Source organism: Maylandia zebra, linkage group LG20 (assembly GCF_041146795.1).
Source record: "Maylandia zebra isolate NMK-2024a linkage group LG20, Mzebra_GT3a, whole genome shotgun sequence".
Classification (NCBI taxonomy): Eukaryota; Metazoa; Chordata; class Actinopteri; order Cichliformes; family Cichlidae; genus Maylandia; species Maylandia zebra.
This window is the reverse complement of record NC_135186.1, coordinates 2,424,487-2,910,181: the sequence shown is the minus strand read 5'-3', so window position 1 is coordinate 2,910,181 and position 485,695 is coordinate 2,424,487. Positions and strand designations below refer to the sequence as shown.

The 485,695-nt window shown below is 41.8% G+C and overlaps 27 protein-coding genes and 3 long non-coding RNA genes across 58 annotated transcripts; 18 read left to right on the top strand and 12 right to left on the bottom strand.

Annotated features, from left to right (window-relative positions):
• Positions 1-1,122: 1,122 nt before the first annotated feature.
• On the bottom strand, positions 1,123-6,551 carry zgc:153867 (myosin light polypeptide 6). Of its 2 annotated transcripts, XM_004558749.3 has the most exons (7): positions 6,438-6,551; positions 6,007-6,034; positions 3,791-3,934; positions 3,515-3,688; positions 3,221-3,298; positions 2,700-2,734; positions 1,123-1,625 (listed from the first exon to the last, which is right to left on the bottom strand). In XM_004558749.3, the coding sequence occupies exons 1-6, from the start codon at positions 6,438-6,440 to the stop codon at positions 2,706-2,708; spliced, it is 456 nt and encodes a 151-aa protein (XP_004558806.1). In that variant the 5' UTR covers positions 6,441-6,551; the 3' UTR covers positions 1,123-1,625; positions 2,700-2,705. The 2 variants fall into 2 exon arrangements, with proteins under 2 accessions (XP_004558806.1, XP_012776663.1); XM_012921209.2 differs by lacking the exon at positions 2,700-2,734.
• A 10,189-nt stretch (positions 6,552-16,740) lies between these two features.
• Positions 16,741-19,657, top strand: neurod4 (neuronal differentiation 4). Its single transcript, XM_004558750.3, has 2 exons — positions 16,741-16,943; positions 17,858-19,657. Exon 2 carries the CDS (start codon positions 17,864-17,866, stop codon positions 18,920-18,922), a length of 1,059 nt encoding a protein of 352 aa, XP_004558807.1. The 5' UTR covers positions 16,741-16,943; positions 17,858-17,863; the 3' UTR covers positions 18,923-19,657.
• A 4,705-nt stretch (positions 19,658-24,362) lies between these two features.
• birc5b (baculoviral IAP repeat containing 5b) lies at positions 24,363-26,716 on the bottom strand. Its single transcript, XM_004558751.5, has 4 exons — positions 26,554-26,716; positions 25,784-25,893; positions 25,475-25,589; positions 24,363-25,376 (listed from the first exon to the last, which is right to left on the bottom strand). Exons 1-4 carry the CDS (start codon positions 26,677-26,679, stop codon positions 25,293-25,295), a joined length of 435 nt encoding a protein of 144 aa, XP_004558808.3. The 5' UTR covers positions 26,680-26,716; the 3' UTR covers positions 24,363-25,292.
• Positions 26,717-28,460: 1,744 nt separating this feature from the next.
• Positions 28,461-83,480, top strand: znf385a (zinc finger protein 385A). 5 transcript variants are annotated; one of them, XM_076877985.1, is made up of 8 exons: positions 28,461-28,488; positions 61,064-61,215; positions 66,677-66,787; positions 72,270-72,444; positions 78,646-79,005; positions 82,281-82,465; positions 82,729-82,821; positions 83,132-83,480. In XM_076877985.1, exons 1-8 carry the CDS (start codon positions 28,476-28,478, stop codon positions 83,378-83,380), a joined length of 1,338 nt encoding a protein of 445 aa, XP_076734100.1. In that variant the 5' UTR covers positions 28,461-28,475; the 3' UTR covers positions 83,381-83,480. The 5 variants fall into 5 exon arrangements, with proteins under 5 accessions (XP_076734100.1, XP_004558809.2, XP_076734101.1 ...); XM_004558752.4 differs by lacking the exon at positions 28,461-28,488 and adding an exon at positions 34,059-34,699; XM_076877986.1 differs by lacking the exon at positions 28,461-28,488 and adding an exon at positions 40,825-41,102.
• A 6,106-nt stretch (positions 83,481-89,586) lies between these two features.
• Positions 89,587-90,275, bottom strand: LOC143414334 (uncharacterized). 2 transcript variants are annotated; one of them, XR_013094869.1, is made up of 3 exons: positions 90,117-90,171; positions 89,838-90,043; positions 89,587-89,758 (listed from the first exon to the last, which is right to left on the bottom strand). It is a non-coding gene; the product is annotated as an uncharacterized LOC143414334 (long non-coding RNA). The 2 variants fall into 2 exon arrangements; XR_013094868.1 differs by having other exon boundaries at positions 89,838-90,275.
• Positions 90,276-94,716: 4,441 nt separating this feature from the next.
• Positions 94,717-95,412, bottom strand: LOC143414323 (uncharacterized). Its single transcript, XR_013094853.1, has 3 exons — positions 95,253-95,412; positions 94,974-95,179; positions 94,717-94,894 (listed from the first exon to the last, which is right to left on the bottom strand). It is a non-coding gene; the product is annotated as an uncharacterized LOC143414323 (long non-coding RNA).
• Positions 95,413-112,052: 16,640 nt separating this feature from the next.
• tac3a (tachykinin precursor 3a) lies at positions 112,053-114,324 on the top strand. The gene is made up of 7 exons (XM_076878398.1): positions 112,053-112,217; positions 112,555-112,670; positions 112,922-113,021; positions 113,343-113,372; positions 113,456-113,509; positions 113,594-113,660; positions 113,926-114,324. The coding sequence occupies exons 2-7, from the start codon at positions 112,569-112,571 to the stop codon at positions 113,942-113,944; spliced, it is 372 nt and encodes a 123-aa protein (XP_076734513.1). The 5' UTR covers positions 112,053-112,217; positions 112,555-112,568; the 3' UTR covers positions 113,945-114,324.
• A 32-nt stretch (positions 114,325-114,356) lies between these two features.
• c1galt1la (core 1 synthase, glycoprotein-N-acetylgalactosamine 3-beta-galactosyltransferase 1, like a) lies at positions 114,357-121,617 on the bottom strand. 2 transcript variants are annotated; one of them, XM_004558754.6, is made up of 4 exons: positions 121,164-121,617; positions 120,015-120,269; positions 118,935-119,599; positions 114,357-115,261 (listed from the first exon to the last, which is right to left on the bottom strand). In XM_004558754.6, the coding sequence occupies exons 2-4, from the start codon at positions 120,223-120,225 to the stop codon at positions 114,926-114,928; spliced, it is 1,212 nt and encodes a 403-aa protein (XP_004558811.1). In that variant the 5' UTR covers positions 120,226-120,269; positions 121,164-121,617; the 3' UTR covers positions 114,357-114,925. The 2 variants fall into 2 exon arrangements, with proteins under 2 accessions (XP_004558811.1, XP_004558812.1); XM_004558755.6 differs by having other exon boundaries at positions 121,395-121,617.
• Positions 121,618-140,172: 18,555 nt separating this feature from the next.
• LOC106674641 (retrovirus-related Pol polyprotein from transposon 412) lies at positions 140,173-145,238 on the top strand. Its single transcript, XM_076878198.1, has 2 exons — positions 140,173-144,347; positions 144,746-145,238. Exon 1 carries the CDS (start codon positions 140,742-140,744, stop codon positions 144,018-144,020), a length of 3,279 nt encoding a protein of 1,092 aa, XP_076734313.1. The 5' UTR covers positions 140,173-140,741; the 3' UTR covers positions 144,021-144,347; positions 144,746-145,238.
• Positions 145,239-146,739: 1,501 nt separating this feature from the next.
• Positions 146,740-169,806, top strand: b4galnt1a (beta-1,4-N-acetyl-galactosaminyl transferase 1a). The gene is made up of 11 exons (XM_004558756.5): positions 146,740-146,857; positions 149,435-149,646; positions 149,721-149,903; positions 150,268-150,374; positions 150,703-150,740; positions 150,839-151,019; positions 151,888-151,980; positions 152,083-152,270; positions 152,821-152,961; positions 166,804-167,041; positions 167,220-169,806. The coding sequence occupies exons 2-11, from the start codon at positions 149,435-149,437 to the stop codon at positions 167,429-167,431; spliced, it is 1,593 nt and encodes a 530-aa protein (XP_004558813.1). The 5' UTR covers positions 146,740-146,857; the 3' UTR covers positions 167,432-169,806.
• A 4,431-nt stretch (positions 169,807-174,237) lies between these two features.
• Positions 174,238-181,528, bottom strand: slc26a10 (solute carrier family 26 member 10). The gene is made up of 18 exons (XM_004558757.6): positions 181,090-181,528; positions 180,578-180,688; positions 179,316-179,473; positions 179,062-179,226; positions 178,818-178,970; positions 178,660-178,742; positions 178,408-178,555; positions 178,218-178,331; positions 177,942-178,019; positions 177,762-177,857; positions 176,518-176,624; positions 176,257-176,326; positions 175,911-176,093; positions 175,733-175,787; positions 175,470-175,558; positions 175,288-175,342; positions 175,047-175,153; positions 174,238-174,955 (listed from the first exon to the last, which is right to left on the bottom strand). The coding sequence occupies exons 1-18, from the start codon at positions 181,352-181,354 to the stop codon at positions 174,917-174,919; spliced, it is 2,076 nt and encodes a 691-aa protein (XP_004558814.3). The 5' UTR covers positions 181,355-181,528; the 3' UTR covers positions 174,238-174,916.
• A 20,633-nt stretch (positions 181,529-202,161) lies between these two features.
• On the top strand, positions 202,162-204,732 carry sp5l (Sp5 transcription factor-like). Its single transcript, XM_004558759.3, has 2 exons — positions 202,162-202,553; positions 202,910-204,732. Exons 1-2 carry the CDS (start codon positions 202,344-202,346, stop codon positions 203,948-203,950), a joined length of 1,251 nt encoding a protein of 416 aa, XP_004558816.2. The 5' UTR covers positions 202,162-202,343; the 3' UTR covers positions 203,951-204,732.
• A 939-nt stretch (positions 204,733-205,671) lies between these two features.
• arhgef25a (Rho guanine nucleotide exchange factor (GEF) 25a) lies at positions 205,672-248,300 on the bottom strand. 4 transcript variants are annotated; one of them, XM_004558761.6, is made up of 17 exons: positions 247,746-248,298; positions 246,681-246,819; positions 219,613-219,920; positions 218,998-219,108; positions 215,474-215,598; positions 214,267-214,333; positions 213,737-213,840; positions 213,463-213,532; positions 211,938-212,027; positions 211,560-211,652; positions 211,203-211,253; positions 210,653-210,730; positions 210,335-210,526; positions 209,910-210,090; positions 208,741-208,970; positions 208,367-208,501; positions 205,672-207,598 (listed from the first exon to the last, which is right to left on the bottom strand). In XM_004558761.6, exons 1-17 carry the CDS (start codon positions 247,839-247,841, stop codon positions 207,473-207,475), a joined length of 2,196 nt encoding a protein of 731 aa, XP_004558818.1. In that variant the 5' UTR covers positions 247,842-248,298; the 3' UTR covers positions 205,672-207,472. The 4 variants fall into 4 exon arrangements, with proteins under 4 accessions (XP_004558818.1, XP_004558819.1, XP_004558820.1 ...); XM_004558762.6 differs by having other exon boundaries at positions 205,672-207,595; XM_004558763.6 differs by lacking the exon at positions 208,367-208,501 and having other exon boundaries at positions 247,746-248,300.
• Positions 248,087-260,093, top strand: ankrd33aa (ankyrin repeat domain 33Aa). 2 transcript variants are annotated; one of them, XM_004558765.4, is made up of 6 exons: positions 248,087-248,104; positions 253,988-254,258; positions 255,820-256,137; positions 256,267-256,396; positions 256,482-256,622; positions 257,611-260,093. In XM_004558765.4, exons 3-6 carry the CDS (start codon positions 255,880-255,882, stop codon positions 258,414-258,416), a joined length of 1,335 nt encoding a protein of 444 aa, XP_004558822.3. In that variant the 5' UTR covers positions 248,087-248,104; positions 253,988-254,258; positions 255,820-255,879; the 3' UTR covers positions 258,417-260,093. The 2 variants fall into 2 exon arrangements, with proteins under 2 accessions (XP_004558822.3, XP_076734115.1); XM_076878000.1 differs by lacking the exons at positions 248,087-248,104; positions 253,988-254,258 and adding an exon at positions 255,361-255,621.
• Positions 260,094-263,419: 3,326 nt separating this feature from the next.
• acvrl1 (activin A receptor like type 1) lies at positions 263,420-273,721 on the top strand. The gene is made up of 10 exons (XM_004558767.3): positions 263,420-264,057; positions 268,787-268,858; positions 269,677-269,913; positions 270,232-270,437; positions 270,548-270,647; positions 270,954-271,100; positions 271,199-271,474; positions 271,615-271,812; positions 272,537-272,667; positions 272,777-273,721. Exons 2-10 carry the CDS (start codon positions 268,789-268,791, stop codon positions 272,918-272,920), a joined length of 1,509 nt encoding a protein of 502 aa, XP_004558824.3. The 5' UTR covers positions 263,420-264,057; positions 268,787-268,788; the 3' UTR covers positions 272,921-273,721.
• Positions 273,722-276,497: 2,776 nt separating this feature from the next.
• acvr1ba (activin A receptor type 1Ba) lies at positions 276,498-292,049 on the top strand. The gene is made up of 9 exons (XM_004558766.3): positions 276,498-276,699; positions 286,207-286,443; positions 286,539-286,799; positions 286,941-287,171; positions 287,338-287,505; positions 287,602-287,758; positions 288,479-288,603; positions 288,699-288,829; positions 289,412-292,049. The coding sequence occupies exons 1-9, from the start codon at positions 276,636-276,638 to the stop codon at positions 289,535-289,537; spliced, it is 1,500 nt and encodes a 499-aa protein (XP_004558823.1). The 5' UTR covers positions 276,498-276,635; the 3' UTR covers positions 289,538-292,049.
• A 2,474-nt stretch (positions 292,050-294,523) lies between these two features.
• On the bottom strand, positions 294,524-325,987 carry kmt2d (lysine (K)-specific methyltransferase 2D). Of its 3 annotated transcripts, none has more exons than XM_004558768.5 (55): positions 325,329-325,987; positions 322,966-323,048; positions 322,676-322,784; positions 322,386-322,588; positions 320,424-320,533; positions 320,175-320,337; positions 319,559-319,730; positions 319,312-319,426; positions 318,916-319,094; positions 318,540-318,817; positions 318,281-318,400; positions 317,330-318,123; positions 317,078-317,203; positions 316,811-316,924; positions 316,583-316,687; positions 316,317-316,498; positions 315,849-316,013; positions 315,585-315,694; positions 315,408-315,452; positions 315,119-315,307; positions 314,837-315,019; positions 314,609-314,731; positions 313,955-314,076; positions 313,730-313,859; positions 313,560-313,646; positions 313,400-313,477; positions 313,144-313,302; positions 312,941-313,010; positions 312,540-312,778; positions 312,361-312,434; positions 312,047-312,097; positions 310,322-311,938; positions 310,071-310,229; positions 309,563-309,681; positions 307,504-309,410; positions 307,294-307,417; positions 306,827-306,908; positions 306,668-306,734; positions 306,292-306,524; positions 303,260-306,181; positions 302,900-303,049; positions 302,628-302,792; positions 302,381-302,528; positions 302,206-302,287; positions 301,944-302,116; positions 301,590-301,714; positions 301,364-301,499; positions 300,891-301,012; positions 299,418-300,798; positions 299,182-299,318; positions 298,823-298,953; positions 298,127-298,412; positions 297,934-298,007; positions 297,721-297,829; positions 294,524-297,643 (listed from the first exon to the last, which is right to left on the bottom strand). In XM_004558768.5, exons 2-55 carry the CDS (start codon positions 323,012-323,014, stop codon positions 297,551-297,553), a joined length of 15,186 nt encoding a protein of 5,061 aa, XP_004558825.2. In that variant the 5' UTR covers positions 323,015-323,048; positions 325,329-325,987; the 3' UTR covers positions 294,524-297,550. The 3 variants fall into 3 exon arrangements, with proteins under 3 accessions (XP_004558825.2, XP_012776637.2, XP_012776636.2); XM_012921183.5 differs by having other exon boundaries at positions 315,408-315,449; XM_012921182.5 differs by lacking the exon at positions 325,329-325,987 and adding an exon at positions 323,585-323,726.
• A 3,356-nt stretch (positions 325,988-329,343) lies between these two features.
• dhh (desert hedgehog signaling molecule) lies at positions 329,344-334,225 on the bottom strand. Its single transcript, XM_004558769.5, has 3 exons — positions 333,176-334,225; positions 330,812-331,073; positions 329,344-330,645 (listed from the first exon to the last, which is right to left on the bottom strand). Exons 1-3 carry the CDS (start codon positions 333,482-333,484, stop codon positions 329,840-329,842), a joined length of 1,377 nt encoding a protein of 458 aa, XP_004558826.1. The 5' UTR covers positions 333,485-334,225; the 3' UTR covers positions 329,344-329,839.
• A 5,354-nt stretch (positions 334,226-339,579) lies between these two features.
• On the bottom strand, positions 339,580-353,046 carry lmbr1l (limb development membrane protein 1-like). 3 transcript variants are annotated; one of them, XM_004558776.6, is made up of 17 exons: positions 352,908-353,046; positions 347,931-348,015; positions 346,103-346,136; positions 345,638-345,777; positions 345,086-345,189; positions 344,848-344,971; positions 344,686-344,754; positions 344,531-344,595; positions 343,806-343,878; positions 343,451-343,537; positions 343,266-343,342; positions 343,072-343,149; positions 342,890-342,963; positions 342,567-342,657; positions 342,418-342,484; positions 341,842-342,003; positions 339,580-341,264 (listed from the first exon to the last, which is right to left on the bottom strand). In XM_004558776.6, the coding sequence occupies exons 1-17, from the start codon at positions 352,968-352,970 to the stop codon at positions 341,179-341,181; spliced, it is 1,479 nt and encodes a 492-aa protein (XP_004558833.1). In that variant the 5' UTR covers positions 352,971-353,046; the 3' UTR covers positions 339,580-341,178. The 3 variants fall into 3 exon arrangements, with proteins under 3 accessions (XP_004558833.1, XP_012776662.1, XP_076734833.1); XM_012921208.5 differs by lacking the exons at positions 342,567-342,657; positions 342,890-342,963; XM_076878718.1 differs by lacking the exons at positions 345,638-345,777; positions 347,931-348,015; positions 352,908-353,046 and having other exon boundaries at positions 346,103-346,129.
• A 59-nt stretch (positions 353,047-353,105) lies between these two features.
• dnajc22 (DnaJ (Hsp40) homolog, subfamily C, member 22) lies at positions 353,106-356,289 on the top strand. Its single transcript, XM_023152877.3, has 5 exons — positions 353,106-353,246; positions 354,338-354,460; positions 354,925-355,531; positions 355,652-355,944; positions 356,031-356,289. The coding sequence occupies exons 3-5, from the start codon at positions 354,982-354,984 to the stop codon at positions 356,205-356,207; spliced, it is 1,020 nt and encodes a 339-aa protein (XP_023008645.1). The 5' UTR covers positions 353,106-353,246; positions 354,338-354,460; positions 354,925-354,981; the 3' UTR covers positions 356,208-356,289.
• Positions 356,290-356,412: 123 nt separating this feature from the next.
• On the top strand, positions 356,413-363,654 carry ikzf4 (IKAROS family zinc finger 4). Of its 4 annotated transcripts, none has more exons than XM_004558771.5 (8): positions 356,413-356,985; positions 358,492-358,546; positions 358,645-358,752; positions 358,866-359,156; positions 359,285-359,452; positions 360,305-360,457; positions 360,596-360,727; positions 360,978-363,654. In XM_004558771.5, the coding sequence occupies exons 2-8, from the start codon at positions 358,507-358,509 to the stop codon at positions 361,796-361,798; spliced, it is 1,713 nt and encodes a 570-aa protein (XP_004558828.1). In that variant the 5' UTR covers positions 356,413-356,985; positions 358,492-358,506; the 3' UTR covers positions 361,799-363,654. The 4 variants fall into 4 exon arrangements, with proteins under 4 accessions (XP_004558828.1, XP_004558827.1, XP_004558829.1 ...); XM_004558770.5 differs by having other exon boundaries at positions 356,413-356,955; positions 360,978-363,653; XM_004558772.3 differs by lacking the exon at positions 356,413-356,985 and adding an exon at positions 357,067-357,604.
• Positions 363,655-377,443: 13,789 nt separating this feature from the next.
• Positions 377,444-382,707, bottom strand: wnt1 (wingless-type MMTV integration site family, member 1). Its single transcript, XM_024806362.2, has 5 exons — positions 382,572-382,707; positions 382,187-382,292; positions 379,951-380,204; positions 379,484-379,749; positions 377,444-379,375 (listed from the first exon to the last, which is right to left on the bottom strand). The coding sequence occupies exons 2-5, from the start codon at positions 382,285-382,287 to the stop codon at positions 378,884-378,886; spliced, it is 1,113 nt and encodes a 370-aa protein (XP_024662130.2). The 5' UTR covers positions 382,288-382,292; positions 382,572-382,707; the 3' UTR covers positions 377,444-378,883.
• A 413-nt stretch (positions 382,708-383,120) lies between these two features.
• wnt10b (wingless-type MMTV integration site family, member 10b) lies at positions 383,121-388,603 on the top strand. Of its 4 annotated transcripts, none has more exons than XM_076878721.1 (4): positions 383,121-383,241; positions 386,217-386,404; positions 386,572-387,023; positions 387,124-388,603. In XM_076878721.1, exons 2-4 carry the CDS (start codon positions 386,242-386,244, stop codon positions 387,622-387,624), a joined length of 1,116 nt encoding a protein of 371 aa, XP_076734836.1. In that variant the 5' UTR covers positions 383,121-383,241; positions 386,217-386,241; the 3' UTR covers positions 387,625-388,603. The 4 variants fall into 4 exon arrangements, with proteins under 4 accessions (XP_076734836.1, XP_076734835.1, XP_076734834.1 ...); XM_076878720.1 differs by having other exon boundaries at positions 383,123-383,241; positions 386,142-386,404; XM_076878719.1 differs by lacking the exon at positions 383,121-383,241 and adding an exon at positions 383,533-385,499.
• Positions 388,604-391,227: 2,624 nt separating this feature from the next.
• On the top strand, positions 391,228-395,608 carry arf3a (ADP-ribosylation factor 3a). 3 transcript variants are annotated; one of them, XM_004558780.4, is made up of 5 exons: positions 391,228-391,291; positions 392,430-392,621; positions 392,720-392,830; positions 393,144-393,268; positions 393,359-395,608. In XM_004558780.4, the coding sequence occupies exons 2-5, from the start codon at positions 392,474-392,476 to the stop codon at positions 393,518-393,520; spliced, it is 546 nt and encodes a 181-aa protein (XP_004558837.1). In that variant the 5' UTR covers positions 391,228-391,291; positions 392,430-392,473; the 3' UTR covers positions 393,521-395,608. The 3 variants fall into 3 exon arrangements, with proteins under 3 accessions (XP_004558837.1, XP_004558836.1, XP_076734490.1); XM_004558779.3 differs by having other exon boundaries at positions 392,407-392,621; XM_076878375.1 differs by lacking the exon at positions 391,228-391,291 and having other exon boundaries at positions 391,311-392,621.
• Positions 395,609-398,846: 3,238 nt separating this feature from the next.
• On the top strand, positions 398,847-412,264 carry erbb3b (erb-b2 receptor tyrosine kinase 3b). Of its 2 annotated transcripts, none has more exons than XM_012921162.4 (28): positions 398,847-399,145; positions 400,510-400,664; positions 400,776-400,962; positions 401,474-401,599; positions 401,692-401,754; positions 401,920-402,038; positions 402,659-402,800; positions 403,609-403,722; positions 403,813-403,930; positions 404,023-404,096; positions 404,517-404,607; positions 406,006-406,208; positions 406,347-406,479; positions 406,575-406,668; positions 407,220-407,377; positions 407,490-407,546; positions 407,779-407,920; positions 408,023-408,142; positions 408,225-408,323; positions 408,452-408,637; positions 408,722-408,877; positions 409,001-409,076; positions 409,215-409,361; positions 409,733-409,830; positions 409,921-410,097; positions 410,177-410,248; positions 410,495-410,786; positions 410,915-412,264. In XM_012921162.4, the coding sequence occupies exons 1-28, from the start codon at positions 399,070-399,072 to the stop codon at positions 411,817-411,819; spliced, it is 4,380 nt and encodes a 1,459-aa protein (XP_012776616.3). In that variant the 5' UTR covers positions 398,847-399,069; the 3' UTR covers positions 411,820-412,264. The 2 variants fall into 2 exon arrangements, with proteins under 2 accessions (XP_012776616.3, XP_004558838.3); XM_004558781.4 differs by having other exon boundaries at positions 408,020-408,142.
• A 1,295-nt stretch (positions 412,265-413,559) lies between these two features.
• pa2g4b (proliferation-associated 2G4, b) lies at positions 413,560-418,908 on the top strand. Its single transcript, XM_004558782.6, has 13 exons — positions 413,560-413,772; positions 414,866-414,994; positions 415,093-415,198; positions 415,301-415,370; positions 415,472-415,564; positions 415,651-415,714; positions 415,801-415,879; positions 415,961-416,039; positions 416,134-416,267; positions 416,382-416,476; positions 417,538-417,665; positions 417,846-417,899; positions 417,989-418,908. Exons 1-13 carry the CDS (start codon positions 413,685-413,687, stop codon positions 418,046-418,048), a joined length of 1,179 nt encoding a protein of 392 aa, XP_004558839.1. The 5' UTR covers positions 413,560-413,684; the 3' UTR covers positions 418,049-418,908.
• A 2,147-nt stretch (positions 418,909-421,055) lies between these two features.
• LOC101465676 (uncharacterized) lies at positions 421,056-421,939 on the top strand. The gene is made up of 4 exons (XR_191376.4): positions 421,056-421,164; positions 421,257-421,283; positions 421,501-421,523; positions 421,619-421,939. It is a non-coding gene; the product is annotated as an uncharacterized LOC101465676 (long non-coding RNA).
• A 3,025-nt stretch (positions 421,940-424,964) lies between these two features.
• esyt1a (extended synaptotagmin-like protein 1a) lies at positions 424,965-441,954 on the top strand. The gene is made up of 31 exons (XM_004558783.5): positions 424,965-425,850; positions 426,637-426,678; positions 429,937-430,071; positions 430,211-430,284; positions 430,537-430,609; positions 430,701-430,790; positions 430,882-430,937; positions 432,010-432,130; positions 432,352-432,528; positions 433,484-433,566; positions 433,742-433,790; positions 434,042-434,131; positions 435,544-435,639; positions 435,718-435,789; positions 435,878-435,964; positions 436,179-436,328; positions 436,739-436,921; positions 436,999-437,175; positions 437,275-437,357; positions 437,459-437,507; positions 437,608-437,697; positions 437,899-437,994; positions 439,103-439,174; positions 439,268-439,354; positions 439,502-439,648; positions 439,824-439,942; positions 440,077-440,172; positions 440,295-440,426; positions 440,498-440,603; positions 440,713-440,762; positions 440,877-441,954. The coding sequence occupies exons 1-31, from the start codon at positions 425,530-425,532 to the stop codon at positions 440,902-440,904; spliced, it is 3,231 nt and encodes a 1,076-aa protein (XP_004558840.2). The 5' UTR covers positions 424,965-425,529; the 3' UTR covers positions 440,905-441,954.
• A 242-nt stretch (positions 441,955-442,196) lies between these two features.
• fmnl3 (formin-like 3) lies at positions 442,197-474,238 on the top strand. 5 transcript variants are annotated; one of them, XM_024806546.2, is made up of 26 exons: positions 442,197-442,791; positions 456,701-456,784; positions 456,908-456,988; positions 457,359-457,435; positions 459,764-459,847; positions 460,267-460,413; positions 461,245-461,353; positions 461,496-461,572; positions 461,978-462,071; positions 463,455-463,529; positions 463,796-463,906; positions 464,013-464,162; positions 464,759-464,860; positions 465,069-465,411; positions 465,794-465,889; positions 466,231-466,355; positions 466,670-466,872; positions 466,959-467,262; positions 467,349-467,429; positions 467,532-467,661; positions 467,799-467,959; positions 468,109-468,210; positions 469,389-469,481; positions 469,594-469,717; positions 471,478-471,521; positions 472,796-474,238. In XM_024806546.2, the coding sequence occupies exons 1-25, from the start codon at positions 442,678-442,680 to the stop codon at positions 471,513-471,515; spliced, it is 3,105 nt and encodes a 1,034-aa protein (XP_024662314.2). In that variant the 5' UTR covers positions 442,197-442,677; the 3' UTR covers positions 471,516-471,521; positions 472,796-474,238. The 5 variants fall into 5 exon arrangements, with proteins under 5 accessions (XP_024662314.2, XP_014264277.3, XP_014264278.3 ...); XM_014408791.4 differs by lacking the exon at positions 471,478-471,521 and adding an exon at positions 470,838-470,950; XM_014408792.4 differs by lacking the exon at positions 471,478-471,521 and adding an exon at positions 470,838-470,959.
• A 194-nt stretch (positions 474,239-474,432) lies between these two features.
• LOC112436684 (low-density lipoprotein receptor-related protein 1) lies at positions 474,433-484,304 on the bottom strand. The gene is made up of 8 exons (XM_076878428.1): positions 484,222-484,304; positions 479,169-479,328; positions 478,818-478,919; positions 478,643-478,713; positions 478,459-478,552; positions 478,292-478,330; positions 477,477-477,621; positions 474,433-476,378 (listed from the first exon to the last, which is right to left on the bottom strand). The coding sequence occupies exons 1-8, from the start codon at positions 484,268-484,270 to the stop codon at positions 476,241-476,243; spliced, it is 798 nt and encodes a 265-aa protein (XP_076734543.1). The 5' UTR covers positions 484,271-484,304; the 3' UTR covers positions 474,433-476,240.
• Positions 484,305-485,695: the final 1,391 nt, after the last annotated feature.

Genomic DNA, 485,695 nt, shown 5'->3' with positions numbered 1-485,695 from the left:
GTAAGAAGGAGACATCATCTCCATGTTGAAGAGAACGCATCTTGAATTTTTCTTAGATCACTGGCTGAAAGTGAAGTATCTAATTACAGTAGAGAGCTGAAGACAGTCTAGACGTAAAGGATTTGGTGAATCTGTTGCTCCTGAGCAGAAAAAGGAGGATGTAGCCGCACCGCGCCTGGGCCCAGCCCCCGGCTCTCTCTCCTGGCAGATTCCAGTTGAAAGTTAATTGGACGGGGAGAGGTCTGAGACAGGCTGTGCTGAGGCCCATTAGTGATTCCCCTGTCGAATGCAGAGCCACGAGGATCACAGACTCACAAATAGGAGGATTAAAATAATCAATAGCCTTGACTTCCATCGACCACACACATACACACACACCGAGTAATTAGTGGACAACCTATTCAGCACTGGACTATGACACCCTCCTGAACCTTACCCCCCACACACGAGCTCCACACTCCAATAGCTGTAGTGTCTAATGAGGGGAAATAGTTGTGGCTGCTTGTGAGGAAAGTGAAGAAAAGGTCAGGAAGCCACCAAACAGCCCTCTACTGCTCATGTCTGTGCTTTGTCATTTCCTCATTTCTCTGAAAATTTACAGCATGGCCAGAAGAAATATAAAAAACAAAACTTTTAATGTTTCTAAACAGCTGCTGCAAACAGATGAGATCCTACATTAGAAACTAGTGTCACCGGAAACAAACTCCTGTACAATAATTCTAATTTGGCTCAAGTCAGCAAAAAGGGCTTTTGAAGGCATGTCTTTGGTATAAACCGTAAATTCTGACAGTCAACCAATGCAAGTGTAGTTGTTTACACATTTGCTTAAGAAGTGAAAGATCATTGGTTCGATTCTGGGATACAAAAATCCCTTGGGGATTGCACCAGGAATGGCATCTGGTGTAAAAATCAAAATTGAATGTGTGCAGCTATACGCTGTGGTGCCCCCATGTGAATAAGGGAGCAGAATAGAGCAGCTTTCTGCACTGAAGGCTCAAGCAAGACAGATATCAGCAGTAATACTGCCCTCTTGTGTCAGCAGAAACCCCCCCACAAATAAAGAAGATCAATACAGCAAAATATCTTTCACTGTATCATACTAAATCAAACAAAACAACCACATGGGTTCTCAGAAAACATTTATTTAAATGCAGCAACAAAATCTGTTTGAATTCTAAACACAGAAAACTTTTTTTCTGCCTTAGTATGGCTTTAAATACACTGGTTTACCGTACAGTCAGAAACACTTTTATTCAGCCGTAGCAAGTCTTAGCAATGACACAGCAGGTTGGTGACAGTATATGTATTTTAAAGGTCTTATCTAAAAAAATTATAATAATCCGAAGTTATTGCATAATGATTTATGTTTTCTTACATGATGAAATGCTGCTGCAGGTAATATAAACCAAAATGAATAAAAGTTGGTCACACAGGTGAAAAGGCCTGGAAGCAAAACCTGGATCTTTTGTGAGGAATGTAAAGGCACTTCTTAAATTAAAGATGGAGTAATAACTCATGGAAAGAAGCTAAATGGAAAAAGGGGGTACATGAAAAAAAAAAAAAAAAAAGAGAAAAAAAGTGGGTTGCTCTTCGTCTTCACCCGCTCATAACCATTCTGACCAGTTCTGTAAAGGAGAAATAAAAGAAGTGTGAGTTTCATGGTATCAGTTTTTATAGAGACCCCCTCCAACTACAGCATGTGGAGGTAATGTCCCCTCCTCATCCGGCTTTGCTGAGCCTGGGTGGGAGATGCTGCATTTGGAGGCAGATCTCTCCACATTCTGCTCGCCCAGAGCAAAAGAAGGGTTGAAGAGGCAGGGATGAGAGAAAGAGGTGAAATCACCTCAACCTCCTATTGAGCCAAAGCAACTGGCAATCTAAGATCCAAAAAGAGCTGGTTAGAGAAGCCATCCTCGTTGTATGCTTTCCTCTAGCTGAGAAGAAGAGAAAAGCGAAGAAGGTCAAGGGAGCTACAGTCCAGTTGAGAGACGGCCAGCTACAAATTCAGTTTCCAGTAATACAGAGGAAAGAAACAGTCAGCACAGGAGCGACTCATTGCGATTCTCTTGTTAGTAGAAAAAGGGACTGGTCCACTCTCCCAAAGCTGGTGACTATACCATCTAAAAATGTAAAACATGACTATCTGAAAAGGTACATCTTATATGTGTGTTGCATCTGTGAAAAGACCAGTACCTCTGACACCAGTATAGTAAAGGCCTGTTTAATAGCACCAGTGACATGCAAACGAGATTAGAAGAGCTGCAACATAACCACACCACCACACCAGTCAGTTCGAATGCCTTCGCTTCATGGCCACCGGGCTTTTCCTGAATGAGACCAGTCTCTTCCCTGTGTGTCCACCATATCCCCATAAATATAGGGGGGAGTCATAGACACATGCAGAGGGCCATGCTGCAGGCCAGGGGCCAAGACAGAGGGCTGCAGGAGAGAGAGGGACAGAAGAGCAGGAGGCTACACATGGGTCAGAGCCTCAAGTAGAAACGAGGAAGACCACCAGGCTTTCCCACATACATCTATGGGTCAAATCTACTTAGCAACAGCGCACTGTCCCAATTTACCAATACAAACAGCGCAACTAAAGCTGACTAGCGTTAGGATGGCCTAATGCAGCTGGATTATCTGGAAACTAAAAGCAGGAAAGCCTGGAGGTGCTATCCAATGGTATACAATGCCCGTACCGGCCCTCAGCCTGACATGATGTGACGAACAAACGCTGTGGAAGAAGAACATTAACACACTGTCAGACGCTGACATTTAAACAGAGCCTCTTACAGAAGTCCATTAAACAGAAGAGGTAAGAACAGGCATTAGAAGACGCCAACATGAATGATACGGAGCCCCCTGAAGGGTCACAGGAAGGAATTTTGCAGGGTTACGTTTACGCTGAAGCACAGGAACGTTTGCATTCCTTCAGATCCATATGAACACTTGATATGTTTAATAGCACATTTATGTCTATGTGACACTTTACTTTTACCCCTTTCAAAAGGCTCAGTGAAATGGACGCCAAACTCACACATACATAACTTTAAGCTACATTCAATTGACTTTTCAGAAAATGCACAATAACTGAAGTCAGCATAGCCTACACACAATGCCATGCATGAATTTTGAGATGAGTTGAGATGATGACATCCTGTTGCATTAGCTTAATTGTAGCCAGCATCCCATCTTGACCTTTTATATCATCAGCTCTCACCTTCGTAATTGATGCACCCATTTGCATCTTCGTGTCCTGCCAAGAGCGTCTCTACTTCCTCCTCTGTCATTTTCTCACCTGATAAATGGAACATAACAGAAGTAATTTAAAACTTACAAATTAAAATGTTGGAAAGATAAAAATACATTTGCAATTCCCTGGATATCAATTTGTATACCAATTTCAGGAACAATACGCTTCTGGAACTTGAAATCAATGTAAGTAGTGTGATCCCAACAGAGTCCTACATTTCCATTTGAATAGCTATTAAGAAATGATAACAATATAGCTTGCCTAACGTGGTGAGGACATGACGTAGTTCTGCTCCCATTACTGTGCCGTTGCCCTCCTTGTCAAAGACACGGAGTCCCTCCACGAAATCCTCCATCGTCCCCTGATCTTTATTCTTAGCAATGGCCTGGAACATGGGCAGGAACTGCTCGAAGTCGAGCATTTTGGTGTTCATCTCTGCAAAAAAGTAAAAATAAATAAGGCAGGCCTGTGTCAGAGAAGATTCCCTTTTGTCACTGCTGTATGTAACACCCAGTACGTTCAATCTTGTTCCCTCACCCTCAGACTTGGGGTTGCCCAGGACTTTGAGCACCTCGGCGTTAACCGGATTTTGCCCCAGGGCCCGCATGACATCTCCACACTGGCTGTAGCTGATCTTCCCATCTCCTGTCCTGTCGAACAGCAGGAATGCCTCCTTAAACTCTGCAGGACACACAGACACGTGATAAATTAAAGTATGAACATGAATTATTTAAGACGAGATGTTCATGAGTATGAGCAGAAATGATAAAGAGATAGGAAATGAACTGGAAATGAAAGCAGAAAAGCAACGGATTTGAAAAGAACAAGAGAACAAGCAGACTAAAGAAAGATCCTGATTAAGACTAAATTATAAACTTACAAGTTATCTGGCAAAACAGACAGGATGCAAAGCACCGAACTGACAAACCTGCCCAGCTTTTGTATGACACTCAACACATGAAAATGTTAGCCAGTCTCGCTAAGATAACTGATCATATTGCGAAAACTTACACTTTACACAAATGAATCTTTGGTAAAGTGTGGTGCAAAGTTAAAAAACAAAAAAAAAAAACAACAAAAAAACAAAACACCATCTGCACACCATCTGATGATACTGCAACCATCACTTCCTCAAAAACTCTTTACTACAGTTACAGTCGATTTACTGCAGTTAATGCCTGCATGTTAAGGGTTTGTGCATTTCCCACCTAAACTATTTCACAAGTTGTGTTCATTCTTAAACAAAGGTTAAAAAGACTCAAACCTGTATTAATACAAGGCATCAAAAGCAGGCAAATCTCTCTAACAGGCAGTGACGTGCTTAGTAATTTTACTAGAAAACAAATGCAACAAAAACTCAATTCAGCCAACCGCTGCAAAAATGTTAATCGAATAACAGTTTCAGTTAAGCTTCATGCTGATCTAGTATCACCTCTAACAACCTCTAATAACTTTTGGACACCCTTTTAGCTTTGATCAGACACAAAAGGCCATCTAGCACAATAGTCTTGGAGGTAGCATTTTCTTGCCAATGATCGGAGGAGCTTCATTTAACACCATCACTGTTTGGCAACTCCACATATTAATATTGTATACTACTAATGAACAGTTAATAAACCTCTGAGGCATCTAAACCTTCTTAAGCCTTTACATTAAAAAGTATTGAGCATCTTTGTTGCTGCTCAAGTGGAGTCAGCTTTATCAACTGTCAATGATCTAAAAATCAGCCATTCTAGTGTCAAACAGTGAAATAAATGCTTGCCTAAGCTCCAGCAATCAGGGAGACACGGAGCATGATTACACAACAGCAGGCAGTTTCTAATGTTATAGAAAAAAAAAAAGTTCCCCCCCCCCCCCCCCAAAACAAACAAACAAAAAAAAAGGCGTAGGCACTGTTGTGTAGTTTTTTTTCCCCCTGTTCTGAGGAATGTCTCTCTTCCTTTCTCGCCTGCGAGCACTTTTCCCAGCACCATATTTGGTTATTAGAGGAGTGGAGAGAAGGAGGAGGAGAGTGAGAGTAGCTCTGGCCTATTATGTCAGCTATGATTAAACAAACCAGCCCTAGGACAAAACCCATCCACCACTTTATCCAGCACCAAAAATGGGCAGAGTGGAGATGAGCTATTTGGAAGATAGCAGGCAAAGTTTATGGTACACTGACAAAAGCGGGAAAGCCTGCGCTCTAACAGAACAAGACTTGTGAGAGCAAATATGGACTCTGGCCATGATTGGCTTTTCAAAACTTCTTTCAAAATAAAATAAACCAAAATAAAACTGCAACACACATCAAGGCCGGTGAGTAGTACAACATTATGTGCAACTATGGCTGACTTTGACGTACCAAACACCAGTGCAAAGCGGCTATCGTACACATTTACGACAGACTTGGCTCCACAACCGACATGCAGATCACACCCTAAAACACTCCGAGATGGCCATCAGTTTAGTGTAAGGCGTCCCCTTTACAATGACTTACCATGAATCTGATCCAGGTTAAATTCAATCTGGAAAAGGACAAGCAGTTGCAAGTGGAAAAAAAGTGATGAAACAGTACGAAAATATAAAAAAGGAGAAACAGAAGGAAAACTTAGGTCTAAGGCCACGACTGCTACTGCTGCTGTGGCGGACGGAGGACTTAGAGCAGGATGATAGTGGAGGTACAGGGCAAAGTGTCATCTGGAAAAAGCACGAGTGAAAGAACACCAAACAGGAGAAATACGATGGACATGCCACAACACAAAAGCAAGACTCACCGAGGATTTGATCTTCTGAGAAGTCAGACTGTTTAAAAAGAAATTAGGCTACATGAAAATGGTTCCTTAAAGCTGTGCAAAGCTCGCTCGCGTTTACATCAAAGGATCTGTGAAATACTTTACAGTTATTTAGATTGCCTGAACTTGCAGATAACATTTCCCACCGTTACCACATTCACTAATGCTTAACCTAAACCCAGTCATTACATTAGTCGACAAGTCGTATAATTGTTAACTTTATCCGCCATTCAAGCTAGTGCTAGCTTATCTAAAGTTGCACTTCCGCTTGCGCCCAGCGGTCCAATTCGGATATTCAAGTTCATCTTAACATCTCTGCAAAGTTCGGCCATTTTGTTAAAAGACTGAAAATAATATCTAACTGCATAACAACTGCGGTAATGCTAAGATGTGAATGAGGGGAAAAAACCCACCATGGCTGTGTCGGCTAAGGTGTGTCCGAGACGACGGCAAACCAAAGAATGTGACGGGTCGAGTGGAAGGTGGGGTGAGAAAAACCAAGCAGGCGTACGTCATCACGCACAGGACGCAGGAACTGACGTCTCGGCAGCTGCCGCGCTCCATATATAGAAACAAAGCTGAAGGTATGGTATGTGATTTACAATACATGGATATGGAGCCTTCGTTTTATGATTAAGGTGACAAGTAAATGGAATAAACGGCTTAGGCCTTAAACCTGATTTTAGGCTAAAAGTGGATTATGATGGTCGGCCTGTCCTTTCCTTTATGGTTATGGTAACGTTATTCACAAATGTCCATTAATTAAAATATAGATTTTTTTTTAAATTTGATTTTCAGATTAGGAAGAATGATGCTATTGTGATGATGTAATGATGTAATGATGTCTGCTGCTGGGTTTGCAGGCTGTGTTTAAGCCACATTTTCTTCAAGCCATATTTTGTGGCAAGCCCTCTGTCCCGCATGCACTGTGAAGTTGGACAAACCTTGTTTCAGCTATCTACTCTGCAAATTTTTACAGGATCAACATCTTGCATGAGCATAGAATTGGAAATGAATTTTTGACTGAGATTAAACTTAAAGGAGTTAATTATTTAAGTCGATCATTAATCAATGAGCCACTAGACCCCTTTTAAAAGAAATTATTTTAAGGATGTTATATAACAAAAAACACTTGCGTGATTGAGCTAAGGGACCTGCATTAGTGTTGTGGGTGTCTGGCCATCCAGGAAAGATGGATTTTTTGAGTATAGTAAGATCATGGACTGATGTCATATCACTTTATAGGCCAAAGACCTTTTTTTATTTCCTAGATGGCGGCCAGGCTTCTTGTCATGTCTGTGAAGTGGGTAACTTAACATGGCCCACATATCCTCACCAGCTAAATGGGGCAGTCTCACTCTATAAAACAGTGCATGCAGTGGCAACACTTAAAGCATATGAGGATGGCAGCAAAAGCTGGGGCACAAACCAAGCTAAGCTATATTACTGCACATATAAATACATTTTTTAAATTAAGAATGATTGCCTATTCCTGCTTTTAACCTTTTAACATTACAAGCCCACATGATTTTGATTCAAATGTTTTTAACAAGTGGTCGAGGTTAACTAAATTCCTATATCCACTGAGGTTTTTATATCAGCGCGCCCCTGAAAGGACTAAAATCCCCATAAAGCAATGACATTCAAAAGTATTCAAACATCCTGCTGCAATACTGGTTTATATTTGTTTAACACATGCAAACCTTTTTAACATTAATCTTGTAATGCCAGAAGGACACAACTGGTGGCTGGGTATTTTACAGCTGACAGTTAAAGTGTAGTGTTAAACACACACTGCAGCTGGTATACACTCACTGGCCGCTTTATTTGATACATCTTACAAGTCCTGGGTTAGACCCTCCTTTTTCTTCAGAGCAGCCTTAATTCTTTGTGACATAAATTCAGAAATGTGCTGGAAACATTCCTCATTTTGACACGTCAGCAGGCATTTGCTGGAAATTTATCAGCTTCACATCCATGATGCAAATTTTCCATTTTGCTACTTACCAAAGGTACTCTGTTAGAATGATATCTGGTGACAGTGGAGGCCATTTGAGTGCAGTAAACTCACTGCCATGTCATGTCATCACTGTCTGAGATGTTCTGAGCTTTGTGATATAGTGTGTTATTCTGTTGGAATCAGCCATCAGAAGATGGATACCCTAAATAAAGGCATGATCATCTGTAATACTCAGGTAGGCTGTGGGATCCAGATTGCCAAGAAAATATCCCCCACACCATTATACCACCACCACCAGCAGCCTGAACTGAATTCAGCAGGTTGTGCTGACGATGTCTATAAGCCTAAATGCCTTTAGTTGCTGCCATGTGCTTGCTGATTACACATTAGCAAATAATAAATCAATAAAGTGCTCAGTGAGTGTATGCCACTGTGCCAGAATAGTGGATGCAGATAATTGTGAACAATGAAATTAATGCAAAGTAAAATAATGTCACTTTCTAAATGATCTCATGATCTTTTGACAGAAGAACTTATTGCCTTATTTAACTTTTGAGGGTAAGCTATGAAGTAAATGTTTAAAGATCTTTGGATACAATAACTGCAAAACATCAGAGAAGTATGAGAAGGTCTATTCTTTTGTTTTAATCTCATTACTTTATCTAGAAAAAAAATAAGAGTTTGCTCACTTTGAATTTCAATGGTCTTAACTTTCTTTTTGTAGAAATCACTCTTGTGTGGGTTTTGAGATACAGGCAACGAATTTGAATTATCCTTCTGATGACAGAAATAGCACATGCTGTGACAGGAAACTGTCTCTAAGGGGGCCACTCACTGACTGACAACCAGTGCTGCTGTTACTGTCCCATTTCTTTGATTAACTTAGATTCTCTCTTGGTCTTTTTAATTAGCTGCACAATTAAAAGAAGCTACTTTGCAAATAATTAGAGATATTATTTGGAATAAATTTCATAAGAGACCACTATTATGTATCTTTCACTGAGCTTTAATCTGTTTTCTAAGAGGCATTAATGACATACTGGGTGTAAAACTAGACTGGCTAGATGCGACTCATACTTTAGTCATACTTTATGAATGCCCCACATAAGCTCTGTTACAAAAATATGTACTGCAGACGACCCACTCACCTCCAAAGTACTGGGATCAAAAGGTGAATCAGAGGGACGGAGCATCCTAGGCTTTTGCTCCGGTTTTGGAGTTGCAGGAGCTGAAGGCATGCAGGGATACGGAGGACCGAGTCTGGGTTGGGTCACTGATGAGGGAGACTTCTTAATGGAGGGTTCTCTTTTTGGAGACATTCCTGATGTCCTGGTAGAGTTACACTGAGTGTCAGATCTCTGCACTAGCAGCCAGTATGGCGCTGAGAGAAAAAATTTCAAGCTATGAAGTAAGTTGGGTGTATCCTGTTGAGGAGAGGGGGGAGGAGATCAGATTTATGATGCTGATGATGCTCAGGGACTGGCAGGTGGATGAGGCAGAGGTGAATTAGTGAAGCAAAGCGTAGGAGGAGTGGAGATGAAAGTGAGGGTGTAAAATAAAGAAGGGCCAAATATAGAAATCACCATCCTCCTCTGACTTCATTTATTTGGGTCAGAAGAGTGTGTGTGTGTGAGAGGGAGAGAAGAGAGAGAGGATTGGGTGCTAGTTTGTGCTATAAATGCCTAGAAACAGATGCAAAGCATTAAAAAGCTTACATTTCCTGAACCAAGAGTCTAGAATATGCATAGTTCAGTGAATTCTGACAAGTGCATAAGGTACTATGAATAGTCATTGATTGGGCTGTAGGGGTACTGAAGTATCTCCCAGACAGGCTGTACACCAGACAGATCACCAGTGTATCACGGGTCCAGCACAGGAAGACACACACATTCACAGCCACAGCATTGTCTTTGGATTCTGGAGTTCCTGCAGGAAATTCACGCAGGTACAGCGAGAAGATGTAAACTTTACAAAGAAAGGCCCCAGCTGGCAGGTCACCTTCTGGCTGTATCATTGTACCGCTGTGCTGCCCAAGATTGTAACATTCATTCTAATTTTATGCTACGGATCACTCGAGGTTGCTAAATTTATTCTATCTTTTCATTTTAATATACATTTGGGGTTAATTCACAATAATATTCACTTAGTTGTATCTATTTTTAAGTGTAAATACCTTGTCTCGTGTCCAAAAACAGTTTTCTAGTGCAGACTCTGCCTATAAAATAACATTAAAGAATATCTAAAAGCACTCCTAAATCAAACATGCAACATACAACTTGCTTCCCCTTGTGACAAAGAATCAGCTAGAAGTAGCTTTATTTTTACATTCTGATGTTGTGGTTGTAACTCCTATAATATTACATGCACTACTGTATGTGTAAGCCTCTATAGTAAAGTGTTATAGCAAGCCATCATCAAACCTCAGACCACCATGGTCCAGTTTGAAATGTGACAATGTTCAGTAGTCAAGACAACCCTTTAATCACAGCTCTGATCATCACACAAGCAGAAATGTTTTAATTTATTTCCTTTGTGTTTTCTGTGTTTTCATCAATTAATCATCTGCTGATGATTTACTGGTTGAGGCTTATTTTCAGTCAACAGCTTTGTTTTCAGATTAAGTTCCCCCCCCCTAAATAACAAGATATGAGTGTGTTTAGGATCAAAACGAGATCTGTGGTTTCATTAGTTCAGTTTCTTCTTAAAATGAAACTATTTCATTGTCATTTTAAAAAAATTACGGAAGCTGATTTGAAAAAGATTTTAGGATTTGATTTTTGGAACCAACCCCCCAAAATTTTACTTATACAATTAAACCAAATGATTATTATTTGATTCACCACATTTAAGTGCACATTATAAGTTTTTCCCACGGAATAAAGTTGCATAAAAATGTAAAAGATGTGGCCTTTTATCGTAATACACTACTATCTATTCAAATTTAAATTTCAATCTTGAGAGAATTAAGAATTTCAGTTGAGAAACAAATAAGTAAACCCGATGTAAACGACCTCCTGCGGCTGCCCTGCAGTACCTTCACGGCCCACCAGTAGAGCGCAATCCATACATTGGGAATCACTGAACAAACCCATCAGCCGTGAGGCGCTCTCAAAATATTTCACTAGATGTCACAATTGCACCACAGCACCATACGTACTCGACCCCATTAAACATTTGCCCTTAAATGATGATGAATGAATACAATACATCCGCTCACGCGTTTTAATGGACCTTTATGAGTGAAGTTTTTATAATAAATTATCGAACTTTCAGCTGTCAGTGTCGAAATGTTTTACAACTTCTGGTTTCGCTCTTTGCGCTCATCCAACAGTTTTTGCTCTCCGCTAGTCAGTCACATTTGGGGACAATCCATCGCACGCTCAATAGGCCTTGAAATCATCATTTATGTGTCCAGTGCGTCTAAACAATAGCGACATAAGACCCTTGCTGTGCGCCCAACGGCACTTCTGGTGCTTTATAATAGCCGATCGAACATGCAAAACTAGGGTACGAAGGAACAAAATTATCAGCCCATTATCAAAATAAAACGAAACAAGAGAAAATATAAACAAGGGAAATATTCAGATTTTTTTAAATTCACATTTTTTTTTATATTCATTAGTTTATTTTTCAGCGTTAATCCTATTAATGCTTTCAGGATGCAGACCATTCACTTGCCAGCTGATTGCTGATGAGTCTGCCGAGCAGACAGCTCAGCGTCAAATAGTTTAAGAAGATTACCAGGGCTTCACGTTTTCCTCATCATTTCCAACAATAATCCACCGCAAGAGGCTAATAACTCTGAGAATACCCTATACATCTGCTTTGAAATAGATTATCAACCATATATGCTGTAATTAGCAAATTGAAATATTGTCCTTTTGTGTTTTGCAGGTGTGTATACTTATGAAATTAATTTTCTAAATAAAAAAAAAAAACTACCATCAGCGGTTCCTTTATTTTCCACTTTGTGTTGATTGTTGTGAAAGCAGATTCAATTACTTCAACTTAAAGGAAATGTTTCAACAGATCCTCTGAGCTGCCCCAATTGACTAATGAAATTATGGCACTTCTACCTAATGTCATTCAAAGTCCCCCGCCTGCTACAGCAAATCTCCACACCACCTGATTTATTTTTAATGATATTACACCCCTCGGTCGCCTGTGTCATGGTAATAATCGGGGCTGCTCCAGCTGCCTCTAGATCACATTAGCCAGGCTTAATATTGACAGTGCCGGGCCCACTGAACAATGAAGCTATGGGGATAGAGGGAGCTTAGAGGCTGCCTAGCCAGTGGGTATTCTGCAGGAGGTAGTGGAGATGCAGGCCAGGATGCTCCAGTTCCCTATGCCCCGGAGGACTGGCACCATCATTAGGCAGCATCTTCTATAGTCCTGTGGAGATTTAAACCCACCACTACCAAATCCAGACCCCACCCAGGCCCAAGACATCAAAACCATACTGACAGGGAACAATGAAACTAGTGGCAACTTGATTCCCTGCTATTTCTTCACTGGAAGGAGAGACCTGCCAGGACAGCAGCTCAGCAGCTGCACCTTGTAGGTTCCTGCTGTGACAGAGTATTTGGATAAGGTTCAAGGAGAAGCGATCTGCAGGGCTCACCTTATAACATCATAAAATAGGCTGTTAGAAGTTCACTCTAATGGACATACAAACCTTTTTTTATCTAAAAAAGAAGAAGAAGAAGTATAAATAATTACATAATATCATGGCTAATGCATATATATTATTTTGATTTATTAACTGATTTTTCTCTTTTTTTAACCAAATGTATTATAAGAAAAAGAAAAACCTTTTGCATCCAGATCTGATTAGAAAAGTGCTTTTATCCGTTAGACAAATTTATGTTGTAGGCTCGTCTAGTTGCTGTATTTGCATAATGGTCACACTGGGATTTCAGACTAGGCCACTTGTGGGACACTTGCACCTGATCACAGAGACACTATGGCTCTTTGCCAATCACACCTTCGCAGTTGATTCTCCCAATTAAAAAATCACCTGAATTTGTCATCACGTTTATCAGGTTGTTCAATGTCAGTTGAATGTCTGTATACTCAGATTTTATCGTCTATCCTAAATTGTTGTTTGGATCGAAAGGGGATTTTGTATTGGGGGCCCACAGATTACTGCCGTTGATTAGTGGTTGGGTGTAATCCTTTCAGACCCTCTCTCTCCAAAACACCCCTGGGATATGCCCATCTCCCAGAGGACCGGCAGCATGGCAGATGGACCCCCCCCTCCCTCCCTTCGGCCCCCTCTAACAGCACAACGAAAAACACTGTTGATGTCCTGGGACGGAGGTTGTAAAGTATCCTGAATATGAAACCACAGGCACCTTTGTTTAATGGCTCTCTCCCCACTTAGTGAGAATTGCCCTCAGGCCCGATTCCCATTCTGTAGGCACATTTCTGCTCGATTGGAATGTTTTCCAAATCCATTAGCCCAAAGGAAGAGGAATAAGCTGCAAACAATCTACTCATATTTTGGAGATGAAATGCTGCCTGATCTTATCTAAATGCCCTTTGTGATCCAGGAGACTCTAATTTATTGGCACCATATGGATATAACAAGGGATTTTCCAGAAAAAAAAGGTATCAAGTTGAACATGGAATTATGTTCAGACACAACAGGATAAATAAACCGTACACTTTTCTGTGGAGCATGGCTGCACACACACCTTTATTCAGTCTGCCATGCTGAATGTCAGCAGTAGGACGTTCATGTAAATGGGCCGCAGTTGCAAAAGTGTGAAAACTTACAACTGAGCTCTGAGCTCTTTACATTTAGTTTGCACAATTTAATTTGGGAGAAACACTTCATTTAAAGATCTTTCCAAGTCTACAATAAAAAATTCAGAGAAGTCTGCTTTGTAATTGTATTCAGCCACAATGAACAGCAAATGGAAGGAAGACTAAGACGTCTTAACACGCAACATAAAATAACTTGAAATCAGATGCTGCCAGTCGTAGAGAGAAAACTGCATCATACATAGTACAAATGGGCTCAGGACACTAAACTCTGAACAGTGAAGTTGCATCTCTCTCTAGCCTAACCGCCCTGTGCCACATCACCCCAACTAGCATGCCAGCTCCTCTCACAAATCCAAGCTTGCTGCATCTTTTATGCGTACAAGGGGGCTCAGCTTTCAGGAGCGAGCCAGGGAGCATGTGGAGCTTTAATTCCTATTGTATTCGTGCAGTCTTGGTGTGTGTGAGTGTGTCTGTGTTTTAGCAAAAGAGGGAGCGGGAGATAGAGATGAAGAAAAAGACGGAACAAGGACCCATCTGTCAGCACAGTGCACCAATCCCTCCCATTCCACTCGGAGTCCCAGGGGACTAGAGCGCGAGACAACTCACTTGTGGCAGTGGTTTTTTGTACGGAATGGGGTTGCCCCCATTAATACCAACAACAGCACTTAAAAAGCTAAAGTGGGGCTGGTACTCTTTTAGTCGTGAACATAAACTTGTCTTGGACAGCTCATGCCAAAGCTGACAATGCATTTCTTTTTGGCCAATCAATCAAATCAAAGCATACATTAAAATCTGATTTATGTTCACAAAATCTTCATTATTAACATGCATCTCTTTGAAACACAGTACGTCAGTTCAGTAGACTGTGTAACTTTACTTGTCTACTTTAACTTTACTTGTTGCAAAGATAAATGTAGAACTATCCCAAGTTCAAATCATGCAAACTCATCAAAAGTTGGTTCAGATCATCTGTGTTCATCATGACCTCTTCCGGAAGGTTGGCTTTCTATGTTATTGCTTAAATGGGAGCAGGGCAATTCCCTTTCCGTTAGTCAGTCAGTCATTTGGGAAACCGATGGGGATTGTCGGAGACTGCTAGGCTCCAATTCCCCATGCAGGCTGCAGGTGTGGCGTGGCCATACTCACACTCCTGGGACAGAAGGAGAGTGTATGTATTTGGGGGTGTAGAAGTGCATCCACCAGGGGAGCTTTGGGCACATCATATTAGCCACATACACAAAGGACAAGGCTTATCTTCCTGTCCACATACCTTTATGGCCAGTGCACTGACCAGGAGTGATTAGAGAGGTAGATAAATACTGTTTCAAGCACAAGACATCTACTCGCGAGTGACGCCTCAGCATCCAAGCAACAGATGCCCCCACCCCCCAGTTGCTCCCATATTCAGCCATCTGTTAGCTTGTGTCTAATAAATCGTTTGATAAGTGCCTGTTTTCAAGCGCTTCTTGTCAATTAATCGCGTGATTATATCTTTCCCCCCGGAAATACTGCTCTTAAAAACAAGGAAACTTCACCGGATAGTCGAAAAGGTTCAGTCACGAGCACAGCTGTGCGCAATCGCGCGCACAATTGGGATCAATGCGGGGGCACGTGCGACTCGCGAGACCCCGTCTGTCAGTGGCCGGTTGTAACAATAGACCCCCACTGAGCTGCGGCTCGCCACGCACGACGACTGGCGGGCGTATCTCGTGCTTTGGCATTTGTAGTTAAAAGTGTGCAAAATGACCAATATTTACATAAGATTTGTGAAGCCTAATAAAAGACGTAAACTCACGTCACGTGGACTACGCGTTTGATTCAAAGAGTCTACTGAAAAGTTAGGTTGTACGTGTTTAAAGTTTAAACAAAAGACAAACAAACAAACAAAAACGACATAGAAAGCAAAGCATAAAAGAAATTAGTCATAAGCCAAATGTATCATTGATAATCCAGTAACTAGACGGTGTAGCTGATTACATTTCCAAATGGATTCTCATAAGCATAGCTGATCTAAATGTGTCTCGATCGCCAATCGACTCAGTAATCAGATTGCCAACTCCTTGGGGCCAAATATGACGCTAAAAATTGAAGGAAACAATTGAATGAGTGGTTGAACAGCGCACACACCTGCTCTCCGCACACCACGCTGTCAAAATCACTTAAATACGCACATAAGGAAGAGCGTCTCTTAACTCATTGAAGATCAAGCCCACACTGCGTTTAATGAAGTGGAAAATGTATAATCCAACCGACTAATGAAGAGATAGACAATCGATTACGATGGTTAACACACTCGCGCAGCAGCAAACAGTCCAGTGGATTTTACGATTTCTGTGTTTTCAGATTTGAGGGCAACAACAAGAGATCTTCATTCAAGTCAGATGTGATTGGAAATCTAACAGCAAACTCCTGCGTAATACTGAAATCTGTGATGGGAAATTATTGAGTTTATTATTGAGTTTGAGTTATTCTTTCTTCTTTTATTAAAAAATTGCTTTAACATATATTTCAATTTGCGCGCAATCGTGGTACTTGTAGACCTATAGCGGCAATAATTTTGCAACACAACTTAAAATTAGAAAAAAAAAGTAGGATAAGGCGGGATTAGCAGAAGATTGGAAAATGATTAGTTTTGTTTTAGACATAAATATATTTTTAGATAGTGGTATAAGCAAAGTCACATTTGGGGAAAGAGTCTTATGAAAGGCTGTAAGATGCTAAATAACACTGCATGTGCTCCTTAAACTGCTACCAAGTGTTTTCAAGTTCCTCTTTGTTGGCCGCTGTGCATTTCTGACGTCCTATACACCCATCCTTTCGTAGTTCACGGACTTCATGATTAAAAAAAATGTTATGCATGTACCCTGTCTCACTCTCTCGCTCGCTGCACATTTGCCAAAACTTCTGGTCACGAGCACGCCACGCGCGTTTGGATAAGTTGACGGTGGGTGGGGCGGCAGAGGGAGGGACTTGCCGGTTAAAGGCAAAAAGAATATCAGCCCGATCGTGTCATTTGGAGATGAAAGTTCCAAGCGTACTCATGGCCATCTGAGGGAGCAGAAGATTAAGGGACACTGGCCGGTGCGCGAAGAAAGAAACACAGCAGTTGTGGACTTATCACTCTTTTATTAGTCTGTTTAACATTTAAAAATCTGTTGTGAACGAAGCGAAAACGGATCCCAAACAGGTGAGTTGACATTTTATGTCCAAGTCTTGTGAAAGAAATAGAAAAAAACCCATATGGCTCACATTAGAGCTAATAAATTTAACACATGAAATTTTTGCAGAAAAAAACTCTTAAGCTTATTTACAGCTGTGAAAACCTTTCAAATCACCCAAGCATCATCCTATTATTTACAGTTCTATCTTTTTTATGTTCAGTGGGATGTACAGTAAAGACAGAATTACGAGCCCAAAGTTCGCTCTACAAGTTACTTTAAATTACTTTAAAAATCACAAAGTAGGACTTTTTTGCACAACAATAACAAATATTCTTCGTTTCACTTAACATTAAAGTACAAAATAACATTTAAAATGTGATTTTGGGGCGATATAGATTGCTCTGCAAAAAGTATAATAATAATAATAATAATAATAATAATAATAATAATGAAGGTATTCTAACAGAGAAATGTGTGTGTGTGTGTGTGTGTGTTGGGGGGTTACATGTTTGTTGATTTGTATGTTGCCTGTTTAATCTTTGAGCTTTATATACTGAGTAAATCCCGTGGTGTCCCAGATTGACAGCGTCTCTGAAAGACTGGAGAATAACAGCAGGGAACCACTCATCCATCTCATTCTGAAAACAGCCATTTATTCATTAATATCCAAATTTCACAGTGAGATTGATTTGAAATAATTACTGGATTTATTTCAGAACTGTTATGCGACAGAGGTGCTTGCACTTCATATAAGTGATCTGTCCATACTGCCCTGCTGAAATGAGAGCACTCTCAGTCAGTGTGTGCTTCTTCTGGTACCCATCAGTTATAAATAATAATACAATTTTATCACGTTATGGGGAAATAGCCTCAAGGATTTACATTCACAGACACTGAATCCCAAAGTATTGAATTTGTTGTGTGGGCTCTTTTTCTTTAGATCAAAATGATGACCAAATCATTTGGGAAAAGTGGGGATGTGAGTGAGCTGGTGAGCTCCCTCAGCTGGCTCGATGATGACGGCAGCTCACAGGATGGAGATGAAAGCCCAGAATTGACGGGGCGCCATGGCCTGACTGTAGGGGGTCGCCTCCGCTCCTGCACAGAACTGGGTAGTGAGGATATGGAAGAAGAGGAGGAAGAGGAAGAGGATGAAGAGGATGGACCAAATGGAGAAAATGCTCCCAAAAGGAGAGGCCCTAAAAAGAAGAAGATGACCAAAGCTAGACAGGAGAGGTTTCGTGCACGGCGAATAAAGGCCAATGCCAGAGAACGTTCTCGTATGCATGGGCTAAATGATGCTCTGGATACTCTGCGCAGAGTGATGCCTTGCTACTCTAAGACACAAAAGCTGTCGAAGATTGAGACTCTGCGGCTGGCCCGCAATTACATCTGGGCTCTGTCGGAGGTGCTGGAAAGTGGCCAGTCTCCAGAGAGTCATGGATTTGTGGAGATGCTGTGTAAAGGTTTGTCCCAGCCTACCAGCAACCTTGTGGCTGGCTGCCTGCAGCTGGGACCCAGTCCGATGATTCTTAATAAGCTGGAAGACAAGTGTGGAGGTCCAGGAATGGGTAGTATGGTGGCTGGCCATCCCCTCAGCTACCCATCCCCAGGCCTTCCCAGCCCACCCTACGGCTCCCTCGAGGCATCGCACCTCCTCCAAATGAAAGGATTCAAGGGGCCTGTATATGACAACCCCTCCCCTAACGAGTGCAGCAGCAGCACTCCTCCATACGATGGGCCCCTCACTCCCCCACTCAGCATCAGTGGCAACTTTGCCCTGAAGCAGGAGCCATCTCCGCATGAGTCAGAGAGGAACTACACACCCCACCATGCTCACTACCTCTCATCCCACCATTACCCCACGTCCACGACAGGCAGCCTACCAGGGGGGCCTCAGGCCCACCCACTCTTACAGGCTTCTCGCTACGAGTTGCCCCTGGATGTGGCCTTTGACTCCTTTGCTCCCCCTCACCTCATCACCTCTCACATGGGTACCATCTGAAATGTGATAGTACCAGTGAATGAGTGACTGTTATGAATAGCCAGAGTAGAAGCACTGCTCCTGTATAAACTGCTGTAAAAAAAGGATGACTGTGGTACTGAGTGTATAGAGAAAAATGTTTGCTTTTATGTTGTCTAGTACTCTGGGAGAGCACTGAATGCTCAGAGAGAAGACTCATCACCTCAACTCAATCTACCTGAAACATGCACCCATAACATTTATTATTGTATTTATTTCACTTTTGTTTATATGTTAATCTTCTTTTGAACACATTGCTCCGTCAGTTTTTAAAGAGTTGAAGTAAAAATTAGTTTACCAAATCAGATGTCCTTGCTGAAGCATTATTCAGATGCTTATGTTTGAACAAATACTTTATTATTTACACGTCTACGTATAAAAAGAAATTGATCAAAAAGTCCCCCATTGTGCACTGAGGCCTACAGCCAGTTTCCTTCTGAATTTAAGAAAAGCAATGCATTTATTTATACCTGTATTTAATATTTATTTTGATAATGTCTTGTCTGTTTTATATTTTTCTCAGCACAGTTTCTGTTTCACTGTCTTGGGTTGATGCCAGCCACTGGTAGCTGTACTGTATTTAATTTATTTATTTTAAGTCTTTCAGGTACTTGTTCATTTGGTGTCACAATTTTTGTCATACTGTACTGTTAATATTTTGCTGTTTCGCACTTAATTAAATAAATATTCTTATATTATATGCTATTTCCATAGTAACACGTGTGCCATGTCTTTTTGTGATGTTATGCTCTCATCCATTTCTTACATTTTAGTTTAACAGAAAGACAAACGCATGCACTAACTGGCTGTAAACACAAGCTTGGTACAGTGATGTTTTCATTCATTTAGATTTCTTTTTGCGTTTTAGTATTACACTTATATATAAAGCACAGTAGATAATACAGAGATGACTCTTTTTGCTAAGCCCTCACATCAGAGGACAAATTATTTTCATCAACTCGATTACAACTTCAGTTAAATTACAAGTTCTGGTTTTAAAAAATAAATAAATGTGAGTCAGCGACAGCTGTTACATCGCTCTCACTAGCTTTGTGCATCGTTTTAGATGCATCATTTTCAGAATATCCCTGTAATCTGGTCACGATTACCAGCAGGTGCAGTATTGGGCATTTTTCTGTACTCATAAATGCATTTTTACATGCAAAATAAATATTACACAAACAACACAGATAGCTAATTAGTATATTTAGATTTCTGTGGCTCTAAATCATTTTACAATAGAAGAGTGTGCCAACTAAAAAAAAAAGGGGGAAATCAGCAAGACTGGATGAAGGAGTACTTTGTGGCTGGGAAATAGAGATCTGTTGCATGATATGAGTGTGTGCATGTGTGTGTGAGAGAGAAAGAGTCTGTGCATGATGTCATTCAAAGGCTTGCTCCGGGGTTTCTATCAGGTCAGGCGGGAGGCTGTTGTGGGCCATGGGAAAACTGCTCCGGGGAACAGGTGAACCTGTCACAGCTCTGAGCCTCTATCGTTGGCTTTCTCTCCCATGTGTCCCATTTTCCCATGTAGCTCATGCCAAAACACTGAAGGGCAAGAACTCATTTTCCAATAATTCATCCAGTTTTACTGAATGGTAAACTAGCCTGGCTTTTCTTTGAGACACAGCACATGTGTAAGAAGGATGCTATATAGTAGCTAAGAAGATTAGCTTTTATGAATATTAAAATAATGCAGTCTCTACATACTAATGCCATAAATGGGTAAAAAGTTCAGCAAAGCAGAAATAAGGATACATCAATCCAGAGATAATGTAAAGCTGGCAAAGTTCCTAAAACATTTATATCACTCAACTAATGACCGGAGTATCAGTTTTGACTTTCATGATTGTGCTGAGGGACATGATGACTCTTGAAATAAACAAAGAACAGGGCGGCAGAGTGCAAAGATGAAGTGCATGAGTGTATTTATCCTTGTGGTCTTTTGGCCAATTGTTAAAAAAAAAAAAAAAGGGGGAAGGTGCTTTTGGATGCTGTTCTCTAAGAGGACTCCCCCTTCGTTTCCTTCAGCTACCCCTCCAGAGATTTGTCATTTCCAGTCCTGGCAACAGTGGAGAAGGGCTGGAAAAGAAAAGGGAATGATTGTTTTAGTGGGCGCCACTGGTCTATTGTGAACGCAGCCTGTTCTTTCTCTTGACCTGTGACCTGTATTGTTGTTGGGCTCCTCGTTTGGGGAGGTCAGACAGCTGGGGGAACGGTGGGGGGCTGATGGACAGCTGGGCCAATTTGGGGAGAAAGAGAGAAAGAGCAGAGAGTGAGAGCATAAAAGAGAGAAATGGGAGAGGCAAAGGGAAGTAAGTGTGTTGTGGAAGAGTGGAGAAGTGGAGAGAGGAGCAGAGGGCAGCAGAGGTGACCGAGGTCCTTGATCCTCAATTGCAAGTTTGTCCCCTCTGCTGCTGTGTGTCAGCCGTGATGAAGGAATGACACATAGCTCTACACACAGGCAGACAGTGTGAGAAAGTACTCGTAGAGTAGCTGATGCATGCTCTTTGTGTCCTTGCTGTTCGGCTACAGCAAAAACAGTGTGTGCGTGTGAGAGAGAGAATGTAGTGGTTATTTTTTTTTTTGGTGGTGGTGGTGGTGTTGGGGGGGCTGTTACGACTTATCCTCCATAGTCCAAATAATACATGAGTGGGTGGATATGGACATAATCCCTATAAATTGACTTTGGATACAAGATTAGAAAACACAGGACAGTCTTGCGCGAGGAGCATGGCGGAGATTTTCATGCAGCAATTTCAGAAATATATACGTGCCATAAGCTTTTAAAATGTAATTTTTTCTTGCTAATTTGTGCAAAAAACCCAAATTATTTTAAAATGGAAAACCCCCCCAATAATTATTGTAATAAAATACTTAAAAATAGTAGAAAGGTTCATAACTTTACAGTACCATATATCACAGGCGTCACACACACATCAAGTGGCTCTTGTCTATAATAAGGGCATGATGATGAGGGTCTAGTAATGGGAAGGGAACACATGCTCTGTGATGCCATCTTGGCTGAGGCGACAGGCAAGGGAACACAACCTGTAGCTCAATCCCCTGGGAGAGTGAGGTCATGTCAGATATCAGCACACAGGGGTTATGGGTCCCATGCTTCAGCTAATGATTTCTCAACTTTAGTACTTTTTATTGATATATGAATATAGCCCAGTAGTTGCTGACAGCATGAGCCTATGTATAGCTTTATGTCTATATAAAGCACAATTTTTCCTCTAATTCACTTCTCTGCTTATATTTTCTTGTTTTCGTGTACAGCATGCCTAATCCGCTAAACAAGAGTTGCTCACAGTAAAATGAAAAGGTCCTGATCCATAGGAGGTAGATGGAGGGATAAAGCATTGTGATTAAGACTGTATTAATGGGGCCATAGGACGTTGGAAGGCTTTAATCAGTGTCTGTGTGCCGATAATCCCTCTGCCTTTAAGCTGAGGGTGAACACAGTGATTCTCCCTCCTCTTGGGCCTCAGCGCACATGCATAAACACACATGCTTGCTTCTGTGGGGTGCATAAGGCAATGGGTGGCTTGGTTGAGATGTGGAGCACCCCCAAAACAGAAACACCCTACACTCAGGAGCAGCTAGGATGACCAAGATGATGGCTGGAAAAAAAAGGTATGGGCAAAGACAGAAAGAGAAAATGGAGCACGGTCTGACTGAGTAAAATAATTTTTTAAAAATGTACTGAGCCAGAGGTTTAACTTCATTTATTAACTAAATTCTAAGTAAGGTGTTGTTAAAATGACAGCTTTCAGTCATAAATAGTCAATGATGTTTTTTTCCCTCTGATAAAACACTAAAACATCAACTGAAAGTTTAAATATTTATATTAATGTCAGGAAAAAATAATAAAATAGAATTTAAGGGCTCTTTTTAAAATATGAAACATGAACTCAGAAATGGAGGGGGAGGAGGAGAGGAGGAGGAGAAGAAAGAGGGTAGCTCCCAGGTTCATTACCTATGGAAGTGGGTGTAAAGGTGACATTGTGTGCAAGTGGATGAGGGGTGGACCTTCCCCTCCCAGACTTCTCTCCGAGCATTAGGGTGTTAGAGTTAAAGAGCTTCTAATGGGATCTGGATGCTGTCGTGTTTACCCTGGCCCCCCTGCACACGCCCACTACATTGTGGAAGTTTCTGGGCTTAGGGACACCACAATGGGCTGAGTGTAGGGACAGATGGAGGTCCCTTTGGAACAGGGCACAAAACACAGCCAAGGTAGACGGGCTGCGGTGTCTTAGAGGAGAAGCAGCCAGAAATGAGAGAATATTTGATGAAAAATGAAAATGAAGTGAATGTTTATCTCCCCCCCCCTTTGTAATACAATGAACAGTGCAACTCATTGTCCTTAATCTGGCCGTCTATCAGCAAATTCATCATTTAAACACACTCACAGACTGTGGTCCACAATCACAATGGCGTCTAAGCTTCTGTGTCAGCTGGCTTCTTTACATGCCAGTCATTTATCCTTTTTATAATATTCCCATCAGAACTTTTCAGACGGAGACAAGAGCGTGAGACTTTAAAAGTTACATTAACATCATCCTGCCTTTCTCAGTGTATCCATTGCGCTCATGACATCTTTTAATTTGCCCTTTGTTTATGAGGGGTTAAACCGGGTCATATGAGGGGGTAAATGCTGATGTCATTCATTTTGGGCACTATGGAGAATGAGAGGAGAAGATTCAGTGATAGATGCTGATGAGAAACGTTGGAGGAGGGTAGAGGGAGGCACTGGTTGCAGGAGCAACAGATGGGGCCGGACTGGAAAGCCCAGGTTGTAAAGTTTCTGTTAGTAACATCTGTCAATTTGTCCATCTGCTACACTTGCTGCTTACAGTTTATTAAAGAGAAACCTATTTCATGACCAATCCTTTCTCACAGTCATTAATAAGCTTAGAATTAGATCTGCATGTGTCATAGTGCTCTGTGGACTCCTGTTATTTTAAAGTGTGATTTGTTAGGTTTATTCAGGTCTTAAATAACAGGATGGGAAAAGGTGAACGGGCATCTTCCCAGCTTAGTTATGATGCAGTAATTTAAAATATTTTACTCCATTCCCACAGATAAGCTCATCTGTTACATCTGTGCCACTTGAGGACAGAAGTCATACCAAGCTATTCTCTTTGTTCATTTTCTGGAGCACACATAAATAAGTGGATGTGGGTATAAGCCCTGATTAGAGTTACATTAGCAATTACTGCACACATCCCCCTTATGATCCATGTATTCACGCAAAACCACACCACATCAGTAAAAAGCTTGGATCTTTCCCCATACTAACTCAACATACACCTTCATATCCTTTAACTTTTTTAAAAGAATGCATTTAGCTTAAAGAACAAAATATAGTTCGAGGAAATATTTTACAACAGCACTGCAAGAAAGAGACCAGAGGAAATTATAAAAGCAGAACAGTTTATTAAAAATGTTACATCACCTATGAGCATTTTACTTTAGTTTTGTCTAAAAATATTCTCTTCAATTTGCTCTGCAGTGAGCAGATAAGAGAGAATTAAGCAGCTGATCTGGGCTCAGTGGCCAGAGTGTTACATTAGACATTAATCCAGAACAGTGGAAGGTTGGGGAAGGGATAGCATCTCTTAATCCTTCACGTCATCCAACCAAGCCTTCCACAAAACACAGTGAGAAACAAACAGAGCCCTGCATCAGTTTCTCTTGCATAAAGACAGGAGAAAAATTAAAATGATTTTCAGAGTTAAACCGTTGTTCTTTAAGTGCAAAACAAACCCAGTCAAGTGCTTATCATGCAACCATCGTTCCCACGCCTTCTACTGTCAGCTGCAGCATCTCTTGAATTTCAGTCCCCCTCAGAGTTAGAGAAGTATCCTGGCAAGCCCTCGGTGCACTGTCCCCCTATATGTAACAGATGTTACTGGGGCAACAGTTGGTATTGAAAAGGAGGGGCTTCAGGCCATCTGTCCAGGGTCAAGGTTTGAAAAGGGGTGGTAGGGATGGTGGCACGTTCAGGGAGATGATAAGTAAGTGTTTGAAAAAAAGAGAATATAGCCCGCATTGTAATCCAGCTCAATGTGCGCTTTCATTTCAGAGTGAGGTGCATTTGTTAAGGTTTTGATGAGAGATTGGGAATTTCAGAAAGTGTATCAGCGTTATAGCAAAACTGCAGCTTTAATGCAAAAGCACCATCTTGTGGTCAAAGACGGTACTGTAAAGAAAGTGTCGCATTCGCCTAAGGCTGAATTTTATGAACTGCTATCCAATCCGACCAGTGAGTCAGGCTGCGGGTTCTTGTTTAACACTTAAGACTGGTATTGAAATAAAATAAGATGCAATGAATAAATGCATAGAATCAGTCCAGCTTAGATTTAAGCTCCGCAACTGTATGGTCTATGGCATCCCTCAAAAAAGCCATCTTCTTGTGCCAGACCTTTTTCTAAAGGGAGAATGTTGGAAAAGGGGGGGGGAAAAAAAAAAAGTAAGAATTGAGGAAGAGTTAGTGTCTTTGCACACAGCCAACTGATGGGCACTTACGTAGTAAATCTTTAGCCTTTTGTTTTCCAGGTGACAGAATTCAGCCATTGTTAGCTTGGTGAAGTCTTTCTCCATGGTTAAGAAGTCACATTTAGAGCGCCTCTCATGTTCAGACCTTGTCAGATGTACATAATAAGCAAAAACACAATTAAAAACAAAAACATAATGCTGATTAGGCAATAATCAGGAGCCATGACTTATCAACTTCATGTAGCAGTCGGTCTTCTGCATATAGGAAACACGTTTGAGTAATGTAGATACAAATTAAATGTTTAACTGCTGCACCCCAGGTAGCATATTTTTTCTTACCAGGGATCATCATCTGGTTCCCAGCCCTCGAGCTCGAGCAGACAGAAGAAGCAGCAGGCAACATCTGGCTCATTCTCACTGGGGCAGTGGACAAACCCAGCTTTGGCCATCTGCAAATGTAAAAAGCAAGAGAGACCATATTGTCTGAACCCTTTTGTTGCCAGGCAGGCCAAGAATTAAGAAGTTTTTTTGCAAAGGAATAAGTTTCATTGAAAATGAAACCTGACGATGGTCTCCTTTTGACTTCAGAGGGTAACATGGCACATGTTGTTGCTCATAAAGCAAGATGTCAGCAGCCTGTTTATCATGACAAGACTAGAAGGTACCGGGACAAACCTGTGCACTGGACACTTGAAACTGAATCTGGCACCTCCCTAACCATAAATTGCACACTGCCAGGCTTTCATAAAAGTATGTAGTGGAATACCAATGATCATCATCAGTTACAATTATGATTCATGGAGATGAGTGTAAATACTCCTGTGTACAGTTTGAACCACCTACACTTAAACTTAATTACATATTACCTTTAAATACTTGGTGTCAATACAAAATGTTAAGTCATATTTAGAAAGCAGTTCAACTATTTAAATAAAAATATTTTCCCAAGAAGTCCCAGTTAAACCAACCTGTTAGAAAATAGATTTGACCAAAGGTAACCGCTGTGTAAATCCATAACATATTGTAGATACAACAAATATGATGGAAACAAGCTAGCTAATCATGTTCCAAAGCATCAAGATTTCAGTTACTTGCAATGGGCGTCATACCTTTTCAGGCGTGCAGTTGCAGTCCTCTCTAAATGGCCAGTCTACAAAACTTTGCTCACGTAAAACATGACTGTACATTTTGCCAAATGAGTAAAACCTTTTTGCCAGCACATCAACGCTCGCCATAATGTCACCAAGGATGGACTCAGCCTGACATGTGCTTAAATCACTGCCATGCACACTTCTGCAGCTGTTTTCACTTTTCAGTGATTAAATCCTCCCCAGGTTCAAGGCCGCGAGGATCTGTTTAGACTTGCTTTTGTTCTTATGTTCTACAGTTTTTTGTTGTGAATATCTTTATTATATTAAGATTGAAAGTTGTTATACAAGTAAAACTTTACTAACTTACAACTGTGGGCAAAATTAGGCCCTGCTAGTAAAGAAGAAGAAGAACCACTGCAGATATACATTGAGGGGAAAGCAGTGAATGGGAATGAGTCAAAAGTTCAATTAAAAATCATTTAGGTAAAGAAAACAAACAAACAAAACAAAGCAAAAATTTAACTTGTGAAGTGAGGTTTTCCACACAGACATCTGTTTGTCTTTATTGTTGAAATAAAATTGGCAACCTAACCCGCCTTGCCTTCTCTCCTTCCCTCTGGCTTTGAACCAGCTTACAGTATTAACCACAAATACGATCCAGCATTCTTACTGAGAAATTATTAATACGCTTGAGTTTTTTTCCCCTACATGTGTATGTGTCAGAAACCTAACAGTAAATAGAGACACTATAGCCATTAATGGTTTTTGGTGCTACTTTTAATGGCATGTTTATTGCTGAGAGAGACGGGGGCAGTTTTTTGTCCGCAGTGAGTCTCTGTTACTCTGTAACGCTACCCCGAGGCCCCTGGGTGCTAAAAAATGCTTACATCTATAAACTGCTGTCCTCTCCCCTTCTAACCTTATCTTTCTGCAGAATGCATGGGGAGGTGGGGGTTGCAGTACCTGCTTATTAGGATGTGAGTGTGTGACTCTGTGTATACACACACTCGCACACTAATCACTGGAGGCACTCTAGGAAGTGATGCTGTGTAAGGACATATCAAACAGTAGGCTTTGAATGAGTTGGACATTCACTGTACAGCTGATGTCACATTAAAGCTAGCTCCAGTTGGCCTATGTGGTGGATGACTGCTTACTGCAGAATAGAATTTACCTTTAAATTTCTTCGTGTGTTATGCCGTCACTCTGCTTTTATTTATATCTGAATTTTTGCTTTTTTCATCAGATTTTATTAAACACTGCTGTTGGTTTGAGGTACAGCAGCTGTGCTGTGATCCAGTGGGACCACAGGGTTTATTTAGAGGTTGAAGAATTTGCAGATGTAGAAAGGCTTGTGTGCTTAAGAGTGTTTTGCAAATGTTGGAGAATTCAATCCACATGCTGTACCAAAAATCCTTTCACGGGTGGGTAATTCTCATCTGTTGGTATTGGATCTGACTTCCTCACGCCTTCACTGACATTTGGCTCACCTTTCTGCCCTCTTTGCTGCTGATGAGTCCCCGCTACAGCATTCGGCAAACGGCTCGCTCCTTCCCCTGACACGACTGCTCTCACCAGGTCTGTCAAGATTAGCTGCTGTACTCTCCTGCTCTCGCTTTGTTTTCACACAGGGCGGACAGTAAGAGGGAGGGAGGAGGTATGATGCAGAGAGGTGGAGGGGAGGTGACAGAGGCAACGTGTATGTATGCGGTCTCTATGTCCACATGTCCTTCATATTACTCAAGTATATGCTGTTTCCTTTCACTGATCGTGGGAATCTTTTCAAAATAATGAGAATTTAATTGTTTTTCTTCTACTTGCAAAAAGCCAGATCAGTTTAATTGTACAAGGATTCAACAAAGGAAATAGTTGTTTCTCATTTTACCTAGCTAGTGTTAGAGACTGGACCCGGTCATTAAGAGCAGGAGTAACTGAAGTCAATGTGGAGCACAGGTAAGAACTGAACCTAATATCATATCATCGTCTTCTGCAATGTGTCTTCTTCCGTATAATGGCAGAGCATGCATGACTTCTATTTTTCTTCAATATTGCAGCTGTGTGGTGCAGTTTTTGGGTTTATAAATATGCCTTGGTTACCTCAAATTAGATTATATTTGACAAATATGTGAACAGGTGTGCTTGAAGGTCACTGCTTGAAGGTCTTTCCTTTTCTCAAGTATACATCTGTGGAGATGAGCGCTGTCCTGACAGCTCCACCTGTTTCCTGCTGCTCTCACATCCAGACTGAGCTCCACACGAGTTTGCTCAAATTTCACACAAACATTATTCAAGGAATACATATTTGAGTGAAACTTGTCCCCGTTAACGAGTACACCACTTGTGTTTAACTGTTAGAAAAAAGCTAAATAAAGAATACTTTGCACACTTTCTTGATGATGATAGATTAGATGCTAGATTTTAGATGTTATCTGGTTGACCCATGTTGAGGTTTAATAATAGAGGACTGGCTGGAGAGATGATAATTAGTCTAAATAAAAATACACTGCTTATAATGTGTTGGCTTAGAGCAGAATAATGCGAATCATCATAGTAAAATTTCAGGAAAAAAGGAGTTGTGATGCAAGTGTGTGATCTGAATATGGCCGGAAAGAGAGGCGCCCTGTGCTCCTGTGGTGCTGGTGTAAAAGTGTCAGGAAAGTGTGAGAGTGTGACAGTCAACAGCGACATTCTCCACCTCCGCAGGCAAGTGTGGATTCACAGGACAGGCACACCCACCTGTGTACACACATCCACATACAGTGTTCTCACAGACTCTCTCTTTCTGTAGGAGACAGTCATTGAAACTTTATTAACTTTCTTTCTGAAAAGAAGTCATAACAATCATCTTGATAGTTTGATCAAAACATGTTGCTGAAAGGTAAAGAAATAAAGCTTTTAAAAACATGGCTACACGGTGAATTATTAAAATTAAAACAAGCTTAAAACATTTTTATATTTATAGAAATACTCTAAAACACTTCATAGTTTAATTCAAAATTAAGGGAGAAAATCTGTACACAAGGGCACATTGAGTGCTTCTCTAATAGTGTGTCTCATCAACTGTTGGAGTAATGGGGAAAAAATGGATTTCATGCTGGTAAGTTATTTTTGTCGTACTGTATCTGGAATGACAGGAAAACATTTTTCTGTTCGTCTGTGTTTTCTGAAGTGGGACAAAGAATTCAAGCAACATGTTATATGGCTGGCCACATTTCCTGCACACACCCACACCTGATCAATAGTCTAAATTTAGTGGGATGATTATCCCTCACATTTGGAAAGTGATATGCCTGTCAGACGTGCAGGCTCAGGCCGATTCAAGGGGAAAGCAGAGGTCCTTGCAAAGCCAAAGTACGCTGATGGCACCTGCCTGGCCGGCTCACTTTTGACTTTCATAGCCAGTCTCTAAATTCACCACCACAGTGACGAGAGGCACCCAAAGCCCAATATGTGAGCGAGGTTGGGCCTGTACATCAGCATCACCATGCAAAAAAACAGACTTTAGAAGAAGAAAAGAGAAAACTAACACGTCTGGAGAGTCACATACTGTAATGCCTGCAGGACTCGGAGATGAACTATGACTTGAATTTATGATCAAAAGAAGCTGCATTTTGACTGCGCTCGAGCTCTTGAAGAGAAGTGAGTTACAGTCACCATTGCAAATTTCAGTGAGCGTAGATTTATTGTGTGTTCCCCCAGTAGGATAGCAAGAGGAAGACTTATCTTGGCATTATTTGAAGGGTTGAGTTAGATGTGCACGCTCTTCCTCAGGTTTGATATACAGTATTTCTCACAGTCTGTTGCTGAACATCATTGGATGAGTATTTATAAGCCTTTCATACTCAGCAGTCATTCCTTTTGTATCTGACACTGGCCTCAACAGCTTTGTCTGTTCAACAAATCTGTTGTATATATTTTTCCACTTGAGTGAGGTGTATCTGTCTCAGTCTGACAGGCTTTAAGGCCATAACCAGTTGTGTCAGCTTTCTCTTTGGTTCCCTTATTTACTTCTATGTGTGGTGATGTGGCTCTGAGAACATATTAGCCTTTCAGTTTACATGAGATCATTTTACATTTTGGAAGTTTTCCAAATGCTTGTCTAGTACCAGAGCAGATATTCTGTTTATGCTCAAACAGAAGCAAGGCACCCTGTATTAACAGGCTTACACCAATAGAGGGTAGCATAGATTAAACATTAGCTGGAATCCAGAATTACTTCTGCATACTTTGGCACCTTCAGACTCACTTAAAAGTGATGATAAAGTTCAGTATTAGTCTGTTCTGTGTTAGCACTTTAAAAAAGACTTACCACTTAAAAAAAATAGAGATTTATATATAAAAGTCAAAGTTAGCGTAAGCCTACTTTAGATTCAACACAGTGTCCTCAGAGGTAAGTGAAAGCTCGCTGATAGAAACGGCTCAAGAAACAGAGTAAAAGCGAAGTATGTTAAAAATTTTGTAAACAAGTTGCAGGATTGTTGACATCATCCTTCAAAACATGGTATATCAAAGTAAATGTTCGGTAATCATAACAAATATCAAGAGTAATAAAAATAATCTTAAGAAGAATTTCTATATTACATTAACCGTCTTCGAGACTACTTAAATTATTGTACTCTTCTTTAATCCTGCCTTATCTCAGCTATTGCACTGACCTATGGGGTAAATCATTCAAAATTCAACATAAGACACATAACATATGTCTTATTATTATTTTGCATTACCTTATTATAAATTATTAGTTTGTACAAAAGGCGGGTGTACGACCTTTTAGTTCCCTTTGACCTATGTGTGAAAGTCATTGTGATTTTATAACTTTTGAAATAAAATCAGAAATAATGATAATTATTTTTTTAATCATTGAAGGTACAGATGCAGTTTTTACACTTACATTTTACACTTTCTTGCAATACTTGCAATACTCTATGTAGTGTGACCTAAAGGTTTGTAGCAGTAAAGCACAACTTTCAAACTTGGGAAATCTGACAGTCTCAGGGACACATTTGAATGCAAACAAATTCCTTTAAATGCTTGCTAAAACGACTAAGCACTTTAAAGTTGAAAAACAAAAGCAGTATCTAGCAGTTAATACCCTGCCAATTAAATCTCTATAATTAATTGCTTGTGTAGCGAACAGATGTTTCAGCTGAATGCAACATTGTGTCTGTTTATATACACGGAGCTAATTTTTAGGAAATTCCCCTCCTCTACGATTAGTTTCTGTAATCGGATCACATCGTTCGTGGAAACATTTTTAGAAAATAGTTTTGTAACTATAGACATGCAAATTAAATATGACCATACTTGTTATTTCCTCCACTGATTGTGAAGCAACATTAGAAACACAAGTGGATGGGAGGTGAAATGATGTCAGTTCATTATTCATTATTATCATTCATTATAACAGGTCCCTGGTGGCATAAGTGTCTCTCTCATCGAGAGGTGACAGAGATTAGCTTTAGAAGGCTCTATGAACAAACAGAGGAACCAATCGTAGTAGAGCAGCTTCCTCCCTTCTTGCTCTCTTTACACAGTGTTTCTCTACATCACCTTTCTCCAAACATACCAGTCCAATAATACCATCTGTCCTCTCCCCAGTGGCCTTCACCTTATCCCTGAGCTTCTTACCCCTGTCCCCCTCTCCTGCCGTCTGCTTTGCCCTCCCTTCTTCTTCTTCTTCTTCTTCTTGTCTTTGGACGATACAGGATCTCCATGCTCCAATTTCACCCTCTCATCATGACATCCATTAAAGTGGCGCTGGGCCCTGGGCCCCTGTTGGTCCGACAGCACATTAGCTCTCGGCCCATTGAACAACAACAAGGACCGGCTCTGAATTATTGATACCAACACAACTAATGAGGAAACACTATCTCAGCTCTTTTGCTGACACACAAACACACACACACAAATGTTGACGGAACAACTTGCAAGCACAACTATATTAATAACAAATATTGTTCCAGCTGCTAGTGCCACATTTTCAAAAACGAATATTTTCTGTACTCAGTCCATTTCCTGCAGACGTAATGTATGTCTGCGTGGTTTGTCCAAGGAGCCAGAGGCTAAAATTCTTCTTCTAACCTGTCTGTTCCTTTGCACTTAAAAAAAAAGCTTGTTCCACATCAGTAAAGTCCATTATTTTCTCTGCTGGATGTGTCAGATCTTGCTTGCAGTTGTGAAATTTTCTGTGTGTCTTTAAGAGCTACCATATGTTCCATAATACCATCAGTTTTTAGTCATTGGATTTTATCCAAACGTAAGAGTCTGTAAGAATTTGAGTGGGTGTTTGTGGCACCTAAGACTGCCAGTGTTTACATACAGTAGCCTAAACGTATGCAGTGGAGCTGCTGTAAAGAGAGGTATTGGAGGTGTCAGCCAGCCTCCTTAGTATTCACTCCAACACCCTGTGACTCACAGCCTCAGCCTGAGAGAGTGAGAAGGGTAGTGGTGGAGCTAGAGATAGAAGAGAAAGAGGGAAAGAGAGAGCAGGACAAGAGGAGGCACAATGAACATCAGGCAGCATTTTCTGTAGCCCCAGGCTCACGTGTTTATATCTGTATGTGTTTGCAAGCATGCCCGCCCAAGGGGATTAATTTTTTGACAGCTTTGTTAAGCCTTCTCTTAAGCGCTGAGCTTCTCAATAACATCGTGGCTGTGTGATTTTCCGAATGTCTCTCTGTGATTTCTCTTCACAAGGGAAGCTGGAGAGAGAGACAGAAAGAGAGAGGCAAAGACTAGTGCTCAACATGACAGCAGGCATTCTTTGAGTGGCTCCTCGGTGTGGAGGAAGTGGACCATAAGAAGCTGGCTGTGAAGCTCCTCTTCATTCACTGACTGCATTGCATTGGTCGATAGTTAAATTTTTCCGCAGCCCATTTTCTGTGTCCGACTCTGTCTGTCTTTGTCTCAATATTCAATCCTTCTGGTTGTCTCTTCTTGTCACTCAATGTCTCTTCATTCCTCTGTCAGTTTGTATTTAGTTTAATCTCTGCCCCTCCTTCTTCTGCTTCCTCCGCTCTGTCGCTTTCTATTTCATCTCTCCTTTTTGCTTGCTCCCCCCCAGTCCCACTCCCAGTCTCAAGTCTATCCCCTTTGATGAAACCACAAATGTTGATAAGAATGTGTAACTTTGTCTGGGTAGGTTGAAAAGATGGAGGGAGGAAAGGGAGAGAAGCACAAACGCGCACAGCGTTAAGGTTAATCCCCTTACAAGTCCACACACACATGGAGTCAAAGGGTAGCGAGGCGGAGGTAATAAACAGCGAATGCAACAGACAGAAAACCAGGCTCACTGTGAGGGGGAGATGGGTGAGGAGAGTGTGGCAAATAAAAGTGAGAAATTGGTTTTGGGAGACAGCATTTTCAGTCAAGCTCTGTCTCCCCTTCATGACTTCCACTCTGCATGATGACAAGTGCCTGCTGCTGTTCCCATTGGTCGAACCTGCCACCAATCAGAGCAGAGGCATGTAAGGTGCCTTTAGGTTATATCCAATCCCTAAAAAACAAGGAGCAGAGAGAGGGAGAGAAAGCCAGAATGGGAAAGGGAGTTGTGTGCTTCATAGAGAGAGACCAAAGCAGATGTTGACTTTAAAGTAGATCGAACTGCTTTCCTTTTGAAGTGATACAGTAGACAGGAAACTGATTGTCAGCTGTTTGTTGGAGACCACACCACAATTCCTCCTGGCTGCTGTGGAGAAGAAGATCTTGGCTCTGTAGTCTCCCCCCTGCCAGCGTGATTGGCTGTCACACTTTAGGCTCCCCCTTCTCTCTTTTTCTTCTTCACTCTCTCTCTCTCTCTCTCTCTCTCTCTCTCTGTCTCCTCTGTGCTGTCCTGAGGCTTACCTGAGCCACCACTGCAGAAACAGAGGACCCCCCTCCTCACACACACACACACACACACACACTCGTGCTGTTTCTTTCTCACACTCAGTTTTTCACCTGGATAGGGCAGGCGCAAGGGACGGCATGTGCAGCAGCAGCAGCAGTCTCTCCTCACATCTAGCGCTACCTCTCTGAGTTGCCTCTTTCTGGAGAGTGGAGAGCAACTCTGAAAAAGACATTTTGGAGCCATTGTACACTTGGAGAAAACAGGAGAGACGGGGGGCAGTGAGGGAACACTTGTCAACCCAGGGACACCAAAGGCAACGCACAGCAATGATTTTGGGTGAGTTGTTGCTTTTTGGTGCATCGGATTTTAGAAGACATCAGTCAGGCTGTTGAATCACTAATCCCTACTTAAACTTGGCCACCAGCAGCTCTGTTTTATTTATTTTTTTAGTAGTCTGCTTGGTTTTGATTGCACAGAGACATCTGTCAATACCAAGCGCCTGGGTCAACCTCTAAATTACAGATAGTGTTTGTAATTACGCTAATAGTGTGCCATTTATGTGGCAGGTGTGAGTGATGACATAGAAGGTCAAAGCATTTGCGCTGGACTGTATCATTATGGTCTGTTTGGTCACATGACCAGACTCCACCACTCTCATGTTCTGTCAGAAGGGGCTAAGTGACAAAGATGGTTTCAGCTGAACTTGGTGATAACTGATGTCATGCGGTTTTATACAAACAGTCAGTGCAGAATTCGTGACTTTCTTCTGATGATTTGTTACTGTGGCACTCAATTTCTCCTCAACCTTGCATTGCTGCCATCCTGATTAATGATAAGCGTCCAAGTCATCAAACACATTTTAAAAAGAAGATTCATTCCTTAGCATGCAGGAGAGTATAGATTCCAGTTACTAGACATTGTTGTGTTGTGAGTCAGCCAGCACTTTCTTCTTTAGTATGCTGGTCTCATAGTGGCCATGTCTAGGAGAGGGGATTCTGTGTGGTCTGTGTGCGCTTTGCATTCGGCTTGTAGATTCATACAGAGGTTTTAAAAGGAAATTCGCTTGTAAAAATGTTCTAGAGTCTTCTTATTTGCACATGGCCATGACTATGAAGCCGTGTGTGCTTACTGCCCATGTATTACTTCGAAATGTGTGTGTGCGTTGATGCACGCTCTCCCGGAGAGGCCACTTTGTTTTAACGCATGCCTGGGCTGATTCAGGCGCAGTTCTGCTTCTCTGCTCTCCCGGCAGGCATGTTTTTCAAGCAGATAACTTTAATGATTATGGGGAGTCATGCAGTCTGAGGTGTGGGAGCTCAAAGTGTGTGTGTACCTGTGAGCTAAAGGTTTTCAACCAGTCACTAAACTTTTTTCGAACAGCCATCAAAGAGATAACTTTTTCACTTTGGGAAGGTTTTTAATTTTTGTTAAATAACATTAAAATTTATCTCTATTTTAAGGGTTATATTTTGCACTTCTGAAGCTGGTTAAAAATGAACAATTCCTCGACTTGAGCCTCATGTAACAGACAAGTACTGTCTTGATCAGGTTGCAGGTGGTAGCAGCTCCCGTAAATGATATTTGGGTAGGATATCTTAACACCAACACCCCCCCCCCCCCCCCCCCCCCCCCCCCAACTACAACTCTGCTGGTTGAGGTTAAACTTTAGCGTAGTCATTGGAGTGTGTGTATTTGAATTTTGATGGAAGCAATATCACACGGAACGTAACTTCTGTTGTGCAGTAACATAAATTTGGCCTCTGCATAAAGACTGATGTCAGTGTTAACTGGTTACGCCACAGATCTTTTTTCTATTTTACAGAAACGGTGATAATGAACTGTGGCTCTAACGTTCAAAATCTGTGTGTTTCTCATTGCATCTAATGATTTGTCAAACCTTTCCACTTCACACCTGCCGAAAAAGCTGACCCAAGGCTTCTGCTTATTAAGTTGTCACTCAGATAGGCATCTTTCATTATTTCTGTCTGAACACTGAGATTTTCTCGTGCCTAACATTCTGCTCCATTTGCATGATGATGTGGCTACTGAGTGATTTGACATTTCTAGCTTTCTTCTTCTGAAAAGGGTAATGTCATTGTAATGACCTTTACAATTCTGGCACTGGTTGATGTCGACCTCCAATCAGCAAATTTCCTGATTAAGCTCCCTGATATAAATCTGCAACGTTGTGATAACATATCTCAATTGGAAATGTGTGTCGTTATAAAAATGCAGTTAAAGAAAGAAATGTGTTTTTGAGTATGCCTGCGAGAACCGCATGCTCCAGCGATTGTGTCTGCATGGCTACTGGTGTTTTTCTCTTTCCACTGTTTTCTGTGACCTTGAGCAAACAACCTTTACCAGTGCGGCTCTGTCCCTGATGCTGTACACAATTCTATTGTCATTAGCTTTGTCGGCATTCTGGAGGCCTGACAGAGGCTTTTGGCTGCTGTAATAGTAATGACAATTCTGAAGTTGATCATTGCAATGGCAGTGTGCTTATATACAAAGCTGCAGGCAGCCAGCATAGCTGTCTGTCTGCTGTCTGTCTGTCTGTCTGGCATGGGCTCTGCACCGAGGTATTGGTATGAGACTGCTGCTGGTCAGTACATGCGTGTGCGCGCATGTGTGTGCGCGTGCGTGTGTGCATGTCTGTGCACGTGTGCATGTGTGTGTTTGTGGATAAAAAGAGAGAAACAGCAAGAGAACAATGGCGACCTAATAACGAACATGATCGCTGGGCTCCTGTTAGTGTAGAGCTTCTCAGTTGACTGTGGAGTCATGGTGATCAGCCGCCATGATGTCTAGCACAAACCATCTACGCCTGCAGTGAGTTCCTGGTGTGGAGTCCACATTTAGACAGGAACTGTCTGTATTGCCCTCTTACTGTCACCAGATATTGCATGGTGACTATCTGACAAGCATTCCTGGTAAAATCTACTTTGTTAGCATCATTGCAAAGTTTTTGGGGGAGGACCTGTCATGTCATGAGCAGTTCATGTTTAAACGTTGCTTCATGTCTCATCTGTCTTGTCTGTTTGAGTCAGATCTGACCTCCCGAGCTCAGGGCCATGCAGCCGATCTGTCTCTTTGTTTTTGTGTTTGAGCGTCCACTCCTACCTCATCTGTCTCCATAAAGTTTATCTTTCTGTTCCTGTCTGCATAGCTATTGCTTATTCCATTCACCGAGCTCTGCAACCCCCTTCTTTTAATTGACTGCACACACCTGGTTCCAGAGGTCAAGTCAAAGACATCATAAAAAAATGTGTTTGAGCAGATCAGCAATGCCCCCCATCCCCATTTTCTTCATGACTGTGCTGCTCTCTTTGTTTATGTCAAAGTGACATAGTAATTATAACTCATTAATGAGCCAGATATTTGGTATTCATGCCCCAGTATTTTTCCTCTATGCTTCTTTGCATATCCAAGACATAAGGGGAATATTTGAGAGCTGCTGGAACTGCAGGAATTCTGCAACCCCATTTTCTACCTTTCTGCAAAGTGGACCTCTGGTTTCACCAGTTTGTGTTGTAGAATATCATGATGCCATTCAGCAGGAAGAGGTAAGACTATGGCATTGTGCTGTGTGATCTGTGTGATGAGTAGCTCAGTGTGCTTGACCCACTTCACCTTTATAGCTGCTCTGCATACCAAGGCACAGAATAAAAAAGACTTATTCCCATGACAGTAATTACAATATGCCACAAAGGTCAGGGCTGACCTGGCATGTAAGATAAATGTGGCACTCATTTGTAGGGGGACTGTATAATGTGTGTGCAAGGGATATTAGGTGGATATATGTGTGAGCAGGAGCAAGTAGCAGGCTTGCCACTTCTTTCTTTAAGTCTAGCTCACCCCTGGTTTGTGGAGATCCCTCTTCCATCAAAAAGCTGCTAGGTCTCATCCCCTCCCTGCCTGGCTTTTCTCTGTTGCTCCATTTGTTTATGCTGGAGTGACTGTGTGTCAGCAGGTTGTCAATACTGTCTGTAAGAGACTCTAATGAATAGGCCTGTTATTGGACTGGTGGGATGGAAACCCATTGTGTTTGTTTGTGTGTGCGTGTGTGTGTGTGCACGTGTGTGTGTGGCACACTGCGGAGCAGCAAAAGGTAAAGGTGTGTGATTTCCTGACTCCCATGTTTCCACTGGTCTCCCCGCAGTGCCCTGTATTAAAGGTTTTTTTTAGTGAAAATTAGAATGATCCTGGAGTAAACATAGTATTTTTTTGTGAGTTATAGTCATAAAGTAAAAAAGCAAACAGTGAAAATAAAACCGATTTGTGCCGTTTATGAAGCACCCACTAGGGCCCACGGCACCTGCCACCACTACCAAAAAAACCTGGCGCTTTGCTGCTGCGCTGTGAAGCACAGAAATGCACCTGTGCGTGATTATGGTGTCACATTAGTGCATTCACCAAGGCAAGCTGGCTGACTACTTACTGGGAATCCTGGGGCTACAAGACACCTGGGAGTTGAAGCCTGGAAAATGTTCTGTATGCTTCAACAGTCTGTCTGATCACAAAGTGGAAAGAGGCACAGATGATTCTTCACACTGCAGCTCTCTAGTGTTTTCAAAGAGACAGTGTTGCCTTTATCATGTAGAGGTGTAATATTTTTTGTCATCTATTTTCCTGATGTCTTTGCTTAATTGTGCTCTTTTTTTTTCATGACAAAGCTTACTAATAACTTGATTGCCTTTTATTTTATGTTCATGAACTGTGACTTTCTTTTCTTTAGGGTTTCCTGTGTGCAACAAAAAATTGTTAATATGTTTATTTACATTCCCTATGCAAGGTGGCTTAACATTGCACAGGTGTTCTCTTTTGCCCATACTGGTATTGAATCACCTTGTGTCATACAGCTGCTTTGATGAAAGACTGGAGATCAAAAGCTTTGCTTCCTTTTTAACACTGCACTGCCACTGGTTAAATATTTAAGTAATCAGTGTTTTTACATTACATGAAAATATAAAAAATCACATTTCAGCTCTCTCTTCAGTACTCTCTCTCTCACTATAAGGGTTAGTGAATCATAACTGAGTTCAGAACAACTCCTGTGAAAATGCTGAGCACTTACATGGCACTCTGTTATGCAATGGTTTATTTTATTCATCTCTAACATAATTTGAAATACTTGGACTATTAGGACAGTGCAGTGACATAAATCTATAATAAGACCATTTTTATATTCACTGCTTGTTGAATTTTTGATTTAATTGCACACAAATTCTGCAAATTAAATTGAAGAGATTTGAGTATTCAGTGTATACTGTTATTATCTGATTCAGCAGTTTGTATGTCATATATGAAATCGTGAAATAATTCCTATACTCAAATGTTTATTTGATCTCTTATTCCTTTTGTTATCTCCTTACTGATCACACTCATGTATAGAAAGAATCAAGCATTTATGATGATGTAATGATCTGATAATTCACTTGCAGTTTTGTAAGGTTCAAACGGCAGCCAAGTGTAAAAAGGTTGAGCAAAGCTAACGTTTGGCTGCGAAAGATGTTGCATTAATCATGCCTGTTCTATTTCTGTGTGCTCAAACGAGAAGAGAGTAGAAGTGGAGGGGGAAGAGAACGAGGAAAGCAGATAGATAAAATGGAGTGAAAAGTGTCCTCATGAAAGAGAATTAGCTCTTTCCAGCTCTGGGGGGGGGGGAAGAGGAAATTCCTCTGAGTGCTGTTGAGATAGGGTTTCACACAAAGACAGAAGAGAAATCAATTGAGTTGCAGCAAGGTCATTTCATAGGAGCATGGCTAGCAAGGAGGAAGCTAAAGGGTAGAAGGAGGATCTCCATGAAGCACAGAATGAGAAGCGGGATTGAGTGAGTAGTGTAGGAGGACTGGGACCTAAGCGATAAAGAAGGAAATGAGAAAACAGTGAGATGAGGAACGCTGGATGTGGGGTGGAGTGACAATTCTTTGGTTACAGCTAGGCTAAAGGGTGAAATCCATGCTTCCTTGTGACAGCAAACATGGAGCACTTCTGTCTCTGTATCATCTGACTCATACCAAGAGGAAATATGAGCAGTATATCTAACATACTGCTGTCCTAAAGCTCTGGCTGAACTTCACTTATAACCACAAGGACATGTCCTCACTATGGTACCTCAGTCATCTAAACAAATCTCACTTTGCTCAACTACATACTGCTGGGCACACAGACTGAATGAATGCTACCAGCGTTTGGTTCCAAGAAGCCTTAAGCTAGCTTTTAATCCTTAATGTTACATGAACAGCTCAAAATAGCTTAAATCTCCACCCCTAACGCCTTCCCTCTGCCAACTAAATCTCTTCCAGCATGTTTAAATGTATGTATGATGCTTGATCATGAGTAGCAGAAAGGCTGGGTGACAAAAAGGCGTCAGTAGGTTGAGCTCCGACCTGCCCTCTGTGGAGTCTTGCCCATTGACAGCTAGTGTAGCTAGAGCTATCAGAAGGGTTTAGCGCAGTCTTGGATGAGTGCCGGGGAAGCCTCACTAGCAGGTAGTTATGGAAACCGCATGGCGTAGGTCTTAACACAGGCGTCTGGTATGCACACCTGTCTTTGAACAAGTTCTCCCCTGAACATGCGGCCCTACCCCTAAGTAGGAAAGCGGGAGGGATGATAAGGGACTCTGCCGGGACCTGCACCACAGCTCCCTGCCTTGGGGGTGCACAGGGAAGGTAAAGAGAGGTGTGGATTAGAAGGCTGTAAGGGACGCAGGGGTGAAGAGGTACCTGAGGTCATTCATGTGAGTCGTGTATCTCATTGAAAAAAACACCTTTTTGCATTTATGCATGTAAAGATTTTCCACTGGGCAGCTTTGCCTAATGCAGCAGCAGCAGCAGCAGACACTGTTGTGGGACGCACAGATGGAGGAATGGTTGCTTATATATTTAACATAACTTTCAGCTAACATGCAGTGGCAGTAAATGTAGTTCAAAAGAGAACTGATAAAATGTAACAAATGGAACCGAAGAGGAAGGATGGAAACAAACATTTCCATAAAATTAGCATAGTCAGGATTGGTGCACTTGTCCCAGTGAGACAGGAATTACCGCATGAACATAAGCGACTTCACATTACATTTGTCAAATCTGAATAATGGTGGTTAATGTTTGGGCTTGTAGTGGTTTTGCTTATTAACTGTAGCATGAGACGTTTGACAGCACAGCAAAGCAAAACATTTGCCAGCCCATACGCTATAAAAGTAACATTTCTGCCTCCAGCCTAAGTTTTCTCATTTTCACCTGCAACCGTTTGTGTAAATGCGAGGTTTTATTTACAGTAGCGAGAAGATGGCTTTTGTGTTCGTTCTAGGCCAATAATCACCAAGCAGCCACTGCCACAAATCTTCATTAGAAGATTAGCCTGCAGAGAGACAGCTTGTGTGTATTGTTTATTTATTTTGGGGAGTTTTGCTGTTATTAGTGCTGCTGCATACACCAACATCAGCCTTGGTTTCAGACTGCTGCCAGTTAGAATTTGTGAATATGAGCAAAATTCACCTGAGACTCGCAGTCTTCAAAACACATGCACACCAACAGTCTGTCCTTGTGGTGTTTTATTTTTCAAATCCTTACCCTCCTCTGTCTGTCTGCATCTTTCCCATGCATATGCTCAAAACAATATATATATATATATATATATATATATATATATATATATAATGCTGTCAGCTTGCTCTCTTAAGGTGCATCAGCTGCCCAGTAGGTACTCATACTCAAGACAGAACAAATTAAGGTCACAGCAGGGAGAGGACAATGCCATGTGTGTCTGTGTGTGGGTATATATGTATATTTTTTATATATATATTTTTTTCCTTTTCTGACCTCCAAACAGTGGCATGACTCCAGAGAGTGGTGTTGTCAAATGGCTCCTGTCCCACTCAGAGGACACTGACCCTCACTGCACCATTTTGCAGGATAAAAGGTGCCATCCCCCACATTTGACTTCAAACTAGGAAACAGAGTGACGACTGAAGACCGTGGTATTAAATTTCCCTTTTGTGCCTGCGATTGTTGTTTCTCATCCTCAGCTTTTAGTTTCATTGTACCTCTACTAAGAAAACCTATTGTGTTTAATGTTTAAATTTAATAACACTTTCAAAGCGGTGCCAGTTTCAGCAGCACCTGCTAAAAACAGAAAAATAAAATCTTTTCTTGAAATTGCCTTTTTTTTCTTAATTCACACACCATACTAGATAAATAAAAAAGGTAAGAAAGAAGTAACAGAAGGACAAGCTGGAAACTGAAGCATCTTCTATCATCTGCAATCAGCAGTGTTGGGAAGGTTACTTTTAAAATGTATTCCACTACAGATTACAGATTACATGCCCCAAAATGTATTTTGTAACGTATTCTGTTACGTTACTCAATGAGGGTAACGTATTCTGAATACTTTGGATTATATAATCATGCTTTTTACAACTACATGAATGTACTATTGCTGTGTGAATTATTACTTTTACTGAAGGTTACTCGCCATACGCTCGTCAGGCACTCTTTTTGGCTGCAGTGGTTATTATTATATTTACATGCTTCCAGCTCCCGTTTCTGCTCGGTGACAAATTGTACTTTTCCACTCTCCTTTCCCCCCCTCCCTCGCTCACAGAGTTGCAGTCCATTCTCCCTGCAGCACGGACTACACTGCCCATGAGGCTACATGCTATGCCTGTAACACTCTGCCTATTGCCTTCATATTAAATCATTTTTGTGAATATTTTTTTTAAATATTGCTTCACATCATTATGGGCGGCGAGATTGAGACACGGGCATTAGAGCCTCCTAATGCGTGTTTTGTTTGGGGCGTGGAAACCAGAAATAGAGAGGGCATAGCTGAACATATGAAACAGGAAAATACCGCCGTGTAATCCATTTATTTCAGCAAAGTAACTGTATTCTGAATACCACCTTTTTAAACAGTAACTGTAACGGAATACAGTTACTCATATTTTGTATTTTAAATACGTAACGGCGGTACATGTATTCCATTAGTCCCCAACACTGACAATCAGTTTTATTCTCCTTCACTAAAATAATTTGTCATATTGTCCATATATGTGTGGGTCCTAACTACCACATTGTGGACCTCGACCCGTAGCTGCTAACTGGCTTAGTTTAAGTGTTTTCACATCACACAGCTGAACGCTAAAATTATGACACTTTAACAACTAAGTTCCTCTCTAAAAATATTTTTAAAAACCCTTTTGATTCCACTGTTTTATCCTTTATCCACTGGCAGTTTTTCACCCGGCCCTAAGCATGAAATACTTGACCCATTTCACTAGAAACCAAAGATGACTATTGATTTTAATCCTTTTAGACCAGCCTTGTATTCTTCAGAGCGCTGAAACAGGGCTGGTCAAAGTAACTAATGACCTTAACAACAGCCAACTGTTCGCTGCTAATTTTCCTCAATTTTCGCCCAGTCTTCAGTCAGTCGGAATCATGCAGATTTATTGGACAGTCTTTTTTTTATTTATCATTTATCATTTGTTAATGATAAATGTTTTTTTCTTCACCTATGCCGCCCACGTGATATGTTCCAAAAGCCTCTATCCATAGCCATTTCCCCCCCTTTGTCTATATGCTTCCACTGGAGCATATTATTAGAAAGCACAGTATTGATTTTTCTTTTCTATTTATATTTGCTGCATCTTCTACTGTAGCTTCCATTTAAAATGACTATACAAAGCAACCAAAAACACCAAATCTGTCATCTTGTCTCTCTGATTACTGCCGTTCTGCACACTAGCTGGACTATTCAGCTTTATTGCTCCATTGTTCTTCTTCATGCTGATCTTCAAAAGGTCTTAGTTGCTTCTTTAAATTGTCACATCTAGAATATTGCAACTCATTATATTGGATTGTAAGATTTTGATTTTGTTTGTAAAGCTGCAGCTTTACAACCATGCGTGAATCCTGAACTCCTCAGCTAGGGGTTTTATTTCTATCCATACCTGTTTGCTTCTTTTCTTATTAATATTTTAAGTAGCTTCTATTCTTTTGTGTAATGGTGAGTTTAATGCAAAATCATTATTATTCCTACAGTATTTGTATATATAGTTGTATATTTATTTAATTCTTTCCCACCTCTGAATGGATGAATGTATGAAGTGATAGATTTCTTGTGGTTTTATTCTATTTATTTTGCTCCTTTCCATCCACCTACCAACTCTTGACATGAGGTTGCTTGGTTATCACACTGGCTGGTCCTGGTGGGTCCATAAGTTCCAGAGGCCTTGTCTCTGCCAACCAAAGCCTCAGACCTCTCCTCAAGGGCAGTATCGTATTCTGCCTGACTGTGCGTGCCTGTGTAATCCATAGCTGCAGGGAGAGTGACCTTCACAGCAGGCAGCCTCGCAGCAGGTTGCGTCGCATGGGCTCAGGAAAGAGGACAGGCTGGACAAAAAGGGTGCTGAGGGCAGGACACAGCAGTTCTTAGATAATTAGCCTTTCTTGTTACATTTTTCTACATGTTGGTTCTTCTTTTCCTAAAGGAGCAGATATATATTTTAGAACATTACATTTCTGTGGGACATGTTTCGGTGTTTCCTTTAAATACATTCCCTTTAATTGCTCTAAATTACAGTGAGTGCCACTTGCTTTCGGCCCTTTAAAAAAACTTTTGTATCATTCACTTTGTGCCGCAGATATTAGGTCCCATGGCTTTAAATGGTGGAATGCCCAATCTTGAACATTATGAGGAAATAGATTCATCACCACCTAGTCTGTCTTAAAACTTTCTGCAGTTTGCTGTCTCTAGGACAAAATGCTATTTATGATGTAAAATTTGCTGTCTGCGTCCAGTGCACACTCCTGAAGTAAAGGTGAAGCCACAGCCGGGAAAAAGTTATTGACAGTTATGGGAGGAGATGACGCAGCCAAATAAGTCTCTGCTCATGAATGATGCATGTCCTCACTGGCCCTGACGGAGAAAGAGAGTGAAGCTGGATGACAGCTGGGGTGCTGTGTGTGCATGGTGCAGAACAAGGTGAGACTCTTTACTGTACAGCCCAGCGCCCTCCCTTCCTGTCTGTTCCCTCTTTCCTTCCTTTAGTTTCTCTTATCCAACTACACACAAATATACACAAAATTGGGAGGCGGAGCTGTTACTCTCCACAGTCTTCGGTGTTCCTGTATAACCAAACACTGACCTTTACAATGCTCTGATTTCCTGCGTTCTCCTACCCTTTGCTCTGTCACTCTTAGAGACCCGCTCTCTTTTCTCTCCCTCTCACGGAGCCCCTCTTGTTCATCAGAAACAATCATTGTGTTTTTCATCTCACTGCCCTGCTCTGCCGCAGTCTGAGCCTCCAATAGCAGGATGGAGAGAGATGAGAGTAAAGGGGGTGGGTGTGGGAGGTATGCAGCATGCAGGGCACAAACGGGAAAGTCTACATAATGGTTTGTTGTCGTCATCACTGTAGCGTCACAGCTGTCTATCCTTTTAGCAGCAGCTAGAACACAAACGCGCAGTCTGCATCATCGGCGTGCCATGGAAACTCAGTATAAGAACAGAAACAGACATGATTTAAGAACTGTGGTCAAACCTTTAGAAACTACAATAGCAGCCTTCGATAGACACATGATTTTTGGTCAGAGCACGTTTGCATAAAATGGGGAATCAAATAGAACTGAAGAGAGTTGTGTCATCTGGTTCTCTTGGTCTCCTTCTTTAGATAAATGCACCTGCATACATATGTCAGCATTGACCTTAGGGGAATCTGAAAATCTCACGTGTCCTGTTTGCTATGTTTGAGATAGTTGAGAAAGGGTATAACTTGGAGGATAATTGCTGGTGACAAACTACCTCTTCAGACATGGCTACATTGACTTGGATAGAGTATTTGTCCAAGGGAACCTAACAGTGATAGATCTAAATACTTTACGAACGGACCCAGCGAGCATCTGAATAAAACATTGTGCACGGGAACCACATCACTGGGGAAAGCCATTAATTCTCAGATTAGTAGCAAGTGGCTAATGTAGTCCATCACTGTGTAAAGCCGCGTAGCCCTGCACCACCCAAACAAACACATCAATCTGACTAACAGTGTGTGTCAACATGCTCCTTGATTACCATGCTAAACCCAGAGCAACCCACAGGAGCCCAAAGGAGATCATTAAAATCTAACATGCACACTTGAATATAGCTTCAACTCAAAATTCATTTTTTACACACACACACACACACACACACACACACACACACACACACACACACACACACACACACACACACTTTCTCTAATATTCGAAGTTTACAGGCCAAAGGTAAAGTGGTGTGCAATAGCAACGCTCCTGTTGTGCGTTGCTATTGCACAGATTCCTCCGTACACAGAAACAAATGATGCATCTCAACAGTTGATATTCAGGCACAGATTTTATAGCACTTCAGCAGTAATGTCATGTAAATGTGTTGTGAGTGTCAGAGATTTCGTGTTGTGTTAGTGGAGCAGAGTATGCCTGGAGGGTGCAGCAGGATGAGGGTGTGCGAATGTGTGCGCACGATTGAGTGTCTCTGTAGAGTGCTTAGTCTTTAGGTGTTCTGTGTTTTAGGCTCGAGTTAAGATCATTTAGAAAATGTAAAGTTTTAGGATAATAAATAGCCGAAATGTTGGTTTCATATATAACAAGAAAAAGGGAGGCACGTATAGGTATTTGACCTGGTTCAAAATACTATTTAATATCAAACCACAGTGTTCCTGTGAAATAATGTTGCAACTTAGCTTTCCTACCTGATAAAAAAACACGTTCTGTCAAGAGCAATGTGTTTTTATTGGAGGAATGCAGACCCTGTCTGTGCTCTGTATTCCCTGTCTCCTAAAAAGTTTTCATATAACTAAAGAAACTAAAGTTCTCAATTAACTTGGAAGAAACACTATTTTTATCTAGACCTACATTTGTAATCAACACATCTTTTCCATTTATGGTCTTGTTTTCCTGCAGCTGCTGCTGCTCCTTTTTTATACGACTAAACATACGTCAAATGGAGCTGCATTCTTGTCTCACATAACTCAGAAAATGGAGGAAAAGCTTCAAATGTGAGTAGCTTTATAAATAGCTCCATTTTATTATCTTTTACTAAGCTAACCCAACTAGTTTCCGTGCCTAAGTCTAACCGAAGAGTGTGTGAAAATAAAACTTGAAAGTATTTATGAGGACCCAAAAGGATTGGTGAAATAGATTATTGTTATCTATAGTAAATATACCAGAATCGCAATGGGATGTGATGAGGAAAGCAATGTTGCAATGTTGTGCACTTTTGTGTTGTGCATCCTCCTTTGCTTGTGAGACATCTTTCATTGTCACCTCGCTTCCTTAGGATTGGAAATATGCTGCCACTGCACATGGTAATCTCACACATACACACACATGCACACTCGCTCACCATGGTACCATTGGGCTGTCTTCCAACGTTAATACACAGGGCTGACGATGTTGTGGGACTGCGTGCACGTCACACTGTCACAGCATAGCAAAGGAATAGAGAGCGAGGGAGAAATGGAAGGAGGAGGATTAATTTTGGATGCATGGCATGTGGAGTTAAGATAACCATCTTTTTCTGCGGCTCTTCTCCACCACATGGTTTGTTCAATTACCATTTACTGCAGAGACAGAGAAGGGCAGATAGAAAGAGAGGGAGAGAGGGGAACAGTGAAAGGGAATAGCGGGAGCCATGGAGGAGGTGGAGGGGAGGCGCTCAGTGATGGAGGGGATGAGGAAGTAGACGTGAAAGAGTTGGAGAGAAGGGAGTGAGTGCAAAAATAGAGGAAGACAATAAAACCATTCTGTAAAGGGGTAAGGAGAGAGCATAGGACACGGAGAGGGACGTGTGGTGCGCACAAACGCGTCAGAGTGTCACGTCCTTACCTGACACGACAGCGACAAACATAACATTTCTGGTTTGATTGTGTAACAGCTTCGTAAAAGCAGGGCTTCTGTTACGAAACGCTGCCACTGTTTTTGCTTTGATAAGTGTCAAAAGCTGCGAGTGTAGCTTAAAAAAAATTACTTATTCAAACAGACTATTCCCACTTCTCTGCATGGGGTACCAACTGTACCAAATTGAGATATTCTGAGATGGAGCTCGATCCACCAGCCCCTCTCATCTCCCCCTTCTTTCCAGCATCCCCACTTTTAAATCCTAATCCCTCCCTCCTTATGTTTCTTCAACCCTCCCCCCCACAACTATTTTCTCCCTCTCTGTCTCTCTTTCTCTCTGTGTCTCTGGCTTTCTCTGGGTCCAGTATATGGAGCAATTACAGAGATGATATCCACTGTCAGTCAGCGGCTCACAGATGAAGCTGGGCCTCTTTAACATGCTAATGGAACGCCAGATTCAATCAGGGCTTTGTGTGGCAGAGGGGAGGGCAGTGCCGCTCATTAAAAAATAAATCATAATAACAAAGAGGCCCGGGCAGCACAGGCAAGCAGCACCTACACTGCAGCATCGGACTTGGTTTTCCTCTCTGCTTTCTCAGAGCCCTCTCCTTGACTACTGTCCCTCTCTTTATGAGATTATGTCAAATCAGCACTTTGTCCTATCAGGCTTTGTTAATCTTTCCCCCGCTCTTGTCACTGTCGGATATGTAAATTTTGGAAAATTTTACAGAGAGAAGCTGACATCTCTTCCTCCCGTTTCCAGTCTTTGTGATAAGATGAGCAAAACTGGAGCTTCTCCATATGGAAAAGAAATTGAAAGAAGAAGAAAGTAGTTTATTATTTATATGTATTTTATCTCTGAATATCTCTTTGGCTATATACCACAGTTAGCTCAGGAATGTGGCTCCTTTTGTCATTTTGCACATACAACATTAACTTTGGTTTCTTTTTTAGTTAAACCTTTTGGATGAGTTGGACTCCCATTTGCCTTCAGAACTGCCTAAATTCTTTGTGGCTTAGATTCAACAAAGTGCTGGAAACATTTCCCAGAGATTTTGGTCCATATCGACATGAAAGCATCACACAGTTACTGCAGAGTTGTAGACTGCACATCCATGATTTAAATTATCCACACACATTTTAAAGGCGCTCGAAATCCAATGACTGTGGAGGCCATTTGTGTGCAGCCAACTCATTGTCATGTCCGCAAAATCAGTTTGAGATGATTTAAGCTTTGTGACATGATGTGTTATCCTGCTGGAAGCAGCTGTCAGAAGACGGGTACACTGTGATCATAAAGGAATAGACACGGTCAGCAACAATACTTAGGTAAGCTGTGGCATTTAAATGATGCTCAGTTGGCTGACGGGCTCAAATGGTTAACATTTCATCTAATGTTCTGTTTTAACTTTAGTGAGCCTGTGCAGACTGTGCCTAAATGGACAGTTAGTGTCATGTGATTTCCTGATTAGAGTAAATATATGCATCAATGAGCAGTTGAACAGGTGTACCTAATGATGTGGTTAGTGAATGTATTGATAAGCATGAGCTTAAAATAAATAACTTGAAAAAAGAAGGAGGGGCCACATGTATAAGTCATACCGGACATGCAAGCCTTACATGAAACATAAGCATTTACTGTTAGACAGCATGATAAATGCTTTTTATTTCTATTTCTTTTGCACATTGATAAAGACCTTTATTTATTGACCTTTTTGGATAGCTCTCTCCTGAAAAGCAAAAAGGTGAACTTTTCTGCTTGATAAATTGATGTGTATGTTGGCAAAAATATAATTCTACCAAACTGAAGGTAAAACCTCTTAAGCGCCTCACAAAGGCAAAGAGGATATTGTACAACTGATGAGCAAATTGATTCAGATACATATGCCTTGCCAGGTTACCCTTTAATCTTATGGCTCTCCAATTGGAAGCCAGTGTTGCTCATCTCCAGGTGTCCCTGCTACCCTGTTGTAGATTATGATTGAACACAGCTACAGTAAGGTGTCGTCACATGTCAGCGTGAATGTTTGCTTCACAAGTCTTTTGCTTCACAGGGACGAAGCTCTGATGTAATTCAGCTGTCACATTTAACAAGCATATTGCACCACATTCAGTGTCTGATATCCTCATTACTCTCATTACCATACTGCTTTGGATTGCTTCTCAAAAGCCAAGCGCTCCTTTTATCCATAATGCGCTTTGTTTAAGATCTCTCCATGGAGGTGTGATTCATGGATGCTCAGTTCCTCTTTATTCATCATGCATCAACACTAAAAGAAGAGAGGCAAGTTTGTGTGTGTGCCTTTTGTGCTTCACATTTCTATAGACCAAAGATTTATTATAGCTAAGATCAACCTGAGCTCACTGAATAATGCATCACCTGCTATCATGGAAAAATATGCTGAATATGTCTCAGCTGAGCTTAAAGGTGTGGAAGTGGGTATGAGAAGTGTAAAGCTCGCTCTCGACTTAGCTCGTAAGTACGAGACAACCAAAGGAAAGCATTCCTCTCAGCTTTGACAAACGAGCTGGGGTCTGGTTCACAGAGGTTTCCCTTTTTCATAAAGTGAGCACTGCCATGGGAATTAGCATCCATGCGGGGTGTTTTTGTGTGGCCAAATTTATATTAAAAATCTCTTCAAGAACTTTTTCAGCTCAGCTTTTTGAATTTCAGAATTTCAATTTTATGCCTAAAATTGCTTTGTGGCTTGCCTTCCATATCTGACTGTAGTTGTGGGGTGATGAGTTCTGATTTAAACAAAATTGTCATTTCTCGACCTCAATGACAAATGACATTACAGCAGAGACCCCAGAGCACTTAAAGAGATTGAGCCGTGGTAGGATTGCTCAGAACTGGACAGAGAGCCGCGTGTTAGAGGACATGCTCGTTAGTTATCATATTCATAGAAATGGCACTGCAGGCCTGAAATGAAAGCAGCGCTTGTCAACCTCATAAAGTATCCTCCCCCTCTCTATTAGGCTGATAGCATATTGCCCTCCATCCTCCTTGGGGAATGGAAGTCGTTGAAATAGAGTGGCAAACACAAGCAGGGGCACATTATGGTTGCTGCTCCTCAAACACTGCGGCTATATAGTGTTTAACTCCCAGCCTCCTCCTTCCTCCAAGCCATCATGCCTCCTTCCTTTCTCTTCCTTTGGGGTGGGGGTCTAATCTCAGAGAGAATCTCGTGCTTTTGTCGATCTCCTCCGAAGTGTATTTGGGTTGATCCACCTGTTTATTGTTGAGTGATAGAATTCCATACCTGAGGGCACTAGTCTCTGAGCGGTGCATGGGAATGAAGTCACAGGCTATTGTTCCACCTGGGTGTGTGACTTGAGCCCTGAACAAGGGAAGAAAGGGAGGAGATGGGGTGGGGGTTGGGTGGGGGCTGGGTGCCATGGAATAAATGGGAAAATGGGAGCAAGGAGGAAAACAACAAACAGCCAAAGACAGGTGGAGAGAAGGGAGATAGAGGAGGTTCATGCTCCAGTGTGCTTCCTTCCCAGAAGAACGCCATCTTGTCATCCTGCCTTCTGTCCCTCCTCTCCCCTTTCTGCATAGGTGTAAGCGGCTGTTAAAACAGTAAATTAGTCTTTTTCAAGAGACACAACAAAGCAATGCCCCCCTCTCCCCCTCATCATCCAGCATTCCAACAGTCCATCCATCACTGACTCAGACTCTGCCTGCAGCTAGTGATACTCAGATGCATCTCTTCTGGACAGCAACTGTGATCATCTTACTAGCCTGACTTTTGGCAAGGGAGGAGCATTCATTACAAAAGAAAACTATATGAAAAAGATAGAAACCTGAGAAAGAATGAGAACAGACAGCAGAGAACTTGAAGGGAAGCATGGAGGAATATAGAATCTCAGAATGTTCTCTTAGCTTTTATAAAAGTGTTGAACCTGTTAAGGTTTGATCTAATTGCTCACATTCATGTCACAGTTGTCAGTTACAACTGACCAAATACAAAATGCAACTGTACAGTATTTTTCTTTGTCTAATATCTTTTGATGATCAAACATGACTCTGAAAGGATTGTGACGAGCTTCAAACGATGGCAGCTTATAACATCAGTATAAATTCACAACAGCTGCAGTGTATAATGGAGGGTTCTCAAATAGTGAAAACCCCTTAGAAGCTTCATATAGTCCATATAAAACAGCATCTTTGTAAAGCTAATGTTCATGTATACAGGCAGAAATTATTTAAGACTGACATTTGGTGGCTTTTTATGAGAGATCCAGCAACATAAAATATTTTTGGCTTATTTGTAGAAGCCTAAGTTCTACAAAAAAGACTGAAATTAGTGGAAGCAAACTGCTGTGCTTTGCATTTGCCATTAAAGGTGCTTAAGCATTTAGAGTTTAGTTTAACTGCCCTTATTTGCATCAACACAGGTGATTTTATACTTTTATACAAACTTCCCAATCATTACTCACAATTAAGTGATGATACTTTCATTTTAAGTGAGGCTGCAAAATATTGCACCAAGCATGTATTGTATGTTTTTGTGCCCTTGTTGAACTGGGCCTATGGCTTAAAGTTAGAAAATAAATTCAAACTGATTCCCTGACGAGGGCAGCCACACAGAGTGTGTGTTTGCACATAGAGTGTTTGTGTGTTTGCTTTATGCTCCCATTTTGACCCTGTGTGCCTTGTCTCTAGCTTCTGCCTGTGTTGAATTGCACAGCAGTGTTCGCTCTGTGTTCTCATCATCCCTGGCTGTCCCCTCCCATTAACCCTGACAGCTATTCGTCTGTCATTATTGACCTCAAAACAGCACAAACCCTCACTGTCATCGCAGACACTCGCATACACACACACATAGACAGACATGCACAGACTACACACTTGCTATGCCTTGCCCTGAAAAATCATTTTACGCTTGTGCTATAGTTCAAGTTAAATTACATAGCCCTTTTTATGACTGTTGAGATAAATATCACACTGGAATGCAATGAGTCTCAGGCCAATTCAGACTTATTTTCATTAAATCAGTTCCTCCTCCTGCCCTGAATGGTTTGGTGCAGGTTGTAACATGAGAACCAGCAAGTGGCTACCCCACCAAAGTGTTTCATTTTAAGTGCCATCATTGATTTAAGGTGGAACCACACAAAAACTGTATATTAATCATGTAAAGTAACAGAGAAACATCATTTTATTGGACCACCTTTACTGGGAAATTTTTTGGGAGATTTGACTTTCTAAAGCTGATGAAAGCCCTAAAATATATACACTTAAAGTCCGTGTAGATAGATAGACCATCCCACTTGATATTTGTTCACGCATGTCTATATCAGTGTGTGAGTGCCTCTATCTACACATACCCTGCAAATAAACAAAACCCAGTAGCCTCCAAAAGTTCAGTTTCCAGCAGGAGATTTATCTGAAGGATTAAAAGGGTGTGCATCTGCTTCTGTGGATCAAGCACGTGCACTGGCCCTTGTACGCATTCTGGGCAATTCTGGACACTGGGTAACACTGAGTTGTAGATTGGTAGCTAGAGGTAGGTAGGGATCTCAGATGCAGGCTGTCTTCACCTCATTCCATGCCATTATTTTTGCATTATACCTCCTCCCCTAGTGCCCATCTTTCTTCTCTCCATGACTCTTGGAATCCCCAGTCAGCTCCTCTGCGTCTAACGAAGAGACAGACTGGCAATTAAATCCTCCCAGCCTTGATTCAGCTACTTAGAAGAGATCAACGTGGGATCTTTTGGGGGGCTTTTTAAGGCCTGCCACTGTCATATTATCTCAATAGGGTGTCATTACCGTCCCATCCAGGCTATCATTAAGCACAATATTCCCCTCTGGGAGAGCCGGAAGGTTTACCTAGCTGTATATCAAGTATGTCTAGTGCATGTGGGATTTTTTTTTCTGAGGAGAAAATATGTGCCCGATTTTATTTGTAATATTTTAAAGGAAAGCTTGGCTTTCAATAGATCTTGAGTTCAGTTCCCTGATCAGATTGGAAAAGACAAGGCTTTCTGTGTGCATTTGTGTGCTCAGGATGTGGATGATGATTTCCTGTTTGTTTGTACAGTGACCTAAAACTGCATGTAAAGCATGGATCACTCAGTGGAAGCTAGTTTAACTTTGTTTGACCTTCAAGTTGCTGGCATTTTTTTTTATTTGAGCCACTCAAAATAAAACCATGCATGCTGCAGCATGTACTTTTCTTGTACTTTGCAGTGCAATTACAGTAAAAATGTGAAACAGCTCTTCTCCAAATTGGTAGGTTTGGTTAAAAAAATCTAACAGACCTACAATTAGCAGAGAAAATTTAAGCTTCTGCCACCAATGCAGAAAAATGTACACAAATATGCTTGAGTGACTGTTTGTGTGTGTGTGTGTGTGTGTGTGTGTGTGTGCTCATAACTCTCTTTCCAGTGTATTTTGTATTCAAGACTGAGGCATGTCCTAACTGATACCTAACATTAAAGACTTGGAGAGCAACCACTGTATCCCTTTTGCAGAAACTAATGACTCAAATTGTTTTTTTACGACCTAACAGGGAACACATCTCTCTTGTCAAAGACAAACACACACAAACATACCTTACATGCAACGTGAACACAAACAGAGAAGCCTACTCTTATTTGTGGCAGTGAAACAAGTTTCAGCTTCCCCCGCTTTCCCCCTGCATAATCCTCCTATTAAAGCGTAGCATAACACCAGCAGTTCCAGGCAGCAAATCAAACAGATCTTAATCTCCGTCCACCTATCTTGTGTGAATGTATTAACCTTCACAGGAAGCTAGAAATTAGCAGAGGCTTGATGTGACTTTGAAATATTCCGATTCACTCAGCAGCACACTCTGGTGGTTGCTTGCTATCAAAACTGCTTGTGTTTTCCAAGATTTTGCATTGTGACATGCGGACCCCTATACGAGCCTTGCTGCATTCGGTGCAGTGTCCAATGAACCACATTGCTACCTGTCATTCACACTGTGCGAATCCATAATTCATTCCTAGCGCCAGCTGTGGCAGCTATCTGAAGGACGGATTCTGCTGGCACAGCTGTCTGTGAAGAGAGCATCGACAGGTAGACAGAACAGGATACAGTCTGTAGCAAGTCTCTTGGGGCTAATGAACTGTACAGTGCTGCAAAGATTTTGAGGTGACAGTTGACATATCAGGACAAACCTGTGTTACAGGTTGCAGAAACATTGCCTGTTTGTGTGTGTATGTGGACATAAAGGTTTCCTTCTCTATGAAGGACACCGCTTTAAACTCATGGACACAGGTGACTCAAGGGGAATTATGCCCTTCATGAACCAAACAGGACATTCTTGTGTAAAAGTGGGTGTTAGACAAAAACTACATTCAGTCTTTTAGAAAACTGTATGTGCGCATGTACTTGTTTCTTTGATGTGCATTGGTTTGTCTCCTGTGTGTGTATGAATCAGCCATCTGTAGAGTGCGAGTGACTTTTTTTTTCTTTGCATTTGTTCAGGGCTTTTGGCCAAGCCTGTGATCCTGTTGATTGCGCTTATGGTCAAGTGAAAGCCAGCCACAGTGTCCTGTTGGGACTGAGACTGGAACAGGAATGGATAAGGGTCAAAATTTCATTCTTTCTCCCCTTCTTATACCCCGTGCCCACTCTCTATCATGCTCCCTCCATGGCCTGTAATGAATTGGCTATTCTTCCAGACCTGGGCTCAGCTGTGTACAGCACAAAATTCACACTGAGCTGATCATAAGGCAAACAAGGAAGGAATAAGAGTAAGAAATTTAGAAAACAAATGGAGACAGATGAGCAGCTGCTGGTTGCACGCTTTAGCCCGTATGGGATATGGAATTGTAAACTAGCCTTGATCCCACATTAGCTTCACAAATAGTTAAATAATAATAAGATTGTTATTAAGGTCACTACACTCTCCTCTTTACTGGTTGTGAAGACAGTTGTCCATCTGCAGTAAATAAATCTGCTGTGAATTTGTCCATTTTCAGGCAGAAATCATCTTCTGATTCAGTCAGACTGGACTGACGAGCATTTATGGTCTGTGGTAAACTCAGAATCAGAATGTTTTATTAATCCCTGATGAAATTTTGTGGCCACAGTTGCTCCAAGACAATAAGAACAGTTACTGACCAAACTTAATCGAATAATACAGTATATTACAAGGTTACAAAATATAATAAAATAGCTCAATTATAAATATCCCAGTATATAGCACAAATTAAATATATATGGTTGAAGCCGAGTTGCCCCTCTTATCAAACTTTTGGAGCTCTGGTCTCTTGTATTCATGTCGCTGAATCAGAGTTCTTTAATCTGAGAGCTTAATGCGCTACATGCATACGATAGGTAAATAAAATCACAGTTCATTACTGAATTTACTTTTTCACATAAAATGTTGAAATCCCAAATTATTTTTCGTAGTTGTCATGGCATGACATTGATTTCAGGCAGCTGCTATGCATCCAGACTTACCAACACATCTGTTGGTTATATTCCTGCATCAAACATATCTGCGGCACTGATTATAATCAGTGCCGCAGATATGTTTGATCTTATATATAAGTTCTTATGTCTCTGTTCCCTCTGGGCAATGAGGAGGACAGGTGCCAGCTTCAGATCCCCGCAGAAGGGCAAGTTGGCATCCTCACTGTTTCCACCTCCTTCTCCCTGCCCCCACTGCCAACAACCCTGGCACATCTGTGGCCGTCCAGCATGGCTGGTGCCAACTACCCTGTGCCCATTGTTCTCCCCTGAATGCATCCAACGCCCATGGGAAAGAAGGCTGAACACAGCGTGGCGCAATCTACACGGCCTGTTAGATAATCTCAAGACATGAAAAGATTCTCTTAGCCTAGATTCTAGAAACAGCTCTTTGTCTAGCAGAACGGGGGAAGGAAAACACACGATGGTGTTTTCTCCAAAGATTCTTACCAAATCAGCTCTATTTCTTTTCTCTTTTTTTCACATGCGTTGGAGTAAACAAAGCTTTGTATGAGCTTAGTATCACATTTTATGTTCGCATTTTACTTTTATTATATGTAAAACGCTGGTTATCGTATGAAAATCATCACCCTTAAGCATGTTTTCCTTTTTGATTCACCGATTGCTCGAACTGATTTTGAAATAGCTTCTGTTCTTTTCACTATCTTTACATTAGTGTACGGTATCATCATTTTGGGTGGGGGAGGCAGGATCAGGAAATACAAAAGAAAGGCAGTAACCACATTAATTTGCTCTGATCAACCATCAGTTATGTGTACTTGTATTTTCAGTTTTGCCTCCACTTGTTCAACCCCAAACAGAAACAGCTTTAGGGATTAAATGTGTCACATGGTGAAGCAGGAATGAGGGTCATTTATTAGTGCGTATGCATAAACAGACTGGTATTTACATAGCACCTTTCTGCTCTAACTGAGCACTCAAAGCATTTTTTTTTTGCTACAAGCCACATTGACCCATTCATACAAACATTCATCTAATGCTTTTTTCTATGCATTTAAGCATTTCTCTAACTAGCATGCATAAACTCACATCTGATGTATGAATGGGGGGCAGTTCAATATCTTGCCCAAGAACACTGACATTCAGCTACAGGAGGAGTCGGCGTTACCTGCTGTTGTATTTATACAGTGTAAGCATGGGTTTGTGGCCATTTTTAGTATTGGCACATATAACTACTTGGAGTGGTGCTTATTTTCGTGCTGTCTCTTGCCCTCAGTACTGTTCATAACCTAGACCTAACTCGACATTCTAATCAAGGTACAAAACTCGTGATGGTCCTCACAACAAGTGAATAATAAAGGCTCATATGAAGATAAACTCTTCAAAAAAGCCTGCAAATCCAAGCCTTCTGGCAGCGTCCCACAGGCTGTTTATGAGCTCTGATTATGGCCCCTGTTAGCCTGGTAGGATTCCTGGCATGTCAGAGGGTTTAACAACATCCAAATCACTGTCTGAGTTCTCTCAGCTCTTCCAGGCAGCCCTGTCTGTCAATTTCTACCACACATACACTCACACAGAACGGGCTCCAACAGCCACAAGGGAGTACTGAGGAAGGGAATATCAGACTACAGTGAGCAAAGATCCTGTTTTGTCATCACTTACTTTTGCATGCTGTAATTAGTTTTACTAATAACAGTACACATAACAGTTCTTTGATGAACTGTGAAGGCCTTTTGCGATTTAAAGTAAATTGATTTGTTTTTCTTTTAGTCATTTAAAGGGTAGAAAACGCTGTAAAATGCCAGTCACAGACAGCCAAGTTGCTTACTCTGTTTGTCCTCCTGTCTACAACAAAAAAAAAATTATATATGTGTAGTATTTGCATAGAAGCCATTAGAGGAGACTTCTTGTTATTACTCATTTACAATTTATTGTTTTATCAGCTCTGACTTCATTGAAGTCTGGTCCGTAAAAGCCAAGTGGGAGCACTTAAACACATGCACTTGTTTACACACTGCACATAAAATGCCCATATGTTTGCGAAAATGCATTTGTGCACTTGCCATACTCCTGCACCATATAACAATTTGTTCAGTTAACATTGTAAGGAGATCCCCAGAGAGAGATTAAATTAATGGGATAAATATATGGTGCAGCCACACTCTGATTTATGCACGCTGACAAACACACATATGTCTTGGGCTCAAGGGCCAACTGCTCTTCTTGCTCATGTCTGGTCCACAGCTCCATTCACTTCCTCGGATTTCAGCTCCTTGTGCTGCTGCAGAGACGCGTTTTGCCCTCCACTCAGCCAATCTCTCTGTAAGCCTGCCAGACACTGCCTGACCCGCTGCCAGTAACGGTCTCAGTGTTCAAGGACAGACTCGCTGGGGAGCTGCAAACATTACTGCTGTGCAATTTCAGCTAACAGAGTCTCACTCCATACAAGCAAAACACACATTCACACATGAACTTGTACAAAGATGCTAAAGGAGACGATGTATTGAGACACGGCACGACGCCATGATAAATGCAGTGAAGAATCATTGTATTAGTGATGCAGCCCTGATAGGGGACAAACTGGCTTCATCAGTTACTTCTAATCCTCTTTCATCAGAAGAAGCTACATTCACGAGGAGTTTAGATTAAAGGGTGAACTCTGCATGTTTGCAAGTGTACATATTTAATTAGGAAAACTAAAAAACCTGTCAGTTTTTTTAAACCTAATGTAAAATGAAAGAGTTTAAGATTGCTGAGTCAGACTGCACCAGCTGGAAAACCAGCAGGCAAGAAGCCTCAAACTTGTTTCACATGTTGTAAGAATAATTGTGTGGTTTTGTGCTTTCATACACGTGTTTGCATGTGTATATGTTTGGTTTGTTTAGACTAGAAAATTTAAATGCTTAACTAGAGGTAATGATGCAGTCCTCTGCACCTCGAGGCCTACAGATGCGTAGCAGAAGGCAGCTGAGACAGCACTTTCACTCCAGCCCGACAAAGTCAATCCCCCCCGCTCTCTCTTTCTTATCCCTTTCTCTCCCACTCACTCTAATCCAAACTTCGGCGACTCCATCTGGTAACATAGTCTTCAAAGCAGCAGTCATAATATTTTCTCTGTTTACATTCAGTTGACATAAAGCTTGATGAAATCGCAGAGGTGTCAAATAATGCCCAAATTAGCATGTGGAAGTGTGGAGGAAGGTAGAAAAGCACTGCTGTGGAAACCACGGTGAGGGATGGCAAGTAACAGAGCAAAAAAAGTAGCTTAGAGCAATCCCGAAAAGGAGAGCGGCAGAGCTTTAAGTCTCGGAGGAATTTGAAAGCCATAGAAATCCAGTTGCGGATATTAAGAGGCTTAATCTAAGAGCTTGCTGAGGCTGAGTTTTGCTGTTTGGGCCCCATCACTATCATCCTTGACAGAGGTTAGAGAGGAGACGAGAGGGAATAAGGAGGAAAAGGAAGAGAAGCCAGATGGGAGCAATGGGGAGAATAGGAAACTGCGTATCATTAAGGCAGCCTCACATGTTTCTTATAGGCGAATTAAATATTGCGTGTGTGTGTGTGTGCGCATGTGCATGTGTATCTCTCTGTGTGCAAGGGTACCCTTGCAGTAGTTTTCTTAAGTGACTGCGTTTTTCGATTTCTTTAGAAATCCAGCCAAATGAAGTATGTGGTACTTCTTCTTTCATTCATACTATAATTAGACTCAACTAAGTGATCCAGCTGTAGTGCACAACACAGGATGACATAAAGCAGCGCTGCCTGAGATGGAACTCATTATCATCTAGCTGCAGATGTCTCCCAGGAGAGGAGAGAAGAAGAGAGCACACTGGCAGACAGGTGGATAAGAGGAATCCCCTCTGCCTCTGTGGCATCCTTTTCTTCCTTATGGCATTCCTGTTTCGGGGATGTGAATCATTCAGTCCACAAAACCCTCAACATCATTCCATATGTATTAAAGCAATGTCACACTTTGTAGATTCAGTCTTGCCAACACGTCTGGAAAACCAGAAGATCTGTGCAGCAATCAATGAAAAGCCCTTAACTGACCAAATGCATCTTTTTTCCTCACTGTGTAGAAACTGTATGCTTCTATGGGGCGTCACATAGCTTTGTTCTGTCCACAGAGAGATAATTGCTTTTGCAGTGAAGTTATACATTATTGTGCATTTTGGAATTCACCTGCACCTTCCAGGAAACAACTGTACACAGCCTGTTATAAAAAGCACATGTTTTTGTTGTTTTTTCCCTTCCTCTCTCTGTCTCTTGCTTTAATTTGTATTCTTTATATCACCTAAAGACACTGTTTAAATTCTCTGTCACACATTTGAGTAAACACACCCCGGAGCCTGGGCTCATGAATGCTGGAAAATACCGTGCATACTTATGTATCTCTGTCTCTTTCTGTGTTTAGGAGGCATCAATCGAGCTGGGGCAGCAGTGCCGACATTCTTACGGACCCCCACAGTGATCCAACCCCACTTGGACATGAAGCCCTTCCTGCAGTTCCCAGTGGAGACCCCCCCTCCTCCACACAGCATGAGCCTCTTCCACAACTTCAATACGGTAAGAGTTGCTGCAGACAACAAGCACAAACACTGCAGCCTTTTAAGTCATCGACTCCAGCGAGAAAAACGCGCGACGCAAAATTGTAAATGTTGTGCTGGGTGCTGGAGGTTACCGCTGTTATGCTTTAACTTGCACTCTTCTCTACGTACAGTTTTGAATGCAATAGTCAGCTTTAAGATATGCTGGAAACAGGACTATTTTCAAAGCCGTAAAATCGTAGCCATATAATTAAAGAACAGTTTTAAGGCCATCCCTATAACTAACAACATCAAACGCCGCAGTTTGTTTGATGTAATATTTTTTTTCTTTTAAAGGAGAGGAGGCTTCTTGTTCCTTCTACCTCAGGCATTTAGATTAGACCATAGAGACATTTACCATTTCACCAACTCAGCATAATGTGGCACCTGCTCCTCCAGACTCCGCTGAACAATGTCAACACATTTCTCATCAGCAATATGCAAATTCACTGAACTGTATATGTACTCTACTGGGGCAATGCTATTTGCGGACCATGGCTTCAACAGGGTTATGTGTCACCCTGGTATATTTAGCTGCAGTCTGCAACAAGACAACATAATAACCTTTCACTAATTGGAAATATCTGGCATGAGCTTTGACTATGCATGGCCCTACAGGGATTGTAACAGGAGTCCAGACACTCTTAAACACATTTTAACAATATAGTCATTTTAATAGGCCTCACCATGACATAAGTGGAAGCATTTTCACTACCAAACTGCACTACACCCAGCAGACATGCATTAATTGAGATACTGAGATTATGCAGGCACTCGGTTTCCATTCTGGCCTCTGTTAGCGTAGCCCTAAAATCATTCTTGCTTGATTTTATTTCCTGTCTTGCTGCCTCTGCAACACTCCCTCTGGACTTCCTCTCACCTATTCTGTAACGTCCATCCGCTCACCATCCTCCTTATCAACGAGTCAACTAGGTAGGAAGGCCCACAGGGACACTGTGAATGTTAATAGGTGTTCCTGCTGATGACTGCGAGGTAACCGTTAGTGCTGTTTTACAGCTCTGTGGCCAGGAGATGGGGCCATAAGAGAAGCTGTAAGGGCATTCTGACCTTACAGCGTACTCATAGTATACGCAGCACATTCAAAAGCATGAAGAAATGACTCACTAATATATCACTGTTGGTGTTTGCAAGGAGAGCTTCTGTTGCCTGAAGTGTATGACATAATCTCACATTTTATTAGATATGCGGCATGTATGTGGTGTAAATATGCTGCAGATATGAAAACCGCTTTGTTTGCCCCTATATGAGGCTCTGTTTTAACGTTTTGCTGGGATATCCTAGCTTTACACTTTCCCAGAGTTTATTATGTTCAATGTAGTGCTGTGAAGATGAGTAAATTTATACAGGAAGATCTAGAATAAGAGAGTAAGTGTCCACAGCTCCATTTAGATCTTATACTGTTTTGTTTTGGAGGTTTTTATATGGATTGTTAGGCTGAACTGGGGCTATTTCACATAACATTTCAAGTGCTTTTGATGTTTCCTGGCGCTTTTCTGCACCATTGCACAGTAACACATTATGATCCACAAAATATCTCAATGAAGGTACAGCACTGCAGTGAGCTGACAGCTAGTTGTTCCATCATTCTGCCTTAATAAGTGATCTGTGCTGAGTTTGTACAGCCTTAATGAGGCTCTACTTCACATTGAGGGTTATTAGCCCCATAGCGGAGGAATGGCCTCTCCTAAAGCCATATACAGCTTTTAATAGTCCTTTAATGTGATTTGTCCTCCACCTGCCTGTCTCGTGCAATGTGCCTGTAGACAATGATGAGGCTGAATTATTTATCTGCATCAGCTGGTACTGATACAGACATAAAACTGCTCATAAAACTCTGAGTAAAACTCAGAGTTGTGTTGCCTGCACTGTTTGCTGAAGCTACACAATCACAAGACTTCTTGGTCCAGTATAATCATGTGCAGTTGTTGAATCTTAACTACTATATATATCTTTTCTCACTCTCCCCCTAACAAAAATAATTGTAGTACAGCAAGACATGACTAATAGCTCATTATCTAAACAGTACACATTTATGTTTTGTCCAGCACCACATGTGGCCCTGTCATCACTTTGGTGTGAATATGTCACATCCAATAAATATTTGTCTAGCTAGAGTTTCATGCAAGTGTGAGTTCTGGGTTTGTGGGGGAGATGCCGGCTACAGTGGTGGATGACGACATTCGATGGATGGTGTGAATTAAAGATGGGAATTGCTCTGCCTCCTCCAGTTCATCAGGACTGTAGGCCTTCCACTTTATCATTTCCTTTTATCAGTGCTCGCATGTTTTTCTAGCAGCTTGAAAGGACACGGCTGTGGCGCTCTTGTACACCTGAGTCACATGTGAACCTCAGCTCTGGCTCATAGGTAGTAAAAACAAAGCTGAACTTACACTGAAAACCTAAAGGAAGCCTAAACAGCAAAGTCAGGAATCAAGAAGTTGATTAGCTAAGAACCTGACCTATGAGCATAATTGATAAAAAAAACTGTTATCAGTAAATTATTATCAATATCCATACCAAGGCTATTCAGCACTCCTAGAAGAGTGAGAGTTTGGCAGGAGGAGAGTAGGATACATAATCCTGGGTGCACATGGGCAGACTGACAGACCATGGGGAAGAGAGGGAGAGGGAGAGAGGGAGGAGAAAACTGGAAAGCAGAGAAGGAAGTGCATTAAAGTGGAGTGTGAGGCAGAGAGGGAATGTAGTTGAGAATAGAGGAGGAGGAGACTGAAAAAAGGGACAGGCACTTGTTAGGTCATGTGTTGAAAAAAGAAGTAAGGGAGAGATTTCTCTTAAAGCATCTCAAAAGAGAAGCAGACGGTGTGCTGAAAGGAAATAAAGATATCGCAGCTACCAATGCTTCACTAGGCATAAGCTCAGTTTTTGTGAGCTAGTCTGTATTCAGCATTGACCACCTACCAAACAGGCTGAATGAGTAAGGATAGTGCACCACAAGCTCTGAGCCTTGCACATGCTGAGACCCAAACACATACCTCGGCCAGCAGTACACACACAGGAGGACCAATGCAGCTCCAAGCTTCTACAGACAAAGAGGAGATGAAGGTAAGTACCTAAAATTCAAAGAGCTTGTCACATTTTTGTCGGTCCAACTGTGTCTTAAACTGGGCCAGCTTAAACGTAATGCTGAATTTGTGCTTCAAAGGCTGTTTTCGTCTGGCACAGTGTGGACCTTACTGTGACTGTCACAATGGCTCTACTGAGAGTCATGCTGTAGTGCACTCTCCCCTGGTGGGTTTTAGCTGATCAAACGAACTAAAGAAAGACTAACTAAGACCGAATGGAAACACAGTAAAGAATGGGAAGAAAATCAGAACTGTAGAAAATGAAAGATGAAAAGAAACTGTAGAACAGAGGATGTTGGTGAGTTAGGACGTGTGTCATTGTGCAGTGTTGGATGATGCTTGGGTGATATTTGAGTGTTTGGAGTTTTAAGGCTGCATGGAGCTGTTGACATGACTGCCGAGTGATGCTAAAGTCAGCGGTCTGCGGTCTGTGTGCTTTGCTTACCTCACCACATTCACACAGCTCCACAATAACATGAAGTTTCCATTATTTTCCCAGATAAATGTAAACTTTGTAATATGTTTGATTTCTATTTTTTTATGAGAATGTACAGTTACAGTTATGGATGTTCACAAAATTATACGAGCGAGTTTTGGAAAATCCCTCTGCAGTTACATCATAGTGCTCTCCTCCTATTTCATGAGAACATGTTTTGGAGAGCGTTTGGAGAAGAGGCCATGCGAGCAACATTCCAAAGACATTTGCTGGCAGCTGGACTGTGTTTTCAACAGCTGAATTAACTGGATGGGTCATAACTGACCCACACCCAGACTGGTGGAATGACTGCGGAGAAGCCCATGATTCATGCGGTTACGCCACCAGGCAGGTTCAAATTCTTGCTAAACTCTATCTAGTCTGGGTCACATTATGGACACTGAGAGAAAGAAATTTTTCTACACTTTGGAAAGATTTGATAAAACACAGTGTCACTTTTTAAAAATTAATAGGAAGCTTAATGCAGTCCTGGTGTGGAAGTTTGTGCTGGCTAAAGCTTAGTTCTTGTTGTTTAGATGTTCACACAGTAAACATTTGTAATTGTTCAATATATCTTCCACCCCCACCCCAGCCCTCCCCATTAATCTGTCCTCACAGCCAGAGCAGCAGAGCTTTCTTTATACAGTTTCTTGGGAGAGAAACAGAGACAGTGTTGGAACGTGGAAAAGAGATAAGCATGCTTGATGTGAGGATGTCCAACTTGGGCCTCTTTCTCTTTCCCTCCAACTCTCTACTCTTCTTTTTCTCATTCGCTCACTCATTCTCTCCTCCAGATGGTATGTTTCTGTGCCTTCCGGCCACAGCTGGGTGGCTGAAATGTCTTGAGGCTCCTCCCCTTGATCTTTTATTTTTCTTTATTTTTGCTTCTTTTTGTTGGGAGTTGCCAAGCAACGAGCACTGTGCAAAAAACAAACAAACTTATTTGAGTCTAAGTAACAACAATATTTGTTTAAGCCCCTTCTATCCTGTCCTTCACTCCTCGGGATGTTGAGCTGCTTCTATATTGGATGAGACTGTGCCTCTCAGTGTAACAAGGCTTAAAGAAAAGCTTAGTAAATAGTCCAAAATACAGTAATGAATCAAAAGTGAGTTATTTTGCATCTGCCTGGCACTGCATTATGCTTTCATTACTCTTGGTGGACACACTTGAACGTTTCCTCGCTGTCTTTTGAATTCAAAATACAAAGTTTTGTATCCTTTTGTTCTTCAGGCCACGGATTTTTTTGCTTCATTCTTCTTGCATACCCACGCACTGCTACATCAGTCTTTGTTTATGATTGTTGCTTACTTTAGCTGTAGACAGTTGTCTGAGGCTGAAATATAAGCCAGCCACTGAATCCAGAGTAATGCTAAGGTCAACCAACAGTGATTGCTTGATAAATTCGGCTTCAAACACAAACAGTCCAGTACGGGCCGGGTCTTTTGTGTCTGGGACAGAATTTATACGGGCAGCTTAACTACTGAGGGCTGCTAAGCAAGTTAGTTAAATTTATACAAGGTGCTTAACACCACAGAGATGATGGATGTCCCAGCTGAAGCAATTAGCACAGGGACAGTATTATACTACAATGTAGTGAGGATCCAGAACCATCAGATTCCTAATCGTGGGGATGCAACAGGTGTCTCGGTTGTAGCAACAAACTGTCAACACTGCTGACCACTGTTTGCTGAAGTGAATTACAGATATCATCAAACAGACTCTGCAACCGCTCTTTAACTGTGAACCTTATGCATTCTGCATGTGGTCATTTTGGTTTAGTCTATTGCACGTTATGACAGCTTGGCCCATTGAGCTGTGGCACCAGTGTGAATTATAGCTGCTCTCTGTCTTTCACTCGCAGATGGACCCGGTGCAAAAGGCTGTGATCAACCACACATTTGGAGTTCCTCTGATCAAGACCAAGCGACCAGTCATCTCCTGTAACGTCTGCCAGATCCGCTTCAACTCAGAGGTAAATAAATAAATGACGACACACACACACACAACATCACTGCCTCTCATCTTGTTTTCATTTTCTTTATGGCACTGAAAATATTTTATTTTTCTCCAAGTAAGAATCAACCTTTTATTTGTTTCGGAGGACTGTTTGTCCTGGTTTGCTCCCCCTGGAAGCTGGAACTAACAAAGCGGATGTGGTGCGTTTGTTTGGGTTATGTGTTGGCCGTTGCGACCTGACTGGAATTTAATTTGTTTTAAGGCAGCAGTAGTGCACTGCAGCACAGAGGCTTAAGCGGTCCTGACGAATGTGTGAACGAGGAATAAAATTCTGTTGTTCATCAGTACTGATAAGTTTGATCTTAAAGTTGTAGATTTCCATTTCTCTCTATAGAAAATATTAAACTTTAAAAAGCTTAATTAACTGGGAACTCCTAATTGGAATTTATTTGCACGTTATACCCTCGGGCAATTCGCAGACACAACTGATGACAAATTAATGAAAGCAAAAAATCATATGGAAGTATTTTATGAGTTGTGATGCCAAATATTTTTTCTGTTTTTTCCTTTTTTGTGTCAACAAATAGGATAGACTCATGACAAAACCAGTACCAAATGTCATATGTGTAGTGTATAATTTGGCTGCAATACTCCCTATTCAGTGTTGCAGACTTCAGGGCCAGGGCGTTCAACCATCCACAATACACAACATTAAGGAGTGGGTCAGGGCTATATATACACATCAGATCTACAATCATGGTTTCCGTGTGGTCAGGGAGCTGCAAGGCTGTAATCATGAAGCTTCTCTTAGCCAGGATCTGTCCTGTATATCTTCACAAGAAACAGGAAACAGTTAACTCGAGATGTTTATATAATGGAATACTTTAAGACCCAAGGATTGAGAGCCAATACTGACTTTTAGTTAAGATGTGTTCTTTTGTATGAAGTTACAATCAATAAAGAATCTGAAGACTTTGAATATTAGATTTTATATTTAAAATATTGCCTAAAGAACAAGAAGGTACTTGCTGTGAAGAACCTAACCTGCTGTCCCCTGAAATCATATGAAGGTTAAAATTTAACCAAAGCAAGCGCAATTATTTAGAAGTATGCAGGGAGCATTTCTGCTTGGAAGCCATGTTCATGTGTGAATGATCTTTACACCAGCACCCTGCAGAGATTAATTTCTTCTCTTTGTCATTCACTGACGTCAGCTTAAGAGTGGTATCTGGCGTGATCTTCTCTGCTCAGGGAAAGGTGACTCTTTTCCCCTTAGTACTATATCAGTGTTTAGTGCAGTGGTGTGCGTTGCGAAGTTTGGGAGATATCAGGCTGTAGAGATGTCTGCTTTCTCTTGAATCTAATAAAACAGATGAGCATTTGGTGGTCAGAGAATCAAAGAAATACTTTTCTTTTCAAATCCAGCATCAGTATTTTTCTCATTCTGGGTAGGTGGATGCAGGGCCTGTGTGGTGGCTGTAGTTTGGAAAAACACAACAAAGTTTATTTGATGGCTACTAGAAAAAGATGTTGTTACTGTCAAAAATATGCAAAGCAACTAACATTGCCAAAACTCAGCCGCTCACCCCAAAATAACGTAAATGGATAAACAACACTACAAGCCAAGTAAAATATGTGTTACGACCGATTCAAAAGCCACAACATAAAGTAAAAACTGACAGAGATTGTAGAGCTATTGTTTAAAAATGACATAAAAATCTCAGCTAAAGCTTACAGCCCACAATGAGAAAAAAAAAGTCTAGTCCAAGTGGACCTTGGGGATGCCTATGTCCACACCTCATCAAATATACAATAAGCAATAAGCAATTAAGCCCTCTGGCAGTATTACTGCAAGGAGAGTAGATAGCAGGGGGATATATCATGTAAATTTAATTCGGCTATATACTGTCCCTTTAATCGAGTAAAAGTCTTGTTAATAAGTTAGTGTTTTTCCAGATCAGCTTTAACTCCCATTACCTGGACAGGTAAAAACATACTGCAGTACATCATCAATGTCAGACTTGCAGTCTTGCCCTAGGTGTGACTCCCCATCCACACTTTTTGCATCTCAGGCGTACAAGGCTGATGGGGTGGGTGGGCGAGTGGGCAGCGTGGACAAGTTATTGAATGCGATCACTTGAGAATGAGGCAATGTAGGAGCTTTAAATTGAAAGCATAGGTGTATCTACTAAAATCTCAGGCGAGTTTGAATCACAGCGATCTCGTCCCCAAGGTCAAAGTTTCCTTAAATTCTTGTGAATGGGATAAGTCCAGAATGTGGCTATTTAGAACTTTTAAATTGATACCATTTATGTATCTACTGGGAGAATGAGAGGAATACAGGCAGATGCCAGTATTTTTGTTTTTATTTGGAGATTATGTATTCTCCAAACACGCTCCTTCCGGTTGTCATCTATATAGGTTCCTCCAGTTCTGCAAGCTGTTCATTCTCGTTTACGTGCCCCACCCTTCCTCCCTCCTTGTTCTCAATTCTTTGACTTCTTCATTTCTATTTAGTGCGTGGGGATCTGCCGGGCCCGGGAGCCATTGCCAGTCCCCTTCGAGGCCTTTCACCAAACCGCAGCTCGATTCATGTCAAAGCATTCACTTACCTACTAAAACGCTGTCAAACCTAAAATGAGGACGTGGGCCTCTGAGCTAGTGAAATCAAATTCAAATGAATATATGATGGATGAAGATAATGCAGTGAGAAATACTTCAGGAGAATCTGATGTTGCATTCTCAGCTTCATTTTCAAGCTCGGGCACTGTCCTTGATGTAGACATTCTTTTCCTTTATCTGCCACATGTGAGCTGAAAACATTTTGGGTCAAAGAAGAAAGCGAGTGGGCTTTTTATGGAATGTCATGGCTACTGTATTTGTCTTGCTTTACCTCCTGTCTCCCACCCACGTTCTCTTCATTTCCCACATCATTTTGCCATCATTTCTTTCATCCCATATGATCATTCTCTACTGTCTCTCTCTCTTCTTTTGCCTGTCTCTCTCTCTCCAAAGAACCTTTTCCCCTTCTTGCTGGCTGTCTCCCTCTCTCATGCTGCATTATTTACTGTGTGGAAATGCCCAAAATTGCCTGCCACTACTTATTATAAGATGCATTCGTCAAGGGCATGGATTAGTGTCTGGCTCTGACAGCCCCAGTGCATGTTGGGAAAGTGGTAGAGAGGAGACTTGAAGGGGAGGGGCAGGAGGAAAGGATAAGGGGGGAGACAGTTTGTGCCCCATTGTCTCTGCATTGTGTGTGTCCGTGTAAAGAACTTAATGGTGGTTTATGCAGAATAACCTTGATGCCACGCTGCATTAGTGACATCACAGGCTCTGTGGAGCTGCATTGACCAGCGTCACAACTGCTGCAGTATGCTGATATGCATCTCTTATTTTCATCCGCTTCCTCCCTGCTCACGTCACGTTTATCTTTTCTCCTCCAACCATATTCACTTCGCTTCTTGCTTGCTTTTTGTCTCTCTTTTCTTTTTCTCCCTCTCTTCCTATTTCTTCCTTTAGAAATGCAGCTCTGCAGTAGCTCTGCTTTAATAACACAACTCCCCCCTCAGAGTGATGATCATGTAGGAAAGCAGTTGTTCACTTCAAACTCTCTGCATAATGAAACACATGCATCACAAACTGGCGTGGTGCAGATTTTATTCTCTCTGAGATTTGTGTCTCTTTATATCCTTTCCATTCTGAGAGCAGCTTTTTTTGCGTTTACCTTCTCTGACTTTCAGTTTCCTGTGCTTCCTTTTCCCTTCATTCTCCCTCCCTCCTCTCCGCCCAGGACCTCATAGTGACACTCAGCTGCTTGGTAGTTGATCCCTTTGACTTGCTGGGAGAAGTCAAGAAAACCTCTGTGCCCGCTTTGCCACGCACTGCCATATACCTTTTAATCTTCCCACATTCCCCTCTTCATCATGAGAGATTACTTCTCTTTCAGCAGTCTACACCTCCACCCCTTTCTGCCTGCATGCAGCTCTCTCCACCTTGATCTGTAGGCTTTGCAAGTGCAGGTCCTTAAGACCCCTTTGACAGGGTACAATTACAGCCTGATGTGTCATCCTGGTTTAAAAGAAACATGTGATCTTCTTACTTGCTTCAGCCAGTGCTCAGTGTTTGCCATGCCAGCTCGTTTGATAGATGCTGCCAGGCACAGGCACACACTCCCACAGACACACACAAAGCAAATATAGACAACAGGGTTCGGTAACATTACTCTGCCTGTTTTGCCGAGCCAGTCTATCGCCACACTTGAGCCTCTGGTCAGCACGATGTCCTAAGTGTCAGTCAAATTCCTGAGGCAGCTGTCAATGACTCATCCCTGGTAACCAACTGTAATCCTGCTACTTAATAAATATCTTCATCATTGGTCCCTTGATGCAATCGTTTGGCCGACACAGCACGTGCCATGGCACATCAGTTCACTTCACTTACAAGTGCAGTACTGACTGAATATGTCTGTATCAGCAAGTAGCTACTTATTTTTTCATAGTTGGACACATACTGTGAGAGAGGGGTGATGAAAAAAGGGGCCATAATCCTATATTTGTGTGAGTGTGAGTGTGAGTGTGTGAGAGGGAGTCAGTGAGCCAATGAAATAACGTGTGTTTCTGTTTTATAGTCACCATATTGTGAAGCCAGACAGCTATGTATAGCAACCCCGCATCACATACGCCGCATTTTACCCGACTTCCAAACATCTGTGCAGTAACACAGAGGCTAGAAACAGACTCCCATAATGTCCCATATTCTCTTCACAAATAACTCGCTTGTTTACTCAGTGAGCAAACACATTAGGCAGTAGAGAGCATGTCATCAGGAGATTGGACACAGTGACTTCCATAATAAATCTCTGCAGCATTTTTTGTCTTTGCTGGAATGCCGGCTGAGCGTGCAGATCCTTATTTTATATTTCCTGCCAGATATTAAAGACAACAGCATTGATGCCGTGTAGTAAGATGATGTATATTAAGATAAGATAAGATAAGATAACCTTTATTAGTCCCACACGTGGGAAATTTGTTTTGTTTTTTTTCTCCAAGACTGTGCATATTCTATAAGAAAGGGAAGAAAGGGAAGGCTTAGAAATGGACTAATGCGCCCTCCGGGCTTATATGGCAGTTTCCTGATCCTTAGGTTAGCAGACATGGCAACTTCAGCCAATCCTCCACATAACCTATACTGTTAATGTTTCAACACACACCTTCATAATTTGTTCTTAATTCAAATAAGGGGACAAGGAGGGCAGGCAGTCACTTCATCATTGCATCTCTCTTAATATCTTGCATGTAATCTATCTCTCTGTTCACTGCCTGCTGCTCATCATGACTTTAGTCCCCAGAGTATATTAAATATCGTGCTGTCATAATGGCATGCATGCATGCCAGGTGCCACACCGAGTCTAATTCCACCCTGTTATATACCTGGGCATCTTGGCATCGGTGTTCACTGATGAAATAACTTGTTTTCCTTTCCATGCTCTTCTTTAGAGCCAGGCAGAAGCCCACTACAAAGGGAACCGCCATGCCAGGAGAGTCAAAGGCATCGAGACCTCTAAGAGTCGTCCTCAAGAAGGAGACAAACCTCACACCCTGCCCCCCACCTCCTCCCCATCTCCGCCTGGAGCTCCTGGCACAGCCCCAGACAGTGAGCCCAGCAAAGCAGGTGAGAGAACAGAAAACTACTGCCACAAGCAAAAACTAGGAAAAGGCTCGGGAAGAACCTTGTTGAAATAATCATTTCAGTCCACGCAGGATGTTCGGCAGCTTATGGTCTTTGTCAGAAAATGAATGGAAAAATATGCAAGAATAACAAAGGCGTCTAATCACAGTGGCTCCGCAGCGTATTGCTGTTTTTATGAGCATCTCGTCTCTATTTGTCGTCGGATTTAGCCGCAGCACATCTTATAGTAGACAGTGCGGTTCCACAAACTGCTGAGACTGATAATGACTGTCCCACCTAAAATCTAAAAAATAAACATTTAATTTGGAAGATTAATAGCTGAACACATTTTTTAGTTGCCAGTATTGGGGGAGTCTTTTAAGTATAATTGTAATGAGAGTTCAGATGAAAATGTTGAAATTCAGAATATCGGGAAAGTTGCTTTGACCTTTAGGAGTTGGAAATAGCTGAAGCAATAAGTTCAAATTGCCTTTACTGCCTAGTCACAAAAACATATATTATTAAACCTAATTGAGCCTTCAAGCTCAAGTAGGCAGAATTATACAAAAGGAAAACAACCCCAACAAAATTTGAAAATAGACTGCCCTCCTCCTGCAGCTCTCCACTCTCTTTCTCAATACCCCGCCTAATAAAAGTATGTCCAGTCTGATAAAAGACAGACTTTTGGCTTCATGTGGGATTCAAGCTCTGCTTTTCCTCACCTGATCAGGTCTGAATTTAATTGGCCAGAGTCTTTCATAATGGATTAGTTTTTTCAGACAAGAGGATATTCAGGAGTCTATTTCCCATTCAAAACAATTACAATATGCCACAAAGTTTGTATGAATTTTCTTTTTTCCACTGACATCCAGACTATTTTGGCTTTTCCCAACTATGCTTCAAAACTTTTGGTCATTTAAAAAAATCCTTTTCAGTCACAGTAGGGTGTAGTAGAAGTAGACCTCTTACACTGAAATCAAACATGACATGAAAGGCTGATCGAATCATCATTACTGTGCCAGAGTTAATCTTCTGTGTTAGTCAAGATAAACAGCAAGACTTTATTTAGTTGTTCAATCTAAATCTGGTTTGTGTCAATCCATTTAGTCTATGAGCAGGAGAACATGGTATGGCAACATGGCAGTTTCTCTGCATCAACCGCTCTGTGGTGTGTGGTGTGTCTTTGTACAGTAGTAAGCTACTGGGAGGTACCACACCATGTATACCACATTCAACATAGACTACGTTGCCTGACCATCCACTTGTCAGTAAAGAGTCCTAAGACTGATTAAGACAAATGAATAAACGAAAATCTCATCCAGCCTTTAAAAGGACAGAAACAGCAGCTGATCTGACTTTAATGAAAAGTAATTAACTGTAAGCAGATTAATTTATTAGTTAATATGATGCAAGGCGTGATCAAAGCAGTGCAAGATCTTTCTTTAGCAAAGGATCTTTAACTTTGTTCCCGTTGTCTTAGTCTTTCCTTTATCCCTCTGGTTCATCTTTGCATTTCACAGTATAATTTAGAGGCTGGGTTCTGTGCGCGTCTGCCATTCTTCTCTGTGCACCAAACATTTCCATTCCCTTAGTGCCACCACTCTGGTCTCGGATCAAACGCCAGCCAATGAACAGACCAGTCGTGTTTTGGTGACATTTACAAAGGTTTCTGTAGCCTACTGTTTACCAGACATTTCCACCTTATTGATGGGAGGGCACAGAGCAAACACGATAAATTAAAAGATGAAACTCAGGTCCAGAAAAAGCCTCAATACAGCATGCCAGAGCGAAGAAGCAAATGTTTTCACATTTCAGTGTCTCTTTCTGTCCATGAACATAACACTTAAGGTTTTCTTATAGTTAGTCTCAGGCAAGTACCAAGGCCAGTCCTTTGTGCTGTCTTCCCTCATAGGGGATCTAAGGTCAGCTAAGATAAGTCCTCATTAGTGAAGCTTCCTGCAGTGAACTCCTAGATCATGAGAAGCCGAACAAGCTTGCAATGATCGAGCTCTGAAAGTAGCAACATGTGAAAAATGCCTTTTTCCAACCAAGGGTCTTTCTTGTGACCTTGGAACCTTGCCTCTTCCTGATTTTTTTGCATGCTTGTTTGTGTGTATATATGTTCGTGTATGCATGCCCTGAGTGTGATCTCAGTGGTTGGGTGGGGGGGGGGGGGGGGGGGGGGGGGTCTCTCGGAGGAGAGCCAGATGTCCATTTCAAAACTGGGAAACTACTGTCTGGGGAACAGACATTTTTTTGGGCTGTGGAGTTTTGGTGGAATTCACCTCATAACATAGAGCAGTATTTGTCTTTGATGCTGAGCAACATTTCTTATCAACAGCTTCTTTGTTGCTCTCAGATTTCATACAATATCAATGTCATTTTAGACATTCAGATAGTCTGGGCTACTATCAGATATATCGTTTGTGAAAAAGAATTCACCATAATTTGTGATTAACATATCAAAAACAGAGTACATATACAAACTTGCTGAGGGCCGAAACAGTGATAGGTTATTCAATATTGTTTAAAGAGTGCTTCTTGAACCTTACAGATTTTCAGAGCAGGTCGTGAGTTTTACACCAGTCAAAGGATATGTGGTTAGCGTTGTCCCCAAAAAAGGAGGCACTTGGCTCTGAGAAATTTGGACTGGTGAGCTGAGGTTTGGCTGAGCCTGCAAGTGATGGAGAGCCAGCTGTTGTACTGGAGAGAAACTCTGGTCTTCCCTCCTTCCTTCCTTTCCTCTTTCTCCCTCTGCCGTCTGACACTCCCATCCTAATGAGGGGCTCTGTTAAAACCACCCTGATATTATAGCACTCTTTGGTCCACACAAACATTCACAGGCGCACACACCCAAGGTCAATTAAACAGATGACTTTCATGTGAGGGTTCAAATTTCATGGCTATGAGGTGACTGTAGTATTGAGTTACACTGAGCTAATGTTTGCTCCATCCTCTGTCTGTTTATTGTTAGCATTTGAGTCTAATTGAGGAAATCTGGGAATTCACAAGCTTTTTACCTCCTTTGTGAATTATTTGATGAAACTGCCTGAAATAACAGTACCTGATATGGGATGACTGTGTGGGTGTGTTTATGTGTGTGTCCGTGTGTGTATGACTCAGGGTTCGGATGCAGGCCAGACAGGGAAAAGGCACCCAAATGCATTATGAATGTGGCTCAACTCTTGTAAGGCCAGCATTGAGTTTCGTAGCTCGTTAATCATTGAGAATGGGCATGATGGGGGCAGTGGTGACACTCAGAGTCATCCTGCCTAATCATGGCACACATGTAACACACACACAAAGAGACAAACCGCTCACACTTAAAGTCAGTACACTAGTCCTGCCGTAAACCTCCTGGCAGTTTTGCCTGACAAGTAAGATGATGACTTATAACTCTAAATACTGCAAGCATCTTTTTATGGGGGTGGGGGAACATTGGATCCATGAGGGGGGAGGGTGGGGATTATATTACATTAGTTTCTTTTGGCATTTAAAGTAAACAAAGCAAAAGTATCCCTGTGTAATTTTCCACCTACACACAACAGAATCATACCAACAATAACTCTCTTGTTTCAGTAAATAGACTGGTTTTTATATAACGCTTTTCTACTCTAAGTCAAACACTTTTTTACAGCTTGGCTCATTTACCCATTCACACCCATTTAAACAAGCACTTTTTCCTCTGCTTTTCCTATGCAAGTGCTATCTATCATTAACACATATTCATATGGGTTAGTTTCATGCCCAAAGATACAGTCTGGGGACTGTGCCAGGGCTCGAACCACAGACCACCAACCACCAACCTTCCGATTAGTAGGTGACCTGCACTACCTCCCAAGCCACAGCCACATACATGCAGTTTATGTGCTTTATATATGGTGTGTAAACATCACGCTGTATCAAATAATATTATATCAGACAAAATAAATGTTCACACTTCAGGAATAGGGATTAAGGATATGGATTGAAGAAAACACTGTATTAAATCCTGTAGCTTAAACAACAAAACTTTTCCACATGGACAGCATACCATACCAGCTTTAATTTCCTGAAGTGGATCAAGGCAATACAGGCATAGCAGGCCATAGTGTAAAGCATCTGGATTGAGTTATCCTTCTGTTGACCTCTCCCCATGAATAACACTGTCTTCTGTTGTAATTTGAGGTCAGCTAGCAGAGAGAATGGTCAGTTAGCCAATAGAGAGCCAAGTCTCATTAGAGAGTATCCTGTACTCTTAAACAATGGAGTAACTGACAGTGGGAATCTTGGGGTAAGAAAAAATAGCGCTTTGTATTGCTACCCTGAGAGGATGTTTCATGATTTAAATTTTAGTCAGTAAAAATGACATAAAAATATTTAATATAATGAAATATGATTTTCAGTGGATTGTGAATTGTTTTGGCCTGGAAGCCTAAAGGGGGAAAAGTGCATGACACATTTACCGTAGTGCTGTGTAAGGTGCAATAGTGACTGGATGTTGGTTTGGTGTGGCAGAACTCCAGGCCATCATGGATCATGAAGTCCCTCATTACTATTTGGCCAGCCAACACCATTCCCACTTGATTTTAACCAAAACCAAATGTTATAGATGTGGATTTGGGGTTTGTTTCTTAACATTTCTTTGCACAGACACGTGCCTAAGTGTGCATAAAGCTCATAACAGTGCGGATAACTACTTTGGTTTTTCTGTTATGCTGCCTTTTTGCACTTACAGGTACAAGCTCTTTACTCAGCTTAACATGTTCAGTCAGTGCTGTGAAAAAGTGGGCATATTATGAGTCATAAACCTCAAACAGCACTTTGATCCAGGACTGCTTTATGGGATCCTCAATGCCACATAGAGCTAGAGATAGTCCTTTTTTTCTTCTTTTTAACGGAACATCTGTTTGAGAAATGCTCTGTGCAGCCAGCAGCTCTGCAGCTGGAAACTTCCAATCTGGAAAGAGAGGGAATTCTAATCTTGGAAAGTAGTGGAATGGAAAGCACTTACAATGGCATCTTCATGAGAGATGATGCAATGGGGTAGCCAGGCCAGAATATACCAAACAATATAAAGTCATAAGACTAAAAGTGGAACAATAGATAAACATATCATGGTCTCTGTCATGTGAAAAAATCACATGCTCTGTGAACGCATGATAGAATCTATAAAAGGAAGTTAAGCAATTAGAGTGAATTTTTGTTTTCTTCCCAGAAAATATCATATATCATCCCTTTAGTACCCTAATCCATAGAGACCTGGTTTTGACGCTGTATCCTGTGGAGTGGAGTTTGGAGAAAGACCTTATAGTCCCTGCTAATGAGGGTAGCTCTGAATACTCCATCCAAATTTAGATGTCTTTCTTCAGCTAACACTGAGTGCTTAGTGAATGCCGAAAGCTCAAAGGTATGTGGGTGGCTAGTCCGAAACGTATACTGTATATAAACATGTTGTGCGATAAATACAGAAAATGTAACCATGAACATGTGCAGTGAGGAAGCTATAGAAAGAAAATCAGAGGGCATGGAAAAGAAAAAGTGAGAGGAGCGCTCACTTAAAGATATTTTCTTTGGATTGCATGTATTGCTCGTTGACAAAGCAAATGCCATTATTACTTCTATCCCAGCCAAAAATAACGGGGGTGGGACAGAGGGGAAAAGCCAAAACATGCTCAGGTTCAATTATCTGCTTCCTTGGAAACATTTCAATAAGATGAGCCCACAGCACTGACAAATTGACTTGAAAACTTCAAAAAGCTTGGAAACATTAAACGCTTGCCCATCCGTTCTTATATTTGGGTCATATGGTTTCCTCCTCTGATCTACTTTATGTGTAACTCAAATTAAAAGGAACTCTTTTGACCAATTATGGGTTGCAGTATAGGAAATAAAAAGCACTTCTAAATGTGCTTTATGCGCTTTATGTTGGTTGTTCTGATCTATAGAGCAGACTTTGGCTTCCATATTTAATTGGGAGTGGTAGGGATGTGGTTACACAGAGTTTCCATGTTTTTTTTTATTGCTGTTTGACTTGTGAACTCTTTGTTCTTCGTAATCATCTTTATTTAGTTATTTAGTTTTACATTTAATGTGTTACTTTCAAGCTGGGGTAGGCTCCAGCTATGGTAAGGATTAGCAGAAGACAATGGATGGATGGATGTGACTTTCATTATAATTTCCTTTGTTTGTCTGTTTTGTTTTTGTTTGGTTTTTTTTTTTTAGATGAAACACGGCTTATGTCACGGATAAATGGACCCTTACTGGCACCGGGGCCCCTTCCACCTCTTCAAACCCCACCTACCCCACCCATGGACTCCCCTGTGCCATCAGTGTGCCCTCTCATTCCCACCCCTACTCCTCCACTGGTCCCCCCGACCTCTTCTTCCCCAGGCTGCGGGAGCAGCCTCACCAACTCAGAGCAGGTTGGATCAGGAACCCCGGTTTCAGGAGCCGTTGGCATTTCGGCTTCAAACAGCCCATCCAACCCAGAGACCGAGGAGGACAAGGCCAAGAAGCTGTTGTACTGCGCACTGTGCAAGGTGGCTGTGAATTCCTTGTCACAACTGGAGGCGCACAACAAAGGTCAGTAATCTCTGAGCAATGATATGCTGAAATAGTTGAGCTTTCCTGAATTTAGCGGGAAATACAGTCATCTGGAATTAACTGTGGCGCCTTTCTTGTTCTGATGAAGTTTGGCTTGGATTCCTCTCTGTTTGCACAAGCCACAGTGTTTTTGATGGAAACAAAATGTATCACATCCTGCCTGGACTTTAGCCAAGAAATACACATGCAAACACTTGCAGAGATGTTGTTTTGAATTCCTAAGGAAGAAATTCAAAATCACAAAAAGTAGCAAGTCTAAACAATTTGTTTTTATTTTTCTTTTTTTTTGCATTTCCAGATAATCAACTGAAAGAATTGCTCAGTTTGTTGAAAGCCCAGTTTGAATTTCACTGAGGCTGTTGTGCACTTGAATTGGCAGCTATAGTTTTGTATATTTTACAGTGTGTAAGAGTTGTCTTTTAAACAACTCCCAAAGTATCTACTGAGTTCCTGGAATTATCGCAGTAGCCCTAATGCAAATTCAGTAATAATGAGAATGATGATTAAAAACACATTACTGAGTTGTTGTAGCATCTCATAGGTACTAAAACAGAAGGTGTTATGTGAAAAAAATTTAATTTTTGAAGACTTTATGTTATAAATTTACACTCGGTTTTATCAAACCTTAACATATTTAGTGTATTTAAAAATGGCACTGGTAAGTTTCTTTGCTTTTGTTAATTTAGTAGAGAGCATTAAAAGTATACTAATTAGCAGATGAATCACTTTAATATTGACATGCTTGGCCGCTGTAACCAAGGATTGCTTGTTTTCAAGGGTCATCTGTACCTCACCTGTGTCAGTCCAGTCTTTAATACTGGAATCCCAGCCATTGTCAAGCCTACGTTCTTATTTTACTCTTGGCACAATTAGTGTAAATATACCTTCCCCGCTGAAAGATTCGATTTTAGCAGCGGGGAGCATCCAGAAGAAATGTGATGTTTAAGGTGTTAAAACCACAGCATGAATGAGAAAATAAAAGGAAATGTTGGTTATTGTGTGGGTGAGCTCACCATAATATGGGTTTAAATATTCTGTCAGACGGCTTTCACACGACAACACTTTCATGGTTACATATACCTCGAGGAACTGGCTGCATCCTATAATCCTTTCTGCACTGCATACTTGGATAGCTGCTGCATGTCTCACAGGACAATATGTATGTGCTGGGCTTTCTATCTGTCTTATGGGAGTATAGTATATGCACATGCACATGTATGAAGTACACTTAAACTTCACCACAGACAGAGGCCCCAAATAAACCTTATAAAGGACTGACTCCTCTCTGCTTAGAGTACTCTCAGCCTGAGCCGGCTGAGTCAGACATGAAAGCAGGTGATAAATGCTGCACTTATAATATTGCCATAGCATTCACTAATATGTATATATTACCTTTTGTATATTTTGGAAATTCATATTTTTTGACCCTCTGATTACTAGTTTATCAATTTCCCAAAAACACATCAGTATTTTTGTGTTGTATCTGTCTGCAAGAAAACATTTGCACATTTACTGTGTTTATAGTATTAAAAAAGATCATAGACAGCTTAAACATGATCCTGGGTCAAAGCCTGCTGGCACCCAGTGGGCTCCAGAGTTCAAACCCTGAATGACTAAAAGTTGAAATAGCTAAAACTGCACGAGGAAAGCCATCTGGAAACAATCAAGTTCACTCATTCTAAAAATCAGAGCTGTGTGTATTAGCAGGGTTCAAAAATGGAAGCATATGTCACACAGACACCCAGACATGAACAGTGTGCGTGGCACACCATGACCTGCCCAAAACCATGAAAACAGGAATAAAGATTTGTAAGTCATGTTACTTCATGTAACGTTCATGCAACAATGTTGTCCCCTTTTGTTTGGTTTACACCCTGAGTCAACTTTGCAAAGACAAAAAAAAATTCCACTGGGCCAGCCATTGCCAGACCAAAATAGAACAAAAGCAAAAACAGGCACCCAAGAGCACATTTTTGGCCACAAGCAAACCTTTCTCCACACTGAAGCCCACAGCCTCCATGCTCCCCACTTCCACCCCACCCAGATGACTTGTCCAACTTCTGTAACCTTAACACTGTTCAAAGGGAATTTAGGGAGTGGGGCAAATTAGTATTTCAAAGTCAGAGCCAAAGACAGTTGAATGCTGTTTTTCAGTGTAGTGGAGCATTGCAGTAAAATGGAGTGGGAGGTTTCATCCAAGTACAAAATGTGTGATTATTTAATGAGAGACTATTTTAGCACACACAATAATATGCAGTATGCAAAAACATATTTCTCTATGATGTCCTTTTTGCAGCTGCAGCTAGTCGAGGACTTGTCCAAATGAAGAACATATTGTTAATAGGAAATTAGCTTTTTATTTATTTATTTTCATTTTTTGACTCATGACTGAGTAGATAACGTCATGCCAAATGGGCTCTGTCGAGCAAACATCTAAAGGGGCTAATCTGTTTTTATGTCAAACGGCTTCATTTCCGAGAAACGGCTCTAGGAGCTTCAGTAATATATGTCTAGTTGCTACAATCTGCTATGTAACCTGCCCTGTTTCTTTGCTCAGCAGTGTTAATGTTTGGAATAATACTGATCTCTTCAAACGGTACAAAGCAGGGTGCCATGCTCTTACAGCATAACGAATGCCTGATTGAAGAGCCATTTAAAGAGCAGACCAAGCCTGCATCTCATAAAAATGTGCTCCTAAATTTCCAAACACTGACATTTATTGTCAGTGTTTTTTAATGTTCTATTAAAGGCTCAGTGATTCACGTTTTCATTGATAATGCCAGATGTGGATCATGGATAATGGATGTAATATTGTACAGTACACACTATTTGGCCTTATCCTACGCACTCCACTGAGTCAAACATCATGAATCACTTATATTATTAGGTTATTATTAGAAAGGCTTTGAGTTGACCTTCCCGATCACTAACTGCACAGATGGGTGACTGCTGCCCTCCTGTGGGGAAAGCTTTGCTCTACAACTTCAGGCAGAATTCATTCTTTCTGTTGTGCTGTGCTATGTGGTTATTCAAGCCAGTGGATTGTAGTTGTGGTTGTTTCTTTTTTTCGGCCATGATGTGACATTTTTCACTGTCTTTGTTCTGCAATGTTAACTACAGAGAAATTCTGTCCAGTCTCATTTTACTTCAGACAGGTGGAAGCAGTATGACTCATATGTTACAATTAATGTTTCGCTGGCACCTTATTATTTCATTTTATTATATTAGCTTTTAAATTCTTTCTTTCTCTGCAGGTACGAAACACAAAACTATCCTGGAGGCACGGAGCGGGCTGGGTCCTATAAAGGCATATCCCCGCCTGGGCCCCAAGCCCAGTGGAGAGCAGGGAGGAGGGCCGGTGGACCCCAACACTCAGGAACGAACCTTCCACTGTGAGATCTGCAATGTGCGGGTCAACTCTGAACTGCAACTAAAACAGGTAAGGTAGCAGTGGATATATTTCTGTACCTAAAATCTAAAGATTAGACAGGCATTTAGATTTGATTTTTTTTGTTAAGCACAAGATCAATTCAGTGGTCAATATTCTAAATTTTAAATTATGTTGTTTTATTCATGTTTATTCAAGTTAAACAATTGTGTAATTACATAGCTGTATTTTTTCATTATGTTTTCTCCAGTCAGTGTCCATGGTGTAAGGCAATAGGAAAAGTAATGCAGTTTTCTGTGATCTTTATTTTTTAGCACATATCAAGTCGAAGGCACCGGGATGGTATGGCGGGCAAGCCTAACCCTCTCCTCAGCCGACACAAGAAGCACAGGGGAGCTGATCTAACGGTAACATTTTACTGCTGATTTTTAGCTCCTATGACAAAGCACACCTGAACTCCAGAGATCAGATAGCCAGTGATACTTAAGGACATTAAGGTTGTGAAGCTTTGGAGTTGGTTTGATCTCCACAAAAGCCCATCAGGTGTTCTGTCTTCATCCTCCTACCTCAACCTAACTGAACTTTCTGAATTACAAAAGTGCATGGTGTACAGTTGTTTCACTTGCATGTGTTGACCTTCTGAAACTAATCAATGTTACCCCCCCCCCCCTCCCTCCTTTCTCTCTTGTCTTGTACTGTTATTGATTCTGTTTTTAGTCTTCTTTGACCTTCTCCAAGGATCTCACCAAAGCTTTGGGTGCCGGGCTGCTGCCCAACCCTTTGGCGGTTGCGGCAGCAATGGCCGCCGCAGCGTCCTCAAACCCACTGGCTCTCCGCGCGGCTGCTCCCGCACACCATCCACCTCATCACATTTTGCAAGGCCCGCCTCTCAGCCACGCAATCCTGAGACCTGCCCCGGGGCCCATCCGCACCACTCACGGGCCAATCCTCTTCTCTCCTTACTGACACATAACCATCTGACTTCAGCCAGTCAGGAACATCCACTCCAAAAGCACACTGTGAAGCTACAAACATGATCAACTAACAGCAATTGATGGGGGGGGGGGGGGGGGGGGGGGGGGGGGGAATCTGATAATATAAATATCTGACTGAGAGAATAGCAAGGGAACAGTGGAAAGGAGTACAAGTCTCTATTTTTCCCTTTACCTGAAACTCTCCATTCACTCTCCCTCCATTTCAAAAGACTTTTTGAGTGATCTGCAGATGGAATTATCAGAGATTGATAGTCATTATGCATCAAACTCCCTTGTACATTTCTCACCTCCTGGTCCCTCCCTTGCACTGTGGCCCTCTTGTGGCCACCTCAATAGCTACAGAAGAAACACATGCAGACCTTTCTAGAAACGTTCAACCACGTGTAGTGTTACATAATTATTCCGGGACAGGTTGTTTTTTCCACCTGTCACCATGGCTAAATGTGTTCTTCTCATCCTATGCACCTCAAAAACAAAGACAATAATGTTATGTCAGTAGGGTAGCTGCTTCCATCAGTCTTTGCTGTGTGCGCCACATGTAGCTGTACAGGCTTCAACGGCACTGTACATGTCCTACTCCGTGCCGGAGGTCAGCAGCTCTCCAATTTGTGACATTAGGTCTCCGCTAGATACAACATGACTTTGGCTGACAGGCAGGTGGTAGCCACATCCGAACATGTCTGATGGTTGGGGGGATGAGTGGAGCAGAAAAGTGACTGTGGGGGGTTGTTCTTTGCTGTCATTTCCTGAGAGGGTGAGGTGAGAGGAAGGCTGGCACGGGTCACTGGATGGATTCACCACAGGCAACTTGCAGACATACACAGGCCTGGACAAATATGTTTTAAAATAGATTGTACCAACAAAAATTGCTACAGGCCACATCTGCCAACCTCCATAACAGTCAGAGAATAGGCTCACCAAAGGGGAGAGGAGATGAAAGAAGCAGCAGAAATCACACATTAATACATATTGTACTGCCGGGTTTAAATACTCGATCACCATCTTTAGCTTTGATTGCATGTTATGGAAAGAATTCTGCAGTTTTACGAACAGCAGTTTGAAATAAAGTACTTGGGAGAGAGAAAGAGAGAATAGGTGTTATGCTTCAGCTTGAATTATTTCAAAGCCAATCATCATCCTCACATCTCCCTGGTCTTCATTCGCAGGCTGTCTGTGTAGGTGGGCAAGTATGACTTGTGTACCACCCTTTGTCCTAATTTCTTCTCCATGCCACCTCACAACAGGATGCTACACAGCATTCTGCATCACTGGGTTGACCTCTCCCAATTCCTGCACTATCCTTCTCCTCAGCTCCCTATTATCCAAAGGTTCATATGAGTCTATTGTGGGAGACACATCAACACTGGCAACCATGATGCTGAAAGGCAACAAATTAAATAGAGGAAGTTGAAAGCCAAATACATTCTTTGACAAATGATCTTGAGCTGAAGCGACAACCAAGCCAGAAGCCCAGAGAAGCCGCCCGGAGCAGGAGCCGAGACGTCCAGCCCAAGGCATCTATTGATACTTCCTGTCTTACAACTGAAAGCCATGAAACACACCATGATTTGTTTTCTTTTACAAAGACTGGTGAGCACTTTGTTTTTCTTGTTTGGTTTGGACTGTTGGTTTACATTTATATCACACATTTTAAAAAAAGAGCAAAATAGAAAACATGATAAAAAAAATATTTTTGTAGGTAGGAAATGTTATTAACGTCATCAAGAGAAACAAGGAAAAGGGTGAAATTATCAGAGAGTGAATTATATAAGGGACTCAGCCAGAATGATATAAACAGGCAGATCGACTGACTCGGTGGGGAGCCACAAACACTAGCTAAGCAGCAGCAGACTTATCTTGCCTGACAGCTTGAAACTAACACCCTTTTCTGAACGAGATGTACACTGTGCCCTTTCATTGAGAAGCAATGAGCTCTAATGTCTTACCTTTGTCTGAATATTGCAATGCAATGAGCAATTTTTATCAGAGTGACTTGTTATCATTGTGACATGTTGTGACATATTGTCTGGAGTCATGTGTAAAGTGGGAGCACGCCAGCTGACTGACTTTTCTGTTCTTCCATGGGGAGTGCAACTTCTTGAGGGGATTGAGGTGGGGACGGAGAGACAGAGGTGTAGCTAGAGATAGGGACTGACCCTTCATATTAAAGGGCCTTTTTACTATGGTAATCTCTGCTTGGGGAACAGGGTACAACACCAGGTATCAAGGGATTAAAGCTAGATCTGTTCAACGGGTTTTTTGTTTTATTTGGACTTAACGAATTGCATTTTGTTGTTGTTTTTGTTTTTTGTTTTCTGTGTGTGAGAAATATGTCTAAGTGAAAACCTAGAGGAACATTATCAATGCCATTACTTAAAAAGAGAAGCTGGCTCTGTGTCAGCTTCCACCATTGTGCTCTTTTTGTTGCTGAACGTAATCTTCAAGTTCATTTTGTGAGTGAAATGCTATTCCAGCATCCTTGCTTTTCTTCCTGTTGGTGTGTGTACTATAAGTATTCTAGTGTGTGTTGGGACCTGCTCTGTCCCCACTCCCCACCAATCAGAGACAGAGGCAGCCTGGATCTATAGAGTGGCCTAACACAACTATGGGGACAAAAACCTGCGTGTGTTTGGTACAGTGAGATTCATCAGTCGTTCTGGATTCAAGTCACAGAGTTGACCAATAACCGAGCCTTATCAAAGTACTGCAAAGATGTCCCTGGTAGGTCAGTCAAGTAGCACCACTTGTCCTTGATATGTTCATAAAGTGGTAAACACCAGAGAGTCATTTTCATCATTCACATGTGGGAAATAAATGGTATTCCTATTTTCTGGGCAGGTATTTCATGTTAGCTGTGTTTAGGCTACTAGCCTTAGCCTTATTCTGCCCTCGGTCTTTCTCAGAGCAGAGAGAGAGAGATGGAGAGGCTATGGTGTAATTTTGTCTTGCCAATAAATTTATTTTTGAATTTCATTATTAGAGGGACAAAGACTTTGTATGGCGAATTGTAGCAATACCTGACTCATTCTGGCTACTCTTGTTTATTGCAATAAGAAAATTAAACAATAAATGTGTATGTGAGTAAAACATTATAAATGTAATTTAAATGAAAAAGAAACTTTATGGTAAGTACTACTGGTATCAAGAGAAACCATGGTGGAAAAAAGTAAATGTCAATAAATCATTAAATGATACTGTCTGTGGAGTTTTTATGAATCAAACAGTGTGGTGCTTTCTAATGCCAGCCATCCAACTGCATGACCCTAGCTGGGAGTGTCCAGTCACAGAGCTGGAATTAAAATGAGTGAACTGCTTTAAATCATGGGTGGAGACTCCAGGCCTTAACGGCCAGTGTCCTGCAGGTTTCAGATATCACCCTATCAACAAACCTGAATCAAATGATTAGCTCATTACCAGGACTCTTACTCTGGAGAACTTTAAGACAAGTCGAGGAGGTAATTTAGCCATTGTTGGATCAAGGACATCTAAAACTTGCAGGACACCAGCCCTTGAGGCCTGGAGTTCCCCGTCCTCTAATCAGTCAATCACACTTAATATATTTAGGCATGTACACATGGTCAAGCCAACCTTCTGAAGTTCAAACCAGGCATCAGAATGTCGAAGAAAAGCAATTTAACAGACTTGAAACGTGGCATGGTTGTTGGTGCCAGCTGGGCTGCTCTAAGAAGCTGCTGAACTACTGGGATTTTTCCACACAACCACGTCTAGGGTTGAATATAACTATCCAAATTAAAGATTACATCCTGTTTGCAGCAGTTCTCTGGGTGAAAATGTGCTGTTTTCAGAGGTCAAAGGAAAATACCCAATTGCTTCAGGCTGAAAGGAAAGCATCAGTAAACTGAACAGCCACTTGATACAACCAAAGTATGCAGAAGAGTACTTCTGCAGGTACAACAGCAGAGGGGCCGTAGCAGCAGAAGACCACACGAGGTACCACTCCAGTAAGCTATGAGGAAAACTGAGGCTACAATTTGTACCCACTCACCTAAACTGGACGACAGAAAATAACATAGCAACATAGAAAATAACTGTTCCAACAGTCACAAGAACACAAAGAGAACAGTAAAGACAATAAATGGCTCTGTGACACAAATTCTGTTTGTCTTTCTTTTCTATTAGGAAAGGTGATTATTATGAAACATATGAATCTATTAAAAAAGAGCTCATGTCTCACTGTTATGTCGAACCTGTCAGAAAAATCACAAAGTGACTTATTTTAAATAGGTCACAAGTAAAAATGGCTGCAAATCCCTGCATGAAGGTGTAATTTAGCTAGACAAATAAAACAGTTTTTAAAAAATAGCCCACCAACTCTATGAGCTCAGTGGTCAAATATATATTAAAAGATAGCTGAGGTCATGAAATGAACATTTTAGTCATAGGAAAGTTGGTGGCACTGGTGTTTGTTAAAGCTTTGGGACCTTAATAAAAAAAATCTAAGGGTTGAAGATGTGTTCCACAAGAGCATATAGAAGAACAATATCTTTTGTGACAGCAGATGCAACTATGAGAAGGAGTAGCTGACTGGTCCTGCATTGCATCTTCAAATGAAAAGCAGCATTGTACTGCCTGGAGACTATTGCTGATTTCTTGTGATACACAGCCCTCAAGCTGTTCCCACGAGACTTCTTTTGAGCATTACCAAACAGATCGACTGCTTGGCAGTAGCTGTGTGATTCTTATATCAATACACAATTTGGCCACTAGATGGTCCTGCTGTGATTACCGAGAAGCAAGTCTCACAATGCAAGCACGTCAGACTTGTGTAACACTGCAGTTCTTCAGTTAAAATTATGAAGACTGATAATCACGTACATTCAGTATTGAATGTACACCACGTATAAATATCTATTGTTTGACTGCCTGTCGGCAACGTACAGATGCAATGCATTGCCATATGGCAGAGACAGGATAGGGAAATTGTACAGATGGCTCCTATGCTACTGTCTTTAGTTTCAAAGGAGAATTTTACAAGTTTGGGTCCTTCCATGTTGTTATTTTATGTGCTGAAGCCTCGTAAGAAGTACCAGTGTGGGAATAAAAAACACTAATAAAAATAAAAGTTTAAGATATTTATTTGATTATTGCATTTTAAGGAAAATATATTGGTTTAAAATTAGAGTGCCACGACTTCTTCTTTTTGTTTGTTTTTTGCCTATAAGAGGCAGACATGACAAGTTCTTTCTCGAGAGGTCCATGCATTGAGACGTGGAAATAAAACAGTGAGGTGGTCAGAAAGAGGTTTTCAAATGGAATCTGAAGAGGCAGAGATGCACTTTTCTCTTAATGGAAGTCTGCTTTTGAGTGGAGAGGGTGTGTTTCAGGTCTACTTTTCTTTCTTCCTGACACTCTTCTTATTTCTAAGAGGGTTTTTTCTTTTAATAGTTTTGTATCATACATGTTGCAGGAAAAAGAAAGATATGTAGGGAGCCCTCCTGGTGGCATAGTTGGAAAAAGTATAAGATATTGTTGCATCCCATGAGACGGGATGATGGGACGATGTATACCCATCAGTAACTCATAGTTTCAAGTTATCAATATGCTATTAGTTAAAAATACAGACTGTGACAATGTGATAAATGCATTACAGTCATATTGGCACACTAAGTGGGGGTATTATCACTTATAAAGCTGGTTTATATTGATTCTAACATTTCACCTTATCATACCATCCCAAATAAGATATGTTGATATAACTCACATCCTGTCTGTGTAAATAAGGAGGCATACAACATACAGAGTTTGCTGTTTCAGTTTATGTGTTCATGAAGTCACGCAATGCAATAAAGTGCAGAGTACCTGGAGCACTTTGGGCAATGGGTGCAGCTGTTCAAGCAGCAACAACCAAAATCTACCATCAAAAACAAAAGCGTTCAAATAAATATTCACAAAAGTCACTCAACAAAAATATTGCATATAAAGAGCTCCTTCTATGTAATTGTAGATGGAGCCGTTTTACATTTGTGCTAATGGGGGGAAAAAAAAATCAGAGAAAGGTGATTTCTACACCTGTTTTTAGTCCTAAACATACACGCATGAGACACACATCTTCTCTTTAGCAGGTTTCGCTGCATAATTTGCCATACAGGTGTCACGGCGACGGATGGCCGGTACTGAATAGGACTCAGGTGCAGAAACCCAGAGCGGAGACAGTAGATGATTTAACAGTTTATTACGGTTAAGTGCAAGGGGGAAAAAAAAGGGAAACGTGGCAAAGACAGAAAATGACGAGACGTGGAGCCTTGGTGTGGCGTGCCCAGGGGAACGTGGCTAGGGCGAGGGAACGAGGCCTGAGAAGTGGAACGGAGCTGAGTGGGGAACAGTCACACTGAGGGGAGAGGATATAGGAGTTAGGCAGGTAGTGAAGGCAGCTCAGAAGTGGCCAGTATAAGAGCAGCAATTCTTACTTGCAGTTAGGGACCTGGAGTGTTTGAGAGGGGGATGATGAAGATCCAGGGGAGGCTGAGTGGCGTGGAAAGGCTGACCTGAGATCCGGGGCTCCAGATGGAGTGTGATGGCAGGAGGGCAGGCAGGTGAGGCACAGAGGGATTTCCAAAATGATCACTAGGTATCCCGAGTCCGGAGGTGGAGTGAGCCAGGGTGGGTACAGCAACTGTAGTACAAAAGAGTCTTTGTTAGTAAGATAAATCACAGCGAGAATTTGAAACACAAGACCTGTTACCAACATGGGTTGATGACGAACTGGCAGTGAGTGAACATCGATGTGTGGTTAGCCTGCAATAGGCTCCAGGTGTGCAGGAGCTGGAGTTGGCCCTGCCCAGGGGCGGATCCCAGGTCAGTTCAGGAGCCTAATGGAAACTCCAGCCACCCACCGTAGACCATGACAGTACCCCCCCCTCAAGGGACGCCACCCGGCGGCCGACCGGTCCCCAGCCCGCAACGTGACCTGAAAAAAATCAGAGACAAGAGCAGGATCAAGGATAAACGAGCGAGGAACCCAGGCATGTTCCTCAGGCCCATACCCCTCCCAGTCCACCAAAAACTGGCGACCCCGACCACGGCGACGGACGTCAACGATCCGCTGAACCGTATAGGCCGGATGACCATCGATGAGCCGGGCGGGCGGAGGGGGGTCGGAAGGCGGGCACAGCACACTGGACAGCACAGGCCTGACTTGGGAAACATGAAAAACCGGGTGAATCCGCAGACTGGGAGGAAGCTCGAGCTTCACAGCAGAGGGCGAGATGACCGAGTGGATGACATACGGCCCAATAAACCGAGGAGCCAGCTTGCGGGAGGAAACTTTAAGGGGAACATCCTTAGCCGACAGCCACACCTTCTGCCCTGGAGCGTACCGAGGAGCTGGCGACCGTAGACGATCTGCATAGCGGCAGTGGCAGGCAGCAGCTTTCTTCAGTGCCTCCTGGGTCCGAGTCCAGACGCGGCGGCAGCGCTGGAGATGGTGCTGGACGGAAGGCACAGCCAAATCAGCCTCTTCCTCAGGGAAGAGGGGAGGCTGATAGCCCAGGGACGCTTCAAATGGAGAGAGACCAGTGGATGCGGAAACATGAGAATTGTGCGCATACTCCACCCATGGGAGATGTGCTGACCAGGTAGCCGGGTTATGGGAAACCATGCAGCGGAGCATGGACTCCAGCTCTTGGTTGAGCCTCTCAGTCTGCCCGTTGGTTTGAGGGTGGTAACCAGAACTGAGGTTGGCTCGAGCACCCAGGGAAGAGCAGAAAGATTTCCAAACCTGGGATGTAAACTGAGGTCCCCTGTCAGAAGTGACCTCGGCAGGAATCCCGTGGAGTTTGAAGACGTGGTCAACCATCAGTCTTGCAGTTTCCGTGGCAGTGGGTAGTTTCTCCAGGGCAACGAAGTGAGCTGCTTTTGAAAACCTGTCGATCACAGAGAGTATCACTGTTTTACCTGCTGACCTAGGCAGTCCAGTGACAAAGTCCAGGGAAATGTGGGACCAAGGACGAGAAGGTACGGCTAGAGGTTGTAGAAGACCGGATGGTCGCTGATTTCGGGTCTTGTTCCTGGCGCACACGTCACAGGCAGAGACGTAGTCCCGCACATCATGTTCCAGAGTTGCCCACCAGAAGTGACGACGTAGTAGTGCGATGGTGCGGCCGATTCCAGGATGGCAGGAAAACCGGGAGGTATGAGCCCACTTAATTACAGCCGAACGGGTTGCTGTGGGAATGAAGCGGCGGCCCGGAGGACCTGTGCCAGGGTCTGGTTCATCCAGTAAAGCACGCTGGATGGATTCCTCTATGTCCCAGGATAAAAACGCTACGCGGCAGGAGGCAGGAAGCACAGGAGCTGGTTCGGTGGGTTCAGCGTCTGGGTCGTAAAGACGAGACAGGGCATCAGCCTTGGCGTTCTTGGAACCTGGACGGAAAGAGATGGCAAACTTGAAGCGATCAAAGAACAGAGACCAACGGGCCTGGCGGGCGTTTAGACGCTTAGCTGTTTTGAGGTAAGTAAGGTTTTTATGATCTGTGAAGATGGTGAATGGGTGTTCAGCTCCTTCCAATAGGTGACGCCACTCTTCCAGGGCTAACTTAATAGCCAGCAACTCTCTGTCTCCTACATCATAGTTGCGTTCAGCTGACGAGAGTCGACGTGAAAAAAAGGCACATGGGTGTAACTTGGCCTTGGAACCTGAATGCTGTGAAAGGACCGCTCCGACGCCGACGTCGGACGCGTCTACCTCTAGAACAAATGGCTTGGAGTGATCTGGGTGACACAATACTGGAGCTGAAGTAAATAGGCGCTTGAGCCTACTGAATGCTACCTCAGCTTCAGGTGTCCAGATGAACTGTCTTTTGGTGGATGTGAGTGTAGTGAGAGGAGTGGCTACCTGGCTGTAGTTGCGAATAAACCTCCGGTAGAAATTGGCAAAGCCGAGGAAACGTTGTAGGTGCTTGCGTGACGTGGGCGTGGGCCACTCCAGGATCGTGCGGATCTTGGCTGGATCAGTCTTCACCTGCCCTCCTGCGAGTATATAGCCAAGAAAAGTGACAGATTGTGCATGAAACTCACATTTCTCGGCTTTGACGTAAAGTCGGTTTTCCAGGAGGCGTTGGAGGACTGCTCGGACGTGGACATGGTGTTCCTGGGGGGTCTTGGAGAAAATGAGTATGTCATCAAGATAAACAAAGACAAACTGGTTCAGGAAATCACGGAGCACGTCGTTGACCAGGTTCTGAAAGACAGCGGGGGGCATTGGTTAACCCAAACGGCATGACCAAATACTCAAAATGACCTAGGGGCGTATTAAAAGCCGTTTTCCATTCGTCCCCCTCCCTGATGCGGACAAGGTGGTAGGCATTGCGGAGATCCAGTTTGGTGAATACGGTGACTTCATGGAGGGGTTCGAAGGCTGAGCTGATAAGGGGTAAAGGATATTTGTTTTTAATGGTGATGTCGTTTAACCCTCTGTAGTCTATGCATGGACGGAGTGATTTATCCTTCTTTTCCACAAAAAAGAAGCCGGCGGCCACTGGAGAGGAGGATGGGCGGATGATACCTGCAGCTAATGACTCGTGGATGTACTTTTCCATGGACTCTCTTTCTGGTCTGGAGATGTTGAATAGCCGGCTAGAGGGAAGAGAGCACCAGGTAGAAGGTCGATAGCGCAGTCATAAGGCCTGTGGGGTGGTAAGGACGACGCTTTGTCTTTACTGAAAACTTCCTGGAGGTCATGGTACTCAGGTGGGACGAGTGTGAGGTCAACCGGATCAACGCCCGAGGTGTTAGTGTCAGGGGCACCCGGCGATAGGGCAGACTTGAGGCAGTGGGCTAGACAAAAAGGGCTCCAACTAGCGATTTTACTTCCAGACCAGTCTATATGAGGGTTGTGTTTCTGTAGCCAGGGGTAGCCTAGGATGAGTGGTGAATCAGGAGAAGAGAAGGTGAATAAGGTAATGGCTTCATGGTGGTTTCCAGAGGTGACGAGGGTTACGGGGCCAGCCTGATGGGTTATCTGAGAGAATATTTGATCGTTTAATGCGGTAACAGGGATGGGAGGATCGAGAGTCTTGAGTGGCAAATGAAGGCGTCTAGCGAGAGCTAAATCTATTAAATTTTGCTCTGCTCCGGAATCAACGAGAGCATGGAGGGGGTGAGAAACCTTATTTAGACACAGGGTGACTGGTAGAATTAACCGGGGTTTGGAACTGAAAGAGGATCCGCCCACCTGTATCCCCGAAATTACCGGCGGGCGGAGCCTTTTGGCCGAACCGAACACTGCGCTAACCTATGCTCCACTGAGCCACAGTAAAAACACGCGCCCGACCGAAGCCGTCGTTCTCGCTCCTCTGGTGTGAGACGAGAGCGGCCGATTAGCATAGGCTCCAGAGCGGCGTCCGTTTCCACGGAAACGGGAGCAGATGTTGACACCGGACGTGACGGTGGAGGAAGTGAAAACGTACGAGGCGCAGGTTTACGATGTTTCTGGTTCTTTTCTGCCTCCCTTTCCCTCAGGTGAATATCTATCCGAAGGGAAAGGGAGACCAAGTCTTCAAAGGATTCGGGCTCATCGCGGGAAGCGAGCTGGTCTTTGAGCTCGTCGTTTAAGGCGCGACGGAACACTCCCCGAAGGGCATGATCGGGCCAATTGGCCTCGGCGGCTGCGGTACGGAAGTCGATAATGAACTCAGCGACACTCCGGCTCCCCTGTTGCAACCCGAGCAACCTTTCATCAGAACTACCCTCCGATACTGGGTGAGTAAAGGTCTTTTTAAACTCGCACAGAAAATCATCAAACGAGCAGGTTGGGAGCGGGTGAGCCGACAGGTACACCTCGGCCCATAACAGCGCCTTGCCCTGTAGCTTAGGCGCCAGATATGCTACCCGAGCTGATTCGCTAGTAAATGAACGGGGTGAATGCGTGAACGCGAGAGAACATTTCAGTAGAAAGGCCGTACAGCGGCCCCGCTCCCCAGAGTACGGCTCGGGTTCTGGGAATGCAGCATCGCGAAACACGGAGCCCGAAGGGGTCGGAGCTGGGGAAGACTGGGGAGGTTCTGCCACGGGCGCAGGGGACGCGGAGGATGGGCCTGGAGGAGGGGAAAGAGCCGACTGAATCTCCTGCAGGGAAGCTAAGATCCTAGCCTGGGTCTCGCCTATGGCTTGACACCGGGTGTCGAGAACCTGCAACGCTTGCTCATGAGCCCCTAAAATGGCTCCCTGCTTGGAGACTGCTGCACGTACTGGGTCTGCTGAGTCCATTTGTTGGCCAGTTCGTACTGTCACGGCGACGGATGGCCGGTACTGAATAGGACTCAGGTGCAGAAACCCAGAGCGGAGACAGTAGATGATTTAACAGTTTATTACGGTTAAGTGCAAGGGGAACAAAAAAAAGGGAAACGTGGCAAAGACAGAAAATGACGAGACGTGGAGCCTTGGTGTGGCGTGCCCAGGGGAACGTGGCTAGGGCGAGGGAACGAGGCCTGAGAAGTGGAACGGAGCTGAGTGGGGAACAGTCACACTGAGGGGAGAGGATATAGGAGTTAGGCAGGTAGTGAAGGCAGCTCAGAAGTGGCCAGTATAAGAGCAGCAATTCTTACTTGCAGTTAGGGACCTGGAGTGTTTGAGAGGGGGATGATGAAGATCCAGGGGAGGCTGAGTGGCGTGGAAAGGCTGACCTGAGATCCGGGGCTCCAGATGGAGTGTGATGGCAGGAGGGCAGGCAGGTGAGGCACAGAGGGATTTCCAAAATGATCACTAGGTATCCCGAGTCCGGAGGTGGAGTGAGCCAGGGTGGGTACAGCAACTGTAGTACAAAAGAGTCTTTGTTAGTAAGATAAATCACAGCGAGAATTTGAAACACAAGACCTGTTACCAACATGGGTTGATGACGAACTGGCAGTGAGTGAACATCGATGTGTGGTTTAAATCCCTCTGGCTTGATAGCCTGCAATAGGCTCCAGGTGTGCAGGAGCTGGAGTTGGCCCTGCCCAGGGGCGGATCCCAGGTCAGTTCAGGAGCCTAATGGAAACTCCAGCCACCCACCGTAGACCATGACAACAGGTGTCTACTTCAGCACTTCAGCAGGTTTAAACTCTATAAAGTCATCTGGGCCAGTTTAGTGCATGACAAATAAATAATCGTTGCATGCCGTGCGATCTTCTTCCAACTTAAACATCTTTTTAAGTTGGAATTTAAAAAAGAAAAAATAGAAGAAAGGCATTTTGTGGAAGAACCTTTTCGAAATCTGTAGAAATACAAAGAAATTTTTACACAGTGACTCTAAAAGTGTTATACAGTAGAGAAAATATGAAGTCTAAATATATCACCAATGGAAAATTCTTGGAGGAAAAACAAATTGTAACATGCACAAAAAAAGTCATCAATTTGACATATTCTGAGTATTAATCCACTTTCTGTATGCAAGAAATGAAAGCAGATATTAGTATAAACTGTAAAGGTTTCTGAATTATTGAAAGTCATGGGAGCCCACTGAGATATTTTTTGAGCAAATAGTTGCCAGTGCAGCGACTCGGTGTGTTACAAAGCCCGTTGTTGCATTTCAACTAGAGAATGACCAAGCTGAGTCGCAAATCAAATCGTAATTACAATTCAAACCCCACGGATAATTAATATCATATCAGACACAGAGCTAATGGATCACCAGCATGAAAAGACATCCCTCTCTCACTCTTACGGCTAAGGTTAATTTAACTGCATGCTGCCTCCACCAACATGACATGGCAGGGTCAGGTACATCAGAACAGATAATTAGAGCAGACTCTGCAGATAGCCTGGAAGGAGACAGAGAAGACGCAATGGAGCAAATGATTCCATAATGCAATTTCTTTAACTAGTTGCAATATTGTGTTGATGCCAAATGTAGCTCTTTCTTTTTTCAGTTCAACTTGTCATCTTCTTTTTTCAAATGTTGAATGTCTTTCTGTTCTGTGCAGTGTTTGTGCAACTTCGTTTACCAGAATTACAGTATAGCATAGGCTCCTCATTTCAGATAAAACGACTTCCTTCCTTCATTTGAAACATGTCTCTCATTTGTTTCATTCATGTTCTTTCTATTTTTCTTAACTACAAAGAACAATCTTAATAAAAATTAAGAAACCTTTAGACACCCAACAGGCATCCGAGGAAAACGTGAAATTAAGCGATCAATCCTCTGACTAATATGTTGTTCTCCTTTGGGAAATTAAGTCAGTCCTCAACAATAGCCAAACTGCAGCTCGGGGTCACTCACAAGAAAACGGTCCCAGAGGAAATGTGTGGATACAAAGAGCCCATGTAATATAACAATAATGTAAGTGCATTGCAGCAGACCTTGAGTCTACTATGCTGGTCATTATGAACTCTTGAGAGACAGTTGCCAAATATGCTTTCATGTAGCATCTCTGCAGTTTCAAGGCTGCGCTGTTGGTGTCGGGATCTCATAACACAAATGTGAAAGAATGATCTTCAGTCCTTCGTGCAGGAGTAGGCGGGCCAGTCGAATTGGCCTTCTGCTCTATCACAGCATGGGTCACGGAAGGAGTGAATTGAATTAACTATTACGAAGAAGTGATTTGAAACCCATGAATAAAATCCACTGCCTGCACTGATTTTTGTCCTTGTGACAAATGTGATAGAAAAAAAATGCACAGTGCATTTAAATAAAATATAGAATTTGAGGCCTCTGCCTATTTATTTTCCCACAATGCACTGAGCATTTCTTCTTCACTCACCTCTTTTTGCCCTCTACAGTGCATCTGGAAAGTATTCACAGCACTTCACTTGTTTCAGATTATGTCATGTTACAGCTTGTTAGCAAAATACATTTTCACCTGTAAATTCTACACACAATACCCCAAAATGACAAAGTTTGTTCACAGCCTTTGCTCAATACTTTGTTGAAAAATCTTTGGCAGCAATTACAGCCTCAAGTCTTTTTAAGTATTAAGTTACAAGCTAGAAACACCTATTTTTCTTTGCGGAACCTCTCGAGCTCCATCGGGTTGGATGGGAAGCATTGATGCACGGGTATTTTAAGATCTCTCCAGAGTTGTTCAATCAGGTTCAAGTCTGGGCTCTGGCTGGCCCACTCAAGTATATTCACAGAGTGGGCGCAAAGCCACTTCTTTCTTATCCTGGCTGTGTGCTTAGGGTTATTGTGCTGTTAAAAGATGAACCTTTGCCTCTTGTCTCCAAGCATATCTCATTGCTGCATTCAGCAGTTTCCCTTAACCCTGGATAGCCTTCCAGTTCTTGCTGCAGAAAAAAATCCCCATAGCATGATGTTTCCACCACCGTGCTTCACTGTTGGCAAAGGCATGGTATGGGCCAGGTGATGTGTGGTCCCTGGTTTCTTGCAGACATGATGCTTGACTTCAGGCCAAAGAGTTCAATCTTCCATCAAGTTTCATCAGACTAGAGAATTTTGTTTCTCATGATCTGCAGTTTCATCTTTTGAAAAACTACAGCAGGGGTGTCATGTGCCTTTTATTGAGGAGTGACGTCTGTCTAGCCACTCTACTATAAAGGCCTGAATGGTTGACTGCTGCAGAGATCCTTCTGGACGGTTCTCTGCTCTCAGAGTGACCATCAGGTCCTTGGTCACCTCTTTGACTAAGGCCCTTCTTCCTCAATCACATAGAATTTCCCAGTCGACCAGCTCCAGAAAGAGTTCTGGTGGTAACAAACCATCCATTTAGAGATGATGGAGGTGCTCATTGGGACCCCCAATGCTGCAGATGTTTTTCTGAACCTTTTACCAGATCTGTGGCTCGATATTTAGTCTTCCGGCAATGACAGAAGTTCATGCACCATATAGCAGCATATGGACATCTACACTGAAATAAAAAATTTAAAAAGCAAAATTTGTAACAGAACCTTAATTTTCTTAAGTGCATCCATTACAGCAATGTGTAGAAAACATAACAGAGAAGCAGCTGCAACTCCAAAAGTAACTTTACTAGTATTCATTTTTAAAATATTTGTGATTACTTCTTCAAGGTTAAAAAGACAATATGACCGTAATAGTATCATTTTAACATACTGCCCCTGGAGTATTTAGCAGCAAATATACTACTGTCAGTACTGTACACCTTGCTGTTGTGATTAGCCAAAAGCCACAGGGAGACACAGATGTTTTTCCAAGAATTTTCTATTTAAAGCTTCCATAATGCATGAGCGTACACCCTGAAGCGTTTCAGGAAATGATGGTGATGAAAACTATGGTGGGGAGAGCAGCGGATGAGAGAAATGGTGACACTGAAGCTTGATGGTCAGACACTGGATGCAATGTGAAAGATAGGGTGCCACTTTTAATTAGAAGATGAGTTACTGACGAGAGGAAACAAATAATGTTGTCATTCAGCTGTATCCTGTTGTGACAGCCACTCACTAATTATCTTTCTGTCCTGTCATGCATCTGTTTTCCTTTTCTTAGCTGTTAAAGCCAAATATCATTAATGTGTCTTGGTGTTTAGTGTAGCATCTAAATAAAGAACCGGATGATTAATAAATGATGATTAATAAATCCTGCTAAAAACTGTCAGAGGAAAAATGTATAGCTTTTTGATATAAAGCCACAACAGCTGCAACCTAAACATCTAGAAGTTAGTTTCCTGATTGTTCACATGAATTGCTACATCCTGTATAATCCACTGTATATTACAGACTGACATGACTCTGAAAAGTGCCATAAATGTGGATTCTTTCAATTTGACAACTGCCAGCAAGGGCAACTCCTACAGTGAAGTTTCTGGAAATGCCCACCTCTGACGAATGACCATTGAGCAGTTAGGCTACAATGACTGCAGGCAGATGTAAGATATGGTGCAAACCTACTTTTGTTATTTTTTATTTATCAACCATTTATTTAAAACTGCACCTCTGGTGAGCACTTGTGGCCTCTACAAGCAGCAACCCCTGATTGCGTGGGCAGCTACTGATGAGCTACACTTAGCTCTGAGGTGTCAGCAGGGTTCCCATGCTTCCCAAAAGGCAAATGAGCCATGTAACAATTTTTGTATATTATAGCCTTTAATGAAAACTATCACCAACAGCACCCACAAATACTTTATTATTACATTACATTAAAAATGACCTAAAACCCCCAATCAGCTTCCCTACTTTAATCTCAGTCTTGATTTCTTTGTGAATCTTTAAATTATGCTCAAACTCGTGGAGAAGCTTTGCCTGAACAACATGGAGAGAACAAACAGTTGACTGAAATCAGCACTGGTAGCACTGTTTACAATAATTACACAAATACATGGGCTCAGATAGTGATCAGTTAAATTTGGGGCTAATATTATCTTTTTATCTTGCAGCATCTTATCATACGCAAAGTAGCTGCTCAAGAGCCTTGAAGCCAGAATCACAAAAATCATCAAAAATATTTAAGAGTTCCCATTTGCAGGTTGTAAATGTTTTTCCTAAATTGCAGAGTACTAGAAAATTTTCCACTATTACCTGAAACAGCCTTGAGACAACAGTGGTTGTGATTTGGCACTATTTTAGTAAAATTGAATTGAATGAAGTTGCTCTGAACCAGTAACTAATGATTTTCTAAATTATATCCATATTTATATAAAATTAAGGATAAATCGTGGTTGTCTCATGATTCAAAAGTCAACACCATGAGTGCACAGAGTTTCTCAGTCAGAACCAAAACCTAACATCAAAGAATTGAAGCTGACTTCACTAAATCAACATGTCAGTTAAATAAATCACAAATTCCACATTAAAGGCAGATGTCGTCCTTCTTTCCATTTTGTTCCAGCATCCTTCCCACACGGGTGTTTAAAGTTATTCTGGATGACTGGGCCACTTTTCAGACTGGTTGGCCAATGTTTTCATTGAAAATACTTTTTCACAGCAATTTGATATTTGATGGAAAATGATGTTTAACACATTAAAATATACATCTGTGTCATGACTTCGTATTTATCTCTCACACTCATGAATGTGGTAGGTGGGGGGGGGTTGCCTCAGGACTGGATACAGACGCCCCAGGCGGGAATTGATCTGGCAACCCTCCTCTCCACTACACTACCCAGCTGCTAGAAACTTGACCAATACCAAGGGCTCAGAGAAGAGCAGGTGAAGGTAACAGTGGTCCCAGGGGTGATCGGAGCACTCGGTGCGGTGACTGCCAAGCTAGGCGAGTGGCTCCAGCAGATCCCAGGAACAACATCGGAGATCTCTGTCCAGAATAGCGCCGTCCTAGGAACAGCTAAGAAACTGTGCAGGACCCTCAAGTTCCCAGGCCTCTGGTAGAGGACCTGAGCTTGAAGGATAGACCGCCCTCAGGGGCAAGACAATCAGAATCAGAAAGATTCTGATTCTATTTATCCCCAAGGGGCAATTAAGATATATATATATAGAGAGAGATAGATAGATATATAGATATATTCCATTAACTGTCCCACATACTGACAATGGGTGTACCAGGATTTAGGATTTATTTGTATACTTCATAACTTTTATCTAGTGCTGCATAACAGTGAAATCAAACAAACAAATAAAAAAGATTTAAGAACAAAGAATATTGACCTGACAACAGCAAAGAAACTTTATATTCGGGTTCTTATACGTCAACAACCAATAAATAAATATATATCTACAAATTACAATTTAAAATACATGTTTACATGTTTCCTTTGACTAATTTCCCAATGAATATTAATATGCAATTTAAAATATAACCTTATCAGCTGTTGTTTTGTTTTTTTGTGCTTGTGGTTTGAGCATTTAGTATTTGAATGAAAACAATCAGCTATCAGATTCTTTAATGTCTTTTTATTTCAGGAAATAAAGATTTGGAAAAACATTTTTGTCATTTGCTTTATCATGTTGGCTCTTTTAGATCGCTTATGGATCTGTTTCACTTGTGAAGTGTTATTTTACACCAATAATATTTATTTCCCTTTTTTATATGTTGCAAAATTGCTAACTAGCATTTAAGTGTTGCTTTGTTCACTTGCCTTTGACCATGTATTTATGGACAGTGTATTATCATAAGCAAACCACACTACAATCATTCTAATCAGAAGATGAAACTGACAGATAAAAGTCACATTATGTAGTGCTGCCATATTTCTAATGAATTATAATGCATGTGAGTATCAGATAGTGATGCCTAATGAGTTTTTAATGTGCACTCCATGCTCACGATAGACTCGAAGTCTCCTCCTCCTAGCATATTATCAGGTTTTATCATACTTGGCTGTCTCTGACATCCTCTCGTTTAAACAGTCAGCTTCTCCAGTAAGTGAGGTGGAATAAAGGTGTAGTCCATCTGCCATGTCAATGACAACCCTCTCTTAAGACGAACCTAAAACACAATCAGTAATTCTACATGGACTGAGCGATTTGCTCTCATGTCTAGCCTGACAGACGTGGTGCCAGCTGTGTTTACCAGGACATTGTGTGTTATGAACATAATCACTTTACCAACCCCTGCCTACCCGTTATGGATGGCACTTGTCATTTACAGAGGAGAGCCCTGGGCCATCAGTCATCGCTATGTGTGAGTGTGTTCCTGCACAAGTGTTTCATTGTGTTTCGTGAGGGTGGGGCTGGTTGGGCTTTTTTGTACATTCTGTCCGTCTGTGGAAAGCAACAAAACAAGATTTACTCAAATACAATCACTGAACAGAAACATTTAAATGCAGTACTGTGAGCATTCAACAATTACACTTGCAAGCTCACATAGCTAATCGGCCATTACATTCAGAGCAGACACTGGGCATTTATAACTCAGTCCTGCTGCCAGAATATTAGTCACCATGTAACAGCCATGCCATTTTGTAAACTGTGGTATGACTTTATTTAGAACTCCACTTGCCCACCAGCTGTTTTGATTCTCTTCATTGCAACGACATTAAAAGTCTATTCACTTGTATTCACTTTTTTTAAAGATATTAAAAATAACATTAGAACACACACATTGTACATATGTTTTAGACACGTTTGAAGGAGGAAAGCAACATAATACTGTGAATAATTCAGTTATTCAAAGTATAAACAAAATTTAGAAATGAGTGGACTAAAAGCAAAAGGCGCCCTTTCGATGTACACAGAGGTCAAACGTGCTGTGTGCTCTAAACTGGCAGTTTCGGTTCTAATCTTTATACAAAGTGCCAACCTAATTATATTACAATTATTTTCCAGTACCAGTACAGCATAAGCTAATACTTCATACTGCAGCAATTTGATTGTAGAGATGCTGATTTGACGATCAAAAACACAGACTGTTTTTTGGGGGTTGCCAAAAGGATTACATTTATACTACTGATACTGGGTGATGAGCTCACAAGTGAGTCGAGCCACAATAGCATCTACCCAGCAATCTTAAAACTTACTTTATTGAGTTTTAATCTGCAGGTTTCTATCCAGCATTCTGAAATTGGTCGATTTAGAGTAAATTTAGAGTAAAATCGACAATATTGTTTTCACTAATCAGATGATAAGAGCACATTTTTATTATTGAGCTTATGTAAGGAAATATATAAGGAAGAAGAGATGATTCACTGAGAGTGTCAGGTCAGCATTTGCAATATGGCATCCAGATAAATAGGAAAAGTTTTATGTAAAACTTTTTATATATCCAGAATTTGGTCCCACAGTGCTATTATTATTATTAGTAGTAGTAGTAATAATAATAATAATAATAATAATAATAATAATAATAATAATAATAATAATGATGATGATGATGATGATGATGATGATACATTATATTACATATTATTTATAGGTGCCTTTCAAGGTACTCAAGAACACCTTAAATACCAAAATCACTGTATGTATATGCAAAGAATTTAATAGTTCAACACAAAGAATTAAATAGTTCAACCAATACAGAATCAAACAGAACAAAGAAGCTTGAACAGATGTGTTTTAAGACTGGCATTAAAATAGAGAGGGAATCAATATTGCAAGTGCGGTGCAGGAAAGAGTTGGAAAGAAGAAGGACAACTTAGATGAAAGCCCTAATATCCATGGTGGTCAGTCGATCAGGTGGTATAATGAAAGTAACAGCGCAGGATGATCTCAGAGTATGGGAAGGAGTGGCAATGTGCAGAATATCAAAGAAATGTGGAGCTTTATAGGGATACTTGAAAGTAAGATGCCGAAACTTAAAATTGATGTGATATTTTACAGTCAGCCAATAAGGCTATTGGAGGACAGGAGTAATATCTTCTACAGATGGGGTTCTTGTAATGACAAGAACAGCCCCATTATGAACCAGTTGAAGGCTGTGGAAAATTTTGTTTGATAAGTCAGAGAGGATAGTATTACAATAATCAATACGAGATGGAACCAGAGCATGTACAAGTATAGCAGTACTGTTAGCTGTAAAGGCTTCTGGAATTACGTAGAGACAGCTGCTGATGAGTATTACTAACCTTAGTATTGAAAAAGGCCAGAAAAGTATTACACTGCTCATTGCAGTAAAACTGTATTCCATATTCTTTGATTGCAGTTTTAAGTTGGTGTGATTCCAGGGTGAAACAGGGAGCAGAGTGAATGAGAAAGTCTGAGTTCTCAAAGCAACAAAAGTATTCAGAAAACTGTGTAGTGCATAATTGTATAAAAAAAACACTTGTTCATCAGGAGAAGATAAGATGTTCTACGGTTCTGCGGAACAACACCAACAGATAATATCAAGAATATAGCCCTCAGAGTGAGTTGGAAAATCAATAAATTAGTAGTTACAAAAAGACCAAATGAGAAGGCACTTATAAGAGGATTAGTGACGGTGTTCATATGTATATTATAATCACCGGATAAAATAGCATTAGAGGATATGAAACAAACTAAATTTGCAAAGTAATTTACAAAGACCTCATTTAGCTTGGGCGTTCAGTACACTGTAGTAAGTGTATACTGGGAGTAGGCCCGCTGATTTGTAAGACAATATCCTCAAATGAGGGATAATGAGGAATAGTTTTAGAGGATACTTTCCACTTCTTGTTGTAGAATGAGATCCCAGGAGAAATACCTCGATTTAGCTGTCCAAAATTATTGTCAAGTAAAACTCACAGCACTCAGCAAATCACAAAATAGAGGAGATGGTGAGTGACTGAATGTTACAGTGGGGCAAAAAAGTATTTAGTCAGCCACCGATTGTGCAAGTTCCCCCACCTAAAATGATGACAGAGGTCAGTAATTTGCACCAGAGGTACACTTCAACTGTGAGAGACAGAATGTGAAAAAATAATCCATGAATCCACATGGTAGGATTTGTAAAGAATTTATTCGTAAATCAGGGTGGAAAATAAGTATTTGGTCACCTCAAACAAGGAAAATCTCTGGCTCTCACAGACCTGTAACGTCTTCTGTGAGAAGCTTTTCTGTCCCCCACTCGTTACCTGTATGAATGGCACCTGTTTGAACTCATCATCTGTATAAAAGACACCTGTCCACAGCCTCAAACAGTCAGACTCCAAACTCCGCCATGGCCAAGACCAAAGAGCTTTCGAAGGACACCAGGAAAAGTATTGTAGACCTGCACCAGACTGGGAAGAGTGAATCTACAATAGGCAAGCAGCTTGGTGTGAAAAAATCAACTGTGGGAGCAATCATCAGAAAATGGAAGACATACAAGACCACTGATAATCTCCCTCGATCTGGGGCTCCACGCAAGATCTCATCCCGTGGGGTCAAAATGATCATGAGAACGGTGAGCAAAGATCCCAGAACCACACGGGGGGACCTGGTGAATGACCTGCAGAGAGCTGGGACCAAAGTAACAAAGGTCACCATCAGTAACACACTACAACGGCAGGGAATCAAATCCCGCAGTGCCAGACGTGTTCCGCTGCTGAAGCCAGTGCATGTCCAGGCCCGTCTGAAGTTTGCCAGAGAGCACATGGATGATACAGCAGAGGATTGGGAGAATGTCATGTGGTCAGATGAAACCAAAGTAGAACTTTTTGGTATAAACTCAACTCGTCGTGTTTGGAGGAAGAAGAATACTGAGTTGCATCCCAAGAACACCATACCTACTGTGAAGCATGGGGGTGGAAACATCATGCTATGGGGCTGTTTTTCTGCCAAGGGGACAGGACGACTGATCCGTGTTAAGGACAGAATGAATGGGGCCATGTATCGTGAGATTTTGAGCCAAAACCTCCTTCCATCAGTGAGAACTTTGAAGATGAAACGAGGCTGGGTCTTCCAACATGACAATGATCCAAAACACACCGCCCGGGCAACAAAGGAGTGGCTCCGTAAGAAGCATTTGAAAGTCCTGGAGTGGCCTAGCCAGTCTCCAGACCTCAACCCCATAGAAAATCTGTGGCGGGAGTTGAAAGTCCGTGTTGCTCGGCGACAGCCCCAAAACATCACTGCTCTCGAGAAGATCTGCATGGAGGAATGGGCCAAAATACCAGCTACTGTGTGTGCAAACCTGGTAAAGACCTATAGTAAACGTTTGACCTCTGTTATTGCCAACAAAGGTTATGTTACAAAGTATTGGGTTGTATTTTTGTTATTGACCAAATACTTATTTTCCACCCTGATTTACCAATAAATTCTTTACAAATCCTACCATGTGGATTCATGGATTTTTTTTTCACATTCTGTCTCTCACAGTTGAAGTATACCTCTGGTGCAAATTACTGACCTCTGTCATCATTTTAAGTGGGGGAACTTGCACAATCAGTGGCTGACTAAATACTTTTTTGCCCCACTGTAAATAGCCAGAACGACAGTTTGTTCATCTCAACTGTGGCATTAGTCAACCTTGACAGGTTAGCCAGCAAGCTGTGGTCAACAGTCCATCCAGATCGCTGTGGAGGTAGAGTGTAGACTAGAATGATAACACTTGATTTTGATCATGACAGTTGAAGTTCTGTTAAGAGCCACAATTTTTTTTGTATTTTTGATGAAAATGACAGAAAATATCCAGGTGATGATACAGTGGTGGCTCAGAAGAATGAAGTCAAAGCTGAAGAAGCTCGGCTTTAATGAAATGCATCACAGCGGTGTTTTTAGTTTGCAGGTCATCAGTCATCTGACCTGCAGATGACCATAGATGGTACAAAATAACATTATCAAAGTCAGAGTTGTTCCTGACCTAGTTTGTCACTACAACATTCACATTAGTTGATCAATTGTTAATATTAAATTAAATTAAATTAAATTAAATTAAATTAAATTAAATTAAATTAAATTAAATTAAATTAAATTAAATTAAATATTAATTAGTGCATCTTAAATCATCATAAGTGCATCATAAATGTATCTAATCTATATTTTATTGTTAGTTATTATTACTTTATAAAATAAATAGCAATTACTACCACCTTATATCAATCCAACAGAGCCAGGAGAATTCTCTTTGGGTTCACAACATGAGCAAACACAAAAAATTGCCAATAGCTGCTACAGGTTTCCTTTCAAGTGAAACACCACTATCCTGCTGTGTCAGTTTGATCAATAGCTGACCCTCACACCATAAAAGCAATAACAGCTGTTTCTTGCAGATAACACAGGAGCAACATATTAAGAGTGTTCCATGAATAATGTGTTTCATTGACTTGGTCTCCTGTGAAGAGACCACATGAAACAAACAATTGCCAGAGGTTTGTTCATAGGCAAGTGATTTTATTGTCTGAAGTTACTGCTGTGCAGGATTCATGTTTGGTCTAGACTTGTCATTCCTTGACTTTTGAATTTCAGGTGAATTTCAGATTTTGAATTTTGGCAAGCATGGTCAAAGCAGCCATCGGTCTGCAGAGGATCACACACCTCAAAGCTTTTTATGCATCTTATTTGGAAGCAGCTGACCCCATAAGCAAATTAAGAACAAAGGACTAATTCGGGAAATGACTGTGGTGATTGCTGTGGTGATTGCTACAGAAAAGAGCTGAGATCAATGAGTCCAGATTATTTCCGACACTCTCCTGGGAAATTTCCCAGTGTCTCATGAGTTTCTGTCAAATCCCAAGTGAAAAAAAAGGGCAGTTTATTTGCTAATTGTGCATTCATACATTTAAACATTTATGCTGCCATTACTCCAAATATGGACATAAAACTTTGCTCAAATAGATAAACAAACATCCACCATCAATAAAACACTTAATAACAAAATTTCTGAATCAGAGGGTGAATAATGCATGAACTGCTTCATGATTTCCAATTTCTGCCTCAGTCAGTATGTTGCTCGCTTGATCTTGTATTTCCGTAATTGCTCTTGACACAATTTTATGAGCAGGCCACGGACAAAATAAAATAAGCTCCAGAGAGAGGCCACATGAAAACACACTCACTCTCTTTTATACGCAGGTGTGATGGAAGCTCTGTTGCATTGTGGGTGCTCAGAGACATCATGGTAATGACCTGTGAACTATATTTTACATCACCATCATCTACCCACATGCCCAAAAAGACACACCTCCCAGTCCAAAATAGTGGTTTAAGAGCCTGTTCTCTTAACCTCTTCATTGGTTGGTTTGGCAACTCGTCTGTTTTCTAGCCGGTCTGAACACTGAATAGAGGCTGCATGGAGTGAGATACAGATGAAAACAGAAAAAACAGAATGGTAAAACAGAGGTGGGCATTAAAAATTGTGTTTCAATCAAATTGTTCGGTTCAGCTTAAAGATTTTAATAAAAAAGATGATCTTTAGCACATGACATTACTTCAAGTTATTGCTTCTTCAACCTGGTTTCAAGCTTATATAATAGGTATAAAGTCAGCTTTAAAGTTAAGGTTAACAGAATGAATGGTGACTTCAGTCACCACTGGGTGGGTGTTGTATGCGTAAAGTGCTCAGATCTTCAGAGACAGTTCTGTCTTTGTGTCAAACAATACACATGTAGTTGAGGTCTAAGTGAATATTCAGTCAGCTAGGTTTCTTACTTGTTGTAGCTCTTTGCTGTTATTACAGTAAATATAGCCTCGCTCTTTTGTACTTTCTTTACCCAATAACACAAAAGCCAAATGTAAAAAAAAAGGGGGGGGGGGGGGGGGGGGGGGGAGAAAAGAGAATTTGTGAGTGGTAACAGGAGCAGTTAAAAGGTTTGGGAAGTTGGCAGCGGTACAATTCATAAAGCAAAAACATCTAACCCTAACAGAGGAAGAGAGGCATTCATCACGGCGCTGAAAATGAAAAATCATCCTAGTTTTGATAAGACTGTGCTTGATAATACACTGTAAGTTTAAAAAGTAAACCCCCTTTGGCAAAAAACAAACTGCATCATCAATAACAAACTTTCTATGTTCCCGGTGTGTTTGATTTAAAACTTCTGATGTCACACATTTTATTAACTAAAAAAAAGGTGGTAGGCATGAGACGTGAGAGACGGCGATTGTGTCTGTGATGAACAGGATGTGAATGTGTCTTTGAGACTATTCTCACTCCATGATCAATACAAAATACTGTTTTGAGTCAGAAGGAAAAGTTCACCAATCTAAAAAAGAGTGATTCAAGAGGCTCAACAGCACCAGAGCATCTTATTTTCTCCCGAAGGCCAGTGCCAACCGCTGTCACTGAAAGAAGATTAAAGAGGACAAAGAGAAAAAACCTGTTGACAAGTAGACAGCAGAAAAACACTTTTGGAAAACACTGAGAAAAACAAAAAGGATTTTGGTTTCGAGACACCGCAGCTCACAATCTCACATACCCAGTATGGTCTTATGCTAATAGTATTTCAAGACATATCAACATCCATGTCAGTTTTAAAGAAGCAGCCTTCAAATTAACATTTAGATGGAAGTGACACTTCAGGACCTCGCGAGTCAGAGATCAGGAAAGAGTGGGTTCAAAAAAAACGGGTCCATCAAAATCATTTTACACGCCTCAAGGAGATGTATAAAGAGGAGTCTGAGTTAAAATCACCCACTGGATTAAAAGCCTATTAAGTCAATTACTGACAGGTGTGTCTTATGATCTACCGTGGAGAAGAGACTAGATCTGCTTATTTTCGTCTATACGTCGCCACAAGCAACAGTGATCAGCAGGAACTGCCGCTGAGTGTGTGAAGGCGTTCACACTTGTAGAATACCCTTTGGACTCAATGGACGGAGACTCTCATCTGTAAGTCCGGCAGCATACACGCAGTCATTTGTAGCTAAATGTACACCATGCAATTTCTCACACTTACAGTCTCACTCCTTCTTCTCAGCCTCACACAATAAGCTCCTCTGTACCCATCTGATCCTGTATTTCTTCATACCATCACTCCCATATAAGGGCTGTGGCGTCACTGTGAACCTCTTCCCTCCTTCCCACAAACAGATGATTGGCAGCTCCATTAAAGAGAAAGGCGAGCAAAAGGATTATGACTGTACTCCATGCTCTGTCCTCTGCCAAGTACGCAGCTACACAGATGTATGAATCTCTATCCTCATGTCCTTACGTGGACCTCCAAATAAACTGAGCTGCCAAACATGTTGGAAATTTGAACCAAAGAAACCCACACAAAGTAACACACACGGAAATTATTATCCTTTCTCTGTCTGCGCATGTTTTAAACATTTTTCCTTCTCTCATTCTCTTTTTCTATGGGTTCCACAGCAAGGTTACCTCTATCTATTCAGCCTGTTAATTCAATAAGCATTGCAGAAAAAGCAGGATCAATTGGCAATTTTTTTTTAAATTATCAAACAGGTTGAAACCTGAGGATATTTTATGTGGACAAGGATGTCCCACTCTTTATACTCAGATGAATATCTGTGAGATATAGAAGAACGTGATTACATGAGAGGTTTAAACTTTAACAACACTTAATAATAATAATAATAATAATAATAATAATGGATACTTTATTGATCCCCATGGGGAAATTACTTGTTTTTCTCTGCATTTGACCCATTCACTCAGTGAAGCAGTGGGCAGCCCACTAAGCAGGCGCTGCTGCAAACAAAGATTGAGATTAATTTAGTTGGCCAAAGGATTAGTCACTATAATAAAAACAGAAATTTGGCTTGCATGGAAACACTGTTTCAAATTCATTCGCATAGAATGATCTCATCATGGTGTTGGTCTGTGTTTTTGTTTTTGTTTTATATACTGCTTCACCTATAGCCACCATGGTCTACCTGCTGTTACTGAGCCAGCTGTGAAGGTCCAGCTGACCTGTCAGGACTAGAGATTATCCAGCTGTCTGCAGCTCTGAGGGAAGCGCATACATAATGACAGTTCAACAGGTTTGGTACTGAGTAGGATGGCAGGATTGGATGACTTCCAAATGTTGTAAAGCAGAAAGATACAAGACATTATTGTTCAGCACTATGCAAGATATGTGCCTGTAATGTCGTCTGTAGCAGGATGTCAATGTTGGCTAACATAATCGATACAATATATCTACTCACCTTGTCATTAAATGAGAAGCTTTCCCTGCAATTGCATGCTGTGGAAAAACAGCCACTGGCACTCTTTCCTTGTGTTACTGGGTTGCTTTGATTACCAGGGGAGATAAGAAAGAAACACTCATCAATAATGCAAAAACGCAATTAATGACTTCCCCACTTCTGACGGATCTCCCATCCCGGACCCCTGCACTGCTGCAATCCCCACCCTGACCCATCCCCGCACGATTACAGACAGGAACAAGACAAATATGGAAATGGGAAGCCATTTCTTAACATGTGAAAGGCACAATTTGGATTCCGGCTTAATGCTTTGTTGTCAGTGTCACACCCTCTCACATCGGTCCTAAATCTCCAGACCACAGTAATTGATGTGCATTACTTCCCTTTGCCTGCACTACAATTTGAATCTCAAACTTTGCTTTACTGAAGAATTATGCTTGTTTGCATTCTGAATGCGTAAACAAACACCAACACAACTCTAATTGCTTGTGTAATTGCAAGAAAAATTATAGGTTTGGTACTTGCACTAAATTTGAGCCATTTTCAGAGGCTGGTGAAAACATGTTTAAACATGTTTAAACACGTTTCAGGATTTCTGTGAATACTGACAGTATATACTAAATTTCCAGGCTATGCTGAATTAATTTGAAAAAGTAGCAGTTCTTGAGCATTTTACCCATGCAGTTTTTCACTCACAAAAAATGTATAAAAAGTCCCTCAGTGGTTGTCAGGTGATGACATTTCATCTCACCACCTGTCGCACACCATTTAACAGAGAATTTAGCAAGCATGAAAACAATTTCAAATGATGTCTGAATAACATGTTACTCATTGTGTCAGGACTGGTATGAAGATGTGTCTATCCAAGCTCAGCTCACCGCGTATAGGCTCTAAAAATGGTTGTGCTGATAATATTTCTACCCAGTGATATTAAACATATTTAAGTCTTGCTTTCAAACCAGCAGAGATCAATTATATATGGTATATTTTATATTCTGTCTCCTAAAAAAATTCCATGTTGATGTAAAATTAAAAGCCATTAAAATGGTCAGATTAATTGACTTCTATATCCTTTCTTCCCCAAACTAACTGCAGATATAGCCTTATCTTTTTCCAAATATGTTCAGTGGTGTGCTTCAGTCCACGAAAACAAACATGTATCCTCGTCACGAATCCTAAACTTTTCTCTATTTTCTTTTCTTTTTAAAAGGGTGTGTGCGTGTTTTGTGTGCAGTGAGGAGTTGCGGGGGGAGGGGAGGGGCAGACGCTCTCATCATCATCATCATCATGACCATCAATGAGTAGGCTCTGTAGCCTTCAGTGCAACGTGATAAAAGAGTACTCCACCTACGCTGCTGATTGGCGTTACGCAGGTATCCAGCTATTATTTATTACCCCAAAGCCCAGACGCTTCATTCATCCGGACTGGCTCTCACAGCGGGATCTAGCCGATTCCACTCTACTTTGCACTTGGGCGCACTCAGCTGACTTGCCAACCGCATTATCTGCTCGACAGAAAACAGGTAAAAGCTAAAAAAAAATGTCTTAATGCTTAAAAATGATCTTTAAAATAACATTTAAACTGTTATCTTGTTGTGAAATAAGATAGTTTAAGGTTTACTTTAACTCTTTGGTAACGGAACAGAAAGAAACACTGCGTAAAACTACTGTCTTTGATCAATATGAATCTGTTATTTACTGATTTTGAAAAATTCTCTTCAATCTAACTTTGCGAACAGTAAATTGTGCGTTTTTACGCACCGATTGCATCGTCCCTTGTGCGCAGTGGGTTTCTTAATGAAAATGCAATGAATTTCCCCATTACGAAAACACCTTATAAAACGAATTGTTTTTGCACAGGCGACACCAACAAGATGAGAAGAGGTTTGCTACTGGTGACTTTTTTCCTCGTCATGGAATTTCGCTACAGCCGGTGCAGATGCGACGAGCCCGGATCGCGCAGATCAACTTCAGATGTAGGTTCCCGGGCACGTAATAATAATAATAATAATGATTGCATTTATATGGCGCTTTTCGGGGCCCTCAAGGCGCTGTACAATTCCACTATTCATTCACTCTCACATTCACACTTTGGTGGAGGCAGCTACAGTTGTAGCCGCAGCTGCCCTGGGGCATACTGACAGAAGCGAGGCTGCCACATCGCGCCAGAGTCTGAGAACATCTTTTAGAATAATCAGATTTTGTTTTATTCTTCTCATTATTGCAGCAGACCATAGGCTTAGAGAACTTTAAGCGGAACATCCTGAAGAGATATAATGACTTGGATTATGACAGCTTTGTGGGTCTGATGGGCAGAAGAAGTGCAGGTTAGTGTTTTCGACGGGCGAACATGACCAGTTTAAAAAAAAATATAATAATACATACATACACACACACACACACACATATATATATATATCTATATATCTATATATATATATATATATATATATATATATATATATATAGATATATATATAGATATATATTGATATTGTGTGTGTGTGTGTGTGTGTGTGTGTGTGTGTGTGTGTGTGTGATGTATGATGACAGTAATGCTGAAGCTATAAACTGAAGAATAAAATATTTGCTGCAATGTTTCTGAAAATCTCGCCGGTCTTCTGTTTTTGTTTTATTTTCTTCATCAGAGGCTGACGCTGAACAACCATCCCAAAAAAGTAAGATTTTGTAATTTACTTATGGCGTAAAACGACCGTTTAAAATTGTCATGAAATATTGCATTTTGCTTTTTATATATAAGGGGAGATGGATGACATTTTTATTGGACTTATGGGACGGAGAAACGCAGAGACTGGTGAGTGTATGGCAGGTGTCTAATATCCATGTCCTTTTAGCTTTGTCGCCTTTCATATTCATGTTTTCTATGTATATGTTACAGATAATGGTGCCTGGAGGAGAGAGTATCCAGAGAGGAGAGGCATTTTTCTCAACAAGTGCAGGCTGAGGTGAGTGCTTCTTCCTTATTCTTAAACAGACATCACCAAATGTCAGCTGTTTAGAAAAAATAAGTTAATGATCATCCTGCATAATTAAGGATAAAACCGATTTCAGACATAGAACTTCGGAAGATTTGGGGTGTTTTAAAAGGGACTGGTTTATGCAAACCATCTGCATGCTTTTCATTTCTTAAAGTAAATCTCTACTTGTAGTTCTCACAGTGGATTTTTAGGGTACTTATGTCCATGTATGTGTTTTGTTTTTTTCCTGCAGGTTACTTCAGGGACTGTAGACACTGAGAGTTACTTTCATTTGGCTACAATGACAGAATGTCACCGAGAGCATCAACAGCAAACCAAATGTCTGATAGAAACAAAAAAAAACACATGATTCCCACTGTACCTGGCTTATGAAAGTGACAATGTACCAAGCATAATGTACGGTTTTATTTGGAGACAAAGCATAATTAGAAGTAATAAATTCTATTTCTTTATCATGTCATTCTTTTTCTTAAAGTTCAAAATAAATGTAATTTTTATACATAATTCATTCATTTAAATGTCGGTGCAGTTTCCCTTGTTGTTTAAGTGATTCTTCAAGCTGTTGTCTCATGTTGAGACAATACTGTTCAATCACAGTGTTGGGTTAAATAAAATCAGGTGCTCAAACGGTTCAACGGGGGGTTTCAAATATACTCTGAAAGGTGAAAAGAAAACACTTTATTTTGCATTTCTGAAACAAACATCATATCAAACATCCTGGCTCTGGTTTTAAAGCGTGTGTTAATTAGATTGAGTTACAAACGAAATTTAAACAAAATTAATTTATTAACTTGAAGCATTTTATGCCAAATTACTTAATTACTCACAATTAATAATAAATGTCATACATCTATTGCTTTTTCCTGCATAACTCCAAGCACATTGGCTGTGACAATAAATTCAAACACTGATGATGTCAAATATAATTAAGGCTAAACCAGATGTTCATATTGTTTGAACACAGCTGAGACACATGTAGCCTCCACTCAAACATCTCTTATCTTTAACAACTCACTCATGTTGTCATACTCAGCAGAAAAGAGTTGTTAGTGCGCAGTAAAAGGGTTATCTGAAAAAGTCATACTTTTCACCACAGTTCTTCTTGACTAATCACAGAAGGAAAGTAGCCACAGGTGCTCCTGATGTAGTTTCTGATGGCGATCAGACACACTGCAGTTAAAACACATTCAGTACCATCTAAAAACACAACACAGCTAATACAATACAGCGTTTTATTCGACTGCAGTCCTGTTCACAGTGAGATGGGAGTTTAAATTCTCAGTCTCCTTTTCCTCTGTCACCGTATCCTCTTTGGTTTGGTTTCCATTGAGAGAAAAGGCAACAGTTGTGCGATTCTTTCCGTCCTTCACCCCTCGAACTGCTTTAAGTCCCGCTGTTACAGCCGTCTGCGAGTGTGGGCTGACATTCAAACCATGACGTAAAGAGGGCTGGTAGCGTGGAATATAACCATACGCTCTTAGGTGGTAGGTGTAGTACTCCATCACGTACATCAGCTCTGCTTCGATATAATGAAACGATACAGCCAGGTCTGAGCAGCACTGCGGACCCTAAGGAAGAATAACACGTAGGTTAAAAACATAAACCACACACAGAACAATAAAAAGCAACTCACTCAAAATATGTTAACACTGAAGTATTCATATTTTTACTACATGAGTAGCAGTCACCGTCCATAATCACATTGATAGTCATTGCTATTGTAAACCACTGAGTTTTGCTTTAATGCCCACACCTGAGAACATGATCAGTAATCGTCCTTGTACAAAGTGTACACTGCTCTCTGCTTTCAATCTCTGAACTGAAATGTAATTTTCAACAAAATATTGGATTTAATAAAGACAAATAACCACATACGGTCCAAAGAAAAGAGAGTGCTGCACATTAGGGCTGCCACTAACGATTATTTTGATAGTCGACTATCAGATCATCATCCATTGGAGTAAAACGTACAGCTTACTGCACCAGCAGCATCTGCTCTTATATAACTATCATTAGCTTACAGCTTTAAGTGTTTAAGGTCTGTGCTAACTAAAAATAAAGACAAGATGATAGTTTGTTAAATTTTAATGAAATGTGCAGATTGTTTCGGTGAAGTTTAATAAACTCCTTGCTATCTAAACTATAACAGGACACCGGAGTATATTCTGGAGCATCTCACACTTCTGATGATCAGCTGTCTGGTTGACGTTTATTCAGCTGTGTAAAAACTATAACTTTAATCTCAGCCAAAGCGATTTACTCAGGAACAAATAAAATACTAAAAAAAGCCAAACAACAACATTTTTAAGTTATCTAAGTGACTCATATATATTTAACCTGAGTAGCGAAAGACGGTGGTGGGTTTGAACACGATTTGCCGGGAGTCCGGTGTTCTCACGGCTCTAGTGAGCCTTGTCCCCGGGTAGCTATCGAGCTAGTGGGTAACAGATGTCTCCGAAAACGTGGAGAGCTTTTGAAAATATGTGGTGTCTTGATAAACTGAGCAGATATTTGAAGTTTACACAGCTACATTCTCACCTGAAAATATGTTAAATGTTTATTTTGTGACCCAGAAAGAATAATAAGAGTAATATTAAAACTAACTACTGTTTCATAAACGGACACATGTCACAGTTTTTCCTTTTCATTGTCTGAGGAAAAAAAAATAATAATTGTGGCTTAAAAATATTAAAAGTACATTTATGTTCTTATTACCCTTTAAAAAATAAAAATAAAGCAGCTCCATACTCAGGCAGACAGCACTTGACAGCATCAGTAATGAACCTGCCTCATTTTAATTGCAAAGTACAATAGATTAGTTGCATCATCAACAACAAATTGACCAATTTTCCCCTCATTCGACAGCACATTGTCTGTGCTGCAATCGTCTACTTTAAAATGAACACTTTCTTTTTTCCAATTCAATTATTGTTTGCAAGGGTCAGGCACACAACTTGAATGTGTTAGATACTCACATATTCATTTATTTTAGTCAGTACTCTTCTGATGATTCATTTAAATCAATGCCTATGTTTCTAATTCAAAGTAAAATATACAAAACATCAGGCAACAGTTTTTAAATGTGATTCTAAATAATTAAATAAATAAAGAGATATAAATTGGTCAGAATTATTGATTATTCCTTCACATGTTCAGAGACCCTGCTCGGTGCGATTAAATCAGTTACTTGGTTAACTGACTAATCCTGCTTCGGGTGATAACTGTAGATGAACTGTAGGTTTGGAAAGGCTTACGTTTCACTCAGACATTTGGTCTGGAAATCAAAGCAAACGTTCCACTGAATAGCTGGATAATTTATTTACTTATTTATCAGTTTATTTAAGTATCACTTATGAACAAGTGGTCACGTTTTGCAACACTCTTTGAGCCAAGTAGTTTTAACCACTTTATCCTTTAATTTATCATATTAGATTTGTGTCAAGCATACCTTTTCTTTATTCAACCTTTTGAAGCATGGTGTCACCTGTAATTTGTAAAACTGTGCTTTCAAAGAAGTTTCCTCAACCCTTGATTACTTGGATTACTGTGAAGGTAGCATTAATGCTCAACAATATACATCCATTAGCCACTTCATTAGATTTTCCTTGCTAGCGGCATTTAGATCTGCCTTAATACTGGCATATATTCAACGAGGTGCTGGAAACATTCCTCAGAGATTTTTCTCAATATGAACCTGACAGCATCATGCATTTGCTGCAGATTCATGGGCTCCGCATCCATGATTCTCATGTTTCACCACAGTGTTCTGTTGATTTGACAGATGCCATCAGAAGATAAATACACTGTGGTGATAAAGGGATGCAAATGGTCAAAAATAATAGTAATGTAGGCTCTGGCATTTAAACAATGCTCAGTTGGTGCTGTGCCAAGTGTGCCAAGAGAATATTCCTGCGATACAGGCAGGATGGGACCATACCTTCATGTTGCTATGGCAATTTCTGACCGGACCATCCGATTGTCTTAATGAGCCTGTGCGAGACTGTTTTCTGTTCTTAGCTGACAGTAGTGGCAACCAGTGTGGTTTTCTACTGCTCTGGTACATCTGCTTCAAGGCTCAAGATGTTGTGCGCTGAGAGATGTTCTTCTCCATATCTTGGTTATAACAAGTGCTATTTGAGTTACTATCTGGCTATTCTCCGTTGACTTCTGCATCAACAAGGCATTTTCACCCAGTGAACTGCCTCCCACTAGATATTTTCTCCTTTCTATGTGAACTGTACAGATGTTTATGAAGGAAAATTCCAGTAGGGCAACAGTTTCTGAAACACTTAGGCCAGCCCATCTGAAACTGTCTTCCCCATTCTGATAGTCAGTTTGAAAGTCTCTAGGTCATCATGATCAGGTCCTCATACCTACATTCACTGAGTTTCTGCCATGTGATTGGCTAATTGACTGCTACAGTATGTGTGGCCAAACATATTTTGGAGCAAATTATGTTGCCATCCAAAGGAAGGCCTTTTTTGGTTTTTAAAGAAAACACCTTCCTGGTTTCAGTCAGAATATTGTCAAACCAAATTTGCCAATATTCTGATTGCATGTCTCCATATTTAAAATGTTAAACTGGCTAGCTTACAAGTCCAGATACGCCATCGATTGAAAAAGTTTGGCATGGTGTGACACTAAAATTCAAAGAAGGGCTTGAACTGTTGAAAAGTTTTCTATATAAGCTGGCCTCCTTAGTTCTAAAGCAGTTTTGTTAAATGAAAACATGACACCACACAGCAGTAAACATGTTCTTGATCCAACTTTTTTTGAAAGTTTGTATGTGCCTGACATTAAATTCAAAATTTGATTATTTGTCTAAATTAGGAACTTTTTAGTGTTAGCACTAAATATACAGTCTTTGAAGTACTTTCAGTTAAAGACTGTAAACATTATTGCCTATATGACAGTAAGTGTAACTTTCACTAAGAAAAAAGTGTGTACACTTTTTGAAATGAAAGACCTCTGTCACTTGAATGGAAGACATAAGCTAATGACATTAAAGGATTTCTAATTTAAGGTTCAGTCCGTCATCAGCATGACGTCCTAACCTAACTTGCCCCTTTCTAACAAGGTTAATCCACTCACTGTTTGTCTGCTTTATCTACGCGCTATCTGTGAACTGGATTTTAGAAATGGCCTTTGTATGAAAAGATTTCTTTGTTTTTTACCACCACAATGTGTAAGCCCATTTCACTATTACTCGCTCAAAAATAAAACTAATGTGAGGGGACTTGCCTCAACAATTGGGTAGTAGCAATAGCTCCAGTACCAGAAGCTCTTGGAGAACTTGCCAGTAAGATGGTGCTCTGGCACAAATGGGTGAAAAGTTTCTCGTTGCAAAGTGTCTCTGGAATCTCCTGCCAGAACACCCATCTTCTCCAAACACTGACCGAGAGCTAGGTCTTCCACAGGGGTCGTGTGTGTGCAAACTTTGGTTCGAAAGCCTTCCACAAATCTTTTGAGGGCTTCTTTACTGAGTACATAACCTGCTCCCCCACTCATGTAGCCTTGTTTGGTATAAGGTTTGAAGCGCTTGCCAAAATAGATTGGTTCTTCGGAGGAGTGGTTGGACAGAATCCAGCGCAGGTTGTCCACTACCACATAGGTGTCATCATCCGCTTTTAAGAACCAGTCTGCTTCATTCCCGTGGTGTTCGTAGACATAATGGAACGCTCGAATGGTCTTCCAGTAGAGCTGGTCACGGCCCTCCTTTGTCCCCAGGCCCACAGTGGGGAAGTCAGGGTCGTCCACAGAGCTCATGAACACGACGATGTTGCAGTGCCGACTCCAGGTAGCCCTGACATGTTGGGCCCTGCTCTGCAGGTTATACGGCCCCGTCATCACCCAACAGAGAACACGTACTTTCTGATACAACATATCTGCCACCTGGCTGTCTTCATCTGGAGGGACACACGACAGTATATAGCAGTGTTAACTGGTATGCAGTTGACCTGTTGCATTTGTCATTCTACAAGCCACACCACACTCTGCTTAACACATTTGGATACATATGCAGTTAGTTCCCTTCCACATCCTTTCAGCTGTCATTATTTTGGCCATGCCAATTGGAAGTAGCATGAAAGCAATAGTGGAAAAAAATCCATATATGCATCACAGTCCAAAGCAGAATAGGTATTATCATCATTATACAGTCTAAAGTAGACTTGGTGCTATTTCAAGTCCGTTGTGTCTGTAAACCAATCTCTAAACTTTAAGGCAAAGTTCAGTCACGGGCTTAGAATGTTTCCTGCACTGTAAATATGTGAAAGCTATTATTAAATTAGAAAAAAAAAATGTATTCACAACATAACACACCTGTACGGTGAGGAAGGTGCAGATTCTTAACAGCAGCTCCCTCCTTCCTCCAGCTGGTCGGCCTCTCCCTTACAGCAGTGACTTTTTCCTGAGCTCCTGACAGAACAGGGTAACTTCTCTCAAACCACACCTGGTGAAGGAAGAAGTACGTACTGCAGGCCCCTAAAATGAAGCCCAGCGAAAAGCCCAATCTGGAGCTGAAGCCTTTCATGGCGATAATGTCTCCACAGCTGCGAGGTCCAAGTTATTGCATGTCTACATGAAACAGCACCACACTCAGTCAATTTGATGCACAGCCAAACCACAAAGGCCAACAAATATCAGTCATTAAACGTCTTTTGCGTTACATGCGTAAGGTGCTTGATAGCAGACTGACTGTATGTAGTTGTACAATTAATTTTGCTATCATTGTTTTCTTTTTTTAATTGCAATAATTTTAAAATTATAATACTTTGCCTCATGATTTTAGTCTTTGAAAAATGTCATTAAAAAACTATTTGAATGTCTATGAAGTCATAGCGCGCTGACACAGCAGTAGACATGCGTTTAATGTATAATGTGCACAAATGACGACATAGTGATTAACTTCGCTGCTCGTGCCTAGAGAAGCCGTTTGATTTATTATGGTGACGTCACGTCAAGACCTCCTCCTTTTGTTTAGTTTAAAGACGGGATGATTAAAACTAATATTAGCAACACTTAAATTCAGTTTGTCGCTGGAGCAAAAAAGACTAGAGAAGTGCTTTTGACACGCACTTCATAACTAACTGTCAGCGGGCCGCTGGCAGTGTTTTTCATTGCGTCTGATGAGGTTAAAGACCCCAAATCCGAGACAGATGTTAACGATTAACGTGACGAGAAATGTTTATGGCAAAGCAGCTTCTCTCCTGTATGCTGCTCTTCTACTTTATCCAGACGATAAATAAAATGACATGACAATCTGGTTACAATAATCAGGGATTCGTCCGTTGAGACAATAAATGAATAAACACGACAGAAACTGCTTGGCAGCAAAACGAGGCCAAAGGGAACCCAGATCGCTTTCCAAATGAAATAAATCAATACCAAAAGTTTCGTGTATGTCCACTGAGTAAATAAATGAGAAATACAAGCCTTTAAGAGACTCCCTCCCTCCTGTATGTTATTTACCTTTGCTGGGGATCAGTCATTTGTGAGCACGATGTGCTTGTCACCCCAAGGAGCAGCTAAAGTATTTCGTGAAAAACAGCACAAGGACGCTACACCTGTCGAGCACACGGCTACATGCAGGTCTCATTCATCCGAAATACTGTTTCTCAGTGAAGTCCTCCCTGCACTGTGTCGCCAAATAAGATGATTACCAGCAAAGAAAAGCTTCTGAGTAGAATTACATTCTTCTACCTCGCGGTGGGTAAGCTCTGAAAATGAACGCTGCCATTGGTCGCCTGTCGGTGACGTATGAGGAAGCGCTCGTCCGAGTCCTGAGAGATAATAATTGTTTCAGATGATCAAGATTTGTTTGTCACAAGTGACACTGGTTTTTCGGAGACGCCGGTGAGACAGTTAAAGGGTAACGCTAAATGATGGCGACGACTTGTCGTCTGCAAATAATCGCCACTAGGTGTCACCCTTACAACGGCTCCAAAAGGCTTCAAGCCAGCTCCAGCAATCATAAGCACTTTACGTTAATGCAAGCTACCTAACCAGAGCTACTGACTCCACTTTCAAACAGAACTCGGAAATTAAAGTACATTCCGAGTCACCTGTTGCCCTGGATCCCCATTTCGTCTCTTGCAGTTAAAGGCAACCTGGCTATAACTACCTGCTCAGCTCCCCAGTTAGTAAAGACGTTTTGATGCTACCTTACAAAAGCTTACATACCTTACATAACCAATAAAACCATGGCTATGATCCTGTTTTTATCTCTGTTCTACAGCTGGGTTCTTAGCTTGCTCCAGATAAGCAAATGTAATATATACAACAAATGTGACTCAATGTAAAGCTTAAAAAATTTAATGTATTTAAATTTACAACATATACAAAAGTGCTAACAAAGCACTTTTGAAGGGGACTAAATTTCTAGAGTTTTGATGTTCTTGAACCTCTAAACACACACAGTTCAATTCATTTGTAGGTCATTTTCACCTCTTGTAAACAGTCATTTGGTATTGTGGTGGAAATCCAAAGTCAAACTGTGAGAGTAATAGGTGTTTTCTCTTTCATTTAGTAACTTCTGCAAAGACAGCAACACTGTAATGCAAATGTCTCACTTCTGAGGAGGAAGTGCTTTTTTTGTCTTGTGCAAAAAGAATGTGTTAACAGAGTACGAGCAAATTTCATATATGATAAAGCTACACTTTTTATACTGTATGTACAATCTCTGTTTGTACTTTGTCTATTTAGAGTATACTGTGCACTAAGAAAGAGCTTTAACAGCTGCACAGAGCAAGACTGGTTAATGTGCATCAGCTTATATTTTTATACTGCAATATACAAAAACATAGAAAATAAAAACAAGAACATTTGATCAGAACAGATTATGCAAGCAAGTAAGCAATTAATTAAGTAATGAAATGTTAATTATTGATGCAACAAAATTAACCTCTTAAGCACACACGCCTAACCCTAAATGCGATCTCCTCCCTTTTGTCCCTGTATCTGGGGGCGCTGGTGCTTAAGAGGTTAAGCTCTAAACTAACAAGAGATGAATTCTTATAATTGTAAATACAGCAAGTGTTTCACAGCAAAGTAGGTTATTTCATTTGAGGTCCTAAAGAATAACAGAAAGGAAAATACTGTAAATGGTTACATTTTTTCAAAGCAGGAATGCATAATTGACTTTTTTTTTTTTTAAATTCAGAGAATCTAAAACTATGGAAGTTATTGAATTTGGGTATAAATAAATTTCCATGTTTTGTCCATTTTTACTAGTCGATAACACTAACATAGTGAGTGATGGGGGAAGTCGACTTTTGCAGATCGTTCAAGCCTGGAATGGTTTGATCACTGTTGTTGTTGGATGGATTTGAAAGGTTTTTCCTAACAAATAAAGGACTCTTTTGGGGGTTTTTTTGTTTTAGTTTTTTTGCCTGCCCTGTTTGGCTCTTCTGCCATCAGAATTATTGTCTAAAGGTGAAGAAAGATGCCCAACGGATTTACTTTACCAAATGGTCCATCCCAGCCTTACCGTAATGGTCTATTTGATTCACCTTTTATTGTTTATTTTCACTTGCTAAATACGGGACAGACTTGACTGAGGAAAAGAAAGGGGAGGAAGACAGAGGGAAAGAAAAACAGCAGAGAAGAGGGACGGGGATAAAGGGCAAAAAAAACAAAAACCAACTGTCAATGGAAAATTGTACTTAGTAGTCAGTATAATATTTTAATGATATAAGTTTGCATATGGTAGAATACTGCATGTAATCATTTGTGTTTAGAAGTATATAGTTGGTGGCATATTGAAAGAATGTCTCATCCTAGGAGGTCTGTAACATTCTTTCAAGGTGCTCTAGCGTCCACCCCCACATCCTGGGAGCATGGGAAGAGGTCGTACCTTGTCTTATTGTTTTACGGTAGGATTAACCTAGCTATATCAGTTTTAGTCTAAGTGCTTTTTGGTTTGATGAACTGCTGGACTTCGAGACCAGCAGGTTTAGGGAAGTCTTTATGGGGTCACACTCTGACCCCACACACACACACACACACACACACACACACACACACACACACACACACACACACACACACACACAAGCACCCACTGAAGTATAAATAAAGACCGGGGCAGTCCTCAGCGCGAGCCTCAGTGCTGGAGGCTGCCCTTGCTAGCAAGAAGTTCTGTGTGTTTCTCTTCTCTGACTCTTTACTGAAGAAGTGTTTTAGAGTATATTTCTTGACACCAACAAAATAAGCAGACAAAAAATACATATATCAATCAGCTGGATCACCTGTTGAGAAAGAAAAAAGAAAACGAGCAGAAGAAAAAGAGAGCAACATAATAAACAACATCACGATGATATATGGGAATATAACAGTAAATGCTAAATATTAAACATTATTGTGCAGCACATAAGATCGACAGTGCACAGTGTGCTTTGAGGTAGGAGCCAAAAAGGGTGTAGTTTGTGTGTGTGAGCACCCGTGTGTACACCTGTGAGCATGGACGCGCTTGTTTTTAAAAGGTTCCTTCATGTAATGATCTGCTAGAGGGTGTGGGGGAGCCACAGCCCTGTCCACCAGGGCATGAACAGGTATGGAGGAGATCAAGACTCCAGACATCCAGAGGCCCTCAGAGCACAAGAGACCAAGGAAGACCAACAGAGGGGCAGCCGCGCCACTGTCCCAGAAAGAGCTGGCGAGAGTCCCAGATGAGGGCTCACTCAGCAGCCACGGAGCAGAAGCCAGGGGGGGTTGCAGTGACGCGCCCGTGAGCTCCGCCGGCAGCCAGCTGTGCCTGAGTGACCGAGGCTCCAGGCTCCAGGCCCCAGGCCCCGATAAGCAGCCACCAAGGAGTGAGCCAGTGTGTACCTGGACGCCCATTCCCGGACACAAAGAACTACCAACGCACCGATGTCTGAGGGAGTCCGCCACTGGCAGGGGAAGTGGTGGTGGGGGGAGATAGGCCTCCATACCTTGGAGGGCCTGAGGTGTCCCCAGAGAGGTGGCGTCTGATACCCAACCTGACATATAGACACAGACATACAGGCAGACACAGACACAAACATCCGTTCCCACCCTCATGCTCTCATATGCACTTACTCCACACTCACCCAACGTGGAGACAGACATACAGGGAGTGTAGAATTAAGATAAGATAAGATAAGATAACCTTTATTAGTCCCACACGTGGGAAATTTGTTTTGCAATTGTTTTGCAATTATTAGGCAAGTTGTATTTTTGAGGAATAATTTTATTATTGAACAACAACCATGTTCTCAATGAACCCAAAAAACTCATTAATATCAAAGCTGAATGTTTTTGGAAGTAGTTTTTAGTTTGTTTTTAGTTTTAGCTATTTTAGGGGGATATCTGTGTGTGCAGGTGACTATTACTGTGCATAATTATTAGGCAACTTAACAAAAAACAAATATATACCCATTTCAATTATTTGGTTTTACCAGTGAAACCAATATAACATCTCCACATTCACAAATATACATTTCTGACATTCAAAAACAAAACAAAAACAAATCAGCGACCAATATAGCCACCTTTCTTTGCAAGGACACTCAAAAGCCTGCCATCCATGGATTCTGTCAGTGTTTTGATCTGTTCACCATCAACATTGCGTGCAGCAGCAACCACAGCCTCCCAGACACTGTTCAGAGAGGTGTACTGTTTTCCCTCCTTGTAAATCTCACATTTGATGATGGACCACAGGTTCTCAATGGGGTTCAGATCAGGTGAACAAGGAGGCCATGTCATTAGTTTTTCTTCTTTTATACCCTTTCTTGCCAGCCACGCTGTGGAGTACTTGGACGCGTGTGATGGAGCATTGTCCTGCATGAAAATCATGTTTTTCTTGAAGGATGCAGACTTCTTCCTGTACCACTGCTTGAAGAAGGTGTCTTCCAGAAACTGGCAGTAGGACTGGGAGTTGAGCTTGACTCCATCCTCAACCCGAAAAGGCCCCACAAGCTCATCTTTGATGATACCAGCCCAAACCAGTACTCCACCTCCACCTTGCTGGCGTCTGAGTGGGACTGGAGCTCTCTGCCCATTACCAATCCAGCCACGGGCCCATCCATCTGGCCCATCAAGACTCACTCTCATTTGATCAGTCCATAAAACCTTAGAAAAACCAGTCTTGAGATATTTCTTGGCCCAGTCTTGATGTTTCAGCTTGTGTGTCTTGTTCAGTGGTGGTCGTCTTTCAGCCTTTGGCCATATCTCTGAGTATTGCACACCTTGTGCTTTTGGGCACTCCAGTGATGTTGCAGCTCTGAAATATGGCCAAACTGGTGGCAAGTGGCATCTTGGCAGCTGCACGCTTGACTTTTCTCAGTTCATGGGCAGTTATTTGGCGCCTTGGTTTTTCCACACGCTTCTTGCGACCCTGTTGACTATTTTGAATGAAACGCTTGATTGTTCGATGATCACGCTTCAGAAGCTTTGCAATTTTGAGACTGCTGCATCCCTCTGCAAGATATCTCACTATTTTTGACTTTTCTGAGCCTGTCAAGTCCTTCTTTTGACCCATTTTGCCAAAGGAAAGGACGTTGCCTAATAATTATGCACACCTGATATAGGGTGTTGATGTCATTAGACCACACCCCTTCTCATTACAGAGATGCACATCACCTAATATGCTTAATTGGTAGTAGGCTTTCGAGCCTATACAGCTTGGAGTAAGACAACATGCATGAAGAGGATGATGTGGACAAAATACTCATTTGCCTAATAATTTTGCACTCCCTGTAGAGAGACACTGTACATACAATCATACTCCCCAAGCGTACTCTAAACCCCAGGTCTAGGTACCCTTGCCCCTGGAAGGGGAAACTGCACCCAGACCCAGGTGGTGTTACCCTTTTCCCTGGGGTGGGGAGAAGCAGACCGCCCCGACGGGGGCTGTGTGAAGACTCCAAACCTCCCTCCGCCCGCTCATATGTAGTGTTGATGCATGTGTGTTCTAAGGTGCATTTAAAACCCAGGAGGGCATGGAGCTACCTGCCAGAGAGCAGCAGGTAAGCGCATAGCCCCTCCTGATAGCCCTCAATGTCTACATGTATTTAAAATTGAGAGGTGGGCAACGACACCAGGGGTGAGGTTGTACACCCTGATGGTCTTTTGGATTTCGTGTAGCGTGCCAACCCCCACGATCCTATATGTATGTGTTATGAGAGTCTTAAATGGAAAGTTTTTGAACATGGACGTTATTTGGAGTTGTGGTTGCTCGTTTTCCTTTTGTTTGCTTTGTTCATTTGTCTTTTTTAATTCTATTTTTTTTATACTTTTTCAACATGTTCAAAATAAAGATTCAATCAAAATCAAAATCAAAATCAAAGTTTGAGTTATGTTTGAACAGCAGGTGTGTCAACATTATTCCCCTATTCAGCTGCTCAGCGACTCAGTTTGACAGTTGCCAATACACCTTACCCACAATTGTCCATGATCTTATCTGTGTTTGTTGACATAATTCAGTGTTATCACAACAGCATCATCACCATCTGCTCTCTTCAGGTCCTCTTCAGGATTTCATACAAATGTATCTGCTTCATCTATGACTAGAACAAATTCAAAAGCTTCAGGACAGGTGTACTGGGACTCTATTTGGGAAAATTCATCAAGAACTGTGCCGGTCAGATAATTACTTCAGAGGAAATCATTGCAAAGCTGAAGCTGATTTGAAGCATTCTCATTATCATGATCACTTGAGCTAGTCTCCTGTCAGGGAGGTCCCTTTTTAAGTTCAAGGTGGCACTTAAAAGGCCAGATGGCTCCCCATCCTAAGTTGGGCAATGGGGATATGTGGCGGGGTGTGACTTGTTGCTCAGCTGCAGAGAAGGGGTGGAGCAGTAGGTTGAGTGTGTGGTGTCAGGGGAGGCTGGTTGTCACATATGCCTTCTAATCATGCCTTTCCTATATGAACAGGCCACCAGGACCTGACAGGAGAGCTGTGTGGTGGGTGCTTAGCTCTAATAGTGTCACGGTCCTGACACTATAGTGTTTTGAGTTTTGCATTATTATTAAGCTTTGATTTTCATCACGGTTTATCATTACTAGACTTTTGGTTCATGGCTCTGTGATTTCTAGTCCTTAGGTTTTGTCTCTTTGTTCCCTCTGGTTCCAAGTCCAGGTGTGTTTCCTGGTTTATGTCAGTGTATCCTGCCTAATTAGTTCCAGCTGTGTTTCCTTCCTGTCTCCTGTTCCCTGATAACTCCGCTGCGTATTTTAGTCCTTTGTCATTCTCTGCCTGCTGTCGCGTCATTAACCTAACCTGCATTCTCCTTGTGCTGTGTCTTCTCTCTTCATGTCCTCCGCATCTCCTAGTTTGAGTTTCCGAGTTTCTGGGTTCCAGTTCCAGTTTAGTTTCTAGTTCTGGGTTTTGGTTTGTTGGTTTGTTTGTTTTTGTAAGTCTTAATTTCTAACAAGAGTTCGTCCGGCAATAAAGCTACGCCCTAAGTTCCACCCTCTGTTTCTGAGTCCTGCATATGAGTCCTCCCTCCTGCCTGCCACACAGCACTAGCCAAATAGGCAGCTGGAAAGCTATGTGGTAAAAACGTGCATACATTTCTGTCATTTTGGAATGCTGTGAGCATTTGATCAGAACAGATCACACAAACCTTTTTATAGAACAAGTCAACTCTGATAGACAATGCTCCAAATGCATTCCTACATACCAGCAGGAGCAATTCATAAATGTTTATTTTTAACTTGACCTAAACTATAAAGATATTAAATTGGTGCTTGGCAGTAGACATGTTTTTATATAAATGAGAGACATCTGAAGAGAATTCTTAGTACAAGGGTAACACTTGTTGCAAGACGTACTCTGCCCTGTCATTCTTGGTTGAATTCATTAACAACCAGCGAAAGTGTTCTGGACAGCTCCACTGGTACTGAAGAATGTATGCGAAAAACAGGAAACATGGACTAAGCATTAGCAAACAGGATGTGCGCTTGGTGTTGAAAGAGCTGGATCCCCTTGTTTGAGGCAAGCAAGAAGTTTCACACGAAGGAACTATTTTTCAAAAGGGCCGATCCTCACCTGGCACCTGGAATCATATGATAAACTGAAGCCATATGACATCTGTATCAACGGAAGTGTTGATGGTTTCTCAAGGAAAATAATAATAACATTTTATTAGTAACTATATATTTTTAAATCTAGTGTTAAATCCTACCTTATGTTCTTGATTATTCAGGAAATGTTTAAATCTGATAATGTTTACTTGTTAATTTATCATTTATTAAGGCAGTATAAAAAAATATATAGATCATTTGTATATCACATTATGGGAAAATGCACAGACTTTTTCAAGAGGATAGCTTGTGATGGTAATTTGGTTTTTAACACACACAAAACACACAACTTTTAGACTTTTGTAAACTAGTTCTCATCAACATTAACTTTCAATTACTTTTTCTCAACCAAAAATTGAGATTTGCAAAAGAAAAATTAACCAGGTTTTTACCCCCTAATCAAATGTACATTATGTTGATGTTGGGAGATATTGATTATGAAGTGGTTAGACAGGGGAGGAGCCACACACAGGTAATATCACCTCAACCTCCTAAAAGCATGGAAAGAGTTCACAGGTTACCTGAGCATAAAAGAGAAATTGTTCAGAAGGAATCCGCTAAGCTGATAAAAATGGGAGCAATAGAAGAGTCGCACTATGCATGGTGTATCCCCATAGATCTTGCAGTGAAGAAAGATGGGTCTATACGGTTCTGTGTTGACTACCACAAGTTGAATGAGGTGTAAAAGTTTGAAGTGTACCCCATGCCCCGGCTTGACAAGCTCCTGGACCAGTTAGGCACTGCTTGATTTTCCATAATGCTGGATTTGACCAAGGGCTACCGTTTGTAGAGTCTAAGGGGAAAAAACAGCCTTTCCCACTCCGTACGGTTTGCACCAGTTCACACTTCCGTTCAGCTCGTTTGGAGCCCCAGCCACCTTCCAACGCCTCATGGATTGGGTCCTGTGCCCGCATGCAGTTTATGCCACCACCTACTTGGATGATGCTATCATCCACTGTAACACCTGAGTGGAGCGTGTGCAGCTAATGCTTGGAGTCCCTAAGGCAGGGGGACTGCCTTAGGGACAAGGGAGCCTCGGGGAGTTCAAGGAGAAAAAGCCTACTCTGTAATTAGGAGGTAGCGAACAAGAAGAAATTGTTCAAGTGGCCACTCATTCAATGATGAGGATGTACACATTATGGACAGGTAGGAACTCTGGTTTGAGCAGGGAGTCAAGGAGGGCATTTACGTGAAAAGGAAAAGACCATCTCTAAATCCAGGAGGGGGCCTCCTGGATCACTGGTCTTTGATTAGTGGTTGTTGATCAATGGACATGAGAATTTGCATATTAATGATCAAAAAACTGATTCCACAGCCCATTGTTCATTCACTGGGATAGTTTCAGTCATTGGGGAAAGGTACTGTTTATAAGGTTGGGGAAACCTGCAGTCAGCTGACACTGAAGAAGTCACGTGGATGAGTGACGAAATGTTTCTCCCATTGAAAACGCTATGTTGGGGACGTTGACAGAATTGGGGCCAGTATATGAAACCACCTGCCTTAGACTGATCAATATACTAGATGAATTATCTGAAACTGTTAATACTGTCTGACCATTTTTATTGGTGCACCATGAGTACCAAAATTTTGTGGGCTTAACACTAATTATGAAGACTAGAAAAGCCAGATTAGTGCAATGCTCTGTGCTCAAAAATGGTCTATAGAACAGCAGTGTCATTTTGTGCTGAGTGCGTTAGGAGGAGAACCACTGTGCAAATTCTTATTTTGGAGCAAGTGGAACAGGATACACCAGATAAGATCTTTCTTTAACTTAAAGAACTGTATGGGGATACAACAGCTGTGGGTTCCCTGTGTGCCATGTTTTACGATTGCAGACAAAGACCAAAAGAGCTTATTAAAAAGTTTACTTTATGTTTAAGAGAGCTAGGTCATCGCTTGCAGATAAAAGAGCCACAAGACCCTCGGCGTGCAGACCTGCACATGATCAGTTTGTCTAGGGCCTCAGAGAGAATGAGATCCAATGAGATCTACAGCATCTGTTAAGGCATGATCCTAATCTTTCATTCGAACAGGTGCATAAGATCTCAAAAATACTCTTCAGGAGGAGCTGAGGGAATTTGCTCGACCAGCACCAATTCCACAGATATGCCAAGCTCCCGGAAGGGAGCGAGAAAGGCAGGACTTTAGTCCCTGTTGGTTTCAGGAGATGTGCTGAAGTTTCAGAGCCACTCCAAGAGACAAAGCAAATTTCATTGCCAGTAGAACATCCAGGGCATGAGTGAGATCAACAAGGGCAAGTAAGTGTGGAATCAGTGGACACGTGGCAAGGGAGTGTTGGGGAGCTCCATCCAAGATGGCTTTAAATGATTAATTCCAGTCACTATGGACCAGGTGACTGGGAAGGATGACAATGGTCCAGTCCAGATAAACCACTCTCAATTTTTAGGGGCATTTTTAGAGGTATTTGTTGATGGTAAGGAAGTGATATTTTTGTTAGATACTGGTTTTAATGTAACAATAATGCCTGAAGCCTGTTTTAAGAGGTTGTTTGGAGATCATGAACCAGGAAATGAAAGAGATCTCAACTGGTTAAAGTGGAAAACAGCAAATGGATTAGCAATTCCTTATGTGGGCTATGTTTTAGCCGAAGTACAGATGGGAGATATTACTCTGAAGGATATGGGAATTGTGATGACAATAATAATCCAAATGCACTGCCTATTTTAGGAATGAATGTCATTGTTCCATGCTGGGATATGCTTTTCTCAAAGCCTCAGATACAGATGCTGTTGGATCCAATGTAAACACTCAACAAGTATGGGCAGCAGCTTTTCAGGACTGTCAGAGAATTCTGCCTGCAATAGGACTCTTCGACCAGCTTATCGCCACCCAGTGGTAATCCCTGGACAGAGTGAGCAGGTGATTTGGGTCAGGGCCCCACAAACACTAGGGAAAGAGCAATGTATTTTGGTGGAACCACTTGAGGGGCTTAGTACAGTTGCTGTTGCTCGATCTCTAGGAACTGTCTGTAGAGACAGAGTCCCCATCGAAGTAAGGAATCGCAACCATTTTTTTTATATTATTGTACGAGGTTATGAGGCCTTTGCTATATTCTCTACTGAAAACGTTGACATTCAGGAACCTTTTGAAATTACTTTTGAGCAAAACAGGCCAGGTATTGCTGAAGTTGGTGTCCACCAACTACTAACTGGGCTAGTAATGCACCTGATATTGAAGTTATGACACAAGGGAATTCAAACCTATCTACAGAGGAGCAAGACAAGCTAAGATGCTTGCTTGAATCGAAGAGATCTTGACGGTGCTGACTAAATCAAAATACTATTCTATCTTTGATTTAGCTAGTGGATTTAATATCATGCAATCCCGACACCAGTCAAAATCAAGTAGAATATGCACAGAGCATAGAACAAGACATCTTAGCATCATGCTCATCACTGTTGTCTCTATTCAGCTCAAGCAGCTGCACTGGTAGCATTCACACAAGCATGTGAAATTGCTAAGGTCCAAATAATCACTTTATCTGATTCCAGATATGCGGTGATAAATTATTTTGTCACATTACGGAAACAATAGTTTTTAACTAATTCAGAGAAATCCACTGCACATCATAAACTTGCAGCTCCATTGTTGGAGGCCTCGTTACTCCCAAAGACCTTTCTGTAAATGTGAAGCGCACACTAACTCAGAAGACTCTGTTTCTACAGACAGCTATACACTGGATGCTTCAGCCAACACAGCAGCTAATCAGAATGTGAAACCAGACCACAGCATGACATCAAAACCACACGCTCTCCAAACACTGACTTACAGACTACCCATAGCAAGGTTACCCAGAGGAGAAATGTGTGGAAAACAGCAGGAGTGTACATAACAGGTGAGGTCCTGTATGGCCCTAGTGACAAACCATATCTGCCCCACATTTTTTCCCCTCATTATGCTAAATTGACACATAGGAAGTGTCATGGTCCTGGGTCTTTGACCTCAGGTTTTTGTTTGGACTTTTTCATTCTTTGGAATTATGAGATGATTATGTTTAGCTGTTGAGAGACTGTTTTACTTAATTATGTTTCTAGTTTTTGGTTCTTGCTTGTTTTCATGGCTGTTTTCTTTTTCATGTGCCGTCTGACTACGTCTCGTTTGTGTTCAGTCTTCAGCATCTCCTGATGCTGTTTGTCTGATCTCTGTGTCTTTTTGTCTCCATGTCTATTCATTCCAATGTCCCCGTGTAAAGTTTACGTGTCTTAGTCTGGGTTTCAGTATGTGTTACTTCCTGTCTTATTTCAATAGGCTCTTGTCCTGAATGCGTTTAATTTTGCTTCCCTTTTTTATGTGATCTGAACTGCTACCATGTGGTGATTAAAAAGTAGTGTTTGGTGCTTGCTGGGATGTTTTCCCTTCTAGCAAACAAGATTCAGGTGCAGTAGCCAAAGCGTTTCTGTGAGAAATAAACCCAAGGAAACTGATTAGAAATCTCCAGAGAACCAGCTCCTGCTGAAAGTAGAAAGTGTGGCAGTGACTATTCCAGATACTACAGACAACCCAGACAGAGGTTAAGGTCAAAGGTTGCACCACTTAGATTCATCCCAGCCATTGCAAGATTCCATGTTGAGATTTCCCTGTCATCATACACCCTTGTTGGGTGTATGATGTACTCTGACCTTTCAATCTACAGCTGCACTGGTGTCAGAGTATTTTTGCTTTTGAAGGTTTTATTATTCATATAATAATCAGCTAAGATTGTTTATATTTCTGTTCTGTACTCAACCAGCTGCATATTTTAATTGCTGGCTCCCTACTCTATAACGGAAACTGTTTGCCTTCACATTATCAGTCTTTGCCTTCACATTGTCACTGTTTGCCTTCACACTAGCAGGAAACCGCCACCCACGAGTAAGAAACAACCTTGTAGAGAACACGAAGTTTTTTGATAAACCACACCTGTTTTCTTGACAAGATAAGGATGATATTTCCTTTTTTGTATGCTTCATGATGTGTATAAATAAAGCCAGACTGCACCAAGGAGGTGTGTGAGTCTCTCCCTGAGTCTCTCACCCGTGCACGTTTAAAACTGCTCTAGGTGTCTGAGTGATATTTCATTGCATCTGAGTACTTTGATAATAGAATATCTTTAACAACTGGAATTACAGTTTTTCTCAGTTGCTTTGGTGCATTTCTCACAACAGAACTAAACTTTGCACAATAGTTAGTTCAACCTCCACAACATGTAGTCGTTTTGGCACAACCTTGTGCCAGTTTCATGTTCATTTCGCTTCATGTCCGAAGCAGTTGAGTAAGTACAAATATCTAAAGAATGGTCACTTTTGACTTGCTATTCATCACCATCTCCTTGCTTTTATCATGAATGTCACAATTATTTATACTTGTACCGACTGAATAGTCATTGTCCTTACAACTAATAGTCTTCATTTCATTGCTTGTGTCAGTGCACTCAAAATTGTTGAACATCTTGTCAAACAATTTGTACACCCATTTTGAAAACCCTATTTTTAAGGAGTTTCCATGAAAATCTCCATAAATTACTTTTCTCAGGTGAACCTTATCTCACACTAATGAAAATTGGTGTGTGTTACTCTTACTTGCAACCAATGAAAAGCCTCTTCTACCCAGTCACAGGTGAATCGCGTTACAGTATCCCCTACTCTACAAGTATATATATAATGTAAACCAACAGACAGGATTGGCATGAGGTGCATACTGAATCTACAAAACATGGAACGTCAGCCTTGTGGAAGAGGGGTGAGGATCGGTGGAGGACGAGGACGAGGACAAAACCGGGTAAGAAGAGGCCAACCACATAGACACGTCCCTGACGAAATCAGGGCAACGCTTGTGGATCATGTGATAAACCATGGCCTCACAATGGCCGAGGCTGGTCGAAGGGTGCAGCCAAATGTTGGGAGAACTACTGTAAGTTCTATTATTCAGACATTTCGTCAGGAAAACAGGCAAGCATACTGTAATGTAGTTATTCAGCACAAACTAATTTGCTCTGCACTTTCATAGACATACAGGAGACTTGCATTAGGACATGACCTTATAGATCTTTACATATAGACGTAGTGTAACTGAAGCGCAGACTTGGCCCAGGTGTGGCATAGTGTGCTGTGGTACAATACAGTAATGCTGTAAAGAAAGGAGTTTTGAATGATAGTCCTGTAACAATTACTGTAAGCATGTTTGCGCTTATTTATGTTTGTGTTTTTTCATCTGCATCTCAAAAAGGACTGCCAGACAACCTAGAAGAGGTGGAAGAGGTCCACTTTTGACTCCACAGCAAGAGGAAAGAATTTGTGCAATGGTGGCTGCAAACAACGCTTTGAGACTGAGAGAAATACAAAGAACTGTTGTAGAAGATGACACCATCTTCGGAAATATTCAGTCAATATCAATTTCCACCATAGACAGAGTCCTCAGACGGAATGAAATGTCCATGAAGCAATTGTACAAAGTACCATTTGAACGGAACAGTGATCGAGTGTAGAAGCGCCATCACCAGTATGTACAGGTAAAACATGTTTGCATATGTACCTCTGTTTACTGTAAAAGTTTAGGCCATGTACTGCACTTACATTTATGCATGTTACTGTAATCCTATTCACAGTTCAAACTGTACAATCTGTTGTGCCAAATGCACCATTACAGACTTTTTTATTCTCATCCTTTGGATAGCGTATCCTGGAATTGGAGGCCAGGGAACCCCTGCACATGTTTGTATATCTTGACGAAGCGGGATTCAATCTCGCAAAAGGCAGACGGCGTGGACGAAAGAGCCACCATTGATGTCCCAGGCCAACGAGGAGGAAATATTACAATGTGTGCAGCAATCTCAGAAAATGGCGTTCACACCCATATTCCTCGTATTGGTGCATACAATACACAACACCTGTTGGCTTTTCTGGACGCTCTTTATAGGGACCTAATCCCACAAAATGAAAGGGATGATCCTGGTGACAATCGGACAATGTATGTAGTGGTTTGGGATAATGTTAGCTTCCATCACTCTGCTGTAGTCAGGCAGTTGTTTGCAGCACACGACAGGATGCTTATGGAGTTTCTTCCTCCTTACAGTCCATTCCTAAATCCAATTGAGGAGTTTTTCTCTTCCTGGAGGTGGAAGGTATATGACAGGCATCCACATACCCAAATGACCCTGCTAGCAGCTATGGATGCAGCTTGTGATGACATCACAGCAGAGTCCTGCAGAGGGTGGATTCGACACTCCAGAAGATGCTTTCCCCGATGCATCGATAGAGCTGACATTCGCTGCGATGTTGATGCAAATATGTGGGCAGACAGACGGGAGCGTCTAGATATCAATGATTGATATGCAGCAGTGTCTGTTTTTCAGGTTTTTGTTTCATGACTACTGCAGTAAGGTTTACTGTCTAAGTGAGTTTATGTTTGCTGTAAAATGTTTGATTTACTGTATTTCCCCAGTTGCACAATGCTGTTGTAACCCTGGTAAGATTTACAGCAATCAGAAGTACAGGGTTCTTTGAATGCATCGTAGTCCTTGTCTGATAGTTTAATTTCCGGGCTTGCCCTGAAGGCACCATCTGCAGCTCCGTGCGCGTGAAGGTGTGGTGTAGAGGAAAAAGGACGGCAAGGAAAAACTCCATGCTGCCGCGGAGCACGGTTTTTTCCAGTTGAAAGAGAGGAAAGAGGTTTAATTAACATTTGTGAGAGAGCTGTCGTTAGCGGTGAACCACAGACGGGTACCTACCTGAAAGGAGCCGGAGTATTTCTTTGAACTTTTTGAACTATTCTGGTGAGTTAGCCTAGCTCACTTAGCACCGCTATTGCAGTTCAATGCACTGGAAAAAATAACTAACCAGTCAGAATAGTAGTAAATGTGTTTAATGATGTTTAAGATGTGTTTTCATAGTATTGCAATGTTATGACAGTTTTGTTTATTATGAGTGTCTAGTGTTTTACTTTCTTGGGCCTGCTAGTTCAGCCGCGGCCAGCTAAGTGGTTATGCGCAGTTCACGTGCAATAGCTGTGCTGTTACTGTAACTGCGGGTGATGCACAGTAATACTGGTGTATTTACTTTTAATGTGTCACAAGATGCAAATTTATTTTAATATTTCAAAAGAACCAAGGACATTAGGAACAAGGACATTTAAGGAATGTGGACATCTAACATTCTGCGTATTTGTGTGCAGACTGGTTTTTTTTTGAGGTACAGTTCCATGGGTGCCAAGTGAGGAGCTGGTATCGTGGGTCTAAGACACTGTTGCTGCTGTGGAGGCCTTCTCTGTGTCAGGACGCCGACACGTTGATGCCTGCCGTACCAGGAGGGCGGTAGGGAAAAAAACAAAAGGAAGCCCACCTGAGAGATACCTTATCATTTTCTTTGCTACTTTTTCTCCGCCTGAGATTCAGGTCGTTTTCAGTTCTTAACCCAGGACAGTGGGTAACTGAATAAACTGACACCATAAGGAACTGGACACTCACGTGCTATTTTCTTTTCTTTTTCCTTTTCTTTGGGGTGTTGAAATATTGTGTTTCTTGTCTTACATCTATTTTGATTGTTTCAATTATTTTTGTGATGCATTTGAGATGGTTACTGCATTTGAAGGTATCCCTACATTGAGGATGAGCAAAGGGAACTGATCCAAAAGGAAATATATAAAGCAAACTTTGTTTCATAAACCTGTGGTCGTGCGTGTTATGTGGGTTGGAAGTCTCATTGCTCTTACAGAGTTGCTACCGCCAATCTCCTTCCCAAACCTAGATTCGGATATTGTAGACATTGCACTTGGGCGAGCAGTATAGATCATCTCTTTATAGATAGAGGGACACACGTCCAGGTTACATAAAAAGTGGCGAGCCAGCCAGGAGATTGGTTAATAGTAGCTTTCTGATCTTCCACCCCACACTACGCACGTTTGAGATTTTTGACATTTGTTCCACCGAGTCAGGTATGGATATTTGCAACCGTTTTGAGGTTAATGGTCAAAACTCCCTGTATGTAACAGGTATAGGACCAGAATACACAGACGAGGAAATAACTGCTATGTTCAAAGTTAATGGAGATATTTCTAAATTAGTGAGGATCCCTGACGAATCAGGACAACCAGAGGGTAGAGCCCTGGTCCAGTATGCATCTGACAGGTCTATCTCTAGAATCGACCCCATTACTTTGGGTACCGTACCAAGTCCAAAGGACCCAGCTGTGATGTGGTTTGCGAGGACCATTAGAGATGTTTGTCAGGAAGTGGTGGGGAGGGAGATAGCTTGCAGATACCTGGACGAACTAAAGTCTGTCGCAGGCAGTGGCAGGAAAGGTTTCTTGAATGTGCTTCAGGAGGAACTGCATGGGAACCAGGGCACATCACATGACGTACACAGTAATGCTACACAGCCCTATGCAGCTCAAAATGCTAACACACCTAATAATGATCAAAATGAGCCTGCAGAGCCCACACATGTTTATAGTGCATCTGCTAGTTTACCAACGAGCCCAGTCCACATCAGTGAGGATGTTTTTAACCCCCCCCAGATCCAGAGAGTGATTGTGGAGCATGTCATCCGAAGTGAGTCCACCACTTCACCATCCCCACAAATAAGGTTGCGCACCTTCTCTGGGCGGATGCCAAGGCCAGACGGTGAGGTGGACTACGAAACATGGCACACCCAAGTTGATCTTCTCCTTAACGATCCTTCCTTGAATGATGCTCACAAGGTGAGAAGGATTCTTGAGAGCTTGCTGAGTCCAGCAGCTGATGTTGTGAAGCCTCTTGGCATCTCTTCACCACCAAGTGTCTACATCACTCAACTTGATTCTGCTTTTGGTGTTGTGGAGGATGGAGAGGAGTTGTTTGCGGCATTTCTCGGCTCTAACCAAGATAGTGGAGAGAAGCCATCAACATACTTGAACAGGCTCCATAGCCTCCTCACAAGAGCAATTTCTAGAGGGGGAGCCTCAGCTGGAAATTCCAATGATCATTTGCTCAGACAGTTTTGTAGGGGCTGTTGGGATCAGAGCATCATCATCGGCTTACAGTTAGAGTGCAAAAAGGGAAATCCACCAACATTTCCTGAATTCCTCCTCATGCTGAGAACTGAGGAAGACCGCCGTTCCACAAAGCTAGATAGGATGAAAAAGCATTTAGGTGCTTCGAAAGCTAACATGTATGCCCACCATGTTTTTGATATGCCCTCTTATGACTGTGAGCCTGTCCCACTGACTAACTCAAAGCCGAATGAGACATCAAAGCTTGAAAAGAAAGTAAACGAGCTAACTAAACAGTTGGAAAAGCTAAACAAAAAGCCACCGAGCCTCACTCATGATAGTAATCCTCCCCTAGTGGTAAAAGCAAAGCGAGATGAAACCTCTGATATTGAGAACAAGATAGCTGAACTGACAAAGCAAGTTGAAAAACTAGCACAAAATCAGAGAGAGAGTACTGAAAAGACCGACTGCTTTGCAATCAGTAGTAGTAACATGAAGAGGGGCCTTAAGGTGCCTGGAATGCCGAGGCCGTGGTTTTGTTTTAAGTGTGGGGAAGACAACCACATTGCTGCTCACTGCTCCAATGAACCCAACCCCGCACTGGTTCGCAAGAAAAATGCAGAACTCCGGGAGAGGCAGGATAAGTTTTTAGCTCAGCAGGCTGCTTCCCCATTCACTTTAAACTAGTAGCAGCTCCTGTAGTGGGACGTCCAGGAGCTGCAGTTGATGATAACCCCTGTCCCAACAGATCAGTTGATGGTGCTGGAACACAGAAGAAAGTCATAACCCACACAATGACTGAAACCTACCGTTGCACAGAGCGATCTATACCTGCAGGGCTTGTAGGTCCTCGTTGTGCGGCTTCTGTCTTTCTTGAGGGTGTGCAGTGTGAGTCCATAATGGACACCGGCTCACAAGTTACAACAGTGTCCGAGTGTTTCCATAAGAACCATCTGTCTCACTTACCTATACATCCAATTCATGCCCTTCTTGAAATCGAAGGAGCAGGTGGACAGCAGGTCCCCTATCTTGGTTACATAGAAGCGCGTGTCACTTTCCCGCTGTCTGTTCCTGGCAAGAAAGAGGAGCTAGTCGTGTTAGCACTTGTGGTGCCAGAGTGTCAGTTCAACAGCAGGACCCCCCTGTTGATTGGTACCAATGTGTTATTACGACTTTATGAACAAGTACTTGAACAGGATGGTCCAGAGGTTGTTTGCAAACTCTTCTCTAGAGATTTTGCAGTGATCTTCCAGCATATTGCCCAGATCCATGACCTCAACAACCATGCTCATCCTGTCAGGTTACATGGTGGAAACCCCATCACCATCCCTGCAAAACAAAAGTGCTGCATCACAGGTGATGTCAGGTTGAAAAGGAACAGTCAGACCACATTTGTGCTTGAACCCAATGAACATAACAGGTTGCCAGGTGGCGTGTTCCTTGAAGCTGCTCTGATGGACATTCCATTTAAGTCCCGGTCGTCCTGCGCAATCTTAGTGACCATGATGTTACGCTGCAGCCAAAATGCATCATTGCTCAAATATGTGCAGCTCAGCAGGTCACATCACTTGGACCAGTGAAAGGTGACTCTCATCACAATAAGCCTGACAGTGACAACCTCGAGTTCAATCTTGATGATTCACCAATATCTGAACAATGGAAAGATCGTATCACCACCAAGCTTAGATCTATTCCAGAAGTCTTTGCTGTGGATGACCTGTCATATGGTCACACCACTGCAGTGAAACATCACATCAGGCTACATGACGAGACTCCTTTTAAGGAGAGGCCAAGGCCTATTCATCCCAGTGACAGGGAGGCAGTCAAGGAGCATCTTAAAGAACTGCTTGATGCAGGAATCATTAAAGAGTCACAGAGCCCTTTTGCATCCCCAGTGGTCTTGGTCCGGAAGAAGAATGGTTCTATCAGGTTATGCATCGACTACAGGAAGCTAAATGCTCGAACCATCAGAGATGCATACGCTCTTCCGAACATTGAGGAGACCTTTGCTGCCCTTAGCGGTGCTAAATGGTTCTCCGTCATGGACCTTAAATCTGGTTATTACCAGGTTGAGATGGCCGAAGAAGACAAGCCTAAAACCGCTTTCACGTGTCCCCTCGGCTTCTTTGAATTCAATCGCATGCCTCAGGGTGTCACGAACGCACCAAGCACTTTTCAGCGCCTTATGGAAAGGTGTGTCGGTGACTTGCATCTCAATGAGGTATTGGTGTTTCTGGACGACTTGATTGTCTTTTCAGACACATTGGAAGAACATGAAGCACGACTCATGAAGGTGCTGAACCGTCTTAAAGATTTCGGTCTAAAGCTTTCTCCGGAGAAATGTCACTTCTTTAAGACGTCAGTAAAGTATCTTGGTCATGTCGTGGATGCACGAGGAGTTCATACTGACCCTGACAAGATATCCGCCTTGAGAGACTGGCCTCGTCCTTCAAATAGGAAAGAGCTTAAATGTTTCTTAGGCTTCGCTGGGTATTATCGGCGGTTTGTCGAAGGATATTCCCAGATAGCCAAACCTCTTAATAGCCTGACAGCAGGCTACTATCCACCAAAGAAAAGGGGCAAAGTGTACAAGAGGGAACGCTTCACGACTCTTGTGAGCCCTAATGCACCGCTCGGTGAGGAGTGGACTTCAGAGTGTGAGAGTGCATTCAGAACCCTGATCAAGAAACTGACGTCTGCGCCCATCCTTGCTTTTGCGAATCCACAACTACCATATGTTGTACATACTGACGCTTGTCGCGATGGATTGGGGGCAGCGGTCTATCAAGAGCAGGAGGGGAAGCTCAGAGTTGTCGCGTATGCCAGTCGAGGTCTTTCCAAGAGCGAGAGAAACTACCCTACGCACAAACTCGAATTCTTGGCCTTAAAGTGGGCCGTTTGTGAAAAGTTCAGTGATTTCCTTTATGGGTCAAGTTTCACTGTGCTTACCGACAACAACCCCCTCACATACGTCTTGACATCTGCGAAGTTAGATGCTGCTGGTCATCGCTGGTTAGCCGCTCTTTCTACTTACCAGTTTACCATCAAGTACAGAGCAGGGCAGGCCAACCGCGATGCAGATGGGTTATCCCGGCGGCCTCAAGGTCCGCCTCTTGAGGATGAAGCTTTCACTAAAGAAAGAGAGAGAATAGAGGACATGAAAAAACGGTTCATGGAAGCAGGAGATGACATGGATCATGAGGTGTTCTCTGCATTATGTCAACGTCATCTTGTGATGGTTAAAGATGAACGTCACCCTCATTCAGAGCAGCCTGTCATTGCGGAGTCTCTTGTTGTCGACCCTTCTGTAGTGCCTGATGTTTTCGATGAGGGCACTTTACCATCCATGGCTAACTCTGACTGGTGTAATGCTCAAAATAATGATCCGTCTCTCTCACGTGTCATCACCTTTGTGAGGAGAGCTGTAAAACCCAGTTTCAGAGAGACAAACCTTGAACATCCCGATGTCAAACTTCTTTTTAGGGAGTGGAAAAAACTTGAACTCAGGGATGGTGTCCTGTACAGGAAGTGGTCTGAGCGAGGCGAACTGGTGTATCAGTTGGTCTTACCCGAACAGTTCAGAGAGAGGGCACTGCAAGGAGTGCATGATGATGTTGGCCATCTCGGTTCTGAGCGTGCACTTCAGCTTGCTCGTGCCAGGTTCTACTGGCCGAGAATGGCCAGAGACATCGAGGAGAAGTGCAAAAAGTGCGAACGCTGTTTCAGGCGGAAGGCTGTGCCTCAGAGGGCCGCGCCTTTGGAAAACATTTCTGCTACTTATCCACTTGAACTTCTTTGTATGGATTATCTATCCCTTGAGCCGGATGATAGAGACACGAGAAACATTTTAGTCATCACCGACCACTTTACAAAATTTGCTGTGGCGGTGCCGACTAGGGATCAGAAAGCCAGAACTGTTGCGAAGGCTTTATGGGAGAACTTTATTGTTCACTACGGGTTCCCCAGTCGTCTGCTCAGCGACCAGGGCAGGGACTTTGAGTCTAAGACGATCAGAGAACTCTGCACACTGATTGGAGCAGACAAAGTTCGTACCACCCCGTACCATCCCCGGGGAAACCCAGTGGAACGATTTAACCGGACCCTCCTTGGTATGCTAGGGACCCTGGAAGAAAGAGACAAATATCATTGGAGAGATTTTGTCAAACCTCTGGTCCACGCATACAATTGCACGAGAAACAGTACAACAGGCTATTCGCCTTACGAACTAATGTTTGGTAGGCAGCCCAGACTGCCGATTGATCTTGTCCTGGGAATCCAACCTGATATGGCAAGTCACAAGACCCACTCAGAGTATGTCAAGGGCCTTCGTCAACGCCTACAGGAGAGCTACTCATTAGCTGCTAAAAATGCCAAGAAGATGGGAGAGAAGAACAAGGCTAGGTTTGACAGGGAGGTCAGGGCAGCTGAACTCTTAGAAGGGGATAGGGTCTTAGTGAGAAACGTGAATATCAGGGGGAAACACAAACTGGCAGATCGGTGGGAACAGAAAATCCATGTTGTTGTCAGACGGATTAGCGACAGTCCTGTTTATGTAGTCAAACCTGAGACAGGGGAGGGGCCACACCGTACGTTGCATAGAGACCTTCTTTTGCCGTGCGGGTTCCTACCTGTAACTGAGATCAGAGAGCAAAGTTCTTCCACTGACGCATCGAGGAAAATGAGACTGAGGGGCAAAACAACAAAAGGCGTGCAAGGGGACACTGATTGTCAGGAGGACGAGTCGTACAGTGATGAAGATGAACTGTATCCTAATACATGGATGCCAGAAATCATCACGAAGGGTCCTTTCCTGCAGAGGGAAGGAGGCTTCAATGAGCCTCAGCCAGTTTCCAGGGTATTAAACCCAGACACCCCTTCTTTTGTGCCCCAAAGTTCCGCACACTTACCTGAAAGACCTACTCACGAGCTTCAACCAGGAATTCCTTATGTTAGCTCTGAGAATAGTGGTTCAGTTACACATCCTACTTCACACTGTAGGACTCCGGACCATATTGTCATTGATATTCCTGAACCTGATGTGACACAAATCTCACCTGATGAAGAGAACACAGATCTCATCACCACAGACCCTGTAGTTGCAGACACTGACAATGTAGTATCTGAGAGTCAAGAGTCCGAGAACGCAAGTGTCCGGCGTTCTACTAGGGAGAGACGTCCGCCTCGGAAACTCACCTACGATGAGCTGGGGGAGCCTTTAACCTTGGCCATTAGTTCATTCTTTCAGGCTTTAGGGGCTGCTATTTCACATGTGTCTGTACCGGTAGGGGCAGGTATGCATGGTGGGACTCATGCAGTCTAGAGGGGGAGAATGTAACCCTGGTAAGATTTACAGCAATCAGAAGTACAGGGTTCTTTGAATGCATCGTAGTCCTTGTCTGATAGTTTAATTTCCGGGCTTGCCCTGAAGGCACCATCTGCAGCTCCGTGCGAGTGAAGGTGTGGTGTAGAGGAAAAAGGACGGCAAGGAAAAACTCCATGCTGCCGCGGAGCACGGTTTTTTCCAGTTGAAAGAGAGGAAAGAGGTTTAATTAACATTTGTGAGAGAGCTGTCGTTAGCGGTGAACCACAGACGGGTACCTACCTGAAAGGAGCCGGAGTATTTCTTTGAACTTTTTGAACTATTCTGGTGAGTTAGCCTAGCTCACTTAGCACCGCTATTGCAGTTCAATGCACTGGAAAAAATAACTAACCAGTCAGAATAGTAGTAAATGTGTTTAATGATGTTTAAGATGTGTTTTCATAGTATTGCAATGTTGTGACAGTTTTGTTTATTATGAGTGTCTAGTGTTTTACTTTCTTGGGCCTGCTAGTTCAGCCGCGGCCAGCTAAGTGGTTATGCGCAGTTCACGTGCAATAGCTGTGCTGTTACTGTAACTGCGGGTGATGCACAGTAATACTGGTGTATTTACTTTTAATGTGTCACAAGATACAAATTTATTTTAATATTTCAAAAGAACCAAGGACATTAGGAACAAGGACATTTAAGGAATGTGGACATCTAACATTCTGCATATTTGTGTGCAGACTGGTTTTTTTTTTTTGAGGTACAGTTCCATGGGTGCCAAGTGAGGAGCTGGTATCGTGGGTCTAAGACACTGTTGCTGCTGTGGAGGCCTTCTCTGTGTCAGGACGCCGACACGTTGATGCCTGCCGTACCAGGAGGGCGGTAGGGAAAAAAACAAAAGGAAGCCCACCTGAGAGATACCTTATCATTTTCTTTGCTACTTTTTCTCCGCCTGAGATTCAGGTCGTTTTCAGTTCTTAACCCAGGACAGTGGGTAACTGAATAAACTGACACCATAAGGAACTGGACACTCACGTGCTATTTTCTTTTCTTTTTCCTTTTCTTTGGGGTGTTGAAATATTGTGTTTCTTGTCTTACATCTATTTTGATTGTTTCAATTATTTTTGTGATGCATTTGAGATGGTTACTGCATTTGAAGGTATCCCTACATTGAGGATGAGCAAAGGGAACTGATCCAAAAGGAAATATATAAAGCAAACTTTGTTTCATAAACCTGTGGTCGTGCGTGTTATGTGGGTTGGAAGTCTCATTGCTCTTACAGAGTTGCTACCGCCAATCTCCTTCCCAAACCTAGATTCGGATATTGTAGACATTGCACTTGGGCGAGCAGTATAGATCATCTCTTTATAGATAGAGGGACACACGTCCAGGTTACACTGTGAACAGTTTCAATTAAATATTATCAAGAGTGCATATGAACTGTCTTGATTTTTCTTTACAATTTATGGTTTTCAACATGCCGTGCATGCTGTCCAGACTTGACATGTCATTGGGAAGCACCTACAAAGAAATCCGTCACAATGAGAACATGTTCAAACCATTTGATTTTGTGACCAAAGGTGCTGGTGTAGTGACTTGTAATTGTGACAGCCCTGACACTTTGATATAAATACTTGCTTTTGATGGATATATTATCTGTTTTGATTAAGGGACTTGCTTTTGAAGCATTGACTACTTATTTTGAACAACTGACTTTTCTTTTTGATGAAGTGACTCACTTTTGCAAGTTATCCACCATGTTTTGCAGTTTGCACTAATTGTTTTGAGAAGAGCCTTAGTAGTGGTGCAGAGATCAATTCTGTGAGAAATGCACCAAAGCAAATGAGGGAAAAACTGTAAAAGAAAAAAAGGCACTGTTAAGGAGTTTTTACTGTTTTATTTGATTATGCTTCAAATGTTATGTTATACTTATGTTCACATATTTCACCAGACAGTTTTCTGTTGAAACAAGAAGCTGACTCTGTGACCTTTACTGCAAGAGATCAGTACAGAAATACATATCCGCAGAAGTTGACTTGTATCTTATTCTTAGAAATTGACTTGTAGCACACACACTCCGTGACACACACAGCTTACACACAGACAGCATCAGGACCTGCATAACAGGAAATGTGATTATATTTGCATATTGACGATGTAACCTATGAAAATAAACGAATACTGCAGTTCGGTGTGATTGCTCTCTGAGTATTTCACCCGTGCAGCACGTTAACTATCTCGAGTGTCTCAGTGTTGTTTATTCACCTGACTGTTAACTGTAAATCTCTGACAGGCACAGACCTCCAAAGTGGCCTGCAGAGTTACACTCTGTGTCGCCCACAAGGGAGCAGCAATGGAACACAGACAAAACCTGTAATCGGCCTGGCTGGTGTGACCCAAAAGGTTATAATACTTTTAAGTTATTGTAGGTACTGACGAGGCTTTTCTAATCATGTTTGTATATGTTAAGCCTTTGACTCTCCAAACATATTTTCTTTTAGCTTCAACCCTTACTATAGTAAATTGTGAGCTTAAAAACAAGTGTGGTTTTGGCAATATATTAATTTGTAACAGTACTATAGCACCACATGAATTTTACAAAACCACTGAATGGATAATAATCAGGTTTCATTCAGGGGACATTCGCACCTTTCAAAAATGGCCTTCTTTTTAAAGAAAATGTTTTACACTTTGACCAGTCGGAAGCAGTTGGTTTGTAAATGAGGTGTGGCTGTCAGTTGTAACGTGTACTGACAGCCTAGAACCCACAAACACGTGAACGCACCCTATGCAAAGCTGGTTGGAGAGTTCTCCGCCGTAAAGAACGTCTTTATCGCAGGGAAGCAGCAACAGTAAGAAACATTTCTTTTTCCTGTACTACTGTCACATATCTTCTGAAAAAGTGCAGGCTGCTGGTTATATTCAGAGTGCAGTGGTTTTCTTTCATTTCCCTTTGTAATGGGGCTACAATGTGTGCGAATATGTTGTGCTAAATAGTTTTAATTGTCTAAGAAAATATGAAACGGAGCATTCTCATTTTGCCAAAAACACTAACTAACATTTTTGAATGATCGTTTAGCCCCCAAGTTTATTTATCAAAAAACAAAAAAAACAAAAACGCGTTGTGGTGTACCAGGATCTAGTTAACTTTGAGCTGATTTGACTAAGGCTCTTGCTAGCACTGGGTTTTGCCTTCAGAGCTTCGTAGATTCAGCGAGGTTCTAGAAACATTCCTCAAACGACCATGATTTGAACTTCCTGTTCCACTGCATCCCAACGATTTTCTGTAAAATCTGTTGCGTCAAGTGACTCAGTGATCAATAAGAACAGAAACACTTTTTAAAAGTGTTTGCAAGCTGTTTTTAAAGCTGCCTTGCCTGGTTATAAGTACTGCAAATAAGCTACCAAGAGGTAAATAAATATAAAATAATTAGACAGCATCCCATTTCGGTAAGATGTTTTAATATATGTTTTAATATAAAATATTAATTTAATACAAGATATTACGTTTTCAGCTGGATAAATTAAAAGAAAGAAAATTATCTAGAATATATAGATATAGATATAGAGATATAGATATATATATATATATAGATAGATAGATATAGATAAGAACTGTTGCGCGTTACATCCTGTACCTGCTGATTTGTAAACTAAAGTCTGAAACTAAAGCCTGAAAGAAAGAGTACAGTAGCACTCCAAAATGCGAAGTTATATCTTTAAACACTGCTGTGCAGAAGTCTTCAACAAGCACTCAGTTCATTTGTAATATCATTGCTACATGTATATCCCCCAGTTCATCCAATACTGAGATGAGAGTGGGCATGTTTGAGTGTGAGACCTCGGTCTGAAACTTGATTGATAAGTGATCACTGTTAATAAGTGCCATACAAGGAAGCTACTGTAACAACCTCCAACAAATCACAGTGCGTGGTAAAAACCTGTTCCTCCTGAAGGTTGAAACGAAAAGCTAGTTTCATTACCTGACATATCCAATAATTCAGGCTATAAAGCAGGAAATACTATCAGCCAGTGATGAGTGGCTGAGTGCAAGTAAATAAATGATAGTTATTTCCCACATGCAATGCTAGTTGCCCTCCATATGACAGAAAGAGCAAACACATTGCACACTACACATTAACCCTAGCTCTAGTTTTTAAATGATAATGTCAGCACAGCAAAATTGTACTAATATTGTCATGTTTTCTAAAAGTAAGAACTAATTAGGAGGGAAGAATACGGACCAAATAAATCAAAGACATTAATTAAACTTCCCTACTGTAGTCAGGCTGATCTATTCCTTTGCATTGTGTGTTTCCTTCTTAATAAAAAATGTTTCCTTCCTTTAAATTATGATAACACTTCCTTTTGTGTCTTTTGGAAGCACAAATTTGACATCTTAAATTGGCAAGTCAGTAAGTCTGTATTTTCTTGACAATATCTTGGAAAGTGGAAACATTAAATGAAAGCAGATCTACAATTTTTCACAAACATAACCATTTACAGCTACATTCAGACTTCAGTTGTTAGGATTATGCGTCCGCTGGAGAAGCAGCCAATGTAGCTCAGTCAGTTATATAAAAATACCTATTAAAGACCAACATTGATTAATTGATGGTTACAAACGATCACAGATGGTCCTACAGACTTGACCTGCTGCCTTTCAAATGATTATCTACACAGGTTCTGTAGTTGTAGATTTTATTTATTAAATCCCACAGAAACTATGATACCGACAAACTGCTGTTATTGTGTATATATATATTTATTTATATTTCTTCATACATTCTTATATAGTTCTATACTGTGTATTGTGTATTTTGTTGTACAGTTATTTCATTTTTAACCTTCATTTTTTTATATTTTATTCCTTCCTAGTTAAATTTACCCTTTTTAATTTTTCATATTTATTTCCTATCCTATTCATAGCCTTTTCCTTTTTGTTTTCTTTAGGTCACGAGCAGTTGTCTAAGCATTTCACTGCATATCGTACTGTGTATGACTGTGTACGTGACAAATAAAATTTGAATTTGATTGTGGTTACACAACCAATGATTTTCCAGTTCAGACCACATAAAATTGTGATGATTTGTGCATCTGCAGCATAATACGTCTTCAAATAAGGTTTGACAGTCCTAATAAAGTTAGGTAAACTTTATCTTTGAAATTATAAGTCTACAAGTTCAATTATTTTATGGTTTAGTACTTTGTACTGTAGTCTTCAGCACATGTTTGCAGTGTGCATGTCTGGCTTTCGGCCTTGCACCTAGATAGGTTTTCCATCGAGCACTAATAAAGTGTAGGCTCATTTCAAGTTTCCAATGACCCACTGAAACACAGTAATTCCAGTGTGAAACACATAATGTCTGTCCCTCCCAAGCCACTTTGCTTTATCAACCTGATGATATCTATACAAATTTTCTTTCTAGATGCACAACAGTTCTAGGAAGTGTGTTCAACTTGCTTTGCTTAGTGGAATTCTTCTGGTCGCCCTCTGTTATTTTTGGAAACCTAGCAGCAAAGAAGTTGACATAAGCTCAAGCCAGGTTACGCCCATTAAAAAATTCTTCACTGGGAAAATTGGAGACGCCACAAATGGTTATAAGGACATTTCCTACCACATAAAGGAGGAAATGGCAAGGTGTGTAAGTGTGACCTTTTCTTTTAAATTCAAGTTTTTGTTCCTATTACTTAACTCTTTGTTATTTCCAACAGTCATTTGGCTCAAAATGCCTGCGTATGCCAGGCTGATGAAGAAACCTTTCACCTACCATTGTCAAATCTGCTCTTTCCACACGTGTGGGCTCACAATCTTGATCAAGCATTTTTGGAGCTCCACCCTGATCCTGAAAGTGTAAAGCAGCACAGAGCTGATGAGTACAACAACCTTCAAGAAAGGTGAAGCATGTTTTGCATCTTTTGATTAAATAAGGAATGGTTTATAAGATTTTAGATGACAATCTGGAAATTTTCCCACATCAAGCAACCTTTTCGTCCAAGAGGCTTTTAATATACTTAGCAGAACGGCATTCTTGATACAATCTGCAATTGTCTATGATCATATTTTAAAGTAAGATATTTTATTTATTTTAGATATACAAGAGGATACGTGAATTTAGGTTTTTAGATGTCACCTGTTAAATTCACTATCAAGCCTGAGTTGATCAAATAAATTGTACTGCTCTAAGTGTACAGACTACAACTGTAAAAACTCACAGCTTTTATGTTGTAGTGTGTGTATATCATTGTCATGTTTCCAAAGGTCCTACAATCCTGCAGATGTGCTTAATGTAGCTGAGGCCAACAGTCCTCTTCAGTATCCTACCCAGGGGGTGCTGGTGCGACCCCTAAAGACAATCATCATTCCTGGTAAAGGCATATTTAACATGCAAAAAAACATTGAAACCCAGTCTAACTTTTACCTTTAAAAGGTCAGTTACACTGGGCCCTACTTTGATTGAAAACACTGTGCATGGTATAATACAGGATGCAGAACAATCACAGGAAGGTTAAGTGCATGTGTGGTCTTTTTATTTAAAGCTACAGAAAGCAAAACAAAACTTAACCGTCTGTGTTCTACATGAGCACTTTCTTGTTAAAAAAAGGAAATAAAACTGCTATTTAAATGGGTGCATATTTTTAAATCTTGTATTTATATAATTTCACTTTGTCTCCAAAAATAACCGTTTCTCTGCAGGTTTAGCCCTTAAAGAAGAAACAAGATCAGTTCACATGGTAATGCCTCAATTATTGTCTTGCACTTTTTTTTTGTCATCATTTTAAATATGATTATTTTTAATTCTTTATTGCAACCAATGCTTATCCTGTAACAGGTATCTTTGACTGCAACACTTGGAAGTTTTGATGTTGCTGCTAAGGTGGACATGGTCTCCATCCAGGGAGTGGGAGAGAAGAACATGGTTCTGTCGAGTCCTCTTCTCTCTGCTCTGAACAAACAACTGCAGTTTGTCACCTATACAAACATCGTGTTTCATCCGAAGACAGCAGACACAAGTAAAGCTATGATGTGGATATGAAACTGATACTAAAAGTGCAATGTAGAATGAACCTGTTTGAACATATAAACAGTTAGTGCACCCCCACCCACAATGAGACGAAAGGAAGGCAAAGTTTGGTACGTAACTTTATACAAGCAATTATTTTCTTATCTATTAAATAAATAAATGGGCATTAGAATACAAATTTAAGGAGATTTAAACTCAAGTAGATTTTTTTAAAGCATTGACAGTATTTGATTAAAGAGCTTACACATGCTAGCTAAGCATTAACCATTACAGAATGATAGATGATATCCGTGAACTGGAGGTTACAGATGGCAGTCTGACAGCCGTGTGCATTTTACATTTACTGCTATTTCTTGACTCATTATGTATTTCAGGAAGTTAAAATGTAAGTGTACTATTCAGTTTTTTTCAGCTCCTAGTTGATGATAACATCAGCATATGTCACACTTGTAAAGACAAGAAAGAAACTACTTTAATCAGATCAGAATACTCAGAACTAAATTAAATAAATCGATATATTACAATGTTTATAAAGTATAAGAAATAGCTCTAATATATACAAATAGGACTGACCACAACAAAAATAAAAAGGAGTTGACCAATGTAATGTTTGAGGAATATTCTTGTCCAGAAGGTTCCAATAGAAATTCAACTTGACCACATGGTTTAAAAGCCAATGAAGTAGGTGAGTGAAGGCTTCTCCAGTGGGTTTTTTTAAGACATGTCATTGAGGGCGGGGCTGTGCTTAGGCAAATGCAGCTTACAGCTTCATGTGCAAAGGTTATTTTCACAACGATAACTGCCCATAAATTCTGCAGCTGGCCTTTATCATTTTGTTTGTTTGTTTCATTCTGCAGTTCAGTTTGCAACTAAAGATCACCAGTCATTTTTCACCATCAAAATTGAACACAGAAACAATCCGAAACTTTACAACTCGGGATACCAAAAAGGTTCGTGAGCAGTTACTATGAACACATGTAAAGTTTAGCTTTTTGATGCACAGTGTTTAAAAGTCACATGAGTATTTAATTTGTTGTTCTTGTTTCCCTTAGAGTACAATATTACAGCTCTAGTTACCATCGCCACCAAGACCTTTCTGCGCTATGACAAACTGAAAGATCTCATTGACAGCATAAGAAAATATTATCCCACCGTCACTATTGTGATAGCAGATGATAATGAACACCCTCAGCCCGTGACTGGTCCTCATATTGAACACTACATTATGCCATTTGGAAAGGTAAACAAGTTACTGTTTCTGTATGTAATAACCTGGGCCCTATTCCAGGAAGCAAGGTTAGTGAAAAACTCTGAGTTTGTTAAGCCTGAGATGAAGGACACTCTTCTGGGAGTTCCAGAAAGAGAGTTAACTTCAATAACTGGAATAACAGACTGTGAACTTAACCTGCTTGCTGGCAGGTTTTCTCCAACAATCTGAGTTGGTCTCCAACTCTTCCCCTTCTGCTTCACTTTAACCACCTTGTTTACTTTATTTGTAGGACCCAAATGCAACATATTTACTTTGTTTTTGTGTTTTTTATTCAATTTAAAAATGCCCTCAAACGTAATACTTTTATCTTTAGTTTGTGCCACCTATTTCCTTGTTGCTATGGTGAATCCTAGTATCAGAGCTCCCCTGATAATCGCTTTCTTCTCTCTGCCCAAAACTGTTCTGGAACCAAAACTCAGAGTTGCTCATCTCAGTCAGTTTGACCTGCTTCCTCAAATAGGATCCTGCTTTGCCATTTTTACTGTGGTTATTCTATTATTGATTGCTTTTGTTTATACAGGGTTGGTTTGCAGGTAGAAACCTGGCAGTGTCTCAGGTAATCACCAAATATGTACTCTGGGTGGATGATGATTTCATCTTTACTGCAAACACCAAGTTGGAGAAGATGGTGGACATCCTAGAAAAGACCACTCTGGATCTGGTAAGACGATGCAGTTGTTTTTGTTTGTTTGGTTGTTTTGTTTTGTTTTTAAAGTGAGCTTAAAGGAGTGGCCTGAAACTTCATGCAAATATGCAAACTAGTAATTAGAAAAGCGCAATGTCACTGTGCCCTTACAATCTTTGATTATGAGCAGAATATTCAGTTGTTGCTGAAAGAAATTTAATCACTAGAATTACCATTTTACAAGATTAACTTGTAAAATACAAGTTAACTTCCTTTTCGTGTCATAATTTTCTGCCACTGTATGTTTCTATTTATTCATTCATTTATTACTTATAGTCAGGAGCAGAAGGGAAATGGTGACTGCGTTTTACATTTCTTTTCCCTGAAATTGCCCTGATGACAAGTCTTGGGTGCCAGTTTTGGAAGTGCAGTGGTGATGTAGATCTGAATTACCAGTCAAAAGTTTTAGGAAACCCAATTTTTTATTTATTTATTTATTTAAATTGAAAGTCATGCAGTTTCCTGTTAGCCGCCTATCACAAAAGCTGTTGTGGCTTTGGGTCTGCCAGACCTCTTCCTGTCAGTTTGTCCCAGTTTCTGAGTCCCTTTACTTGTACTCACGCACACGTTGACTTTCCTTGCAAAGTCTCTGTGGGAAAGATTTTTTTTTTTGCTAGCAACGCACTACTTTCTGCAGTACAATACTGTTCAACTGATGCTCACGAGCGTATGGTACCACAGTGTGTTTCAACACTGCTTTTATGCAGACAGAGGGGGTTTGTAAGTAATCCAGAAAAGCTGGAAAACCTGTAGCAACTTGTAGCACCAGCTTTCAAAGCTTGATCAACCTCCATTGCTGCAGAACAGCTTTAAATTGTTATCCCATTTTGTGTTCCCTGAAAAGGCCTTTTTGTATAATTCTGAAATGTACATTATTTTTCAGTTTTGGGTAACCTTACCTTTTTTCTTTTTTTTTTTCCTCTAAACCTCTGGCAGTTCACCACTGACCTTTGTACCATTTCAAGCTATTCACTGGGCTTCATGACACAAATTGCAATAAATAACGGGAAAAATTGGAGTATGCTACAACTTTTGATGGATAATTTGTATATTTGACACATTTTGTCCTCTTTGTCCACGGTGTTCTACCATGCAGGCAACGAATGCAAACAATGTAATTGTTTGTATGCCGGCTTGCACACATACGCGAGAGGCACGAGAGTTCTTCTTTACTGATGTTTACTGTGCTTCTCTTAACGTACACAGGTACACCGTAGAACTGGTGAATGCATATGTACAAGGAAATTATATTTCAGCAAACATATTGCAATATAAAATTCACAAAATATAAACAAACATACCACTTTGGCCTGCAAGTAGACAAACGGTGTATTTGGAACTTAGGACTTATTTCTTCTTTGACATTCACCATGAGCAGCTTCTGACCTTTTTTCCCAAAACAGGAAGTGACCTCTGCCCTTACCTTAAACTTAGAAAACTTTAACCGATTATTTACCATGTATCAAATTAACAGTACACCAATCTGGTATGCAAATAATAATAATATATTATCATGCTGTTTACAACTACATGAATGTACTAATTGCTGTGATTTATTACTGTTACTGAAGGTCCGCGGCTCCGAACCGTAGTAAAGGGACCTCTGGCTAATACGTCGGGCTCGTAGCCGAAAACTAGCTTTACTTTGTTGTCTGGGTCAACTTTGCTATTGTGACCAAGTGGTCGGCGGGGTTATAAACAAAATAATAAACTTGACAACGCCACCTAGGGGAATTGCACCCCCAGGAAATATATTTAAGATAAATAGATAAAAGGAATAAAAGGACTCCGCACAGATTCAAGGATGCACACTGAGGCAGGTTGGCTTCCAATACTAAAACAGTTTTATTTATAGAAAAAATAAATAAAATATTAAAAGTCAAGATGTAGCGTCATTATTGACAGTGTCCTACAGTAAAAAAATAAAACAATCGTGGAACTTGGACTTACCAGCAGCCGTGGAACCAAAAGAAAAATCACACAAAAAGAATCACTGCAGCCCACCCAGTGCTGTACAAAAGAAAGTGTGAAAACGACCCACCACCTGAGGTCCCAGGGCCACTGGCTCGTCCTCCGTTCACTGAAATAAAACACAGAAAAATATGTTAAAAGGATAAAAAGGACACTGAGCGTCAGGCTCGCTACAGATCATCAAAAAACTAAAACACACTTTAATAAAAGAAATCACACACGCACACACAGGAAAGGCTTATACCCCACGGGTCAAACTACCACTCGTGCTGGTAATAATTATTCTCAGGCGTAGGCCGGTCTGGCTCCCCACCGGCTGAGACCGGCAACCCAGGCGATTTGGAGTCTCAGCACGACGCTCGGGCAGAGTGTCACTTCCGCCCGATCACAGAAGCGTGGGTACGAGCAACAGTCCAAAATAAAATAGAAGAACACCAGGCGAACCAAAAAAAAAAAAAAGTGAGCCTACTTAATAAAAACAAGACAAGACAAGACAAGACAAGACAGCAGCTAGGCAGGCGTCTCGACTCTTTGCTTAAAAATCAGGCAGTTGGTCCCTGAGAAGGTGCAGCAGCAAGGCAAGGCAAGGCAAGGCAAGGCAAGTTTATTTGTATAGCACAATTCAACAACAAGGTGATTCAAAGTGCTTTACAGAGACATTAGAAACAAGAACAAATAAAAAGCATGATTTAAAATTGATTAAAACAAGCAAATAAACTAACTAACTAATTAACAAACAAACAAACAAACAAACAAAACAGTATATAAAATCAAAACAGATAAAATCAGAACAGTAGATAAAATCAGTAGTTAAATGTAAGTTTTGAAATTTAAGCTATCAAACCCTACAAACAAAAAAAGGCAAAGATAACCTTAATCGTCTCCAATTTACAAATACTAGCAGCTATAATATAAGCGGGCTTACCCCAAGACTGGAGGCGCTGTACTGTACGGTGAACGCGTCTCTCCACCACAGCTGGAGTAAAGAAAGAGAAACAGCCGCGCTGTAGCGGGCCACAGAATTATGACTACCAGTTGCTGACTTTTGAGAGAAAGAGGTCGAAAGGAGGCCTACCTGTAGCAGTCACATAATCCGATTGTATCGGTAAATTAACCAATAGGCCAGCATTTACTGCTGTATCGCACCAGAAGCTCGGGAGGAATGATCCAACAAAAAACCGGCTTCCCTTTATACAGGTAAACACCCCCCTGTAATCAATATGCAGGTGGGTTCCTAATTAACCCAATCACATGATACAAGGAGCGAGTGCAGCGGAAAGAGAGCGAGGGTGGTAGAGCGAGCGAGAGAGAAAAAGAAGGGCGAGTAGCCCATCCGGCTACACTAGCGAGAGACAGAGAGAGGCGTTGAAAGACTGCTCCAACGGAACTTATTGTTTCAACAAGTTTCAACAAAGTAACTGTATTCTAAATACCACCTTTATAAACGGTAACTGTAACGGAATACAGTTACTCATATTTTGTATTTTAAATATGTAACGGCGGTACATGTATTCCGTTACTCCCCAACACTGAAGGTGTGTGGTGATTTGTGCTTTTACCAGTAAATGTCCTTTCTGAAAAGGCAAAATGTTAAAAAAAAATAAGTTTCATTCCACATCCTCTTAAAAACCCAGCACTTCCCCTCTGCTGTCGGACACATGAACAATAACCGTATGACTGTTCCCACCACTAACACATGACCCTACGCTGTGTTCACTGCATCATTCCATGTTTGGCACTGATCACTACCTGCACTCATGTATATATCATGTATATATCTATCTACTTAGCACTTTTAATTCTTATTCTTATTTTCATGTCTATTTAAGCGTAATTTATGACAGTATGTTTGCACTGAAGCACCGCAGCAATTTCCTAATGTTGTAAACCTGCTCAACATTTGGCAATAAAACCCTTTCTGATTCTGAGTTCACTTTTCCCCTCTGTGGGTGCCATGAATCTCAAATCAAATCAAAATCAAATCACTTTTATTGTCACATCACATGTGCAGGTACATTGGTACAGCACATGTGAGTGAAATTCTTGTGTGCGAGCTTCACAAGCAACAGAGTTGTGCAAAATACAATAATGTAAACAAGCAAAATACAAGAATGGCTACATCTGAAACTAATAAATATATGTACACTATATAATAGTATATGCTTTTCTGGATGTGTATACTAAATATTTTTCTACGTGTGTGTGTGTGTGTGTGTGTGTGTGTGTGTGTGTGTGTGTGTGTGTGTGTGTGTGTGTGTGTGTGTGTGTACACATATTTTACAAATTAAATAGAGTAAACAATAAATAAAATATATAAAATAAAATATACAGAGTGAGACATGTGCAAAACAGTGGCGTTACTGTACAGTATGGAGTGCATAATGTTAAAGTTCCAGTAGTGAAGCTGAGGTGTCTATGACGTGTTCAGCAGTCTGATGGCCTGATGGAAAAAGCTGTCTCTCAGTCTGCTGGTACGGGACCGGATGCTGCAGAACCTCCTTCCTGATGGAAGCAGTCTGAACAGTTTATGGCTGGGGTGACTGGAGTCCTTGATGATCCTCCCCGCTTTCCTCAGGCAGCGCTTCCTGTAGATGTCTTGGAGGGAGGGAAGCTCACCTCCAATTATCCGTTCAGAGCACCGCACTACTCGCTGGAGAGCTTTGCAGTTGTAGGCGGTGCTGTTGCCATACCAGGTGGTGATGCATCCAGTGAGGATGCTCTCAATGGCACAGTGATAGAAGGTCCTGAGGATGCGGGGGCTCATGCCGAATCTTTTCAGTCTCCTGAGAAAGAAGAGGCGCTGCTGCGCCTTCTTCACTGTTTTGTTTGTGTGTACTGACCACGTAAGATCCTCAGCCAGATGTACACCAAGGAACCGGAAGCTGCTCACTCTCTCCACAGCAGCGCCGTTGATGGTGATGGGGGTGTGTACTTCTCTGCACCTCCGGAAGTCCACTATCAACTCCTTTGTCTTTGCGACGTTGAGGGTGAGATGGTTGTCTTGACACCAGTGGGTCAGGGCGCTGACCTCCTCCCTGTAAGCTGTCTCATCACCGTTGGTGATAAGACCCACCACTGTAGTGTCGTCCGCAAACTTCACAATGATGTTGGAGCTGTTAGTGGCTGTGCAGTCGTAGGTGTAGAGTGAGTACAGGAGAGGGCTCAGTACACACCCCTGTGGAGCACCAGTGTTCAGTGTGACGGGGGATGAGGTGATGCTGCCCAGTCTGACCACTTGGCGTCTGTCAGACAGGAAGCTAAGGATCCAGCTGCAGAGGAAGCTGCTCAGTCCTAGATCCTGCAGTTTCCTGTCCAGCTTCGAGGGAACGATGGTATTGAATGCTGAGCTGTAATCTACAAACAGCATTCTCACATACGTGTCTCTCTTCTCCAGGTGTGACAGGGCAGTGTGTAGTGTCAGGGCTATGGCATCATCAGTGGACCTGTTGTGGCAGTATGCGAACTGTAGAGGGTCCAGTGAGTCGGGTAGTGCAGAGCAGATGAAGTCCCTGACCAGCTTCTCGAAGCATTTGCTCACGATGGGGGTCAGGGCTACAGGTCGCCAGTCGTTCAATGAGGAGATGGTGGAGGATTTGGGTACATGGACGATGGTGGCCATTTTGAAGCAGGCTGGGACTACAGACAGAGAGAGGGAAAGGTTGAAGATGTGCGTGAACACTCCAGCCAGCTGAGCCGCGCATGACTTGAGGACGCGGCCGGGAATCCCGTCCGGACCAGTAGCTTTGCGCGCGTTCACCTTCCTGAAGCACTTCCGCACATCCTCCTCAGACACAGTGTGCGCACTGACGTCATCCGCGGTGCGCACACTGTCCGGTCTCATGGTGTTCGCTGTGTCGAATCTAGCGTAGAATACGTTTAGATCCTCACACAGAGAGGCCGTGGTCTGCGGTGTGCTGGTTTTCCCTCTAAAGTCTGTGATCGTGTTTAGTCCCTGCCACATACTCCGCGGGTTGTCAAACTGTTGCTCCACCCTGTCCCTGTACTCACGTTTGGCTGCTTTGATCGTCTTCCGGAGTTGGTAATGTGCGTGTTTGTAGTCCGATGTGTTCGCGGAGGCAAAGGCGGTGCTCCGTGCCGCGCGAACATCTCCGTTAATCCAGGGTTTTTGATTTGGGAAGGATTTAACTGTTCTGGATGGGACGACATCTTCCACGCATTTCCTGATAAATCCGCAGACTGAGTCTGTGTACTCATCAATGTCCCTAGCAGCCACGTGAAACATTTCCCAGTCCGCGTGATCAAAACAGTCCCGCAGCGGAGACTCCGATTGGTCCGTCCAACAGTGCACCGCCCTCCGGGTTGGAGCTTCCTGTTTCAGCTTCTGCCTGTAGGCGGGCAGGAGCAGGATGGAGCGGTGATCTGATTGGCCGAATGGGGCGCGGGGGAGGGCTTTGTACGCGTCCCGGAAAGAGGTGTAGCAGTGGTCGAGTAGCCGATCTCCACGAGTGTTAAAATGGATGTGTTGGTGGAGTTTGGGTGAGACTTTCTTCAGGTTTCCCTTATTAAAGTCTCCGGCTGTGATAAACGCTGCCTCTGGGTGTGCGGTTTCCTCGCTGCTGATCGCGCTGTACAGTTCCCTGAGTGCTCGGTCAGTGTCGGCTTGTGGGGGAATGTAAACAGCCGTAATAATCACTGCTGTAAATTCCCTCGGTAGCCAGAATGGCCGGCACTTAATCATCAGGTACTCCAGGTCCGGTGAGCAGAAGGATTTGACCGGGTGCACGTTCGCATAATCACACCAGCTGTTGTTGATCATGAAACACACACCACCGCCTCTGCTTTTCCCAGTAAGATCCTGTGACCTGTCCGCGCGATGCACGGAGAACCCCGGTAGTTGTATTGCGGAGTCCGGTACCTTGTCCGATAGCCAGGTTTCTGTGAGGCAGATCACGCAGCAGTCCCGCATCTCTCGCTGGAATGAGATCCGTGCCCGAAGCTCGCACAGCTTGTTCTCCAGAGACTGCACATTAGCCAGTAATAAACTGGGTAACGGTGGTCTGTTAGTGCGCCGTCTCAGTCGAACCAGAGCGCCAGATCTTCTCCCTCTGCGTCGGCGTTTGCGGCCTCCAGGGCCAGAGAACAAAGGCGTCTCAGGTGAGATGAATGGGGGGTCTGCAAACGGAGCGTTCGTGTTGCAAAACTTGAACTCCGGAAAGTTATAAGAAAGACCGTCTTTTATGTCCAGTAAGGTTTGTCGGTCGTACACAAGGAGACATGTGCTACTCGCGAAAAAATGAAGGAAAAGTAAAATTAAACACAGAGAAAAGCTGTTGCTTGGGGGAGCTCGCGACGAGGCTGCCATACTCGGCGCCATCTTGTTCTCTTGTGAATCTGAAAGCTCTATGTCAAGCACCATTTGTGCAATCTCTGTGAGTCAACCTCTGTGAGTCCATCTCTGGGCTTTCTATTACCACATTTGTGGAGGCTGGGTTAACAGAGTACGTGACATTTCCTTTCAGAATAACAGGAATTGATATGTTTCACATTTTGTGGCCACAAGTGAAGTTAAATGATTCTGTTGCTAAAACCCAAATCGCTTCTTTAATGTCTTTGTCTTAACTTGGATTTTAGTGGGATTTGAGAAAACTACAGTAACTTTACCTTCCAAAACAAAACTTTAATTCGGTAACTCTGAACCACTACCATAGATTTTTAACCTGTGTCCATACTTAAAGAGGAAGAGAGACAGATGAGTCTAGAGTTTACTTAAAATTGTGAAAGGGAAGTCAGACATTGGAACATGGAGGTGAAAGGTCAGAAGAAGACATGATATCATTATGAATGAGAAGACGTGTAGAAAACTAAATAAGAACCTTTATACATACACACACACACACACACACACACACCTTTATCACTGTAACAAGTATAACGAAATTAATTGCAGTGTCAAAAGAAAGTTTAAGTATAATTACAAAAGAATAGAATAAAAAAGTAGAGCATGGTATTCAGTAATAATAAATAGAACCTTATTGCACATAAACACTATAGCACAGGATGTCATCCATTGCACTATTTGCCAGTTTGAATTGTAGGTGATTACTTGTGATTCAAAGCCCTAACAGCTAGAGAGTAGAAACTGCTATCTAGTCTATTAGTCTTTGTTCTGATGCTCTTGTATCTTTTGCCTGATGGCAGCAGTTCAAAAAAGATTATGAGTGGGGTTTGAGGAGTCTTTTATATTTCCTCCTTTCCTGAGACAGCAGAAGCGGTTGAGTATATCCAATGATCCCCTGGGCAATATTTACAATCCCCTGAACTTTTTTTTTCCTGCGCTGTCGTGCAGCTGGAAAACCACAGAGGGAGTAGCACAGGATGCTCTCAATAGAACAACGATAGGACCATAATGGAAGGCCTTAGTCATCACATGCTTAAACTCATCATATATTTTTGCATATGCTGAACAGGCAGTCAGACATGCTGTAACTGTGGGGTAGAAAACAGCATGAACACCATACAGCAGGGGTCTCAAACTCCAGTCCTCGAGGGCATGGAAAAGTTGCATGACACTGGCCCTTGAGGACTGGAGTTTGAGGCCCCTGTCATATGGAATATGACAGGTGTGGTTGAACTGCATGAAGACTCTGAAGTTTCTCTTCTCTTCTGGCAGGACAGGAATGTGGCCTTGTCCTGTGAGCCACCGTAAGGATGTACTTAAGAGTAGAACTGGACTGTCACCGGCCTCAGGCTCTTGTTGCGTCTGGTTCAGCTTGGGTAAGAAGGAAAAACAGCCGAGTCCGTGTAGGTGACAAAAATAGTGATTTTATTACATGCTTCTAAGACAGAAGCATGGGAAGACAAGCGTACAGCCACAGATCTCCAAAGAGTGGACCGTTCCCCATCCTTATATAAACCCATGATGACATCACACAGTTAGACCTTACTGGAAATGATAACAGTCTCCCCATAGTCCAAAGTTCTCCTTATACAAACATCAGATGATACTTTAGAGAAAAACAAGTGTGTGACATGTCATGTTGTGCAGTTCTGTGAGCCTTTGTGTCCAACTAGAGAATGTCCTGACATGACCTCCCTGTGTAAATAAGGGTAAACGTGCGTGTTTACATAACTCTCTATGTGCATGTTCTGATGTAGGCCTGCAAATGAATTAGAACAAGGTCCTGCTGGACCCTCCAGTTATGGACGGTGAATACAATGCTGTGGATACCATTTGAGACTTGATTACAATGATGATAACCTGCATACATTAATCTTTACTCAGATTACCATAGATATAAAACAAAGATTATACTGTCATCAGATTCCACAATGGTAAATGATTAATGATTGATACTTCTAATTATAACTGTGATCATAAGAATACAAAATAAAATATCTCCTGGTCACACTCTTCACCCATTTCAAAAACAAAGCAGTCATTTAGATAAAATATTAGATATTGTTTACCTGTAAATGCACAAAGTAAATTTAGAAATGTAATTATTTTCAAGAATGAACAAGCACTGATAGTGTAATCTACAGCTGTGGCCAAACGTTTAGAGAATGAGAAGTGTTGTTTGCTTATTTACAAAGTTTGCTGTTTCAGTGATAGTTGTATATCACATTATATCACTTCAAACAGAGGTGACCCAGTAATGCTGCACTAATGAATTAGACTAACTATTCACTTTAGCTAAAGTTATTAAGTTAGCTAAAGAGTTGGGATGCTGTGTAAGACATAAATAAAGCTAAAATACAAAGGTTTGGACACCGTTTTGCATGTTTCCCTACTGTAGGGGTCTCTGCAAGCATACAGAGGGGGTACTCTGAGAGGGTCCAAGATGACAACTTTGGAATTCTACTAGAAACAGTCGATCATATTTGTTTGTCAAAGCTGAATTCAGGGCAAACTACGCTAAATTAGCGTTTTTAGCTAACAGCTACAATAAGCATAAAAGTTACCGTACGGCTATCATTTGTTAACATGACGCTTGTTCTTATACATGTAGTACATTTATTACCAACCTGAGAGTTTATCCGCTGGTCATTCGACATGACGAATGACTTCTGAAGTCTTAATTCAGCTCAAGACGCTGTAGATTCCCGTCAGTAACACTTTCGGTCCGCTAGTAAAACGTAGTTCTATTAATCTGCGCTTGAACCGGAACCGGATGTAAGTTCCAAAAAACTGAATTGTAGAACTGAAACTGAATCGTGAGAAGTGAAACTGAAATTATGCGAGAGCTGAATTTTTAAAGGATAAAATGCAGTTTCAAAGCAAATCAATTCATTTTCAAAATATAAAATTCAATTTCAAATTAGACTAATTCAAATTCAGTTTTCAAAAGCATTTATTCAAGTTACAATTCAGATTCAATCTCAGCAATTCAAATTTACCTTATTCAAATTCAGTTTCTGATGGCACAGATTTCTGCCCATGTTTCCACCCCATCTCCATTAATGTAAAGAGGTTTAATGTCCATTTTCTTTTTTCTGAAATCCACAACAATCTCCTTTGTCTTGGTTGTGTTCAGGAGCAGGCTGTTGTCCCTGCACAATGCTGTCAGCTGCTCCACTTTGTCCCTGTAGGCAGATTCATCCTCCCCCAGGGATGAGCCCGACCACAGTGGGTCGTCTGCAGATTTTATGATGGTGTTACTGTGGTGAGCGGGGGCACAGTCATATGTGTATAGTGTGAAGAGCATTGGACTCAGCACACAGTCCTGGGGAGAGCCGGTGCTGATGCTGATGGCCGAGGAAATGTGGGGACCCACCCTTGTGTCCGGTTTGTCAGAAAGTCCTTAATCCATAGACAGGTGGATTATGGGAGTCCTAGGGTCAACAGCTTGCTCACCAATCTGTGAGGGAGGGTGGTGTTAAAGGCAAAGCTTAAATCAATAAAGAGGTGTGCGGAGCTCCTCTGCTTCAGGTGGGACAGGGTAGCATGGAGAGCAGCAGCGTCCTCAGTAGACCTGTTAGCCCTGTAGGCAAATTGGTGAGTATCAAACTACTGGCCGATACTCATTCAGGCAGGTTGTGGGTGATTTGTCTTTTTTCTTTTGGTAAGGGGACTATGGTGTAGGATTTCAGACGGGGTGGAAGTGAGGCCTGGTAGTGTGACAGATTAAAAACATCAACTAAAAGTTAGATTTATTTAACTATTTACACTGTTGATTTCTGCAGTTAGTATCATAGTATGCAATAATAATGATAATAATAATGATGGATTGCATTTATATAGCGCTTTTTGGGGCCCTCAAAGCGCTTTACAATACCACTATTCATTCACTCTCACATTCACACACTGGTGGAGGCAGCTACAGTTGTAGCCACAGCTGCCCTGGAGCAGACTGACAGAAGCGAGGCTGCCATATCGCGCCATCGGCCCCTCTGGGGCTATAACTGCATTAGACACACACATCTCCTGTCTTTGTCAGTTCAGTTTCAACCATATAGAAATCTGCATGAAACATGAAAGCAGAACACCTGGTCACAACTGCCAAGAGTGGTAGCTCTCTGATAAGATCAAACAGTAAAGGTTTGAGAAAGACAAATGTCAAAGCACATAAAACACAGACAGATCAGCTCATCTCTGTAGATAGCATTTAAACTGAAAACATACCAGTGTTTGTGGAAAAACTCAGATAACCTAGAATCTGCATTTACTGGTTCTTTGTTTTAGTCAGTTCAGTAAATTAAGACAGACTCTTTAAGATCAAAGTAACAAATGATCTTGATGTCTCTGGTAAGGGGAAAATAATAATTCCCTCTGGAAGGTGAGACCTCTCTTAAACAGTATGCGACAAGGCTGTCTCAATCTGCTGAGACCATAGAAAGATGGGCCGCTGTCCTGTATGGCATTTGAGAAACCAATTCCCACAACTTCAGAGCCCTATACAATACTTCTTATCCATAATGAATAAGAAGTATTGTATAGGGCTCTGGATGTCGTCATTTATGCCCCTGCTTTCCTGTTCCTGCTTTAGTGCCTTTAGTGCCATCTCCTTTCAGCACTGACTGTGACTCATCTTCAACAGTTCTTCCTCACTCAGCTCGGTCATACCACGCATGACCATTATTGGTGCCATGGGTGATGTGATCTAACAACATTTAGGTGACTATTGGGTCAGCAGATTGAAGTTTAATCAAAAAGCTTGACTATGAGAAGTTATTGCTTAAAATTATGTTTTAGTGTTCAGATGCAGTTCTAATGTTCAGAAATCCACACATGGAAACGATGTCATTACATTACACCACATCATCCTGTGATCAAGACATGACCCGATGTCCACTACAAAAGACTTACGATTTTTTTTTTTTCAAAATCACAATTTTGCGGGGGAAAAAGCAATTGTAAGATATTATTTTCATGCAAAATAGTTAAATTATCTTTCAAAAAGATAAAGATCAAAATATATTTTGCTCAGGCTCACAGGAGGAAATATTCCCCAAGCTGTGAATGACTTGCTATGTTTCTGTTTTGTCTTATTTATTTCCTCTGCACTTGATATCAACAGCAGCAAGGACACAGGAATGCTGCAACTGTTGAATGCAAAAGAATGCTGTTGACATCAAAGGCTGAGGAAGTTGGGGGAGGGTGGAGGCTGGGGGGGCTGTGAGTGGGTACCCTCTGTGGGATTGGTTGTCCATCAGCTCCTGTAGACATTATCAATTGGCCAAAATTGGAAATCTTTTCAAGTTACTATTCTCTCATATGTGCACTTTGCAAAACATTTGGATTTCTTTTTATTATTTACATTTCCATTCAAGGGCAACTCTGAGCACTGACACACAGGCTGTGTGAGTCAGAAACAGACATCCTGTAAAGGGATTTTCCAGATGGAAATGAAAACACTGGAAATAGTTCGTAGAAAGGAAATTCTCTACTGTGATAACACCATTTTATGTCCGCATATGGAAGAAGCACAAAAAAGAGAACAAGCAGCAAAAGAAAACAAATACTAAAGGAGGAAAATCCCTCAGACAGACCCAGAGACTGCGCAGAGACTGAGGTCACTGGCAGAGTCCTTTCAGCTAGGCAAAGAATATGCAGTTACATGAGATATGAATAACTCATACAACAGTGAAAGTAAGGATTCAGTTGTAATAGATGATGTTATATCTTCAGCATAGCTTAACTTTGATTTTCAAAATGTTATTGCTCAGTTAGTCGTTTCAGCAATCCGATTACCTATAGACTGTGTTCAGGCAGTCATATGATATATTCTACCTATTGAAAGGCGTTAAGTAATATATATTTTTTGGAACAACAAAAATATACCTCAAATGAACTATGAAAATGCTTGAATAAAATATGTCATTGTCATTTCTACAGCAGATTTAAAGCCACAGGAGTTGATCCAAAGTGCTTTTCAGGTCTCCAAAAAAAGAAACCTGGTCTGTTCCAGAAAACATTTGGAAAAACTGTGAAGCTGTGTTTTGTTAACTTTGTTAACTACCAGTGAAAAGCAAAGGTCAGCTATTTAGTGCTCATTAAAATGTGCTCAGATTTAGCATTTTACTTGGTAAAACCAGGTTTGGTAGCTAATCATAGCTTTCTATGGCTGCCCATGCACATGGAACTGGGGAGCAACATTCACAAAGTCGATTAAGCCAGCTTCTATCAGTTTGTGCTCGAACTGAAAGCTGCTAACAATGGCTTTCTTTCCGTACTGACGCACAACCCTAAATCAATGATCAGCCTTTCTTGAAGAGAAGAAACTCACAGTTGTCCGACTGTTTTTCTTTGTTTTTCTGTAATTTTTAAAATTTTTGAACACTACTCCAGAAATAGGGCCCAGATCCAATGGTTGCCTAGTCAACGTATTGCTTCTTGAAACCATGCATATCTTTTCTGCCTTAACATTATTGTCTTACTGATTTCAGGTTGGTGGTGCAGTCAGAGAGGTGACAGGTTACACTGCAACTTATCGTCACACCATATCGGTGGAGGATGGCGGAAACGAGGGTGACTGCTTACATATCAGACTTGGCTACCACCATGCCATCAAAGGATTTCCCAACTGCGTGGTAGCTGATGCTGTCATCAACTTCTTCATGGCGCGGACGGTCAAAGTGCAGCAGGTTGGATTTGACCCGCGCCTCGCACGGCAGGCCCATCTAGGTGAGTTATTAATTGTTATCAGAATCACAATACTTCAATAATCCTTAAGGAATTTGTGTTACTTGTGTAGAACTTATAGAACTTGTAGAAATTACATTGATGAGTTTCTTCGCAATGAAAAAAAGTAAAGTGGCACAAAATCAAGGCTTGTGGAAAATGGAATACTTTCTTTTTGCAGAGTTCTTCATCGACGCTCTTGGCCACCTCCACATCGGCTCCTGTAGTGACGTCATTGTGAGTCACGCGTCAAAGATCATACTACCCTGGAGTAAAACAGACGTACAAAAAGCCTATGAAAAATTCCGCTACTCATCGTCAGCCACGAATGCTAAAACTCATAATGAAATCTTCTACTTTAAGAACAGGTTCAAATGCATGACCAGTCAATGAAGTGTGAGAAATAGTTTTGCTCGGGTAAAATAAGACAAACTGTTTATTTTGGCTTTTACTGACAAAAGAACTGGGTGGATTACCCAGTTATGATCTTTGGTATCCAAGGTTGGTGTTTGTTTTCTTTTTTTTGTTTTTTATGTTTGTGGCTTGTAGTGTTTCTAGCAACTCTCTGGAAACTTGTAAATCGCCTTTTGACTGTTTTCAAAGCGTTTCAAACTGATTTGCAAAATGTTGACACTGAAAAGGAAAATCTTCAGTTACATAATAAATAGCTTCAGCTTGTGAAGCACCGCATTTTTATTTATTTATTTTATTTAAACGGGTTCTAAAAAAATGGAGTTAAGAAAAAGGTACGTTGTTGCAAGTCACAATATAGCAGCAAGTATTCTACAGCAAAACAGTTCCAGTTTGATAAAAATGGCTTTGTAAACTAATGCCCAGTGTCACATGATTGTTTTTGTTGTTTAAGTTGTTTCATTTGTATGTATTTTTAGTAGGATACTGTTATGCCCCACTTAGAAACGAAGTGTTAACTGGGGTGGGGGGGACACAAAGTGAAAAAGAAAACTACTGAAAAATGTCATTAAACATGATTTATTGCACAAAACTACTAAAGTAAAGATGAACACAGGGAAGCTCTTTTCTTCAGGGTCTCCAAGGCCAAAACAACAAATAAAACACCCTCTTTAACTAAGAAATGAACCAAGAACTCTTTAGCCGAAAACAAAATACAATGGCTGAGCTCCCTGTCTAGCAAAAGCAGGAGAAAACGATTGAAACAAAAATGGCAGAGAACCCCTACCTGCTTCCACTGTGATTAACCAATTACCACTGTAAAGGCACACCGTTGCTCACAATAAAGAAAGAAAGAAATGGGGGAAAGTGGAAGGGGCGTGGCGGTTTGAGATATGCCGTGGCTGACGAGCTGCAATACACCTCAGCTGCGGCTCATGAGGCAGACCTGGAACACAGGAAAGGGAGAAAAAAAACTCTGACAGAGGGAGAGCCACTAGAGGTCAGCGACCATAACAAACACTCAGGTCAACACTCTTTGTTTTTTCCCTCTCCCCTAATGTCAGTGATTTCGCAATATCCTGCTGCTGTGACTGTGTCTCTAAATTTAATCTATGAAACCTTTAGTCAGTAATTTGCGTAAACAGATGCTGTCTCTGTCTTTTCTTAACAGTATTTCTAAAAATGCTTGTTTAATATTTTTTAGAGTGTATCGTTTGTTTGTTTGTTTGAAAAAAAAACCTTAGCATCCATTTCCTGTTTATTTTTTATATTAAATTTCTTGTTTTCTGGCTAAGTAATAACACAGAAAAACTGTGTAAGAGAGAGTGAGCACCCAACAGATTGACAGTCAATCTTTAAACAGAAAATATGACTTACATTTCGAGTTTAAGTGACACTCCTTTAGCAAATAGTGGCCTTGCACTTCTTTCCCAAATCCGATGGAACATTAAAGATGGTTCTCATTAATATCTACTACAGCCCCCTTCCACTCTAAGGGAGGCTCTTTTTTATGGTTAGTGGTTAAAGGTGTAATATGTGAATGAGTGTACATGTTTACCAAATTAGTACTTGTTTTTTTTCCCCAACATCTGCTGTTTCTTACTAGTAGAACCAAAGTTGCTCCTCAACTACCTCACTCAGTCTAGAGAGCAAGGCAATCACTGGGCTGCAGAATCCTTTACATGACTATCATGACTTGTGAACTGAATCTGGTCAGCATTTACCTCTTTTACTAACCCCCCCTTTGCTGGGAGGTAAAGTTGGCAATGTTGTTAGTTCCACACCAGAATAGGAGCACATCAACCATCAGCTAAGTACCTACGTACACAGAAACAATCTAGCAATCATTTTGGGGTTGTTTTGTTCTGTGATATGAGTATTTAAATACAGCTTTGTTATATTTAAAATGATGTAATTTAAATAAAAAGCACAGATCCATTATGTGGCCATTGTTTTGTTAAAGCCTACAGGGCCTCAGGAGGAAGAGTGCGTCGTCTATCAATTAGAAGGTTGTTGGTTTAATATCTAGCTCCTCAAGTCAGCATGTCGAAGTATCTTTGAGCAAGACACCAGAACCCAAGTTGCCCCTGATGCGTTCATCGACACTCTTCGACATTGAACAAATGGGGTAAATAATGTTTGTCATAAAAAGCGTTTTGAGTGCTCAGTTAGAGTAGAAAAGAACTAAGTGGAAGTCCTTTATCCCTGTATTTTAGGAGAGAGGAAGTTTCCTCATCAGAGTTCATCATTTCTAATAACGAACACAAATTATGAATAAATAATGTGGAACCTATTTGTATACTTCTTTGTGTCTCACTCATATCGCCTCCAGCAATCCTCCACTCAAAAAAAAACAATTTGTGGTAACCTGAATATGATTAAAAATAATTAACAACACTTTTTGTAATGGTGTTAAAATCAGCCCAACTTTTATTTTCAAACACAAAGTATAACAGCCAACATACTGGACACTGTTCTGCTGAACAACAAACAATTATATTGCCATCACTGTTATAATCTTACAATGAAACAAAGTCTCAGATGTAATTATTCTGAAAATAAGTTTAGGCCTACCACAACTTTGTTTTGTACTTACTTATATAATCAAAATAAAATGTTTATTGTTCTGTCACAAGTGCAGTCTCTGATTTAAACAACACATTTGTTTTTCATTCCAACACAGGAGCTGGAATGTTGTAATGTTTTAAGGATGCTTGTTTCCAGTCCAGGCATTACTGCCTGAATGACTGTCATGGATCAAGGTGATCCAAATGTAGGTGCAGAAGAAAGTCTTTAACTTCCTTAAGTACAGTGGCAGTGGATGTGGGTTGGAGATGCAATGAGCTTGAACCTGCAGGCGACCATCTTCACTGACCACACCATCTGTGGGTCGGAGGACTCATCTCTCCTGGTGTCCTGCAAGCAAACAATCCTATTTTTTGGAACACAAACTTCATTGCCTTCTTAAAACATTTTTTCTGCATTTGGTATAAAACAGACTCCAATTTAAACAATCTCAGGCCCCCTCCCCACTGGAGAGGTGACATTCAACATCCCACTTGTCAGTCTAGATAGCCGTGACCACCACCCAACATACAATAATGTCATGAAAGCATCATTTTAAAAAGGGCTATGCAAACATGGCCAATAACTTTCATTCTAATGATCTTCAAAATGATTTGGGCAGAAAACAAATTTTGCTGTTAGAAAACTTGCAGACTTCACTATATACAGTGTAGACCCTCTAAACTAAGTTTGGGGGATGTAATCTTTCAAGAAATGCAGACCAAACTGTTGTTTGTTTACTTACACAGCGTGTCTTAAGATAAGATAAGATAAGACTTTGTCTGTGAAGGTTCTCAGTCATCCAGGTCATCGTAGTCAAAGGAGCTTGCAAAGAAAAGCGTCTGGACTCTTTGCAAGCTCCTTTGAATAAGACTTTATTGATCCCACAACGGGGAAATTTTTGTATCACCTCAGCTCAGGTACAGATATCAGAAGGAAATACAAAAATACAAATAAGTACAATCAATGAAAAAAAGTAAGATAATACACTATATACAATGGTCGCATACACAGTATGTGGTTATGGATATGATTGGAAATATGCAAGACATAAACTATATAGCTTGATATAGCTATTGTACCACTACTATTCCTATTTATAGAGACACACACACACACACGTGCACACTAAATATACATATGTGTATATATATATATACATACATATATACCTGCACATGTCCATACACATGGAAGGTCCATTATGCATGAAGTGGTGACCGTGGATGTTCAGTGTCCAGTGACTTATGACATCGTGATTGAGGAGTTATAGAGTCTAACTGCTGTTGGGATGAATGATCTGTGAAAGCGCTCCTTCCTGCAGCGAGGGTGTTTCAGTCTCTGACTAAATAAATATATAAATAAAAATCCAACATTTACCTATTGGTAAATATTAGGGGGAAGGGCGCTAGTTAGTGAACGTGATTAGGCGGAAATCTCATCTGACATAATTAACACACTGCTGTTAATCGTGTCGCCACCTATAATGTATCTTTGGAGTAGTGGCGCCCCCTGGAGACAAGCAGTTAAAACTAGCGCCACCTCAAGTTAAATCAAATTCTGTTTTCTTGCCATCATTGGGCCTGATCTATAGACATTCAATTTCACTAGGATAAATGGCAACTAGAGGCTTCCCACCTGGCAAGACAGGCAACACCTCGGGGCCTCAGGCCAGAGAGTTCACAAACTTTAAACTGCAGCAGTGGCAATGTGCAAATTTTGCAAGTATAGTATGAGAAACCTGGCCTCCCTAAGAGGGCCCTAAAACGGAGATGGGAGGGGTCGTCTGTGAATTTTTGCCGAGGGTCACTGATGACGATGGAGCAGCACGTGACCATTTTCTCAGGCTAGACACCCGCAGACTGACTGCTGCTCCAACGTTTGACCACAAAGTGGAAATAAAACATCAGACAAAAATGCAATACAAGTTGCATTTTTATGAAGTGAATTCAATGTCAATGGTATGGTCAATGGTAACTTTATTGTCCCTGATGGGAAATTGATTCGCAGTATGTCAAAACAAACAACAAACATACAACCAACACATCACGTACACTCATTAAAAAAATACTATAATGTAATATAAGCCTGATAAAACAACCTAGATATTCCATCGAAAAAAGTGCAATGTGCAATGGCAACAACACTTACAATTTAGTGTTGTTAATTAAGATAATAGCACTAGGTACAAACGACAATTTGTGTCGCTTTGTCTTCACTGCAGTCATTTTATAACGACGACCTGATGGAAGCAGTTGAAAATCGTTAAAGAGAGGATGATCTGAACACAACAGGACAGAAGTTGCCTTCCTCAGCACCTGCCTGTTATAAAAGTCCACAAGCTGGACCTGAGACCTCCCTGAAATCTTGCCCGCCACTTTAACCAGATTGTTAAGTCTGGTCTTATTATCCATGGACATACTACCGTACCAAGCAATGATACAGAAAGTTAAAACAGATTCAATAAAACTTTTATAAAAGAGAGTCATCATTTCAGATGAAACATTAAAACCTCTCAACCTCCTTAAAAAGTACAGTCTTTGTTGGGCCTTTTTCACTGTAGCAGCAAGATGTGACTCAAAGGACAGGGTCTTATCAAGAACAACCCCCAAGTACTTGTAACTATCCACCATTTCAATGACTGCACCATTTACCACTGTAAGCGCAGGATGAGGGGATGACTTCCTGAAATCAATAACCATGTCCTTGGTTTTCAAGGTGTTAATCATTAAGAAGGACTGATCACACCATGAAACAAACTCCTCCACAACAGGCCCATGGGAATCCTCTTCACCATGAAGGAGGCTTACAATGACTGTGTCATCTGCGAGCAACAACAAAAAACGCCCCCTCAAAATTACTAGTAATCTTAAAAAAATGTTTTCCCCGTGTTCATTGGTTTCTTTTCATCCATCCATCCGCTTCCGCTTATTCTTTTCAGGGTCGCGGGGGGGCGCTGGAGCCTATCCCAGCTATGAAGTGAATTCCAGCATATTTATTTTTATTTTAATTCACGCTCTTTATCTTCAAATTCCTGTTATTACCAGATACGTTTCAATTATAATCCACTTTATTTCTTGTTCCTGGTTTTCTTTCTTTGCTGCCATAATGGTACTCAAAGCGTGGGGAGAAAATTACCTTATTTTTCCCTCTCAGTAGTCAAGTCAGCTTATATGAATTATCTTCTGCACGCCTCCAGTTTTCCATGTTTGCAGATTATCTTAAAACAGGTATTCATTTAAATCCGAGTTTGATCACTACATCGCTGAAATTCCTGGGGGATTTTCCAGTGTTACTTTTATTTTGATTTAGATTTATTTTTTGGAAAATGTGTGTGTGTGTGTGTGTGTGTGTGTGTGTGTGTGTGTGTGTGTGTGTGTGTAGGCAGGCCTGAGTGTAGAATCGGGCTTAAGTAAACATTTGGCCACAGCCTTGTGTATGGCGTTCTAATTAAAGTGGACAACTTCCTACTAATTAGTAAAACACTCCTTGAGCTTTAAAGGGAAAACCCATAGGGCACGGTATCCCGAGGGCCCTTTGAAATATGCACAGGAAAAAATTAATAACTTGGCTATCCAACATCAAGCAGGGAAATAATTAGGGTTTTTTGTTTTTTTGTCCTGGTTTTTGACTCTCACTACATGTAGTTTTATCAGGTCAAGGTAACAAGAATGTGATAGCAGGGAGGTTTTTACCCGTCGGACAGCAGAGGGCAGCATAACAGTGTGAGATGCTTTCAGTTATTGTAATGAATATAGCAGATTTCATCACATTTTTTAGAATATGTCTGCGTTTTGAAAGTAAAGACAGATACACATACCAGAATAAAAGTGGCATGTTTATGTATTTCCAGTGAAAACTGCATTTTGTATCATAAATTAACCAGTAATCTGCAAGATTAATAACCTGTTTTTCTCCAATTGTTTTTGGGTTTGTTTGTTTTGTTTGTTTGTTTGTTTGTTTGTTTCATTTTTTTTATAATACTAAAATATAATTTTCTCTGCTGCTATGAGACTTTGTAGTATTTTTTAATCTTTCTCAGTCCAGACCGTCTGGTTTACAATGGCTGATAAAGTACAAAGACTGCTCTTCTCCCCCCTTCCAAATCTCAGAGTGGCATTCTTCACATTCCTCACCGTTTTCCTTCAAAAGTATAAGTCTTCACACTTAATAACTATTGCTAATCAATACATTGATTTAGAAACCTACAGATGACGTTTTACTTCTATTTATTGCATGTTTTTATTCACTAAAATGCTCCAGGTTTTGTTTGTAAGATGTATTCATTGTCAGAACAGCCACTGGGTGGCACAGTCGCCGCAGCTCATTCCTAAAGTCTTTTATTCAGTCTTTCTGGAGTCGCAGTGCTATTTACTGTACATGACTGCATACTGAAGCACAGATTTCAAAATGTATAAATATGCATAGTAAAAGAAAAATATATACAATGTGCATGAAATGCATTTGTATTAAAAACAACAAAAAATAAATACAACCAATGCTGATAACATGCCAAAATACATCATATACAACAAGAAAAATACAAAATTATACAACAACTAAAAAAAAAAAAAACAGGCGAAAAACAATTCACGTCAGTCATATATATCATTTTTTTATTGTTTTGTATTGGTGGGTTTTGTGTTGTGGACTAATTCCTTCTGCTTGATTTGATTTTGATTTAAGTTTGGCAGTCAGTCTGATATTTGAAAAATAAAAAACATGGTAAAACTATCATGTAAGAAGTTAACACAAATTAAGACTTCATGCTACAACAGGCTACTGCGCCTTTCAAACACTGGCAAGTACAGTCTTAGCTATTACAGCAGCTAAAATGGTCTCTGCCATTTTAGCACTCAATACTTGGTTGAGGGGAACATAACTCATCACCTTCCTTCAGCCTCATACCCAAACTGTCGTGGTGTTCGCTGAAGGTTTTTCCTGCAACAGACAAGATAGTTAACATCATTGTTCTTATCATCAGAATTTAAAGTCTCATCTATTTATAAAATACTCTGATATTGATATTTACCTTCTGCTGTTGGATATACACCACAGCATCGTGGACGGTGACAAAGATATGTTGTGGATTCATGTATTTCATCAGCCCACTGGACGTTAGGATCTTTAAAACACTCTCTGTGCACAGAGAACAAGCGGTCAGCATGTATACTCTCTCTAGAAAATATGAAAGCTTCTACATAAAAGTTTGCACAGAATAAAGCAGAAAGAAAACAATTAGGAATAAAATATTTGGGGTACATGGGCCTCACCATTGCAGTTAGCCAAATATACATGAACTCCAACTTTCTGGCACTCAGTACACATCTAAATGGGGGAAAAGCAATAAATTGCACTGATTACAATGCATCAAGAAATAAGGAAAAGCCTATACAGTGACATGGTGTAATTCAGGCTCAATGTTTTCAATTAGGTCTTACTTTCACCGACTAACCTGTGTCAGGAGTCTTGCTCCAGCAACATCAACAAATATCACGCTGCTGCAATCGATTAACACTGCCTGGTCATAGCTTTCAGATGTTTCTGCAGAAAAAATGTATTCATTTGAAAGTTCAAACTATTTGCAATACAAGAACGTCTTCAGAAAATGTTAATATGGTGTGAAAAGTCTCTTGATTTTTTTTTTTTAATTCATGAAATAGCAGTTGTATTTAGAATTGTTTACTTAGCATACACTTATACAAAGTCATTGCTTACCTGATTTGAAGAACTCATTTTCTGAGGAAAACGATGTGTTTGCAATCCCTCTTTCCTACAAAAAAACACAGGGGGAAGCGGAAAGTTACTGAAGTATTTTGTATTTTTACCATGTATGTGTACTCTATTTTTTTTATATTTTGTGACTCAGATTAACGAGGAATAGCAATAATCATACCACAGTGCTGACAGTGGTCTCCCTCTCCCGTTTCTCCAGGGCTTTTATGGCCTTCTCCCGCCTGCGGATCTTCTCTGGTGTCAGGCCCAACAGCCTAATCATTTCCTCCCTGAAGAAGCTACGGTTGCCGTAGTAAATGGGCCCGTTGTAAGTCAGGATTTTCACTCCAGGCACTTCGTGGCACTGTAAGAAAAATAGAAATGCATCACCTGTATTCTTGGATATTCATACTGCAAATCCACATGCAAATTTGACGAGATATTGACAGGGTGAGAGAAAGTTTGTATATTTCTGGAGCTGGTTGCTCATTTTCATATTTCAAAGAAGAGAAGTAACCCTCGCTCACCTTGTTATGGTTCTCCAGAGGTCTGTAAATTTCTGTGTTACTGGCCCGACCAAGCACTGAACAACCAGCCCTGTTAAATCATAAACTTTAAATTAATATAAGAAGTTATGATAGACCACATATGCTACTTACATACATGAAGTATGATGTTTGTGTTTATGTGAGTTTTATTTTTAACCTTCCAGATGTGCACATTTTCCCTTATAAGTGCTTTTGCTGGATTGCACTGTGGTATTTGTGCAGAGGGAATGGAAAATGTACCTTTGTGTGCGGCAGATGACAGTCATCATAGAGAAGACCACCCCGATAGCCAGGCCAAGGTCCACATTGAGTATCACCACAGAGAGCCAAGTTACAAGCCAAACCATCTACACACAAACAGAGACACAATAATGCATTGTCTTGTCAGGATATAACAGGATATAAATTATGATTAATTCTAGCCTAGCAATTAATGCGAAGGTGCAAGGATCAAGCAATTTATGTGATGTGCTCCCCGTGTTCCAGTAGGTCAGGATTCCAGGGTCCTGATTAATGCTTCTTGGCTTCAGGCAGTGTTTATTTCAAAAAGTCTGGCAACTGATGATGCCGTACTTATTGTTTAAAGACAGTACAGGTGACATCAATTTGTCAAATGAACTTGGAATAATTGAGTGTTAGTATTACAAAGTATGGAAGACGTGCATGGAAAAATATTCACAGCATTTCTTTAAATGGCACATACTTTGACACAGTTCAAAGCTGGAGATACTGTTATCCTGCATGATTAAATTAAACATTATAATATACTTCACCCCACCTGTGTAAAATGTTCACTAGACCAAGGAAATCTGTGTCACTAATTCTTAAAGTTACATTAGTTGCTGCACTAATTACTTAGAAGTCTGGATGACAGCTATGAGGCCAGTCTTCTATCTCCACACTGCCAGCAAGAACTTCTGCTGCAATTCTGGAAATTTGAGGAAAAACCCAGCAATATGACATGAGGCTTTAACCCTGTAAAGCCTGAACTATATGAAAATGGCCAGAAAATTCTCATTTTTTTTAAACTGGAGCATTTATTTAATCTTCAGACCTTTTTAAAAAAAAAAAAAATAGAAATTAAAATATCAATTTGCATATATGTGTTTGCTACTGCCAGCATTTTTGTTCAATTTGTTGCTCAGAGGTTTTTTTGTTTTTTTTTATCATAAACAAACAAAAGCAGGTTATGGTTAAAAAAGAAATCCTACTGATGATGTAGAGCAGGGATGCCAAGCTCATTTTACATTACACTTTGATCTCATGTGGGCCGGACCAGCGAAATAGTCCTTTCTGGCAGCGTACAGAAGTTTATCTATATATTTAATCCCTGAGATAGCTATTTATATGTCTATTTGCAGTGTTTTAAAATAAATAAAGATTCTGGCTGCATTAAATAATCATTCTTCTGTTTTCTGGTATTTATTTGTCTTCATAGGTGAGAAACACTTATCGTGTTATAGCTTGCTTTTAAGTGGCCTTACAAAGTCAATTTTACTGATTCTCCACAGGTCAGGTAAGTCTTGGAACTGCAGGAACATCTGTCTGAGGCTGGTAACATTGATGCATGCCAGGACTGCCTGCAGACACAGACAGAGGATAGGATAAGTGAACTTGCCTCCTCTCCTTCTCTAAAGGTTGTTGAGACACATATTTAAGCTCACCTTGGGTAGGAAGTAGAACAGTGGTCCAATTAGCAGAAGAACAATCAGGACAACAAGACTAGTGAACAACCCAGAGAGCTGCACGAATACACCAAAAGACACAAGGATTTCTATGTTAATAAATGTAAAATTAGCATTTTGTATTCTCTGTGCAGATTGTTTGGAAATTGAAGCATGTTTTTCTGCTCCTATTATAACATCAGTATAACATCAGGTGTCACATTTTCTGCTCCTTGGTGAGAACTCTTAGTGGAAACTGAATATCATGTATGCTACCTGTGTGTATCCTCCAGCACTCTCGAGTATATTAGTGGTGGCTAAAGTGGCTGAGCTAGGGAAGCAGGTAAAAAAGGATGACACTGTGTTGGAGATCCCATGAGCCAGCAGCTCCTGAAATAAAACACAGGTTCAGTCCAAATACCTGACAGATTTGCAAGAATCGAGCAGTGACATTCCTACATTTTACCTGGTTGGGGTGTATAGAATATCCATGTTTATCGGCATAAATCATTGCCAGTGACACGGACACAGCATAGCCAACAAATGTTATGGCTATTGTGTCCCCAGCAATGGCAGGGAACATGTGAAAGGCAGGCAATTGTGGCCTCGGGAATCTGAAGACCACAAGATTTGTGAAAATTAGTCGGAGCACTTTTAACTACTGAATGAATCAGTCTTTTATTTTATTTTATTTTTAAATTTAAGTCTAAAAGCTTACCCAGCAGGGATATGGCCAACTATCTCAATGTTGTAAGTGGAGTCCAGTGAGCAGGCATAAGCCACACCTGTGGCAATAATCACCTGAAGCATAAAGTCAGAGTTACAACTGTAAATTATTAAATATATCTTTAGTGTTCACAAAGCTAGTTAACTAACCGTGAGGATCTCCACAGGGATAGGTGTTCGGAGGCGTTTCCTGAAACGCATGTTGAGCTCCTTAACTGGTACCAGGATGGCCAAACACACCAAAGAGATCAGCAGCTCCGCCATGTTAGTGTGAGGCAGGTTTTCCATCACTGATGCTAAAGTCTGAGCACACAAGACCGTGATAAGACTACAAAAAATAACTCTTTGCTCAAATGAGAACACTTCTTCTTCACCAAGAAGCACTGCTTTTTACCTTGAAGAGAGAGAAGGCCCCATTGTGGCGAGGGAGCCGCAGGCCCAGCATGCTTTGCAGCTGTGAGATGGTAACATGGAAGGCGGCAGCACTGGTGAAGGCCTTAACAATTGGCTCAGATAGGTAGGTGGAGAGAAATCCCAGCTGAAGAGCAAACATGCAGAGCTGGGCGAAAAGAGTTTAATGTAACACTGTGAGTTTGATACACACATACACTATTATTTCACTTTATTGACTTTCTGTGTCTGTTTTACCATAATAATTCCTGAGAGAAGTGCTATAGCTGAGGCCACTCCAATTCTCTGGGCTTCAAAGTCACTCGCTTCAGAAGAACTTGAGTTAATCTCCAGAGGACTGGGAACCAGCTGCTCCACCACAGAGCCAGTCATCAAACTCACTACAGCAAAGGTCCCTGAAAAGAGGCCAAACATATCCATAAAGCAATATAAAAGTAATCTGACTTTAATTCCAAGAGATATGCTTCAAATCATTTAACCCTCACATACAGGTGGGGTAACATTGACCTGTTTTTCATAGCCTGAAATGTGATGACTTTTCCTAAAATTAACCAAAACACAAAAAAGGGAAATATATTATTTACAAGCTAGAAGATTCAGTATATTTAAGGCTTGGTCAAATTTGACCTGCATCCATTGAGACATTGGAAATGGTGTTTTTAGGGAATCTTCAAATTGTGAAACTGTCTGTGTGTATTTTTATGTGATACTGGTGGTTCAAGGGGGACATTGACTGTCCCAACAACTGCCTTTGTTCATCACATTTACCCAGGTTCCCCTGGTGTCAGACTCCAGCTGCTCTTTGAAACTGTGAAATAGGAAAACTGTGTAGCAGCAACCATTTAAGGTGCACAGAAGCCCAGAGGTCATTAAATCTGCAACTGCAAGCACGAGCAATGCCATAAAAGAATCTAATATATATTCTGAGATAAGTGAGATTACAACCAAGATCAATAGAACCATTGTGAGTTTCATATGATTATAAAATTTCAACGAATGCACTCAGTAGTTTGCAATAAACAAAATAGTTGTTTTTTAATAAATACTGATGATATAGATGGTAGTTATGATTGTAATGGCTTTTTAATTGTAATAGTTTTACATTTATATAGTAAATCCCAACAGCTCTAGAATGTTCTGGACATATTCAAATAATTATTGCTGCTATAAAACAGGACATAAAAACAAACAAACAAACAAACAAACAAACAAACAAACAAAAACACTCCACCTGCTCTCTGAAACATTAATAAAAGATTAAGGTTCCGTTTAATAATGACATGCAGGGTATTTTACAGAGATCTGTTGTTCGAGATTCAGTATAGACACTTATTACGTGGAAGTTCTTGACCTCATCAAAACTTACAGAGAGGGCATGAAATATGCACAGTATGTGAGGGTTACATCTGATCATGACTCTGCTGTTGTCCCAGATTATTGAATTTCATCTTATACACTTCTCTGTGAATAAATAGACACCCTGTGGACTAACATCTTACCTGTGGATACATGGCGACCCGTGCCAAAAAACATATAAAGGACAACAGGAAAGAAAGAGGTGTAAAGACCAAATATCGGAGCCACGGATGTGAGTAGAGCAAAGGCCATGCCTGTTTAGAGGGGGGGAAAGAAGAAGGAGAGAAGGAAAGGACAGTTAATGGTGTGTTGCTTCTCTTTCATTTAGGAATTTACGATCTGTTCCTGTTCTTCACACTAAGGCGATGAAGGTGCAGTGTGACCAGATCAGACACCAACTATGTAAATGTACATTTAAGAAGTTTGAAGTTTACAGTTGAAACATTTTTGAAATACTTGTTCAAAATAAATTTATTTCAAAGTATCAGTATTAATAATGAACTATGTTTTGTCGTGAGATGCTTTTTTTGTTAATATTAAATTTTGGCAATGTAGGATTTTAATAAAAAAAAAAAAAATTAAAGTACGAGAGAAGCTCCAAGTAATTAATTCTAACGCAAACTTTTTTCTTTTTCTCGACGCAGTGTTCTCTCACCTTGAGGAATATGAAGAATACCGACTGTGAGTCCTGCTATGGTATCTCCTAGAATCCATTTCTTTAGCTTGTATCTTGGCAGCCAGCTGAAAATGGGCACTCTCTCCCTCAACAGGTGAAGGCAGGCTCGGTTTGAACACCTGCACCTCCCTGCGAGTTTTTCCCGGAGCCGCAAGCTTCCACTGGCGTTATCGTCAGAGCCGTAAGCCTGTTTGAATCGGTCCTCCGTGTAAATGCTCCTGTATACAGCAACAGAAGCGCTCATGTTGTCCCTGCAGAGATGACTAATGACACCGTGCAGCCGCAGCAGTTGACTCAGTAGAGGTGTTGTCAGTTATAATACATTTATAGTTGACTCTACTCTGACCTCAAGAGCCATTCCATTTTCCTGTCAGACTCTAAGTAGCCAATGACATTGCTCATAGCTCTACTTTTTTTTTTCTTACAGTAATCAACAAGTTTTTTCACATCTTTGTCCAGCCTCAGAAATCATAAAGGTGTGCTGGTCGATTTTCCCCCCGAGAGAAATCCTCTGGGTCCTACTGCTAAAAGTTTTTTTTGTTTTTTTCCCCAGCAGAAGATAGAAAGCCAGACATACAATCTTCCTGTCCTTCACTCTCAATACCTACTTCTAAACACACACATAGGGGAGACCGGGGATAGTTGTAACGTGGGTCAGTTGTAACACTTCCAATTTCTCCAATCAGGGCTAAGTTTCAAATGATGTGACTCATCCTGTGCATGCCCAATTCAGTTCTGCTATCACATGTGAAAAATCAGCACATTTTGTCAAACACAGACAATTTAACATGAACAAAAGTCATTTGTATGCCAAAAAGTAAGTTTTTCTACTTTTTTCAATGTTTAATAGCATTATCTGCTTTGCAGCTAAACTCATCAAACTTAAATTTAGTTATTTGTATGTCTATGGGGATATATTCTGTGTAGGTCTTTAGTGCTAATGTTTTAGCCGTTGGCTGTAATGTTAGCTAGTTCAGTTGTAACAATAATGCAGATGTTACAACTTACCACACTTTTACTTTAATTTATATTAAACAAGTTGGGGCAACGACATCAGCAGAGAGAGGTTCACTGGTCGCATTTGTATATGTGGTTAATGCCATTGGCAACACTGTTTGTGTTCCCACACATACATTATGCTGACCACTGTGTCAGAGATGGACCAGTAAGAAATATTGGTGGAAATAAGTCAGGATGGGTGCAAGAAACAGATTTCCTCATCTTTCTGAAGCACTTTGCAAACCACACCAAGGTAAGCCATGATAAAAAGTAATGGAATTGCGATGCTGGTGAACAACTACATTTTTTCAGCTTCATTGTTATGTTCAAAATTGGTGCAAGAGTTGTAGGTTATAATGCCCACTGAGCCAATGAGGCCAAACTCAAGGAAGACCAACCAAAATTAATGAAATATTCAGTTGCAGAAAATTCCATAATTTGTCTTTTTTGGGGGGTTGGAATATGTTCAAAAGCTAGATTTCTGCATTCTGTCACACACACACACAGCTACATAAATGGCTCTAAGTGCATTCATGTGTTGAATAAACAAAGATTACATGTTAATGTTTTGTTAGTACTCTTATTTCATTGTGTTACATTTCACCCCAGGATATGTTACAACTAACCCAGACTATGGGGTTAATTGTAACATTTCACTCTTTGTGTTTGAGGCCATACCATGCAATGGGTAATTGTGCTGCAGAGAAAATAGCTGCACTATTTAATAGCAGAGACATGTAAATACTTTGCATTACATTTTGAATCCACTACCTTAAACGAGCTCCAATTTACAGACAGAAATGTCAAAAATGTTACAACTATCCCCGGTCTCCCCTACACACTCCTTCACACTGCACAGCTATGTGGGAGGTCAAAGGAGGCACAATTGATAAAGTCATACAATGTATAGCACTGTGAAACTCCTAAAGACATCAAAGTAGTGTCGCTGGTGGAGCTGAGGTGTAACCTCAAACCATGTCTGTTAACGAGGAGTTCATTTCCGAGAAGGATAAATGTCTGTAGTGGAGGGGGTTGTTTAAACTGTGTAGCCATAAGGAAAAGAGTCTGCATGGTACATGAAACCTCTGTGAAACTCAATCTTACATGGCATCCTGGTTCATGGATCAAACCACACCTTGACTCTGATCACAGATTGTATGTGATGAGTGAGATCTTCTTTGTCAGACAGGAGTGAATACAAGGGAGCTTTGGATAAATACAAGATAAAACGGGATCTGTATGTTTGTGCGTGCGTGCGTGCGTGCGTGCGTGCGTGCGTGCGTGTGTGTGTGTGTGTGTGTGAGTTAGCCTGCTGGCCGTATTCTCTGCAAGACGCAACTTGGAAATCTAACCGTATAATCAAAACAGAAATGGTTTTACCGAATGTGTGAGCAAGGGCGAAGCAGAGGGAAATCACAGTCTCAAGAAAGGACTGGTCTGAATGGTGGAGATAAAACTAAGGAAATGGAGAATTTATCTTTAAAGTAAACCCAGTCTTGGGTGCTGTGAATGAATCTCTTCCGTCTCATGAATAAAGTCTCTCATTCTATGAGAAGCTACGTGAGGTAGGGAAGGCAACGCCACTGCTTTCTATTGTTGTACAAGGCAACACCCAGGGGTTTCGGCTTGAATGGACCCAGACCTTGGCTAGAAGGGCATCAAGTTTAAATTTGAAAATTCAAAATGTACTGTAACACACGCCCAAACATCAAAGATAACAAAGCATGAGCTACAAATGTTACTGACCATGAACCCACACGCACACTGTAATATCATTAATATAGAGCACCATACAGGTATAACAATACACTGTACAAGAACTATTATCCCAGTGTGATACCAGAGACAGGTGATCAAAATATTGTAATTATTAATGCTAAAGTTTCACTTACTTTTGAATGCTCAGTCCCAGATATTAAATCCCCCTAAAGAGTTGCAGTTCTATAAAAAAATTATCTAATTTGCTCACACTTACTTTGCTCAGAATCGAAAAATGCTTTGTTGGTAGATTTTAGATTTCAGCCACTGAGTTCCATAAAGCAGTCAGATGTTTTGAAGGTCTTTAATCTGACACTCCATTCAGCAAGGCAGCACAACAATCACAAAACAACTTTGTCAGGTTTGGGAAAAGGTCAGAGTTAGGGTTAAATACGTACTTGGGGGTTAGGTGAGCTTCTAATTGCTTACAATAATTAACTTATCTATTTATAACTATTACTGCACAATGCAACCAAGCTATGAAGCTGCACACTTTGCTCTCGTAGATTTCATCACCACAGTGCATCAGACACATTACATGCAGTCATCTGAGTAATTCTTAAAATAAAACTAATCACTTTTGGAGTTTTCATGAAATCATTTTCACATGTCATGTCACCTCAGCCCAGGGGGTGTTAGGTAATCTCACATACGGCGACAAAGCTGGATCCAGGTCAAGTGATTTAATTCTGAGAAATCTTTCATTCTTATTACTGCGGTTCATTCTCATTTTTTTAAATGAAAACATAAGCTAATTTGAGCTAAAACTTCCCCATGTTGTTGTTATTCCCCGAAAGAGAATTCACTGCTAACAATGCAAGGGGAGTCAGACAGGGTGTAGGTGAAAGGTCCAAGGATGTGTTGCAGATGCAAAGCGCTGCATTGGCAAAGTGTGATGTATTCTTGCCTTTATAACTGAATGAAATAAACAGACATGCATGTGAAGACTTGTTTTTGTTCTTGTGTCATATTCCTAGAATTTCTGTCTCTGGTGGAGAAGCGATCCAGTGATATTAGGGACTTCCTTTAAATGCCAGGAATGTGGGCTATTGTGTTGATTAGCTCCAGAGGATTTATAAACATGCCAGCAGAGTGATGTGTCTGCGACTGTTTAAACAAGATATTAGTCAGCTGTTAAAGGAAAAATGCATTGAATAGAAAAGGATATTGAATGAAAACCCCAAACTACAAACAGGGTTCTTTAGGAATGGTAACAATGAAAATGTGAATAACCGAGGGGCACAGTAAGCTACAAACCTGAGTCCTTTACACAGTTAGAGCCACAAATTATTGGACAAAGACAGAATTTCTATCCACCATAGTGGCTCAAACCATAATTAGACTCTCAGCTTTATTTCAAGGGGAATAACACAATAACAGTACTACTACTACTACTACTACTACTACTACTACTACTACTAATAATAATAATAATAATAATAAATTGTTTGGGAATTGCAGCCATCTTTAGTCGCTGTCCCCTGTTTTCAGAGGGTGAAAATTATTGGAAAAACTAACACAATTTTAAATATAATGATTGTTTTTAATAGTTGGATGAAAATCATTTGTAGTCAGTGACTGCCTGAAGTGTTGAACCCATGAACATCACGAAATGCTGCCTTTCCTCCTTTGAGATGATCTGCTCGGCCTTTACTGCAGCCACTTTCAGTTGCTTTCGCAGTGCAGGTTTGTGTTTAATAAGTGAAAGCAGGCTCTGCTGGCTGAGTTTAGGTGACTTGCTCGGCCATTTCTTTGACTGGAGAAACTGTCAGTCATACACGGCTCTATTATAACATTATCTCCACCATACTCACACTATATATTTTGGTAATGTAATGGATTATTATAGTGAATTCATTAATCACATTGCATTTACAGTTATGTTACTTACATTACAAAAGTTATTCAATGAAATGCAGAAAACACCAGCATCCAATTCTTTTATAAGCACATCTCAGTGCAGTCCTTGGTATTTTTGGTTTCTATCACTTTTGCAGCTGTTCCATGACATTAAGTGTCTCCCCTAAATGACTTCACCTGTGTTTTATGAGCATCTCTTTTATTTCAACTTCTGTTGTGTTTTGTGTGCATGCTGGTATTTTCTTAGGTTGCGGTGCATCGGACCTCTCAGGGACGCTGTAAGAATGGGTGGATTAAAAGAAAGAAAACAACATCAAGCGTGCCCTTTTTCTTCCTTTGTAGCTTCTATAATCAGCTCATTTCAGTTTGTGCACAGAGAGGAGGGAAGTGGTGGACATCTACAAATTTTGAGGATTAAAATGCACAATATTTTTTATTTTTAATGCATAAAAGGACAAGAGCAGTTTTGTAAAGTGCAAACTGCTTCCAGGATAGAAACACCTGCAACACATGCTGCATTCAGTAAAGCCGCTACTGCCAACACAACATCAAAGATAACAACAGTGACACAACAACTTTGCAAATATCTGCACACACAGCATGCTAACAAAGGAAAACAGACCAGTCTTAAAAATTTGCATGTACTGACCCCATCCTAGCAGCCAGTCTGATCTTCAACATGTAACAAAATCAAGCAGTGAACAGTCAGACTTGCAGCACCGTAGCCTCGTTTCTACCTGTATTTGTTTCTGTATGCCCTCATTAGGACAGGGATTTGTGTCAGTGTGTGGGGCTATAGCCTGTGTTTTACACTATTCATTGGTAATTATGTGCTAATACGCTTCAGGCCATTTTAGGGAGTAATGCAAAAGTAATACAACAAGTAGCATGCTTCATGTCATGAGCTGTTTCTCTCCTTTTCCATAGTTTTCTCTTCCCATCATTTTCATATAAGGTAATCTTGCTTTCATATGTCTACAGATGCGTTTTCTGAACTGTGCTGGCTCTTTTAGACGTTTTCTGACAAACTCTAATCTTGTTTTCTTGTACTTGATTATAACCAGTGGTTTGCACCATGTTGTAAACATTCACGAAGGTGTGTCTCGATTGTAGAACTTGACAATGATTACTTGAGTTAAAAAAGGTTCTTCACTTATCTTCATCAAAAGGCAGATAGAAAGAGAATAATGTGCTTTTTCTTACAGCACCCTTTCACTACAGTCAGCTGATAATAGTTCGTATTCAAAGAAAGGAACCATTACTGTTATTTTTATTGCAAGAAAGGACAAGAGCATAATAGTAAAGTGCAAACTGCATCTAAGACAGACACAATGCAACTAAGCATCTGCACCGACAGCATCCTAACACAAAGCTCACAAAGAACCCAGGCCGATGTTGCAGCTGAGTGTATGCTGAGCCCTGCAGCTGGAGCCTGATCTTAGGTACAGGTAACAGAAGCAGTGTTGAGCAGTCAGGCGTGCAGCATTGTAGCCTCCATTTCTACAGTACAATCAGAATTAAAGTCTCTTTGAGCTGGTTTCAGCTTTACATTTTGTGTTGTCGGTGCTGTGTTCATATTAAAACACGTACAGAAAGCTCTTGTGTGTCTCCTCATTAGAACAGGCATTTATGTAAGTGTGTGGGACTGTTATTATTATTGCTAACTGGTAATTATGTGACAGTGCGGTTCAGTTGATGTTAAAGAGTAACGCAAAAATAACATAACTAGTAATGTAGCAAACTACTTTCTCCAGAGAGTAATAAATGTACTGCATTATTTTTAAGAAAAGTAATGAGTATTGTGTAATACATTACTAATTTGAGTAACACTGACTACAACATCGGAGTAAACCTGCTGACACAAAACCAAAAACTATGGGTCCCAACGAGCTTTTTTTACTTCCTTATTTTTTTCTAATTTTTTTTTTTTCACTGTTGTTGATGTTTTTGAAGCGCAGAATTTTCCTGGAAGAAAAACAGTTATCTTGTCTAAAAAAAACCTCTACAGTTCAGTGAGGCTTGGAAAAACATCCAATCCGATGGCAGCTGAAGTTTTGTTTGGCAGCGCACCTCATGATCCCACTTTCCTTGTTGCAATAGCATTAATCACATTATAAAAATACCTCATCCAGCCTGTCTCCTTCATGCTGAGTGTGTGTCCTGATCTTACGGGGTCTTTCAATTATTCTCTTCCAGGGAGAGTCTCCAGTTACTTTGTGGCCTATAGTTCCTGCTATTGTTCTTTATCTACTTTATGGGACGCTTGTCCCGACCCCCCATGGCATGTTCCTTTGGAAGTGACCTTGTCAATGAGGCTGACTGCTAGAAGCCAAGCCTCTCCTTGTGTCTCCCTACCTCTCCCAACCCTTTCCGTCTGCTGCTCGTCTCCATCCATTAGTGCCTCTCCTTGTCCTGTCCAAGTATTGTCTGACTTCAGAAATCATCTCCCTTACAAAGCATAAGATTGAGTCATAAATTTATGGTAATTTGTCACTTACATGTCAGAAAGCTCCTGCAAGGGTTAAATGCCAAACAAAAACTAGGATTTTTTCAGACAACCACTTGATTTGCTTCAAAAAGTATATTTTTTTTAAAGAAGCTTGTTTTTAGAAAATACATTAATGAAAGCAAAAATTGCATATTTTTTTTAGCTTTTGTTTTTCTTCTAATAATTTTTCCATGCTTAAATACACCTGTAATCATCATCATCTCTGTCCCCGGGCAACACACTATAATTTAATTAGTGTCAGAGATGTGTAGTGAATTCTACTCGCATGTCCCAGATCTCTTTGTCTCGCTTGGGAAAGGCATGTCATACATAAAGGTTTTCAGTTATTAGTTCAGTGCTTTTAAAACAGCTTTCACCTTTGCGTGAGTCGGGAAGATTTCGGAGTGGGTGGCTTTTCCTGTTCATTTGTGATGAACGTCTCTTGACCCCCACCACACCTACACAAGTCATGTCCATTCATCAAACATCTGGGCCATGCATCTCCTGGGCGGTAAGGGAGTACCCGCCTATATCAAAAGTCCCCCTAACGAGTGAGCACTCAAAAAGCATCCTCTGAGATTAGATTTTATGCTCTTGTTAGGTAACAATAAAGATAATTAAGCACATGTTCATACTACAGTTCCCATATGATTAAGGCAATAATGGATTTATTGAGTACAGCAAATGTTTGGTCCGCTGGTGGTGAAGGAAGTAAACTTTTACTGCTCTTACATTTGGGAAACCAAATGGTTAACGCTTTGCCTAGGCATGCCGCCTGTCATCTGAAAAGAACAAAAGGTGAGAGCTCTATTCCCAGCTGACCTTCCTTGCTGTGTCATGCTGGCTGTGTCGCCTTTCAGGATGTGCTGTCACACACATGCACAAACACTCACTTTTGTTCAGTCTCATCTGGAGGATTTCTGTCACAGATGAAGTGCACTGCTTTTCCTGTTCACATTTACTCTGCCATGATGATTTTTGATGATTTGGCCACTTAGAATAACTGTTTGATTGAAGTCATGAAGGAGAGTTGTTGTTGTTTTTTTTTGTTTGTTTTTTTTGTTGTTTTTTTTCGCCTGTCCCGTTTGGCTCTTTTGCCATCAGAATTGTTGTCTAAAGGCAAAGAAAGATGCCCAAGTTGTTTTGACCGGGGCTACTGAGGCTCTGGGTTGACTGGAGAGCCTGGGTTTTGGGATGTGTCACTTCCTAGCCTATGCCAAAGCATTGTGCAGCTCAAGTACACATTGGCGACACAGCCTTGAACCACATTGTAAGAGCTTTGACTGCATTGTCTGTTTCACCTCAACACTTCTGTCAACACTGGATTCACTTTCAGCTTTAGAGCACTAAGAGCATTCCACACAACAGGGAAACAGCATTTCTCTGCATTGTCATTTGTGGCGTTGCACACTTGAGAGTAATAATCACTCCCACAGGCATTGAACAAAAAATGGTGGGCTTGAAAAGAGAAGAAAGAAAGATGGGGGATGTTTCTGTGCAGCATATGGGGGAAAATAGCTTATGTTTTCTATGTATTGTGAAAGATTCCTGTACCCATCAAAGTTTCCCTTTTTGCATTTTTGTCATCATAAATAAGAAGTACGCATGACTCAACTATGTGTATGATATTTAATTTTCAATAAGCCTTATAAATAAAACTTTAAACATTAAGCATTAAGTTATTGTAGGGACGGGGGAGTTTCATTTTCATCTGTACAGGAAAGATCTGCACTAAATATTCTGACTGCAACCTGAGATCTTGCGTCCGTCCTCTGCAGGGACTCCTGTACTTTATCTTGTGCGTAAGACTCTGAGTGGTCCTTGAGAATCACTAGTGCGGCCAGGCTTACCTCACACAGAGTTCATGATGGTTATGTTGACTCAACAGCTTAGTTGTGAGCACCAACACAGTGATCTTTACAGGCTGCTATCTCCATATTGAACACATTATGAGCTGTAGTGGCATCTAGTCATGTTAGTTTTGAGATTTCTACTAAAACTTTACGTAAAATGTATCTTTCCAAAAATGTATACTTGCTAAAGTAAAAGATCCTCTATTACTCCCTGACTCTCAGACTTTGGATTTCTCTACATCGTGAGGTGGTGTGCTCAAGGTTGTGGATCAAAGAGCTATATTTCATAAAAGGCTCGGAGTGTAGGGTCTTTGTCACATTTTTAAAATCATTAACAGTAAAAGTGTCAGAAAGTAGCGGAACAGTATATTAAAAAAATATATGATATGCTTCCCAAACTGTCTGGTTAAGTTTGGGACTTATTCTAAAACAGTAATACTGGCATAGTGTCACGTCCAAGCTGAATGTCACTGTTAGTTCACTACAGTACAATAGTAAGTTAAATGTGCGGGTTTCTCGTACGTGAAACAAAACATTGTTTTCTCCATTGCATCACTTGTGTGCACTTTCATTTACAGTCTGCTTTAATAGTATTCATTAACACTGGATTTCCTGACTTGATCTTGTCAGCTTGAGGGATTGCACGGCAGCTCTAGCACCAGACACCCTCTCCTGCACGTACCAAGCTGAAATAAGCAGGGTGGAGAGGGCAAACAGATGCAGGGGCTGAACTGTACCGGCTGCCACTGCCAAACCACCTTCCTGCCACACAGGGACATCACTCATGAAATCACATTTGAAGCTAGACAACAATAGTAAAACCAGAAAACTGTTTTAGCTTTTTTTTTTTTATTAGTCTACTTATTGTTAGATGTCGAAAACATTAAGACAATAAATAAATAAAAATGCAGTGAAAGAAGCAGTGGGCTTCTTTGATGTTCAAAGACCTGTAGCCCTTCATTATGTTACGCCTTCAGAGTGTTGTTTATATATAATGCTTATCAATGCAAAGTAGTGGGCTGTAAGCATTCTGAAATATAAGTGCAGGGCAGATTTTGTAGTGTGCGCAGTGAGTGAGCTCGGAAGCATCATATGCGCGATACAGCCAGGGGAAAGGGCTCAGGGCATACCATCAGTGATGTACAAGGCTGAGAAAATATCTTTCAAAATATCTCATCTCTGAAAACACATTGGTGTTGAATGGTTTTTGTTTTGCACATTCCTGTGAGGTGCACACCTACACAGTCATCAACTGAGTTCTGGTGCATTTTCCCCCTGATTCTAGGCCAGTGAGGTCTGCTTCAGCGCTCTCCTTGTTTCTTCCTTTTCCCCTTGTGCCACCGCCTTTCTTTTCCATTTCTTTTCTAACTTCTCCTTATTTTTCCTCTGCCTCTTCTTACTTCTCCATCACCTTTACCTTGCTCCCAACTTTACTTTCACCATCAAAGGACACCCGTGGCTCCAGCTGGGTGGCTGCTAGCTTCTCATTTCCTCTCATGCTCTCCAACCATTCAGCAGTGGTGCTCCATCAGGGCTGAGCAGACCCCAGGGAGTCCACCAGAAGCCTCCGCTAGGCGCTCACCGCCACTTCCTGCTCATTTAAGTGAGCCCTCAGAATGGAGCACTATTGTCCTGGCTGTTATCTGATGGCTCCACTCAACAGAGAGACAAAGCCAAGGGCCTGCCCCCCTCCACCTCGCAGGCTGCGCTGAGTTTTTTTTAAACATATCAATAGCTCAAGAAGGGAGTTCTGCAAACACTGTTAAGTGCATAAAGGCACCGCACGAGTAACACAGTGACAGTGAAAAATCACAATTATGATGTTCACAGATTGATTATCCTGCCTATTTTAGGGAGAAAACACATAGGATTTTGTGTAAAATGTAGGGAAAAAACAGAACGCCTGAATTTTAAAAAAGATATATAATTAAAACATAGTGGAAAAAAAAGCATTTCCCAAAAATTGCATTAATTAATTTTATTGGTTTATTGCTAATATACAAGTTATTAACACGTTTTATAAAAGTTGAGGGAGAGGCAAATAAAACTGAGACAGTTATGTAATACAGATGGAACAACTCACGAGTAATTAGGTTTTCTTTGCACTTAAAGTCACTTTAACAAGCAGTTTCTCTTTAAGCAGAAATCAAAAACAAATCTAAACCACAATCATGGAACAACCTCAAAACATTGCTGATTAAAGTCACCCCAAATGTGAACACTGGAAAGAAGTGCTTTGATAATTCATTTTCTGCTGAGCGGCTCTATCCTGAATGAACATGATGAAATTTTCACCAGCATTTTGTTACTTTTTCAATCACAAAATACACGTCACCAGGATTTATTGTATGTGCAGATTTCTCTAAGAAATTTAGGATGCACTTTTAAAATTTAGGGGGAAAAAAGAAATAAGAGAAAACTCCAAAAAGGGAAAGAATTTCAGGAAGCGAAACAGTACTCATTTTATCACAGAAATTGTAGCATTTCTTTGTAAAATGTCATTTTATCACAGAAATTGTAGCATTTTTTTTGTAAAATGTCATTTTATCACAGAAATTGTAGCATTTTTTTTGTAAAATGTCATTTTATCACAGAAATTGTAGCATTTTTTTTGTAAAATGTCATTTTATCACAGCAATTGTAGCATTTTTTTTGTAAAATGTCATTTTATCACAGAAATTGTAGCATTTTTTTTGTAAAATGTCATTTTATCACAGCAATTGTAGCATTTTTTTTGTAAAATGTCATTTTATCACAGCAATTGTAGCATTTTTTTTTGTGAAATGCTCTCACAGTACAGTAGGGCCGATGCAAGTTGGCAGTGTCCTCTTGTGGAGAGATGGGGTAAAGCAAATCCAGTGCTTTCCTCCTTTAACCAGAACGTTTTCCCTCTCATTTGGAAGTTTTTTGTGCCATTTTCTTTTTCTGTTTGAGAGTCTCCCCCCCAACACACACACACACACACACACACATACACAGACAGAGGTAAGGGGGTTTCCTATAGAGACACCATTGTTTGTGCTGCATCAAAGGGAGATTTGTTAAAGGAGCTTTGGTGTGCTGCGATATCACCCACATCAGTCAGGACTACCTGTGCAGGTGCTTGCAACCCTGGGGGTGAGCAGGGGGTCTGGGGCGTGGGGGGCTTAGAGCAAAGCTGGTCTCACTGTCTGCTCCAATTTCACAGACTTCTGACATGACAGGAAAGCCTGTAATAGCAGAAGGTAAAGAATCAAGAGTGCAGAAGAGTCAGGTTTAAGCCAAGTTAAAGCAACAATTGCATGAATCACTCTTTTGCTTCAAATCTATACCTGGAAGTGTAAATATTTGCCCCACAGAGATGTGCTTCTTGCCCTGTTATTTATATTTGCTCCTCAACAGCTCTCCCTAGTGGGGCAAAGACAAACTGTATATTACCTTAACACGTGTGCTCGTTTATTCCTTATAATGTGGAACTGAGAAAACTCTGTTACTGTATTATTAAGGCTGATAGTGAACGAAACACAGGCCTGCCTGTGTGTACAGGATGTAAGCACGAGCAGGCTGAGTAGAAATTTCCCTTAAATATAAAACAGCTGCTGTTGCAGTTGAACAATTAGTGTTAGTGGTGCTATGATTAAAGTCACCATCTCTGCCTGATTACCTATCTAACCTTTGTAGCTCTTATTTTTATTACATATTCCTGTATAGTATGCATTCTACACTGTCTATTACTTACATTAAAAAATGGACATTTAACAGGCCGGAGAAAGACTTAAAAATAAAGGGTTAGATTAATTGAGCCAGAGGAGCGAATCCACTTTTTAACCAGTGGTAATCTCACTTATCATGCAGCTGTTTTACCTGCGAAATGAAGCCAGACACAAGACATTAAAGTCATAATGTACAACTAAATACACCAAATGAGAAAACGAACACTCCTTCAAACAACTGAAGAACACTCTTAACTAAAACGCATTCATCCATCCAGATTTTCCTCTACTTTTTCCTCTCTTCTTTTTTTGAAGATCAAGCAATGGCAAAAAGTTGAATAATTCCGCCTCTTTGATCTGCACACACAAGTGAGAGTTCATTTCCATTTTTGATTTTTTTCCCCCTTCCTTTCTGTAAGAGTGCCAGCATCAAGATTTACCTTGGTGTGCAAATGTGCTGGAATAGGTTAAAAGGAAATCTCGCTGCTCTCTCAAAGCACAAGTGCAGATGTTATGAAGTTAATTAAAAATTTAGCAATTCGTTTCTCTCGTCCCAATTTAGGCTGCATCAAATAGCAGAAAACTGAAGGGAAAAAAATGACTTGTGAGAGGAGTCCGTGCAGTCTGTCTTTTTACATGTATAGCAACATCAACAAGGAGGAATACTTCTGTAATGTAAAATTCAGGATGATACACCGATCCTATCCACCTTTTTCCTTCATGCAGCATGCATTATCAGGAAATATGTTACATCCTGTGTGTAGTACATGTATTTCCATTTCAACAAATAAATCCAAACACTGAATATATAGCTCTCCAGTTCCATCTTCCTAACTCTTCCTTTCTCTTTCTCTAAATCAATAATTCTGGACTGAAGATGGGAAATTAGTCCAGCCTGCTCATCTTCTGTTTTTTCAGACACTTTACCTCGTTTAGAAGACAACAGTGATGAACACATTTTTAAGCCTCCCCCAGCCACCAATCTTCCCAACAACTAACCCAGCTTTCCATGTTTTCTAAAATTGCATCAGTGTGTTGACATAGGCCTGGTATCTTCTACCAACTTTTCCATCCCCTCCCAAATAATAGTGCCATCCACAGAAAGGATGTCAAGTCTCAAGATGCTGCCCACCCCTCTCCACTCCCCCTGTGTGGATGATGCTCCAGGAGGGAGGCGGGCGTAGTTTCTGCACAGGTGCTGCAGCTGCATTCGTACATAATTCCTTTCTGCGCGAGCACGGCTCGGTGTTAGCCTCTATGTGCTGCTTCCCCCCAGTGGGACCCCCTCCTCCACTGAGTGATATTACAAGCGGCAGCCGCGCGCCTCTGATCTACATGCGCTGGGCTCTCTCCTGGTCCTGGGTGAATAGCGCTTGACTTGTTCAATTTGTTTAGAAGCCGCGTTCGACGCTTTGAAGCCACACATTTTAGCATAAATCATAACCTGTCTCCTTGCTAACAACTGCTTTGAAATGCAACATCTGCTTTTGAATCCCCAGCTTTACAATTAGTTAAGCAACATCAATAGATTGACTCCCTATAATTTTTCTTGATAATGAACTCATGAATGAACGTGGGGGGGATTAGTGCTGGGCCCATTTGATTTTTCAAGGCCACGGTCCTGAGCTGGATCAGCCTTCATCAGCCTCACTTTGCTGGGATGCCGTTAACTTCCTGAAGTTCTCTGGATGTTCTGACTACAGTCAGACACACCTGTTAAATTGGGTTACCCTCCGTGGTAACCTACTTAGGAAGTGTCATGGTTGTGGGGCATGTTACCGGGCCATGTTGTTTACTCTTTCATCACACTCTTCAGGATCCCTGTTTGTTGGTTTGTTTTGCAAAGCACAGCCTTCTGTTCAGCTGTGGGAAAAGAGCGGAATCAAACACCCGGAGAGCGCCCTGACGTTGACATTGATAAGCTGGGCTTGTCACTTTCCATTTATCTGAATGACACTGATACTCAGGTTGGATCTCTGGAGGAAGTTGTGCATACACAGAACCCAGGTGCATATGCTGCAAGTGCTGCAAAAGGGAAAAAATATACGTCTTCTAAGTTTGCTTAATCAAATGCATCTAAAGTCATTGCAGTGAATAAAAGAAAATGCACATGATATTGGCAGGAGCTGTGGCTCTTCACTGCACTGTACTAAAGTTAAAACGGATCCATCAGTTGGAAACCTCTCATCAGGTGCATTAAGAATTCCTTTTGCAGGTTGAAGAGGAAAATAACAATCCCAAAGATTTTATTTTCAAAGGCAAGCATTTGATCAGTAGTCATCAATTAAACTTACTGAGGTGCAAATTACACCACAAGGATTAGATGAAAGAGCCTCTGTGTCATTTTCTCCCCTCCTCCTCAAAGCTTGGCTTGATTAGCAGTACACACAAACAGCAGGCTGATCCCTGGCATGGTGGTGACAGGGTGACACTTCCCCTCACATTACGCAGGCTGAGCTGACGGAGGGGCTTAACAGATAGTGGCATCACAGGCGTACATTTACAAATATATCTACTGCTCGGGCTGTGCAGCACTCCTCTGCACATGTAGCCCTTGTATCTCTGCTCCTGCTTTGCATTTCTGATTTCAGCTGGAGCTTTGCCATAAGATCCGGTTACCATACTGATCTCAGTCCTTCTTCCCAGATGGCATGTTTGGGCTTCCTGGGTAATATTTAAGAGACAAGATACTATGGGCCTTTGCTAATGCTAATACAGGCCTTCTGTTACATCAATATTCCAAGTAGTCATTTTCTCCAGCATATACTCATGATACACAATTTTAATAAAAACACAGACTTTTACTAACTCTTAAACTTTAATTCCTGCTTCCTTTGAGAGTGAGCAGCACTAGTTTATATCAGATCAGCTAATATTACCATGACAGGTGCTCGTGTCTCCCGCAGCCACTGAACAACGCTATAAGATCAATTGGCAGAGGTCCCTGCATGCTACAATACCCACATTAACTTGATGGCTGTAAACTGTATTGTCAAGTGTTAAAGGTAATTGTTTACCTGTGTCGTCTTTGTCTAAGTGGGTTTGCATAGGCTCTGTGATTGATAATCCCATTGTTTCTTTCTCATTTTGTCTCTGTGTTTGCTTTTTTATTATTCATTTTGTGTCACATTGCACAGACAGGCAATTGTAGGGAATTCATCTTTTTAGGGAATTTACACAGCAAACCCTATGAATAAACAATTCATTTTTTTCCCGGTAAATTAGTAATCATTAATTTTAAATGCTGTGCTGGGGAAAATAAATTAACATAAAGTTATCACGCTCAAAAGTGCAACAATGGATACTTTAAACGCAGAGAGGACGCCACACGATGTGTAGCACCTTCTATATAAACTCTCTCAATCATAATGACAAATTCACTGGTCATGAACAAATATACAGTATATATCTGATGTAACTTCATGAAATACAACTGAAGACATCCCCATAAATAAACAGATCATTGGCAAATTAACATAAAAACCTGAACCCTTCCCCTCAACATCGAGGGGACCCGGCTCTGTTACAGTGCAGGAGTGTGACATCTCGACCCATGTTTGCAACTGTGTGTTAATCGTGCCACAAAATAAATAAATTAAGTAAATATATACATGCATAATAACAAAGTGCATGAAAAAATAAAAATGCTGTTTGAGGAAATATCTTTTAGAGAAACTTTCAACAGAGTTCAAAAGGCTGAGAGAGTCAGTGCCACACCTCGTTTTGTTTCAATAATAATATGCCTATGTTACATAATAATTTAATAATACATAATAAAGATTGAAACTTTAAGTGTATTTTGTCATCTTTGAACAGACCTTGCTGTTTCCAGCCTACGAGCTAACCAGCTACTGCCTTTAGCTTCACATTTACCACAAAGATATGAAGCAGTGGCTGTTGGTCGTTTCATCTTATTCTCATCACAAAGAGCATAACCTGTGTACATTTGTCACTTTGTTTGTCTTTTTAAGGTAAAAAAAAAAAAAAAAACCAACAAAAAAGAAAACCTTAAGTAGCAGCGTCACTTATGTTTTGAATGACTACATGTCTCGTCATGCAACTTTGTCACAACTCTCTTTTTCAGATCAAACGCAATATTTTATAGGCCAAAACCTTCAAAGCATATCATATCCTGTCGAGATGATGAAATGATCATGAAGCACCGTGAAAGTGACATTTGGCAGATGGACTGCATTCATCTTTATCACTGCAGAGTTCCTGTACTACTTTCCTTTGATAAAACATGAAACACCTCCTCTGCTCAGATTTTCAGACTGTGACAAGTGTTTTAGTTTCAGTACTCAGGACTCTGCTCTTACACACACAAACAGATAGATAGATAGATAGATAGATAGATAGATAGATAGATAGATAGATAGATAGATAGATAGATAGATAGATAGATAGATAGATAGATAGATAGATAGATAGATAGATAGATAGATAGATAGATAGATAGATAGATAGATAGATAGATAGATAGATAGATAGATAGATAGATAGATAGATAGATAGATAGATAGATATTGGGGTTGGAGTTGTTGCATGATTAACCTTCAAGAATTACATTAGTGTAATTTATCTAACTTGGCTATGAAGGTGAAGAAAGCAGTAATTTCTTCTCAATCCATTTCTTTTACTGTATATGTATTTCACAAACCCCCCTCCATCTTCCCTGGATCTCTCTTGCTCTCTCTCCCCCCCCCCCCCTTTCGTCTTTCGTCTCTGGGAGTATGGGTGCATGTCAAGTGATTGTTGAATTGAAATATTGATGTGGAGTATCAAAGCGTGGCGTAGCACTCCTGTGTTTCCAGAACTAACCACGAAGCGCTTTGATCAGATACTCCTGTGATCTGACTTCTGAAGTTGTTAAGAGTGCTGGAAAACAAAATGCAAACAAACTTCAAGTGCTCTTGGTATTGATAAAAGTTTTCTTTGACAAGTGGAGATGCGTGCTGTCTGCCTGTGTCTGCCCAAGACAGGAGATTTTGGGGTTTCTGTACATGCTAATGGACATGAGATGAGGGAATTATTATAGTTCTCTGCTTTTCACACACGGAGCAATGTAAACTGTGGTGCAGGGGTGGGAATCACCTCAGAATCCCGCTGTGATATCAAGACTCCCGAGTACCAATTCTAAGTCTGGGAATTGTTTTAATCCAATTCTGATTAAACTTGTTAGAATTTATCATTTATTCCATTAGCAAACTAAAAAGCTAAATGAAGACACTTGTGAGTAAAGCTCTTTAAGATAAATCTCTTCATGCAATCAAACCTACTGTGCTTACAGGGGGAAATGAATAAATAAATAATGTGGATGTGTTTCCACACAAAAACATCATATTTATTAAATAACTAAATATGATAAGAAAAAGAAAATGAAACACTTTCATCAGTTTCTTTCCCATCATGCTCTAAAAAAAGGAATTTGAAAGCTAGAGAAAGATATTAAAATCTTTAAGGTTTGAGACCAGTTCCAATTACTGACTGTGCCAATTGGAAAGAATCTAAAGTTTCTGGGCTCCACGGTATTCAACGCTTAGCTGTAGAAATGGTCTGGCTGTGGTAGAAATCTGACATATGGTGTCCCTGAAACTACAGAAAAGAACCTTATTAGTACCTTGCAGAGTAAACATCAGTCTTTGTTCAGTATCTCCCTCTGTGCCTCCCACTCCAACATCACACACATTTCTAACTGAGTATGAAGAAGAACTGACTCCTGAATGAGGTATCAACTGATTGCACTGTAAACTCCATCTGTAAGCGCTGCTCTTCATCCTAAAGAAACTGACTGTCACGGTAATTATGACCCATCGTGTCCCGTCTTGTCTTCGTGAATGGTTGAAGAGTGAAGCACTAAAGTTAGCTGCAGGCTTCTGCATGCTGTCTGTCTTATCCATTAGGCCACATTTGTCACACGAGGGCCATTGAAGCAGGCCTGTGTTGTAAAACAGGCTTTCTGACATAGCCACCAGTACAAAGACTGCCTTCCTCTGTGGCTGCCCTTTTACAGTGCAGATGGTCAAGACAGCTGGGACAATTTAGTGATCTGAGGCTTTTAAAATGCCCCCCAGGCATGATAAACAGCTTGAATACCCACTTGCATATTCCACGCAGGCAAAGATTATGTCTGAAAACAAAAACAGCACCATTTGTGTTCTGCAATGGGCAAAAAAACTGAAAAACTCCTCCAAGACTGCGAGATTTTCAAAAATACTAAACTATCACGAGCATCCCTGTAGAGTTTAAAATCTGTTTGTTTTTCTTTGACATGTTTTTGACTGGAAATAGGTGCATGAGAACATCTGCATCATCTTGCCGGGATTTTGAAGTCGCTGGTAGCCACCCAGTCAGAAGCAGCGTGCGATGTATGACGGGGCGCGCATGATTACCAGCAATCTCACCAGCTGTTTAATGAACACAGGGACCTCTTTCTCTGGAAATTAGTTTTCCCTTGAATACTGTGGAAGCCGTATCCAGGTCTATTTAAATGAGGTAACATGGGGAAGGTAAGCACCACCACATGAGCATTGTTTTCACAGTTCAAAGTGAGGAGAGAGTACTTTGCACTTCAAAGACACTCATCTGGGAGGCAGTACAGTGGGGGTGGGGTGGCGTGGGGGAGAGGGGACAGGAAATAAGAATCAGGGTAATTAACAACTTCTGCTCTGTAATAAACCAGAGACATAGTATACCTCTGCCTCCAAGATACATTCCTATTTTCATGTCCTCCTCACTCTTTTGATTCTGCTCTTTTCTTTCAGCCTTTTATTTGGAGTTAGAGAGCTTTTTTTTTTACCTAGCAAGGCTGCATGTGACTACATTATATTTGTTACCTCATGCACAGGTAATTAATTATCAAGAAACAAATCCACGTTGTTTTAATCTAACTACAGCATTGATTTGCATGCTGAAAAGCACTGAAAAACATTTTTTTAATCAATAAATCTTTAAGGACAGCAGCACTGGCATCTTTATCCTTTCACATTTCAAAATAAAAACTATAGGTGTGATTTAAGTCTGCATGTCACATCTTTTTTGGATGTTAAGGAGGCTACATAACCTGCGCTTTCCGTTTGGCTTTCACACCAGTAACTTAAAAAAAAGTCCCATAACCAAATGGTACAGTTAGGTGATTAAATCGCTGCCTCCCATGTATTTTTTAAAACCTGCTAATTCACTCACCGGCTAAGAGGAATGAAAGGAACTTTACACTTGTGTTTAAATGTATTTCTAAAGCAGATATATTTTTGTTCCTCATTTCAGATGGCTTCACTGTGGGGTGTGTTTATTTAAGGATCACAGCCTGTGAAACAGTGAGGAGCAGATAAGTGAGGAACAAGGAATTTACATGAGAAACAGGTTCCCGGCCTGGATTTAAACTCTTAACATTGTAATGGTGAACAGACTTACAGAATAAGATTAAGATTCAATCTGCATTTAATGGAGCAGATCTGAGGCGGCCTCTACTTGAACCTTGAAATGTGAGATGTCACACAGGGCAGCCTATTTGACATGTCACCTACTGGTGAGAACTCGGAGCCTTTGATTGAGTTTTATCAATTACGGAAAATACTGGGACTTTCTTTAAAGTTGCGAGCCTTACGTGGCCAAGAAGCGCCTGCTGTTGTGTTGAGGTACAAGTTTGTTAGGAGAAAATTAACAATCCTCTAAAATGTCCAGTCAATCTATACAAGTAAGAAAAAGGCTTATATTCATTGTGCATTGTTTCCTTAAGTGGTGCACTTTGTTTTACTGCTGCCCTGTATGATTGTTTCTGCTTCTGCTTGTTGACTTGAGATCATAGTTTGGCCACCTTTTCATTTAACACTGCATCTGTAATGGTTGCCAAAAATAAAAATCCACCCGCTTTCTATCTTTACTTGACTTCCCACAATGGAGTTAAATCAGCATGTAAATACTCCCAGAGTGAGAGAGGTTTTTTTTCTTTTCTACTTAGCTGGCTCTGTTTATCTTAGATCTTTTAACAGACTAAGCATTTTGTTCTTGTGCAAAATTTAGTCCTAAATGCACTCAGTGAAAGTTGCTGAAACACATAACAGCAACTTGTTTTCTTTTTTTCTCTTACTGTATAGGGTAACAGTTGCGTATGCTTTTTTTGAATTATTGAAGTGGATCTCAAACACACCATGTCAGCTCAAATAAACGCTTTTCTAAAACACAGATTTTACATGAGCCTTTTTAAAATCATTGTTAGAGTCTTTTTTTTTTTTTGTCTCAGAACAATTGAGGGAGGAGTCAGTTGTTGGGGTCAGCGTTTGGTTGAAATTGAGTGAAATTATGAGTAGCCCACCCCTTCACCTAACAAGCCCCCCTCCTTCCTCCCTCACATCTCCTCTCTATTGACGGGCTCGCCTGCATCATACTGAAGACCCCGTTGAGAGGATCTTTTCTCACTATATAGAGAAGATGCAGCTCCGGCGCCTTTGAGATGATCGCCAGGATTTACTCCGCGCCTCTCTGCCCCTAAGTTCTCTAAAGGGCAGGCACCTTCGGCTGTTTTAAAATAACCACCTGGACTGCTAGCACTCTGAAAACATTTACCTAGTGGAGTGAATGTGAATGAACTTCCCAGTGTTTGCTGCCAAAGCGTCGGAGTCATTCAAGACTGTGAGCATATTTTTCTTCTGCGCGACCAGCTGTGGTTTAGCGCCGGTGCGTCGGTGCCTCTCGGCGCAGTTTGTGTTGCAGGTGCTTGGAGAAGCAGCGCGAGGACAGATGGCTGCGCTGACGATACAACGGACCGACAACTTTTTGCACACATTTTTACAGGTTTGTTAGATTCTTCTTTATTTTATTTTGTTTTAAGGCGGATGCGTTTGTTTGCTCCTCCTTTTCTCTGTTGTGAGAGCGCGAGTGTTCGCAACTTGTAAAATAGTATTTAGCTTCTCGGATGGTAAAATCATTTTATGACAACTGAAACTAGCAGGAAACGAGGGGAGGGAACTAAAATAGTTTGCACATATTTTTTTGATGTAAACTTTTTTTTTAACTTCAAAGTTTAATTTTCAATTTGCATGATTGAAAAAAAATTTAATGCTTGTTTTTTTTTTTAAATCAATTTGTTGACCCTGAAGATCATCGAGTAGGACAGGAAACCTGATGTGTTTTTGTATATTATTACACAGGACCGGACGCCCAGCTCTTCTCCAGAGGGGGCACCCAACGCCCTCTCCTTTCTGGCCACCACCTGCAGCCAGGCCTGGCAGGTGGGGAGCACAATGGGCTCAGAGGGTTCTCAGTTCCCCTATGAGGGCACTGTCAGCTCAACATCTGGAATGTTTCAGCTCTGGAGCAATGACATGCCACCCAGCACAGCCCTCAGCACACATCAGATGACCTTCACGGTGCCCAAGATGCAGTTCCCTGGACACATGCAGTCTGGCCTGGGTCACCATCATCATCACCATCACCCCCATCATCACCACCATGAGCTGCCTCTTACCCCTCCAGCTGAACCACCATCATCCTACTCCTTTGAACTCTCCCCTGTTAAAGTGCTGTCCTCACAGCCACAGACCAACAGCCACTACTATCCTCAGCATAACAATATGGGACAAAACTTCCCCAGCTTCCTCCCAAATTCATCAGGTAGGCATCATTTGTCCGGAGGCCATGTGGAAGAAGGGCAGCAATGGTGGAGCCTTCCCCAGACCAACGCTACCCCTTCTAACCACCCGTTCTCCCTGGGCAGACAGCTGGTTTTGGGGCATCAGCCCCAGATAGCTGCTCTTCTCCAGGGCACCTCCAAAGGTCTGCTGAGCTCCACTCGCCGCTGCCGCCGCTGCAAATGCCCCAACTGCCAGGCAAATGGCGGAGGGTTGGAGTTCGGAAAGAAGAGACTGCACATCTGCCACATCCCAGAGTGTGGCAAAGTGTACAAGAAGACCTCACACCTGAAGGCTCATTTGCGCTGGCATGCCGGGGAGAGACCCTTCATCTGTAACTGGCTCTTCTGTGGTAAAAGCTTCACCCGTTCGGATGAGCTACAGCGGCATCTCCGCACGCACACCGGGGAGAAGCGCTTTGGATGCCAGCAGTGCGGCAAGAGATTCATGAGGAGTGACCACCTCTCCAAACACGTGAAGACCCACCAGACGAGGAAGAGCCGATCTGGACAACCTTCACAGAGCACGGACCCTCTGCTCACCAACATTAAGAGAGAATAATCGCTATGGTTCTTCAATCAGAGACAAGAATGTGTGACTCACACTCACTGCCATAGGTTTGCACTAGAGGGTAAGCGTCAAGCTCCCTGAATATATTCTGTTGTCAAAGCTCTGCTTTGGACTTCAAATACTACCATAAAGTATATTTAGTGATCATTTTGAGTTAATAATTATGTGCTGTTTGGAGCCACGCACCTTTAAAGAAAACTTGAAGCCTTTCTAAGCGATATTGTGAGAGTTTGTGCTGCATTCAGTGTACCTTTCTTCAAGCCACACAAACGGATCTCGCCTAGAGTTAACTTAATTGTATCCCTTTCACATTTTCAAATTAATTTAAATTTGATCAGAGTTGGGGTTTTTTTGTTATTTTTAATTTTGTGATGTAAATATTTTTTTCATGTGATGAATTTGCAAGACATGAAAAACATTTCAAAAGGCTTTCCTAATATGTTCCTAAATAAATGTATGCCTTAGTACAGCTCTGATTTCTGTTCCCTCGAGCGAATGGATGAATGCCTGTGTTACTGTTGATCGTTAGAATCTTTTTCCAAAACATATGCTAATTTGTCTACTGCAAGGTAAGAATCTTTTTTTTTTTAAATATAAACATGAGTGTCTCCGAGCCGCATACGTATCTGCCCTGAAGCAGTAATGTTCATTGCTGCAGATCAGCAAACATGTTACATTTTTAAGTTCTCTGTAAATTGTGTATAAATATCATGAACAGTTTTATTTGTATTATGGCAGCATGTAAATTTGAATAAACATTGTCCTTAAAACGGTTTCTAGCAACGTTCTCGTTTTTACACCTACAAGAAACTGAAGTAAAAAGACAGTTGGGGTCAGTCACAGTTTTAAACTTCTTAGCAACTCATTCAGCAAACGAGTGAATTTCTCAGGGCAATCTGAAGCACCCACTGAGCTAACCTTTTATTCAAATGATATTTTACTGCTTTCAGAATACAAGTGCTGCTCATTGTGCTGTTGGTGTGTGGGGGGAAGATCCTCATAAAGACCTAACATGGTGGCTGTTCAAAGATTTTCACACCTCAAAGTAAATACTCATCCCATTGATGGAGCTGTTTGTCTCGCTCGCTGCAATCAAGTTCACAGCCATGTGGCTTTTAATGAGTGTTTTCATTCTCTCAATGGAGAAAATTGAGTCAACAGATGCAACAGAGGGCACTGGAGAGGAATTCCCTGTGAATAGGACCCCTGTTGTTGAGACCCCCTCAGCAGCGGCAGGAACTCCCTTTGATTTTGCACCCTTGTGAAAGTTAATACCCCCTTCCCCCCTACTCCACCACAAGCCTCCATATATCACAGCCACATTACGATCGGCCTCGCTTTACTGCCCAGAATGGGGCTTTATTCAAAGGCCAGCCAACCAGATGTCTGCTCATCCAGGGGTTTCTTCCCTTTGTTTTTAATCCTGTTTGAACTTTCTCCAGCTGGGATGCAAAAGCAAGCAAAATGCTTTGTCTTTGTCAGAGGTCCCGCGGTGGAGTCTGAGGACCTCCACGGCAAATTTGAAAGTTTAATCTGAATCAAATCAGAATTTAAGAGAATTCAGCGCAGATTGCAGAGCCCATCGAGTGAATTTCCTTTAAATTTACTTACCTGACATCGAGGTCAAATACTTGTTCAAATACTCTGTATAGATGGTTGTGTATTTTAAAGTAAATAAGTCTCAAATACAAAGAAAAACACAAAAACTACACTCTGTTTCAAAGACACTTTTTAATTCATATGATACAACTGTTTCTACTCAGTCAAGCATGTCATTAACAAACCCTCTCTTGGTTTTATGTCCTTGCTTTTGGTTCTCTGTAGTGGTATACCTTTGTGTTACATGCAAAACTGCCTGATCAGTAATTCCCATGAAAAACCTCACCACTTCACATTAACTGCAGATACATTTTATGAGATGGTTCAAGTCATCTAATGCCCCATCTTTCAGTTTACTTAAGGTAATTTAGTGTTGCCTTTTGGACCGATCGATTAGCAAGCAGCTTCACTGTTAGCAGGAAGCATGAGGCCTATTGATCTTTGGTGCAGCTGTATGATTCAACTCAACTGAGAATGGAAGCCTTGTGGGGACCTCTATTGGCCACAAAGAAGAACAGACCTACTCCGCTCTCCTCTTCTTTTTGACACCGTCCAGATAGAAACACAAATATCAACGACTGGTGGTAAGAGTAGCGGCAAGCTGAGCTGCAGTTGTGTTTGGCACTGTTGAGGAGGTGGGCGCATGCAGATTTGTCAGCATCGCTCTGTTTATGCAACAACATGTCATTTTCAATGGGACCATCTGGAACGGTGACATTTTTTGGCATACCTTGGTCATTCTTCGTGGTACAAGTGAAAATGTATAATTTATGGTATGCACTGTACAGTATTTAGCCCATGTGGCCAAAAGCTAACAGAGTTTATAGAAATGGTGCACGGCTTTTAACATGACAAAAGTGGACCGATGAAACAATTCATATTAGTTTAAACCAATGAGCTGTTTTAGGGACCCCTGTCCCCAAAAATCACAAGCAACCCAAGTTGGCTTGTAAAGAAAGAAAGAAAGATGTATGTAAAGATGTTGCATGCAGAACTTTGGGTCAGCACAGCAGGCCCTTTAATGCATATCTCGCAACTCCTCTGGAGTTGCCCAAAGAGTAAAAAGTATTCTGAAGTGACGTCATACCCACAGAGAGCCTCCAGGGGGCTTCCTCATGCCTTTTTGTCTGGATCAAAGGGAGGCCGGTCAAACAGAATAACAGAGCAAAGAGGTGCTCTCAACATGGCGGCAAGAAAGAAAGTTCTTTTACTTGCAGATGAAATTTGAGCGAGTAAAGTACTTGTGGCACATTTTGTCTTTCCTCTTCTTGTTAACACAAACGGCAAACTCAGTTGTCAGCAGGGAAATGAAAATAAAATGTAAAAATGTAACTGTGTTTGTCTTCGCAATGGGGCATCAGAAAACAAAAAAGCTCTTCAAGGAAGTTTAACAGAGAGTACAAGAGGAGCCAGAGCCACTCCTTCCACACTCTCATGCGCACAAACACATCCACACATAATTTCATAAACATACATTCAGGCACACACGTAACTCCAGTGACTTCCCCATTTAGGAATGGAATCATCAAACAAATTCCCCTTGCCCTTTCAAAGAGAGAATATAAACTCTCAAAAAAGGTAAAAAGCAGAAACTGTCACAACAGTAAGTGTCCACGGAGTATTTTGTAACTATGAGTCCAGTGACATCCCACTGGGTGCTGTTCGTGTACACTGAAGGTGATCAAGGCTAAGTCACCTCCCTTTAAATGGCTCTCTAAAAAGGAGCAAAGTCATTTATCATAGTTGCAGCCCATAGTTCCTTCATATATTCATCAGGGTCCTTCATTGATCTTCAGAAATCTTGACTGAACCAGGTAAGGTGCAGTCTGGCATAAACAAATAGTCGATTCTTGTCTTCCCAGCTGTGGCCTTAGCTGCCGTCCTCCTGACCGATGACGCACACGGCACCAAAGTTCAAAGGTCATCCTCAGCTAGCTGGGCCAGGTTGCTGGGACGTCGTCCAGCTGATGGACCCGACAATGGACCCTGGTTTCCAGCATCAGAAGCCTGACCCCTGCGGCAGCCCTCTCCTGCTCTCTGCTGGGGAGAGAGGGGATGTTCATCACAAAGACATACCGCATTTTGATTTTCATATCAAAAACAACACGATACACCGTTCTATCCCAGCACTTTTCTTTTACAGCCTCAGCCTGAAAAACGCACTGGCCCACCCATCTTCTGTATGTTCCCCAGCACAACTATAGGAAACGATTATCTGCGTTTGATAGGCATCTTTTTCTGACTTCCTTTTGCTGAATTCTGTCTCTGCCTACTTCCTGTTTGTTGTGTGCCAAGTCTGTCCAACCTGAGTAAACAGAGAGCGAAACGAAGAACAACAACTTCTGACCGGTCAGCGCAGTCCCTCTACGGACACGAGCCAAGTGATGACAGAGGGAAACTCTGCTAATGGTAATGCACGGAATCCCAATAACAGGATGCTCCTATTTTTGAATAAAATTCCGAGCTTCCAGGACAGCGAGACCCGAATTCTTACTGTGAAGCTGTTGTAATCGGGTTTCCTTCAAAAATGTTCAGAGTTTTAATAATTCCTTTACCATCCAACAGGGGGGGAAATAACTCTTTTTATGACTCAACAATGTCTCTACGGTGTGTCTGAAAAAATAGTTACCATTTTAATGGTAAATGCCTTTAAGGAAATCAATGTAACGTTAATTAGACCTTATTTCCCACTGTAGAGCTTTGTGACGCTTTTTTGCTATTAATTAATTGTGACGTTTTGTGCGAAATAATTACATGTGTACCATCGAACCAACCCCACAGACTGATTTGTGCATACGTATACACTACCTGTACACTTTGTGTGGTTGGGGTGTACAGCCCATTTGACACAGCTTGACAGTTTGGCTGATCAGTTAAGCCAAGTCGGACATGTGATGGAGAAACAGTGTGGGAGTCAGCAGGGCATGGCTGGACCACAGTGGGCTGCAGAAGCAGGTAAGAACAGATAAGTCTCTAAGTACAGGAGTGCATGCACACAATACCATTTGCTGTTTTTTATTAATATTTTATTTTTTTGCAACATTCCAGTCCAGAAGCAGTAAAAGCTTAAGAGATAAATAGGCCATGCAGTGTCTCATGAACAGAAGGATTGAGTTTGAGTAAGCAGTTACTGCTGGACAGTGTCACTGTATGCAGAGATGAAAGAAACACAAGTGACTTACATCCCTCAGCGAGTAGGTCTCATTGGATCCTTGGCTCTGGCCTTGGCTTGGAAGGTAGAGCGCAGGAAGGGAGGTGTTGTGAGAGTGAAGGGAGGGCAGTTTATGACGGTCAATGGAGGCAGAGGAGTGAGGCCGCAGGGCACTGGCAGCAGACAGAGGGGGCCTCATACTGCGGCCCAGGCTATTAGACTTGCTCTCTCGCCGCTGGTACTCAATAGGCGACTGTAAGGCTGAGAGAGAAACAACAGGCAGGTCTTATGAAACTCTGCTGCTGATTCTGAATCTTTTATAAAACAATGCATCCAGAGGATTTAAGTATGTATTTGTTGAGGAAATGAAGACATCTATGATAAGACATATTTTCATATTATTACAACATCACAGCATTATATTGTAATCATCACCTGCTTATACAGCGGAACCCATACAGGCTGCTCAGTACTACCAAAAGATCCTCAATAAATACAAGTGCTTTTGAAAAGCAATGACTAACATTAGGTTTTGTTGATAATAAAGAAAGAAAGTTAATGGGTTCTTCATGTCAGTGTTCCATAAAAAACACAGTGGATGATACCAAATCCTTACAACTTTAAAGTTATGATCATAAAAATGCAAATTAAATGTAAAGTTCTGACATAACACTACAAAAATCCACAATGACAGTCTTTTATTTATTTCTATTTTTTTCATGCAAAGCCAAAACCGTGAAAAAGTTGGTCAGTATATTTACATATGCCATGCTTTATGCTAACGTCATGCAATCTTGCAATTTTAATAATAATAATTGAATATTTTCTAACCTTCTTTTTTCTTCTAGGTGTGCTGGGAATATAAAGACTACACAGTCTTGTAAGCTTGTCACATAGACAATAAATGAAACTCTAAACTCCAAGCTAAAATATAACTTATAGATGTGAGAGATCCATAAATTACTCCCCCACTGCAGCATGTCATTGAATTTTTATCATCTCTCCCCCTTCGTCTGCTATCTTTTTCTTTGCCATCACCCCCACTGCCCCTCACTGAGCGTGGTTGAGTGCTTGCTCATAAGGGATTGCTTCACTTCACCACAGCTTGAGGTGACTGTTGTTGTGATTTGGTGCTATATAAATTAAATCTGAACTGAACTGGATTGAAATGTGAGTCTTCTTTACTCGGTTGGCACTTACCATTAAGGAAGTTGCGCTGGCTTTCCAAGATCTGAACCACATCATTGACCCAGGCCCTTCCTATCTCTGGGGAGGAGGCCTGCATCTGGAAGCGCACCACACTTCCATCGGGATTGCGTAATGTCAGCACAAAGCGCGCATCATCGCTGTCCACACTGGGCTCCACCCCCAGGCAGCTCACCTGAAACATATATATATGATTCGACTTTGCTTGTTAAATGCTTTGTTAACACACGCATGCCTCTAAAAAGTCCACAAGACAGAATTATGTAAGCCAGGCAGGAATGAGTGCGTTTTGGTTCTGTTACGTAACTTCTAACCTGGGAGTGAGTTGAACTTTCTCTTTTCTTTTTATTAGTGCATACAGTTCATAAAAACATCCTGTGTGGCTCATTTGAGTTTATTAAGGCTTAGTAGGCTCTCACCTTGATGCTGTTTTTAAATATGTATCCAGGGAGTGAAAAGCCTTTCTTCCTGTCTATCGGCTCACTAAAGATGACCAACTGCTCAAACAGGAAGACGCGTCTTTCCTTGGCACGAGACAGGAAGCCACTGTCCTGCTCTATAACAGTGAAGGTGTCCTGCTGGAGAAGCTTGCCCTGGGCTGTGATCTTACCCTGGTAAAGTTAAAACAAAACCAAAAAACGGGGAAAGTAGTTAGACTGTGGTTTTCATGAGCTGAACACAAATTATTCCAAGGCAAATTTTTGGAGGAAAGATGATCCAAACATCCAGAGACATACCTCAAAACCTTGTAGTCTGCCCACATTCATCATGTCATTGCAACGTTTTGGCACAAAACACATCACTTCTACTGCTTTCTGTTTACAAGGGGGAAAGGCAATTAGAAGCACAGTAACGACAGCAACTATGTTGCTAGGAATTTGATTAGCAAGCTTAGAAAGCATTTATAGGGATCAAGTATGGAATAAAGTACATAATTTTGTGAGTGATGTGAGGCATTCACTCGCCTCCTTCTTTAAACTATTACAATCTGCACAACACTATTGTTCCCTCATATTTACCAAAACAGGTCCAATTTTATATTCCTCAAGCCATCAAATTTCTAAACATGGGCAACGCATAGGAGGCTAGATTGATGTGGCTAAAGTCATCCCTAAGATGCAAGGACAGTGAAAGTGTTTGCATATTGTGTGCTTATGGCTGCTTATGTTGATGTTATTGTTCTTATATGGTGTATACAAATGTCAGCCACAATTTGCTACAAGAAAATTTCCCCACACGGATAAATAAATGTATCTATCCATTTAAAGCGCAAAGAGCAAAACCCACCTCCAGCTCCTCCGTGTCCATCCCAGCTTTGGTGTAATACTTTAGGAAGTCCTGTTGAAATAAACACAGCACGGTCACCAGAGCATTCCAGGTTTGCTGGGCAGAATAATGAGAGGCAGTATTTATGAGCTGAATACTGCTCAAGGACTTTTACACACTATTGTTTAAATTTTATATATAGAGCCTCTTTCTCTCCTGCTTAATCGCACCCTGACCAGACAACATTGTGTGTGATCAGCATTTCTGCACAGAGGTTTGTATGTAAGTGTTTTGGTTTTTCTACTTGTATGTTTGCAACCCCATAGCAGACACGGCGCTGGTGTTTGGCTAACAGTACAGCAATGACATGCTTTTTACCTTGAGCAGAAGCTGATACTTCATGATCCTCTGGACAGGTTTGATGAGCAGGTCGTTCAGCTGCAGCCTGTGGCCCAGCTGCTGCCGGAGCTCCTAACAGCGGAAACGGACGCAACATTTTATCGACGTGAGAGCACAAAACACGGCAGCTGTTGGCCTGTATAATTCCTCTATGACCATAAAGCACAGGCTCTGCAACTAATACCTATTTGTCTTGTTCTTGCTGTCAGTTGGAATAATAAACAAATGGCAAATCAGAAAACAAAGTCGCACGTACACAGTCGTGGGCATAAACAGAACAGAAATATAAACAGCATCTTGAAGATGGTTAGGCTAAACAGAAAAACTGCACAGAGTCAGACGTTGAAATTCACTCACCTCAAAGTAAGTCTCGATGTATTCTGAGACAATGTGTTCTGACTTGGGCTTGTTCTGACAGTACACAACATACATATGCAGGCGCCTCTCCTGCAATACGAGCCACATTATAAAATAATTTCACTGAGCATTTTGTTACAAAACGTTAGCCACATGGTAAAAGAAAAAAAAGATGAGATGAGAAATACAGATCTTAAGGAGCATTACAAGTAAATGAAAATGCCCATGAAAGTGAGTACAAACATGAGTAATCAATGTGCGGGTCTCTGGTTGCTCTTTGGGATGAAAGGGAGCAGAGCAATAATGATTCGTCTAAGACTGGGCCTTTGAAGCCAGCTCTGTCTGGTAGTGCCTACTCTTGTGTGACTAATTGGCGTGGAAGTGCAGATGTGGCAGACCTGAGAGGCCTAATGGAGTTATATGTAGATGAGCATCAGGTTATGTATAATTTACCCAGGTTGCCCTCTGTGTAACCAGAGCCTTTTAAAGGCTGCCAATATGGGAGTACACCTAGCAACAGACATGGCTCTGTAACCTAGAGAACAGCAAGCTGCTACACCTCAGTGGACATCATGTAACACTGCAGACAGCGACTGCTGACACACGAGGGTTCACGTGTTCATGTGTGTCTCTATATGTGTGCAAGTGAGCACATGTGTTGTATACAAGTGACTCAGCTTGTTAAAAGCCAACTGTGTTTTCTGTTTTTCATTAGGACCGTGTTCCCAGTCTGCTTGTTTTCACAGTTTGACACTGTGCTTAGATTTAGTTACAAGTTTTTTTATTCCCCCACAGGCTTTTTAAGTTAATTGTCCAGAGGGCTCAGCCTTATTGGATTGTTTAAAGAGCTACAGTCAGAGACAGACACACATTTAAGTTAATCACGTTCACAAAAAGAAGCGACTTGGTAAAATTGTGCATTATGTCTATCTCGTCTGCATGTGTCACCACTCACTCAGTATACATAAATCTAATTTTTCCTGCTGTATCAGTGTTGTGACCTTATAGTGACTCTAGCTCTGTTCTACTGGCAGAACAATATACTAAACAGGGAATCTTTTTGCATGTGTCATCGTTCTTGAGTCAAGATGTGAAAGAAAGACGACCCTGCTTTTGGGAGGGGAGGAAAAAAATCTTTCATATCAAAAAGTCTGAGCTTAAAATTTATTATTCTTCCTTTTATTCTTGTTTGCTTTTCAGACTGTTTTCCCCTGGTGTTTCCTGACCAGTCCTCCAGCCCAGACTGCAAGATCAGACAGCGTGTCATGTGTGTGTGTCTGTTAGCCATGTGCACGCTTGTAAAAACACAGCCTGACTAAGACGTATCAGTAACAGGGAAGAGGAAGGAGAGATGTTGGCAGCTGAGAGAGACGGAAAGAGGTACGGTAAAGGATAAGCAGGAGCTCTGTGTTTTGTTTTCTGTAGCTCTTTTTTACCTTTACTCCAAACAGCACAAAAAGTAGACCTAGACACGTGCACTATGTGCGTACGTGCATTTGTGTGTGTGTCTTTACACCATACTCACATGTTTAATGAAGAGCTGAGCCAGCCGCTCTGGCTCTGCCAAACACTTCTCCAGCTCTCCCAGGAAGTAGCTACATAGAGGAAACACACACACATCCACAAAACGGAAGGTCAGATTTCCCTCCTGCACTTTTTTTCCTTTGTCCTCTCTGAGCTACAAGCACGTACTCTGCAATTTATTGTTTGCCTTTCATTTTGCATGCAGTTAGAGCAAGCGTATATTTTTCACACACTTTCCTCCTCTCACTTCCGTGAGAAAAAAAATAGGGACTTACTCTTTATGCCAGTCAAATATTTGATGAATGTTCCCAAAAACAATTTTGTCTTTTCCCTTCATGTCCTCCTGCACACCTTTGGCGCTCATTGTGGCCATGTAGCCCTGCAAAAAGGAGAGAAAGCAGCCGTTGTTTCTTAAGTCCTGCAAAAATCTGCAGCTGGCTCAAAACAGTAAAAGTAAATACAGTGAAGTTGTTATAACAAAGAGCAGCAATCACACACACACTGTTTTGGAGCTTTAATTAACCTTCAGATGGCAAGAATTCATTTCTGAACCAAAATATCTTGAGCTATTTTCAGCAGTAGGAGATGGATCTCTGGCAATATAACACTCCTCACGCTAATAATTCACAAAATCTGCTTAAGTTTGGAGATGGTGTGATGGAGGCAGACCGAAGTGTGGAGTAAAGTGACAGAACTGTGATGGTTAAGCTTTAGAGCTCGCTTTGAAAGACTGCAAGGATGACTAAGCGTGCTCCTTTTTGTCAGGGAGATTGTGTGTTCTTAGCTGCCAGACTCGGTGGTTTACCTCCACTATGAGCCCCAGGTCTGACACGTAGTACTTCTCAGTCTCAATAAGCTCCTTCAGCACATACCTATAAAAATATAAATGAGGAAAGATTACGGTTAGGATTATCTCACTGAATTCTTTCTGCACCCTGCAAAACACTTCATTTTACAGGTCCCAGTTTGCTAATATATTTCCAGAATGGAAATAATAATAACAAGTTTATAAGGAGTTTCCTGGAAATGAATATGTGATTTGGTACAAGCTAGAGAGAAAACACAGCAGGTATTCAGACCATACACTCTAAGTCCAATAAATCTAATTAGCTAACAGAATTATTAACTGAGGATCAGCTGAACGTGCAAAATTTAAATAAACACCTATGTTTATGTTTCCCGTGACTTGTGACTGCCTTGCACTCGTTATCAGGAGGAAAGCTAAGATACCACGTCATGACCACAGTATGGAGCGTTGGTCATGTGACAACTGCTAATTAATGCTTAGTAATAGTAAACATTACTAGTAATAATAGTAATGTTTTAAGCTCAACAGATAAGTAAGATGATCCACATAAATCATTACAGTTTTACCACCTAAAAACATATTTCACAAATACCTTTTATAAAAACTTCAATCTAAAACTATCAGTACTTACTATATGAGTCATCTTAAAGCACTGTGTCTGTCTTCAGTATTACTGTTATTCCTTTCATTTTTTTCAGAAGTCAATCTGAATTTTTAGACTAGTAAAAGGAAAAGCTTTACTTTTCTCTTCTTTGGTGCAGTGACCTGCCCTGTAGGTGCTTCTGAACAGACATTTATCTTGTCATAGCAGGAAAAGGACCATCAAACATATTAACAATGGCTCAGTTATTTGAAGTGTCCAAGTAAAGCAGTGTCGCAATGAACCTGAAAATAAAGCAGCCGAATGGAACAAAGGCACCATTAATCTTAGTTATTACTCTGCATATTCTTTTATAAGTCAGACAGCGATTTCTGGAAAATCCTCAAAATAAGTGAAATTGTCATTTAGTTCCACCATCAACTCAACATGCAAGGAGACGCACTCAGCTGCATCTCAGCTGTAAGCTGAGCTGCAAGTGCTAACGCTTTCTAAGAGCAGCTGCACTTAAATATATTGCTGTTTGAGACAACACATTTATTTAAAGAATGGACAACAGCCCGAATTGCCATCGGGCATAAATTAAGTGACGTCTGAAACACATACATGCTTTTCTCTAAGGCACTCTTCCTCTCCTCCTCGGTGTCAGCTGCAGCTGACCATTGGCTGGAGGTGTCGTCCATCAAGACGGACTCGCTGTCATCTGGCAGAACACCGATGGACTGCGTGTCCTGAGGAGGAAGAGACAGGCAGACAAACTGTTTATCAAAGGTAATGTGGATCATGCCAGGAATAAAGTAAACAAAGGGAGATAAAGAGCAGGAGAGAAATGGTAATGATGCAGGTTGCCAGGGTGACCAGGGAGCGCAGAGAGACACGAGTAACAGAGATTGAATGATAAAAAGATCAGATTGTTGTTGTTAATGATGCATGCTGTGACACACATAGAAAAAAACAGATAAAGAGTCAGGGGGGGGCCTGTGCTTGTAGAAGATAATAAATAAAGCTGTTCCTGATAATCATTTAGAACAAACCTGTGTTACTGCGATCTAATCGATTGTGTTCATGTGGTACATACGTGACCTCCTTTTTCAAGCTTTTTCCTGGAATTGATATAATTTCCTGTGGGGGTTCTAGCACAAATATAGAGTCATTGTGCACACCGCAAAGAGGGCCTGCAAAGATTTAAGTCATGACTAACTCAACAGAGACGTGCTTAACATCTGCAGACAACCCTTAGTTTGTCTATATTAGCATTCACACTCATCCCTTCAAACCTCACTACAATATGTCTGTCTAACTGTATCTATTTAAAAAGTTGCTCCTTCTATTTTTAAAGCATTTCTTTTTAGCCTTTTGACTCTCTCCTGACTCCGGAAACCTATAGGGGCAGACATCTGTCTTTACCTAAATCCCAGTGTCCCCTTGTCCCAGTCAAGCAGAACCACCCCGCCTTAAACACATACACAAACCACCAGACACACACCTAACCACTCAGACCCGCCTGGCAGAAGGCTGCCCAAAAGAGAAATAAATTCACGGCTGGACTGATACACATATAAGCAAACGGAAAGAGGGACAAGACTCTCCTTTTCTCCTCTGGTCTAGTTCAACTTGTTCACCTGCGTTCCCCTTGATAAACTTGCTGCCATCAAGAAGTTTTGAGCTTCCGGTTGTGTCACAGGGGTGCGTGTGAAAGAGACAAAGCCAAGTAAGAGAGACAGAGAGACTCCACGAAGACCCTCTCTCCCCCAGCTCATCTTGCCCCGCTAGGAGTGCTCCAGCCTAGCTGACAGGTCTCCCTGGCTCCCTGATCATTTCCAGGTGTGCTGTGGCAAAACCCACAGGAAAAAAAAATCCCTTGTCTCTCTCTGTTGTAAGTTTTGTTTTCTAGCCAGAAGCCTGCGAAATAAACTGACAACAGTTTTAGAATAAGTCGAGGCCAAACCTTTCCAAGCAAGTAAGTTCAGTTGAGAGCGAAGTGATTACAAAACTTTTTTTTTTCTATGGGTAAAAAAAATACAAGCTCCAAGTTTTATGTGTAGAAATCAAAGAAGAATTTTATTATAAAAGTGTAATTATCTGGATATGAGAACAAAAAAAGGATGTTTGCATGTAGAGGTTTGCACCACAGAATATTTGCATTGACTATATTTTTGTCTTGGATTAAAGCACAGTGTTTTAATCTAATAAATAAATTGTCCATAATTTGATATCTGCCTTTTGTTATTTCATATTTATAGCTGTGGACCAACTTTTGATTGCACTCTTCACTTGGAACACAGACTGCTGCAAATCACCAGTAGTAAAGTGAATTTAAAGGCCCTCATGTAAGGAAACATGAATCTGTGTGGCTTAAAATGTGATTGTTTAAACTGTAATATAGGTATTACGGCCTGTGCTTGAAACTGTATTTTCCACTGCAGAGGTGGCATCAGCAATTTTTTATTTTTATAAGGGATGGGGCAAAGCAATCCTTATGCACACAAGTGCACATCAAAGTTATGATACTGTGATACAAACAGAGTTGGGTGATTTCATTATGTCTCAAGTGCAGAAAAATCTAATTTAACAGCAATAACACCGGTGTCACACAGCAAAGGATGGCTTTGAAGAGCGCTCACAACTAATGCACCACATAACTCTTTTCACAGTTTCTGTCCCGGTTTGAGTTAAAGTTTATTCTTTTAGTTAAGAGTTTTCTGTTTGATACGTTTTATGAGTGAAGATCAGAGACTGTACAAGCTGTTCTTCAGGAAAAAGTGATTTAATAGATCTGTTGATCATTTGTTCCGGCTTGTTTTTTAACACAGCGGCTTGTTAGACCTGCGGACATCGTAAGAAATTTCCCGTGCTTGATCAAAAACACTATAGTTTTATTTTAAAAAGGTGGGTGGGGGAGACGAGCAGCGCATTTAACGCTGAGCCCGTCGGCGGAGAAGGTGGTGTAGATGACAGGAACCATCGGAGATGACTGACCTACATAATTTAATCTCTCTCACACCACCTCTCTCCCTGTGTGTAGCTTTCGCTCTCCTACCAAACACTGGCAGTAAAAACACCACAGCGCTGACCTCATCCCTCTGATGTAATCCCGCTATTGTCTTTCAAAGTGTTGTTGAGGCTGAAATTATAGTTTAAGTGCCCAGGTCTCGATTCAACAACAGGACGCACTTCACAGTGTTTAAATGCTCAGACATCGTTATTGTTTCCTGTTGATGGGACGCAGGCACCGCAGGTTAACGCAACACTCCCGCTGTTCAAACAAACACCATTTTCCAGCGAGCTTCTAGCAGCAAAAAGGGACCAGCCAGCTTAAGACACTCCTTTGCCACAAGCAGTTTGATGGAGAAATGGAGACGGGTTCGCTTCTTTGTTAAGCATTTCTTTGTTCTAAAAGTGAAGTCATCTTTCACCACATTTGCCGTTTCTTATTTATCTCCAGGCATGTCCTTCTGCAACATGTTGAATGTGAGTCATGCATCACACTGGCCACGCTCAGATTCTGCCCTCTGGTCCTCGGGGCATCGATCTGGTCTGAGAGTTTGTCTCCATATGCATCTGTGCATATGTCTGCATTTGTGTACATATATATACACACACACACATATATATGTCTGCATATGTATGTAGCATATGTGGCTACAAAAAGCAGCCCTCCTACGTGCGTTTGTGTGCTCATGTTGCTTCATCGTTGAGCTCCTCCAGCAGCAGTGGAATTAGTAAGTGAAAATAAAATAAACAATAAAAGGTGAATCAAATGGACAAAAAAAAAAAAAAAAGCAGTGGAGTTAGTCATTTCCAGCTCTGGCTGGAGGGCCATGGAGACAAAGAGCGCTGATGTCACCTCCCCACCAGGCTACGTCCTCACTGAGAGTATTATTTCTACTCCTCTCTGAGACTGTCAGCTATAATGAATTGGTAATGGATTATTTTCATAGTTTCAATCTCATAGCCAGCTACTAGATCATATAAAACAGGCCTCCTTTCAAAAGATTACTAACTGCATTTAAGTTAGCAACGTATAAGTTCTGCTTGGTGTCATTTCTATGCGATACTTATCATATGTGATATGAGACATAACAGGACAGGGTTGGGTGTTATTTTGATAGCATATCAAGATGGCAGACCTGGGCGTTTGGCAGTGACGTGCAGCCAATCAGCGAGTCAGTTATGCAGCTGGGTGACTGTAGAGTAGCTGGTGACAGGTCCTCAGGGCTTGCCAGGCCATCTTTCCACTCCTGGAATACACACACACACACACACACATACACAAACGTTCACAGTGTCAGAATAACAAAATCTGTTGCGTGCATATGTGTTCTGGCACAGAGAGACACAGGCGGCGCTAAAAAGAAAAAGAGGACACATAAGAGAACAGGGTAGGGTGAGAGACTGCAGGAAGAGCCAGCAATGCTGCTGTCATTCACAGCAACACTGCTAACTGACATGGTACTTGTTCCTCCGGGGATTAACTCTACATCAAACCTGCTTCTCCACTGACAACCTTGCGCTACCTAAAATAAACAAGTGTGGTCAAGATGTTGGTTTTAATTTGTGTTTGCCCAAGAATGAAGTTTTGCATGCATCACAACCAGTTTATACAAATACCTACTGTTAACGAGGTGCAGTAATAATTTCAGTTTACTTATGAGGCGGTTCATGTGAAATGTGCAGAACGGAACTGCAAAACTCACCAGGCAAAGCTTTGTTTGATTAGTTCGTATGATCAAAAAAATTCTCACCGGTTCTCTGTGGGTGACAGGCAAGATGGTGAGACTCTCTACAGGCCTTGGGAGGCTCCCCATATCTTGGTTCTGGCTGTGGGATGGAAGACATGCAGGCTTTCCCTCAAGTTTGCGGACCTGACGCTCTCCTTTGGCGGTGGATCCAGCGCTAAGTTTGCGGACAGGGTTTGTGAGCCATTTTTTAAGGGTGCTCACAGAGCGCCTGGAGCCTGGGGAGCTGGGGGCCGAGCTGCCTGATGCCTGTGGGGGCAGCGACGCCACGGAGGTGGAGATGCTGCCCTCACTGCCTGCTGCCGAATACGAGTCTGAAGAAAAGGCATAAAGAGACAGGAGAAGCAAAAGGTTACTGGCGAAGGAAAACAATCAATAGATAAGGATTAAATGGGTCATGAGGCAGAGTAAAGGCTCCAAGTACAGACTTAAGTTAATCAATGAATCTGTGGACTTCGACAAATGTGCAAAAAGAGCATTTTGTTTCAGGGACACAACCCTCGCTTGACTAGTAGACGAGGCTTAACTGCAGGTGTGCGAGGTGATGCAGAACTGAAGGCAGAACACATGTCAACACACCAGGAGTGAAAGATTAACGAGAGAACTCAAAATAAAGAGCGGAAATATAAATTTCTGTTCTACAAACACGGCTGTGCAGGTGTGTAACTACACTATAAAAGATGTTTTCATTATGCAAAGCAGACTTTTTGTCTTCTTTTTTTTTACATTGCTGAGCTGTGCACCAGTCCATGCCATCGTTACTTGACCACATTCTGATGCAAGGCCGACAGCAGAGGTAATGAGGGTCGGTATTTGAAACAAAAATACACTAAAAAGCAGTTGCAGATTGACTGCTGCACACTGATGTCAGGAGGACATGGGAAGTGAGTTGGGGGGTTGAGCTGGGACCGGACATCCTCTTTAATCCTTTTTAGAAGGGGAGCTCCTTGCCGGGGACTGTTTGTTTTTTCTTTATTGTCTTCCTTTCCCATCTTGCCTCGGCCAATCAACCTACCGCCCTTCCTCCAGCCTTTCTCAGTCCTGAGCTCTTCTTCTAAACTGTGCGTCGGGAGTGTTTCATCTCTTCTGTAACAATTTAGTCATATTTCTTATCCATCTTTGCGCCTTAATCCTCTGACACTTGAAACTCTTTCAAGAAAAAACTATTTTCCATTACTTGTAAAAAAAAAAAAAAAAAAAAAAAACTTTGTAGTTTATGTTGTGCATCTGTTCATGAGAAGACAACACTGACCTGATTTCAGAGCGCTTTATTTGAGCCACAGTCTGTTATTGCAGTTCTCAGCAATAAGATGCAAACTTAAACCCAGGCTAAATCATTCAGCTTAGTTCAGTGTTCATAATTAAAAGATTTAAGAATCTCCACAACTTTATTCACTCAATTTCTTTGTCTGAGAAATTCAATAGCAGCCACAGTACTGATCAATAATAATGAGCTTTGTGCTCTGCACAGCACAAAACTCACAGTGTTTGACGAATCATTAACCTCAGCGCAAACAGGCCATGCTAATAAGATCGTATTTCTGCTAATGCAGAAACTTGTGAATGGTAGGTGATAACTAAGAAAATAACTTTAACTTGTGTATTTCCACCATAGAGATACCATTTCCTCTATTTTTCCCCAGCATGTATCATGCAATTTTCCCATCCACTTTTCTTTCTAATTCCCACCCAAATATCCATATAAAAGTCTGCAAATAGAGTGTATAAGGAGATCTAAGCCTAGCAGAAGGAGCATCTGAACAGAGCAAGATAAGGAACACAAGCAAGTTTAAAGAAAAAAGATGGCTGTACCCTGCAGGGAACTATTGGGATATCAAAATGCATCTGAGAGCCATTGTATTTATGGTTGCATCTGGAAGAAGCAAAGCGTCCACCATCTGTGAAGGTTCCCCAGTCAGAGAGAAGAAAGGATGTGAAAACGCTGGGGAGCACATGTGATATTGTGCACCCTCCCAACCCAGCTCTCCTGACCTCTAACAGAGGGCCAGACCCAGAGGTTTGTATTTCCCAAGGTTCCTGCTCAAGTTTAGCCAGGTCAGCGTTTGCAGTTCAAAGTGCAGAGATACAACCAGCAACATTGTTTCTAACTATCTTGAGGCATCAGCTGAAGAAATAGGCTAAAGAGACTGACACCGCTGAAGCGCCTGGAAGCAATTTGAAATGACTGGAGACAGGACAGAGCAGCTCTCCAATTCGAGGCTTTGCATCAGGATGATACAGTAGCTCTGTCACACGTACAGATTTACGATGCACAGAGCGTACATTATTTACTGGTTTTATAACGACTATCCTTACATCTGTCACCATGGCAACTGAGCACTTCCACTGATCATGTATTCTTTGTACCTTATACAAGTCATTACGGAGACATCAATAACACTTTTGCACAGAAACAGTGAGACAACTGTAAGGGGAGATGATGAGCTTCTCCTTAGAGAAACCCACCTCCGCTCGCCCCACACATTGCAAGATAAGTGGAGTTAATACTGTTATACACCTACAAAGAGGAAACTGGGGGGTGGGGGGACTATCCTTCCCACTCTTTCCCTGCTGTGCTTCATGCTGATAGTGCCCACTGAAATTCATCTCCATAATGGCACCACAAAGAAAAGATTACCCACGCTGATTTTGTTAATGCAACTTGACTATTGTTTATGTGCTTGTAACAATTAAGAGTTAAGGGCACAGGAGAAAAAGGGCTGCATTAAGCTGCCCTGATCTGTGGTGATTTGTTAATGCTAGGTTTTCACCACTCGCCCACTCGCTGTCTGAGAGGATGAGCGAGTGCCGGGGCGGGAGGCTCATCCAAAATTGCTGTACTGTGTAACTTTGTAGCCAAGTGGGTATCTGTTGCAAAGCACTTCCAGATTTTTCTTAGTGTTGGTCGGTCACAATACAGAAAAGAGACAGCCCACATCATCTAAGAGGGCAACTTAAGAGAGCCATCTTTCACTATTAGTATTTGTACGGTATTGCAGAGTCAATACAGCTATGCAGCAATTTTTCTTTTTCAACTCACAGTTGGTTTCTAGATTAAGCAACTAATAAGTTGGCACAAGACTACAGATAACTGTCTGTCACTATTTCCTAAACCTAAGGTGACTTCATCAAATGTCTTGTTTGCTCAAGCACAGCCTAACCCAGTTTAGTTCAATTAACTATAATTCAAGCCAAGGAAAAAAAAGAGTTACTCGTTTGAGAAGCAGAAATCTTCAGCTGTTTAATGAATGCTAATAAACTTAAGCAATCCTCAAACTCTGTCAATATAGTGAATGATTAATTTTCCAAAGGTCAGTCTGATAAATCTATTGATTGCTGAACACTACATAATTTCACGTCCGTCCTTTTTTGTGTGGTTCACAGTCAACCATTTGTTATTACCACAGTTAAATTCACTTATAGCTGATTGAATTATCTAATGACTATATGTGGCACAGCTTGTCCAGTCATGTGGAGAGGGAAAACTTATGATTCACTGTTCTCATGAAGGTTTGAGTTAGATGTGACTGAATCAAAGGCAGGGACAGCTATAAGAGCATGTGACTGCCTGTCTCTATGCCAGGTGGGACAGACTCCTGTGGCTCCAAGTCCCCAAGTTGGTTAAGAAGATGGATGGATGGATGATGGATGGATGGATGAGTTAAGAGTAAATTTACTTTAATTTATGTCTGAAATGCAAAAGCAGAGAAAAATGAGAAAGCAAATCTCTTCCCCTCTTTTCAGGTGATTGATGGAGATAGATATGCGCTAAGTGGTCGTCCACCAGAAGAAGTCTGCTCTAACTTCTGTTTATTGATTGCTGAAGAGTGAGTGCTGCTGAGCCAACAAATCAGGCTAAAAGCGTTGGCTTTAATGGAGCAAACTTCACAGCCCCCTCCACTGTGGAGTTCCCTGTCAATCCCATGCCTCTCGGGATCATATAGGCAATTTAGGCATTACTGGACTCCACAAATAAAAAATAAATAAGCAGACATGCAGGTGCCCATACGCTTTTTTTTTTCCAGAGAGGCTCTCCTGATGGGCGCACAGGTGCAGGCTGTCAACCTGTTATCCAGAGTCATCAGCCTGTCAGTGTAACAATACACAGCATTAGAGGCGAGCATCCTGCTGCTCAGCACTGTGGCAAACATGTCAAATATCCTGCTGAGTTTGACAAACTTAGAGCTGCCATTCAATACTAGCACCTTGTGGCTTACAGCTCTGGGGAATTGTGGCAATCAACACATAGGTGCCCGCCCGCGTCATTGCTAACAACTCTTAACACAGCACCATACTTATCTTCTCGATTCTTTCTCTCTCACTCACTGCCCTCTCCACCTTATGCTCTTCAGCCTAGACTCAGCTGCTATATTACATTTCACCCACTCAGAGGAAATGGACACCCTTTCCATCAACCAGCAGGGCCCGGTCTGCACTCACGTTCAAACCGAAAGAGCTGAAAGACCACGAGGCAAGTACCTGAAGCACATGACGGAAAATGTTCTAACCAAGGTGCTTTTTACAATGAAACATTTCAAATCATAAATTGTACTCGTCTTTTTCTGGCTTTTCCTTCAATCCTCCCTCCTTCCTTTCTTTTTCACCCTGACACCTTTTTCTCTACGATAAGTTCCTCCTTCTGCCACCCCGTTTGGCACTCTAACGCACTCTTACCCTCTGCATCTCTGTGCACTGCAGTGTTTTTCAGATAATGACTGGGAGCAGGACACTGCACAGCTCCCTCCTCTTATGCAATGACCTCCACTGCACTGCCCCGAAGCTGCTGAGTGCAGCACAAGTTTGACATGCAAAACAAGCTAGCAGAGAAGACAACGCTACAGAAGTAAAAAAAAAAAAAAAGTTTTTAAAAAGTTTTTAATCCTTTTTTATTCTCCTTTCTTATCTTTCGTTTTGGTATTAAGGCTTAAGCAACTGAATCCACAACCTCAGGAATCCTCTGACAGTCTAAAGCAGAGGCTATGGGGTGAGCTGCTGGGAAGAGCAGGGATTCTGTATAAAGATTAAGCAGCAGAGGGGCAAAAAGATGCCAGTGTGATTAAAGTTAAGAAGTTCAGTGAGAGTATGGGAGGAAACACTGACGAGACGAGCGGAAGGAAGGCCATGAGGGCACAAGCGACATACACTTGAGTGCACATAAGCAGGAACTGTGCTGATTTTTAACTGTGGGCACTGCAACAAAGACATGTGCAGCAGCTCAACTCTTGTCGTCCTTGTGTGTGCCATATGTGAGTGTGTTCGTGTCAAACCTTTGGAGTGACACACTGCAGTCAGACAAGTGAACAGTGGTTTCCTGTCCTCCTACTGACCTAGTTTATACGCACGCACGCACACACACATCCACACACCACTGTTATTCCCAGAGCACAGAAGGAAATATGTGCTAGACACATCAAGTGACACGCAAACAAGCCATCAGAGTCAGTCTCCTGCCATCATCGCCCACAGCCAGACTCTGTGGCATATTCTTTATCAGTTTAATGCATCAAAGTGCTGCCAGTCACCAGAAAAACAAGACCGAAAAAAACCACGCTGGCATTAATCCTTTCGTCTGTGGAACAATGTGAAAGAGTAAATCAGACACTTCTCCTGATGAGGGATTATGAAACAGCTCTAATTGATAGTCAGATCTAAACCACTACTGCTGCCACTGACTGTGAAAATCAGGTCAGTGGGAGTATAGCAGTGCAGTCAAAGTGGCAGAGGTTGTGGATATCTCACCTGAGATTTCAATCAGCATTTTCTTTCAACTTGATTCTTAATTTGCAATTTTAAAAAAAGAGGCTGTGACGGCAGTCTCACCACAGAGACTGTCTGCAAGCTCCCAGCAGTGTACAGTGAGAGACTGGAACCATGTTTGTGGTTAGTGGCCTTGAAAACTCCAGACATTCCTCTAGAACCACTTAGAGAGAGACTTGCCAGATTCTTGGCACTGCCTTTATTCATTTATGCTCTGGGGAACTAAACCTCCACAAGTACACAGAATCAAATACAGGGGATTAAGGTTGCAGTGTGGTCCATTTCACACAGATTTATTAACTAAGCACCACAGGATCAACAGGTATTCAGAGATGGAAAGTCCCATATTCACAAATCATGATCCAATAATTTAATCAAGAGCCAGAGTCAAGTCATTTACTGCCCCGCTTTCACTGAACTGTTACCAATGGAGAAACTTTCAAGCAACAGAAGCTCAGCTCTACTTATTCTGAGACAGTCATTACACCCTGCATATGCAGTAACTGCTAAACTCCAGATCCCAGTTACTATGTAACTCAAGCTTTCTCTCTCACTCATTAAAGTTTTAAAAAATTCCAATTGTATGAAAGTGAAAAGAAAGATTTGAACAGTACAAGCCCAAACCTCAGTCATGCTAGAGTTATGGTGTTTACCCAGTGAGTACATTCAATTCTTTTATATTCGGCAACAAAATGCAAGTAGTCATGGCAGCAGGTCACCTGGTGGGATGCAAACTGTCTCCAAACAGTGGCGGTCTGACTCAAACTGACTGCAATCACTCTCAGATTGGTGAAGGTATGCAAATAATTTCCTTCCAGTTTAATAAATGCAGACAATTTGGCAACATCTTGTTGTTTGTGCATGTCTTTGTAACAGGGGACTCGACTCCTCTGGTTTTATTCTGATCATATTCTTATTTAAAAGCAATGTTGCAGAGCACCTATGCCATTTTACAGTTAAATCGCCTTCCAACAATAATTATGTCACTAGTTTTGGAGGAATTTGTCAATTTCTGTTTGAGAGATTTAAGATTTTGGCTGTACTCTGAATGTAAGTAGTTAATTTGAATCTCTGTGCATGTGGACAGCAACAGGTTTGCAACAGATAGAACAGATTTGCAATTTTCGCTGATTTACTACATTTAATTACAAACACATCAGCTGTAATTTCCTGAGGTGCATTCGATTGTCAACTGATAGCAGACTGACAGCAGACTGACTCCATGTTATTGCAGTTTTATCGCCAACTTGATGCACCAAAGTCCCCTTGAAGATCACTGACTGTCTTAGAAGTCAAGGAGATCACAAGTTTATTGTAAATGGTTGCAGTAATTTTGGTCTCCACCCCCTGGTTCCCCTGGTGTGACCGTAGCATAAGTAAAAAAAAACTAATAAAGTCTAAATGTGCTATAAATGTTGCTTTTCAAAGTGCACAGCTTCAGTTTGAAGGCAGAAAAAGAGAACAAATGGATTTGATTTTTATAAATTCATATAAATACTTTCATTTCTTGTAGACCACATCTTTCACACACATGAACACCCCACCTCCATAGCTTTGTTTCTGAATGATGCCCACCTATGGCAGCCGTAACCTTTTCCCTATTTTTTCCTCTTATGATCAGTTAAAGTTGTGAGATGGACCAAATAAATCCTTGTCAGCTTGATACGTGATAAGCTTCTCAATATTTTCCCCTTACTTTGCATCTCAACAATAGCCAACTCTAGTTGAGGGTGTTCGGACATGTTTTTTTCCCTTAAATAGATAAACTGTCAAAGTAATTTTCTCTCATTACTACAGTACTTTGTTTTTGGGGGAGCTTTCTCCAGAAGAAGAAGATATGAGATTGAGATGTGACAGAGAAGAAGAAAATATTTAAACAGACATCCTTTGTTTATCATGAATGATACCGTGCACGTTACATGTACAATACGAGGCCCAGAGGCTGAAGATCAACGCAGCAACTGCCTGTTTTGCTCTAGTAAAGAAGCGCTAGCACACCAAAAGCAAAATGACTCATTATGCTTTTATTTTTTGATTTTATTTGTACGTAATCTATCAATAATTATATTTGATTATATTTAGTGCTACATTTATTTTTACATTACTTTAACCCTGTAGTTGTTAAAGCTGGACAACATTTTAACTGTCAATTTATTGCTTATATTTTATATTATAAAATATCTGCCAATTTGTTCTTACAAAAATAATGGAGAAATGAATAGGAACTGTTTAGTAGAAGTATGCAGCAGCTTAAAACGTCACAGTCACAATTTTCTTTTCCCAAAACAAGAACTAAAAAAACCTAAACTGTGAAATGGATGTTTTCCTGTAGGTGGATATATATCAACCGCTCGTGCTCCCAAAGTAACCATAAGATTGTTCAGTCTTTATATGAGGTCCACTGAAAAATGCTTTGAGGCATTTTGGGAAAATGAGGGTTGGAAAAGTACTTAAATGACCTTGCAGGCGCTGCATGGCACTCTGATTTAGTGTGTGTGCAATTGTGTGTATATCTTGTGCCAGTGTGCGTGTGTGTGTATGTATGTATGTGCACCCGGATAATCACAGTGATGATCAGCACTACTCTTTTTACCCTTTTTAGCAATAGGAAGCACACACCCTGGGTACTGTCGGTCATCACTATGATTATCTAGTCACACACACACGCATTCACAGACACACACTCACTCTAAAAAAAAAAGTCAGAGAACAAATGGCTGGCACTTGTGTTTGAGGTGGTCGAAAACAACGAGCAAATTAAAAGCGATTGTGATTTCATATGGCAGTGCCAGTCAGGAGGCCTCCAAGGAGAGCTGGAGACAGAGCTGCGATGCACGCTGGGTCGCGGGTATGTGGAGCCTCTCCTTTGGCCCCAGTCTGCCTGACAGCTCCAGTACTGTGCTCTTGCAGTTTGTCGCTGGCTGTGCACAAGGTCAGTGCTCTGCACTGCAAGTAACCATGACGGCTTTATAACAAACTGAGTCAACAATGTGAATTGTTGATTTGACACAAAACTGTCTAACTTCTCTTGTCTCAGATATGCTCTCTCATAAAATTATATCCTGAGCATCCAAGCGTTCAGAACATGTTGTGTATTTGGAGCAAGCATGCGAGGTTTGTGTGCAAAAACAAATATCTCAGCTTTCATTGTAATGGGGCACACAGTTCCGACCTCGAGACCTAAAGATGTGCTGGCATAGCGATTCTCAGTCAGACTTGATGTGCTTTCCAGACACATATTCTCATTCCTTTCCATAGCTCTCCACCTCTCCCCACTCTTATTGCCATAGCAACTAAACCCAGAAGGAGAGAGAGTGAGGGACAGCCGCACAAAAGATTAGCCATCAGCAAGAAATCAACCTACACATGTGGGCGCACGCACTCAGTCTTGTTTTACATAGCAATACACTCGTGAACATATACCTGTCTGTGACACACACACACGCTTGCACGTGCACACACACACAAAGCACAATGATTACTGTAGATTTGCATCAATATTCATACAGTGACAACCCAGCAAATGTTTCCCTGGCTTATGCTTATTAGTAAGACAATGCCAGAGGCACAAAGGATGCTTCTGAAAAGCTTATTCTGAATTCAAGAAAACCATCTGCAGCTGTCAGCTTTTGTCGCTTTTCGATCAGATCCTGCATTTTGAGCAAGAGCTCTCCATATGGCTGTTAAGAGGGCATCTTATGAATACACAAAATCCATTTAAGTGTTTGAGGGCGACCCGAGGCACAGTTCCACCTGTGCCAAATCCATCAGGTGGACAGTTTTCCTATAGGTTAACGAAACTGAATAATTAACATTAAGTAAAGCAATAGAAAATGTGCAAGTGTTGAGTATACTGCCAAATATATATAATACTGTGAACTATTAGCTAGTGTAATTAGATTGTTACGGCAAAAGCAAATCTTTAAAGTCACACTCAGACACTCAAATGTTTCTAAATTTGGCATTTATAAAGTAACAGCTACAGTAGTCTTAGTTTGGCTGCTACAATGTGAATTTTGCACATAAATAAAAACTTATTCTAAAGATTTGGGGGGTTATTAAATACACATTAGGATGTTTTTACATTTTTTAAAATTGTTTTTCTCTTGAGTCCACCAATGTGGCTTTAATCCTTACGTATTGGCTGCAGGCTATGAACAGAAAGCTGTGTCTATAGTAACAATCAGTGGTGCCTGACTGACAATCAGAGTGTTGCAGGCCGATAAGAAGGAAACAGGTCAATTTTTGGTTTGCTGTCTTCTCCAGTCCAGTGTAGAAGGCAGAAACACGGGGGAAAGCTTATTTAACAATGCAAAAACTTTATGGAAGTATTTGCTTGTATCTTTTGCTTTTCTTAGCTGTGGATTCCCAGTAAAAACATACAAGTTTGTTTATTAGTTTGAAAAGAACTCTATTTTGCCCAGAATTCATTGGGATTTACAAATGCTTAAAGGGACAGTTCACCTCCAAATTATTTTTGCTTATATTTTCTACATTCTGTAGAATTATTCATGCATCTAGGTTGTTTTGATGTAAACTTGTTTTGACATAACTGCCTGCTGTCAGCTATATTGGAACTAAATCAAAGTGACAAATAATTATTTGGAAAAAATCAGCAGCAATTCAGCACAAAAAATGCACCAACCCTGCTGTGAGCGCTTTCATATAGAAACTGCAAAGTGTGCAGGTAGCTAGCATCACAACAGCAATAATCATATCTTGTCCCATTGTGCCTAACACAATCCTCTTTGCAGATGTGCTTCTTTGTGCAGAGTGACATGGCCCAGGTATGATTCAGTAGATGGATAATAGCTGCCATTAGAGTGCTCAAAACAATGTTCGTGCATTTTTTTTTATTGACTAAGCAGGTCAGCTTTTTAAACGTATGAAAACATAATTTCCATTATCAAATCAAATCAAATCAAATCAAATCACTTTTATTGTCACATCACATGTGCAGGCACACTGGCACAGCACATGCGAGTGAAATTCTTGTGTGTGAGCCCCACAAGCAACAGAGATGTGCAAACACAACAACACAAACGAGCAAAATACAAGAATGGCCAACCTGAAACTAATAAATATATGTACAATATATAATAGTGTATGCATTTCTGGATGTGTATACTAAATATTTTCCTACGTGTGTGTGTGTGTGTGTGTGTGTGTGTGTGTGTGTGTGTGTGTGTGTGTGTATACACATTTTTACAAATTAAATAGTAAAAAAAAAAAAAAAAAAATAAATTATACTGTACAGATGACAGACATCGCTACAATCAACACTTCTATAACTGGTCAACTGACGCCAAAACGGGCAAAAGAAAACATTTAAATTAAATTTTGGTGTGAACTGTCCCTTTAAGATACCCCAGAGACTCTTGTGCAACTGATAAACCATGAACTCGCAGAACTATCCTCTAGTGAGGCGCAGAGACAAACATGATGGCAAATTTAGGTTAGAAGTGAACCAAACAATAATGCTCTATAAGCTGATCACAGGCTGCGAGGAACTACAGTCCCAACAGTAAATTTGATTAAACACAAGGTAAGTAAGATGCTCAGCTCCTGTGTTGCCTTGCCTTGTGCACTGTTTTGGAAAGTTTCTCACTGAGGCCTCTGTGAAGTATTCTCTGGAGAGAACTGCAGAACAGAGCAGCCAAAATCTCTCCACTCTGACAGCCAGAGGGGACACGACAGCAATCATTGCAGTCAACCTGTCGCTAAGACTTACAGCAAGCATGTTCCAATCTCGCCAAATGAAAAGAGTCAAAAGTTGAAACTTTTTTCACACCACTCACAAGTCTTTATACTGCGGCTGCTGTTTTGAAAAAAAGAAGGAGTAAAACTCCATGAAAGCAAGAGCTGAGTATTAGAAAAGCAAGAGCAAACATTATAGCCCCCCCCCCCCAAAAGGAGGCAGGTATAAAAAGAGCCATATGGACTGAAAGTGGGGGTAGAATCACGGGGGGGAAGTCGCTCCTCTCCCCCTCTGCACTGTTGGAGAATTCTTTCTAAACAAGGTATGGAATGCACTCCTGTGTTTCATAATTTGTTCCCTCATTCTTCTCCTCTGCACATTTACAAACAGAGTCCTAAGGAAGAGAAAAAAGGGAAGGAAAGACTGTGGGAGCCTTGCAAATATGTCAGGGCAAGGCAGTTTAGTAGAACAAAAAGGAAATGACAATGAACTGTGAAAGAAAGGGACGTGGTAAAAATACATTAACCATATATAAATGTGTGTTTGTTTTAAAGGAGAAAGGGCATAGATAATAAAATAATTAATAAAGAGCGGGAGTTGAAGGAGAGGAGAGAAATGAAGAAGAGAAGCAGGAGGAGGGAGAAAATGAGAACGCCCCAGGAGTGATCTTAAAGCTCCACTTGGTCTTCATATTCCAAGCCAGCAGATCACGCAACATTCAGCCCAAATTCAGGCTGGCTGATTTCTTCATCCAGCTGGGGAGCTTCGCTTTTGCAACAGAGAAACAATATGGTGGAGATCGGCTGGGAAGGAGGCTGGGGGTTTGGTGGGAGGGCAAGAAGAGATGACGAGGTGGAGGGTGGGCTGGGGTGCAAAGTTTAAAAATATCTCAGAGTGCTGAACACAGAGCTGAGCCACGGCAGTCTAGCATACCTTCAATTTCAGCTATTTTTGTTGCTTTTTCCATAATGTCTGAAGTCTGCCTTATAAGCTGATGACAACTAAGTTTCTCTAGCTGAGACATAAAAAGACACACTGGTCCCCCCGCCCCCCCGCATTTGCCAGCAGTGCTGCTTTCTGTCAAAAGCACTCTCAACTTGTTATCAAAATGTATTCGTACATCGCGGGGTCCCAGGTTCGCTGCGGGGATCAAGTTCTTGTCTGACGGCGGCCAAACTGATGAAATGTGCAAGCGCGTGTTCTTGAGCAAGACACTGAACCCAACCACCTCGAGGTCTGCAGCACATCGTGCACTCTGACTAATCTGTGAAGGGACAAAAATAAATGTTCGGTGATTTATTCTATTTTACGAGCTGCGTGTTGATGCCGAACATTGTGGAGCAGCTAAATTTTAATCGCTGCCTGTCACGTGAGATTATTGTGAGTTTTTGCTTCTTATTTTCTCGATGGCTTGAATGCGCAGCAACTGTTTACTACGGCTGAATGCAGAACCGTGGCAGCGATACAGATGATGCAAGTTGCCCCAAAGGCCTTTGATGCTAATCATTTTTTCAATTTGATGCTAATTTAAACTTACATATATATCAGTGTATGTTTTGGGGTGTTTTTTTGTTTTTTTAATGGTTGTCTTTGGTTTCGTTCGCCCTGTCTTTGCCGTTCAACCATGTAAATATATGTGTGTGTCTGTGTGTGTGAGCGTATGTGTCATTGCTGTGGGGGATTCTTGTCCTAACACACTGCATGCATGAGTCAACACCAGCCCCCAACACTCACAAATAGACACGCTCTCAGATGCAAAGGGAACACATATAGATGCATATGCAAGACAACGCCGACCCTTTTCCTTCTTTGGAGGATCATTAAAGAAAAGGAACACAAAGAGATAAGTGACAGCAGCAGAAAGACAAACATACTTATGGAGACACAGACAGATCCATAGATGGAAACAGTTTTATTATTGCTGTTGTTGTTGCCCTACCCTGACTGCTGCCATGTGACCTTAACCCTCTCACACACAGGTAAAGCTGCTTGTTGCCTCAGTTGTGGAACACAGCAGGTGAGGAATATGTTAATGAAAAAGAAACCATCCATCCATCCATCTTCTTCCGCTTTATCCAAGGCCGGGTCGCGGTGGCAGCAGCCTAAGCAGAGAGGCCCAGACCTCCCTCTCCCCAGCCACCTCCTCCAGCTTATCCGGGGGAACACCAAGGCGTTCCCAGGCCAGCCGAGAGATATAATCTCTCCAGCGTGTCCTGGGTCTGCCCCGGGGCCTCCTCCCGGTGGGACATGCCCGGAACACCTCACCCAGGAGGCGCCCAGGAGGCATCCTTGTCAGATGCCCGAACCACCTCAGCTGGCTCCTTTCGATGTGGAGCAGCAGCTGCTCTACTCTGAGCCCCTCCCGGATGGCCGAACTTCTCACCCTATCTCTAAGGGAGAGGCCAGCCACCCTTCAGAGGAAGCTCATTTCTGCCGCTTGTATCCACGATCTCGTTCTTTCGGTCACTACCCACAGCTCGTGGCCATAGGTGAGGGTAGGGACGTAGATCGACCGGTAAATTGAGAGCTTCGCTTTTACACTCAGCTCCCTCTTCACCACGACGGACCGGTGCAGCGTCCACATTACTGCAGCTGCAGCCCCAATCCGTCTGTCGATCTCCAGCTCCCTTCTCCCATCACTCGCAAACAAGACTCCGAGATACTTGAACTCCTCCACTTGGGGCAGGAACTCATCCCCAACCCGGAGTGGGAACCGGGAACGAGTCCGGGAACAATGCGGAAAAAGAAACCACTGAATAACTGAGATATATAAATGTGTATAAAAAGTACTCTTTCCCATATGGTCTGCCTATTACAGTATCTGCCTTTAAGTGTGATCTTAACTCTGCTCCATCCTTATCTTTGTTTGGTTACTGTCTGACAGTCTGCACGTATGTGTGCTAGATTTACTTGAGGGTGCATCCCAAATAGCATTAGATGTGTGGGAGGCTGTGCCACAGAAAAGATAAGACGTGTTAGCTCAAATTGCATGGGTGTAATTCCTAACATTATCAGTGTGTGTGTGTGTGTGTGTGTGTGTGTGTGTGTGTGTGTGTGTGTGTGTGTGTGTGTGTGTGTGTGTGTGTGTGTGTGTGTGTGTGTGTGAGGAGAACATTGATGGTTCCATCATCAGTAGTCTTTACAGCATGTGAACTCCTTCCTCTGATTGCAAGATTTGAAAGTTCGCTCAAAAAGGCGTGAACAGACGTTTGCAGTCAGGGCCTTGTCAGTGCTTGTCCACTTGTCCATTCCACCTCTCCTTTACATATTACAAAATATTTCCCCAAACTCTCTGTTCAGATAAATCATTTGATAAATAATTAGGTTACCTGCTTTTATGCCGTCTGGGCTGTGAATTCAGCTCACCGTGGACAATATAAGACAAAGCATACCATCTGTTTTCAAATGGTTTGTCAACAGTCTTTGCTGGGAAGCAGGCCCCACTAATGGCCCTCTGGAAGCCAATCTGCTAATGCGCTGTGCAGACTACCGCTGGTATCAGAGCTAAAATGATACATGCCTTTCTCTTTCATTAAACCCATCTCCCCACCTGTCCATCTTCCTGCCCTCTCCATCTCGATGAGTAGTGCCCAGATCAATAATCCCAGCTCTTCTGTCAGACATTTCCTCCAACTCTTCCTACCTTCTAGTGCTCGTCGGTATTGCGATAAACACAAATCCACACACAGTGCAAATAACACCCATTCACACATTCCTAACTTAATAAGGACTCCGCTGCCCCTGCACTCGTGTCACTGGATATTGATTAAGATGTGAAAAAAGTCCGGCAGGGTAGCCAGCATGATGCCACATTGATTCAGCTGCAGTCTCTTTCTGCATATAAGCAAACGGGTCAGATTCAGAATTAAAGACTGTCCCGTGCGACTCATTTAGTCTGTGAGCAGCTGAACTTATTTTAGCTTACCCATTGAAAAGTCAAGTGTGAGTATGCTGGTCTAAGCGATAGGCATCCACTAGGAACACATATGGTGTGACATAATAGCATAGTGCATGTGATCACCCGGCCTGCAAGTAAGTGCCATTACGCCTAAGTAGGGGAATGAATCACACCGCACATGATAGTTTCCTCTTAAGTCAGTCATCAGGCTTTTTTTTTTAATTTGGAATCAATGAATGATGGAAATGCATCGTAAACAGTTGTGTCCAAGACAATAGAGCAAAGACGGCCTGTCATGATTTTAAAAAATGACAACAAAGAGGAAATTCTTTTGTTGCTATTGATATCAGAGTTAGGGATGTGGGAGCTAATAGTAAGCTGCCGCTCTGATTATCTCAGCTAAGACAGTGCAGGCACCACTTTGGGCCTTTTTTGAAAAAATGTATGCTTTAGACAAATAGATGGTAATTGATACAGTTACGTGCCTCACCTGAAACAACAATGTCTTGGGAGAAGAACGGAAAAAAGTCTGCATTATTCAGTATTTGTCTTGTAGACGCCACAGTAAAAACAATGGGAAAGTCAGATATGTGATATCTCACAAAAGTATGAGATACAATTATAAAGAAAGGAAAGAATTGAATAATATCAGGTTTTTTATAGACAGAGAGAGAAACAGTTTTTCAATAATATAAAAGTCTACAACTGACCCTGGACCCCCATGTTTTAATCAGAGAAACTGCTGTGCAGATTAATGGAGAGAGCAGTACAGTATGTGAGCACAAAAGCCAGCTGCAACATGAAAAATGTGCTTTCTTCTATGAGGAGGTTTTATAGAGCACACATGGCTTTTACAGACAGGATAGAGTGCTCATATTTCTCTTGTTCAGCTTGCAAAATAAAAATTTAAAATCTCATCTTTTCATAGTGGACCAAAGTACCCCCCCCCCCCCCGCCATCCCTGCCAATACACTAAAAAATATATAAAATAAAATATATATTTAAGGAAATCCTGACTGTTGGGATAATGTTCTTGCTATAGGCTTATTGAGAGTTCTTTTAATAGCCTGAAATGTTTCATTCCTCCAGTCCCCCACATGTTTATATATTTTGATCTAAGTGTGTGTGTATTTGCTATGATAACATGGTAGAGATGCAGAAGGGAGCTGCAGGCGATGGAAAAGGAGAATATCTATTACATAAGAGATTAAACTGAAGGAATCTAAGGTATGCATTCAACAATGCTTGCCAGCAATATGAAAATCTACTTTATGAAAGCCCCCCCTGCTAAGTACTGAACTTCAAAGGGTATGTCCACTGTTTACAACTTTGATGTACGCTTGTAAAAGGGAACAAACGCACAGCGTGCCACCACAGCATAAAATCGTACACTGCTATTAGACACCGCTGTTGTTTTAACTTTGCCTTGGAGCCACAGTGGCAGAGGTCATGCATGTGTACAAGATGGCAAAATGAACAGAGAAGAAAGACCAAAAGAGGTAGGAACATTAAGACGATTTTTTTTCCTGCTCTAAGCTCAAGGTTACACCGAGTCCTGAGTTTTGTATAAACTACAAACAACCACGGCTGCCTATGGACGACTGTGCCTGCTCATCTGACTTTGTTGTTATTACATATCATGCCACCTGCTGCTTTAACTCAACACTACTCTGGTGGACCGCTGCTATTTATGTTGCACGTCATTACTGCAAACGGAGGGGAAGACAGTGACAGGGGTGCTGCTGGGGATTGTTGTCGTTTTCTTCTGCTCCCCACTGTTTTGGGTCGAGGAATGTTTCAGCGTAGCACAGCCACCCCAACCCCCGACCCCCCGCGCGATTCATTCATCCACGTGCTGCACATAACTGAGTGACATGAACTCGTCATGATGAGGACAGTCACCTTCCAAATCACATGCAGGCTCTTTCCCTCTTCTCTATCCTTACTGGAAGAATGCATGATCCATGTCCTCCTTCCGGTTCCTCACTGTGCTGTGCTCTGTAGAACTTTTTTCACTTGCTCTGAAGTTTGTGCGTGCATGTGTGCCTGCATGCGTGTGTGTGTGTGTGTGTGTGTGTGTGTGTGTGTGTGTGTGTGTGTGTGTGTACATCTGTTGCTTTAGCTGGAGGTGTAGGGATCAGGGCAGGGGGCCAAGGCTTACATTTAAACTGTTCACATATGCTCGCAGAAAAGAGAGAAGAGATAAGAGAGACATGGGTGGACATCTCAGATAATGTATTGGAGAAGGAGATTAGGAGCAGTGGAATGATCAAGAGAAACTGCACACACACACACTCACACACACGCAAACGTGCACATACACAACAAACAGGATCACAAAAGCAGTTTTTAAAGCACAATTCCAACCTCAAAGCCAGGAAAATCAGATAATCAGATATTAAAGATCAAATTTCTTTAGGCGTTCTGTGTGTATGTGCATTTGTGTGTGACACTGACCTCTGACTCGTGCATAGCAGCAGCCACACTTGGCCAGGACTTTACGGAACAAGTGTTGGCAGCCACAGCCTCTGTGGTGGCGATGGTGATGGTGGCCCCCTTTCATGCTGTTGAACCATGAGCTGAGGTGGGCATGGCCCGGGCACTCTTTCTCTCTCTCTAGCTCTCTTTCTATCTCTCTATCTATCTCTCTCCCCTTTCCTTCTCTTTTCTTGGTCTCTCTTCGTCACCCTCACACAAGTAGAGGTTTACTCCTCAAAAAGTGTAAATCCCCCAAAAAGGTGTCAGTTGATCCTCCTCTTCAGCTGACTGTACGCAGAGTTAAAACCCATATCCAAGAAACCAAGTGTAAGAGTCCCCAAAAGCAATAAGCCAAGAAGAAATCCGCACTCACAGGGCTTTGCATCTGATGATAAGCAGTGAGAGAAACATTCCAGCAAGCTTATCGTTACGCTGAACGTGTTCCTTCTGTCTCTGTCTCTTTTTTCCCACTGCTTTCTTTTTGGTGCTGAGCTCTCGCCTCTGTGAACTGCCTGGTCAAATGACACACTGGGAGACTGCTTCAGAGAGAGGGGGGGAGAGAGAGCGATTGCAAGGGAAAGGGAACGAGAGAGAGTAAGGGGAGGGGTGAGAAGGGTGGAGTCTGTAGCTCTAGTTGCTGGCTATTCCAGGATAGCTTTCCCACTCCCATAGTTTTCTCTCTTCCCCCCTCTCAGCTGTTTTTTTCCTCTGCTCCCTTCTGTTTCCTCTCTCGTCTGCTGCCCCCCATCTTGTCTGTTATCCTCTTTTCTACATGGTTGAGTCTCATTTTAGCGTAAGTAATGCTTAAAGGGGCTCTCACATAGCCAACTCCGAGATCAGATGAAATGACGCGCTCTCTTGTGTCTGCTCGGAGCTGGCTGTTGAAATAGTAACACCCAGGTCTGCAGTGATACACGGTGCTATTTACAGCAGAATGGCCATGTTATGCTGAAGGTGTCATGCATTGTCCAGCCAGTATCAGACTCTTTCTGACAGTTTAGGAATGTTTCTTCGTGGGCTTGTGGCTCAGAGTGGGCTTTTCTGGCTGGGACAGCTCCAATATTGACTTCTGCGCTCATTTATGATCACAGAGCTCGCAAAGTGTGTTTCCATGGAGGGAACAGGCGGTCTCATATTTCACAATGTTGGCATTCTTGATGTGTGTGCGTGCGTGTGTGTGTGTACCATCAATCATTTGGGCTGATAATTTCCTGTTCTGAAGTACACAGTGGGACAGTCTAACCAAAGAAGCTCGTGGAATAAAGCAGTTTTGTATCAGTGACAAAGTTGCCCCCCGTAAGGGAATTGGGCTTTGCACTGTAATATAGTTACACCATGTTATCACCATATAGTGTAACTTCATCTTGTGATAAACACCCACTTTGTGAGGTATACCTGTTCAACCTCAAATATCTAATCAGCCAATCAAATGGCAGCAGCTCAGTGTATTTAGGCATGTAGACGTGATCAAGATAACATCCTGAGGTTCAAACTTAGTATCAGAAATACTTAGACAGGCTGGTCTGAGTATTTCTGAAACTGCTGATCTGCTGGGATGTTTGTTTATAACCATCTCGAGTGTTTAAAGCCCAAAAAAGAAAAAATGCACAGTGAGCAGCAGCTCTCTGGGTCATAATGCTGTTTTGAAGCCAGAGGTCAGAGGAGAACGGCCAGACTGCTTCAAGCTAATAGAAAGGCAACAGTAAATACAGAAGAGCAGCAGAGGACCACACAGAGGGCCAGCCCTGACAGCCAAGAGCACAAAGCTGAGGCTACAATTCACACTGGCTTTCCAAAATTGCACAACAGGAGATTGGAAAACTGGTATCTGGCCTGATGAGTCTCAAATTTTCCTGCAACATTCAGATGGCAGGAGACAAAATCTGGCATGCACAACATGAAAGCATTGCTCTGGATACTGCTTTGTATCAATGGTTCAGGCTACTGCGAGTGGTGGGGAATGGGGTTTTGTCATACTTTGTTCCCCTTAGTACCAACTGAGCATTATTTAGAAGCCACAGCCTACATGGATATTGCTGATGATCATGACCATGACCATGGCTGCATCTAGCAGGATAGCGTGTCACGTCACAAAGCTCAGATCATCTCAAACTGGTTTCTGGATGGATACAGTGTTTTACATTATGAATGTGCAACTGACAAATCAGAAGAATGCTAACATGTTTTCAGCACCTTTTGAATCTATGATATGAAGAATTAAGGCAATTTTGAAGAAAAAAGTGAGTCCAACCTAGTACGAGACCTACAACTTAGACCTAATAAAGTGGCAAATGAGTATATTTAGACATAATCACCAAAGCGATCAACTAGGATAATAAAATATGCTCTTCAAAGTACACCGATCAAACTAATACATGCATTTACAGAACCTGATGAGTGACATTTTTAGAATTTTTAGTTTCACTCAGAGGTGCTTTTACCCAAAAATCTTCAGCAGCAGCTGCAATCTTTGACCAACATCTTTTTGCGAGCAAATGTGTCTTTGGGTAAATGTGTCTGTGACTAAATCGGATCGAGCATGGAGCACATTTGGGCATTTGTGTGTAGCATTAGCTGTGAGTGTGCATATTCAAAGGAGGAACACTGTAGAATTGTTTCCCTTTCTTTCTAAGTCAATCTGATCAACCTGAAAGCTACACAGGGCAATTCTTAACAAAGCGCTGTACACAAAGCATGCAATATTTAGATGTGTACTTTACATCAAAGCACATTAAAGTCAATTAACATCTGGATTATGGCTCATTCTCCATGCATGTGAAAGCAGAGGCTGTTGAAATGTCAGTAAGTAAAGCAAATGCATCCAACTCGAGATATAACTAGCGCGGGGAGGAAAATAAAACTTGTTTCAAGACATGCCACATATTTTGAGGCACAATTACTATTTGATCAACAAACAGTCTTTCTCAGGCCTGAAGCTGCTAAGCTTATGACTCAGCGTGCGAGCCCATCTCAATTTTCCTGGGCACATCCTTTCACAGGCTACAGTCCAACTGTGTGGAAATCACCACCTGATTACTGCAACAAAGACAGGCAGCATCACAGCACCCACTCAGGTTCCTCTACGGGGCATCAATGGAAGCAAGAGAAGGCTGAGTATCAGCTGGCACTGAACCACCATGCAGGCACACACAAGCGCACGCATCACTGAGGTGCACCGTCAGGCACTTCAACAGCTGGCAGAACTGTGTCTCCATCATCTTTCTGTCCAGTGGCAGGGTGGTGGCACACTCCTGTCAGGATGTTTCTGTCAGGGTAAACAGAGAAGCCTGGCTGCCTCACCCATTAGCCATACAAACAGAGTACTTCAAACCAGTGCATTGACTATGCAGCATTTCAGCACTCTGTACATGAAGAGGGATCTAAAGCAGATAGAAAATACAATTCTGGACTGGAGACAGACTTATGCATTATCAATTCCCAGGCTCAGGCAGCACAGTGGTTCACCACATATCTGTAAAGATACACACAGGTCACAGCTTTCCTTTCTCTCTCCCCATCACAGCCTCCATCGCTCTCTCAGTTTCTTTGCTTATAATGGATGTTTTAAGCAACTGTGATTGAAAGGGCAATTCGCTAGAGGATTCTTGAAAGGCACTGCTGAACGTCTCCATTTGTCTGATGCTGATATGGCTGCCAAACACCGTGTGAGCGAAGGAGCACAACTCAAAATGGGCTGAGAAACAGTTGATTTGACAGCAACAGAAACAAGATAAAACAAAGACGGCAAAGAAAGACGACAGCAAACTGTGTTACAAACTGAACAAATACTGCCTGCACTACCAATTAACAAAAAAACAGCTATAGAGCAAAGAAGAAACCGCTCTGGAGACACATTCAAAATTAATGAATATGAGAGAATTTTTTAATATGCTCTTAAGCTAGAAGCTGCCAGATTATGATCCTACAAGTCCCACAGCGGGGGGGAGGGGGTGCTTTTGTACTTGTTGCGTAAGGTTGATTGCAGGCGTTCTTTTAGTGGTGCCGCTTCAAAGCACGACAAATAGGAAAAAATGTTTTCATTTACAGTATTATAACAAATCTTTGGACTATTATTAGACACTCAATGACCAGATCTGACATGTACTTGGCATACTGAGTGCTATGTTTCGTTTTGGTCTTTAACTAACATCTATTTCTGTGCATCAGCCCTGACATTTAACACTGGCAGTGTCCTTCGTGCAATAATGGAGTGTAATAAATGAGTACCAAAACTGGACCAGCAGACAATGCACAAAGCTTTGAACGTTAACAGAAATATGGAAAAAATGTTCCTCCCTCGGCTTGAAGGGAGGAGAGGGGGGATGTGAGGTGAGGCATGCATTAACACACATTCATCTCTCTCCTTTTATCTCTCCTCTCTGCTCACTCACTTCTTTCTCCTACTCCCCACATACAGACACACAAACACACACAGAAGACTCCTCTGCTTGTTCAGATTCAGAGACGTGTAAGAATGAATGAAATCTATACATTTACATTCACGCTGGACTGGACTCGTTTGCAGATAAGCACACTAGCAAATAGATGGGTATGACATTTTTATGTAGAGCCAGGCAGCCAAGCAGGGAAGAGAGTATTATGTTTCCACTGAAAGAGAGAGTGAGCCGCATTTCAGAGTGTGTGCTCAAAGTGGAATATCAAGTGTGATTTATGAATGTGTTGTAAATCAGCTCATACACAACATTTCCTGCTCATTTCATGTGCCACTCTTGGGATGCATATATTGCAAACACTGTACGCCCTGCTGAGGTAAAAACCTTCATAATGTGTGGCAATAAATTACAGAAATAACAGCAAAATACAGAAAATTCATGTGATATAAACATGCATGCTAATAGATACAGCAAGTCTCAGTTCAGCAGATACGCAGTTGCTTATTCACAATGTGTCCCCCAACCCCCCACTGACATTAGTCTTTCTTCACCCCATCACTCTGCTAAAATCCTGCCAAAATATGCTCACTGCATTTCACTTTTATACCAATTTTTCCTTCCCCTTTTCTCCTTTACTTCCTCTCTATTTTTTCCTCCCTATTCCTAAGCTCTCGCTATTTCTGAGTGCTAATTAAGGGAAACTGGCATTTTGGACAAGCCACTATGAGGGGGAGGTTTGGGGCTGTTTTGGCTGATGTCATGGAGCAGAAGTTGTGAAGTAACTGTCCTGTTCGTAGCTCATCTGCCCTGCAAAGAGATGCTGTTTTTGTCCAATTAGACTAAACTACGCACTGCTAGCATACACCGGGGAGGCAGACGGTGTGCCTCTCTCTGTCTGTACATGCATGTGTGTGTGTGCACTTCACTAGTACCACTAAGTACCTCCCATTGTTGTACCTCATCGAGCAGAGCTGCTCTCAGGCAGCAGTTCTGCACTAGGCTGCACAGACGGGAGGTCCATGTCTCACAATATTCACACACATACAGCAAAAGATCTGCCTTTACACAAACATATACTCCCTTTCCCATCCAGCTCTTATTTTTCCAGAAATCTATCCAGCTTTCAGGTTGGAGTTTTCCAGCTTCACCTGACCCACAGCATCGCTCTCTGCCTTTATCTCCTTGGAGCTGAAGTGTAAACCTTGCTCTAAAAGCAGCATGCTACCACTGAGACTGCTGGTGACTGAGTTTGGGGCTTAAGTATGATCCAAAACGCCCCCCAAAGGATAAAAAGTTAATTAAACAAATGCAAACCCAAGGGATTATCTGCTGGAAAAAAATATCAAAAGGTGCCCCTGCTACAGTAAGAGTTCAGCCTGAATGAAATACTTCTATATCCTAATATTAAAATATAAATATTTAAATATATCCACCTTATGCACTTATTCAGTTCGGGGTCACTTAAAAATCACCAAAATACTGTTAAAAAAAAACTTTCTGTATGTTGCTGCTGTGTTCACATTTTTTTCCACTGCCCCCAAGTGGCCAAAACATATTTAGTTTAGCAACAGCAAGCTTAGTGAGCTGATGGATGTTGTGAATTCAAGAAATAGATGTCTCCATAATATACCTGTCAGTCACCACTATTTCACAGGAAGACAGTGCTGACAGTTCAGGTAACATCATCCCTACAAGAACTGAAACAAATACCAGAGGATTAGGTGCAAAAACAAATCACGGTAACATTTAGTCATTACATAGAACCTGGGAGAGTGTAGTATTTCTGATACAGTGTATAACAAAAGCTATTCTAGATTGCACATGAAGGTTGTATACATAAGATGTATAACTAATTTTGTCGGTGAGATGGCTTTAGTTTGCCAATTAAACTTATATTTATTCTATTAATGAGAGATACATTGAAATTATACTTATGCATCTCTTCTGGGCAAAACTCTGGACTTGTTATAAAAAAACAGGAATAATTATGTAATTGACTTATGTGAAGTAATGCTAATCTCTCCGATCTCTGGGCTCTATACAATACGATGCAGCTTCAGGTTGATCTCTGCCCATTTAAGGTCATTCGCACACAGTTCAGTTCCAAGGTCCTTGGGGATCAGCACTCCTTGAATGGCACACTCTCCCAGCCTCTCTCAAAACCAGATATGGACAAAACCATGGATTTCCCGCACATTTCTCCTCATAATAACTTATGGAAAAATATGAATGGTTTAATTTGAGAACCAGTGAGGTGCACTGTGCTAAACTAAGATGACTAAAAAAGAATTTCTCTCCATTCTTTTGTTTTGGTCTCTGGTTTTACACATTAGGAATTCTTATGTGTTTCATGGTTTTGCTTTTTAGCACAATTCAATTGAAAATCTTGCTCTTCCTCAACACTGATGACACATATGATGACACACAAGGTGTGTTGTGTACACGTGAGCTTTTCTTGTAGACATTTATAGGTAAAATTTAGCACTTTGTATTACTGGTTCAGTGAAGATTTGATCTTACCTCAAAAAAGGACAAAACTATAAAACCCAGAGTGCATGGACACACTTACAGCTCTCCATCAGAAATCAGTGTTTTAAATAAAGGAAATATTTGTATTATCTGGCAAGAGTAAAGATGTGAATTATACGTCTGTGAAAAAAAATCTGATTATAGTTAATCAGCCAAGTTGCAATCTTCCCTTCTGTTTCAGAGTTATGGTGTTAAATAAAGGAAAAAAATTATATTTTTAACAGAATGCTATGATATCACAGTAAAGCTGACTTTATAGAAGCCCCCTTTTCATCAGACAGACAGATGTACAGGTCAAAATCCTAACATCTAGCTCTGAAGGAGAGGTCAGGGTTAAAATAACAATGCTGTGGACACAGCCTTGTTTCAAAACAAAATTTTAAAAATGTAATTCAAACTCAAATATAGCTTTGAACTGGTGAAAAAACAAACACGACGAGGTGAAATGAGGGAAAAAAGAAAGTCACTAAATTCACGGAAATGAGAAAAACAGGAATGTTTAAGAATTGTATAAAAAAGGGGGAATCTGAATTTGTGGATGCTGGCACTGGCCTGTGATTCCTGGGAAGCCACTAGCAGGCATCTCGTTTCTAACACATAACAGATGGCCCTTATGAGCCAACGAACCATGTCTTTGAAGAAAGCAAGGGCCTATCGTCTTTCCTCTGTCCTACATTTAGAAGGTCAGAAATTATGGAAAATCTTGAGGATAACAATCGAATTATGTAGCACCCTTTCAAGTGATAACGTTGATGAATTACCTGATTCATTTTTCTCAACTGATAAATAAAGATTGAACATTTCTGATGTTTTTAACGATAATACAAAAATGTTAAGTAAAATTTGTATTTATCTTCGAGGTTACCAAGTTTGCTAAATTGCATTTTAAGAAAATTATTAGTAATGAATGTGGCTTTGTGTCAAGGCCATAAAAAGGTAAACGCTTTGTGATTTCATGGGCTCTGTACTGCCAGCTCCAACAAAAAATAACTGACACAGACAAAAATAAATATTAGGTAAGTAGAAAGATACTGCGGTAAGACCTCAAAATAACAAAGCTGCCCCAACTTAATGAAATAAAATAAAGCAGCATTCAGTGTGATATCGAAAATCACAAAGTGAGAAAATTACATTTGTTCATTTACATGTTACAGCCGAGTATAATTATATTCACGTAAACGTAATGTTTCAAATAAGTGACAACGTGTATTGCCAAACCTTCTCTGGGCTAAGACGAAGTCTGTCTGGCGTTTTGGTTCAGATGTTTTTTCCTTGTGTTTCATTAATTTTCCATCCAATTTTCCATCTAGAGGAAAATGGGCTGCACAAAAACAATCGAGCTTGTCTGGAGCTGAAATAAACAATCTCCTTTTCGGTCATCATCATTCTACATGGCCCTGAATAATGCATTTCCTTACTTTTTCTTTTTTTTTTCGCTCCGCTATTCTGAGCCCCGACCAAAAAGAATTTCTGGCTGCATCGACTTCAATAGCATTCCCTGTCTGAGTAAGACCGTTACAGATAAGCATCGCTGACAGCTTCCTCTGGCCTCACTCACACCCCTTCTGTAAGCCATATACTGCTCTGCACAACAGTTAGTGGTCTGGCCACATGGTACACACCACCAAACCTCCAATATATACACACACACTCCCTCGAACCCAAACCCAGATCCAGCAACAAAGCTCCTTTTGTTCCATTCCACTCAAGTAAAATGGCAACGCACGCAAGCCTTTCACAGAAAAATCAAAATAAGTTCAACCAACAGTGATGGGGCAGAAGGGGAGGGCAGGCAGTGGAGCATGTTTTCTTGCCCCATCTGGAAAGTATTGCTTGTGTATATGCATGCACACAAGAAGTCTTTTTCTGTCTCACAAACTCATATATGGTACATTACAGCAAAGCAATTTAAGGTTATCAGTGCTAATAGAGGATATAGAGGGTGGAGTTTAATAAGAGCAAACCACCAACATTCAGGTGACTCCAATCTGATACCTTTCCTGAGCTTATTACTGCCTAATGACCACCATCAGATATGGCAGATGGGACCCAGGCCTGTTTTGATGGCTAACATTCAAGAACAGGGTGAACTGAGAGCAAAAACACAGGCAGTAGCTAGTGGCTCACATGAACCTTATCATAAAAAGAAAAAAAGACTGAGGAGTGCACAAGGAAGGTTTCTTAAACGTTACTTCACAGAAATCTGAGATGTTTCATAGCTGGAAGTTTGCGTTTCGGTGAGCCTCTAAGCTCTGACTGGTTTGGTGAGACCTGCAGTGTTTGGTCTAGGGTCACTCGGTGCAGCACTTTCAGGTCTTACCTGTTCTTTCTCTCTGGTCTGAATTTTCTGTAGTAGAGGCCTGCTGCTCCCAGTCCAGGCCCTCTGGCTCCCACTGACCCTGGACAGGCCCCTTTTCCTCCTCGCATGATGGGAGGTCTACCTCACCTCCTTCTGAGAGCTATACACAGAGAGATGCATTTGTCAGCAGTGGAGCCCTGCACTCAAGGAGGAAGTGACTGCAAGATTGTATAGAGTACTTATGGTCACATAACCACAGAACATTATCCCAGTGGCTGATTTTTTTCCAGTTTCCTGCATCTTTTTCATCCTTTTCTCCATTACACACTGAACAAGAATGTGATGGAAATGAGGCCCTAGTTTTGCCACAGAGCTTGGATGAGAACCGTTTCTCAGAAATAGGTTTGAAACTGTCTTTAAGTCCAGGGATGGAGGGAGATTAGATTCACTGTTATGGCTATGTCCTATATCTGCCAGAAAGGAAATAATCTGTCAAGATAAACATTTTTTTAAGAGAAACAGAACTTCAAAAAGGAATTCACTGGTCACTGTGGTACCCTCCAACTTCTTTTTTCTTTTTTCTTTCTGTCAAATCAGAATTTGTCCTACAGAAGAGAGGACAGGCAGAGAAAAAAAAGAGAAAGGGGGGAGGAGAATACATTTGCAGGGCTGCAATGAGGCATTAGACCTGCATGACTTTGTTTATGGTTCGATGTTTTAATCAACACTACTGAGCTTCCTGTTCCACTGAAACATCCAAGATTCCTCCAAAGCACTGAACGGAGACTTGCAAACTTTCCATACCCCTCACTCTCTCCTCTCCCTATCCACTATATCTTGATCATTTTAGGTTGATGAAAAGGTTATAGCGATGAACAACAAAGCAACAAAAGCAACAAAAAACACAACCACAAAAACTTGGCATGTACAATGTGGATTTGTGGATATGTTGTGCTCTACGAACCCTGAAAAACACCTCCATGTGTGCGTTCAGTTTGAATTTAAGGCATTATTCTTTCATATAAACAGACAGTATATATCCAAACAGATTTCAAGTGAGCCAGCTGGGCAGCAGTCACAACTCACCCACTGTTGATTGGGCATGGCCACGGAAGTAAGCACATCAGCCATGGCTCCTAACATCTGGTCAGTGCGTCCCTGATTTTTCTGCAGAGCTTTCATTCTCCTGAACACCACACAAAAACTCTACAAGCTTGGTCTCTGATTCTGATGCAATCTTCGTGTCCCGTGTCTGTCCTGTGCTCTTGTTTTCTGCCCCTTCACTGTGCACTGTGCTGCAGTTTGGAGCTGAGCCCACCTCTTTCTACCATGACACACAGGAAACCTCATGCGCAAGAATAGATCAAGGAGGAGCAGGAGGAGGGCTCGTGTCTGTGTGGGAGCGTGCACTTGGTCAGGAGCCTCAGCACGTCCAGGACGCACAGGTGAGATGGCTGCAAGTGTCTGTGCAGCTTCCTTCTCTGATAGTCTGCACTGTTTTGTCAGGAACCTGAAAAACAGACAGATTTTTCTTCTTCTTCCGCCTCCTTCTGAGGTTTTTGTAAAGTCCACAGTCTTCTTCTTTGTGGTTCTTCTAAATCATGAGGTTTGACAGTGTGAAGTTGGCCTTCTTGTATGTTTTCTGAATGCTGAAATGGAGCGCAGTGGCTGAGCACACCACCCTCCCTGAAATCCTCCTTTCTTGTTCTTCATTGGCTATACAATATCACCTCCCCCTCCCCCAAACCTCACCCCTTTCATCATTGTTTCTCTTCTGTCTTTCCTTGTTTCCTTGGTTAGCACCTGTAGTTTTTTTTAAGCTCAAAGTATTTCAATCTGATCTTTCATTGAACTCCTGTAAAACTCCACACTCTCTTGATTTTTGCCCAAGTCTCAAGCCCAAGGCAGTGACACATAGACTGTGCGAACCCTTGAGCGGTGGGGCAGCCCCAAATAAGGTATGAAAACACAGTCCACGAAGCTCAACTATTTGAGACACTGTCGCCATTTCCACATTTATCTTACTTTATTTATTCAACTGCTTAGATGCTCATTATTTAAGCTGTTAAAATCAGAAGACTTGCAACATTATTTACATTTTGACACTGCTGACCAAGTAGAGAGACATTGTCATAAAGAAGTGTGTCTGTCTTTCAAATTCTTAACTTTTATTGGAGAACACTAGCATACTTAATCAAACTTTCAGGTTCAAATGCCATGCGATTCTATCTTTAGTGTCTATCAGTCTTAGATTTTCACTGCAGCAGTCGCTGTGTTCCTCCAAGAAAAACACACGTATTGTACTCCCTGTGCTTCTAGCGATCTATATTTAATTTTTAGAACCTGACTTACATTACTGCTACAAAGAATATCAAGTTTAGTGTGCTAGCATGTAAGCTAGTGTTATTTAGGTCAGAGTTCATAAACAATCATTTCTGTCAAAAGAGGAATAATATTTCCAAATGAAATACTTTATTTATGGTGGTTTGACAGGGAGAAAGGACTGATACAGAAAAGAGCAAGTGTCACTACCAATGGCCGTGATTGATGTTGATATTTCTATCAGACTGAATAAATCAAATAGAGTGCGACAAAGAGGAGCTAGGGTGGAAGTGGGTTGCAAAGCGGCTCACAGATGTGCAGCAACTGCAGGCAGCTGGGAGGATACACATGTTTTGCTTCAGTGCTGAACAGTTTGGGGAATATCTTGTCCAGTTTGTTATAGCAACAATAACTAATCACTCACAAGTCAAGCTAACACAGTTTTGTTAGTTAGCATGAGCTAAGCTAAACTTTTTTCATGTAGATGTTTTTCTTTATTTGGACGTCTCAAACTGCAAAAGCAATGCCCCTGCTCTTTAAATGTATTTTTAACAACTGATTAATAACCTATCTGATTGGCTAGTAGCAGTATTGGCACATTTTGATTGGGTGGTGTCTCAACATTTTAGTGCAAACAGAACAAGCCAAGTAAAGCATCCATAATTTAGTACATCAACAGATGATGTAACCTCATTCAAAGGGAATGAGAGGAAAGAACAGTGTCTGACGTGTCTGTGTGGATTCTCCATAAGATAGCACTGATAGCATAGAAGGGTATCTGTTCAGCTATGTGGACGGGTATTGACACCAGCCTTTTTCAGCTGGGATTGCAGCTGCATCACTTTGTTTGATTGACTCATTTAGCAGGTCAAGGGGCAAACAGTAATGTAATGCTGACTTGTACACCTCTGTTTAAAGAACAGCTTGGTCAATGAAACAACTATTTGAAACTGGATCTTGATTTTGTGCAACTAAATGCAGACAGACCGAAAATTATCTAAAAAATAAAAAGTCCTAAAGACAGCTTGCCTGGATAAAAAGCATTATATTCTTAATGTTCTTGTCTTTTTTCCACTTTTTTTCTGCTCAAGCACAAACTCTCAAAGGTTGTATAACCAAACCTGAAAATAGCAGCTACTCATCTAAAGAATAATTCTTGGTTTAGGTGTCAGTTTAATCTGATGAAACAGATAGGTACCTTTTAATCACCTGGAAACCCACCCAGGCCCAAACTCTTTTTTTATACACCAGTCTCAGCTTTTATATCAAGTAACATCCATGTCTCAGAGTTTTTACCTTTCCTAAGCCAGAGCGCTGCTTGTGTTCCTGTTTTTGTCATATATAGTCAAGGCCAAAGGTGACCATGGTTCCACCATGACAGACAGCTTTAAAGGTCTTCGCAGCATAAATGTTTCATGAGGGGAAGACATCTCTATTGTCTTCCCCTCATTTTGGTGTGCCTTTTTAATGTTTAATGAATTCCTCTATTCTGAATGTATAATTCAGATTAAAGTTAGAGAAACCAATTAATCCCTGCAGTATGTTCTTATTGCATTCTGTAATACACAAAATTACACAATAAAAATACGCTAAGAATATGTCCCAGTAGAATGAGCTAGCAAACACCGATGCTTGTTTACCTCCTTTCGTCTCAGATCCCTGGTGTATTACATGTTGGCTGACTCTCACAGCCATAGCTTACCCTGCTGTCTGGTTAGAGTTGAAACATTGGTAATGTTACACCAACAACAGGTTGGACAATTGTTTGCTGATACATGGCTCATACCTAACCTGGTTGTGAACTTTATTAAAATAGAAAAAAAAACATTGTGTCTGTCTCAAACTGAAAGTTACCAGAAAAGCATCTGTTCATCTGTAAACTTGCCTATAATTCACAAGAATCACTACTCCTCCTAAAGTACTGGTCAAACTTACACAACGCAAAATGATCACCTAATGGCTCAAACTGTGCTCAAGGTCAAGGTCATATTTGTTGTTTCACAGGGGATTAGCCATGAATCGTGATGGATCGTGAGCTGGATGAGCTATTATGTCATTGACATTCTGGTTTGGTTTATGTGCCATGCTGGTATTTTTTATTGCACGAGTACATCATCACCATTGGGGCTTAGTTGAGTAAATCTCAGGAATGTGTGTGAGAAACTCAAGGAAACTGACAGGCTGTGTAAAGAACACATAAAAAAACATCTCTCAAAATTTTCCCTTCCCTCACCAACTATGAACACATCAGCAACTGCTTAGGGCTAAGCCACAGTTGCCTGGCAATGACTTTTTATTTAATAACAGACTCTAATAACCATTTTTTAGCATTTTCATAAACTGGTATTCTATAGTGAATATGAGTGTAAATGGTGGTCTGTCTCTCTGAGCAGTCAGTCGCAACTGACTTCTCAACTGTCCAGAGTGTACCCCACGTATCGCCCTATCACATGGATGCAATGCTTTTCTATATCACGTAAGTAAGAAATTATACCATCACATCCAAAGGCATCTAAATAACAAGCATATTACACTACACACCCAGATGTGTCCATCAAACATATATTTGTTCTTTTTATTTCATTAAAAGATCTTTTTAAATATATATATATATATAATTCCAACGACAGGGAGGGGGAATATTTTCATAATTTTATTTTGCCCTATTTCCTTAATTTTTCCCAACCATGATGCTGTCCATATGAAGCTTCATTTCTTGTCTGAATCCCACATCCCTGAACAAATCCTCTCTGTCAATGCAAAATGTATTTACTTACTCATCAATTAAAGCAACTCCACCACACCTTATCTTCCCATTTGTAATAACATGATCTAAATATATGTTTAAAATATGTTTAACTATTTCCTGGATGCTGGAGGATTGTACGTGCTTTAAGGCAAATAGCATTAGAGGTGGTTCTGTCTTTAGCAGATAAATGGAATTAATATAGCAGATGCACGGTCCTGCACTGACTGCCAACAGTCTAATATTAGCTAAGCACATTGCTGTTGTTAGAATCAGTCACTAAGCTGGCTAAACTTAGTCCACTTTGTCCCAAGCCTCTTTCTTTTGCTCCACCGCTGATTTGTGCTGGGTAATGTGGTGTCTGGGGAGAGGTTGGGCTGCCTTTCACAGTGATGAGTAAATGACTCTGTCAGGAATTTGCAGAATAGAAAGAAAATAACCCCGACCCTAAAAGGAAAGTCTGAGTACTATCAAGAGGTGGGAATCAGAACAAAATGTACTTAAACTTCTAAATCTCATTCACAACTGATTTTCTTTGAGAAAATGACTTAGAGGTTGCTAAATATGCTATGCTGCCCTCATCTGGTAAACTTGATTGGCCTTTTTTTGTAGATCTTAAAGAAAAACGGAAAACATCCAAAGTACACCCTCAATCACTACCCCACCCTGTCATGCCAAACAGACTTCCTTTTCCTCTGTATTATTTCCTGTCAATTTTATTTCTGCTTTGCTCCCAGAAGCTATAATTTTCCCCCCACAGGCATGCCCTTTTCTACTCTTCCTGTGTTTCATATCAGACCTACCTCAGGGTCTTGTGTCTAAACATAGAACCTTTTCAGTGACGGTTAAGGTTACTGTGACACTATAGGTCCAATCTGATGCTTTAAAGCCAAAGAGGTGTCTTCGGATAAGGGCTTGTCAGTGGGACATTTGATGGGATTTCTTGGGATTATGATGTTGGAGGTGTGTCAGCTTCAGCTGGCTGTTATCAACATGCTTGTTTGTTAACTCTTGAAAGCAGATAACCATCTATAATTCTCAGGATCAAGCAGCTTTTGAATGAATGTCCAACCTTTATTATAACAGCTTTACTCAGTTATGACTGGGCTCTGCAATGATATCTGCTACTTGAAATAATGTTGATCTTTAATAATGCAGGAGCATTTAGTGATTATAATTTGTTTAAATTAAGCCTAAATTGTCTGCATGCCTTGTTAAAAGTTTGTAGATTTCATTTGGAAGTGTAGTAGCTAAGGCCTACAGTGAGGAATCATGTTATTTTTTATCTTGCTGAATGCCACCACACAAACTGTACTCATGTCCAGGCTGTCCATTTCCAAGTTTCATCAGAAGAGGGCAGTCAGCAACCCCTCTGAACAAGAGGTGCTGTCACATAACACAGGCCAACAATCATATGCTTGAAGTGAAGGCTTGGCCCTACTCTAATTTAATATAAGGGTTAATCTGTTTACATGCACATTTGGACCCACGTAACTGTAACACTGATGCTGTGAATACACCTGTTAACAGGATATTCCCGTCCACATATGAGATTCGACACTGTGAGCAGAAAGGCTGTGGTCACGGTTCAAACGGGACATTACTAAACCAACAATGCTAAAAAGTTAACCTAATTTATTTCCGTTATAATATTGGATTCAATATCAGACTTGCTTAAATAATCATGTTAATATGATAATTAAATACCTACAGATGAAGTTTGTGGATAATGAAATATAACTTATGCAAGCACTTCCTCCTGAACAAAATGTATTAACTGTTCATGCCTCATAATGTAAGGACTGGGCATTTTCAAACCAGGTGCTTACACTCACTTCCACAGTGTCTGTGCCAATGCACAATAACTTCATCTTGTGTGCCATTGTTTTTCCCCCATAAGTGTTAGTTTGTTGTCCCAGCAGATGGATTTCCATTCCAAAACAGACCCGAGACTCTGCCTTGCATTAGGCAGACTCACTGGAATTATTCAGGCAGGGGGTCCTCAGCAGCAGAGAGCAGATTTGGGAGCAACAGCTTCTATGATTCAGTCACAGGACTTTTTTTGGACAGTTTGAGGGGTTTGCCCTGACACAACAGACGGGCAGCAGAAAGCTGCAGATGGGCAGCTGAGAGATCTGAGAGATCAGAGAGAAGTAAAAGAGAGAAGAAAGAGAAGCAGACCAACTCAAAAGACTGTAAGGGGAGCAAGTTTGGCCGCTGTCTGTTTCCTTCTCTTAATCCTTAAATCTTCTGTAATCAGGATGAGAGGAAGAGAGCACGTTGGCTGACTTAGGACAGCAGAGTCTATGTTGGGACCTGGCTGATGAGGCAACCTTACTGGGCACTAGTAGAAATGGAGGGAGGGGAAAATCTGGAGCTGCAGTCAGTTTTGGGAAACTTAGCCTTAACCAGGTTCTACTAAGCGCCAGCGAGAAGCGTGGAAGTCCAGGATGGTTTAACTGTCAAGAGGAAGTAAGAAACCAGAGGAGAAAAAAAAGAAGAGGACTAACTCATGGCTGAACTGCTTTCAGGTGAGAGCTGTGTTATTATTTTTAGTAATATTTGTTCTGACATGTGTTGTTTTTGCTTTAGTTTTTATGAACATTCCCTTTTTAATCATCTTTATTCCACCGTTAAAAGGCAAAAAAAGACAGCTGACATTTAGAATTCAGAGTAAGATGTCTGGCCAGATTGCAAGGTGTTGCTCAACAGGAAGTGGAGGCCACAGTGGCCTACACATCAACACTAAAGTCAGGGCATTTTATGTTTGTGCAGAATGAGGAAGAGAGAGAAAAGACTTGTGTGGGAACTGTGCATGACAGAGTGCTGAAATACAAGCATTTGCTCGTGGGATTAAGGGATTTATGGACGTTAACAAGAGCTTATTAAAAAGATAACCAATTGGAATAACTTCTAATTACTGTGACTGACAATAGGTGCAAAACTAATTTGCTGAAAAAATGGGTGAGTTTTGTGGTGCATGCAGGACCACAGCCAGCTCTTCTGTTATTTCCAGTCTTTAAAATATAGAGAATTAGAACTAGCTGACACTATCATATTTCTGAGTCTTGAGAAATAGTGTCTTCAGTGGCTTGAAAGTATATTTACACATTAGATACAAACTTTACACTACAGGATATGCCAGTGTGCTGATGTATGGAAGCACAGGATAACAGTGTTAAGACACCATGACACATGCTGTCACTAGACTGGCCTCCCATTGCTTCCAGTACCATATGGCCTTTTTCATCCCAGTTGAGTGTCCCTATGCCTTCTTTCACTTCACTGTGCAGACTGAGCGACCTCGGCTCTGCAGGATTTCTTGTTTTATAGTTGCTGTTATTTATGTGTAGATTTGTGCCTTCACATTATTTACGTTTCAGTTGTCTTAAATATATTTAAATTATGAGACTGCTTTCAAGGTGATAAGTATTTACTGTCTTTCTCTGTTGTGTGGTGCCAGTGAAAAATCAACTGGCAGCAAAGCATGTTACACAGCATGTTACACAGGGAGGTTACCTATGTTGTAAATCAGAGACTTACTTTGACAGGAGGGCTGAGGTAAAGCTCTTCATCCTCTTTAGGCCTCATGCCTTTTAAACAAGGCCTTTTCAGGTCACCAGATCTATTTAAAATGCTAACTTTAAAAGCTGCCAGTCTGTGTTGCTCGTCTCACAATCACACGTGAACTGGTCTAAGGAGGGGAAGAGGTCTTACACCTGCCAAAACGAGACTGGAATGAGACAGCAGCACTTGTTAGGATTTGGCTTTTGCAAAGGAAAAACGAATTATAGACATCGGCACATTTCAAACTATGTGCACGCAGTTTTGTGTGCATACATAATGTGTGTACACCCGGAAAAGCGCTTTCAGTGTTTCGCACATCTGTCGAAGGTAACGTTACTGCAAATGAACTCTAAGCTGCTCGTGGTTTATGCATTGTTTTTTTTGAAAAACGTTATCCCCCTTTAACTACAACAACAAACACCTGTCTGCTCAATCTGAACCTATATATGTGGCTACGGAAAATAATTGTGTGAACTGTGTTCATTTCGTGTGTATGATAACAACATTTACATTTTTCTGTTTAAGATAAGGGATCTCTGCTGCAGGCCTGACACCCAGGTGTGACCAGAGTCAGCGGGGGTTCCAATGGCTGCTGCAAATGACGACCCACACCTGGGCAGTGGCCCATCTGACGACTCAGAGATCCTCCTGGATGACTCTGACTCGGGCAGTGTGCTTTCAGACGACTCCGTGCTTCCCATCTATGAAAGGGACGGAAAATCAACAGAGCCGGCTAAAACATTGTACGAGGCCTGTGCCAAGAATGACACTGCATCCCTGCGCAGCATCATGGAGAGAGGAGTCACAAAAGATGAGGTCATGGAGCTAGACATCAATGGCAGGGTGAGATAAATGTCACTTCTCATTTTTTCCACACAGGTACTATGACAATGACTTTTTTTCTTTTTTTTTTAAATCAATTAATGAAGAAAGGTATAATAGGCCTATTTATTTATATCTTCTTCCCCTCAGAATGGGCTGATGCTGGCTGTGTCCAAGGGTTTTGTGGACATCGTCGCCTTGCTTCACACATGCCCATTAATAGACATCAACCATCAAGACAATGATGGCAACACTGCTGTCATGATTGCAGCCCAAGCAGGTACATCTGAAGACATCAGATGACTTCAACATCAATTCCTAAGCTGATCATAGAATATTAACATAACATAATCTTTTCAATCCAGGCTTCATCACCATCCTGAACTATATCCTTAACTACTACCCTTGTGTGGACACTGAGATCAGGGACCCCCGTGGGTTCACAGCTCTCATCAAGGCAGGCCTACAAGGCAGAGAAGAGTGTGTCTCCGCATTGCTAATGCATGGTACGTCTAGATGTCTTTCTACATCAAATCTTCTAACAATGTCCCTCACCTGTGACCGAATGTCAAGCCCACATGGAGAGTCAGGATGTACACCTCAGATGTAGAGGATTTGGTTTGGTGTGATTGCAATTAAACTCTTATAGGTATAACAAATCTATTAATGTCCTATATATGTAATATAGAGGGCAAAGCCGGACATCCGATCTGTCAACTAATCTGTTTTTTTTTCTGGACTACAGAGATTAGTCCTGTATGAACTGTGCAGGGACACATTTAAGAAAGCTCTGTAATAATTCAGTCCACGTTCTATTTAAAGTTTAATGATGTCAGACATTAATCTATAATCCATCTGTGTTCATAGTGTGCAACAAAAATATCTGTGTGTATATTTGGTCAGTTAAAGCCTTGATTATTTGCCAAGTAGACTTCCAAAGTCTCCTGAGTAGACATGACTAAGCGTCTTCAGCCAGAAATTGGTTAAACCTGGGATGTCAAACTCATCTTACACTGTGGGCCACATACAGCCAGTTTGATCTCAGATCCTCAGTTACTTCAGTTTTATTTATTGTTTACTTTTATAGTATACCCTCTGTCAGTGTAAAGACGTTTAGCAACATAAGCAACATAAAGAAATGTTGCTGTAGTAAATAAAGAAATCTCTCAGCATGACTCTTTGGGTTTATATTGTAAAAAACAAATGTGTAAATAGCAGAAAAACACCAGAGGTTTTTGTTATTTCGTTGTTTTTCTATTACTTAATTACTGTAATATAATATGAAAAGGTGTAAAACTTAAAAATAAAAAATAATGCAGTTAAAAAAAAAGTATTCCCAGCTATTTTTGTCCCATCTCACCATACTGATGCTTGCCACCTACCTAATAACCTGTGCTCCAAAAATCACCACATGGTGGTGTTGTTACGCTGAGTTGACGGCAGTTGATTTCCTCCCACTCAACATTTCTACTGTTTTCTCTCCTCGGTGTGCAGGTGCAGATATCAATGCAGTCGACCTCGTCCAGGGGAAAGGTCTAAAGGACTGGGTTCTTAGGACAGGAAGGTTTGAGACTCTGAACAGACTGCGTCGCCTGCAAACTTGTCCTATTGCAGAACAGTTCTGTGAAAGCTACATTCCTGAGTGGCCTGAGCTAAAGCTACTGGTGGCAAAGGCCACTGCAGCCAAAACAGCAGGTCAGAAGCTGAGGCAGCGCTTAAAAGACAGTCTTAGTTTAAGCTTCCCACATGACCCCCAAGACAATGGGGTCATGGACCACATGGTGCGGATGACTACAAGCATCCACAGCCCCTTGATAGCTACTGGTTGCCGTCCACTCTGTCCCACCAGCCCCCCAGAGATTGGCAAGCGACGATTTGCTGTACCGGAACTGCTTGACAAGCACAGCAGCAAGGAACTGGAGGAGAGCATGGTGTCTCACAGTAATGGCTCCATCACTTCAGCTTCACCTGTGTCGGCCACCTCTGTATCACTGACCTCTTGCTGCCAAGACTCAGAGCGCAGGCAAAGCTCACCAACAGGTGGCATGAAAAGCTTCATCCCCCGCAGCATGGCACACAGAAACAGCATCTTCCCCTCAGGCTGCATTCCCAAAATTGAAGTTACAAAATCTGGGGAGCGCACTCCAAAGAAGGAGAAAAAGAACAAAAGGCAAAAGGGTTACCTGGAACCTCCTGTCTGGAAGTACAAGGAAGCCAAGGAGGAAAAAAAGAGAGAGAAGAAAAAGCAAGAAAAGGAAAAAGAGGAACAGAAAAAATCCAAGGGGTCCAAACGTTCATGAAGTGAAAACGCCCATTTTTTTCTTTCTAGCAAAACAGTTCTGAAGTGAGCAGCTGACAAGGGAAACACATGGGTGAACCTTGATCTGGAAAATGCACTGGATGGCTTTTTTCAGCATCTTTGTACAAGCTGAAAAATTATGCTAACCAAATAGAATCTGGTTTTCCAGAGACTGTGGTTTACTGGTTTCCTGTCTGAAAGGGTGAATTGTTTTTTTGAGGATGCAATTACACTGACTGCACACACCTGCGATGGTGTTATTTTTCTCTATAAAAGGATTTTACCCATCTTCATTTCATGAACAACTTCTCAGTAGCGTGCCATTGTGGTATTTCACTGCAATATAACCAAATAGCCCATAGCCAACTGTATGTGATCAGATGCCTTCAGGGAATGTATCAAAGTCACATTTAATCAAAGACCGTGAAAGGCCAAAAAAAACCACAAAAAAAAAAACAATTTAAGCTACAAATTAAAGGAAAAAATCAGTGAGAAATGCTCCATCATGGAATAATTATGATGACTCGGAACACTGATTTCTATCCCCTCTTAGACCTGAAATATACTCCCTTACAGACTTGTGCATGGCAGCTGCAGAAACCATGAACAAGTAGCTGCTCTTATTATTTTACTTTCTCTTCTGCTTGAAGGAAGAATGCACAGTTTGTGCAGTAGCAGTATTACAACCAACCAACTACTACAGATGTTTTTTAGTTTGTGCCGTATGGAAAGCACAAGTGTGTTATCTATGGTTCAGTTCCATTAAGCGTCTCAGTGAGCCATGACAAGGACCCAGCATCCCCTGAGTGGAGGTTTAATACACTATTAATGTCTCTTAAAAAGGTATACTGGAGGCATATGTGAACATCTGCAAGGACTCTCCCTGATAATCAAAGCAGTCACTGCAACCTTGCAGATTCCAAAAGTATCAAATGTGTACAGAGACAAGTAACCCCAAGCCATGCCTGCAAAATGTAACTGCAAGGACTAAGGGTTCAGGTTTTCCTTTAATTTGTCATCTTTTCTGTGATTCTTTTGCTCTTTTTTGTGTTTTGCTGTGTCACGCAAATGATGTGAGTGTGATACTATAAAAGGAACCGAGCCATCTCTGAAGCATCTTCTTTCATACTGGAAAACAATGCTCAGTGGGATGCAAATAGAAATCTTCAGCCTGCTGCTTCATATTGTTTGTTTCATCGATTATTATTTGAAAACGAGTACTGTTGCTATTCAGGGAAATATACAATAAGCATATTATTATCATCAGAATAACAAACTGCATATTCAAGAACAGAAACCTGTTGTGGACTATAGCTTAATTTTGGGATTTTTTAAATTATTCTCTTTATAGATAAACGAACTAAAATAATAAATAATAAATCATGCATTTAACTGCAATAAATATCCCAAATACAGCTAAATATGTTTAATTGTGTTCTCTGAAAACTATATATAATTAGATACATTGTGGTGAAAATTTAGACAATCATTTCTGGGGTCATTTAAAGTCAAAACAAGAGATGCAAAAAGCTCAGGTCTTCAACATCTTTATAAAGTCTGTAAAACTGAAACTGTGTCTGCGTGTTCGTGTGTGTGTGTGTGTGTGTGTGTGTGTGTGTGTGTGTGTGTGTGTGTGTGTGTGTGTGTGTGTGTAAGTTTGGAATAAACTGACTGACCTTTGCAAAGGTTTGTGTGTTGGTCTTTATTACTGACAAAATATTAGTGTTTGGTGTCATCACATAGTGACCAATGGCAATTTAATTTATGCAGTGATTTGATTACACTTTAACTACATGTGTTTTACGTAAAAGATAAACACATATGTAGGCCTATTGTGCCTGCTATTCAACAGTATTAATGAGCAAGTCAAAAATGTCCTCTTTATCATCAATTTGCTTTCAGAAACTGTGAAAAAGGTCTGTGTTAAAATCATATCACGCTTGATGTAATGTTGATTATTAAAAACATAGAGACTCAATATGTTTAACGTAAAAATATTTTTAAACTACCCTGATCTACTATGCCTTAATAAAATAGAAATTAAATACAATCCTGTGAGAATAAAAAGGATTTAAGTTTGTTTTTGACTGTAGACAGAGTTAGAACTGACCTGAGGTCAGCAGCCAGCTTGTTCCAAACCAGAACCATAAGCAAACTGGGATTTAATTCTGGGAATAGTGGTGATTTGGCGATGCATAGTACTTGAACAGGAAAAGAATTCAAGGTTACCTTCGTAACAGTTCTTTTATACGGGTACGTTCCCCTTCTTGCAGTTTTGTTTCATGAAAAATATAGAAGGGACTCACCGCCAGGGCAACATTTTCCTGCCTGATCTGCATGTGACTGACGAGCCCCGTGTCGTAACCTTGATCACACTTTCACAATGAAGTTAAATAGATTTTCTTAAGCAAGCCCGTGATGCACTCGCTGCAGTGGCACTGCATGACTTTTGAACTCTGACCTGTAATCTTTTAATCCGCTGTGCAATATCGTTACACAACAATTAGCTTTCATGGGTGATAACATAAAATCAATCTTATCTTATGCCTAACAAACTGATTGTGTTTTATATGACTCATTTTGAAGATTATTGAGCAAGCAATGAACTAGCAGCTAAACAGAAAAACAAAATCGGAACATTGTCACGTTTGTGGCTAACTTCCCCACCTCAGAGGGGAACTTGAGGTCAGGCTTAAAATAAGTACCTCTCTAGAGTTCACTGAAAGAACAACACTCTTGCCATGTCTATGCAGACTCAAGCAGTAAACACACATCTTTATACACATAAACTGGGTCAGGGTGTTTGGATTGTTCAGCAGCAAAACTCTCAGAACGCAGTACCACCCTGTAAAGGCAACTATGACCAAAGTTAACACAACATTTTAGCTTATGTGTTGTGTGCACCATGCTGTCTGTGGCTAAGTTATTGGCTGTTCAAAGATATAAATGAGCAAGTCAAAAAGGTCATTTCTTTATCAACAATTTGCTTCTTTTTTTTAAATCAACTAACACTTCCTGTACTCTAGATTATTCAAAAAACAGACTCTTTAAGAAAATCCCAGAGGAAACAAGCTCTTCAAACCTCTGGGATTAGTGGGAAAGAAAATATAACTGCTGAATTCAAAAAGAACAATTTGCTCTCTTCTACATGACAGCTGATGTGAGAGCTTCCAGCTGTGTCTGCTGCCGTAAGCCAAAAAGGAGAGATTATGACGCCTGGGAACCAGGAGGGGAATTCATATTACAGACATGAAGACATCTCTCTCAGGCGCTGTTGAAGGAAGTAATGTCACACAGTGCAGCCTCTCTGGCAGCAATGTATTTGCCACTTAAGACACACAATGACTGCTGACCACAAATATGCTGTACCCAGCTTGAGTGGACATGTAACCCACACAGTAATTCCCACCACATACATTAGACATCCAGAGAAGCAGGATATATTTCTTAAAGGAAACATATGTCTTAAGGTCACCTTCCATTAACAATTTGTTTTGCTCATTGCTACTTAAAGTTTGACTTGCATGACGCATAAAGATGCATATGCAGAGTTCAACATGTCTGTTAACTCTCAACACTCAAGCGATCAAGGTGCCCCATTGTCCAAACAACCCTGAAAGCACTGAGTTCGTCCACAGTCTGCTCTAGTTGTTCATTGTCAAATCATGTTTTTCACCATATCTCTGAATCTCGAGCTAGGTTTGCTAGCCATTGTTCTCTGAAAAACATTACAATGTGGTAATTAGAAGTGAAAAATGATGATAAAATCAAGCATGTTCATATTTTCCCTTTGCATTCTTTTTTTGCCAAAACAACCAGTTTCATAAAGCCTTGCTTTTTTAAACTGTTTATCCATGTTGGGGTCAGGGCCTATCACAAATACAAGCGTTGGTGATACACTCTGGACAAGCCAACAGTGTAACACAGAGCTAACACAGAGAAACCATGCAAGAAAACATTTACTCATCACTGATGAGTTTAAAATTAACCTGTCTTTCGACTGTAGTAGGAATCAAGGGTAATCCATGCAGGCACAAGGAGAACATGCAAAGGTGACACAGAGAGGCCTCAGCCAGCTGATTGTTCCATGCTGTGAGGTGACAGTACATAACAAACCATGTTTTAGCAGCTAAAGAGTCACATATTTCTGTCAGAAATTAGCAGAGACCAAAACAGAGTAATGCATTTTATCATATGGATCGCCATGACCCTGAAACCTCCCTTAGTTATACTGCAATAGGCCCAGGCTGCTGGGTTTCTTGTGTCTCTTTTGTCCCATCTCCCTCTATTTCTTCTCACCGCCCCTTCCTGATCCTGGTTCTATCTTCCTGTTAAAAAGCAGCTTTGCCTTTCGCCAGGTGCTTGCTCATAGGGCGCTATTGCTAACTGTTGTATGGCCTTTACCTTACAATATAAAGCTTAGGGTGACAGTAGCTTTGATGCTATATAAATGAAACTGAAATTTAATAAAAATTACATATTTCAAAGATAGATGTATGCACTAGTTGCAGGACAGTAGCATAGCTTGAAAACTTTCTAATGTGTGGCTGTTGTAGTGACAGCCTGTTTGTGCTGCCACCAGGTGGACAGGAAATCATGCATTAAATATTGAGTATTCACAGACTGCTCAACAGAAGAAGTGCTGGACCTGATATTTACATTTTTGACAAGGTTTTTTGAATTGGTTGTTGCAAGAAAACAGACACACCAGACATCTGTTACATGAAATGTATTGAGAACAGTCTGATCTCAAGTTTAGGATAAACCCTGCAGTGGCTTCTGAACTCTTGCAAAAGCAGAATTTTGATTTTTAACAGCTGATAAAATAGATAAATAAGCGCTAGCTTCTTCTTGGCTTCACTTGCAATAATATTATTGTATCATAGAGGGGCCTTTGAAGCGCATTCCTTTCGGTGCGGCGCAGACACAGGGGAAAAGGAAAATGAGAGGTTTAGCAAGCAACAGGAAAACCGCTATGAGAACACATTCCAGGCCGAGCAGACCCTGTGCGGTGGGACAATAAGGGGTGGGACAGAACTGTATACTATTTAAAAATCTGCAATCTTGGCTTTAAATCAGGAACGCAGACAAGACCCAAAGTGTTCTTACTTAGTGAGTAAGTAGAGGAGTCGGTGGGGAACAGCCAGAAAGCGGAAGGAGCGTGGTTCCAAAAAGACGGCGGTTTGTGTTCTCGGTTTATCAGCGCAGATTTGGACCGAGATGAGATAGTTACAGCTTGTCCCCCTGTCAGGACTCAACCAGCTGCCTTTTCATTTTCACTTCTGCCACGCTGCCACCCTTCTTCCTTTTTTTCTTTTAAGAAGTGTGTGTATTTACGATTTTTAACTTTAATTCGAGGGGGCCGTGAAGGGGTGAAGGAAAAAAAGGACGTACTTTTCTCAAAAACGTCGTTTAGTCGTCATCGAAGCGGCGAAGGATGAGAGTTGTGAGGGGAAACATCTGCATTAGGGCCGTGTAGACGGAGGGAAAATGAAGCTGTTGGCATTGTAAAGCTTTCTTCTACCTATCGTTGACAAAACTTGGACCAATGAGAAGCGCTTGGAGCCGTCTTTGATATGGGAGACGTGAGGCGTTTACATCTGTCAAGTTAAAAAACACAAAAACAACACGAGCAGAAACAGGTAATGGTCGTGGGTTTGTTTTCTTTTTATTCTGTTCACTGAACTATTATTATGAATCTTGTAGCACTGTAACACTGTAACACCGGATTAAAAGTTACCTTTTGACAGCGGCTTACATCAATCCACGTGTTTCCAGATGTGAACAGGTGTCAAATGGCCTGATCTTCAAGTCAGAATTAACAGCATTTACAGATTTTAACTGCGGTATTTGTTTCTTATTACTCGCCGTGTTTTTGTTATCATAGCTAATCTGTTATATTGTGGCACAGGACACGGTGAACTACCTTTATTTATTTCTATGTAACTGAGCACTACGCACAATTTAAATAGCCCACAGCAAAAATTGTGGTCTAGTAGACTTGATTTTAGAGGTGCTTACTTTTCCCTGCCCTGCGTGTGTTACGTGTCAAATGTGGCTTGTTGTGGTATTTTATTATCTGTGTCAGTCCTAAAACTCAAGTAGTGGTCACTCTGTAGTTGTTTCATACTTTAAACATAAGGATTTAACATATCCTATGTTTTATATCTTATAAATATGAGAAACATTCATCTCATTCGTAGGCCCATTTGAAGTAGTTAAACAGCATTCACTGACCACCTACGTCATTTAATTGTATCACTGTATTGCAATTTTATTTCAATGTAACATTGATAGAAAACATCGGTCCACTTCCTAAACTTAAAAAGAAAGAGTGCTTTACTGATAGTATCTTTGCACACTTACTAAAAACACAGATTTTCTTTCATACACAGGGTTTATTCTTCACGCATGGCTATTTTTACCCAAATAAGGATGTGGGTACTTCCTGAACTACTGGCATATGCCTTGTGACCTTTTTTTTCTAACAAATCTTTTAAGGTGAAAAGTCCATTCATTTTGAAGTGTGCAGAATGTGACATTTGCTTACAAAGATTTACACACATCCACACACAGGAAGTGTCTTTTGGCTGCAGCTCATTGTAAAAGTGACACAGGTTCTTTCCAAGTGGGTGCTGTTGCTGATCTCTTCAGGGTGCATCACTCATACCAAGATCTTCATGCATTTTTTTCCCTTCTTCTTCTTCTTGAGAAGCAAAGGCCACTCTCTGTGCACCGTATGTGTGAGGTACAATAATATTTCATTTGTCTTTTCCATTCTCTGACCAACGTCTATTGTAGGTATGCATGTTAGGAGCACTGAGTAAGCCATAAATCCTTCCAAGCTTGTCTTGAAAAGAAGGCACAGTGCTGCCAAGGTTACTGGCAGTTGATGACAATCACTGGATTACACGCAAAGGTTAAACGTTAAAATGACTGAATGTGATGTTTAAGCTGAGAATAAAAGCTTTTACAGTAACTCTGCTTAAAGTTACTTTCCTCCATTTTTTTTGGGGGGGGGGGGGGGGGGGGGGTGAAACGAGGCCCAGCAGAAAGGAAGTTTGAGACTCCTTTGCTGTTCCTCCCAATCCAGCTCTTAACTACACCGTCATCGCGATGGAATGAGAGATCTGTCTCTCTGTAGATGACAGGAAGCGATGTCAGTGGATCTTTTCCCCTGTGTAGTTTTAGGACAGAATGGAGACAAACAGGAGAGAGCTTAGAGAGGAAGTTTGCTGGAGTATAAAGTTAGGCTGCCCACGATTGAGGTTGTGATTACTGCACTCTCATATTAGGACCCAGTGCATGGTAAAATTATATCCAGTTGTCAGTTGTCCACCGAGAATAAGAACATTGTGTAGGAGTAGTTGTGTTTATCCTATTCTTCTCCTGGACCCACAGATTTAACACAGTTTACATTCAGTCTGAGTGATTCAGGAAGTGCGCTTTGCTGTTTGGTAGAATATAGCTTGTGGTTTTAGTGTGCCAGAGCTGTGTGCAGCGGGTTGTTGTGCACTGAGCTTGAACCCTAGATGCAAAGAATGTATAAAGATCATTTTAGTGTGATATTTTTAACCAATAGGAAACAGAAATATCTTAACTTAGCATAAGTTTCATGTTTGATTTGACACTTTGATAAGTATAGGAAACTTTAAAGAAGATCTTCCGTAGAATTGAAGGAAAGATGCACTTAAATGCGAGCCAAGCATATATAAATATTCATCTTTATTTTTTACCCATCTGGTTTCTCATCAGTGACATTTGACACGATTTGATGGAATCACCAAAGTGACTACATCCTGTAAAATATGTGGCTTGATGTGCCACATTTAAAAGCGGATATCCGTGGTTTTTAGCAGACATGTGAAAGTTCTGCTGCCACACATCCAAAGTTCAACGGTTAACTGCTATGAGACATGTGCAGTTGGATAGATTTTTTTTTTTCTGTAACCCCCTTTTTTAAAGCATAACTTCTGTGTAATTTACACAGTGTGCCAGCATGTGCAAGTGTGTGCAACTTAGATTTTTCTGCAGCTACAATTTTGAGATGCTGTGAAGGCTTAAAGTTGAAAAAAGGAGAGCTGTGCGCCTGTTATTAAACACCAAAGACTTGAAGTGAGCCTTGAACTAATGCTGAGTGATGTGGCTCCTGCAAAATCACCCTTGCTTTGTCTTTGAGACTTCAATCTGAGAGCTTTTCTTTTACAATTCTCACAGCAGAGTGTGCCACAGTTTGAACATTGACTTTTGGTGATTCCTAGTGTAGCTACAGTTTATCGTGTTACATAAACATCTCACGTGAAAGCAGTCAGTAGTAAATGCTTAATTAATTAAAGAGAAGGGAAACAGAAAACAGTCTGATTATTAGAATTATTCGTGCAAACAACACTGAATGAGTGACTGCCGTTATCTGCTGAGTTGGGTTAGAAACCTTTTAAATCTCATGTTTATTTAAAACAAATACACTCACCACCCATACTAACAAGTTACTGATTGTTAGTATCAAATTGGACTGCCTTTTGCCTTCTGAACTGCTTTAAGCATTTTGTAGCAACGATTCAACAAGGTTCTGGAAGCACTGCTCACAGATTCTGGCCCATATTGACACGATAGCATCACACAGTTGCTGGGGAATTGTTTGCTGCATGTCCAAGATGCAAATCACAACATCCAAGAGGGAATCCCCTTGACTGAGATCTGGTAACTGTGAGATGATCAGAGCTTTGTGACATGGCACGTTATCCTGTGGGAACTGGATTCTGCTGTGGTCATGAACGGTATTGACATGATCAACAAATACGCTTTCTGTAACTGACCCTACCACCTGAATGCTACGGCAGAAATCAAGACTCATTAGACCAAACAGCATTTTTCTCATTTTCTGTTGTCCAATTTTTACCTGGTGTGGTCTTCTGCTGCGGTTGTCCATCTGCTTCAAACCAATGTGTTGTCCATTCAGAGATGCTCTTTTGCATAACTGATTGTAGCGAGTGGTTATTTGAGTTACAGTTGCGTCTTGTCGGCTTCAAACAGTCTGTCTATTTCTGTCTGACCTCTGGCATCAAGAAGACATTTTTGCCCAGATACCGGGTCCATATTTTCTCTTTTCTTGGACCAGTCTCTGTAAACACTAGAAATGGATGTGTGGGAAAATCTTAGTAGATCAGCAGTTTCTGAAATGCTTAGACCAGCCAGTCAGGCACCAACAACCGTGTCACGCTCAAACCACTTAAATCACCTTTCTTCCCCATCCATTCTGATGCTTGACTAGAATTCTAGCGGGTCATCTTGACCATCTTGACTATGTGCCTAAATGCACTGATTTGCTGCCATGTGACTGGCTGATTTGAAAGTTCAAACCTTAGCATCCATGATGGTATGCTGTCTATTAATATACATACCTGAACATCTGTGAACATCTGTAACCTTAATATACAACATACCAATTTTGGATAAACATATACTATGACAAGCTGAAGCATGGCACTCTAGTAAAAGAGTCCAGGTAATGAACTGCACTTCAATTCTGTCACCCACTGAAAACGTTTAGCACATTATGAAATGAGACCTCAAACTGCTGATTTGCTGAAAATTGGTTTCCTCGGTAACAAAACACTTACATCATGTTGTTAAAAGAGGAGGTGATATGACAGAGCTAAACATGCCACTGCTCCAACATTTCCCAATGTGTTTCTAGAGTTCTAAATTAAAATTCACATTTCATCGTTTATTTCATATTTTGCAGCTTTTAATAGTTTAATCTAACAGGTTTAAGTTCATCCTTGCTATCAACGTTAGAGGTCCGAGGAGCAAGAGAGGCTGACTTTTATGTGATGCCTTCTTATTGCGTGACTCTCAGCAGTGCAGCTCTAAACAATGAGCAGACCTGAGTCTCGCCGGCCAGCCGGGTGGGGCCACTCAATAGCAGGAAGCATAGCCATCAACATTTACTCTGCGACAGGGGCAGTCCTGGAGTCGGCGGGCTTGGAGCCTGGTTAGCACAGCGCAACACATAATCTGAGCACGCATACACAAACACTCTGAACAGCCTGCTTCCCCTAAGACCCCTTTTCCCACCCAATGCAATTACAACACAGGCAGACAGGCTGGGCCCTTTGACTGTTTGTTTTACCTCATTGCTTCCTCCTCAGAGTCTGAGCTTTAGCCCCTGTTCAGCCGCTGTTCAGTAACTGTATGCAAATTTAAGCGGAATTCATAATATTAATTACCCAACTGACTTTTTTTTTTACCTAAACCTTTGGATTTTGAGACAGCTCCTAATAATTAAACATCACCAATTGTTTTTTTCATTATGTAATTACATTACCTGGTAATATTTTTGGTAATATTTTGGTTTCCCTGCTTTTTCAGAGATGGGAAGCTCTGCTGTGCTCACAGGGTTGATAGCTGGAGTTATTTTGTGGACGTCTGCCATCCATGGAGGTGAGTTGGCGGTCGGATGTAGAAAATAATTTTCACTACTGTGAGGACATTCCCTTTGTTTCATTCAATTAAAGGTGCATTACAGAGTATTTTTGGTTCTGACGCTAAATCAGATTAGACTAATGTGAAGGGTCTGATTGCACTGCAGAACCCACTGAGAATGCGCCTCATAGGTATTGTTTTGCATCTGCAGCCTGCACATAGACTGGATGGCTCAGTCTGCTGGTTGTCATAAACATAAGTAGTTGTTTCCAGAAAGCAAGTTGAGACAAGAAGGCTGTGCAATACCTGTCAGATGTGAAATGGCAGAATAAACGGGTGCCTGGTGAAGGTAGTCAAATGCCAACTGCAGGGCTGGTTGAGCTATATCACAGCCTGTCTTCCTCTTAGCTTCCAAAAATGTTTGCAGCACCGTAAACTATTTATGGTTTCTGCAGAGTTCTGCTTGTTTTGGGTTTTTTATACCACATTTATAGCAAAAGGTGTTTTGTGGCTTTTCATGCACACATGCTACACTTTAACATTTAAAGTTATATGTTACCCTATCCATCCACTGAGTCCTTTTTAGTATCATAGTTCAAAAATATGACGATTTAAAATATAAAAAGTATCTGTTTATTTAGACCTTTCTATAACAACTATTTACTTAATTATATTTGAGGAGGTAGAGTTTAGAATTTTTACATTTTCTTTCAAAACAAAGATGGAATACTTGAATTTCATGTGTTTTTGGCTTTGTTTTACTGGACGTAATTTGTGTTATTACATGACCCCCCATCTTCCAACTTGTTTCAGTGCTGATTTCATGTATTTTCCAGACACCATAGATGATGGGGATCTGCTGTGTGCCTGCAAAAATGACAAAGGCACATGTAAAAATGAAACATGCAGGGGAAAACATTGTTTTTATAACTGGATGAAAGACGGATATGAGGAGTTGGGCTGTTTCAGTGAGGTCACCAAAGTGCAGTGCCACTCCTCCTTGCCCAACTACTTTACGAAGTGCTGCAGAGAGGACTACTGCAACTCCAACTTCACAGTGCCTCCAAACATAAGTCAGTACCTAAAGCCTTTCCTTTTCAATACTGGAACATCACATTATCCAAGAAACAAAGAGCTAGTGTGTCCCTGTAAATAATGCTTTTGTCTTATTTCAGTTGGGCCTCTGGCTCATCTCCACAGTTCAGTTAACATCTAGCACTGTTTTGCACTTATATTACTGTAGCTTCCCTTTAGATAGCAGCTGGTTCCCCCTTGTGGTCAGTAAGAACATATCAATGTCATGCCACTTGAATTTTATCTCATGAGTTTAATCTTTTCAGTTTCTTTGTGTCTATATGTGTGTATGTTCCTGACTTCTTCTGTGTTTCCAGATGGGGACCCGACACCGACACCCCCAGAAGCTGGTTACCTAGCGCTGTGGATCTCCCTGTTCCTGCTGTTCTTATTTGTTATTGCCTGTGTCTTTGGCCTGATACTACTCCTGCGCTTCCGACGTGCAGCCCGCAGACTACAAGATGCTGAAGGCCATGATGTCAAAATACTCAAAGTCCCCAGTGGAGATGACCCCACATATGGCGTAAGAGACGTTTCATGGCTGACGTCAGACAGAATACAGGAAAACTTTCCTGTCTTTTAGTTTTTACGTGTGGATTTTAAATGCCTGCCTGTCTTCTTTTCTCTCACCAGAATATCTATGATGAGTTTTGTACATCAGGGAGTGGGACAGGGCTTCCATATCTTGTCCAGAGAACTATGGCCAGGCAAATCTCACTTGTTGAGTGTGTCGGTCAGTCTCATTTCTCTTCCTTTTTTTGAACACACAAGTAAAATTATATTCTGGAAATGTGGTCGAGCATGAAAATTGTATGGGATATAGAGATATTCATGACAGCTTGATGTCTTTACTTTGTGTGTGTGTGTGTGTGTGTGTGTGTGTGTGCGTGTGTGTGTGTGTGTGTGTGTGTGTGTGTGTGTGCGTGTTGAGAAGTTTTTCTTTCTTTTAATTTTTGTTATATTTGCACGTTCAAATAAACTCTGTTCTATTTTATTCTATTCTATTTATTTGCAATTAATGATGTCACTTTGTTCGTAGGCAAAGGCAGGTATGGAGAGGTTTGGAGGGGAACGTGGATGGGGGAAAGTGTCGCCGTCAAGATTTTCTCCTCTAGAGATGAGCACTCCTGGTTTAGAGAGACAGAGATCTACAATACTGTACAGCTGCGACACGACAACATACTCGGTATGATACCAGTCCTTCGCCTCCAAAGAAAAGAAATTGCACCTTTAAGAAAAAACATTCAAACAGCAACATTTTCTCTGTTTGCTTTTGCTTTTTAGGTTTCATAGCCTCCGACATGACATCCAAGAATTCCAGTACCCAGCTGTGGCTCGTCACCCACTATCATGAGCTCGGGTCTCTTTACGATTTCTTGCAGTACAGCAGCTTGGACCCAGAGAGCTGCTTGAGGATGTGTCTGTCTGTGACCTGTGGCCTGGTCCACCTCCACACTGAGATTGTTAGCTCCCAGGAAAAACCAGCTATTGCCCACCGAGACCTGAAAAGCCGAAATATTCTGGTAAAGCGCAACGGACAGTGCTGCATCGCTGATCTCGGTAAGGTTTGCAAGGATATTCACAAAATCTGCTAACAGTTTATAGCAATGTGATTAGAGAAAGAGCTCTTTAAAGATGCATTTTGTAGTGTGTATTGTACTGTAAATTAAAAGCTTTTTCTGTGTTCATTCGTTCCTCAGGTTTAGCAGTGATACACTCTCAGTCCCATGACTACCTCGATATGGGCAATAACCCTCGCGTGGGGACCAAGCGCTACATGGCCCCTGAGGTGCTGGATGAAACTATCCGTGTGGATGTTTTTGAGTCCTATAAGCAAACTGACATCTGGGCTCTCGGGCTGGTCTTTTGGGAAATTACCCGCAGGACTCTTGTCAATGGTAGGTTAACAGTGATCTGTTTTTAATGTTATGCCTTTCCATCCATTAGCAGAAAAATCTGGCCTTAGATTAAACCTCAGGAAGCAAATGTAGATATATATCCACAAATTTGTTATGAAGCTAATGCATCACACGAGCGAGCGTGTTAAAAACAAGTTCTTTGTCACACGTCTGTCTGCTTTTGTAGAGTATATAGAACAAGCAGCCAGTCCCATGTCTCTCAGCAGGCCAGTGTTTTTCTAGTCTGTGTCTGCCTCTGCTATCCTCTCTCATGATTAGCACTGCAGTAATTATAAACAGTCTTATCTGGTGTCAGCACTCACTTGTACATAGTCCAGATGCCCGTGCATGCAATTTTTATATGCAAGCACACAGCCATGCACCAATGACTGTGTGTGTGTGTATGCGTGTGTGTGCATGACTTCCAGATTTCCATCCCAATGTAGTCACCAGGGAGTTCATATCTCTCCCCGTTCTCTTGTTTAGCGAGACATGCTTTACAAAACTCCCACCGCAGCCTGTCTGAGTCTCTGAGTGTGCTCTTTCAGGCTTCATATGAAAACACATTTGTGTTCCGCAGATGTATGAAGAGATAACCCTCACAACAAGACACCTCACTGGGCTTTTAATTTGATAATTCTGACATCTTACTTTGCTTGATCACCCCACTGAATGACAAGAGGGGAACAAGTGATCCACTGTTTAACTTTGGGGGGTTTTTTAGGCATTGTGGAAGATTACCGTCCACCCTTCTTTGACCTGGTGCCCTCGGATCCCAGCTTTGAGGAGATGAAAAAGGTGGTGTGTGTGGACCAGCAGAGGCCCAGTCTGCACAACAGACTCCATTCTCACCCAGTAGGCTATTTGGCATAAACAGACACACACAAGTAGACATAAAAATGAACGCAAAAGTACAATTACATTTTGGAAATGTGGTGTTTTATATTTTTTCTGCCTTTTTAAGATATTGTCAGCCATCGTGAAGGTCATGAAGGAGTGCTGGTACCAGAACCCAACAGCCCGCCTTACAGCCTTGCGAATAAGGAAGACTCTCTCCAAACTGGACCACGACGACTTCAGCATTGAAAAACTGAAGCAGGATTTCTAGACTGAAACGAGGAAACTGGATTGAAAACACCAGAAGGGATTTTGCACCACATTCCAACAAATGAAGTGCATATCATTACCATATTTTGATCTAATCACTCACTCGGTGTCTGTATCATATTAAAACCATATGACTTTGTGTAGAAGCATCTAGAGCCTCTTGTACCAAATGTTATATTTTTTGCAAACGCAAACATTCATCCACCATGATACTTAATACCTCTATAAATGAGGGAGCTACATTTCAGTTAGTTCAGGTTTAGGCCAGTTATTTTTAATTATCACAAAACAGTTAACATAGTTTTGTACTCCTTGTCTAACTCTCTCATTGTTGTGACAGAATGGAAAATCATTCTCTTAGGTATAATGTGGATTTTCCCAAAATGACCAATGATCCTTAAAACCACAGATAAGACAGGAAATATGTAAGTATTTATACACTCAAATGAAAGTACATTACCTGTCCTGTAAGTATGTTTAACTTAACTAAACTAAGCATATATTATCTGCACATAAAAGCAGTGAGATATTTAGATGTAAATACATTTTTATGTAACAGAATTAAATTTGATGTCTTCTTTTGCAACCATATTGTAAATATGTTTCAGGAGAGATATTGTTTTCTACTATTCAGAAATGAGACTGTGTTAATGTTGCTTTAAAAAATTTTTTTTTAAAAAACAACTTTTTTCATACATTTTTGTAAGGCTAAAATGTACCATCACAACCACTATGATCAGTAAAGGAATTCACATACATGTAATAATGGATACCTTAAATAAAGAATTATATTTTGGAAATATTTCTGCTTTACGTTTTTTTAAGCACCTATTACTGCAGTTCTCACATTGACCAGCAGAGGTCATCAGACAAACAAGAATCCATACTCCTTACATGGGAGATTTGTGTAGTGTTTTGTTTGTTTATTTTATTTTATTTTATCTGCAGTGTATCTTAAAATTAAGATGAAAAAAATTCTTCATCAGATAATTAGAGAGTCTCTCTACAATTTGTAGGAGCTACATTTAAAAAGCTCTCATGTGACCTTCAGTGTATTGTTTGAATACATTTTCTCTGGGTCAAATGATTTAGTTGAGTAATAATTGCCTCAATATTCTCTCTGCTTTGGATTTCCTTTATGGAAATATTGAATGTGAGGACTTCTATTTCAAACTAATTTTTAGATCCTGTTACAAAAGGAGGAACATACATATATGAATACACACATACATAAAAAACTACACATAGAAAATATGTTGAAAGTTAAGCACTGGAGCAGAATGTCAAAAAGAATAAGAAATGTCCAATGGGAATTAAAACTGTGCAACAGTTTTAAAATGTTGCCTGGTCACTGGTGAAAATAAGACTTTCGGCTTCATCCCCTTTGCGTAATATTAGCATTCCAATGTTTTCTTTCTGCATCTGTCATGCTTGCTCTTTATCTGTTTATGTCTGTGTGTGTGTGTGTGTGTGTGTGTGTGTGTGTGTGTGTGTGTGTGTGTGTGTGTGTGTGTGTGTGTGTGTGTGTGTGTGTGTGTTGTCTGTCTTCCTAGTTGTTGAACAAATGCCAGTGAGATAATACTCCCTTGAAGTCCCAGTCTGTCTGGTCAGTCAGATGAGGAGCTGGTTATTTTTAACACTGCAGGGGGTTGTTGAAGTATCAGAGAGGCCAAGCTGTGTGTCAGTGAGTGCAGAAGCCCATCTCACATCTCCCTGTGTTTTCCTCCTCTGTGTATTCCTTTTCACTGTGGGATCATTCCCAGTGGCTCTGTAGAGACAGGAGAGATTTGTTCAGCAGACAATGCCCGCTGAAGAAATGTGCAGATAAATTGGACAGGGCCGATAATGGACAGATATAAAGCCACAGAGGAGGCTGTGCAGACACAGTTAGGCTCAAGGATAGATCAGTGAGAGTGCTAGTAAGAGGACAGGTGATAAAAGCAGGCACAGAGAAAGTCCCTAATGCACCTGGTTGCAGCCTGGCTCACCTCTTCCTGAGCTACATTCTCAGCTGGAGGCAGATGAATGTATTAGTATAGACAGGTTTGGTCCCTGAGGAGAGACAACAATCCTGAATAGAGCTGGACCAAAACACCTTGTGCTATCTTTGGATGCACGATTATTTTACACTTTCGGACTGGAAATTGCAAACGGATGTAACTCTCTCTCAAAATCTGATACAGTGGCTTAGATGTGATTTGAGATCAAGTAAAAAATATATATAAATAAAGCAATAAAATGGTCTCTTATGCAGATTTGAACCAGATTTACCTCATGCGCTTTGATCAGGGAACAGCAAACGAGTATACATTTGTCAGATGTTGTTCCCCATGGCTGTAATATCAGTGGGGGATTTGTCTGATAATGAATCAATCACTGAGTATGGGTGGATAAACATCTGAGTGCAGCAGAGTATTACTAATCTAATTCCAGTCAAATGCAGGGAGGCCTAGAATCATCTCCTCTCATGGGGCCTGCGATTTCAAGTTCTGCATCCAAATCACAATCCATGATAAGATAAAGGTTTTGTCACTCACACTGGTTTCCTGGTCCGTTTCCATTAGATCACCGTTCCTATGAAGAAGCTTGGTGACTTCACAGCATGAAATTTTGACAGAACATTGTGTTAACAGCTGTGACTTTATGTCAAAATTTTAAGTGTTTTTAAGCAATCAACATGAAAAAGGTGTTATTTTGTTTCATGTTTGTTTTACCTGATGAATTTAAGTGTTGAGCAATAATTCTAATGAAAAGCAGTTTGACCCAGTTAGATCCTTAAATAGATTTTTGTTCACCAAAAGTACAGCTATGAGTAATAAACGTAATCTGCACAGCATATTTGCTGAAGATTAATTCATCCTGCAGCTGAAACACATGCATAAAAATAAATAAATAAATTATAGAGCCCTAGATGCACTTTGTTTACACACATTAAAGCCAGTTGTGGCAACACATTTAGTCACATTTCACAGACATACACACCAACATTATTTTTCATTTTCAGAAATGATAAACATTGCCAGTTACACTCAGTTTGTTCACTTGTTGTTTTCTTTCATGTTACATAATACACAGAGCTCAATAAAAAAAGAAACTTGCTTGAAAATATATATTTGGAAAAAGTGAACTGAGACATAAAAATTCACAGAAAGAAAACAGATTGATTTCAGTGAAAGCAGCACCTGAGCGTGGTCATACATTTTTAGTAGCTAAACCATCAAATGCACAATGTTAGCTATGAACTGAGCTCACAAGGCTCTTTTTGGTATTATATATAATCATGAAAAACACACTGCAATTACTGGATAGTGAAGATTTGACTTAATATATCCCAGATCATTTTAACATCAATCATTAGAATATTATCCAGGCACCTAATTTCCAAAAGCACTTTTAATTTATCATAAATAACACACACAGTGATCACTCCTGCTCTTTAGATGATGTGAAACTGGAAGAAGGCAATTCGCCCACCGCTTTATTTACCACACAGCCCTGACCTCAGGGGCAGAAGGGGACGTGCAGCCCTCAGCCCTCCCCTTTAAACTCGCACGTACACACCCCTTTAAACACGTCACTCGGCTGGCTGGCAGGCTGGCTAGTATCTGGCGGTGGTGGTGTGCGGTTGGACTGTGGTTGTGTTTCAGGTCTGGTCGTGTTGATAACGACACACTTACGACGCATTTCATCGCGGGAGAGATGGGAGTTATGAAGAAATGGCTCTAAAACAAATTGCCCCAACGCTGCTGGCCCTGCTCGGGCTGGTGGCCGTCGGTAATGGTAAGTTTCATCCGAGCACCTCTCCGGCTTTTGTCTCGATGTGTTTTCCTGGACTGGGCATCGCCTGTTGTCGCTAATCGTCATGGCGCTCTCTATCGCGGATTTGGCTAGCCGTGTCTTGCTAGCGTCGACCTCAAAACCACGGCTGCTGTTTGGTCGAACCGGCTGCCGTGCCGTGTTTGATGATTTATCGATATTTTTGGCTTTTATCCGCTGACAAATTCAATTGAGCTGATGTTGAACACGAGTAGCGAAACCAACAACAACCACAACAACAACATGGTGGGGCTGTCTGTTCCGAAGCGCCAGCTAACGTCTGCTAGCTAAAGTTCAATAATGTTGATAAATCTGTGTTATTAAATGGATACAAAACTGATATAAATATGATTTTATTATTCTGTACGAACACCCCAAGCAAGGAATAGTAGTCTACATGGTGCTGTTGATGCTGAGGTTAATCTCTTGTGTGGCTGTTATGCTAACTTATTTACAAAATAGTGTCTTTTTGGCTTGTGACTGCTTATCGCTGTTTTGCTTGGGGACATCGTATAATGATAGCTGGCTGGTTGAATTTGCGTAATGTGGTCAGTTACAGTTTCGTCACATGTTGTGAGGACTGGTTTCCACGCTGGAAGGAGCAGAAAGGAGCCTCTGAATGAAGGCCTAACCTACTTTGTGCATGAAATGTGTTTTCTGAGGGTAAACACTGGCAGCTCTGCCATCGCTTTCCATTTGTAAAGAGTGAAAAGGGTGCTTAGTGGACCCCCACCCCCCCTTTCCTTCCTGCACAGCAGAAAGTGAATGCTGGCATAGGGCGACAGCAGCCGTACATTCAGCCATCCCAGACAGAAGTCAGAGTTGAAGTCTGGGTTCATTGTGATGGAAATGTGGCAAGTGGGGTCTTTTGAGGCGCCAGTTATGGTCCTTCTTCAGTCCGATTCCTCCCCATCTGCTGGAGCAGCTGATGCCCAGCTTCACACAACAGCACCACATCACAATATATCACTATATGTAACAGCACACACAGTATATCACCAAATATTCAGCCAAAGCACAGAGCGTTTGGCCCCTCAGCGCATCTACTGACCTTTAAGTTTGCTCCAAACGTCCCTTCACTTTCATTATGCTTCAGTAGGTTAGACACAAGCATGTCTTGTTTTATGAAAAACTCTGTTCTCTTCCTTTGAGTTTTGCACCTTTGTTTCAACTTGCCACTCACTGGATACACTTATTATTAAAATGATCCGTGTGCCAGGGGGAAAAAATGATCTTATTTGGAGTTGTGGTTGCTCGTTTTCCTTTTGTTTGCTTTGTTCATTTGTCTCTTTTAATTCTATTTTTTTTTTATACTTTTTCAACATGTTCAAAATAAAGATTCAATCAATCAATCAATCTTTGCTTCATTTGTTATCCATTAAAGTGTACTGTGCTAAACAATTGAGTCATCCTTCCGAGAATCATAAAAACTGTTCCTCCCCCACAAGTTTAGATAAGGGCGCAGTACACTAAGGTTGATCAGTTCAAGGCATGCTGGGAAAATTGTCACACCTGAGTGGCCAGTTTGTTTGCCTGGGTTACACCAACATTAACAGAGATGTGTGAAGGGGGAGAGTTGGGGGTTGGTCTGTGACCGGTGCAGACACACACAGTGATAATGGGTCTGTCCATCTGGCAGGGTTTGTCATGCAAGGGGGGCCACGAGTCTATCATGAGCTGCTTTCTCCCTATGTAATGGATTACACCATGCACAGGCTGAAACCAGACAAACCTGAAAGCTGCTTCGCTGGAGCAGATTCCAGGCCTGCGCGAGTATGTTTTTGTGAGAATATGCTTTACTCACAGGTTTGAATCTGTCACGTGTTGTTGACTTCACGAGGATTAGGAGTCACTGGTGTTATGGGCATTACATGTCTACGTGACGCAGTCAGACTGGGTGAATTGAACAAAGTAGCAATGTGATATGGGCACTGTCAACCACAGTGCCGCTAGGTAGGGCGCGTCCCTCCCCTTCTCTCTACATTCTCCATCTCACTTATATAAAAGCCTGCTGCTTTGTCAGAATTTAATCTGTACTTTGTTGTCTGTGGTCCCGTTTCTGCTTTCATTCACTTACTTCTAACAGGGTGGTGAAGAAAGCTTTAGTTTGGGTTGGGTTTTTTTTTTTTTTAATTTTTTATCTCTAGGTTAGAGGAAGGCCATTGGATAGATGAGCTCCTGCTATCTCTTGACCTTTGAACTCACCTTTGGAAGCTCTTCAACATACAATCACCAGGCCTGCCAGACTATTGTCGTTTCCTGATGTGCCTCTTTTCCACTCTTTAGTCATGGATGCATAACCCTGCTGTCTTTCTGGTAAAATGACCGCCTTCTGTCATTCAGACATGGCTTATTAATGTTTCTTCATTTATTTTACACATACAACGTTGATGGATAGAACCACATACATGTGAGATTTGGATATCATGCATCTAGTGAGGTATGATATCCAATAGGAGGCAAATAGAGCGTATAATGTTCTTCCCATCATTTATTTAACACATTGAATGTGTTAAATAAATAAATGAACATTAGTGGCCTATGTGTGAATAACAGAATGCATTAGATCAGAGTTTTCTGACTGCAACATAGTGACCGAACATGAGTGTATTCAGAAGGATTCTTTCCCCCCCTTCTCATTATGAGCAACTGAGATGCACAGCAGGCAACGGCATGATTCACAGTGGTTTACATCAACACATTGTAATTGCACGCATGCCTATACATTTATGCAAGTATATAGGTTTCAGAATTAGATAGTAGAGTGTTGTCGGTCTGCTGCTTTTATGGAAAAAGGCCGTAGTGCTCATTAAGATGTAAGGTAGACCTGTTCAGGTGCACTCAGATTAATGGATAATGTTGCGTGTCTGTGGCGTGTGGTTGTGGCTTGAAACTAAAACATGCCTTCCTTTCAGTTTGAACAGGGAACTCACTCTACAGGGGTAAACGGTGCAGGTGCTTGTGTAATGTCAAATTTGATGTGAAAGAGTTCAGGTGGTGGCTGTGTGAGCTAGTCAGTTTGGAACATGCGTATACCTGCCCATTAGATCAGAGCAGGGAGAATGTACAGAGAGGTTGAAACTTTATAGGTTCCAAGGTGTAAGCCCGTAAAGAGAAGACGGTGTGGACAGGGGAGGGGAGATGGACATTTGGATTTCAAGCAAGATTGAGTTTGAAAAGTAGAACGTGTTTTAAAGGGGCGGGGGTTCCTTCTCCCTCAGTGTGTAGAAGTTGTTTAAACCTGTTCTAGATAAGTTGTATTGTCTGCCAGATCCCTGCAGCTATGTCGTGATCAAATGAAGTTGCATCACATCCTCTGTATAAAATTTCTGGTTGCTTCCTGGCTCAGACACCACCTCCTTTGCAATTTGTGTTTACTAACAATTTCCATAATGTGGCACTGAGCCAGTCGGGGTCAGGTTAGGTCCGGGGTGGTCTAGTTTTCCTTCCATAATGACCAGTGTTGTTAATGACCTCCTTTGGCCCGGAGGCAGAGAGCCCTAATTGCTACAGCAGACGGCATAGCCCCGGACTGACCCGGCTCCTCCATTACTGATGCTAGACCGCAAGAAATTACTATCACTTTAGAGCCAGCCAACTTCTTGCCTGTCCTCTTCAATTTACTCTAAAGTACTTGTCTTTGTTTAAAGAGTTTTTGCATATTGTTCATGAACCTGCATTTGTTTCTGTGGCGTATCTTAAGCATACACAGACATAAGATCTGTGATTTCTCACCGTGCTTCCACAGACTTGATAGTTACATTAATTTATGTCTATAGAGCTAAACTCGACAGCTTCCTCCATTGCATGTCTCTTTGATTTGTTTTTCTTTTTTGTTTTTTCTGACTGCTGTTGGAATTTAGATCAGACCCACACTGCCTTGTAATTTTCTGCTAGAAGGTATGCGGTCTACTTGTCAAGTTTTCTCTAATACTTCCGTGACAATGATTTACTTTGATTAGTGTGATCCAGGGTAAAACTTTTGCTTTTGGAATCCAGTGAGAGTGCCTTATCTAACTAGCTCTTCAAATACCATTTAACCCTATTTTCTCTCCTGGGCTCAGATAGTGTTGGTAGCTTAAACAGAGCAAAAATTTCTTATGAGTAAGTGTGTGAATATGCAAAGTAGTTGCTTTTTTTGAGCTTTAAAGGTAACTGCTGGATTTATGCCAAATCCTTGTGGTGTTCTCGGATCAACGTTGCATTTTGTCTGGGCTGTTTTTATTTTGGTTTCACAATATTATTAGCTTAAGGATTATCTGCAAAATAACTTAATCTGTCTTTTTTCACAATGAAAAGAGTGACATAACTAAAATTTATATTTTTGCCATATGTGAAATTTCTATATATATGTTGTGCTATGTATATATTGTCATTCTGATCATTCTTCTCAGTTATTTATGCAATGAAAATACAAATGACAGCAGAATCAAGGAGTTTTGGAAATTAGCTTTAGTTTTCAGTGCGTCACTTCAGTTTTATTTATGTAACACCAGATCACAACAAGAGTTTACCTCAAGGTGCTTAATATTTTAAGGTGAAACCCTACAAAAATCACCAAGGGGGAAAAAAAAAAAGTTTGGACTATGAAACTGCCCTTTATGATCAGACACGTGGCAATGGTGGGACAGGACAAAACTCCCCTTTTAACAGGAAGAACTTGACATCAAGGCTAAACACAAGCAAACTAAAAATAAGTGTGTAAGTGTCTGCAGTGTATTTGGCGCCAGTTGTTGGTCTGTAAGAAAACAGTGTTTGTGTTTAACAAATAATTGTAACCGAAGAGGTGAAAAAAACGACACTTCTGCAAACATCCAGGATGGGTTTCAAGCAGCTTCAAATGTCATTGACTCATATTACCACCATTTTAGAAATCAGTTTGAGAATCTGAGCACAAGTGTCTGCAACAAATCCAAAGTGAACCTGTGCTCACACTCGTGTGCTTTTGAACCCAAGCAGAACAACAGACAAGACAGGAAGGGATGTAGCCTCAGGCTGGTGGTTGGTAGACATGGTAGAAGCAGCCTCGGCCCCAGAGACTTCACTTTAGAATCAGATCAGTAATCTGACCCTGAGATGCAGACAAAGGTAATGACTTTCCTCCTTCCCCTAGCATTGATTAGGACACAGTTGTGGTGTGTGCATGTGTATGTTAGCCTGTGTATGTGTGTTGCACTCACACTGTCTGGTGGCGTCTGCTTGTCTTGATCAGCTCTCAGTCTGGTATCTGTATGGATCTAATTTCAGCCAGTGCATTTTGGTAATGGTTCTCCCCATGCACGCACACGTGCTGATTGTCTGTCTGAGCCCCCAGAAACCCACAGTGTTTGTGTAACCTGCCGCCCTGCGCCAAGCACATTTACAGTATTTTCTTTATGTTATCGTACACAGAACTTCAGTCGTGTTTTGAGAGCGTTGTTTCCACCAAGTCGGTCTGAACGGCGCATGCATCTGCTGAACGCTGTCATCGTGGTTTATGGGTAAAGTTCTGTGGAATGGGGCTGTTCTGTGTTTTATTTCGTTAGGTTCATAGGACCGCCAAATTAAGGCAACGCTGTTTATGGCAACAAAGTTTTAATAATGTTTTCCTGACGGTGTTCTCCATTTCCTGTCTCAACACGAACGGAATGATTGGAACTCCGTGCTAACGGCTCAAAGGGATTGCGTTTAGGCTCTGCTCTCCCTGTTTTTGTCATGTGTTCCCTTTTCTGCTCCCTCCCATAAGTTAAAGTCTAGACTGGGTTTTAATGACAGTCGCAGCTGGTCACTTGGGCAGACCTCAATCGCAGCTGGGGGGCCCTGTTTGCCGCCTCCCCCTCTGTATTGTCCTTCCCAAATGGGGACCAACCCCCATCCTGTCTGGCCCAGAGCAGCTCCCCCAAACATCGGGGTTGTTACTGGTAACCCCACTCTGCTGTCCCCTGTATGCCACCCATCCCCCCACGCAAAAGTGCACACCCCCCACTCCAGTCTTTGTTCATGTAGGGCCAGTCCAATCCCCTCCTCATGTCGCCTTAATCTCCACACAAAGGACCAGTGTAAAGACCACCAATTATGTGGATACAAGAGCAGAGTTCACTCAAACTTCACACACACGGCCTTTTCCTCAGATCCAAGTGTATTTAGGCTCGGTAATATTCCTGCAAGTCTGGCTTTGTAACACTTTGGCTCTGAATCTATGTGCAGAGCGCTGTGTAAACAACACAGCATTTGGATAAATGTTTTTTGTTTGAATTAGTTAAGTAGCAGAACTCCACATTGCCTGATGTTCATCTCGGTTTTTTGGATGGTTTTTTGTTGTTGTTGTTGTTGTTTGTTTGTTTGTTTGTTTGTTTGTTTTTTGTTTTTTTTTAACCGCTACCTCGTGCCATCTTTTGCAAAGTTTTGTTTGGGGCTGTGATTTAGCAGTTAGATGAATATATTGGCGGGTGAGCGTTGGCTGAATTCTTGAGCAGTTTGTTCTTTTGGAGTGAATTTGAAGGCCAATTTTTTACTATTCTATTTTGGTGGTCTGCCTCCATGAGGATCTAACTTGGCAGATAAAGAACCTGTAAAGCAGGTTTCAAAGCTTGTGCTAATGAGTTGAGTCGGCCCATATTTTGCACATTCGTGTCCCTCTTTCAGTTTTTCAGAAAGCAGAGGTGACATTTGAGTGTGTTTTAATGTTTGCTGTCCAATTGGTATAAATTATATTTGAAAACTAAATCAATAACTGTACGTGTGCCCGTATGGTTTAGTGACGTGTGTTTTTCCCAGCAGCTTGTTCATTATTAACAGGATGTGAGAGAAATGTCCTCCGCCTAATTGCTTCATCTCGGGCTTTCTGCTCATGACTTTTATTTGGGTGTTTTTTCATCATGCACATATCGATAAATATTACACAGTCACCAGTAGAACCGTTTACGGCTGGTGGACAGATTTTTATATCGCCTAAGCCTGTTTGCTGATTGCATAAATGTTATACATTGTAGTCACAGGGCGTTCAACTTACAGGATGTTTTCATTTAGATAAAAGCATTAGTCAGTAATGAAACATCAGATCATTTTATCTAAACTTGTGAATCAATCACCATCAAGTTAATAATAAATATCCTCTCATGTTTTTGCTGTGCTGAACACACATAATGTTTTTGCTTCTCAGCGTGGAAGCGGGCTACACATGGTATAGTCATGAGGTAGCCCTAAATGAAAGGGAGGACTTCCCACAAACCAAACTCTTGGTAGGCCGCAAACCATCCATGGTAGAGTTGAGAAGCAAATGTGTGTGTTTTCAGCCATGTTTGGTTTCCTTCCTGAGCTTCTGTCTGTGTCTGTGTGCCATCTGTCTTACCACACACAGACTCTCCAGTGATGAATGTGCCTTTTCCTTTCAGATCACCGTGTTCTTGTCAGATCACTCCTGTTAGCTCATTATCGTGTATTGGTGCAATATGTTTGTCATGAAAAAAACTTTTATAGCCTTCAATTTGAGTTTTGTGAGGCGATTCGGTTTACAATCCTAAGTGTGGTGAGGAGGCGCTTTGTCTTAAAATGTGCTGCGTGTGTATTTCCTTTTAAATGCTGCTCTTGCTTTTGAGAACGTATTGATGAAAATGGCTCTTGTCTGGATTCACTTGGTAAAAATTTGATATGCTTTACTGAAAAGCCATAAACGGCAGACGTGAAGGAGAGATGGTCCTGGTGGAAAGAGGTGTTTCAGGTTGTCTGAATGTTGATGGAAGTAATGTGTCATCCTGCATTTAAACCTACAGCCATGACTCCTGTCATCGGTTTTATTTTGTTAAACTATTTGCCATGCACTAGCCTGATGTGGCACAGGGCTTGTTTTTCTCTTTTTATCAGGCCCAGCCTGCTTTACCTCTGTGTAATCTGCAGGAAATTCCATCTGCATGCGAACTTGAGTGAAATTTGGACACACTCAGCATTGAGTTCCTGTCACTTTCCCACTCACCTCCTCAAGAACAAGAGACACACACACACACACACACACACACACACACACACACACACACACACACACACACACACACACACACACACACACACCAGATGTGAAATATTACTGAAACTCTGCTTCAAGTGTTCCACATTTCCAGTTACTACTCGGTGAACAAGCATAGACACATCAGCGTACACGCTACATGCAAAAAATGCTCCCACGCAGAAATAAACCTTCAAGAGTTCAGGGGAAACCACTGCTATGACACCACGGTTTGTGGTTTAGGCCACTTGGATGTTACATGCAGATGTTGCAATAAGTATATCACTCATTGAATTTTTTCTTTTTTTTATTACTTTATTACTTATTATTTTTTATTACTACTCTGGTAGTTGCTTAATTTGCTGGAATCTGCTGACACCTTTTGGCCGACCTCTTCGTTGGTTCAAAAAGAGAAGATCACTGAGCTCATCTGGTCAAAGAAGCCCTTTAGTATAAGACACAGAGGATTAGTGGAATTTTGCCACTCTCAACGTCTTTCTTTCCTCTAGGCTAGGCATTGTCAGCTGTCCGACCAATGTTGAGCCTCTTTTTGAAGAAGAATAGGGATTGAAATTCCTCTTCTCTTTGTGTCTCCTCCTGTGTTGTTTTAGGGTATAGTGGTCTTGTCTTTGTTAATTCCACAGTGATTAGTCTCAAGTGGTCCAGCCTTTGTCTGGCCTCACCCACGGTAGTGTTGACAGTACGTTTTTCATTTTGGGTTTTCCTGTGTAAAAGGAACAACCAAAAATAAAAACGGCTCCACATTCCTACAACCAACTATGCCATGCCCTGCTGTGCGCTGTGGTAGGAGTAAACCTTAGAAGAAACCCAATGTGCTGGCCTTGCTCTAAATGAGAAGCATGTGTGGTATGACTCGAAATCACATTTCACTCCAAATCTAATCAGTTTTCAGTTTCTTGCTCTCTGGATTGCTCAACCAGTACTGGTTCTGTTTTAGATGTGGCAGGCACTGACCTCATTTGTTTGCGCGTATATGGACCACCGTAGTTTTATTGTGAAAGCGGCAGGAGTTCCAGTGTGTCACCTTTTAATAGGTTCCTGCGCAGAAGTGTGCTGTGTTTAATAAAACTCTGGTCTCATTAGCTGAAACAGTGGCGGCTCTCGGTGTCGATGAGAAAAAGCCGGGAGAGGAATGGAGCAGAATGCTGCATTGGGGATTTGGCAGGAGCCCTCTCCCCTTGTTGAGTTTCACTTTGTCTGTCCCGACGGGCAGGACTGTCTCCACCCTGCGTGTCTGGGTTCATCTGCAGTGAAGGATCTGATTTCAGGGCTGTCTGGCTGCTTCTGCTGAACACTAAGGATCTGTGTCTGCATGTCATAATATGCCCACAATTTAAAGGGACCCTCATTACATTTTGTATTGAAACAGTGGTGTATGCTTGCCCCCTGCTGGGCACAATGAAGAAGTGAACTAGAGGACTCTGTAACCTCGTGGTGATAAACTTCTTTTCTTTTTCTCACTCTCTCAGCTTTACATTGCAACTGCACAAACTGTGAGAAGACAGGCTATGAGTGCGAGACAGACGGTGCCTGCATGGCTTCAACTTATTATGTCAATGGGAAGGAGGAACACGTACGTGTCTGCATCAACCAGGACAGCCTGGTCCCTCCTGGGCAACCGTTCTACTGTTTGAGTGCTGAAGGTTTCTTCAATACTCACTGCTGCTATGTAGATTACTGCAACAGTATTGACCTGAAAGTCCCAGGTGAGACCTCATTAAATACTTTAGAGCAATTGTGACTGTTTATTTATTTTTTTATTTTTTTAACCCATTTCTTTTGTTTTGTTTTGTCGTCTTAGTCCCAACCAAAGGGGGGGAATGGTCAACCCAAGTGAGCAACTGGGGGCCAGTGGAGCTGGTGGCAGTGATTGCAGGGCCCGTGTTCCTGCTCTGTGTGTTGCTGATGGTCGGGGTGTTCCTGTTCCAGTATCACCAGAGGGCCTACAGCCACAGACAACGGCTGGAGGTAGAAGATCCCTCCTGTGACCATCTATACTTGGCCAAGGACAAGACGCTCCAGGACCTAATCTATGACATGTCCACCTCTGGATCAGGCTCTGGTCAGTATGCAAAAGCAGGAGCTTCCATACATCCTTAGATATATCAGTATGCCCAAATGAGTAACATTCACCATAACGGTGTGAGGATACTTATCAGGGAACTCTTGTTGATTTGTTGCCTGTCTGTTGCCCCCTCTGCAGGTTTGCCCCTGTTTGTGCAGCGGACTGTGGCCAGGACTATTGTGCTGCAGGAAATAATAGGAAAAGGTCGCTTTGGGGAGGTGTGGCGCGGGAAGTGGAGGGGAGGCGACGTAGCAGTGAAAATCTTCTCATCCAGAGAGGAGCGCTCCTGGTTCAGAGAGGCTGAAATCTACCAGACAATCATGTTACGGCATGAAAATATCCTAGGATTTATTGCAGCAGACAACAAAGGTGAGGAAAACTGTTGGCTATATGAAGATACAATACAAGAAGGCTGCTTTAAACAACCCTCAACAGTAAAAGTTTAGGCCTTTTCAAAATAAAATGTTTTACAAGCTCGCTGCTGTTTAAGTAGAGTAGATTATTTGATCGACGTTATTCATTTGTTCCCTTTCAGACAACGGCACTTGGACTCAACTCTGGCTGGTGTCAGACTATCATGAGCATGGCTCACTTTTTGACTACCTGAATCGCTACTCTGTCACCATTGAGGGGATGATCAAATTGGCGCTATCAGCTGCCAGCGGCTTGGCACACCTACACATGGAGATCCTAGGCACTCAGGGTGGGACTTTCATGTCTGCAGAGTGGATATGTTATATGTAAAGGGCGAGCATGTTCTTGATGCAAGTGTAATGCTGTTGTGTTGGTTCTCGTGCAGGTAAACCTGGCATTGCTCACCGTGACCTCAAGTCCAAAAATATTCTGGTTAAGAAGAACGGCACATGTGCTATAGCTGACCTAGGTCTGGCTGTCCGCCATGAGTCTATCACAGACACGATCGATATTGCACCGAATCAGCGCGTGGGCACTAAGAGGTAAATGTTTCCATACTTATCAGCACTCAAGTAGATAAAGCGCACAGGGGATTTTACAGGTCTTCCCTGAGGCCTTAAAGAATACATCTGACAACTTTCTTTCTTTTTTTTTCTTCTAATACTTTGAATATCAGAAAGTGAAAACTTTGCAAAGCTGGATTTTAGTTTTCTGACTTTTTCATAATTCCAGTCACTCTTGGATGTAATACCCTGTTATTCTCTGCACCACAGAAATGGGAGACCTTGGTAGAACTTTGAGTGAGATAGATGTACTGTGATGTAGAGTGTAAAAGATGGCAGTAGCTATAATGACCACACAGTGGTTTGTCAAATCCTGTTTTAAAGCCTTAAGATGTGATTTTTCTCAATGGCTGTCTTGGTGATCTTAAACTGCATGCTCAATTATTGAGGAGGAGGAGAGCTGACTGTGAAACTGCATGCTCATTGGCCAACAACTTGGCATAATGCAAAAATTCAACATGACCAGAAACGAGTCACCGAGGGCAGACGGTGATCAAGAAAGTGTTTACTGGGGTGAAGCGTGAGGGCTGTTTTTTCTCATATTCTGAGGACCAGAAATCTTTTTTGCAGCCATAGGTATCGCCCCCTAGTGGGCATTACAAGGAATGAAAGTTTGAGACTTGTTGGGAGGCTGTTATCTTACTTCAGTTTCTATTAGTGGTGCTAAAGTTGTTGTTCATGCTGTGTGTCCACCCTCAGGTATATGGCTCCAGAAGTCCTGGACGAATCCATAAACATGAAACACTTTGACTCCTTCAAGTGTGCTGACATTTACGCACTGGGCCTGGTGTATTGGGAGATTGCGCGTCGCTGCAACACAGGAGGTAAGAGCACAATATAAATAAATATGATACAGTTGGTCAAATAAACAGAAACATGAAATCTGAGACTGAAAATGCTTCTCTGTCATGTACTACAGGTATCCATGAGGAGTACCAGCTACCCTACTATGACCTTGTGCCCTCTGACCCGTCCATAGAAGAGATGAGGAAGGTGGTGTGTGACCAGAAACTGAGGCCCAATGTGCCCAATTGGTGGCAGAGCTATGAGGTATTTCACACCATGTATATGAACAGCTGCACTAGTGGTTTCTAAAAATATGTCCAATGGCAGTATATGGAACCAGTTGGGCTGTATTAGTTTGGCAGTACAAGATGTTCTGGTCTACAAGTATGAAGGTAGACTGCCAACTTCTGAGTCAGAGTTGTGGGGGAGGATTAAAATAGTTTTATCTACTCAGTCGTCCATTGTTAAAATTTGGGGTTCATGATGTCCCTGAGCTGGCTACCAGCAAATAAAGTAAAACTTGGATAAATCAGTTCATTTCTGGATTTAATTTCACTTAAAAAACAAAACAGAAAAACAGCTTTTTACATAAAGTGTACTATTCTTAGCAGTGGTGCCCTCAATATACAAAATAAATGAGCCAGTCCAACAGTCTGTTATTGCCTTAGTGCAAGACGCAGTAATCAACATTTAATGTCCCTGATGTAGGTGCACAGGTCTGTCTTACCTTAAACTCTGACATTTTTCTCACACACAGAGGCTGGTTTGAAAAGCACAGATCGCGACTCATTCAAATGTCTGTGGCTATAAGTCATGTTGTAACACTTTTGTCCTCTTGCTGCGCAGTCACTGCGCGTGATGGGGAAGATCATGAGGGAGTGCTGGTATGCCAACGGAGCAGCCAGACTGACAGCTCTGCGCATCAAGAAGACTTTGTCTCAGCTCAGCGTGGAGGAGGATGTGAAGATGTGAGCGTACAGGCGGCAGAAAGACACTCTGGAGACGCACAACCAGACAACACTCCCATAGGAAAGAAACACTAAAGACAGACTGCAAATGAAAACCCTGCCAGTTTTAAAGCCACACTCCAAGTTGTGACAAGGCCTACCTCACCTTTTTAGCCAAAACTACTGAGAATCAACCCTTCTCCTCCTCCTGACTTTTCTCTCCCTTCCCCTGCCTCCCTTTAGCTCCTCACGTCTCTTCCTCCTTCCCTCTGACTCCCTTCTCCATGGGCCACAACACTACAGCACTACCACTGTTAATATCATCACACTCAACCTTTCTTTTTTCATCTCCCATGGCAGGAAGTAGAACTCTTGTACAGTGAAAAGAATCTTCTGTTTTTGATCATCTGTTTTCTTGTTTTTCCTTTTAACCTCTCTGAAATTGTCCAACATGGACTAAAGTCGTCCAGGAGAGTCGGGCATGTCGTGGGCTTCAAGTTTAGGAACGATTACACATAACTTTCCATTGTGTTGGCCATACAACATCATATTCTGTCGCTGTAAGGAGGGGAAAGAGGCTGAAGCACTGTTTTTTATAGGTGTGTGTGTGTGTGTGTGTGTGTGTGTGTGTGTGTGCGCGCGTGTGTGTAAGTAAAAGGTGTCTGGACTACTAGCATGTTCCCAAGACACTACAATGTCTACTGGTGTAGGCTGTAGTTCATTAGAGAAAATCAGTTATTGGACATGTGGTAATTAAGCATGAACAGCTGGATTGTGCTTTTTTTTTCCCCCTCATTTTATTCCCTCACTTGAATCTTCAAACACAAATTAGTTGCACTCAACTGTAGCTTCCTCATCACATGTGAGACCGGGCAGGTGTCACATAGCAGATGCGGTCCAGTCCTGGCGTTTAGTTTGAAATGTGGCAGGGATAATGTTGAATTTATTCTAATTTTTTTTTCTTCTTGGGATGGTTTTATTTATTTGTTCATAGTTTTTACTACATAATGATGAACACTGTGAGATGAGATGTGACAAACCACAAAATTAAATGTCGTAGTTCAGTCAAAGTCTTCAGAGTCGTGGGTTATTGCATTCATTTATTTTTTAAATTTAATTTCTTCTTTTTCTTTTCTTTTCTTTTTTTTTTAAAGTAAAGATGCTGTTTGAAAAATGAATGCAGCCATAACCCTCTGGCGGTGACAGGTGAAGACGTAGTACACACGGGCCAAATAAGAGGCGTATGAAAAGGCAATGAAAACAATCTTTTCTTTTTAAAATATATATATTTTCTGTGTAAAAGATCATGATGGGTGTTTTTTCTTCTGGCTTTAACATTAGACACTACTGATGATGGGTACATATGATTTGTATATACAACATGCATTTTGTTTTATTTTTTTCCTTCTATGCCACAAGCTCCAGTGTGACATTGATCAGTGATTTTAATCTGATGGTACTTTCACGCATCTGTTTGATCCGTCTATGGTTTCTGACTGTCCGAGGAAAGGATTGCGATATCTGCTGGAATTTGTATTTCACTTGCTCCTCTCATGGTAATTTGGTGGTACTACTGATCCCAGGCCATTTTGCTGCAACTTCCTTTTTTTAATTTAATTTAATTTTTTAAATCTATATAAACACAACTATTGCAGGTGCTTGTTGAGTTCTTTCAAGAGCTGAGTAATGCAGATCTGTTTCTACATACGTCTTCTGGGGTGACATCTTTCTCAATGACACTGGAATACTTAGCAGCTTCTTGTAAACCTTACTATTCTGATACTGCCACTGGCTGTTTATTCAGAAATCCAGACGATTGCTGACAGTTCGTGCACAGGGAACATGTGGTTAGATGTAAAATGTAGTTGGGAGTTTTACTGTCAAAGACTGACATGCTGTAAAGAGAAACTGCATGTTTTCATTCTACATCTGACTTTGAGTCCGTCTCCAGACGAGACTATGAAAGTATTACACTGACATTTGTCACCATCGGGCTCTGCACTGTTATGTCCACAAGGGCGATTAGTTAACGTTAGTTACGCCATCACTTGATCCAGAATCCATGTGTCATGTTGGTATCCATTTTTTGCATGCTGTCTCAAACACTGGGTCCTCTGCATTGAGGTAGATAAACTTAAGAGATGATGTTTTTTGTTTTGTTTTTGTTTGTTTTTTTCCCCCCACCATTTCCTGTGTGCTTTTTGTTGTTGTTTTTTATTTTGTTTTTGTTGTTTTTGTTTTTGTTTTCTGTTTGTGTTGTTGGTTGTGTACCCCAGAAATGTTGCTGCTACTGTTAACATGGGTAGAAGTTCAGCGGGCAGAGGGAAGTGAATAAAAGAAGGGAGGGGAAGTGGGCGACTGCTGTCAGTTGAACCAAAATTGTCAAAACACTCCTGTCCATGTTTGGTTTGTTGCCATGGGTATATGACCATCAGACATCCTGTTCATAGGTAATAAAAAATAATATTGTGCAGATCTTTTCAGAATTAGTTCAAAGGTGTACATAGATGATATACAATAAAATCCTCTTTTTCTTATCCGTGACTCTGGCCAGTGCTCATTTCAGATGTTTGGTTTTCTCTTGTTTTGTTTTTTTTGTTTGTTTTTTTTTCTTCATAAAGAAGATAATATTTTAAATTATGGCTTGTGACTAAAGACAAAATACACTGATGGGGGATTATAAATTACAATATAACTATATTTACATACAAATACTTAGGTGCACTACAATGACTGGTAACATCTCAGGTTCTTATAGGAAACAATTACAGTGGAAGTACATTTAAGTAGTGCTTAAGTAATAAGTACTGCATGGAGTAAATAATTGTAAGTAGTATTTTAATTACCTGGTAGTTTTACAGAAAAGCAATATTTGCCCATCTTACATTATAAATTTGTTATATTGTTGGGGGGCATATTATGGAGTGACTTGCATTTTCCCCCCACAGCCATAAAAAGCTGATTGTCGTCACCCTGCCAGACGGGCAGGTGACGTGGACACCCGTGAAAGCTAAAACTCCAGAACGAAGCGACATAGCAGTTTCACGTCTATGGCTGTATCCCAATTCAGGGTCTGCAGCCTTAAAGTACGCAGCCTCAACGATCCTCAAGGGCCGCGTACTCAAAGACCGCTAAGGCCGGAAGTGCGAGGCTTGTGAAATGGGACGGTCTAGCCTCCGTTGCGCTGCCCATGTTGCCTAGCAACCATGATACTAACAGCTGGAAACGTGTCATACAGCTGTGTTTGACAGAAATGAAGGAGAAAATCTTTTGTTCATTTGTTTGTTTCTACATGAGCTTTGATCATTCTCTGATTAAGCTCAGCTATTGATCGGTGTATATTTTAAAGTAAAGGCTTTAAAACCAAGTTAGCACAAACGTCACTAATGTCACATAACTTTGCCGACATGTGGCCAACAGTAATGTTTAATGTTCTTCGTTATTAAACATTTGCACATAAGTGACATAATATTCAGTACTTAAAGTTTACTCTTCGGCCGCCCCTCATCCGCCGTTTTTTTTTTTTTTGTTTTTTTGTTTTTTTCGGCAAATTTATCCACACGCACCGCCGCGCTATGCATTCTGGGATATGTTGGGCCACGAAGTCTACACTGCCACATCCTTAAAATTCAGGGAAATGAAGGACGCATTTCAGGGCCGCATTTCGAGCAGCCTTTGAATTGGGACAGCCTTCGGCGCGCCGCTGTGACGTAATCGGCCTTGAAATGCGTACTTTAAGGCTGCAGACCCTGAGCTGGGATACAGCCAGTATCATCAGTTTCTCTACTGAAAATCTGGTTTGAACATCGGTGACTTTGACCTCAAGGTCAGAGGTCAAGTTCTCTGAAAATCTTGTGAATGCGATAGCTTGAGTAGGAAGTCACCTACGATTTTGAAATTGACACCACAGGTGGACCTATTAAAAATCTCAACAGTTCAAGTTCAAATCTCATTGACCTCGATCTCAAGATCAAGGGTCAGAGGTCAACTTTTTTTGAAAAGCTTGTGACTGTGATAACTTGTGAACAATGCGACGTAGGATTTATTACCATAGATCTATCTAGCAGGAGGCTGAGGGGTGCCGCTGGCCCCTCCCAGTGTTTTTATCTCAGTCATTATGTTGATGTGCATGTTGGATTTTCTATTATTTATTTATTTTTTACTCTTAGGTTCTTACAAAGAAATAATTATACTTGACTTGCTACCCCCTTTATTGTAGTGTACCTAGCTGTTAAGTATGTGCATGTAAATATAATTTAATACCACTACGCCCTCAGTCATACAGCATTACCAAAAACTACATTTGCTAGTTCATTAAGACTTTGTGACATACATCCATACATGGCAGGTGTTTTACCAAATTCTGACCCTTCAATCCCTAATGTTGCTGAAATGATGGCTTATCAGACTCGGCAATGATTTTCCAGTTTTGCTGATTCTAGCTTCGGTTTCCTTTCCTTAGCTGACGGGAGCGACACCAGTGTGGTCTGCTGCTGCTGTAGCCCATCTGCTGTGCTTTCAGAGATGCTCTTCTGCATATACTGGTTCCAGGAACCCGGTTATTTAATTCACTCTTTCAATCCTACCAGCTAAAAGCACACAGCTCACAGACCTTATCCGCTGACAAGGACAATGGCACAACTTGTTTACTTTCTGTTGGCCTGTATGCGAATATAATTGAGATTTTTAAGCAATAAAACACGTTTATTTTAGAGGTTTTTGTTTGGAACTTCAAATCTAAAATCTACAAATGACCAATTTAAGAATTATAACCATGATGGGAGTGCTCTTACTCTGCTTTTTGGCATCATCCTATGGTTTGCACAAGTGCCATGTGAAAGCTTTGTTTTCCCAGAATAATTTAGTGGATTTTCTTGGTTCATGTATAGAATAGCAAAGCATCCCTTTACTGACCAGTAGGACCACCACGAGTAAAAACGGTTCATATAACCATCGGTTGACCCAAGTATCAAGCTTCGTGGTCATGTGCTGACAATAGAAAATGAGCACATATTTAAAATGCATTTTATTTTTCCTTTACAAGAAACAAAAGACAAAGAAATAAGATGAAGGGGAAAGGAAGTGGAAAACCAGTATATAAAGAGATGCAACCTCTGGCGTCCTGAAAAAAATATGTACAATTCAAAATAATATCCATATAAAACATGCCACATACAATAAAAATGATCATTATATTTATTCATATTCCCTAAAAGTATCTCTGCTGTACAGATGCAACATCTTTTTTTTTTTTGTATTTTAAAGTACGTGAGGTTAAAAAGAAAAAAAAAAATCAAATTATGAGCAACCTTTATTAAATTATAAGATATGCAGAGAACTTAAATTAAGTTTCAGAGAAGTTAAAAATTATTCAGGCGGAAATCCAGTGAGCGGCATAATGTCTCGTGTTCTTCCCTTGGAATAGAAACATACCAAAAAATATAGATATATATGTATATATATCACTGCTTCGGATACTTGATCAATATCTACCAGTTCAGAGAAAGTTTCTGTTATACTACGAGAGTGCAATTCATTACCAGGTTAAGTATGGGATTAACTTTGATTATTACATCATAACATACATCAGGCCAAGTAACCATTTCACAATGTTAACCAACACATTCACTTCTATAGGGAAGATATTAAAGGGAAAAAAAAGAAAAAGCAAAACACTAACAATATTCTAGGGAATTCAAGATTTGTCCATTCAAGACTATATGAATCCAATTTTGACCGATTAAAGGGGGAGGTTTTGGTAAATCAACAAGCAGTAGCATAAATAAAAAGAAAAAAATAAACATGAACAATATTACATAAATACAAATGCTATGCACCATTGTACTGCTTTATGCAAGAAGTGATTTTTCCATGTCTAATTAACAACTCTCTGCGTGAATCCAAACAGCCTCGTTATCACGTCGGCTTCTCGTCGAGAACCCCGGACATTTTCCTCACATCTATTTTTAACAAACTCACCTGAAAGCTTATAGCAAAAAACACTAATAGAAAAAACAAGTAAATGCAAAACACTCTGGTTCATATACATAAAGATATTAGTTTGCCATTTTACATATATTTATATTTATGTACAGCTTTATCTTTGTTAAAATGATATCCAGTGGTTGATTTTTTTTTCCAATTTTATTTTTCTACACTTTTGACTTTGATTACAAAGGGTCTGGATAAAGAGCTGTTGTCCCCCCCTCCCTCAATGCATATAGTATATTTACAGTTTTTACAACTTTGCATTTTAAAATCATGTGAGGTCTTAGGTTAAGGGAAGGAGGAACCAAAGTAGTATGGGAAGGTGGAGTTTTAGTAAAGCTCCCTTTAAAGACTTTTTTTTCCTCATTATTCTTATACAGAAATGAAAACAAATGCCCTTTTTTCCAATAAGTCTTTCCCTGCCATCAGTTCAGCCTCGAGGAGACAGTACCAGCACTAGAAAAAGCACACTACAGGGGAAGTAGAAACACTGCAGGCTGTACTCAGGCGGAGGAAGACTTACTACAGTAAAAGTTTAACAACAGTCCATTAAATAATACAGAGAGAGGAAGAGGCATGATTAAAGTTTAAGGTTGACTTGTTGGGGAGTAAAAAACAAACAAAAAAAGAAGAGAAAAAAAAAAAAAAAAAAAAGCACTGAATGGGGACAGTAGTCATGCATCTGCTGGCTCCTTTTTTTTTCCTCCCCCAAACAAGTGGAACTTTCAGGTGTGAAACAACCAGCTAATGGGTACTTGGTTAATTTTGGACCTGCGTGATCCTTGAGCCATTCACTCAAACTCTTACTGTCTTAAGCAACTCAGAAAAAATAAATGTGGATGTTATTGTGCTTTCACACAGCTAATAGCAGGATTTTGTTTTTAGATGCATAAATAAGAACACAAAAGCAAAAAGCTACATCAATATCCAGGATGATTTGGTGGCATACAGAACACCCACTAAGCTTCTGATTGTGACTTTAATGCAATATCTTATCAAAACTGTCATATAGTTCATCTGTATAAATAATTCATGAATAATAATTATGTTGGCTCATTATTGTAAATCATCATCAGCATAGAGTAGATAGAGCAAACCTGCTGCTTAAGATTCCCTGCTTGTCCGAGAAGGCTAAGCCCATAAAAACAACCCTCCCACCCCCAAAAATCACCATCGCGCCCCCTCCCCAACCCCCCGGAGTATTTCCACAGTAGCAGTTAACAGTTTTTATACAAAGCAGTCACTTCTCGCTAAATCAGTGAGGTAGACTGGGTCCAACTAACCCACCATGGGACTCCACACAGTCAGAACATCTGGTGCGACTGAAGCCACAGATCAATAGTATCTTACATTTTTTATATTAACTTACTTTTTTCTCCTCTTTTCTTTTTCCTCTCTCCATCGATCACATGTAGTTCTCACACAGAGCCACATCAAGATTGTCTAGCTAGCCAATATCCATGTTGTCGTTATGAGTCATTGATGGGAAAGTGCCTTGTCTGGGAGGTAAGGGGGGGAGGTGTGGTCAGACGGGACAGGAAATAGGTCCGACTTAAAACATTAAAAAAAAAAAATTTTTAAAAAGTGTCCTTAGTTCATTCTCAACATTTTTAATGGCTTTTTTTTTGTCGAAGCTCCAGATGAGCTCTGTACTACGAGCAGTGATATCAGAGGGTCAGAATGTTTTGGTAGATGGTGAGGATCATTTTCCAGCCACTGTAAGCTTATTGAGACCAGAATAGTTGGGAGGGTTTGAAGTGGGGGATGGGGAAGAGGAGGGATTTGGCTGAGGAAAGGGTGATTCAACTACTCCAAACACGAAAGTTAGTCCCACCATCAAGCTTCTGCTGATGAATGGTGGTCGGCTGCTTTTATTGATTAATGCTCTTCAAACCTTTGGCTACAGGTAACACTTTAGTCTTTTAATAGCGGAGGCCAGCCTTCCTCCATATCTTTATGAACAGCTTATGCACTGGCGATGTAGGATTTTCATAGGCTTTGGCGCAGGAGTGTTCTGGTACCAGCGAGAGGGAATTTTCCATCTTTCTGGTTAGTTCATCCATTTTCGGCAATTCCAGGCTCCGCAGTGGCAAGGGATCTTGTGCTGATCGTCCTCAAAATCAAACTGGTAGTCGTACGTCAGCTGGAATTAAGAGAGAGAGACAGTTAAAGGCTGCAGATATAGTAGTAGTACAATGAAGGCTGTTTATCACACTGCACCTCCTCTCCTTTAGGAATCCTTCGGCTGGAGATGATGATAATCTTGTCTTCTTTGTCAAACGTTACAACCTCAGCAACACAGTTGGGCGCACAGGAATGGTTGACATAGCTGGTGAGAAGGGAAATGGGGGAAAATCAAATCAATTTGGGGGAAGAAAATAAACATAAAATAAGGGTTTAAAACAAGGCAGGCATGCACAAACAAACACTTACCGGGCTGGGCCACCTGTTAAAGTTGCATCGATCACTTGCTCGTTGTTGATACGGAACATGTAGATCCCTCGGTTCTACAGCAAAAGAGCAAGAAAAAGAAAAAAGGTCAGACGTGTCCTACAGCTGTAGAAAGTTGAGCGGCACAGCAAACAAAGTTTCTGCACCACCCATTCTCCATCAACTGTTTGAGTACCTGCGCTTCATAGATCTTCTCCCGGCGATTGGCCACCTCGTTGCGTATGACAGTACCAATGTACTCAATAACCATCGTATGCTTCTCCAAATCCTTCGCAGCGTACAGCCCCAGGCCCTGAATGCGGGAACGTGCCAAGTACACGTTGTTCTTCCACTCAGTCTTCAAGCGCCGATACTGGGAGGATTTGGAGTGGACAAACTGCTTGCTGTACGGTGTGTTGAGCTCTCCAGTGAAGGTACTCTGGTAGGCCTTGGACACACTGGTGCTGTTAAGAGTGTGAGGCCTAAAAAGAAAGAAAAATGAAAGTCTGAATGTTTTGAATTTTACAGGTTTGAAGTTGTTTTGAAGCAAGTTACTTGCATTTGTAACCCACATAAAAATAAAAAGAACTGCACCTATAACTAAATCGGAATTTTAAATTCCAACCGGAGCGTGTCCGTGCCCAACTACTCATAACCAACATAAATTATTTTAGCTTATGTACTTGCTACACATTACATAGATGTTAAAAGAGTTTCATTTTTTAATGTATATTACCTCACCAGTCAACATATTCTGTCTGGAATTTAACTCCGCAAAAATGTTAACATTTAGTCAACAAGCCTCTTCGACGTGATTCACATGGCTGTACAGATTAACAGATATGTCAGAACGTGTTGAGTGTGCAGCTTCTCGCTAAAAATAATGCTTTACCTCTTGCAGTGTGTGGGGACCTTGGGCTCTGAGCGAGCACAGCCAGTGGGATTAATCATGAGTGGGAGCTCCATCAGAGGGTGCCGGCCGTATCTAAATTGGTAATTCTGGCAGTTCTCCACTCCGGGCAACTAAAACACAACAAGTCAGTCAATGATCATCATAATGGACTTATAATGGCTATAAAGCTTATCATTTCTGGTCACATTGAGTTCAGTTAATACAAGATAGAGCAGATATTTTGTGAAGTCTGTAATGCTGTTTTATTACAGTCTGAAACAGTTATCCAACCACAGATCAGTGAACATGGGAGATAAAGACAAAATAAAAAAGGGACAGAAAGTGCTCGGGATTCTTACCGACTCAGTGATTCTCATGACAGCGTGAATTGTAAGGCCATACATCTCCTCCCCTTTGATGTGTTCAGTGAACAGTTTCAACATGGATGATTCCTCACGAAGTTTAGCCACCTGCTGAACAACCCGGTCCCAGATCCCTAAAGACAAAAACAGCAAATTCAACTCTGTTCTTTAAGGTTAAGAAACATAACAAAGGGAGAATAGAGCACAAAAATCAGAAAGCACTTTTGTTTTACCTTCTGGAGTAGGGTCACGGTACTGTAAATCCTCCATCCCATGCTCCAGAACACGCACTTCAAACAGCGGGCGGCCATCATCTTCACTGATGCGGCAGCGGTAGCGGCATCGCTTGTTGGGTACGCGTGTGCTCCAGTAGATGCGTGTGGCCTCGTAGCCAACGGGGAAGATTGCAGTAGCTGAGTGGAAGTTGGCCATCTGGGAGGGCAGCAACTGGCCAATAGCGTGAAAGATGAGACTTCCGACGCGGAACAGGTGGATACGGTCTCCGCGCTGCAAGATGCTGGCTATCTGTTTCACCTCGTCACGCTCGATGTAGACGCGGCGTAGGACCGCAAATGTGCTGAGTTCATCGTCACTGGGCCCCTTCAGTTTATGCTGGGTGCACAACATGGTCTTATCCTTAAAGAACATGCAGCGTGCCCGGATGGCACAGGCAAAGTGGTAGACATTCGGGCAGCGCAGTCTGTTGCAGCTGTTTGTGGCACCAGTTTTCTGGCAGTACGCACAAAGAGTCCGCAATCCGCGACGCAGGGCTACCTCCACGTTGATTAGGGCACCCCCCTGTGTCTCGTACACCTCTGTGGACCACAGAGCGCAATTTAAGTGCACCCATAGGTCCACATCAATATTAAGCAAACGAGCGGGCCCATCTGTGGCACCATCGCCTTCCTCGTGGCAGAAGCAGCACTTGCGTTTATCCCGAGGCAGCCTTTCTGGTCGAAGAGTAATGCGCAGCCGTTCCATCAGTTCAGACACCTCACGGCTGTTTTCTTTCTTAGAGCCACCTTTCCGAATCGAGATAACAATCTGAAGACGCTTCCAGCGAATCCCCTTCCATTTCTTCAGTTTTGGATGCACCACCTCCTCATCAGGTGAGAGAGGCCTGCGTTGCTTGACAGCTTTAGGGGAAGACTCCATGGGGGTGGGAGAATCTTTAGGAGGTTGAGCTGGATCAGTGACCAAATCCTCTACCTCCTCCTCCTTGACAACAGCACTCAGATGATCTTCAGGAGCAGCAGCAGGATCAGAAACTGCCGAGGTAGCTGCTGCGTCTGCGCAAGACTCTGGAGCAGCAACTTCAGGCTCTGTGACTTCAGTTGATTGAGCAGCATCAAGAGGAGGATTAACATGCTGTTCAGGCTCAGCTGTTGTTTGGACATTGGCCGGACTGGAGGGAGACAGTGATGAGGAAGTTGATTTTTTGGAAGGTTCAGCTTCACTAGTTGTAACTGGCAGAGATGGAGGAGGATGAGGAGGAGACGGTGATGGGGGTGGAGACTCCTCCACTGGTATAATAGGAAGGTGGCGCACATCCAAATCATTTACATTGGTTGTATAGCAGTGCTGAACCGGTTTTTCTTCAGTCTCTGCAAATTCCTGAGAGCAAAATGCACGCAGGAGATGTAACGCTTTCAACACATGTAATAAAAAAGATTAAATGAGGCAATAGGAGACCTTTAGGGACCAACCTGTTTAATAAGTGCCAGAATGTCAACTTGTTTCTTCAGTGTACAGCCAGGTAGAGACACATCAAATTGCCTTAGCCACTCATCCTGACTAGGTGAAGCACCATCCTTTGTACACAGAACCCCTGTAAAACATAACATGGATAGATGGTATAGTCACTCTGCCACAATTTGTTTTAAAAACAAAAAACCCCAAAAACATTTAAACACCAAATTTGCTCAACTAACGTGCTTAAACTACAATCATGAGATGGGATTAATGAAAGACGAAATATTTACATTAGCAAATAATATGACAGGTCACTTTGAGGCAGAATTTTGAATGTCTTGACAGACTCGCACCCTTTTGCTTTTAGCTAAATAGGAACTCACTCCACAAAAAAAAAAGAAAAAGACAAAGAAAATAATAAAAAAAAAAAGACATCAGCAGAAATCTAAAAAAGCTAAACCGTCAATTTATTTATTTTAGTGTGTACCTGATTGGCCAGGTCCTTTCGCAGGCCCATCTCCTCCTGACATTTCAGGGTTTTGGGGAGGGATAGTGACCTCATAAGTACCTGGCATTCTAATGTTGAGAAGCTGGGCCATGGCCATCATCACGTGATTTAGTTTCTGGAAAATATTAGTAGAAGTTTAGATTGCCTCAATAGATTCAGACATAAAAGCTTTTAAAGACGATATAAGATTATGATGGCTTAGTACCTTGGCTGCAGCAGATGACAACGTGAACGTTACAGACACCTCGTTGCTTTTGCTCTTATCCCAGTGGTTGGATGTTGAATCTACCTTGCCGTCAGGAGCTTCGAATTGTTTATTTTCTGTGAATGCTGTAAGCAAATGTGTAAATTCAACATTTGTCTGCATTTCAAGACGCAAACAGATTTAATATTTAAAATAAAAAAATTTGACAATCGTATAAATTCCAAGCAGGTTTCCCCATGACCTATGTATCCATGCAACCATATAAAACAAACTAACTTAGAATTTAATCCCCCATACAGAGCAGCACATTGCTACCTCAGCAGACCGTAGGATGTGACATGCTGAGTAGAATACCTGGGATGGCAGTGCGAGGTATGAGGGGTATGATAGGTGATATTGCCCTGTCCGTCTCCTCCTCTTTAGGCTCCCGCAGGTGAGGAAAACGTGGAGTTTCATCTCCTACATTACTCTCAGGGGATGATGCTGGAATTATGCTTTCTGGAGCATCCTCATCGTCACTTTCCATCCTGTTAAAAGATATTTCACACATTTATAGCCTCTTTATGAAAATATCTATGCTATGGACTGATAACTATGCACAGTTGTCCTTGTGTACCTGATATCCTCATTCTGGTTATGTGGTGGTGTGGGGAGAGCTGCTAGAATATCTACACTCTTTACCTCCTCTTTCACAGAATCTGAAGGAGGAAACAAAATGCAGCATAATAATACATTGCATTTAGAATGCAATTACTGCATAACTGTGGATTAATAATTAACAATAAATGTACCCATCGGCTCTTCAGCAGGCTCTCTGTTTTTCTGTCTCTCAGCCAGATCCTCCCCAGCTGTTACTCCATTGAGCAGTTTGTGCTGTACTGATGGTGGAGGAGTAGGTGGCAAGGAAGATGGGGGTGTTGGGGGGTTGCTGAGGTTGCTCTGTGAATGCACAAACAATATGTTCTTGAAGACTTTGCTCTGAAATTACCTTTATGCCTTATTCAAAATGTTGGTGGTGCACTGGCAGCTTAGTTTGACCTTAGTGAGTAACTGAGAGTAGTAGTCTGGGATATTGTCTAACACTGCATTTCCAAATGAGCCTTTTAGCTGGGCTTTTCCATTGGCTGGACTGCTTCCAAAAGGTGCAAAAAGATCCACACTGGCAGTGATTGACGGCTCCATCAAGGGCAGCAGAGAGAGGCCCTACAGAGTAAAAATCCATTAGCCAAGAAAAGGAAAAAGAATCAATCTTCAGATCATCAGTGGCAAAATATCATTAGGGGGGGAAATGTATTTTGACATTATTGTACCTGTTTGAGTTGTTTTAACAAGGCTTCAGCACTTTTTCCAACTTCTTCCTTCTTGTTTTTCTTCCGTGCATTAGGCCCTCGATCTCCAGCTGCCTTATTAGTGCGCTTTGGCTTTTGCACAGGAGGCCTTTTTGTTATCGATTGCAGATCCTGTAAAAGGTCAAGAAAATAAAACAGATTTTTCCCCAAATATAACATCAGGGTAAAGAGTCTTGATGCATGCTCAATCATCCAGGTAAGTAAATCCCAAAAGGTTGAGTGACGAAACATTTCTCCCATTGAAAACGCTACGTCCAGATAAACAGAATCAACCTTTTGGGATCAGGGTAAAGAGAATGAATACACTTTAGGAAAACATACCTCCATGTTTCGTGGAGTCCCTTGAAGCTTCTGCTCAAGCATTGCCAGTTTGCTGTTGATGTGACCATTGATCTCACTGTGGATGCCTTCACAAGGCCTCTGAGCGCCAAGCTGAATATTCTTAGTTCTTAGGAGTTTCTGCAGCAACTGCTGTCCAGTCTCAGATCTAGGGCTTTGAGTCACAGCAGCACTTCCAGCATTAATAAAGGTAGTGTTGTTCCCAGCGTTAACCATCTCCCCAGTTGCTTCATGCTTTATAGTCCCAGTAGGAGCTTCAGCCGCACTGTCACACTGGACCTCCCTTGGTTCCTGTTTAATATTCTGTATTGTCATTTTGCATAGCTCCTCTTGTTTGTCTTCTGCACCCTGCTGCAACTGACGCTGAGCATTTGTACCTCTCTGTGGCCCATTGGAAGTCACTGAAGCAGCCAGACCACTGCCTGGTGACTGAGTGTCTGCTTTAGGTCCTGGACAATCAAGTGGACTCTTAGCCCCGGGTGACCTGAGTGGAGAAGCCTTGACTTGACTGTAGGGACTGCCCCTCCCAGCCCTGCTGTCAGCTATAGAAGGTGAGGAGACATGAGATGAATGGGGTGAGACTGGGTGGACTGGACTCATGCCAAAGGGAGTTCTTGGAGAATATGCATGCGATGGAGAGCCCTGCACACGGCCTGCCATTAGTGCTTGCTGTTGGTTCTGGGTGGGAGTGGGTGGACGAATCCCCATAGCTTGATTAAAAGTGTGCCGTTGAGAATCCCCAGGGGAGTTGGCTAATGGCTGACGTGGAGATGCTGGCCTCACCATTGGGCCCTGGTCCATTGGGGAATGTGGCACCTGTCCTCTCATATGTTGCTGCATCATCTCTCCCACTTGGAGCTGCTGCCCAGAGACCATCATTCCTTGCTGTATCTGAGGAGCAACACCAGGTTGTTGGCCTGGCATACCTGGCTGGTGTTGATTTCCCACTGCTCCTGGATTCCCCATGACTCCATGTGACATTTGATGGCCTTCCATCCCCATCATTTGCTGTCCCATCTGTGGGAGCTGAGGCCTCAACTGATGTTGTTGGCCCTGACCTATTGGCATCCGCAGCATTTGTCCTTGTTGTCTTTGTGCAATCATGGCTTGGATGTGCTGTATTTGTTGGTTGGGGGGGAGATTGCGGAGCTGAGGATTCTGAGCAATAATGGCCTGGATGTTGATAGGGGCGCGGATCTGTCCAGGAGGAACACCAGGTCTCTGTCCCATCATTCCTTGCTGCTGAGCTCTCATCATACTCATTAAAACCTGCTGTTTCTGCTGTTGGGCCATGATGGCCTGCTGTTGTGAACTAAGACCCATCATAGCAGGTTGTTGCTGCCCTGGATGGTTGTGTCCTGTGATCTGTTGCGGCATGGTGGGGTCCTGTGGCTGCTGTGTGGCATTTTGAAGAGTTTGCTGTTGATGATGTAAGAAATCAGATGTTTTTCCTTCCTCTTTAATTGTCATCAAACTGGGCTTGTCAGTGGTGAGGGAACTTTGCCTCTGGACAGTGACTGGAAGTTGTTGCTGCAGTTGCTGCATACCAGTTTGCTGGTTCCCGACCAAACCCGACTGTTTCTCATGTACAGACTGGGGATTTGATTGTTGCTGCTGGCCTACATAAACCTGATTCTGGTGCTGCTGTCGTCCCAGGTCAGTTTGATGATCATTTGCAGAGCCTAGTTGGATCTGGTTGGGAGTAGAGGGTCCGCTCTGCTGTGGTGGGGTTCTTGAATCAGGGCTGAGGATACCACCTTCTTTGGGTCCTGAGTTTTGGCTCTCTGTAGATCCCTGGGGCTGGGGTGTGTTACTTCCTGCTGAAGGAGAGGAACCCATTTGTGGGGTAGAGGGTTGGGAAAGACCTTGCTCTTGGCCAGACTGGTTGATCAACTGTGCTGGTTGTCTTTGTGTCATTTGCTGCTGCTGAAGGTGGGCTAAATTCTTTGTAATATTTTGCTGAGATGCAAGCATGCGTTGGGCCAGAATGTTCTGTTGTTGAGGAGTCAACTGGGCATGGGGCCCCCTCAGGCCAGGGTGACCTTGAGCACCAACCATACCCTGCTGTCCCATCATCAGCTGAGGCCTCTGCTGCTGTGACAATGCAACTTGTTGGTTACCAATTATTCCTGCCTGAGTTGATACCATGCCTTGAGAATGGTTAATAGGCTGGCTGCCCACAAGATTCTGTGATGGAGCCACAGTCTGGCCTCCAACTATTCCTTGTGCAACCTGGACCATGTTCTGCTGATTAGCCTGATTAGCTAGCATACCCTGCTGAGTGTTCGCCTGTTGTTGTGCCATAAGTTGGTGCCCCATCATACCAGCCTGCGACTGATTGATTAAACTAGACTGTTGATTTGGGAGTGACACTGGTTGTTGGCCCATCAGCTGCTGTTGCTGGAACTTTGCCATCTGCATCCTATGCTGAAGTTGTCTTTCTTGAAGAAGCCTAGGGTCTGCACCTTGCACCCCAGGCCCCTGAGGGAAAAATCCTCCTGAAGGCCCAGGAGGACCTGGGACCCTGGCACCACTGGCTCCAAGAGCCCCAGAAAGCTGTGGCTGGGCTCCTCCAATAAAGGGCTGACCTTGGGGCATTCTGACAGGCATCCCACCTTGGGGTACCATGCCAGGATGTTGCCCCATTACTGGTGCCCCCTGCTGGCCCATCATCATCTGACCAGGCATTTTGGGAAACATGTGAGAGGGCCCCCCCTGTGCAGAATGACCTTGGGTTATAATACCAGAGCCTTGCTGCTGCTGTTGTTGCTGCTGCTGCTGCTGCTGTTGTTGATGCTGCTGCTGCTGCTGTTGTTGATGCTGCTGCTGCTGTTGTTGATGCTGCTGCTGCTTGCTTCTGTACTCTGCAATTAGATTTGTGTGCTCCTTCTGTTGCTTGCGCACCTAAAACAGAATATTTATGAGGACATCTGTATATCATGTATATCAAATGTGCCAGAAGCCTTTTTTGTGCAATGCAAAAATTGTTTTCAGAACATTGAACATCTACACACCTGGTCAAGCTGCTTCTGAATTTTACTCTGCTCTTCTGTGACCAACTTAAGTTTCTCTGCATCTGCCTCAGCAAACTCTCTGCCAGCCTTCTTAGCAGTGCGTTGCTTCGCACACAGTGCTTTGCGTGATTTGCGATGAACTCCTATCTGTTCTTCCAAAAATTTCAGTTGCATTTGGAGTAACTGCTGGGTATGAAGAAGCCATTCTTCGTATTGGTGCTGTTCAGCATCATCTATAGAAAAGAAATCACAAACCACCCTTAGCTATCCACAAATGTATGGAGACTGCAATAAAAAAAATTAATCTTAAAAAAAAAAGAAAAGAAAAAAAAAAAAGACTCAATTCAGCTCAAAAGGCAGTATTGGTCAAACATACTGATTATTCCTTGCACAAACTGAGGAGGGTTAGGCCTTGACTGGGGTGGATCACTTGTCTCTCCCTCCTAAACAGAAAAACGTGGCATTTAAATGACTCAGCTATCATCAGTTTTACAAATTAAATCATCGATCACTTTTTAAAAATAAACCAACATACCTTTGCAGGTCCAGATGCAAGTTGATTTGGATCTGTGGCTGGGGCAGAAGCCAGCCTCTGAGCAAGCAGAGAAACTTGTTGCCTGAAGAGAAAGCAAAACAGTGCTGAGTGACATCCACTTAAAAATATTTAACATGGGCCTCAGCAAACAGGTGTGCTAATGGTACAGTTGATCGTCTAATCGCAGTCTTTAACACTGAAGTTACCATTGCAGGCATGTCTCTGACACATAGCTACTGCAAATAAGTGGTTGCTGAGCAGTTAACCTTGTGAACAGTGGTGTTAGGGATGCTACTTTTACGTTGAACAGCTTACAAGAGCTGGAACCAACAACAAAAACTAGATCTGAAGATAATCACAATCAACACATGCTCTGCTTTCTAGCAGCAGTTTAACAATGGCAAAAACATATCCATGTTATTTATTAAAAAAAACAAACAAACAAAAAAAAACATTATTAGAAATACCTGTTAATGCCAGTGGGAACAACCATTGGATCCTGTGCCAACACTCTCTTAATACCCTGAAGGGCAACCATCTTCGCCTTGGCAATGGGATCCATAATGTTATCTGTAGCAAATTTGTCCAAATCTGCAATAATAGGTGAAATTAGTGGAAGTATGGAAAAACAAAAGAAAAAAGAAGAAGTTGTGGCTGTGACAAGACATGAAGCTTACCTTTATCTGGGAAGAAGCTGTTGGTCAGAGTTGACTGTTTTACTGCTGGCTGCTGCTGTTGTGATTGATGGCCAAGTCCTGGCTGGATCACTGGCTGCATCCCTGGCTGCACCCCAGGCTGCATCCCTGGCTGCACCCCTGGCTGCACCCCAGGCTGCATCCCAGGCTGCATCCCAGGCTGCATCCCAGGCTGCATCCCAGGCTGCATCCCTGGCTGCACCCCAGGCTGCATCCCAGGCTGCATCCCTGGCTGCATCCCTGGCTGCATCCCAGGCTGCATCGTCCTCATCATGGTTTGCTGCTGGGCCATCATGTGAGTTGGCGGTACTATACCAGGTCCCATAAGCCTTTGCTGCTGCAAAATGTGTGACGCACGCGGTACCATCCCTGGCTGATTCATCATACCTTGGGGTGGTGGACGATGGTGGTGTGGTAACATTATTTGCCCAGATGAATGTTGATTCGGATGTGGATTTGGAATGCCTGAAAACTGTTGTGGTATGCCTCCTTGTTGAAGAGAACTGAGCTGTTGCTGTTTCTGTTGTTCTTTCTTTTCATGCTCCAGGAGATCTTGTATTAGAAGAGGCAGTTCACCATCTAATGAGCTCTCTACCTTTGCCAGATCTACAGCAGGAGAGTGCTGCTCCCCTACATCAGGTAGTCCTAAGGGATCATCACCCATATCGCCATGTGGAGGAGCTGGAGGAAAAGGCAATGGATTACCTTGGCCTGGCAAGGGATATGGAAGTCCCCCTAATCGAACAGAACTGAGTGAGGCAGACTGGCTCTCACTTTGTGGAGTCTTTGTTGTTGGTGCGGTCACACCAAGAGGCATGGATACCGCTTCTCCCATTTCAGCTTTCACCACAGTCTGTCCCGTTTGCAGCTGAGGCGTCAAACCTCTGTTCTCTACTTTAACTTTAGAGGCATCAGCGGTTTGTGAAGAGCGTGTTAGTTGAGCAGCAGACTCTAGTGCAGTAGAAGGGACTTTTGTCAGAGCCTTCCGCTCTGGCTCCACCCTGGCTTTGTCTTCCACTTTAACATGTGCAGAACCAGACGATGCTGAAGGACCCTCACTTTCAGCTTCTACCAGCCGCAGCTGGTCTGAGAAGACATCTTTAGGGTCTCCTTGGTTCAGTTCAGGATCAGTGTAAGCCAGCAGGTCAAACTCATCACTGTTGAGTAAGTCATCAAGATGTGGATCATTGGTTTCGAGGTTGTCCAGGTTGCCCAAGTCATCATCTCCTTTGTCAGGGTCCAGGTCAAGAGCCAAATCATCCTCATCTTCTACTCCTCCATCTCCTGGAGCATCGCCTAGCCCATCAAGATCAGGTTCTGGCAGTTCTTCTGCATTTTCTACAGCTGCAGGCTGGGGCTCTGTGACTATACCTGGTTGTGAAAGTCGATGCTGCTCAGTACTGCGAGTGTTTTGGGCTGAAGTAGCATTTTGAGGTTGCATGTGGGACTGCTGAGGCAGTAAAACTGACAGTCCACCCTGTTGTAACCCCTCTGTCTGAATCCCACCAACTTGAGCTATAGGAAGTTGCTGAACATAAGGTGTTGACATCTCTTGCTCTGGGACAAAGAGACGTGGCCTGGGCTGGGGTCCACGGGGTATAAATTGGTGTCGCAGGGGTGGCCTTTGTGAATTATGTCTCAACTCAATGAACTGTGGTGGTGGACCTTGACTCATTGGCTGCATGGATTCACCTCCGTGCCCTGGCATCATGGCATGAGTATTACCCATGCCTTCCATACCTTGGATATTGACAGCAGGGTTAAGATTGTGCCTTATGCCCACAGCTTCCATACCAGGCTGAGGGAACCTCCTTGGAGCCTGGCCCTGCCACTGAGGAGGGAATGGTGGACGGGTAAACATACCCTGCGGTCTGGAAGATCCTGGTAGCCTGAAGAAAGACAAAAATATTTTTTTTTCCCCCCCAAAAACAACGAAAGGGAGTTGGACTAATTTAAGACGCCAATTGTATCTTCAGGGCCAAAAGATTTATGCCTGTATTTGGTTTATTCAATCCAAGTACCTCATTATTTAAATGCTTACCTAACTGGATCAACAACGGCAGGGTTTCCTGTATGTGGTGGGCGAATGAGCTTATCATCTGTGGGCATCTTCCCCGACACAGAAGCCTGAGCACTTGAAGCGGCAGCAGCAATACGTTCCTAAAGGAAGTAAAAATTGTACCATTGTCCCTTGACTCTTTAGTTATTAATAAATCAAAAATAACTTTTTTCATAATGTCTGCATGAAAATCAGAAACTTAAAAAAACAAAAACCCTACATCTTCCAGATTATTATTATTATTATTATTATTATTATTATTATTATTATTATTATTATAATAATAATAATAATAATAATAATAATAATAATAATAATAATAATAATAATAATAATAATAATGGATTGGATTTATATAGCGCTTTTCAAGGCACCCAAAGCGCTTTACAATGCCACTAATCATCTGTGGGCATCTTCCCCACATGCATGTAACAATGCCTGCAAGATTTCACATTAATAATGTAATGTTATTCAATCACAAGATCCCTACCTGTGGATAAGGTGGTGGTGCTCTGTGAGTTTTATCCTGCTGAAAGGCTCCCATCCCTCCCCCAGACCATCCAGGGGATGCACTGCCAGCAGCAGCAGCTGCCTCCTTCTCTTGTCTGTGCATTTGTTGTCTGATCACAAATTCCCTCAGTCTTTGGCGCTATAAAACACGAGAAACTTTGATTAGCAAAGAAAAAACAAAAGCATGCAGAAGTGCACTCAATGCCTGCTCAAAGGCAAATATTTTGATACCGGTCTGTGCTTTTCCAGATCAGCAGGGCTGAGTCCTGCTACTGAAGGGTCCTGTACTGCTGAAATATCAGGAATTTCTTGAGTTACTGGCAAAGATGGCTGACTTGACATGTCTGAAGTGTGGACAGCTGGTATTTCTTGAGATCCAGAGGAAGGTGGCACTCGCGAGGTAAGGCTGTCTGCTGACAAAGCCGGCTGAGTTTGTGGCTGTGGTTGCTGCACCATCTGAGTCTGCTGTTGAGTTATTTGAAAGCCTCCCGTGCTCGGGCTGCGGCTGAAAGTAGGGGGAGCTGATGGCTTTCCAGAGAGGGGATCCCCTATAGATGTATTAGTAGAATGGGCTGGAGATGGCTGGTTAGGATGAGGGGATGTTTTGAAACTTCCAGTTCCCTCTGGGCCAATAGAGGAAGTGCGAGGTGGCTTATGGACTGCTGCAAACGGGTCTCTAGATTGTGGCCTTGAAGGTGGCCGAGAACAAGGGTCTGGAGATTGGAAACGAGGAGTAGCAGGAGACTGGACAGAGTAACCATCATTGGACATGCCACCAGGAGTGTGGGGAGACTGGCAGCTGCCCTGGGACTGTGGGCTGGAGGGTACTCTAGGACATTGCTCCTGTTGAGCTACAGCGTGTCTCTGGGGTCCAAGAGAACAATTATCACCTGACTGCGGTCTGGTAGTTAGTGGAGGATGAATATGGGGATCAGAGTGAGAGGGAGACTGCCTGAAGCCTTCAGCAACATGGCTAGGTGAAGCTCCAGGATGTAGTGCCCCACTCTCTCCTTGGTGCATTCGTGGCGTTAAAGGTGCCTTGAACAAACCATCTCCAGACTCAAGCATTCCAGCAGGGGAGCCGGTGGACAGATCATGTCTGCCAACTGCAGAGGAACGTGGAGAGGGTGCACTCATATCAGTCCTGTACTGCCCTGTGCTTGCAGGAGATGAAGCCAATGCAGATGGTGACGGTGATGAACCATATTCTGGCCTTCCCATTCCTTGCTGGGTTCTGAAGGGATCTCCATAGTGGGTATTGTGGGATGGTGAAAAAATGGTCGACTCCCCGAGCCCAGGACCTCTTGAATGAGGACTTTCTGGAGGCCCTAGGGACTCCTGAGAGCCTTGCTGGGATTGTGGAAGAAGACCCTGTTGCTGCTGCAGCTGTGATCTGAAGTAGGGGTCAACCTGCTGAGCCCGTCTGGGGGTTCCAGGAGTTCCTGGTTGCATGTCAAAAGGGCCAAGACTGGCTGGCCGTCCCTGAGGAGGGCCCTGCGGGCCGGAAGCAGAATAACCTGAGGAAGGGGCCTGTACGGGGCTGGCCCCGGCATTAGAGAAAGGTGTGGTTGGGTGTGAGTAAGAATGGGGTGACTGAGGCGGAAGCTTAGCCAAAGGATCTGTCCGGATTTCAGCTGATAATGGAGTTTTGACAGGTCCATCTGAGAAAAAGACAGAAGACGATCCTGAATCGGGAGGCAAGGGAAATGGGCTGTCTGCAGAGCTGGGTTGAGAGGAGATTGATGTTGAGCCTGAAGGTGGTGGGATCTGGAGGTGTAAACTTGGCCGTTCTCCCTTTGCACGTGGTTGCTCTGTTTTTACTGGCCTGCACACTTGACTTTCTGCCTGCTGTGAAAAGGTAAAAAGAGCACCAAAGGAATATTAACCACACACACCGTAAACCTAATGAAGTCATTTGCTAAACTTAATAAAAAAAGAAATCTACTTTTAACTCACCTTCTGTGCCTTGTTTATCCTCTGAGCTGCTCGGTTATCTTTGGCCTTTTGCTACAAAGAGAGAGAGCGAGAGAGAGAGAGAGAGAGAGTCGGCTTCTGCACGTATGTACAGGCACACAAGTCCAAGCACGAACTCTTATAAAAACAAGGCTAAAAAACACACAATGGATAAATAAATAAATAAAAAATTAAAAAAGGAGAACCTAGTATATGACCAACTGCAAATTTAGAAATGTGTTAAAAAGAGAATTACAGCAAACAAATGATAATATGAAAGAATAATGTATTAAACAAAACAAAAACAGAGAACCTACCAGATATGGAACCTTGTCAGCAGCTGGGACCTTCCTCCAGATTTTCATGATCTGCTTGCAGCGACTAGCCCAATCTGTGATGAGAGAAATATTTAACACTTACGTTACAACTGTGACATAAACTTAAAAATCATGACCTTGATAAAATACATTGTACAATATGTTTCTTCTTCACTAACCTGGGTAGTCCTGTTTGAGAGTTGGGAAGTTTGTATTGGCATAAAGAACAGGGGAAATAGTTGAGAGCTCTCCAAGCTCCTCATCCTTCTCCCAGCGCTGCAGACTACGCTGGTTATAGGACAGACCATCACCCTCTGCCTCTGTGGGGGTTGGTGGGGAGGAAGGAGTTGCTGGGGTAGAGGGAGTTGCCCAAGGGCTCTCCTCACCGCCATCTGGACTGAACAGCCCTCCTCTGTCCCTGTACACCATATAATAAGTTAGAGGGTTTGTTTTTTGGTCAAATAAAAAGGCCACATGCGGGGGAAAAAATATAAATAATTGGGAATTAAGCTTCTGCTTTTATATGAGTTGTAACTACATGACTGAGATGCTGTGAAATAAAATGCACTAATGAGCCTACCGCATGTCGAAGAACGGTGACTGAGAAATTCCAGGAAAGGCATCCATCATTCCAGCTGAGGGCAGGGACCCTGCAATTCCGGTAATTGAATTAAAATACAACAGTTTTTCAATCATGCTTTTAATAATTCAGGAATCATACAACAGGTAATAATAGCTGCGGTTTTAATTATATGAACATCTGTAGGAAACCCTTGTTCTCACCTGAGGGGAGAGCTCTCTGTGGCAAAGCACTACGACTGAGTTCTCCCTTATTGCCCTCCAAGATGGGCTTCATACCTCCCAAGGAGGAACCATCCGACACTCCCAGAACCTTCCTGAAGAACTGCTCAGAATCCTGACTCTCCACCCCCTGTGGAAGACCTATCACACAAGCACAACAGCATGGTAGGAAGGAATAAATTATATTACAAGTCATTCTTAAATGCTATATAGCACAGTGCCCTCCGCAGGAACTTACCTTCATTTTTTTCTGCATCAGAATCATGAGGATCAGTTGACACCTGGTTTGTCTGTGATGAGGATGGTGTAGGAATCCCTAAAAGGTGTAAAACTTTAAAACAACCTGGAACTGCATGTTAAAAAGGTCTATTAACTTCACCTGCCACATAGATACTTACCTGCACCGTCTCCCTGAGCCTGGGGGGCTTCACCCCCCTCTTGCTTGAGAGGACAATTTATGTCCACCACACGATCCCCGGCATCAGCTAGTGAAAGAAACAAAAATTTACATATCCTGCACTGACTTTTTTTCTTAACCAGCATCCCAAATTCAAGTTAATGTTCTTACTGTCTGGGGTAGTACTCTTGGTTGGTGCTGGTAAAGTAGGTCTGATGGGGCATGAACCTGGCCTCTGCCCTGGAGGTATCATCACTGCCTTCTTACTCAAGTCTATCAGTGTCTTTCCAAAGAATGCCTCCTGCCGGGAATTACAAATGTTTACAATATATACATCAAATCAGTGGATATCTTTATTTTCACTTTTAAAACATGGCACATAGAGAGACAAGAAACCTGGAGATAAGCTGGAAACATATCCTCGAGTTTGCTCCTCTTCCGACCCCGACGTTTCTTGGCCTGTTCCTCTCCCTCCACTGGTTTAGGATCCATAATGTTGTCTGTGTCAGGGTGGGGCCCTAAAAATGTAATAATAAAATTCAGTTTTCTTTGGTTTAGGTTATTTGCATAAAATACATTGAATCACAACTCTACAAGTTAAGCAGAGATGAGGACGTTCCAAGGGAGCTGAACATTAAAAATGTCTAAGTGTGTGAAGGTGGGGGCATGTAGTGTTTGCATCATGTCGGATTTTAAAGCATTTTGTCACAAATTAAGTCCTGATCACGATGTTCTATTGAATCACCTTGATTATTTTTTTGCTTGATTCCTCTACTTTACCACCTTGTTCACTTCAGCATTGTGGCTTTAATTAAATAAACAAGGGCTTGGTTTGATGTCAGTGGTTGATATAAGTCTAAATGCAGCCTTAGATCACAAAGAAGGTGAACAAGCTACTATGTTCCCTAGCAAGCTTTCTGACCTGACATACCATTGAACAGTTATATCAATTAAGTCACTACCACTGACCTAAAAACGATGTGACACAACAGTGGAGAAAAAAAAAAATATATATATATATATATTAATTAATTAATTGTTGTCACAAACCTTCTTCAATAGTTCGCTCAATTGGCTGTCCATCCAACATGGTCTCTCCAGCCAACTGGGCAAAAAATTCTTTCTTCATCCGTGTGTGACACTTCCTTTGTCGCACCATAAAACCTCCAATTCCTAACATAATTAAAGGAAACATATGTTTTAATTATTTTGGATATGATGATACATCTATGTAGATACTGTAAATGCCTTTATACAGTCACATTCATGATTGCATACCAGGCCTGTAAGGTTTTCGCTTTCTTTTCTTGCTGTCATCTGTCTCCTCTGCTCCCCCTTTAAGACCCTCACAGTCACCGTCAGCACCTCCCTCTGCACCTGCATCCCGCTCAGTACCACCGTCTCTCTCAGGGCTCCCATGTTGGTCTATCTTTGATTCACAGTCCATGGGATCCCCACAGCCTGGTTATATAGAGGAACATTTATTTATTTATTGTAAAAGGCACAAAGTAATCCTGAAAACTCTTTAGAGACAAATGAACGAGTGGAAATTGTCCAAACCTTTTCCCTCATCCCCTTCTCCTTCAACCTCTCTTAGATCCATTCCATCAGGACCTCCTTCAGAGCACATAGTGCCAAGACGGGAGCGACGTTGCCGTCTCTTGTGCAGGGGAGACATAGAGATGCTACGAAGCAGGGACATGCCTGACTCTGTAAGCCAAACACCCTCCAAACGGTAGAACTGGGGCTCTAAAAAGTGACAATCACAAATTTAAGTAAAAATAAAGGGCACAAACTCAGAAAATGTACTTGGAATAATTAACTAACATAAGGAGCTACATCTTCTTACCTGGCTCTTTTATCTTTATTGAAGCCATAATGGCTGACTCTACTACTGTGACCAAAGGGCAAAAAGTAGGGAGAAAAAGAAAATTGTGTCACCAATAAAACAACCAGTCAAAAAACTCACCCCACAATATCTTAATTGTATTTCTGAAGACCTAGACACTGTCAATCTGAGACTTACCCACAGGTTTTGGAACATATGGGGTGCAAGATGTGCAAGCAAAGCCCTCATCAGAAGCCTGTTCCACCTCATCCTCTGTGTACAGACTCTCACAGACGGCATGGACCCATCTGCATAGGCACACATAAAAACCTAGCTATTTGCACTTTTCAACAAATCAAAGATGATATGGAATAATTTATGACATCAAAAATACATAAGTAATGCTTTACTCGCTCTCATTTTCTGGTTATTTTGTGCGTAGTTCCAATAATCAGCACCCACCGATCGCAGTACTGACACTGCAGCAAGAGCTCCTCCTCCATGAAATTCTCCCGGCATACCGGGCAGGTGACGAGGCTGGCGCAAGGCCCGCAGTGTGTGTAGTTGTTCTGCCACTCGCAGTGGAAACCTGGTGAGTTGGATCCACACTGCACACAGCACACACACCTGGACAGAGATAGAGATGTAGTTTAGTGCTTTATAACATTTTTCCAGCTAATATGCAAGATTAAAAAAATAAAACTACTGATACCAATGTGATTGGTGTAACAAATTTTCTGTTGCTACAGAAGCAAGAGCCGGAGGGATGGGCCTCTGAATTGCAAATGAAGGCTGAGCCACCAGTGTTTTACATAATATGCAAATTTGGATATATTCATTTCCATTTGACCCAATTCAAAGCTACATGGATGAACAAAGCTTTGTGCACTTAAGTTTCTTGTTTTTTTTATCATGTCTCTCTCTTTTTACCATTTGCACTTCCAACCACCCTTGGGTACAGTGTGCAGGGGAGGGTCCAAGCAGTAGGTGTGATAGCTGACATCACAGTCGTCACACAGCAGCAGACGAGACGGGTCTGAAGCCTTTCCACACACTTCACACACAATACATTCCAAACAACGCCAGCCCTTACGAAGCATCGTCTTGGTGATCTGCAGAAGACATCAAATTTAATCTGGATTTTCAAAACAAAACAATGAAAACATAATCCATCATAAGTTTAGCATTGTTCTTACTTTGCTGTTAACACAATAAGGATGGTAGCACTGGGCACACTGAGCGCAAGCCAGCAACTGCCCCTCTACACCCTTTCCAAAACTGCCACAGACGACACACATGTCCTAAAAATACAAGAGAGAAAACAAAAGAGAAAAATTAAGAACAATAAGTCAATTTGCAGTCATACAGAAATGTCAACACAGCAAATCCACACAGGGTAAGTGAAAACGTCAAAGCAGCTTTACCTGTAGCAGAACAAATTTATCGGTGTTTGAAAAAAGAACAACTGTGTTCTGCATGGTGTCATCTTCTTCTTCGTCTTCCTCCTTACTCAGTCCAGTGTCTGAGGTCATGCTTAGCTGTAACAGTGTAGTAATTTTGCAGAAGTATTTTATTTCAAGCTAATTTATGAAAATTATGAGAACTACATATTACTAAAATATTTTAAAAAGTTAAATAACATTAAAAACAACAACAAAAAACAAAAACACATGCTTAAAAGTGCAGCTCACCAAAAAGGCGTCGATGCAGGAGGCCATAGCTTTAAGGCGTGACCTCCCACCACGCCCTCTCCCTCCACCACCACCACCACTACCACCTCGAGGTCTACGCTTTCCAGGGAAACTACTGCTTCGTCCCTGCAATTCACAGAAACAGCCTTCTCAATGTCAAGTCACGTTATAACAATGACACATTAAAAACAAAGACTTAAATTAGTGCCAGCTATCAAAAAATATATATCAACTAGTACATGGTGACCTCACCTGTTTGACCCTTGAGCGGCCTGGGGACCCTCTGCGTTTGGCCTTTTCTCTGTCACTTCTGAGAGGTTCAAAGGGAAGAGAGTCATCGGTCTCAGTGAGCAAGATGTCAGTGTGCGAGCGGCTGGAAGGTACAAGGCCAAGCTCCATGGAAAGCTGAGGGTCAGGTTCTCCTGGAGAGCCTAGAAAGCCACTGCTGCTCTCATCACCATGGCTCATATTTGACATTTCATCCAGCAACAACTCCGGCTTAACCTCTTGTAGTTTTCTCTTGATGTCCTCACTGTGTCCTTTCATTTGGTCATCATCCTCATCCTCCTCTTCCTCCTCCTCCTCAGAGTGAGGTAATAACCTCCCCTCTATGTCAGCTGCAGAGAGGGACTCTTGTGTGTCTATTGATAAAGAACGATTAGAAAGCAACTGGAAGTCATGGCATGGACTTCGTTCCTGCTTTTCATCCATAGACAAAGGCTCCGTTTTAACCACAGAGACTGTGGAAGCTGGTAACTTCTGGGGATCGTTACAGAACGGTCCTATACAGATGTCACCAGATGCACTCTTCAATAACTCTTGTGATAGTTCTTGTTTAACTGAGGGAGGAGCATCTTGCTTCTCCTCATCCACCTCCATGCTTTCAGGGCCTTGCTGTGACACTGGTGTTGGTTCTACTTCACAGCTGTTGTTAGACTGTGTCTCTGCTGTGGGATCCTGGGAAGCTGCCACTTGACTCTGTGCCTCTTTGGCTCCGTCTTCAGCAGCGGGAGGACAAGAGCCCCTCTGCTCTGTTGTTGCACAGCCTATTTGAAATGAAGGAATGTGTGATTATCACCACTGTCATTTTTACATCCATTATTAGATACAATAATCTTTTGGGGGGGGGGGGGAAAAAAAAATCTAGTTCTGCTTGGTGTTTATTTTCATATATAGTACATCCATCGTGCGACCTTGGTTTACCTGTAGACTCAAGCAGAGGAGCTGGTCCCTCAGAACCAAAAGCTTCTGTTGGTAAGGGTGGCTCTCCCTTCATTGTTCTCTCCACAGTGTTTGTTGCCTGAACCGCTGCAAACTCCATCACTAAGATGAAAAATAATTAAACTAAATAAAAACATTGCTGACACACACACACACACACGCAAAATGCTCTAACAGCCATATGCAAATCACAGGCATTTCTTTTAAGTTTGATCCAATGTAGTGTACAGTAATGACTTACCAAAGTCCATAGGTGTCTCTTTATCAGCCTCATCTTTAGCCTGTCCCATTTCTAATGTGTGTTTCTGTCCTGGTGTCACTTCTGATAAGTCTGTATCCATTTGGACTGGCATTCCCACCAATTTAATGTCTCCTTCAGTTTCCTTAAGGGACGTTGTGGTCTGAGTGTCTGCTGTGTATGGTTCAGCAACTGGCTGCCGCTGACCCTCCTTACAAAGCAGGCAAATGATCTCAGCTTTTGGGGGTTCCCCCGCTGAACTACACTCACTGTGAACCCATCTGAGACAAAAGATTATTAAGATTTTTATTTGTTTTTAATGATCGTAACACTGACATGGTCACACATCATGGCAAGCTCTGTTATATTTTAAACTAACCTGCGGCACATGCTGCAACACTGCAAAGCAACAGACGGGTTGGCAGCTTTGCTGCACACACAACATATAGAACTGCGGTGATGCTGGCATCCCTCACACACGGCGTAGTTATCAAACCACTGGGCCGAGCCTGGCAGCACTAGTCCACGGACTCCGCACACCACACATACACGACACCTCTAATAGAATAAAGATTACAGAGCACAATTACCCAAAAAAAGCAGACAGGGAAAAAACAAAAAACAACAACAAAAAAAACCTTTACCAATGTCTTTTTAAACAGAAATAATTTGGATAAAATAAGGTAAGATTATGTTTTATTAAATAAGTGAATGTCCAGTTTCAATATACGGAAATCTTTTTGGATAGAGGGTTAAATAAAGAAAAAGGATTTACTCTGCATTTCCATGGGTCAGAGGGAAGAGAATCCATGGCTGGCTGGAGACAGAAGGTGTGGTATCCCTTATCACAAGCATCACATACCAACATTTTGGAGTCTTCACCTGGTTGTCTAAGAAAAAGTAATAATAAGTGGAAAAGGGAGATTTAATCAATTCAAATAAAATAATCAGTTAAAATAAAAACAAAGTAAAACAGGACACACATCTGAGAAAAAGGAACGATGCTAGACTGTTAGACTCACCTGCAAGTCTGGCACACTTTACACTCTGGACACTGCCATCCTGCCCTCTGGATAGGTGTGGCTCCAATCTCCAGACAGGCTGCATGGTAGTGGAGACCACAACCCGTGCAGAAGAGCAAATCAGTGAGCTCGCCTGCTGAGTCACATACTGCACACCAAGACTCTTCACCAGCTGCATAAAACAAACAAACAAAACAAAAAACAAAAAAAACATATGAATAGGTTTCATAAAAATATTCTCAGTTCACCTTAAATTATCATGAGACTCAACAAGGTATGAAGCTAGCACTTAACTCTCATGTTTTGTTTAAATTTTAGTAAGTTTTCAGTTTTTAAGAAAGACAAGTTAAAAGTAGACAAAAAAGAAATTAAGTTACACAGATAGCTGACATTTTAAACAATAAAGACGTCTTTAAGTCTTGTCAAACTGCTAGTCCACAGATGATGAGCCAGATATACATGGAGCATAACAAATATCCAAGCCAAACAATATGCTGCTTTTCTACTTTTTTGCTGTTTGATTGGCAGCAGGACATCATATGTGTGTGTAAAGTCCTAGTCTGAAACAGAAGCCTTTGTCAGAATTGTGATGACTTTCTTACACAGTGTCACTTACCCAGCTCCTCTGCCTTATCTATGTGCTCTGGACAGAGGAGGACCAGCTGTTTCATAGACTGAAAGGATCCACTGGCTGCTGAGCAGGGAAAGTGGTAGAACCGCAAACAGCCCTCAGCATGGCATCGAATGGTTGCACCCAGCCTTTTGCAGTATTCGCAAATCTGGAGCAAGCCAAGGGTATCAAGTTTGGTTTGTCTTTATATTTTCATCGAGTACATCTAATCCAGGTTAATCAAACTACACTTACCCGCTGTGTCCCTGAGATAACAGCTTTATCCACATTCTCCAACTCTTCATCCTCTGTCTGCTTTACTCCCTCTGACCACACTGCACACCAGTGGTGAACCCAACATCCCCCTGTTTATAATAAAGCCCAACATTAGTAAAATATCTAACCAAACCTCTGTTCTACATCAGCGTGCTCTAGTAGAAAGAACCTAACATGTTTCAAACAATTCTAACAGAAATTTAAAAAAATAAAATCATATATATATATATATACACACACACACACACACATATATATATACACACACACATATATATATACACACACACACACACACATAGATATATATATATATATATATATATATATATATATAGTTGTCAGCCACCTCCTGTACATGGATGACATCAAGCTGTATGCCAAGAGTGAACGAGACATCGATTCACTGATCCACACTACCAGGCTATACAGCAATGACATTGGAATGTCGTTCGGACTGGAGAAGTGTAGTCGGATGGTAACAAAGAGAGGGAAGGTAGTCAGAACTGAGGGGATTGAACTACCAGAAGGCAACATTGCAGACATAGAGGACAGTTACAAGTACCTGGGGATCCCACAGGCGAATGGGAACCATGAAGAGGCCACTAGAAAAGCTGCAACCACCAAGTACCTGCAGAGGGTCAGGCAAGTCCTGAGGAGTCAGCTGAATGGTAAGAACAAGCTCCGGGCCATCAACACGTACGCCCTGCCCGTGATCAGGTACCCTGCTGGGGTAATAGGCTGGCCAAAGGAGGAGATAGAAGCCACTGACATAAAGACAAGAAAGCTCCTTACCATGCATGGAGGGTTTCACCCCAAATCCAGCACCCTGAGGCTGTACGCTAAGCGGAAGGAAGGGGGCCGGGGACTGGTGAGTGTCAGCACCACAGTCCAGGATGAGACAACGAACATCCAAGAATACATTAGGAAGATGGCCCCAACTGACCGAGTGCTCAGTGAATACCTCAGGCAGCAGAAACCCAAGAAAGAGGAGGGAGACGAGGAACCATCATGGAAGGACAGAGCCCTGCACGGTATGTACCACCGGCAGATAGAGGAGGTGGCTGATATCCAGAAATCCTACCAGTGGCTGGACAAAGCTGGACTGAAAGACAGCACAGAGGCACTAATCATGGCAGCACAAGAACAAGCTCTGAGCACAAGATCCATAGAGGCTGGGGTCTATCACACCAGGCAAGACCCCAGGTGCAGGCTGTGTAAAGATGCCCCAGAGACAATCCAGCACATAACAGCAGGGTGCAAGATGCTAGCAGGCAAGGCATACATGGAACGCCATAACCAAGTGGCCGGCATAGTGTACAGGAACATCTGTGCCGAGTATAACCTGGAAGTCCCGAGGTCAAAATGGGAGATGCCCCCAAGGGTGGTGGAGAATGACCGAGCTAAGATCCTGTGGGACTTCCAGATACAGACGGACAAAATGGTGGTGGCTAACCAACCGGACATAGTGGTGGTAGACAAACAGAAGAAGACGGCCGTAGTGATCGATGTAGCAGTTCCAAATGACAGCAATATCAGGAAGAAGGAACACGAGAAGCTGGAGAAATACCAAGGGCTCAGAGAAGAGCTCGAGAGGATGTGGAGGGTGAAGGTAACGGTGGTCCCCGTGGTAATCGGAGCACTAGGTGCGGTGACTCCCAAGCTAGGCGAGTGGCTCCAGCAGATCCCGGGAACAACATCGGAGATCTCTGTCCAGAAGAGCGCAGTCCTGGGAACAGCTAAGATACTGCGCAGGACCCTCAAGCTCCCAGGCCTCTGGTAGAGGACCCGAGCTTGAAGGATAAACCGCCCGCAGGGGCGTGCTGGGTGTTTATATATATATATATATATATATATATATATATATATATATATATATATATATATTTTTTTTTTTTTTTTTTTTAATTTATTTATTTATTTATTTGTTTAGACTTTAACCTGAGTCATCAAGGAGTGCTGTCAGACAAGGCGAATCAGGAAATCCAATGGAAGACAGGTCATCATTTCCAGGCTGTGGCAGTGGGGAAGCTGATGGCTTGAGGGTTGGCCGCTCAGAAAATGGTCCAAAGTGCCTCAGTTCCCGCTGTCCATGCAGACTCCGCTCCACACAGTTACAAAGCGCACAGGCTCGAACGCTCTCTCTGTACACAGGTGAGAAATTGTTGAAAGCACCTTCTTTGGATAAAGCAAGAAGCACAGCAGGTTTTATTATATAATAAAGGGCTTACACAGATGTGCTAGAAGAGGCTGCATTAGCACTCGACGACTCCACAGCAGGAATGGCCTTAGACGCCCCGGCAGAAGAGACAAGCTGCTTTGCAGTGGCATTGTCATCAGCTAGACAAAAGGAAAAAATGTTTAAAGGCAAATTTTTTTTAAAATAAATCTTAAGAATAATTGCATGAAACACACAAATAGCTCCCTTATTCACAATGGTAGCCACAGCTTAAAGGGAAAAAACACACCATTATCTTCATAAAGGTGCAGAAGAGAGTCCAGAAAGCAAAGAAAACATTACCTGTTGGTTCAGAGTCATTCTCTTCGCAGTTTGATTTCTGCTCGTCCATCCCCCGTACTGATTTTGACCTCCCTGACAGAGATCTGCAATTTAAAAATGTAAACTAGCACCAGTTTGCAAATCATTGTCATAGTAATTATTATGGTAATTCCACAATACTGTAGATAAAAAATACATTTAAAAAAAATGGGCATACTATTTTAAAATGCTAATGTCATCATCATCACATAATGTAGAGAAAAGAAAAAGAAAATGAAACACAAAAAACCCGAAAGATTTTCCTTATTTTCTCCTATATAAAACTGAGCAGTTAAGTGATCTCCAGTTTCTCACTTGCTGAGACAGAAAACTCCAATGTTCATAATCCAACATATTAAACATAAAAAGCCATCTTAACCACAAAATGCACACTCTACGCATCCAAACCCACTTTTACATAAAAGCCAACAACACAACTAATAAATGCTGCCTGCTGTTTCTTTTCCCCCCTCTTTTTTAAAGATAATTTCCTTGTATTTATCCTGTACAATCGAGCTTTTTTCGCAAACTCGTAAAAACAGCGTTAAGGTTATAAGAGCACGATCAATCCGACAACGTTTTAACAACTCAAGTTATTTACCCAGCAATTCATAATCCAAATCGGTCAAGCAGTTTTGGTGGAAAAGCGCGAAATGTTAAAACTAAAATGGTGTTTTGCTAAATAAAACAACCATAAATCGGGATACACAAAGAACATACAACTTCCGTGTGTGGAGCTTCCTGTTGCAGCGGGACTCCTTTCGTGCAGAACCTCGTCGCAAGCATCATAGTTCCGCTGCGAGGTTCACGCCATTAACAAAAATACTGTAAAACAAACAACGAGGGCCTCACCATATTTTACCCACATAGCTAATCAAACGACCCATTCTCATGCGTGTAACGTTTAAAGCTCTTAACAGGCATTTTAAACGAGGTCGGACAACTTCAATTCGCGTAGTAGCCCATATGTTTTTGCTATATTACAGCTTCGCTAGGATTTATAAGTATGATCGCGAAACCGAAAAAGACCCGCACAATCGACATCAGTGCGATGCTGGCAAATAACGTGACGATGGCTTCAAAGTACAAATCAAACACAGAAGAGCGTTTTTTCAGGAGTTACAAAATGTAAATTGTGCCATCATACTTGAGGAAAAAGCCTTCCTGTGTGTTAACGCTGTCATACCCATTTGGTAATGATTTCTTTTCATTTTCACTGGGGCAGGTGGAAGCGGATCCCAGCCCGAGGACGACTGGGCTTTTCTGGTGGTTCATGCACAGAAGCATCAGTTATTACAAGCCGAATTTAACGCTTTTAATACAGCACAAAGTATCAAAAGTATTTCAATCCTTGTCAAAATTACCCAGGGTTGTTTTGCACGTCTTTCCCATTAGTGGGAACACAAAACAAAAAACTCTCAAACAATTTCAACTCAACGCGATTAAAAGTACTATCATATTGCCTGGTGGTGCGCATCATTAGCAGATTGCACAGACGTTGCTAGCTGGAGAATGCAACTGAGCTACTGCACGAAATGAAACGTTAACGTTGCATGTCCGTATTAAACACACTCGATGGAACCAGAAACGGGCTTTCTTCTTGACAACAAACTAGATCTTCCAAATCTAACTCGACTCATATCTCAGTTCATGTGGATACCATATATGTTTTATCTCAATAATACAGTTACTAACACGTAAAGCAAAGTAATAACACGACGAGTGCTTTAACGTCTTAACATCCTGGCTAGCGAAGTTGACGTTAAAAGTGTTAACGTTACAAATTAACTTAAAGGGTAGAGGTGTTTGCTTTTAGTTTATACTCTTTACAAATAGCGACAACGATTTGTTGCAGTAACTGTAAATAATAACAGAAAAGCTACTGATATTTTACAATTGAACAACTGCAGCGCTAAGCACTATTTCTCAATGTAAACATCGACTTCAAAGGGTTGGTTCTGTCCAGAAAATTGCCATGTCCATGTCACTGGCGGCAGGCTGAAACGGAAAAGCTAAAAACTACCAACAGTGACGTAGCTGCAAAGTCTTGGAAAGAGAAAAAAACTTCATAAAATACACAAAATCCCACAAACATGGACATATTTTTAAAAATGTTAACCTGCTACACTGCGTATAATGGCGCGGAAACAGTCGATGTGCAACATATATCAACCTAAAGTTAGCTCCCAGGTAACATTGCTAGTTTTCCAGCAATTACACAGCCCCCATCCACTCGAAGCTAACAGCTAAACACTACCGACTGTAGAGCTAACACCCGGTCTAAGGTCAGGGTTGGCGTGTCTTTAGGTAACAGGTTTAAAGGAGCCATAATCAAAGCAGCTCACCTCACAAAAACAATATCGTCTCCTCATGTATCAGCAAAATCCACAGAGCCACGCAGCGTCCCAAAATGCTGATGGTCGCTTCATTTTATGTACCGGACTAACTCTACGGCTAGCCGGCTGGAGTCAGAGTGGGGGGAAGTGCACGTCGGCGGAAGGCAGGCTGAGCGATGCTGCTAGCTAGATGGATAATGCCATTAGCTAACAGGCAACTTGAGCTTTTGTGTCGAGTACGCTATCGGGGAACTGTTAGTCACAGACACAAGTCTAGTAAAGATTCCCCGGCTTCATACAGCGAATCGAAACTAACTACTTTTCCTTGCTTCAGGGTTTTAGCTGGAATGGCTAACATCAGCTAGCTTTTGCGCTGCTCTGGAATCTCGTTCGCGAGGTCGTGATAAGCTATTGCAAGTTTGCACCACAACAGTGTATGCGAAAATGACAGCGCTGAACTTTGTTGACAAGTCACCAAAAGTATATATTTTTGGCGTCTGGTGTCAGTCGACCGCAGACTTTTCATCTACCTAAATTTGCGAGTCAACTTTGCATGGGTACCCTTGTGTGGGTCACTAGCATCTCTTCTTCACTTCGCGTCCTCAAACGGCTGTTCTGCCAAGTGGCTAACTGCTGCTAGCCGTGCCAGCTAATAACAACTACGTCAAAAAATAATAATTCATGCAAACCAAGGGGCAGAAATTATATTTACTACTAGTTTCTACTACACTTTTTAAACCTCGAGTAAACCTTGTGCGAGGCTAATAGTTTTTACCACATACGATTTCAATCTGGTGAGCGCTGACCAGTGAAATATGGTGGATATTAGATCATTTTGATTTTCGGATCCAGGGAGGCCATTTTTCATTAGACTGTTATGATTGTAAGAATACAGCTGCTGTGCACATGTCTGCTGATGAATGGTTTGCTTGTTTAAATGATGGGCCACGATGTGTGTGGGTTCGATTATGTTACATTTGTCGTGGTGCAAATTTATTTTTGTAATTGATTTAACAAATGTGCTCATTGTGTTTAACGATTAATTTTTTCCGCCTGTCTTTCTGATGACCATTGCCGATGGGTCGTAATCGATTATCTAATAAATAAATAAATACATTTTAGCGGGTCGTGTAATGTTGCGCGTTTTGAAATCGTGTAATCGTGCAATTTGTTACACCATTGTTTTGTTTTGCAATATGCCTGCAAGATAAACGTCTTTCAAGGAAGAATGAATCCAAAGAAGAAGAAGAAGAAGTAAAAACAAACAAAACAGGACGAATAACAATAATCTTTTGTGTTAAAATGCCCAGTCTTTAAGCAGACATTTTAAATCTCTTATCTGATCATTCACATTGAGTGTATGACCTTTCTATTAAAATATTTATCATTGTAATGCAACTTCAAATTTGATTTGCAGATAGGATTAAAGTGCAGTGGTAATGTCAGGGAAGGTGACCAAACCCCAGTTCCTGTCAGTGGGCAAAGAGGTTTTCTTTCTTTATTTTTGCCTTATCACTGTGAGAAAACTATAGTGGTATAGATAACACAGGACAATATAGGTTCAAGAAAGCTGTCCTGAGAACTGCTGTGACACTGACAACAAGTTACAAGACAATCTAATAAACTTTGCATGACAATAAAGAGTTGTTTACAGGAAGCTTTTATTTATAAAGTTGTGAAAAAGTTGTCATTCTGGGGGATTTTTTAACTGTAAAGATTGTATATGTGTAGCTCTAATTAAATCAAGACATTGACCTATTTGTGTCACACCTTCTTGAGCCCATGCTGAAACACCAGGGGCCTGAGGCTGTATAAACACAAAGTAAAGGTCGAGAGTCATTGAGATGATCCGGCGAACCTACAGGAAATTAGGTTGGGTAGCAGTGGGTCCGATTACTAGAAGGTCATAGGTTTAATCATCTACTGTTTAACTCTTATTCTGCCTTAGAGCAGAACGCCCAACTGTTACAGGTACAGTAGGAACCTTGCTTGTACCTCTACATTTTCAAGTAGCCGAGGACAAAAATTCCTGCAGGGCATTTGCAGTAAAAACTCTACCACATCACACGTGTGTGCTTTGGTGACCCCTTGTGAATAAGGAAGCAGCTGAAAGTAACTTTTTTTTTAAAAAAAAAGGAATAAAATAAGTCCGGCTGAATATCACAATTGTGAAATTAATGTGAGTGATCTGAGTTCTTAATGGTCCTTACCTACAAATAAAGACAATCATACATATTGCATTATGCACCTGCTGCAGGGGGTGGATCCACAGCTGACCCTGCACTGGTACATTTATGCATTAATTTCATATGTGGAGAGGCATATATACACCTCGGGCTTTAGATTAGGCCGCTGAAATTATTTTAAGCTGAGTGAACAAATAGAAATAAGGAATGGTCTTCTGAGTGTGACCTTTTACTCCAATAAGAGTTGGGGGGGGTGGGGGGTTGTTTCTTTGTAAAAATATTACAATTTATTGTTGTTTTTCAGGAGTCACCTTAACACACCTAATTATTGTGGTATGCTATAATAAAGCCATTTTTACCATGGTTGACAGGAGCTATTTGCATTGACGAAAATAAAAATACTTAAATCTATTTGATAATTTTAAAAAATGGAAGGAATGTTGGCAAAAATGTCCTTTGCTGGATTTTGTAGCCATGAAAAGTCCTCACTGACACTTGTTTCTGTTACAAATGGTAATATTTATTCAACTTCTCTTTGACTCTTTCAGTGCACGACTGTGGGGAGTGCATGTTTCCATTTTGAAAATAGGTTATTACTGGTCCCCCTGACAGGATTAGTTAACTCCCCATTCAGCTTTAGTAAGATTGGATTAGATTTTGGGTCGGCTGAGACTGGCTGGAAGATAGTTGCTGATTGGCTGATAGATGCACAGGGAGGGTGGTATTAGGGCACCAGGACTCTCCTATTGGACGGTAGGTGAAGCGGATGCTCTCCCCCATCTGCCTCCTGTATCTCAAGGATAATCCCCTGGAATACCTTCACAGATGTTTACAACAGAACTGGAAGACAAGAATATATTCTGATGTAACAATAATGATGGTTAAAATAAACAGCTCAAGTTACTTTTATTGCATAGAGTTTCACCTGTTTTGTGGCTTGACTTATTAATATTGAGCTGGTTTTGATTTCAGATTCCTGTTACTCTGGTATGGAGCTCTCTCCTTGTCATATTGTCTGCTGGAAAAACAGCATAAAGTCCTCCTATTTGATAGGTTACGACGAACATTTTAACTCATAATACTCTATCATAAATGTTCTGAATCAAATTGAGGCCTGCTAAATTAAAGAGAGGATCAGGAGTGTTTGCTATTTATTAATTTAGATGGTACCAAATACAACTCAGTGGGGTGATATCAGTTCCTCCACAAGGGGGGTGTATAACCTCAGACTAGTGCTGAACAGAACCCTACACTTTATTATGAACCTTTAAAACATTTGTTTACTTGAAACCAGTAAAAAATTAGATGTTTAGTAGTAATGTTTATTGTCTTTGTAAGAAGTCACATTGTACTTTATAGGCCAGACTCGATTTTTGGGTGGGATGCGCAAGCGGGATGTAACAGAATAGAAAGTGGCATTGTAATGTGCAACAGTTAGCAGATAAGGGTGGCGCAAAATAATGCAATTCCAATACGATTAAAAAACAAACAAAACCTGATAATAAAAAACAAAACCCTAAAGTGGGCTTCCAAAAAAGCAGAGATCTGTGACTGAGATAAAGTCAGAGTGTTTGCAGACTGTGGCGGAATATTAAGTACTCTGGGCTTTTCATTAACCTGGGTTTCCACACAGGGTTACACAACATACATTAACTCGACTGTAAGTGCTGGAATCTATCATTTCCTTGTCATATCCCTTCCCCCCCCTCCCCCCTCCACACTGAGCAACTCATTTATTGTTTAGTAAGTAAAAATATCAATTAACCTAACATGCAAAACCAATCTACACCACAGCTGAAAAGAAAGGTAGCCTGCCGTTTCATAAAAGTACAATTTTAATTTGATTTATGACATGAAAACAAGCAAGGGCATACAGCACATGTAGTAGATATTATAATAAAATGGAAAATATATATATATATATATATATATATATATATATATATTATGATTCAGAAAGTACAAAAATAAAGATTCTATTCGTCAGGGATTTCATTCTTGTCTCATTAGAATATATATATTTCATTTTTTTATTATTATTTTTTTAACATATATAACTGAGAAAATACATACAAAAAACAAAACAAAAATATGATAGTCTTTGGTATTACCATTTTTATATTAACTTGCTCAAAGTCTCATTATGTTCAGTTTCTTAAACATTTGTTAGCATGTATAACATTATGGCAGATTATTTTACAAAAATAGGGGAGAAAGCTAGCAAGCATTTCCAGTGTTTTTCAATCCTTTAAGGAATAAATGGGAAGTGTTAACATATTGTATAAACGTAGCAGTAGGCTATGGCACTTATTAAGTGTGGATAGATTTTGGTTCTTAAGGATGAAATGACTCTGAGTCTAAAAGAATGCACCCAAAACTGTAGAGTAGTCTAGCATACCAGTGCACCTCTGATGTCTCCGTCTGCAAGGAGTGCTTCTCTCTACTTTCTATCCTCAGGGCATCACTCACGTTGACTTCTTTGTTCACATACACACCTGCTTTGTCCTTTGCAGGCAAAGTGCTAACATGCATTGGAGTCTTAGTACAACTTTTTTGAATGTCAGTATCCTGCTGCTCTTCTGCTGTTTCTCCCCAAAGTAGCTGCTTGAATGAGAAGAAAAGTCGCAGGGGTCCAAAAGCCCAGTGCGCGAGCCTGTGGTCCTCCACCAGCGCATAGCTGGATGCCAGCACGCCATCAACAAACAAAGTTCCAGCGTCTGTCAAGGGTGCATACACTCCCACGCTTTCTGTTAGTGAAACTGAGATGATTTGGGATGCATGCACTTGCTGCTCTGCTTTATGTATGAGAACACAGTCTCCTTGTCTGACCCTGCTTGCAAACTGAGGCTGGTACTCACTGTTTTCTTGTCTGCAGTGCGGGTCTAAAAAGACCAAGTGATTTGGAGTAAGGGCCAATCTATGTCCATGTTCTGTCTCCAGAGACAGAAAAGCAGACCAGCTTTGTTGATCCCGATGGAGAAACAAGAGGACTTGGCTATACACGACTTGGCCTGTCCCAGATAGGGCCATGACTCTGTCCCCAGGAGTGAGTGACGACAGGCTCTTCTGCATCCCTCCAGCCACAGTTACCCGGGCCCAGCCTGGGAAACAGCCACCTTTTTCCACAGCAAGAGAATGATCTGCAGAAGGATCAGCAGACAAAGCCAAGATGAGTAAACACAAATTGTGTTCCCCCTTTTTTTTTTTTTTTTATAAACTTAAATATCCTGATACATTTCACACTGAAGTAAAGTAATTTAACAATACAAGCATGGCTTTTAATGGCAGCTACCTTCTTAAACTTACCAGCTTTTACTGAGCAGTGGACACGATGTTTGGACTCATAGTGGACCCAGTCGAAGCCTGCTTCCACAGCCAGCTGGGCCAGGAGACCGTACTTTTCAGGTCTTCTATCAGACGTTGTTATATCCACAGCCCGGCCTTCATAGTGCAGAGAGCCAGGAGGATGGTTGCCATCTTCATCCCAGGCCTCTGTCACACGCAAGCGTATCCCTGGCCACTGGTTCATCACTGCAATAGCCAGCCTGTTCAAGCACTCCTTACATCGCTACGGGGCAGAATAAGAAAGAGGGCAGATATTCATTTTGGAGCACTTCAGTAAACTTGTAAATATATTCACAAATTTATCAGCATGAGCACCCATCTCAGCCTACCTACAACAAAAAATTGCAACACAGAAGAAAAACCTTGACTTGACTCAGTGTTGTTTTTCCTCTGAAACCCAAACTAACAGATGATGATTTGTTAGTTTTCAGAAGTAGAAACTGTAGAATCTAAAGAGTTCCTAATTTTCCAAAACCAAGTCACTCAGTCTCATCAGCAAACAAGAGATGTTCAAGAGACAGACACTTGTGAATATTACCACTCTCTAACAATAGGCAGAAAAAGAAAAATGGTTTTTTTACACCTAAGTGCGTAGACTGATTTCAGTGCGCCTCGGCAGAAAACGATTCCAGTATTTCAGCTCTGTCTCCAGCTCCCAGGTTCTGATTGTTTGTCAGTTGGCATCATCACACAGTTCCTCCTCTACTCTGCTAAAGGCCATTTCAACCTTGCTCAAACAATCAGAGTACAAGAACAAACCCTACTGTAGCCAGTTTGGCACATTCCTTGGCCTTTTCAACAGGGTGACAGAATAATCAAGGCCATTCTCTGCCTTTCCAGATTGTTCCAGACTTGAGTTTCTCAGTTTCACCCCTGAGACATGTGATCAAATATGTGCACAGTGACTCCTAACACCCCCGTGGGCCATAATGTTACAGACTGTGTCAGCATTGTCGCAAAATAGCAGGCTGAAAAATAATGACGTCAGCATCCGAGGTGATACGCTCATGCAGCTACTGAACGGCGCTGGCTTGTGACTTGTGCTGTGGCAGGTTTTAAAACCTATAATTATGGCAGTAAAGCTCATTTCGAATACACAACGGATCAACAGCGAAGGAGGAAGTGACAGAAAACCATGGGAGCTAAAGTTGGAAAAGAAGAAAGCGGCGTAGCAAAGGCCTGAGGTTGGGACTAAAAAGAGAGGGCAGAGGGGAAGAATGTATGGGCACGGACTTGGGAATGTGACAGCAAGAGTGAGAAAAAGAGAGAGGGACAGAAAACAAACTGGGTACATTTATCTCGCAATGCCATTGAAGAGAGGCATTTCATTGTCACAACTACAATAGTCGCTTTTCCGACGGTGCCATTACTTCAGTAGGAGGGAATTTTGTATAGGCGACCCCTCTGAGTCTCCAAATGACGCACAAAGAACGTCTTTCACATCTGGGCAAAAAAGGGGGCACATGCACACATACACACACATTCAAACTGGTATCAGGAGGGCACACGTATACAACCACAGATTTCCCTCACATACAATCACTACGGGAGGAGAAGGGACACAGATTAATATCCTAAACAATCACACAAGACCATAGTATCCAAAACCGTGGACTGAGTGTGAATGGAGCTTGTGTTCACATTCAGAAGTGTGGCATTCCAAATGGGTAGTTTGAAAGTTCTTTAATGCGGCCCAGATCTTAAATCCTTGAGGACGTTGACTGCCTTCTCAAGACACTGTAAATTTGGCTACCTATCCTTAGTAATCAATCAGGAATTTAAGTGCCCTGCCTGGATTTTTCTTCTGCTGGGCACACTGAGAACCTGTCATGGGAAGTGTTTTATTTCAAATAACAAAGACTTTGGTTAAAGATTAAAAGGAAATGTTCCTGTAGAGAAACTCAGCCACTTAAGGGTAGTGTTGAATTACATCCTTATCTTCTTATCTTTAAAAAAAAAGTGAGGTAAGGTTTGGTTAAAGCTTACACAGGCCGTGCTGAGCATTTTTATCTATTAACAGACTGGCAAGTGCAGGTAGATAATGACTGGGATTATATGATTCGTTTTGAAGGTGCAAACAGCAGTTTGTCCATTTAGGGAAATGTAGCTGATCAACCATCCAACAACGAAACTATCTTGAAAAGGGAAGTCAGTCTGAGCATCACCTCACTGAGTCAATCTGGTGCTGCATCTTTGGGCATTTACTGGACTTACTACACAACAGTCATAAGCGATCATGGGAAGCAATGGAAACGACTGTTATCACTGTATCACAGTCATATAAAACAAATCTAAGATTCTAACCCAGCTCGACACCAGTCTCACCTTAGTCGTGAAGCGGTCAGCGCCTGTGTTCTCTTCGTCCTTGAAGACAATGTCTGGGTTGTAATTGGACACAAGTTCGTTGAAACGCTCAGAGTTGCGTGCGATCTTGCCCTCTGCTCTCCCACTGGCCCCCAGGTTGTTCTCTGATAAGTTGGGGAAAAACTGCTTGAGGCGCATGGCTGTGAGCTTTCTGGGCCTCGGACGGGTGCCGTACCGCGGGCCCGGTCCGCATCCCTGGACCAGCCATATAAAAGTCCACACAGCAACCAGGGTGAGCTGTGCCAGGTGGGCCCACCAGAACTGCTTCATTGAGGAGGGTTGGGTCTCCCAGAAGTCAGTGGCTCGCAATGCGTGCGGCGATAGCCCAGGTGTGATAGCTCCAGGTGTGTGACAGCAAGTGAATGAGAGTCAGATCTTGGTCCATTCCAAATCATTGATCATTAGAGGTGATATTTATTTATTTTTATTTAGTTATTTTTTAGCCCAGAGACTGATAAAGTTCCGGGGCACGTATGTTACTTCATATCCCGGTGTTTCACCTTAATTTAAAAAAAGAAAAAGAAAAAAGTTTTAAAATACCAAGCAAGTGCTTCACTGTTTTGGTGACGGCGCGATCTGATTGGCTGAAGTCTGGCATGCGTTGGGTCACTGAAAATGTGGAAATACAAAGGCTCTTTGAAGATTTCAGTGCGTATCAGCGGGAACTACGTCTCCTGTGATCCGAGAGTCATCTTCAGATATCCTCCGGAGGTGCCTGTCTTGACGCAGGTGTTTTGGTGGATTTCTGCTCACTTACCGCTTCTCTCTCTCCCTCTCTGTCTCTCCCCCACGCCGTCTCCTGGACTGGACACACAAACTGACGCACACCTAAAGCCCGATAGCCGCCTGACTCTGGGATTTTTCTGGACGCTCCAATGAATCTCTCATCCCTGCTGTCCATCCAGTAATGCCTCTACCGACACTTTTTTTTTTCTTCCTTCTCTCCTTCGTCCACTGTCTTTTGTCGCGTTTCAGCGCTCCTGGCCACCTTGCGCCAGCCATTGGTTCTTATTAGAGTCCGGACAAGATTGCCCTCCCTTCCTCTGCGCGCTCCCACCGCGACAGCACACGCCTCCATCCATCCATCCATCCATATAAAGAACACATCATTTGGCCACTTATGTTAACACCGTGAACCCCACCCCCTTATCAAAATACTGTAAAGTTTAGGCATAAAAAACTGAAAAGTTGTAACAAAGATAATACACAAATCTATTTCAGTATTTTGTTTGTTTGTTTTGGTTGAGACAAATTGTTCATTATAAATACGCTTTAAAAACACAAAATTTAGGATTCATTGGGAGCTTTTACAGTAGCTTCAATTTCCAAAGTTTCTTGTCAGTTGAGTTGCTTTGAGCTAACATGTCTTTGCCTCTGTTTGCTCATCCCTCCCACTGCACACTCATGCTTCTGTTATAAATAGACAAGAGTTGAAGGTGAGGACCTAAAGATGGAGCACAAGTGTCCAGCCTTGACACCCACAGACTATGACTTACAGTGCTGCCTTCCTGTGTTTGGGGAACTAGCCTGACCCTCCTGAACCAAGCGCACCCAAGACCTCTTTGGTGGAAACACCCGCTGGCCCTATCATCAATTTATTATTTTTATCCACCCTAGAACAATAGCGGCGAGAATTATAAAAATGTGTCTGATAATGCCCAAAGTGGGAGCAGAAAAGAAAGTAATCACCGTATCTCAAGGGTGGGACATCTGTAATCGCAGAGGGAAGCTTAAATTAATGGCAGATTAAAGGTCAAAGTGCATGTCACTGCCCTATCTCTGGCTTCCTGGACCTAATACATCAGGCCTGTTTCTGCACTGTGGCTGTTTCAGGGAAACAGAGCGGCGGTGGCCTGTCTTTACTGAATGTTTCAAATAGTATATGTCTTGATGTTTGTTGTAACTGAAGATAATAATTTTTTAAAAAGAAGAAGAAGAAGAAAAAGACTTATTTATAAAGTGACTTATTGTACCCTAAACATTTCATTTTGCAGTGTGGAGCTCAGGTCACTGAGCTCCACACTGACCATGGAAATGCACTCTCACTGGGGGAAGTTTCTAGATGATCCCAGGATGTTGTAGGGAGGGGTGGTAAGGCGAAGCTGCATGTTCCTGTCCTTATGATAAACATGGAGAAAGGTTCGAGTCTGGCTTAGGCAACACAGATGAGAGATATCGGCCTTTGTAACAAATGCAGGGAATAACTCAATCAAAAAAAGTAACAAACACTTTCATATCTACAATTACTCACATCAGTGTTTCTCTTCAAAGCTATACAAGAGAAAAAAGATTTCCATCTGACATGAAAGGGAAAGGAAGGAAGCAAACATCTGTGGGCTGGAGATGGAAGAGAAAAAAAAGGTCATTATTATTAGTTTTTATTTTGGTGCCCCCATCCTCCAGCCTCCCCCTGCCTCCTTCTGGCTCTTAGCATTTTACTCCCCCATTTCAGGATGGGAGTACATGACTGGGTGAATGGTTCAGTTTCCTGCAAAGCCACAGCACAGAAAACGAGATCTTTCCTGCTTGGGTTAGGCTACCCTGCTTTGTTTCTTCCAAACAGACGGCTGTGCTTGCACCTGAGCTGGTGGTCACACTGACTGCCTTTGCACTTACAGGTGCGCTGTGAATTTGGGTCATACTCGACGAATAGCCGATATCTCAGAATGCAGCAAGGGTTTGAAATTAGGATTCAGTAAAACAGAAGTAGCATTTTTTAAACAATCCATCTTTGACTTTTCAAGTGTTAGTCTTGTCTCATAGAGCTGATTAGACATTCTGCAGGATCCACTTCCTCAGATGGAGACCATTAGAAGGGTTTCCGAGGGGGGTGAGGGCAAGGAAAGTCAAGGAACTGACACCTAACCGTCTCCCCCCTCTCTCACTGCCCACCACTGTCTGTCACTGTGTTATCAGTGCAGGAAGCGCAGGGTGGTGCATTCTAGTGCAGCTGCACACACTGTATTGTAACTCTGGTTTTGTATTTAATACATCAGTTTGTGTCATGTTTTCATGTTTAATTCAGGTGTGCCACATATACGGATGTGAGACGTCTACCTTAGCATGTTATGGCTAAGATTAAGCAGGGATGCAGGTCATAAAAAATGCAAAATAAAAATAAACAGAGTACCAGTGAAGTTGAGGCGATGCTGCACGAAAGTGGACAATAGACTGCAAAGGGTGGAACTTCCTGGCTGCTGACAAGCAGGTCAAAGGTCAAACATGATGCTATACCTTCTGCTAATTCCATCCCCAAAATTCATTTACATTGTGCAGTAGTGTGCGGGAGACTCGAGTCACCCCTCATTCCTCCCAAGGAACCAGATTTTCTTGTCTCGATTTCAGTCCAGTCCTCTTACCTAAGAATGGTTCTGTTTTCTTTGTTTGTTTGTTTGTTTGTTAATCCTCTTAATATTGGTTTAAGCAAGCATAAAAAAGCACTTAACACAAGGGATGAAACAGAATTGTGTTTATTCAGCTAACAACTTAGCACAGAGCCATTAGTCTTTCAGCACGTTGTTACCAGAAGCATGTCACAGAAACACGTAATCTGTTCCCATTTCTTTATCTGAATTTACAAAAATGCCAATGATAACAGAGTTTGACAGACACAGAATAGTATTTTCACCATCAAGGTGATTCACAAAGACCTATTAACCAAAAACTTATCGCTGTATATCTCTGTATGGTGTGCAGTTTCCTAAAAAAAAAAAAAAATAGGAAACTGGAGGTAGTGGGAAGCCTGAAGTAGATGAAGCAGATGAACAGCATCTGAAAGCCACAAAAAAAACAGGAAAAAGAAAATCCAGCAAGGCCTAACACGGGACCTGAGAGACACATCCACCGTTCACTGAACCCTCATCAGAAGCTGTCTCAGTGGACGGATGGCTGTGAGGGTGTCATTGTTAAGGAAGGGAAATAGGGAGAAAAATCGGAGGTATGCCAAATTAAACAAGAAGCAGAGAACTATTTCTGAAGAATACTTCAAGAAATAATAAAAAAGCTTGAGTTTGGACTGTGTCGAAAAATAAAAGTAGTCGCATCATAGACTTCATGTCCACTAGATTTGTAAAAATCGAGGTTTTTGCACTACATTTGCATTTGTTTTGCACATGTTTCAATAAATCTCTGCACCTATTTTCCCATTTCCCACCGCCAAAATATAAAGAATTGAGGGGTGTCTCAAGACTTTTCCACACTAATGTGCAGATTAAATAAATCAAATTCAAATTTTATTTGTCACACACACACAACCATACACAGTATGACATGGGGGTGAAATGCTTGTAGCTGTACAATGCCCGACCATTAAATGACAGAAGAAAAGTTTTACAATATTTACAATTTACTACAAAAATTTACAAATTAACTTAGGAAATACTGTTAAATACTGTTCACTTGGATTTCTCAGTGTCAATTGTGATGATAAGGTTTTTGAACCACTCACACAAAAACAAAGCTCAACACTGCATCCTTCACCCGATGAAACAAAAGGCCTGTGGCAGTCGACTGTGTGAAGCAAGTGTGCCGTGAGTGTGCACACAGGATGGCGGGCAGCTATAGCAAGTGGACAGTGTGGCCCATTATCAGCTGATTAGCGAGCAGGTCTCGCCTTTTCCGGAGTGATTCTGTATTTGCAAGTGTAGAAAAGAGGGAATAACAACCCTTAATGCACTTTGGCACAAACTTCAAATGACCGACTGTCAGGAAAGCTACTCTGTGTCTTTTCCCCCCCACTTCATTCTTATGTTTTGACAATAAAGATAGCCTATCTCATCCCATAACAAGCTGGCTGTTTCCCGCCTTTTCCCTGGCAGTCCCGACATGCATTACTACAGTGTGTTACCGAAAGGGACCGCTGAGACACTTTGATTGCATCGCTATCAAGCTTTACTTTCTGCTACGGTGGAATTGTGATATCTTAGTGTTACACCAACCACTTTCAAGGCTGACAGTGATAGTTAGGGTTGTTTTACAATGCAAATGTGTGCACACAGTGCTCCAGAAAGACAAATCATTCAATCCAGTTGGGCTGTAGCTGGTAAGCTCTTAAGGCTAAAGAAAAGAAAAGGAAAAAAAAAAAGATTCAAGCACAAACTGCACCATTTCTCCAAGGTGCAAAACTGGTTGTTGTCAAGAAGGACTTTCAGGAGCACAGAGGGCAAAAACCCTCATTAATAAAAAAAACAAAACATGTTTAGCATCAATCACCAGAAGTCCGAAGTGCAATTTTCTAGTCACATTCAAAGAAAATGGAGAATAATGGGTGTAAATTCAAAATCACCAACTTTTAGCCCCATGATTAAATGCATCAGTCTGGGTTTGTTCAAATATAAAATCACATTTAACAAAATCTAAATTTTCACCCCGTTTCTGAAATCACACCAACAGTTCTTTCGTATGCACCTTTTAACTGCCTACAGCATAGGTGTCAAACTCTGGACCGCGGGCCAAATTTGGCCCGCAGCCTAATTACATTTGGCCCGTGAAGCCATACCAAATGACTATTAGAGCTGGCCTACTGGTATTATACAGCTAATATATATATTGTTTAGTATTAAGCTTTGCTTGTTCCATATTCAGTTTCTCAGCAAAACTTGTTTGAGTCCATAAGAAAAGATTCATTTTTATATCTGGAGCAATAAATATATTTCAATAAATATTACTGTTAGCCCGCGACTTTGTTCCAGATTTGAATTTTGGCCCACTGTGTATTTGAGTTTGACACCCCTGGCCTACAGTGTCACTTGCCTCAGAGTAACCGGCCTGCAGATGTCCGAGTAATGTTACGGCGACATCTGAGTTCATTTCCTGTTAGCAAAGGAAATGAAGTTCAAAAACAAAACCTAAACAAAATAATCTTAATTAAAACATCCAAAGAAGCAAAACAAGAGATGCAAGAAAAAAAAAAAAATCAACAGGGAGAAATTAATCAGCTGGGGTTTTCTTGAACAGACTTTAGATAAAAAAGAAAGAAAAATAGGAAATGAACAATAGGCGAGGGAAAAGGAATGAAACAAAGGAGGTGGGTGGTGGGGATGTGAAGGAGTGATCGTAAGTGAACGCCGCTTCTCCTGATTTGGAAGGTTATCTGGCATTTGCATCAAAGTGGGGAAAGCATGGGCAACGGCTGCAGTGGCGTCGCGGGTGGACGCCGCTGACAGACAGGCCCAAATACAGCTTTCTTCTGCGGCTGATTAAAGTAGTGCACTAAAGGGTGGAGGGACACGGAGGACAGACGTCTCTTACCAGTAACACACCCACTACAGGCCACATGTTAGGAGATGTAACTGCATCAAAGAAATGAATAAATAATAATAACCTTGTTGTGCGTTCAAAGACAAAACAAAACGCATACAAAGAGGTCAAAAACACATTTTTATTGATTATTGTTCAAAAACATTCACGTAATAGTTTAAAAAAGTAGTATGTAGGAAAATCTGAAACAACAGCATTTCAAGTTTTCTTTTCGAAATCTTTCAGAACAACTAAACATTTTCTTTAACTGTTTGAAAAGAGAGTAGTAATAAATCAAAATGCAAAGTATGGATTCCCAAACAACCATAAATAATAAAAACACACAATGCCAGAAAAATCCATAAGAACTTTTTCAGAACAAGTGAAATGAGTAAACCTCAGAGTTGTCCACATATAATGCATACAATAACTAACCAGACAGAATTAGGGGTTATATTGCCATTGGACTTAAGAGATAGTGTCCCCTGCTGGTCAAACCAACAGCAAATAACCTGCTGATACAGCAGCAAAAGTAACCTGTGACACAGGATCACCAACACATATCAGATGATGAGATAATGCTGACAGTAGATAATCTAACCTCTAAAAAAAGCCTGACAGCCACATAGCTGTTCCAAAATATTCTGACATTATCTGATGCATTCACTCCAGTTTCCGACACAGAGGAATGAGATGAAAGCAAAATAAACATCACAGAAAATTAACTGAAAACATAACTTTTGCTAAAGTTAAAAAGTGTGCTTTTACATACACAATATTGCACTTTCCCCACACAAATGCTTAATGATTCACAGTTTGATTGGTTTTTTTAAGGCAGCGAGTTCCCACTAGTGAGTGTCACATGGCATTCAAATACATTTTATAAGACAAAGTGTAAAGCTTTCAGTTTTTTGTTTTTTTTGTAAAGTCAAGCCGTCGTACAAAATGCTCTTAATCCTACTGGTAACCTCAGTGTGTAAAAGACAAAGAAAAGAGCTCCAACACTGAGACCATCACGTCAACCTCACATTCCCTGTGTGTAACCCGCAGATCCGCAGACAACTGAACTGCTCTCTGTCCCATCAGCTCCCCACTAACGACTTCCTTTTATTAACCAACATAACACTGGTGCAGACTGGAACATCCAAACACATGGAAGTAGAAGATCTTCCAGTCTTAAAATAGTGGTGGTACTTAAAGAGGAAGGCGTGGGGAAGCCGCAAAGAAAGAGAGAGCACTCAGTCGACCTGAAGGAGGAAGAGGAAATTATGTCACAGCTACAATGCAATATTTTAAAATAACTCTGCTGACTTTCACATATGTCAGACAAACAGCTGCTAAAGGATCCTCTTTTTACAAAGCATGACTTTGCAGGGGCTCTGTTATCGTTGCTAATATGGCTTTAATCCCTTTTCCCCTCGATCCAGTCACACCTGTGACTCGGTAACCACTTGTACCAGTATTTGCCTTTGCAGTCAAAAAGCAGTATAAACTTGGACCCTGATATATTGGTCACTGAACACAGCATCAAGCGGTGCTCCCACTGGACACAGTGCAAACAGACTCACATTCTTCAGTCTCTTCACACGTGGTGACCTGATCCATGTACCAGCTGGCAAAGAGACTGAACTGTGAATGCCTTTAATCCGCCGGGTACACCTCTGAAATGGCTCAGTTTTTAAAGGTTAGGAAAGGCAGTCATGAGAAGGAAAAAAAACCCAAAAAAGTCACTGGATTTTAGACAATCCACTGGCCAGGAGGAGCCTGAAGGGGACGGTGGAGCGTGACACAGTTAAAGGTAGTCTGTGGAGACCTGTACAGAGAGAGAAACAAGGACTATAATATCACACAATCAAAAGGTGGAGCATTACATTTGCAAAGCTAGGAAAAATTGTGATTTAGGTGAATTGAAAGTCTATTAACCACAGAACAAAAGTATGCTGGGAGGCAATGGGAAAGTGCAGCAGAGCTGCCACAGCGCAGAGATGCTATCTGGAGTGTGAGGAAGGGGATTGTGTGTATGCATGTGTGAGTTTGGCGTGCCCATGCTCCGAGTGGTTGTTTGTGTTGGGTGGAGGTTTGGAGGGTGTGTGTGTGTGTGTGTGTGTGTGTGTGCTGTGAGGGGTCTAGGGCGGTGTGCCTGAAGGTCCCCAAGGAGACCTGACTCTCCTCCTGTCCCTTTACAATTTCCTGAAAGAATTGTATTCTTTCTATCTGAGGAAGAGAGACCAGCCCATAGGGAAATGGGGCCAAAGGTGGGGAAAGTTATGAAAGAGATATCCAAGTGCAATGAATTTAAGCACAGCTCAGTCTCACTGACAGAAAAAAAAGTATATGCTTACAAACGTTGTTCACTTTGCTTCATAAATTCAAAATGAAAGTAGACTGACCAAAGGCACGGATGAGCTCTCTTTGTACTGCCCAGGTGACCGTCTTTATCAGGGAGGCAGAGGTGAGGCCAGCAAACAGCATGTTGTATAGAAATACAACGTAGAAGTTCCCAAGCCAGTTATATCGACCAAAGTCTCCCAGTAGGTCGAAACGGGTGATCCCTAACACAAAATAACAGAAGCAAAACTTGTGAAAAATGTGCCAAAGCCCCAATTCACCTGCAGGCACAATATTCATGGCATACAAACGCCCTCCTGTGGACATCATTAAAACTACACAAATGCTTTCCATTTTATAGATGCAGTCAAAGCAGAGTCAGGGTAAACTTTTTATTTCATGTAACGTCAAAGACAATTGTTCAAAATGTTGTTGTTTTCCATTACAGTCTAACTAACTTATTAGTATTTCATGCACACAGTGCATTGTTAAGATTGTGTAATATACATAAACATAAACATTGACTATATGCTCAGTCACACATAACACACACAGAATTACAGAGGAGCAAAACTGTGGACAAGGCTAGAAACTTTGAAATGTTAATGCCCCACTTCTCATTTGTGCTTCATGCTTACCAAGAGTGCGTGAAAACACCGGCAGTGCAGAGCTCAGGATAAGCAGTGAAACACAGTTGGCGATTATCTGAAAAAAATTAGAGGTTACCATCTTTAGTGAAAACAACAGTTTCTGGATGAAATATGTGAGCCTGCTGACCACTGGGTACCTGTGTGAGGTTGGTGTCTTGTGCACGAGGCAGGAGGCCAGTGAAGAGAGGGGAACTATAGAAGCCCACCACTGAGGACACCATCAGATAACTGAAAATAATTTTAAGGATAACAGTGGAAGGCAGAGTGGTAAAGAGCACCCAAGAAGTAGGCTACAAAAAAAATAAAAGGTGCTTCCAATGTGTGAGTGTGACAGCATGAGTCAACATCACCCACGCCCTGGTGAAATATCAAGGGCATCCTGGTGAGTGGCTGCGCCAAATGTAGACAACTAATTAACTCTATGTGCACCCAATTGTAAGATGGGAGGATGAAAGGATACAGAATGAGAACTACTTGAACAGCAGCACCCAGTGAGCCAAACATTGAAAAGGAGGCCATCCCAAGGTGAGGGTCCTACAACACACAAAAATAACAATCCTCAATATATCATCACGACTAGCTGTAGCACATAAACCTTTAAAAGGGGCGCATTTATTAATTCTGTTTTGGCAGAAACTCCACCTCCATTCCTCTGGGCATGGCTGTTTCATCCAGCAGCAACTCCAGCACGTTGAAACAGACCATCAGCACACACATCACCTACAGACACAAGAGACAATTACAAAATAATACTTTAAAAAACAAAAAATAATTGTGGTCTTGATAAATTAAACTTAAAGTAGAATTGATGCTTATATTGATAGTCATGCAAGTACCGTCAGTGCGAGAAGCACAAGCATTGCAAGCGGGTAGCCCAGGTTCCGCTGCCATGGGGACGCTTTCCTCCGCATCTCTGTGGGGAAAACAAGAAAGACAGAAAAGCGACAACAACAAATGACTACACTCTGTAATCACTGTGCGAGAAGTCCAGCAGAGAGACAGCCTGTTCACCCAGTCTTACCCAGGGCGACGCGCTTACTCTGGACGGCTTGGTACTCTTTTTTCAGAGCCTCCATGTTCAGCTTGACCCAGCAGGATGTACTGCCACCTACAATCACACGCATGATGGTGGGAAGGAGAAAATGTCAACCAGTTAATTTAAGGATGAATATAAAAAACAAATAAATGTATTTATATAGCACCTTTCTACACTTAATGACCACCCCAGACTACACATTTTAACCACACATTGATAAAGTACTTTTTCCTATAGTCTTCAAACACCTCACATCCACGGCCAATTTTGAATAACCAATTAACCTAACAGAGAGAAGTAACCAGAGGAAACGTTCTTGTGAACACTATCACCTACTTACAGTTGATTTTCCTGGAGAGAGAGTCTTCCTCAAATGTGGTGCAGCTCAGAGTATCTTCAACATCTTCCAGCAGCTAGAGAGGACAGGACCAATCAGTCAATTCGATTTTTAATGAGTTCACAGGCACAAGTTGAAATGGTCATGTTCAGGTGTTCTGACACCACTGCAGTGAAATATAGCACAGACATTTAGGCCATTCACAGCAGTTTTTCACTGCTATTTGGGAAAGTTCAACATGTTCAAGTAAAGCCACGACCAAACAGTAGTACATACTGTTCTTTAAAGAGACTAGTATAAACCAATTATGTACATTTATTACATTAAGTCATGGTGCTCTGCATTTTAATAGACGTTGGAAAACTATTAATTAAACCTCAGAGGCATTAAAAGGTTTTGGTTTCAGAAGCTTCCCATTTTTAAAAACCAACCAACTCATTTGAATTGTTTACTAGCTATATGTAGCTTGCTCATTTACTTTGTGTACTCCCCTGACTAGTGTGCATCAACAGCACACTCAAAATTGATAATTCAGTATGCTTTCTTTAGTTGCACCTCATGTAATAAACACTACAAATTAACAACATGATTGGAACCAGCAGGAAGTGTGGATTTTGAAGATGGAACAAGTTGTGTTAGAAGAAAAGTTGTACTGACTCAGTGGGTTGCTAGCATAGCTTTAGACAACTAGACTTGTTTAAATTCAAGACACTGAGCCTGTGACTCACCCGTGGTTTGACTAGCAGGCTGCCCGTTACACTGAACATTCGTGACAACCCTAAGGGAGTGCACACTGAGGAGAGAAGCACAGAGATGATGATATGCAAAAGCCATAGAACCAGGTTTATAGCTACTCCACCAACTGTGAATGAGATATACTAACATAAAAGCAGCAGCACTCCAAAGAGAGAGATCCCCGAGTACAGATAGGGAAGGTAATACTCCCACAGGTCTGAAATCCAGAGAGAGAGAGATAGAGCATCACAAGTGGCTATATGAAACATATAAAAACTACCTGTCATTGAGGAATCTGTGGTTGACTCACCGTAGAGGCTCTTCCGGGCTATGTTGTCATGTAGGAGGGCTGATGCCACCCACACAATGCCCAGCACAAGCAGGGCCAGCAGCAACAGCAGCACAACTGCTTCATAAACTCGTGCCATTACACCCTACACAACCAAAGTAGATGATGTGTGAGCAGATGGGTGCGAAAACAGGCACTGTGGACTTGCATCTATAAATCATTTTGAGTCTCCAATGTGAGCTTGTGCTAAAAATGCTACCTTTCTGGATCCTGCAAATCCCTCGGACTCAGTGAAGAAATATGCAAAAGGCATGAGGAAGACCAGGGACAAGTTGGAGAAAAGGAAAACTAGGTTCCACAAACCTGTTAAGACAGATTTTTCATTTGTTATTTTTGGGGCAAACGCTGATTAGCATTAGTTTTAGCAGTACCCAGATCGGCCACCATGAGGCTCAGCCTTCCCAACACTGACAAGACTGTATACATACATTGCAATGTGCGATAATTACAGAACAAAATAAGCTAAAATCATTACAGCAAAGGTTACTTTCACATTAATCAGCACCACAGTTCTTCACAATGAGACACTGGCATTCCACTGAGATTGGAAAACTTGACTGAATTGAACAGTGAGGCCACAGCTTCTCTGTCAGTAATAATTATCAGTTTGGACACAGGCCTGTTTAATATTGATCTAGAGGGCATCACTACTGTTCATTCTGTTCCAGTTTTAAAACAGATCTCTATTTGATGTTATGTTTGGTGTCATCCCTGCTTAAAAAAAAAAAAAAAAAAAACCAGACAGATGTACCATGAATAAGAGATCCATTGAGCCACTGCATGTAGTAGCTCTGTGGGAAGGTGAGCAGCACCTCATTGGACAGAATGGAAATGGGGAGAAGGAGCACAGCACAGACTGCAACAGACAGGGTGAATGTGCACAGCCACAGCCTGGAAAAAGAAGAAACACCATTTGTGAGTGTTGTGCATTTATTTATGTTTAGCCTCAAACACCACAGCGTAGATGAAAGGCTACAGTGGCCATGAATAAGGTAATATAGTGCCGGCGTGTAAGGACAAAGGGCAGAGTGACATGGAAGTCACACCATTACACACACACACACACACACACACACAAGGCAGGGCAATAAATCCAAAGCCAAATGGTATTGGGTCACTACACACATCACACTGACTTGGTATCTGCTCAATCATATGGAGTGGGAGTGAGAACAGACTGATACCAGCTAGTTAATCAGTTGTGTTTTTCACTTACGCAATTTTGTTGACAGTGGCATCTTCGACATCATCTACAAGGGAACAGAGCAACACTCATTACATAACTGACAGACCTCAGTTTGTTTTCACATGTAACTACCTGACTTTTACATTGTAGGAAAGCCTAAGCACAGAACACATTCAGTGTGCGTGTGTTTGGGCGTGTGTAGAAGTGCAGCAAAAAGCAACGGCTTCAGAAAGGGGAGTAAGCGGGGGACGAGTATGTTTGGAACATTCTGTTCAAGCAAAACCCAGACTCTAATAAAACTGAACTACCTATAGGCAGGATACAGAAAGAGCGGGGAATTAAGAATACCAAACAAACACTTCTATAAATGTCTCCATTTCCTCTTTAAGCTTTAAAAAATGAATAAATGTTTAAGATCTTGCTACAAAGTTCATGTCTAAATTCACTATTTGAATTTCTGTAGCTCAGTACTACAGTATTTTCCTTACTGTATCAATATTGGCACAGAGGAGAAATATAGATATAGAAGATAAGCCTAAGGAGCAAAAACCAGTTCTTGAATCTTTATAGACAAAAACAACTTTGTGCAGTGCTGTTGCACAATTGTCATTTAGGCTGCAGGGCACAACTGTTCCATTGTTGTTGATGCACAAACTTTTTCAGCAGTGAGCTAATATATAGCAGGTTTTCCTCGCTCCCTATTTTAGAAAAAAAAAAAAAAAAAAAAGCATCTGGCCATCTCCCAGACTCCCACCCAATCACAGTGGAGCACAGAGACCTGACTAGTTGGACATCTCACATCTGCTTCCAATTGTGGGAAGTTATTGGATTTATTATGTAACTGTTGAAAGTTCTGCAGTCACACTTCAGCACTTTCAACATTTGTGTTAAACATTAAGAACTTATTTTTTTACAATAAAATTATTTATAATGTTGCTTATGTACTTTGACACAATGGATTTTAAATCAAACAATCCAGCTGTGAATTAATTGTAGATTTTCAGCTGTTATAAAAGAAAACATTTACTGCCCAGCTCAGCACCAACAAAAGGCCTGAAAGATGACGGGAAGACAAATAAAGTCCATGAATACAGAATTACTTTGATGGTTACCAAAAAAACCTTCATAACATCTAAACAATTCAAGAGCAAAGAGGTAAGAGTGTTACTGTCAGTGTCTACAATACAGATTTACCTTCATGAAAATACAGAGGGTTCACAAAAAGGTGAAAACTTTTAGGACACCACAAAGATGGTGGAGGCAGTGTTACGACATGGGCATGTACACCAACAGTTATTACTTAACTGTAACTACATGAAGGTTGCTTATTAGCTATAGTGCTATTTTTATAATGTCTGTGTTCACCAAAACACATCTTACTACACTTTTCCAGACAGCGAAAAGTCAGAAAACAAAAAGCAAACATCTTTTGTCATGTGTATGGTTCACATGCTTTCAGCCTAACGAGGTGAATACATTTAGTTACTCTAGCCCTAAGCTCACAGCTGCCTTCCTGCTAGGGTGCATATGTGGTACATTCATGTATGCAAACAATATTGATTTTACTGCTTGCCTGAGCATTATTCAGGCTTCTGAAGACTCTTCAAATAAAGCTCAAAAGAAAAATCCTGCTGCAGCCTGCACACAAACTAGAAAACAAAGACTGCTCAAAATAGAATGGGTAATTTCTGAACAACACCTGTGCTTGGTTGAAAAGTATTGCCTACTTCCACCCACTCACCAATGTAGACAGTGTGCTTGTCAACATCATCACTGATTCTGCTGCAGGCAATTCTTTAGAAGCTTTTGATAGAAAACGTTCTCACAGTGCAGTATTCGTGTGTTGCAGAAAACTCACCTGTGACAAACTCTGCAGTCTTCCTGAATTGGTTAAGGATGAGGTAGGACAGCATGTAAAGGCAAGTAAACAGGAGAACACAGATCTGCAGAAGAAACAGAGAAAATTCTAGTGTTATTTTTGCATTTAAAGGTCTGAGGACAGGCATTAAAAGGGACCAGTGTTTTACATAAATAAGATTAGCTATGTAAACCACCTGTCATGCTATGTTAATCAATGAGTCAATGAGCAATAGATTTACTTTAAACTGCTGACATGTCTGGTTTAGTGTAAGTTGGGAGAAAGCAGAGAAAAGACATTTGGGGATTACAGAATGTGTTCCTCACACAGCTTTCCACTCTGGCTATGCGAGTTTGCCTATGCCAAGAGAGACACAGATTACGTCTGAAGATTACCCATTTGGTCCAAAAAAAAAAAAAAAAGGTCACTGTGATAAACTGAGAAGGATTATGAGAGAGTAAAAGAGAGAAGGGTTAATGCCAGTGGGTGAGTGATCCCCCTCCACACTGCTTACCATTACGTTAAAGCAACAAATTTAGGTTAAACCAGTCTTCCACCAGCAATCTGTTGTCTGGGAAAGCCCTCAACATGCCAACTCTAATTAAATCTCTTTACATTAATACAACAATGGATCAAACCGCTGCCTGCCACAGATAAGACAATAAGCAAGCACCAATGGTAGCTCCTGCTCAGAAACGCACCCAAGTATAAAACATACCTGAGCAACTTGGACAAGCTCAGCAATGTAAGCTAAGCTGCTGAACGTGCAGAAGATGTGACCGTTTAATGCTGAATCCTGATTTATCTGACAGCTAAACTGTGTGGCATTAATTTCACGTCAATACATTTTTATCAGTGCAACAAAGTGTTGCTGTGAGTCATGAATGAACTGATGTTGCCAAACCACAAGTATCAATGAAAACATTCCTGTTCCAGAGCCTCTGGGGAGCCCTGTATGCACAGCACAATGAAGACGTTTGTCCCTAAGGTAACAACAGCAACAAACACAGAGGGAGAGGCTCTCTGCAGAAATACAACGTCGTATAAAACCTGTTGCTAAATCGAGTTTACACAAAAGTTTGTTATTTTAGTTTAATCTTGCACTTGCTGTGTGAGATAAAAAAACAAACAAACAGTTGAGAGTCTGTGCGAGAGGAAATGATCAGTGGCAGCACAAAAGCTGCACCATGGAAAAAACAAACGACTGTGCGCAACAACTAATCAGCTCAGTCTGCGTAAATTGTTGAATAATGCAGTCGGATTTAGAAAGGACCTTGTTATGGTTAATCCAACAACAAGAAAAGTAGAAAACAAAGGTTGGGTGAGAAACAGGTAGAGTGTGGTGGGGGGAAAACGTGCTAAATTGGCCATACTGAGAGCTGGCAGGCCACACTGAGAGCTGGCAGGCCACAGAGGGCTGCTGAGGGGAGAGTTTAGAGAATTTCAGGCTCTAGCGTGACACAAAGTGTCAGTGCAGACTATTTCACAATCCACAGAGTAATTCAAAAATTGTTCTGCCGAAGAAAACAAAAAACAGCTGAAGTGCAAATGTTCTCATCTCGCCCAGCCGTGCAGTTTGTGTGAAAATTTACAAAGGAGCAGAAGAACAGAGCAGAAATGTAATTTTGTTTCACCTCATTTAAACATGTGATGTGAATGACAATAAAGTTTCCTTGAATCCTTGAAGAACGAAGACAAAGCATCTCTTCCAAAACTGGACTCGCTTTTAAAGTAGACACCTTAAGCACAATTTAATGGTCTGCAATAATTATTAATTAATACTTAAGCGTTTCAATAGAGTCTCTCAATAACAAATAAACTAAAATAAATAAATAAATAAAAAATTAAAGGGGGGGGGGGGGGGGGGGGGGGGGGGATGATCCATCCAACACATTGTCCTCTGTTTTCCTTCTCTCAAAAGTACTGCAGAAAGTCACTCCTAAGACTCAAACCCATCAGTTCTGAGCTATTATAGTTTTCAGTCAGAGCGCCTGAGACTCAGGTATTATACAAATATTACAGTGCTCTTTTCTAAGCGGGGAATAGATATCAGTGTGTGCTGATGCTGGCTGTTCCAGTTCTCTACTGCAAGATTTTATCATCATGACCTTTTATCGTGCTAGACACTGATCCTTCTTGATCCGACCAGGCTCAGGCTGTGGATGAGCACTCCTAGCTCGGCTGTTTACCCCCACAGCCGAGCTACGCTCTCTGCGCTTCAATTTTCTACTATCTGCTGATACCCAAGATGATTTACAAGAACACAATCAGCTCAAGTGAAGACATGCACTTGGCTGTAATCGCACTTTCCCACTGATTATTAACTGTTTATTATGCCTTTGGCCAAACAGGTATAGTACATTTCATCGAATTAGAATTTGTTTGGAATTACTGTCGACTTTTAGGAATCCGGTACCAACTGGTCCAACTGGGAGGCTTCTGACCAGAAGCCAGAAAGTGTCATACTTCACATAAATACCGTCCCCCCCCCTTTTAGTCAAGCACAGAATTTTACCACTTGTCTTCACTCCAACAAGATATCTAACTGATTATTATTATTATTAAACTACTCTCATCTGTTCTCATGACAGGCAAATAGCTGCAAGCATGTTTGTTGCATATAGAAATAGCCTTTATAGCATATCTTTGTCATGCACCTATGGAAAAATGTATCTACCCTGTGCATTGATACGTGCATTATTTTTCCATCACATTTCCTCAGAATCAAAAAAGAAGCACTAATGGAACAGCTGCTTGCATGCTTTGGATATCTAATACGAGAGCATTCTCAGTAGCTAAACCAGCATTTATATGCGTCGGCTAAGGACATGTTGTTATAAAAACATCTCTATTGGATGATACACGCCTCGTTGACTGCCTCTGGCCTGTTGGTAAATAAACAGACATTTAGAAATATCAGTGGCTGATGTTTGTAGTCTAACATCAGTTTTACACTAGCTTCAAATACAGAACTGTAAAAGACTGAAAGAATTTAAAACACTGTTTTCTTTTGTTTAGTTTTTGGCATCTCACAATTGACGCATATCTATTATTATATTATTTATGAATAAGAGTTACAATAATTACCCAAGTAAACCATTAGTTTATCCACAGAAACTCAGTCAGCAGCTGTTCTGATAGCCATTCAGTTATTTTAAAGCAAATATAAGTCAGTTTAGCTTCTCAAAGACCTTTTGGAATATTTCATTATAGGCTAAACAGCTGTAAAAAAATAATCATCAGATTAACTGATAACTAAAACAAATACAATGCAGTAAAATGGCAGCATGGTGGTGCGATGGTTGGCATCATCATCTCAAAGCAAGATGGTGCTGGGTTCGAATCCATTGGCTGTGGACTCTGTTCTACCTGTGTGCGTTTCCCTCCACAGTCCAGAGACATACCTGTTAGGTTGAATGGTGACTGTAAACTGGCCATGAGTGTAAATAGTTAGCTCTACCTCTCACCATATGACAGCTGGGATGGGCTTCAGCTCAACTGAAACCCCGACTTGGATAAGTGGAAAAAGATGGATGGAAGGAATTATTTTTATTTAATTATTTTTGGATATCAAAGAGTTGCTCTTCTACTTTTAAAAAAAATGTCTCATCCAGCCTTTTTTGTTAGTGCAAAATATTATTCTCGGTCTAGCATACATGCACTTCTGCCACAGGTTTATGACTTTAAAATAAGCTGATTAAAGATAGGCTTGGCCTAAAGCCATTAATAACCAGAGGTGCTGGGGCAGCTGACAAGCCTGAGAGGAAGTACTGTGATGAGGAGGTAAGCTGGAGACTTGAGACTTGCCACTTGCTAATAGCATTAGGTATTTGAAAGGGACAATGACAAAACAAGGGCATTAGAAGAAATGCAAGCACTTTATTTGCTGTTCATTTGGTTTTGATTTATTAATAACTGCATCCTATCTATCACTGAAAATATATACCGCCTACCAAATGTAGAATACTATTTTAAGTGATATTTTCCAGAGGATGTAATCTTGCTTCTGATACCTAATGTGGGCAGACAAAAAAGCCACCAACAGCCCTAATGTGCAAATATCTCAGCCTACCACTTCCTAGTCTTTCCTAGTCTGTTGGGAAAAAAAAAACCTACATTCTTTAGAGGTTTCACAGTTAAAAGCAAGAATTTGACTCGTCATACAAATAAAAGCAGTCTAACTGATCACAATCTTAATGTATGTTCTTTTGGATTCAGTAAGCCCTGTTCTGATTTCTTTGCTGCTGCAGTGACTCAATCTCCCACAGGAATCACTATTTTTCATATTATACAACTCATCTATACACACACACACACACACACACACACGTTGTTCCTTAAAACCTCACATTTTTTTCACCTCATGATCTTCTGCAAACCAGAACGAACTACCTGGAGCTGAGCAAAGCAAACCAAGTTGATGAATCGACTCCTGATGCTAAGATACGAAGGTGATAAAGTGTTGCCTGACGATGCTTTTATGATAGGCTGGTTCAGCAATCTCCAATCTCAGTAGTCGGGCTCCCGTCTGATGTGATGTGAGGGTTAAAGGTCAGGAGCCGTGTGCTTTGCTGTAACTGAACCGAGTCTAAGGTTCAAATAGTTGCTGTTGCTATTATACAAAACTGCGATAAAACAGCAGAGGGGGAAAAAAGAGCATCAACAGTAACAAAATGCTGTGCCTCTCTGCTGCCTGCTCACCAGCTGTATCCGTGCAACAGTTAAAGTTTGAACATGGGTTAAGCTAGCCCAGGGAGCGAGCACATTTCAATCGTTATCATTTAAGTGACTTCAAACTTGTTATCGCTTGAGAAAGTAAGACGTGCAGTCTACAGCTGAGAAACAAAAGTCGTGCTACCGCTAGGTAAAGTGAAATAAACAGCGTGAACTGAGGCGACTTTCTTACAGTGATGCGACGTTTGCGGGGGGGCTCATAAGCATAGTCACTGACGGTTGGGTTGGTTCGGCGTTACTTACTATAGTCTCCCGGACACGGTTGTGGAAAAGTTGCTCTCTAACCGACACGTCGTCCGTTTCCATTCTCCGAAACCATAACAGTGTCCTCAGGCTTAAAAGCGCTGGAGGCGGGTGGAATTGTTAAAAAGTTGAGCGACTTTGCATCTTCTCTGGATATGCTGTTGATGTGTAGCTAGCAGAGCTCGCTCGGTTTTAAAGAGCTAACCTGCTGCTGCAAGGCTGCTCAGCTCCGACGAAAGCCCAGCAAAGGAGGGGTCGCAGGGGGCGGGGCCACGGGAGCTGATTGTTTTGGCAGTCCAGCGATTTGAAATATTAATGTGGACCCAGCCTACTTTCCAGGTATGCGTGTGGTCCACACCCACTGACTGAACAGGTAGCTACACTTGGCTAAAACTAATTTAGAGAGATGCTGGTCGCATTAACTTACCCTCACTGATATAAATGGGGTGCACAGAACGTACAAAAATTAAAAAATTAAATGAGAATCATCTCCTCTCCTCTCCTAGACACCTTTAACGAAACGGAATATGACCTTAATGAAAACTAGGTTTATTTCAGATGCACATGGTTGTTTTAGATTGGTGTGCCTAATATATTATCAAACATTTTCTGACTATTGGGGTATTAATATCAGGGTCAATTGGGGTTTTTCTTGGCTCATAAGTGGTCACTGGGGTTCTGCACACATAAATACCCCTGGTCAGTATATAGTTAAGGTAAGGAGCCTTTGTTAGGTTACATCACTGAAGTATGTGTATTTTGTTTTTTATATTTTTGGCCATTTTCCAAAACAAAATGTTTTTATTCTTGAGGAAATTGAACATCAAGCAAGTTGTTCCCCTATTATAGTTCTGGTGATAATTCTTTGATGGAAGGCTAAACAATACCATCATAGGCAAAAGTTTAATAAGTTTTAAACCTTTATTTCTGTCTGGACTAAATTATTATTATTAACAAATATATTCCCGCACACAAGGATACTACTTATATCACATACAGTTAGCCTCATAATCAGGCATAATGCTAAGTATTACTGATGTATTAATAATATTTATCTCATATTTTAGCTTATATGATAATGAATATCACTTTATAAAATAAAAGTGCTTTGCTTTGATTTAAAAAAATACGATATAACTTGAGTTTTATACTTTAAGCTTGTATTATACACCTTTAAGTAAAATTGTACAGAAAAAGTGAAGTTGTTTTAGGCTTCACTGGGGAGCAGGATTATACTCTTATCCTATGCTGAAGTTTAGCATACAGGCCTAAGGCTATGTCCTTATTTTCCTTACAAAATAAACTTAAGCCCTCTTTGAAGCATTGTCAACAGTGTCCTTTTTTCTTCATAAATGTCGCTTTTAGCCTTTTTACTTGTCTTATCAGTTTAAATGATTACAGGCTCGTGTTGATGTGCTTTGTGCACTCAGGCCGCTGCGCAATCCCATTGTCATGATCCAAAGTCCAACTATTGCAACAACATGCAGCAACTTCAACTACGGAAAGCACTGGAAAAGGATTTCTCTGGATAAGGATTTGAAATTATGGGCTCAGTAAGTAACAAACTCTTTTTTAAAATACAATTTGGATGTATAAGAACAGCAAATATCTTTGATTGATCAGAAAAGATAGTTGCACTCTTTGTCAAAAATGGTATGTTTTGGATCACATAATGAGTTGAGTAAAACTAACAATACACAGCATGAGCTAAGATAAATCCCCCTTATATAATATATTATTTAACCAGGGAAGTGGATGGCAGAGATTAAAAATCTGAGTGTCCTGGCAAAGACCAACAGACAGATCACAGAGGAGGGTGTAACACAGTATAGTTATGAAACTAAATAAATAAATAAAATGTTAGCAGGCGATGTAAGCGCATGGGATTAAAGATCAAAGCCAATAAATTATAAGCTGAACATTTCCATTTTAATTATTTGATTAAAGTATAATATAATTATAAAACACTGATGGAGGTTTGGAGGTATAACTAACACTTTTTGTTACTCTATTGCAGGTATGTATCAAGGATGACTAATATTCACCTGTACAGGAGGTAATCTTCTGAGGCCTCATGGTAAAAAGTATAATTGTTGCCTACACCCTGTGGGCAGTAGGTGGGCCTTTGGGCCTTCACCATTTGTACTTAGGTAGAGACACCCATGCTCTGCTATGGATGCTAACACTAGGAGGATTTGGATTTGGGTGGGTCAGGGAATTTATACGCATCCCTGCTTATGTTAGTGAGGCCAATCAAGAAGGAAATAAAGAGAGAAAAAGGCCTCCCACTTCAATCCCTCCTCCTGTGAGTCCTGTCAGATTTGCAGGACAGGTGTGTGTTGGAGTCTACTTTGGCACTGTGGCCATGATAGGACTGAACTCCCTCAGTTTCTTCTACTTGATTGTGTTGCCTTTATGTGTGGGTGCAGGGGTGCATCTGGTGTCCAATGTTGGCCAGCAGACATCCGATCTCCAAAAGACTTTGACTTCTTGTCTCGCAACCTCCCTGCTATTCTATGGCAGCACATTATCTCCTCTTCCTATAAGCTTGGCTGCCAGTGTCACTGCTGCAAAGCACCGCACGTTCAAACCTCCACGGACACCTGGGAGCAAACAGAAATTAGGTGGGCTGGTTTCACCAATCTGAGATGATTGGATGATTTTACTATGCACGTCGATAATAATCATTCTGATTCAGTTTTAAGTGGCTTCCTGAAGTTAAATATTTTTTGTTCCAACCTCAGGTCCACGGCTTTATAGGATCGGTCTAGGTTGGCTGGCCTTCTCTGCCCCGCTGGCTTACTGTATTTTCCACAACACCACAGCCACCCTGTACTATCTGTCTGACTCTATAGCAGCACTGCTGGATATTTTATGGTTCCTGCCTTGGCTCAGAAGTGTGTTGGAGTACCTTCTTTTAATGCCATATCGGATATTGTGTGTGCTTACTGGAGGAGGGTACTATGAAGATGCCTGGAGGAAGGTGCTAGAAATACTGCTCAAAGAATACACTGAGAGAGAGAAAGAGGCACTGAAGGTAAGAAATGCATGCTGTAAATAGGTCTACATTTTCTGCTTGCCATTTAGCCCGTTTCATCTGGATTTATTGTATTTATGTTGCAGATATTGTCTCTGGGAGCAGAGGCCTCTCTTGAGGAGATATCCCGAAGTTATAGGGAGCTGGCCAAGAAGTGGCATCCGGACCACAACCCCAGCAAGGATGCTGAGGAAATATTTGTGAAGCTCCAGGAGGCTTATGAGGTCCTTCTACGTTGGCACAGGCCCAATCGATTCAATTAGTTGCCTTTTATCCATTGGGGGCTTGCTTGCGTTGTCATTATTTTTTTATTGTTCATGAAAAAATAAATCAAGGGCACGCACAGACACTTGTACTTTGTGGTTTATAACACTTATCGACTGTGTGTTTCACAGCTGTCCAGTCCATTATTCAATTCTGGACCATGCAGCAGTTTGCTGCCACCTCCTGGGGCTAAAGATGAAGTGTAATTGTAAACCACCTCATGATAACAATTTTCACCTGCTTTTATTTTAATATCTGCTTGCTTTCTGTAAGACGCGTGTACATGTAGTGTTTATACAGGCGCACTGTATATTTACATATGCCATTTTTTGTTTTTTATTAAACATTTGAGGGTCACTCAGCGTATTGCATCAAGTATTTCACAAAATATATTCATGCGCAGCAGCAATTTGCGGTGCAGAGTCCGACATGATCTAAAAGCACACATTTCACCCTCATTATGACCACAACTCCGCAAAGAAGACACGCATCGATGAATTCGGCAATCACCGACTCAGGAGCTCTGTTGTACAATTATTTGGTCTGTATCCCAGCATGGGCCCGGAAGTTGTTTGGGATTCCGATTCCCAGGTAAAAAAAAAAAAAGAAAGAAAGAAAAAAAAAAGAAAAAAATCCCGGAGATGCTGTCGCCGCCTGGGAAAACAAACAGCTATTCAGACAATTAAAGGAAAACACCGATCGGTCGCCAGGTAAGGAAGAGGCTCGTGGACTCCGCTGCGGCTCTTGGTAAGACCATCCGTCGGTGTTAATTTGGAGGTACGGCATGTTTTTTAGTAGTTGGTAGGGTGAATGCCATTTGTCGTGTGGTCGGGTGCCATAGCAACGGCTCATGAGAAACATTGTATAGCCCAGGCCAGTTTTGACGTGCTCAGTGTTGGATGACAGCCGCGTTCATGCGGAGGATGTGGACAATCGCAACTCTTGCAACAAATTGCCGTTGTGTCTCGTTGTTGTCTCGACCGTCCGCGAGCCGATTGTTGTCAGAACTAAGCAAATCCAGCGAGCAGCTAAAACAAGTAGCTACCCTGCGTGTGGAGAGCCATGGCAGTTATTTGTAAATGCAGGAATATCTTTTATTGCACATAGTCGCTCGGGTTGGGGCAGCAAGGTTTGTCAAGCAAGGGGCGGCAATGGTGCGCGTCCCTTATTTTTTTCTATTATTCTTTTTCTTTTATTTCTTTTTTGTTTTTTTTAATCGCCGTGCCCTGGTGTGACTGGCGCGTCTCCCGGCTGCATCAGCGCCTGTTGCTCCCCATGCGCGGCCAATGACAGGATATTAATTTTTTTTCCCTGTGATGTGTTGTCTCCGCCCCCCTCCCTCCACGATCACTCCAAAGTCTCCTCTGTCCACTGCTGTCATCCATTTGAGCAAAAGGTGCAGCCTTGAACGTCTTGTGCTTTTGCTTATCTCGTCTTTGAAATTGTGTTCATCGTTACAGCATCGCCTATTCTGGTCAATGACAGTGAGCACAGGCTACTGTATGTCTGAAGACGCTGTAACTCAGCAACGCCTGTGTAGTCTGGTCTTGGTGTAGTCTGCATACCTCACTTTATTTGCTGTGTAACAATCGTTTTATGGAGGCCTGGCATAGATTCAGCCTACTGCATCATCATCATCATCATCATCATCATCATCATCATCATCATCATCATCATAATAATAAAAACAATAAGTGCAAATTGACAAACTTGATCCATCAATAAAAAATAATATTGTAACTATGTTGTATCTCATACATAATGTAATGTAATACAGCATAATGCAGTATAACTTCAACATTGTAATGTAATCTAATATACATACAGTGCACTGTTAGTATCAAATCAGGCACATAGTCTTGTTGTGGTTGCACACTGGAATGCCTCATAGTTAAAGCCTCGGCAGCTATCCTCTCTACTTCTGCGAGCTTTAACTCCTCCTTCAGCTCTCTTGGCCATAAATGTGGAGCCTCTCATAGTCATTTGCTTGGCGGAGAAGAATCGAAAGGATACAGACATCGTAGGGGAGACCTGAAGTTTACTATAATACTTTGTCATTTTTTTAAGTGAACTTATTAGAGAAAGCATACATTTATTTATTTATTTTTGAACCATATTCTTGAAGCAACAGGCTGTTGTGTAAAAATACATTTTATATAATTATCCAAGGTGTGATACAGAATTTTTACAGGAGTGCAATTTCAGTCTGTTTGATTCAGAAAGTATAACTATGAATGGCAAACCATAGTATTTACAGTCTGCCTTTAAACTGTATTTCTGTAGGCATCTGGTGAGAGAATGAATGCTGATGACTGCAATGGACGCTCATACACACAAGGTAATTGTAGATATAAAGGAAAAACTACTGTACGCTGGTGTGTGCTGTCTACAGACTTTCATGTTTACTTTAATAACGTGGGCATATTTGTATTTCAGGTAATGGAGGAGAATCATCAACAGAACAGGATTTTTATGGCGGGCTGCAGGGCCCTTCTGCGAGATCTCCAAACAGTCAGCAGTCCTCACCACACCGCTCCCTTAGTGGTTAGTTATCATTCCTTTGTTACATTGCAGCCATACGGTTGTATAGAATACCTTTTTCATGTTACATAAGTAAGTAAATATATATCTCTTCCTCTCCTTCTCTCTTTACAAAGCAAACTCCATCAAGGTTGAGTTGTGCAGTGATGGCGCTCCACAGCCAGAGAAGAAAGAGGCTGTGAGGATCGACGGCGGGAATAATGACCAGGGAGACCCCATGGAAGAAGCCAGTGCAGAGTTCGCTGGGGCTGGAAGAGACCTAGCAAGCATATACAGTGAGATGGCCAGTCCAAATTCGGCTTCACCAGGACCTATCAGGTTGCCCAATGGGAAGCTCCAGTGTGAGGTGTGCGGGATGATCTGCATTGGACCTAACGTGCTGATGGTGCACAAGCGTAGCCACACAGGTAAGAAAAAAAAGAAGGACCCCCCCCCAGCAAGGCAGTTTTTAAATAAATGAAAGACAAGTATCAGTTGAGTGCAATGCCCAGTGGGATTTGCATCTCACATCCTCTTTCCATCCATGTGTTCACAGGGGAGCGACCATTCCAGTGTAACCAGTGTGGAGCTTCCTTCACCCAGAAGGGAAACCTGTTGCGCCACATTAAATTGCATTCAGGAGAGAAGCCTTTCAAATGTCCCGTTTGCAATTACGCTTGCCGTCGGAGAGATGCACTGGCTGGACATCTGCGCACACATGCAGGTAAATGAGTGACCTCCCAAACAGCAAAATTATTCTTCTTTAACACTTGAGCCAGATTGTCAAGTGCTACACTCACATCACATATGGACAGTTTGGAATCTACATACATAATCTGGCCAGACAACTCTGGTGGATAGCATGGAGAACAGCCAGAATCAGCTGAGAGCTCTGGGCTTTTATAGCCATACAACAGCACCTAACACATCATATACAGTCCATGGAGAGATTTTTTCACAAATGTACTTGTTTAGTTATTGTTGCTGCAAAGTAATACGATTCCATAGCGTGAACACGTGCAATGTGTGACACAGAGGTAAGCAGTAAAAGTGGAGCTCTATTAGAAAGGTCCATTTCCCCCTTCTTTCTATCTCAGAGGAAATAGGTCTTTATGAGAGTTTTCTGTAAAACACATGACAGAATATGACATTTAACAGTATCAAAACAGGAAATCCTGCTGGTGCTCTTGAACAGATATTCACAGGTGTTCAAATACAGTCTTGTTACAGTAGGTCTTGGTCGCTCTCCTCAGGTCTCAAAAGGTTCATTTTCAAAGAAAAGATGATTACAAACTGGATTTCAGTGAATTGACGTCAGTCTTTCCGACAGCTTACTAGGGTGGAACCTTGCGGTAAAGGTTTAGGCGTTTTTTTCTGTCAAGTAACATAGGTCAGTTTCAGGAATTGCTAGTCAGGGGGGAAATCCAAACCTTTTTTTCATTCAAAAAAATTCCCCCAACTATAAATAAATAAACAACAATTAGTCCTATATTTATTCAACAAGTTCCACCAGCTATGGCAACTTATTAGCTATTCTAGATGAAATCAATATAATGTTTTTTTCTTTGAATTACAGTTCCTTCTCCGACGGTGGGAAAACCTTTCAAGTGCAGCTACTGTAGCCGCAGCTACAAGCAACAAAGCACACTGGAGGAACATCTGGAGCGCTGCCATACTTATCAAAAGAGTCTGGACCAAAAGGCGGTTGTCAACACACAGACAGCAAAGGGTAATACATGGCATATAACATAAAACTCACTATTGTTACATAAAACTAACTCATTTCTGACTTCATGCATATTGTAAATGCTAGCTTACACATAATTTGGCAATAGATTAATGTTTGACTGATGTTTTCTGTTCGTAGGTGAAGAGTCAGTAAATATGGGGACAGCTATTAAACCTGAACTCCAGCCAACCAATGACAAAATCCAGTTTGTGGATCGACTGGCTATAAGCATCACGAAACGTAAGAGGTCAACGCCACAGAAGTTTTTGGGTGAGTTTTTTTTGAGTGAAGTAGAAGTAGAAATATATTAGTAAGCCTATTCTTATTCTGTTTGATATCTTTGTTATGTTATACAGTACAAGTGACATATATTTTTAGCTTCATAAGAGCTAAGCAGTTTTACATCCTTGTGCCAAATGGAGACACTGGGATTCAGTTGTGCCAAGACAGCTGGTCAAATATCTTTTTTTTAACAATTTGGGGCACGCTTTGCTTCAACCGATATTTCTTCTTTTCATAGGCGAAAAGCACATGCACCTTGACCCACTCGAAGCACCTTACGAATTGTCGTCTGGCTCTGAAAAAGAGGGAGACCTCATGACTTCACAGTCTGTTGGCAACTCAACTGTGCTGGCCGGTTCACAGCTACACTGTGCCAGGGTTAAAGGTGAGAACCACGAGTCGCCTGCTCTGTCTCAGCTCCATCCCACCTTCCTGTCTGAGCTCCGCACAGTCATGGGTTCCATCGGCAGCAACGTGACCCCTCATGGCCCTCGGGCCCATGGCGGAGGTGGGCTGGCACCAATGTCTCTTGGCCTGGCTGTGCGGGAGGCAGGTGAAGGCCGCGATGACCAGCCAACAGCACACAGCCACACCACCTCACCCAACGGCTGCCCCGACTCCACAGACACAGAGAGCACAGCAGAAGAGCAGAGCACAAGGGCTGCTGCCCCGACAAGTACCTCCAACAACCACCACCTCCACTACCAAACCTCAGCACTGCCCCGCAGCCATCCCACTTCCAGCCCCAGCCAGGCCAAAGACTTGGACCCAGAGTGGGAGAGAGCGTGTCCTGTGCCCCCCACCATAGTAAAGAGGAGCCCTGGCTCGCCCATTTCTTCCAGGGACACTGTGCAGGTGTTAGACCGGGATGGCAGGCAGGTGCGCTCCTTCCACTGTCGGCATTGCCGCATCCTCTTTCTGGACCATGTCATGTTTACCATCCACATGGGCTGCCACGGCTTCCGCCAGCCATTCGAATGCAACATCTGTGGCCACCGCAGCCAGGACCGCTACGAGTTCTCATCACACATCAGCCGTGGAGAGCACCAGGTGGGCTGAGGAGAGGGGACGCTGGCAGGATGAGGAGAGGTGACTGCTGCTCTATAAAGTTGTTGGCTCACGTTTGTTCTGCACCAGATCAGTTGCTTTAAATCCTGTGTGATTTTATTGTAAGAGAATTTATTGTACCAAGGCAGACGCGAGTGAAGAAACTTAGTACTGCACCAGTCAAAGTTTAGCAGAGACAAATTACGATTGATTGCACTCCCATATCAAATCATACTGCAAAACCCCTGGTTTTGCTTTAAAAGTGCCTTCTTTGGGGATTTCCTCTTAAGTGAAAAAAAAAATTAGGGGGGTCTGGTGCTCAAAAATCTTGACTAGCCATCTTTTCCTAAGTGATTATGAGTAGTTAGCACTTTTAGGAGATGCGGTTAAGAAAAACATGGCATGTACATTTTAAGAAATATATTGCTTAGCGTGCACTAAGAGCTTCATTTTTGTTGCTGCGGAGGGTATTTTGTGAATTGTGTCAGGTACGCTTAATATGCACTGAGAGCTTTGTGCCTCTATGTTCAGGAGGAGCTTTGGTCACAGACAAAGCACAGAAAGGGATTGCCTTAACTCCTACAGTGGTGCGCTGCTGTAGGAATACATATTGTTTACAGCATGGTTTTAACAGTTTGTGGAGTCAACTCAAAGGAAAATCGAAGAGGAAATGAACTCAAAAATGGCAGTTCAGGGCTGAATTATAGCTAAAAAGTAGTTGGCTTTGGATTTTAAAGTGAGCCTTAGAAGACTGGTGCAGATCAGACCATGAGCCATGCAGTGTACATTAAGAGCCCGACTGAGATAGCCCAGGGTGCTATACCTATACAGGATTGCACTTTTAGGTTCCCTGCTTATATATGAACATCTTTGCTGAAGCACTTGATGGCTTTTACAATTTTTTTTCTTGATTGTTCGACTGCACTGATGAATCGCATATTACTCACAACAACTGGTCCTCTAATTTGCAACGCCAGTATATTTCTAACGAAGCCGGCCTTCTACAGAGTCCTACAGCGGTCTGCACTCAAGTTTGCTGCATTGTGTGACTGATAATTAAATATCAGTTCAACTAAAACCATCCTTTTGTGGTTTCGCACTCAGCGGTTAAAGCTGAGATTTTAGACAGTTTCCATAATATAAGTGAGTTAATAAATTATTTAAAAAATAATTAACAATGAATCACTTTGGATATGTTCAGTTGTCACTTGTGGTTATCTATTTAGTGTTGTTTGTTTCAGCCTTGGTGTATTTAATCAGCTATATTCCAAAACTTATCCAGCATATTCCTCAAGTCCATGAAATGTTACCTCCTGCTTCTTTATAGCACCCAAATACCTTATTGCTACAGTATGGTGAGTTATCTGACAATGTTAATATTGGGAACATGAATGAGACCAAACTCAGTATTCTTGTTATTGTGGGTTTGCTGCTTCATAGTTTTAACTTGATTTCCTTTAATAGCAAGCAAAATGTACTTGAAACTGTTTGAGAAAAAAAGTAAATCTAAAAATGCACTTGGTTTGATAAGTAGAGAAACGTGTGTGTGCGTGTGAATGGAATATAGCATGTGTGCTTGTCATTTTCTGCTTTTATCTAAATTGTGAATTATTTTTGAAATGTGAAGTAATTTCAAGAAGTGAAAGTGAGGCATGGGTTTTTGTCTCCTTGTGTGGACTCAATGTTATACAATATTTTGTGAATGATGTAACATGACAAAACACTTTACCTCAAAGTTCAAGATGTACAACTGCCTCATTATTTTAAAAAAAAAAAGTCATGTTGCTTTCAAAGATGTTCTTGCAGTTACAAATGCGCGCCCCTCGATATTCTAAAAAACTTTTTACTGTCAATAAAGTTACATTTATTGTAAATGGGATTTTTACATTCTTTTTTCCTCTCAAGAATATCTTCTTTTAATCTTGAACAATAATGTTACAATACAGATTTGAACTACAAAATGACAAAGATACACGTTATCCTTTCTAGTGGCGAGTTTAATATTTTATCTATTACAGCCGTGTTCTTTTGGATACAAATCAAATTCAGACTATATTAGACATATACAATACATTTAGCGAATATGTACAGTGTAGTTTTAATACAATTTAACTTGACACGATTTACATATGTTTGTATTAACCAGTTTAAATGTTAATCTGAGGCGTGTATTCACCATTTGAGTGAATCGCAATCCGCTGGTGAAATGTTGCTTTCCAGAATTGTTTGATGCAATTAGATTGTAATGTGAATTCTTTAATTCATTATTTCTAATGGGTGTTTGTGTGGGAGGCTAATTTAACTAATTTAACTACGTCAATGTCGTTTTGCAAAACTTCTGAGCTTTATCTAAATGCCTTCATTCTTCAAAGACATTCCAATGTCTGAGTTTGGATGTTGTAGATCTTAAATATTTCCAATCGCTTAACAGATCCAGAGGTTAAATATGGTGTCTGCTCTACCTGGGCTGAAAACTAGATGCCCTATAATGGGCTATGTTGTGACAGCGAGTTTGGGTTGTTTAAACGCATTTCTCACATCGCACTAAATTTTATCATATGCTTCAAAATAAATAAATTAAAAGCCAGCTTTTGAAGTGTTTCGTGGTGTCACATTTGAGCAAAAGCTAGCAGACTAGAACTGAGCAGCTGAAGTATGCAACACAAAACAAAAAACATTTTTATCAGTGACTGACAGGATATGGCTTTATAGATTTATCCAAGGATGCGCGCAATAATTATTTCTATAACGCTCATAGACAGCCACAGAGTGTTTTTCAGAGAAATAATCCAATAAAAAGAAGACGATGGGAGATGAAAGAAAAAACAAAGAACATGGAACAAATAAAAAAACTGCTCTAATTTAAAGCAAAAAAAAAGAAAAAAGATATGCATTATGAATAAAAGAGGATTTACGACAAATACGGGAATGAAAAGGCAGAAATGTAATATGCATTAAGCAGAACTGGTACAAACGGGTTACAAGTACATTGTACTCGAGTAAACAGACACGTCTTAAGCTGACTTTTAAAAAAAGTCTCATTTTTGGTGAACGTCGTTGCTCTGCAGGTCAGGTGTCGTAGCCTCAGACGACTATTCAGACACACTGATCAAGAGAAACTGTAGAGTTATTCATTTAACAATTATACTGAAATATGTGTCATACCTGCCTTTTTGTATTTTAATATACACAACAAGTTTCCATTTTAAATTTTAGGCATTTTTAGACGTATTAGCCTAATGGTAATATTTTATTGGTCTACTATTGGCAGGGAATCTGATCATTTAGCTTGACTGAATGACTGATGAAAATGACAGAATATACAATATGACATCTTGCAAGAAGCCACAAGCTCTGATGAAGAGTGTTAACATTCAAAATTTGGGAAAAAGGACAAATCAGTCTGTTCGGATTGTAAAGCACCATCAATTTTAATCAGCATCAAACACGAGCATCACTTAAAATTGTTTAACCCAGGTGTTACAAAAACATGTGGATAGAAAGAACAATAATTTATGTATATAATTATAATTGTAATGTTTTATTAGTTTAGCAGCACAGGAGGTGCATTATATTGTACATTACAGAGAAGATTAACCCTCAAACACGTGTTTTTAATATTACTACATGACACAAAAAGTTGAATATTTTAGATTTAAAATCCAATACATGGCACTTTTTTCAGTTTTTTTTCTGCCTTCATAGAGTAAGCAGTGTAGTTTTTGTTTAAAGCACACCTGCAGCAGGTTTAAGTAGGGATAACCTTAAACATTACTGCTCTCTCCTCATGTGACCTTTGCGCCCATATCACAGCTCTTTGCTTTTCCTGTTTCAGGTTAGTTTTAACCTTTTCTGTCCTTTGCAGAAGGAAAATCTCTTTTGGCTGCTTGCACATACAAATTCCATGTAACTGAAACAGTATTTTTACTTAAATAAAAGCCAAACTCGACACTATAACTATACAAATAATAACATGACACAAACAATCAGTATGTGTGTCAAAAAATGTTTAAATGCAAAGGATTAAATAATCCCTTAGTTAATGTTTTGTATCGATGTTTTTCTGTAAACTAATGTTAAAAGTAATAAACAAGATTTGAACTTATTGTTGGTAAGTTATCTTTTAACTTAAATAGATTATGCTCTGATGTGTACTGATTAAGTTATATGAGTTAATATAAGTTATTATTTTATATAAAAACTGCAACGCTCTCTATATACTGAGGGATATTGCTATAAAAGCAGAACAACAAAAAAAGGCAAATGTCATTGCACCCATAAACTCTCTGATGAAGGCAGTTGTTATGTTGAAGAAGAGTGCAGAGTGTCATTATTGACAGGTGGAGTTCTTGTCACTTTAACCCTTGACTGCATGTGCCGTTCAAAACCACTTCTTAGTTCTCCTCTCATTAGTTTTGTAATCTTCAGCTTTTAAATGGAAAAGATAAATACTACATCATCATGTCCACTAACCAAGCGCAGTATTTTGAATGCTTTAAAAATGGTTTTGATTTCATCAAAAATGCTTCCGTGCATCAGTGCACAAGCTCTTTATGGAAAATTACCTGAAAAACATCATATATCTGTGGTGTGCAGTACAATTCTGAGAAAACAGTCTGCTTACAATACTTGAGCGAGTACTCTGCCTTATAGTGAATTTACAAAGAAATGCCACCTGTCTTCAACAGGAAGTTTTCAGTCAGCACTGTCATTTGATTCTCTATTATGGTTATTTATCACGTTTTTACCCACCTTACACACTTCCAGTAAATCACTACAGCTGTCTATTGCATTTAGGGTTGCCAACTCCCTGAAAAATAAATAAGGGACACCTCGTGGCCAGGGCCGGGCAACCCAGTTGTCTTCACCCTTCCCAGTGTGGTAGCTCTTTTTTTGTGTGTGTGAAATTATTTTTTAACCATTTGACTTGAATTTGATTTAAGCAGATGCATATTCTTTGTGATATGACCATATGGGAAACAAATGATCATTTAGCCATTTATTTTTAGCTCAAAATGACAACATTAACACAGTAAAACAGGTCTCTTTCTTAAACAGAAGCCTGTCATGCTTAACTTTTGAGAATATAAGTAAATCTTTCTTTAAAAGAACTCTGTCCTGCTTAACTTAAAATTATATAAATTAATAGAAAGCAATAGAACGAAAAATATTCTTGTAACAGTGCACATATAGTGCATTTAGTACAATTGGCTTCAGTTGAGGTATTATTTCAGCTTTTCTGATGCTAATCAGCTGCTCCTGTTTGTAAACCCGCTTGTTCCCATGATTACGCATCATAACTCATCATCATTATTCATCTATGTATTACTTTTATGTATTATTCATCTATTTGTTGTAATCATCCATCCTTGCAGTTGTTTATTACACAAAATAAATGATATTATCACACTTCTGGCCACATAGCGCTGATATTCACCGCACATGCCCATATTAACCTTAACCAGAGGGTTTAAACAACAAACCAGTGTTTACATACCATATCTGCTTCTGCCGTGGCCTGGTGGACAAAAAATTGGTTAAGGGTTCCCCGAGCTTTCACGCCCCTCATGTTCTTCATGTGCCCACCACTAGAAGCATGCCTATGGAAAAAGTGCGCCGGCACACAGTGCAGTGCGCTTTATAGGTGTTATCGTGCACTTTTCCAGCCAGGTGTTTTCCTTTTCCCAGTCCTCCCTGTACTTTTGCAGCCTTTTTTCTTTTCTTTCTCTGAGGGGAACAAACATTGCTGCTCTAACGCTGGGCTCACACTGTGCGATTTTTGGCCCATTTTGAGCCGATTTTTGAGTCGTGCGACCGATTTGGTGATCGGCCCGATTTTGGCCTTCATCGTGCATCGTGTAGTATACGTGGGGTAACGAGAAGTGATTAACACCTCACGACCAGCTCCCGATCATCAATCGCTCGTGAGGGTGTCACCACAGCCACTCACACTGCTCATGCGCAAACACGTAAACATCGGTGAAAAAGACGGCGCAGCACGGCTGTGCAGCGTGTGATCTGGACACAAGCGATGGAGGCACTTGTAGAACTTTGGAAAGCTCATCCGAGCCTTTTCGATGTGGCATCACAAAATTATCACGACCACAACAACCGTGAAAATAGTTGGATTTACACTGCTGCTCAATCACAGCTGCCTGATCATGTTTTTCATTAGCAATTTAGCAAAGTTGATGGTGGTGTGTCTGTGTGAGTGAAAGACAGAGAGAGCGAGCGACAGATTTTCTGTTATAACCTTCATGTTATGTTGGCACAGTGTGAGCACTCAGGTCGCATCAGAGCATCGGGCCGTATAGTGTGAGACCCTGCATCGTGACCTGCAAACTTCTAACCCCTGCGAGTCAATCGTGCAGTTTGAGCAAGAGCTGAATAACGTGACTGAAAAAAATCGCAGTGTCTGCCCAGCTTTAGGTGTACTGTCATCCGAGACGTGCACCGCAGTGTCGGCGTTTGTTTCCCTGTTGGCCATGCTTGTTGTTGTGGTCATCTGTTGTCTTCCGGTATTTTCTCCGCAAGCGACCTTTCCTCGACCAATGAGATAATCTGAATTATCATACTCGAATTGTCATAAGTGTGCTGTCAGCTCATTGGTCACAAAGCAGGAGAGGGGCTGGGAATTATGTTTTCAAACAAAGCGTTAATTCCATTAACATTTATAGACTACTTTTGATTCTCACTGTATTACGGGACAAAGTGCGTCCCTTATTAGCTCAATACGGGACGTGTACTTTTGTTTCTAAATACGGGACGATTCCGTTTTTTAAGGGACGGTTGGCAACCCTAATTGCATTATTTATATAATATATATAATTCAGACACATAATTAATCTGTGTTAACATTACAATGACTAATTAATTAATATAAATGCGAATATTAATTAGTCTAACCTTTATTTTTGTTACTTTTATTGTTATTGTTTGACAGTGCAGCTGAATATGAATTATTATCTAGCTAAACATCTCTGCTTTATACAACTGAGCTGATCTCAGAGTGAGTTCGTTTTGGAGATACCTTGCAGACAGTTTGTGTTAACTATCTGCAAAAAACGTGATCTACTTGGGACATTTTGTGTTTTAAAGCTGCTTCCAGGAAGGTTACTAGCTTACCTTAGCATAGCCGGCTGGTGCAGACTGTAGCAGCTCTCCAAGGAGAAGGAGCTTCGGGCAATTCAGGTTTAAATTAACAACCCCTCTTTTAATAGATATGAATGGTTTACAGCTAAATAAGTCATCCTACTGATTTATTTACGTTTTCACTTTGTCTGTTTTAGCCTGCTCTTTTCACAGTCATCAAGACATTTTGGATACTGTTCTGTTAGCTAATAGCTAACTTCATTGTGGTTAAGTTGGTTAGCACTATAGAGACAGTCCTGTCTCCTTCTGAATGTCTGTAAGATGAAGGAGATGGTGGTTGGCTCTCTGGAGGAAAAAATGTGAATAAGCCCATTAAAAACGTGGCTGATGAGGTGGAAACAGTGGACAGCTACAGGTATTTGGGAGTTCACTGAATGACAACGTGGACTGGAGGACCAGCCATGATGCTGTGTACAAGAAGAGGATGACCAGACTCTATTTTCTGTGGAGGCTCAATGCGTGAAACAAGATACTGGAGATCTTCCACCAGTCTGTGGTAGTGAGTGTTTCACTGCTGTCTGCTGTGGGTGCAGCATCAGTGCCAGAGATGCCAGCAGATGAAAAAACTAATCAACAAGACTGGAATCATAACTGACCAGAATCTGGGGGTGTTTGAGTCAGCGAGAGACAGGAGGTCACTGAACAAACTGCTCTCCATCACACCACACCCACTCCATTCCACATTACTGAGGCAGCAGCTTACTCTCTCTCAGATTTATGTTTCCTGGCTGCCATTAAGAATTCTTCAGAGAACCAGTCCACCTGTTCTCTGTGAAGCTGTACAACAGGTTGTGACAGGTGAACACACCTTTCTGTATCAAACCTTCCTGGTTCTCTTTCTGGGATGTATAAAGTACATATTATTTATGATGACCATTTGCACTACAAATCCAAGCATTCATTGCTAGATTGATCACTGTTGTATATAAAATTCTGCCCTACCTCACACTAGACTATCCAATTTATACTAAAATTAATTTTTAGGATAAATTAAATATCTTTCTATCTATCTATGCAGAAGAGCATCTCTGAATGCAAAAGTAGATGGGCTACAGCAGCAGAAGACCACACTATGTGCCTCTCATGTCAGCTAAGAACAGGAAACTGAGACTACAATTCACACGGACTCGCCAAAATTGGACGGTAGAAGATTGGAAAAATCTTGATGAGCCTTGTTGTTGCTGACTACGTCCATCCCTTTGTGGCCACACTGTACCCACCTTCTAATTGCTGCTTCAAGTAGGATAAGATGTTAAAGTTCAAATCATCTCACTGTACTCAAATACGCTTTAGAGTCACCAGATCTACGTTCAATAGCGCATCTTTGGGATGTGATGGAACAGGAGATCGCCAACATGGATGTGCAGGAAATCTCTGTCATCATGTCAACAACAGCTTCATTGACATGATGCTATCAAGTCAACATGGGCAAAAATGCCTTTAGTTTTCCACTGTTGAATCTATGCTGTGAAAATCTAAGGTAGTTCTAAAGGTTAACGGGGGTCCAACCTGGTACCAGCAAGTTTAAGTGTCAGGCGAGTTATATTATCAGAATATTATCAAGTTAATTGAACAAACCAAATTAAAGCTTGTAATTTGGAAATGTCGTCACTAGGTGGCAGCATTTATCAATTTCCAGGCCAGCACAGCTCATTGACGCTTACATGATTAGAATGGCTTTTGTTCCTTAAGGGCACTTACTGTCTTAAAGCATTCGTCATAACACATGACCTGTGTATACACAGCACTAAAAAAAGACATGCACAAAGACATGTTATTCTTAGCTTTCTCAAATTGGGCCTCAGTGCAGAGGTTCATAGACTAGTTCAGACATGTATTCTAACCCAGGATGTGATCAGCAGTCACATTTGACATCTGTGCATTCACGTTGAACAACTCATAAGAAAACTATCAAGTTTTTTTTCTTTTATTTTGTCACAATCACAGAGTGTCCTATCCACAGAACCACCTCAGAGACACGATAGGTCAAGAGTACTGGTTCAGTTTCTTCAGGCGGATATGTTTATCTTCCTTTATGTGCCTTTAACATTTATTTTCCAAGGTCTCCGTGAAAGTGCACTTCCACAGATTTAAACTTAGGCTAGTGTGTAGGGAAAACAGCAATTCACCTGACTTGCAGGTTTTCACAAGTCATCCATCTTCTAAAAAGTGAATCAAGCTGCTGTCAAACAAAGCTGTTTCTATCCCAGAAGATTTATGATCAGAATCATCTGTTTGCAAGAAAGATGGGTAGCTGGTAGCCCATCAAAATCAGAATCATTATTCCATCAAGCTAACACACCCATTTGTGTTCTAAAAGATCCAGATGCCAGAAAACATTGCGACTAGCGCCAAGTAAAGCAAAAGTGTCTTCCCACATGCTTGCTGTTCAGAGAAGCTCCTCACTGCAGCTGTACCCTCAACAAGCGACAAGATGCATGTGGTATTAATTAATGCTCTTATTGTGCCATTTCACTTATGCTAAGAATGTGTTTATGGAGCAGATGAGTGTCGAGCAAGGTCACATTCAGGTGTTCTCAGGGTGTAATTATTCTTTCAATATTCAAGACGGCGTTGTTGGTTCAGGGCCTTTCATGCCAAACCATGACATTTAAAGCTCAATTATCTTCATTTAAATTTGCACCTTGGGTATTGCATGTCACGAAGATGCGATATTCAATGTCTCTAAACCAAATAGCCGGGCCACACGTTACAATCAGCAATAAAATGATATGCATTTAAAAGCCCCCGAGGACCTTTTCAGAGTGTAAAAAGTATTGAAAGGTTGCCGGCACATTTTGTAGGATAGCTGTGGCTCTGGAAGTGATTAGACCTCAAAGGTTGGGTGAATATATTGCAGAGAGACAGAAGCGGGTGGGAGTAGTATCTTGTGTGTGTTTTAAGTGTGACACGATGAGAGAATGTGTGTGTGTGTGTGTGTGTGCGCGTTTGTTTCGAGTGAGCAAGAGAAGGAGACTGGGGCGGTTCTCTTATGCAAGCAGTTCTCAGTATGAATGTAGATTGGAAGATGTGTGGCTCCTGTGGTTGGCTGTCCCCTGTGTCACTGCCTTTAAAAAACACTTGCCAAGAGAAATGTCTTCTTTACAGGCTTTGGCTGCCAGATGCTGGGGATAATGGATAGGACTGCAGAGGGAAAGATGGAGAGGTGCGCTCAGCCAGCCACACAAACACCAAAAGTGCACACATACACGTAACACAAACACGTGCACGCTAGCAGACTTTGTGGGCAGCGGTCCCCTGTAGCGCTGAAGTAAGCTGTGAATAATTCATCTTCAAGTCACTGTACGACTGCCACACATGCATTCTGTTACACACAGGGGAAGTGTTAGGCCTAGTAAGGCATGTCATACTAAGTAGTAAGTGAATGAGCATGCAGATTGGGCACGCTTTAAGAACCCAGAGGTGCCACGTTTTGTTGACGTGGGTAAAACACAATGGCAAGGAATAGCTGTGTGTGTCTATGTCTCTGTATGAAGCTGTGAATGAACACATGGGGCACCAATGTGTGAATGTCAACGTGTGTCTGTGAGCGGGATAGCCGGTGACACAGGAATGTGTCATAGTTCCTGCAAGCCACCCAGCTCCTAACTGCAGCAAATAAACATTCCTCTGCTGCTGTGTCAGTGCTGGAGCGCTCGCCCACTGTCGCTGTAAAACACAGCTCGGAATTAAAACCAAAAGCAGGGCACTTCTTCTTTTTGTCCCCACGAGTATTACTAGAACAGAGATAATTAGCACATGCCGTCAAAAATGTCTCAGTGTTGTTTATTGATTCAAATGAGGCCATGCTGGGCCTCAGACAATGGCCTGCAGACAATAAAACAAGCTGACTCATCTGGTTAAGTGAAGAGCAGTAAATTACTCCATCCGTGCTGTGGTCACTCAGATTTCCTTGATCTCGCACTTAGGCAAGTAAAAGAAATCCAGCAGCGGACAGTTTCGCGAAGATACGTTCGGATGAGGAGAAGTGTTAACGTTCAGCGTAGCCAGACACGTCTCGGTGAAGTTTATCACTGGCTTGTCTGTTTGATTTAACCGAATGTGTGCTTCATCCATGCTGACAGGTGAAATTATGCACAGGCTCATGTTGTGTCACATGGATTCCACCACAGTTTGTGCTCATGTTTCATGTGGATCTCAGAGCTGAAATGTTGCTGCGCTGTACCCGTACATTGTCAGATGTCTGTAAACATATTCTACTGTTGGTTGTCCTTTCCCAAAGTCTTTCCCTATCATTACGGCTCTGTTTACGGGAGCTCTTACAGTGTTTGCTAGCATATTGTCTCCCCTGGAGTACGGCGCGGTTTAAAGTCACGCTCTGACGCACAGTTTTCCATCTGAAACGCTTAATTTCAGTGGGACACGGTCTGACATGGCACTTTATCTGTTTGTTGTCACATATCTGGCTTTGCCAGGTTAACCATTCACAGATGTGTAACGAGAGAGTTTTACTTTTTCTTGTTCCATAATGGTTCTCACAGAATCATTGCCTGTGCATTTCAAATGGTACCTAAAGCTGGACGTCAGTGGTTTAGATGAACTTAGGGACACTTTGGTGTTTAGTTAGAGGTGATGTTCCATGGTGGTGAGGTTTTCGTCTCAGGAGTTTTGAGGTTTAGCAAAGAATTTAATATCAACAAAAAATGGGCCAGCAGAGAAAAAGCCATCAAGCTAAGACAATCCAGAGGCCCTGCAGTGTGCGTATGCGTGTGAGCGTGTTGATAGCTCAAAATATATTATCACCCCAAGCACATTCATTCATGTGTGTTCACATGCAGGAGGCCGCAATTGAAAACATTTTTATACATGTGTGAAGAGTGCTGGCCTATTAAACACACACAGACCCCAATACACTTTTATATACACACACACATATATGTGTGTGTGTATATAAATATATATATATATATATACATGCTGCACAGTTATATCCCTCCCACCTTAACTGCAGGGCTAGTTCTCCAGCTCACTCCATAGGGGCACTGAGCCTGACCACAGACATCATACTGATTGCTCACCATGGTCGAGTGGTCTGTCCACATTCCCACCCTGATTCACTTTGTGCACAAAACCCAACAACGGAAAACAGTGGTTTGAGAGTGTCTGAAAGTTTGCGGACAGCAGTGAGCGTTCGCTGTGTCTCTCCTAAATCAGTCCTCTTCTCATGCCTTCCACTGGCCCACCGCACACCCCAGAAACATGGGAACAAGCGAACGCAGGCTCAAAGCGATGTTTTGGAACTTTCTGGAACTGAAGCGAGAGGAGACGCACAAACAGGACGCTCGAGCTTGTATATCTGCTGGGGTGAATCTAACCTTCCCTCCTCTCCTGTGTGACAGGTTGTGGAAGGCCAGAAGATGATGAAGTGATGGAGATGTTAGGAGGCCACGGCCATTGTGATGCTGGGTGGCTGTTACTCCGGAGCTGCCATCTGGCGAAAAGGTCAGTTGCTAGGGGATGATTCTTCTCCTGGACCGTGTCTGCCTCCCAGCTGCCATCCACACACCCACACACGCGCACACACTGGCTCGACTGTGTGCACAAACTTAACACATGCGCACACGCATGCTCTTTTTTTTAGCACTTCCTAGAATCCTGAATTGAATCTGAGTAAATTTGAGCCACTACACTGACCGCTATTAATCCACTTGGTAGTTTTCTGCAAGTCTGAGTTCTTTATTTAATATCCGAGTGACGAAGCTGTAATTGCACATCTTGTTACATAATACCCCTGTGGTCACCTAATGGCACCAAACTCAATTCTTCTGATTATTACACAAGCTTGATATGGGTGTCCCTATAATAACAATGCCCCAAATTAATTTCAAATTGACCCATAATTGAATGCTAGGATTACAATGAGACATGGAGCGAGCACAGAAATCAAATCACTACTGCGTGCCAGACTCATGCCACACCACACTGTCAATCACAAGCACTGTAAACAGCCTTTCATTCAGTGCCGTGGCCCACCCCAATTATTTATCATGCTGCCTTCGAATTAACAGCCAACTCCACCCAACAGGCCAAACATTTTTCCTAGCTGTAGCAGGAATTTTAATGTGAAGCTGCTGTGCCTTCAGTATGCCATGTTTCTTGCATGTGACCTGCTTGCTGGATTTGTGCACGTGTTCTCGTGGCTGTCAGGTCAGTTGCAGGCAGCGTGGCTTTTTAATTCTCGTTGTCGAGTTACATAATTAGCAAAATTGCCCCATTAACCTTCACCCTTTAGGCTGCTGTGGCCTGTTATGATACTACCCAGAGATTTTTTTTTTCTTCATAAAAATAGAAAGCGAATTTACAGCGATGTGAAAAGTAACCATGAGCAAGCCACGGGAACAAAGTGTAAAGGAACTAACGTTTCGATGCACCACGTATCTCACTTATGAGCAGGCTGCGACTGGATGTCAGCGCGGTATTATTATCTCCAGATATTGGCAAAACAGTAGCTGGCAGGAACCAAAACCAAAATGGGACTCAAGCGTACAATTTTGTACCATCTCTATTTCTTTTTTTTTCTTTTTTAATCCTCCCTGTCACACATTCCTGTCCTCCTTCCCTCCTCCAAGTCTGCGCTTCTCCACTGGCCTTCCATAGAGCCAGTGACTTTTGTGTAGTGGAGCTGTTGTTTTTGTTTGTGCCCCTCTCACCATACCATACACCATAGCTGCCTGCTTGCCGCCTGACAGCTCCGTGTGTCAAAGGTGGCTACAGCAGAACAGACTGTGGGAACAGCCGGTTAGCCTTCCTTGGTCCCCTGCTCCCCAACCAGAGGGGCAGCCATCAATCCAGCGCTCCCCCTACCCCTGCACACACACTGAAGCACAAACACACAAATACCCAACTAAACTCATACTCACACAAAAACCCTACAACGCTCACACCCTCTCCCAATAATCCTCGGAAGCAATTTCATCTCGACTCGGGTGGCAGCCCATTGTCGCCAGCCCCTTCAATCTTTCCTTATTAACTCTCGCTTTGTCCCACATCCGAGCTTCTGGACTCATCTCTCCTACATTCCGATCAGTGCTGCTCCCAGCACTCCCAGGCAACCTCCATTCGCTAATCCCACTGCCTACCCACCGCCCCCCCCTCCCAGCAGCCCCACCCCAAGGAACTCTTACTGTTTTTTTTCCAACCTGCCGATCACCTACTTGCAGAGTAAGGTAGTGGCATTAACTCCATGGGTTTTCTGAAGGCAGAGTGTGAAGGCGGGGTGGGTGAAAGAGGAGGCGGCCACAAAGTGACTCCAGGCCAGACAATTAGAACAATGAGCTGGGCCTGTAGGGGGCTAACTCGCTGCGTCACGCCTGGACGGTGGGGTATTTTGTCAGTTTAATGAATTGTCCGTCAGGCTAGAGCCACATCGCAGGCTGCGCAGGGAGAGGCCAGCAGGGACCCAGACACTAAGTCGGTATTTATTACACTGCCTTTGTCACTAATTGAGCTAATTATCACTGACTCCTTAGCACTCCCACAGGCAGCGCCCCCTCCACTTCACTCTCCACCAACTCTCCCACCTCACTCTCATGCCTGGGATTTGAACTCTGAAAAAAAAAAAAATCAACCACTTTTACTTTCTATTGTTTCTGTCTGCCCATGATTGCTGATTATTTCTCTTTCCAGCCAGATTTGCCTCGTTTTGCGTGTGTTTTCACTCCGTCAGCTCCTGACTTTTCTCTCAGTTTGTCAGTTATTACACAGTAAGCCATATCATGTTCTGGTGTGTTAACCCCTGTTTTCCAGTGATAGAAGACAGAGCTTTACTTATGTATAGGTCAACAACATTTTTTCTAATCACTTAGTTTTTTGTTGTTTTTTTGTATTTATAGACATTTCCTCACTTTACTTCTGAATTTGCTTTGCTTTTACTTCAGTTCACTCTGATCTGTTCTTCCAGATAAGTAATATTGTAGCCATTCTCTTCTTATTTTTTATAATGTTTTCTCTAATTTTATACCACAAGCCCACGAACCCCTGTTAAATCTACACTGTAATACGATGCTAATTCAGAAGCACTCTCGTCCCTGCATGTTACTGCTTTTCCTCCACTCTGCCCTTTCTGGATGACCCTGATTGCTCCTTCTCTGTGGTGAACTGAGAAGTGTCACGCTTTCCAAACTCCTGTGGTTAGCTACACTGCCAGGTGTTGAAGTTTTTCATATTTCTTTCAGGCCTTAAGCAAATGAAGCAACTCATATACTGTATAAAATAAGGTATGTGGGCAGATAAACAGTCTGTCTCTGTGGTTGGTCGCACAGATGCAGGGATGTTTTGTGGAGCTGGAGAAAGAGGCTGCTTTGGTGGTGGTAATAGGATTAAGCAAAGGACACCCAGGGACAGGCTTATATGTTGGCTCGGTCCATAGTCAAAACACTCTCGAATACAGCAAACACAACACACATAATGGCTGTAATGTTGACACATTCACAAGGGCAGCTTAATTGAAAATATAGACTTTATTGTTCTATCGTACAGTACAAAACCAACTGGAACCTAAGTCTTTTGATTAAAATCTAAAAAAAAAGTATTCTCTTACTCTCTAGAACAGTATAAAAATCCTCAGAAATAAATATTTTATATATTTACACTAGTAAAAAAAAAGGGAAATATTCAGTGCATGACCAAACATGAGTGTTTTTTTTACAGAAAAAAAGCAAAGAAGTGATAACAGTCTTTTTCTATCAAGAGTATTTTTTTTTAACCCGCTACGTTACACCTACATAGAAAGAGCCAAACGATGAAAACATCCTCTGACCTGACTCTACTGATAGCATATTCTCCAGCCACTGACAGGCACATAAATCATTTAGAAAACATACAAGTGACATCTTTATAAATATAATCAGATATTTTAATATTTACAGATTTTGGTCCTCTTAGCTGATACACAGTTTGTTTCTTTTTCAGTCTGTATTCTTTAAAATATTTTCATTCAACCTACCTTGAAAAAAAAACCCCCCAACAACGCACCATTTGCCTACTTTAACCTGCAATATTTTAATCCTTCCTGCATGCATTTGTGGGAAATTTGTATATTGGTCACATTTCTATTCATTGTTTTATTAGTGTTTTATGATATTTTCATTATTGATCCCTCAGATTTGCTTAAATCACGTCGTGATATTCAGTGTATTGATAATACATTCAAATTACATTGCCTCAGTAAGATTCACTCACTTGGTTTCTGTGCTCCCTGCTCCTAGTCATGTACAATAAGGACCATCCTGTTGCAAGCTGGAGTGGTACATGTGGCTGAGGTGAATTCAGATCTGGAGAAATCTAAACAAAATGGGCAAATGTGGCAGGGAAACTAGAAGTGGTTGGGTTGCATACAATTCCTAAGTACACAAGCATGGAACAGATATCCCATCCAGGGAGATAAACTTCAGCCAGTTTCATGGGAGGGACGCCAAACTTCAGCAAGAGAAAACAAAACACAGATTTCTTTTTTTTCTTTTTTTTAAATAAGCTTCCTCTTGTTAGAGGTCCTCGCCAGTTTATGAGAGCATATGTTTGTGGCTCTGTGGCCACAGAAACATCTGTGAAACATTGTGTCCAGTTTCTGCCCTTTGTTGGGGAGAAACAAGGCCCTAGTGGTACCTGGTTACAACGATCAATTCTCCACCACATCCTTTTGTCCATTTACTCCTATTTATCTAGCATGTAAACACTTGAGGGACAATTCCCATTCTACAAGTATCGTTGTAGTGTTAATTTACTTAAGGTTAAGTAATAAAGAGTAAGACATACACTCCTTCTATACCCTGTTCACATACTTGTGCTTTCCCTTTCTCCTAAGTTTAAAAACACTGATTGAATTTTTGTGCCAGAATTTCCCTGTATTAGTTTACCCGCCTTGAACCTTTTCCAGCTTCAGCCTAACATCTTAAAGCACATGTGTGCCTAGGTGCCCATATTTGATCATAGACACTGATGTAACGTCCTTGTACTGGTGCAGTTCAGACAACTGACATGACAGCACCAGTGGAATGTGCAGTGGCAGCGTTCAGTCACGCTCTCAGTCCGGGACTTAAACCCACGTCCGCAGCATAGCAGCTCACAGCCATCCAGGCCCGGAGAAGAGCTGTTGCACGTTCTCCCCGATGTTCCCAGAGTGCCAGTTTTGCCATTGTAGGAGCAGAAGTTGGGTGATTTCTCATAATAGACAAGATCCATAGACGAAGGGGGTTTGTGAGCTGGGTTTTCAGGCTCTAGATGGCGTGGATCGGCTCGGTGAGAGGCACGGTTGCTGCCCTTGTTGGCATAAACAACTCTGGATGCGCCATCAAACCGGTCCTTAAGAAAGTCTCCCACTGTGCGGAAGCTGGGCAGGCGCATCCAGCAGGTGCGCACTGTGCAGGAGCCAGACATGCCATGGCACTTGCATTCCTGACGCATCTCTGATGACACAGTCTGAGAAAGGAAGACTAAAGATTACTCATGATATCTCACTCATTAATACATTCATTTCAAGTAGAACTCGGACAAACAGTCTTAGTAGACGAGTAAAGCAAGTCTTACCATCCTGCCGGCTTCGTTATTGTGCAGGTTCGTGAGGTAGCGCAGATCTCTGCCCCTCTCACTGGAGTCCACAAACTCACGGCTGAACATCCGGCCAAAATCCACATTGTCACTGCAGCCCCCCCAGTGCCAGTCTGGTCCTCCAGGACCTCGGCGGCGATAATCGCATGTGCACGTCTCAATGGCCCCCTCTGAGCAGGAACGAGCCACAGCGTGGGTCACTCCTGCGCTGGTAATGGCAAATACAAATGCGGTCTCTCGGCAACCTGAAGAAACAACACAAAAACTTCCCATCAGAACCATATCCAGCGTTTTGGACTTTATATTTGCCTTTTTTTTTTTTCTTTTTTGCCCAAAACTGGAAATCATTTACAGACAAAGCCTTTCAAATGCGTACAAGCGATTCTGTTACATCCTGTCCAAAATTGTCCAAATATTTCCTGGTGAGAAAGACAAGAGGGGCTCACCACGATTGACAATTTTGCCAAAAACTGCTGGACTGTGGGTGGTCGGGCAGTTCCAGCGGCGGTTGCGGAACTGCCACTTGCACTCCTTTATGGCAGTGTGCAGTCCAGCGGCGATGGCATGCAAGATGCCAGGATTCTGCCGAATCAGCCGGCGCTGGCGACGGCTCAGAAGGGCCAGGCTTGGGTCCAGGACCAACTGCACGTTCTTGGAATTGGTGAGGAGGTTGGACGAGGAAGCCACATTGACAATACCCCTGGCGCAACATAAGGACAAGGGAATTCAGAGTCAAGGAGCTGGCAGTTCATGCATGAAGCTCTATAGGTGACCCTCTAAACTCATTAACTGATGGCTCTTGGCATCCAATGAGTGTTGCTCCTTTGAAATTACAGTTTTCATTATGTGCTAAAGTAATAAACAGAGTCTCACATTCAGTTCCAAGATCATGAGAAGACACTTTGTCTCTGACTAACAGTGTATATTTCACTCTTGGCAGATAACATGAAGCTATTTTTATGTCTTCATAAAAACTTGGACTGGCTGCGATTACTTGTCAGTTTCACAATTAGAATATGTAAGCACATTTGTCTGCTAAATACTCAGGATCCATTATGTTATAATAATAATAATAATAATAATAATAATAATAATAATAAAGGATTACAATAATTGACAGATTTCTTATCTGTGTAGTATCAAATTAATGTTATTAGCTTGGCAGTTAAGATTCCCTACATATATGTTAAATCACATTAAAGATAAGCATACAAGGTTCCTCCAAATGTGATTTAAGGTGCAACTTCAGCTAAAAATATGTCCATTCTGTCAAAATGTCATTAAGACGTAGGCCTTTAAACACCCCTCTGTGCCAAATATTTAAAAAGCTATAAAAATGCTGTCATCCATCCACAGCATATAGAAACAAATAACTGTAATTATTTATTACTATAGCATAGAGAGAGAGAGAGATGTTGCTTTTTCTTTCTTTCTTTTTTTTAAGTGTCGTGTCCATATTTGTGCCCAAACGTGGCACCTGTGCGTCTTCAGCTTTATCCAAATCTTGGATCACTGAACGGGGTTTAAATGCACCCATTTCGCTGGTTTTAGAACACTTTTGGCGTTTCAGCACACAGGCTGTGTAATTTTCCACTTTATTTGGTATTTTCTGTGGTTTATGTGTCAACATTTTTCATTCATGTGTCGTGTATTGGCGGCGTTTTGCTGTTCAGCATTATCATCCGGAAAAGCGGGCGAGCCTGGGCCTGTTAGAGGTTTGACCCAGACAGTGGTGCGGTGAGAGGCCTGGGAACTTAAATAATAATCTCATCTTCTGAATATTTTCTTAATTCCCAAAGTCACCGGTGTGTGTGTGTGTGTGTGTGTGTGTGTGTGTGTGTGTGTGTGTGTGTGTGTGTGTGTGTGCTTTCTAGGCGTCTTTTGGATGCCAGCTGATCTTTCAAATGCTTGAAAGCGCACTGCCACTGTGCGAAAACCTTGTCCATCTAATAAAACCGCAAAAACCGTTTGTTGAATCGTTACCTCAACAAACCCCTGACCCACAGTTTTTTGTTAAAAACAAGAAAATGTGCGAAGCTATAGATCCGGTTTTATTTTGGTTTTAAAAATCTAAATTCTGTACCGTTGCCGCAAAGTTTATGATCGCTTAACTATATCCAGTATTAGATCAACGTGTCCCCGGAAAACAAGAAACAAAAAACAAATAAAAAGAACCCCTCTAAATCCATATTCAATTTATTCCACACTGGACTGAAAAATCTTGTCTCGTGTTCAAACCGCAGTGTCCAAAAAAGGAGCCAGAGAGAAAGCGAGAGAGAGGGAATTAAATCAACCGCAAATAAAAATGCTGTAATTATTATGTAATTATTTTATTGTTAAACTGTGTGCTGTGGTTAATTTCACTGCAGGCACAATAAATTAAAGACTGGAAAAAAACACCCTAAATGTTTTTTGGGGCTGTTTCGCTCACGTAGAGCAACCTGGAAGCATTAAGCATCAATCCTATATGGTTGCCCTTTTTTTCTTTTTCTTTTTTTCAAACAGAAGCTGCGAGCGGCTCCAAAACTAACACATTATTTCGATCAAGCTGCACGAAATGTGGCAACTCAATAAAACGCCCTGTTTTCCAGAGCGCTCCTATAAGCTGGCACTTAACTTTGCGGATGAGGTTTTCCAGTGGCATAACGCGATTAGTGCATCATCAGTATCTGCTCAACTCACCACCACCGGCCGCTGTTGTTGACTGCCCCTGTGCCCGAGAGCGAAGACACCAAGAGGATGCAAGCGGCTTTCACCCCTAACAGCAGCGCCAGACTCCTCATCGTGGCTTCAGTTCAAAAATGAGGAGGAGAATGTCATTATTTGGTGATATATATATATATATATATATATATATATATATATATATATATATATATATATATATATATATATATATATATATATATATATATATATATATATAAACAAAACAAAAAAACAAGAAAATACAACACCTTTTGTTTCTTGTTCCAAACATGCAAACATACTGTGTCACTTTTATCTTAATGATCAACTTGAGTTTTGAGTTCTGAGTTTTGAAAATGAGCAGGTTGGATATACTCACCACGCCACAATCCGAGGAGAGGACTTGAAAGGTGAGAGAAGGAAGTCCTAATTAACTTAAATGGCTCTTGAGTGGAGACAGGTTGCTGTGCTGTGAGGTGTCCGGGCAGGATGCTACTGCTGCTGCTGCTGCTGCAGTCCTCTTCACTCTGTCTCTCTCAGTGATGCTTTGCACGGCGCATTGAACGCGTGGGACAGTTCCGAAGACTTGATCCCCTCGGTGACTGATAGGCAACACATTCTTCTCTTATTGAGCGCTACGAGGGGAATAAAAAAGGGATTTGCTGCTCTCATCTCCCTGTTTTTTTTTTTTCGGAGCCTTTTCAATAGGATTGGAGGGAGGGATAGTTAATGCTCTTCATAGGACGCACAATGAATAAGGAAACAACTGAGCAGAAAAAAGAAAGGAAGGGAGAGAGAGGGAGAGAAAAGCAGGGCAGTCCACGGTGTTACGCATATTGTGGAATCTCACGGTCATCACAGAATCGATTCCCTGTAAACGTGTACGGCTAAAAGTATTTTCTTCCCCTTTCAGTGACCGCGCAGCTAGCCTCCGCATCCAGTCTTGCTGAGAGAAGTTCCCCCGGAGCCCTGGAGCAGTGATGAGTTGGTACAGATGCTGTGGGTGCGCCCGCTTTGGTGCTTCGCCGCTGCTCAAAGCTGGTGTCACGGTACAGTATAGTTACAGCGCAATATGAGCCATCTGAAACTGCCCTTTTTACCCGGTGGTTGGATTAGCCTACTCCCTAACCGCATCTCCTCCTCTCTCCAAATGCGCTCTTAAAATGTGCAGTGACTAAGGCCATTTCTGCACATGTTCTTTTTTTCACACTTAAACTCCTACAGATCGAGTTTATTCATTATTACATGTAAATGATATATATGTATTTTTAAAAGTGAATGTTATCCCTTAAGGTTACTTTCCTCTCAATAAAACGTGTTATCAGCCGTCTTTATCATATAAGAGCGAACGCGCACACGCACAGCGAAACGTGAATGCCTGCAGAAGCAATAATAAGCTCGTAATTGTCCTATAACTCACACTGCCTGCTGGGCTACTTAAATATTTTTCAAACACGGAAGACATGAAATATGGCCTCCAATCAGAAGTTTGATGTATGATGAACCAGGAAAAGAGGGGGACGACTAAGGATAAAAACCAGTCCAAACATCTGGCTTGCAGACCTCCCTCGACGCAATGTAACCCAGTGTAATCACAGCTTGAGCCACTTTGCGGCATCTCCATCAAACCCCAGACTAGGAGCAAGCTTAAATGTCCCCAAACTTCTCCATATTGGTTCATTTTGTGACATTTATCTGCTAATTTGCATATTCCACATTAGTCATTGCAGAGGTTGTAGGTTGAGTAATCTCTCCCCCTTCCTCCGCACCTCTCTGTCTCTCCCTCAGATGACAGTAAAAGGAAGTAGGCTTTAAAAAAAGAGAGAAAAAAGGCTTTAATGACAGCCACCCTACGTTTTTACCCGAGCCTTATATGAATTTGCTCAAACGGGTTTCCTGGAGCAGTCATGCGACACCGAGCAGATTAGAGCTTCAATCCGGATAAAGGGGGCCTTTTATATACAAATCAACTTCAAATCACTTTTTAAGCCACTTAGATATACACACCAAGGCAGAATGCTAATGCACTTTTCATTGCTGCAGCTTAGGGAATGGAAGGAGATTAGATGAATTGGTGTCACTAAGCGAACCGTGTTCGAGGGGGGTTTTAACTTAATTTTATGAAAGTAGCACACAAGCACCTTTCGCTCTCAGCAGCAATGTTATGTTTAATTTTGGATAACCTGGATCGATATACGGATTGATTCGCGTCCACACTGAAGGCCCGGGCAACTTGCTACATAAGCTTACTCAACAGTGACCATAGAAAAGATTTTTAATAGATATGTTGTCTCCAATAAGGTGTTTTAGTCTGTCAGTTCTTTTGAATCCCTAAAAATAATTTGTCATTAGAGTTTTGTCAGCGGTCGTAATTGCACAACATTGTAAATAACAGTCTGTTACTCTAGCCATTTTTTTCTTTCGTTGCTTTGAAATAAAGACTTTAGATTGACAATGTGAAGTTGTTTCAAGCACAACAATGAGGCGCAGCCGCTCTGATGGAGGTGGGAGGAAGGGGGAGCACAAGACTTAAAAACAGTATTGTTGGAGGGTCTGTTAGCGGAGCCGCCTGCCTGCTGCTGCCTCCCTGTCGTACAGTGGAACCAGCAGCTCTCCCCTCCCCCTTCATTATTTAAAATAACTCACCGCTTTATGAACAAAATCTTCCTTGAGTTTCCATATTTCATCTCATCGAGGATTTCTGTGTTCTCCCCCAAAATGTAGGACCAAATTACCTTATTCCTCCCATCACACCAAAAGAGAGTAGGAACAAGTACATGCATATATAAATATGTATTTTTTTAATCCTTATAAATATGATCATTGGATCCAGTATTTCTAAATACCTGCTTAATTCGAAATCGCTGTCCCGCAATGCTTGTAAAGTGCTTGTGCGTAAAATGTTGGAGACGTCATTTTACGCTTGGGTGAATGATCCCGTTATCGAATAATTAAAGTATCAACTGGTGATCCAATTCTCATCCTGGCCAATATTTTGCAAACAGCCGCCTGTAGAGGCATCTACTCCCCTCCCCTCTTTCTTTCACCCCCCTCCTCCCCCCTCCTCCTCCACTTCATTCTCTCCTCCGACCTCCTCTGTTCTCCGTCTTCACTCCTCGGTCGTTTGGCGGTGCATCGATAATACTGCAGACATCGTCCTTTCGATTTTCTTATTCGACGCGGACCATCACTACCAGTGTTTTAATGTCACGTCGCGAAAGACGCACAACAAAATGGAGCTATCAAACAAACTCCGTTGGGACCAATTCCTGATTTTGGCAGCAGCACTTATGTCACCTGCAATCACGTAAGTGCACTTGAGAGCGCCAGGAGAGTTGCAGACTGTGGCTACACGAGATTCGGCAGAGTTGCGGGAAGTTCTTTGCATAGGTTACTATTCAAATGAATAATTTAGCTATTTTTAAAAAAAACAAAAACATTAAAAACGAATTATTAGTCATTGTATTTCGAAGTCTGGTTTCGTGTAAAGTTAAATTTAAAAAAAGTGCAATCAGTGTTAATTGAGTGGTTTAGCTTTAAACGAGTCAAAATAATTCCAAAGTGATTTCACTTTCAGTCTCGTTATTTCTTTATAAGATGCATTTGGCCATTAAATCTGTTTTTGATATTTCTCAGCTGGATAATCTGTTTAGAATTATATTTTCCCTCCTTTAACCAACTGACACTGGAGCAGAAACAGTGCAGCAAATACTTTTGGACGCATTTTATTGGTAGGTGTATTTCCCATAAAGAATGAATTATATCATATCTCTCTTAATTATTTATTGGGTTTGTATTTTTCTTAAGTGTACTGAACCCCCTCCCATTGCCTCATATTCCTCTGGGCTTGACTAATGAACTGTTGACCATCTCCGATGACACCCCCCCCCCCACACACACACACACACACCATCTCACTTCCCCACTCTTTCTCCCACTCTCCCTGCAGGGTGCTGTGTAATGATATCCTCAGCCTGAAGGTGGCAGGAGATCCAGTGCTAACCCCTAACTCTGTGTGCCTCAGGCTGGCAGGCCTCAGTAAACGTCAGATGCGGATGTGTGTGAGGAACCCTGATGTGACAGCATCTGCTCTGCAGGGGATCCAAGTGGCCATCCATGAATGCCAGCACCAACTCCGGGACCAGCGCTGGAACTGCTCCTCGCTGGAGGGCTTTGGCAAGCTGCCGCTCCACAACTCCATCCTCAACAGGGGTGAGAGTCTGAGGCAGGCTAATGATAGTCAGTATGTGATCCTGGGGTTTATGGTAGAAAAGTGCAGGTATGAGAATACAGATTGTGCTGTACACAGGTAAATGACATTTTTAGAGCTGCAGTCTTTATGGTTTCAACCTCTCTGAGTGTGTTCTTCTTGCTCCTAGGTTTTCGGGAGAGTGCCTTCTCTCTGGCCTTGCTGGCAGCGGGCGTGGCTCACTCTGTGGCCTCGGCTTGCAGCATGGGCAAGTTGCGGGGGTGTGGCTGCGAGGCCAAGCGTCGCCAGGACGATGACAAGATCCGGCTGAAACTCACACAGCTGCAGCTGCAGACGCTTCAGAAGGGTGGGGCAGGCATCGACTTAACACGGTCATTACCCTCAGAGCTGAATGGTCATCGTGGCAGCCTGCCCACTAACCTGCGCTCAGCCCACCCCTCAGCCCTTCTCAAGCCCTTACCGGATGAGCTAAGCTCTATGCAAGACACCTGGGAGTGGGGGGGGTGCAGTCATGACATCCGTTTCGGGGATCGCTTTTCCAGGGACTGGCTCGACTCCCGGGGGTCTCCAAGAGATATCCACGCCCGCATGAGGATACATAACAACCGTGTGGGACGACAGGTGAATATTGTGCTTTTCAGCTGTTGTCCCTCCGACCTTCAGCACTCATTATCATTTTGGTTGTTGTTGGAGTTTGCTTACAGTGTTATTCTTTACACAGATAGTGACTGACAACATGACAAGGAAATGCAAATGTCACGGCACATCAGGGAGCTGTCAGTTTAAGACCTGCTGGCATGTGTCTCCAGAGTTCCGTCTTGTGGGCTCCATACTCAAAGAAAAGTTCCTGACAGCCATTTTTGTCAACTCTCAGAACAAGAATAATGGGGTTTTCAACCCTCGGACAGAAAACGGCGCCAGCGGAACCCAAGGGGGTCTCGGCGGAGGGCGTCGTCGAATCATGTCCAGAGAGCTGGTGTACTTTGAGAAGTCTCCTGACTTTTGTGAGCACGACGTGTCCATAGACTCTCCGGGAACACACGGACGAATCTGCAACAAAACTAGCTACAGCACAGACAGCTGCAGCTCGCTGTGCTGCGGCCGTGGACACAACATCCTCAAACAGACACGCAGCGAGCGCTGCAATTGCAGATTTCACTGGTGTTGTTACGTGCTGTGCGAGGAGTGTCGTCACACAGAGTGGGTCAACGTGTGCAAGTAGACGTCAGTCTGTTCCCCCCTCAGTTCGAGCGGCTTTTACTCATCCAGGACTCAAGATGGCGAGCCTGTCCCTTCGCCCACTCATGTTGTTCGAGCTTTTGTTTTTGCTCCTTGTGCAACTCTCCCAGAGATCCTGTTTACCCCCCACCCACCCTCTTTTTTTTAAGTCCATCATCTGGGATCTATTTTCTTTTTGTAGACGCTGTTATTCTCAAAATGCCAAGTCAGAGATTGAAGAGGTGACTCATGTCATTTGTCTTCCCATGGCCTGTTTAGACGCTGGCCTTTCAGCCATGAAAATGGCCCATACTTCATCGTTTGAGACCCACAAAGAAAAAGAAAGAAAGAAAACGCAACAGCAGAGGAGCTTCAGCGTCTACAAGCTGACTCATCTTATTGTACAGTAACAGTTTATTTGAATGTGTATGTCTATAATTGTAAATGTATTATTATTAATATTAATATTGTACTAGAGCCTGTCTTTTTTCAGTGAATGACAGATTGATGGTGGCCATGTGGTCAGCACGGTGAAGCAGTGTGCAGACAGAACAGTCTCATTTTCTTTCTCCATTTGTACCAAAATAATACTCGTGTGTGACTCTGAAAAGTACTAATTTGGGAACTTGTCTCACAATCTCTCTTTACTGATCAAAGAAGACAAATTTTTTTTGGAAGGGCGAATGAATTTGACACAGCGCTTTCTCACATGCAGGACTTTCAGATGCTCGTCCAAGCTTGTACACTTGTAAAACTCAAGATGGGAAACTGGAAGCAACAAATCTCTAGATTGTACGACTAATGATTCAGATTTATATATTTATATAATGGTAACAATAGTAATCACTTCATGAGTATGGTTGCTAGTGGTCATGTTTTTTATGACTCTGTATCATTATTGTGGCAGCAAAAATGCTGTCTCTTGGGTATGACTGTACTGTGATTTGTGTCACTTTCCTATGAAATTGTGACTGGGCTCTTGATATTTCGTGCTTGCTTTTGTCCATTTCATCAGTCTGAGCACTCCTTAGATTCTTCCCACATGTACTACATGTCAAAGTGAGAGATGGACCTACTTTAGTCCTGAAATGACGCTGAAGAGTGTGCGTCTGTTGCTGTGTAAATGGGGGGTAGGCTCTGTGCACTACAGATTTGGGAGGTGAGAGCCTTTTTTATGGCCACTTCATGCTGAGAGAAGGACTTTTTATGGCTGCAGGATATTGTTTCCTTAAAGTATGACTTTTATTACTGGAGAGAAGCATCAAGAGAGCAGAGAATGGGGGTGATTATACCAGTCTTTGCTGTGCGAGCATCTAAGGGGATCATCTGTCCAGAGTTCATAGCCAAGGAAGGGACTTGTTGAACCACGTGCTTTGGGGACGCTGTATCCCTGTTACCTGGGAGACAGACTACACAAATATAAACACATGCACATAAATGCTTGCATGGGTTGGTTTACGTACCAAGACATGTAGGAACGCTGGCACCCGACGCTCAATCAAAAACATGCATGTTGTTGCGCACAAATGAACTGTAGATTTAGCAAAATGCTCCTGTCGCCACTTGACTCGATTTATGATAGCAGCATTCCTCGATATCTTAGATAATCCAAACCGTCTCCATGCTTGGCCTGCTGGGAAAAGCTTTTTTTTGCCACATAGGATTTAATGCCAATTAAGTCCTGTTTGCATGGACTTTGGTAAATATCCCTGAACTCCGAAGGAATGACAGCGCCAGTGGCTGAATTGAGCACTTGATCTTTTTTGGTATTTAGAGAAGGAGCAAAAAAAAAAAAAGAAGACAGCGAAGAGGTATGGAATGATAAGGGCTTGGATTTCTGGTTTGGATTTCTTCATTCCTTTATCATTTCACCCTGGAGCTGCTGCGAAAGGGAATTTCCTGTCACTGTTTCTAACCATGTGTGAGACAGAGGTTGGTGGACAGCCTGGGATTGCTTTCTCTCTCTCGCTCTGTTTCTCTTACTTACTTCGCCCCTTTCTCCATTCTCCCCTTCATCATTGCAGACAGAGACACATACATAGCAACACATTGACTGCCCCCACCCCCCCTGCAGTAATGACATCCAGACTGGGCTGAAATTAAAGAGAGGCAGGCAGAGAGAGAGGAAGTAAGGAGAGATAAAAGTTACCCACTTTGACTGACAGCATGATTATATGTATAAATAAGGCGATTTAGTGTGTTTAGTTGGATATGAAGATAGCGAGATAGATTTTGCTGCACATACGGCAGAGATGCACAAGCAAAGGACAAATCGAGTGTGGCGAACGGGGTGACTAAAGTGTACTCTGTATAAATATATGCCTCGAAACATCTGCTTCTCAACTCCCCTTTCATTTTTGATGTGGGACAGGCAGAGGAGAGCGGGAGAGAAAACACAAGGAGCCAGCTACCCAGAACATCAAAGCCCCTGCCCTCAACGTGCAGGCCCTCATTAGTTCAGCTAGCAGAACCAACGAGACTTGTGATTGTGTTTGCTGGGGTGCACGCTGGCAGACACTTCAGAGGAAAGGCTCCCTTAAGTCATAACTCCCCACCCTACCTCTCCTGCCACCACCCGGGCCCGCTTTAACCCCCCTGTAACCCTCTCCAAACTCCCCGCGCACACAAACTCCTGCATGCTCACCCCACCATCCACTCCACCCCGTAATCTGGTCTGCAGCTGCAAACATCTGCTCCCCTCTTTATTCCTCGCTGCCTCCACCGCTGAATTGATAAACACATCTATTACTGGACCACTGACTGGCACACAGCACGGAGGAGGAATGAGGCAAATGTTGGACTCACCTATGGCTGCAGGGCCGGTTTGAAGGAGTGCCGTTTGTTCACATTGGCTTCTTCTTTAGGCGACTTCTTTTTTTTTTTAATGTCCTTTAATTTCAAAGTGCAGTGCGGTTTGCAAGTGTACAATGCAAAAGTGCATGACAGAAAACAAGAAAGAGAGAAGGCATTGACCCCAGGTTTGGTTTTATTTAACTTCATTCAGAACCTTTTTTTATTTTAAAGAGATGGCTACAGAAAAGAAGAAAAACATCTTATAACTATGAGGGAAGTGAGTCTGCAGTGGTTTGGACTCACGTGCATGAAGCAATCTCATTAGATAGCATAGGCGCCAAAAAGCCATAGAAATATTTGACATTTTTAATAAATAAAATAATGCTCAAAGGTAAACCAACTGCAACATCGATTCAGTCTATGCTTTTGTCCCCTCCTGTCACCTCATTATCTGTGAAACACTGCCAGGAAGTATCACTTGGCATCCTGTTACAGTCAGCCATTTACTTATTCATTAAGATGATTCCTGTTTTAATTATTCAAGCGTGCTTGCCTGCAGGCTCTCGTTTAAAACTGGTTTGGGCCCTCTGAAATGTCATATGTGAGATAGTGGGAATAACGCTATCAAACTATTTATTATTCTTTGATGTTCCTCAAGAAAACAAGATAAGCCTCAAATAAGCTGTAAGGTGATGGTGCATACAGTAACTTTTCAGAGCTGGAGACAGCAGCTCCTGGCTTTTAACAAGTCGCCGGTCGATGAGAGATTGGCAATCCAAGTACCGCGAGAACGCGCAGTGTCACAGCTGCAGCTCATCGCGAGACTATCATCCAGTCCTTCGCCTGAATCCAGCTGGTACCCTTCCTGCCGTTGACGGGTAAGTGTGAACGAGATGCAAATGGTGAAATTGCTGAAAGAGGTATACGAGCGCTAAAAAGGTGGTTTCATTTATCACCGCTTGAGTTGCCTTTTAAATGCTGCGAGGGGGGAAATGAACGACCCTTAATGTACGACATGAGGCCGACTGGCGCGCTTGTCGTGACTGTAAGAGGGGGGATTATAGCACACAAATTGACCCGGAGATTTTATTTATGTTTTCAATTAAATACCGACGATGTTAGCTCACAGGATAGCAAGCAGATTATGTTCGGAAAGTGAATGTTATCGAGCCGAAAGAAACGTGATTTGGGTTCAAAATTCATCGCCTGCTTCGACTGCAGCATCCGCCGTCTTCGCCTCGCGTTATGACAGATGTGTGTGGATGTGCGGCCACTGCAGCTGCAACGGGCTACGCTAGCACCTGCTGTCCGTGCGTTTGATAGAAATGAATGGAAACCTAGCTAGTCAGAGGAAAAGCGGCCAGTCATTAAAACACACAAGAGGGATACTTCACTGCCCCACAGAAGACTGCTAGTTTAAAATAACCCTCTAAAAACCAATGCGACCCGTGTAGTGTGTGTTAGCACAAGTTAACAGGCAAGGTTGGCCTGTAAAGGGCCCATTACCACTGAAGGGCCACCCTCCTCCCTCAGCTCTGTGAGCCTGACTGTGTGCAACCATAGACAGCCTTAGGTTATGTGTCATAATAACGTAATATGAAATGAGTGTTACCCTGGCATATCTTCAGTTGCCTAAAAAGAGCATAAAAAGGTGGTTACTCAGCACCACATGAAAGCTGAGCCACATAACAGAGATCCAGCATGGCTGCCTCCTTTCCCAGTGAGCTGTCACTGTAAAGGAGCAGCTTTCGAGTCAGGTCAGCTGCCTGCCGGGGTGTGAAGTATATGTTTCCTGGCTTTCCTCTGAGGGGGCACGGCTGCGAGCAGTAAGGGAGGTGCCAATGCTGAGATGTGTTTTTGAACAGCTACTGTCACACCACATGTTTCTTTGTGTGTGTGTGTGTGCGTGTGTGTGTGTGCGCGCGTGTGTGTGTGGTTTCGACTCTCTAAACGTGGTTCACGGTTTGTTTTGTCTGCTTGTTGCTATGTATAGCAACAAAGCAGCCCGTGTAACAGTTTTGTTGCAGTTGTGCCCCCACCTCCTCTCCTCCCGAGGCATCATGGGAAACATCTTTGGGAACCTGTTGAAGAGCCTGATAGGCAAGAAGGAGATGAGGATTCTCATGGTGGGGCTGGACGCTGCAGGGAAAACCACCATCCTGTACAAGTTGAAGCTGGGGGAGATCGTCACTACCATCCCCACAATTGGTGTGTGACTGTCTGCCTCTAAATAAAAAAAAACAAAACATGTGTCTTAGAGATTATGTGACCCATTGTCTATTTGCTTGTTGTCTCCTCCACCCCAGGTTTCAATGTAGAGACAGTGGAATACAAGAACATCAGCTTCACTGTGTGGGACGTGGGTGGCCAGGACAAGATCCGTCCTCTTTGGAGACACTACTTCCAGAACACCCAGGGTGAGATGCATCAAAAGCATCTTAGGTGAAAGACCAGCCAGCATGGTTAGAGTTTTGTTTGTTTTTTTTAAAAAAGGCCTCTCCAGTCCTGCTGCGGATCCTGGAGCGCACGCTCGCCCCCAGCACCTGAGGACAAAATCTGACTAATCCTTCAGATGATGTAATTTGCATACAGGCTCCAGATGTTTCAAATGATCATCATCTTAGTCATGTTCAAATCCCGGACAACCAATAAACATGCTTTGACAATATGCTTTCCTAACAATGTGATGTGACCTGATTGTTTTTGTTCGGTTTCAACTTATTCCTGCAGGTTTGATCTTTGTGGTGGACAGCAATGACCGCGAGCGGGTCAACGAAGCTCGAGAGGAGCTGATGCGGATGCTGGCTGAAGACGAGCTGAGGGATGCTGTTCTTCTAGTCTTTGCCAACAAACAGGTATCCGCCACATTACGTTCCCCCCTGCTTTTACGCCTCTTGCCTCACCAACTTCCTGACGGACACTTTGTCCTCTGTGATTTTGTTCAGGACCTGCCCAACGCCATGAACGCCGCAGAGATCACAGACAAGCTGGGCCTGCACTCCTTACGTCACCGCAACTGGTACATTCAAGCCACCTGTGCCACCAGTGGGGACGGCCTGTACGAGGGTCTGGACTGGCTGGCCAATCAGCTGAAGAACAAAAAGTGAAGGGCCGAGTCAGTGAAGTGGGGAAGAGCCTGGGTGCCAGCTCCAGGTTGTGGTTATAGGGGTTCCATTGTGTTTACATAGAGAAGAAAAATGCTGAAAAGCTCCCAGGGGGTGACTCTCAGTGGCTTTCTCCCCTCCCCCCATCTCCCCCCCACCATCTACCCTCGAAATACTTCTTTATTTTTTTTCCGTTCTTTGATTAATTTGATTTGTTTGAATCTGTGGTGAGCATTTTTAATCATTTACAAGCAAATTTTATCTAAGTTATTTACAATCTATAAACAAATAAATATGTACTGTATGATATTACTGTAAAGGTATATGAATTTGCTCTACTTTGCAGACCTCCACCAACATTTAATTAGCTCAGCAATTGTGATGGATCTCAAATCGTGACGGCAGAGCAGCCTTCCCTCAGAAACTACAGACCTGGTGTAAATTATAAAGAATGTCATAATATTATAGTGGGAGTACTATTACTATTATACTCGTACAGATAAATGTAATATAACTGTCCATACTGCAACCAAATTATGCTCTTCATAGATCAAAACTTTTAGCTATGATTTAGTTTTATTTATGTTGAATTAAACAAAACGTGTCTACTTTCTGGACAGTCGGAAACAATATATTTAATATCGATATTTATTGATTATTTTGGTTCATATAGTTTCTTTTTCTTTATTCTAATGTGCATTTACTGCTAAAGGCAGCTAGTTAAAAACAGAAAAAGAAAAGAAACCCCAGTATCATTGTACATTACTGCTTCCCAATCTGCATGGAGATATCCCAGTACTGGCTTGTGGGCTTGTAACAGGCCGCTGCTGTAAATAAAGATTTGTTCTAGCTGAGTTGCCTGGCACAGACGGGGTTAAAACAGTTTGTCTGGCATCAGCGAGGTGTGATATCTAAAGTGATACAGATGACAAACAGGCACTCTGTACCAGCTCTGTGGCTCAGAAACAAAATGCTGCTATTGGCCTGCCCTGTGGAGAGTGATGCAACACAGCATGCGACTGGCAATATTAAGAGAGCTTACATAGTTTTGAATGTTTATTTTTGTTTTTTCGATCCGTTTGTGCAGCATCGCTTCTCATGCTGATTTATCCACCGTCAATCGGCATGACATCATGCGCGTCTCACTTTTTCATGTTGCACAAAATTACTCTAGACTCACTGTTATTGTATAGAAGGTGTTGTCTGTTTTTTTAATGGAGTGTTTCTTTATTTTGTTGAGTTATTTTTTCCTTAATTAGCTAATTAGATCAGACTGTTGCATTTTTTGTTTTGGGTTTATTTTGGGGAGTTTTTTTCACACACAAAAAAATAAAATAAGGAGAGAAGATGATAGTAATACTGCATCGTAAGGCATGTTAATACTGTACAAGATCTGTAATAAAAGCGAATTATAATAGCCTGTTTCCTCAGACTACATTTGTTAGTCTTAATCACTGCTGCTGGTTGGAACAATGCTGTACTAATAAATGTTATGGATTTAGTGTAAAGTTTACCGAACAACCTTCTAATATGCAAAAGCATGCTTTTCTATGTTGGCGCAACTGTATATATGTTGATGTAACCGGGAAAGTGGAACCGTGGTTTTCGAGGTGAAACCAAAAGCGCTGTTGATACACCTGTAGATAACGGGGTCAGCGTGTTGGCAGATAACTGACAGCAGCTTGTGTGTGCGTGTGTGACGTGCATTATATTCCGTTCGGTGAAAATAGTTTTCGTGGCCTTATTTAGCCAGTGGTTTCATTTCTCTTTGATAACAGGTTTATATGTAAGAAATATCCAGCATTCAAGTATCTCACCTTTGATCTGTGACACCGATGCACTAGCAGTTCTGATGTGGCTAAACATCCCTCCCTCTTTCAGCGACTATTTTCTGATTTTAACTTTCAAATAAAGAAAAATATTAAATGAGGCTGCACGACATTCCAGCTGGCGATTTGCTCTGAGAAAAAAACCGAGTATAATATGAAGAGGAGGAAATTTAAGACAGAAAAACCCAAGCAGGTGCAAAAGTGTTGAATGATTGAATTATTCCTGACACTGCATCAATCAATAAAGATACCAGAGTATACATTTGCTTTGCCTTGCTCATTTTTTTCCTTGCTATTGTTTATTGTCGCGCATGTCGGTCATGATTCGAAAACCGTATCACGGTTACGAGCGTGCTGCTTTTATCTTCTCTTGTCTGTGGCTCAAACTCAATTTCAAGTTGACAGTTCGCCCCAGAATCAAATGTGCGAGTCCGTATTTATCAATCATTGTTCTTGGGTAAGTTGCCCAGTTTTGAAGATGTTTGTCTGCTTGAATAAAAGGAAGCTACAGAGTATACTTCTGGTGCTCAAAGCACCAAGACACTGCGTTTGATGTGGGTGGTGAGTGCAATGTGGTAGAACGAGGCAATTCTCACACAAACTCCTGTGTTTGATTTGGAGGTGATGTGTCCTTTTAAGAGCCCTGCTAGGTTTCTTGAAACAGTTTGATCCTCAATTTGTTGACAGAGACACTGCTTTTGTAGTTTTGCTTCTGTACAGTCATTTTTAACTCAAAGGACAAATTAAACATAATGTCTGAGGTCGATTCAAAGTTAGAATTTTTATTTTATAGTTTTTATTGTTATTTTTTAAAACACGAGGCTCTTAAGAGATGTCATTGCAAGTTAGAGAGACCACGTTAGGTTGAAAAAGCCAAATAAATAAAAGCGATAATAAAATAATTAGGAATGGCCGAAACAACATTCTTAAGAAGTATAAATGCAGTGATCAAGTCAGCAGCTCCCAACAGGCCTGAAAAACCAGAGAGGACAACTGGAGTACATGATGGCAGAATTATTTCTATGGTTAAGAAAAACAGCTTCACAGCATCTAACCAGATCAAGCCCACGCTATAGGAGCAGGCGTGTGTGCACGTCAGTCACATCTTGACTGTTGGATTTCAAATCTGTGGCGGTGTACAGAGGCAACGCTACAAAAACTCTTTGCACAACACATTATTGACCTAACCGTACTTCTCCTTCATTGATGAATCCATAATAAACAGTGAAATATTTTAAAACTCTAACTGTTGCCTCAACACATATATGTTCAATGGAAAGTCAATCGATTTCATGTGTGCTCCGGAGGTTTTAAGTTGCACATCTGGCCTCCAAACTGGTTGTGATGTCACAATATCCTCTTATGCCTACACATGTTGAACTTTGATTTAAGGTGAGCCTCATTTTCAGCAGATTAATGGGAAACAGCTTTGACGTCCCTGACGACGCATGTATCACCCTGAACAATGAAGGTCAAAACTCTAAATGTGAGTTAGACTCTTTTCTTTTTTTTTACATGAAGTGGGAGCTGATCGAGAATAGTTTTAACTCAGTAAACTGTTTACCGTACCAGTCATCAGCTAAGACTAAAATCAGACTAACAGCACATATTACACAACTGTGGGATCTGGCTCTACACAGCCTTTCTTTTGTCCTTTATTAACTGCTATTATCAGGAGAAGTTTGGCACAATCAGGTAGTTTGCCTGTGGAATTGCTGCACTTCACAGAGAGTCATTTTGTCTGAGCCAATCAGAGGTCCATGTAGGGGAGAGTGCTGCTGTGTCTCCAAGGGTGTGACAGCAGTATGTGAGTCGGAGCTGCTCCCGGGGCCACCAGCCCCCTTGGCCCCCTGCAGGACCGCTACAATAGTGGCCCCAGGGCGGATGCCATAGCTGGGATTCCCACTCGTAACCGGGACACCTTCGCCCAGGGCACAGACACACTGGCAGCAGCCCCACAATCAATTCATCAATCTCTGAAGGGAGTGGCAACTGCAAAAGGCCACAGCAGGCACCCCTCACAGTTCCCCTTGGAAGGGACAGGGCCACCAGGGCTGACACAGAGACTGACACCATGGTGGCGTTGTGAAAGTGCCAAGCTCTGTAAATACTATAGGCAGCTATTTTTTCTTGACGGGGCAAACAGAGAAACTCTCATGTGAAAAATGAACACACACAAAAAAAAGTGCATCTGGTGACAATCTTACACTTTACACCGTTTTACTCGGCAACAGGAAAGTTTCACATTGCTGTTTATGAAACAAAACAACTGACTCAGTCTTCAAGATTTCTTCCAACAGTTTTTGGGCAATGGTGTTTTTTCCCCCCAAAGTTTTCCATTATTCAGTGACTGACTGGATTAAAGGCTCCTTATTTTATTAGAAGAAATTAGAGATTGGATCAAATGTCCAATAAACAGTGTGTAAAAATAGCCATCCATGTGCAAACGAGTCTATCCATCACAGGGCCCTGTAGCAGCTGTGAATTCGGATGCCCAAGTGTCAGACTCTGGCTCCTCCTGCTGGACAGAAAAAGAGGCTGGAGTGGGGCATTTGAGACTCCTGAGTCCAGGCAGATGAACAACAGAGACATTAATTACTGGACACATAAACCGAGCTGTGGTGTTATTTCTTGGCGTCTTTTACCATCAGGTTGTTGAGACGAACATTAAAATCCAAGTTCATCTCAATCTCACCATTCTTCCCATTTCCTGCACATGGATGCTTGCAAACAAACTGCGGATTGTTCGGCTCTCCCTCCCTGCCGCATTCAAAAATAAGATTAACAGTACATCTGTCAGAAGCGGTTAATGATTTCCATCCATTAGTGGCCCGTTTTCACCCGCAGCTCCGTGTTCAGGAATCTTGTCTGCTCCGAGGCCATTTTCTCAAATTAAGCATGTTCTTGTTTTGGGTTCAGAAGTCACTTGACTGTCTGACAATGTGGCCATTGTGGCAGGCTGCTGCACACGCATCAAAGAGGTGATTAACCAGTTGACAGGGCTGCGGGGACAATACTGCTCTTTACGGGGGAAACAGTGCGGCCACTCAGAGCGCTGGGCTCTTACTGGGTGGGGGACCGAAACGCTGCTTCCACTGCTGACAGCATGAAACAAAAATAACTGGTGTTCAAACTGCTGCACACGGCAAATATTCACATCCAAAATCAGCTATTTGCTGCACTGAACGACCTGTACTTGTCTGTCTCACTGGCTCGTATGTCATTCAGCTTTTTTGTTATTATAATGTTTTAGGTGGGGGTGTTTGTAACGTTTTAAGATTTCTGTCAGTGCTATTGAGTCTGTCGTTTCTCGAGGGCTTCATAAATTTAGCAGAATTCTTTGCTTTAGTGTAACAACCGAGGCTTCAGCTCGAAATGACGGACAAACCGCTGATTGGTCGGGATGTTGGCCAATCACACGTCCCCATCTGGGAGGGAAATTCCCTCATCACAATAAACTACAACTTGTTCACTGTTTTCAGTTTTGCAAGTAGTCTGAGGGATGTTTGCGCTCTTATTAGGTGGTTTGAAGGAGTTGCACTTGTCCTTCACTTTGACTTGATCTGATTTTCCCTTTAATAGACACTTTTTTTTACTTTTATACCCCCATTACTGTATATTCTTTAGTCGGTTTTTTCCCCCTGAAATACATATTGGCTCTTCGGAGGACTACCTAAACCGCTTTGATATGCAGAGATCTCCGTGAACAGGCTGGACATCAGCATGGAGCAGTGGCGAGTCATTTTACTGGGAGTGATTTTGTCTTGGAGGCTTCGAACATCATCCCAAACGCATGAAGGTGAGGACGTGATTCTATATCTGAAATCCTTTCTTAGTTTGGATCTCGTGAAATTTAGACAATACCGAAATTACCAGACAAATTATAGCAATAGAATAGAATTAACTGTACTTAAAGATGTCTAGTATAAACTGATAAACCTCAGCCTCTCTTTGTTTGGTTCACAGCAAACAAAGAGAGCCTCTCTTTGTTTGGTTCACTCTTTCTTAAAAGCTTTTTTATTGTTATGATCCAGGCCCTTGCAGTGCACTTTAAAAATCTGCAGAGAACAGCAAAGGTTCACTTTAAGAACTTCTATTTACCATTAACTGATTGTCACGCTGTCAGTAAATTCTTTCTGATAAAATTTAATGTGGTTTTCTGCAGTTACAACGACATTAATGTGCAATCTTTGCCAACATTCAGATCTCCCTTTGCGATAGCTGTCAGACAATCACACTGTTTTTCTTTCCTGTCAGGAGCTTTTGTTTACTTACTAATTTCCGATCACTGAGCCCTTTCATGAATGTGCTATGCTTCATATAAATACAAAATATTAACAAATAATTTAAGTACTAATGCCTGTTTTTGAGTTATCCCAAGTATGAGTTAAATATTATTGAGTCCTCCCAGATTAGCTGAATATTTCAGGGCCAGTGTTTGCTTAAAATTGCCATATATGAATATAAGTGTGCATTAGGCAACAGTCCTTTGTCAGCATGTAACTTTCCATTGTTATTATGCAGCAGTCTTCAGGGTCCTATAGCTGTGTGTTATGTGTTCATAACGAAGACAAGAGATATGACTCGTGTTGAGCGAGTGCTGCAGGTGGCTAACATTTGCACATTAAAGGACCAGTTCCTCAGTTTTTTTGCTGGGCACTCAGAGATGGTGTGTATGTCACCTTCCGTTCACGATATTTCCCTTCCCTCTGCCAGAGAGTCCCGTTCACACACGGCCCATTGTCTTTTGGTATGATCTCAGCAATGCGCGGCTTGCAGACGCACATGCACACGCATACACAGAAGCACTGTCTGTCACTGCAGCACTCATCACTCACTGAGACACACTGTCCACATTTATAGCTTTACAACAACGAAGCACTTTATCTGAGGGAAAATTAAAAAAAGAAAAAGTCACTCTCTCTTCTGACCCCCCTGACCTCCTCTTCATCAGCCCCAGGCCTGGACTGCTCCATGTAAGCGGGTAACAGCCTGCCTGTTTCTCTCTGCTTCACATCAAAATCTGTAGCCAGCACAGGCATGAACACAGCACCAGGGAGAGTCACCAACCCTATAAATACCACAGACACAACACAGCCCACAGTACTCACTTTCCCAGTGTTATTTACGTTCATTTTCATCTTTATTCCCTATCTGTGTTAGAAGTGTGTCCAGGGACGCAGAATGGACTCAGTTCCACAGGCTCTCAGGAGAACCAGTACAATCTGATTAGAAACCGGTATTATGGCTGTGAGATTGTAATGGGAAACCTGGAGATCACACAGATTGAGAGTAACTGGGACTTCTCCTTCCTCAAGGTAAATGTCATGTTTCCTTACTCTCCAGTCGTTACATTTGGAAAAAGCGTTAAAAAGTGGAGAGCATATTGGAGAAGTAGCCTCTTATATTAATGGTCTTCTTCACTCTAGAGAATCCGTGAGGTGACTGGCTATGTCCTTATTGCTATGAACCACTTTCAAGAGATTCCTCTGGGCCAACTGCGCGTCATCAGAGGAAACAGCCTGTATGAAAGACGTTTTGCTCTATCGATCTTCCTCAACTACCCCAAGGACGGCTCCAACGGCCTACAGCAGCTGGGACTCGCAAACCTGACGGGTTAGACGAACAACAGAAAAACAGATATTAGAGAAAGAAAACGTTCAATGTTTGTTCTGTAAAAGAAAATGCTTTCTGAAACCCAAGGCGTTTGTGACAGTGGGGAGTGGTGCATTACATAAAATGGAACAATTAAACTCAACAGCTCAGGTCAAGCCTGGTCCTACTGGAAGTCCCTTCCATCACATACAGCTGTGGTCAGAAGTTTACATCCACTCAAGATAGGCATGAATGTCATGGGAACTGGTGCTGCATAAATAAAACTGAAATGAAATGACCTGAGAGATCATTCCTTTTACCTTGTTCCAAATTCTGCATCTTTTATTGGTTTTATTGTCTAATTCTTTCAAACTTTTTTAGTATTTTCTTGGAGGCTTAAAAAACCCCATGAAAAAAATTATCCTCATACTGTTTTTTAAAGTGTATATTTTGATTCGCCTCTGATCCTGATATATCTGCTGAACCGTTTTCTCTGTCTAGCTTGCGTTATGTTTCACTAATGTTTTCACAGAGATTCTGGAGGGAGGGGTGCAGATTATCAATAACAAATACCTGAGTTATGGTCCCTGGATCTTCTGGCAGGATATTGTCCGGGACAGCAGCGCTCCTATTGATATCAAATACAATGGAAAGAAAGGTCACTACTGGTCTGCTATACGTATTCCAATTCATCTCTAAATCATCTCTTTTTATAAGAAGCACTTATCTTTCTATGTCTCTCTTTTTTAGGCCCATGCCATAAATCTTGCGGAGATTATTGCTGGGGACCAAACGAAAAGCAATGCCAGATCTGTGAGCGCCCACGTTTTGTTTTTCCTTTGCCTCCTCTTCACTTCACCTCATTATATCTCTTCAAAGCTACACAGAAATACCCGGAGACAGACACGCACATAAAGATCCAACACGCATACACATTTATGTAACTTCTGATGAACTCGTCTCTCCTGTGTGTTTTAGTGACTAAGACGGTGTGCGCTCCACAGTGTAACAGCCGCTGCTTTGGCACAAGCCCGAGGGACTGCTGTCACATAGAGTGTGCAGCAGGATGTAAAGGCCCCCAAGATGTGGACTGTTTTGTAAGTGAATTATCTTTTTGTCTTTGGAGAGGTTTGCTGATGAAACAAGAAAATGGCTTTATTTTTATTTTATTTTTTGTTAATTGCATGGAGGATTTAAGTCTAAATTCCTGTGTCTCATGCTGGGAATATTTCCTTACTTCCTGGGCCCAATTCTAAATCTTGAACAGGTTTTCCAGAGTTTAAGGGAAACTAATCCTTTGTTTCCTTTGTTCTTCTGTGGTATGGATGCTCAGTCTGCCTTTAATTGTTGCCATGTGATATAGCTTGTAAATACAATAGTTCATGCAAGCACATTCTTGTACTGGAGTTTATATTCATGCTTGTGGCTCGCACAACCTTACTTTGATGAAATTAGGTTTAACATCAAGTTAAATTTGGAAGTAGTTGCACATAATATAACAGCATGCCATAAAAAAATTATCCACAGTATTCAAAAACAAAATTCTTGACCTCTTGGTGTCATTAGAAGAAAAGTAATTTATAACCAAAATCTGTATGATTCAGCCTCTGCGGGCCATGAATGTCTTTTGAATTGTGATGTACTTCAGCAGCTTCACCTTTGGGCTTTTAGTATTTCATTTTGATTCTCTTCTTTCTGTGTGTGTGTTCCTGTAAAGGCATGTCGTCATTTCAATGACTCCGGAGCCTGTGTGCCCCAGTGTCCCCGGGCTCTGATCTATAACAAGCAGACGTTTCAAATGGAAACCAACCCTAATGCCAAATACCAATACGGATCCATCTGTGTGTCTCAGTGCCCCAGTGAGTGGCCTGCATGTGTTTACAAGTCTAAAAGTTTTCTTGTTACTTTTTCTCTTTCAGTTCTAAGGTTTTAAGCTTCAGGTTGTAATGATAAAAATCATCTGGTCCATGACAGGCTAACAACAACCTCACATTAACAACAACACATGACATATTACACTGTGCCAAAATGCACAAGCAGCATGTGAAAAATAAAGTGCACTCTTTCTGTTTCCAAAAGGATAAAGAGAAAAAAGATTAAGGAAGGATTAATTAATTCACTGCCATTAATTAGTCATTAGCAAGCATGACCACATTTATGAAAACTAGGCCACTTGTAAGGCCACTTCCAAACAAGTCAATCATTCTACGACGAGAAAGATTATTCACAAGTGGAAAACTTTCAGCTCCCCGGGAGTTTGGCGACCTTTTCATATACTACACACTGAGCCTGTTCATGAAGCTGCAGTCAGCACTGATATATAGTATCAGATCTAACATAATGCTAGTTAATGTTAAAGGGTAAGACAGAAAATGTAACAAAGCCAAAAACTAAACACAACATGGGACAGGTACAGCAACTCTAACCAGGAAACAGAGGTTTTCAGGTGTTGTGTTGGATCTGGTGTGTTCATGTGTGTCCCATATTGTCAGGGAGGAGTCCAGGGTGGATAGGAGACATAGAGAATAGAGCAAAGCTGGTAAAAGCTGGTGGTAGGCTTTAAGAATGTTAGAGTCGTATCGTGAATCGTTTTATTTTATTTGCTCCTCTGCATGTGTATAATAAAACATATTCCCTGTGTTTTTCTTTTCTTCCTCCTCCTCACAGCTCATTTTGTGGTGGATGGTAGCTCCTGCGTGAGCGCCTGTCCGTCAGACAAGATGGAGGTGGAGAAAGAAGGCCAGAGGAAGTGTGAGCTCTGCAGCGGACTTTGCCCAAAAGGTTGAAATGAATACAAATGCGATTTTTCACTTCTTCCACCAAGATTATATCTCAGTAGTCAGATGTGATTGTTTCTGGTCATCCCTTTAGTGTGTGAAGGCACTGGTGCTGAAGACAGGCAGACTGTGGACTCGAGCAACATCAACAGCTTCATCAACTGCACCAAGATTCAGGGCAGCCTTCACTTCCTGGTCACGGGGATTATGGGGTAACTGTCAGTATGTATGAGTAAAGCGTCTCAGGGTATGGTGCCGTACACTTGGTATGTTTATAGTATTTTTCTGTCTTTTATCTTCACAGAGATGATTTTAGAAACATCCCACCACTGGATGCCAAAAAGCTGGAAGTGTTCCGCACAGTCAGGGAAATAACAGGTGTGCTTACGTGTTAACAGTTGACCGCTTTTTATATTAAATTTCACAATCAAGTATGCATGTTTCCTGCCTGGACCTGTAGTGCTATTCATCCATGTTTGGTGTGAGCTGCCTTTGGAAATACTGGTTGCAAAGATGTCTCCTTTCTCTCGATTATCAAAGCATAATCATGTTTGATTTGGGGTAAACTATCCATTTAAACTTCTGTGAGGTGACAGTCACAATTAACATTAAACTGCTTGCTTTTCTTGTCACATATGAGGCTGTCTTCTATCCCTTGATAACGCACACAAAGGTTGTATCCATCAAATGATATATGCTCTCCTTTGGGGGAAAACAAATATCCAAATTATCTGCGATGTGTTATGCACAGTGTCATTTTCTATCATCCTTAATATAATCACTGTGTTTTATTCTCAGACTTTTTAAACGTCCAGTCCTGGCCCAAAGAGCTGAAAGACCTGTCTGTTTTTTCGAGCCTCACTACCATTCAAGGGAGGACGCTCTACAAGTAAGACTAGACTGCAGATTATACCGTGCACGTGTCAGTGAGAGGCCAGAGCAGGATGCTTTTATCACAACAGCTGATGGATTCAAATGTGTGATTTGGCGTTATGGGCTGGGTCATTTGACCGAGCATTTTGAGTTTCATGCCCTTTTGTATTATGATGTTCCTGTTTGTAAAATTTAAGCTTTAGTCAGTTCTGTTGATATTGAGTTCTAATTCAGAATCAGAATCAGAATACTTTATTAATCCCGAAGGAAATTAGGGATTAAATTAGGGACTAAATAGGGAATTAGAAATTCCCTATTTAGCTCTCCTCTGTCTAGGTTCTTCCCATGTCTGTGTCTTCCCCACTATGTTGGCTTTGGTGTCCTGTCTTCAGTGTGTGAGTCTGTCCAGTCCCCTGTGTTTAAGTCTCCCTCACCCTTTATATGTTTCATTGATGTCTTTGTCTCCCGTCATCTCCCCCATTTGTCATGTATACTCTCCTTGTGTCTCTCTCCTCTGTGTCCCTCTCTGTGTGTCTGTGTTAATGTGCATGTGTCCCTCACTTGTTTACGTGTCCTCCCCATGTTCTGCTTCATGTCTCCCCTGTCTGTCATGTGTATCCATGTATGTTTCTGCAGCCAGTGGTGTCTAGTTTCCTCTTTCTCGTGTCCACTATGGTTATGTTTTCCTCTCTCTCGCTGTCTGGTGTCAAGCTTGGGTGTTCCAGTTAACGTCTCCAAGTTTCCTGTTTTATTTTGAAAGTCTTGTGTTCCATGTTCAGTGTGTTTAGTTTTGCTTCACCTGTGGCATCATGCTCATTTGTATCAGCTGTGTTCCCCTGCGTTTCCATTTCCCTCATCATCCTCGTGTGTATTTCTGTGCTCTGCTGTCATTCATTCTTTGTCAGGTTGCCTGTTATGTTGTGCCCCGGATAATCTTAGCTTTCTAAAACAGAGTTTGACTAAGAATTATAAAATTGACTTTTTATTAAGTATGACCCAAAATGAGGGACTAACTATGTTTGTGTGTAAGGGAAATATATTACTCTTAAACCATGCAGGCATTCGTCTTACTCAGACTAATATCTATCTATAGGACTGTCTGTTGAATTACTCATTTATTTATAAGGCTCCAGATCACAACACCAATTGCCTCAAGGCACTTTATATTGTAAGGTAAAGACTACAAACAAAGAAAGCCTCAGCTACCAGATGAACCCTGTGAGTAAGCACTTGGCAACAGTGGGAAGGAAAAACTCCTTTTTAAGGGGAAGAAACCTTCAACAGGTTCATTGTGAGACTGAATGCATTACCTAACTACTTGGAACTACAACATAATCTGTTACAGACAATCTGATGTTTTTCCATTTGAATCATCCTTTTCTCCCCTCTTCATCCTCCAACCCTCCAACGAAAGCCATTTTTCTCTGACGGTCATGCGCGTCCCCACTCTTACCTCACTGGGTCTGCGCTCTCTGAAAGAAATCAGTGACGGCAGCATGTACATCAGTCTGAACAGCAATCTCTGCTACCACCACACTGTAAACTGGACGAAGCTGTTCAGGGGCCGCCGAGTTCGAGGCAACAACCTCAGCAACAACAAGCCATTGGCAGAGTGTGGTGAGCTGATGGACTAACAGATAACCTTCACTATATTCTAAATGTTATATTTTGAGCATATTAAACTCAGAATTCACTATTGTGTTGTATGTTGTAAGCAAGTAATCAGTGCTGTTCTTACACAGTTTTGTGATGTAGTTGCAGAAGGCCACGTGTGTGATCCGCTATGTTCAGATGCAGGATGCTGGGGCCCAGGGCCTGAACAGTGTCTTTCCTGTAGGAACTACAGTCGAGACGGCACATGTGTGCACAGCTGTAATTTTTACAACGGGTCAGTGGTTGTGAGTTTACATTCTCGTGATTCATGTGTGTATGTTGAACGTATATGTAATATTTTGTTTGGCTTCTTGGATAATATTCCTGCAGGGCACCAAGGGAATTTGCAGGTCCTGATGGCGAGTGTACCGCCTGTCACCCAGAATGCAAGACTCAGAGTGGGAAAGTCACCTGCACTGGACTGGTAATCACTAGCTTTGATAATCCAGTGACACTGTAGCCCAGTAGTTTATATTTATGATTATTTACATAAAATAGATAAGCAGTAAATTTGTTAAAATCAAGATGATTAGAGACTCTCTACTTCCACTCTACACATTACCAGTGTCAGGTTGGTTGGTTTATACCAAATTCAAATCCTACCATCCGAATGTCGTAGCAGAGATCAGCACTCATTAGACCAGGCAATCTTCTTTTGAATCTTCTATTGTCCAATTTTGATGACAATTGCAGCCTCAGTTTCTTGTTCTCAGCTGACAGGAGTGGCACCTGGTGCGGTCTTCTGCTGCTGTAGTGCATTCAGGAATGCTCTTCTGCATACTTCTAAACAAACATGTGATTATTGTATTTTTTTTTTCTTTATTTTCGTATACATTGTATTCTTATAGGGCTTTGTGATACCTCGTATATTGGTGGCATCACTGTTGTGGTTCATTTCTGGTTCATTGTCACTCTAGCAGAGTTTATCTCACATAGTCTCTATTTATGATCCTCCTTTCTCTCTCTCATTGGTAGGGTTCAGATGACTGCGTGGCTTGTGCCAGTTTTCAAGATGGTCCTTTCTGCATGTCCTCTTGTCCCACTGGGATAAATGATGGACAGAAGGGACTCATTTTCAAATACCCCGACAGGAAGGGTCATTGTCAACCGTGTCACCACAACTGCACACAGGGGTGAGACTGGACTTAAAAAAGTCTATATGCCCACGTTTCCCCAAAGTGAAGTGTCCCAATTAGGTTGTTGAATCTCTGCATAATAAAGAAAACTTTGTCTTTCATTTTTCAGATGCATTGGCCCAGGATTAATGGACTGTTTAGAGACAGCCAGACTGGCAGTTAGTAGGTTAGTGTTTCCTCCTGCTGGTGAACATAAGTACACTGCAATTTGTATTGCAGTGTACTGCAAATCTAAATCACAAATCATTCCACTGTTATAACAAAAAAAATATTTGAACTCGAAAACTTTATTTCTAAAAGGGTAATTTTCAGTTTCCCCAAACGTAAGCTGGGTTATCATGACATAAAATCTTTTCTTTTTAGCTGATGTGCTCACTCTGTTATTTCTCTCTCTGCAGTGGTCAGATCACAGGCATAGCCTTGGGTGTCCCAGCTGGCTTAATCTTCTGCCTGGTGTTATTTTTCCTGGGCATGCTTTACCACAGAGGACTTGCCATCCGTCGCAAGAGGGCTATGAGGAGGTACCTGGAGAGCGGAGAGGTGAGACTTTACAAAACACCCAACTATATCTTCTGGACTGATTTAACTGCATTTGCTATGATGATGAAAATCCCCTTGGAATAACTGGTCTGTTTGTAGCAGAGCTTTGAGCTGCTGGATCCTGGAGAGAAAGGCACCAAGGTTCATGCCCGCCTTCTGAGGCCCTCAGAGCTGAAAAAAGTCAAAGCCCTTGGCGTGGGTGTTTTTGGCACTGTGCACAAGGTACTAATTGGCCTGGATTTGTTAGACTTTCACTGATTATCCACAGATTTGTGTGCAGCTCTACATTTAATTTGTTTTTAAGGGCTTTTGGACTCCAGAAGGAGAGACGGTAAAAATACCCGTGGCCATTAAGACAATCCAGGATAGCTCAGGCCGACAGACTTTCACTGAGATTACTGATGTGAGTCTCCTCTGAAATAAGGTTTAACATCACACACAGAAGTTAATGTAAAGATTGAATGCCTGTCTTTTATCATATGCCAAAAGATGCCCAGTAATCACATTATCATTGCATTGTTTGTTGTGTAGCATATGCTCTCCATGGGCAGCTTGGACCACCCTTACATCGTTAGGCTGCTGGGCATCTGCCCAGGTGCCAGTCTGCAACTGGTGACCCAGCTCAGTTCACAAGGTTCGCTGCTGGAGCACATCAGGCAAAAGAAGAACAGCCTGGATCCCCAGCTCCTGCTCAACTGGTGTGTGCAGATTGCAAAGGTGAGGACAGTTTTTTTTTATTTGCTTTTCCATGCAAATATATTAATAATCTGTGACTACAAGGACTACACATCTGTTTCTCAGGGCATGTACTATCTGGAAGAGCACTGCATGGTCCACAGGAATCTGGCTGCACGCAACATCTTACTGAAAAATGACTATCAGGTCCAGATCTCCGACTACGGCGTAGCAGACCTCCTTTACCCTGATGACAAGAAATACGTCTACACAGACACAAAGGTTGTTGTGAGTCATTGAGCTTGCGATACACACTGAATTGTTAAACAGCTTTTATTGTCTCTTCCAGTAATGCAATCAAACACAAACCAATTTGAGTGTCTGCATTTTTTTCTGTTTATTCAGACGCCAATAAAATGGATGGCACTCGAAAGCATCTTGTTTCGAAGATATACTCATCAGAGTGACGTCTGGAGTTATGGTAAGAGGATGTCAGTGTGTGTGTGTGTGTGTGTGTCTGTTTGTGGTGTATGCACTAATAAATTAACCTTCCTCTTGAAACGTCACTGTCTGTGAATTTTGGCGTGGAGCATTTAAATTGTCCTCTTTTCCTGGACAGGGGTGACAGTGTGGGAGATGATGTCATTTGGGGCAGAGCCATATGCATCCGTGTCACCTCAGGAAGTGCCGGGTCTGCTGGAGAAGGGCGAACGTCTGTCACAGCCCCACATCTGCACTATAGACGTGTACATGGTCATGGTGAAATGTTAGTCAAAACATTAGCCTCTCTCTCTCTCTCTCTCACATACTCGCACACACATATATCTCAGGAAGTAGAGCAGACTATTTCAGTCTCCATGTCGAAGTATCCCAGCGCAAGATAGTGAACCCTGAATTACCCATGATGCAACTGAAGTGTAAGAGTGTGCAGGGATGTTAAACAAGGTGCTTAGATATAAAAATAATAATAAGAGTGCTTGTATGAATGTGTGTGATTGGCTTGTAGTAAAAAGTGTTTTGAGTAATCAAGTTAAGTGATTAAAGTAGAAGAGAACTATATTTACCATTTATTCAGGTATTATTCACAAATACATTCTGATACATGATAAAAATTGGTGTTTTTCTTGTTATGTTTAGGCTGGATGATTGATGAAAACATAAGGCCCACCTTCAAAGAACTGGCCAGTGACTTCACTCGCATGGCGAGGGACCCACCGAGATACCTTGTCATCAAGGTGAGACTATGATGGCTACTCATTTTACAACTTTTAGTTCTGAAATATAGTCTTTAATCTTAGTGCCTGTTATTCCTGATTACCCTGCAGCTGGAAGGAGAAGAACCTGTCCCAGATGCAACCCATCGAAGGGAGTCAGAGCGAGGACTTCTGGATCCAGGTTTAGAAGACCAAGATGAGGAGGGACTGGAGGAAGGTTTGGCTACACCTCCTCTTCAGAACTCGCCGTCGTGGAGTGTTTCTCGTTCTCGGATTAATTCATGCAGGGTAAAGAAGGACATCCTGGATTTCTGCACTGTTGTTACAGGATAATTGCAGAATCAGCACACCAATTTTTTTTTTGCAGAGTGGCTCATATCAGCCTGGAAATATAGGATACCTGCCAATGACCACGAGCCCAGCAGACAGCTTCCGCCAGGTTTTTACAAAAACAAACTTTCACACGAATAAATGCAAAGACACATTCCTGATTTCTGATTTGCTCAAAGTTGATATGATTAGCTTCATTTCCAAAGAACTTCACTTTGAATGAGTATGTTACTGGTGTCACGGCCAGCAGGTCAACAAGATATACCTACCTACCTGCACTCCTACATACCTTCATACCTCTCTCCCTCCTCAGGAAGTAACAAACTATCCATCCCTCTTTGCTTTTCTGTCCCAGCTGTGGTTTCACAGGTCTCGTCTGAGCTCAGTCCGGACTCTGCCTGAGAGGTTAGAGGTCAGGGGGAGTGGCAGAGAGGCAGAGGTGCATGAAGAAGGCTTACGGACGGCGAGTCTTCACAGGGCCAGGATTGGCTCAGAGAGGAGTAATCGTCGTGTACCGATCAGCCAACAGAGAAAACTTTCAACAGCCTCCAGTCCACCCTCGTACAAGGTGTGGACGGCAGAGGAAGAGGAGGAGGTGGACAGCTATGGCTATGTCCTACCTGGCTCACCTAGTACACCAGAAAGAGGTAAATTATGAGCAGTAAAATAGGAACAGTGCCTTGTTGTTTTGTTACATTTTGGTTCAAATAGTTAAATCATGTATTTAACCAAAGCGTCTTTCCTAATCTTCTTCCTTCTTTGCACCCTATCACAGTTCAAATCTCCAGAATTTCTCATTCTGGCCAAAGAAACTCAAGGCCTCTTTTCATGGTGATAAATCCCACCCAGGAATATGAAATCATGAACACAGAGGAGAGCACTCCTCCTCGTTTGGCCAGCAGCGTTTCAAGACAGGAAGACGACCCCACTGTGGGGATTTGCTGCAAAACCCCACCCTTACCCTCCCCAACATTCATGGCTCTGTTACCCATAGAGGACATAGCACACGAAGAAACTCTGCCACCAGACTCAGCTGTAAGGAGGAATCCACTTCATGAGGCTTGTGAAGGAACTGCAGAAGAGCGAATAAACTCTGCAGAGAAACAGCCGCTCACTAGTGACTTCACTAGTGATATCAGAGCTGTGGATGACCCAGGAGAGCCAGCCCAAGGGAATGGCAGGTATGAATACATGGACATCAGGCACTCTGACTCTACAGAACGAGATGAATCATCACAAGAGAGACGTGGGAGTCAAACATCTGCAAAGAGTGCAGCAGAAGAACAGGAAATACACCAAACAGTGGAGGTGTTGAAAAAGGAGCACAAAGAGGAAGAGGAAAAGGAGGAAACCCAGAACACAAACAACAAAGCCACTCTAAGCAGTACGGCCATGCCCAGGCCAGATGTGCTGAAAGGTGGAGGAGAAAAGGTGGAGGAGTATGAGGAGATGAACAGATTTGGGGTGGTGCCCAGCAGATGTAAGGAAACAGAATACCAGAACCTCCCAGTAAAGGGGAGGGTTATTTGTGAGGAGATGGGCAGTGGCAGGTGTACAGAGATTGGGGAATACATCAAGGTGTGCGCTGGTGTGGGGGAACCTGCAAGCAACACATCATTCGACAACCCAGACTACTGGCACAGCAGGCTGTTCCTCAAACCAGATGCTGTGCGCACCTAATAATGCGGCCAGGGACAGAGTCACAGAAACTGCTGCAGTTGCTGTCATAAATGTGGGCTGTTTCATATTCATGTTCACCTTTTTTTTTCAATTTTTTATGGGTTCTTTTCAGGAAGAAGAAGAATATTTAAAATATTTTTGATTCTTACTTCTTTATTCGGTGAATAATAATTCATGAAAACCAACTGTGAGATGGTACAAAGCCAACAAACTGGAGGGTGTCCTCAAACATGTATTAAGTGACCTTCGTATCACAGTGAATGCAGTAACATGAGATGATTCCCTACGGTACTCCTTATAGTAACATGAATTATTATATAAATTCAAGTGACTAGTTTGCAGCTATCCTACCATTTGTCATCTATATGTGAACAGAAGCATTTTTTTACATTATGTTGACATTTTTATAATAAAACAATAAAACGTTGTTTTTGTGGTTGTTTTATTTTTTTTATTTATTTTATTGCTCAGTCATTCAATAAAATGACAGAGTTAAAGAGACTGTACTCTATAGATTTACCGGGGACACGTAAGAAAACGTAAAAGGCAAGAGACGGCACTGGTGACGCGCTCGCGCTACTTTTATTTCAGATGCAGATCAGAGATGACGGAAGTGAGAGTCAACGGTCACATTTTTCCGCTTTTGTTCAAGTAGCGAGAGAAACCGTGAAACTAATGGGCATATTTCATTTCCACCGTATTTTTCAGAGCCTGCTTTTCTTGAAATAAAAAATGTAAATCTTAACTTTATTCCTCAGATAAACTTTTTTCTTAATGTGTATTCGTGTGTGTAGATAGATAGATAGATAGATAGATAGATAGATAGATAGATAGATAGATAGATAGATAGATAGATAGATAGATAGATAGATAGATAGATAGATAGATAGATAGATAGATAGATAGAGACTAAAGGCAGCCAACATCCAAAGAAGAGCTTTGAATATCCTTCAAGAACCCTGAAAAATTATTTCTGAAGACTATTTAAAGAAATTATATGAAGAGAGTTCAAGCTGTGTTGAAGAATAACAGTGGTCATACCAAATGTTTACTTTCAAGCGCTGAAAGTTCTGTATATTATTCTGTATATTAATAAGAATAGACATCTGACTATTTTACAGAATAGACAATATAAACATATTTAAAATTAAAGGAATTTGAAATGTACATTGTTCCTTGGTTTAGTGTCTGGAAGAGTCCTGTCTCAGTCAATTATAGAGGATGTGAGAGGGCGGGTGTGTGTGTTTAGGGCACGGATGGCTTGGGGATAGAAGCTCCTCTTGAGACTCTCTGTCCTTGCCCGGATGATGCGGAACCTTCTACCAGATTGCAGAAGTTGGAACAGTTTGTTGCCAGGATGGGACGGGTCCTTCAGTATCTGCGCTGCTCTAGTCCGGCATTTCCCACTTTCTTAGCAAAATGTGAAAAAAATATAAAGTATTGTGCATGTACCAATTAAACCTGTATATATCAGAGTAGTTATATCTCCCAATTTAAATCCCTCTTATGAGCTAATTATCATGTTATTACAATGTTATTAGGGTGCAGTAAAGTAAAAGTGAACAAATATTATGTTAAAAAAAACGAATAAAATATGAACAAAAAACCCCCAAAAAAGTTAAACGTAAAGCTAACGAACAAGCTAGTAAATTTGGCAAAACCGCCAACCATCGGCCAATGCACCGAGCTGGAAGTGAACTATCTTGACTGCAGAGTGTGTCTTTGGCAGCAGGCGGGATCTGCTGATCGTGAGCTGTCGGCCGGAGTCGGGCGGGCCGGTGTGCAGAGCAGCGTGGTCCGTCCTGAGCCTGACTGAGACCCGCGGGGGGAAAAGTTACTCTCGAGTTCGCGGACACACTGCCAACATGTCTGGAGATGATGAGACGCAGGAGCAAACCATCGCCGATGACTTGGTGGTTACCAAGTACAAGATGGGCGCCGAGATTGCAAACCGTAAGTAAATACATCGCTAACGAGGCGTTTTGATCTCTTACAAGTACCAGAGCCGTGCCTGATGTTAGCTAGCAGTGCCAGCTAGTCATATGCAGGCAGCAGCTATGCCATGTGCCGCAGCAGTGCATCGATAACAAGAAGATCACATTAGGAAGCGGGGGCTTTTTTTAAATAAACAAATAAAATACGGCTTTTATGATCATTTACGCCTAGATTTCTTTTCAAAGCTATCCGCACACGTTTAGCGCCATGTAGCTGTCACAGCAGCACACCGGTAAGCTAGGAAGCTATGTGGCTGGGCTAGCTGGCTATCAGGCGTTAGCTAGCTGTAACTGCTAACGTTAACAGATAACAATGGCAAGTACAAATGACACGCAAGGGTTCAAAATAAGGCAGCTCACATTTAAACGCATGTGTGCAGTGAATTCAGATCCGTACAAATTAAGTTTAATTTAACTTTGCTGGTGACCTGATTGACTAATACGATGTAATTAAAGGTAATAACTGGCGTAAGCAGAGACCGTTTAAACCGACTTTCTCTGTGGCACTATTAATTGTGCTTTAATTCTAGGCTGCCTGTCAGACATTAACATTTATCAACATACCTGATGTTGGAAAAAAAAGAAGAAAAAAGCATTTGTTCACGATCCTTTTTTTAATACAGAGACTGGGTGTTTTTCATCCCCAGCCCTTCTCTGTATGATGCACGAGATCACATGATATGCTGGTCCTTTACATCAGTGGCAGCATGTCCTTATTATGATTTATGTATGATAAGCTGATCTTGATTTAAGACACCTAATTCACTCTCGTCAATGCGCAGATTTGGGCAGACCCACAGCTGTCAGGCAGTCTGTCAAACGTTAATCTCACAGCAAATGTGAAATGGGTTTATCTGTGCCCTCTGATGACAAGAGGAGCACTGTCTCTCCTGCTAATTCTAAACGTTTGGTGGGCCTAAACAGCTGATTGACCCAGGATTAATCAGCAATTAAAGTTATGATGAAAAGAGTATTTCAGGCACTTGTCTGCCGTCTGTTATTTAAACACCATATTAACCAGTTTAATGGCTCTCTTATCTCTTGCCCTGCAGAAGCTCTGAAGGCTGTAGTAGAGGCAGCTAAAACTGGCGTCTCCGTGCTCAGCCTGTGCGAAAAGGGAGATGCCTTCATTGTGGCAGAAACTGGAAAGATCTTCAAGAGGGAAAAGGAAATGAAGAAAGGTATTTTTTTTCTTTCTCTTGCTCTTTCTTTCTTTTGGGCTTTTCATTATTCGCCAATCTGACTCAGCACTCCCTCATTCACTCTCTTTCCTTCCCAGGTATCGCTTTTCCTACATGCGTTTCTGTTAACAACTGCGTGTGCCATTTCTCCCCTCTGAAGAGTGATCCTGAAGTCATACTGAAGGATGGCGATCTTGTCAAAATGTAAGCTTCTGATTTTATGCTCCCCATCCTACGGCAAGGTGGGAAAAAAGCACTGAAAACATAAACGAAGCCGAAATTTAACCACCTCCTGTTTGCGTGCAGTGATCTCGGTGTGCACGTCGACGGCTTCATCTCAAACGTGGCTCACAGCTTCATTGTCGGCGTGACCAAGGTATGAGGAATACACCCGCCCTGTAGCAATCAAATGCTTGATTTCCTCCAATAATCCCAATAGGTCTTTAGGTCTTTAACTTACCTCTCGTGTCTCTGCAGGACAACCCACTGACAGGACGTAAGGCGGACGTCATTAAGGCAGCTCACCTCTGTGCTGAAGCCGCTCTCCGCCTCGTCAAGCCAGGAAACCAGGTAAAGCTCTCCCACTGACCAGATCTGTGTGACCAGATAGCCGTTTAGACCTCTTCTCATAATCACCGCTGTTTGTTTTTCATCAGAACACGCAGGTCACGGAAGCCTGGAACAAGATTGCAAAGTCATTCAAGTGCTCCCCCATTGAGGGTGAGTGTTTGTGAACACTCTTTGGTTTCGGTTTCTAGATGTGATTTTGGGCCACTTGACTCATTTTAGTTTTTGAATGTCCGCAGGCATGCTCTCTCATCAGCTCAAACAGCACGTAATCGACGGGGAGAAAACGATCATCCAGAATCCATCGGACCAGCAAAAGTGAGTTCTGTCAGCTGGTGCGTATAGTGGTCGATGTGTAGTCTTTGACCAGTAGCTCACCTCATTGTGTGGTATTTGCAGAAAGGACCACGAGAAGGCCGAGTTTGAGGTGCATGAAGTATACGCAGTGGATGTGCTTGTCAGCACCGGAGAGGGAAAGGTGAGAAGGATTGAAGTGTATGGTCAACTGTTTAGTTTGGGGGGTTTTTTTCCGCTCAGTATGAAGAATTTGTTAATTTATTTATTTAAATAAGGCAAAGGATGGAGGTCAAAGGACCACAGTTTACAAACGAGACCCCAACAAGGTGTACGGCTTGAAGATGAAGACGTCTCGGACATTCTTCAGCGAGATGGAGAGACGCTTCGATACCATGCCTTTCACTCTGAGGTAGCATCTTTTAACCCCAGTTTAGAGATTTCTTGTATTTCTGCCTTTTCATTTTATTATTACAGAAATTGGTTTGCACCTTCATCCACTTATTTTTCTTTCCATTGTCTTCAGAGCGTTTGAGGATGAAGCAAAGGCCAGGTTGGGGGTGGTGGAGTGTGCCAAACATGAGCTGGTGCAGCCCTTCACTGTACTGCAAGAGAAAGAGGGTGAGCACCACTGTGTATTTAGGAGTGAGCGTGCACTATAAGTGGTCGGTCGACGTGTTCAGCGACGACACGTGAAAACATGCAGCTGTTATTTGTTTAGCCTGATTGGGTTCATGTCTTATTCTGACCCAGTATCATAATAATCCAGTCAGAATTCCTGGTATTTCAAAGGGGTGTGCAACTTTTTTCTTGCAAACTTAGCACTAGCAATACGTCTCTAATCCAACACGTAATAAAAACTTGCTGTTGCAGTTAAAGTAAATGATAACATTTTTAAAAAGAGACATAAATGGAGAGACAAAAAGTGGAAGGACTTGCTTTGGAGGTAGGCATAGACGAGCATGAGTGTTGACTGTGCAGCCCTTCTTGCAGCAGTCGGGCCCTCCACTTCACGGCCTTCACCGTTACATGTCTGAGTGCAGCGGGAGAAACTGAGGTCCAGGTGGCTGCATACTGGCTGGTCAGCTCCGAGTGATAGACTCTCTGCAGTATAGGGACAACAGGCCATAGTTTAACAGTCTTTTAGTGTGTTAGGTAAAGGAAGCCTTGTTATGACTTTTAAGTTTCTCTGCATAGATCTTGTTGACCGATTTTGCCCGTCTCCACAATAGTTCTCCCACCTCCATCTCATCCTGTCCCTGTCATCCTTCTGTCCCGCCAACCCTCCTCCCTCACTACATCTATGAATATTCTCTGTGATCTTCGCTCCTGTTCGTCCCAACCATGTCAGCCTTGCCTCTCTCACTTTGCCTCCAAATTGCTCAACCTAAGCTGATCTAATCACATCTAATCCTGCCCGTCTCGATCACGTCCAATGAAAGTCTCAGCATCCACCTCCAGTTCAGCCTCCTGTCTTTTTGTTAGTGCCACCATCTCCAAACCGTATCAGTCTCACTATCATCTTGTAAGCCGTCCCTTTCACTCTTCTGTCGCACATCAAAAATGAAAAAAAACAACCTTCTTTGGCCACTAGATGTCTCTGTTGACAAACAATGATGGAAAAACAGGAACTGTGGAGGTGTCTACTACTACTTCTATAACTGTGAACCCTCTGTGTTCAGGCGAGTTCGTTGCCCAGTTTAAGTTCACCGTGCTGCTCATGGCCAACGGACCTCTGCGGATCACCAACAGCCTCTTTGAGCCAGAACTCTACAAGTCTGAGCACGAGGTGGAGGACCCAGAGCTGAAGGTAATACATGGTTTTAATACACAGTCCTCCTCCTGAGGACGATTAGACTAATGGGACTGCTGTGTCTCGCCTGTTAGCTGACTTCGCACTTGCAAAACCATTATGTGTTGATGTATTTAATGCTGTAGCTCATCGGGTTGTGAAAGTCATATTTGTCTACTCCTCCCTCTCCCACTAAAGGCTTTACTTCAAAGCTCAGCCAGCCGTAAGACTCAGAAGAAGAAGAAAAAGAAGGTGAGATCCAGGACGCTGTGATTCTGTATCTCACTTTAATGCTGTTGACAAGTTTCTGCTCTAACGTCGATCCTTTCTTTTAAAAAAAGGCTTCAAAGACAGTGGAGAATGCAACAGGACAGCCGATGGAGACCGAGGCCGCAGAATAAATCGATGCTCCAATAAATTGTGACAGACATGATCCAAAGAACAGACGTCACGAATCCTTCTGTCCCAGCTGTGTGAGGCACTTGTGGGCAAACTGCTGCAAATACCTCTGAGTCTAACTGATGTCAGTTTGGGATGATGCTGCTCCTTAAATCTGTCACTCCCACTAGAACACACTCTCTCATACAAAACACACACTTATATCTCTAGTAAATTTTACTGCCTTTGAGACATCCTTATTCTCTTAACAGTGGTCTGCTACCAGAGAGGATATTTTGGTCAAGGGCATATTCTCACTGGAAAATGCCACCATTTGACTGACCTTGAGCCTTCCATTCATTCTCCAACTGTAGTGAAAGATGTGGAAAATAAAAAGAGTTCGACCGAGCAGCCAAGGATGGCGACTGCACAGCACTGCGTCAGTGTAATTGTGTGACATTAAGATATGAGGTCTTTGAAGTGAAGCCACGCCTCTGTCATGAGTTTAACTTGTCGTGGGCATAAATGTGGACGTCTGTCCCGATTCATCACATCATCCCCCATCGTTCAGTTTAATTGCAGCATTTATACTGCTCTTGCTTGGTTTGTGCTCCACTGTACGCTCGTAAGCCTCTGCTATAAGTTACTCCTAACAGTTTCTAAAGTCAACATTTAGGACCTCCCACATCTAACCAGTAAAAACAAATTGATTTCTTTTCCTCGGTTGTGGATGGTCTTAACTCCTGCCAAGGGTTCACCACTGAGTCTGACAGTCTGTGTTTACATAAGAAGTCCATACCTGTTAAATATATGGATGCTTTTGTAAAACAAATCCCACTTTTAGAGACTATTTTTGGAAACATTAAAAAACCACCTGACATCATTTGTGTGCGTTCTGTTTTGGTGTATTCATGAATAAAAGATTGTTTTTACATTTTAAGAAGGTTAATGGACAACCGCTCTGAGTAGTTCTGCTCATTATTCCATCTTCTTTATCGAGGGTCTGATCCCAGAGGGTTGGGACGCGAGCCACTGGCCATGCTGGAGGATCGGGATTAAATTACGCCCACATGATTGAGAGATCTTGTGTTTGGTTCACAGTAGCTGCATGAAAAAGTTGAGGGAACAATTTAATCACATTTAATTTTGATGGATCAAATATACAAGCTGAATATCTTTACTGGTATATATTGTGTAATTTGTCGAGAGAATCTCCACGTCTTTGAGGGCTGGATTCAAAGTCACTCCTATAATGATGCTCAGGAGTGTGTGGCCCCATGTGCCTGTGTGCACTATGTTAACACCTAGATATGCTCCTCTTGAGACAGCAGATGGTGTCCTGGGCCTTATGTCCTAGACTTGGATCTGAATATGTGAACTTCCAGTGACTTCGTCATCCAAGAACTGTGAGGCTGGGTCTTACCCTATACCAGGAGGATTACTGCGACTGGAACAACAGAAGCCTGAGTTTGGTACAGATTAGCATGTGGACGTTTGTGCAACCTTCCAAGGATGCCTTTTCACACTATCACCCTCTGACCCTCTACCAAACTGGTCATGCTTGATGATGTCGCAGGCAGACTCTTTCATGCCTGTCACACATGCTCAAGTGTTTCATATGTGAAGTGAACGGGCAGTTCTGGTGACTCCATAGTGCTGGGGTCCGGGCACAGAACTCCTATGCCTCTTCATGGAGTATACACACACTACCCTCCAGTTATTTATTGCAATTCAAGTCGTTCAAGTCCACTGATAGCTTAAAATGGTACAAAGGTAAGTGGTGAACTGCCAGAGGTTAAAAAAGGTAATGTTACCCAAAATTGAAAATGTACAATTCAGAATTATACAAAAAGGCCTTTTTCAGGTAACACAAAATAGGATAACAATGTAAAGCTGTTCTGCAGCAATGGAGTTTGATAAAGCCTTGAAGGCTGGTGCTACAAATTCCTGCAGGGGTTCCACATTTTCTGGATTTCTTACAAACCCCCTCTGTCTGCATAAAACTCTGTGAAAAACACTGCGGTACCTCGTGATCAGTTGAACAGTATTGTACTGCAGAAATTAGTGTGTTGCTACAGAATTGGCAAGAAAAAGGCAATTAACAATGGAAGAGAGACAGACCATCATGACACTTACAAATGTAGGTCTTTCCTGCAGAGAAATTGCAAAGAAAGTCAACGTGTCAATGAGTACAGTTTCCTTTACCATCAAAAGTCACTCAGAAACTGGGGCAAACTGACAGAGGAAGAGGTCTGGCAAACCCAAAACCACAAATGAATCAGAGGACAAGTTTCTGAGAGTTAACAGCTTCCGTGATATGTTATCGAGCTGGTTTGGGATGAACTGAACACGTTTATGGCAGCTTCAGCTGTTATATCTGCCAAAGGTGGCTACTTTGATGAGTCAAAAGTTTAGATTACACTTTGGTTTATAAATTTATTCCATGATATCGTTTTTCAGTCCAGTTGCTTATTTGTGCTATACTTTCATTTCAGAGTGCAATGAGACATTAAACTCCATAATTTCCAATTAAAAAATGGAAAGATTGGGGTGTTCTAAAACTTTTGACCGGTGTAAGTAGCCCACTGGAGGTCATTTTGAAGAGATCTGGCAGTACACCTGTTCCTCCATGTACAAAGCAGCAGATACAGATCCATTTGATCGATCTGCAGGAGAAAGAACAAACCTTCCAGTGACTGCACATAAAAATCTGTAAATCCTCAAGAATGAGATCTCCATACTGGATCAACCAAGGCAAGGTTTTCCAATGATGCCTACCAGCGCAATAAAGCAGCAGGTTGTAGGAGGAAAATATGCTACTGTTGGGAAAGACGGAGGAGAAAAGGGGGAAGGTACGTTCAGTGGCAGAGTTTAAATGTAGGAATATCGTGGACGGGTGGAGAGGTGGGAGTGAGTCTATTATAAGTAAGATTTGATGCGATCTCTCGCACATGCGCGGTGTGTAAGTATTATTTAAAAATAAATGGTCCAATAATAAAATCATTTGAAGAGCGTTGCCATCTTGAAAACTCAATTTCCCACGTCTCGCTGGCGTCCATTGAGAATGACGTAGGAGGCCATATAAATCGGACGTCTCAACGTTATGACGTCCTTCGTGGAGACGATTCCTTAGCGATCGGTGAGTGGGAATAGTCGGTGTAAGAATCCAAGTTAATCGTCTTAATATGAAATCAATCGAAAGTATCCGTAACATTTTCTTTCTGTTTGCAGCGTCCCCTCGTCGACATGAGAGCTAAGGTTGGTGTTTGGTGTCTCTGTGTGGGATAAATACACTTCCCAGCGGGGCTACATTTGTTAGCTAGTCAGCAAGCTTGTGCAGTTTGACGGTTAGCATAGCCATCAGAATTTAAAGTCCTGCTTAAACAGATGTTGGCAGCTGCAGCCCATTATGAAATATTTTGGCCAATTTCTATGAATGTGTTATAGCTAATTGAACATTGTCTCTTTTCCGTAGTGGCGAAAGAAGCGCATGCGCAGGTAAGAGTTATCCCTTTTGCATTCACACCCGTTTATATATTTACTTTTTTATAGCACCTGAAGTGTGACTGAACTTTGTGACGTCTTCTGTACAGGCTGAAGCGCAAAAGGAGAAAGATGAGGCAGAGGTCCAAGTGAACCGTGCTCTCCGCCATGGCTGTGACGTCACATGCCGACAACAACGGGATGGGTGAGCACAGCTGGAGACCCAGGACCCTCCCAAGTCAAGTCTGAGACCTGGAGCATCCACTTCTACCAGAGGCAGCAGCTGCCGGCTCACGCTTGGAGCTGTGATTGAACATCTGCTGGACGACAGCTTTTCCTCTGGGACATTCTGAACTCTTTGTTCTTAACTCCTCAGCTTTTGTCATATGTTTTTGTTTATACTGTGATTAAAGGTTTTGGTTAAAAAAGAAGACTTGAATAATGTTCTTTCTTTATATTTAAGCAATCTTTTCAAAGGGGAACTAAGTCAGTAAACCTATAAACTGCACTGACTGATCAACCTGTAGTATTCAAGTACAGTATGGCAAGGCATCTTAATACCATATGACCTCCTTACTAATGTTTCATACTTTGGAGCATTGCTTGTGCATTTTAAGGTTTGGGACCGGCATTAAAAGTGGGAACGAAGTGTGCTAGGTTCACATCTACCCCCCTTTTTATATAGACATTTTCCTTATTAGATTTTGCCAAATAGAAACCTTCAAACTGAGAACATTTAAAAAAAAAAAAAGCTAAAATCCAGCCTGAACTTAACCATATGAGAATGGTGGGGGTTAAGATAATGTAGGTAAAAAGAGGTTATATATAGAAAGTGGTGGGATTTTTCTAGTGCTTGGGCAAATTTATCAAAAATTTAAATTTCTTTGTAAATATGTCTGTCATCACTCTTTAAAACCTGAGGATCCTGTATATATGTGTTTGTCTATGAATAACAAGATAACTGATCTAACAAAGATATTTGAATTTTATCTCCTCTAATTCTAATATTTTCACGAGTAAGAGAAATAAGTCACTTGCAGTTAGATATTAATATCCTCACTTAGTGGTTCTAAAGCTATGACATAAGAGAGGTGGCGCTCAGAATGCAGAATGGAAATGTATGGAAGATTTTGCAACAGCAAAGACAGGGACAGAAGTACAACTCTGGAAATTATTTTAAAACCTTATTGAAGCAAAATAGATTTTAAACAACTGAAAGGCTTTTTAAAAGATGTGACACGTGACTCTGTACATGCACTTTTTACCCAGTGGCCACTGAAATAAGTGCCTGGGGATGTTCAAGATGATGAGGGCCGTGCTTCTAGAATGACTTTCTTCTCAGTTTTGCAGTTCAGATCATGTGGCAGGTCCATATCTAGGGACCTGACTTGCTTACAGACAGGCCTGTAATGCAAAGCTACAGATAAATAAAATAGAAAGTAAATCATTTTAGATGCTGTCCAGAAACCATGATTTAAGTGGGTGGGTGTGTGAATGTTTTAACCTTTAGACAAAGCTGACTCAAAGGACAAGCTTGTGAAATATGTCTGTAATGTTTTTACCCTTGAAGCCGGTCCATCAATTCATTCTCTCCTTGGCTACAAGGTGAAGTATAATGAGGCCATTGCTGGAGAATGCAAATGACAATAGTATGGAGTAAATGTAATTGGAGAAGCACTCACTGCTTACAGTCCTGATCACAAAATTGTAGGGAGGTAAAGCTCTTTCCCCCAATAAAGATGAGATTTGACGACCATATTGATGAGGTTTGTTCTGAGTTTTTCCAAGGGTAGCCCTGGTAGCTGTATAAGCACTCCCACTGTTGATGCACGCTCTGTCATTTTGTTTGTAACAGATCTGAAATATGACAGAAACCACTCAGCTCACAGTAGAGAAACAATGTCTGCCCCCAGCAGGAGGAAGGAAATGAACATGTTTAGTGAGGTTGTGAGAAGAGAACAGGCAGTTTTCATTCTTTTAACAACTAAATTAAGAAGATAAGACATGTATGTGCAGTATCCTCATTAAAGATTCCTGAAACCCTTCTTTACAAATCTACAAATTATTATTAAAGATAATGACCTTAAAACTAAATGGCATCTTCTGTATTAGGAAATTTCCTGTATAGGGGAAAATATTGATTACACAAGCTCGAATATTACTTGAACAACAACATGCAACATGCCTGTTCTCACGCTGGTAGGTAAATCAATGTTGATAAGTACTTGGCAAAGCCAAATAGACGATCAGATCACATGTGTGCTGGCTTTAACTTTGACACTTCTTGCATTTCTCTGCCCACATTATTTCCTCACAGATCACTCATCACCCTGTGACCACTATTTCTGCTTCTGCTGTAGAGCTAGAGAGCACTTTTTGGTTTTTGTCTTACGTTACCGAGACGCAAACATAACTTGTTTTCTTTAATGTGTTTGGACGACTTGAGGACATTTTGATGATTTTTACATTCAGCTGTGAACATAGGAAACACTGTTTGAAACAAATAACATTGACATTCACGTATACATTTCACTTAGCGGTACATTACACCGTATATAATAAGTAAATACACAGGCCTACAAACATGAAATAAACACTCCTAAATACACATGCAGAAAAGAATGTTGTATGTGTGCGCTGAACATTGCTCTATGATTACAGTATGCAATGCAAGCTGCTTTATCTTCAACACTGGAGTTGAGCAATAAAAAAAAGTCTGAAACTATTTTGAACTTTGACACTCTGAATTTGTGCTTTGTATTTAGGAAAATCAAAATCTTTGGAGGGGAAAAGCAAACAGGGTTTAAATATCAAGCTATAACATGCCAAAATCGAAATGTAAGCGATGATGGGTTTGTGGCGGTTATAAGAACAGAAATTGTGGCTCTAATAAAACTCTGCAAATTCTGAGAATAACAAGCTTCATAAAACATGAGCTCCACATTTCGTGGACTCTCACAGTGAAATTTTGTTGCTTTATAGGACTTGGCTGTTTATTGACAGCGTGTTCTTCCTGTCTATGTACACAAAGGATCATCAAACCCGTAAAATCCCTCCAAGCAAATACTGATAACTGGCTGTATCCAAGGCAACAAGGGGGCTATTTAAAACCTGGCCTGTTTTTCTAGCCATAAATGAAGCTATTAAGAAAAAAGGGAGTGGGAGTTGAAAAACACATGACATGAACATTTTATTATTAATTATTCTTATTCTTATTGTTTTGTTTTGTTTTTTTAAACAGGTGCGTAATGTTTACGCCAGAGTCAGATGGCGCAGATCCCTTAGGTGTCGCGACTGTGCCTCCTGGACCCAGTCTGGAAAAAACAAACAAAAAAATAAAAACAACAACAACAACAACACTTCCTGCAGCTGATACAGACCTGTCGATAAAGAAACCGAGCACATGTTTATCAGTTGTTGGTGCCTTCATGATCATCTGTTAAAGCTGCTGCTGCATACTGCAGTGGGGATGAGCGCTTGCGCGAGCAGGAGGATTTATTCCGGTCATGCAAAGAAAGATAACGGGGTGAGCAGCCTGTGCATTAGACATACCACTGTGCTCTGGTAGTAGTGTGTCGTTTGGATTAACTGCTACTCTGAATCAAAAGTGTCCCGTGGTGTCTTCCTACACGATAATCATTCGTTCGCTTTGCGTATCCGTAATACGCTCCGCCTGAGCAGTGCATGACGCTACAAGTAAATTCTAGGGTCTGGGTTTCTACTGGATGTGAAGGAGGGCTTGAAGCCAAGCCCGCCCTCTCGAGACTTAGTTCGTGCTTGCACTGCCTTCTCAAGAGCTTTACACGTAAATTCAAGACGGAATAACCCTCAGTGCCCTGCGGAACTGCGCGGTGCACGTCGAAGAAAAGTGACCATGAAGTGACAGTCCGACGCTTGCCGATTATCGCCGACCTGTCCATGGTTATCACGGTGAGTGTTCCCCAACCCTTGCCACTCAAGAAGAAGACGCAGAAGCCGAAAAGCTGAAGACCAGAACGAGGTAGTGAAGTCGGATCTTGCCATGCCAACCGCGGATGCAGAGCCGGGCATCGGCACGGAGCCTCTAGCCCCGGTCTCAGAGAACCAACCCCAGGGTGAACGCGCAGTGAGTGTGCTGTGGTCGTTTGGGAAATGCCTGGGTGCTCTGCTACCAGTGTACCTGGCCGGATATTACGGCCTCAGCGTCAGCATTGTTCTATTCGGTCTGGTGATCTACATGGGATGGAAACACGGGCGACAAGAGAAAGTGATGAGGCTCAAGTCTGCCATGTACCTCCTGGAGAACGAGAGGGAATTCACCACTCAAACGGTTTTCAGAGCCAAAAGAGATTTGCCTCCCTGGGTGAGTACTGACACCCCCCTCTGTTAGGGTCATTCTCTGCAGAGTGCATCACACGCCACATCTGCCACAAATGTCAGGCTGATGCTTCTGGCAATATTATTCATTTTTATAGTTCTTCGAGTGAAAACACGAAGTCAGGTCGACTTTTACTTCATGGCACTCTGACGAATAGAAGCGATAGTTAATAATGTTGATATGTGCAGGAGAATCCTTCTGATTAATTTCCCTATATTTAGATATTCCTCATGTGAACTGCCTGGGGAAGTAGTCTGAACTGCTGCCTTCTCACCGAGTGTGAACTAATATGTCACGATGTTTACTTTAGAGGAACTTGTGAAACAGCAACAGCAATCTGTGATCTAGTGAAAAAAATCATTTCATCCAGTGGTATGAGAAATTATCCGTGGGCTTTCCTCTTCCCGTTTCGCTACTGTTGACCTTATCTGGCTCCTAAAAACCTGATGAGTCATAAACAACATTCACAGCAGAAGCAAAGACCACCATATCTGGAAAGAGAGCCGGAGGGTCTGTGCGTGTGCGTGTCCTTGTGATGTTAAATGTGCATCATGCGGTTTATGGTTTCCTGAAATATTTTTAGTGACAATATTAGTGCTACTTGTTGTTTTTCCTCTTTTTTAGCTTTAACATATATGTACACACTCTTAGTAGAAATAAGATGATGTAACAAAGAAAAAGTGCATTGAAATTAAACTCTTTGCATCAATTTCTGTTCAAATAAAAAAGTAAACAAAAACAATAATATTTTATTTACACTGTTGTTCACAGGTCAACTTTCCAGATGTGGAAAAAGTTGAGTGGGTCAATAAGGTATGTTGTTTTTTATTTCCTGCATAACTTTGCATGTGTTGATTTCTATGAGAAATTCATATTTTTTTTAAATATCTGGTTCAACATGCAACTCTTTGCATGATTTCTTCATTTGATGTCTCAGCAAAGCAAAGGAAGCTGCAAAAAAACCAAACTGAAGATAAGGCATTCACGATTCACTTGATTAACTTGTATATTAGCTTCAGTGTCTCCAATTTAATATTAAGATAAAGAGCGCTTGTGTGGACTTTGAGGGACCCGGCTCCAGTTGCATGCTCTCCATCAGTGCAGATAATCTGCTGGTGTGATTAAGAGGCAGTGAGAGTGGCCGGGATCATATCGCAGCTTCTTTGTCTCTGTCAGTGCAGCAGCTTCACGTAGGCACAGAGAAAGCGTGGATGTGAATACTAATAATACAAAACACCCATTTGGAGGGAGAAAAATACAATGAACTCGATGACAGAAGCCCAGACTGTGGGATAGCAATTTGCTGGACTCATCTGTCACCCGGCCCACGTCTCTCGCCTGCAGGTTTCCTGACACATGACCTAGCAACTCACTTCCAGCTGTAAAGAAGCCGAGGCAGCCTCAAAATGTTCTCACCTTTTGTTGCATGTGTGAATTTTAAAAAGTAGTGCATGTGCATATGAAAAACAATGTACAGAGTTGCACTGTTATAAGCATGTCCACGAGTGTAACGTAAATAATGCACAGGTGAGCTGCAAAATGGTAGTAATGACTAGTGACAGTGTAGTCACAGTGTAGAGGTCAGAGGATTGGTAAACTGTAAAGGGTTTGGCACCACTGCTGCACTTCTCTCACTGTCATGCTGAAGATAACACCAGTGTGATGCTCTGTGGACTGATAAGACTGGTGAAAGTAAGGCATCACACAGACTCCCTGTAAATATATTAAATTAAATTTACTGCACTAATGTTTTACTCTACAGACCAATAATTTATTAATTATTCTCTTAAGACTTGGGTGGCTCTCAATCAGAAAGTCCTGGATGTAAATACCTGGAGTTTGCATGTTCTCCCCATGTCTGCACAGGTTCTCTCTCTCTCTAGTCAACCTCTTGTCCCATTACAGCTGAAATACACTTTTTTCTCATTTTGCTCCCATCAATTTTCTTTGAAATTATTTTACGAACAGACAAACCAAACCTATTACATAACCTCCCTGACAGAGTTAATAAAATTAGAATGCAACCCACATCCTCATTTGAACTTGTTACATTGATATGGATTGCATTCTAATCTGATTAACAAGGAGGTTGTGCAATTGGTGTGGTTTGTCTGTTAGCAGAGATGGGGCTCGATCTAGAATTGTGTTTTCATAATTGCAAGGATGGGCTCTATTGGACATTTTGCCTAATATCTACATAAATGCATATCAGACAGAAATGTGAAGAAATGAAAAATAGGAAACATTGTTTGATGTCTTGTTGGGAAAATATAAAATAATCTTAATCCAGATGTCCTTCAATGTATGCAATCCTCGGTGCGTGGTGTGAAGGGAGCTTTGTTTTTTCCTCAGTGTAGGTATGCAATCTCATGCTGCTCTTTTAGAGGTACAGTGGGGCAAAAAAGTATTTAGTCAGCCACCGATTGTGCAAGTTCCCCCACTTAAAATGATGACAGAGGTCAGTAATTTGCACCAGAGGTACACTTCAACTGTGAGAGACAGAATGTGAAAAAAAAATCCATGAATCCACATGGTAGGATTTGTAAAGAATTTATTCATAAATCAGGGTGGAAAATAAGTATTTGGTCACCTCAAACAAGGAAAATCTCTGGCTCTCACAGACCTGTAACGTCTTCTGTAAGAAGCTTTTCTGTCCCCCACTCGTTACCTGTATGAATGGCACCTGTTTGAACTCATCATCTGTATAAAAGACACCTGTCCACAGCCTCAAACAGTCAGACTCCAAACTCCGCCATGGCCGAGACCAAAGAGCTTTCGAAGGACACCAGGAAAAGTATTGTAGACCTGCACCAGACTGGGAAGAGTGAATCTACAATAGGCAAGCAGCTTGGTGTGAAAAAATCAACTGTGGGAGCAATCATCAGAAAATGGAAGACATACAAGACCACTGATAATCTCCCTCGATCTGGGGCTCCACGCAAGATCTCATCCCGTGGGGTCAAAATGATCATGAGAACGGTGAGCAAAGATCCCAGAACCACACGGGGGGACCTGGTGAATGACCTGCAGAGAGCTGGGACCAAAGTAACAAAGGTCACCATCAGTAACACACTACAACGGCAGGGAATCAAATCCCGCAGTGCCAGACGTGTTCCGCTGCTGAAGCCAGTGCATGTCCAGGCCCGTCTGAAGTTTGCCAGAGAGCACATGGATGATACAGCAGAGGATTGGGAGAATGTCATGTGGTCAGATGAAACCAAAGTAGAACTTTTTGGTATAAACTCAACTCGTCGTGTTTGGAGGAAGAAGAATACTGAGTTGCATCCCAAGAACACCATACCTACTGTGAAGCATGGGGGTGGAAACATCATGCTATGGGGCTGTTTTTCTGCCAAGGGGACTGGACGACTGATCCGTGTTAAGGACAGAATGAATGGGGCCATGTATCGTGAGATTTTGAGCCAAAACCTCCTTCCATCAGTGAGAACTTTGAAGATGAAACGAGGCTGGGTCTTCCAACATGACAATGATCCAAAACACACCGCCCGGGCAACAAAGGAGTGGCTCCGTAAGAAGCATTTGAAAGTCCTGTTGAAAGTCCTGGAGTGGCCTAGCCAGTCTCCAGACCTAAACCCCATAGAAAATCTGTGGCGGGAGTTGAAAGTCCGTGTTGCTCGGCGACAGCCCCAAAACATCACTGCTCTCGAGAAGATCTGCATGGAGGAATGGGCCAAAATACCAGCTACTGTGTGTGCAAACCTGGTAAAGACCTATAGTAAACGTTTGACCTCTGTTATTGCCAACAAAGGTTATGTTACAAAGTATTGAGTTGTATTTTTGTTATTGACCAAATACTTATTTTCCATCCTAATTTACGAATAAATTCTTTACAAATCCTACCATGTGGATTCATGGATTTTTTTTTTTCACATTCTGTCTCTCACAGTTGAAGTGTACCTCTGGTGCAAATTACTGACCTTTGTCATCATTTTAAGTGGGGGAACTTGCACAATCGGTGGCTGACTAAATACTTTTTTGCCCCACTGTAGGTTTTCTTTTCCTTATTAATACATAAAAACCTTCCCAGTGGCCATGTGTTGTGCTCTGCAGATCCTGCAGCAGGCTTGGCCCTTTATTGGCCAGTATCTGGAGAAGTTACTTGTGGAAATCATTGCTCCTGCCATCCGTACTTCTAGCATTCATCTGCAGACTCTGAGCTTCACCAAGGTTAACATAGGCGACAAGGTATCTGAGCGGCCTGTCACACACACACCCCCACACAGCAATTTCAGTTTGTTACAGTTGACTTTATCTGCTAATGCTGTGTCATCAAGTCTCTGTCAGTCTTGTTTGCTTTGTTTAATAGCAGCTGCTGTGTTCACAGGCGCTGAAGGTGGCTGGCGTAAAGGCTCATACGGAAAATGATAAGAGACAAGTTATGTTGGATTTGTACTTAAGGTAATCCAACACATCTGTGATTAGTTTCATGTGTTATCCCTCTGTCTACCTGCCTAAATAGGTCGGTCAAGTCAAATGCTAAAATGTTCTTGAAGTGTTCTAAAGCTTCTTGCAAGGGCTTGGCCCTGTCTTGAACAACAGAACAGTGTTTACTTAATACAGAATAAGAAAACAGCTCCGTCATAACTCGCACAAGCTGTTTCCTTTGTTTAAACACTTATCTTTAGATCTGTCACTTCCCTTCTGTTACAGCTATGCCGGTGATGTTGAGATCAATGTTGAAATCAAAAAGTACTTTTGCAAAGCTGGAGTAAAAGGAGTCCAGGTACGAGAAGAATCACTGGGATACTCTCACATTGCTGCTGTAATTAAGTGGCCTGAAAACACATTTTCAGAATCTAATTTTCTCTTTGCAGCTTCACGGGATGCTGCGTGTGATCCTCGAGCCTCTGATTGGAAACATACCGCTGGTTGGAGCTGTCACAATGTTCTTCATTCGCAGGCCTGTGAGTGTTTTTTTGTTTAATGGCTTTGCACTTTGCAGTAATGCAAGGCCTTTTACTTATTCATGTCTATTTGTCTGTATCATATGTGTAGAAACTGGACATCAACTGGACCGGACTTACCAACCTCTTGGATATCCCTGGATTGAAGTGAGTCTATATGATGGAGTTGATCTTTATGCTCACTCGAGTTGTGCAACCTGCCGAAAAAGTTGGAGTTGCATGTTATGGATCTTATTTACACGTTTCAGAGAGGTTATTGTTTATTTAGCTGCTGGTAGTACAGAGGCTTTTCTTGGAATTGAACTGAACTCCAAAACAAACAGATCAGAGCTGAAGAGCCCATCTGTTCACTGGCAGCTCTGTGTGGTCGCATCCTTAAAGGATAGTGTTGGTAACAGCTTCAGTTTTTATTCTTGTCAGCAAACTCTATGAAATTACAAGGAAAAAAAGAGTAAATTATCCAATTTTTCATCTGTTTCTATGCATATCCATTGCTATCCAAAAACTCTTAAAAAACAGTGTGTGTAGTTCTTGGGTAGGTTGACATGTTACTCCTCTAAAACAAACAGTGCATCTTATTATAAGTAATTCTAAGACGTTCCTGGTGCAGTATTGAAAAGAGCATTCAAAAGTACTTATTCATTAACAAACTACACAATGCATCAATAAAGATTTTCAACTACTAGTGCCTTCATTTATATTTGGGGGATTTCAAGTCTTGTTCTGGGAATTCTTCAGCAACAATCAGACAAAAATGTGGACAATAACAACCTCATTATTTATGTTTCTAGAATTTAATCATAATGTACTGTGTATAGTTTTATATAGAAGGCATAGTCTCACCAGTGGGATAGATTGTCAGTTCATATTCAGTGTGCTTATGTGTATGCTGGCTTATTCTACTCTGTGTGGAATAAACAGCAAAGTGTACTTTTGCAGAAAAACCAAACAATAAAAGTAAACATAGAATTAAAGCATTATCAGAGGCATAAATGTATTTCTGATACAGCATCAGTATTCCCTTTGGCAATGCTTTTAATCCTTCAGTCTACATAACTTTAAGAAATCTCCTCGTCTTTAACCAGTGGGTGTTTCTGTTTAGTTCTGTTGCTGGTTTTCATGCTTTCTTTTTATGCATGGACAGATGCACATAACCTGTGTGTGTGTCTGTATGTGCCTCCCTGTGCGTGCCCAACATCATCCTTGCATTCATTTGCAGTGCCATGTCGGACACTATGATAATGGATGCAATTGCCTCCCACCTGGTGCTCCCCAATCGTCTCACTATTCCCTTGGTGGCCGACCTGCACGTTGCGCAACTCCGCTCCCCTCTCCCAAGGGTAACTGTCTCAGTGACGAATGACCTTTCAAATTACGTAGACTGATGCAGATGTGTGTGTGTGATCGTCATATTAGCTGCAAACACATAGACTTAAGGCCGTACAGTAAATATGACGCATGCAATCGAATTTTGTGGCGATACCAGTCGACAAACCTTTTGATTTTATTTTTGTATCCCTGTTTTGTTTTTTGTTTTTTTGCATGTTTACGCACATGCTAGGGAGTTGTGCGTATTCACCTGCTGGAGGCTGAGGACCTGACCGCCAAGGACACGGTCATCAAGGGCTTAATCGATGGGAAGTCAGACCCATACGCTGTGCTGCGTGTTGGAACCCAGATTTTCACCTCTCATCACGTCGACAGCAACCTGAACCCGCAGTGGAGGGAGATGTATGAGGTGAGAGGGCTGCGAGTACGGAATAGATACCCTGTGTAAAGAAACAGGAGATATATGGCTTTGCCTTGACATTGGAGTACAGCTCCTCCAACCAATTTATGTGCCAAAAGCTATAGGTTCATATTGGTGTCCTTGCTTCGTAGGGATTGCAGTAAGTCCTTGATAGTAAGTATGTCCCTGGTGCTTCTAAGATAAACAGCTTTGTGGAGATTTTATCTAGTTCTGCAGGAAGCTGCTGTGTCACAGATAAGCAAGAATTGTGAAAACTGCTTGCTCAGAACATGTTTATCTTTTCAATTCAAGCCATGAACTAAATAGATATGAAATTATATACATATATTTGCCTACCACAGTAGTGAAGAGTTCTTGCCATTGTGTTGTTTGCATGCTCTTTTGTATGCCGTATGTGGTTTTATCTACGCCATTCTTGTACAAGATCAGAACTACCAGCTTAATATTGTGCACTTTCCCCATGTGCTGCATAAAGAGCTCTAACTAGGACATTGGACACTAGACCTTTGTAGGTGGCACTGGGACATTGGCTGCAGATCCTTTGGAATATGGGGTTTAAGGGTGGCGGCTGGATTTGTCCTGGAACAGCTTGATCGGAGTGGGATATGGGGAGTTTAGAGGCCCTAATTTTACTTGTTTTTTGACCATTTTTGAGCAGCTTTTGTGGTGTGGCAGTAATCATTATCCTGCTCGGGAATACCACCACTGCTGGAGACTACCATTGGCACTGGCTGGGGGGTGGGACCCGTTTAAGAGGGTAGCACATATTAAAGTAACCCAAGGTTTCCCAGTAGAACCTTGTGTTGTAATGAAATGATGGTCGCTGTTACGCACTTCGCTTGCTTGTGGTTTTAATGTTGTGGCTGATTGGTGTATATATTTGTGTATCTGTTGTGTGTGTTGTGTATTTGTCCATTTATGTGTGTGTGTGTATGTGTGTCAGGTGATTGTCCATGAAGTACCTGGTCAGGAGTTGGAAGTGGAAGTATTTGACAAAGACCCAGACCAGGATGACTTCCTGGGGAGGTAGCTTATTCATTTTCATTCATTTACTCTGTCTCTATGTGCTCCTCGTGCCATTTCCATAACTGCTTTTGCGATGTCGGGCCACGATTCTGCTGAAATTTGAACAGCTTGGTCTCATTTATTCTGGGATTGATCAATTTTCTTCTCTGTGTCTTTCTATCTGTTTCTCTTCCAGGGTCAAAATTGATCTTGATATTGTAAAGAAGGCCAGAGTTGTGGATGATGTGAGTAGCGACGCTTGGGAGGTTTCTGACTTAAAAGTTGCATTTTTTTCTCTGTCTCAGTAAACAAATTGTGAAAATGGGATGAAACAGTGCAGCATAACGGTTAGCATGTGACACAGGAGACACCCATGTGCCTCCTCGTGATCTGCTCTTGTTACGCCACCTTCAGTTCTGCCATCCTGCTCAGGCTCAAGAATTCAGCCAGATAAAAAAAATGTTTGTGTAATGAGCCCTCTGTTTTTTTTACACAGTGGTTCGATCTGAGGGACGTCACATCTGGCAGTGTTCACCTCCGGCTTGAGTGGCTCTCTCTGCTGTCTTCTGCTGACAGACTGAGTGAGGTGAGGCTAGAGCAGAGTCTAACGCTCTTGTTTCCTCAGTGCTGTGCAGTGTCAGTGATCATTGTTTTTTCCGTCTTCTTATATTCTTGCCATGTAATCTTTGGTTTTATTTCATAATATGAGAATAAACTGGAAATACAGACCGGAAAGGACAATCAGCCTGAGAACTCTCAGGTTAGATGGTTCATGTCGTAAACAGGACCAGCGGCCTCTGCTATCAAAAGATCCATTTTTGAGCAGTTTGACTGTAGCCACAAAACACAAACGTTAGCCATAGGCATGCATGTGTGTGTCTGTTTCTATGTGTGAGCCATGCAACAGACTGGTGACATGTCTAGGATGTACGCTGCCTCTCAACCAATGACATCTGGGATAAGCTGTTAGTGAGTGCAAAGAGTCATGGCAGAATCTACTGCATGCATGGAGAAGAGATGTGAACGATAACTGACCAATGGAAGAGCTTGTTCTTTAGTTCAATCCCAAACTGTGAACACACATTGTAAATGACTGCAGTATAAATGAATCACATTGCTCTGACTTATATCCCCAAAGCTTATATTAAATGTAACTACTAGAAGGGTTCTCTGTTCTGTTGTATGTGGAAAGAGACTTCACATACATATATGTGAAGTCAGATCACTGGTGAAGAGATGGCTCTTAAACCTAATTTGAACTTGGTGAATATTTGTGCAGAGGGTTTGTGATGCCAGGACTTTACTTGCCACATTGTGTATAGCTTTCCCATGAAAGAAACAAACAACTTGTGTAATTTCACACTTGCTTAAGGAAATAACCGAAGTGATTGCACAAAACCGCACAAAAAAACAAGCTAGAAAAAATCTGTAATTTTCTGAAGAAGAATAATAGTGAAGTAGGTCAGTGGCAGGAAGACCTGAATTCTTATCTTAATCTAATTTTTTAAACGATTTTTTTATTATTCACTCTGTACGTGTCACCTAGCTATGCTGAATGCACCTTCTTGTTGTTTCTACTGTCAAATTCAAAATACTAATAATTGAATAATAGAATAATGTTTGAAAAAACAAATGGAGAATGGAAAGAACCACAATCATAGATAAAAGTGTAAAAAAACCTTGCTGATTTCCCTTTATTATCATTTTTTAAATCTGTCAAAGGAGCCACCAGAGACGAGCGCAGATGAGTCGTCTGCTGTCTTAAACTGCACGTTTACTACAACTACAAGAATCCAAGCATCCAGTTATTTATTGATTAACCATCATGGATCACAAAATGAAAAGTTTAACTTGTATTCATACTCACTACAACAAAATACTGTGACACATCAAACACCCATATAATAATAGGAAGGATGTTTTGAAAAATAACTACTGGTAGGACACTGGACTTGTACATAATTTTGCTCACATGTTTTTCTTTTATTCTTCTACCAGGTGATTGCGAAGAACCAGAATTTGACCAGTAAGGTGGCTGAACCTCCGTCTGCTGCCATCCTAGCTGTCTATCTCGATCAGGCTTATCAGCTGCCTGTAAGAGCATCACAGTTTGATTTATGTGGGATTCAGTTTTGTTCTGTTACCCAAACTGATCTGTTTCAAATGTCATAGATGAGAAAAGGTAATAAGGACCCAAGCCCGATGGTACAGATTTCTGTTCAGGATAAAACTAAAGAGAGCAAGGTAAGAGTGATGAGATGAAGAGTAACTAGTGATGAATACCTCCCTCCGGCCTCTGGACATTATTAATGATTTATTCTTGCATTTGCAGACTTGCTACGGTACAACCAGCCCAGTGTGGGAAGATGCTTTTACCTTCTTCATTAAGGATCCTCACAAACAAAATATCGACATTCAGGTGAGTCATCCTCAGAAGCAACTGAACTCACTCATTAAGCTAGCTGCTGAGAGTTTAGGTATAGCTATACACCTAATACCTAAAAACCTCCCTATAGCTTACCTTTCCATCTGTTTAAATTCAGACTTGATGTATTTTCTATAAACTGCCCTCTCCTCCTTACTTTGCCTTTCTTATAACCCTAACTCGACCTTTTTTGTTGTGTTTCAATCAGGTCAAAGATGACGACCGAGCTCTGTCCTTGGGCAGTCTAAAAATCCCTCTGGCCCGTCTTGTCGGGATGCCCGAGCTCACCATGGATCAGTGGTTCCAGTTGGAGAATTCGGGTTCAGCCAGCCGCATCTTCATCAAAATTGTGCTGAGGGTTGGTATTTCACATACACAAATACTTAAACACTTATTTTGTGCACAGACTTTAATGGGTAGTTTGCTTTAATAAATTAATACCTGAAGATGCCTTCAGCAGTGAGATACGAACTCCAATGTTCATATCAAATGTCCAAAGCAAATTCCCACCATAAGTCAGAATTTTGGGTTATTATCTAAAAATGTTGAAATTCTTATCTGTTTTTTATGAGAAAATAACTTGAAATTGAGAAAACAACATGAAATTGTGATATAATAAGCCAAATCTTTGACTTATGGAAGCAGAAAAACGTTTTTTCAGTGGCAGAAATTCTATATAAAGCTGTGAACCTCTTTTTTGATTATCACAGGGAATAAAACATCACTGTTTGGTTCTCACTGTTGCTCATATTTCTTGTTTCCTGCTAGGTTTTGTGGCTAAGTGATGATGCCAGTCCTACAACTCCTTCTCCTCGCCCCACAGACCCTGGGTCTACATCAAGTCAGGGGGGAACTACATCAAACCAGAACCCTTCAGGACCCGGTGGGTTGACTAAACCTCAGCCAACACGACCACAGCACACCACCCCCGATCCAGAGTTTGGAACTGAGGTAATAAAGTGAAAAAGCTGCAGACAGCACTTTAATACACATCCTCCAAAAACAGCCACACCACTGTCTGCCTGCAGGGAGTGTTGCGAATCCATCTGATGGAGGCCCAAAACCTGATTGCCAAAGACAACTTTATGGGTGGCATGATGAAGGGGAAGAGCGACCCCTACGTGAAGATTCGTGTCGGTGGTATAACCTTCCGCAGCCACACCATCAAAGAGAACCTCAACCCTGTCTGGAACGAACTCTATGAGGTGCTATCACTTTTAAAAGTTTCACTTAGATATTCTATCCATCTGATCAGATCATTCAATTTTAGATTACAAATACTTGATTTCTTTTTTCCTGTTTAGGTTATTTTGACCCAGCTTCCAGGTCAAGAAATCCAGTTTGAGTTGTTTGATAAGGACATTGATCAGGATGACTTCCTGGGAAGGTGAGTCCTTACATCACACAAAAAAACGTGAACATTTCTGACTAGTTTGTTTTTAAACCTGCTGACAAATGAAGGATAAAATTTTGTGCCTTTTTTTGCAGGTTCAAACTTAGCCTACGAGACATCATCAGCGCACGATACACCGATACGGTGTGTGCCATTATTAAAAAGACGTGACCAAATAATATAGCAAATATTTACATTTGTATTCTTATCATAACTTAAATTTTTTGTAACACTTTTGTTTCAGTGGTACACTCTAAATGATGTGAAGTCTGGTCGAGTTCACCTAATGCTGGAGTGGCTGCCGAGGGTCTCTGACCTCTCCAGACTGGAGCAGGTTCAGTATTTCTATTTTCCATTGTCTAATGACCTGGACGCGCCCAGCTAAATACACTTACAGTTAAATAAAATACACAAAAGATTTTGTGTCCTAAACTTAAAGCTAGTGCTGCAAAGGAAACATGAACTGCTAGTTTCCTATTTCAAGTGTCTTCCTGAAACGCTCTCTCTCTCCTGTCTTTGCCCCTCTTTTCTACAGATCCTGCAGTACCAGTCCCTGCAGTCTTTCCAAAACAAGGTGGTGCCGTCAGCCGCTCTGGTGTTCGTGTACGTGGAGCGTGCCCACGGCCTTCCGGTGAGACCATATCGATGAGTGTTTATGGTCATTTTTTTAATATTTTGCTTCCAATGAGCCAGACTTTCCAATGAGCAATAGTTCTAGAGACTTTCTGGAGGTCTTAAAAAGTCTTTCTTTGGACATTGGCGGGTTTTTTTTTTAGACTTTTTCAGCTTGCTGTGCCTGGTCATTTCAGAAGAATGCCTTTTTGTGTTTGTTTAGCCACAAACACTTGTCTATGTTTTACCTATTTCAAGGATGAAGCAGTATTATAAATGGTAAACTGACTGGTGCTTTTATAGCTCTTTTCTACTCTGCCTGTGCACTCAAAGGGCCATATACAACTAGTCTCAGTGACACCCATTCACATGCTTTTTCAAAACCAAGTGCTTTCTCTCTAACAGTCACGCATATTCATAGAGGAAACTGGGGTTAGTATCTTGGCCAAGAATATTTGGCAAGCAGTTGGCACCAAATTACAAACTGGTAGGTGACCTGCTCTAACTCCTGAGCTACAGCCCCGCAGTTGTGTCTACACGTACTATAACAGATAACAATTTGCTTTAACAGAACCGATTTTAAATTGTATCTGTGGGAACTATTTGACTAGCAGCCCATTTATTTTACTCTAAGAAAAACGGTTATAAGATCGTTTTTTACATCAACAAGGTCATTCCCAAAGAGCTATTAGCTTCACATGGTGGCGCGACATCTCCTTAAAAACATCTGAGGAAACTGGACAAGTGGAGGACAAAAGAGGAAGTGGCATGCTAAAATCATGCACAGTGTTGCTCAGCAGAGCGGTACAACAGTGAGTGTCTACAGTTGTCTTTAAACACAGTGGTGGAATTATGAATGCAGAAATGCACCAACAGAGAACAGAACAAAAGGCAGCCAACATCCAAAGAAGAGCTTTGAACGTCCTTTAAGAAGCCTGGAGAACCATTCCTGCAGTCTACTTAAAGACATGACAAGAAAGCCTAAGAGTGTTCAAGCTGTGTCACATCAAATATTGACTTTCAAGCTGGTTAGACAGAGTACAAACTGTTTCTGTCTTATATTTCCACGCTGATGCTGTTGCTTACAGTTCCTGTAGTGCCGTGTAATCATTTGTACGTTATTTCAGCTGAAGAAGAATGGAAAGGAGCCAAAAGTTGGAGCCGAGATTATCCTTAAAAATGTTTCATACAAAACCAAGGTAGGCTCTTAACTCACTAAAGATGTTCACTGAAAATAAAGGGAAAAAATGGTGTTTCACAAAAGTCACATTTATTGTTTGTTTTTTCTAAAGGTCTCTGAGCGATCCACGTCCCCTCGATGGGATGAAGGCTTTCACTTTTTGACTAGTGACCCCAGAAGTGAAATACTCACGGTCAAGGTGCGAGTCATTATCTATATTTATCTGAATCATGAGGATGCAAAGTAGATGCATTTGATTCACACCATTTGTCAAAACTAAAACATTTTACACCAATAAAAGAAGTAGAAGATGTGTGCGTTTATTTATGTCTTTGTTTCCTTGTAGCTTTCCCACAGCTGGGGCCAGGCTCTCGGCTCTTTGACACTTCCTCTGAAGGAGGTGCTGGCTGAGACAGACTTGGTTCTGGACCGCTGGCTCAATCTGGATGGAGCGCTGCCAGAGAGCCAGATACTGTTGATGGTCATACTGAAGGTACTGCAGACAGGCTGCTTATTTTCACTGTGCTGTAGTAGCTTTTCTTGGAGCAATGCTATACTAAGTGCTTACTGACTGTGTGCCATTATCTAAACTAGTCCATGATGTTTATTAAGTCATAATTATTGAGTCATGATTTTTATTCAGTGATTATTTTTAATATACCTTGCAGATCCTAGACACTCAGCTGGCAGTGTGTCGTGGGGCTGTAGGGGAGGGAGGTGTCGATGGCGTCATCCCTAAATGGGATCCTTCTCATCTGGACCTCAGACACAGACCTGGATTCTCCATGTGAGTCACACATAGGGGTATAGTAGTCCTGCTGTGTGGTGCATACCTGCACTGTAAGCGCAGTAATATACTTAAGTGACTGTCCAAATGACACCCAAATGTAAATAAACATCATTTCTCATCTGTGTCTTTAGGGTGAGTGACAACCCAAACTCAGCAGGACAGGTGAAGCTTACCATCGGTTACTCCATGGAGGAAAACCGGCTTTTCATCACTGTTCACTCCTGCAGGTTTCTATAAGCCATACGTTACCCATCCCATCATCATCATCATCATCATCATCATCATCATCATCACACTTTAAGCAGAAAAACCATCAAATGTTGTGGATGTGATCTCTTTATACTGACAGAGCATTGGTAGCGCGTTCCAAGGATGGCGCAGACCCGTATGTTTCCTTCATCCTGTTGCCTGACAAGAAGGCTACCACCAAGAGGAAAACTGCGACCAAGAAGAAAGACCTCAGCCCAGAATTTAATGAGAGGCAAGACAAACAAATAGGGCTGTGATTATAGCGACTGACCTCTCCCACATTAACCTTGCTTGTTTCTGTAGGTTTGACTTTGACTTATCAGTCGAGGAATCCTCTCAGAGAAGACTGGACCTGTCTGTGAAGAACAGTGTCTCTTTCATCAGCCGAGAGAGGGAGCTTATCGGCAAGGTATTTGTAATCGGTCACGTCTGAAATTCAGCTCGTCTTTGCCCAAGGTTGTGTAAAATACTTGGCTTTAATCTCAAGACTCTTCTTCTCTCTCTCTCGTTGCCTTCAGTTGCAGCTGGACCTGGACCAAATTGACCTCAAGACGGGTGTCACACAGTGGTAACTATTTAACCCTTTCATGCATCAATTATAAGAACCACAGTGAAGTGTTTTTATTCTTCTTTAAGCATGACAAAAAACAATCCATTGTCTTTTCTTTCTTTTTATTTTCAGGTACGACTTGGCAGCAGAGACCAACTAAAAGAATCAATGCCTGATCCTCAGGCATCTACTTTCAAACATAAGCATTGCTTCTGTGATCTGTGATTTGTGCGTGTGTATATTCAGCTTAAATGGAAATTTCCACCATCACTGAAGAAAAAAAAACGATGACATATCTGCTCCAGAAAAACACAGTCCATCAGTATTTATGAGCAAAACTTTACTTGTCGCTAAATATTCGTGAAGTGATAACTGTGCTGAATCCATTCTGTCTCAGGCAGATATTTAAGCTGAATAAATATTTGATAATAATGCAACTATGTTGCACGACAAACCAAGGTTATGTGTGTTTAAAGCATGCAAAAAGTCCTCTTGCATTTTAGCTTTAAAAGGGCTTATATATTTGTCCAATTTCCAAAGGTACGACAACATTTTATGGATTTTCAGCATCCAACAAAACGGGAAAACATTTGTTTGAATTTTATTTGTTACAGTCTCCAAACAGTTCCTGTTATGGCTTTGTTTATGTGGGTTTATATTACTGCCATAAGTATTTCAAAACTGTGCACAGTTTGTCAGTGTTTATGAAATATGTTCCAGATGAAGTTTTATATGTTTTAACCAGAACTTTCTGAATGTTAATTTTTTTTAAATCAAAGTGTTACAAGCCTTCAAGCCCAAATTTCCACTGAGAACAGAGGTACGATGCTGTACAGTCTTAATCACTGTGCTTTTACCAAGAGAAAACTTTGTAGATGTTTTGTCCAGAGCTCCTTTGTGTTTTTATGTGTTTGTAGTCCTAAATGCAAATGGCTGATGGCTTACAGTCATGTTTATGCTTTATTTTTACACGCAAAACCCTTTTTGACCTCATGAGAAGCAGATTATTGTATACCTGTTCCGGGACAACTTCCATGTCCCATCATGTCTCACCTCACTGCAGACACTTAGACACTGATTTGTGGTAAAGGGTGGGGAAAAAACAGAGTGTCAGAAGTAAAAAGGAAAACTGCTGTGCTTTGATAATTTCAACATATCATCATGCATCTGCTAAAGCTGTTGATTAAACTTTGCACTCCTGTGAATCCAACCAGCTTTGTCATCTATTTATTTCTCTGATCTTTCTTGTCATGGCCATTTCTTGCCAGCAGGTCGCGATAAAGTGCTGACAATCGGCTTTTCCGTCCAGCTGTATGCAGGCTCACTGCTTACAGATGTGAGGGGCGGGAGGGAGGGAGACAGATTGCAATGACTGACATGCAGTCAGACCAACAGGAGGCATGCCACCCCCAATGCGGGCAGGACTCTAGAAGAAAACCCTGAGCTCTGAGTGGAGGCAACAGAAAAGACCTTAATCAGGATCACACAACAATAATGAATGGAAACACGTCGGAGCCAAGAAAGTTGAGCAGCACCTAAAAGTAACTGTCGGTCGGGTTTTGAAAGTTATCTGTCATTGGGGAAAATTCGCTGTAAGTAATGGATTGGCCAGGCAAGACAGAGGCTACTTTCTGGAAGATGAAGCAGCTGCACTCTTACTTTTAAAAAAGAGACTAGAGTCAAACACTGTCAACTTAAACGCGTGATTAGGGGTAAATGGCATTTAGGGACTACTGCAGTGTCAGCTTTTTTCTTCTTCTTTTTTCTTCAATAATCTGTTTTTGGAGAGAAGTGGATTATTCGGATTAAATCGCGGATGAGACTCTCGGAATACTTTGGAGATTCTTTCTTTTTGCTTCTTTTACTTGGATTATTCTTGTCGCCGTAAGAAGCTGAGGCAAGTTTCAAGTCGACGGCAGGATAAGGCATTAAAATGGGTAATATAGAGAGTGTGGACGGCCAGTCGGAGATGAAGCAGCACATCATGCCTCTGAAGGTGCCCATGCCTGACCCCACCGAGCTGGAGGAGAAATTTGCCATTGTTTTGGTAAGTTAACGGGCTAATAACCGCACTTTTGCCACGGTGCGGTCGAATAATCGAGTAGTAGCTGTCTGTGTTTTGCTTTTAAACTTGTTGAGCTTTTAAACTTGTCGGTAGTGGGTTTATTTTCCCTTAAAGCACTGGATCACAGTTATAAACAACCCATATAGTGGACTGTCTTGTTCTTTCTATATATGAAAAAAAGTTTATTTCTTGCTCTTTTTTGTTTATTTGTTATTTATTGTTTATTTGTTTATTTATTTGGACTATTATGGACCATTATGAGCTGCTGATGTATTAAATGAACCGTCCCGCCCCTCATTCTCTCCCCACTCCTGCGGTTCTTTTGTCTCTCCAAAAGTCAGACAACTCAGCGTTTGGCTGAAGTGGCACATACTGAGCGCGGCATGGCGAGAGTGGTGGAGGTGGTGGTGTTTGGTAGGGGGAGAGGTAAACGGGATTTCCCCCCCTCTCCTCTACAGGATGGAGGACATTTTCCTGCATATCCTTGACGGAGAACATCACAGCATTCTGCGTTTATTTAGTTTAGCCCCTCTCGCTGCAGGCGACTCATCTAAAAAACAACATTTTCTGAATTCCCCCAAAACTCCCACACCCGAAGTATCCTCCCCTTTCCTACCTCCCTACACCCTCCACATCAGGCCCGAGTTTAGGCGTTTAGACGCTTTGTAATAGCGAGCGCACCGTCGACACCCACCTCCCTGTCGATCAGCGGAGTCGAACAAGGATGACAGGGTGTCATTTATGCGTCAGAGGGGGCATTTCAGCGTTCAGCACATCACAAAGCGGGACTTTACGGCTACTTTCTCTTTCAAGCACGATCGCGTGTCTAGATTCCTTCATTATTCATGCGCTGAAGCGAAGAGGAGATGCTTTAATGAAAATTTGGGTTTTGTTTGGGGGTTTTTTCCACTTAGGTGGGCGGAATGTAATCAGCCAGCAGCTCGACTTTGACTATACAGTTTTAATTTGGGGATTCCACAAAAAGTCTCGTATTGTTCTGATGAAAAAATAAGAAAACATATGTTTCCATCCGTCCATCTTTTTTTTTTAATTCAATTTTCTTTTTATGTAAAGCCTCTTACTCTTAAAAGTTTTCCAAATTGTCAGAGAATCCCCCTTAATCTCTTTCACGGCATTTACTTAACGTTTTAATTCAGTTTAACAAACTCAAAGAGTAGTGGCAACAAGTTGTGGTTTTATCAGGGTTAATGTGCAAAACTTGGTCTGAAACTTTCGTTTCCTGCATGCATCTTGTGAGATTGCTGTTCAACCATGTCAGACTTAAACATTGTCGTGCTTGAGTGGTGACAGCCCTCTCATCTTAACAAGGAAGCCAGTAAACGCGTGCCAGGAAACTTTGAGTTTAGATGGGACAGCCCGGGTGTGCTGGTCGCAAATCATGTCAACATGCAGTCCTTATAGTATGATATAATATTGAGGCCGTGATGAGGGTTCAAATGAAGATTTTACTTCAGTCCACTTTTGTCATAGTAACACAGTAAAAGTCTCGAGCCATCTCTAATTTTTGTATATTTTGCTTCCAAGTAACCTGACGTTGTTGCCATTTTTAAAGCTGTCTTGAACAATATTTCTCCAGGTTGGTTCATTGGTTGAATCTATAAAAAATGCCAAACATAACAGTCTCACAGGCATAAAACAGTATTTTTGCATCATTAAGGTGATCCCAAAAGAGCTAAAAGCTGAAAACATTCACCATAATGTGCAACGTGATCTTAGAAAAATTGAGAAAACAGGTGGAAAAGTTGCAGGCCTAAAAACTCTCTGAAACATGTGGAAGTCACGTGTTTGAGTCGTGACCTGAGAGATGCACCTGGGCTTTCAGCTCAGCCAAATTGCACAAGAAGTGGACTGAAAATCAGCTGCAACAGGTCTTTACAGCGGTGTCTACAGCCACTGTTAACACACTGGAGAGTTCTGTCATGGAATAAAAACAAAAAGCAGCCAACAACCAAAGAAGAGCTTTGAAACAACCAGGAAGACGCCTGGATAAATATTCATGAAGACAACTTACCAATATTGACTTTCAAACTCTTTAGAATTGCACAAAATCTTTTGCCTTATATACTGCATTCTCATTTATGTCCGTTTCCTATGTTCCTAGCCATTTATAAAGAAGTAAGGGGTGGCTCAAGACTTCTGCACAGCACTGTATCTGAGACAACATTTGACGGGAACTTTGGTACTGGAACGATCACCAGGACATGTTTCCTTCCTAACTGTTTTAGTCACAGTGTATTACTCACAGGACTTCTTTAAACTGCTTGTTTGAATACTTCTTCCACCTCTGCCTGGCTCCTTGCCTATCATACTGACACATAACAGCATTCAGCTGAAATCTGAGTAATCCAAGATCTAAAATTTAGACTTTTTTCTGTTTCTATTTATTTTCCTTGTCAAACAGTAGCATCCTAATTTCCCATGGGTGCTTATTTTGTGCTCCTCACTCCACATTTTCAACATTACCACACCCAGCTCTGACTTTCAGCTGTCTAAGGCCCTAATTACAGCATCAAGCACCGAAAATGTGAGTGGATCCTCGCAGCATCACTCAGACGGTCTCTTTCTTGGACCTTCCATGTTTCTGGAATGAAGCCATTATTTGCTTGCCAGAGCAATCAGCAGCCACGGAGCGAAGCTCTCGTATGAGGAGACTAACGCAGCAAGAAGCCATTCAGCCCCTGATTTTGAATGCTGTGCTATATCTCAGCTATTACGACAATTACACACTGTGCTATGCTACAAGCTCTACTACGACAGCCCACGGCATGTCCCTTTGATGCAGATAACTTCTTTATGAAGTGAGTGGCTGTAAAAAAAAAAAAAAAAAGTCAGAATAAAAAGAACTTCACTCGTCTTTCACATATAAAAACACTTTTTGGGTATTTTTTTTATCAACACATCCTGCCTAGGAAAAGTCTAGCTGTTTGAAAGTACTGCAGCACAAATCGGTCCCTGTTATTATGTTCTGCCGTGCAGAGCAGATGATTTCTATGCATGGAGCAGTAGACTCAACATTTCAGTTGTGTTTTCGAGTGGGAAAAGTTTTCAACCTCTCCAGCCTCCACCTCACTCTGGCCCATAATAGCTCCACATTTCCTTTACTTTGTGGGAAAGTGCAACGTTCTTCTATATATTCAAGTCCTTATCAGACAGTGCTTTTCTCTCGGCCCTGCTAGCTGTTTGTTGTGAGATAGCGCTACATCAAAGGCTCCTGATTTTGCAGTTAGAGCTCTTCTGGAAGGCAACCTCATGGCTTGGCTGTCTGGGGCTGGATCCCAAGGTGCACTTCCCATACTATCATACCGCATGTGCCAAGCATCTGAGACACTTCACATCACTCTTTCTAAGCTGAGCTGATTTCTTTCTTCAGCATTTGTTTGCAGAGACATAACTGGCTTCGCTTCAGCTTCAGCGCTCCATAAATGGATATTTTGAAATGGGTAATTTCTCCTCCTCTGGACCACTGTGTTTTCTATGCTTCATGATGGCATGCTGGTGCAAATGGTTGGGACTGCCCAACTCTCTCTCAGACAGAGCTCACAGACATCCCACTGGAATGACAGCAGCCCATAATGATGTCATGGGCTCAGCAGCCTTTGCGAGCGTAGTAATATGCGTGGGCTAATGACTTTAACAGAATTTCTCTACTGTAGATTGTTGAAGGCGGTGGAGGAGGGGCGAGACCCCTGGGTTGGCCTCGACTAGTTCATGCCGTCTGCTAATAAAATGCCTGGGTCAGGTTTAACCGGCTGCATGTGTTAAAAGCATCTTCTCATTCCATCTCCTCTCTTTTGTCCAGCATCTTCAGAAACAGTTTCAGCCCAGTTTTGTGCGGCTGGAAACAGCTGCCTGGTATTTTCTTCCTGTATTTTACAGGGGAAATTGCATTGTAGCCAGTGGTAGTTGTGGTTGGTTTGCCTTACAATGAGAACTGTGTTCCCTCCATGCTGCTACTGGTGCATAACGTTGCCATTAAGTTAAGCTTGCGATACAGATCTTTGTAGACCCCACAGACAGACAAGTGTAAATACATCAAAGCCATATTTGTAAAATTATATCTTGGTCATTGGTAGAATTCTTTTAATAGTTTTGGCTCCTTTTACCCCCTCTTTGTCCTTGGTAACTCTCACTTATCCTTGGTTTTGTGCAATTCCAGATGGATATGGAGCCTCTCATTCACTCACCCAGTCAGTGTTTCCTACCTTCCCGTTCCCCAAACTCACTCTCGGTGTGGCTTTGCCCTGCACAGTAACTTTCTCCATATGACTCTGTCTTTATAAAAATAATGTGAGATGAGTGAGTGGCATTTCAAAGCCTGGGATCTTTTAAGGTTCCAGGTTTGTGCACCAATCCACTGCTGGATTCCTGTGGCCTGGTCTAGGCTGAGGCCACAGGAGACCTCAAAAGGAGGAAAATTCCCTTTGAACTGGCGGCCTGCCACTGTTCTTGGTTATAATGGCTTTACCAACATCTTTAAACGCCGCACACATCTTTAAGAGCTGTTACAGGAGCAGTGCAGGATTATTTTCACTTCTTGATTGCGCTGGAAACCGCCCTAAACCATTCATCTTGCTCCGCTCAGCTCCCCGTGTCTATTAAATGCTGACATCAAGTTGCGTCATGCGTGGATGTGCTGTTGCAGTTTTTCTTTCGTCTTTTGATTGCTCATGAAAGAGGTTTTGAGATTAAGCAGCAGCAAATGTTGGGAAAACTAAAGAGAAGGTTAGATCTGTGTCATTTGTCAGATGTAGTGAAATGCTGACAATGTAACTCCAGTGCCATGTCTTACATCACTGTTTCTTGATGGGGAAGATCTAAGGGAAGCCGTAGTGTCTGCTGGATTCCACTTAAGAGGAACTAATAGATTCAAGCTGATTGATGTGTTTATCAGACATAAAACCTAAATCATTTTAATGTGTTTGATGATAATTTGAGTTTTTTTATTTGCCTGATATCCCAATTCCACATTGCTTCTTTTCTCAGAAGGAAAAGCTGCATTAATTATATACATCTGGCTCAGCCACCCACCACTCTGTCTCAGAAAGAAAGGGATTATGGGAATTGAGTACACACTAATAACTTAGTCCTAGTGCAGCCAAGCAGGTGGGGTGGGGGGATCAGCACAAGGCTATCCACCTGGCTCTCTGCACCCTGAGGCTACAGTTCTCCAGTCTGGTTCAGGGCTTTACTGCTTCACTTATTCTCTCCTTGTAGTTATTTTGGAAAGCAAGGGTTAAGTTACAGCTGGGTGATATAATATGTACATATAGATCAGATCAGATTTTTTAAGAAAAAGTTGGCATTTTGGTCACTTGGCTCAATGCTTGCTTAGAGCTATATGTGAATACTGACCCCACAGATAAGGGTTGTTAGCATAAATACCATAAAAAGGATTAAGTCTAAGAGGTTATTTTGTTTTAAAGCATGTACAGTACTGTGAAAAAGGCTGTTAACTAGCTTACGTAATTAGAAAAAAAGGTCTGGCTCCCTGGAAACAAAATATACAGACACGAGGGGTGGCTCAAGACTTTTGCACAGTACAAGTCTCTATAAAGTCAAAAGGCGTTGAGGTTTTCTTATTAATGTGTTACACGAATAAAAATGAAGTGTTGTGGTGACAGAACCACGTTAGCTATTTGGTTACGTCAAGCTAACCCTCTGCTCGCTTCAGCTTCACATTTAGCTAACTTACTGATAGTTCAAATAAGTATTGCCCCAAAATACTATACTATTCTGTACAAGCAGTTTACTTATTAATTTTTTTATTTAAATGTTTTTTTTTGGGGGAGGGGGGGGATTGCATGTGCCGCTAACGCAGCTGCACCAGGGCTGTAGGTTGAAGAAGTGGTTTCCTTTTCAGTACAGTGGGAACCCTGACCTTGCAGCTATACTTTTTTTTAAACAGATGCTAGGAAGTACAGCTTGATGCTGTCTCTGGTATAGACCTGCCTTAGTAACATGATGAATAATGTCTCATGCTCAGCTTCAGTGTCATTTAGTAATCTTCCTTAATGTGCTCATTTCTTACGATCACAGTTCTGTTTTTATGTTACGTCTGAACTTAATGAAGTCATATTGAGAAACAATGGGAAACTTTCTTAATAGTTACGGTTATTGATGGGAGTCTTGATTTTGTATTGGTTTTGCTTCTGCTTTATTTTATTTGCACCACTTCTTCTTAAAACATAACCTTCCCTTTGAGGAAGCAATTCCTCCAAGTATTGGTCTGATTCAGAAAACTTTGAAATGTTTCTCCATAGCTCAGGCTCAGATTTGGGCTGGGCATTGTGTTTAAAGGCCACACTGGCATGAGTTATTGAAGCCTTCATGCACCTGCATTCCTGGCATTCACTGTGTATATACCCTGTTGGCTGGTGTGCTCACAGCTCTTGCATGAACTCACAGGGTGAACTAACAGGATATTTTCTCCACAGCAATAATCTCCTGCTTCCGATTAATGGCTAATTGCTGTATTTTTTTTTGTGTCTTCTTACATCACTCATATCTTTGTGGTCGCATTTCCTAGATACGGTAAATAAACTGTACAATATCGGTGCTGCTGCAGTCATTTTACATCACTGTTGTTTTGGAACACAACAACTTCCTGGAGACCTGTAAACAAGTTTGCGTTGCACATGAGGTCATATTTGAACCGTTTGGAACATCTGTCTTTAAGATGACCTTGAGCTCAGGACATTTTTGCTGTTATCTCAGGCTCTGACTGTGAATCAGCCTTCAAAGAAGTCTGTGATGATAAAGGCCTTTCATTTCAACCCAGCTATCACTGCTGTCGATCACCGCTGCACCACTGCTTAAATAATCAGGTTAACAAAGGGGTTCTGGGAGGTAGCTCTGGGTTTATGAACTGGAAATGGCATTTCTCCAATTTCCTGTTATTTTGTTGAGTGTTGTGAAAAGCAGATTGGAGGGAAAGTTATATCTCTCAGCAGACTGAGCCAGAGGTCAATGACGAAGAAGGGAGGGTTTGGAGAGTGTTCGGGCTAAAGATGGGAAGGCCGGTGACTAGAATGAGGACAGATAAGTGCGAAAGAGGCTGAAAATATTACACCACAGCTGCAAACTGTTGCCTTTAAGTCTTCATCTAATGGGGATTTAACACAATGCTTTTCAGCCAGTGAATCTGTCTGCTCTTATGTGCCTTATGTGTGTAGAAATAGAGAAATCAAGAATCAATCTGATAATAATTTAATTGTTTTTTGTCATTTATCAAATTGAAATGGCGTCTACTTCTATTTCCAGCCTAACACATAAATGAGAATCAGCTGCTTTTCTCGGTTTTGTGGCGTTATAGATGAATGGGTTTTGAGATTAGGCTTTAATCTTCTCGAACTAGTTATACATAAAGGGGAATTAAGAAGAGAAGGTTCTAACTGTATTGATTAAGTGTTGGAAAATCGAAAGCAGTTGCAGGTGATTTCCGTATTTGTGTCTTCACTTAAAATACACGCTCTAGGTTTTGCATAGTGAGAATGTGGTTTGCCTGTCGAGACCGTGTTTCCACATAAACGAGGTGCTTTGCCCTACCTGTTACATTAATGTCTTAATAAGAAGCTTGTGACTGTGCCTGCTCATATTTACTTTGTAAACACAAACCACCATCATGAGCGGCGAGCAGGGAGGGGCACTGACCCCAAGAACTTTTGCTGCCCTGCCTTCAAGAAAATGCATCTCCCCCTCTCCACTCTTTGTCCCTCCTCTTTTCAGTGTGTGTTTGGTAGAACTGGTAGCAGCTGGTTTGTTGGCCCCTCTGTCTTTCAGGATCTTTGTGCAGGACCTACGCATTGTTGCGCTTGCCCGGTTTGGGTTACCTTGCAAAAAGAGCGACAGGTGATCAGATATCTCGTAGACAAAGGGGGGCAGTGTTTTCTCACACTCTGCTCCTCTTCCTGTCAAATCAGTTAAGCTTTACCTGCATACGTAAATACATTGTTTGAGTGAATATGCAATAGAAGACAAATGTTTGTTTTACATGTAGACCAAGACCGACCGATATATTGGATGAGTACCGGCCAATCAGAAATATCGGCATTTGTGATATGTCCTGCTGAAAGATGCTGAAACCAAAAGGTTACTTTTATAAAAAAAAAAAAATTGTGCAGAATACAATGCAGAAAAAATACTTAATGTAAATTTAAGAGTGTTTCAGCAGCGCTAATCTGACTCCAGTTTATGTAGACGAGTAAGCTGACATTGATGCAGTCAAGCGGGATCTTCACATTAAGTCGCAAAGTAGTTTTTAAACAGATTGCTGGAAAGTAATTAAATGATTTCCCTTCATGATCTCTTTTCAATAGAACATATACATTTTTTTTTAAACCCATTATATTGATCGTGGAATTGTTTTTACTTCCCCAAATATTGCTACTAGCTCCAAACATTACATACTGGTCAGGCTCCAATTACACAGCTACACAACAAATTTAAAAATACCCAGGGCAGTTTTTGATTTCCTGAAGAGTTGAGGAAGTGTCTGCAGCCCAGTGACGACAACAGCTGAGCCACTCATCCTGTCTCCTCTTATTGTGCTTCCCTACCAAGAAAAAGGGAGGACTTCAACAATAGCCCAGGCAGCGACATTCATTAATAAAAAGCTACAGGCTGTGTCACAAACAGCCAGTCTGGTTTATGCTTTTACCACATGTCTTATAAACAATTCTGGCTTGTAGAACTCTATTTCATGTGTATGACAAGTATAATATGTTAGGCAATTATCCATTTGGTTCTGTATGTTCGCGTTCACTTCGGATGTAGTCAGGTTTTTTTAAACCTCTGAAGGAGACATTTATCTTGAACTGTGTCCAGCATATTCTGGTACAGTAGGATTCCGAGTATCACTTTAAATCTAAGCTATGCATTTAATAAGCTTAAGGGAAACACTCTTGTGCCAGGTTCTTTATTCATTGTGCTTTCTTTGCCCCCTTGCTGGATGTAACAGTCAGTAGTTTGCCTGTTACCACCCTCCTCACACAGCACCTTTTAATAATGAGGACCAGGTCTTATCTTACCCTTATTGGCTGTTTCATTATCTTCCTTGTGTTACTGGATTATTGAAGGATGTCTCTTGTTCATATACAGCTGTGTTGCTTGGGAGCAAGAGTTTGCACAGAGAAAACTGAAGAATAAGACAACAAGAATGCACATATGAAGTAAAGTGCATGATTTAATGATCGATGGCTTCATGAACAGTAAGAGTAAGTAGCTGATTAGTTTTAGTAGAATCTGTTGAAGGTCATTGACTGGCCGTTGTGAAACAACTGTTATGCAGAGACATATTTTTAAAAAGTCCTTGCTTTGTCCTGCAATAGGGTCAGTGTGTCGTCGGCCCTGATTATGGTAGCAATTGAGTTAAGCCACAGATCCCGTTTTCCTGGACCCCACCCTGATGACCAGACAGACAGGTTGGGGGGAACGAGGGCCATCTGGGCCTCCATGTTTGAACTACGACAGTGAGCTCCTTAGCCACCCACTCATTTTCCTGTGAGATGATGATAACTGTCTGCTCTGTGTAAACCTATCAAAGCAGATAAAAGACACAGACTCTGCATTTCCATCCCACCGACAGACCACAAAAGAAAGAATCACACTGAATGTATCTTCTTAGTAAGTCACTTATTTAAGTTAAAAAAGTATAAAGCGCCAAATCACAACAACAGTCATCTCAGGGTGTTTTACACCATAAGATAAAGACCCTACAGTACAGACAGAAAGGTAAAACTGTCTTTTAACAGGGAGAAACCTCCAGCAGAACCACAGTCAGGGAGGTGCAACCATCTGCCACGACTGGCTGGGGGGTGAAGGGAAAGAGAAGAGACAGAAGAGAAGCGAAAAGAAAAAAAAGAGCATAGGGAGACAGGACAAAACACAGACTAAGGGAAAGAGATGACAAAAATGTAATGACATGCTGCCATGATATATAAACATGTGGGGAGTGGAGAAGAAGTGTTCAGTCCATCACATCAAGTCTTGCAGCAGTCTGAACCTATAGCAGTGTAACTAAAGGATGGTTCAGGGCCACCTGGTCCAGCCTTAACTATAACCTTTATTAAAAATGAGGAAATTTTTGGGGCTAATCTCAAAACTAGAGAGGGTGTCTGTCTCCTGAATCCTGAAGAGCTGGTTCCACAGGACCGAGGCCTGATAGCTGAAGGCTTGGCCTCCCATTCTACTTTTAGAAACTCTAGGAACCACAAGTAAGCCTGAGAGCTGGCAGTCTTGCTCTCAAACTGCAGGGTTGCTAATTTAAATCCATATTATCAGACAACTCAAAAAAAAAAAAAAAAGAGCAGTTTATCCTGCACCATGTTTTTAGCACCAGTGACTTACAGAGTAAATGTCTGTTGCGTACCTGGGAACAACTTATGAGCAGCATGTTGTCCTCTGCAAGAACAAACAAGTTGAGGAAATTCCACAAGCAGAGCTCTCCAATTAAAAATCTTTTAGTTTTGTGCACACTGGTGTGACGCGCTATCCCAACTGAAAGTGTGAGAGAAACTGAGAAAAGCTGTGGAGGAAACATCTTGTCCTGCTTTCAGACTGGTATCTCTGGGGACTTCTGGTGGGACTTGCAGGTCAATAACGTAACATCGGGCCGATTGTAAATCATTTGGATTAGGAAGCTGTCCAGCGTAGGGCAGGACGGAGTTGCCCTGGCGACTCTAATTTCTCAAAGGTCCATGGGCTCTTCAAAACATCCCCTCACTTGTGGGGGTCTGTGTGTGACTTGAGCGCTCTGCTTAGGACTTCCTGGACTCTTCTTAACCAGAAACATGACCCCATGAACTACTTTAACTGTTGACGCTTTAAAACCTCTGTCATCCTTTGTTAATGACGGAAATGCCTGTTTCAGAATTTATCCCCTCACGGCTGACCTCTGCTCTGCACCATCGAGTTTTCCGTCTTTATTTGTTCACTTTAAAGTCATGTACACTAAAGAAAACCAAAAGAAATGTTTTAAAGACAGAACTTTTGCACATCTATGTTATGGTGTCTGCATTTCACTTTTTTTTTTTTACCATTTAACTGATTTAACCTCAGTAAATTAACAGTTTAATGCACTGAGATCAAAATGGCTGTGTTTGCAATCTCCACCCTTTGCTCACATTTGGGACCTAACGATTTGTCAGATAGCAGTGACAATAGAACTAGTTCATCTGGTTGTGAAGTGTATCGGTGTTGTGTTCAGCTGGATTTTGCTTTACACAGCACCAGAGGGCATACACTGACCCTGCCCACCAGCCATTGTTAGCGGTTTTCTGTGAGAGGAAAAAAGTTGGCTCAAATGTCAAAGGATGGGAATGGCACAGCACCGAATCAAAACAAAGCTCCACACTGAATCCTTTGTCATGCCAGTCTCAGGTCAAACAAGAAAGGCCATGCTGGAGGAGAGAATATGTGGGCAACGAGCGCCAAAACATTTTTGGCATAGCTGTAGTATTTTCCCTTTAAAACATTCCAGTGATTTCGAAATTATAAAAGGCTCCTGCCCCCTCTCCTTTAGCTTCTTTTAGCTTCTTCTAAACACAGGAAGCGAGCGATAATATCACTGTGGGAGAAAGTGAAATGAAATTAGCTAAATTGGGTTACTTGGCTCAAATTACCCAAATCTGGTCAGAAAGGAAACTTTCCCTCCGCCTTTTGCCCCTCTGTCGCTCACACTGCTATTTATTTATAGTACCCGAGGCTTCAGGTGACAGTTGAACATCATTAAACAGCAGTACGTGATGTGTCCTCATTGCTCAGAATAGCTTTTCGGTGAGTTGAGGGATTCTGGTCATTAATTTGTCTTTAGCGAAACTATACTTTCTTTTTTTTAACTATAATCAATTATGTTCCTATTTTTATTTTTTCATTACTAAAAGAAGTATCTGTGCATACATCTGGTCTGCATGTTTTCCAGTAAATCAGAATTAAATTAGTACAAAAAGGAGACCCTGCTCTTAGCCTGTCTCTACTTTCATGTGCACTGACTGAGAAACCAAAGGCGGCTTTGGGGCCGGGGTACAACCCGAAGCGTGCGACCATAGAAAAGTCGTGACTATTTCGCTTAACTCTTTACCTTACCTTCACAGAAGAGTGTACGATAAAGGAAATTAGGGCTGCTGCTTATGATTGTGTTCGTCAATTATTCATTTGATAGCTATCCTGTCAATCATATGTGTTTATTTGTCTAAGAAAATCACAAAAACGTTCCAAAATAAGAAGCTAATGTTTGTCATCTCTACGATTATCAAAATAAATTTCAATTCATCCTCTGACCAGCAAATATAAATATATACAAATACGTATTTCTCTTGCCCCATGATGACCAGCTGTAGATTATTATTCAAAAATATACAACGGTTTTTAATCAGTGAACAGTGATAGGAGGCAATTTGGAACAACCGTCTTATTAAAAATTAAAAATTATTGATCTGTTTTTTGGAAAAACCCAAAAAGTTCAGACAAACCATTTATTAAAGACACGTGGAAGATCTATGACCTTCCTAAAGATGGTCTTGTAGGTAAATCTTGTCCCAGGAGAGGCAAAGGAGGAGAGAGCAGCTTGGGGGTCAGACATGAGAGAAGTTTACTACTATAAACTACTACTACAAACAGGACACATTCCTCTTGTAATTCTGAACATCTGGTACCCATGTTACTTCTTTTTTCTCTCCAGCGTGGGTATTTTGGGTTAGTCAAAATAAGCCATATGTGAAATCTTCACACTGCTTTCCACTCTGGTGATAGCCTGTTATAGCTCTGCCCTGCATTTTCTTAGTTTACCTTGTTTATAGCTATTCTTGGGCATCCACTGCCAGCTCAAAGTTGTTTCGCTTATTTTTGAATGTGTGCTGCAATCTGTGATCACAAAGCTGTGAACGTGTATAGAAATTATTAGCTCTTTATGGTCCTGGCAGGACCATATTTGCCTCCATATTTGGCGCTTGCAAGGACAAAATGATTCATGACGCTGTGATGGAGTGAGCAATGATTTGGAAAAGTCATTTTAATATATTCTCGTGCGATATTTCCACCACTTCTGGTGACTGAGTTGCTACCATAGAAACAAGTATGTGTTGTTTTCCACACTGGAACATGCCAGCGTGAACATCACATCTGGCCTGGTGGGATGGGTTAAAAAGGCAAGCTGTTGCATTTTAGACAGCAGTCTGAGTTATAGCTGCAGGTTAAAAGTCAAGCTGACGGGCCATTTGTGGCTGAGCTTTGGGATACTGTTGACACTGTTGGAAATGAGGGGTCTGAGTGCAAAAACAATCGCACATTTCTTCAAAGAGAATCAGTGAGGCAGTCGGTTTCAGTGACTAGTTTGCTCCTTATTGTTGCACTTCCTCCTATCTAAGATTTCCATGTCAACCTCTGTTTATAAGCATTTGTGTCATTGGAGGAAGTAATTAGTCAAACACTAGTGTCATTCAGCTTGCGTTATTTTTTTAAAGCAGTCATGAGGACATGAGATCCTAAATTTGTGCTTAGTTTCTAAATACAGATTACATAATATGGGGTTTAAATTGAGCCCAGAAAAACGGCTGCATCAGGTCATCTCGTGTGGCATTCAAGTGTTGCTGGTTTACATAACAAGTCTGATGACAGGTCCGGTAATAGGCCGGTACCCTGATAGCAGCATGTTGTGTTATGAAGAAATGTGCTGCCTGAACAATACTGAGACCAAAGAGTGAGAAGGAGATGCACGTCGTCTCCTTCAACAGGATGCCAAATGTCAACACAGGAAGTGAGGTCACGGTATAAGTCTTGAAAACGTTGTCATCAGTTTGCTGATGGCGCCAGAGACTCATAAAGACACTATGAATGAAACGAATGCTTACATTATTTGTTTTTTTCTGTTTCCCAGAACTCTATGAACCTGCCTCCAGACAAAGCCCGGCTCCTCAGACAGTATGACAATGAGAAGAAGTGGGACCTGATCTGCGACCAGGTGAATTTGTGAACTTTGTATCATTAATTAGTAAACCTGCTGTAAGACTACACACACCTGTCCACATTTTGGTGTGGCTGACTGCAGCAACTTACATCACGCCGCTCTTTTGTGTATCTTCAGGAGAGGTTTCAGGTGAAGAATCCTCCTCACACCTACATCCAGAAGCTTCGCGGGTACTTAGATCCTGGAGTAACACGAAAGGTGGGACCGTACAAAAATCATAAAGTAGAACCCGGCTGATTGATGCGTGTCAAAGTCTACTTACAGGTTACACACACAACTTCTGTGACAGCTCTGATGCACCTTCTCCTTATCTCTGCTTGAGGCATTATCAGCTGTTACCAGCTTAAAGTATCAGAAGTTCATTGGTCAGGTTGCAGGGTGTTTGACTTCTCTGGTTCTCCTTTATTCATCCTCTATTTTACAGTTCAGCCTGAAGATGAGGGCAACACTAAACCTGCTGAGTAGGATTATTGTTGTTTTTGAGGAACTGAAAAGTTCTCATGAAAACTGCCTAGAAAGCACAGCTTCAATGTAACCTGTAATAACCAGCATTCGTTGTGTCTTACAGAAGTTTCGCAGGCGTGTGCAGGAATCTACAAAAGTCCTGAGGGAACTGGAGATTTCACTGAGGACAAATCACATTGGGTAATCATGTCTTAGCTTCTATTTTTCTGGTGAATTATGCAGGTCTATTCATCTAAAGCTCAAGGAAACCACATTATTGTTTTGCCCGGTAAAGAATATTCTATTGTGTGTCCCTGCTGCTGCTGCTGCTGCTGCAGGGACCCAGAGCTTTTTCTGGTGCCCAGATTCCCCCCTCCTATTGTTCCAACTGCCAAGCTCTGCAGCTCCACTTCATAGAGCTGGTGCTCATAATGCCCAGATGGTAGCCATTGTATGGCCTTGTCCACTCCCCCATAGAAGGCAGCAGGAAGCTTTGTTGTATGCCAGAGGGACAGGAAGCCCGGCTGACCATTGCTGAGCCCAGTGAAAAGCACAAGAACAAACACAAGGATACATGTATGTTTACAGAAGTCTCGCATAGTAAAGCAAACCACATTTTTGCATTGCAGACTCAAAAGCAGTACATTTTCCTCCTCATCCATCACACACGTGGATGCTATTTTATCGATTCGTAGCCTTCAGTGTTGCAGACATGATCTATGTAATCCGTAGTCATGGAGGTGCTGCAGTGACTTGCCACTTAATCCGTGAACCAAAGTAAAACATACCTTCATTTTTTATGGACTTCATTGAGCCACGTGAATAACTCTTATACAATTTGCCTTCATCAATAAAGGACTTTTTCTTTTTCAATGCAGTTTCCAGAAAGGCTCACAGGCAAAGGAAAAGGAGATCTATTTTCAGAAGACTTTTGTGGGTGGGATTAAGTGTAACAGATGCCGGTTTATTGTGTGTCTGAATCCTCAGCCCTGTCTGGTGTGTTATTCCTGAGATTGCCAAGAAAATCTGAAATAGCAACTGGTTGGAGAGAAGTACAGGGAGGAAAGAGTGAGGGTTCACAGCAACGAGGGAGGGGGGCAGGAAGCTGATGATCAAGCCCACCTCCTCGTCCCCCCTCCTCCCTCCTGGACCCGGTCTAGTTGCTTTGTTCGCTTTCCTCTGCTCCTCTGCTCACCTCTCTTCCTTTTCCCTCTTCCTCCTTCCCTCCGCTGTCAGGGTCCTGATTGGTTTCCTGCCTAACTTGCCATTGGCTGACCAGCAATCTGTCATCACAGCCATCATTTCAAGACTATTTTAAGAACCTTTTACCTCATTCCATCTCCCCCTGGAGTTCCCTCAAAATGTGGGGAGGAGGTAAAGGGGTCTGTGGGGGAGGCAGACTAAATACTGTTGAGTGTCAGGGGTTCTTCCTGAGCCCAGCTCTCTTAGCCATATGCCCTCCACATTCTTTCTCTAGCTGCAATGGGAATTCCTTTGTTTGGAGAAAACTGGAGTGAGGAAAACTGAAGCCTTGCTCTGCTTTACTTTCCATGGAATTTTTTCCACTTTCTTTTAGAGCTATTGAAGAGCCGTCATCCCAAATAATTCTCATTTATTACAACTTTCGTCTCATTTTTTTGTAATTATGTTGCCTATAATAGTTACCGAAGTATCATTACCTGGATATATGGTAGATCTGTATAACTACAAATCAGATGAACAAGTAGCATGATGTGTCCGAAAATTCAGCTGGATGTGAATGAAGCGGAATATGAAAGCTTAAATGCCTCTAAAAACTTCCAGCATTACTTAAATAACAACTATGAAAAGTTCAGCCAAAGTTGAACCAGTGTATGAATAATTTGTTTAAACCTGCCTGCTAGTCTATCCATGATTTACAATTACATTTAAAGCTACAATAAAGAGATCCACTAAAGAATAAATAGCAATAAGAAAAAGAAAGACAATATAAAGAATCTTCCTTTCACTTATGTAATTTATTAATTTATTAGAACAGTTGCTTAAAAACTCATTGATATTCGTTGCGGTTGAGAGAAGTACTGGGGCTCTACATCTAGTTACATTATCACACAGCCTTTCCTTATATACATCTGTACACATCTGTTTTATCAGTTGCTATTGTGATTCCACGTCACACAGTACAGTGATAAATGTTCCCTCAGCATTTTAAAGTTCATTCTTCTGTCACGTGCTCTGCTAGCTGTCCTTATTTCAGTTATTATTTGTTCTTTTTATAAATTAAAAAAGAAAAGCAAAACAAAGCAAACCCAAAAGGACAAATAACTGGTATTACAATTGATCAGCAGAAAAGCCAAAACTAGACCTGAGTTGTTCTAAACCAGTTCTTTAAGTACAAAAGGATTTATGAGAAGGCTTCAGAATAAGAAGAATCCTAGTTTTCTTTATGTCTCTCTCTCTCTGTTAGTCGGTAACGGGCTGTCCGAAAGGATAAGGGTGTACTCTGGATCTGGCGCCCCGCTAACCTCTCTCTGCTTTCATGCGTCACAGGTGGGTCAGGGAGTTCCTCAATGATGAAAACAGAGGTCTTGATGTCCTTGTTGAATACCTCTCCTTTGCTCAGTGTGCAGTCATGTAAGTACACACACACACACACACACACACACACACACACACACACACACACACACACACACACACACACACACCTCTTGACCAAACCTTTCCTTAGGAACTGGGTTGGGCTGTGAATCCAGCTGCTGAGTCTTTTAGAGCCTGTGATATTAGTACATTGCATTCATTGGATGTATTTCCTGTGTCTTGTTGCATACTTTGTAACGTGAATGCATTTCTGGACGGATGCTACCTGGTTGAGTGCTGAGCTATACTTTGGGACAGAATCTGTGTGCTGAGCTTTATCGTGCAGCTTGATGACAGTTCTTGTGATAATGCCTGGCTCTCTACTAAGCTGCCTTGCAAACCTAACCTCCCCCATGCCTCTCATCTACACCCCTGTGCCTCTGTGTTGGCTTCTCTGTTTGTCTATGGCCCAGGTTGGATTTTGAGGGGCTGGAAAATTGGGAGGATAGCTTCTTGGACAAGTCTAAATCTTGGAGCAGGTCCATAGAGGATCTGCACCATACGAACGCCCAACCCTTCTGCAACACTCTGGTGCGCTCTGCCCGCCAGTCTGTTCTTCGGTACGTATTGCTAAGCAAGCTTCCCGCTATTAGCTTCCTCTGTTACTGCCTTGCTCTGCTAACCTTGAATGCTATATTTGCATGCAAGCCCATTGTCTTAGTACTGGTTTGTTAAAAAGTCTCTGACCTTTAGTGCTATCTGTCTCTCTTTGTTAACCGTTCTCCTTCATCTGCCCAGATGTGCATCTGCACTGTCCACAGATGAGATCCAGCTGTGAGCAGCAACATATGTTGGACAGTTGTGATTCTCCTCTTCACCACTGTAGAGACATGACTTAAAGACAGATAGGGTGTAAAGTCTGATCGGAAAAACAGATATTATATAAGGGTGCACAAAAATAGTCCACAAGGACAGACTCTAGACTTATAAATATTATATAAATATATTGTCAGATAAATTACTACTGAACTGTTATTGGTAGAAGGTATAAAAAGTTTTTCCGCCCACATTTGTAACAAAGTATGGAAAAAAAAACATATTCTTGATGTATGGTTATCCCGATCATAAACCTTACCAGAACAGTTACCATGAAATGACTGTGCAATACAGTTACATAATAGCAGTCTGTGAACAGAATTCGGTCTGTTAACAGCAACAAGGAAACCAGGCATTTCCCATAATGCATCTGTAACCTCAAAAGCCATCTAAGTTTTTTTCTGTCAGACCTCATTCTCTGTAATTTTCTCTTTCTGTCTCTCGCTGCGACACACTTAAAACAAAAATCATAGAAAATAGTAGATACACTTCAGAGCTCTGTTTGACTAACAGAATAGAAGCCAGAACATGAATTTCATTGCTGAATTTGCTTTAATGTGCTGAATCTGTTGCAGCTACGGCTCAGTCGCGAATAGCAAAACCATCAAGAACTCCCGCCTCGTGAGTCAAAAGGATGATGTGCATGTGTGCATCATGTGCCTGAGAGCAATCATGAACTACCAGGTACCAGGAACCACCTACGACCCACAATCAGATATGTCTCATAAACTTGGAGCATGATATGCTTCCTGTGCAGTCAAGTGCTGAACCTTTATGCAGGTTTTCTGACCACATCCTCTCTGTCTCTCTGTCTCTCTCCATGCAGTACGGTTTCAATATGGTCATGTCTCATGCACATGCAGTCAATGAAATTGCTCTCAGCTTGAACAATAAGAACCCACGGTAAGAACTCAGGACCCCTCCTCCATAAAAGCAGGGCCGGGCCAAACAAAAGGGGAAACCCTGCAGCCAATTCATACGATATGCTTCTCCGTGGGCCTCTGCTTCTCTCTGAAGTCGAGGATCAGAGGTGTATACACGGGTCGTTAAGGGAATGTTTTCTAAAGGGAGATTTGTGGTAAACCACTGAGACTGATTACTTCATAATAAAGTCTATGAGGGTAAACACGTAAAAACCATGGAAACACCCACCAAAGCTTCAGACATTAATGCAGATTATGACTTTTGAGCCCTGTATGTTAATATCTACACCAATTTTGAGGATGCTTGAATTTTGTGATAGAACATATAAAACTGTACTTTTTAAAAAAATGTAGTTGTATTGATGAAAGTTTGGTGCATTTTCAGGACAAAAGCTTTGGTCCTTGAGCTGCTGGCTGCTGTTTGTCTTGTCCGAGGAGGTCATGAGATCATCCTTTCAGCATTTGACAACTTCAAAGAGGTGCCTATTGCAACTTTTTAATGAATTTTTAACAAGCTCTCAAGTTGTTATGTTCAGGATTAAGTTGTAACATATCGCTGGCCTAGCTATGTCTGAATATACTAATCAAAATTTAAGTAACATCAATATAATTGCCCTAATTTCCCACATCACTGGCGTGCATAAAGGCATAAAGGTCAAGTGTAGCGGGCCGAAAACTGAGAAGCTCTGAGAGATTTTATCTATCTGAGGTTGCAAGCAAAGCTCTATGGTGGCGTGTCTGAGATTATTGGACTCATTAAGACATCAGATGTTAAGTAACCTTGAACAATAATCAGAGGATCACTTCCCAGTGGGAGCCAGTGAACCAGAAAGATTTGCTTAGCCTTTTTGCTTTTTGCTCGTACAGTCACCTAAACTCCGGAACCAGACAAAATGCCTTACAGTCCAAAGCCTCAGCGAGACCCAAGAGCTAATCAACTCTCTAGTGGAAACAACATAGTACTGCTGTTTTTCCAAAATGATGCATTAACACAAAGTGACAGGTGTCTGAGATCTCACAGGGAGAAGGTCACGTTTGCTATTCATTCTATGTTTTTATTCATTTCATTTATTCAACCTTTATTTAACCAGGAATTCTCTTGAGATTAACATCTCTTTGTCAAGGTGGACCTGGCCAAGATCGATAGCAGTTGCTGTTCATTTGCAGAAGTCTTTATGAGAGCTCTGAACTCTCCCAAGAAAAAAAAGCATTCAGCTGTAATGTGCTCTGACTGTTATTCTATGACTGAGGTGCCAAATAAGAGAATGCTGTTCTATAAAGCTCAGAGAAAAATCATAGCAGCTGTACTGGTCGTCAAATTTTAGATCCACAGCTACAGTGTTTGTGTGCAAGGAAAAGGATTTTTATTTCATCAACTTAAGAAACAACGTAAGTCAAACACTGAGATTATGTTGTTTGCAAGTAGAAAAACAGAATAAAAGAAATAGTTGATTTACCCTGATTATGCTTTTGTTGATAGAGCTGTAACACATCAGTGAAAGCAGCAGTTTATCAGATATTTGTTATGTCCACAGCACAACATTATGAAGCCATTGGCTTCATTGATTTTGCTGCATACTTCATGAACACCTCAGCATTGTGGTTTGCTCCAAAGGCATGATTTTTTTTCTTAATTAATAAATAAATAATTTGTAAAGTGCCATGGACAAAAAAAAACATGTAGTATGGTTGATTTTAGGTGATAAATATAGGTAATATTTCCCTAAGGTACCACTTTGACATTCAATAAAAAACGTCCTTTCCCGGGTCTCTTATTTTTTGTCTACATCGGACAAAGTTTTTGTTCTACTTTGTAAACCAGAGAAAAAAATCTTTATTTTGCTTCACCTGGTGTGTTTCAGGTTTGCAAAGAGAAGCATCGCTTCGAGAGACTGATGGATTACTTCCGCAGTGAAGAGGGAAACATTGACTTCATGGTAAGACAAGCGTTTAGTTACATACAGATGTGTCTTTTTTGTGTGAGAGTACATCCATCAGTACAAATAAAAATGTCTGGCTCAAATGCCAAAGGTATTTTTTATTATTATCTGTATAAAGGAAAACACACTTTTATACAAGGTGCAAATGCAAAATCCAGTGGACTATATGTCAGTTTTAAGATAAAATATCCTGATACAGATTATACGTATCAAGTATATAAAGAATATTAATGAGCTGGTGTCTGTTTGCATTTGTTCTCCAGGTTGCTTGCATGCAGTTCATCAACATTGTGGTCCACTCAGTTGAAGACATGAACTTCAGAGTGCATCTGCAGTATGAATTCACCAAACTGGGACTAGATGACTTCCTGGAGGTAAAGAAATAATGTTGTGCTTAAACTGGGCCAATCGCTCTCATTGTCCACGTGGAGACTATTCGCGGAGTGTCACTAATGTTGAATTTATTCTCTCTCGTGCCAGAAATCTAAACACACGGAGAGCGACAAGCTGTCGGTTCAGATCCAGGCTTACCTTGATAACGTATTTGATGTGGGTGGCCTGCTAGAAGATGCCGAAACCAAGAATGCAGCGCTGGAGAAGGTGGAGGAACTGGAGGAGCACCTGTCCCACGTAAGTGCACCACCCAGTCTGGACCACCAACACTGCTCTCTATACACATTTATGAGATTGTTGTGGTTCACCAGCTATGTACTTAAGTTGGCTGTTTCTACATGGCAATTAGAAATCTACTCGGTGTTTGCACTTCACAAGTGGTTCAGGATAATAATTGGGTGGGGAATGCTGGAAAATGGAGTGCGTGAAACAATCTTATTATTGTTCTCGTGTTGGCTCGGTCTTTCTGGGCTATTGCCTTTGTATCCCACGCTGCTTTGCAAAGACCTTCTTCACATGGAAAGGTCGTAGGCAGCCCCTGACATCATTCTTGGAATTTGAAAACAAACTCTGCTCTCAGAGGTCAGAAATGATGGGGGAGGAAGAGGGTGAAGATTCTCTCTGAATTCCTTAGCAAAGATGTGTAATGTAAAATCAAAACTGAGAGCTGTGTCATGTTATTGCTGCATCATGCTGCTCGCTGTATCTTATTTCTTAGTGATGATGCAGTGTATGGGGAGGAGGGATGGGGAAGTGGAGCTGGGAAAGATGCCCACTGTGTGGATCAATTCTTTCCTTCTCTCATCTCAGTGTTGCTCCATCTTCTCTTCTAGGTGACTGAGAAGCTTCTGGAGGTTGAGAATGAAACAATGATGAAAGTAGCCGATCTGGAGAAGCTGCTCATTCAGAAAGACAAGGAGCTGAACGTAATACGGGTAAGCCACAGTCCTATCGACGTGATATTTCTTGCTCTCCTCGCATCATAAAGGCTTCAGATTCCGTGCCTGTTAGCAGAGATCAGGTTCATATGCTTGTGGCTAAATTGCTGTATTAGCAAATTAGGTCACAAAGAGACAGGATGTTTGTTTAGCTTGTGGAGTCACTGTGCATTATGCTCTTTATCACCCCCTGGTGACTGCTCAGGAGACATACGAGTCAACCAGCACTCAGGTTAACACCCTGAGGAGGATGATCAAGGAGAAGGATGCTGCATTTCAGAGGCACTTCAACATTGAGAAGCGTCTGCTGGAGCTCGAACAGCAGGGCACCATCCGCTTGCACAAGAAACCTGATGGAGACATCGCCATCGAGCCGCTGGGCGTCGGCAGTGCCGGGATACCCTTGGGAAACATCGGAAAGCTGTCTTTGGGTTCAACGGCAGGGCTGACAGAACTAGGAGGACCCGACACAAGTTTACCACCAGCCAGCGAAGCACCTCCGCCTCCACCGCCTCCTCCCCCTCCCCCTCCCCTGCCATCTGCTTCAGGTGATGACAACACTGTGACTCGCAGTCTAGTGATTCATGTATATGTATGTGAAAGTTGACTTTCTCATCTGTGGACCCTCAGAGCAGATTTATTTTCAGTTCCCTATATTTGTTCATTCGTGCCAAACCAAGTGATGGGTCACAGCAGTGTTCTTCTAAGCCAGACAGGAAAGGGAAACATAAGGCTGGTTTCCTTTGTCTCCGGAAAGGCCGCACTGACTGTTGGAGCACTTTCCAGCCTTTTATCCAAACTAGACTTTATCAGGTTTCACTAACTTTAAAAATCCGTTTTCAGCGATTGTCAGGCCGAGGTGGCAGCTCACGTAGAACACGAAGCTGTTGCTAAACATGCAATAAAAATACTCTTCTGCATTAATTACAGGACACACTGCGCCAGTCCCACCACCACCACCTCCTCCCCTTGCTCCTCCTCTGCCAGAAGCTTCCCCCTCTGTCATCTTGAGCGTAGGTCTGTCAGGTGAGCGTGCACACAAAATTAAACTTGGTTGTCTTTGCCTTCGATTTTGATGTTCAAGGTTGACTAGATCAGAGGATTGTGGGTGGCAGGAGGTAGAGTGGATTACTAATCTGAAGGTCGGTAGGTTGATCCCTGGCTCCTCTAGTCTGTGCGCTGAAGTGTCCAGAACTCTAAGATGCATCCGTCGGAGTATAAGTGTGTGAACGATAGGCGAAAATCACTTAGCCATAGAAAAAGATGGTTGTATGAATGTGTGTAAGTGGCTGAATAAAGCTTCGCGTTGAAAAGTGGTATATAAGTACCGTTCATTCTGAATTCAACGAACACTTTCTTCACCACAGCTATCAGGATCAAGAAGCCTATAAAGACCAAGTTCCGTTTGCCTGTGTTTAACTGGACGGCCTTGAAGCCCAATCAGATCAATGGCACAGTCTTCAACGAGATCGATGATGAACGTGTGCTAGAGGTAAATCAAGAAGATAAAACCTCTTTCATGTTAAGATGTAGGTCTTGGTTAATATGTGTCAAATTTGAATTTATGGTAAATTAGTATTAATCTCAGTAAAACTTTTCCATAGTCAAAAGCTCAGGTTTCTCTAGTCTCTTCCAGTTGAGTTCAAACCTTAATAAGAGGAAAAAGTAAAGCAAAACTAAACTTAAATGATAAGAGCAGTGTGTCGCGAAATAACCAGCTTCATACCAACACCATAACACTTATGTGTTCAGGACTTTTAACATCAATTTAGAGCAAGTAAAAGTTGAGTTGTTATTCACATGCAGGAGCTGGAGCTGGAGAGGTTTGAGGAGCTATTTAAGACGAGAGCCCAGGGTCCAGTTGTGGATCTTTCCTGCACAAAGAGCAAAGTAGCCAATAAGGTGGCAAACAAAGTCACACTTCTGGACGCCAATCGCTCCAAGAACTTAGCCATCACACTGCGAAAGGCTAACAAGACAACAGAAGAGATCTGCAAAGCCATAGAGAAGTATGCACCTGTCTTTTACGTAAACTTTACATACTTACATAATTTTCTGTGGAACAAGTTACAGGTAACGTGTTATCTTCACTCAGGTTTGACCTCAAGGCCTTACCTGTCGACTTTGTGGAGTGCCTGATGCGTTTCCTGCCCACCGAGGCAGAAGTGAAGGTGATGCGTCAGTACGAGCGCGAGCGGCGTCCGCTGGATCAGTTAGCAGAGGAGGATCGCTTCATGTTGTTATTCAGCAAGATCGAGAGGCTGACGCAGAGAATGAACATTATCACCTTTGTTGGAAACTTTGCCGACAACGTGAGCATGCTCACGCCACAGCTCAACGCCATCATTGCTGCTTCTGGCTCAATCAAGTCGGCACCAAAGCTCAAGAGGATGCTTGAAGTGAGATGTGTTTGTTGACTTTCACAGCAGCAGCGTTTGTATTTTTTAATGCATATATTCACTCGGTGCTTTTGGTTTACTCGTAGATCATCTTAGCCCTAGGAAACTACATGAACAGCAGCAAACGAGGCTGCGTTTATGGTTTCAAATTACAAAGCCTTGATCTGGTGAGTAATCAGTAGTGAAGTTTACTGGAATTCCAGTCAGCACAAAAGTGTGCTGCAGAGTTTATTATTAAATTGCTTTTCCTAACAATGTTTTTTACACAGCTTCTGGACACTAAGTCTACAGACAGAAAGATGACATTGCTCCACTACATAGCTCTTATTGTGAAAGAGAAGTACCCTGAACTGACCAACTTCTACAATGAATTGCACTTTGTGGACAAAGCTGCAGCAGGTGAGCGTGCACCAAATATTAAACTCTGTCAGCAACCTCGTGGAGATGCAGTATTTTCACAGAAAGGTCAGGTGTTAACATCTGGATAAAACGCTACGTAATATACTTAAAATATGCTCTGATGTCTGCGTGCAAAGTGTCTCTGGAAAACGTCCTGCTGGATGTTCGAGAGCTGGGGAAAGGCATGGACCTCATCCGGAGAGAGTGCAGTCTCCACGACCACTCAGTCCTGAAAGGTTTTGTCCAGGCTAGTGACTCACAGCTGGACAAGCTACAGAAGGACGCCAAGATGGCAGAGGTATCCGACAGCGTCTTCACCTCCAAAACCTCAAATTATCCGCTGGAACAAATGAAAATGAAACCTTTTTCGTTCATTCATCTCACTGACATCTGATGCGCAGCCACTAACTCGACAGTGTTTACAAACATTCTCTTTCCCAATTCCAGGAAGCCTTTAACAGTGTGGTGAGCTACTTTGGAGAAAGTGCCAAGACGGCTCCACCCTCCGTGTTCTTCCCTGTGTTTGTGCGCTTCATCAAGGCGTACAAGGTGAGGACGCCAAGCAGAAGCTACATCTCTGTAGCTTTCCTCACTTCCTCAGCTGGTCATTTGGGAAGTTCCCTGGTTATCTGTCAGCCTTGCTGAGAGCAGAGCGGGGCAGAGCTTTGGCTGCTTTTGTGGCACAGGACGTGGCGTATACTCCCAGGCCAAATAACAGGAAAGGCCAGCTGGGTCTGACTTTAGAAGCTGCAGCTGTGGTGTTTAGACTCGTCCCCCCCCTTTACCTCCGGACTGCCTCGCCCTGCCCCAACACACAGCACGCATCCTGAGATTGTTCTCCATCTAGATTTATGGGATCTGCTCAAGGAAATGTGCAACACAAGGATTTCATGTGTCTGTTTGAGTGTGCGCATGTGCTCTAAAGGAACTGTTTAACAAACACTTGTTGCCTCGAGTAATAGAATATAGTTTTCTACAGTTTTTAAGGCCTCTTATTGTCAGACATAGAAGCTTTAATTTAACTTAAGTGAGAGCCCAAATAAACAGAACAGCCAGGAGTTGCCGTAAAGCCACAATACTAAACAAACTAACGAGAAAGAGAAGGTTACAATTTCAAGCCCAAACTTCAAATTAACACGAGAAAAACTGGAAGAAAATGGGCTGAAAATGTTCTGTGTCCCGTAGAGCTTACTGTCAGTCAGTTAAAGACGTTAAAGAAGAAAGAGTATCTTTAAATAATTTGTTGCTAACTGTGAAATCACCTGCTTTTTCTTAGTGGCCTAGGAACAAGTTATCGCTGAGATTCTTTGTGTTCTTGGAGAGAAACTATTGTTCCTGTCATCCACAGCAAATCAGCTCAGATTATCTGGTTTAAAAAAAAACAAAACGAAACACATTGTCAGATTTTGTTCATTTTGATTCAAGTCAGGGAAGCTGTTGCCTTGTTTTTAATATTTCTGCCCAGCTTGGCTGATTTATAATTATCTAAAGTGTCATATTCACCATACTTATTGATCCCTTTGTTTATCTTTCTCCGTATGTCAAACTGTTCATTTAAGCGCGTGCGTGGTCCTGGTCATGTTTAGTAAAGCGTGGCTTTCCTGTTTATGCCCAGCTTTTCAACTGTTTTTTCTTTGCTTCACATGGCCACACAAAAGCACGTTGTTGGATTTATTTCCACTGAAGTTTCTTGTCACAGATGTGTCATCTATTTCTCTTCTCAACAGGATGCAGTGGAAGAAAATGAACAGAGGAAAAAGCAAGAGGAAGCAATGAGAGAAAAGTTACTGGCTCAGGAGGCGAAGCAGCATGACCCTAAGGTGCAGCCCCGCTGGATGAACTCTATCACGTATTTACTCAGTGCTAAATAAAGCTTTTTCGTAGGCCAAGAATCACAGTGAAAACGAACAAATATCCTTTCCACTGGTTCAGGTTCAGGCCCAGAAGAAGAGGCACCAGCAGCAGGAGCTGATCGCAGAGCTGCGCAGGCGGCAAGCCAAAGACCACCGGCCTGTGTACGAGGGCAAGGATGGCACTATTGAAGACATTATCACAGGTGGGCCAGACAGGACTGTTAAAAGAACCCATGTGCGTGCCAGCAGCCCCGGTGTTCCCAGGCTGAGGATGACTGTGGTCATCGACTGCTCAGCTCCTTTGAAGTGCACCTTGTGCTACGTGCTTCAGACACCAGCACATCTGGAGCACAGCAAATAGCAAGCGTTGTTCCATGCCATGCTGTCTAGTCTGTTAGGGGAAATGCTGCTGGGTATCAAAGTGTGTGTTTTCAGAAAGGCCGGGTCTCAAGAAGTAAATTGAGGTACTAATAATTAGGATCCACGACAGCCTCAAGCAGCTGTTCCTGGAGGGATCATGTTTTTGGCTTTCTATACCTCCATACCTCTTTAATGTCCTCTAATCTGGCACAAAAAAGTCACTTGTACTATAATTTCAAAGATCGCCGTGACCTCATAACAAAATTTTTGCTCAAAACTAAAGTCTAACTATGACAAAATTGGAGGAAAAATGATAAAATGATGACATGTTGTATCCAAAAGATCAAAAGGTTAACTTAGCTGTGATTGAGCAACATTATAATGTTGGGCTAACATACTTTTTTGCCCACTGTTTGAATGTCGTAAGACAGAAGTGGAGATTGGGAGGTAGGTAGGTGCCTGTCTTCACTGCTCGTACTATACCAGTCTGGACAGACGTGGATATAAACTGCACACGAGCAGAATAGCAGAATATTCTGTTTGCAAAGAGCGGACAGTGATTGGGCAGTGTGCAATTTCGTTTCCTACATTAAATTTTTGGAGATGCCAAAGTTAAATCATCTTGCAACACACCTACGTATTTTAAGCCTTTATTGGGAGAAAACCCTGCATCTACAGCCTCAGCGTAGCACATAACCTAACTGATGTTTTTGTGATGATCATTAATAACTGTCTAAAGTGTAAATAATATGAATGTTGCTTCATTATACTTTAGTGTTAATAATAGGAATAATTGTGTGTCACTACTATCAGAGCTCTAACTGTGTTTTATCCAGTGGACGGCTTTCAGGACATGTCCTTAACCTTATTAAGAACGTTAGGCTTTCACAAGGTTTGCCCCTCCCCCTTAGGGCAGTGTTTCAGGTGTGACATGTTTTCTCTTCCTCCGCCTCCTCCCCCCAGTACTGAAGAGCGTGCCCTTCACGGCCCGCACTGCTAAACGCGGCTCACGTTTCTTCTGTGAAGCCAACCTCTGTGACGACGCCAACTGCTAGCCCTTCCCCTTTAATGCCAAGGTTGACCAGGTTTCTCTCATACGCATTTTGAACCCCCCACCCTCCCTCGCAACCCACTACCACTACCTCCATGTGCATGCAGCATGATTTCTGTCATCCCACCCCACCCTCAACTATGACTACTGATGACTAACTCGGGCCGTCACTGGTTGTTTGTGTTGAGAAGACTCCTATCAGGTGTCTGGTGATAGGAGTCAGCCAAACCTCTTTGCCTGGAGCTGAGAAAGTTGCATTGAGTGTCAATATGTTTGTGTGTAAAATATGTTGACACGCTTGCAGTACAGTCCTGACTGTGATCACGTGTAGGACATCATGCATGACACAGTAGGCTTTTGCGTTATTATGCCATATTTCTTTCAAATTATCCGATACCAACGGACTGAATCTAAAGAGGTTTGGCTAGCAGACTGTTTTATTTTATCAGCACTGCCTTGTTCCATGAGACTAACTTGTTTGGTGTTGGTTTTTCCGGCTAACATGTGACTCTTCTTTCCTCAACCACCACTGTTTATTCTGCCCCCCTCCAGCTGAAAAGAAGATTAATGACAGTATTTCCCACTCCTAGGAGAGGGTAAGAAAGGTAGCCTGGCTGAAAGCCGGCCTGCTTGGCCCTCCAGCTCCTGTGTGCTGCTACAGTGATGTCAGCTGCTTCAGCTAGTGCTTCAGTTGCAAGCAAAGAAACACACACACACACACACACACACACACACACACACACACAAGTTTTAGAACACTATAAAATTTGCTAGCAAACAACACAAAGTTGAACTTGTAAAAAGAAGAAGTCAGCATAGTATTAAAAAGAAACAACTTACCTGCTTTTAAAACAGCCATTAAAATATGAACTCAGGTGTTTAAGTGTCTACAAAGCCCACCTCAGAAGCAACACCAGTGGCATTTTTCTTTTAGTATTAATGTCAAATTTATTCCTTAGAAATGAGTATCATCCTCACCCCTTCCTGTTACGTGTTGCATGTTGTCCATTGTTTATTTACCTCTCACCAGTCGGCAGCGTCCGCCATGTTTGTCTGTGCTAAATGTCATCTGCGGTGTGCTCAACAGCTATTTGGTCAACAGGCTCTAGAAGAAAACAGAATCAAACTTACGTGAACACAGTCTGTATCCACACTTTTGTTTCCTCTGTGACAGCCATCCTGTTTGGTAATCTGCAAACTCAAGAGCTTGTTGACCACTGTATCGTAACCAGAGTGGTTACTTTGTAACGTCATCATTGTTTAGTGTTACTGATTTGCCAAAATCACCGTCTCAAAGCCTTGAATTTCTCCGTTTTGAAGCACAACTTCTAGCAGTTGAAATACAAGGCTATGGGAATGTGGCATTCCTGCCACATTTGCTAATTTTGTAGCTCTTATGGACAATTTCAGCTTTAACCCAAAGTTTTAACTGCACAAGTGTTTCCAGATTTTCTGGATTTGAAAATTATAACAATAAACACTCAGTTGTCAGTTTATTAGGGAGCTCAAACTAATGCAGACTAACAACAGTCCTGCAATAAAGGCAACTTTTCATAGTTTCATCTTCATTGTAAAAAAGAGGAAATATGGTTTGTGGTGCTGTTTTCATGTACTGCATTATACAGTAAGGTGTTCCTATTTGCTTTTCTTTTTTTAGCTTAACCTCATTTACAGAAATGAGGGAACAACTGATATAAATTAGGTGTACCTAATAAAGTGAGAACTGAGTGTACATCCTCTGCTCTTCTTGCTTAAAAACACTCTTAAGAAATTGAGATGTAAACAGAAGCAAATGTCCAGATTGACCTCTTGGTCGTCTAACATGTGTGTCCCCCTGTCTCTCACCCCCCCTCTCCATGCCTACTCACAGATCTCCGAAACCAGCCTTTCCTGCGAGCGGACGCGTTGATCCGGAGCGGTTGGAAGAGACCCTAAACCACTTATTCGTCACTTATAGTCCCCTCCCTATTGTAACCCTTCCCTTTGTCCCAGTGGCGCATCTCAACCCTGAGGCTGCAGATCACAAAGACTGAAAAGCGAGGACAGGACAAAGCCCTTGTTTTAGCCCGGTAATTTATTTATTTATGGATGCCCTTTTACAACCACTTTAAATGAGCAGGCATGATTACAGAAGCACAACGCGCTACTACTCCTTCGTCACCGCGAGCAGAAGGCTTTCCCTGCTCTGTCGGCACTGACCTTTGGGAGGATGACCAGAGCACAGGTGAGGCCATCTGAGGACTGGAGGAGGAATTGTGCTTTCACTAACAAGTGCCTGCTAGCATGTGGATCTTAATGTGGACATTCCTAAAACCCATTAATATCCGAAGGTTACGCAGTCATAGCAGGATTTAAACTGGGAGGCAGCCAAGATAAATTGCCGACTCTTCTGCTGCTGCTGGGACGCCTGCCTTTAAGACACCTGCAAAAGCCTCCTGCAAATAACAGAGGAGGTGCGATGTTATAACAGACATTCGTGGACTGTTTCGCAGCGTTACGCCAAGTCTTCGAGACGCCTTCAATCAGACTTAATATTGTTTATTTTGATTGTATCTGGGAGCAAAGACCATCACTGTACTGGTTCTTCTTGTCAAGCTAGACAAACCAAATTAATCCAAAGTTTGATGTTCCGCTTAAGAAGTGCCTTTTTGTGTTATTTCTCGTCAGTCAGCCATAATTTGTTTATTTTACATCTTTCATTTGGTAAAGATTGTATTTTTTACCGCCTTGTAATATAACATTAGCCTTATAATCCTGACAACAATATGCAAGTTGAAGGCACAAAAAAAGCTTAAAGGTATGTTAGTTCCTTTTTACCTCTAGTACATCAGAACAGCTGACACGAGAGTCCCCAGAGTTTTGTGCCTTGACCAAGTGGTGGTTAAAAACAGAATATTACGTGCCTTGACAACACTTCCTGTCACACCGTGCGTGACAGTTAGGAGGTGACAGACGCATGAAGGAGACTCCAGGTGGACTACTGTTTCAAAGGCACACTTGCTGTTTGGTTAGCCTGCTCTAAATGTATTATTAACAGATGAAGGATGAAGTGCATTTAAAGCTTCTTTTTCTTATCCGTTTTAATACAGATTATTCCTCCTAACAGCTTTAGAGACTTGCATGACATTGGCACAAAGGGAGCAATACATCTTAACACTACTTAAATTTGGCTCAAGATTGTATAAAACACTATTCTTGTGTGTACTGAAATCAAAAGAAACATACTTTTTTTTTTAAGAAAAAGCTATTCTTGGGATTGTCTGTTGACTGAAAGACAACACTTCCTGTTTAATAAATATGATGATTTATGTAACAAGACCAAAGACTTTCATTACAATTCAGAAGCCTTTCCAGATTAAGCAACATCCAAACAAGTGCTTTCTACATGTTTGTGTTTTATTTCTTCATTCTTTAATGATAAGTGAGGCTATTTCCTAATGTACTGAAGTATGAAGTAGACTGCTTCTCCTCTCCATCTTTCCAAATGACAGACACGGCCATCGTACATTTCTACTATAAAAATCCATTTAATTCCTTATATCAAAAAGAAATCGAATTATAACAAAACAATCAGAACCACAAACGTGGGTTTTTGCCAGTTAAAGAAATTCTCCAAATGAAATATGATTGTTCCAACTTACATGGCGATTTAACAGAGCAGGATGTTAAAAGCAAATAAGCAAGAAAAAAAAACAGAATTTAAAGAAAAAATGTGATGAATACTGTTAACATTTGAGGACTAAAGCCAGAGTTTCCTCTTGGTTAAGTGTGTCTGTGTGTGTGTGAGCACCATGCAGTGATATGGTAGGTATGGCTGACAAGCTGAGGTGATTAAAAGCAATACGGTGAGCAGTGAGACATACAGCCACACTTCCCAGACTAAAAATCCGGATGGTTAGCAGCAAAGCAAAGGAATGGAGAAAGGAATGCTTATCAGGAAGCCGATCAGTCTCCTTCCTGAGAATGCACTTAACAATGAGCATTAACCTAAATTACATGTCCATGTAATTACATACAGTGAAGGAAAGAAAAAAAAAATCCAACCTCCCACAGAAGTACGTACCATCAGACGGTCTCCCTGGCCTTTCCTGAAAGTATGTTTACAATCAAAAGACGAGGAACAAAAGTTGAAAGCAACCGTTCTCGGCTAATTACTGGTCGCAGGTTCTTTTTTTTTTTTAGAGGATGACCGGAAATTCACAGACGCTTGTCTCTACTCCAGAAGAGTTTCAGAACAAAGCCCCAGCTCCTGTCCAGGGTGTCCTGCAGTAGGCTAATCCAAGGCCACGGATATCATCCCAGGCTTTTTCATCCTGGAATGTGGACTTAATTACAATCATCTTCATCCAGCGCACACTAACACACTGCCATGATTCATTCATCGGTGACACAAAGTATGTCAATTATACAATGACTTAAAAAAAACAAAAGAAAAACATTAAAAAGTACAGACTGCTATTTGTTACTGATGTTTGTATTCCTGGGTATATTTTCAAGACACTTTGTTAATAGGTTCATATATATGGAAATATATATATATTTATAATATATATATATATGTAACTTTAGTCTGTGCAAGGAGGTAAAAGACAATCACTTGAATGTAGCTCTTTGCAACAACAGATCAGATGCCGAGTCTCTTGTGCATACACGTGCAGTTAAACATCACCTCGCCTTTCCCTCTAAGACCTCCAGTAGCAAACATACATATACACAAAATGTGAACCAGCATCCAGGAAGCATTCGTGGTGAGCACTGACGCATCGCCTCTCTTTCATGAACAACGAAGACTTGGCAACATTTTCTAGGATGGAACAAAAATGGTTTTTTTCTCTTTTCCCCTACACAATTTATACAAAAATAAAAAAATTAAAATTGTTCCACTGCCATTTGTATCTTTTACATTTGCACAGAGGTAGTGGCTGAATGCGTGAGAAAGGTGTGTGTGTGTGTGTGTGTGTGTGTGTGTGTGTGTGTGTGTGTGTGTGTGTGTGTGTGTGTGTGTGTGTGTGAGAGAGAGAGAGAAGTTGTGAGGAAGTGAGCAAAATGAAAAAGAACTGGATAAAATGTCTATAAAATGGTTTCTTTTCCGTCACCAGAGGATTTGTTTTCCTTTTTGTCAAAGAACAAAATATAATACTGCAATCACTTAAAAAAAGTAGTTCTTCATTTTATACATTTTATACAGTGTTCTCGTTTTTATGTTTTTTTGTTGCTTTTCTTTTCAGTTGGTAAAGGCATAAAATGAGAGAGCTCGCTGGCTCTAGGTTGGGCGAGGCAGGGCAATGTTGGCAGAGTTCAGTCCATGCCGAGGTCTATGCCAGGGGGTCGCTCATGTCCTCGTCAACCTGGGAGAGGAGCTCCTTCTTTTCATCAGTGCTCGCCAGAGAATTGCGGCTGTTGTGGGCACCCATGTACAGGGTGGCATACACTGGGTTCGTGAAGTTGGTGGGCTGCGGAGTGAAGAAAATTTCTCAGTGACTCAGGCAAAAGAAATGAAAAGATTTGGTATATTGTGAAAGAAGCAGTATTTTTCTTATTCAAATAGGCTCAGCTCGCATAAATAACAAGATGTTTCCCAGCTCAGTGCTGAAACCCTGGCAGACATTTGTGGTTTGTTATGTTTTCTGTGTTTGGTTATTTGTTTCTGAAAGTCTGGGCACTAATCATCTGCCCCCAACAAACCAGTAGGTGTATTTCCAGTGAAGAACTTGCAACTTCTTTTTAAGCACTCAGGACTTTATGGACAATTCCTCATTTGATGTTTTATGATTGTGGTGAAAAGTGTTTGAATATAGTGACCATGAGGGCTCCAGCATAAAAGCTTTATTCAGCTGCTCCCCTTATTCACAGTGGATTTCCGTTCCTGACACCCCCAAGGGATTTTTGTCTCCAGCTGGGATTAAACTGGAGATTTTTTCACTTCTTAGGTGAATGTAAAAGAAATGGTATTTATATAGTGCCTTGTGCTTTTATCTGCTGAATGCATTCACACACACAGAGGTAACTCAGGGTTCAGTATCTTGCCCAAGCATTGATCTGTATACAAACCACTCGAGCCACAACGTGTAAACCATGAGACTATGGAGCCACTCATCAGAACTAAAGTATATGATTCACATAATTCTAACAATATTCATTCCAAAATTCATTACAGATGCCAGAAGTAAATACCATAACGACACCCACTGGTTTCCTAAGTCTTGCTTTAAAGCTTTTGCATTTGGACTGTGGTGATCTCGATGGCAAAAAACTGGATATAAATGTAGAAAAGTGATTACAGATCAGTCAAGACAGAAAACTGTTTTTCACTAGACGTCCAAAGGACAGGAATATATTGAGAAACCCAGCTACTTTCATCCAGTGTTCTTTAGATCACAAAGAAGGGTCTATTTACTGTCTATAATGACTCCACAACCAAAACCAATTCATTAAAAAAAAAAAAAAAAACTCACAAAAGGACTCATAAATGTGGAAATATCTGCATGGTTAGACACTACCAGGCATTTTCAGATATTTTGTAATGAAACTGCTTTTTTAAGCTTTGTTACCTTGTCTGGGTCTAAAGCAAAGTCGGAGTCCAGAAGTTCCCCAGCATCATCATCAGGATCTCCTTCATAGATCTTATAGGCAGGGTTTCCAATCTCAACATTCATGGCCCCGTTGGTCATTCGGTGGTGCTGGAAGCCCTTGGCACTGCAGAGAAACAGATCAACAATTATCTTAGAAGCAGATTCAGACCCTTGTTTAAAAGAATTGATGTGCTAACCTCAGAAGAAAGCTAGAGTGACTAAAAGGTGTCTTATCATAAACCCATATCATAAATTCACTCAGCACTGGCTATGTACAATTGACAAGAACAAGACAACATATATCAAAGGTTTTCAAATGAGCTTTTGTGTCAAAAGGCCATTTGATCAAACCTATCGAATATACTGCAGCATGTCCATTGCGGAGAATGCTGGATTAGATTGCAAATATTCGGCTGTTTGCAAGCATATAAACATTTTTCAGAGATGCACAGTTATACATTTTACTCTGCAAGCACATTGCCTGAGCCTAATATTTACAAATGTAAACAGGGAAAGGCATGGAGGACAATGGGAGGACGTCAAAAGTTCAACTACTCGTGCATCACCAGAGCTATTCCAGAGTGAGTAGGCCCCCTGTGTTGTTGGGTGGGAAACCCCATGGAAGCCAAACAGAAGATGGCAAGCGAGGACAATGGAAAGATTTCGGCACTGAACGACAGAATGGACAAAAGGATAGACAAAAGCATAGCAAAGGCAGTCTGACTGTATTTTAGGGAAAGGAGAGGAGAGGAATTGGGGGTCAACAGGTGAATTATGTAACCCTATCAAGTTACCGCGAGCACTGAGAACGAGATTTGCCCGGGCATAGAGACCTGGGAGACAGGGAAATAGATGGTTATCAAAAGGTAAGAGAGAAAGAAAGACCAGAACGGTGAGGACCAGATGACAAATGGAGTTTGAATTTTTTAAAGATGAAAAAGCGTCCCGAACTAGTACTCACCCACGCATTCTCTGCTTGTACCACAAGATGGCACCAACCACCAGCAATGCCAGCAACAGCAGCAGCAGCACTGGGACGATGATTGACGCAGTACCTATGAGTGAACAAATAATGATAAGCAAATAGGACCAAAGTGCATGTTCTATGAACAAACTTTGATTTGGTCAGGGAGTGGCTGACTTACTACCACTAGAAGTATGAGACTCTATAGGAGCTGTGATATCACATCTGTATCCCCTCCATCCAACAGCACACCTGGTTATAGAGGTACACAGTGGATATGTGGGTAAGTGTGCTAAGCGGACATTAAAACAATAAAATATTATATATATGCCTGTTAATGTCTACTGGGATCTTACGTGCACTGTGGCAGCAGTGTGCGATTGTCTACTGAACACTGTCCATGTGCGCAGTAGTTTGAACAGGTATAGCAGCTGGGTTGGATCTGACCATTTGGACAGCTTCAAACATACAGGAAAAAAATATTAAAGAAGATCCTAATGCAGCAGAATAACAATAATAATAATGATTCCCACGATTTCAGAATGATATATTCCATGCTGTGCACTGTTAGGAAGCACAAAATCCACAGATTGCTGGGTGACCTTGGGTGAAGAATATTCTGGCAGTTCAAAATAAAAGCCAGCAAATATTTACAAATCCAAGTCTAATCGATGTAGCACAGTAACCACGTCCCACACGATACTCACCTGCAGGAAACCTCCCCTGAGGCTGACGTCAAACATTTGCCCGTTCCGCAGAACTGACATTTGTCCAGCTCACACTGGTGCCCGACGTACTTGGTGGGGCACAGACAAAGTTTGGTGCCGTTGGAGGTCTGTAAGCAGGTTCCACCATTCTCGCAGAAGCCTTAAGACAGCAAAGAAAGAGAAGAGTGGCAACGGACCGGTAACCCATAACAACGCATGTAAACGCATGGCAACGGACAGTTAACCCATAACAACGCATGTAAACGCATGGCAACGGACAGTTAACCCATAACAACACATGTAAACGCATGGCAACGGACAGTTAACGCATGGCAACGGACAGTTAACCCATGGCAACGGTCAGGTAACCCATGGCAACAGACCGGTTACCATGGCAACGGACCGGTTACCATGGCAGCGGACCGGTTACCATGGCAACGGACCGGTAACCCATGGCAACGGACCGGTTACCATGGCAACGGACCGGTTACCCATGGCAACGGACAGTTAACCCATAACAACGCATGTAAACGCATGGCAACGGACAGTTAATGCACGGCAACGGACAGTTAACCCATGGCAACGGTCATATAACCCATGGCAACGGACAGTTAACCCATAACAACGCATGTAAACGCATGGCAACGGACAGTTAACCCATAACAACGCATGTAAATGCATGGCAACGGACAGTTAACGCATGGCAACGGACAGTTAACCCATGGCAACGGTCATATAACCCATGGCAACGGACAGTTAACCCATAACAACGCATGTAAACGCATGGCAACGGACAGTTAACCAATAACAACACATGTAAACGCATGGCAACGGACAGTTAACCCATAACAACGCATGTAAACGCATGGCAACGGACAGTTAACCAATAACAACACATGTAAACGCATGGCAACGGACAGTTAACGCATGGCAACGGACAGTTAACCCATGGCAACGGTCAGGTAACCCATGGCAACGGACCGGTTACCATGGCAACGGACCGGTTGCCATGGCAACGGACCGGTTACCATGGCAACGGACCGGTAACCCATGGCAACGGTCATATAACCCATGGCAACGGACAGTTAACCAATAACAACACATGTAAACGCATGGCAACGGAGAGTTAACGCATGGCAACGGACAGTTAACCCATGGCAACGGTCAGGTAACCCATGGCAACGGACAGGTTGCCATGGCAACGGACCGGTAGCCATGGCAACGGACCGGTTACCATGGCAACGGACCGGTAACCCATGGCAACGGTCATATAACCCATGGCAACGGACAGTTAACCAATAACAACACATGTAAACGCATGGCAACGGACAGTTAACGCATGGCAACGGACAGTTAACCCATAACAACGCATGTAAACGCATGGCAACGGACAATTAACCCATAACAACGCATGTAAACGCATGGCAACGGACAGTTAACGCATGGCAACGGACAGTTAACCCATGGCAACGGTCATATAACCCATGGCAACGGACAGTTAACCCATAACAACGCATGTAAACGCATGGCAACGGACATTTAACCCATAACAACACATGTAAACACATGGCAACGGACAGTTAACGCATGGCAACGGACAGTTAACCCATGGCAACGGTCAGGTAACCCATGGCAACGGACAGGTTGCCATGGCAACGGACCGGTTGCCATGGCAACGGACCGGTTACCATGGCAACGGACCGGTAACCCATGGCAACGGACCGGTTACCATGGCAACGGACCGGTAACCCATGGCAACGGACAGTTAACCCATAACAACGCATGTAAACGCATGGCAACGGACAGTTAACCCATAACAACGCATGTAAACGCATGGCAACGGACAGTTAACGCATGGCAACGGACAGTTAACCCATGGCAACGGTCATATAACCCATGGCAACGGACAGTTAACCCATAACAACGCATGTAAACACATGGCAACGGACAGTTAACCCATAACAACGCATGTAAACGCATGGCAACGGACAGTTAACCAATAACAACACATGTAAACGCATGGCAACGGACAGTTAACGCATGGCAACGGACAGTTAACCCATGGCAACGGTCAGGTAACCCATGGCAACGGACCGGTTACCATGGCAACGGACCGGTTGCCATGGCAACGGACTGGTTACCATGGCAACGGACCGGTAACCCATGGCAACGGACCGGTTACCATGGCAACGGACCGGTAACCCATGGCAACGGACAGTTAACCCATAACAACGCATGTAAACGCATGGCAACGGACAGTTAACCCATGGCAACGGTCATATAACCCATGGCAACGGACAGTTAACCCATAACAACGCATGTTAACGCATGGCAACGGACATTTAACCCATAACAACACATGTAAACGCATGGCAACGGACAGTTAACGCATGGCAACGGACAGTTAACCCATGGCAACGGACAGTTAACCCATGGCAACGGTCATATAACCCATGGCAACGGACAGTTAACCCATAACAACGTATGTTAACGCATGGCAACGGACATTTAACCTATAACAACGCATGTAAACCCATGGCAACGGACAGTTAACCCATGGCAACGGACAGTTAACCCATAACAACGCATGTAAACGCATGGCAACGGACAGTCAACCAATAACAACACATGTAAACGCATGGCAACGGACAGTTAACCCATGGCAACGGTCAGGTAACCCATGGCAACGGACCGGTTACTATGGCAACGGACCGGTTGCCATGGCAACGGACCGGTAACCCATGGCAACGGACCGGTTACCATGGCAACGGACCGGTAACCCCTGGCAACGGACAGTGAACCCATAACAATGCATGTAAACGCATGGCAACAGACAGTTAACCCATAACAACGCATGTAAACGCATGGCAACGGACAGTTAACCCATAACAACGCATGTAAACGCATGGCAACGGACAGATAACCCATGGCAACGGACAGTTAACCCATAACAACGCATGTAAACGCATGGCAACGGACAGTTAACGCATGGCAACGGTCATATAACCCATGGCAACGGACAGTTAACCCATAACAACGCATGTAAACGCATGGCAACGGACAGTTAACCAATAACAACACATGTAAACTCATGGCAACGGACAGTTAACGCATGGCAACGGACAGTTAACCCATGGCAACGGTCAGGTAACCCATGGCAATGGACCGGTTACCATGGCAACGGACCGGTTGCCATGGCAACGGACCGGTTACCATGGCAACGGACCGGTAACCCATGGCAACGGACCGGTTACCATGGCAACGGACCGGTAACCCATGGCAACGGACAGTTAACCCATAACAACGCATGTAAACGCATGGCAACGGACAGTTAACCCATAACAACGCATGTAAACGCATGGCAACGGACAGATAACCCATGGCAACGGACAGTAAACCCATAACAACGCATGTAAACGCATGGCAACGGACAGTTAACGCATGGCAACGGACAGTTAACCCATGGCAACGGTCATATAACCCATGGCAACGGACAGTTAACCCATAACAACGCATGTAAACGCATGGCAACGGACAGTTAACCCATAACAACGCATGTAAACGCATGGCAACGGACAGATAACCCATGGCAACGGACAGTAAACCCATAACAACGCATGTAAACGCATGGCAACGGACAGTTAACGCATGGCAACGGACAGTTAACCCATGGCAACGGTCATATAACCCATGGCAACGGACAGTTAACCCATAACAACGCATGTTAACGCATGGCAACGGACATTTAACCCATAACAACGCATGTAAACGCATGGCAACGGACAGTTAACGCATGGCAACGGACAGTTAACCCATGGCAACGGTCAGGTAACCCATGGCAACGGACCGGTTACCATGGCAACGGACCGGTAACCCATGGCAACGGACCGGTTTCCATGGCATCGGACCGGTTACCATGGCAACGGACCGGTAACCCATGGCAACGGACAGTTAACCCATAACAACGCATGTAAACGCATGGCAACGGACAGTTAACCCATAACAACGCATGTAAACGCATGGCAAAGGACAGTTAACCAATAACAACACATGTAAACGCATGGCAACGGACAGTTAACGCATGGCAACGGACAGTTAACCCATGGCAACGGTCAGGTAACCCATGGCAACGGACCGGTTACCATGGCAACGGACCGGTTGCCATGGCAACGGACCGGTAACCCATGGCAACGGACCGGTTACCATGGCAACGGACCGGTAACCCATGGCAACGGACAGTTAACCCATAACAACGCATGTAAACGCATGGCAACGGACAGTTAACCCATAACAACGCATGTAAACGCATGGCAACGGACAGTTAACCCATAACAACGCATGTAAACGCATGGCAACGGACAGATAACCCATGGCAACGGACAGTTAACCCATAACAACGCATGTAAACGCATGGCAACGGACAGTTAACCCATGGCAACGGTCATATAACCCATGGCAACGGACAGTTAACCCATAACAACGCATGTAAACGCATGGCAACGGACAGTTAACCAATAACAACGCATGTTAACCCATGGCAACGGACAGTTAACCCATGGCAACGGACCGGTTACCATGGCAACGGACCGGTTACCCATGGCAACGGACAGTTAACCCATAACAACGCATGTAAACGCATGGCAACGGACAGATAACCCATGGCAACGGACAGTTAACCCATAACAACGCATGTAAACGCATGGCAACGGACAGTTAACGCATGGCAACGGACAGTTAACCCATGGCAACGGTCATATAACCCATGGCAACGGACCGTTAACCCATAACAACGCATGTAAACGCATGGCAACGGACAGTTAACCCATAACAACGTATGTAAACGCATGGCAACGGACAGTTAACCCATAACAACGCATGTAAACGCATGGCAACGCATGGCAACGGACAGTTAACCCATAACAACACATGTAAACGCATGGCAACAGACAGGTAACCCATGGCAACGGACCGGTTACCATGGCAACGGACCGGTAACCCATGGCATCCTCACCCCTTCCTGTTACGTGTTGCATGTTGTCCATTGTTTATTTACCTCTCACCAGTCGGCAGCGTCCGCCATGTTTGTCTGTGCTAAATGTCATCTGCGGTGTGCTCAACAGCTATTTGGTCAACAGGCTCTAGAAGAAAACAGAATCAAACTTACGTGAACACAGTCTGTATCCACACTTTTGTTTCCTCTGTGACAGCCATCCTGTTTGGTAATCTGCAAACTCAAGAGCTTGTTGACCACTGTATCGTAACCAGAGTGGTTACTTTGTAACGTCATCATTGTTTAGTGTTACTGATTTGCCAAAATCACCGTCTCAAAGCCTTGAATTTCTCCGTTTTGAAGCACAACTTCTAGCAGTTGAAATACAAGGCTATGGGAATGTGGCATTCCTGCCACATTTGCTAATTTTGTAGCTCTTATGGACAATTTCAGCTTTAACCCAAAGTTTTAACTGCACAAGTGTTTCCAGATTTTCTGGATTTGAAAATTATAACAATAAACACTCAGTTGTCAGTTTATTAGGGAGCTCAAACTAATGCAGACTAACAACAGTCCTGCAATAAAGGCAACTTTTCATAGTTTCATCTTCATTGTAAAAAAGAGGAAATATGGTTTGTGGTGCTGTTTTCATGTACTGCGTTATACAGTAAGGTGTTCCTATTTGCTTTTCTTTTTTTAGCTTAACCTCATTTACAGAAATGAGGGAACAACTGATATAAATTAGGTGTACCTAATAAAGTGAGAACTGAGTGTACATCCTCTGCTCTTCTTGCTTAAAAACACTCTTAAGAAATTGAGATGTAAACAGAAGCAAATGTCCAGATTGACCTCTTGGTCGTCTAACATGTGTGTCCCCCTGTCTCTCACCCCCCCTCTCCATGCCTACTCACAGATCTCCGAAACCAGCCTTTCCTGCGAGCGGACGCGTTGATCCGGAGCGGTTGGAAGAGACCCTAAACCACTTATTCGTCACTTATAGTCCCCTCCCTATTGTAACCCTTCCCTTTGTCCCAGTGGCGCATCTCAACCCTGAGGCTGCAGATCACAAAGACTGAAAAGCGAGGACAGGACAAAGCCCTTGTTTTAGCCCGGTAATTTATTTATTTATGGATGCCCTTTTACAACCACTTTAAATGAGCAGGCATGATTACAGAAGCACAACGCGCTACTACTCCTTCGTCACCGCGAGCAGAAGGCTTTCCCTGCTCTGTCGGCACTGACCTTTGGGAGGATGACCAGAGCACAGGTGAGGCCATCTGAGGACTGGAGGAGGAATTGTGCTTTCACTAACAAGTGCCTGCTAGCATGTGGATCTTAATGTGGACATTCCTAAAACCCATTAATATCCGAAGGTTACGCAGTCATAGCAGGATTTAAACTGGGAGGCAGCCAAGATAAATTGCCGACTCTTCTGCTGCTGCTGGGACGCCTGCCTTTAAGACACCTGCAAAAGCCTCCTGCAAATAACAGAGGAGGTGCGATGTTATAACAGACATTCGTGGACTGTTTCGCAGCG

Bases quoted from the DNA above. Each gene is read 5' to 3' on its own strand.
- zgc:153867 (XM_004558749.3), bottom strand. The intron at 3,935-6,006 runs GTGAGTCTTGCT...TGTGTCCTGCAG, and splicing joins CTCAGAAGATCAAATCCTCG to AGTTTAAGGAGGCATTCCTG. The intron at 3,689-3,790 runs GTGAGGGAACAA...ACTTTTTTGCAG, and splicing joins GGGCAACCCCAAGTCTGAGG to AGATGAACACCAAAATGCTC.
- neurod4 (XM_004558750.3), top strand. From the start codon at position 17,864: ATGATGACCAAATCATTTGGGAAAAGTGGGGATGTGAGTGAGCTGGTG.
- birc5b (XM_004558751.5), bottom strand. From the start codon at position 26,679: ATGGCGAGCGTTGATGTGCTGGCAAAAAGGTTTTACTCATTTGGCAAA. The intron at 25,590-25,783 runs GTAAGAAAAAAT...ACATCTGACAAG, and splicing joins GAACCAGATGATGATCCCTG to GTCTGAACATGAGAGGCGCT. The intron at 25,377-25,474 runs GTAAGTGCCCAT...TTCTCCCTTTAG, and splicing joins AAAGGCTAAAGATTTACTAC to AAAAAGGTCTGGCACAAGAA.
- znf385a (XM_076877985.1), top strand. The intron at 61,216-66,676 runs GTAAGAGTTGCT...TTTCACTCGCAG, and splicing joins TCTTCCACAACTTCAATACG to ATGGACCCGGTGCAAAAGGC. The intron at 79,006-82,280 runs GTCAGTAATCTC...CTTTCTCTGCAG, and splicing joins ACTGGAGGCGCACAACAAAG to GTACGAAACACAAAACTATC.
- tac3a (XM_076878398.1), top strand. From the start codon at position 112,569: ATGAGAAGAGGTTTGCTACTGGTGACTTTTTTCCTCGTCATGGAATTT. The intron at 113,022-113,342 runs GTTAGTGTTTTC...TTTCTTCATCAG, and splicing joins GATGGGCAGAAGAAGTGCAG to AGGCTGACGCTGAACAACCA. The intron at 113,373-113,455 runs GTAAGATTTTGT...TTTATATATAAG, and splicing joins TGAACAACCATCCCAAAAAA to GGGAGATGGATGACATTTTT.
- c1galt1la (XM_004558754.6), bottom strand. From the start codon at position 120,225: ATGAAAGGCTTCAGCTCCAGATTGGGCTTTTCGCTGGGCTTCATTTTA. The intron at 119,600-120,014 runs GTGTGTTATGTT...GTGTCCCTCCAG, and splicing joins GCACCTTCCTCACCGTACAG to ATGAAGACAGCCAGGTGGCA. The intron at 115,262-118,934 runs GCAAGTCCCCTC...ATTCTTCCTTAG, and splicing joins GCTACTACCCAATTGTTGAG to GGTCCGCAGTGCTGCTCAGA.
- LOC106674641 (XM_076878198.1), top strand. From the start codon at position 140,742: ATGGACCTTAAATCTGGTTATTACCAGGTTGAGATGGCCGAAGAAGAC.
- b4galnt1a (XM_004558756.5), top strand. From the start codon at position 149,435: ATGCACAACAGTTCTAGGAAGTGTGTTCAACTTGCTTTGCTTAGTGGA. The intron at 149,647-149,720 runs GTGTGTAAGTGT...TATTTCCAACAG, and splicing joins ATAAAGGAGGAAATGGCAAG to TCATTTGGCTCAAAATGCCT. The intron at 167,042-167,219 runs GTGAGTTATTAA...TTCTTTTTGCAG, and splicing joins CGCACGGCAGGCCCATCTAG to AGTTCTTCATCGACGCTCTT.
- slc26a10 (XM_004558757.6), bottom strand. From the start codon at position 181,354: ATGAGCGCTTCTGTTGCTGTATACAGGAGCATTTACACGGAGGACCGA. The intron at 178,743-178,817 runs GTTAGTTAACTA...TTTATGCTTCAG, and splicing joins TCCCTGTGGAGATCCTCACG to GTGATTATTGCCACAGGTGT. The intron at 176,625-177,761 runs GTAAGGCCACTT...GTTTGTGTGTAG, and splicing joins GAATCAGTAAAATTGACTTT to ATGGTTTGGCTTGTAACTTG.
- sp5l (XM_004558759.3), top strand. From the start codon at position 202,344: ATGAACTTCCCAGTGTTTGCTGCCAAAGCGTCGGAGTCATTCAAGACT. The intron at 202,554-202,909 runs GTTTGTTAGATT...ATTATTACACAG, and splicing joins TTTTGCACACATTTTTACAG to GACCGGACGCCCAGCTCTTC.
- arhgef25a (XM_004558761.6), bottom strand. From the start codon at position 247,841: ATGAAAGCTCTGCAGAAAAATCAGGGACGCACTGACCAGATGTTAGGA. The intron at 219,921-246,680 runs GTAAGACCTGAA...CCTTTTCTTCAG, and splicing joins AGACCAGAGAGAAAGAACAG to ACTCGTATTCGGCAGCAGGC. The intron at 212,028-213,462 runs GTGAGTATGGTG...CTCGTATTGCAG, and splicing joins CTCAGCTCTTCATTAAACAT to GAGAGGCGCCTGCATATGTA.
- ankrd33aa (XM_004558765.4), top strand. From the start codon at position 255,880: ATGGCTGCTGCAAATGACGACCCACACCTGGGCAGTGGCCCATCTGAC. The intron at 256,138-256,266 runs GTGAGATAAATG...TCTTCCCCTCAG, and splicing joins AGCTAGACATCAATGGCAGG to AATGGGCTGATGCTGGCTGT. The intron at 256,623-257,610 runs GTACGTCTAGAT...CTCGGTGTGCAG, and splicing joins CTCCGCATTGCTAATGCATG to GTGCAGATATCAATGCAGTC.
- acvrl1 (XM_004558767.3), top strand. From the start codon at position 268,789: ATGGGAAGCTCTGCTGTGCTCACAGGGTTGATAGCTGGAGTTATTTTG. The intron at 270,438-270,547 runs GTAAGAGACGTT...TTCTCTCACCAG, and splicing joins GAGATGACCCCACATATGGC to AATATCTATGATGAGTTTTG. The intron at 271,813-272,536 runs GTAGGTTAACAG...GGGGTTTTTTAG, and splicing joins CCGCAGGACTCTTGTCAATG to GCATTGTGGAAGATTACCGT.
- acvr1ba (XM_004558766.3), top strand. From the start codon at position 276,636: ATGGCTCTAAAACAAATTGCCCCAACGCTGCTGGCCCTGCTCGGGCTG. The intron at 286,444-286,538 runs GTGAGACCTCAT...TTGTCGTCTTAG, and splicing joins TATTGACCTGAAAGTCCCAG to TCCCAACCAAAGGGGGGGAA. The intron at 287,506-287,601 runs GTGGGACTTTCA...GTTCTCGTGCAG, and splicing joins GGAGATCCTAGGCACTCAGG to GTAAACCTGGCATTGCTCAC.
- kmt2d (XM_004558768.5), bottom strand. From the start codon at position 323,014: ATGGACGAGCAGAAATCAAACTGCGAAGAGAATGACTCTGAACCAACA. The intron at 320,534-322,385 runs GTTAAAGTCTAA...TATTATAAACAG, and splicing joins AGCACTCCTTGATGACTCAG to GGGGATGTTGGGTTCACCAC. The intron at 319,731-320,174 runs GTAAGTGACACT...TGTTTTATGCAG, and splicing joins AGATAAGGCAGAGGAGCTGG to CTGGTGAAGAGTCTTGGTGT.
- dhh (XM_004558769.5), bottom strand. From the start codon at position 333,484: ATGAAGCAGTTCTGGTGGGCCCACCTGGCACAGCTCACCCTGGTTGCT. The intron at 331,074-333,175 runs GTGAGACTGGTG...TCTGCCCCGTAG, and splicing joins CTGACCGCTTCACGACTAAG to CGATGTAAGGAGTGCTTGAA. The intron at 330,646-330,811 runs GTAAGTTTAAGA...ATCCTTCTGCAG, and splicing joins CCACTGCTCAGTAAAAGCTG to ATCATTCTCTTGCTGTGGAA.
- lmbr1l (XM_004558776.6), bottom strand. From the start codon at position 352,970: ATGGAAACGGACGACGTGTCGGTTAGAGAGCAACTTTTCCACAACCGT. The intron at 346,137-347,930 runs GTGAGTTTTCTG...GTTCCCTTGTAG, and splicing joins GACTGCAGAGTTTGTCACAG to ATGATGTCGAAGATGCCACT. The intron at 345,778-346,102 runs GTAAGTGAAAAA...TTCTTTTTCCAG, and splicing joins GCCACTGTCAACAAAATTGC to GCTGTGGCTGTGCACATTCA.
- dnajc22 (XM_023152877.3), top strand. From the start codon at position 354,982: ATGGTAAAAAGTATAATTGTTGCCTACACCCTGTGGGCAGTAGGTGGG. The intron at 355,532-355,651 runs GTGGGCTGGTTT...TTCCAACCTCAG, and splicing joins TGGGAGCAAACAGAAATTAG to GTCCACGGCTTTATAGGATC. The intron at 355,945-356,030 runs GTAAGAAATGCA...TTTATGTTGCAG, and splicing joins GAGAGAAAGAGGCACTGAAG to ATATTGTCTCTGGGAGCAGA.
- ikzf4 (XM_004558771.5), top strand. From the start codon at position 358,507: ATGAATGCTGATGACTGCAATGGACGCTCATACACACAAG. The intron at 358,547-358,644 runs GTAATTGTAGAT...TTTGTATTTCAG, and splicing joins TGGACGCTCATACACACAAG to GTAATGGAGGAGAATCATCA. The intron at 358,753-358,865 runs GTTAGTTATCAT...CTCTTTACAAAG, and splicing joins ACCACACCGCTCCCTTAGTG to CAAACTCCATCAAGGTTGAG.
- wnt1 (XM_024806362.2), bottom strand. From the start codon at position 382,287: ATGAGGAGTCTGGCGCTGCTGTTAGGGGTGAAAGCCGCTTGCATCCTC. The intron at 380,205-382,186 runs GTGAGTTGAGCA...ATGTTGCGCCAG, and splicing joins AACAACAGCGGCCGGTGGTG to GGGTATTGTCAATGTGGCTT. The intron at 379,750-379,950 runs GTGAGCCCCTCT...TTGTTTCTTCAG, and splicing joins TGGCAAAATTGTCAATCGTG to GTTGCCGAGAGACCGCATTT.
- wnt10b (XM_004558778.3), top strand. From the start codon at position 385,426: ATGGAGCTATCAAACAAACTCCGTTGGGACCAATTCCTGATTTTGGCA. The intron at 386,405-386,571 runs GTGAGAGTCTGA...TCTTGCTCCTAG, and splicing joins CAACTCCATCCTCAACAGGG to GTTTTCGGGAGAGTGCCTTC. The intron at 387,024-387,123 runs GTGAATATTGTG...TTCTTTACACAG, and splicing joins ACAACCGTGTGGGACGACAG to ATAGTGACTGACAACATGAC.
- arf3a (XM_076878375.1), top strand. From the start codon at position 392,255: ATGCTGAGATGTGTTTTTGAACAGCTACTGTCACACCACATGTTTCTT. The intron at 392,622-392,719 runs GTGTGTGACTGT...CCTCCACCCCAG, and splicing joins CACTACCATCCCCACAATTG to GTTTCAATGTAGAGACAGTG. The intron at 393,269-393,358 runs GTATCCGCCACA...GATTTTGTTCAG, and splicing joins TAGTCTTTGCCAACAAACAG to GACCTGCCCAACGCCATGAA.
- erbb3b (XM_004558781.4), top strand. From the start codon at position 399,070: ATGGAGCAGTGGCGAGTCATTTTACTGGGAGTGATTTTGTCTTGGAGG. The intron at 402,039-402,658 runs GTAAGTGAATTA...GTTCCTGTAAAG, and splicing joins CCCAAGATGTGGACTGTTTT to GCATGTCGTCATTTCAATGA. The intron at 408,878-409,000 runs GTTGTTGTGAGT...CTGTTTATTCAG, and splicing joins ACGTCTACACAGACACAAAG to ACGCCAATAAAATGGATGGC.
- pa2g4b (XM_004558782.6), top strand. From the start codon at position 413,685: ATGTCTGGAGATGATGAGACGCAGGAGCAAACCATCGCCGATGACTTG. The intron at 416,268-416,381 runs GTAGCATCTTTT...CATTGTCTTCAG, and splicing joins ACCATGCCTTTCACTCTGAG to AGCGTTTGAGGATGAAGCAA. The intron at 417,666-417,845 runs GTAATACATGGT...CTCCCACTAAAG, and splicing joins TGGAGGACCCAGAGCTGAAG to GCTTTACTTCAAAGCTCAGC.
- esyt1a (XM_004558783.5), top strand. From the start codon at position 425,530: ATGCCAACCGCGGATGCAGAGCCGGGCATCGGCACGGAGCCTCTAGCC. The intron at 430,791-430,881 runs GTGAGTGTTTTT...TCATATGTGTAG, and splicing joins TGTTCTTCATTCGCAGGCCT to AAACTGGACATCAACTGGAC. The intron at 440,604-440,712 runs GTATTTGTAATC...CGTTGCCTTCAG, and splicing joins AGAGGGAGCTTATCGGCAAG to TTGCAGCTGGACCTGGACCA.
- fmnl3 (XM_014408791.4), top strand. From the start codon at position 442,678: ATGGGTAATATAGAGAGTGTGGACGGCCAGTCGGAGATGAAGCAGCAC. The intron at 460,414-461,244 runs GTACGTATTGCT...AATCTGTTGCAG, and splicing joins GCCCGCCAGTCTGTTCTTCG to CTACGGCTCAGTCGCGAATA. The intron at 469,718-470,837 runs GTGGGCCAGACA...TCCTCCCCCCAG, and splicing joins TATTGAAGACATTATCACAG to TACTGAAGAGCGTGCCCTTC.
- LOC112436684 (XM_076878428.1), bottom strand. From the start codon at position 484,270: ATGACATTTAGCACAGACAAACATGGCGGACGCTGCCGACTGGTGAGA. The intron at 477,622-478,291 runs GTAACTTGATAG...GTTTCTCTGCAG, and splicing joins TCTCGTTCTCAGTGCTCGCG to TGCCAAGGGCTTCCAGCACC. The intron at 476,379-477,476 runs GTAACAAAGCTT...TTCACTCCGCAG, and splicing joins TTGCTTTAGACCCAGACAAG to CCCACCAACTTCACGAACCC.